We start from the raw sequence: 545,833 nt of genomic DNA on the forward strand, positions 1-545,833 counted from the left end.
CTACTAGTTCCTTTGGGACCAGCGCATTCTGCCTTGGGGGTTGCCGCTGTGTTGTGCGACGACGAAGTGCAAGCTCTGGCGTTGGTGTGGGCAGCTGAGGGCTTGATGGGCCCCTCACTTTTAATCCTTCGAGGGGCATCCACCCTGTCCTTCAAGCTCTCATATAGGCCCATAACAACGCTGAGTCGTCGCCTGATTTCCTTGCATCGCGCACATACAAAAAAAAAAAGACATCCCCACATGGCAGTATCATGTCCCATACCTGACTGCATCACAAATATCAAGCAAATAGTGTATTTTAAAAGGCTGTGATTCAGAGGGCAACTGCCCCCCTCAGTTCTCCCCTGAGCCACAGCACTCCCATTAGCTTGAGCCTTTTGCTTTGCTGCTCTGGTCTGAGTCATGATTTCGATTTAATTTCAATCTAAAATTTCAGATTGAAACTACTTAATGCGATTCATCACTCCAGACACCACATTTTGACCCTTCCGTGTCTAGTTTTATTGTCCTCCATGACAGTGATACATTTTCATTTCTACTTGTTTAAAGAAGTCTGGGTTTGATTCTTGTCGACAACTAGAATTGCTAAAGCCCTCTTCAATTAAAGCTGCAATTATGCAATTTCAGTTGGAGACAGGGCCGTGCAAAGGTAATTGGGAGCATGGATTCAAAAGAGGTTATGGGTCCTCGTTTATTTATGTTGAGACTGATGGCTCATTCAATTGGGGCCCTGTAGATATCGACGGCCCTGGTGCAGTGCATCGAATGCACACCCCATTTGCATGGCCCTGGGTGGAGGAAGCATGATTCACCGCTCCCCCAGTTTTTAACTGGCACAACCTGTGCTTCCATGAATAAATATGTGTATGTATATAAGCAACAAGTTCTGGCATGCGTGCCAGCAGCATGGTGCAAGTGCATCACCTTTGGATGTCAAAGTAATACACAATTAATATTTTCATTAATTTATTGAAGCATTAAAACAAACTGCAAATTCTACAAAAAAAAAACTAAAATATAAATTCAAATAATTTATCAAAACAAGAACAAAATTAAAATAACTCTTTCAAAATAGAATTAGACCCCATTAATTTTTGTGCAATTTTAAATAAAAATTGCAATCTTCTTGGCTTCTCTGCAAATGTAGTTTGATATAGTTGCATTCATAAAATCTTCATTGGTAATGACAAAATTTTGTGCCTTTTTCTTTTTCACTCTGTCCGAATGCACTCACAGTCTGCGCAGTACTTTCTCCCACGATGACAAAACGTTGGCTTGGCCATACATATAAATCAGTCAAATTTGACTTAAAATATTGCATGTATTCGAAAATTTGGTGAACAAAAAATTTCTTCCTGCATGCATCACCTTCAGTCTGCGTGAGCAGCACAGTACAGTGGAAAAGGCCTGGGTTCAAATCCTGCCGATGATACGAGCAACTTTTATGTGTGTTTTTCACTCCATGGCTGAATTAGTCGGTCTCAGGCCTAGATAGCATGGTTACCCCCCCCCCCCCCGGGAAATTTTTTTTCATCCAGGAAAACAGGCAAATCGACCAGAGCACACGTGCAAACAAACACAATACAAATGAGTATATGTAATAACTTATTGGGTGACCCTAATATAATACAGTAGTATGTTGATTATCCGAACTAATTGGGACCAGGGTTGGCTCAGATATTACTACTGTGGATATAACCTTACTATGCAAGGTTATCACTACTGTATTTTGAAATATGAAGTATTATAAAAAAATAATTGATTTAGGAAATGGTTTGTATATAATAACCAATAATGAAGAAACAATGTATATTATGTATTACATTTATTTTGAACTTGCCTAATTGTTTTACATGGTTTAAACTATAAATCACACTTTTTTTACATAAACAGAAATAAGCAAACACAAGTAACTGCACACAAATAAAAGTATAATGAATCTTGGGAAGGTTTATTTTTTTAAATATGTATTCTATTCAAAATATGTATTATGTAACTTTATTTTTTAAAATATGTAATTTTTCTTTCAACCATGCGAGATTGTCTTTTTTATTGCAGCGAGGTCTCTCATCCTCTTTAATAGAAGTATCTCCATAGAACTGCATTCAGACTGTTGCTCACTGTTGTTGAGTTCATTTGCAGCTGCCATTGCAAATGAACTCAACAGTTATTTTGCATTGATATTTACAGAAGAAAATCCTTTTGTGTCAATGGGAAAGTGTGGGAACGAAGTTGAAAATATGTAATTAATGATATTGAAATTTTGCAAGATTATTTAGTGAAAAAACTTTCGAGTCTACAGGCCAGTAAGGCTCCTGGAGTTGATGGAATATACCCTATAATCTTAAGGGAGGCAGCATAGAACCATTGAGGCTAATTATGTGAGCATCACTAGACTGGGAAGATTCCGTTGGATTGGAAAAGTGCCAATGTATCTCCCATACATAAGGGTGGTTCTAAGAGTGAAGTGGGAAATTATCGACCTGTCAGTCTGACTTCAGTGGTAGGGAAAATCATGGAGGCAATGATCAAGTGTGGAATTCAGGATCATTTGGATCAAATTGAAATTCTCAAGGATACTCAGTATAGTTTTGTAAAGGGAAAATCATGTTTAACAAATCTGGTTTGCTATATTGAAAGCATTAGCATTAGTAGAGGCATTTGATGCAAGAAAGCAAGCTTATGCAGCATCAACCAAAAAAAAAAAAAAAACCCACTTCCACTTCACCCCTCTGTTCGTTCAAAATACCTGTCCAGCTGAGCCTTAAACTTATTTAGGCTATCAACCTCCACGACAAGGGATGGAAGTCTGTTCCACCAACCAACCACCCGCTGGCTAAAGGCAAATTTCCGCACGTCTATCCTACATCTGTCTTTCCTCAATTTGAATTTATGCCCTCTCAGGTGATTATTCTGAGCTAGAGGAAGAATCCCATCAGCATTGAGCATGCTCAAACCATTCAAGGCTTTATACACCTCTACCAGATCACCTCGCTGGTGCCTAGTCTCCAGACACTGTAATTTGCAAAACTTAAGCCTTTCTGCGTAAGAGCACCCCTTTGTTCCATTCACTAATCTTGTTGCCCTTCTCTGTACTCGTTCCAGCAGCTCTATATCCTTCTTGAAATGAGGCCTGCAGACCTGTATACAGTACTCTAGGTGTGGCCTGACCATTGCCTTATACAAGGGAATAATCACCTCCTTATCCCTGCTGGAAAAATTCCTGTATATCATTGACAATACTCCATGAGCTACTCTTGCAGCCCGTCTGCACTGCTCAGAGAACTTCATATCTGCCTGCACAACCACCCCCAAGTTCCTTTCATTCTCTACCACTGTCAGTGTAGTACCACAGAGTTAGCATTAGTAGAGGCATATGATGCAAGAAAGCAAGCTTATTCACCATCAGCCAAAAAAAAAAAAAAAAAAAAAAAAAAACCACTCCCATTTCACCCCTCCGTTCGCTCGAAATACCTGTCCAGTTGAGCCTTAAATTTGTTTAGGCTATCAACTTCAACAACAAGTGATGGAAGTCGGTTCCACCAACCAACCACCCGCTGGCCAAAGGCAAATTTCCGCACATCTATCCGACATCCATCCTTCCTCAATTTGAATTTATGCCCTCTGAGCTGATTATTCTGAGCAAGATGAAGAATCCCATTGGCATTGAGCATGCTCAAACCATTCAAAGCCTTATACACCTCTATCAGATCACCTCGCCGGTGCCTAGTCTCCAGACTCTGTAATTTGCAAAACTTAAGCCTTTCTTTGTAAGAGCAACCCTTTGTTCCATTCACTAATCTTGTTGCCCTTCTCTGTACCCGTTCCAGCAGCTCTACATCCTTCTTGAAATGAGGCCTGCAGACCTGTATACAGTACTCAAGATGTGGCCTAACCATTGCCTTATACAAGGGAATAATCACCTCCTTATCCCTGCTAGAAAAATTCCTGTATATCATTGACAAGACACCATGAGCTACTCTTGCAGCTCGTCTGCACTGCTCAGAGAACTTCATATCTGCCTGCACAATTACCCCCAGGTCCTTTTCATTCTCCACCACTGTCAGTGTAGTACCGCAGAGTTGATACGTTGCTCTGGGGTTACTGTTTCCCATATGTAGTACTTTACATTTGTCAATGTTAAACTTCATTTGCAACCTCTCAGCCCATCTGTTCAACCTTTCCAGATCCTGTTGAAGCAGCATAGCGTCAGTGGTGTCCTTAACAACCCTGCCAACCTTTGTATCATCTGCAAACTTGGACATTAAACTTGATATCCCATCATCAATATCATTCATAAACACCGAAAACAACAACGGACCCAACACTGAACCCTGAGGAACTCCACTAATAACATTAGTCCACGTTGAGCAGTGTCCATTGATTACCACTCTCTGTCTTCGGCCACTCAACCATCCCCTTATCCATAGCAGCAGTTTGCCTCCAATGCCACACTGCTCCAATTTGTGCAGCAGTCTTCCATGTGCAACAGTATCAAAAGCCTTTCTAAGATCCAAATATATAATATCAAAGTTATTCCCTGCATCCAGTTCTTTTGTGACTACATCATTGTAGTCACAAAACTTGCTACAACATTGCTCTGGGGTTGCTGTTTCCCATGTGTAGTATTTTACATTTGTCAATGTTAAACTTCATTTACCACCTCTCAGCCCATCTGCTCAATCTTTCCAGATCCTGTTGCAGCAGCATAGTGTCAGTAGTGTCCTTGACAACTCTGCCAACCTTTGTATCGTCTGCAAACTTGGACATTAAGCTTGATATACCATCATCAATATCATTTATAAATACAGAAAACAATAATGGACCCAACACTGAGCCCCTGGCAGGGCTCAGTGTTGGGTCCTCAGAAAGGGTCACTCATAAGCTGGATTTAGGGAATAATTTCGACATTGTTTATCTAGATTTCAGCAAAGATTGGAGGAAAGGGACTTGGGTGTTATGATATGGTCAGACGTGAAATTCTCTGAGCATTGTAAACAGGTTGCAGGAAAGGCCCACTGTGTCCCATCAATGATCTATCGAACTTTTGCAAGTAGAGATAGGGACACAATAATCCCTTTATATAAGGCTTTTGTTAGACCACACTTGGAATACTGTATTCGAGTATGGAGACTGCACCTAAAGAAAGACAGACATCGAGCTTGTTGAAAGGATGCAAAGACGGGTAACTCACTTGGTGAGATCAGCAAAAGGGTGTCCTTATGAAGAAAGACTTCAAATATGTGGGTTGCAGAGTTTGGAAACTAGACACCTTAGAGGAGATTTGATTGAGGTGTTTAAGGCTCTGAGAGGCATCAGTAAAATGAATTAGGACGAAATTTTCAAGATTATAAATTATGCTAGAACTAGGGGACATAAATTCAAGTTATGGGGGGAGATGTTTAGATTGGACTGCAGGAAGTTTTATTTTAGCCAGCAAGTTATAAATTACTGGAATAAGTTGCCTACATGTGTGTTTTTTTTGTTTTTTTTTGTTAGTTGGCGCATCAGCTTCTGTGGCCATAATGCACCTCCCAAAGTTTTTGCATTTTACTGTGATCCAAGACCGAGGCAGGATTCGAACCTGTGACCTTTGGGTTGCCAGGCAGGCACTTTCCCCACCTGGCTAGCCCAGTCGGCTACATGGGTGGTAGAGACTCACAGTTTGGGGGAAATTCAAAGTTCATCTGGATAGTACCTTCGGGTGAGGGAAATGCATAGGATGATAGGTTTAATTTCCTTTTCTCTTATTTATTATTAGTTTGTTTGTTTTTTATCATTGTTTTATTCGTTTTTTTTTTTTTTTTTTATTTTTTTTTCTTTTGGCTGGTGCAGCATAAGCCATAGGCTTTCTTGCACCATGTCGCCATTACTAATACAACACATTGCTGTTTATTTTGCCTGCAGACACCATTATTATCACAAAGGGGCAGCAATATTAAAATTAAAAAGAAACTGACGCAATATTTCAGTTTCAAATAGCAAACAAAAACTTGAACATTGAACAATTAGAAACAAAATGCCTGCAATAACCTCACACTGCAGTGGCTCTCAGCAGACTGAGTGAAAGCTAACCGCCCCCCCCCACCATACTTCAGTGCTCACAATGGACAACGGTACAACAGGCAATGATGCATCAAGGTCATGGGAGACTGTCCTGGGTTCACACAGTAGCTAAAGCTAACATTTGATTTTTAACTCTTGTAATGACAAATTAAGACTATTTCTATGCCATACTGCATATGTCTTTGAATAAATAATCAGAAACGAATGCATTAAGTAGCAGGAGTAATATTTCAACATAACAACCAGTGCACTAAAAGTAGATACTGTAATTTTTTGGGGGGCTGCGGTGGTTTGAATAATTGAAGGGCTGAAACCAGACAATTTGAATTTGTCTGGTTTCAGCAACGAATCTATGATTATAAATTTCTGGAACACAGCTCATCCACGAAACTATTCTGATAAATGTCCTATTGTGATCGCACTGAGAGTCTCTCTCTTGCACCTCCTGAGTAATTTTGTATCAGCTGTAGTGGCAATTTTGTTTTGCAACAGTTGACTATTCTGAGGCTGGCCTCTTTTTGTAAAAATACAATGTTTACTATTTTGTGATTTAGATTTCATACTTCCTTTCATTTTTCACTTTATGACATTTCATACAGTCCATGGGAAAACTTCACAGCATCTAAATCCATTCTCAGTGATTTTGGTGATTTTGTTTAGCAACATGTTTGAGGCCTTTTTCTGTCAGAATACAAAGGTTACTTTTGCAATTAGTAGTAGGAGCAAAGGATGCAAGAAAGCAAGCTTATATAGCATCAGCCAAAAAAATAAATAAATAAATTGTACTTCACCCATCCTTACCAGAGAAGAAAACCAGAGAAATCCTCCAAGAATTTCTCTGGTTTTCTTTAATTTATTCAAATCATCCAGAAGTCTATTCAAACAATCAACCACTCGCTCGCTCGCTGAATGCAAACATCTGCACATCTATTCTGCAACCATCCTTCCTCAATTTAAATTTATGGCCCATCATGTGTGTGGTCTCAGCAAGAGGAGGAATGCCATTCACATTCAGCTTATTCAAGCCTTGAACACCTAAATCAGATCACCCCACAGGAGCCTATTCTCCAGGTGCTGCAATTCGCAGAACTGAAGCCTTTCTAGGTATGAGCACCTTTTTGTTCCCTTCACCAACCTGGTTGCCCTTCTCTGCACCCATTCTAGCAGATCCACATCCTTCCTAAAACGAGGCTTCCAGAACTGTACACAGTACTGTACTCAAGATACGGCCTAACCATGGCCTTGTACAAAGGGAAAATCACATCCTTATCATGCTCAAAAATATTGTGCCAAAAAGTTTCTGTACATCACTGACAAAACCTCATAAGCTTTTCTGGCAGCATGTCTACACTTCTCAGAATTTCATATCTGACTGCACAATTACCCCTGGGTCTTTTTTTATTTTCCACTACCCTGAGTGTAGTACCATACAGTTGATAAGTTACTCTAGGATTACTGCTATCCATGTAGAGCAACTTGCATTTGTCAATGTTAAACTTCAACTACCATTACGCTGATCGATCCAATTTTCCTAGATCTTGTTAGTTGATCAGTAACTCACCCTGATTACTGTCGTTAATCACCCTGCCAACCATTGTATCATCTTCAAACTTAGACATTAAGCTGGATATGCTTTCATCAATATCGTTAATAAATATTGAAAACAATTGGCTCAGCACTGAATCCTGGGGAACTCTACTGATAACATTAGTCCACAATGAGCAGTTGCCTATTGATAAACACTCTCTGTATTTTTCCATCATTCCTTTATCCTTCACAGTAACAAATTGGTCAGGCCATGCCTGTACTGTGTACAGGTCTGGAGGCCTCATTTTAGGAAGGATGTAGATTTGCTTCAGCATGTACAGAGAAGGGCAACAAGATTGGTGAGGGGAATGAAGAGAGCCTCTTACGAAGAGAGGCTTAAGTTCTGCAAATTGCAGTGGCTGGAGACTAGGCACCTGCAAGGTGATCTGATTTAGGTGTATAAGGCCTTGAATGGGTTCAGCACACTGAATTCTAATGGGATTCTTCCACTTGTTCAGATTACGAACCTAAGGGGGGGCCATAAATTCAAATTGAGGAAAGACAGGTGTAGAATAGATGTGCGGAAATTTGCCTTTAGCCAGCGGGTGGTTAATTTCTGGAACAAACTTCCATCTGTCGTTGTGGAAGTTGATAGGTTAAATAAGGAGGAACTGGACAAACATTTAGAGGGAATTGTTATGTAAATTTTTTTTATTTTATTATTATTATTTTTTTTTTTTTGGCTGATGCTGCATAAGCTCATACACTTGCTTTCTTGTATCACATGCCACTACTACTTGCATCACATTGCCACTACTACTTGTTACTGTTATGGGAACCACTACTAAAGTAGTGGTTCCCATAACATCTCTGACCTTTATCCAAAATACTTATTTTGGATAAAGGTCAGAGATCAAGATAAAGTATGGGTTCCAAAGAATTTCTGTAGCTCATGTTTGAGGAAATTAACAAGCTGGCTTAGACGGAGTTAGAATGAATTTTTTTTTTTTTTTTTTGCTTGATGCTGTATAAGCTTGCTTTCTTGCATCATATGCCAATAAATTGATGCCTTTTGCTATTACGGTGATATGGCTGGAACCATGAGACTACATAAAAGACTTATTTTTGCATGACCAATACTGTTTTTCTGGGAAATCCAAGCATAAAGTGGCTTCTACTCTAAATCCCTTTCCTCATGACTACACAGTGCCAAAGCCACTAGAAACTTATGGATTGTAATTCAGGGTCGGAAAAGGGATCTTCAGAAGATGCATAACCCAGAATGAGTACAGTTCCAGACTTTTCAACTTTTGATACTGCAAAGCCTATCCGAAACCAAGGCTTAATTACCAGGATTATGGCTTCAGTAGTGAAATTTTCTTGAAGGGAAAGGGTGTCTGTCAAGGTGTCTTTTTATAGAAAGAGACAATCCAACATAACAACTTATTACTCCATGGATTGTGCTATGGTTTTTTGTAACAATGTCCTGGAATTAATGAAAGAGTTACATATGGAGGCTTTTTATTGATTCATGGCTTTTCATTTTCATTCATTCATGAGGCTTTTCATTTACCCAAGTCAGTTTGAAAACAGTTTTACTCCATAATGGGAAATAAGTATCCATTAGCATTAGTAGAGGCATTTGATGCAAGAAAGCAAGCTTATGCAGCATCAGCCAAAAAAAAAAAAAAAAAACCCACTTCCACTTCACCCCTCTGTTCGTTCAAAATACCTGTCCAGCTGAGCCTTAAACTTATTTAGGCTATCAACCTCCACCACAAGGGATGGAAGTCTGTTCCACCAACCAACCACCCGCTGGCTAAAGGCAAATTTCCGCACGTCTATCCTACATCTGTCTTTCCTCAATTTGAATTTATGCCCTCTCAGGTGATTATTCTGAGCTAGAGGAAGAATCCCATCAGCATTGAGCATGCTCAAACCATTCAAGGCTTTATACACCTCTATCAGATCACCTCGCTGGTGCCTAGTCTCCAGACACTGTAATTTGCAAAACTTAAGCCTTTCTTCGTAAGAGCACCATCTATACCATTAGTTCATACAGTTCACACGAAAGAAATGTACAAGAATCTTCAGGTTCTTTTGCAAAAACTATGCTATCAAGAATACAAATAGAATATCTGTGCCGACCTAAAAGTGGTAGCTTTGCTGACTGGGTTGCAAGGTGATACACACAATATGAAACTGTGCCCCCTCAAGTTCTTAATCTGAGCAAGAGGAAGAATCCCATCAGCTCATCCAATTCAAGGCCTTACACACCTCAATCAGATCACCTCGCAGGTGCCTACTCTCCAGGCACTTCACTATGTTTCCCACTTAGTGAAGTGCCTGAAAACTTGGATATTAAACCTGATATACCTTTCTTTCATATCATTCTTAAAATACATGAAATATTTTTTTACCAGGAACTAAGTTTTTGATTTTAAGCTCTTCTTCCTTAAAATTGGTGGGAATTATGGCAATATGGTTGCCATATTCGAATTCAGCAACATCAAATCTACAAGGATCACCCTGAATTTTAACAGGGAGCAAAAAAATGTTTTTTTTTTGGCAGATCAGTGTTATTAGAGGGGATGGAAGAACACATAAACAAGATTAGTGAGAATTTATCTTAGTGAACAGCAACAAGATTAATGAGAGGAGTAAAAGGCTGGTTTTACCAATAAAGGTATCAGTTTTGCAGATTGCTGCATCTGAAGACTTGGTAATTTGAAGGAACCTGTGATTGAAGCGTTTAAGGTTTTGAATGGATTGAGTAGCATTAGCATCAGTCAAGGCATATGACACATAAAAGCAAGCTTATGCAACATCAGCCAAAAAAAAAAACAACAACCTTCCCATTTCACCCATCCATTTATGCCAAAATTTTGTCTCCAGTTCTTTCAATTTATTTAAGCTATCAACTTCCAGGAAGACGACTTCCTTCCAGCAGTCAACTACTCACTGGCTAAACACAAATTTCCACACATCTATTCTACAACTCTCTATCCTCAATTTGAGTTTATATAAACTCAGGTTCATAATATATTTGTTTAGGGATTTATTAGGTACATCAGCATCTGTGGCCATAATATGAGCAAGGGGAAGAATTCCATCAGCACTGAGCCTTATATAACTCAATCAAGGCCTTATACACCTCAATGATATCACTTTGCAGGTGCCTAGTCTCTCTCCAGACACTGCAATTTGTAGAACTTAAGACTTTCTTGGTAAGAGAACCCCTTTGTTTCCCCTCAGCAATTTTGTTGCTTTTCTCTGTACTTGTTCTAGCAATTCTACAATTCTTCCTAAAATGAGGCCTAGACACCTGTATGCAGTACTCAAGGTGTGGCCTGACCATTGCCTTATACAAAGGAATAATCACCTCCTTATCCCTGATAGAAAAATTACTGTATATCATTGACAAGAACCTCATGAGCTGCTCTGGCAGCCTGTCTGCACTATCCAGAAAACTTCATATCTGACTGCACAAAACACCAGGTCTTTTTAATTCTTCACTTCCCCAAGTGTAGTACCACACAGTTGGTACATTACTCTGGGATTACTGCAACTCATATGCAGTACTTTGAATTTGTCAATGTTAAAGTTCAGTTGCCACTTCTCAGCCCATCTACCCAACTTTTCCAGATCCTGTTGCTGTAACATATTGGCATTACTGTCATTAACAACCCTCCAACTATTGTATCATCTGCAGACTTCGATATTAAGCCTGATATACCTTCATCAGTATCATTCATAAATATACAAAACAACAATGGGCCCAACACCAAACCCTGGTGGCGCTCCACTAATAATATCAGTCCATGAAGAGAAGTGTCCATTTATTACTACTCTGTCTTCTTGAACTAATCATCCTTTTATCCATTGTAGCAATTTTCACTTAATGCCATACTGCTCCAATTTGTACAGTAGTCTTCCATGTGCAACAGTATCAAAAGCTTTCTTGAAATCCAAGTATACAATATCAAAATTAATTTTTGCATCCAATTCTTTTGTGACCAAATCAAAATATCCAGTCAAACTGGTCATACAAAATTTCCCTTAACAAACCCATGCTGTATCAGAATTATTACTGCAGTCTTGTCTAGATGATTCTGCAATGCTTCTTGACCCCATTATTTTCTCTAGAAAAGAAGTTAAACTGACAGATTGGCAATTACTCGAGTCAATCTTTGATCCTCTTTTGTGAATTGGGGATACATTTGCACAACTCCAGTTTGTGGGGACCTCCAAGGAACTCTCATAATTATGGCTAAGAGTTTGCTTACTTCCTTTAATTTGTCGCTGCCTTTTTTATGTTTAACTTCAACAATTTCTTCTCCACTTGCTCTCAGTTATTACAAAGTCATTTAGCTCCTTGTTAGAGTTTGATAAGCTTCTGGTCTCCACTTCCCTAGAGAGGTCCTAATATGTGAATGTAGATGCCAAATAATCATTCAGTTTATCAGCTATGTGAGTAGGATCATCAACAGTCAAACCATAGATATCAAGTGGAACAATCTGATTCATCCTCTTCCTTATAGAATTTATATAAGTAAAGGCTCTGCCGTTTTTCTTTGCATCCTTTTCCGAAGATTTCTTGTAATTAGCCTTCACATGCCTAACCTCCTTTGTGACATCATTACAGACTAGCTTATGTCTTCTGGGTCACTTGATGATTTTTATGCATTCTATCATTTTTCTTCTCTGCTAAGAGTCTCATTAGTTCATCTGACATCCATTTAGGCCTAAACCTTGAACACTTTCTTATTTGGTATGAAAAGCCTAGTATCTTCCAAGATTAATTCTTTGAATGCTTCCCATTTAGAATTTGTTGTTGGTAACATCATCAGTTGGTCCAACTGTCTAGAATTTAAAAACAATCTGAGACCACTCTAGTCACATTTATGAAAGCAAGAACTCTTCCCTTTACCCCCCTATGGTAATTACTTCCCACATCAGTAACTGCAATGCTGATGGAATCCTTTCTCTTGCTCAGACTACACACATGACAGTGCATAAGTTAAAATTGAGAAGGATGGTTGTAATGTAGATGTACAGAATTTGCCTTCAACTAGTGGGTTTTGATTACAGAAACCAACTTCCAACTGTTGTAGATGTGGTTAGTTTGAATGACTTCAAATAAGAATTAAACAAACCATTAGAGAGTGAACAGAGAGAGGTGTGTATTTTTATTATTATTTTTTTTGGCTTTAGCTGTATAAGCTTGCTTTCTGGCATTGTTTGTCACTACTAATACTTTTATTAAACATGTTTCCTCATCATTTTCACTAAAAATACTAATACATTAGCATTAGTTGAGGCATACAATGCAAGAAAGCAAGTTTATGCAGCATCAGCCAAAAAAAACAAAACAAACAAAGCTCCCATTTCACCCATCCATTCATTCGAAATGCCTGTCCAGCTCAGCATCCTAATTTAATTAAGCTATCAATTTCCATAACAAGGGATGGAAGTCTGTTTCAGCAATCAACTACCCCCTGGCTAAAGACAAATTTCCCCACATCTATTCTACAACTGTCTTTCCTCAATTTGAATCTTTTCCCCCTCAGGTTCTTAAGGAAGAATCCCATCAGCAAGAGGAAGAATCCCATCAGCATTGAGCTTGCTCAACCCGTTCAAGGCCATATACACCTTGCATGTGCCTAGTCTCCAGGCGCTGCAATTTTCAGAACTTAACATTAGTATTAGCATTAGTTGAGACGTATGATGCAAGAAAGCAAGCTTATAACAGCATCAGCAAAAAAAAAAAAAAACCTTCCCATTTCACCCATTTGGTCACTCCAAATTCGGTTCAGCCTTAAATTTATTTAAGCTATCAACTTCCACAACAACAGATGGAAGTCTATTCCAGTAATAAAGTACCCGTTGGCTAAAGGCAAACTTTTGCACATTTATTCTACAACTGTCTTAGTAATAGTAATTGTGGTATGTGATGCAAGAAAGCAAGAGTATGAGCTTATGTAGCATAATCCAAAAATTCACACAACCATTCCATCTAAATGTTTGAACAGTTCCTCCTTAAATTAATTTAACCTATCAACTTCCACAATGACAGATGGAAGTTTGTTTCAGAAATTAACACCCGCTAGCTAAAGGCAAATTTCCGAACATCTGTTCTACATCTGTCTTTCCTCAATTTGAATTTATGCCCCCTTACGTTCGTAATCTGAACAAGTGGAAGAATCCCATCAGAATTCAGCGTGCTCAACCCATTCAAGGCCCCAATCAGATCACCTCGCAGGTGCCTTGTCTCCAGCTGCTGCAATTTGCAGAACTTATGCCTCTCTTCGTAAGAGGATCCCTTCATTCCTCTCACCAATCTTGCTGCCCTTCTCTGCACATGCTCAAGCAAAGCTACATCCTTCCTAAAATGAGGCCTCCAGACCTGTACGCAGTACTCAAGGCATTGCCTGACCATTACCTTATACAGAGGGATAATCACCTCTTTTTCCCTGCTAGTAAAATTCCTGTATATCATTGACAAAACCCCGTGACCTACTTGCCCTGGCAGCCTGTCTGCACTGCTCAGAAAACTTCATATCTGACGGCACAATTACTCCCAGTTCTTTTTAATTTTCTATAACCTTAAGTGTAGTACCACACAGTTGGTACATTTTTCAGGGGTTACTTCTGCCCATATGCAGTACTTTGCATTTGTCAATGTTAAACTTCAGTTGCCACTTCTCAGCTCATCAGCCCAAATTTTCTAGATCTTGTTGCAGTGGCACACTGCAATTACTGTCATTAACAACCCTGCCAACCTTTGTATCATCTGCAAACTTCGACACTAAGCCTGATCGATATCATTGATAAATATACAGAACAACAGTGGACCCAACACCGAACCCTGTGGGACTTCACTAATAACATTAGTCCACGAAGAGCAGCACCCACTGATTACCACCCTCTGTCTTATCCCACTCAACCATACTTTTATCCATTGTAGCAACTTACCCTTAATACCATTCTGCTCCAATTTGTACAGTAGTCTTCCATGCGCAACAGTGTCAAAAGCTTTCCCGAAATCCAAGTATATTATATCAAAATTATTTTTTGCATCCAGTTCCTTTCTAACCACATCATAATATCCAATCAAATTTGTCATACAATACTTTCCCTTAACAAACCCATGCTGTGTCTGAATTATTGCTGCAGTCTTGTCTAGATGATCCTGCAATGCATCTTTAACCAGTAACTCCATTATTTTGGAACAGAATTTAAAATAACTGGTCTGTAATGATAGTAGTTCCTCTGCAATTACTTCTCCGCAAATGTAGCAAATGCTATCATGCTTATTTCGGAAAAAATGCGACATATTTCAAGTAGGGTTGAAGCACAGAGTAATACGATATCTTACTACTGTAATGATGTTGTTACAAAGGAACTGGATGCAAAAAATAATTTTGATATCATATGTTTGGATTTCAGGAAAGCTTTTGACACTGTTGCACATGGAAGACTATTGTACAAATTGGAGCAGAATGGTATTAAGGGTAAGTTGGTACAATGAATAAAAGGATGGTTGAATGGGAGAAGACAGAGGGTGGTAATTAATGGGTGCTGCTCTTCGTGGACTAATGTTATTAGTGGAGTGTTTTTTTTTTTGTGGCTGATGCGGCATAAGCTCATACACTTGCTTTCTTGCATCACATGCCACTACTACTACTCTGTGGGTTGAAGTATGCATACATAAGAACACAAAAACATGTGTTCTTATGTATGCATACTTCAAAGAAATAAAAATTGTAGATTTTTATTTCTAATTTAAACACAGTTCACGATTTATACTAATGCACAGAGGACTTGTTTACAAACACTAATTCACTAAAACAGTTATTCACTTTGTTCACCACTAGCTCTCTGAAACTTTTCGAAATACGAAAATGTTTGCTTGGTGCGAAAACCACTCGTATATATATACAAGAACTCTCACAATGTTTCTAGAACTCTGTCGAAAAGTTCTAATACCTTCCAGTACCAGTAACAAGCCAACCTCTTTCGGGACATTCTCGAATGTTGTAGAAAGCTTCCAAATGTTCTACAGAAAAAAATAATAAATAGATGGAAAAGATGATTATACCAACTACAGGTCTTATTTTTTGGTCATTAAATTACGATATTTGAAAACTGAGGGCAATGCGAACTTTTTAAAGTGAGTTTTTGAATATATTTCCTACGAGAAAAGAATGTCAAAATTACTTCAGGGATGAAATTGATGCCGACTAGTGTAATTTGTCTTATTCTTCCTTGAATTTATTCAAACTCCACTTCCACAACATCACATGGAAAATTTTTCGAACTGTCACTTGTTCTCTGGATGAATACATTTTTGGTTAAATTCAGAATAGGGTTCCCCCTCGAGACTATCGACATGAACAAAAGGAAGAAGGCAGTGATTGACCGATGAATACTACTGGCATTCACTGGTTTCACCCCCTCTTCTCCTCGTCGTACGTTACAGGGAAAGATCACGTGACGAACAAAAAGGTTGATCTTCAGCGGGAAATGCGAAATTAGTGTGCTGTTGTTTAGTCGTCATCGTCGACCTGCTCTCGGTTATTGTGTGTTATTCTTATTCCTTGTTCATGGTTGGCAAAACGATGGATGCAAGACTAATGAAATGGTGTATGAATGTCAATTTAATAACTTCGGAATACAAGTGTTTTTAGTGTGGATGTTTGATGAAGTGTAGCAGCCGGCATGCGGGGCATGTCGTTGTTTCTTAACGATTTGCTGTTTTTTTGCAGTAATTATATGAGTTTTTTGTATCAGGTACCTTTTATAGTATTATTATTATTATTATTTTATTAATATTAGCCATATGGTACAAGGAAGCCTGGGGCTTATGCTGCACCAGCCAAAAAAAAAAAAAAAAATTCCAGAGTTAACCCCTGTGTGTGTGTGTGTGTGTGTTTGCGACAGAGAGAGAGAGAGAGAAGTAGAAGGCATTACCAAGAAAGAGAAGAATGATGATATCCAGCTCAGGACCCTGGGTTTGCCAAGCCCATACTCACCAGATGTGAGCCCGAGGGGTAAGTAGCGAGAGTTTGGAGACGGAAACCCCAATAAAAAAAAAAAAAAAAAAGCAGCATTTCTGTTGACGTGCATGAGCAGGATTAATGCACGTGAAATCGTCTAGTAATCTACGGGCGAGAGGAATCAGTGGTTGCATGTGTGTTAATTTTTGCTAGTTGTTACTACCTTCTTCTCGCCGACAGTCTGGAGTGCACACTATATTCTGAATTTTTACCACATTTTCATAACACACCATCCTTTTTTCAATTTATGTCCTCAATGAGACAATTTGAGACAAAGTAAGAATGCCATTACCACTTCATTTACTCAATTCATGCTTTAAACACTTTAATTACACTCATGGGCTAAAACATTATGAATCCTCCTGTCTCCATGAGTGAACACATTCCACAGTACCAAGGAATGACGTCACTGACTGGTACTGTATATATAGTGTTGGCACTGGACTCTTTCAACAGGATAATTCCCCATGTTAGGTGAATCGGAAAACTGCTAGCTTGGGGGAGATATGAAGACGAAACGGTTAACAGTAGTCGCAGGCAGACGTAACAGTGATTCTTCCACTGCTGCTCGAAGAATCAGCAGCTGTTGGAAAGAGAGGAAATGGAGATTTCCAGGGCTGCTGGGAATCATGGGCTGTGATAATAAGAGTAGAAACGGGTGCATCAATATATTTGCATGCGCACCAATGCTAGGAGTACAGAGATGAGCTTGAACTGCTAGTCAAGACATCAAAGTCAGATATTGTTGGAATATCAGAAACGTGGTGTGACACAGACGTAAGCAGTACAGAATTGCAATTTGGGGAGTACAATGTGTACAGACAGGGTAGGAAGGGAGGAGGAGTTAGGCTGTTACCTAAAAAACGAATAAAATCTAAGAAAGTGTATCCAATTTATGTTGGTGGACGATGAAATGATGAGTCTGTTTGGTGTGACATAAGCACTGGAAAAGAAAAAATGAGAGTAGGCGTGTATTATAGGCCTATTAAATCTATTGAGTATAATGAGCAATTGTGCAGAGAAATACACTGCACAAGTAAATCAGAATATCTTATAATGCGGGATTTTAACTTTCCAGATTTGACTTGAACTTGTGAGTTGGTCACACGAACACTAGCAAGATTTTTTAGGGATATATTGGATGACTGTTTTCTCCAGCAACATGTTCGAGAGGCAACCAGGAGGAGTAATACTCTTTATCTGATTATCAGCAGTGATTACTCATGCATTAAGATTTTGTAGTTAAGGAACCACTGGGTGACAGTGATTGCAATGTACCTATGTGGGAATTACTTAAAGATGTAACTACCATCAAGATTGAAGAGAAGAGCTTTTGCCTTCATAAAGGTGAATACAGGGGTTACCAATGTTGAATTCTAAATGGGAAATCTTCAGTAACTGAGTTTTGGAGGCTGCTAGGCTTTTCAATCCAACTAAGAAATACTATTCAAGGTTGGGCCTAAATGGATGTCAGATGAGGCTCGTGCCAGAGAAGAAAAATGAATGGGATGCATAGAAAGTATCAGGTGACACGGAACCCAAAGGCAGATATAAGCTAGTCTGCAATCAAGTCACAAAGGAGGTTAGGCAGGCGAAGGCAGATTATGAGAAATCTTTGGCAAAGAATGCAAAGAAAAATAGTACATAGTTATTTACTTATATAAACTCTAGACGGAAAGGGATGAATCAGATTGATGATCCTGCTGATGATCCTGCTCAGGTGGCTAACAAACTAAATGAGTATTTTGCATCTATATTCACACATGAGGAGTTATTCAATGAGCGAAATGCCAGACGTTTATCACACTCTAACAGGGAGCTAAGTGATTTTGCAAGAACTGAGAGGAAAGTGGAGGAGAAATTTTTGAAATTAAACATAAAGAAGGCACCTGGAGTGGACGAGATCTATCTAGTTATATTAAAGGAGGCAGAAAAGGAAGTAAGCAAACCCTTACCCATTATTATGAAAGCTTCGTTGGACTCGGGGGAGGACCCATGGACTGGAGGTGTGCGAATGTATCACAAATTCACAAAGGGGGTCATGAGGCGTTAGTTCTGTTAGTTTAACTTGTGTTCTAGGGAAAATTTTGAAGTCTCTGGTTAAAGAAGCATTGCAGGATCATCTAGACAAGATTGCAGTAATAGTTAAGACACAGCATGGGATTGTTAAAGGGATGTCTTATCTGGCCAATTTGATTGGATACTATGGTGTATTCAAAAAGGAACTGAATGCCGAAAATAATTTTGATAACATGTACTTGGATTTCAGGAAAGCTTTTGATACTGTAGAACATGGAAGACTGCTATACAAATTGTAGAGGTAAGGCATTAAGGGTAAGTTGCTACAATGGATAAAGGGACGGTTGAGTGGGAGAAGACAGAGAGTGGTAATCAATAGACTCCTCTTCCTGGACTAATGTTATTAGTGGAGTCCCACATGTGTTGGGTCCACTGTTGTTTTGTATATTTATCAATGATATTGATGAAGGTATATCAGGCTTAATGTCGAAGTTTGCAGATGATACAAACGTTGGCAGGGTTGTTTACGACAGTAAAGAGAGTATGCTACTCCAACTGGATCTAGATAAGTTGGGCAAATGGGCTGAGAAGTGGCAACTGAAGTTTGACATTGGCAAATGCAAAGTATTGCATATGGATAGCAATAACCGAAGAGAAACCTTCAAACGATGTAGTAGTAGTAGTAGTAGTAGTAGTGGCACATGATGCAAGAAAGCAAGTGTAGGAGCTTATGCAGCATCAGCCAAAAAAAAAAAAAAAATCACACCATTCCCTCCAAATGCCTGTCCAGTTCCTCCTTAAATTTATTTAACCTATCAACTTCCACAACGACAGATGGAAGTTTGTTCCAGCAATTAACCACCCGCAGGCTAAAGGCAAATTTCCGCACATCTATTCTACATCTGTCCTTTCTTAATTTGAACTTATGTCCACGTAGGTTGGTAATCTGAACAAGTGGAAGGATCCCATCAGAATTCAGCGTGCTCAACCCATTCAAGGCCTTATAGACCTCAATCAGATCACCGCGCAGGTGCCTAGTCTCCAGCCACTGCAATTTGCAGAACTTAAGCCTCTCTTGGTAAGAGAATCCCTTCATTCCCCTCACCAATCGTGTTGCTCTTCTCTGTACACGCTCAAGCAAATCTACATCCTTCCTAAAATGAGGCCTCCAGACCTGTACGCAGTACTCAAGGCGTGGCCTGACCATTGCCTTATACAGAGGGACAATCACCTCCTTTTCCCTGCTAGCAAAATTCCTATATATCATTGACAAAACCCCATGACCCGCCCTAGCAGCCTGTCTGCACTGCTCAGAAAACTTCATATCTGACTGCACAATTACTCCCAGGTCTTTTTCATTTTCTACCACCTTAAGTGTAGTACAACACAGTTGGTACGATTCTCTGGGGTTACTTCTACCCATATGCAGTACTTTGCATTTGTCAAGGTTGAACTTCAGTTGCCACTTCTTAGCCCATCTGCCCAAATTATCTAGATCCTGTTGCAGTAGCACACTGCCATTACTGTCATTAACAACCCTGCCAACCTTTGTGTCATCTGCAAACTTCGACATTAAGCCTGATATACCTTCATCAATATCACTGATAAATACACAAAACAACAGTGGACCCAACACCGAACCCTGTGGGACTCCACTAATAACATTAGTCCACGAAGAGCAGCACCCATTGATTACCACCCTCTGTCTTCTCTCACTTAACCATCCTTTTATCCATTGTAGCAACTTATCCTTAATACCATTCTGCTCCAATTTGTACAGTAGTCTTCCATGCGCAACAGTGTCAAAAGCTTTCCTGAAATCCAAGTATATGATATCAAAATTATTTTTTGCATCCAGTTCCTTTGTGACCACATCATAATAACCAATCAAATTTGTCAGACAAGACTTTCCCTTAACAAACCCATGCTGTGTTTGAATTATTGCTGCAGTCTTGTCTAGATGATCCTGCAATGCATCTTTAACCAGCGACTCCATTATTTTACCCGGAACAGAAGTTAAACTAACTGGTCTGTAATTACTCGTGTTACCCTTCGATCCACCTTTGTGAATTGGGGACACATTTGCACATTTCCAGTCCGTGGGAACCTCCCCTGAGTCCAAGGATGCTCTCATAATTATGGCTAAGGGTTTGCTTAGTTGCTTTGCCGCCTCCTTTAAAATAACTGTATAGATCCCATCCACCCCAGGTGCCTTTCTTATGTTTAACTTCAACAATTTCTCCTCCACTTTGCTCTCAGTTATTACAAAATCATTAAGCACACTGCTACAATTTGATAACCTTCTTCCATTTTCAAATTGTAATAATTCCTCACGTGTGAATGTAGATGCAAAATACTCATTCAGTTTGTTTGCTATCTGAGCAGGATCATCAACAGTCGAACCATCGATGTCAAGTGGACCAGTCATATTCACCCCTTCCTTTTAGAGTTTATATAAGTAAAGAAATCGTTGCTGTTTTTCTTAGCATCTTTTGCCAAAGATTTCTCGTAATCCACCTTCGCCTGCCGAACCTCCTTTGTGACCTGATTACAGACTAGCTTATATCTGCCACAGGCCTCTGCGTCACCTGATAATTTATATGCATCCCATGCATTTTTCTTCTCTGTCACGAGTCTCATTAGTTCATTTGATAACCATTTAGGCCTAAACCTTGAACAATATTTCTTAATCGGTATATAAAGTCTAGTAGCTTCCACGATTAATTCCTTGAATGCTTCCCACTTAGAATTTACTGTTTGTAACATCGTCAGTTGATCCCACTGTACAAAATTTAAAAACTGTCTGAGACCACTGTACTCCCCTTTACGGAAGCAAAAACCCTTTCCTTCCCTGAATGTGATACTACATTCAGGGAAGTAGAAAGTGGAAAGGATGGTGGGGGTTATGGTGCAGTCAAATATGATATTCACTGAACAGTGCAGACGGGTTGCCAAGGCAGGTAATGGAGTCTTATTAATGATATATAGGAATTTTTCTAGCAGGGATAGAGAGATGATTATCCCATTGTACAAGTCAATGGTCAGGCCACACATAGATACTGTGTACAGGTCTGAAGGCCTCATTTTAGGAAGGATGTTGAATTGCTAGAATGAGTATAAAGAAGGGCAACAAGATTGGTGAGAAGAACAAAGGAATGCTCTTACCAAGAAAGACTTAATTTCTGCAAATTGCAGCACCTGGAGAGTAGGCATCTGCGAGGTGATCTGATTGATCACCTCGCGGATGCGTTTATAAGGCCTTAAATGGGTTGAGCAGGCTGAATGCTGATGGGATTCTTCCTCTTGCTCAGATTAAGAACCTGAGGGGGGGGGGGGGGCTGTTTCAAATTGAGGAGAGATAGTTGTAGAAGAGATGTGCGGAAATTTGCCTTTAGCCAGCAGGTTTTTGATTGGTGGAACAGACTTCCATCTCTTGTTGTTGAAGTTGATAGCCTAAATAAATTTAAGGCTGAGCTGGACAGGCATTTGGAACGAAGGAGGGGTGAAATGGGTGTTTTTTTTTTTCGGCTGATGCTTCATAAGCCTGCTGTTTTCCATCGTATGTCTCTACTAATGCTAATATCACGAGACCGCTTTTAGCATGAATTGTTCATAGATCATGTTCACACATTGCGTGTGCCCCCTGCCGGTTTCCAAATTCCCCTGACATCAATCCCTTTGAACGTTTGATGGATGCGATGGAACACAGTACTCATCCATGCCAGTGCCCCACTCTGTTTCCAATTTCTGAGATGTTCTTTTGTCCAGCTGGTCCATGAGACCTGAGGACATTTCTGTGGTATCATGGAGCTCATGCTACACTGAGTACAAGTGGTAATCACTGTGAAAGGTGGTCCTCAATATGCTATTAGTTAGGTTGTCATAATTTTTTGGCTCATGAGTGTAGGTCTCCTTACGGGTGATTAGTTTCGAAGCGAATGCAATCGCAGAACTGAAGTCTTTCACAGTAAGAGTACCACTTGACTAACCTTGTTCTTCTCTGTACCCTTTCCAAGGGTACAGAGAAGAACAAGTTTGTTTTATTATGTGCAATCTTCTCTGTACCCTTTCCAAGGGTACAGAGAAGATTGCACATAATAAAACATTCTTACCTGAGGTATTGTGCTCATGAAACATCTGATTTGACAGGATCTATAGAGACATTTCTCGACAAATTTTAAATTATTATTTTAGGGTTGCCCGTAATTGAATACATTAACCCGCATTTGTGTCTGTATATTACGTGTGTTCTATTGTCGATTTGCCTGTTTTGCTGGACGAAGAACCCTCAGTTTCTGGGGAGAAAAACCTAGCTATCTATTCCTGAGACCGATTAACTCAGCCACGGAGCGAAAAAAGTCCATTATGTTCCTCGCGTCATCAATGGGATACGAACCCGGGGCTTTTCCACCCGGTGTGGGGAGAACGGTGACGATAACACTGTGGTACCCGTGCAGACTGAGACAATTCTCGACAATCATTTTCCTGCAGATCACCGCTCTACAGATCTGCTTTTTCCTACAGATCACTGATCTTCCATTACATTAGCTAACCCGTGTTATACAACTGACTTGCAAACTGGGCTCTTTCAACTAGTGGAATTGCAGTCGTAATTCATCTGAATGTCCAGAATTTCTTTTTAATCAAATTTTGAGCAACCCCATTTGGACTTAACCTTCTTTATAGAGTATTATGCTTTTGGATAAAAAGAATGATACCAACAACGATCCTAAATATTGATCTTTACCTGAAGCCAATCCTAAGAGAAAAAAGAAGATACTATAAAAATTGTAAATCATTGGCAGACGATGGAACACTTTGTCTTAGGAGCAATCACAAATTATTACCTGATCTCACCTTTTTTACTCACTTTTTAGTGAGCAGGAATAGATATTTGTTCTCTTCCAGTTTAGAAATTTTCTTCATCGTAACAGGCTTAAAATTTTCTTCATCATAATAGGCTTAGAAATTTTCTTCATCATAATACGCTTAGAAATTTTCTTCATCATAACAGGACATGGCTCACTTAACGAAAAACTACAGATCTCTACTTATGTATTTAAAGAAAACTGGTACCATGTGCTTCATGATTGTAACATATACATAGATCTCAGATCCAACATTTTGGCTGCTGTTCCTGACTTCCTTCAGTGTGAAAACCTTCACCTTCACAATCATTTTCCTGCAGATCAGCGCTCTACAGATCTGCTTTTTCCTACAGATCACTGATCTTCCATTACATTAGCTAACCCGTGTTATACAACTCATCAAATCATCAAACAATCAATTTATCAAACCTAGGTGTTTTTCAGGACCTTTTGTCTGAGGTATTTGCTCATCATAAATATCTCAGTTGTAAACAATGCTGATGGCAATGTTAATATGTAATATTGTACATAATGTAATTGTTAATACTTTGTAAATTGTTATTCCCAGGTCACTTTTCTTTTCTTTTTTATATAAAAATTACACCACTTGATTTTTAAATTAAATTAAAATTTATTATTATTATTTTTTTCTCTCTCTCTGTGGAATATACTCCACAGAATATTGCTTCACCCGCTGGTTTGGCACTACTTCCTCTGGATGAAGATCATCTTAAAAAGGAGACCTTGAGATTTCTCTGCTGAACTGAACCATTTTTGGTGTAGACGAGTACTCAGAAGCAGCTTTCCAGGTGATTGCTTCTTCTGGACAGCCAAGTGAACAGAACAACCTAACACAAACTACACATATCAAATCATATGCCTGGCTTGTAGGTTGTTGGGTTTTAGGCAGTTAAGACCATGTTGCTCCGTGTATACCTGTATTTGTAAACTGCGCGTGTTCTGAGGTCGATTTTCTGTTTGTGGAGAAAAACCAGCAAACAGAAATCGACCTGAGGAGCAAATCGGTCTCAGGAGAGAATAACATGGATCTTTTCCCGAATTTCTCGAGAAAAAAAAACCATGTTATCCTCTCCTGAGACCGAAAAAATTCAGCCAGGTTGTGAGAAAGACCCATAAAAATTCCTGCTGTTCTCGAACTCAGGTGTTTTCTACCCAGTGTGAGGAGGGCGGCGATCCTACCAACTGTGCTACCCAGAAGGGCCACATGCCCGTTGACTGCCCCATTGACGGTAGTATTGCACTTCACAGTCACACGAGGTGAAGTTGAAATGACATTCTAGGAGCCATCCCTTTCAAAACACTCCACATGTACCCAATCCAACAGACCAACATCCTTCTTAAATTGCAGCTTCCAGACCTGTATGCTGTACTCAAGTTGCAAATTAAGGTTTTTGGGGCCCTAGGTGACCATCCATTTGGCCTATGAAAAATGCTTAACTTTCAGTTCTGAAAATGAAACGAGGCACTTTTATGGACCTTTTTTTTCCATGCAACGGCCGAGTTACTCAGTCTCAATCGAAAGGTTACTTAGAAATAGGCATTTTTTCGTTCAGTAAAACAAGTAAATCGACCAGGAAAACACAAAATTTACATGAAAAGTACACTTCGTGAGCGAATTGGTGCTCTATAACCTGTGATTTAAAATGTTACTTTAGCTCATATGGACGGGCTAAACCAGTTGGCTGTTAAAAACAGTTACAGTGAAGCTGCAAACTCAGGGCGCAGATCTTTTGCCAGATCAAAAACCACAGGAATTCTCTTGTAGATACGGTATCTGAAGCTGCAGTTGACCACCTCCAGGTTGAGTAACAAGACACCAATGACAATTATATCTGGAGGGACTGGGTATTGACTGTCATGCAGGCCCTGTTAATAGCAAGAAGAATCAGCCTCTGTATAGTTTTAAGTTGGGCATGGTTACAGATGTTTAGCACTCTACTGTGTCAAATGCCTACCACAAACAGGTGCCTGGGTTGAACACGCATGAGTAGAGAATGTCAAGGGATCTGCTGAGATCCGCAACTGGATCTGTTCACACAGGAAAGTAGGCCATTATATATTTTGACTTTCATTCTGATGTTGCGAATATGCTACATGTGAGAAACAGCAACCCCTGAGCAATGTACCAACTCTGTGGTACTACACTGACAGTGGTAGAGAATGAAAAGGACCTGGGGGTAATTGTGCAGGCAGATATGAAGTTCTCTGAGCAGTGCAGACGGGCTGCAAGTGTAGCTCATGGTGTATTGTCAATGATATATAGGAATTTTTCTAGCAGGGATAAGGAGGTGATTATTCCCTTGTATAAGGCATTGGTCAGGCTGCACCTAGAGTACTGTATATAGGTTTGGAGGCCTCATTTCAAGAAGGATGTAGAGCTGCTGGAACGAATACAGAGAAGGGCAACAAGATTAGTGAATGGAACAAAGGGGTGCTCTTACGAAGAAAGGCTTAAGTTTTGCAAATTACAGTGTCTGGAGACTAGGCACCAGCGAGGTGATCTGATAGAGGTGTATAAAGCGTTGAATGGTTTGAGCATGCTCAATGCTGATGGGATTCTTCCTCTTGATAAGAATAATCACCTGAGAGGGCATAAATTCAAATTGAGGAAAGACAGATGTAGGATAGACATGCAGAAATTTGCTTTAGCCAGCGGATGGTTGGTTTGTGGAACAGACTTCCATCCCTTGTCCTGGAAGTTGATAGCCTAAATAAGTTTAAGGCTCAGCTGGACAGGTATTTCGAACGAACAGAGGGGTGAGGTGGAAGTGGTTTTTTTTTTTTTTTTTTGGCTGATGCTGCATAAGCTTGCTTTCTTGCATCAAATGCCTCTACTAATGCTAATGCTAAAAGGCTGTGTCGATGCAGTTCCCAATATAACTCTGCGATTTCCGCCTAAATGAGGTACCCACTAGGGCTCTTTCCCATCCTTAACCGAGAGATGGCAGTCTGTAACTCCTTGGCAGTAAAAGGGGCTTTGCAGCTGGGCTAATTTATGCTTGGTTCCCCTCCACCAAGCAGCACCGCTCTTCAGTAAAGGGCCCATATCCGGTTGGAAACAGTGCATTGAAAAGCACCTGAACAATGGTATTTCAGGTGACTGTGAAGTTTCCAATACTGTCATTGATAGTATTTGTTACATGAGTGTTGAGCATCTTTCATCAAAGATTCCTGCAAAAGAGTCCCCAAGGTTAATGTTCCTCTCTGTGAAGACAAGTTTTGCAACGAATTCCATTTGTCATAGATTGGACTAACACAGTGCTGGAGGATATCATGAGAAAGACAAGGACAATGATGACCAAGAGCCGCCAGCACCACCCGAAGTGGCCAGCAAATACTTGGACTGCACGTGCTGAGCGATGTTGACAATGTGGAAGCTGGCATCTTCTGCACATATGACTTGTGTGAATGAAAACTGGCAATCAAATGACCAGAACAACATAACACACACTGCACAACAAACCGGTTGGAAACAGTGCATCCAAAAGCACCTGAGCAATGGTATTCCAGGTAACTATGGAATTTCTAATACTGTCATTGATGGTATTTGTTACATCAGTGATGAGCATGTTCTGTGAAAGAATCCTGCAAACGAGTCCCCAAGGTTTAACATTCCTCTCTGTGAAGACAAGTTTTGCAAAGAGTTCCATTTGTCTTAGATTTGAAGACTCTGCGACTTCAGCCTCAACGAGGTACCAACTAGTGCTTCTTGTTCAGCAGCGTCAGAATTAGCCTTTCATGCCATTAACGAAAAACATACTTTTTTATTTAACGAGGCCAAAATACTTAATGTTCAACGTAATTATACGCGACTATTAATTGCAAAAACCGTAGAAATTAAATTACACGAGAATTCTGTTAATGTTCGGCGGCCATATTTGATCTCCGATGCGTGGACCTTTACGCGCATGCGCAAAGACAAATAATCACTATTTAAGTTTCAGGTTTAACCCGATTCGGTAATTTTCATTCCTGTGATCACGACATACGTCGAAAAGCGTTGGCAGCTTCCGGAAGGAAAATCGTTTTGAATATTTTCGTTAGATTATTTTAATTGCGTTAATTTGATTTTTAATTGTTTTTAAATTGATTTGAATTGTGTTAAATTGGTTTTTTAATTATTTAATTATTTATATTTTACTGTAATAGACCGGTAAGTTGCCGATGTTTTCGTTTTAATTTCTGGAGGGTATCATACGGAAGTGTTCTACGTTATATTGAGGTAAACTCCTCTTATTATTTTACAAATAATTTAATCAACGTAGAACGTATTGAGTATTACATCTCTGATTCATACTATATTGAGGTAAACTCCTCTTATTATTTTACAAATAATTTAATCAACGTAGAACGTATTGAGTATTACATCTCTGATTCATACTATCTAATAATAATAATATATAACGGTGATAATATCATGGGGAATAAAGTAAAGGAAGCACTGTAGTTTAAACCTTCTGGGAAGTGATAATCCAACCGTCAGTTGGATGACGAAGAAAGATGTTTCAATAGTTAAAGGTAAAGGGAAGGGTTTTTAATTTCCCAAGAGGGAACTTTGACAGTTTAAGGCACGATATGATATCTATTAATTGGGCGGATTGCACAGTGGGGACACATAAATTTGAACCCAAATGGACGAATCTGGAGCTGCAGGAAAATTACTTTCAACTACCCATGTGTCTGTAATTTGCATGTGTTCTCTGGTGGATTGGCCTGCTTGCTGGACGAAAACCGCAGATTTTCTGGGGAAAAAAAGCTTGGTATCTACGCCTGAGATCGATTAACACTTCAACGAAAAAAAAAAAAAAGCACATAAAAGTTTCTGGAGTCATCAACAGGATTTGAAAGCTGGCCTTTTCCACCCGGTGTTGTGAGGACGATGACAATCCACTGTGTTACCCGGGTAGACCAATGAAAAGTACTGAAGCCTACAACAGGTCCAAGTCGTAATCCGATCTGTAATAGTACCACAAATAAGTTTAAGGAGGCCAATGCTGTATGTCAAAAAGCCATGGTTGAGAGAGTAAAGAATGGCACCAAGAAATTTTTCTTCTACATGAATTCAATGAAGATAGCAAATCAGATTGGACACTTGTGTACTGGGTGTGGGAAAGTCTTAGATAACTAAGCTGATGATGTTCCAATAAATTCAATAGGTATTCGGCATTGGTCTTTATGGACGAACGACCCTTCTTCCTGAGATGATGCAGTGCCATATGAAATTAGCGATTTCGTAATTGCAAATGATATTTTATTAGAAAAACATTTAGGAAGTAAATCTCCTGGAATTGATCGGTATCGGTCGTAGATAGCAAGGATTTTACCCCCAGAAACTGGGGGTTTTCGTCAGCAAAAGCAGATAAATCGACCATGGAACACAGGCAATAAACAGACATGAGGTACGCAGCACAGCAGATGAATTTAATTATTCGGGAGGCCTAAAAATAATAGTTTGTTGTTTTTTTCGGCCCACCAATACATAAAAGAAGTTCTAAAAGTGAAGTTGGTAACTAGAGACCGGTTAGTCTGATTTCAGTTGTAGGAAAAATCATAAGAGGCATCGATATTGAGTGCAATCTTGGGACATTTTGATAGATATGGCATTTTGATAGATATGGCATTTTGAAAAATATGGCATTTGATAGATATGGCACACTAAAACATTGCTTTGTTTTGGGAAAATCATGTTTAACCAATTTAGTAGGCTATTTTGACACAGTTACTCATGAGCTGGATTTAAAGAAAAATTTCGACATAATTTATTCGGATTTTAGCAATCCATTTGCCTTGGTCCCTTATGAGAGTTTACTGTTTAAGTTTGAACGGGTTGGAATTACTGGTAAGTTTCTAAGATGAACTGCTGGTTGGCTGCAGGGCAGAATTCAGAGGATTGTCATTAATGGAAGTGCTTCAGATTGGTGTAATGTCAGGAGAGGATTCCCTCAAGGATCGGTTCTTGGTCCTCTGTTTCTAATTTTCCTAAATGACATGGACGACAAGAGGGATAGAACGCCTCTTGTAATAAAATTTTCAGACGATATAAAGATTGGTAAAATCGTTAATGCTCAGTGCCAAGCAGCGTTCCTTCATGATGACTTGAACAGACTTCAAAGATCGTCAGAGAAGTAGCAGCCATGTTTTAATGCTGCTAAATGCTAGATCTTACACTTGGGAACAGCAACCCCGAAATAAATTATACACTTGGTATAATATATACTATGTTCAAGTATGGAGATCTCATCTGAAAAAAAAAAAAAAAATTATGAGTTCCTTGAAAGGGTTCAAACTCTGGCAACACAAATGGTGAGATCGAAAATAGGAAGACCATACGAGGAAAGACTCCAATTATGTGTGCCTCAGAGTGAGGCAACTAAGCAGACCCCTTAGACGTGACCTGATTGAAGTTTTTAAGGCTCTGACAGGGATTGGTAAAATGAAGGAAAGTGCAATTTTCACTGTTGCAAGGTATTCGAGGATTAGGGGTAATAAATTCACATGACATTAGCATTAGCATTAGCATTAGTAGAGGCATTTGATGCAAGAAAGCAAGCTTATGCAGCATCAGCCAAAAAAAAAAAAAAAATAATAATAAATAAAATAAAATTAAAAAAAAATAAATAAAAAATAACCACTTCCACTTCACCCCTCTGTTCGTTCGAAATTCCTGTCCAGCTGAGCCTTAAACTTATTTAGGCTATCAACTTCCATGACAAGTGATGGAAGTCTGTTCCACCAACCAACCACCCGCTGGCTAAAGGCAAATTTCCTCACGTCTATCCTACATCTGTCTTTCCTCAATTTGAATTTATGCCCTCTCTGGTGATTTTTCTGAGCAAGAGGAAGAATCCCATCAGCATTGAGCTTGCTCAAACCATTCAAGGCTTTATACACCTTAATCAGATCACCTCACTGGTGCCTAGTCTCCAGACACTGTAATTTGCAAAACTTAAGCCTTTCTTCGTAAGAGCACCCCTTTGTTCCATTCACCAATCTTGTTGCCCTTCTCCGTACTCGTTCCAGCATCCCTACTTCCTTCTTGAAATGAGGCCTCCAGTTGCCCATTGGCCAAGGAGTCGTTGATTGCTGGGACAAGTTGCCTTTCCAGATAGTTGAAGTTGACAGTTTGAATAAATTCAAAGGTCAACTGGATAGTGTCTTGTGTGAGGAGGAAAGCATATAATTTATATTTCCTTATCTACTTGGTGTTGTTTTTTTTTTTTCATTTCTTTTGCCAGTGCAGCAAATGCCTGTGACTTCCTTGCACTACATAGCGAACACTATCGCTTTATATATCATTATTTAATGTAACCTTTGCCTATTTATTTTTCTTTGTAATGCTTTAAATAAGTTTGTGTCTATTAAAAATTATTAATTATCCAAGTAATATATGAATTCTCACGAGAATATATCCCATATGAACTACTTCTGTGGTCCGCATACGGGGTAGATTTGAGATATATATATTTAGTTAGTTCCTATTTTGCAACGAAACGCACGTTCAATTGTTTACTTCTTCAGCACTACGAATTTCGCAAAAGTTGTATCATATGCCAATCCATGGGTTGCTGATAGGATAAATTGGTCTCCAAGAAAGTTTTGTTTTATATTACACTTTGGTACTGTCACCTGATGGCGCTTGGTAATGCTGATAATGTGGAACATCCCTCGCCTAAAAAAGATTCCTGAATAAGCCACTTCTGTCTGCATTAGATTAGCTTTAAATGCAACATAATTAATGAAAAAAATAATAATAATAAATAATAATAAAAAAGAATCGGTTAACAAAATAGATTATATTTTAAATAAATATATACATGACTTCGTGTGATGAACCAGAACCGCCTTCCGATTTAGTCGAGAGCTGAACGGAGCAGAATAATTAAACGGTAATAGATTAATTATAACTATTTTTGGAGATCTGTCGTACAATAATTAATAAGAATATCTCAAGATAAAATAGTCATGATTACCAGCAGATGTGCAGCGTAGAGACTCCACCGTGTATTTTTTTGCTCTCAAACATTTAAAAGTCTTTGTATAGTATTTGCAAAACGTGTATTATTGAACAGAGAATTCAAACTGTAGTTGACGTTACGCTAAAACCCCAGTTCTATAGATAAGTTGGGTATCTCTATTTATCGTTACTTTATTAAAATGTTTCATTAATAATTCCTATAGTATCCGAAATCTATTCTTTCGTTCCATCCTGATTAAATCCCCCCACCACTTTTTTTTCCCTCGTATTAGATAAATGTTTCTCATCCCAGCAATCCCGATTCGATGAAGTGAATGATACCTGAGTAATCAAGTGGAAAACTGGTTGTGTTAAATTTGATCATTAACTGATGCACATCGATGTACCCATTAACTCTCTTTCCTATTTAAGTGGAGAATATTTAACCAACATTTTGAACCTGGTTTGCTTTGCCAAAGAAATTTATACTGTGAATTTTTTTTCCCATAAATTTATATAACAAAGCCAGTAAAAAAGAAAAAAAAGGCTGGGTGGATTCAATCTGTCGAACTCTACCTTCCCCCACTCTGATTTCTTGAGATTAAAACCTTTCTTACGTTTTTTTTTTTTTTTTTGAAACTGTATAAGCTGATGGTGTTAGCAGATTAGTAAGATGTTACTACTCTGTGGTTGTAAACTAATTTTCTGTATATAAAGATGCTCCCAATTTATCTATATAAGATGCTCCCATTATCGTTTGTTGCTCATACCATCTGCAAATGACCTACCTGCAAATTATATCATTACAGATTATGAAAAATTAAGGGGCAAATTCTTTCCCTACAGAGATTATCATTATTTTTATTATAAAAATTTAGTTATTAACTAGACAGTTAACATGAGCACGCATACAAGACATTGTGCATCTTTCGAGGAGAAACAGGGAATGCATTTGCTATCATATACTATAACTGAAGATTACGGTACCATATCCAATACAGTACTTATACTAAAATAAATTAAATAACAATGTTACAATATAAAAACAAAAACATCTTCATAGGAGTGGAACAAATAGCATCCTCAAGTCTAGTTATGTTCAGATAATAAACACTTCCTATCATTGGTTCTTATAGCACGTGGTATTAGTTCAATGATACTCTCGTTTACAGAAATACATGGATCTTAAAGCACAATCTTGTGGTTAACAAAATGGCGCGCCTTCAGTTTCCAGGCCGACCTGGCCAAAGATTTGGGAAAAATAGTATTAAATATTCTTGTTTTGAAATGAGACCTCGTACCGATCAGTCGTCCAAAGTATGTGAGAATATCGAAAAAGGATGGAAGGCGTTTTATAACTTATTTGGACTTTCTGACGAAGTAAGTGTGCGAGATGTTTACAACTAGCCATTGACAACTGATGTAACATTTATATGCTGCATTGGATCTACTTCTAGCTTCAGTGCATATAATCGTGTTTCTGTTACCGAATTTCCGAATTAATTCCCAGATTATAATTTCACACGTGTTTCTTAGGAAATATAAAAACACAATGATGCTGAAAAATAAGCCAGCCAAACAAACGTCTGTTCTTTTTGCATGCCGAATATTTTTGTTTTGTATTGGATCATGAGTAGAAATGATACAGAGAAGGAAATTTTTTTTAATTGTTACCATATTTTATTATAGTGTCATCTTTAATAATTTTAACGTTTATCGTCTGTAACATCAGTACGAAGCTGTCATTCTTTATCACTTTGAATATAGTATTGCAACCGTTTATGATGCACATAAAAACAAGCAGACTTAAAAGCACATCAATTTACCCTGAGACAAGTGAACAAGATATGTGTTGCCGAAGTAATTAAAATATATATATTAATTAATCTTAATTAGAGAAAAAATATCTTCAGTTATAATCCATAACGAGTTTTTCAAGTGGTGTTTTATCCGTTTAGCAGTATAAGCTACATTTTAATGTTTTCTGTACATCTGTTGATATTAGATTGTATATGGATTCAGTGTAGTAGTATGATGGAGGGCATTCAGGTGTGGATTCAAAATATTTTGTGAGGGAAAGGATAGATTAGAGTACTGGGGATGGCCTGTTTAATTACCGTTTATTTTTCCTTTTATTTATTCATTATTTTCATCTAGTCTTTTATGTTGGAAGTGTGAACATTTCATATCCTCCAGAAAGCTTGCATCCAAAGGACTAGAACCCAGTTTGTTTTGCACTTTACAGAGAAAGGAACCCTATTGTTTTGGATATATACTTAAATTCTTTTAAAAGTGTAAAGGTTTTGTAAAATTATATATTACTCATTAAGAGGTTTTAAAGTTGTCTATTTTATATTCACTAGTTGGTTTTACTAAATATAAAAGTAAATATATTCAGTATTTAGATTACAATAACACTGAAGGGTTAGTTTTATTATTAAAAGTTCCAAGTAAAGATATGAAAAATATATATTTAAAAATAATTTTTACTGAGTTTATTAAATTATTTTAAGAATTATATACAAGATTAAACCACAGTTCTGTCAAGTCGTCTTCTTTCTTTCTTTCTTTTAGTTTTTCTCCTCTGGCACATCCTTCCTTTATAATCTCATGAATATTTAAGCCAATGGTTAAAAATTTGTTCTCTTTCTTTTCAGTTTTTAACCTTTCCACGATATTAGAGTATTATAAATTCATTTATCTCTTACTATTAATAATTATCAAAAATTAAAATTTGACCACAGTTTCAAACTTAAGAAATTGTCCAAGGTATAAACATTTTTATTAGTTGCCTTGTTAGAATTAATAAATAAGTGTAGTTCATGCGACCTGCTTATATTTCGGTTGTGTTGGACTAGTGTTAAGAACATACTCGCCTTCCCATACTGGTGACAATTCCAGTTTAAGAAAGTTTTAGTACCAATACACCTGAATTATAAGTGGAAAATACTAATGAAGGATTAATTTTTGTGTTAGATAAATTTTCCATTTTGGGTGTAAGTTGTATATTTAGTAATACTTGACTAAAATTTATTGAAATGACATATTACACCCAAATTTCAATGTGATAAGCAAGTTTGGTCATATTAAATATCTTTTGTATTTAATTACTGGCAATCGTGTGCACTATTTTGCCTTATCTAAACAGATTTCTTGAATTTTAAATATATAGAAACTGTAACTTGAACCAAAAAATAAAAATTACCTTGTAAACCATTGTGAGCTACACTAGGGTGACCAAAATGATTTTCCATTGAAGTAAAATAAAAAAAGGTTTAAACAACCACCTGCCTCCCATGCAACTGCCAGTGAATTAACTAAGCTAGTAATTGCAGTAATCAATTTTTAAAATACTTATAATAACGTTTTAGGAATGTTATACTTTAATGTCTGATGAGGCATTATGGTAGTAATTGCTGTAGTAGTAGAGGCATATGATGCAAGAAAGCAAGCTTATGTAGCATCAGCCAGAAAAAAAAAACCCATTTCACATATTCATTCTCTCTAAACGTTCCAGTTCCTTCGTGAATTTATTTATGCTATCAACTTCCACAATGACAGATGGAATTCCAACAATCATCTAACCCCTGGTTAAAAGCAGATTTCCACACATCTATTCTACAACTGTTCCCTCATTTGGAATTTATGCTTTCTCAGGTTCGTAATCTGAGCAAGAGGAAAAATCCCATCAGACGTGAGCCTACTCAATCCATTCAAGGCTTATACACCGCAATCAGATCACCTTGCAGGTGCCTAGCCTCCAGACAATTTGCAGAACCTAAGCCTTTCTTAGTAAGAGCCCAACTTTGTTCCCCTCACCAATCTTGTTGCCCTTTTTTGTACTCACTCAAGCAACTCTACATCCTTCCTAAATTAAGGCACCTGTATGCAGTACTCAAGGTGTGGCCTGACCATTGTCTTATACAAAGGGATAATCACCTCCTTTTCCCTACTAGCAAAATTCCTGTATATCATTGACAATATCCCATGACCTGCTCTGGCAGCCTGTCTACTCTGATTAGAAAACTTTATATTTGACTGCAGAATTACTACCAGGTCTTCTTCATTCTCTATCGCTCTAAGTGTAGTACCACACAGTTAATACGTTTCTCTAGAGTTACTTTTACCAATATGCAGTACTTTGCATTTGTCAGTGTTAAATTTCATTTGCCATTTCTCAGCCCAACTTTTCTAGATCCTGTTGCAGTAGCACACTGCCATTACTGTCATTAACAACACTGCCAACCTTTGTATCATCTGCAAACTTGGACTTTAAGCCTGATATACCTTCATCAATATCATTGATAAATATGCAATACAACAGTGGGCCCACAACAAACCCTGGGGGACTCCATTACTAACATTAGTCCACACAGAGCAGTGTCCATTGATTATCACTCACTGTCTTCACCCATTCAACCACCCTTTTATCCATTGTAGCAAATTGCCCTTAATACTGTACTGCTCCAATTTGTACAGTAGTCTTCCATGAGCAACAGTATCAAAAGCTTTCCTGAAATCCAAGTATATGATATCAAAATAATTTTTTGCATCCAGTTCCTCTGTAATCACGTCATAGTATTCAATCAAATTTGTCAGACAAGACTGTCCCTTAACAAATACATGCTGTGTCTGAATTATTACTGCAGTCTTGTATAGATGATCCTGCAATGCTTTTTTAACCAATGACTCCATTATTTTCCCCGGAACAGAAGTTAAACTAATTGGTCTGTAATTACTCGTGTCAGATTCGCCTTTGTGAATTGGGCATACGTTTGCACATCTCCCGTGGGGACTTCCTCTGATTGCAAGCATGCTCTCATAATTAAATATTAAATAATAATTTATAATTATGGCTAAGGAATTGCTTACTTCCTTTGCCACCTTCTTAAGTATAACTGGATAGATCCCATCTACCCCAGGTGCCACAAAAAAAAGTAAATTGAGTCATTATCAACCCACTGCAGGATGGAAGCCTCCTCAACAATTCACGCTGAGGGAAATGGACCATAATCTTCCACGCTGGTCCAGTGCAGGTTGGCAGATCGACCGTATTTAGCTGTCAGGGGCTTGAACCCCGGTCTACTCAAAGAGCGTGTGCCGCCACACTCCCGCTCCTGACCACTCGGCTACGGAGGTCTTTGTGTCATCCTTATGTTTAACCTGAACAATTTCTGCCCCACTTAGCTTTCAGTTATTACAAAATCATTTAACTCTAATGCATTAAGGGCTTATGCCTCAAGCTACGAAAGAATTAGACTATGTATATCTTAGTGCACTTGCATCATTAATACACAGCCAATTATAGATTAGCAAATATTTTAGAACAGTATTAATTATAGAACAGTATTTCTTAGTTGGAATGAAAAGCCTAGTAGCCTCCAAAATTAAGTCCCCGGAGACTTCCCATTTAGAATTCAGTGTTGGTAACATCATCAGTTGATCCCACTGTACAGAATTTAAAAACTGTCTTGAGACCCCTGTAATCATCTGTACGAAAGCAATAGCCCTTCCCTTTAGCCTTGATGGTAGTTATATCTTTTAAGTAATTTCCACATCAGTACATTGTGATCACTGTCACCCAGTGGTTCTTTTATCTGCAAATTCTTAATGCATGAATAATCACTGCTGATAATCAGATCAAGAGTATTACTCCCTCTGGTTGCCTCTCAAACATGTTGCTGTAGAAAACAGTCATCCAAAATCCACAAAAGTCTTGCTAGTGTGTGAGTGACCAACCCATAATTTCCAGTCGATATCTGGAAAGTTAAAATCCCCCATTATAAGACATTCTGATTTACTGGCCCGCTCTAATTCTCTGCACAATTACTCATTATACTCATCAGATTTATTAGGCCTATAACACACACCTATTCTCATTTTTCCTTTCCCAGTGCTTATGTCACACCAAACAGACTGAACATTGCATTGTCTACCGACATCAATTGGATGCTCTTCCTTAGATTTTGTGTTTGTTAACTAACAGCATAACCTCTCCTCCCTTCCTGTCCTGTCTATCCTTTCTGTACACATTGTACTCCCCGAATTGCAATTCTGCACTTCTTATGTCTGTGTGACACTACATTTCTGATATCCCAACAATATCTGCCTTTGATGTCTTGACTAGTACTTCAAGCTCATCAAATTTATTAACTATACTCCTAGCATTGGTGTACATGCAAGTATGCATGCACCTGTGTTTACTCTTAGTTACCCTAACACAGCCCATATATTTATTTGTGCCACTATGACTCCCAGCAATCCTGGAAATCTCCATCACCTTGCCTTCCAGGCTGCTGCTCATTCTAATAGAAGCAGTGCAAGAATCACTTTTGCCTCGCCTGTGGCCACTGTTAACCTTTTAGTGTGTGTATCCCCCTAAGCAAGCAGTTGGTCAGCCCACTTAACACTGCCTTGATAGCATCAGCAAATATTCTTTTTTTGCACCTTTCTTATTTAAGTGTATCCCATCCCTATAGAGGCTGTCTCTCCTATTAGCAAGAACAGACCACACTGAAAAAAATTCTAAATCTTGAGCCCTGTACAATCTCTCCAGGGCTGAATTGATCGACAGGGCTCTCATTATATACTTTCTCGTATCGTGTCTGGGCAGAATTGCAGACACTTTCACATTCAACCCTGATTCACCACTTTTTTTAAACACTGACCTGTACTTGTTGTGTAAATCTGCAGATCTCTTACTCTTAATGTCATTAGTTCTAACGTGTACAACAATATCACCTTTTGTGCCCTTAAAAGATGATATCTGCTCTACAGCGTCATCAACTTTTGCCCCTGCCAGACACCCTGGTCCTGTTCCACCTATCCTTCTTGCATAGTATATTTCCTGTCTCCCTGACAATAGTCACCAACAATAACTAGTTCCTTTGGACCAGTGCATTCTGCTTTGGAGGTTGCCTGATGCACAGGAGTGAGCTCAGCCATTGATCTGGGCAGCCGAGAGCTTTATGGGGGCCCCTCATATTAATTTCTTCGAGGGCATTTACCCTAAACCTCAAGCTCTCATAGACACCCATCAGAATGCTGAGTTGGCGCCTAATTTCTTGACACTAGACACCTAATGCACACAAAGGCATCCTCTTTGGCTAGATCATGTCATGTTTTAGAAAAGTCAGCAAACACTTTGCACATTTTTTGAGACTGTGATGCATTGGAAAATTGCCCCCTTTGTTTCTCCCCCGAGTCACAGCACTCTTGCTAGTCTGTGTTCTTTGCTTCGCAGCTCGGGGTCATGATTTCCGTTTTAATACAATTTAATTAACAATGAAATTTAATAACATTAATAATATTTTTGATTAATTGATAATACTATAATATGCTAACAGATTCCTAATTGAGTGCTTCATATTACGCTATCTAGTTTTATTTCATACCTTATGCTATCAGTTTGAGATATATATACGTTACATTATTTCTTATTGACTACAATATGGCAGCTAGTTCAACAATATCGACTCTAACACCGGGAGTCATAACTTCCAAAAATTGCTAGTTAAATTCAAAATAAGAACCTAACGAATGCTACTAAACCTATTATGTATGGTTTTAATTTATTATTCGCTGTACTGGTTTGCTGTGCTACTGGGAATTTATTTATTTATTTATATACATACATACATATATATATATATATATATATATAAATAAATGAGGTTGTTATACTATGCTATCAAATCACAATTAACTAATTAGTTTCAGTGATTACAGTAAACTTCTACATACGAGGTGTGGTAATCTTCATCACTTCCCAGGTTTATGGAGGGGTTTCCTTCGAAATAGTCTCAATAACACTGCATACACTGATTGCTGTTCTTCTGCAATTTCTGAAAGCATTCCTGATTAGTTTCTTTTGGAATTGCTAATAGCTCTTGTTCCCAAGTCTATGACTTTTCAAGGAGGCTTTAAATTCAGGAAACAAAGAAGAAAAAATCATGGAGTTAAAAATTTGTTAGTATTGCTGATATGGGGGCTACATTGTTTGATTTTTTTGCAAGATATTCTTGAATAGAAAGTGTTAAGTATGCATAGAAATTGCCATCAATTTCTGTGATTGTCTTTATGCAGTTGCTGTAGATCTGTCTAATTTCATGCATGATCTTCATATTTGATAAAGGTCTTTCTTTTTTGGGCCTTGGAGAGCATAGTCTTCTGTTGAGTGAACTTGGCTTTTGTTTCTGGGTCATAGCCTTACACTCACAATTCATCAGTAGTAATGATGGAAGAGACAATGTAGTATATTGATGAATGAGAAAATTCACCACTCTAACTGATCATTCTTGAGGATGCAGAGCATAGACTTTGCTGAAATCAATTTTAACATAACTTCAAATGTTACGTTAAAATTAATTGACATTTGTCACTAGAAATACCTATTTCACTAGCAACTTTGTGGTTAGTTAAATGTCTACCACTGCTGATTAGGTCATGAACACAACCTATTGAATCATTAGTTTTTGAAGTTTAAGGGTGGCTAGTGTAACATATACATTTAATTATAATGAGCAACAAAAATTTAATAAAATATTCAGTTATAATAATGAGAGCATTCTTGGATTCAGGTGAAATCTACAAGGAGTGAGTGGATGGGTGAAATGAGAAGGGGGGGGTTGGCTGATTCTGTATAAGCTTGCCTTCTTGCATCATGTGCCCTTGCTAATGCTAAAGTTGGAGATGTGCAAATGTCTCTGCTATTCACAATGGCAATTTAAGGGATGAAGTTAGTAACTTCAGTTTTTTAAAAGTTTGAGAAAACAAATTTTTGGATCCATTATTTTGGAGAAAATTCAAAAGTTATACAGTTAATGCTTTTTTTGTCAAAATGACAGAAGAGCTGTTGGGATGGATATATTTTGAGGCAGTCTCCTTGACACTTTATACCAACACTTCTGTGACTTCTGAAATAATTCTGGATAGGCTTATTTTGGAATTTCTAATTGTTCTATGTGAATAATTTTCTCAGTTATTGCAAATCTGTGACCTTTCAGGAGGGCTTTAAGCTTGGAAAACAAAATAAAATCATGCGGAACTAAATCGGTAAGTGTGGCAGATCAGAGTGATGCAGTGCTTCTCAAGAAATTCTTGAATGGAAAGTGCTAAATGTAGGGGACATGTCATGATGCAACTTACAGTTACCTGAAGTCAACTTTTCTGATGGTTCTCTCCAAACACTAGTACGTGATCGGTGCAGAACTGTTTTGTATTCCTGTTTGACCAAGTGGGACAAATTCATAATGAACAATGCCTAGAGGATCAAGAAGCATGATAAACATGATGTTCACTTTTGATCAAGATTGTCTTGCTTTTTTGGCTCATGGGGAAGACAGAGGCTTCCATTGAGATGGCTGGACCTTTGTTTTTGGATCATAGCCATACACCCATAACTCATCACTAGCAATGATGGAAGGAACGAAGTGTGAGTTAACAATAGCAATGTTGATGAAGGACCTAACACAAGAACGTGCTGCTTTCTATGAGAGCAGCAAGGATGCTAGACACAAACTTGGCTGAAATATGTTGTTATCCCAAATCTTGTGTTAAGATTGATTGGCATGTTCCCTAAGAAATACCACTTTCACTAGTAACTTTGCAGATTGTTATATGTCAAACATTGGTTTGTGATCTGATCAGGAGTGATTGACATATGTGACAAATAACCTTTGCAAACCAATGTAAAATATTTTGTATTTTCTGAAGGCTGCTGTTAACTTTTTATGGGTTTCTGTACATTTCACTGTGAAACAAAATTTGATGCAAACTCACTGCACATAAAACACATAACCTATAACAGATTTCATGTATTACTATGCCTAGATGAGTCACTGAACAAATTGCAACTTGCTATGGCATTACAGTTTCAGGATAAAAAGTTATCTCTGAACTTTTTGATCATATCTGTTATACATATGTAGTTAGGCTACAGGTCATACATGAGTGCCATACTTGAAACATTTTTGTTGCAAGTGTTCTGCAAGTTCTTAACTCTCAGGGAATTTATAACAGACTTATGTGATTTCCTGGTGCCTTCCATAATTTAGGATTCAAACCCAGATAATAGTAGTAGTGGCAAATGATGCAAGAAAGCAAGCTTATATAGCATCAGCCAAAAAAAACCAAAAAAAACATAGATCCTGTCAAATGTGGTACTACACTACCTTGAGTGTAGTACCACAGTTCACTCATCTGTATCCGCCAAGAATTTGTCTAGTTCTGTCTTGAATTTATTCAACCCATCTACTTCCACAACAACAGCTGGAAGCCTGTTCCAGCAATCAACCACCTGCTGACTGAAGGCAAACTTCCACACATCCATCTTGCAACCATCCTTCCTCAACTTGAGTTTATGCCCCCCATGTGTATAGTCTCAGCAAGTGGAATTATGCCACTTACGTTCATTTTACTCAATCCATTCAAGGCTTTAACCACCTCAGTCAGATCTTCCCACAGGTGCCTAGTCTCAAGATTTTGCAATTTGCACCGAACCCTTTCTAGGTAAGAGCACCCTTTTGTTCCCTTCACCAGTCTGGTTGCCCTTCTCTGCCCTCATTCAAGCAAATCTACATCCTTCCTAAAGTGAGGCCTCTGGACCTGTATACCAGGCTATATTCAAAATGCCTTCTACTTAACAAAGTACCTGTAGCCTGGAAAAATGCAGATGCCATTCTACTGCACAGAAAAAGGTGACAAGGCAGATTTAAAAAAAACTACTGACCAATAAGCCTATTGCCAGCTGTCTACAAGCTGTTCACAAAAGATACTTTCAAGAAGAATAGGCACAATACTTGATGTGGCACATCCCAAAGAATAAGCAGGTTTCAGTGCAACAAGGTTAGAGTGGCACAGTGAGTACAACCTTTCATTGTGTATAACCTTCATTGGCTATGACAGAACATTTGATTCTCAGTCACAAAATAAGCAATAATCAATGCCCTAATCAATCAAGGTGTAGTCAAAGCTTATGTTAATATTTTCCAATCAGTATATGAAAAGGCAACTGCATCAATTCAGGTCAACAGTGATGAAGTGCATTTGTCAAACTCTCACCAACTCAGCCTCCTGGGCTTTTGCCCATATGCTGATTTGTCACAATGTTGTAACTCTTATAGTACTTTCTAGGTCATTTATTAAATTACAACAAGTAACACTAGTCAGTCTTGATTAATAACGGAACAGAACAGAACGACCTTTAGCCTTATGGTGGGGACGGCTTCTCCACTCCCACCACAGGTTACCATCCCCACTACGAGGAGGTAGGTCACCCCATCCAGGAAACCATTGTCTGGACACCTGCCAGACTAAATAATATAAATTTCAGTGATTTAACATAATTCAATACAGCAACCTTCAATTAACCCATAATCGTGGGAAGAGAAGCTCCACCATTATAATAACAGTATACCTTATATCAATATAAGTGACAAACAACTTAACTAGCACCGGTCCGGTCTCCATCTACCCTGACATTGGTTTGCAGCCGACAACCTCGGCCACCAGTCGGGAGGAGCCGACGTCATTATTTTGCCGAAGGAGGTCCTTCCCCACCCTACAGACACAAACTAATCCAAATCAGTCTGTCTTCTGACCATGTCTACTGCCCACAGCTAATCAGGACAAATCTTGTCATTTGCTGCATGGGCAGACAGGGATTTCTTTCTCCAACAGTTAACACACTTCACGATACACTTGTAACAATGGGTCGGGGTCCACAGATCCCGAACCCGGTGTGAACTCCAGTTCACAAATATTCATGAGCGATTCAGTACAAACCTCCTAATGCACGGAAACCTCCATAACTTAACACCTGGGGAGTTCCTTGCTTTATTTCTAGTTAGAACCCTGATCTCTGAGAGTACTTGGTCTATAGGCACAGCACTATCCACCAAATTCCTCTCCCAAAGTTCTTTTATCAAATGTTCTTGAGTGACTTGCGGATCTACATCAAAGATCAGAAGGCAAGGACTCCGGAGGGACCTTTCTCGAGTCCAAGATCTTGCACCTTCTAGCATTCTTTAATTTTTTGCACATCCTCCTCAGATGCTGCTTCAACCACCACTCGTTTATTCCTGATGGGCCTTATCGACACCACCTTTATGCTAGTCAAGACTGGGGTAGGCAACACTGCTCACTAACTTGGTCACTTGTTTGGTACTTATCCATCCAATTTTACCTTCAATATTATTGTTCTTGTCTTGGTCTTTGCCTCTTGGGAACCAACAGCATCTGCATACTTCCTGGGCTTGGAGACTCGCCCTTCAATAATGTTATAACAATAACAACTATATGTGGCCGACATGGCCCAATAGGTTACTTTATTTCATGAGAAGCCGTGTATATGTATGCCGTAATAGTGTCACACATACGTGTGACACTATTACAGCATACATATGAAGGTTGTTTGTGATTAGTTTATTGCACGCGCGGCAAGTTCTGCAATAAAACTAATTGCGATAAAATAAACTCAAACGTCGCAATAAGTTTGTCAGTACATGTATTGTTAGAGATTTTGTGAAAACAAGTTCGTTAGCGTGCTGTATTATCCATCATATTGTGTTGTGTTTTTCTGCAAGTTTGTACAGGTGTGTTGTAAAAAAAAAAATAAATAAATAAAAAGGAGTGCCTAAAAGAAAATTACTAAAATAAGAGGAACTGAGAGAAATTGCTGGAATTTACAATAAGACGCACTGCTGTTGAGTTTTTTCAGAAGTTCAACTTTATCTGTTATGGACAATGTATGGACAATGTTTGCACTTTACACCACAAGAGGCACTTCCTTTATGCATTGGAACCATGGCTTAAACCAGGTTATAATAATAAATGCAGAAAAACAAGTGGGAATGGCTTGCCAGCGTTTACGAGTTCGCGCCAACAGCTGATGCTGCAACCAATGCCATCGAAACAGTAGTGGCAGGTCGGTGTGCCGCCCAGGGAAATTTGAAATTACGTTTGTGGAAATTATGTCCGAATTAGCAGTGGAACCAGATTAGTGATGGTCGACCTGTATCACAAACAAAACCAAGTGCAGTTGGACCAGATAATATACACTATGATATGCTTAAACACCTAAAGCAGAAAGAGGTAGAAAACCTCCTTCAACTGTACAACCACATTTTTCTAGAAAACCAATATCCCAAAGCATGGTATCATGCAATAGTATTAGCTTTGCAAAAACCCAATAAAGATCAGAAGGACCCAAACAACTATCAACCGATAGCCCTCACTAGTTGCTCAAGCAAAGTGCTAGAGAAGATAATCAACAAAAGATTAGTCTGGTATTTTGAAACAACTGGTTCACCAGTATGCAGTATGGGTTTAGACATAATCGATGCACGTTATATCACCTTGTATGAATAGAAGCAGATATAAGAGATGTTTATAAACTAACAACCTAAAAGTATATGGTTGCTGTATTTGATATAGAAAAGGCCTATGACACAGCCTGAAGACATGGTATATTAAAAGACATCCATGATGCAGGACTAAGAGGACATTTACCACTATTCATCCAAAATTTCATGAAAAATAGAATATTTCAAATTAGAGTACAAAACACAATGTCAAAATCATATAAGCAAGAAGGAGTTCCCCAAGGGTCTGTCCTGAGTGCCATACTATTCTCCATAAAAATAAATAGCATCACAAAGCAACTACCACCCACAGTGTCATATGCACTGTATGTAGATGACTTCAGTATTTCATATCAAGCACAGAACATGGGAACAATAGAAAGACAACTACAATCCGCAATTAACAACATCAGTCATTGGGCCCAGAAAAACGGGTTTAGAATATCAAAACAAAAAACAGGCTGCGTACATTTCTGTAGAAAACGAAATTTGTCCCCTGAACCTGAACTAACATTGCAAGGTAACATAATACCAGTTAAACAAAGTGTAAAATTTCTTGAACTCATTCTAGACAACAAGTTGACCTTTGTAGAACATATAAAACAACTACGAATAAAATGTATGAAACAACTTAAAGTCTTAACAACAGCATCTTGGGGGGCAGACCGTTATACCCTGTTCAACCTGTACAAAGCATTAGTAAGGTCAAAAATAGATTATGGAGCACTGGTTTATGCATCGGCAAAAAAGAGTGCCCTCAAATGGTTAGATCTGATTCACCATAGCTTTCCGCACATCCTCTACATAAAGTTTCTATACAGAGGCTAATGAATCACCACTGTTCCTGAATAGACAACAGTTGGCACTGCTGTATGCTTACAGGATAAGACCCATAAGAGAACATCCGACTTGGACAACTTTATTTTCACCAAAATGGGAAAACATATATAGGAACCACAAAAGAGCAAACCAGCCTCTGGGTATCAGACTACAGGAGCTACTGATAACACATGATCTCAAAATAGATAATGTTGCAAACCTAGAAAGACATATAATTCCACCATGGATAAACCAACCCACAGCTTATGAACTCTTCACACAAAACTGGAAAAAATATTTTACCAAAAATCAACTTTCAACAACTGCATGCAGCACATAGAATGCAATATCCCAATCACATACCAATATATACAGATGGATCAAAATCAGAGAACCAGGTAGGAGCATCAGCAGTATTCTCAGATGTTACACTGTCACGCCAACTCCCAAAAGAATGCAGAGTTAGTAGCAGTTCAGATAGCCCTGGATCATTTCAGAATCACCTACCACTTGAGAACAGTAATATACTCTGATTCATTAAGTGTAATCTAAGCCATACAAAACACAAGCAGTATAACCCATCCAGTGCTCTGGCAAATTAAACAGATACTAACAGACTTCACAAATAAAAACCAAGAGATACTTTTCTGCTGGATACCAGGACACAAAGGGATAAAAGGAAATGAAGAAGTGGACAGAATTGCAAAATCAACCACTAACCTTCAAGAACAATATTTCAAAGTTCCACATAAGGACTACAAGCCAATCGTAAAAAATCGCTCTCTAACCCAATGGCAAGAACTCTGGCAAAAACAAACATGGAATAAATTATATGAAATAAAACCAAAAGTTGAGCACTGGAAAACGAGCATAAGGAAATCAAGGAGAGAAGTTTATCAACTATCGGTCAGCACACACGTGCAGCCATCTTCTTGGCACTGCGCGGACCTTGTTAACTCTTGTCTGGACCCACTCTAGTTCTGTAGATGAGAAGCGCACCGAGATTGCTAGGGTTAATACAGATCATGCAAGATGTGGCTATCCCACCAGTACCCTAGACAGGTGTGACCTGCAGGCACACGACCACGTAATGGCCAGCAGAAACATTCAAGGTAATGACTCTGCCTCGAGCGCCTTTATCCCATACCACCCAAACCTATCACAGCACGTTTCTAGGGTCCTGAAATCCCATGGGATAAAGTGCATACAACTCCCGGGCAGGAAATTGTGATCCCTCATGTCTAGAGTGAAAAAACTGGTTCCCACCTTAAAAAGTGGACTAGTCTACCCCATTTCTTGCCGTGACTGCACTTGCTGCTACATCGGAGAAACTGGGAGAAGACTTGGCAAACATATCTCAGAACACGAAAGAGCCATCCGCTTAGCGGACATAGAATACTTAGCCATTGCTGAGCACTTCTGGTCAACTCGACACGACATTGACCCACATTGTGGTGTCATGGTTATTGATCTATCCTGCCATTACTGACGCCGTGCCTGTTTGGAGTCGTTGCACATCATGTGCTCTAATACTTCGGTCAACAGAAGCAGTGGATGTTGTGTCCACCCTATTATTGAAGTAACTATCCTCACGACTGACAAACGTTGGCAACGTTTGCATACGTCACAACCACAGGCTTCAACATCAGACAGTTAACTATTACATCACGCAGTTTATTGTGCATGACTGGCACTACACGCCCTTATGTTCTACGTTCCTAAACTGTCAGTTTGACTGATGAAGGTTACCATAATAACCGAAAGCTTTTTGTACTGTATGTATTTAACATATTGTATTTTACAGTTTAACATTAAACTTGTCATTTATTTTATTTTATTTTGTCTTCTGTTTCACTCTGTGTTATGTAATAACTTACCATTGCGAAGGATCAAAACATGAAATCTTAACCTTTCACGGTAATAATTTAGTTCCTCAAAGCCTGTCTGGGTGAGAACATATTTGTCTGTCTGCACCCTGGACTTTCCTTGGCCTGAAACCCCACTGAAGAAGGCTTAACTAGAACCTCCTCGTCAGACCCCTTTTCTGAAGAGGTCTCTAGTAAGTCAGACTGAGGCTCCAGAATCTTCCTTCTTCTTGGCATTTAATTTGTTAGTGCAGAATATACAAAAACCAGTACAAGGCAGAGTCTGACAAATGAAACAAGCCAAAATAATTCGGAATTTAGAACCAAACCTAAAGAGTCTCACTCTGTCAGGGGAACTATCACCCCAGCCCAGACCGCTAGCAGGTAGATCCCTTCAAGAGCTTTGCCAAGTAGGGAAACGTCAGACAAATTAACCTTTATCAATTGACCAATTGAAAGTCGCAATGATAACAAAAGACCTACTGGTTTACAGATCACTTGGCACCTAGGCCAGTGATAAAGTGCAGATCAGTATAGGAAAAGTTGTCCGACAAGGAGACACAATATCCCCAAAACTATTTTCTGCCTGTTTAGAAGAAATTTTTTGTAAGCTGAATTGGGATAATTAAGAACTAAAGATAAATGGAGATTACTCGATTCACTTACAATTTTTATATGATACCATTCACTTTGCCAATGATCTGGAAGAATTGGAGCAAAACATTGAAGAACTGCAACATGAAGGCAAGAAGTTTGGTTTGAAGATTAACATCAAGAAAACAGTTTAAATTCAACAAATTTACCAGACCAAAGAAAATCATGGCTCATGGACAAGAACTAGAAAAGTGGAAATATATGTTTACCTTGGACAAGAAATTTCAACAGATGGAAATAAATAATGCATAAAATTTGGATACAAGCACATGGAAAGTTTAATATATTTTCAAGTCAAACTTGCCACTGTATTGCAAATGAAAAGTTTTTGATTAATGTATGCTCCCTGTCCTAATATATGGTTGCGAAAATGGATTTGCCAACAAACCAAGGTTTGTGACTTCAAAAGAACGAAGTGTTTAAAACAGAAATGGGCAGGTCACATATCAAGAATTACTGACAACAGATGAACGAAATGAATTTTTGAATGGATACTGCTTGACTCTAAATGCCAAAGAAAAAGACCAAAGATGAGGTGGATTGATGACATTGTGAAATTTGCTGGTGTACAATGGCAACAGAAAGCACAAGATCTCAGTTGTTGGAAATGTGTTGAGGTGGACTTCATCCTGCATGGATTGACAATGGCTGAAGAAGAAGAAGAAGATGATGATAATATAATTATTTCAGTTGTATTTCCGTGTATTCATTTTATTTGTCTCCATGTCTCTGTTATAAATTCTTTCGTTCCATTCTAAGTTTGTAATATTTTATTCTGGCAGTGAAGTTTTGGTGGTCCACTCAGAAAGCTATTGTGGCCTCCCAATGTTCTGCCTTTTACATGTGGCCCTTAGAACTATTGTGTGGCTCCACTTTGGGAAGCCATATGGCCCATGTTGAGAACCATGGATCTAATAAATTTACAAAAGGCTTGCTAGTGTGTGAGTGACTAACCCACAAGTTCCATTTAGTATATCTGAAACTTTTGGGTAAATTTCCCTATTATTATAAGACATTCTACTTTACTGACCTCTGTATAGTTGTTTGTTTTCTAATCAGTTATAGAACCTATAACACACTCCTGCTCTCATTTTCATTTTTTAGTGCTATGTCACACCAAACTGACTTAACATTATGCTGCCCAAACATGAAGCTGATGCATTGCCTTAGATTTAATATTCTTCTTAACTAAGAGCATAACCCTTCCCCCTCCTCTCGTTTCTGTATTCTCTGTACAGATGTGCTCCCCATTGTATTCCAATTCTGCATTGCTTATGTATGCATGATACCATGATTCCGATATATCTGCATTATTATTAACTATTATTAGTAGCATCATATAATGCAAGAAAGCAAGCTTATAAAGCATTAGCCAAAAAAAGCCCTCTCGCATATCAACTGTAGTTAACCACCCCCATCCAGTAAATTTAATTCTTCCTTGAATTTTTTCAAACTACCCACTTAATGTCCCCTGATGTGTGAACAAGATGATTATTTTGAGGCATATGATGCAAGAAAGCAAGCTTATACAGCATCAGCCAAAAAAAAAAAAAAAAAAAATCCCCTTCCCATTTCACCCATCCGGTCACTCCAAATGTTTGTCTAGTTCAACCTTAAATTTATTTAAGCTATCAACTTTCACAACAACAGATAGAAGTTTGTTCCAGCAATCAACTACCCATTGGCTAAAGGCAAACTTCAGCACATCTATTCTGCAATTATCTTTCCTCAGTTTGAATCTATGCCCGCTCAGGTTCATAGTTGTTGTTGTTATTTGGTTTTTAGGAGCATTAGCAGCTAAGGCCATATTGCTCCGGGCATATGTGCTGTTCATTCCCTGACCTTTCCACATCCTCCGTATTTGGTGGTCATGGGCTCGAACCCCGGTCTAATCAAGAAGCATGTGCTACGCACTGCTGCTCCTATCCACCTGGCTATGGAGGTGCCTCAGGTTCTTAGTTTGAGCAAGCGGAGTTATCCTGTCAGCATTGAGCCTGCTCAAACCATTCAAGGCGTTATACACCTCAATCAGATCACCTCGCAGGTGCCTAATATCCAGATGCTGCAACTTGCAGAACTTAAGCCTTTCTTCATAAGTGCACTCCTTTGTTCCTCTCACCAGTCTTGTTGCCCTTCTGTGTACTCATTCTAGCAACTCTACATCCTTCCTAAAATGAGGTCTCCAGACCTGTATACAGTACGCAAGGTGTGGCCTGACCATTGCCTTGTACAAAGGGATAATTACCTCCTTGTCTCTGCTAGCAAAATTCCTATATATCTTTGACAAAACTCCATGACCTGCTCTGGCCGCCCATCTGCACTGCTCCGAGAACTTCATATCTGACTGCACAATTATCCCCTGAGGTCTTTTTCATTCTCCACCTCCCTGAGTGTAGTACCACAGAGTTAGTACATTTCTCTTGGGTTACTGCTACGCATATACAATACTTTGCATTTGTCAATCAGTTGCCACTTCTTAGCCCATCTGCCTAACTTTTCTAGATCCTGTTGCAGTAGCATACTGTGTTTAGTGTCATTAACAACCCTGCCAACCTTTGTATGGGTGCAAGAATATTTGCTGATGCTATCGAGGCCGTGTTAGGTGGGTCGGAAAGCTGCTAGCTTGGGGGGATACAAGGACTAATAGATTAACAGTAGCCACTGTCAGAGGTGAAAGAGATTCTTGCACTGCTTCTATTGGAATAAGCAGAAGCCTGAAAAACAAGATGCAGGATATTTCAGACACTGCTGGGAGTCATTGCGGTACAAGTAAACACATGGTTGTGTTAGGGTAGCTAAGAATAGAAACAGGTGCATGTATACTTGCGTGTACACCAATGCTAGGAGTTTAGAAAATAAATTGGATGAATTTGAGGTATTGCTCAAAACATCAAAGGCAGATATTGTTGGGATATCAGAGACATGGTGTCGCACAGATATAAGGAATGCAGAACTGGAATTTGGGGAGTATAACGTCTACAGAAAGGATAGACAGGATAGGAAGGAAGGAGGGGTTATGCTATTAGTTAGGAAACACATAAAATCCAAGGAAGTGAAGCCAGTCGACATCGCTGGACAGTGCAGTGTCGAGTCAGTTTGGTGTGACATAAGCATTAGGAGATCAGAATTGAGAGTAGGAGTGTGCTATAGGCCTAATGACTCTGATGAGTATAATAAGAAACTGTACAAGGAAATAGTGGGCCAGTAAATCAGAGAGTCTTATAATGGGGGATTTTAATTTCCCAGATATTGACTGGAATTTGGGGGCTGGTCACTCACACACTAGCAAGGCTTCTGTGGATTTATTGGATGATTGTTTTCTACGTCAGCATGTTCGGGAGGCAACTAGAGGGAGTAATACTCTTTATTTGATTATCAGTAGTGATTCTTCATGCATTAAGAATCTGCAGATAAATGAACCACTAGGTGGCAGTGATCACAGTGTGCTGAAGTGGGATTTACTCAAAGAGGTGACTACCATTAGGGTAGTCACCTCTTTGAGTAAATTATGGACTGAGACAGTATTTAAATTCAATACAGTGGGACCAACTGATGATGTTACCAACAGCAAATTCAAAATGGGAAGCATTCAAAGAACTTATCTTGGAAGCTACTAGGCTTTACATACCAACTAAGAAATATTGTTCAATGGTTAGGCTTAAATGGATGTCAGATGAACTAATGAGACATATGGCAGAGAAGAAAAATGCATGGGATACATACAAATTAACATGTGACACAGAAGCCTATGATAGATACAAGTTGATCTGTAACCAAGTTACAAAGGAGGTTAGGCAGGCGAAGGCAGATTACGAGAAATCTTTGGCAAGGGATGCAAAGAAAAACAGCAGAGTTCTTTACTTATGTAAACTCTAGAAGGAAGGGGATGAATCAGATTGGTCCACTTGATATCGATGGTTCAACTGTTGATGATCCTGCTCAGGTAGCTAACAAACTAAATGAATATTTTGCATCGACATTCACACACGAGGAGTTATTCAGCGAAGGGAATGCCAGAGGTGAGTTAAACTCTGGCAGTGAGTTGGATGATTTTGTAATAACTGAGAGGAAAGTGGAGGAGAAATTGTTGAAGATAAACACAAGAAAGGCACCTGGGGTGGATGGGATCTATCCAGTTATATTAAAGGAGGCAGCAAAGGAAGTAAGCAAACCCTTAGCATAATTATGAGAGCTCCTTGGACTCAGGAGAAGTATCCCACAGACTGGAGATGTGCAAATGTGACCCCAAAGGAGGATCAAAGGCTGACACAAGTAATTATAGACCTGTGAGTTTAACTTCTGTTCCAGGAAAATGAATGGAGGCACTGGTTAAAGAAGCACTGCAGGATCATCTAGACAAGACTTCAGTTATTGCTCGGACACAGCATGGTTTTGTTAACGGGAAGTCTTGCCTGACCAATTTGATTGGATACTATGATGCGGTCACAAAAGAACTCGATGCGGGGAATAACTTTGATATTATATACTTGGATCTTAGAAAAGCTTTTGATACTGTTACACATGGAAGACTGCTGCACAAATTGGAGCAGTGTGGCATTGGAGGCAAATTGCTGCTATGGATGAAGGGGTGGTTGAGGGGGAGAAGACAGAGAGTGGTAATCAATGGACATTGCTCATCGTGGACTAATGTTATTAGTGGAGTCCCTCAAGGTTCAGTGTTGGGTCCATTATTGTTTTCTGTATTTATAAATGATATTGATGATGGTATATCAAGCTTAATGTCCAAGTTTGCAGATGATATGAAGGTTGGCAGGGTTGTCAAGGACACTACTAACTCTAAGCTGCTGCAACAGGATCTGGAAAGGTTGAGCAGATGGGCTGGGAGGTGGCAAATGAAGTTTAACATTGACAAATATAAAGTACTACATAGGAAACAGCAACCCCAGAGCAACGCAACTCTGTGGTACTACACTGACAGTGGTAGAGAATGAAAGGTACCTGGGGGTGGTTTTGTAGGCAGATATGAAGTTCTCTGAGCAGTGCAGACGGGCTGCAAGAGTAGCTCATGGTGTATTGTCAAAGATATATAGGAATTTTTCTAGCAGGGTTAAGGAGGTGATTATTCCCTTGTATAAGGCAATGGTCAGGCCACACCTAGAGTACTGTATAGAGGTCTGGGGGTCTCATTTCAAGAAGGATGTAGAGCTGCTGGAACGAGTACAGAGAAGGGCAACAAGATTAGTGAATGAAACAAAGGGGTGCTCTTACGAAGAAAGGCTTAAGTTTTGCAAAATACAGTGTCTGGAGACTAGGCACCAGCGAGGTGATCTGATAGAGGTGTATAAAGCCTTGAATGGTTTGAGCATGCTGAATGCTGATGGGATTCTTCCTCTTGCTCAGAATAATCACCTGAGAGGGCATAAATTCAAATTGAGGAAAGACAGATGTAGGATAGACGTGCGGAAATTTGCCTTTAGCCAGCGGGTGGTTAGTTGGTGGAACAGATTTCCATCCCTTGTCGTGGAAGTTGATAGCCTAAATAAGTTTAAGGCTCAGCTGGACAGGTATTTCGAACGAACAGAGGGGTGAAGTGGAACTGGTTTTTTTTTTTTTTTTTTTTTTGGCTGATGCTGCATAAGCTTGCTTTCTTGCATCAAATGCCTCTACTAATGCTAATCATCTGCAAACTTGGACATTAAGCCTGATATAGCTTCATCGATATCATTGATAAATACACAAAACAACAATGGGCCCACAATACACAATAAATACACAAAACAGCACCGAACCCTGGGGATTCTGCCAATAACATTAGTCCTTGTAGAGCAGTGTCCATTTATTACCACCCTCTGCTGTCTCCCACTCAACCATCCCTTTATCCATTGCAGTAATTTGACCTTACTGCTATACCGCTCCAATTTGTACAGCAGTCTTCCATGTGCAACAGTATCAAAAGCTTTCCTGAAATAAAAGTATATGATATCAAAATTATTTTTAGCATCCAGTTCCTTTATGACCACATCGTAGTATCCAATCAGATTGGTCAGACAAGACGTCCCCTTAACAAACCCATGCTGTGTCTGAACTTTTGCTGCTGTCTTGTCTAGGTGATCCTGTATCACCTCTTTAAGGGACTCCATTATTTTCCCTGGAACAGAAATTAAACTAACAGGTCTATAATTATTTGTGTCACCCTTTGAACCCCCTTTGTGAATTGGGGATACATTTGCACATCTCCAGCCCATGGGGACCTCTGACTCTAAGGGTGCTCTCATAATTATGGCTAAGGGTTTGCTTACTTCCCTTGCTGCCTCCTTCATTATAACTGGATTGATTCCATCTGCCCCAGGAGTCTTTCTTATGTTTGACTTCAACAATTTCTCCTCCACTTTGCTCTCGGTTATCACAAAATCACTTTGTTCCCTGTTAGAGTTTGATAAACTTCTGGCATTCCCCTCCTTGAATAACTCCTCATGTGAATGTAGATGCAAAATACTCACTCAGTTTATTTTAAGTTTAAGACTTGAGCAGAATCATCAATAGTCGAACCCTCTATGTTATTAGTGTACCAATCTGATTCATACCTTTCCTTCTAGAGTTTACATAAGTAAAGAACTCTTTGCTGTTTTTCTTTTCATCCTTTGCCAAAGATTTCGCATAATCTGCTTTAGCCTGGCTAGCCTCCTTTGTGACATGATTACAGACTAGCTTATATCTGTCGTAGGCTTCTGTGTCAACTGATAATTCATATGCATCCCATGCATTTTTCTTCCCTGCCACGAGTCTCATTAATTCATCCAGCATCCATTTAGGCCTGAATCTCGAACGGTATTTCTTAGTTGAAGCATTGAGCTGTCTCAATCAATTCAAAGCCTTAAACACCCCAATTAGATCACCTTGCAGGTTTCTAGTGTCCAGATGCTGCAATTTGCATTATTGAAGCCTTTCTTGATATGATCACCCTTTTATTCCTTTCACCAATCACATACTTCTTTGCACTCATTTCAGTAGATCTACATCCTTCCTAAAATTAGGAATTTACATTTAAAGAATGTAAAGCATATAAAGAATGCACATAACATGAGAAAAAATCTGTTAATATAGATTCAGATTCAAATTTGCTATTTGCTATGGAAATGTAAAGGCTGAAGTGTGAAAATCAGCCTGTGTCACCAATTAGCTTACAAAGTTAAATAAAATAGATTATTATTATTTGTACTAGCACGTTAGAAAAATAGTAAGGTTGAGAATATTCTTGACTTCATCATTACTCTTGAATAAGATAATAATATAGGCTTAAAGTACAGGAATCATTGTCATTTAGTGATTATGCAATTATCAATTGGAACATGAGAGACATTGCATAGTTAAAGATAAAGGCATGGGTTTTAATTTCCCATGAGAGAGAACTTTGACAGTTTAAGGTAATATATAATATCTATTAATTAGTCAAATTGCAGAGTGGGGGTGAATACATTTGAATTAATGAATAAATTTAAAACAAAAGTCACAGAAGCCATGAAATTAAGAAAATATTGCAGGAGCTGGAGGATGCCAGATGGATGACTGTAGAACTGGCTGGTCAAATTAGCATTAGTAGAGGCATATGATGCAAGCTTATGCAGCATCAGCCAAAGGAAAAAAAAAAAAAAAAAAAACGCTCTAATTTCACCCCTTCATTCGTTCCAAATACTTGTCCAGCTCAGCCTTAAATTTATTTAGGCTATCAACGTCCACAACAGAGAACGGAAGTCTGTTCCACCAACCAACTACCTGCTGGTTAAAGGCAAATTTCCGCACATCCATCCTACATCTGTCTTTCCTCAATTTGAATTTATGCCATCTTAGGTGATTATTCTGAGCAAGAGGAAGAATCCCATCAGCATTGAGCATGCTCAAACCTTTCAAGACTTTATACACCTCAATCAGATCACCTCGCAGGTGCCTAGTCTCCAGACGCTATTTGCAAAACTTAAGCCTTTCTTCGTAAGAGCACGCCTTTGTTCCATTCACTAATCTTGTTGCCCTTCTTTGTACTCATTCCAACAGCTCTACATCTGTCCTTAAAATGAGACCTCAAGACCTGTATACAGTACACAAGGTGTGGCCTGACCACTGCCTTATACAAGGGGATAATCATCTCCTTATCCTTGCTAGAAAAATTCCTGTATATCATTGACAAGACTGTTGCAGCAGGGTACTGTCATTGGTGTCCTTAACAACCCTGCCAACCTTCGTATCGTCTGCAAACTTGGATATTAAGCTTGATGTTACCATCATCAGTATCATTTATAAATACAGAAAACAACAGTGGACCCAACACTGAACTCTGAGGGACTCCAATAACATTAGTCCACGATGAGCTGTGTTCATTGATTACCACTCTCTCTCTTCTCCCATTCAACCATCCTTTTATCCATAGCAGCAATTTGCCTCCAGTGCTGCACTGCTCCAATTTGTTCATCAGTCCTCCATGTGCAACACTATCAAAAGCCTTTCTAAGATCCAAATATATGATATCAAAGATATTTCCTGCATCCAGTTCCTTTGTGAGCACTTCATAGTATCCAATCAAATTGGTCAGGCAAGACTTTTAACAAAACCATGCTGTGCCCGAGCTATAACTGAAGGTTTGTCGAGATGATCCTGCAGTGCTTCTTTAACCAGTGTCTCCATTAATTTTCCTGGAAGAGAAGTCAAACTCACAGGTCTATAATTACTTGTGTCGCCCTTTGATGGATCCTCCTTTGTGAATTGGGGTCACATTTGCACATCTCCAGTCCATGGGTACCTCCCCTGAGTCCAAAGAAGCTCACATAATTATGGCTAAGAGTTTGCTTACTTCCTTTGCTGCCTCCTTTAGCATTAGTAGAGGCATATGATACAAGAAAGCAAGCTTATGCAGCATCAGCCAAAAAAAAGAAAAAAAAAAAAAAAAAAAAACCCACTCCTATTTCACCCCTTCGTTCGTTTGAATTACATGTCCAGCTGAGCCTTAAATTTATTTAGGCTATCAACTTCCACAACAAGGGATGGAAGTCTTTTCCACCAACCAACTACCCGCTGGCTAAAGGCAAATTTCGGCACATCTATCCTACATCTGTCTTTCCTCAATTTGAATTTATCCCTTCTCAGGTGAAGAGCAAGAGGAAGAATCCTATCAGCATTGAGCATGCTCAAACCATTCAAGGCTTTATACACCTCTATCAGATCACCTCGCCGGTGCTTAGTCTCCAGACACTAATTTTTTAACACTTAAGCCTTTCTAACAGAAGTTAAACTCACAGGTTTCTACAGGTATGACCCGCTTTACGACATGGTTAGGTTCCAGCAAAACAGGGTCGTTTCTTTCTAAATAATTAAATATTTTAAACATTTAATTGACATGTTTTATTTATACTTATGAAAAAATTAATTAATAAAATAAAATTTTACTTTGGTCCTGTGGAGTCATCACTTGAGTACGTATTTACTGAAGTGATGACTCCACTACCCGTTTCGTCCGATTAAAAACTAAATCAGGGTGGTATTTGCCTTCGTCTATTAAGCATTTAAATTCGGAAGGATACTCTTCCACCACTGCAACGTCAGCACTAGCAGCCTCACCAGACACTCACATTATGAATTTTACAACAGTTTTTAAACTGATGAAACCACCCTTTGCTGGCTGTAAGTGTTTCAGTGCTGCCAGACTCCTCACATATTTCGTCAAATAAAGACTTTGCTTTGTCCAGGATTTCCGCCTGTGTATAGGAATGTTATTTTGGTTCATATCATCAACCCACAACACTAACAATTTCTCCATTTTTTTCTGTTGTCTCACTGCATGAATAAGTTAGCATTAGTAGAGGCATTTGATACAAGAAAGCAAGCTTATGCAGCATCAGCCAAAAAAAAAAAAAAAAAACCACTTCCACTTCACCCCTCTGTTTGTTCAAAATACCTGTCCAGCTGAGCCTTAAACTTATTTAGGCTATCAACTTCCACGACAAGGGATGGAAGTCTGTTCCACCAACCAACCACCCGCTGGCTAAAGGCAAATTTCCGCACGTCTATCCTACATCTGTCTTTCCTCAATTTGAATTTATGCCCTCACAGGTGATTATTCTGAGCGAGAGGAAGAATCCTGTCAGCATTGAGCATGCTCAAACCATTCAAGGCTTTATACACCTCTATCAGATCACCTCGCTTGTGCCTAGTCTCCAGACGCTGTAATTTGCAAAACTTAAGCCTTTCTTCGTAAGAGCATCCCTTTGTTCCATTCACTAATCTTGTTGCCCTTCTCTGTACTCGTTCCAGCAGCTCTACATCCTTCTTGAAATGAGGCCTCCAGACCTGTATACAGTACTCCAGGTGTGGCCTGACCATTGCCTTATACAAGGGAATAATCACCTCCTTATCCCTGCTAGAAAAATTCCTATATATCATTGACAATACACCATGAGCTACTCTTGCAGCCCGTCTGCACTGCTCAGAGAACTTCATATCTGCCTGCACAACCATCCCCAGGTCCCTTTCATTCTCTACCACTGTCAGTGTAGTACCACAGAGTTGATACGTTGCTCTGGGGTTGCTGTTTCCCATGTGTAGTACTTTACATTTGTCAATGTTAAACTTCATTTGCCACCTCTCAGACCATCTGCTCAACCTTCCCAGATCCTGTGGCAGCAGCATAGTGTCAGTAGTGTCCTTGACAACCCTGCCTACCTTTGTATCGTCTGCAAACTTCGACATTAAGCTTGATATACCCTCATCAATATCATTTATGAATACAGAAAACAATAATGGACCCAATACTGAGCCCTGAGGGACTCCACTAATAACATTAGTCCACGACGAGCAGTGTTCATTGATTACCACTCTCTGTCTTCTCCCCCTCAGCCACCCCTTTATCCACAGCAGCAATTTGCCTCCAATGCCACACTGCTCCAATTTGTGCAGCAGTCTTCTATGTGCAACAGTATCAAAAGCCTTTCTAAGATCTAAGTATATAATATCAAAGTTATTCCCTGCATCCAGTTCCTTTGTGACTGCATCATAGTATCCAATCAAATTGGTCAGGCAAGACTTCCCCTTAACAAAACCATGCTGTGTCCGAGCTATAGCTGAAGTCTTGTCTAAACGATCCTGCAGTGCTTCTTTAACTAGTGCCTCCATTAATTTTCCTGGAACAGAAGTTAAACTCACAGGTCTATAATTACTTGTGTCAGTCTTTGATCCTCCTTTGTGAATTGGGGTCACATTTGCACATCTCCAGGCTGTGGGTACCTCCCCTGAGTCCAAGGAAGCTCTCATAATTGTGGCCAAGGGTTTGCTTACGTCCTTTGCTGCCTCCTTTAATATAACTGGATAGATCCCATCCACCCCGGGTGCCTTTCTTGTGTTCATTTTCAACAATTTCTCCTCCACTTTACTCTCAGTTATTACAAGATTCTCTAGCTTACTGCTAGAGTTGAATACACCTCTGGCTTTCCCCTCGCTAAATAACTGCTCATGTGTGAATGTCGATGCAAAATATTCATTTAGTTTGTTATCTACCTGAGCAGGATCATCAACAGTTGATCCATCTATATCAAGTGGACCAATCTGATTCATCCCCTTCCTTCTAGAGTTTACATAAGTAAAGAACTCTTTGCTGTTTTTCTTTGCAACCCTTGCCAAAGATTTCTCGTAATCTGCCTTCGCCTGCCTAACCTCCTTTGTAACTTGGGTACAGATCAACTTGTATCTATCATAGGCTTCTGTGTCATGTGTTAATTTGTATGTATCCCATGCATGTTTCTTCTCTGCCATATGCCTCATCAGTTCATCTGACATCCATTTAGGCCTAAACCCTGAACAATATTTCTTAGTTGTTATGTAAAGCCTAGTAGCTTCCAAGATAAGTTCTTTGAATGCTTCCCATTTTGCATTTGCTGTTGGTAACATCATCAGTCGGTCCCACTGTATAGAATTTAAATACTGTCTCAGTCCATCGTAGTCGCCTTTACGAAAGCAATAACCCTTCCCTTTACCCCTAATGGTAGTTACCTCTTTGAGTAAATCCCACTTCAGCACACTGTGATCACTGCCACCTAGTGGTTCATTTATCTGCAGATTCTTAATGCATGAAGAATCACTGCTGATAATCAAATCAAGAGTATTCCTCCCTCTAGTTGCCTCCTGAACATGCTGATGTAGAAAACAATCATCCAATAAATCCACAAAAGTCTTGCTAGTGTGTGAGTGACCAGCCTCCAAATTCCAGTCAATATCTGGGAAATTAAAATCTCCCATTATAAGACTCTCTGATTTACTGGCCCACTCTATTTCCCTGTACAGTTTCTTATTATACTCAACAGAGTCATTAGGCCTATTGCACACTCCTACTCTCAATTTTGATCTCCCAATGCTTATGTCATACCAAACTGACTCGACACTGCACTGTCCAGCGATGTCCACTGGCTTCACTTCCTTGGATTTTATGTATTTCTTAACTAATAGCATAACCCCTCCTCCCTTCCTATCCAGTCTATCCTTTCTGTAGACGTTGTACTCCCCAAATTCCAGTTCTGCATTCCTTATATCTGTGTGACACCACGTCTCTGATATCCCAACAATATCTGCCTTTGATGTTTTGAGCAATACCTCAAATTCATCAAATTTATTTTCTAAACTCCTAGCATTGGTGTACACGCAAGTATACATGCACCTATTTCTATTCTTAGCTACCCTAACACAACCCATGTGTTTACTTGTACTGCAATGACTCCCGGCAGTCTCTGAAATATCCTGCATCTTATTTTCCAGGCTGCGGCTCATTCCAATAGAAGCAGTGCAAGAATCTCTTTCAACTCTGCCAGTGGCTACTGTTAATCTATTTGTCTTTGTCTCCCCCGCAAGCTAGCAGTTTTCCGACTCACCTAACACTGCCTCGATAGCATCAGCAAATATTCTTGCATCCTTTCTATTTAAGTGTATCCCATCCCTGTAGAAGCAATCTCTCCTGTTAACAAGTACAGTCCAGGCTGAAAAAAATTCTACCCCTTGAGCCTTGCACACTCTTTCCAGGGCCGAATTGATCGACAAGGCTCTCATCATATACTCCCTCCTATCGTGTCTGGGCAGAATTGCAGACACTTTCAAATTCAACCCTATTTCACGGCTTTTTTTGAACAGTGACCTGTGCTTGTTAAGCAATTCTGCCGGTCTCCTACTCTGGATATCATTAGTGCCAACGTGTACAGTTATATCACCTTTTGTGCCCTTAAAAGATGATATCTGCTCTACAACGTCATCAACCTTTGCCCCTGGCAGGCATACCCTGGTCCTGTTCCACCTATCCTTTTTACAAAGCATGTTCCCCATTTCCCTGACAATAGAGTCACCAACAACTACTAGTTCCTTTGGGATCAGCGCATTCTGCCTTGGGGGTTGCCGCTGTTGTGCGCAACGACCAAGTGCAAGCTCTGGCGTTGATGTGGGCAGCTGAGAGCTTGATGGGCCCCTCAATTTAGTTCCTTCGAGGGCATCCACCCTGACCTTCAAGCTCTCATATAGGCCCATAAGAACGCTGAGTTGTTGCCTGATTTTGATACACTCCTTGCATCGCGCACACACAAAGATATCCCCCATGGCAATATCATGTCCCGTACCTGAATGCTCCACAAACATCATGCAAGCTGTGCATTTTAGAAGGCTGTGATTCAGAAGGCAACTGCCCCCCTCAGTTCTCCTCTGAGCCACAGCACTTCCATTAGCTTGAGCCTTTTGTTTTGCTGCTCTGGTCTGAGTCATGATTTCTTTTAATTTAAATAAAATTTCAATTTCAGTTTATAACCCTAATTTATGTCCCAACACAGTTATAATGGGATATATATTTTTTAGTGTCAAGTATTAATTATCTCCGAGTTCCCTTTATATAACTTCCGTATCAGTTATGTATTAATTAATTATGTTACGTTTGTAATCTAAGTCGGTATATGTTCAATGAAGCTCAACAAGTTTAATAGATTTTACCGATCACTGAAAATATTATAACCTATACTATACTAACGCTATCTAGGTTCGATATATAACGATCGTATGACAAAGACAACGGCGGGAAGTTACGAACGGTAATCTATGGACACTTAAGTATTAATTAACTTTCAAATCTCGCTGTCTCAATTCAGAATAAACTAACGATCCTTACTAGCTCTATAAGCTACTTACAAAAAATAATTTGATGTAAAAAATATTCAATAAGCGGCTAAATATGGCTAAAAAAAACTTCTCGTTCAGCGGAGTTGCGACTTGTAACACGTGGATACCCTTACCGATACTTTTATGCAACTGCAAGGCCGAGTAAAGAATAAATACACCAAATTAATCAGAAAATCACAAAATAATGCTATACTACTAAATTTAAATCAAAAGTTTTAGAAAAACAATAATTTCAAATCAATAAATAAGAAAAATCCACTTAGCGGCTTTGAACACGTCTGGCCCCTACTAGCCTCGTCAGCAGAGTCCAAGGTTCGAAGTTGTTCTGGAGGATGACACACTTGTTATCCCTGTGTGCGCTTAATTTTATCAACATTGTTAATAATCGTTAATACAGCAGAAGGTGCTAAACTCAACGCCTTACACACATCCGACCGATGCTCAAGAGGCTCCATGTGACGTTCACATCCATTTTCTCCTTAATTGTTAGTGTTTTACACTCTTTGTGCCCCCCTGCACAGAAACTGCCCTACGCTTAGAGCTCATGGTTACAAAAAAATTATTATTATTTATGAGAATAACACTGTGTAACCCGTTAACAATTGAGGGAAAATTCACAACGAAACAAACGTGGCACACTGAATGTAAACAATTTTTGGCATAGCTATCATTCCGCCCACAATTCACCACGAAAAGCAAAAGAAATGCCTAGTGCGTGTTTGGACTTGTAGGTGTTGCTGCAACGTGTTATTGAGTTGTGATTTTTTTTTTTTTTGTTATTTTCAGTTTTTTCAGGTAATATTTTGAAACATTCGTTAATGTGAAAAGTCGTAAATTGAACCATCGTAAAACGGGACCTACCTGTAATTACTTGTGTCAGCCTTTAATCCTATTGAATTGGCGTCACATTTGCACATCTCCAGTCTATGGGTACCTTCCCTGAGTCCAAAGAAGCTCTCATAATTATAGCTAAGGGTTTGCTTACCTCCTTTGCTGCCTCCTTTAATATAACTGGATACATCACATCCACCCCAGATGCCTTTTTTATGTTTATCCTCAACAATTTCTCCTCCACTTTCCTCTCAGTTATTACAAAATTATCTAGTTCACTGCCAGAGTTTACTTCACCTCTGGCATTCCCCTTTTTGAATAACTCCTCATGTGTGAATGTAGATGAAAATACTCGTTTAGTTTGTTAGCCACCTGAGCAGGATCATCAACAGTTGAACCATCAATATCCAGTGGACCAATCTGATTCATCCCTTTCCTTCTAGAGTTTACATAGGTAAAAAACTCTTTTCTGTTTTTCTTTGCATCCTTTGTCAAGGGTTTCTCATAATCTGCCTTTGCCTGCCTAATCTCCTTTGTGACTTTGTTACAGACCAACTTGTATCTATCATAGGCTTCCATGTTACCCATTAATTTATATATATCCCATGCATTTTTCTTCTCTACCATCTGTCTCATTAGTTTATCTGACATCCATTTAGGCCTAAACTTTGAACAATATTTCTTAGTTTGTATGTAAAGCCTAGTAGCTTCCAAGATTAATTCTTTGAATGCTTCCGATTTTGAATTTGCTGTTGGTAACATCATCAGTTGGTCCCACCATATAGAATTTAAATACTGTCTCAGACCACCATAGTCATGTTTACGAAAGCAAAAACCCTTCCCCTGATGGTAGTTACCTCTTTGAGTAAATCCCACTTCAGCACACTGTGATCACTGCCACCTAGTGGTTCCTTTATCTGCAGATTCTTAATGCATGAGGAATCACTACTGATAATCAGATCAAGAGTATTACTCCCTCTAGTTGTCTCCTGAACATGCTGATGTAGAAAACAATCATCCAATAAATCCCAAAAGCCTTGCTAGTGCGTGAGTGACCAACCCTCAAATTCCAGTCAATATCTGGGAAATCCAGCTGATAGTGCAGATGAAGTGAATAGGTACTTTACATCTGTCTTTCCTGACGAAAGGACCCGCCTTGCTGAGAAGAGGCTGTGTGAGTGAGGCTAAGCCATAAGAAATTAGTGATTTCAAAATTACAGATGACTGTTTATTTGAAAATCTTTTGATCATAAAGGCAAGTAAGGCTCCTGGAGTTGATGGCCTAGACCCAGTAATTTTGAGGGAGTGTATTGAATCTTTGAGTTTAAGTATGAGGGCATCTTTGGACTCGGGAGGGATACCATTGGATTTTAGAAGTGCCAACATATTATCAATACTTAAAGGCGATTCTAAGAGCGAAATTGGTAACTACAATCCGACTTCAGTGGTGGGGAAAATCTTAGAGGTAGTGATTAAGAGTGCAATCCAGGGACATTTAGATTTACATGGCAGGGTATTTAGTTAAACATGATTTTCCCTTAACAAAACCATGTAATGATTTTGATAAGCGAAAATCATGTTTAATTAACTTAGTAGACTATTTTGTCATGGTTACTCATGAGCTGGATGTAGGGAACGATTTTGACATAGTTTATTTGGATTTTAGCAAAGTATTTGACTCAGTCCCTGATGAGAGGTTACTGTATAAGCTGGAACATGTTGGGATTACTGGAAAGATTCTGAGATAGATTGCTGCAAGGCGGAAGGCAGAGGGTTGTGATTAATGGATACTCTTCAGGTTGGTGTAATGTCACAAATGGGGTCTCCCAAGGATTGGTTCTTGGACCACTGTTGTCTGATTTTCATAAACAACATCAATGAAGGAATAGAAGGTATGGTGTCAAAATTTATAGATGACATAAGTAGAGTCATTAATAATTAGGGCCAAGCAGCACTCCTTCAGGATGACTTGAATAGACTTCAGTGATGGTCAGAAAAGTGGCAGATATGTTTTTGTGTGGCAAAATGCAGGTCTTACACTTGGGAATAGTAACCCCAAAATAAATTATACACTTGGTGGGTTTGAATTAAAAACAGTAGAGGAAGAAAGGTATCTGGGAGTTAGGATATGGGCAAGTATGAAGTTTTCTGAGTAGTGTGAACAGGCAGCCAGGAAAGCTCATGGTGTCCTATCAGTGATTTATTGAATATTATCCTCTACAGATGAGGTGATAATCTCACTGTATAAGGCAATTGTAAGGTCACATTTGGAATACTGTGTTCAGGTATGGAGACCTCATCTGAAAAAACACAGCTTCTTGAAAGGGTCCAAAGATGGGCCACTTACACGGTGTGATCCGCAAAAGGGTGACTGTACGATGAAAGACTTGATTATGTGGTCTACCCACCTGATTGAGGTTTATAAGACTCTAAAATGGGATTAGTAAAATGAATGAAGGTGGAATTTTCTCTGTTATAAAGAACTACTGTACTATGCTTCCCAAGAATAATCACCATGGCTAGTACAACGAGAGGGATGGTCCCCAAGTCTCCATCATCCTTTAAATGGGACAGGGATGCTAAGAATCCCTGGGTGACAAAAACTTTCATTAGGAATAATAGGAACATGGAACGTTAGAACCTTATATGAAGCTGGGAAACTGAGAAATGGGGCCAGGTCTGCAACTGGACTGGCAGATCAGCTGAGGATCTTTTTCATCTTGCCCAAGACACAGAGAGAGAGAGAAGTACAGTATGGTGATCGGCATCCTCCAGTAGGAGATGTCATCAAAAGAAGAAGAAGATAAAAAGGAATTCTGGAACTAGGGACCATAAATTCAAATTATTGGGGAAGAAGTTTAGACTAGATTGCAGGAAATTTTCTTTTTTCCAGCAAGTCATTGATTGTGGGAACAAGTTATTTTTTCAGGTAGTTGAGGCCGACAGTTTGAATAAATTCAAAGGTTAACTGAAACGTTGAATGAATTCATAGGTTAACTGAAACGTTGAATGAATTCAAAGGTCAACTGGAAGGTGAACTTTGAATAAATCTCAACAATGTCAACAAAGGTCAACATACACTTTCCTTCTCGCCTGTGTGAGGAGGAAAGCATATAATTTGTATTTTCTTCTCTACTTGGTGGTTTATTTTTATTTTATTTTATTTTTGGTCAGTGCAAAATAGCCTGTGGCATCCTTGCATTATATGGCAAATGCTATTACTTGTACTATAATATAAATAACCTCTTTGTAGTCCAGTAGAATCTTACAAAAATAAGATGCTAGTGGACAGTGAAGAGGTTATTTCAGAAGTTAATTGCATCTAGCATCATTAACTAGCATAAAAAAAAAAAAAGATAGAGTGACAAATATATGTCTACTTGCATGTGCATTATATTTGAATATTTTATTTTTATTGTATAGGACTTCATATGATGATTCCAGTATCTGAGAAAAGATTACCCTTAATCTACATAAATTGACTGTCTTTGATTATAAATAATAAATAGGGATCAAGGTCAGGTTCTTCAATGATACAATATACTCAGTGTGGTAAAATCTTAAGTTTTAAATCTCTTTTTTTAAGAAATGAGTGAGTCAGTAAAGATATCCATTTGTGTCATAATGTAATTTTAGAATAGTCTAATCATAATTATCAAAATATTCAGTAAAGTTGATAAAAAATGTATCTAATTGATAAGAATCATCCTTAGTGTCTTTGATATTTAATTCTGAAATTGTTTGTTTGTTATTTAGGAGCATTAGCAACTAAGGCCATATTGCTCCTGACCTTTCCGCATCCTCTGAAATAGTGAAAGTATTAGTAATAGTGGCAAATGATTGAAGGAAGCAAGCTTATACAGGGTTAGCAAAAAAAAAAAAAAAAAAAATATGCACACCATTTGTTTTATCTTCTGTAATAATTTTTTTTAATCCTTAAATTTATTCAAACTATCCACTTTAAGAACACTAGATGGAAGTTTGTTCTGACAGTCACTTTACTCTCTGGCTGAAAGCAAATTTTCACATCTCTCTTGAAACCACCCTTTTTCAGTTTATATGTTTCCCTATATGTTATCTGACTGAGGTGTATATGTACATTGTGCAAGAAACAGTAAGGATGCCCTCACAGTTAGTTTGCTTAGTCGATTTCAAGTCATAAATACTCCAGTTAGGTTTCCTTGCAGTTGTATAGTTTCCAAGTCTTTCTTGGTAAGAGTTTTGTGTCACTGACTAACCTTGTTTCTCTTTTTTTGCGCACCAGCAGACTACCATCCTTCCCCAAATCAGATTTTCAAATTTGTATGCAGTACTGAAGATGTGGCGTAACCATTAACCATTGCATTGTAAAACGCTACCGAAATTCCTGTGTCATTGACAGAACCTCATCAGCTTTCCTAGCAGCATGTGTGCATTGCTCATGGGAATTCACATCAGACAATATAATAACCCTTAAGTGTTTTTTGTTCTTCTTCACACTGAGTATGTCACTCAATTGATATATTATTCTAGCATTACCACTACTCAAGTGTAGTACATTATATTTATCAATGTTAAATAAACCTCAGTTACCACTTCTTAGCCTGTCTAATTTTTCTATCTCTTGTTGCAGTAGCATACCCTCATTCTTGTCATTAACTACCATGCCAACCTTTCTATCTCAGAAAATTTTGTCATTAAACTTGATATGCGATGAAAGCATATCAAGTGACTGACTAACCTTGAGCTAGATGATTTTGTAATAACTGAGAGGGGAAAGGTGGAGGAGAAATTGTTGAAGATAAACATAAAAAAAGGCACCCGGGAGTGGATGGTATCTATCCAGTTATATAAAAGGAGGCAGCAAAGGAAGTAAGCAAAACCTTAGCCATAACAATTATGAGAGCTTCCTTTGACTCATGGGTACCCTGGACAGGAGATGTGAAAATGTGACCCCAATTCACAAAGGAGGATCAAAGGGTGACACAATTAATTATAGACCTGTTAGTTTAACTTCTGTTCCAGGGAAATTAATGGAAGTACTGGTTAAAGAAGCACTGCAGGATCATCTAGATAAGACTTCAGTTATAGCTCGGACACAGCATGGTTTTGTTAAGGGGAAGTCTTATCTGACCAATTTGATTGCATACTATGATGTGGTCACAAAGGAACTGGATGCAGGGAATAACTTTGATATCATATATTTGGATCTTAGAAAGGCTTTTGATACTGTTGCACATGGAAGACTGCTGCACAAATTGGAGTAGTGTTGATTTGGAGGCAAATTGCTGCTATGGATAAAGGGATGGTTAAGTGGGAGAAGACAGAGAGTGGTAATCAATGGACATTGCTCTTCGTGGACTAATGTTATTAGTGGAGTCTCTCAGTCAGTGTTCGGTTCATTGTTGTTTTCGGTATTTATAAATGATACTGATGATGGCATATCAGGCTTAATGTCCAAGTTTGCAGACGATACGAAGGTTGGCAGGGTTGTTAAGGACACCAATGACAATACGCTGCTGCAACAGGATTTAGAAAAGTTGAGCAGATGGGCTGAGATATGGCAAATGAGGTTTAACATTGACAAATGTAAAGTACTACATATAGGAAGCAGCAACCCCAGAGTAACGTATCAACTCTGTGGTTCAACACTGACAGTGGTAGAGAATGAAAAGGACCTGGGGGTAATTGTGCAGGCAGATATGAATTTTTCTGAGCAGTGCAGATGATCTGCAAGAGTAGCTCATGGTGTCTTGTCAATGATATACAGGAATTTTTCTAGCAGGGATAAGGAGGTGATTATCCCCTTGTATAAGGCAATACCTTGAGTACTGTATACAGGTTTGGAAGCCTCATTTTAAGAAGGATGTAGAGCTGTTGGGAACAAGTACAGAGAAGGGAAACAAGATTCCCTTCTCTGTACCCTCAATTCTCTCCTCAATCAGATTCTCCCCTCAATCAGATCACCTTCAAGGTGATCTGATTGAGGGGAGAATCTGATTGAGGTGTAATAAAGCCTTGAATGGTTTGAGCATGTTCAATGCCGATGGGATTCTGTCTTGCTCAGAATAATCACCTGAGAGAGTATAAATTCAAGTTGAGGAAAGATGGTTGTTGGATAGATGTGTGGAAGTTTGCCTTTAGCCAGCGGGTAGTTGATTGGTGGAACAGACTTCCATCTTTTGTTGTGGAAGTTGATAGCCTAAATAAATTTAAGGCCGGGCTGGACAGGTATTTGGAACGAACAGAGCGGTGAAATGGAAGCGTGATTTTTTTTTTGGCTGATGCTGCATAAGCTTGCTTTCTTATATCATATGCCTCTACCAATGCTAAAGTATATTGAAAACAGTAAGGGTCCCTGCACCAAATCCTGAAGGACAGCACTAAAAAAATTAGTCTGTGAAGAGCACTGGCTATTAATAATCAATTTCTTTCTTTCTTCTATCACTCAACCAGACATGCTGACAAGCATGTCTGGTTGAGTGATAGATAGATAGTCTGGTTGTCCATATCAGCAACCTGCCCATAATGCCATACTGCTCCAATCTAAGTATATGGTGTCAATATTGTTTTTTGAGTCCAGTTCCTTTGTGAGTGTGTCATGGTAATTGATCAGGATTGGTTAGACAAGATCTTGCTTTAAGAAATTTGTGTTGTGATTGCCTTCCTATAACTGCACCCCTTTAATTAAAGATTACTCTGCATTAGTTCTGTAACTGCTGATTTTCTCTGGCACAGAAGTTAAGTTTACATTTCTGTAATTCGTCACCCTTTGTTCCTTCCTTTGCGAATAGGAGAGACATTTGCATAATCTGTATTTACCTCCCTCAAATCTAGTGGTGCTCTCAAAATCGTGTGTAAATGCTTGCTTACCCTTTTTTCTCCTTTTTTAATATACAGTGAAACTTCTCCTAACGGACACCTCTCGTTAACGGACATCTCTCTCTCTCTACAACGGACATCTCTCTACAACGGACATTTTCAAATTCCCCAACTCACCTCCATTGGTTTTAACGTGTTTGCAGCTTCTGTCTAGCGGACATTCTCTGTAACAGACGCGGACAGGCAATCTGCACTGTTTTGTTTAGATTAGCACTTAATTTGTTCTCCCCATAACGGACAGCGGGCGAGCTCACGGCCCTTTTTCTAGGAATGTTTCTTCCATGTATTGCCTTAATCGTGTGTTTATTTTCTATTTCCGATTCTCTGAATTTTATCAAGGTTTACGTCGCAGTTCTAAACCCTTTTTCAAGAATTTTAAGGCACGTGTAAAACTTCTGATGAATTCGGTGTGTGCGGGGGGGGGGGGAGAGAATATGGTCGACCTTCTGTCTTTTCAGTTTCAGTTTTCAGTTTTGTTCAGTGTCGTGTGAAGTGCACAATGTCTTCTCGTAAACATTTAACTTTAAAAGATAAAGTCGAACTCATTAATGCGTATGATCGGCAAAATAATAGTGTTCGCAATCTCGCTACAAAATTCAAAATCGGGAAGACGCAGGTAAGCGACATCCTAAAGAAAAAAAAATGAACTGCTCAAACAATTTTGGCAACACGGAAATGATCAGGTTCAAAAATCATTCCTGAAAACTGTTGGACTTCAAATTTGTCGCGCATGTGCTAAAAAAATTCCCATTAATGGGCCTATTATTAGGGAAAAGGCTTTGGAGGTTGCGAAATCTGTGGGAGTAAACGAGTTCAGAGCTTCTGTGGGATGGCTAGACAAGTTCAAAACTCGGCATAAAATTTCTTGGAAAACCGTAAGTGGTGAAGGTGGATCTGTTGATATGGGGGTTGTAACAGAGTGGACCATCAAATTGGAAGATTTATGTCGTGATTTTGAAGCTAAGGATATTTGCAACTGTGACGAAACAGGGTTGTTTTTTTAAAACTCTTCCTGAAAAAACAATGAGTCTAAAAAACCAAACGTGCAAAGGCGGAAAAATTTCTAAGGAACGCTTGACTGTACTGTTGTGTACAAATATGCTGGGAGACTTTGAACAACCTCTTGTTATAGGAAACCCACAAAATCCTCGTTGTTTCAAGGGCATAAAGTTGAATCTTTTGGATGTTGACTGGAAGTCTAATAAAAAAGCGTGGATGACACGAGATATCATGAGCGAATGGATAAGTCACTTTAACCAAAACATGATTCGTCAAAACAGAAAAATTATTCTTTTCATGGATAATGCTGGATCTCACCCGCACATTGAATTGTCCAACATTCAAATCATTTTTCTGCCACCAAACACATCTGTAGAGTGTCAGCCCTTGGATCAAGGGATAATAAAAAATTTTAAACTTCACTTGTTTTAAGACATCTCATTGCAAACATGAACGATGTAACATGTGCGAGTGACCTTGCAAAGAAACTCAGCATCCTAGATGCGATTCAGTGGATTTCCTCTTCAGTAAACGCAATTAGAAAACAAACTGTCGTGAACTGTTTTGTAAAGTCTGGCTTCTCAAACGCAAAAATTGAAGTTGTGAACAGCAATGTGGAGCACCAAGAAGAACAAGAACTTCAACATCTATTGATAATGTACGATACTTCCGCTACAAGTGACCTTGGCTATAAAGATATAGACTCACACCTCACTGCAGAAGATGGTGCTCTAGATATCAACGACATTATCATCGATATTTTTCAAGAAGTTCCTCATGAGGATGAAGAAATGGAAGGAGGTCATTCTGTCGAAGAACATATTAACGACGAACCACCGATGAAAATAGAAGAAGCGCTCATACAAATCAATCATTTAAAAATGTTTTTTGCCGCCGAAGAAGATACTGAAGGACTTTCGATGGTTTCTTCACTCCAAACAAATGTTGAAAACAAAATTATCAGCCGGAAGAAGGTGCAAAAGAAAATAAGTGATTACTGTATGCATTTTTCTTAAGATAAAGGCATAATATGCATAGCACAATTGTACGTATATTATTTACAAAAATATTGTGCAAAATCTGTATATAATTTAATTTAATTTTACATTAAATGTTTAACAATGTTTCTTTATCTCTTGTGTATGTAATTGTATATTATTTACAAAAATATTGTTCAAAATCTGTATATATTTTAATTTAATTTTACATTAAATGTTTAAAGATTTTTCTTTCATTCTTTTTTTTTTTCCTACCTCAGACTTCTTGTTAGCGGACACTTCTCTCTAACGGACACATTTTCGTTCCCCATGGCTGTCCGTTAAAGGGAAGTTTCACTGTAATTGGATAGGATCCATTGCCTGGAAAGTGGAACAATTTTTTCATCTACTTTCCTAGGTATACTTCTGATATCTCCATTCCTAAAAACATTCTTCACTTATGAATTATATAGTATCGGTCTAAATACACCATAGTTAACCCATAAATTTGAACTACGTAAGTAGTGTAGAAGGCATCGTTTTAATTTATCTCATATTGTAGTTGCCTTCACAAAAGAGATAGCAGTATTTATACTGCTATCTCTTTTGAGAAGACTATTTATACTTATTTGAAGTAGTGCAATATCTCTATCTCATTGTGAAAGCAACCACAATATGAGATATAATTAAAACGATGCCTTCTACACTACTTACTCAAATTTATGGGTTAACTATGGTGTATTTACACCGATACTATATAGTTAATTCCAAAAACCCATAAGAATTATGCCTTGTGCATTTCATTTTCAAATCACTTATGAATGTACACTGTGCTGCCACTTTATTAGGTACACCTACCTAGTAGTATCTTGAGCCTCCTTTAGCCTTCAAAACAGCCTGAATTTGTCTAGGCATGGATTGAACAAGATGCTGAAAATGTTGTGCAGGAATGGAGTACTATGCAGACATGAGTGTGTCATGCAGTTGCTTGAGATTCAACGGAGGTTTATGCCTGCAGCAAACAGTCCTTTCGGGCTCGTCCCAAAGATGTTCAATAGGATTGAGATCCAGGTAACTGAGCAGGCCACTGCAGCAAAGAAAAGTCATTGTCATGTTCCTGAAACCATTCCATAGTCATTTGGGCTTTGTGCACCGACACATTATGCTGCTGGAAGTAACCATCTGACTCAGGATAAACTGTCAACATGAATGGATGCACTTTGTCAGCAACGATGTTTAGGTATGATGTGGCATTCAGACATGAATCTATGGGTATCAATGGACCCAACGTGTGCAAGAAAACATTCCCCACACCATAACTCCGTTCCCACCACCTTACACAGTAATGTCAGACATGACGGTTCCATGGATTCATGTTGTTTTCACCAAATTCTGAGCCTTCCATCAACATCACACCAGGAACTTTGACTCGTCAGACCAAGCAACTGTTTTCTAATCCTCGATAGTGCAGTGCTGGTGTTGCTATGCCCACAGGAGGCGTGCTCTCTTGTTCTTCATTGATAACAAAGGTACGCGATGTGGCTGTCGGCTGTTATAGCCCATTCGTGACAAAGTGCGACGACTAGTGGTCCGTTGTGATATTTTGTTCTGTGCACCAAGGTTGTATTCTGACGTGATGTGCGACATTGTGGCTCGTCTGTTTGTTTGCACAATTCTAGCCATCTTCTTCCGACCTCTCTCATCAACAAGTGATTTTCTTCCACAGGAGTCGTTGAGAGGATGTTTTCTGTTCGTTGCACCATTCTCGATACACCCTTGAAACTGTGGTGCGTGAGAAGGTCAAGAGAACTGCCGTTTCAGAGATGCTTTGTCCAGCACGTCACACTAACATGCCACGTTCGAAGTCCATTAGATCACTTCTTTTCCCCATTCTTGCTAAGGTTTGTACGCTTAACTGATACTAGAAAGGTTCTGCTGCATTTATATCCACAATGGAGGTGTAGGTCATGTGACTTGCAACATTGTGGGCAAACCATTTGTGTGCACAGCAGGGGTGTACCTAATAAAGTGGCAACACAACGTAGATGTGAAATAGTGTTAGGGTTGATCTGCCCTTAATGAATTCATGATGGACATTACGTTTAGTTAAAATAAATCTGATAGCACATTATGTATAAGTATTTCAAATGTTTTTACCAAAAATTAAAGAGGATAATTAGCAAAAGTGTGTTTAATTCAGTGTTTTGAACATTGGAATAATAATAAATTTGTTACCAAACAGATATTACATCTGGTACATGGTGAAAATAAAAATATAATTCATATATAGAGTTGTAGATTATACATGTAGCAACAATAAGGATACATGATAAAGATGAGAGATTTACAGTATGTGAATTTTTATCAAATGGTTAAAAGCAAAGCATATAAATTAGAGCCAGTCTCTTTAAAATAACATGGGCAGCTGTTAATCATTATTTTTAATCTAATGTTGAAACGAATTTTAATCAGAATTTTCTGCAATATATATGCATGGCCTTTAAAAGAAAGTATTAGAAAATTTCTGTTAATGTGGTTTATTAACTCTTGAATTATTTTCAGGAAGAAGAGTTTGAAGGCTTCACAGATGAAGATTTGCAGAGTTCAAATTCTACAGTAGTACAAAAATTAAGAAAGCGACATGACATTGAAAATTATGAACTGGATACCCAAACTGATGTCAGTTCTGTTACTTCTGAATCTTCATTGCAAGAGAAACGTACATCAGAATCGACAGAGTCTGATGCCTCATCATCTTCCTCTCGTGGTAGGAGTGGGATGAGGGCGGTTATAAGGAAATCTTATGACAAAATGATTAAGGAGGGACTATGCAAATCATCAACTTTTAGAAAAAAGAGATCAAAGAATATCTCCAGCAATAAAACTCCAAAAAGGTATCTTAAAAATAAAGCTCCATTTACTCCAAGGAAAGCACCTGGTGAAAAGACATTTTTTGATATAAAATTGCCATATATCAAAAAACAAACTGAAGAAATTATTAAAAACAAACCAGGTGGTACAAAAACAGAATCCATAGGATCAAAAGAGATTACTAATGAAAATTTACCAAGAAAGCGAATGGAAAAGGTTGTTGCCAAACGTTTGTTGGACAAAGCAAAGAAAAGACCAGATAGTGATACCAAGAAGAAAAAAAATGAACTTGGCAAACATGTAAAGAAAAAATATTCAAAGAAATCATTTAAAACTAGATCATGTACAAGGAGGAAAAAAATAAATTATACTCCTCCAAAGAGAGTGTTTCGCTCTTCTGGTGGCAGGTTTGCAGGAAGAAAATCGGTTAAGACCACAGAAGTTATAACAAGACAATCCTGTCGTGAAGAGAGGTTGCTGGAAGTAAAATCTGACAAACCAAAATCACCTGTTGTATCAGATGTTGAACAGAAGTCAGATACTTCTTTAAAAACTGGTGAGCAACCAGTTTCTCTCAGTGTAGGAAGAAAAAGGTTTATTTTACCTACTGTAAGTGCAAGATCATCTCGAAGAATATTTCCACGTAAACGATATTTAAATGAATATGAATCATCAATTCATTATTTTGAAACTAAAAGAAGTAAAGATGATGATAATACATCTGAATCATCTTTGAGCATACCTGAAAGTAATTCTTCTGTTGACACAAATGCAGAAAAAGATTCTCCAGATATCAGTAAGCAATTATTACTTGATGGGAAGGAACCTCCTTCCAAAAAACTAGGTCTTTTGGATCAACCATTAGTTGTAGAAGGGAAGAGACCCTGGAAGCCAAGCTTCAAAGTGCAGATGAAACTTTCAGAAATGAGTTATGATTCTCCATTTGGTCTGAAAAAAAGTGATGACAAAAGCTCAGGTACTGGGACCTCTTCAGGATCTTTTAAAGATATTATAAAGCCAGATATGGTAAGTAAATATGCAGATATCATGGCTCAGAGGCCAAGGGAAAAGCCAGCTAAGCACTCTGATCTTCCAAAGAAAGTTTTACAAGAGACTTCAGATGTGAAATCTACAAAACTGAGTGATGTAACAAAATCAGAAGTTAAGAAATCAGAAAACAAATTGGAAAAGGTTGCTGCAAAAATTGAAAAATTACTGAAATCTCAGTGGGAAGGTAGGTTAAAAGGATCTGATACTCTTTCTGCATTACCACCTAGTAAATGTGTAAGTACTGTACCATTAGCATCTAATTCATCACCATTGTCTCGCTGGAAAAGTGATTTACAGCTTCGGGCATCTAATCAGAAGAGGACTAAAAATATTTTAAGGAAAGCACGCTTGCAGCTAAATAAACGCATGTTAATGAAACTCAGGCAGCCTGCAAGTATCCAAAAACTGAGTGAACAAATTCAGAAAGACCAAGAAGATCAACCCAAGTGTCATATGTCTACATTTTCTGTGCCTGTTAGGTTACAAGGAATTTCATCTTCAGTGTTATCATCAAAACCCTTAAGAATGAAAAAAAGAACAAGAGGTAAGCTGCATTTATTTTCCAAACAAATGCCCATATTTTCTGCATTTAATTACACTGCTTAATAAGAACATTTCTGTTACTTTTTTCCTTGCTCTTTTTAAATTTGAAAAATGTAGATTATGATAGTGTAGTCCCCTCCCAGAATTGGGGAAGAAAAATCAGATCTGCATTAAGTATATTATATGTAAGCAACCCACACAAAAAATTAACTACCCATATAATTTTTAAAATAATGTGTAACCCTTCCTTTAGCACAAATCTTGTTGAATTCTTGTTGGTAGGGGTTCAGATTAGACCCCTTAAATAGTTTATATCAATATTGGTCCTTCTGAAAGCAGTTCAACTTGTAATTTATTCAGGTTTTATGTATGCTGTCATTGTGTGCTGCCATTAACACTTCCACCTGCAGTGGGCGTGCAGGCACTGTTCCTGGACATTGTATGATCAGGTGACTCTTTTCCTAACCTGGAAAAGTCACCTGATCTGATGAATCATGGTTCCAACTCCATCATGCCAGTGAACAGCTTCAGCCAAACTGCATGGTTGAATGAAAACAGGCCCAGCAGTGGTATGATGGTTTGAGGGATGTTTTCGTGGACATTGCTGGGTCTGCTCATCCCCGTTGGACATACCCTCATCGCCGGATCCTACCTAGGTATTGTTTCAGATAAAGTTTTGTCCTACATGGTGACCATGTATCCTGATGGTACTGGACTCTTTTAACAAGACAACTTCATGTCACAAGGCCCACATTGTGCAGGGATTAGTTTGAAGGCCATGTCCAAGAATTTCTTGGACATGACCTTCAAACCCGTGCTGTGTTCCTTTGGCCATCAAATTCTCCTGAACATCAATGCCATCAAACGTTTGTGGTATGCAGCATTTGCCATCACCTCCGAAGCCAGGTGGGCAGAAGCAGTAGTGTGTAGCACACGCTTCTTGATTAGACCGGGGTTCGAGCCCTTGACCACCAAATACGGAGGATGCGGAAAGGTCAGAGAATGACCACTGCATATCCCCGGAGCAATATGGCCTTAGCTGCTAATGCTCCTAAAAACCAAATAACTAACTAACAACTAAGCAGCATTTGCCAGTTCATGCTATCGCCTTGCTCCATTGACGAACCCTGGGATGTCCTGTCCGGATGGTCCAGGATACTGAGGGTACCTGCAGTCTTGTGTATTTGGTACTATGCCAGGTGCAAGCAGTTACCATGGTGAAAAGCAGCTCAACACACTGTAAGGTAGATGGTCATGATATTTTGTTCACAAGTGTAGTTGGTCTCAGGTTGCATGGCTGTCATTAATAAACTTGGGTTTTTCATCCATCAGACAGCAGATACAACTGAAGAATAAAGGGCATTATAGACACATCATAGCCTCTGTTGCTTTGGCAATTAACAAACAACCACCTTTTGGGTATTGAATTATTTGAATAAATTTTTTAAAGAATGGTAATCATTCTTCTTAGCAACACCAAGGAAATGGGTGAGAAAAGCCTGGTAGCACTTTAATTTTTTTTTACTCTATTCTTCATTGGAAGACTGTTTTATATATAAAAAAAAAATAATCAATTTTTTTTGAAGAATTTGTAGTGACGACTGTTTAACCATGGCTCACGTTACCTACATCCACCTGACAAGAAGCAAAATAATAGTTTACTTTTTTTTTTTTTTTATGTAATCCCCAAACACGAGAGGTATTAGAACCTATATACAGTCAGTCCTCGTATAACACGTGTTTACATTACACGAATTTGATCATACACGATTTATAAATAGGGGAACGATATCTTATATAACACGAACCGAATTCGCTTATGCACGATTCGCCTTTGTGTTTACAAGAAATGGTAGTCGAACGCGGAATTACCCCAACTGAACGCAACACGATAGGAATGAAGGGAAGATTCTGAAAATGTATTTGTGTTTTATATCAGTGAAGGGGAAACACATTTCACCATAATAACGTAAAAACCAACACAATTCCAGCTATCGGTATAATCGCAAATGCAATTAGATTGAGTTTACTACCAGTTTATAACAGATTCCACTAGCAGAAACGCAACTGGAAATTGTTTTTATTGTTTTATGGTAGTAACCCCTAGAAATGTGCTTTAGTAAAATGTGAGGTGTTAATAGTGTATCTCTGCCTTTACGGTGTTGTTTATTCAGTTGCTACATGCGCGCAGCTTTGTTATGTGTATTAAGCGTGCCTCCTCATTTTGTAATTGTGCTTTATTCCCTAAAAATGAGTAAAATACTTAAAAGGTGTGAAAAGGAAGCGTCCTGGTGCACACTACAGATTCAGATAGAAAAAAAGCAATATCGATAAACAGAGGCAGACTGCGTCAAAAATTCTTACCCGGGAAAATTTATAGTGGCCTCATATTACGGTTTATGGCCAAAATCACACCGGCCTCCGGCCCACCGGGGTTTCCCCTGTAAGGCTTATGGCCAGTCTGCCACTGTCGATAGCAAAAAAATATGAAACTGTGAAACGCTTTGAGCGAAATGAAAGACCATGTGATATTGCACGTGCTACAGACCCAAATGAGGCAACGTCGAGAATTACAAAGAATGCGGAGAAAATAAAAACAACCTTCATAGCAGGAACAACTCAAAGTGTAATTAAAATCCATTAGATTAAGACATAAAGAATTGGAAGAGATAGTAGTAGTACTAGTGGCATGCGATGCAAGAAAGCAAGTGTATGAGCTTATGCAGCATCAGCCAAAAAAAAAAAAAAAAAAAAATCACACCATTCCCTCCAAATGCCTGTCCAGTTCCTCCTTAAATTTATTCAACCTATCAACTTCCACAACGACAAATGGCAGTTTGTTCCAGCAATTAACCACCCGCTGGCTAAAGGCAAATTCCCACACATCTATTCTACATCTGTCTTTTCTTAATTTGAATTTATGCCCCCTTAGGTTCATGTCTTAAAAAGTGGAAGGATCCCATCAGAATTCAGTGTGCTCAACCCATTCAAGGCCTTATACACCTCAATCAGATCACCGCACAGGTGCCTAGTCTCCAGCCACTGCAATTTGCAGAACTTAAGCCTCTCTTGGTAAGAGGATCCCTTCATTTCCCTCACCAATCTTGTTGCCCTTCTCTGTACACACTTAAGTAAATCTACATCCGTCCTAAAATGAGGCCTCCAGACCTGTACGCAGTACTCAAGGCGTGGCCTGACCATTGCCTTATACAGATGCAACGGCTGTCAACTGTTTGGATAGAAAATCAAACAAAAAACAAGTTTGCTTACGATAGAAGCAAAAGCATTAGCAATGTTTTATTACGATCATTTATTGTGTTTGGTAATGTTTTGGTTACAAATGTGTGTTCGATCTTGGGTGGTCGGCACCTAACCCTATTTTACCCATAGGGCCTGTTGTTTATATTGCACGATTTTGCATTGCACGAGGGTTTCTAGGAACACAACTATCGTGCTATATGAGGACTGACTGTACTTAGTACCGTGCTAGGGTTGGAGGTTGAGAGGACGAAAGAAGATATTTGTTGACATTGGACTTTAACTTCTGTAGACTGTAATTTTCAGGAAATACGTATGAAGGAAGGTTGTTCCAGAAAACGGCAGTTGAATGTTCATTCAAACGAGGAAGATGAAAAGTTGGTTCTGTGAGTTTGAAGTTGGACAGTAAATGGATGTTGGCTGGTGGTGGCATGTGTTCGGACTGTTTTGAAAGAGAGAGCAGGAATTATAGAAGCCAATTCAGAAGAACAGTGCCCATGGAAGTATCTGTAGAAGAGGCATGCAGCAGAAACAGTACGTCTATGAGACAGCTAGTGGAGAGACTCTGTTAGAGATGGATCATTAATTAACCTAACTGCCCTCTTCTGAATGGAATCAAGAAGCCTGAAAGAGGTTTTGGGGGCACCACCCCAGATGTGGGAACAATATTCCATGGCAGGGAGGATTTGCGATTTATACAGAGTGAGCAGCTGTATGGAAGAAAAGTAACGCCGAGAGCAAAAGAGAAAACCAAGTTTTTTAGATGCAGAAGAAGCAATATTTGTAATGTGCTTGTGCCAGGAGAGATTAGAAGTCTGGGTAATCCCCAAAAGAGATATATCATTTTGCCTAGAAATCGGAGTGTTACCAAAGATAAGCATAGGAGCAGAAGAATCCTTTTTGCGAGATATAAGATAAGACTGAGTTTTAGAAGGGTTGAAATCAACTAAGTTGTCTTTGCCCCACTGGAGAATTACCTGAAGATCGGCATTTAAGGAATTAGTAGCAGATTTTCGAGAAGTTGAAGCTGATTGAGTAGGACAATGTTTCTCAAAATGGAAAGTGCAATGCAATCTGCTATCATCGGCAAAACTATGGATAGGATATCCAGTCAATGGAAGAAGGTCATTAATATACAAGAGGAAAAGAGTGGGGGAAAGAACTGAACCTTGGGGGACACTGACATTAGTGGAGAAGTTAGAAGACAGAGCCATCTACCATCACCCTCAGTGAGCGATTAGAGAGAAAACAGGAAAACCAAAAACAGTTGGCAAACCATAAGGTGGAAGCTTGTTTAGAAGACCTTTATGCCAAACATGATTGAAAGCCTTTGAGATATCAAGAGCAACTACTTGTGTTTCGCCGAACCTTTCCATTGAATTAGTAATAGGAGTAAGTTCAGGAGCAGAGGTTTTGAGAACAAGTAGAGAAATACCATCTGGACCTGGAGCTTTCTTAGCATCAAGCTTCATCAAAATCCTTCTGACATCCTTTTGACGGATGACCACAGGAGGCATTGAATGGAGCGTGTTGGGAATGGTTGGAGGTGTTTTACCAAGATCATTAATACATGAGCTGGAAGAAAAATGGGATGCTAGCAGGTCAGCTTTATCCTTGGCTGAAGTGACAACAGAACCATCTGGTTTGGACAGAGGTGGGAGCAGAGATGGGCAAAAGTTGCGGCCAATAGCTTTGGCAAGAGACCAGAATTCTCGGCTACCCTTAGGGCAGGAAGCAAGTTTTCTACTCTTAGCCTGTTCAAACTCTAGTTTGGACTGATTAATAACTGCTTTACAATTGTTGCGAGTTTTGGTGTAGGCAGAAAATTAAACTGAAGGATTAGAAACAAGCCATTTACGATATGCAACATTCTTCTCTTGAACAGCCTTAGCATATTTATTGGAAGATAAAGGATGAGATTTTAAAGTGGAGTGTGGGATAAAAGATTCCTTTCCTTCAAGAATAATTTCACTGACACGATCTGAGCAAATGTTGACATCAGAAGTTTTAAAACAGTAATTCGACCAAGGAAAAGAAGAAAAGAAGTCTCGCAGGTCATCCCATTTTGCATTCTTGTAATGCCAACCAACAGAGGTTGGGAATAGCCATGAGATAAAGGTTCCATTGGAGAAGAGACAATCACCAAGTTGTGATCTGAAGTGCCTAATGGGCAGCAGCTTTTACTCTTTGCATCCAGGCATTGCCAATAGTTTGAAGTGACAATATTGCAGTTGCAAACTACAGTGCCATCAGATGTGCCACTGAAAGGTGTCTGAAATTTCAGAAACCTTTTGTTGGTTCATATGGTTTTTAAATTGTTAAAGAACAGGATGGGCCTGTTTTGTGAGTATCTTGTGGGAGAGGGCAGAATTTGGAGTTGTGTGTCTGCAGCGTTGCTTGTTTTTTTATTTTTATTTTAAGTAAGCCTTTATAGCAGCATGACCACCATTCCCACTACTTAAAAATGGCATGCATTCAACTTATCAGGGTAAATTTTTTTTTTTTTTTTTGTAATTGTCTGTTTTATGAATATTTTTTGTTATCAATATATTTACATATAGGTATTTTACCGAATGAGGAGAAAATCTTTGTTGCTGTTTTATCAATAATTACAAGAGGCTTCTGCTTGATTGATTATTTAAGGTGCAAAAACAGTACAATACAGCATAATCAGTAATTTATGAGCTAGTAGAATATAGTTTGTATTGATGCTTTTTAAATTTTTTTATTTGTAAATTTCTGTTAGATTAACAAAATTATATACCATTAATTTGAACATCATATAATTCAGAAAAAATATCTGAATTATATATGTAATATAATTCATGATCTGAGATTTGGCAATAAAGTTCCTGGGCTGGGGCAATAAAAAGAATGCATAGTGAAGGAGCTCAAAAATGGTTTTATTTTATTTTTTCAAAGTAATCACCACCTGATTGAATGCACTTATTATGCCTTTCTGCACGTTTCTGAAAAGAGTTAGCAAAGGCATCTCAAAGAAATGATGTTCATTACAGGATTTACTTTTTTCTTTGTCCCCAACATCCTGAAATCTCTTTCCTTTGAGGTCAGTTTTCACCTTGGGAAAGATCAAGAGAGTAGGGCAGATGGTTGATCTGTACAATGCCATGTTTCATCAGAAAGTCTTCATAACAGTGCAGAATGGGCAGGAGCATTGTAGTGCAGCAAGAGTCAGCTGACTCTCTCTCTCTCTCTCTCTCTCTCTCTCTCTCTCTCTCTCTCTCTCTCTCTCTCTCTCTCTCTCTCGAAATTGTAGCCTCATCTGCAAAATGTGCTTTAGTAATCTTTGAAGCACCTTTATGTAGAATGAAGCATTAACTCTCCTTTATAGGTACAGATTTCTTGTGAATCACACAAAACAATGCTGATCGTGTTTAAAAACACGATCAGCATTGTTTTGATCCTGGATTTATGTAAATTAAACTTTTTTGGGCCTTGGTTATGATTTTGAAGTCCACTGCATGTTCTGACACTTTATCTCTGTCATACTGAAACATTCACCACTAATCTCCAGTGACGACAATAAAGTCAGAGAAATTGGGATTGTTTTGACAAGTCTGAATGAAGCCTTCACATGATGACACTCATTGTTGCTTCTGCTCATCCATGAGGCTGTGTGGCACAAATTTTGCACAGACCTTCCTTTTCCTTAGCTCTTCATGCAGAATTTGACAAATCATCTCCTTATTCATATCCAACTCATCAGCCATCGTGCTGAGGGTCAAACAACAATCTCTCAGTCTCAATTTCCTGAACTTTTGTAACTCTATCCTCATTTTGAGAGGTTGACTGAAGCCCACACTTTGGGTCATTGCAATCATCCTCATGTTCATCTTTTAACCATTTATACAATTCAAACACACTGGTATTACTTAACTTTTCATCACCATGAACTGTTTTAAATGTTTTGTACATTTATAAATCTATGTTGTAGATTTTCCTGGTTTAAAGCAAAATTTGATATTTGTTTTCATTACAAAATCATGATGCAGAATGTTAAAGCTAGTAGCAAAACTGGTTGTTTGTTACTTGCAACTTGTTAGCCTAATGCAGTGTTTCTCAAAGGGTGTGCCGCAAAATTTTCCAAGTGTGCTGCGAAATTTAGAAATTTCTTCTTCTATGACTACGTAGGTGTGCCGCGAAATTTTTCTTCTTTGGAAAATGTGCCACGAGAGTAAAAAGATTGAGAAACACTGGCCTAATGGACAATCTCTGGACCACCATCTGGAGGAAGTTTGAACCACAATATACCACTTCATTTAAATTCATACTTACTGAACATGATTACAAAAGCACCAGTTCAGAAAAATAATTTGCATTAAAATTGGGACAAAGCAGTGTCCTTGAAACTTCTTTGGTGACTCTGGGACATTGTCCAAAATCTGGACAAATTGGGAAAATCAGGATTCCAGTCATTACCTCTCACCCCATGGAAAACTTTTTTTTGTGTGTGCCAAAACTCCTAGTAACCATCCAGCAAGTTATGTACTTTGAAGTAATTAGCATGAATGTATGGAACCTGTGGATGATAAATAAAACTGGAAGATGCAGATATTTTTAACCAGTAGCTGTCTTTTTTTTTTTTTTGATAAGGTCACCTGGCAACCCTGGATATAACTGCCTTGTTATATATGGCAGCAATACTCTTATTAGTAGTGCATAACTTTAGATATAATTGAGGAAGATGCAAAGAGCAGGTATCATACTAGACTGAATAAAGACAGTGTCAACATGGTTCTCCAAATACGTGATGTTTATTCCATGATATACACTGAAAGGACAGAATTAATGGGATACCTTGTTCCTGGGCAACACGATGCTGTCACCCCTCTCGCTAGTGGACAAACCCACCACTTGGCAGGTATATATAGGTACACTGCATTCGTGTAGATGGTAATTCGATGTCAGTATGGATAAAAGTTGTGACTTAACCGACTTTGAAAGAGGGATGATAGTGGTGCCCGATGCATGGGTCACTCTATCCTGGAGGTGGTACAGAAATTGCACTATCCCTGTTCGACAGTATTAAGAGTGTATCGGGAATGAGCCATTTCTGGAATAACATCTGATTGTGGACAGTGCTGTGGGCAGAGAAAGATGGCGGGATGAACGTGGTTGTATGCCTGTCTCCCATTGTTTCAACCAACTGGAGAGTGATAGTGGCACAGATCACCACTGACTTCAACGAAGGAGGTGCCAGAAATGTTTCCACCAACACCATCAGGCGATCATTAACCACAATAGGTTATGGGAGTTGCCAATGCACCCCACAGTCCCATTGTTAACACTACGACACAGGACTCTACAATTCAACTGAGTAAAAGAACATTGGCACTGGGCCTTTTACGATTGGAGACAGGTCTCCTGATCCGGTGAGTCCCATTTCCAGTTATCTTGAGTGGACAGGAGGGTGGGTATATGGCAGAAACTGCATGAAGCTATGCACCCGTCACGTCAACAAGGAACTGTTCAGGCAGGTAGATGGTAGGTCTGAGGCTGTTCAATTGGCACATGTTGGGACCTCTGGTACGGCTAGACGCATCTCTGAATGGTCCAGGTTACGTGTCCATCCTTGCAAACCATCTGCATCCCTTCTTGGTCATTGTGCATTCACAGGGCAATGGACTCTTCCAGCAGGACAATGCGCCTCCCCACAGAGATGCATTGACTAGAATATGGTTCGAAAGAGCATTCTGCAGATTTTACCACCATGGAATGGACTCCCCATGCACCGGACACGAACCCTGTGGAGCATCTTTGGGATGCTGTAGAAAGGTCTGTTCAAGCTTTGGATCCTCCACCCAGGAATGCGATGGAAGTATGGACAGTGGATGGAAATACTTGTGGAACGCTTTCATGAACTAGTGGACTCAATGCCTCACCATGTGGCTACCCTTATCCAGGTGAAAGGTAGGCCTACCCACTACTAGGTAGGTATCCCATGATTTCTCTCCACTCAGTGTACATTACTAGAACATAGTTACTAGTACTGCTCAGTTTTTGTAATGAATGTGTTCATTACAAAAAATATATGATACATGATTTTAAAAAATTTGTTTCACAGCACTGACTGCACATCTAAATAATTTAACCTTACACCTATAACTATTGACATTTTAACATTTTTGTAATGTCACTAGGTATTTAACAGCGTTTAAAAACACTGTTAAAATTTAAATTCAATTGAAATGACCATATGTAGCCTTGTAGATTGGCGATGCTGCAAGAATTTCAACAGTGTTTTTTATCTGGGAATTCTTCAAGGGTTTCCTCTATACCCATAGTGGTTTGAATGATGGGAATAGGAATGCCCTGTGCTTATGAGGTGCCTTTGTGCAAGGTCTTATTGGCATCCTTCCCTCAAAAAAATAATAATTGATAATTGTTGACAATTATTTTAATATATTTTGTAATATCAATGAACATATAAAAAATATACTTTGTAATTAACGAAAACCCATGTTCTAACACTTCATACAAAAAAAATCTGATAAAATGATTTATTAAAATGTTTGTCATTCTGTTGCTTATAATTTGTGGCTGAAAACAAATTTTAGATGACAGTGTAATAGACTAGTCACTGTTAGTAGCGTACGTTATAGTAAAGTACAAACAAAAACAAGAATAATCATTCACATTTTTAATTATTTTAATTTCAAAAATTTGTAAACTATTCAACTCCAGATGGTGCTCCCCTTTATTTAGACACCTTTGTGCTATGCTCAGCTTACATATCTGTACACATGGTCCTCATGGGGACAGAACAGTTAAAGAAAATTTAGAATCACTTTCTGAAATTCTAAACTTGCAGTTTCAAATGTTGATGGATATTTCTCTCATTCAAATTAAGCATAAAATTGCTACTATATCCCCCCCCCTTTCCCTTTACTTATTATTTTGTTCTTTCATGAAATTCCTGGATTTATGAATTTGTTTATACATCACAGTTTCAATTAACACTGCATAATAATGGAAATCATAATAAGTAATTAAAAAAATAGTTCATTAGACAAATTATCTCTAAGGATTTGGTCACTCTTACCTCTCTAAAATGAATTATCCTTTATCTTCATATAGGCCTCATTAACAAGGCCTATATGAAGGTTTGAGGCAAACAAGTTAGGATAAAATCATGCCTTTTACATCTGTGGGCAAAGATAGTGAGGTTTATATCTGATACTCTACTTCGTTGGTATTGTCTAGGGGAATCCCACACATTCTGGATTAGAATGTATATGATAATATCAGAAAATATGAAGCCAGGAACAGGGTACATGGTAATTTGACTCATTGAGCAAACTATGAAGACAGATGATTTATTAAAAATTACGCTCACAGATAAAATCAAATCTGTCAACATGAACTAACAAGGATTTGCCTTCAGTTCAGCTAGCTTGGTCTAAATCAAAGGATAAAACTGCTATGTCATGGGCTATTAATATTCATTACTCAGATCATGGGTCCTGGAGTGTAATGGATGTTTATTGCAGACCCAACTGCAATAGCCAATGTTCTTGGGGAGACCTTTTCTGCCATCTCGTCAACATCTGCTTACTCCCCAGAATTTCTGGTCTGGAAAGATAAACTTGAAAAGCAGCCAATTAACTTTAAATCTAAAAGATCTCATCCCTATAACGGGCCCTTTACCACGGAAGAGTTAGAAACAGCTCTAACTCTTACCAAGGCAAGTGCTGCTGGACCAGATCTTATCCATTATGATATGATCAAACATCTGTCTGCAAAATCCATGGACCAACTGCTTTTTCTATATAACAGAATATTTCAGGAAGAGCAGTTTCCGGATTCCTGGCATAAGGCAATCGTGCTTGCCTTTCCTAAGCCAGGAAAGGATCCTAAAATCCCAACGAACTACCGTCCTATTGCCCTGACTAGCTTTCTGTGCAAAATTCTGGAGAGAATGGTCAATGCTCGCCTTATATGGTATTTGGAGGCTAATGGATTCCTCTCCAGATTTCAGTGCTGCTTCCGTAGGAATAGGTCAACTTGGGACCATTTAATCAGGCTCGAAACGTCCATTCGAGATGCCTTTTTAAAACGAGAACACCTGGTGTCAGTGTTCTTTGATATGGAAAAAGCTTATGACACAACTTGGAGATTTGGAATTTTAAAAGACCTCTACAGCATCGGCCTTAGAGGTAATCTCGCCAATTTTATTAAAAACTTCTTATGTCACAGTTCTTTTCAAGTCCATGTAGGATCTACTCTCTCTCGCTCTTTTAGCCAAGAGTAGGGAGTACTTCAACGATCTGTTTTAAGTGTCACGCTTTTTGCCATTAAAGTGAATTCCATCACAGAACAACTTTCTCCAACTGTAAACTGTGCCCTCTATGTTGACGATTTTAGCATATTCTGTCATTCCTGCAACATGAGGGTAATTGAGAGGCAACTGCAACGTGCCATTGACCATTTGAACTCGTGGGCAACGAATAACGGGTTCAGGTTCTCTCCACAAAAGACTGTTTGCCTGCATTTTTGCAGAAAGCGCAATCTTCACCCTGAACCTGAACTGAGGCTTGGACAAAATGCTATCCCAGTAGTACCTGAGACTAGATTTTTGGGGCTTATATTCGATAAAAAGCTGACCTTTCTAGAACGCATCCGTCAGCTACGTGCGAAGTGCACGAGAGGTTTGAATATCCTACGTGCAATCTCCTCACATTCTTGGGGCGCTGACCGATGTACCCTTTTGTGCCTCTATCGTGCACTCGTACGATCCAAGTTAGATTACGGGTGCCAGGTATACGCATCCTCTAGACTCAGTGTACTCCGATGGCTGGATCCCATCCACCATCAGGTGATCCGTATTGCCACTGGAGCATTTCGAACTTCTCCTGTCCATAGCCTCTATGTCGAAGCGAATGAGCCCTCGTTATCCCTTCGCAGGAAACAGTTGTCTCTACAGTATGCTTTGAAACTGAAATCCCTGCCAGACCATCTGACGTGGACACCTGTTTTTGAGCCACGTTGGGAAAATCTGTACAACATTCGCCAGACTGCCAATCAACCATTCGGTATTCGTATCCAAAGGCTACTCAATGATTTGAACATCACATTAGACAATGTTGCCCCATCACCAGGGTAACCTTTTCCACCCTGGCATGCTCGTGTCCCAAACTGCAACTTCTCCCTTAACAATTGGAGAAAGGACAATACTTCATCCACCCTCTACCTGCAGCTCTTTTTAGCAGAACGCTCGGAACATGCTGACTTCTTGCCCATCTACACAGATGGCTCGAGGTCAGAAATGTCTGTCGGATCTGCAGCTGTTTTCCTAGACACCACGGTATCTGAGCAGGTCTCCAAAGAATGCAGTGTGTTCACTGCAGAGCTGCATGCGGTTGAGCTAGCCGTAGATCGTATACAAACCACCCACCACAAAAAATATATTATGTATACCGATTCTCTGAGTTCATTGCAGGCTTTATCATCGATGAGGTTCAACCCTCATCCTGTCCTGACCCGGATACTGCAGAAGCTGCACTTCCTTGCAGAATTCAAATTTGATGTTCGTTTCTGCTGGATCCCAGGCCACATTGGGATCTCAGGAAATGATTTGGCAGACACTGCAGCCAAATCAGCGAACCTATTTAACTCTTGCCTGTTAGTCCCCTATACAGACTACAGGCCAGTAATTCGAAAGAAACTGGTATCCCAATGGCAACACTCATGGCACGGACAGACTACAAACAAGTTATATGAGATTAAGCCTGTAATTGAACATTGGCAGTCTAGTCTGCGCAGGAACCGAAAAGAGGAAGTTGTTCTATCTCGGCTCCGCATAGGACATTGTCACTTGACACATTGCTATCTGCTGAGGGCAGACGATCGTCCTATGTGTAGAAATTGTGACACCATTTTAACAGTCCGTCATATTTTAATTGAATATCCGTCTTTTTATAATGAACGCCGTTTGTTTTAGCCATCTGTCTGTCTGAACCTTATACACTCAGACAGATTTTATCGGACAATGACAACGTGTCAGCTATTTTTAAGTTTTTACAACTTATTAATCTAAATAATTCTATCTAGAATATTTTTATTGTTTTATGTTATATGAACGTTTTATATCGTATATTCTTTTACAATAATATATAGAAATAATTTTATATTCTACATCCTTTTGACTTGGCGCATTATAGCCTTAGATGCTAATGCGCCATAAAACTCTAAAACAAGCAAACAAACTCAGATCATGAAAATATTTTCAAGATTTGCATATGTGTTTCAAGAATTCCGAATGTACAGGAAGCCATTATTTAGAATGTAGGATTAGGTAAAGTGATGCAAGACAGCGGATGGTTTTTCTGCATTCTGAAAAAAAAAAAAAAAAAAAAATCAAAAAATCTAATTATTTATATTTTCTACATTGCCAAAAAAAAGTGGCTATTCAGTTCCTCTTTACACCAGACCGCCCTCTGTTTTGTGCATCATGGCAGTTAGTTTATCCCAATGATCTAACATGCTGCCCAAAGGTAAACTTCATGAGATCCAGCTTTCTGTTACCCTTCAAATTTTTATATTTGTGACTCCCTGGTTCCTTGTTTCACTTCAGAGTGAAAATATCCATCATTTGTTCATTTTACTGGTTCTCTTTCATCCATTCTTCATATGGACATTGATTAGTACCCTGTCCACCAATCTAATTGCCACATCCTTCCTAAAATTAGGTCTCCAGACCTGTTTGCATTACTCAAGATGTCTAACCATTGCCTTATACAACAGGATAATCATCTCTTTAACCCTGCTGGAAAAATTCTTGTATATCACTGAAAAATCCCTATGAGCTGTATTAGCAGCCCGTCTGGGCTGCTCAGAGAACTTCATGTCTGACTGCATCATTATTCCCAGTTCTTTTTCATTCAACACTGTTGTGAATGTGTACCCCACAGTTGATGCGTTATTCTGGGATTACTGCTACCCAAACCTTTTCAAAATAGTTTCACAATAATTTTGTAAAAGAATTAAAACTATTCAAAAGGGAAAACTAAATGCAATTATAAAATTAAGGTATTGTTATTATTCAACAATGGACCTATATATCCTTTCACTAATATTTTATCAAGCAAAAATTGCATTATTAGGTACCTTTTCTTCCAGTACCACAAATCTATAACCTAAGGATCAGGAAGTCATACTCACCTAATGAATATCAGAGAAACAATTGAAAAGTGTTTGGTTTTATATGATTTGACATTGGCAGTGGCCAATATTAAAAATTATAAAAATGTAAAGCAGAATACAATACGGAAAAGCTGTCAGATGATAATGTTCTTACTGATTTAAATTGGAATCAGTGATGATGTGTGTGAAAATGTGTTGCACAGCAGTTTTGAAAAAGGATATTAATTTGGGAGATGTAAGAACATGGCTAGGAGATTATGATATGGCTGGATATGATATGACATTAACTTCTACCATGATATAGTAGAAGTTTATATCATAATAAACTTCTACTACCGAAGAAGTATCAATTTATTATGATATCAACTGCTATGTCTTTTGGTAACAAAAGCAGAAGTAGCAGTTTATGCAGGAAAGATTTAGCGTTAGTTGAGGCATGTGATGCAAGAAAGCAAGCTTATATAGCATTAGCCAAAAAAAAAAAAAACCTTCCCATTTCAACCACCTGGTCACTCCAATTGTTTGGTATAGTTCAGCCTCAAATTTATTTAAGCTATCAACTTCCACAACAACGGATGGAAGTCTGTTTCAGCAATCAGCTAATTGCTGGCTAAAGACAAACTTCTGCATATCTATTTTACAACTGTCTTTCCTCGGTTTGAATCTATGCCCCCTCAGGTTCTTAATCTGAGCAAGCTGAAGTATTCCATCAGTGTTGAACCTGCTCAAACCATTCAAGACCTTATAGACCTTAATGAGATCACCTCGCAGGCCTATCTTCAGATGCCAGAACTTAAGCTTCTCTTGGTAAGAGCACCCCTTTGTTCCTCTCACCAATCTTGTTGCCCTTCTCTGTACTCGTTTTAGCAACTTTACATCCTTCCTGAAATGAGGCCTCCAGACCCGTATGCAATACTCAAGGTGTAACTTGACCATTGCCTTAAACAAGAGGATAATCACCTCCTTGTCTATGCTAGAAAAATTCCTATATATCATTGACAAAACTCCATGACCTGCTCTAGCAGCCTGTCTGCACTGCTCAGAGAAGTTCATGTCTGACTGCACAATTATCCCCAGGTCTTTTTTATTCTCCACCTCCTTGAGTGTAGTACCACACAGTTGGGTACTGCCCATATGTAGTACTTTGCATTTGTCAACATTATACTTTAGTTGCCACTTCTCAGCCCATCTGCCTAACTTTTATAGATTCTGTTGCACTAGCATACTGTCTTTACTGTCATTAACAACCCTGCCAATCTTTGTATCATCTGCAAACTTGGACATTAAGCCTGATATACCTTCATCAATATCATTGATAAATACACAAAACAACAGTGGGACCAGCACCGAACCCAGGGGGAATCCATTAATAACATTAGTCCACACAACTTGCCCTTAATGCCATACTGCTCCAATTTGTATAGCAGTCTTCCATGTGCGACAGAATGAAAAGCTTTCCTGAAATCCAAGTGTATCCAGTTCCTTTGTGACCACATCGTAGTATCCATTCAGATTGGTCAGACAAGACTCCCTCTTAACAAACCCATGCTGAACTATTACTGCAGTGTCTGAACTATTACTGCAGTCTTGTCTAGGTGATCCTGCATCACTTCTTTAACCAGTGACTCCATTATTTTCCCCATAACAGAAGTTAAACTAATAGGCCTATAATTATTTGTATCAACCTTTGAATCCCCTTTGTGAATTGGAGATATATTTACATATCTCTAGTCCTTGGGGACCACCCCTGAATCTAAGGATGCTCATAATTATGGCTGAGGGTTTCCTAACTTCCCTCACTGCCTCCTTCAATATAATTGTATAGATTCCATCCACCCCAGGTGCCTTCCTTATATTTAACTTCAACAATTTCTCCTACACTCTGCTCTCCTTTATTACAAAATCATTTAGCTCCCTGTAAGAGTTTAGTAAACTTCTCTCTTCCTCTTCCTTACAGAATTCCTCAAGTGTGAATGTAGATGCAAAATACTCATTTAGTTTGTCAGCTATCTGAGCAGGATCATCAACAGTCAAACCACCAACATGAAGTGGACCAATCTGATTCATCCCCTTCCTTCTAGAGTTTATATAAGTAAAGGAGTCTGTTGTTTTTCTTTGCATCCTTTGCCAAGGATTTCTTGTAATCAGCCTTCGCTTGACTAACCTCCTTTGTGACTTGATTACTGACTATCTTATATCTGCCATAGGCTTCTGTGTCACCAGATAATTTATATGCATCCCACACATTTTTCTTCTCTGCCATGAGCCTCATTAGTTCATCTGACATCCATTTAGGTCTAAATCTTGAACAATATTTCTCAGTGAAAAGCCTAGTAGCTTGCAAGATTAAACATCATCATTTGATCCCACTGTATAGAATTTAAAAACTGTCTGAGACCACTGTAGTCACCTTTACAAAAACCCTTTCCTTTACCCTTGATGGTAGTTACATCATTAAGTAAATCTGACGTCAGTACAATGTGATCACTGTGACCTATTGGTTCCTTTATCTGCAAATTCTTATTGCATGAATAATCACTGCTGATAATCAGATCAAGAGTATTACTGCATGTGGTTTCCCTTCGAACATGTTGCTGTAGAAAACAATCCTCCAATAAATCCACAAAAGTCTTACTTGTGTGCAAGTGACCAACCCACAAGTTCCAGTCAATATCTGGAAAGTTAAAATCCCCCAAGACATTCTGATTTACTGGCCCACTCTATTTTTGTGCACAATTGTTCATTCATCAAAGTCATTAGGCCTTTAATACATTCCTAATCTCATTTTCCCTCTCCCAGTGCTTATCACACCAAACTGACTCAACATTGCACTATTCACCCATATCAACTGGAGATGTACTTCCTTAGATTTTGTGTTCTTAACTATATCCTGCCTATCCTTTCTGTACACATTGTACTCTCCAAATTCCAATTCTGCACTGCCTGTATCTGTGTGATACCATGTCTCTGATATCCCAACAATATCTGCCTGTGATGTCTTGATCAGTACTTCAAATTCAAATGCATGTATATTAGCATTGGTGTACATGCAAATATACATGCATCTGTTCTTACTCTTAGTTAATCTAACATAGTTAACTACCCGTTATTTACTTGTTCTATGATGACTTCCAGCAGCCCTTGAAATCCCCAGCAGTCTGCTCTCTAGGCTGCTGCTCAATACAATAGAAGCAGTGCAAGAATCTGTAGGCGAAGCTGGAATTGAAGACGAAGAAAGTGAAGAAGTAAAAGTTAAATTACATGAAGTGGAAGTTGCTTTGATACTCTTATTAAATTTTCTAATTATGATGGGAATTCAAAAAAATTTTTATGCACAATGAAATTAGCAGTACTACAGGAAATCATTGGAACGAAATGGACATGTAAAATGTCCAGTTTCTTCAAAAAATACAATATGATTGATGAAAGGCTGTGTGTATATGGTTCAGTTTGCAGTTATTAATATTTAACAAATTAATTTTTTTTAACAATTTGTGTTATTCACATTCTGTTTGATTTTAACTTTATATTCAATTTTGTTTCACATATAAACATTATTTTATACTTTTCATTTTTTAATTTTCTTATGATTCTTTCTCTTTTTTGTCATATCTGTGTGTCCTAATATCATCTACATTACATATTTTGCTAGACTGTGAATGTTCTTGATTTTATGAATGAACTACAACTAAAAAATATTTGTACAAAATTATATTCTATAATTTGTACTTTTCAGTAATTCAGATTACTCTTTTCCAGTATTGGCTCAAATTATTGAGGTTTTAGTATTAGTAATGGCAAATAGCGTTAGGAAAGCAAGGTTATACAGCATTAGCAAAAAAAAAAAAAAAAAAAACCTACCCACCTCACCAAACAATCCCCTCCAAGAATTTGTCTAGTTCTTCCATAAATTTATTCAAACTACCCACTTTTACAAGAAGAGATGGAAGTTTGTTTCAAGAAGCAACTATCTGCTGGCTGAAGGCAAACTTCTGCATGTCTATCTTGCAACCATCCTTCGTCAATTTCAATTTATGCCTCTTGTGTAATCTCAGCAAGAGGAAGAATGCCATCAAAATTGAGCCTTACTCAATCCATTAAATACCTTTAAACACCTCGTTCAGATCTTGCAGGTGCCTAGTCTCCAGATGCTGCAATTTGCAGAACTGAAGCCTTTCTTGTTTAAGAGCACTCTTCCTTTGTTTACTTTTCAGTCTTGTTGCCCTTCTCTGCACACGTTCACATGCATTCTGCCATATTGTATCCAAATCCTTCATAATACATTATGATCGACTTGTTATGGTATATTCAGAATTATTGTTTTTGTGTTGTAGTGTAGTTCAGAAAAGTATGAAATAGCTCATATGCATTAGTTCTAATATTACTTTTGGAATTAAGTTTTAGATTAAATGAAATTAATATTTTCTTTTATGCTTTCTGATAATTGCTGTTATTATCTGGTTTTTTTATTTTAGCTTCTGTTGGCCGCTTTGACCAAGCTGGAGAAATCACTTGTACAGTTTGTGGATTGGTGAAATATTATTCTCATGTACAAAGGCGCTATCGTCAGTTCAGTTGTGAATCTTGCAGTAAATTCTTTGCCAACTTTATTAGAGATCCAAAACAGTATTATTGTTCAGAAAATGGTAAACTTTTATTATAAAGTTAAAATTTTTTATTAAAAAGAATACATTTTATATAAATTTTTATAGAATATTGTTATTTATTATTAGACAATATAACATTACTACATTAATCTTTGGACATAATCAACTTAATCAACCCGGGGTGGATGGGATCTATCCAGTTATATTAAAGGAGGCAGCAAAGGAAGTAAGCAAACCCCTAGCCATAATTATGAGAGCTTCTTTGGACTCAGGGGAGGTACCCATGGACTGGAGATGTGCAAATGTAACCCCAATTCACAAAGGAGGATCAAAGGCTGACACAAGTAATTATAGACCTGTTAGTTTAACTTTGGTTCCAGGAAAATTAATGGAGGCACTGGTTAAAGAAGCACTGCAGGATCATCTGGACAAGAATTCAGTTATAGCTCAGACACAGCATGGGTTTGTTAAGGGCAGGTCTTGTCTGACCAATTTGATTGGATACTATGATGTAGTCACAAAAGAACTGGATGCAGGGAATAACTTTGATATTATATATTTGGATCTTAGAAAGGCTTTTGATACTGTTGCGCATGGAAGACTGCTGCACAAATTGGAGAAGTGTGGCATTCAAGGCCAATTGCTGCTATGGATAAAGGGATGGTTGAGTGGCAGAAGACAGAGAGTGGTAATCAATGGACACTGCTCAACGTGGACTAATGTTATTAGTGGAGTTCCTCAGGGTTCAGTGTTGGGTCCATTGTTGTTTTCTGTATTTATAAATGATATTGATGATGGTGTATCAGGCTTAATGTCCAAGTTTGCAGACGATACAAAGGTTGGCAGGGTTGTTAAGGACACTACTGATACTATGCTGCTGCAACAGGATCTGGAAAGGTTGAGCAGATGGGCTGAGAGGTGGCAAATGAAGTTTAACATTGACAAATGTAAAGTACTACATATGGGAAACAGTAACCCCAGATCAACGTATCAACTCTGTGGTACTACGCTGACAGTGGTAGAGAATGAAAAGGACCTGGGGGTAATTGTGCAGGCAGATATGAAGTTCTCTGAGCAGTGCAGACGAGCTGCAAGAGTAGCTCATGGTGTCTTGTCAATGATATATAGGAATTTTTCTAGCAGGGACAGGGATGTGATTATTCCCTTGTATAAGGCATTGGTCAGGCCACACCTTGAGTACTGTATACAGGTCTGGAGGTCTCATTTTAAGGACAGATGTAGAGCTGTTGGAACGAGTACAGAGAAGGGCAACAAGATTAGTGAATGGAACAAAGGGTTGCTCTTACGAAGAAAGGCTTAAGTTTTGCAAATTACAGAGCCTGGAGACTAGGCATCGCCGAGGTGATCTGATAGAGGTGTATAAGGCTTTGAATGGTTTGAGCATGCTCAATGCCGATGGGATTCTTTCTCTTGCTCAGAATAATCACCTGAGAGGGCATAAATTCAAATTGAGGAAGGACGGATGTCGGATAGATGTGCGGAAATTTGCCTTTAGCCAGCGGGCAGTTGGAATAGACTTCCATCGCTTGTGGAATAGACTTCCATCGCTTGTTGTTGAAGTTGATAGCCTAAACAAATTTAAGGCTCAGCTGGACAGGTATTTCGAACGAATGGAGGGGTGAAATGGGAGTAGTGGTTGTTTTTTTTTTTTTTTTTGGCTGATGCTGAATAAGCTTGCTTTCTTGCATCATATGCCTCTACTAATGCTAATGCTAACTTTTTGTTTAGTACTTAATACCCTCGTCTGAATGCAAGAAAGCAAGCTTATGCAGTATCAGCCAAAAAAAAAAACCCCTCCAATTTCACCCCTCCATTCGTTCCAAATGCCTGTCCAGCTCAGCCTTAAATTTATTTTGGCTATCAACTTCCACAACAAAAGATGGAAGTGTGTTTCACTACTCAACTACCTGCTGGCAAAAGGCAAATTTCTGCACATCTGTTCTACAACCGTTCTTCCTCAACTTGAATCTGTGCCCCCTCAAATCCTTAATCCAAGCAAGAGGAAGAATCCCATCAGCATTAAGCTTGCTCATCCCATTATACAAGGCCTTATACACCTCAATCAGATCACCTCGCAGGTGCCTAACTCTCCTGGTGCTGCAATTTGCAGAACTTAAGCATTTCTTGGTAAAAGCACTCCTTTGTTCCCCTCACCAGTCTTGTTGCTCTTCTTTGTACTCATTCTAGCAACTCTACATCCTTCCTAAAATGAGGCCTCCAGACCTGTACACAGTACTCTAGGCATGGCCTGACCATTGCCTTGTATAATGGGATAATCACCTCCCTGTCCCTGCTAGCAAAGTTCCTATATATCATTGACAAGACTCCATGACCTGCCATGGCAGCCCATTTGCACTGCTCAGTGAACTTCATATTTGACTGCACAATTACCCCCAAGTCTTTTCCACTTTCTTGAGTGTAGTAATACACAGTTGGTACGTTTCTCTTGGATTATTGCTAACCTTGATTGCTAACATTTCTCTTGATTATTGCTAAATCCAAGTATATGATATCAAAATTATTTCTGGTATTCAGTTCCTTTGTGACCATATCATAGTATCCAGTCAAATTGTTAAGATAAGACTTATCTTTAACAAACCCATGCTGTGTATGAATTATTGCTGCAGTCTTGTCTAGATGATCCTGCAATGCATCTTCAACCAGCGACTCCATTATTTTCCCTGGAACACAAGTTAAACTAACAGGTCTATAGTTATTTGTGTTACCTTTTGAAACCCCCCTTGTGAATTGGTGATACATTTGCACACCTCCAGTCCATGGGGACCTCCTCTGAGTCCAGGGAAGTTCTCATAATTATGGCTAAGGGTCTGCTTACTTCCTTTGCTGCCTCCTTTAATATAACTGGATAGATCCTGTCCACTCCCAGTGCCTTTTTTATGTTTAACTTCAACAATTTCTCCTCCATTTTCCTCTCAGTTATTACAAAATCACTTAGCTCCCTGTTAGAGTTTGATAAACGTCTGGCACTTCCCTCATTCTTGAGTGTATTCCCCCAATTGAATAACTCCTCATGTGTTAATGTTGATGCAGAATACTCATTCAGTTTATCAGCTACCTGAGCATGAACATCAATAGTCAACCCATCTATGTTAAGTGGTCCAATCTGATTCATCCCTTACCTTCTAGAGTTTACATAAGTAAAGAACTCTTTTCTGTTTTTCTATGCATCCTTTGCCAAAGATTTCTCGTAATCTGCCTTATCTACTTTGTGACTTGATTACAGACTAGCTTATATCTGCCATAGGCTTCTCTGTCACCTGATACTTTATATGCATCACATACATTTTTCTTCTCTGCCACGAGCCTCATTAATTCATCTGACATCCATTTAGGCCTAAACCTTGAACAGTATTTTTTAGTTAGAATAAAAAGCCTGGTAGCCTCCAAAATTAAGTCCCTGAAGGCTTCCCATTTAGAATTCAATGTTGGCAACATCATCAGTTGATCCCACTGTATAGAATTTAAAAACTGTCTGAGACTACTGTAGTTACCTTTACAAAAACCCTTTCCTTTGCCCTTGATGGTAGTTACATCTTTATGTAAATCCCACATCAGTACACTGTGATCACTGTCACCCAGTGGTTCCTTTATCTGCAAATTCTTAATGCATGAATAATCACTGCTGATAATCAGATCAAGAGTATTACTCCCTCTGGTTGCCTCTCAAATATGTTGCTGTAGAAAACAGTCATCAAACAAGTCCACAAAAGTCCTGCTAGTGTGCGAGTGACCAACCCACAAGTTCCAGCCAATATCTGGAAAGTTAAAATCCCCCATTATAAGACATTCTGATTTACTGGCCCACTCTATTTCTCTGCACAATTGCTCATTATACTCATAAGATTCATTAGGCCTATAACACACACCTACTCTCATTTTTTCTTTCCCAGTGCTTATGTCTCACCAAACAGACTCAACATTGCATTGTCTACCAACATCAATTGGATGCACTTCCTTATATTTTGTCTAGGAAAGCAAAACCAAGAGTGGTGCATTATGGCCACAGAAGCTGATGCACCAACAACTAATAAACAACAACAACAACCACCTTAGATTTTGTATGTTTCTTAACTAACAGCATAACCCCCCTCCTCCCTTCCTGTCCTGTCTGTCCTTTCTGTACACACAAAAGTACACATACACACACACACACCAAGTAGCTTCTGTACACACACCTAGTAGCTTCCAAGGATTAATCTTGGAAACTACTAGGCTTTACATACCAACTAAGAAATGTTGTTCAAGACTTAGGTATAAATGGATGTCAAATGAACTAATTAGACATGTGGCAGAGAAGAAAAATGCATGGGATACATATAAATTACCAGGCGACACAGAAGCTTATGATAGATATAAACTGGTCTGTAACCAAGTCAAGAAGGAGGTTAGGCGGCAAAGGCAGATTACAAGAAATCTTTGGCAAAGGATGCAAAGAAAACAGCAAAGAATTCTTTACATATGTAAACTCTAGAAGGAAGGGGATGAATCAGACTGGTCCACTTGATATTGATGGTTCAACCGTTGATGATCCTGCTAAGGTAGCTAACAAACTAAATGAATATTTTGCATCTACATTCACACATGAGGAGTTATTCAGGGAGAGGAATGCCAGAGGTGTATTAAATTCTGGTAGTATGCTAAATAATTTTGTAATAAAGGAGAGCAAAGTGGAGGAGAAATTGTTGAAGATAAACATAAGAAAGGCACCTGGGATGGATGGAATCTATCCAGTTATATTAAAGGAGGCAGCAAAGGAAGTAGCAAACCTTTAGCCATAATTATGAGAGCTTTCTTGGGCTCAGGGGAGGTACCCATGGACTGGAGATGTGCAAATGTGATCCCAATCCACAATGGAGGATCAAAGGGAGACACCGGTAATTACAGACCTGTTAGTTTAACTTCTGTTCCAAGGAAATTAATGAAGGCACTGGTTAAAGAAGCATTGCAGGATCATCTAGACAAGACTTCAGTTATAGCTCTGACACAGCATGGATTTGTTAAGGGGAAGTCTTGTCTGACCAATTTGATTGGATACTACGATGTAGTCACAAAAGAACTGGATGTAAAGAATAATTTTGATATCATATATTTGGATCTTAGAAAGGCTTTTGATACTATTGCACATGGAAGACTGCTGCACAAATTGGAGCAGTGTGGCATTGGAGGCAAATTGCTGCTATGGATAAAGGGATGGTTGAGTGGCAGAAGACAGAGAGTGGTAATCAATGGACACTGCTCAACGTGGACTAATGTTATTAGTGGAGTTCCTCAGGGTTCAGTGTTGGGTCCATTGTTGTTTTCTGTATTTATTAATGATATAGATGATGGTATATCAAGCTTAATGTCCAAGTTTGCAGACGATACAAAGGTAGGCTGGGTTTTTAATGACAGTATGCTGCTGCAACAGGTTCTAGAAAAATTGAGTAGATGGGCTGAGGCGGCAACTGAAGTTTAACATTGATAAATGTCAAGTACTGCATATGGGAAGCAGTAACCCCAGAGTACCGTATCAACTGTGTGGTACTACACTAACAATGGTAAAGAGTGAAAAGTACCTGGGGGCAATTGTGCAGGCAGATATGAAGTTTTCTGAGCAGTGCAGACGGTCTGCAAGAGTAGCTCATGGTGTCTTCTCAGTGATATACAGGAATATTTCTAGCAGGGATAAGGTGATTATCCCCTTGTATAAGGCAATGGTCAGGCCACACCTTGAGTACTGTATACTGGTCTGGAGGCCTCATTTTAAGGATGTAGAGCTGTTGGAATGAGTACAGAGAAGGGCAACAAGATTAGTGAATGGAACAAAGGGTTGCTCTTACAAAGAAAGGCTTAAGTTTTTCAATCAGATCAGATCACCTCGGGGTGCCTAGTCTGGAGACTAGGCACCCCGAGGTGATCTGATTGAGGTGTATAAAGTCTTGAATGGTTTGAGCATGCTTAATGCTGATGGGATTCTTCTTCTTGCTCAGAATAATCGCCTGAGAGGGCATAAATTCAAATTTAAGAAAGACAGTTGTAGGAGAGATTTGTGGAAATTTGCCTTTAGCCAGCGTGTGGTTGATTGCTGGAACAAACTTCCATCGTAGAAGTTGATAGTTTAATCAGATTCAAGGCAGAACTAGACAGACATTTGGAGCGAGTGGATGGGTGAAATGAGAAGTGTGTGTGTGTGTGTGTGTGTGTGTGTGTGTGTGTGTGTGTGTGTGTGTGTGTGTGTGTGTGTGTGTTTGGCTGATGCTGTATAAGCTTGCTTATTAGCATCATGTGCTCTTGCTAAATAGATTTGATGTAAACTTTAGCTATGAATGTACATAATGTTACATTTAATCTCAAAAGTTGAAATAACATGCATTTCATACCAGGATTAGTGGGATAGGATTCATATTTTGTTAAAGACGATAAAAATATCTGCTTCATAAAAATATGTGCCTCCCCCAAAAAGCAATTAAGTGTGTTCTTAATAGTAGAACATTCTGGATTTACTCTATAGCCGTTTTCTTTACCAGCATTTTAGAAACAAGATAAAGTAAATGATGATTTGCCAATGCTCTGTAAACTTGTTTCCTTGAGTCATTTTGCCACTGTTAATAATATTAAAAATAAAAATTAGAAATAATTAAAAAAAGAGCAAATAAATAAAATAATCTTGTTTTCAGGTTTCAACAGATATAGTACAAATATCTACATATAAATAAAAAGGTCTGTGGCAGTTGAATTAGAGATAGTTGTCACATGGTTCGGACGTTTGCTATTCTTAATGAAAATGAAATGTAGAAATTTTTTTTGAGTTGGCCGTTACAGTGTGTTTTGAGGAGCTAATTAATAATGCAGTTAAGTTCATCACAGAAAGTATTGTCCAAGCAGTAGCAATTGCAATGCCGAAGACATCGACTTGGTTTCCACCATTTCCGAAACCTTAGTGAAATGCAGAATGCACAGAAGCAAGAAAGGAACAAAACAAGGGGCATATTCTATCAGTATCCTACAACAGAAATCTAATAACCTTCAAATGTGCACGTACCAAAGCACTTTGCGTTAGATGTGAAAGTCAGAAAGAATCTTGGATCTGCTTCACATGTTTCATTAGCTAGGCGGTGGCACCAAATGTTGTCTGGGACAAAGTCCGGAAAATGAAGGGAAAATGCACATCACACTTTTCATCAATCCTAGAGCATAATGGATGTGCAGACCCAACTGCAGTTGCGAATACTCTTGGGAAAGCTGTCCTCAAATGCCTGTGAAACTTATAACCAACCTTTCAAACAATGGGAACTGAAAGTGGCACACTATCCCAGGCCACTGCTGTTGGGCCAGGCAACATCCATTATGAGATGATTAAACGTCGTTCATTTGTCGATTGTCTGTTCTATCTGTGCAACAGAATCTATCTTGAAGAGTAGTTTCCAGACTTGTGGCACAACGCAATTGTACTAGCCTTTCCTAAACCAGGAAAAGATCCAGATATACCAAATAATTATTGTCCTATAACTCTGACCAGCTGCTTGTGCAAGATATTGGAAAGAATGGTCAACACTTGATTAATGTGATATTAGTAGTAGTAGTAGTGGTGGTATGTGATGCAAGAAAGCAAGTGTATGAGCTTATGCAGCATCAGTGAAAAAAAAAAACACCATTCCCTCCAAATGCCTGTCCAGTTCCTCCTTAAATTTATTCAACCTATCAACTACAACGACAGATGGAAGTTTGTTCCAGCAGTTAACCACCCGCTGGCAAAAGGCAAATTTTTGCACATCTATTCTACATCTGTCCTTTCTTAATTTGAATTTATGCCCCTTTAGGTTCGTAATCTGAACAAGTGGTGGAAGGATCCCATCAGAATTCAGCATGCTCAACCCATTCAAGTATTTAGAAGCTAATGAATTCCATTGCAGGATACAGTCTGGCTTCTGAAGAAACAGGTCAACACTTAACTGTTTAATCCATTTGGAAACTGTTTGTGATATTTTCATGAAATGTGAGCACAAGGAATCAGTTTGCTTGGAGATTTGGAAGTTTTAAAGATACTTTGGTTTTAGGGGATGCATTGCAATTTTTATTAAAAATTTCCTCTCAAATTGGCCATTCCAGGTTCACGTAGGACTCTCTCTCTCTCTCTCTCTCTCTCTCTCTCTCTCTCTCTCTCTCTCTCTCTCTCTCACACACACACACACACACACACACACACACACACACACACACACACACACACACACACACACACACACACACACAGCCATTTTTATCAGCATGGCCTCCATATGTAGTTAGAAGGAATCTATTTTCTAGAGATAGTATTTCACACAAAGAGAACTGAAAGTCATTGTCGCAAGAAACTTGGATGATATGCAACCCGGCACACAAGGCCTGTTTTCTAGAGATAGTATTTGTTTGAACAAATGTGGTGCAAGGATTTTTGCCGGTATCATTGAGTATACCCTAAGGGGTTTGGGGAAACTACTAGTTGGGGGAGAGAGGGTAATTCAGATCTACATTTATCTGATGATATGGGTCAAGAATTCATGAGGTGAATTCTTGTACTCACCTCGTCAATTCTTGTGTTTTGCCACAACAGCTGATGTTGATAAGATAGTCTGAGGGGAAGACTATCTTATCAACATCATTGTTTCAGATGAGGGGAAGATAAAGCGTGGGATACAAACCTAAATAACTTCAAGGAGTTTGTCAGTAAATTGTAGAAGATTACTTAGTCTCAGCTGTGTCTATAGTAATGTCAGGCGTGTTGTCAGTAAAATGGCTGAATTTGAACTCCTGGATAGGACAACTAATGCTGACATAATAGAGCTAACAGAAATGTGGTGCCACCCTAATTGGTGATGATGAGTTCCACTACAGTATGTATAATGTATTTACAAAGAAAGCTAATCAGTTCAGACCTATGTGCACTTTGTATGGTAAAGTCTTAGAAAACCCAGCTGATGTTACAGATGAATTGAATATGTACTTTGCATCAGTTTTTACTGACAAAAGACCCTTCATGATGAGAAGAGGCTGTGCGATTGAAGCTGAACCATATGAAATTAATGATATTGTAATTACAGATGAATGTTTGTTGGAAAATCTTTTTGAAGCATAAAGGCAAGTAAGGATCCCTGAGTTGATAGCATATACAGGCAGTTCTCACTTTACGAGTTCTCGGGTTTACAAGTTTTTTTCCCCTCAAGTATCAACAAAATCGAAAATATGAACATTAATTGCAAAAAATAATGTGAAACATTCATAAATACCGAATTTCAAACCACGCGTGTAGCTATTCAATACAGCGTACCCCGCTTTATGATATTAATCCGTTACCATCGTATCTCAAAAATATCATAATGTGAACCTAATAACAGATTGTTTTTGGTAATTCATTCCACGATCTTGGAAGTTCAAAGTTTCGCTATATAACTCCCTAAAAGGTCGTTTTTATAGTGCAAATTGTATTAGTTACCAATTCAAATCATTAAACGCACTACACTTTCATCGTTATCACATGTTATTAGAACCAATTTTGAACGGCTTTGTGATATTTTTCTAAAGCACGTTTTTGGAAGTCACGACCATAAAACAATAAAAACAATTTGCACTTTCCATTTTATTAGGCTTTTCTGTTACTGCAAGCAGTAACAGAAGTAAACTAGATGTTATTGCCTTTGTGAAAATACCTATAGATGGAATTGTGTGGTTTTTTTACTTTATGAGGGTGAAATGTGTTTCCCTTTTACTGAAATCTTCAATCGTATAAAAAACATAAATAAAATTTCAGAATCTTCTCTTCATTCCTTTTTTGTAAGCTTCGTAAACTTGTTACTCAGCGCAAATCATGTTAGTTGCAATTTGTGCGTTCTGTTAAAAAAATGCTTATGCATCGATTGAAATTTATAAAGAAAAGAGAAGGTTATTTGGAAACAAATGCCTCTTGGAGCATTTCTGAAGAAGACGACTCCTTGTGCAACAAACGAACGAGTGCCGAGCCAATAATGAGTGATCAACGAGTGTGCATTTAGTCGATGATGATGGTGAAGAATAAACATTCTTTAACATTTGTAAGTCATAAATAATTTCTCTATTATTATAACTTGCTTGATTTTACAGGTTACGTTTTCATTTCTTTGAATAAATCAATCATTGTTTAAACATAAACTAATTAGCTATTATGTTATCAACATTTTATTGTTGATAACGTAACCCCTAATTTTAACATTATGTCTATGGGAAATAAATTCCCATTTTACGAGTTTTCGCTTTACGAGCGTGCGCTAGGAACGAATTAACTCGGAAAGTCGAGAACTACCTGTGTCCTGTAGTGTTGAGGGAGAGTGCAAGGGAGTGTATTGAACCATTGTGGTTAATTATGAGGGCATCTTTGTACTCAAGAGATATTTATTTGGTTGGAGAAGTGCCAATGTATCACCAATACATAAAAGCGGTTCTAAGATAAAGCTGGTAACTACAGATTGGTTAGCCTCACCTCAGTGGTAGGAAAATCTTAGAGGCAACGATTAAGAATGCAGTCCAGGGACATTTAGATATATATGGCATTCTGAATATTCCCAGCTTTTCCCCTTAAAGCCATGTTTGTGTTCAAACATGGCTTTGTTAAGGGAAAATCATATTTAGCTAACTTAGTAGGCAATTTTTTCAGAGTTACTCACGAGCTGAATTTAGGGAACAATTTCTATAGTTTATTTGGATTTTAGCAAAGTATTTGACTCAGTCTCTCACGAGAGGCTACTATATAATATTCTTTGGTTGGAGAATAGAAGTAGTAATTGTAGAATAGATGTGTGGAAGTTTGCCTTTAGCCAGCAGAAGTTTGCCTTTTGCCTTTTGCCTTTAGCCAGTTGTTGTGGATGTTGATAGTTGAAATAAATTTAAGACTGAACTAGACAAACATTTTGAGTGACCAATTGGGTGAAATGGGAAGGGTTTTTTTTTTGGCTGATGCTGTATAAGCTTGCTTTCTTGCATCATGTGCCTGTTTTAATGCTGCTAAATGCAAGGTCTTATACTTGGGGAATAGCAACCCACAAATAAATTATACACTTGGTGGGGTTGAATTAAAAACAGTAGCGAAAGAAAAGGATCTGGGAGTTACAATATGGGGTAATGTCAGGAGTGGGTCCTTCAAGGATTAATTCTTGGATCACTGTTGTTTCTCATTTTAATACGACACCGACGAAGGGATAGAAGTCACGATTTGAAAACTTGGCATGATCAGTGCCAAGCAGTGCTCCTTCAGGATGACTTGAACAGACTTCAGAGGTGGTCAGAGAAGTGGCAGCTATGTTTTAATGCTGCTAAATGCAAGGTCTTATACTTGGGGAATAGCAACCCACAAATAAATTATACACTTGGTGGGGTTGAATTAAAAACAGTAGCGAAAGAAAAGGATCTGGGAGTTACAATATGGGCAGATATGAAGTTTTCTGAACAGGTGAACAGGCAGCTAGGAAAGCCTGCGGTGTTTTATTGATGATTTATTGAACATTATCCTGTATAGATAGGGAGGTCATAATCCCACTGTATAAGGCAATTGTAAAACCCCATTTGGAATACTGTGTTGGAGTATGGAGACTTCATCTTAAAAAAGACATTGAGATTCTCGAAAGGGTCACTCCAGGCAACTCCAGTAGTAAGATTGGCAGAAGGATGACCATTTGAGGAAAGACTGATTATGTGGGCTACAGAGCTTAGCAACCAGGCACCTCAGAGATGACCTGATTGAGGTTTATAAGGCTTGGAGAGGGATTAGTAAAATGAATGAAGGTGGAATTCTCACTAAAGAATTCCAGAACTATGGATCATAAATTAAAATTACAGGGGTTGAGGTTTAGATTAAATTGTAGGAAGTTTTCTTTTAGCCAGCGAGTCATTGATTGCTGGAACAAGTTGGCCTCACAGGTAGTTGATCTGACAGTTTGAATAAATTCAAAGGTTAACTGGATAGTTACCTGTGTGAGGAGGGAAGCATATAATTTCTATTTTCTTATCTACCTAGTGTTTTTTTTTTTTTTTTTTGGCCAGTGCAACAAAACGCTGTGGCTTCTTTGCACTATATGGCAAATACTATTACTGTTTGCCAAGCGGAGGAAATTCCTCAAGGATCAATCCTAAGTGTAATGCTTTTTTGCTGTCAAAGTTAATTCTATTACTGAACAACTTCCTCCAAATGTAAACAGTGCCCTCTTCTTTATAATAGTGAAAATTCCATTCATTCATTTTACTAACCCCTCTCAGAGCCTTATAAACCTCAATCAAGTCATCTCTAAGATGTCTGGTTGCCAAGCTCTGTGGTGCACATAATGGAAGTCTTTTTTTACCTTTCATTTTGCTTCATTAAAACATATCTGACCATTCTTGAAGTCTGTTTGAGTCATTCTGAAGGAGTGCTGCTTGGCACTAATCATTAACGACTCTACCAATCTTTGTTGTCTGCAAATTTTGACATCACATCTTCTGTTCCTTTGTCATTTATGAAAATTAGAAACAACAGTGGTCCGAGAATCTTTCCTTGGAGGACATAACTTCTGATGTTACACCAATCTGAAGAGTATGCATTAATCACAATCCTCTGCTTTCTGCTCTGCAGCCACCGGCAATCCATCTTAGAGTCTTTCCAGTAATCCCAACATGTTCCAGGTTATACAGTAACCTCTCATGAGATTTAGGGTCAAATGTTTTGCTAAAATCTAAATTAACTATGTTTAAATTGTTCTCTACATCTAGCTTATCAATAACTGTGTCAAAATAGCCTACTAAATAATAGCCTTCATTTTCCCTTAACAAAACCATGTTGCCTGTCCTTCAAAATGTCATTTATATCTAAATGTTTCTGGATTGCACTCTTAATCATTGTCTCTAAGAATTTCCCTACCACTGAAGTCAGACTAACTAGTCTGTAGTTATCGACTTCACTCTTTAGAACTGCCTTTATGATTGGTGATACATTGGCACTTCTCCAATATTGGAATGGAATATCTCCCAAGTCCAAAGATGCCCTCATAATGAACTTCAGTGGTTTAGTACACTCCCCCTGGCAGCCTCCTTCAAAATTACTGGGTATGAGTCATCAAATCCAAGAGCTTTACTTGCCTTTATGCTCGGAAGTTTTTCTAAATAAGCAGTCGTCTGTAATTTCAAAGTCATTAATTTCATATGACTAATTTTTCAGCATAAATGGTCTTTCTTCAGTAAAAACAGATGCAAGGTATACCTGTTCAGATTATCTGTAACATCAGCTGGGTTGTCTCATACTTTCCGATACCAAATGCACCAATGGTCTGAACTGATTCTCTTTTTTTCTTCCTTGTATTCACCTACACGAAAAATTCCTTATCTCCATTCATTGCTCTCTTAGGCAGTTCTTTCTCATAAGCAGCCTTGGCTTTATCCATCATTTATGTACTATTGATGGGCATAATTGAGAGAGAGAGAGAGAGAGAGAGCGCGAGCATGTAAGCACACAATGGAAGACATGCTTCAGTTTTGATAACAGTTTGAATCCCTCCTTTTTTTTATTTTTTATATATATATATATTTTTTATTTTTCATTTGTTAATTGATTATTTCAATTATAATTATTAATAATTTTATTATGCCATCATTAGATCAAACTGAACTCGGTCTTAATGACCATTGTGAAGTTTACACATGAAATAAAAATTTTATCAACAGGGATTTTAGTTATGACTTTTAAAGTTCACTCATATCTTGTGGGAGTTCTTGTACAAAGGCAAAATTAAGCTGTACAGCCTGTTTTTTTACCTTTTCCTTTGAGGAAAAGCTAAGGAAATAGACTACTTTTTTTTTTCAGATGGCTTCCTGCTGCTTTTATTGTAGGTTTGTAATTTAATGGCAATTTATATAATCTGCTGTAGAACTTAGAATCTAAGATTTCCACTTTCAAATAACAAGTTCCAAACAACTATTTTCATCAATAATTGTTAAACTTGTGTATATATATGAGACAATTATCACAAATGCATTTAAATATGTATAAAAAAAAAACATTATTCCATGGCTCAATCACAAGATGCATTTAAAGTTTCAAGCACCAGAACTGATGATTCAGATTATATGGTAAAAATTCCATGTTCTACTATAAGATTCCAAATAAATATACTTTATCATTAATGTAAAAAATAAATAGTGCAATACATTCCTACTAGACCTGTTGGGAAAAAACTATGCCCTTGAAACAATTATCAAGTTTATTTGGGAAATATTTAACTTTTGCATTCCATCTTTAACACATTTGCTGCCACTTATATTTGAGAGAGTCCATTCAGGGCACTGTAATTTTTGGAATGTTGGTAAATAACAATCCAAAATCCTCGTTATTGTGAAAATTTCTAAATAATGGTCGAAAAGTAAAAGTCTAGAATTTATGGCTAAAAGCAAATACTTTTGGGCCCAGCTGTAAATCAGAACAAAACTCAGAATTTTATCAAAGTTCATTCTGTGGACATACATTAATCTCAGCCCAAGCAAAAAACAAATAAAAATAAAAATCGTTGATGCTAAGAGTCCAGAGTTCAGAGTATGTTGCCAACAGAATTGAGTAGTTCATTTCATGTATCTTTACTTTTACACCACTTGTATCTTGACTGCTTAAGAATGACTGTCTATATGTATTACAGCATGGGCTATAATGCTGATGTGCATCAGATTAAGTTAATATGCTAAACTTACTGTCTTCCAGAGAATGTTTCTTTAAACATAAAATTGTGTCTAAGTAAAAACAATGTACTGTATGCAGGTTTCTGCTTTATTTTAGGAAGGATATGGATTTGCTGGAACAGGTGCAGAGAAGAGCAACAAGCTTAGTCAGTGGCACAAAAGGGTACTGTTATCAAGAAAGACCAAGTCTTCGTAAATTGCAGCATTCGGAAACTGGACACCTGTGAGGAGACATGATTGATGTGCTTGCTTAAGGTTTTAAATGGATTCCTTACTGTTTCTCAGATGGATCACATAAGGTTGAATAAATTTAAATTGAGAAAGGATAGTTGCAAGATATATGTGTGAAACTTTGCTTTCAGCACAAGAGTAATTGATTGTTGAAACAACCTTCCATTTGGTGTTGTGGAAGTGAGTAGGTTGAATAAATTTAAGGAAGAACCATATAAATTATTAGAAGGGATGAGTAGGTGGTATGGCAAGTTTTTTTTTTTTTTTTTTTTTTTTGACTGGTGTATAAGCTTCCTTCCTTGCATCATTTGCTACTACTATTAGGAATGTTGTTATATCCTTAAAATTAAGCAAAGAATAATATTGATAATAATAATGATAATTAAAAAAATCGTGAAAGTCGCTTCAATAGACCTTCTCCAAGGTTGAAGTGACGGCTGAATCAGAGAGTGGCATCATCTGGTGTTGCTCCCATAACTACCCCCCACCACTGGATGCAAGAGCCAAAGCTAAAAGAGGTCCACCTCCATAGCTGGTTGGTTCAAAAAGTCAGAGACAGTCTTCTGCTCAACAATTTGGAAGTGCCCAACCATTTGGAAGTGCTTCCTGCATAACTGTGCTACTAACCACCCAGAAAGGAAGAACAAGAAGCCAACACTTGAAGTGGAGCATCGAAATGAATACATTCATCATGTGGGCATACTATGGAATAAAAAAGCTGAAGACAGACATGACAATGTACTGAACAACACTACACAATAAATGGTTGGAATAGTCCCCTATTATTCAGGTCACCAAACAGTGGACAGCAGATCAGAGACATAGTGTTGTCAAGAAGAACCTGATAGCGTATGCAATCTTGAAAAAAATCAAGCAGGATATGAACAACCAGCTACAAACAACAATGAATACGGACACAATGGAACCAGAACTGGCGGAGGAACAGCAAGTACAAGGACTACAACCTGGAGCAGCCAAAGTGGAAACAGACAAGATCGCAATATACAGAATAGAAGAAGAGTGGAAGAAAGCCCTAGCAGAAGGAACCACCACCCGGGGAGAAGGCCACAGCAGAAGATAGAAAAGATGAGTGAAGAGAGGACAACTGACCCAGTAACAAAAGTAAGAAGCTGATCAGAAAAGTGAAAGCCATCCTCAAGAAAGACAACATCCACAGCAAACATGAGACCTATAATCAGAGGATCTAAGAACACTTTGACACCCTCAAGCAGAAACTCCTGCTTGAGGGTGTCAAAGAGACTCACCAAGAGACGTTGCCATTACAGAGAGTGCCCAGAGGAAAAAAGACAACAGGATATTTGATGAAAACCATAGAACCTTCTACAGAAAAATTTGACAAGAGGTGAAGGAAGGCAATTGACACCCCAACCAGAAGGTACTCGAGGAGTTTTGGGATAACCAGTAGAGCAGCAAAGTTAGCAATAACTGTGTTATTGCTAACTTGACTCTGATCCAAGCCCGAGGCGGGATTCGATCCTGCGACCTTTAGATTGCCAGGCAGGCATCATCTGTCTCCCAACAATGTACAAGATCCTGACCAGCTGCATAACTAAGAAGATATCAGACTATTGGGAGAGCCAGAACATCATGGCTGAGCAGCAGAAGTGATGTAAGCAGATGAGCAAAGGATGAAAGGAGCAATTGACCATTGATGCTTTCAGTTATGAAGCAGACCTATGAGAAGCACCTCAACCAGTACACCCACATTGACTACTGCATGGCCTTTGACTCCATACTTTGCAGATGGCTGATAGATACACTGAAGATCTACAAAGTCAACCTGACACTGAAACACTTCCTAGAAGCAGCCATAGCAAAATAGAGGACCACCATCAAGACTGATACCATTCAGAAGAGGAAATTCCAGGTTGGTTCAAACCTGGGCCCACTATGGTCTAGTATTCAACCACTATCCACAATGCTCAATAACAGCAAGTATGAATATACTGTAAAAGAAGGGAGCAAGAACCTGTACACCCTCCCTCTTTGGGGAAAAAGTGAAGAAAGTGGAGGAGAAATTGCTCCTCATCATATGTTCTCTCAAACATACGATGTTTGAGAGGAAAGTGAAACATAAGATGAACATAAGTTAAACATAAGATAGCACCTGGGGATGGGATCTATCCAGTTATATTAAAGGAAGTAAGCAAACCCTTAGCCATAATTATGAGAGCACCCTTGGACTCAGGGGATGTGCAAATGTATCTCCAATTCACAAAGGGGGATCAAAGGGTGACATGAGTAATTACAGACCTGTTAGTTTAACTTCTGTTCTGGGGAAATTAATGGAGTCACTGGGTAAAGAAGCATTGCAGGATAATCTACAAGAACTGCAGTTATAGTTCAGACAAAGCAGCATTTGTTAAGGGGGAAGTCTTGTCTGTCCAGTTTGATTGGATACTACGATGTGGTCACAGAGGAATTGGATGCAAGAAATAGTTTTGATTTCATATACTTGGATTTCAGGAAAGCTTTTGATGCTAGTACAAATTGGCGCAGCATAATGTGATAGCATTAAGGGCAAATTGCTGCTATGGATAAAGAGATGGTTGAGTGGGAGAAGACAGAGAGTGGTTATCAATGGAAATTGCTCTTCGTTAACTAATGTTATTAGTGGAGTTCCCCAGGATTCAGTGTTGGGCCAATTGTTATTTTCTGTATTTTATTGTTGAAGGTATATCAGGCTTAATGTACAAGTTTTAGACGATATGAAGGCTGGTAGGGTTGTTAATGACAGTACGCTACCGCAACAGGATTTTGAAAAGTTGGACAGATGGGCTGAAGATGGCGACTAAAGTTTAACGTTGCCAAATGCAAAGTACTGCATATGGGTAGCAGTAACCCCAGAGTAATGTACCAACTGTGTGGTACTACACTCACGGTAGTGGAGAATAAAAAAGACCCGGGGGTAGTTGTGCAGTCAGGTATGAAATTTTCAGAGCACTGTAAACAATCTGCCAGAGTAGCTCATGGGCCTTGTCAGTAATAAACAGGAATTTTGCCAGCTGGGATAAGGAGGTGTCTATCCCTTTGTATAAGGCAATGGTTAGGCCACACTTTGAGTACTGCATGCAGGTCTGGGGGCCTCATTTTAGGAAGGATGTAGAGCTTCTGGAAAGAGTACAGAGAACAACGAGATTGATGAGGGGTAATAAAGGGGCTCTCTTACCAAGAAACACTTAATTTCTGCAAACTGCAGTATCTGGAGACTAGGCACTTGCAAGATGGTTTGATTGAGGTGTGTAAGACTTTGAATGTTTGAGCAAGCTGAATGCTAGTGGGATTCTTCCTTTTGTTCAGATTATGCACTTGAAGGGGTTATAAATTCAAATTGAGGAAAGACGGTTGGAGAATAGATGTGTGAAATTTGCCTTTATCCAGGGAATAGTTGATTGTTGGAACAAACTTTCATCTGTTGTGGATGTTGATAGCTTAAATAAATTCAAGAAAGGATTGGACAAACTTTTGGAGAGAATGGGATGGGGAAGTATTTATTTATTTTTTTGGCTGATGCTGTATAATCTTGCTTTCTTGCATCATATGCCATTAATACTTAAAGCTAACACCACTCGAAGTTGACATCTGGAGACTGACTATAGCCTGTAAAGAAGGAGGGAAGGGATTGACTGATTTCATTGAACAAAAGAAGGCGGCGATTACATCAACAGAGGGACTACACTCACACAGAAAGAAGAAATAAAGACAAAGATGGGTGAAGAAGACACTCCATGGCTGACACAATGATCTCCATCAAAACTACATAGATAAGATGGCTTCCAGTACTTGGCTCACGAAAGGAAAGCTCTTCTCCGAGACTGAAGGAGAAGAACTTGCTATCCAAGATCAGGATATCGACACCAGGAGCTACAGAAAATACATCGCCTAGGACTCTGTAGTAACAAATGACATATGTCGTCAATGCCACTTTGCCCCAGAATCAATCCGGCACTTCGCTGCAGGATGATCATTTACCCATGTGGAGTACACTCACAGACATGACCAGATGGCCAGGAATATACATTAGGTGCTAACACAGAAATACCAGCTGATCAAAGGAAGTTAACTGTATTATACGAGCCTCAGGCCATACTAGAGACATCTACTGATAGACTATACTGGGACTGTGCCATAAAAATGGACAAGATTATCTTATATAACAGACCAGACAACCCTGCTCAACAAGAAGAAAATGGCTACCCACCTGATTGACATAGTGGTGCCCAACACCAGCAACCTCCAGAAAACATGAGGAAAAGATCAGGAAGTAATAATAGTAATAGTGGCATGTGATGCAAGAAAGCAAGTGTATGAGCTTACGTAGCATTATTCAAAAAAAAAAAATTCACACAACCATTCCCTCTAAATGTTTGTCCAGTTCCTCCTTAATTTATTTAGCCTATCAACTTCAAAGACAGATGGAAGTTTGTTCCAGCAATTAACCACCTGCTGGCTAAAGGCAAATTTCCACACATCTATTCTATAGCTGTCTTACCTCAATTTGAATTTATGCCCCCTTAGGTTTGTAATCTGAACAAGTGGAAGAATCCCATCAGAATTCAGCGTGCTCAACCAATTCAGGGCCTTATAGACCTCAATCAGATCACCTCGCAGGTGCCTAGTCTCCAGCCGCTGCAATTTGCAGAACTTAAGCCTCTCTTGGTAAGAGGATTCCTTCATTCCCCTCACCAATCTTGTTGCCCTTCTCTGTACATGCTCAAGCAAATCTACATCCTTTCTAAAATGAGACTTCCAGATCCTATATACGCAGTACTCAAGGCATGGCCTGACCATTGCCTTATACAGAGGGACAATCACCTCCTTTTCTCTGCTAGCAAAATTCCTGTATATCATTGACAAAACCCATGACCTGCTCTTGCAGCCTGTCTGCATTGTTCAGAAAATTTCATATATGACTGCACAATTACAGGCTGGCCTCGATTAACGTGATTAATTCGTGTGAATCGCACAAAATGGAAACGCGTTAATCGAATATAATAATCAATAGGAAAAATTATAATTTGTCCTTGACCTTCTGGAATGTCCATAAAGAATTTTAAAAATACCTTTTAAATAACTTTTTAACTGTATACAATATAAAAGATAATGAAAAAATTATGTAATTAAATGTTTATTGCATAAAACAGCGGTTCCCAAACTGTGCGCCACGGAATATTTTAAATTTTCGTCAAGTGATACTCGACATCTGTTGCACACCGCGCAAACTACTAGCTCGAGGAAGTTCATAGTTTCAACATTTCTTAGTTGTTTGGACCCAACTACTAAACGGAACTGTTAGGTATTTCTTTTGGTCTGGGTGTATAGGGAAAAAAATTACTGAGACACTAAGGGCGACGTGAACCGAGAAAGTTTGGGAACCTCTGACAAAATATTCAATGAAGAAATGACTGTTGCGGAAATATTTGAACAGTGTTGACTTTCTCTTTTCATCAATCAATTTCTGATAGCTGACAACAATCTTCTCTGGGCCTTGGCGAAATATATATCGCAGAGAACCTCAAACAGAAGGTTTGAGGTTCTCTGTGATACAAAAGATTTTGTTTAGTTCTTTTACCGTTATCTCCTTTGCGGTAACATTTTCATCTGGCTCATATAAAAATTTGAATTTTTAAGTTAAATGTAAGTCTGCATTGACTTTATTAGCGGGAGACAAACAAGTAACATGTCTTCTTCCGATGGCTGACGGAACACACAGAGGCGGGCATGAGGCCAACGTTTGTTTACTGCCTGTCCAACGTGTGGTAAGCTTAACGCGCGATTCAAATCTTTTTCAACTATCGTATAAAAAAAAAAAGATCGTGTTAACTGGAAATTTGCATGGTGAATTGAAAAGTGGTATAATTTTTTCAAATAGCAGTAACTGAAAACGCATTAATCGAACTTGCGTTATGTGAGACCTGACTGTACTCCCAGGTCTTTTTCATTTTCTACCACCCTAAGTGTAGTACCACACAGTTGGTACATTCCTCTGGGGTTACTTCTATCCATATGCAGTACTTTGCATTTGTCAATGTTAAACTTCAGTTGCCACTTCTCAGCCCATCTTTCCAAATTTTCTAGATCCTGTTACAGTAGCACACTGCCATTACTGTCATTAACAACCCTGCCTGCAAACTTCGACACTAAACCTGATATACCTTCATCAATATCATTGATAAATATACAAAAACAACAGTGGACCCAACACCGAACCCTGTGGGACTCCACTAATAACGTTAGTCCAAGAAAAGAGGAGCACCCGTTGATTACCACCCTCTGTCTTCTCCCACTCAACCATCCTTTTATCCATTGTAGAAACTTACCCTTAATACCATTCTGCTCCAGTTTGTACAGTAGTCTTCCATGCAACAATGTCAAAAGCTTGCTGAACAAGTATATGATATCAAAATTATTTTTTGCATCCACAACATAATATACAATCAAATTTTTCAGACAAGACTTTCCTTTAACAAACCCATGCTGTGTCTGAGTTATTGCTGAAGTCTTGTCTAGTTGATCCTGCAATGCATCTTCAACCAGTGACTCCATTATTTTACCCAGAAAAGTAGTTAAACTAACTGGTTTGTAATTACTCGTGTCATCCTTCAATCCCTCTTTGTGAATTGGGGATACATTTGCACACCTCCAGTCTGTGGGGACCTCCCCCTGAGTTCAAGGATGCTCTCATAATTATGGCTAAGGGTTTGCTTAGTTCCTTTAATATAACAGGATAGATCACATCCACCCCAGGTGCCTTTCTTATGTTTAACTTCAACAATTTCTCCTCCACCTTGCTCTCAGTTATTACAAAATCATTAAGCTCCCTGTTACAATTTGATAACCTGGAATTTTAAAACCTTAACTCCTCATGTGTGAATGTAGATGCAAAATACTCATTCAGTTTGTTTGCTATCTGAGCAGGATCATCAACAGTCGAACCATCGATATCAAGTGGACCAATCTGATTCATCCCCTTCCTTTTAGAGTTTATATAAGTAAAGAAATCCTTGGTGTTTTTCTTAGCATGCTTTGCCAAGATTTTTCGTAATCTGCCTTCGCCTGGCTAACCTCCTTTGTGACTTGATTACAGAGTAGCTTATATCTGCCATAGGCTTCTGTGTCACCTGGTTATTTATATGCATCCCATGCATTTTTCTTCTCTGCCACGAGTCTCATCAGTTCATTTGACAACTATTTAGGCCTAAACCTTGAACAGTATTTCTTAATAGGTATGAAACGTTTAGTAGCTTCCACGATTAATTCCTTGAATGTTTCCCACTTAGAATTTACTGTTGGTACCATCATCAATTGGTCCCACTGTACAAAATTTAAAAACTGTCTGAGACCACTGTAGTCACCTTTACGGAAGCAAAAACCCTTTCCTTTACCCCTGATGGTAATTATATCTTTAAGTAAATCCCACATCAGTACACTGTGTTCACTGCCACCTAGTGGTTCCTTTATCTGCAAATTCTTAATACACGAATGATCACTGCTGATAACCAGATCAAGAATATTACTCTCTGGTTGCCTCTCGAACATTCTGTTACTGAAAACAATCATCCAATAAATCCACAAAAGTCTTGCTGGCGTGCGAGTGACCAAACCACAAGTTCCAGTCAATATCTGGGAAGTTAAAATCCCCCATTATAAGACATTCTGATTTACTAGCCCACTCTATTTCTCTTTACAATTGTTCATTGTACTCATTTGAGTCATTAGGCCTATAACTCACTCTTACTCTTATTTTTGCTTTTGCAGTGCTTATGTCACACCAAACTGAATCAACAGTGCACTGTCCATCTATATCAACTGGATGCATTTTTTTTGATTTTATGTTTTTCTTAATTAACAGCATATCCCCACCTCCCTTCCTATCCTTTCTGTACACATTGTACTCCCCAAATTCCAATTCTGCATTCCTAATATCTGTGTGACATCACATCTCTGATATCCCAACAATATCTGCCTTTGATGTCTTGACCAACACCTCAAATTCATAAAATGTATTTACTATACTTCTAGCATTGGTATACATGCAAGTATACATGCACCTATTCTTATTCTTAGTTACCTGAACACATCCCATATACCCACCTGTTTGACGATGACTGCCGTCAGTCCCTGAAACCTCCAGCACCCCTTGCTCCAAGCCACTTCTTTTTCTAATAGAAGTAGTCATATCTAAGACAGGATGTCAAAGATATGTGGCGTGTGGAACAAGTAATGATCATCCCTATCATAGTGTTAACCACTGGCATGGTGCTAAAGAGCTTCCCTGAGAACCTAGTAGCAATAGGCCTCCTAGAGAATGCTTAAATGGAAATTCTAGAAAGCCATGATCCTGAACACCTGTAGGATAGTAAGAGAATAGCTGGACACAACAAACCATCCTACGTAGGTAGTTCTAGTACCTGTGACTGGGCTGAAAAAAAAAAAGCCATAAAGTTTTTACCCATAAAAGAGAAAGTTTTTTTTTTTATGATATTAATGAAGGTAGTCAAAAAAAGTAAAGAAATAAATAACAATAAATGAATTAGGAATAAATTAGTTTTTTACTAATATCAGTTAAATTTTGAATTAAAATTTTACTCAAAGGTACAAGTCAACTAATTTTAACATAAAAAATCAATATTGAAAGGCATCTGCATGGAGGAATACCAGTTGTCCTTTTCCCTATTGTAGGGGGAGAATAGAGAATTATTGGTCACATTTTTATATATTGCATATCTTGTGTAACTGATTCTATTTCCAAATAAAGGGATATTATTAATATTTTCAATAAGGTAAATACAGTATGATTGAATATTATTCTATACAATGAGCAATTAAAGGCCAAGCCATGGCAAAATGTACAGGGGAATGATCATCTTGCATGGCATTACTCCAGTCACAAGGCTACACAGATAACTGTGTAGACAATTTATATTATCAATTTGTTAACTCTCCCTTTTTATCTGATATGGCCCCTTCAGATTACTGTCTGCCTATTTTCCATTGACAGATCATTAGAAACTACAACACTTGGGATAAATAATGATGCTGTTGTTGCCATCAAGGAGTAGTTAGAGGATCATGACAATGGTTCTGCATGCGACATTGGAATAAGTGTATGTAGTCATTAGAGGTGATTTCATATTCTGGTTGCAACATTATTTCTGTGGTACCCCAGAAAATTTATAGATATCCTTTGTACTGATAGCCCTTGAACTGCAATTGTTCCTGAAAATAAAGTAGTATGCATTTTCTAATTCATTATTAATTATTTCTTAATTTCTTAATACAAATTATAATTTTATCAATTTTAAGTGGCAGGTAGCAGCAATGAAATTATCTGTTTCCATTATTTTAAAATATCAGCTATTGATATTATTAATGCTGCCTGATGATCTACAATGAAGTGCATATTGTAATTCTTGTTAAGCTGCAAATTTTGTGAAACATTTTAAACTTTCTTCTGGCTATAGCAGTGTTGTATTAAAACTTCCAATTTTTCAGTTTCCAGGCATGCAGGTAGTATTTGGGTTAACAGTGTGAAATGCAGATTATGAGATAAATATATCACATCTGCCTCATATATTTCACATTACATTGCATATTTTTTTGCAGAAGTCTGTTTTATTTACCACATAGGGCATGTATTCATATATTAGAATAGTCATGAATGCATTTTATGATGCAAAATACTCAATTTTAGAATAATGGGGTTATTTCAAAATAGTACCTTACATCTGTTCAAAATTCAAAACATTGATTAATTTATTTATTTTTTAGAAATAATTTTTAGAAATATAGAAATAAATATTTTTTAAAAATAATTTATTTTTTTTTAGAATAATCCAGCTTGTTTGTAGTGAGTAGTAGAAAGTATTATTGTTATCATCATTAAGTGCAATTTTTATTAGGTACATGTCTTATCCACACTACAAGTCCCAGTTCATCAGCTTCTAGCAAACGAGTAGTAGTTTCAACTTCACGCTGTAAAGCTTGTTGGCTGAAGATATGCTTGCAGAAATTTACCATTGAACAAATGGTCCGTGTTCAGATAATGAAATATGTACCACGACTCAAAGCAGCACCTCATTATCCATTGATTAAAGGTAACATTTGTATATGTTTCTTGTAATAATAGTTATTACTGATAATATTCAAATTGAAAAGATATATTCAGAAAAGTTTGCTTTCCTTTTCATATAAGAAATGTATTTTTATAAATATTTCGAACAGTTGTTAACATATGAGATATTAAATTTAATCTTATTAGCAGTGAAACATCGAAATGGCTACCAGGTTATTGCAAGGACAGTGTTGTCACAAAGATGCAGCTTTTCCAATCCCCAATTTATTAGTAAAAGATTACAGAAATTTTTCAATGTGCAGACTGATTGTTTAATCCTCTAGCTGACATATGCAAAATTCAAATCAGTCTGCAGGCATTGGAGAATTTTATACACCATTCTGTTTTGGAAGAAATAGCTTAAAATGGGAAATATTAAACATTTTATTCATAATTCTGACATTATATTGGATAATAATTGTAAAACATCGTTAGACAATAGCTATCCCAAAAAAAAAAAAAAGAGGAGGAAATCAAAACTCTATGAGCATGGTTGTAAAGAATTTTTTAAGGGCCATATTTTTCAGTTAAAAATAATTGAAAAGGTACAGCTGTATGAATAAATACTGAAATATGTTTTGGTGTACAGAATACATCAGGGTAATAGCTAATGAATTAATTATATCAGCACTTTTGTTGTTTGTACAATATTGAACTACTAAAAATATGTAGAGAAACTGGATATTCTCATGCTTCCTGATTATTTCCAGAATGGTTGTGAATGAAAGATGGTTATCATAGAAGAATTATAGATGTATAGTCCCATTTGTAACTGAACTATGCCTGTAAAGACTATAAGCATGAAACTCTTCATTTAGCTGCTACTGCTACAGCTACAGGAGCACATGTAGCATATTTCAAGAATATTAAACTCTATCATTCAGTCATTCCCAAGTAAAATTGTGGTTCTTCTCAAGAGTTAATAATGAGTAACCTATAATTAAATGACACCATGCTCCCTATATCAGTAATTTTGCTTTATCTAGCACAATGTCATATATAAGTTAACTTCATATTATTCCGACCTTACATATGTAAGGTTGAAAAAATATTTAATAAAATAAGTTACCCAAAGTAGTAAACTAGTTTAGGTAACCTAATTAACTGACATGCAGAATAACTTGATCATGAAGTCAATTTATAATTAAAGTAATTGTAGTAATTGATGATAATCCTAAATGATATGTTATAAAGTTATATTAGGCTACTTAAAATATGGTACAGTAGTTTTTATTTTCATAACAATAGATAGATTTTAGGTGCTGGAGAAACATAAAGATCACTGTGTAGTGATCTTTATGTTCATGATTTCCTAATCAGTTATGATACAAGACACTGCACTTATTGATACTTAACCATGGCCATTAAGAATAAGCCTTTAACTAGTGTTAGCTATTTTTTGAATTACTCCATAATAATCATCATTGTTCATATTAAATATAGAAACATCAAACAAAAGAAATAAAGAAGCAAATTTTTTGTTATGTGCTAGTTGTTTACTGGGAATTTTGTGAGCAAGCAGTCGTCTACAAGTTGTGCAAAACAGTGCAAGGACATGTATTGGTTCATGGCATACTTATCACAGCCTGGCTAGGCAGATCACTGGGTAATGGTTAATGAGGTAGGTGAAATCAGCAATTGTCAGTGTTACCAGGTTTCCAAATGTCTTACAACCAGAAGAATGTGTATATCAGGCTCAACATGCAACATGAGCATGAGGGGCAGTTGCTACCAATCGATTGTAGGAGGTTAATTTAGTGCAGCTCTTACATGCTAGAAACAAAGATGTGCTTCAAGCCACATCAGAAGCATTAGCATTAGCAAAGGTACATGATGCAAGAAAGCAAGCTTATATAGTATCAGCCCAAAAAAAAAAAAAAAAAAAAAAAACCCCTTATTTTACTCATCCACTCGCTCCAAATGTTTGTCAAGTTTTGCCTTGATTCTATTTAAGCTATCAACTTCTACAACGACAGATGGAAGTTTGTTCCAGCAATCAACCACCTGCTGGCTAAAGGCAAACTTCTGCACATCTATCCTACAACCGTCTTTCCTCAATTTGAATTTATGCCCTCTCAGACACCAGTCTCCAGACACTGTAATTTGCAAAACTTAAGCCTTTCTTTGTAAGAGCAACCCTTTGTTCCATTCACTAATCTTGTTGCCCTTCTCTGTACTCGTTCCAACAGCTCTACATCCTTCTTAAAATGAGGCCTCCAGACTTGTATACAGAACTCAAAGTGTGGTCTGACCATTGCCTTATTCAAGGTGATAATCACCTCCTTATCCCTGCTAGAAATTTTCCTGTATATCATTGCAGACCGTCTGCACTGCTCAGAAAACTTCATATCTACCTGCACAATTTCCCCCAGGTCCTTTTCATTCTCTACCACTGTGTGTGTAACCACAGAGTTGATACGTTACTCTGGGATTACTGCTTCCCATATGTAGTACTTTTACATTTGTCAATGTTAAAATTCATTTGCCACCTCTCAGCCCATCTACTCAACTTTTCTAGATCCTGTTGCAGCAGTGTACTGTGATTAGTGTCATTAACAACCCTGCCAATCTTCGTATTGTCTGCAAACTTGGACATAAACCTGATATACCATTATCAATATCATTTATAAATACAGAAAACAACAATGTACCCAACACTGAACCCTGAGGAACTCCACTAATAACATTAGTCCACGAAGAGCAATGTCCATTGATTACCACTCTCTGTCTTCTCCCACTCAACCATCCCTTTATCCCTAGCAGCATTTTGCCTCCAATGCCACACTGCTCCAATTTGTGCAGCAGTCTTCCATGTGGAACAGTATCAAAGACTTTTCTAAGATCCAAATATATGATATCAAAGTTATTCGTTGCCTCCAGTTCCTTTGTGACTACATCATAGTATCCTTTCAAAGTAGTCAGACAAGACTTCCCCTTAACAAAGCCATGCTGTGTCCGAGCTGTAACTGAAGTTTTTTCTAGATGATCCTGCAATGCTTCTTTAACCAGTGCCTCCATTAATTTCTCTGGAACGGAAGTTAAACTAACAGGTCTGTAATTATCTGTCTCCCCCTTTGATCCTCCTTTGTGGATTGGGGTCACATTTGCACATCTCCAGTCCAGGGTACCTCTCCTGAGTCCAGGGAAGCTCTCATAATTGTTATGGCTAAGGGTTTGCTTTACTTCCTTTGCCGCCTCCTTTAATATAACTGGATCCACCCCAGGTGCCTTTCTTGTATTTATCTTCAACAATTTCTCCTCCACTTTACTCTCAGTTATTACAAGATTCTCTAGCTTACTGGCAGAGTTGAATACACCTCTGGCATTCCCCTCCCTGAATAACTCCTCATGTGTGAATTTCGACGCAAAAATATTAATTTAGTTTGTTAGCTACCTGAGCAGGATCATCGACAGTTGAACCATCGATATCAAGTGGACCAATCTGATTCCTCCCCTTCCTTCTAGAGTTTACATAAGTAAAGAAATCTTTGCTGTTTTTCTTGGCCAAAGATTTCTTGTAATCTGCCTTCGCCTGCCTAACCTCCTTTGTAACTTGGTTACAGACCACCTTATATCTATCATATACTTCTGTGTCACATGTTAATTTATATGTATCCCATGCATTTTTTTCTCTATCACATGTGTAATTAGTTCATCTGACATCCATTTACGCCTAAATCTTGAACAATATTTCTTTGTTGGTATGAAAAGTCTAGTAGCTTCCAACATTAATTCTTTGAATGCTTCCCATTTTGAATTTGCTGTTGGTAACATCATCAGTTGGCTCCAACGTATAGAATTTAAATACTGTCTCAGACCACCGGAGTCAGCTTTACGAAAACAAAAACCCTTCCCTTTACCCTTGATGGTAGTTACCTCTTTGAGTAAATCCCACTTCAGTACACTGTGATCATCACAATGTGCTGAAGTGGGATTACTCCCTCTAGTTGCCTCCGAGCATGCTGCTGTAGAAAACAATCATCCAATAAATCCACAAAAGCCTTGCTAGTGTGTGTGTGTGACCAACCCACAAATTCCAGTCAATATCCGGGAAATTAAAATCCACCATTATAAGACACTCTAATTTACTGGCCCACTCTATTTCTCTGCACAATTGCTCATTATACTCATCAGATTCATTAGGCCTATAACACACACCTACTCTAATTTTTCCTTTCCCAGTACTTATGTCACACCAAACAGATTCAGCATTGCATTGTCCACCAACATCAATTGGATGCACTTCCTTAGATTTTATGTGTTTCTTAACTAACAGCATAACCCCTCCGACCTTCCTGTCCTGTCTATCCTTTCTGTACACGTTGTACCCCCCAAATTCCAGTTCTGCACTGTGTCTGTGTGACACCATGTCTCTGATATTCCAACAATATCTGCCTTTGATGTCTTGATTAGCACTTCAAGCTCATCGAATTTATTAACAATACTTCTAGCATTGTTGTACATGCAAAGTATACATGCACCTGTTTCTACTCTTTGTTACCTTAACACACAGCCCATGTATTTACTTGTTCCACTATGGCTCCCCAGCAGTCCTGGAATTTCCCATTGCCTTGCTTTCCAGGTTACTGCTCAATTTGCATTTCAATAGAATTAGTGCAAGAATCACTTTTACCTCTGCCAGCGTCTACTGTTAATCTATTAGTCCGTGTATCCCCCCCTCCAAGCTAGCAGTTTTCCAACCCACCTAACACTGCCTCGATAGCATCAGCAAATATTCTTGCACCCTTTCTATTTAAGTGTATTCCATCCCTGTAGAAGCAGTCTCTCCTGTTAACAAGCACAGATCAGGCTGAGAAAAATTCTACCCCTTGAGCCTTGCACAATCTCTCCAGGACCGAATTGATCGACAAGGCTCGCATCATATACTCCCTCTTATCGTGTCTGGGCAGAATTGCAGACACTTTCAAATTCAACCCTAACTCACGGCTTTTTTTTTTTTCAGCATTGTCTTGTATTTTTTAAGTAATTCTGCTGGTCTCCTACTCTTAATATCATTAGTGCAAATGTGTACAACATTTGCAACAATATCACCCTTTGGTCCCTTAAAATATGATATCTGTCCTACAACTTCATCAACCTTTGCCCCTGGCACATACTCTGGTCACGTTCCATATATCCTTTTTTGCACAAAGTTTCCCGTTTCCCTGACAATAGAGTCACTTACAACAACTAGTTCCTTTGGGACCAGCGCATTCTGCCTTGAGGGTTGCTGCTGCTGTGTTGCGTGATGTTAAAGTGCAATCTCTGACATTGATGTGGGCAGCTGAGAGCGTGATGGGCCCCCCCCTCAATTAAATCCTTCGAGGGCATCCACCCTGTCCTTCAAGCTCTCATATAAGCCCAGAACAATGCCGATTTGGCGCCTGATTTCCTCGCACTCCTTACATTGCGCGCGCGCGCGCAGCGCGCGCACACACACACACACACACACACACACACACACACACACACACACACACACACACAGACATTCCCTTTGTCAATATCATGTCCCATTCCTGATTGCTCAACAAACATCAAACAAGCAGTGCATTTCAATAGACTAATTCAGAGGACAATCACCCCCCCCCTCAGTTCTCCCCTGAGCCACATCGCTTCCACTAGTTTGAGCCTTTTGCTTTGCTGCTCTGGTCTGAGTCATGATTTCTATTCAAGTTCAATAAAATTCCAATACAAAATATAACCCTAAACCTATATCCCAATGCAGGTATGACACTATATATATGTATTTCGGTATAGAATATTATCTCCGAGTTATGTTATATGACTTTCTTATCCTCTGTCTACTTATATGTATTAATTTATGATGTTATGTTTGTAATAACTAGGTCACTATATTTATTTAGTTAAAAAAGTACAATTCAATTGACAATGAAATTTAATAAGATTAATAAATTTTACTGATTAATTGATACTACTATACTCGCTATCTAGTTTTCCGTTAAACCTTACGCTACCACATGTATCGTATGACATTGACGGCAAGTTACGAACAGTTAATCTACGGACACGAGGTATTATTTATTTTCCAAATCATGCTATCTAAATTCAAAATAAACCACTGAGCTTACTAGGTCTATAAGCTACTTATAGAAAATAATTTAATCTAACAATTAAGTCAATAAAGTAGCTAAGTATAATTAAAAGCTTAGCGTTCGCTTGAGCTGCAAAACCTGTCCACACATGGATTTCATACCCTTACCGATACTAAGTAATAACCTACAAAATCTCTGTCTAAATTCAATTTAAACTTTGTTACTAGGAATATAAAGCAACTCTAAAAAATACATTAATGTGCCAATTTAAGTCAATAAAAAAGCAAAAACTTTCTATTTCCTGGAGCTGTAAAAACTTCGCCTGTTCACATGTACTCTCGCAACCACTCAGTTTGTTACCAAGAATGGCGTATAGCGTGTCTGTGTGATGCTGATGCTGGTAAGATTCCTGTTATTTTTTTCTCTGATTGGCAAGGACTATTACTCAGTTTACATTGTATGGCACTGATAAAATTCTGAATACTGCACATTAGCATCATTGGAGGATAAGTAATTAGGCATGTCGTTTGCTAACGTTACATTATTACACAATGCCACTTTCATGAAAAGGTTTATGTTGGTTACATGTAGCGATTTTGTTGGGAGTAATTCTTCCACAGCCTTTATTGTTTTCTGTGTGATGATTATATCTTCATTTTTCTGAATGTTTTCAGGTTGATATGAAGAGGTACAGCAATGAATTAGTGATAGTTATTTGTCTTCTGCACCAGCAGTTAGTCTCCATAGCCAGGTGGGAAGGAGCAGCAGCAGTGCGTAGCACACGCTTCTTGATTAGACCGGGGTTTGAGCCCGTCACCACCAAATGCGGAGGATGCGGAAAGGTCAGGGAATGACCACCGCATATCCCGGAGCAATATGGCCTTAGTTGCTAATGCTCCTAAAAACCAAATAACAAACAGCAGCACCAGTTGTGCATTTGTTTAAACAGAAATATTTAAACACCTATGGTGATTTTGTATAATATTTTGCAGCCCAAGGTAAAATATACTCACATTCTGCTTCATTCAAACAACACTTATGAAAACAAATAAGTAGGCGTATAACCAGTAAAATAAAATATCTTTAATCACAAATAGATACTTGTAGCTTTCAAGGCTGAACGTGCCTCTTTATCAACAGAAATGGAAACTTTAGAGATAAAATTATTCAAACGGACACAGTTGTGTGAGCAATGAGGTGTGCGATTGCACAAGGTAGGCCAATCAATCATTAAATTGGTGTTCATTGTTGCTGCATGGACGTGCATAGTTTTTTCTCCAGCGCTCATATAGACTTAAAACGGTTGCTTTGTGGTGTGGTGTAGTCTCATGCCTTTGCAGCGGTTCGTGGCTCTCGAATTACACAATATATTCAGGCGCCTCCGTAGCCAGGTGGGAAGGAGCAGCAGTGCGTAGCACACACTTCTTGATTAGACCGGGGTTCGAGCCCGTCACCACCAAATACGGAGGATGCGGAGCAATATGGCCTTAGTTGCTAATGCTCCTAAAAACCAAATAACCATCCACTACAATATATTGAGTGACTCTAACCAGTGGCGGTGGCGAAAGGTCGGCAGTGGTCTATTACTTCGTAGTCACACTTGTGATTGAGGTCATGGTGGGTGGACCAGAAGTGTTCCGCAATTGCAGACTGGTCGGTCTCAAAAGGCGAATCGCTCTGCCGTGTCCTGCAAGGCGGTCTTGAAGATGTCTCGAGGTCTCTCCTATGTAGCAGCTGTCACAGTCTTTGCAGGCACTGCTGCATAAGAGAGGGGTGACCGAGGTCTTTACATTGGAAACTAGAGAACGTAAGTTTCTACCAGCTGCCTGGTAGAAACTTATGTTCTACTAGCTGCCTGGTAGAACGTAAGTTTCTACCAGGCAGCTGCATGCATTTTATGCGGTATTCTCGGAGGATTTTTGAGATAGTATCCAGGCCCTAATATCCAGGCCCGACATGCCGGGAATGTAGGCGGTAGGTACATTGTCCTGAGTTGATGGTGGTCTCGGGTGGACTGTGAGCTCCTGCCAATGCCTGGTAGAAACTTATGTTCTCTAGTTTCCAATGTAAAGACCCCGGTCACCCCTCTCTTATGCAGCAGTGTAAAAAGTACATAGTCTGCAAAGACTGTGACAGCTGCTACATAGGAGAGGCCTCGAGACGTCTTCAAGATTGCCTTACAGAACACAACAGAGCGATTTGCCTTGAAACACTTATGAAAATTTATTTTCACTTTTGAACAGAAGTGTACTTAAATTCTCTTCTTGAGTTAAAATAAAAACTAGCCATTTCAGTCCTTGGGTAATTTTTTCTTTTCCACACCAAAATCAAGAAAGCAGTTTTGCAGTATTGTAAGGTGAACTACCTAAATTATCTTTCATTTACAGATCTTTCAAAATGCAGTAAAATGTCAAAAAATTACATTATTCTTCATTATTCTCAAATCCATATGCTTTACATCATGACCATTGCTTAAATTGCTGTCCTTTTCAGTCTGAGTTGCACATTATAGCCTTCGTTGCTAATGCGCCAATAAAATCAAAATCAAATCAAATTCAGTCTGAGTCCCTTACCTCAAGTTGTCTTCTTTGTCAGTCATTGTATTTGATCACATCACTGATGAATTCTGATTAATTTTGCAGCACTGATAAATTCTTCATAATAGCATTACCTCAGAACTTTAGAACAGAAATGATAATTTTTTGTATTTTTTTCTATCAGACAGAATGACTGGCTTGTACCTTGCCCGTTTTCTAACCTTAATTTAGATTCTTAGTTCCTGTCAAGTCTGTTAAACTGTCAATTCTTTACATTATGAAGGAGCTGTTTTGAATAGCTCTGTAAATAAGTTCTGGTTCAAATAATAGGATTAATTATTTTACAATTTAACCAACAGTTTGCTGCTCTGCTTACTTTTATGTTATAAATAAATAAATTAATTAAAAAAAATAAATAAATAAAAAAGTTCAGTGTTTAATATGACCTGCAGTCAAAATAGGTTATGATGACTTGATATAATAACCCATTTACTCCTGATGAAATAATGGTGGATATTCCCATTTTTAAAATGTTGTGTTAAGAATGTATAAATTTTAATAAAAGAAAATGTGTAAATAGGATTAATAAAATTTAATATTTCCTAACTGGTCCAGAGTACAAAATTACACAGCTAATTGCTTATGGCTAATCTTTAAATATCTTATTAGCCCTAACATAATGGAAAATGAAATTTACTTTAATTTAGTTTTTTAAGCTGCCCCCCCCCCCCCAAAATTCTATCCTCAAACATTGGCATTGTTCTTACCTACCTATGGGGTGGCTGAAAACCTCCCAGAGGGAAAAAAAGAGCAATAATAAATAAATATACAATCTCTGGGACAGTATCTTTATACTATCTGTACAGGTAGTACAGAACCTCAGCTAAACATCAGAAAACAGAACTTTGTCCTAAATGAGGGCTCACCAGTTGACAGACTGGTCAGAATCCAGACCGCCACTGATTTTTCACAGACAGTAAAACAGTGAATAATATAAACCTGTCATTAATTTGTACATAAAGTAACTATTTCAGTTTTGCATTTTTGTAAATTAATGAGATGTTGACATTTATAAAAATGTCAGTTGCAGATTATACTAAATGGCACCTTTCTTTGTGTTCTCTAATAATAAGTAAGTACTCTGTATTGAAAGGAAATAAAAAATGTTATTATGAACTTTACTCAATGTTTTGTTAATTTTATGCCAAAAATATATCTGGATTGCAGTGAATTACATTTATGATTTTACTAATACAGACCATACAAAAAAACAAAACACAAAAAAGAAACTAATTTATTTTTAAGTTTTCAAGCTTTTTGTTTAGACAGTTTTTTTTTTTTTTTTTTTTTTAGGAGCATTAGCAACTAAGGCCATATTGCTGTGGGGATATGCGGTGGTCATTCCCTGACCTTTCCGCATCCTCCATATTTGGTGGTCACAGGCTTGAACCCCGGTCTAATCAAGAGGCGTGTGCTACGCACTGGGCGCCTCCGTAGCCAGGTGGGAAGGAGCAGCAGTGCATAGCACATGCTTCTTGATTAGACCGGGGTTCGAGCCCGTCACTACCAAATACGGAGGATGCGGAAAGGTCAGGGAATGACCACTGGATATCCCAGAGCAATATGGCCTTAGTTGCTAATGCTCCTAAAAAAAAAAAAAAAAAAATCCAAAATAACAAAAAAAAAGTGCTACGCACTGCTGTTCCTGCCCACCTGGCTATGGAGGCACCATATCTTTCATCTTCTCAACTATCCATCTGATGCATGGTACTAATAAGTACTATAGGTTCTAATACCTCTCGTGTTTGGGGTTTTCTTTAAAAAAAAAAAAAAAAAAAAAAAAAAGGACAAACAAATGGTTCTTGTGTTTCTCGACATAAAAGACGTTCTTGTTACACGTTTTGTGCCTTGTGGAATAACTATGAGTAAGGAAGCATACTTTGAAGTTCTCAGAGTTCATGAGAAACGTCAAGAAATTTCCAGTGTGAATTGGTTTCTCCATCAAGACAATGCCAGGCCCCATGTGGCTAATATTGTGCAGCCAGTGATCACTGCCATAGGTGCCGAAGTTCTGCCACATCCCCCTTATTCATTAGACTTATCCACATGTGATTTCTTCCTGTTTCCATGTCTGAAGACAGCACTGAAAGGCAAGTGTTTCACATTGGACAGTGATGCTCGCAGAGCCACAACAGAAGCACTTCGCAGTCTTTCCAAAAATGGCTTGCAAGAAGTATTTAATGTGTGGGTTGGTGGCAAAAGCAAAAGGTGTAATGTTCAAGGAAGAGTATTTCGAGAAGGAGAAATCCACACAAGATTCAGATGATGAAAATTAAGATAAGATCTTGCACAAGTCCACCAATTAAATGATTACCCTTGTAGCATCAGAATAAAGAATACAATTATAAAGTTTTTTTAATTATTTCTTGTGTTTTATTCAAGAAAAGCTAAATTGTGTATGAAATCAACTATGCATATGCTTGGAATTTTTTTCACGTCATCTTTAACCCAGGAGGAGAGTTAAAGATGGAAAACGAGTAAACTTTTCCTCCAATCATTTAATCTCTGCCTCTTCCCCCCACACATCATCAGATCTTGATATTGTTACCTTTTTATTGTGTTTAAGATTTGTGTTTTCCACAAAGGAAACTTGTTCAATCGAAACCTGTGTTGACTCTCAGAACATCTTGTTTTTAATGTTTTAATCATAAAATCTCTTTCGGAAAAGAATATGAATAAAGGAATAAGATAAATCAATCATAATATGAGTTGAGAATAACTTAATAAATGAAAATGTTAATTATTTTTTAAGTACCTTCTTAAATTTATAAGGATTTTATTTTATCTTAGGTAGTGTGAAAGTAAACTTAACTCTTCTTTAAATAGGAAGTTATATATAAAAATATTGATTTTATTTCATTTCAGAAAGTGTAGCCAGTTTACAAGAGCCATTGTCATTTACAGATCTTGCCAAGAGTGTCGAGAAGGAAGAAAATAAGTTCACGGAGAAAGAAAATAAAGCACAAGGAGAGAATAAGTGTAAAGACAAAAGTCGAAAAATAAAGAAAGTTGCTTTGGAGAAACAGAGCAAAAAGAAGTCAGTTCAAGAGATGGCATTTCAAGAAGAAAAGGAAATATTGGAAACTGATGTCAGTTCAGAAACTAAGGAGGAGGTAATTGAGGAAAATCTACTTACTGGAAAGGAGAACAAAGTTCAAGAACAGGATAAGACTTGGAAAGTAAAAACAAAGTTTGATAAACAGTTAAAAAAGAAGCAACTTCAAGAAGTATCAACTGTAACTCATAATGAAAAAGATCCCACAGAAATTGACATTGAAGGAGCTGAAATGGACAGATCTCTGTGTAAGGATCTAGAAAAGAAGACCTCAAAACGATTGGAACAGTATTCTGTAAGAAAAGAATTTGGCAATAAGGTTTCATCCCCAAAAGAAAGTACTGTGCTATCCGAAATTACACGGTTAAAAGAAGATGCAGTCTCATCACACTTACGGAAAAAAAGGGATCGACAGTGTCTTAAAAAGGGATCTACTTCTAGACTTCATGATGTTGATAACACAGAGAATGAAGCTGAAGAAAATATAGAGGAGGAGTGCCACGTGCCACAGCTCCTACCTGAAGAAAGAACAACAGCATTGGAGGAACCTTCAAAATTAAGTTCTCTTAGTACAAAAAAAGGAGTTGATGTTCATAAAGATGAAAAGAGGCAAAAGGGATATAAAATATTAGAAAAGGGTGAGGATAAAGAAGAGAGGAAAACTGATAAGCAAGACCTAGATAATAATAAGAAGGGGAAGCCACCAGTTCAACAGTCACAAGTTGAGAAGCAGAGAGAGAGAGAACAGTTAGGTATAGAGAGAAGAAATGAAAAGCAGTCAGGATTGTCACCACCTGTTAAGAAAAGAAAAGTACCCAAAGATCAAGTAGATAAGCTTGATAAAAAGGCTGATAAGCAAATGTCTAGCTTGCCTAAGAAAGGTAAGGCTGTACGAGATACAGAGAATGCAATTGAAGAAGAAAAAAAACAAAAGGGTCATAAAATAACAGAAAATATTGAGGAGAAAGAAGAAGGGAAAGCAGAGAAGTGTGATGTTGACTTTATTAAGAAAGAAAAAGCACAGAAGGAGCAAACAGAGAGGAATGTGAAACACACAGAAGAGGAAATGGACAAAAGAAAAGAAAAGCAGTCACCACTATTTAAAAGGAAAAAAACCCCTAAGGATCACATAGATACACTTGAGGATAAAACACAGAGGCAGATATCTACTCTCTTATCTAAAAAAGGAAAAATATTGAGAGATGTAGAAGATATTACAGAAGAAGAAAAAGTTTACAAGCAGACATTGTCTGCACTTTCCCCTAAAAGGATAAAACCAAAAGAGCTTCTGGGAGAAGCAGACCTGAAAGAGTTTAATGTTACTGTAAAAGAAACAGAAATCGAGCAGCTAAGTTTATCAGAAGAGGAAGGAAAGGTGGAACATGAAGAATCTTTTTCTGTAAAAAAAGGAAAACCACAGTTAGAGCAAATTGACCTTTTTGAAAAGGAATTATATGAGGAATCAGAAACAAAATTAGATGATGATGATGATGATGAAGAAGAAGAAGTGGAGGAAGATGAGTCACTTTCATCTAAGGAAGATGGCAAAAGTGATGTGCCAAAGAAGAAGCAAGGTACAAAACCAGTTCCAACTTTACGTAAGTATATATCTTGGATGTATACATCTTGGATATATAATGATTGCAATTTTAAAAAGTGTTTGTTTAGCATAAATTAGTTACAAATTTTTTCCCTATTTGTAATTGTTGATCATAATCTTCCTTTATTAACTTATTATTTTAAGAAATCTTACTTGGGATGTAGTAGTGATAAATGATGTAAGAAAGCAAGCTTATATAGCATTGTCTCAAAAAAAAACAAAAAAAAAAAAAAAAAAACACTACACTTTTCACCCAGCCTTATCATCCAAGTATCTGTCTAGTTCTTCCTTGAATATATTCAAACCATACACTTCCACAACAACAGATGGAAACGTGTTCCATCAATCAATCACCTGCTGGCTGAAGGCAAAGTTCCACACATCTATCCTGCAACTATCCTTCCTCAACATAAATTTATGCTCCTTCATGTGTGTAGTCTCAGCAAGAGGAAGAATGCCATTCACATACAATCCATTCAAGACCTTAAACACCTCAATCAGATCACCTCACAGGTGCCTAGTCTCCGATACTCTGCAATTTGCAGAACTTAAGCCTTTCTACATAAGAGCATCCAATTGTTCCTTTCCAGTCTGGTTATTCTTCTCTGCACCCATTCCAGCAGATCTACATCCTGCCTAAAGTCCGGCCTCCAGACCTGCATACAATACTGAAGAAGCAGCCTAACCATGTCCAGATGTACAGTATAATCACCTCCTTATCCCATTTAGCAAAGTTTCTGTTATAATAGGAGATTTTAACTTCCCAGATATAGACTAGAACTTGTGGGTTGGTCATTCGCACACTAGCAAGACTTTTGTGGATTTATTGGATGATTGTTTTCTACAGCAGCACGTTTGAGAGGGAACCAGAGGTAGTAACACTCTTGATCTGATTATCAGTTAGAGATTATTCATCCCTTAAGAATCTGCAGATAAAGGAACCACTAGGAGGCAATGATCATAGTGTACCGATGTGGGATTTACTCAAAGATGTAACTACCATCAGGGGTAAAGAGAAGGATTTTTGCTTTCATACAGGTGACAACAGTGGTCACAGACAGTTTTTAAATTCTATACAGTGGGACATTGGTGATGTTACCAGCAGCAAATTCTAAATGGAAAGCATTCAAGGAATTAATCTTAGAAGCTACTAGACTTTTCATACCAACTAAGAAATATTGTTCAAAGTTTAGGATGTTAGATGAACTAATGAAACTCGTGGCAGAGAAGAAAAATGCATGGGATGCATATAAATTATCAGGAGATACACGTGCCTATGGTAGGTATAAGATAGTCTGTAATCACGTCACAAAGGAGGATAGGCAAGCAAAGGCAGATTACAAGACATCTTTGGCAAAGGATGCAAATAACAGTAAAGACATCTTTACTTATGTAAAGTCTAGAAGAAAGAGGATGAATCAGGATGGTCCACTTGATATTGATGGGTAGATCATTGAAAATTCTGCTCAGGTAGCTAACAAACTGAATGAGTATTTTGCATCTTCATTCACACGTGAGGAATTCTGTAGAGAAGTGCAGGCCAGAAGCTTATCAAACTCTAACAGGAAGTTAAATGATTGTGTAATAACTGAGAGCAAAGTGGAGGAGAAATTGTTGAAGTTAAACATAAGAAAGGCACCTGGGGTGGTTGGGGGTCTATCCAGTTATATTAAAGGAGGCAGCAAAGGAAGTAGGCAAACCCCTAGCCATAATTATGAGAGCATCCTTGGACTCAGGGGATGTCCCCACGGACTGGAGATGTGCAAATGTACCTCCAGTTCACAAAGGGGGATCATAAGATGACACAAGTAATTACACACTTGTTAGTTTAACTTCTGTTCTGGGGAAAATAATGGAGTAATTGGTTAAAGAAGCATGGCAGGGTCATCTAGACAAGACTGCAGTTATTGTTCAGATGCCATAACTTAAGGGGAAGTGTTACCTGACCAATTTGATTGGATACCACAATATGGTTACAAAGGAACTGGATGCAAAAAAATAATTTTGATATCATATACTTGGATTTTAGGAAAGATTTTGATACTGTTGCACATGGAAGACTACTGTACAAGTTGGAGCAGTATAGCATTAAGGGCAAGTTGCTGCTATTGATAAAGGGATGGTTGAGTAGGAGAAGACAGAGAATGGTAATCAATGGACACTACTCTTCTTGGACTAATGTTATTAGTAGAGTCCCCAAGGTTCATTGTTGGGTCCATTGTTGTTTTCTGTATTTATCAATGATATTGATGAAGGTATATATCAGGCTTAATGTCCAAGTTTTGTAGATGATACAAAGGTTGGCAGAGTTGTTAATGACAGTATGCTACTGCAACCAGGATCTAGAAAAATTGGGCAGATGGGTTGAAAAGTGGCAGCTGAAGTTTAACATTGGCAAATGCAAAGTGCTGTATATGGGCAGCAGTAACCCTCGAGTAACATACCAACTGTGCGGTACTACACTCAGGGTAGTGGAGAATGAAAAACACCTGGGAGTAATTGTTCAGTCAGATATGAAGTTTTCTGAGCAGTGGACAGGATGCAAGAGTAGCTCATGGAATCTTGTCAATGATATACAGGAATTTTGCTAGCTGAGATAAGGAGGTGAATATCCCCCTTGTATAAGGCAATGGTCAGGTCACACCTTGAGTACTGCATACAGGTCTGGAGGCCTCATTTTAGGAATGTAGAGCTCCTGGAACAAGTACAGAGAAGGGAAACAAGATTAGTGAGTGGAAGAAATGATTGTTGTTACCAAAAAGACTTAAGGTCTGCAAATTGCAATATGTGGATACTGACTGCAGTGTGATCTGATTGAGGTGTATAAGGCCTTGAATGGTTTGAGCAAGCTCAATGCTGATGGAATCCTTCCTCTTGCTTAGATTCTGCACCTGAGGGGGCATAAATTCAAAGTGAGGAAAGACAATTTTAGAATAGATGTGTGGAAATTTACCTTTAGCCAGCTGGTGGTTGATTGCTGGAAGAAACTTCCATCTGTTGTTGTGGAAGTTGACAGTTTAAATAAATTCAAGGCTGAACCAGACAAGCTTTTGTAGCCTATGGATGGGTGAAACAGGAAGGGTTTTTTGGCTGATGCTATATAAGATTGCTTTCTTGCATCATATGCCTCTACTAATGCTAATGGTAATCATTGACAAAACCTCTATGAGTTGTCCTGGCAGCATGTCTGCACTCAGAGAATTTCATATATGACTGCAAATCCCCCCCCCCCCCCAGGTCTCTTTCATTTTTCCACTACTCTCAGTACCACATATTTGATAAGTTACTCTGGGATTATTGCTTGCATTTCAATATTAAACTTCATCTGCCATTTCTCAGTCCTAATTGTTGTCTAATAATAAGTCGGATTTTTGTACTATCCTAAATATAGGCAAATTTTACTTGATATACTTTTGAATTTTCATTTATTGTTCTCCCAGAATTATATCTGGAACGTGGTTTGGAAAGATTTATTTGAAACATTTGTTATTATTTTTGATTAAAAAACACAAAAACAAGGAAAGCAATAATCACCTGTGATGGAGAGTTAGAGGCATACATAATATTCAAATTTCATGTACTTCACAGCACACCAAATTTGAAATAAATTTTGAAAAAATTTGAAAATGAAAGCGAATAATAGCATGTAATATATGTAAATTTAAGCATTTTTTTAGAACTATTTATACATATAATAAGCAGAAATATATGTGCATGCAGATGTTTTAAATTTTGTACATTTAACAGTTTTTAAAACAGGAAAACAGAAGAGGCTAATAGCTTCATCTTTAATATTTTGTCTGCAGTTTTTTTTTTAAAATTTCAAATAGGATTAAATTTTTTTTTGAAAATACACTATGTGGACAGAAATCATGGGTTAACTACCTAGTAACGGGTAGACCCACCTTTCCACAGGTATTTCCGTCCATGCTTGCTGCACTGCTGTCCATAATTCCGTCGCATTCCTGGGTGGAGGATCCAAAGCTTTAATGGACCTTTCCACAGCATCCAAAAGATTCTCTACAGGGTTCAGTGAATGGGGAGGATGCTCTTTAAACCATGTTCTAGTCACCATGTCGCCGACCGGGCTAGCCGGGTGGGTAAAGTGCCTGCCTGGCAACCCAAAGGTCGTGGGTTCGAATCCCGCCTCGGGCTTAGATCAAAGTACTGCAAAAACCTTGGGAGGTGCATTATGGCCACAGAAGCCGATGTGCCAACTACCAAAAAAAAAAAAAAAAAAAAGTCACCATGTCCCTGTGGGGGAGGCGCATTGTCCTGCTGGAAGAGTCCATTGCCCTGTGGGTGCATGATGATCATGAAGGGATGCAGTTGTCTGCGTGGATGGACACCAGAGGTCTCAATGTTTGGCAATTGAACAGCTCCAGACCTACCATCCACCTGCCTGAACAGTTCCTTGTTGACATGATGGGTGCATAGCTTCATGCGGTTTCCGCCAGATGTGCACCCTCCCATCCGCTTGAAATAACTGTAAACGGGACTCATTGGACCAGGATACCCATCTCCAATGATCCAAAGTCCAGTGCCAGTTTAGAGTCCTGTGTCGTAGTGATAGAAATGGAACTCTGGTGGATATCCAGCTCCCATAACCTATTGTGGCTAATGATCGCGTGATGGTCTTGATAGAGACATTTCTTGTTGAAGTCGGCAGTGATTTGTGCCACTGTCACTCTCCGGTTGGCTGAAACAATGCGAGACAGAAATTGATGGCCATGTTCATCCACCACCTTTCTCCTCCCACAGTGCTGTCCACGATGAGATGTTATTCAGGAAATGGCATATTCCCCATACTCTCTTGGTACTGTTGAATGGGGATAGTGCAATTTCTGTACCACCTCTGTGATAGAGTGATCCATGTGTCGGGCACCCACTATCATCCCTCTTTCAAAGTCGGTTAACTCAAGATGTTTATCCAAATTTCATGTTACCATCTGACATCAAATTACCATCTATGTGAATGCACTGTCAAGTGGTGGGTTTGTCCATTAGCTATAGGGGTGAAAGTGTCCAATTGCTCAGGAACCAGGTATCTCGTGAATTCTGTCCTTTCAGTGTAAAAAAACCATTTGTGTTTTTTGGTGGCAAAAACACCATTTTTTTTTTAAATATTTAATTTTTTTATTAAAAACTAAAAAAATGCTTGCATTAAGTATTGCAGTCCATTAAGAAAAGATGAAATATTGGTTATTCCAAGCAGAATCCTAAACAACCCATGAACTTTTTTCAGAAATTGAAAAGAAAGTTTAATCTGTAATCAGTATCACTATACCTGATACTGCAGTATCAGGTATAGTGCTACTGTATTTGTTAGGGCACCACTACTGCAGGGTTAAACACTTCATTCATGTCTCTATGCAGGTGCCTACTTTTCAGATACTGCAGTTTACAAAACAGTGTTCCTTCTTGGTAAAATTACCCCTTTTGTGCCCAACTAATCTGTACTCTGCACCTTTCCAACAGCAAAATGAGGCTTCCAGTACTGTATGCAGTACTCAAGATGTGCCTTAACCATTGCCTTGTATAACAGGATAATCACTTATTTGTCTTCTGCTGCAAAAATTCATGTATATCATTAACAAAACCCCATGATTTGTAGCACCCTGTCTGCACAGCTCAGAGAACTTCATATAGGATTGTACAATTACTCCTGAGTCTTTTTACCATCACCACTAACGATGTGGTGGAGAATGAAAGTGAGTGTAGTACCTCCCAGTTAGTGTGTTCTTCTGCAGTTTTTTAGTGTTAAATTTGATGCAGATAATCTTTAATTGCCACTTTTTAGCCCATTTTTTCAGCTTAATTTATCCAGGTTTTGTTGGAGGAGTATACATTAATTATTGTCATTGCCTCCGTAGCCAAGTGGTCAGGAGCGGGAGTGCAGTGGCACACGCTCTTTGAGTAGACCGGGGTTCAAGCCCTGACTGCTAAATACGGTCGATCTGCCAACCTGCACTGGACCAGCGTGGCAGATTATGGTCCATTTCCCTCAGCATGAATTGTTGAGGAGGCTTCCATCCTGCAGTGGGTTGATAATGGCTGCAATTTACTCTTTTTTATTGTCATTGCAACCTTAATTACTTTGATTAACATCTTATCCCCTTTATACCCCCCTTTTGCCTTTTATTGGTTAGCCAGATCTTTAACCACTGTAGAAACTACCAACATCTCTGCAGCTTCCACACAAAACAGTTGTGTGACTATGTCAAAAGCTTTTCTAAAATTTATGTAGATTATAATTAAGTTATGTCAAATTTTGTTGAAATAATTGTGGGAAGCAGTTTAGTCAACATGGATGAACAGCGCTGCTTTTTGATGCCATTCCATGACAAATCCAGGTGTATTCTGAGGACTGAACAGGAGTCTGCTTGCTATTTGGCAGTGTACCTAATGAAATGAACATTCAGTACATTAAGCATGATTACATACAAAGGGGGGCTGCATGTTCTTAATTTTGGGTAATCATTTTATTTAACTTGGCAGTCTGAGTAAATTATTAAATATATATATATATATATGTATATATATATAGTTGATGTTGTGAACAGTTTCCCATCTATTATAAAAAGATACTAATACTTACTTGACTTGCTATTATTAGATCCTCTTCTGCCAAGTGCCCATAGTCCTTCTTCTGAGGAAACTGCCATCCGCGGACCCAGAATAAAGCATGTATGTCGAAGAGCAGCAGTAGTTTTGGGTCATCCTCGAGCAACATTTCCCTCTCCAACTGAATCTGAAAGGTTTAGTTTAAGTGCTTTACCTCAAGAAGAAAAACAGAAATTATTGGAAATTGAATTAAGAAGAAGTAAGTTAATGATATTTTATATTGTGAAGTAAACTTTAAATTAACGAAATTTCAAATTATTATTAATTTGAAACAAACAAGGTGATTGTCACAATTTAATCTTTGATTTCATTCATGCTTCAAAAGATTGTAAATTTATGCTTTTAATTTTATTTATAAAAATATGATGTAATTATGAATATGTAATGCTCTCATGATCATACTTTTGCAGAATGACTGCTGTCTGATGAATTATTGTCAATGTGTTATATCTGTGGAAATGTGTGTTCATGGGCTGATTCTCATGAAAAATCCTCCTGAAATAACTCAAAGAAAAACCCTACTCCATCTGCTTGAGATAAACTAACTACACCCTTGATTGAAAAGGATTTTAGAAATTTCTTCAGTCTTCAATGGGAATTGAATCCAGATACATTGTTATTAGCCAAACAAGTTACTGTATTTTTCATACTGTATTTTTCTTCCACATTGTGAAATTTCATATTGTCATCGTTTTTTTTTTTTTTTTTTTTTGTAGTTAGTTGCATTTATTCCTATTTCTTAAATGCTCTGCCTGTTCTTTAGACTATTTCCTCTTCTATCAACCAGGTTTGGAGAAACAGGAACAAATAGTTTGTTGCTGTGATTAACTGGTTGATGGGTTAGCATTAGTAGAGGCATATGATGCAAGGAAGCAAGCTTATGCAGCATCAGCCAAAAAAAAAAAAAAAAACCCTTCCATTTCACCCCTTCATTCGTTCCAAATGCCTGTCCAGCTCAGCCTTAAATTTAACTAGGCTATCAACTTCCACAATAAAGAATGGACCTCTGTTCCACGAATCAACTACCTGCTGGCTAAAGGCAAATTTCCACACATCTATTCTACAACTTTCTTTCCAACTACCTGCTGGCTAAAGGCAAATTTCCACACATCTATTCTACAACTTTCTTTCCTCAATTTGAAACGATGCCCCCCCCCCCCCAGGTTCTTAATCTGAGCAAGAAGAAGACTCCCATCAGCATTCAGCTTACTCAACCCATTCAAGGTCTTATACACCTCAGTCAGATCACCTCGCAGGTGCCTACATTGCAGGCACTGCAATTTGCAGAACTTAAACCTTTCTTGGTAAGAGCACCCCTTTGTTTCCCCCTCACCAATCTTGTTGCCCTTCTTTGTACTCATTCTAGCAACTCTACATCCTTCCTAAAATGAGGCCTCCAGACCTGTGCGCAGTACTCTAGGTGTGCCCTGATCATTGCCTTGTATAATGGGATAATCATCTTCCTGTCCCTGCTAGCAGAATTATTTGGATACTCAGTTTTTTTTTTTTTTTTTTTGTCTTTCCATTCCTGTCCTTCAGTTAAGTTATAAAAAATAGCAGTTGCACACATAATTGGCTAACTCCCTCCACATTCTGGAAATGGCAAATGACAGAGATACTTTATATGAGGTGCCCACTTCTTGTTCTGATCACCTAATTTGCAGTCAAAATAAAGTTAATATGCTTTCTAATAGAGGCATTATAGTCTATCTCTGTGAGATATCATTGTGTAATCACTGCATACATGGAAAGAGCTATCTGATGAATTAGTGCACTGACATAATATTTTCAAATCACATTCAACTGCAGTCAACACCAAAAACTATAAAAAGAGCACACGTTTACTAATAAGTAACAACATTACTCATAAATAAGTACATGAATAATTACTTAGAAAGAACATAAATAAGTAATAACAATACATATATGAAACTATTAATTACAGAAAAATTTACTTTTATGCCTTATGGGTAAATATACAATGAAATAAGTACTTTTCTCCAAAATAACAGCATGTTACTTATGATTCATATAATGACAAAAATTTTTTTCATTTTTTTGCTCATACTAGGACAGGCAGCTATAAAGCCAAAAAAAACACAACAAAATGCACACCAATGTGTTGTTGGCCCTCCTCTTACTTTGTTGATTGCTGCACTTTGTCATGGCATTGACTCTATAACGTTCTGAGTGTATTCCTGGAAGATCTCATGGATTAATGTCTCCTGTAGCTCTCTAAGTGTTTTTGTTTTCTTTTGCATTACTGAAACACCCATGTTGTTCCAATTCTCAATTGAATTGAGGTCTGGAATTTTCCCAGGCCATATTACTGTGCAAATTTATTTACCCTCCATACTAGCAACCATTTTTGCACCTGTGGACAGTAAAGACTGCAAAATAAATTACATTTATTTAAGCTGGAGTGCGACATTTCCTAAATTTGAAACTTTTGCTTCTAATTTTATGAAGTAGTGCTTATATTTTTGGCTCTATGACATGGAGCAGAATTATCCTGAAAAATGCAGTCGACAACATCCCCATAATGATCTCTAATTGTGGGAAGTGATTTTGCCTCAAGAATGTCCTTGTATGCTTCAACATTCACTGTACCCCTCACAAATTCAAGACAACCAACTCCTTTATGTAAAATACAGTCCCATATCATTTGAGATGCAGAATGGTGTACTGTGGAGATAAGTCAGAATGAAATTCTTCTCCCCTTTTTCGTCTAACAGTCTGCTGGCTGTCCGAATCATCAAGTGGAATTTTGATTCATCAGAGAAAATAACACATTTCCACTGAGCCTCAGACCAGCTGGCTTGCTATCTTATTTTGCCCACTTTGGATGCTGAGCTTTTATTTTTTGCATCAAAAGTTGCTTTTTCTTGGGTAACGTGCTACTAATCCTGATGAGAAAAGATGTCTACTTACTGTATCTTCCTCACATGCTGTCAGTGAGGATCTCTGTCCTGCACTACAGAAGATATCCACAGACTTCCACTTCCTTTCTTTCTGTTTAGCCTCCCAGTGTCTAATAAATATAATGTCACTGTTGACTGATTACAATGCATCCTTTTAGCTGTTTCATATGTAGAAGGTTCGCTACATTCAACACAGTGTAACTTTTCATACATGGTGTCAATTGTGAAAACTTAACTATTGCAATAGTACAGAATGCTGGACACATGGCATATGCACTGTATTTTTGCCACTAGGGTGATGCAATCATGTATGACATGTGACATCATCTAATAGAGCTTGAAAGAGATGGATGATGCAATGGGGTAATGTTATTACAAAACGTATATGATACGTTTTGTAATAGCATTACCCCATTGCATCATCCAAATATTGCCAAATTTCATAGAAATTCGGTTAATTTTGGAAGTGATGAAAGTGTTTTGAACCTCACTGTATATTATCCATCCGACTTGCATGGTGCATATGGGGTAGAATAGATAGAATAGTCTAGAAATTGCTAGAAACTTACCAGTGCAGCAATGTCTAGAAGACTTCTGATTCCAGAACTTTGCTATCAGCAGTCCAAATGATATGAAAAGATAGACCAAAATCTAAGTACTTGAAAACTAAAATATGAAATATCTTGCAAACTGAGGGTGCTAGGATAAAAACAATCTGCACATTCAAAATCAGTTCATATTTCCATTTGAAAATTTTTCATTGTTCACTGTTATTTGGTTGTTACAAGTCCTTGATAAATATAATTGGATGTGTAAATTGTTGAGAGATGGATACAAGAAGAAATATACAGTAAGCCAGTTCATGTAACAGACAGATATTCATACAACATTCATCATTATGATGTAATTTTACAATGCATACCTTAGATATGCAGGTAAGTTTTGTAAAGGGGGGGAGAATTTTTTTTTCCTCCTCCAAAGATTGAATTTTTCTCCTTTTGCTGCTATTTGCAGGCAGTCCTGATTCTGATGATCTTCCCCTTGATGAACTTATTAAGAGAGCTACAGGAAAAGATGGAAAAGATGTCAGAGAAGGAAGAGAAGCAACACCTGTTATCCAAGTGACTGGTAAAAAAGCTCCTAGTTTACTGCATGCCAAACCAGCCAGAAGGAAAACAGTAATTAAAATTCCCAAACCAAGAGTGAGAAAAGTGCGCTGTAAAGAATGTGAAGGATGTTTAGCTGAAGATTGTGGAAAATGTATATATTGCCTGTAAGTAATCATTTGCATAGTAATTATGATTAGTGTTTAAGTATGTGGCACATCTCAAAGTAGTTAAATGTTATTTGTAATGGCTGAATGAAATGATATATAATATAATAGAAGTAACCTTCTGTTTCTAGTGAGTAGATTTTTATATTTGCTCACCTCAAATTTAAAAATTAATAAAATTATCAGCAGACTCCATTTCAGCTTTCGATAATAAAGGCAAGCTACATAGGCGCCTCCTTAGCCAGAGGGGCAGAAGAAGCAGTGCGTAGCACACGCTTCTTGATTAGACCAGGGTTCGAGCCCGTGACCACCAAATACGGAGGATGTGGTAAGGTCAGAGAAGGACCACTGCATATCCTCGGAGCAATATGGCCTTAGTTGCTAATGCTCCTAAAAAAAAAAAAAAAAACCCAAACCAACCAGCAAGCTACATGTTGAAAAGAAAATTATTGCAATAATATTATAATCACTTCAGAAAAGAACATGATGTATGATCCCATCAAATTTCATTCTTGAAACAAATTTCAGCTCTTATATTGCATGCCACTGATATTTCCTAGTAGTCAGCTAGTTGGACTGCTGTTTAGCTTCATTCAGTTCATTTATCATTGCATTGCATTTTGCAGTGCTTGCTCTCCTATTTTAAAGTTGATAGCTTGAGTCATGTCAATGTATTTTTTAAAATTAAACTGTTTTCATCTACTGGGATCCATGTATAGTAGCTTTTTTACATCCTTTTCTTCTTTCTCACCGATGAAGCCATCAGGATAATTGGTTGTTGGAGGATTCCTTCATTCTACTTTGATCATAGTGCATATGATCAAAGTAGATGCATATGATATTAGAAGGGATTTTTATTATATATTATGTTCGCTTATCATAAACTAGTGGGATAAACACTTATATACTTTATTACTTTAATTTTATATTGATCAACCCCCTCTCCCACTAAAATATCTGATAGTTAACTTAAGTTATAAATCAGAACTAGGAAAGCTTAGTAAACTTGAGAGATGCAGAAGTATTCTTTGAAGTACATTAATTTTATTAAATAAAATTACTTCTCAGATAGTCATTTCAAAATTACAGCTAATAGCTTTGTTTCAACTACATTTAACATGATCATTAATAAATAAAGTAGCACATGACAAAAATGTTATCATATAATCCATCATAAAATGATGGAGAAAATACTGTTATTTTTGAGGGGGGGGGGGACTAGAGTTTCATTCTGTGGTCATATGATCCAAAAACATCTGTTTTTATTGGTTATTTATTGTATTTATTTACACTATCCTGAGAATACAAGAATTTTTATTTATATATAATTTTTAAGTGCTTTATGTCAGGATTTTCCAAACTTTATATAGCTGTGACTAATTTTTTTTTTTTTTTTTTTTTTGCAGCTCAAAAATATAAATATGGTTTAAAAATAAATTGGGACGAACTGAATAAATTTTCATTCTTTAATTTTATAATAATAAGTCATTTATTACATGCACACTTTACAGCTTTTACGTAACCAAGAAAAAAATTATTGTGAATGATTCTATTGTCTAATGTCACATAGCAACTTTATGTCAAGAGCAAAAGGGTACAATTTTATCTTCATATCTGGTTCAACATTTAGTCTACATGTTTGTAGGCGCCTCCATAGCCAGGTGGGCAGGAGCAGCAGTATTAGCACACGCTTCTTGATAAGACTGGGGTTCGAGCCCGTGATCGCCAAATACGGAGGATGTAGAAAGGTCAGGGAATGACCACCACATATTGCCTGAGCAATATGGCCTTAGTTGCTAATGCTCCTAAAAACAAAAATAACAACATAACAACAACTACATACAGTCCATTCCGGTTATTTGGGACACATCGGGACTAGTGCATTTTGGCCCGATTAAGCGGCTGCCCCAATTATCTGAAGTTTCACGCAAATAGTTAAAAATACAATGTACCCCCCCCCCCCCCCCCCCCCCCCCCCGTTTACAATTGGTTCAGTGTACAATCAAATCACGTTATGATGAACTCACCATAGTAAAGTACCATTCACTATACGATGTGTAGCAAGCAGTAAGCGCCGATTGTGATCACGTTTGTGGATTGAATTTTAATTCTATTAAACAACTATTCTAATTAGAGAAAATAGGAGAAATATTATCCACAGGCTATAAAAGCAAAAATATATTAAGCACAGATTTACCCTTTATTACCTTACCAATTAAAAAATTAAATGATACGTGAAAATCGGAAGAATATACGTGATAATCGGAAAAATTAATACGTACTGTAATATATAGTATGAATCAGAGCTGTACTACTCAATATGTTCTACGTTGATAATAATATTAGTAAAATAATAAGAAGAGGAGTTTACCTCAATATAGTACGTAGAACTATATCGAGTTCTACGTAATATATTGAGGTAAACTCCTCTTCTTATTATTTTACTAATAGTACTGTAATATGTACATACGAACTAGTTGACATTTCTGTTCACTGACATTTGTGTGTGGGGTTAAAATTTAAAACAGTAAAAAAATAAGCAATCAATAACAAAGAACACGGCACACACAAATTGCAAGTAACACAATATGCGCAAGTGAGAATGGAGTAATGAGTTACAAAGCTTTAAAAATAGGAATGAAGAGAAGATCTGAAAATTAATTTTTTTATATGATTGAAGATTTCATGGAAGTGTAAACACAATTCACCATAATAACCCACAGAATTCCAGCTGTTGGTATTATTGCAAATTCAATAAGATCGAGTTTACTATTCGTTTATGATAGATTTCACTAACAGAAAAGCCCAATAAACAGGTGACTGCTAATTGTTTTTATTGTTTTATGGTTTTGACCTCCAGAATTTCAACCGAACCACGTGATACCATCGGAGACAATCATAGGGTAATCTCCAGTGCTGCGGTCTCCTGCCCCGATTAAACGGCATGCTGTCCCAATTAAGCGAAGTAAGCCTGGCTATTTTCTTGATTGGTTTCTGTTTTTTAAGTTTTGTCCCAAATAAACGGCTACACCGATTAACCGGTGGCCCAAATAACTGGAATCCACTGTATTTGTATTTCTGTATATGCTTTTGAAGAAAATCAAAGACAAGGAACTAGTTTCACATTTATATGTTGAGTCTTTCTGCATTCACGAATATTGTGTGATGATAATAGGATCACATGATTATTTGTATATTTTTAAGGACCCAGTAATTGCTTAAGTTAACTGCAGTTTGTAAACATTGTTACCAGTAGTTTATAAATTACTCACACACTAGCAAGACTTGTGGATTTATTGGATGATTGTTTTCTACAGCAGCATGTTTGAGAGGCAACCAGATGGAGTAATACTCTTTATCTGATTATCAGCAGTGATTATTCATGCATTATGAATCTGCAGATAAAGGAGACCCTCGGTGGCAGTGATCATTGTACTGATGTGGGATTTACTTAAAGATATAACTATCATGAGGGGTAAAAAAATTGGTCCTTGAGGTTGTCACAGACATTCTCTCAGATATGCCAGACAAGCTGTACTTGTTACCTGGGAGTCTAAAACGCTGATGGAACTGATATTCGGGTGACACTCAAGTCAAGTGGATCCAATTTCGGCGGTCTGTGACAGCCAAATCCTCTGCTTGCACCTTCACGATGGTGGGACTGTTAGTAATCCTGGGTATAACCTCCATGCACAAGTACATGGTGGGTGACCACACAGGTGTGAACCAATGTAAGCAGGGGTCGGGGTGTGGCGCCCACACCACATGGAGAAACGCCGCCCCTCTATGTTACCAGGCAGTACTAGGTGGTAGATGACTCTCATCAACCGGTGAAATACCACCACTTTGCTAATTGGAGGCTTGAAGTGGTGGAACCCATGTTTAGTCTCTAGAGCTAAGTTCCGGTCAACCCTTCCCTATCTCTTCTATCATGCAGTATGATTGATGACTTTTGAGGTTATGATGAACGTCGTGGCGAGATCCAATATTCCTTACATTTCGAGGGTCTGTACCCTCGAAAAAACGGTGTTCGCAGGCCGGCCGCTAGTTAGCACACCAGACCGAACCTATTGGTAACTATCTAGGAGGCATCCGGATCAGCTAGTGTATAATCTTGCTACCTCTACTCTGCCAGATAGTGACTGGAGGAGTCCAAGTAGTGTGTATGCGGGGAGCATTGTCGAGGCCACATTATGTCAAGGATCTGGGTATATTCTTACCACGTGTACGCCATATCCAATAATTTCATTACTTCATACAGCATGTCCCACCCACTTTTTCTTACTATTGAATACACCATGAATTGTCAAAGTAATAGAAAAAGTTTATCTGCAAAAAGATCTAAACCTCCCAAGCACTTCATAATTCATTTCACAAATATACGTTGTCTCAATTCCATTTCCACTTGCAGGCTGCCAAACCTCATGTACTTTTTCTGACAGAATCTCAGTTATCGGTTGATTCAACTACTGCTCATCTCAGATACCCAAATTATTCGCTTTATGATTCCTTTCGCCTCAAAGGTGGTACTTTTGCATATGTCCGTTCTGATATTCCCTGTCAGAGACTTGGCAATTTGGAATCTCCTCTCTTTGATCTTGTCTAGCTTAAAATCTCTCTACCTCATCGTGTCAAATTCATCTGTTGTCTCTATTGTTCTCCCAACTCCACTAATCACTTGGAGCTCTTTGACTTCCTCTCTTTGCAACTTGACTTTCTCCAGTCCAACTTTCCTAACAGTGAGATAATTTTCCTTGGTGATTTTAATGTTCACAACTCCAGCGGGCTTCCGTTTTCTAGTCACACCGACCCAGCAGGTTGAGATGCTTAGGCTTTTGCAATTACTAATGACTTGCACAGATTGTTCATTTACCTACAAGTATACCGGACAATCCTAATCATACAGCCAATACGCTTGATCTTTTTCTCACAAACAACCCTTCTAAGTACACGGTCGAAGTAAGAGGTCGTTTAGGCACTTCAGATCACAACTTCGTGATTATCTCTTCTCCAATGTAACCTTTATCTCATTCCTATTCCCAACCTCGTATTGTTTGGCATTATAAGAATGCAAAATGGGATGACCTGCGAGATTTCTTTTCTACTTTTCCTTGGTCGGATTACTGTTTCAAAAGTTCTGATGTCAACATTTGCTCAGATCGTGTCAGTGATATTATTCTTGCAGGAATGGAATCCTTTATCCCACACTCCACTTTAAAATCTCGTCCTTTATCTAAACCTTGGTTTTCCAATAAATGTGCTAAGGCTGTTCAAGAGAAGAATGTTGCATATCGTAATAGGCTTGTTTCTAATTCTTCATTTTCATTTTCTGCCTACACCAAAGCTTGCAACAATTGTAAAGCAGTTATTAATCAGTCCAAACTAGATTTTGAACAGACTAAGAGTAAAAAAACTTGCTTCTTGCCCTAATGGTAGCCGAGCATTCTGGTCTCTTGCCAAAGCTATTGGCTGCAACTTTTGCCCACCTGTGCTCCCACCTCTGTCCAAACCTGATGGTTCTATTGTCACTTCAGCCAAGGATAAAGCTGACCTGCTAGCATCCCATTTTTCTTCCAGCTCATGTATTGATGATCTTGGTAATAACACCTCCCACCATTCCCAACACGTTCCATTAAATCCCTCCTGTGGTCTTCCGTCAAAAGGATATCAGAAGGATTTTGATGAATCTTGATGCTAAGAAAGCTCCAGGTCCTGATGGTATTTCTCCACTTGTTCTCAAACCTGTGCTCCTGAACTTATTCCTATTCTTTACCGCCTTTTTTCACTCTCTTATACAAGCTTCCATCTTATGGTTTGCCAACTGTTTTTAGTAATTGGTTATCCAGTTTTCTCTCTGATCGCTCACTGAGGGTGATGGTAGATGGCTGTCTGTCTTCTAACTTCTCCACTAATGCCGGTGTCCCTCAAGGTTCAGTTCTTTCCCCCACTCTTTTCCTCTTGTATATTAATGACCTTCTTCCATTGACTGGAAATCCTATCCATAGTTTTGCTGATGATAGCACATTGCATTCCACTTTCCATTTTGAGAAAACTTGTCCTGCTCAATCAGCTTCAACTTCTCGAAAATCTGCTACCAATTCCTTAAATGCCGATCTTCAGGTAATTCTCTAGTGGGGCAAAGCAAATTAGTTGATTTCAACCCTTCTAAAACTCAGTCTTGTCTTATATCTCACAAAAAGGATTCTTCTGCTCCTATGCTTATCTTTAGTGACACTACGATTTCTAGGCAAAATGATATATCTCTTTTGGGGATTACCCTGACTTCTAATCTCTCTCTCTCTCTCTCTCTCTTGGCACAAGCACATTACAAATATTCCTTCCTCTGCATCTAAAAAACTTGGTTTTCTCTTATGCTCTCGGCGTTACTTTTCTTCCAAACAGCTTCTCACTCTGTATAAATTGCAAATCCTCCCTGCCATGGAATATTGTTCCCACATCTGGGATGGTGCCCCCAAAACCTCTCTCAGTCTTCTAGATTCCATTCAGAAGAGGGCAGTTAGGTTAATTAATGATTCGTCTCTAACAGAGTCTCTCAACTCGCTTTCTCATAGACGTACTGTTTTTGCTGCATGCCTCTTCTACAGAAACTTCCATGGGCACTGTTCTTCTGAATTGGCTTCTATAATTCTTTCAAAACAGTCCGAACACGTGCCGCCAACATCCATTTACTGTCCCAACTTCAAACCCACAGATCCAACTTTTCATCTTCCTCATTTATTCATTCAACTACCGTTTTCTGGAGGCGCCTCCGTAGCCAGGTGGGAAGGAGCAGCAGTGCGTAGCACACGCTTCTTGATTAGACCGGGGTTCGAGCCCGTCACCACCAAATACGGAGGATGCGGAAAGGTCAGGGAATGACCACCGCATATCCCGGAGCAATATGGCCTTAGTTGCTAATGCTCCTAAAAACCAAATAACAAACAAACAAATACCGTTTTCTGGAACAACCTTCCTTCATACGTATTTCCTGAATATTACAATCTACAGAAGTTCAAGTCCAATGTCAACAAATATCTTCTCATCCTCGAACCCAAGCACGGTACTAAATACTATATGTTCTAATACCTCTCGTGTTTGGGGTTCACATAAAAAAAAAAAAAAAAAAAAAAATAGAAGTTTTTATTTCATAAAAGTGATTATAGAAATCTCAGACAGTTTTTAAATTGTGTGCATTGGGACCAACTGATGATGTTACCAACAGCAAGTTCTAACTGGGAAGAATTCAAGGAATTAATCTTGGAAGCTACTAAGCTTTTCATGCCAACTAAGAAATACTGTTCAATGTTAGGCCTAAATGGATGTCAGATGAACCTAACGAGACTTGTGGCAGAGAAGAAAATTACATGGGATGCATATAAATTATCAGGCTACATACAGAAGAATATGCTATGTAAGCCAGTCTGTAATCAAGTAACAAAATGAGAAATCGTTAGCAAAAGATACAAAGAAAAACAGCAAAGACTTCTTTAAACTGTCAAGAGAAGGGATGAATGAAATTAGTCCACTTGACATTGATGGTTCAACTGTTGATGATCTTGCTCAGGTAGCAGACAAATCGAATGAGTATTTTTGCATCTACATTCACACACGAGGAATACTGTGGAGAAGTGGAGGCCAGATATTTATCAAACTTTAACAGAGCTAAATGATTTTGTAATAAATGAGAGCAAAGTGGAGGAGAAATTGTAGAAGTTAAACCTAAGAAAGGCACCCTGGAGTGGATGGAATCTATCCAGTTATATTAAAGATGCAGCAAAGGAAGTAAGCAAAAGGAGGTCCCCCAAAAACTGAAGATGTGCAAATGTTTCCCCCCAATTCACAAAGCGGGAGGTTCAAAGGGTGATACGAGTAATTACAGACCTGTTAGTTAAACTTCTGTTCCGGGGAAAATAATGGAGCCACTGGTTTAAGAAGCATTCCAAGATCCTCTAGACAAGACAGCATGGGTTTTTTTAAGGATAGACAGTTATAGTTCAGACAGCATGGGTTTTTTTAAAGATATACAGTTATAGTTCAGACAGCATGGGTTTATTAAGGGGAAGTCTTGTGTGACCAATTTGATTGATACTATGATATGGTCACAAAGGAACTGGATGCAAAAAATAATTTTTATATCATATACAGTCGATTCCGGTTATTTGGGACACATCGGGACTAGTTAAAAATACAATGTAACCCCCCTCCCCCCCTTTACAATTGGTTCACTGTACAATCAAATCACGTTACAATGGAGTCACCATAGTAGAGTACCGTTCACTATACAATGTGTTTTAAGCGCCGATCATTGTGATCACCTTTGTGAATTGAATTTTAATTCTATTAAACAGTGAGTCTAATTAGCGAAAATAGGAGGAATATTATCCACAGGCTATAAAAGTAAAGATATATTAAGCAGAAATTTACTCTTTATTACCTCACCAATTAAAAAATTAAATGATTCATGAAATTTGAAAGAATATATGTGATAATCGGAATAATTAATACGTACTGTAATATGTACATACTAACTAAACTAGCTGACATTTCTGTTCACTGACATTCGTGGGTGGGGGTTAAAATTTAAAACAGTAAAAAGATAAGCAATCAATAACAAACATGGCACACACAAATTGCAAGTAACACAATATGCGCAAATGAGAATGGAGTAACGAGTTACAAAGCTTTAAAAATAGGAATGAAGAGAAGATTCTGAAAATTATTTTTTTTTATATGATTGAAGATTTCATGGAAGTGTAAGCACATTTCACCATAATAAGTTAAAACCCACAGAATTCCAGCTGTCAGTATTTTTGCAAATTCAATAAGATCGAGTTTATTATCCGTTTGATAGATTTCACTAACAGAAAAGCCCAATAAACAGGTGACTGCTAATTGTTTTTATTGTTTTATGGTTGTGACCTCCAGAATTCCAACCGAACTACGTGGTACGGTCGGAGACAATCGTAGGGTAATCTCCAGTGCTGCGGTCTCCTGCCCCGATTAAACGGCATTTTGTCCCAATTAAGTGAAGTAAACTCTGGCTATTTTCTCGATTGGTTTCTGTTTTTTAAGATTTGCCCCAAATAAACGGCTGCCCCGATTAACCAGTGGCCCAAATAACCGGAATCCACTGTACTTGGATTTTAGGATACTGTTGCACATTAGCATTAGTTGAGGCATATGATGCAAGAAAGCAGGCTTATATAGCATCAGCCAAAAAAAAAAAAAAAAAACTCCCTTCCCATTTCACTCATCCGGTCACTCCATCTAGTTCAGTCTTAAATTTATTTAAGTTATCAACTTCCACATCAAGGGATGGAAGTCTGTTCCACCAACCAACTACCCGCTGGCTAAAGGTAAATTTCCGGACATCTATCCTACATCTGTCTTTCCTCAATTTGAATTTATGCCCTCTCAGGTGATTATTCTGAGCAAGAGGCAGAATCCCTTCAGCATTGAGCATGCTCAAACCATTCAAGGCTTTATACACCTCTATCAGACACCTCGCCGGTGCCTAGTTTCCAGACACTGTAGTTTGAAAAACTTAAGCCTTTCTTCATAAGAGCAACTCTTTGTTCCATTCACTTGCCTTGTTGCCCTTCTCTGGACTCGTTCCAGCAGCTCTATATCCTTCTTGACATCTACTCGTTCCAGCAGCTCTACATCCTTCTTGCTGCACTAGTCAAAAAATAAAATAAAGTAAAATAACTAAATAAACCTTCTTGAAATGAAACCTCCAGACCTGTGTATGTACAGTACTCAAGGTGTGGCCTGACCATTGCTTTATACAAGGGAATAATCACCTCCTTATCCCTGCTAGAAAAATTCCTGTATATCATTGATAAGACACTGTGAGCTACTCTCATGGTGTCTTATGGTGATAATCACTTTCTTGTCTCTCCTAGCAAAATTCCTATATATCATTGACAAGACTCCATGACCTGCTATACGGTGAAGCCAACTTGGTTTTTTCTTTTGCTTCTTTACTTCAATGAAAACCAAGGATTGGATGTGTACACTTCTGTTTCCTTGTGCCTATTTTAACTCAGTCAACACTTACCTATTTTCCCCCCTTTTAATTTTATTCAACTTAACAATTCAACCTAAATATTAACCGTGCTGCCTAAGTAAGCCATCGCAGATTAATTCAAGGTGAGTACCACTTGCTAAGCATTCACTATCCTTTACTAGTCTATTAAAACGGTACTTGAAAATCTCTAAAACTTCGCATCATCTTATATTGTGAAATCCTTCACAAGTTGCCCTCCTCATACTTCAAATAAGTAGTAATTCCCCATTAGAGAAGACTGCTGTTACTAATTTTCAGTTGAGTACTACCATCCAGACAGCACTGTTTTGAAGCTATATGGCATTCATCAGCAGTAAGGTACCCAGAGGCATAAAGTTTGATAACCCAGTTGTGAATTATTTACACAATATGAGAGATGCCAAAATGTGTGTTTCTTAGACTAATAATATTTTTGGGTGGAAAGCCTCAAAATATGTTGTTGTTGTTGTTATTTGGTTTTTAGGAACATTAACAACTAAGGCCATATTGCTCCGGGGATATGCGGTGATCATTCCCTGACCTTTCCGTATCCGTATTTGGTGGTCACGGGCTTCAAAATATGTAAAATTCAAACTGTGACATTACTTGGTGCATTTCCATCATTGGTACATAGTGGAATTTTTTAGACAAACCAAAGTTTGCACATTGCCATCATTATTGTAACATCTCATAATGTGAAATCCTTTACAGCAAGTGAAGGATTTCACAATAAGAATTTCTACCTTAAAATATTATTAATCGTTACAACCTTAAGTATAGGGAGAAAAAGATGAAGATTTAAATACAGGCCAGTTACTATTAGCTATATAGTGCAATGTGAAGCCATAGGCTTTTGATGCACTAGTTAAAAAATAAAATAAAGTAAAATAACTAAATAAAAATGCAAAAATAAATAATAAAAATAAAATATAAACATTGGTTTAAAAAAAAGAAGTGAAATAAGTAACATGTATTCCTCTTCATGCAGGTAACTATCCAAATGACCTTTAAATATTTTGAAGGCTGTCTGCTTTAGCTATCCACACCACAGGTAACTTATTCTAATAATTAACAGCTTTCCCACTAAAAAAAAAAAAAAAAACCTTCTGGAATATCTGCTTCTAATTCCTTAAATGCCGAACTCCAGACAGTTCTCCAGTGGGACAAAGACAACTTAGTTGATTTCAGTCTTTCTAAAACTCACTCCTGTCTTATACCTTGCAAAGACGATTCTTCTGCTCATAAACTTATCTTTGGTAACACTCAGATTTCTAGGCAAGATGATATATCTCTTTTGGGGATTACCCTGACGTCTAATCTGTCTTGGCACAAGCATATTACAAATATTGCTTTCTGTGCATATAAAAAACTGTTTTTTCTTTTGCTCTTGGCGTTGCTTTTCTTCCAAACAGCATCACTCTACAAATTGCAAATCCACCTTACCATGGAATATTATTTCCACATCTGTGGCGGTGCCCCCAAAACTTCTCTCAGGCTTCTAGATTCCATTCAGAAGAGGGCAGTTAGGTTAATTAATGATTCATCTTTAACAGAGTCTCTCCACTGTCTTTCTCATACACGTTCTGTTTCTGCTGCATGCCTTTTCTACAGATACTTCTGTGGGCACTGTTCTTCTGAATTGGTTTCTATAATTCCCCCCCTCACTCTCTTTCAAAACAATCCGAACGCGTGCCACACCAGCCAACATCCATTTACTATCCAACTTTAAACTCACAGAACCAACTTTTCATCTTTCTCGTTTATTCATTCAACTGCCGTTTTCTGGAACAGTCTAAAAAAATTACAGTCTACAGAAGTTCAAGTCTAATGTCAACAAATATCTTCTTTTGTCTTCTCAATCTCCAACCCATGCAAGGTACCAAGTACTATAGGCTCTAATACCTCTCATGTTTGGGTATTTCGTTAAAAAAAAAGTTACCTATGTTTCTGGTAGGTTACTTTTTCGTCCTCTTAATAATTCCCCCCACCACACACTCATTTTTAAATTCCCTTTTCTTCCACAAATTCTGGTAAGCTTAGAAGTGCGGGCATCAATACATAATCAGGTGTGGTCCCCTGATGAAATACAGTAGGACGTTGATTATCTGAACCACCACCACCACCAACACTATCGCAAAAAATTACAGTATCCACTTTTAGTGCACTGGTTGTTGTGCTGAAATATTACTCCTGCGCTTAATGCATTAGTTTCCGAATATTTATTCGAAGATATATGCAGTATAGCGTAGAAATAGTCTTAATATGTTATTACAGTAGTTAAAAATCAAATGTTGGCTTTAGCTACTGTGTGGACTCAGGACAAGCTCCTGTGACCTTGATGTTAGCATTAGAAGAGACATGCAAGGTAGTAAAGCAAGCTTATGCAGCATCACCAAAAAAAAAAAAAACCCCCTCAGATTTTACCCCTCCATTCATTCCAAATGCCTGCCCAGCTTAGTCTTAAATTTATTTAGGCTATCAACTAAAAAAAAAACTTCCACAATGAAAGATGGAAGTCTGTTCCAACAATCAGCCAACCACTGGTAAAGGCAAATTTCTGCACATCTATTTTACAACTGTCTTTGCTCAATTTGAAACTATGCCCTCTCAGATTCTTAATGTGAGCAAGAGGAAGAATCCCATCAGCATTCAGCTTGCTCAACCCATTCAAGCCTTATACACCTCAGTCAAGATCACCTTGCAGGTGCCTACTCTCCATGCACTGCAATTTGCAGAACTTAAGGCCTTCCTTGGAAGCCCCCTTTGTTCCCTTCACCAATCTTGTTGCCCTTCTTTGTACTCATTCTAGCAACTCCACATCCTTCCTAAAATGTGGCCTCCGGACCTGTACATAGTACTCAACGTTTTTTTTTTAATGAAAACCTCAAACATGAGAGGTATTAGAACCTATAGTACTTAGTACCGTGTTTGGGTTGGAGGTTGAGAAGATGAAAGATGTTTGCTGACATTAGACTTGAACTTCTGTAGACCGTAATTTTGAGGAAATACGTGTGAAGGAAGTTTGTTCAAGAATAATTAGGCAGTTGAATGAATAAAAAAAGAAAGATGAAAAGTTGGTGCTGTGAATTTGAAGTTGGACAGTAAATGGATGTTGGGTGGTGGCGGCACGTGTTCAGACTGTTTTGAAAGAGAGAGAGAGAGAGCAGGAATTATAGAAGCCAATTCAGAAGAACAGTGCCCATGGAAGTATCTGTAGAAAAGGTATGCAGCAGAAACAGTAAGTCTATGAGACAGAGTGGAGAGACGCTCTTAGTGAAGAGTCATTAATTAACCTAACTACACTCTTCTGAATGGAATCTAAAAGCCTGAGAGAGGTTTTGGGGGCACTGCCCCACATGTGGGAACAATATTCCATGGTAGGGCGGATTTGCAATTTGTACAGAGTGAACAGCTGTTTGGAAGAAAGGCACCTCCGTAGCTAGGTGGGAAGGAGCAGCAGTGCATAGCACACGCTTCTTGATTAGACCGGGGTTCGAGCCCATCACCACCAAATACGGAGTATGCGGAAAGGTCTGGGAATGACCACTGCATATCCCGGAGCAATATGGCCTTAGTTGCTAATGCTCCTAAAAACCAAATAACAAACAACAATAATGTTTGGAAGAAAAGTAATGGTGAGAGCAAAAGAGAAAACCAAGTTTTTTAGATGCATAGGAAGCAATATTTGTAATGTGCTTGTGATAAGAGAGATTAGAAGTCAGGGTAATCCCCAAAAGAGATATATCATTTTGCCTAGAAATCGGAGTGTAAACCAAATATAAGCATAGGAGCAGAAGAATCCTTTTTGCGAGATATAAGACAAGACTGAGTTTTAGAAGGGTTGAAATCAACTAAGTTGTCTTTGCCTGACTGGAGAATTACCTGGAGATCGGCATTTAAGGAATTGGTAGTGAATATTTGAGAAATTGAAGCTGATTGATCAGGGCAAGGTTTTTCTAAATGGAAAGTGGAATCCAATGTACTATCATCGGCAAAACTTTTAATTGGATTTCTGGTCAATGGAAGATGGTGGTAGTAGTAGTAGTAGTGGCATGTGATGCAAGAAAGCAAGTGTATGAGCTTATTCAACATCAGCCAAAAAAAAAAAAAAAAAAATCACACCATTCCCTCCAAAAAATGCCTGTCCAAGAGGAAAAGAGTGGGGAAAAGAACTGCACCTTGGAGGACACCAGCGTTAGTGGAGAAGTTAGAAGACAGAGAGCCATCTACCATCATCCACAGTGAGCATTCAGAGGAAAACTGGATAACCAGTTACAAAAAACAGTTGGCAACCCATAAGATGGAAGCTTGTTTAGAAGACCTTTATGCAAAACACGATTGAAAGCCTTTGAGATGTCAAGAACAACTGCTTGGGTTTTACCAAACTTTTCCATTGAATTTGTCCATTTATGGGTAATATAAGCCAGAATATCACCTGTTGATCAACACTGATGGGATCGATACTAGCGATCGTTGATCAGACGGAAGGTTTCTAGGTAGTTTAAGAGTTGGCGGTTAATTGATTTCTCCATTACTTATTACTTTAGAAAGAGTAGAAGTAATTGCAATGGGATGATAATTGGATGAGAGGGACTTGTCACCTTTTTAAGAACTGGCTGGATATGAGCAAATTTCCAAGCAGAAGGAAAAAACACCTTTGGAATAAGAAAGTGAAAAACTTGGGCAAAGAACAGGAGCACAGGTTTTGAGAACAAGTGGAGAAATACCATCAGGACCTGGAGCTTTCTTAGCATCGAGATTTGTCAAAATCCTTCTGACTTCCTTTTGACGGAAAACCACAGGAGGCATTGAATGGAGCGTATTGGGAATGGTGGGAGGTGTTTTACCAAGATCATTAATACATGAGTTGGAAGAATTATAGGATGTTAGCAGGTCCGCTTTATCCTTGGCTGAAGTGACAACAGAACCATCTGGTTTTGACAGAGGTGGGAGCAGAGATGAGCAAAAGTTGTGGCCAGTAGCATTGGCAAGAGACCAGAATGCTCATCTAACATTAGGGCAAGAAGCAAGTTTTCTACTCTTAGCCTGTTCAAAATCTAGTTTGGACTGATTAATGACCGCTTTACAATTGTTGCGAGCTTTAATGTAAGCAGAAAATGAAACTGAAGAATTGGAAACAAGCCAATTTCGATAAGCAACATTCTTCTCTTGAACAGCCTTAGCACATTTATTGGAAAACCAAGGTTTAGATAAAGGATGAGATTTTAAAGTGTAGTTTGGGATAAAGGATTCCATTCCTACAAGAATAATTTCACTGACACGATCTGAGCAAACGTTGACATCAGAAGTTTTGAAACAGTAATCCGACCACCAAGGAAAAGTAGAAAAGAAATCTCGCAGGTCATCCCATTTTGCATTCTTATAATGCCAAACAATACGAGGTTGGGAATAGCCATGAGATAAAGGCTCCATTGGAGAAGAGACAAACACCAAGTTGTGATCTGAGGTAACTAAAGGACCACTCACTTCAACTGTGAGTGGTCCTTAGAACCACTCACAGTTGGACCACTCACTTCAACTGTGTACTTAGAAGGGTTGTTTGTGAGAAAAAGATCAAGCATGTTGGCTGTATGGTTGGGATTGTCCGGTATTCTTGTAGGTAAATGAACAATCTGTGTAAGTTCATTAAAAATTGCAAAAGCCTCAGCATCTCGACCAGCTTGGTCGGTGTGATTAGAAAACGGGAGCCAGCTGGAGTTGTGAACATTAAAATCACCAATGAAAATTACCTCACTGTTAGGAAAGTTAGACTAGAGAAAGTCAAGTTGCAAAGAGAGTAAGTCAAAGAGCTCGAAGTGATTAGTGGAGTTGGGAGAAAATTAGAGACAATGAATGAATTTGACACAATGAGGTAGAGAGATTTTAAGCCTGAGAAGATCAAAAAGAGGATATTCCAAATTACCAAGTCTCTGACAGGGAATATCGGAATGGAGAAATGCACAAGTACCACCTTTGAGGCGAAAGGAATCACACAGCGAATAATTTGGGCAACCAAGATGAGCAGTAGTTGAATCAACCGATAACTGAGGTTCTGTCAGAAAAAGTACATGGGGTTTGGCAGATTGCAAGTGGAAATGGATCTCGTTGAGATTAGAATTGAGACCACGTATATTTGTGAAAGGAACTAGGCAGTGTTTGGGAGGTTTAGATCTTTTTGCAGATAAACTTACTCTATTAGTTTGACAATTCATGGTGTATTCTATAGTAAGAAAAAGTGGGGGGGGGGGTTGTGCTGTATGAAGTAATGAAATTTTTGGATATGGCGTACACATGGTAAGAATATACCCAGATCATTGACATAACGTGGCCTCTACAATGTCTCCCCGCATACACACTACTCAGATCCCCTCCAGTCACTGTTGCAGAGTAGAGGTAGCAAGATTATACACTAGCTGATCCAGAAGCCTCCCAAAGAGTTACTAATAGGTTCCGTCAGGTGTACTAACTAGTGGCCGGCCTGCGAACACCGTTTTAGAACTGTACCCTCGAAATGTAAGGAAGATTGGATCTAGTCATGATGTTCATCCTAACCTCAAAAGTCATCAGTCATACTGCATGATGGAAGAGATGGGGAATAGTTGAACGGAACTTAGCTCTGTAGACTAAACATGGGTTCCACCACTTCAAGCCTCCAATAAGCAAAGCGCTGGTATTGTACTGGTTGATGAGAGTCATTTACCACCTAGTAATGCCTGGTAACACAGAGGGGCGGCATTTCTCCATGTGGGTGGTCACCCAATGTGCTTGTGCATGGAGGTTAAATCCAGGATTACTAACAGTTCCACCATCATGAAGGTGCAAGGAGAGGATTTGGCTGTCACAAACCGTCCGGACTTTTCCAAAATTGGGTTTACTTGACTTGAATGTCATGCTAATATCAGTTCCATCAGTATTTTAGATTCCCAGGTAGCAAGTACAGTTTGTCTGGCATATCTGAGATAATGTCTGCAACAGCCTCGAGGACTGACCATTGCCTGGTATAAAAGGGATAATCATCTCCTGTCCCTGCTAGGAAAATTCCTATATATCATTGAGTAGACTGCATGACCTGCCCTGGCAGCCCATCTGCACTGCTGCATCATTACCTGTACGTTGTGAGTGTGGGAGTATGGTGGGAGGCGGTTAATTTTCACTCAGTCTGCTGAGAGTCACTGCAGTGTGAGGTGATTGCAGGCATTTTGTTTCTAATGACTCAATGTTCGAGTTTTGTTTCGTGGCTAATTCAAAGTGAAATACTGTGTCGTTTTGCTTATTAATTTTATTACTATTATTAACCCTTTGTGTTAATAATGGTGTCTACAGGCAAAAGAAACCTTAATGCGTTGCCGTTTACAATTCAGATGAAACTGGTCTTAATTGGAAGTCACTCCCTTGTAAATCCTGTAAATCACTTGTATCGCCATTCGAAATGGCTGCTCCTGGTTTCAGAATTAACAAACAATGTGTTACAGTTATGATGTGTGCAAGTGGACAGCATGTTTTACCTTTGTTGGTGATTGGGAAATCCAAGATGCTTTAAAGGTGTAATGTGCCTATCAATACGATATTGGCATTAGCAATGGCCACATGGTGCTAGGAAGCATATGCTTATATGGATAATGCTGCACAAGCCAAAAATAAAAATAATAATCAAATAAAATAACAAAAAATAAATAACATAAAATAATAATAATAAAAAAATAATAAGAGAAAAGGAAATAGACAACCTATGCGTTTCCCTACTCCCGTAAGTAATTATCCAGCTGACCTTTAAATTTTCCCAAACTGTCAGCCTCTACCACCCATGTAGGTAACTTATTCCAGGCTGAAATAAAACTTCCTGCAGTCCAGTTTAAACTCCCCCCCCCGTAACTCAAAATTATGGTCCCTTGTTCTAGAATCATTTATAACCTTGAAAATTTCACCCTTATTCATTCATTTTGCTTATGCCTCTCAGAGCTTTAAACACCTCAATCAAGTCTCCTTTAAGTTGCCTAGTTTCCAAGCTCTGCAACCCACATATTCGAAATCTTTCCTCATATGGATGCCCTTTTGCCGATCTCACCAGGCGAGTTACCCATCTTTGGACCCTTTCAAGAAGCACAATGTCTTTCTTTAAGTGCGGTCTCCATACTCGAACACTGTATTTGAAGTGTGGCCTAACAATAGATTTATATAATGGGATTAGGACGTCCTTATCTCTACTCCCAACTGTTCAATAAATCATTGATAGGACACCAGGGCCTTCCTTGCAACCAGTCTACAATGCTCGGAGAACTTCATGTCTGACCGTATCATAATACCCAACTCCCTTTCCTCCAATACTGGCTTTAGTTCAGCTCTGCCAAGTGTATAAATTATTTTGGAGTTACTGTTCCCCAGGTGTAATACCTTACACTTTGCTTGATTAAAGCATAGCTGCCATTTTTCTGACAATTCCTGAAGTCTATCTAGGTCACTCTGAAGAAGCTATGCTTGGTGGTGATCATTAACTACTACTCTACCAGTCTTGACATCATCTGCAAATTTAGACATCGTGTCCTCTATCTCTTCATTTATATCATTTATGAAAATCAAAAATAACGGTGGTCCTAATACTGATCTTTGGGGTACCCCACATCTTACGTCAACTCAATCTGAGGAATAACCATTTATCACAACTCTGTGCCTCCTACCCTGAAGCCTTCCTGCTATCCATCTAAGGATTTTTCCAGTGATTCCAACCTGTTCCAGCTTATTAAGTAATAGCCCATGTGGGACTGAGTCAAATGTTTTTCTGAAATCCAAATAAACAATGTCGAAGTTCCCCAAGTCCAGCTCTTGAGTGACCCTGTCAAAATAGCTAACCAGATTAGTTAAACATGATTTTCCCTTTACAAAACCATGCTGAGTATCCTTCAGAATTCCATCCTTGATCACTGTCTCCATGGTTTTCCCCACTACTGAAGTTAGACTAATCGGCCTGTAATTTCCCACTTCACTCTTAGAGCCTTCCTTATGTATTGGAGATACATTGTCACTTGTCCAGTCCAGTGGAATCACTCCCAAATCCAGTGATGCTCTCATAATTTGCCTCAATGGTTCAATGCACTCACTTGCTGCCTTGCTTAAAATTATAGGGTATATGCCATCAACCCCAGGAGCCTTACCGACCTATAGGCTTGAAAGTTTTTTCATTGGCATTAGTAGAGGCATATGATGTAAGAAAGCAAGCTTAAGCAGCATAAGCCAAAAAAACGCTCCCATTTCACCCCTCCATTTGTTCCAAATACCTGTCCAGCTCAGTCTTAAATTTATTTAGGCTATCAACTTCCACAACAAAGGACGGAAGTCTGTTCCACCATCCAACTACCCGCTGGCTAAAGGCAAACTTCCGCACATCTATCCTACATCTGTCTTTCCTCAATTTGAATTTATGCCCTCTCAGGTGATTATTTTGAGCAAGAGGAAGAATCCCATCAGCATTGAGCATGCTCAAACCATTCAAGGCTTTATACACCTCTATCAGATCACCTCGCCGGTGCCTAGTCTCCAGACACTAATTTGCAAAACTTAAGCCTTTCTTCATAAGAGCAACCCTTTGTTCCATTCATTAATCTTGCCCTTCTCTGTACTCATTCCAACAGCTCTACATCCTTCTTAAAATGAGGCCTCCAGACTTGTATACAGTACTCAAGGTTCATTCAATAAACATGTGAAATTTCATAATCATTAATTACAGTTTTTTCAACTTCACCCCCATAATTTCCCATTGATGTAAAGGGTTTTTCTTCTGTAAATATCGATGAAAAGTGACTGTTGAGTTCATTTGCAACTTCAACTGGGGTTATCTACTGCTATCGCATGTTGATTATATAAGGGTCTGATCTGGTTTGTCCTTCTCTTCTTTGCATTTATATATGTGAAGAATTCTTTATCCACTTTCTTTGCTCTCTTTGCCAGCAATTTCTCATAATCTGCCTTTGCCAACCTAACCTTTTCTATTGCATTATTACAGATCAATTTGTAGCTGTTATAGGCCTCAGTACTTCTTATTGCTCTGTAACTTTTCTTTGCCATCTTTTTCTGCTCAAGTAAAGCAACTTCATTATCCATTCAACTTGTAATCCTCCTCGTGGAGTATTTTTTAATGGTATATAATGAGGGTAAAGCTGGTAAAGTTTTGCTTATTATCGATAATGCTCCATCCCACCCTTCTTTTTAAAAACTGAATTCAATTGACGAGAACTTCATTGTCAGGTTTTTACCGCCAAATGTTACAGCCCTGCTGCAGCCAGTGGATCAAAGTGCAGCTACCAGAGTGAGATGAAGAGAGCATGGTTGAGTTTTCAAAGAAGCTCAACATTATAAGGATTGTTGCTACATGTTAGCAGCTGCCTGGAACATGTTGTCTGAGGGAAATCTGAAAAAGGCATGGCATAAACTTTGGGATGCTTCCGAAGAGACTGACACGTGCAAGATTTGAATGATGATGTAGGTGAGATTGTAACTTTATTTCAAGGGATTCTCAGGTTTTCCGAGTGTGGGCAAGGTGATGCAGAGGCATGGTTAAACAACGATGATGATGATCCTGGTTATCATATTTTAACCGAAGAAGAAATTGTTGCATTTGTCCAGGATGAAGAATATGCAGAATCACCTTTAACCAAGGTGATTCTGACGATGAAGAAGAGGAAGCGGGGATTAGGCCCACTCTCACAGAGGCTTTCACTGCGCTAGAAACTGCAATGGCATGTGTCAGCAAAAGTTTGAATGCAGTTCAATGGACATACTGCTATTAAAGAGAATGAGAGACCTTGACATGAAAAAAAGACAATCTCACATGGTTGAAAGAAAAATTTTAGGCTACATATTTTAAAAATAAACTTTACCAAGATTCAATATAACTCTTATTTGTGTGCAATTACTAGTGTTTATTTCTGTTTATGTAAAAAAAAGTGTGATTTATAGTCGAAATCAATTAAAAAAGAAGGAACTGAAAATCCTGCTCCTCTTTTTCTAATTTTGCACTCCTTGACAGACAACCCACTGAGTAAGCTTTCCCCATATTTAATCCAGAAATGTATTGAAAATATGGCCCTCCAAAAATGGTCTGAAGGCTCCAATCTGGAGACCTTCTAGTTGAGATGAGTGAACATACACTCAGAAAGACTGCGTAGAATATCTACATTTGGTGGAATTCCCACAAAGGTTACCCAATGTGCCACCTGGAGTGGGATCTCCTTAACATTTCAGAGGAAGAGATCGTTCAAGAAATAAATAATCAAAATGTTATACATGTGTTTGTTTGTTTGTTTGTTAGTTTTTAGGAGCATTAGCAACTAAGGCCATATTGCTCTGGGAATATGCGGTGGTCATTCCCTTGACCTTTCCGCATCCTCCGTATTTGGTGGTGACGGGCTCGAACCCCGGTCTAATCAAGAAGCGTGTACTACGCACTGCTGCTCCTTCCCACCTGGCTACGGAGGCGCCCGTCATACATATGAGAAGGATAGTCATCAAGAAAGATGGAGTACTTACCCCTACTCGGACAGTGATTCTCACATTCAGAACTCTGTCATTAACAGTAAAAGCTGGATATTTGAGATGTAAAATTAGACCATACATTCCTAACCCGGTCCGCTGTTTTAAGTGCCAGAAGTTTGGGCACTCCCAAGCAGTCTGCAGATGTGTTACCTCTGCAGACTGCTTGGGAGTGCCCAAACTTGTGCCTCCTGTAGTACAAAAGAGCACATATGCACAGACTGCACTACTGAAATGCAGAGCTGTCCAAATTGTCAAGGAAATCATTTGGCATACTCAAAGGAGTGCACCCAATGGCAAAGGGAAAAGAAAATCCAAAAATACAGAGTTGAAAACAAAGTGCCATACCATGAGGCAAAGAAACAGTTTTTACTGTCCACTAAATCGCCTTCTTATGCTTCAGTTGTGCAAAAGCCACAGTGCTCTGTAACAGTACAGACTGATTGCTCAGTTCCTCCAAGCATGTCAATCTTGCCCATCTGACTGGGCAAGATCAGTCCTTTCCTCACTGAAAGAAAACTCTACACAACCGCAAAAAAGTCTTTCAGTAAACACGCCACTGACAATAGCGCCAGATAAAACCTCTGTACAGCACCCAATAAAGCACACAAGTTCTGAAGGAGAGAGTCAAAAATCTCGAACTGTTACCGTGGATACTGATACAAAATCACATGAAGATGATACACTTCTCAAAATACATGCAGAGGAAGAAATGGATATCAGTAGACCAATATTCCCAAAAAGAAAAAAATAAGAATAGACAAGCATAAACAAACTGCATCCTGTTTATACACCTGATAATACTCAATAATGCATAGAATCGTACAGTGGAATTGTTGCGGATTCCGAGCCAACTTAAATGATGTTAATGATCTTATTACAGAATATAAGCCTGCTATTATTTGCCTACAGGAAACAAATCTGACCCCCAGATATCTATAAGCATAAAACATCATGAATAATGAATAAATTTTTCTGTTTATACTCCGGCACGACAACCAAGTCAGTAGAGTTTACAATAAATCGTCAATACAAATATTTATCGTATTTAGTAGTCATGGGCTTAAACCCCGGTCCACTCAAGGAATGCGTGCTATGCACTCTCGCTCCTGACCACTCGGCTATAGAAACAACTCTAATATAGCTCGTGGAGGGGTATCACTGCTAATCAACTCTAGAACTCCTTTCAGACCTATCCCTCTGAAAACAACATTAGAAGCAATCGCTGCCCAAGTCAGGGTCGGGATAACAGTAGCAGTTGTTTCCTTATACCTTTTGCCCAATCGTTCCTACACTTTTGCTGATTTAGACGATTTAGTCACTCAGCTACCACCACCTTTTTGTATCTTGGGTGACTGGAATGGGCACCACCCCTTATAGCAGGGGTGGGCAACTTTTTTCGTCAGCGGGCCGAATGAAATTTTCGCATCATGATGCGGGCCGGAATAGATTGAACGATTTAATAAAAAAAATCAGAACCTAAAAAATGTTATATTACTTGAATTACCAAATCATTAATGTATTTTTAAAAAAAGTAAATACAATATTTAAATTTGTCAGAGCTCTATCTGTTTTGACAAAATTTTCAAAGTATTTTGTTGCTTACGCAAACCACATTTTAAATTTTCTGCTTCAATTTTCATTTGTTCCGGTTTGTTGTTTGTTTGTTATTTGGTTTTTAGGAGCATTAGCAACTAAGGCCATATTGCTCTGGGATTTCCCAGAGCAATATCCCAGATATTGCTCTGGGAAAGGTGGGCATTCCCTGACCTTTCCGCATTCTCCGTATTTGGTGGTGATGGGCTCGAACCCCGGTCTAATCAAGAAGCGTGTGCTACGCACTGCTGCTCCTTCCCACCTGGCTACGGAGGCACCCATTTGTTCCGGTGAAAATAGCTTATATTTTACGAAATGTTTTTTTTTGAAAAACGCCTTTTTAGATTATATTCTTTAAAAACGGAAATAGTTTCGTTACAAACCAAACAAACAGCTTTATCGTCTATATTTGCAATTAAATATCTGAATGTCCAATTATCATTGAAAATGCGGCATTCGGCATCAATTTTTCTTTTTTTTTAATTGGCTCATTTTATGGGCTATAAATTATATTAAATTAAAAATTGTAATAATTAGAAAAGGCATAAAACATAAAATATCTCGCACCAATATTATTTTTTTCAATAAGAAGTCAAACCCAAAGGAACTTCGTTCGATCGATGCTACAATAATAATTAGGAAATAACTCTTTGACGCTGCATAGAATCACTTGGTTACTGTTGTACTGGCCGCGATTCCCGATTGAACCGAATTAAGCCGAACGTTTACGGCGAGTGTAGTCAGGTATGGATTTTCTATATTTATGCATTTACCGAGGGGGCCGGATGTTGCCCACCCCTGCCTTATAGGGTTCTTTACATCTTGATAAGAGAGGTCAATTGATTGAAAAAAAATTCTTGAAAAGCACACCCTAATGTTGTTAAACAATGGCAGTCACACATGTATGCATTTCTCCTCCAGGTCAACTTCTGCAATTGACCTTTCAATATGCTCGCCAAACTTGTTTCATTTATTGACTGGGCAGTTACTGACAACTTACGCAACAGTGACCACTTTCCAATATTATGCACATTTTCAACTAATTCTCCACCGCAAACTGAAATAAAAACAATCTGGAAGTTTGACAAAGCTAACTGGATGAAATATCAAAAACTGGCCCATTTAGATTTTCAAACCATTGAGACTCTCACCATTGATTCTGCGGTAACTTACATCACTTGGAAAATAATGGCAGCTGCAGAAACCACCATACCCAAATCATCTATCAAAGCCCACTCACACCCAAAAATATGGTGGAATGAAGCCTGTAGGGATGCCAAAAAAGAGAAGAATAAATACTGTAATTTATTTCATAAAAACCCAACCACAATAAATCTGATAAAGTTTAAAAGAGCAAGAGCTAAAGCTCGTCATATACAACGTATAAGCAAAAAAAGAGACATGGTCCCTATATGCCTCCACTATAAACAGAACCACAAACATCAAAACAGTTTGGAATAAAGTGAGAAAAATTAATGGAAAATACCCTCCTATAACTACTCTGATTTTACTTTTAAAAGGGAAGGAAATCTGTAATCCTCTTGAAATTGCTAATTCCTTATGTAAAACGTTTGAAACTTTCAGCTGTAACTGCACATGATCCAACCTTTCAGTCACATAAAGTACAGGCAGAAAAATATAATCTAAATTTAAATACTACATGCCAGCTTCCGTATAACATACTCCTTACCATGACAGAGTTAAGCAATGCACTTTTACGATCAAAAAACAGTGCCACTGACCCTGATGGAATCTATTATGCAATGTTATGTCATTTGAGTGAAGTATCCCAGTCTGAAACTATATAATAGAATCTTTCTGAAACTGTATAATAGAATCTTTCTTAAGGATTACTACCCTATTAGCTAGTGTACTAGCTAATAGGGTATTCCATTGTACTAGCTTTCCCAAAACTGGAAAAGGTCCATTCTGATCCAACAAATTACAGACCTGTTGCTTTAACCAGCTGTTTAGGAAAGACATTAGACAAAATGATTAATGCCAGGTTGGCATGGTTATTAGAGACTGAAAATATCCTAAATTGAAATCAATATGGCTTTCAAAAAGGAAGATCAACATTTGACAGCTGAAGGAAACATTCGAAATGCATTTCTCAGGAATGAGCACCTAGTGATGATATATGTCTTGACATTGAAAAAGCTTTCGACACAACCTGGCGATATGGGATTCTTCACGATCTCTTTGAATCCGGTCTTCGAGGTCTTCTTCCGAAATTTATCCGGAACTTTTTGAGCAGTAGGTCATTTCAAGTATTCTGCTCTCTCACAAAAAGAAGTCCCTCAGGGTTCTGTGCTTAGTGTCACGCTCTTCTATGTCAGGATTAATTCAATTACCACGTGCATTCCTGACACAGTGGAAACATACCTGTATGCAGATGATCTGGAAATCTCATGTCACTCTCAAAATATGCATGTAATTGAAAGGCAGCTTGAAGGCACAATTAACAAGCTTGTTCACTGGGTAAAAAATAATGGTTATTGACTCTTAAAGCAAAAAACAACAGCAATACACTTTTGCCATAAACGAAATTTACATCCCGATCCAGATTTACAACTCGATTCTTAGCCAGTTACTTATCAACAAAGTATTAGATTTCTTGATAAAAAATTAAGTTTTTGGATAAAAAATTAAGTTTTTTAGAGCACATTAAGCATATCCGTACAACCTGTCTAAGAAAGCTGAATCTACTCGGCAATTTCTGCTATATCATGGGGGTGCTGATTGGTACATGCTGATACACCTATACCATTCATTAATTAGATCGAGACTAGACTATGGGTCTCCTTTATATGGCTCTGGCTCTGCAAGACAGAGCGTATTAAAATGGCTTGATCCTTTACATCAAAATGCTCTCCGAATTGCCCTAGGAGCTTTTCGTACATCACCAGTTCAGAGTCTCTATACAGGAGGACATGAACCACCCCTATTCCTTCGTCGGCATGCTCTGCTATTAAATTATGCAGCTAAGATCAGAAGTCTCCCACATCATCCTATATGGCAATATCTTTTCACACCCAAATGGGATAATTTGTATAAAAGTAAACCATTGCAAAATAAACAACCCAGCATTAGATTACAGAATTTAAACAAATCTTGGGGTCTAAATATGGATAATATAACTCCAAATGAAAGCATGGTTACACCACCATGGAAAATACCCTTGGCAAATGATAAACATTTCGAACAATGGGGAATGCATATCCTTCAAAATTTCAATATTAAGCAGATTCATGCGGCTCACTCCTTTCAGTTCTCTTGTTACACTCAAATTTACACAAATGATTCCAAGACAGACTCTAAAGTTGGTGCAGCTGCAATACTGCCAAATTTAACAGTATCTCGTCAGCTTCCTTTGGAGTGCAGTAGTTACACCGCAGAACTGTACTTTATCCTGATTTTAAAGAATGTAAAGCAGTCTTTATACCCTGAAACCATAATCTATACAGACTCCTTAAGCACTGTATCTGCTCTTCAGTGTAAACTTTCTTCAAGTTTATACAACAAATTCAAATAAATTTAGCGCAGCTTCATACAAACAAGCAAAAAATAATCTTCTGTTGGATTCCTGGACATTCTGGAATCACAGGCAACGAAAAAAAGAAGCTTTTTCCGCCAAGAATGCTAGTCTCAACATCAGATGTCCAAATACCTTACACCAATTATAACCACATCATACGAAGTGCCGGAAGAAAAAAAATGGCTGTTCATTTGGCAGGAGAAAAAAACCAATAAATTGTTCCAAATTAAAAACGATCACAAGCTGTGGCCATCAAGCCTCAGAGGGAATAGGAAGGAAGAAGTTGTACTTTTTAGATTGCAGATTGGGCATACCCACCTAACTCACATGGAATGATCCTGCACTATGCAGCAATGGCTAAACTCAACTCACAGTAAAACATCTTATTCTTGATTGCCCATTATACTTAAGAGAATGACAAACAGCTTTCTCTTCTCATCTATGTTCCTCTAATTAACTTACTTTGCAGAAAATTCTCGGAGACTGACCAGATATAAATGATCCCTTTACCTTCCTGAGAACAATAAACAAATTCCATCTAATCTGGATCCACCTGTTTATCAAGCCTGTACCAAATAATATTGTAATAGGTGCATTATGGCCTTAGTAGCCCTTGCACCAATAAATCAAACCAACAACAACAACTTCATACAGAATAAATCAGTTTTCTTAACACATTTCAACACTGACTCAGGAACATTGAGCACACTATGAATGAATTGCTGCAGTGAAGAGAAGCCAATAATTGCATCTCGGAATATTGGTACAGCAGGCTCATCTTCTTGTTCAGACTCACCATCAGTCACGTTTTGGTCTTTATTGCAAATATCTTTAATACTTTGCAATTCACATGTGATAACATCTTTGTCTACATCAACGTAATCATGAATGTTTACTGTAAATCCCAAACTACTCTATAGGAAATCCCATTCATCAAAAGGAATCCCTTCCTGTCAACTTTCAACACTATCAACATTTTCTTCTATATCATTATAGAACCCAGCCCTTTTAAAGGAATTAATTATAACAATAGGGCTCAGTGTATCCCATGATGCATTCTAAATAATGCATTGTATCTAACAAAGAAATTTTGAAATTTTCAGTTTTTCCATTCAGTTTTACAAGTGTAAGCAATTTATGTACAAGGTACTTACAAAAATGCATGGCGCCTCCGTAGCCAGGTGGGCAGGAGCAGCAGGGCGTAGCACATGCTTCTTGATTTGAGTCCGTGACCACCAAATACGGAGGATGCGGAAAATGTCAGGGAATGACCACTGCTTATCCACAGAGCAATATGGCCTTAGTTGCTAATGCTCCTAAAAACCAAACAACAAACAAACAAAAATGCATCTTTAAAACTTTGATTACTCCCTGCTCCATTGGTTCCACAATTGATGCGGAATCCCCAGGGAAGAACTCCACAATGGATATTGTTTAAGTGCCCATTGTTTTTTGGATGAGCAAAAAAAGAATTTTTATATTCTCTCTTGCCATCTTTAAATCTAGATCTCTTAAATACTCATCAAAAAGGACACAAGTCATCCATGCTGTTTTATTGTTCCTATATTTATATGGAAGTGTTTTCACATTCTTCAAGCAGTGTGGTTTCTTGGGTTTTCATATCACAAGCAATTGTAGTTTCTCTGAGCCATCCATATTAGCCCCCAATAGCACTGTAATTCTCTTCTTACTCAGTTTACCACCATGGCAATTCTGTCTTTTGAATTCATAAATCTTATTAGGAAGTAGGTTATAAAAGAGTCCTAATTCGTCAACATTAAAAATATCACACCTTCAGTATTGTTTGATCAAAACATGTAGTGTCCTTTTTTCTCTACTAATTAACTTGTAACATATTCAAACTAGAAGATTCTCCACAAATTACTTTGTAAACTAAACCATATTTCTTTTAAATCTATCAATTCACCCATTGGAAGAAAAGAAATCCACTCCAAGCCTATCAACAATTTGCAGCAGATATCTGCTTTATTTTATTTTATTTATTTATTTATTTTTTTATTTATTAAAACGTGAACAGTAGATACATTTTCAACAACAACTATTTACATTCTATGTACAAAGCAAAAAAAGGAAAGATAAAGAAAACTTTTTAGAATGAAATACAAAAGTTTCAATATTTTAATTTCAGAAATAAGAAAAACAGTTTCTTAGGGTTGGATCATTCTCATATTAAGTGTCACACGTTGAAGGTGATGGACTGTTCAGTGACGGTGAAGAGGTGACCACCACTGTTCCATTAGTTGTTAAGACGATCCACAGTTCCTGGTTTTTTGCTGTGGAATTTGAGTAGAAGTCTGCTCTGCAACTTCCTCTGTAGGCTCCACTTCAGATGTTGCGCCGATGTGTCGACAGGAGGCACGTCGTCACTGCTTCTTGTGTGCTTCAAGTAGAAGTTGTAAAAGATATCTGCTTTAACATTTGTAGCAGATATCTACTTGAACCAAACCACTATCGCCTTCTCCAAATCTCCATATTTTTCAGTTTGTCTCCTTTTAACTTTACATGAAACATTAAGGACATTTGAATTCAATACTTCTTTTTGTGACATAATTCCATTTATTGTAGAAACTGCCATATTAAAAATTTTTTATCACCTTGACTCGTTTGCAAGAGGGATTTGATTCCACTGTTTTTATCAAGTTTTTCTTTTAATGTCAAAGTCTTTCTTTTTATTCCTTTGGAGTTCATCCTTCCAAATTATAAAATTATAATATAATTAGTATAATCAGTATAATTAATTCATATTTGTAGTTTTAAAATAAAACTGCCAGGGAAGGACGAATAATTAGAGCCAATACGGTAGATGGACAAAAATACGGTTATTCTCTAAAGGATTACCAAAAATACTAATGGTAATCTATAGAAATAAATAAAGAACAGTATTATAAGTTCAGTTTTCAACATACCTTAAAAGGTCACAATTACAATAAGACACAGCAATAATCCACTAAATAATTCAGAACCGTGAGAACTTAACGGCAAATGCTTCACATGGTCAACACGCGAAGAAATAAATAGAGAAATAAAGAATTTCTATATTTAAAAATATATTAAGTGGGAAAATGTCATAATAATATTGAGTTTGTGATAAAGAATACACTGTGTATTCTTTATCCCAAACTTTTTATCCAGGAAACTCCTTATGTGGGAAAATAATACATTACAATATATATAGTTGAAATTGAGACTTTAGTAGAAACTAAACCTATTACAGGGGAAAATTTCTTATATGAGAATTTCTTATCCTGCTTCTATTGTATATAGTTTTTTATATATACTTTTTTTCTTCTTAAAAAATGTTATATTTTTTTATTTCCATTACAGAGATAAAAAGAAGTTTGGTGGACCCAACCTCATCAAACAAGCATGCAAGTAAGTTCTGTATATTGAAATTTTATTGTGAAAAGAAAATAACATTGTCATCCTGTTATACTCAGAGATTGTGCAGGTTACTATGATAGAAAAATTAGTCCATTTGGATTATCAATATTTTGTTCACTGTTGTTCTCCTTGCTACCCTGTTCAGAGAAAGCCATCTTTCCTCCACTGCTGTTATGTTAGACAAGTGACCCTCCTCCTCATAAAACATTTGTTATGCAGCCCTCTCCTCCACCAAGTGTTGTATACTTTTACAGGTTAACATTAAATCTGTATGAAGGTAATGGTATTACTTAAAGGAGATACACTAATAACATTTAAATAGAGTTCATAACTTGAGTCTTTATGAATGTTGCTGATCGTGTGTGATTGCATATTTTTGTGCAAGAGAAAATATATCAAATTATTTAATTTATTTCTTTAATTAATATCCTAAAAATGCTGTGTTCACATTAGTGTGGCCTGTGACTCCCAGAGAGGCATTGGTGAAACCAGTAAGCACTTTTGAGTTTGACAGCTCTTTTAATGCGGATATCATTATTGAAGGTGGATATCATTTATCCACCTTCTTTTTGGTTGCTTATAGGCCAGTTAACATTCATTTTTGGTTTGTATATCTGTTTAGCTAATACATCCTTCCCTCGTCCTTTCTATATGCCCATCTTAGGTTTCCTCTATTGATTCAAAAATACCATTTTTGAATCAATTTCTGGGTTCTTAACAAAAATGTTAAGAACCCAGTTCTTTTTCTGAAAAACTAAAAAAGAGATAGATGTGGAAAGAATCACTGCCTCCCCATTTCTAATTTTGCACTCAACAGCCGACCAGTTGATTGGTAAGCTTTCACTTTTCCTGCAGAAATACTGTATTTTCCGGCTTATAAGACACGGTTTTTTTCGCGAAGAAATACTTGGAAAATCACCCTGCGTCTTATATGGTCAATGTCAGATTAGGCCTAAAGACTACCGGCAATGCATTTTCGATGATGCAGTGCCGGTAAACTGAGTTCTGAAAACTTCCCTTTGAAATTCACACCAATTTTACTCAATAAATTTTACCAATTTATCTGTTGAAATATATTTTTAACAATTATCAGTGGTTACAATCTGTGGCAACAATACATACCAGTAATCTTTTTTTCGTGGAAAATTTGTTGAAATCTGCATGATATGAATCAGATGTAAATAAAAACTTGTTTCAATTTTCCCATGTGTTTGCTAACTCTATAATATGATCTCGCGCTTTTATGGTATGGCAGGCTATTTAGACTGGATCAGGATTTTTCAATTCCAACCGTCTTTTACGAAGAGAAAATGATGCCTGTATTTGTCTTAGGGTGAGTAAGAATTTCTGTTACGTTACTTCTGTCAGCTTTTTTCAGAAACAAACATTTCATTATTGGTTGAACATTTACCCAAGCGTATACCATTATTTTGAGAAAAATATATTACCTTATTTAATTTTATTATTATTATTTTCTCCAAAATATTATTTTTATTATTTTGGAGAAATATTTATTTTTTTATTTTTTTTCCCAAAATATGTGGCCAAAACTAGGGTGCGTCTTATAAGCCGGAAAATACGGTACCTATAAAGTCACAATAGAAGCTCCTATTGTGTCTCTGATTAAATAAGAAGGCATGTTGGTAGAAGCACTTAACACCCATCAGTTTGAACAGCTACAGAAAAAAAAAGTATTTGGAGAAATTCCAGTTACTGTCACCCCCACAATCTACTCTGAATACATGAAGAGGTTTCATTGGCAAATGGGACCTCATTCTCTGATGATGAATTAAAAAAACAAGAACTACAAGATCAAGGAGTTATAAATATCAGATGGATAATGAGAAAGTATAGTGTGTTAGTTGTCTGATGGCACCGTGGGTTTCCCCCATCTCCGCGTTGTATTCTTTGTAAGTGATACAGAACTCTGTGGAGGCCAGAGATTTAAGTGTGGGGGGGAGTGGTTTTTCGTGTAGTGTTATGTTCTGTTGTTTCTTTGACCATTTAGCCGTTGGGCCCCTATTGGGACCTACCGTTGCCGACACTTTGCTATCCTCGTGGCAATGGCGTGTTGGTCAGGCACCCAATAGATTATTTAAAGACTCTGGCAGGCCCCACCACCTATTTTCCGAGGATTTCAATGACAAGACCTATAAAAGGGTGGGAGTGGGGGGGTGAATACTAGAATTTGGAAAGGCCGAAAGAGGTTTACAAGAAAGTGGTCGAATTTTTTGGCATTAATTAGAATTTGGCAGCATTGTTGGGGGCGTACACAGTGGATTTAGTTAGATTGGGGGGGGACTGGAGGGTAACAGGTAGAAGGATGGGGACGATAGCATTAGCATTAGCATTAGTAGAGGCATTTGATGCAAAAAAGCAAGCTTATGCAGCATCAGCCAAAAAAAAAAAAAAATTGAAAAAAAAAATAAATAAATTAATAAACAAAAAAAAATAAAAAATAAAAAAAAAAATAAATAAATAAACAAAAAAAAAAAAAAATTAAAAATAACCACTTCCACTTCACCCTCTGTTCGTTCGAAATACCTGTTTAGCTGAGCCTTAAACTTATTTAGGCTATCCACTTCCACGACAAGGGATGGAAGTCTATTCCACCAACCATCCGCTGGCTAAAGGCAAATTTCCTCACGTCTATCCTACATCTGTCTTTTCTCAATTTGAATTTATGCCCTCTCAGGTGATTATTCTGAGCAAGAGGAAGAATCCCATCAGCATTGAGCATGCTGAAACCATTCAAGGCTTTATACACCTCTATCAGATCACCTCGCCGGTGCCTAGTCTCCATACACTGTAATTTGCAAAACTTAAGTCTTTCTTCGTAAGAGCACCCCTTTGTTCCATTTACTAATCTTGTTGCCCTTCTCTGTACTCGTTCCAGCATCTCTACATCCTTGTTGAAATGAGGCCTCCAGACCTGTATACAGTACTCTAGGTGTGGTCTGACCATTGCCTTATACAAGGGAATAATCACCTCCTTATCCCTGCTAAAAAAATTCCTATATATCATTGACAATACACCATGAGCTACTCTTGCAGCCCGTCTGCACTGTTCAGAAAACTTCATATCTGCCTGCACAACCACCCCCAGGTCCCTTTCATTCTCTACCACTGTCAGTGTAGTACCACAGAGTTGATACATTGCTCTGGGGTTGCTGTTTCCCATATGTAGTACTTTACATTTATCAATGTTAAACTTCATTTGCCACCTCTCAGCCCATCTGCTCAACCTTTCCAGATCCTGTTGCAGTAGCATAGTGTCAGTAGTGTCCTTGACAACCCTGCAAACCTTCGTATCATCTGCAAACTTGGACATTAAGCTTGATATACCATCATCAATATCATTTATAAATACAGAAAACAATAATGGACCCAATACTGAACCCTGAGGGACTCCACTAATAACATTAGTCCATGACGAGCAGTGTCCATTGATTAGCACTCTCTGTCTTCTCCCCCTCAACCACCCCTTTATCCATAGCAGCAATTTGCCTCCAATGCCACACTGCTCCAATTTGTGCAGCAGTCTTCCATGTGCAACAGTATCAAAAGCCTTTCTAAGATCCAAGTATATAATATCAAAGTTATTCCCTGCATCCAGTTCTTTTGTGACTGCATCATAGTATCCAATCAAATTGGTCAGGCAAGACTTTCCCTTAACAAAACCATGCTGTGTCTGAGCTATGACTGAAGTCTTGTCTAGATGATCCTGCAGTGCTTCTTTAACCAGTGCCTCCATTAATTTTCCAGGAACAGAAGTTAAACTCACAGGTCTATAATTACTTGTGTCACCCTTTGATCCTCCTTTGTGAATTGGGGTCACATTTGCACATTTCCAGTCTATGGGTACCTCCCCTGAGTCCAAGGAAGCTCTCATAATTATGGCTAAGGGTTTGCTTACTTCCTTTGCTGCCTCCTTTAATATAACTGGATAGATCCCATCCACTCCAGGTGCCTTTCTTGTATTTACCTTCAACAATTTCTCCTCCACTTTACCCTCAGTGATTACAAGATTCTCTAGCTTACTGCCAGAGTTGAATACACCTCTGCCATTCCCCTCACTGAATAACTCCTCATGTGTGAATGTCGATGCAAAATATTCATTCAGTTTGTTAGCTACCTGAGCAGGATCATCAACGGTTGACCCATCGATATCAAATGGACCAATCTGATTCATCCCCTTCCTTCTAGAGTTTACATAAGTAAAGAACTCTTTGCTGTTTTTCTTTGCATCCCTTGCCAAAGATTTCTCGTAATCTGCCTTCGCCTGCCTAACCTCCTTTGTAAATTGGTTACAGATCAACTTGTATCTATGATAGGCTTCTGTGTCACGTGTTAATTTGTATGTATCCCATGCATTTTTCTTCTCTGCCATATGTCTCATTAGTTCATCTGACATCCACTTAGGCCTAAACCTTGAACAATATTTCTTAGTTGGTATGTAAAGCCTAGTAGTTTCCAAGATAAGTTCTTTGAATGCTTCCCATTTTGAATTTGCTGTTGGTAACATCATCAGTTGGTCCCACTGTATAGAATTTAATTACTGTCTTAGTCCATCGTAGTCGCCTTTACGAAAGCAATAACCCTTCCCTTTACCCCTAATGGTAGTTACCTCTTTGAGTAAATCCCACTTCAGCACACTGTGATCACTGCCACCTAGTGGTTCGTTTACCTGCAGATTCTTAATGCATGAAGAATCACTACTGATAATCAAATCAAGAGTATTACTCTCTCTCTAGTTGCCTCCCGAACATGCTGATGTAGAAAACAATCATCCAATAAATCCACAAAAGCCTTACTAGTGTGTGCGTGACCAGCCCCCAAATTCCAGTTAATATCTGGGAAATTAAAATTCCCCATTATAAGACTCTTCTGATTTACTGGCCCACTCTATTTCCCTGTACAGTTTCTTATTATACTCATCAAAGTCATTAGGCCTATAGCACAGTCCTACTCTCAATTTTGATCTCCCAATGCTTATTTCACACCAAACTGACTCGAAACTGCACTGTCCAGCAATGTCGACTGACTTCACTTCCTTGGATTTTCTGTTTTTCTTAACTAATAGCATAACCCCTCCTCCCTTCCTACCCTGTCTATCCTTTCTGTAGACATTGTACTCCCCAAATTCCAGTTCTGCATTCCTTATATCTGTGTGACACCACGTCTCCGAAATCCCCACAATATCTGCCTTTGATGTTTTGAGCAATACCTCAAATTCATCAAATTTATTTACTAAACTCCTAGCATTGGTGTACACGAAAGTATACATGCACCTGCTCTTCCTCTTAGCCACCCTAACACAACCTATGTGTTCACCTGTACCCCCATGATTCCCAGCAGTCTCTGAAATATCCTGCATCTTATTTTCCAGGCTGCGGCTCATTCCAATAGAAGCAGTGCAAGAATCACTTTCACCTCTGCCAGTGGCTACTGTTAAACTATTAGTCCTTGTATCCCCCCAATCCTACAGTTTTCCGACCCACCTAACACTGCCTCGATAGCATCAGCAAACATTCTTGCACCCTTTCTATTTAAGTGTATCCCATCCCTGTAGAAGCAGTCTCTCCTGTTAACAAGTACAGACCAGGCTGAAAAAAATTCTACCTCTTGAGCCTTGCACAATCCTTCCAGGGCCGAATTGATCGACAGGGCTCTCATCATATACTCCTTCCTATCGTGTCTGGGCAAAATTGCAGACACTTTCAAATTCAACCCCAATTCACGGCTTTTTTTCAACAGTGACCTGTACTTGTTAAGTAATTCCGCCGGTCCCCTACTCTTAATATCATTAGTGCCAACGTGTACAACTATATCACCTTTTGTGCCCTTAAAAGATGATATCCGCTCTACAACGTCATCAACCTTTGCCCCTGGCAGACATACCCTGGTCCTGTTCCACCTATCCTTTTTACAAAGCATGTTTCCTGTTTCCTTGACAATAGAGTCACCAACAACTACTAGTTCCCTTGGGTCCAGCGTATTCTGCCTCAGGGGCCGCCGCTGTGTTGCGTGATGACCAAGTGCAAGCTCTGGCATTGGTGTGGGCAGCTGAGAGCTTGATGGCCCCTCCCACTTTTAATCCTTCGAGGGCATCCACCTGTCCTTCAAGCTCTCATATAGGCCCATAACAATACTGAGTTGTCGATAGAGTAGGCATCCCCAAATAGGTCAGTGGGGATGAGCCCCACCAGGTGAAGTATCGGGGAGGCAGGGAGGATAGGAGACGGAGACCCGTCTCCTCCCTCCCCTGCCTGGGAATGGGGTTTCAAAGGGAATTTTCAAGGGAGTTTTAATGGGGTTTTTCAGATCGCCAAATGGCGTGTTGGCAGCAAAGCTGCAGTATGTCTTCGTTTCGTCGGTGATGGTTGTCAAATCCATGCAGTGCTGAATCCATTAGGAAGGTCAAACTGCCCATCCTGCTCTTGGGGTGGGATATGTTAGCTGGCAGTGGAGAATGTTAGATGGCAAGTGTCTCTCTCCCACCCACCCCTCACCCAGAGACACATTTACTTCATTCATAATCCGCATTCTCACTCTACTTGCATTCTATTTTTATGCTTTTTTCTTATAGTTTATAATATTTTTTATTTTGTGTTTTTTTCCTGTTAGGTTGTGTATATATATATATATTTTTTTTTTTCTTTTCTCACTCACTCATTCATCTCTTTCTCACACCAGGCAGGGATGCAAGGGTGTGTAATATAATTTTAAATACTAATGCTTAATAATTAAGCTAAATAAGAAAGAATATAAAAGATTAAAACTAGAGTTAGTGTGTACTTAACGGTAACATTTATGGTTTGTGTTCTTTTTCTCACACACTTACACTCTCACTCATTCATTCTTCTGGCTTTCATTTCGTTTGTTTGACTCTTGCTTTCTGCACTGCACTGCACTCTCTGGCACCTCAACTCAATGTTATTCTTCAGTTGTGGTGCAAACCTAGCTACAAGTTTTTTGCAGGTCAGGAGAGAATGCAGTGATAGTGTTTGTGTTAGTAAATGTTTTGTAGTACAGTCAGTTCTGCTATAACGCAGTACATATGTTCCTAAAAATCTCTGCGTTAATGTATTTTGCTATTCTCATTCTCATGAGATATAAATCATACCAATGATTGGTATGATTTATATTCTTCTTTTCTGAGGTTAGAATACTGTTTTAAATTGTCTGATCTTAAGTGTTTTCTCAGAAAATGTCAGTGAAATTATTCTTGTAGGTACAAAGTCCTTTATTCTGCATTCCACCCTAATATATGTCCAATAAATATGCTCAGGCTGTTCAAGATAAGAATTTAGCTTATTGCATTTGGTCCTTGAGGCTGTCACAGATATTCTCTCAGGTATGACAGCTGAGCTTTCCACCTAGTGGCAAGCTAGTGGAAGTCTAAAATGCTGATAGAACTGTATTCAGGTGACACTGAAGTCAAGTGGACCAAATTTCAATGAAGTCCGGTCATTCTGCAACAATCAGATTCTTTACATGCACCTTCACAATGGTGAGACTGTTAGTAACTCTAGTGTATAACCTCCATGTGAGAACCAACCTAAGCAGGAGTCGAGGTGTGGCATCCACACCATGGAGGAATGCTGCCCCTATACATTATTAGGCAATACTAGGTGGTAGATGACTCTCATCAATCACTTTTCTTATTGGAGGCTTGGAATGATGGAATCCATGATTAGTCTCTAGAGCAAAGCTCCAGCCCCCCATCTCTTTCACCATGCAGTATGAGTGATGTCTTTTGAGGTTATGATGGACATCATGGGAAGTCAATATTCCTTACATTTTGAGGGTACAGCTCTAAAACCAGGCTTGCAGGCTGACTGCTAGATAGCCCACCAGATTGAACCTATTGGTAACTCTCTATTTGGCTTCTGGGTCAGGAAGTGTACAATCTCATTGCCTCTACTCTACCAAATAGTGACTGGAGGGAATCAGAGTAGTGTGTATGCAGGGGGTCATTGTCAAGGAGCTGTATTCTTGCTCTGTGTATACACCATATGCCAAAAATTTTATTACTTCATACGTTATGTCCTCCCCACCTTTTCTTATTACCAAACACATCAAAAATAGTCAAACTTATCTGCAAAAAGATCAAAACCTTAAAAAGATTTTCCTGTTCATTTCATAAATTTACATGGTCTCAGTTCCAGTGCCAGTGATGTCTATTTCCACCTACGTCTGCCAAACCCCACAAACCTTTTCTCATAGAATCCCAAATATTGGTTGATTTGTCCACTGCTCATCCTGGTTGTCCTGATTATTCGCTTTATGATCCCTTTTGCTTCAAAGGTGGTACTTGTATGATACTTTGATATTCCCTGTCAGAGACTTAGTAATTTAGAATTTCCTCTTTTCAATCTTCTCTGGCTTAAAATCTCTCACTCTCCATTCTGTCAAATTCATTTGTTGTCTTTATTGTTCTTCGAACTCCACTAATCACTTGGAACTCTTTGAAACTTGACTTTCTTCAGTCCAACTTTCCTAACAGTGAGTTAATTTTCCTTAGTGATTTTTTAATGTTCACAACTCGAGCTGACTTCCATTTTCTAGTCACATGGACCCAGCTTGTCAAGTTGCTGTCTTTTGCAATTCATAATGGCCTTGCACAGATTTTCATTTACCTACCAGAATACCAGACAATCCTAACTAGGATTGTCTAGAATACTAGACAATCCTAAGTCAACAATGTTGATTTTTTTCTCACGAACAACCATTCCAAGTGCACATTTAAAAAAAAAATTTTTTTTTAAATATGAAAACCCCAAATACGAGAGATATAACCCCTGGCCTTGTGGCCGTGAAGGGCATATTGCAATGTATCCATTGTATCGCTATTATTATTATTATTGCAATATTAGAACCTGTAGTACTTAGTATCGTGCATGGTTGGAGGTTGAAAGATGAAAAAAGAAATTTGTTAACATTAGACTGGAATTTCTATAGATTGTAATTTTCAGAAATGTATATAGAAGGATGGTTGTTCCTAAAAACAGAAGTTGAATGAATAAATGAAGAAGAAGAAAAGTTGGTTAGCTGAGTTTGAAGTTGGACGGTAAAAGGATGTTGACTGGTTGCGGCGCATGTTCGGACTGCTTTGAAATAGAGAGTGGGAATTATAGAAGCCAATTCAGAAGGACAGTGCTCATGAAAGTATCTTTCGAAAATTCATGCAGCAGAAACAGAATGTCTATGAGATAGAGAGTGGAGAGACTCTGTTAGAGATGTATCATTAATTAGCTTATCATTAATAAGTATCAACTAGCCAAGTTGAGGTGAGTGGTCCTCTAGGCACCTCAGATCACAACTTAGTGATGGTGGTCTTTTCCAGTGCAGCCTTTCTCGCCTGGCTGTTCTCATCCTTATGTTGCTTGGCATTACAAGAATGCAAAATGGGATGATCTGCAAGATTTATTTTCTTCTTATCCTTGGTTGTGTTATTGTTTTAAATCTTCTGGTGCCTAGGTTTGTTCAGATCATGTCAGTGAAATTATCTTTGCAGGGATGAAATCCTTTATTTGATGCTCCACCTTAAAATCTCATCCTTTGTCTAAACCTTGGTTTTTTTAATAAACGTGTTAAGGATATTCAAGAGAATGTAGCATATTGCAATTGGCTTATGTCCAATTCTCCAGGCTCATTTTATGCCTACATAATCTTGTAACAGTTGTAAAGTAGTTATTTCTTCTTAGCCAGTCCAAAATAGATTTTTGTTTTAGGCTAAGAGTAGAAAACTTGCTTCTTGTCCAAATGGTAATCGAGCATTCTGGTCTCTTGCCAAAGCTATCGGCCACAACTTTTGCCCCATCTCTGTTCCCACCTCTGTGAAATCCGGATGGTTCTATTGCCACTTCAGCTAAAGATGACACTGACCTACTGGCATCCTACTTTTCTTCTTAGTCTTATATTGATGATCTTGGTAAATCACCTCCTACCATTCCCAGTACACTCCATTCATTGCCTCCTGTGGTCTTCCATCAAAAGGATGTCAGAACAATTTTGAACAGTCTTGATGCCAAGAAAGTGGCATGTCCTGGTGGTATTTCTCCCCTTATTCTCAAAACCTGTGCTCCTGAGATAACTCCTTTTATACTTTTTTATTCCACTGGTCTTTTTCCCTTCTGATTGGAAATTTCCTTATATCCAGGCAGTTCCTAAAAAGGGTGACAAATCCCTCCCATCTAATTATTGTCCAATTTTTGCATTTACATCTACTCTTTCTAAAGTAATGGAAAAATCCATTAACCGGCACTTGTAAATTATAGAAAATTTCCATCTGCCAGTGGGTCATTGTTGACCCACTGGTGATATATACTGGATTATGTTACCCATGTATGGATAACATAAGCTAGTATATCACCAGCTTTTTGTGAAACCTTGCCCTGCATGAACAACTTCAACTTCTTGAATATCCACTACCAATTCCTTAAATGCTGATCTCGAAGTAATTTTCCATTGGGGAAAAAATAATTTAGTTGGTTTTAACTCTTCTAAAACTCAATCCTGTCTCATATCACAATCCTGTGGTCCTTGAGGTTGTCACAGACATTCTTTCAGATAAGCCAGACAAGCTGTACTTGCTACCTGTGAGTCTAAAACGCTAATGGAACTGATATTCGGGTAACACTCAAGTCAAGTGGACCCAATTTCGGCAAAGTCGGGACGGTCTGTGACAGCCAAATCCTCTGTTTGCACCTTCATGATGGTGGGACTGTTAGTAATCCTGGGTATAACCTCCATGCCCAAGTACAGTGGTGCCTCGCAATTCGACTATAATTCATCGCCGAATTAGAGTCGAATTGCGAGTCAATATTTTCCATATAAGATTATGGAAAATTGATTAATTTGTTGTCGGAGAGAAATACACAGTATTATTGACTTTACTATATTCTACCATATAACAAACGAAATTACAAAATACATAATGAGTACATACATTTCATTGAGCCTTAGATGTTGGAAGGATGTTTTATTTATCTTGTTCTACCCTTTCTCTTCTCCTCTTGGCTTGAATGGGGATGAGGAATTGATCAAGGATGGACTGTCTCTCCCTCTTTTTCAAGATAGCCTTGAAGTGATGCATAAGTGTGTCATTCTAGTTACAACAGCAGTGTTGGGGTGCCATTTTAAACAAGCAGGCTGCACCTTCTCCCAGTGGAATAAAATTCCTTTAATGGCAGCTGTTGGCAATGGCCCTTTTTCCCTGTCTTCTTCTTCTTCAAGTGAAATTTCCTTCTCTCTCTCTCTCTTTTGCTTCCTGTTTGCTGAGTGTTTTGAGTTCTTCCACGGTTGGTTCGTCATCGTGATCCTCCACAAGCTCTTCCACATCAGCCTCATCAATTTTGCCTATGTCGAGGTTCTCCGCCGTCAAAATGATTTCTCCCATGGCCGCAGTTGCTTCTGATTCTTCAGCGTCTTGGACTGCATTGTTGTCATCCCGAAAAAAGGAAGGAACGAGTTTCTTCCATGATGCACGAAGGGTCCTCTGTGTCACTCCCTCCCAGGCAGTTTTAATAAAGGAAATGGCGTGAAGAATATTGAACTGTCTTCCAGAACTCCTTCAGTGTCTTATCAGAAGAATGAGTCACGTCAAAAAGCTGTGAAAACAAAGTCTTGGTGTAAAGTTTTTTAAAATAGGCAATTACTTCTTGATCCATGGGTTGGATCAGTGATGTGGTGTTTGGAGGCAAAAACTGGACTTTGATGAAATCAAAGTCAATTTCAAGAATGTTTGCCAAGTCTTGGGGGTGGGCACTAGCATTGTCAAGAATCAGCAGTGCTTTCAAAGGTAAATTGTTGTCAGTGAGGAATTTTTTTACGCTTGGGGCAAACTCCTCAAAAATCCAATCCTTGAAGACTTTCTGGTCTACCCAGGCTTTTGCATTGGATCTCCACATCACTGGCAATTTGGACTTGATAATTTTCTTCCAAAAGCAGCGAGGATTTTTAGAGTGGTAAACGAGAAGTGGCTTTACTTTAAAGTCTCCGCTTGCATTTGCTGCCAATAACAAGGTAAGCCTATCTTTCATAGGCTTATGTCCTGGGAGCGTCACTTCTTCTTGCGTGATGTATATTCGATTTGGTAAGCGCTTCCAAAATAACCCAGTTTTATCCCCGTTAAAAATTTGCTGCGGCAAGCAGCCTTCCTTCATGATTAAATCTTCAAATTTTTTCACAAACTCTTTTGCAGCCTTTTTATCTGCACTAGCTACTTCCCCATGTCTGAGAACACTATGGATACCTGTTCTACCTTTGAATTTGTGAAACCACCCACGACTTGCTTTGAATTCATCAGTTTGATCTGAGATATGTCCTGGAATTTTCTTCTGCAATTCTTCAAAAATTAACCTAGCCTTCTCACAGATCATTGCCTGAGTTACTGGATCTCCTTTCATCTGTCTTTCTCTAATCCAGGTAAGAAGCAGCTTTTCCATTTCTTCATTGATTAAAGATCTGTTTCTTTCAGAAATTTTCATTGCTCCAGCGAACACCCTAGCACCTATAATCTTGTCTCTTTGTTGCCAAAAAGTTGCCACGGTTGACCTAGGGATGCCATACTCTTGAGCTACATCTGTAATTGTTCTACCTTTCTGCACTTTTTCTATAATTTCTTTCTTCTTTTCTATGCTCAACCAAGTGTGTTTCTTTCCTGAATTATTCCGCTGTTCACTTTTCTTTGGAACCATTATCAAATTTCACTCAAAAAATAAATAACTGCCAAAGCACAAAATTTTTTTACTTTATGAGAAATGCAGAATTATAAATTAGCACAAACAACTAGAGCAAACGTGAACTCAGACTACGATTATTAACAAGATAATGTTATCTCATAACTGAGGAAGAATTGATGGCGTACCTGTAGCTATCTTTGAGGGCAGCTAATGTAGCTGAACGATTGAGAGATCTATTCCCGCTTTATCTATCATTGGTTAAATGTTACTCTGGCTCTTTAATACCATTGGTTAAAATGTATGAAGCAGCCGTCACTATTTAGTGCTATTTAATAACGTTAAATGCAGTTACGTAGTCCAGCAAAGAATTCTATCGCGCAATATCATGTAGCATTTTCGCTGGCCTGCGAAATCCGACTGTCGAATAGCTGTATGTCGAATTGCGAGGCACCACCTGTACATGGTGGGTGACCATCCAGGTGTGAACCAATGAAAGCAGAGGTCGAGGTGTGGCGCCCACACCACATGGAGGAACGCCGCCTCTCTATGTTACCAGGCAGTACTAGGTGGTAGATGACTCTCATCAACTGGTGCAATACCGCCACTTTGCTTATTGGAGGCTTGAAGTGGTGGAACCCATGTTTAGTCTCTAGAGCTAAGTTCCGATTGATGACTTTTGAGGTTATAAAGAATATCGTAGAGAGATCCAATATTACTTACATTTCGAGGGTACAGCTCTAAAACGGTGTTTGCAGGCCGGCCGCTAGTTAGAACACCGGACCGAACCTATTAGTAACTCTCTAGGAGGCTTCCGGATCAGCTAGTGTATAATCTTGCTACCTCTACTCTGCCAGATAGTGACTGGAGGGAGTCCGAGTAGTGTGTATGCGGGGAGCATTGTCGAGGCCATGTTATGTCAAGGATCTTGGTATATTCTTACCATGTGTACGCCATATCCAAAAATTTCATTGCTTCATACAGCATGTCCCACCCACTTTTTCATACTATTGAATACACCACGAATTGTCAAATTAATAGAGCAAGTTTATCTGCGAAAAGATCTAAACCTCTCAAGCACTTCCTAATTCATTTCACAAATATACGTGGTCTCAATTCTAATCTCAACGATGTCCATTTCCACTTGCAGTCTGCCAAACCCCATGTACTTTTTCTGATGGAATCTCAGTTATCAGTTGATTCAACTACTGCTCATCTCAGATGCCCAAATTATTCGCTGTATGATTCTTTTCGCCTCAAAGGTGGTACTTGTGCATATGTCCGTTCTGATATTCCCTGTCAGAGGCTTGGCAATTTGGAATCTCCTCTCTTTGATCTTCTCTGGCTTAAAATCTCTCTACCTCATTGTGTCAAATTCATATGTTGTCTCTACTGTTCTCCCAACTCCACTAATCACTTGGAGCTCTTTGACTTCCTCTCTTTGCAACTTGACTTTCTCCAGTCCAACTTTCCTAACAGTGAGGTAATTTTCCTTAGTGATTTTAATGTTCACAACTCCAGCTGGCTTACGTTTTCTAGTCACACCGACCCATCTGGTCGAGATGCTGAGGCTTTTGCAATTACTAATGATCTTGCACGGATTGTTCATTTACCTACAAGAATACCGGACAATCCTAATCATACAGCCAGTACGCTTGATCTTTTTCTCACAGACAACCCTTCTAAGTACGTGGTTGAAGTGAGAGGGCCTTTAGGCACTTCAGATCACAACTTGGTGATTGTCTCTTTTCCAGTGGAACCTTTATCTTATGGCTATTCCCAACCTCGTATTGTTTGGCATTACAAGAATGCAAAATGGGATGACCTGCGAGACTTCTTTTCTTCTTTTCCTTGGCCGGATTACTGTTTCAAAAGTTCTGATGTCAACGTTTGCTCAGATCGTGTCAGTGAAATTATTCTTGCAGGAATGGAATCCTTTATTCCACACTCCACTTTAAAATCTCGTCCTTTCTCTAAACCTTGGTTTTCCAATAAATGTGCTAAGGCTGTTCAAGAGAAGAATGTTGCATATTGTAATTGGCTTGCTTCTAATTCTTCAGTTTCATTTTCTGCCTACACCAAAGCTCACAACAATTGTAAAGCAGTTATTAACCAGTCCAAACTAGAGTTTGAACAGGCTAAGAGTAGAAAACTTGCTTCCTGCCCTAATGGTAGCCAAGCATTCTGGTCTCTTGCCAAAGCTATTGGCCGCAACTTTTGCCCATCTCTGCTCCCACCTCTGTCCAAACCAGATGGTTCTGTTTTCACTTCAGCCAAGGATAAAGCTGATCTGCTAGCATCCCATTTTTCTTCCAACTCATGTATTTATGATCTTGGTAAAACACCTTCCACCATTCCCAACACATTCCATTCAGTGCCTCCTGTTGTCTTCTGTGAAAAGGATGTCAGAAGGATTTTGACGAATCTTGATGCTAAAAAAGTTCCAGGTCCCAATGATATTTCTCCTCTTGTTCTCAAAACCTGTGCTCCCGATATTACTCCTATTCTTTGCTGCCTTTTTTCACTTTCTTATTCCAAAGGTGTTTTTCCTTCTGCTTGGAAATTGCTCATATCCAGCCATTCCTAAAAAGGGTGACAAATCCCTCCCATCCAATTATCGTCCCATTGCAATTATTTCTACTCTTTCTAATGTAATGGAGAAATCAATTAACCGCCAAATTTTAAACTACCTAGAAACCTTTCATCTGATCAACGATAGCCAGTATGGATTCCGTCAGTGTCGATCCACTGGTTATATTCTGGCTTATTGTACCTATTTATGGACTAATTCAGTGGAAAGGTTCGGTGAAACAGAAGTAGTTGCTCTTGACATCTCAAAGGCTTTTGATCATGTTTGGCATAAAGGTCCTCTAAACAAGCTTCCATCTTATGGTTTGCCAACTGTTTTTAGTAATTGGTTATCCAGTTTTCTCTCTGATCGCTCACTGAGGGTGATGGTAGATGGCTCTCTGTCTTCTAACTTCTCCACTAATGCCGGTGTCCCCCAAGGTTCAGTTCTTTCTCCCACTCTTTTCCTCTTGTATATTAATGACCTTCTTCCATTGACTGGAAATCCTATCCATAGTTTTGCCGATGATAGCACACTGCATTCAACTTTCCATTTTGAGAAACCTTGTCCTGCTCAATCAGCTTCAAGTTCTCGAAAATCTGCTACCAATTCCTTAAATGCTGATCTTCAGGTAATTCTCCAGTGGGGCAAAGACAACTTAGTTGATTTCAACCCTTCTAAAACTCAGTCTTGTCTTATATCTTGCAAAAAGGATTCTTCTGCTCTTATGCTTATTTTTAGTGACACTCCGATTTCTAGGCAAAATGATATATCTCTTTTGGGGATTACCCTGACTTCTAATCTCTCTTGGCACAAGCACATTACAAATATTGCTTCTTCTGCATCTCAAAAACTTGGTTTTCTCTTTCGCTCTCGGCGTTACTTTTCTTCCAAACAGCTGCTCACTCTGTATAAATCGCAAATCCACCCTTCACTCTGTATAAATTGCAAATCCACCCTGCCATGGAATATTGTTCTCACATCTGGGGTGGTGTCCCCAAAACCTCTCTCAGGCTGCTTGATTCCATTCAGAAGAGGGCAGTTAGGTTAATTAATGACTCATCTGTAACAGAGTATCTGCACTCGCTGTCTCATAGACATACTAGGCGCCTCCGTAGCCAGGTGGGAAGGAGCAACAGTGCGTAGCACATGCTTCTTGATTAGACCGAGGTTCGAACCCGTCACCACCAAATACGGAGGATGCGGAAAGGTCAGGGAATGACCACCGCATATCCCGGCGCAATATGGCCTTAGTTGCTAATGCTCCTAAAATCCAAAATAACAAACATAACATCATAGACATACTGTTTCTGCTGCATGCCTCTTCTACAGATACTTCTATGGGTACTGTTCTTCTGAATTAGCTTCTATAATTTCTGCTCTCTCTTTCAAAACATTCTGAACACATGCCACCACCACCAGCCAACATCCATTTACTGTCCAACTTCAAACTCACAGAACCAACTTTTCATCTTCCTCGTTTATTCATTCAACTGCCGTTTGTTGGAACAACCTTCCTTCATACATATTTCCTGAAAATTAGTCTACAGAAGTTCAAGTCCAATGTCAACAAATGTCTTCTTTTGTCTTCTCAACCTCCGAACCAAGCACGGTACTAAGTACTATAGGTGCTAACACCTCTCGTTTGGAGTTTACATTAAAAAAAAAAAAAAAAAACTTTCAAAAAGGTTTGTTCTACTCCTTTGCTTCAGTGACACTCAGATTTCTCAGTTACATAAGATCACCTAACTTTATTGGGGATTCACAAATATTGCTTCCTCTGTATCTAAAAATCCATATTGCCACTTCAGCTAAAATACTGGAGTTTCTCTTTTCCTTTCGTTGTTACTTTTCTTCCAACATCTGCTCATTCTGTTCAAAAACGCACATTTTCCCTATCATGGAATATTGTTCACAAATCTGGGCAATACTCACAAAATCTCTTTCAGGCTTCTGGACTCCATTCAAAAACAGGCAGTTAGGTTCGGTTCATTAATGTCCCATCTCTAATAAAGTCTCTGCACTCTCTGTTTTGTACGCCGCCTCCGTAGCCAGGTGGGAAGGAGCAGCAGTGCGTAGCACACACTTCTTGATTAGACCGGGGTTCGAGCCCGTCACCACTAAATATGGAGGATGCGGAAAGGTCAGGCAATGACCACAGCATAGCCCGGAGCAATATGGCCTTAGATGCTAATGTTCCTAAAAACTAAATAACAACAACAACAACAACATCTGTTTCGTAGACAGTATGTTTCTGCTGCAAGACTTTTCTGTAGATTCTTACATGGACATTGTTTTTCTAAATTGTCTTCTATAATTACCACTTCCCTCTTCCAAACCAGCTTGAACACATGCTGCAACCACTTTACATCCTTTTACTATCCAACTTCATACTCACAGGACCAACTTTTCTTCTTCCCCATTTATTCCTTCAACATCAGTTTTCTAAAACAACCTCCCTTCATATGTATTTCTTGAAAATTACAATCTACAGAAATCTAAGTCTGTTGTCAGTGAATGTCTTCTATCAGTACTAAGTACTATAGATTTTAATACCTCTCATTGGAGTTTTCATAAGAGAGAGAGAGAGAGAGAGAGAGAGAGAGAGAGAGAGAGAGAGAGAGAGAGAGAGAGAGACTGTTGATGGATACAGGTTCCCATCAGTACTCCCTCTCACCCAAATCTCACCATTAAAAAAATTATAATAATAAAACCTTCCACTCAAGGATATTGTTATAGAGTACTGTGTATAATAAATTGCCATATAGAAAGTGGTATTTTTTTATTTATTTATTTTTTCCAGTTGAGTATGATGTAAACACCCAAAATTTTTATATTTATTAGTTATTTTTTATATTCAGGTACCGACGTTGTCTTAGACCTATTTTGCCAAGTGCTGTACTTAAACCTATTAAAAGACCTCCAAAAGGCGAAGGAGATGGAAAGCCATCTGGAGGGTATTCTGGTGCTGGAGGTGGAGGCTCCGGTGTTGGGGCCTCACTGTCACCATCCTCATCAAGCTCTCCATCCTCAACTCCTGGTGGTAATAGTGGGAGTAGTTGTGGATCAAGTTGCAGCTCATCATCTTCCAGCGGTAGCAGCAGCAGCAGCAGTAGCAGTAGTGGTAGTAGCAGTGGTAGCAGCAGTAGTAGTAGCAGCAGCAGCAGTGGTACCTCAGGTAGTTCAAGTAACAGTGATAACTGTGCTGTTGGTTTGCCTTTGGGGAGTTCTCAGAGCAAGTCATCCGGCAAGCATTTCAACAGTTCTGGGATGAATAAAGACTGTTCTGGATGTGATGTTGATGGTGATGCATCTTCTGTGTACAGTAATTGCACTGGTGGTTGTAATAATTGGCTTAAGATCCCTGGATGTCAGATGGGACAGAAAATTACTCTGAAGAGGTCATTTAAACAAAAGGTATGTTACTTATAATAAATACATGACACTTAAGTTTTGTGTTTATATTTTAAAATATATATATATACTCTGCTGCTGGGTAAATTAGAACTAATGCAACCCAAATTGTAAGTATTAATCTATCATTAACAACTTGATGGAGTTAGATTCAGACTGCAACAGTGACACTGCTGGTTATCCTGAGTTTGTTACAAATTGATTACCGACTGTCTCCATGGAAAACTTTTGATATACACTAGTAATAGTATAGTAATAGAGGCATGTGATGCAAGAAAGCAAGCATATGAGCTTATGTAGCATCATCCAAAAAAAAAAAGAAAAAAGAATCACACTTCTATTCCCTCAAAAGATTTGTCCAGTTCTTCCTTGAATTTATTTAAGCTATCAACTACAATGACAGATGGAAGTTTGTTCCAGAAATTAACCACCCGCAGGCTAAAGGCAAATTTACACACATCTATTCTACAACTGATTATGAATCTGAGCAAGTGGAAGAATCCCATCAGAATTCAGCGTGCTCAACCTATTCAAGGCCTTATACACCTCAATCAGATCACCTCACAGGTGCCTAGGCTCCAGCCGCTGCAATTTGCAGCTTCTCTTTGTAAGAGACCCCTTTTCTCTCCTCACCAATCTTGTTGTCCTTCTCTGTACATGCTCAAGCAACTCTGCATTCTTCCTAAAATGAGGCCTCCAGACCTATATGCAGTACTCAAGGCGTGTCGTGACCATTGCCTTTACAAAAGGATAATCACCTCCTTTTCCCTGCTAGCAAAATTCCTATATATCATTGACAAAACCCCATGACCTGCTCTGGCAGCCTGTCCATTGGTCAGAAAACTTCATATCTGACTGCACAATTACTCCCAGGTCCTTTTCATTTTCTACCACTCTCAGCGTAGTACCACACAGTTGGTACGATTCTCTGGAGTTACTTCTACCAATATGCAGTACTTTCATTTGTCAATGTTAAACTTCAATTGCCACTTCTCAGCCCATCTTCCCAAATTTTCTAGATCCTGTTGCAGTAGCACACTGCCATTAACAACCCTGCCAACCTTTGTATCATCTGCAAACTTCGACACTAAGCTTGATATATCTTCATCAATAGCATTGATAAATATACAAAACAGCAGTGGGCCCAACACCAAACCCTGTGGGACTCCACTAATAATATTAATCCACGAAGAGCAGCATCCATTGATTACCACTCGCTGTCTACTCCCACTCAACCACCCTTTTATCCATTGTAGCAACTTACCCTTAATACCATTCTGCTCCAATTTGTACAGTAGTCTTCCATGCACAATAGTGTCAAAAGCTTTCCCGAAATCCAAGTACAGGTCGACCTTCACCAATCCGGCAGCGTTGGGACCTGTGGGGTGCCAGATCATGGGTGGTTATTTTAGCACATACATTTTACCCAACAGCTAACCACCTCTTTCTACCTTTAACACATTGATTGCCAAGCTAGTTTAAGAAAAAAATTCCCCAGGGGCCAAAAATATTTAGCAAATAATTTGATTAGTAATTTGTTTTTTCGCTTAAAATATAAAAAAAAAAGTCTTTTCTTTTATGTCGCATATATGTTTTTGTAACTGAAGTATATTGGTTACTTTATTTCTTGAGAAGCTGTGTCAGCCACATACATGTGATGCAGTTACAACATTTTAACCCCAGAGCCTCACATCTGGTGAGTATGGGCTTGGCATGCTCAGGGTTCTGAGCTGGATATCATCATTCTTCTCTTTCTTGTTGATTCTCTCCCGCCCCCCCCCCCCAGGGTAACTCGGAATTTTTTTTTTTTTTTTGGCTGGTGCAGCATAAGTCTCAGTCTTCTTTGCACCATATAGCTAATAATAATAATACATATGAAGGTCGTTTGCGATTAGTTTATTGCACGCGCGGCGGAGTGCTGCTATAAAACTAATTACAATAAAATAACTTCTCAAATGTCGCAATAAATTTGTCAGTATTGTTAGAGATTTTGTGAAAACAAGTTCATTAGTGCGCTGTATTATCCATCATATTGTGTTGTGTTTTTTCGCAAGTTTGTATAAGTGTGTTGTAAAAAAAAAAAAAAATAAATAAAATAAAATAAAAAGGAATGGCTAAAAGAAATTACTAAGATAAGAGGAACTGAAAGAAATTGCTGGAATTTACAGTTAAGCAGAGTTAAACCTCTTACGGACACACTGCTGTTGAGTTTTCAGAAATTCAATTTTATCTGTTAGCATTAGCATTAGCATTAGTAGAGGCATTTGATGCAAGAAAGCAAGCTTATGCAGCATCAGCCAAAAAAAAAAAAAAAAAAAAACCCACTTCCACTTCACCCCTCTGTTCGTTCAAAATACCTGTCCAGCTGAGCCTTAAACTTATTTAGGCTATCAACCTCCACCACAAGGGATGGAAGTCTGTTCCACCAACCACCCGCTGGCTAAAGGCAAATTTCCGCACGTCTATCCTACATCTGTCTTTCCTCAATTTGAATTTATGCCCTCTCAGGTGATTTTTCTGAGCTAGAGGAAGAATCCCATCAGCATTGAGCATGCTTAAACCATTCAAGGCTTTATACACCTCTATCAGATCACCACGCTGGTGCCTAGTCTCCAGACACTGTAATTTGCAAAACTTAAGCCTTTCTTCGTAAGAGCACCCCTTTGTTCCATTCACTAATCTTGTTGCCCTTCTCTGTACTCGTCCCAGCAGCTCTACATCCTTCTTGAAATGAGGTCTCCAGATCTGTATACAGTACTCTAGGTGTGTCCTGACCATCGCCTTATACAATGGAATAATCACCTCCTTATCCCTGCTGGAAAAATTCCTGTATATCATTGACAATACTCCATGAGCTACTCTTGCAGCCCGTCTACACTGCTCAGAGAACTTCATATCTGCCTGCACAACCACCCCCAAGTCGCTTTCATTCTCTACCACTGTCAGTGTAGTACCACAGAGTTGATATGTTGCTCTGGGGTTGCTGTTTCCCATGTGTAGTACTTTACATTTATCAATGTTAAACTTCATTTGCCACCTCTCAGCCCATCTGCTCAACCTTTCCAGATCCTGTTGCAGCAGCACAGTGTCAGTAGTGTCCTTCACAACCCTGCCAACCTTTGTATCGTCTGCAAACTTGGACATTAAGCCCGATATACCATCATCAATATCATTTATAAATACAGAAAACAATAATGGACCCAACACTGAGCCCTGAGGGACTCCACTAATAACATCAGTCCACGATGAGCAGTGTCCATTGATTACCACTCTCTCTCTTCTCCCCCTCAACCACCCCTTTATCCATAGCAGCAATTTGCCTCCAATGTCACACTGCTCCAATTTGTGTAGCAGTCTTCCATGTGCAACAGTATCAAAAGCCTTTCTAAGATCCAAGTATATAATATCAAAGTTATTCCCTGCATTCAGTTCTTTTGTGACTGCATCATAGTATCCAATCAAGTTGGTCAGGCAAGACTTCCCCATAACAAAACCATGCTGTGTCTGAGCTATAACTGAAGTCTTGTCTAAATGATCCTGCAGTGCTTCTTTAACCAGTGCCTCCATTAATTTTCCTGGAACAGAAGTTAAGCTCACAGGTCTATAATTACTTGTGTCAGCCTTTGATCCTCCTTTGTGAATTGGGGTCACATTTGCACATTTCCAGTCTATGGGTACCTCCCCTGAGTCCAAGGAAGCTCTAATAATTATGGCTGAGGGTTTGCTTACTTGCTTTGCTGCCTCCTTTAATATAACTGGATAGATCCCATCCACCCCGGGTGCCTTTCTTGTGTTTATCTTCAACAGTTTCTCCTCCACTTTACTCCCAGTTATTTCAAGATTCTGTAGCTTACTGCTAGAGTTGAATACACCTCTGGCATTCCCCTCGCTGAATAACTCCTCATGTGTGAATGTCGATGCAAAATATTCATTTAGTTTGTTAGCTACCTGAGCAGGATCATCAACACTTGACCCATCAATATCAAGTGGACCAATCTGATTCATCCCCTTCCTTCTAGAGTTTACATAAGTAAAGAACTCTTTGCTGTTTTTCTTTGCATCCCTTGCCAAGGATTTCTCGTAATCTGCCTTCGCCTGCCTAACCTCCTTTGTAACTTGGTTGCATATCAACTTGTATCTATCATAAGCTTCTGTGTCACGTGTTAATTTGTATGTATCCCATTCATTTTTCTTCTCTGCCATATGTCTCATTAGTTCATCTGACATCCACTTAGGCCTAAACCTTGAACAATATTTCTTAGTTGGTATGTAAAGCCTAGTAACTTCCAAGATAAGTTCTTTGAATGCTTCCCATTTTGAATTTGCTGTTGGTAACATCATCAGTTGGTCCCACTGTATAGAATTTAAATACTGTCTCAGTCCATCGTAGTCGCCTTTACGGAAGCAATAACCCTTCCCTTTACCCCTAATGGTAGTTACCTCTTTGAGTAAATCCCACTTCAGCACACTGTGATCACTGCCACCTAGTGGTTCATTTATCTGCAGATTCTTAATGCATGAAGAATCACTGCTGATAATCAAATCAAGAGTATTACTCCCTCTAGTTGCCTCCCGAACATGCTGATGTAGAAAACAATCATCCAATAAATCCACAAAAGTCCTGCTAGTGTGTGAGTAACCAGCCCCCAAATTCCAGTCAATATCTGGGAAATTAAAATCTTCCATTATAAGACACTCTGATTTACTGGCCCACTCTATTTCCCTGTACAGTTCCTTATTATACTCATCAGAGTCATTAGGCCTATAGCACACTCCTACTCTCAATTTTGATCTCCCAATGTTTGTCACACCAAACTGACTCCACACTGCACTGTCCAGCGATGTCGACTGGCTTCACTTCCTTGGTTTTTATGTGTTTCTTAACTAATAACATAACCCCTCCTCCCTTCCTATCCTGTCTATCCTTTCTGTAGACGTTATACTCCCCAAATTGCAGTTCTGCATCCCTTATATCTGTGTGACACCACGTCTCTGATATCCCAACAATATCTGCCTTCGATGTTTTGAGCAATACCTCAAATTCATCAAATTTATTTACTAAACTCCTAGCATTGGTGTACACGCAAGTATACCTGCACCTGTTTCTATTCTTAGCTACCCTAACACAACCCATGTGTTTACTTGTACCGCAATGGCTCCCAGCAGTCTCTGAAATACCATGCATCTTGTTTTTCAGGCTTCTGCTCATTCTAATAGAAGCAGTGCAAGAATCTCTTTCACCTCTGCCAGTGGCTACTGTCAATCTATTGGTCTTTGTCTCCCCCCAAGCTAGCAGTTTTCCGACCCACCTAACACTGCCTCGATAGCATCAGCAAATATTCTTGCACCCTTTCTATTTAAGTGTATCCCATCCCTGTAGAAGCAATCTCTCCTGTTAACAAGTACAGTCGAGGCTGAAAAAAATTCTGTTATGGACAATGTATGGTGTTTGCCCTTTACTCCACGAGAGGCACTTCCTTTATGCATTGGAACCATGGCTGGGGCTAAATGTGAGCAGGTTATAATAATAAATGCAGAAAAACAAGTGGGAATGGTTTGCCAGTGTTTACGAATTCGTGCCAACAGCTGATGCTGCAACCAGCGCCACCAAAACAGTAGTGGCAGGTCGGTGTGCCGACCAGGGAAATTTGCTACCATTGTGGAAATTATGTCCGAATTACCAGTGGCCATATTAGTGATGGTCGACCTGTATATGATATCAAAATTAATTTTTGCATCCAATTCCTTTGTAACCACATCATAGTATCCAATCAAATTTGTCAGACAAGATTTTCTCTTAAATGCATGCTGAGTCTAAATTATTGCCGCAGTCTTGTCTAGATGTTCCTGCAATGCATCTTTAACCAATGACTCCATTATTTTACCTGGAACAGAAGTTAAACTAACTAACTGGTCTGTAATTACTCGTGTCACCCTCCAATCCCCCTTTGTGAATTGGGGATACATTTGCACATCTCTAGTCCGTGGGGACTTCCCCCGAGTCCATGGATGCTCTCCTAATTATGGATAATGGCTTGCTTAGTATCTTTGCTGCCTCCTTTAATATAACTGGATAGATCCCCTCCACCACAGGTGCTTTTGTTATGTTTAATTTCAACAATTTCTCCTCCACTTGCTCTCAGTTATTACAAAATCATTAAGCACCATGTTATTGATAAACTTCTGGCATTTTCCTTGCTTAATAATTCCTCGTGTGAATGTAATGCAAAATATTCAATCAGTTTGTAAGCTGTCTGGGCAGGGTCATGAACAGTTGAACCATCGGTATCAAGTGGACCAATCTGATTCATCTCCTTCCTTTTAGAGTTTATATAAGTAAGAAGTCCTTGCTGTTTTTCTTAGCATCCTTTGCCATAGATTTTTCGTAATGTGCCTTCACTTGCCTAATCTCCTTTGTGATTTGATTAGATTGCAAGAAATGAAAAATACTCTCTGACCCTGCAATTGCATTTGGGGAATCATGTTATAGCAGTAAATTCCTAGGTTTAATATTAAATAAGAAATTAAACTTTCTAAAAGACATAGAACATGTATGTTTTCTGAGCAGTGCAGACAGGTGCCAGAGCAGGTCATGGGGCAGGCCACACCTTGAGTACCGTGTACTGCAAAATGGACAGGCCACACCTTGAGTACTGTGTTCAGGTCTGGAAGCCTCATTTTAGGAAGGATGTAGAGTTGCTATCGAGGCAGTCTTAACTAACAGCATCACCCTTCCTCCTCTTCTATTTTGTCTATCCTTCCTGTATACATTGTACTTCCCAAATTTCAATTCTGCATTCCTTATCTCTGTGTGACACCATGTCTCTGATATCCCAATAACATCAGCCTGTGATGTCTTCACCTGCACCTCAAATTCTTCAAATTTATTTATAGGCAGGCGAGTTCGATTAACACTATTTTCAATTAACACTATTTGAAAAATTACACCACTTTTCACTTTACATGATGCAAATTTCCAGTTAATGCGATCTTTTTTTTTTTTTTTTTATGCGATAGTTGAAAAAGATTTGAATCGCGTGTTAAGCTTACCGCGAGTCGTACGGTCAATAAACAAACATTTGCCTGCTGCCCGCCTCAGTGCATTCCATCAACCATTGGAAGAAGATGTGTGTGTTACTTGTTTGTCTCCTGCTAATAAAGTCAATGTACACTTGCATAAAAATTCAAATTTTTAAATGAGCCAGATGAAAATGTTACCGCGAAGGAGATAACGGTAAAAGAACTAAACGAAATCTTTCGTATCACAGAGAACCTCAAACCTTCTGTTTGAGGTTCTCTGCGATATATATTTCGCCAGGGCCCAGAGAAGATTGTTGTCGGCTATCGGAAATTGACTGATGAAAAGAGAAAGTCAACACTGTTCAAATATTTCCGCAACAGTCATTTTTTCATTGTGTATTTTATGTCAGAGGTTCCCAAACTTTCTCGGTTCACGGCACCCTTAGTGTCTCAGTAATTTTTTCAAGGTGCACCCAGACCAAAAGAAATACATAAAAGTTCCTTTTAGTAGTTAGGTCCAAACAACTTAATAAGAAATGCTGAAACTGTGAACTATCTCGAGCTAGTAGTTCGCACGGTGTCTGACAGATGTCGAGTATCGCTGTGTTTCCCTCGAAAATTTAAAATATTCTGCATTGCGCAGTTTAGGAACCGCTGTTTTACGCAATAAACATTTAATTCCATAATTATTTTCATTATCTTTTACATTGTATACAGTTAAAAAGTTATTTAAAAGGTATTTTTAAAATTCTTTATGGACCTTCCAGAAGGTCAAGGACCAATTATAATTTTCCCCATTGATTATTATATTCGATTAACGCGTTACCGTTTTGCGCGATGCGCTCGCGGGACGAATTAATCACGTTAATCAAGGCCAGCCTGTACTATACTCCTAGCATTGGTGTACATGCAAGTATATGCAGCTGTCCTTACTCTTAGTTATCGTAGTACAACCCGTCTCTTTACTTGTTTCATGTTGACTCCTGGTAGCCCTTGAAATTCCCAGTACCTCTCTAGGCTGTTGTTCGTTTCAATGGAAGCAGTGCAAGGATCACTTGCAGCTCTGCCTATGCCTACTGTTAGTCTATTAGTATGTGAACCTCCCCCCCCAAGATAGAAGTTTTCACCCCGCCTAACACTGCCTTGATAGCATCAGCAAATATTTTTTCACCCTTCCTATTTAAGTGTATTCCATCCCTGTAGAAACAGTCTCTCCTGTTAACAAGCACAGATCACGCTGAGAAAAATTCTAACTCATGAGCCTTGCATAATCTCTCCAGGGATTGATGAATTGATTGATAAGGCTCTCGTGATATTCTCTCTCCTGTCGTGTCTAGATAGAATTGCAGACACTTTTAGATTTTATTCTAACTAGCATCTTTTTTCAACATTGACTTGTACTTGTTAAGTAAGTCCATAGATCTCCTACTCTTAATGTTATTAGTGCCAATGTGTGCAACAATATCATCATTTATGCCCTTAAAAGATATCTCCTTTACAGTGTCACAACTTTTGTCCCTGGCAGACATACCCTGATCCTATTCCACCTATCGTATTTGCACAATATATTTCGAGTCTCCTTGACAATAGAGTCACTAACAATAACTAGCTCCTGTCGGACCAGCATATTCTGCCCTGAAGGTTGCCACTGTGTTACCTGATGATCAAGTGCAAGCTCTGGCATTGATGTGGGCAGTCGAGAACTTGATGGATCCCCCAATTTAAGTCCTTCGAGGGCATCTACCCTGTTCTTCAAGCTCTCATAAAGGCCCATAACAACACTGAGTTGGCGCCTAACTTCTTCACACTGTTTACGTTGAGAACACACAAAGACAACCCCCTTGGCAATATCTTGTCCTGTTGTAGATATATCTGCAAAAATTTCACAAGTCGCACATTTTTTTAGATTGTGATGCATTGGAGAATCGCCCCCTTCGGTTCTCCCCCAAGCCACACAGCACTCCTGCTGCTTTGTGCATGTTGCTTTGATGCTCTAGTCTGGGACCCCCTTGGCAATATCTTGTCCTGTTGTAGATATATCTGCAAAAATTTCACAAGTCGCACATTTTTTTAGATTGTGATGCATTGGAGAATCGCCCCCTTCGGTTCTCCCCCAAGCCACACAGCACTCCTGCTGCTTTGTGCATGTTGCTTTGATGCTCTAGTCTGGGACATGATTTCGATTTAAATATGATTTAATTAATTAACAATGAAAATTAATAAGGTTAATAAATTTTATTAATTTACAAACTATACTTGATTATACAATACAGTCAGTCCTCGTATAACACGTGTTTACACTACATGAATTCGATCATATACGATTTATAAATAGGGGACCGATATCTTATATAACACGAACCGAATTCGCTTATGCACGATTCACCTTTGTGTTTACAAGAAATGGCAGTCGAATGCAGAATCACCCCAACCGAACGCAACATGATAGGAATGAAGAGAAGATTCTGAAAATGTATTTATGTTTTTTATATCAATGAAGGAGAAACACATTTCACCATAATAATGTAAAAACCAACACAATTCCAGCTATCGGTATAATCCCAAATGCAATTAGATCGAGTTTACTACTAGTTAGTAACAGATTCCACTAGCAGAAATGCAACTGGAAATTGTATTTATTGTTTAATTTTGCTTTAGTAAAATGTGAGGTGTTAATAGAGTATCTCTTCCTTTATGGTGTTGTTTATTCAGTTGCTACACATGCGCAGCTTTGTTTATGTGTATCAAGCGTGCCTCCTCGTTTTGTAATTGTGCTTTATTCCCTAAAAATGAGTAAAATACTTAAAGGTGTGAAAAGGAAGCGTCCTGGTGAAGACACTGCAGATTCAGAGAGAAAAAGAAAAGCAATATCGATAAACAGAGACGGACTGGGTCAAAAATTCTTACCCGGGAAAATTTATAGTGGCCTCATACTATAGTTTATGGCCAAAATCACACCAGCCTCCGGCCCACCGGAGTTTCCCCGGTAAGGCTTATGGCCAGTCCGCCTCTGTCGATTGAGAAAAAATATGAAATTGTGAAACCTTTTCTTTTCATTTGAGTGAAATGAAAGACCATGTGATATTGCACGTGCTACAGACCTAAATGAGGCAACTCCGAGAATTACAAAGAATGCAGAGAAAATAAAAACAACTTTCATAGCAGGGACAACTCAGAGTGTAATTAAAATAGATTAGATTAAGACGCAAAGAATTGGAAGAGATGGAACAGCTGTCATCTGTTTGGATAGAAAATCAAAGAAAAAACAAGTTTGCTTATTTTAGATTTCCAAAAGGTGGCACTTCGAAATACTTATTTATTACAATTTATACTATTTTATCAAAAATACGATAAAATTTTGAGGAAAACTTATCCGTTTGCAGCAGCTACAGAGGTCTATGTCTTCACTTAGTGACAAAATGGGAAGGGTTTTTTCTTTGGTTGATGCCGTATAAGCCTGCTTTCTTGCATCATATGCCCCTACTAATGCTAATGTGTTTTAGGAAGTTTGCCTGTTTGTCTGCAGAAAATGAATGTCCTTTTAAGAGTTCTCTCTCTCTGCAATGGCATGTGGAGCCGACTGTCCCTCCCTTATTCACCTGTATCAAAACATAATCTGATCCTTACTAGACTATGTGCACCAGTATATGACGCATTTAGAAAATCATTACAGTGCCTAAATGACATTCAACACAATGTCCACACAGTGCGCTCTAGGTGCCCTCTGAACATTACCAGTCCATAGTCTGTATATCAATGCGCATGGACCTCCATCTTCCCTCTGGAGACAAATGCTTCTGCTTATATATGCAGCCAAACTTCGAGTCTTCACATTACTAGTGGAGTCTCCCAGGGTTCAGTGTTGGGACTGTTGTTATTTTCTGCATTTATTAATGATATAGATGAAGGTATATCAGGCTTAATATCTAAGTTTGGAGACGATATGAAGGTTGGCAGGGTTATTAATGACACTAACTACAGTACACTACTGCAACAGGATCTAGAAAAGTTGAGCAGATGGGCCGAGAGGTGGCAACTGAAGTTTAACATTGACAAATGTAAAGTACTGCATATGGGTAGCAGTAACTCCAAAGTAACATACCAACTGTGCAGTACTACACTCAGGGTAGTGAAGAATGAAAAAGACACAGAGGTAATTGTTCAGTCAGATATGAAGTTTTCTGAGCACTGCAGACAGGCTGCAAAAATAGCTCATGGGGTCTTGTCAATGATATATAGGAATTTTGCTAGCAGGAATAAGGAGGTGATTATCCCCTTGTATAAGGCAATGGTCAGGCCACAATTTAGTATTGTATACATGTCTGGAGGCCTCGTTTTTGAATGGATGTAGAGCTGCTGGAACAAGTACAAAGAAGGGCAACAAGGTTAGTGAATGGAACAAAGGGTTGCTCTTATAAAGACAGGCTTAGGTTTTGCAAATTACAGTGTCTGGAGACTAGGCACGTGCGAGGTGATCTGATTGAGGTGTATAAGGCCTTGAATGGTTTGAGCAAGCTCAATGCTGATGGATTCTTCTTCTTGCCCAGATTAATTGCTTGAGGGGACATAAATTCAAATTGAGGAAAGACTGTTGTAGAATAGATGTGGTTCTGTTGGATTTCTGGGCATTCCGAAATCTAAGGAAACAGAAGGCAGCTGAAGCAGCTAAAAATCCGCTCAACCCCATGTCTTTACTTGCTTTAGTACCTTATATGGACTGCAAATCAATTATAAAATGGGCATGTATTGATCAGTGGGCATCAGTATGGCAGCAGGAAACCCGTAATAAGTGATTCCAAATAAAGAAAATTCCAAATGCCACAGTACTGGTAATCTAGTTCATGGTTAAACAAACAAGAAGAAGTTATCTTTGCAAGGATATGTATTGGGCATACCCATCTCACCCACTTTCACTTCACATGTTGACAGGTGAAGATCTTTCTCATCGTTGTCATTGTAGCACCCTATTAACAGTGAAACATGTTTAGGTGTTCCTTGATTTTCCCCACAATCAGGCTCCTCAATTGGCTAATTTGAAATCTGTTGCAGCACAGAATAATTCGTTAGAGATGAATCATATTTTTCAGTGATGTAGAAAATCTGTCCAACCAATTTAGTTTTCTAAAGTAGATTCACTTATATGAACTCTTCTAACATATGACCAGGAAAAGCATCTCATTTATATAATTACTGTGACAGGCATAATTTAACATTAGTTACCCTTGTGCAAGAAAATCCCCATTAAAACCAGACCTGTTTTGAGTTGTTTAATAGCTCTGACAGCTGGTTTTTTTTTTTTTTTTTTTTTTTTGTTAGACCTTTATACATTAAACACTAGTTACTGTTTTGTGTTTATAATGAGTGTAGCATGTTATTTTTCCAGGCACATCATCTGTTTCTAATCAGATATTAGCTAAAATCAGAGTCACATGCATTTACCTGAGCAGTCACTCTGAAAATTTGGCCATTGAACTGGTATGTTATATTCAAGGGTACAGAGTCCTACAAACACATATACCTTCTTCCTTTTATATTCATATATTTCATAAAATTAAAGATCCATAGCCTGATTTAACTAGTGTTCTTTCATTTATTAGTGAGTCTTGCATTTGATATTTTAATGTACTAACTTGCATGCTAGTTTTGAGATGACAGCAGTTATGTGCACTGTGTTAACATTAGCAGAAGCATACGATGCAAGAAATCAAGCTTACAGAGCATCAGCCAAAAAATAAAAACACTGTTCCCGTTTCACCCATCCATTTACACCAAAAGTTTGTCTAGTTCAGCCTTGAATTTGTCAACTTCCAAAACGGCAGATGGAATGTTTGTTCCAGCAATCAACAACTCACCTGGCTAAAGGTAAATTTCTGCACAACTGTCTATCCTCAATTTGAATTTATGCACCCTCAGGTGCAGAATCTGAGCAAGAGGAAGAATTCCATCAGCATCGAGCTTATTCAAACCATTCAATGCCTTATACACCTCAATCAGATCACCTCACAGTTGCCTAGTCTCCAGACACTGCAATATGCAGAACTTAAGTCTTTCTTGGTAACAGTAACCCTTTGTTTCACTCAAACCATTCAATGCCTTATACCCCTCAATCAAATCACCTCGCAGTTGCTTAGTCTCCAGATGTTGCAATTTGCAGAACTCAAGCCTTTCTTGGTATCAGTAACCCTTTGTTTCACTCACTAATCTTGTTGCCCCTCTCCGTACTCATTCTAGCAGCTCTACATCATTTCCTAAAATGAAACCTCCAGACCTGTATCCAGTACTCAAGGTGTGGCCTGACTATTACCTTATACAAGGGGATAATCACCTCCTTATCCCTGCTAGCAAAATTCCTATATAACATTGACAAGAAGATCTGTCTGCACTGCTCAGAAAAAACTTCATATCTGACTGCACAATTACCCCTATGTCTTTCATTCTTCACTACCTTGAGTGTAGTATTGCACAGTTGGTATGTTACTGTGGGGTTACTGCTACCCATATGCAGTACTTTGCATTTGTCAATGTTAAATTTCACTTCTTCAAATAGGCCTCTGGGGTTGGGTATATTCATACTATGATTTTTAGCGTTTCTCACCAACCATTGAAGTAAAAACGAAAACCAAAATCTTAAAAAGCATTATTAGCATTAGCATTAGCATTAGTAGAGGCATTTGATGCAAGAAAGCAAGCTTATGTAGCATCAGCCAAAAAAAAAAAAAAAAAAAAAACTTCCACTTCACCCCCCTGTTCGTTCAAAATACCTGTCCAGCTGAGCCTTAAACTTATTTAGGCTATCAACCTCCACCACAAGGGATGGAAGTCTGTTCCACCAACCAACCACCCGCTGGCTAAAGGCAAATTTCCGCACGTCTATCATACATCTGTCTTTCCTCAATTTGAATTTATGCCCTCTCAGGTGATTTTTCTGAGCTAGAGGAAGAATCCCATCAGCATTGAGCATGCTTAAACCATTCAAGGCTTTATACACCTCTATCAGATCACCTCGCTGGTGCCTAGTCTCCAGACACTGTAATTTGCAAAACTTAAGCCTTTCTTCGTAAGAGCACCCCTTTGTTCCATTCACTAATCTTGTTGCCCTTCTCTGTACTCGTTCCAGCAGCTCTACATCCTTCTTGAAATGAGGCCTCCAGACCTGTATACAGTACTCAAGGTGTGGCCTGACCATCGCCTTATACAATGGAATAATCACCTCCTTATCCCTGCTGGAAAAATTCCTGTATATCATTGACAATACTCCATGAGCTACTCTTGCAGCCCATCTGCACTGCTCAGAGAACTTCATATCTGCCTGCACAACCACCCCCAAGTCCCTTTCATTCTCTACCACTGTCAGTGTTGTACCACAGAGTTGATACGTTGCTCTGGGGTTGCTGTTTCCCATGTGTAGTACTTTACATTTATCAATGTTAAACTTCATTTGCCACCTCTCAGCCCATCTGCTCAACCTTTCCAGATCCTGTTGCAGCAGCATAGTGTCAGTAGTTTCCTTGACAACCCTGCCAACCTTTGTATCGTCTGCAAACTTGGACATTAAGCCCGATATACCATCATCAATATCATTTATAAATACAGAAAACAATAATGGACCCAACACTGAGCCCTGAGGGACTCCACTAATAACATCAGTCCACGATGAGCAGTGTCCATTGATTACCACTCTCTCTCTTCTCCCCCTCAACCACCCCTTTATCCATAGCAGCAATTTGCCTCCAATGTCACACTGCTCCAATTTGTGTAGCAGTCTTCCATGTGCAACAGTATCAAAAGCCTTTCTAAGATCCAAGTATATAATATCAAAGTTATTCCCTGCATCCAGTTCTTTTGTGACTGCATCATAGTATCCAATCAAGTTGCTCAGGCAAGACTTCCCCTTAACAAAACCATGCTGTGTCTGAGCTATAACTGAATTCTTGTCCAGATGATCCTGCAGTGCTTCTTTAACCAGTGCCTCCATTAATTTTCCTGGAACAGAAGTTAAGCTCACAGGTCTATAATTACTTGTGTCAGCCTTTGATCCTCCTTTGTGAATTGGGGTCACATTTGCACATTTCCAGTCTATGGGTACCTCCCCTGAGTCCAAGGAAGCTCTCATAATTATGGCTAAGGGTTTGCTTACTTCCTTTGCTGCCTCCTTTAATATAACTGGATAGATCCCATCCACCCCGGGTGCCTTTCTTGTGTTTATCTTCAACAGTTTCTCCTCCACTTTACTCCCAGTTATTTCAAGATTCTGTAGCTTACTGCTAGAGTTGAATACACCTCTGGCATTCCCCTCGCTGAATACCTCCTCATGTGTGAATGTCGATGCAAAATATTCATTTAGTTTGTTAGCTACCTGAGCAGGATCATCAACACTTGACCCATCAATATCAAGTGGACCAATCTGATTCATCCCCTTCCTTCTAGAGTTTACATAAGTAAAGAACTCTTTGCTGTTTTTCTTTGCATCCCTTGCCAAGGATTTCTCGTAATCTGCCTTCGCCTGCCTAACCTCCTTTGTAACTTGGTTGCATATCAACTTGTATCTATCATAGGCTTCTGTGTCATGTGTTAATTTGTATGTATCCCATGCATTTTTCTTCTCTGCCATATGCCTCATTAGTTCATCTGACATCCATTTTGGCCTAAACCTTGAACAATATTTCTTAGTTGGTATGTAAAGCCTAGTAGCTTCCAAGATAAGTTCTTTGAATGCTTCCCATTTTGAATTTGCTGTTGGTAACGTCATCAGTTGGTCCCACTGTATAGAATTTAAATACTGTCTCAGTCCATCGTAGTCGCCTTTACGGAAGCAATAACCCTTCCCTTTACCCCTAATGGTAGTTACCTCTTTGAGTAAATCCCACTTCAGCACACTGTGATCACTGCCACCTAGTGGTTCATTTATCTGCAGATTCTTAATGCATGAAGAATCACTGCTGATAATCAAATCAAGAGTATTACTCCCTCTAGTTGCCTCCCGAACATGCTGATGTAGAAAACAATCATCCAATAAATCCACAAAAGCCCTGCTAGTGTGTGAGTAACCAGCCCCCAAAATCCAGTCAATATCTGGGAAATTAAAATCTCCCATTATAAGACACTCTGATTTACTGGCCCACTCTATTTCCCTGTACAGTTCCTTATTATACTCATCAGAGTCATTAGGCCTATAGCACACTCCTACTCTCAATTTTGATCTCCCAATGTTTATGTCACACCAAACTGACTCCACACTGCACTGTCCAGCGATGTCGACTGGCTTCACTTCCTTGGTTTTTATGTGTTTCTTAACTAATAGCATAACACCTCCCCCCTTCCTATCCTGTCTATCCTTTCTGTAGACGTTGTACTCCCCAAATTGCAGTTCCGCATCCCTTATATCTGTGTGACACCACGTCTCTGATATCCCAACAATATCTGCCTTCGATGTTTTGAGCAATACCTCAAATTCATCAAATTTATTTACTAAACTCCTAGCATTGGTGTACACGCAAGTATACCTGCACCTGTTTCTATTCTTAGCTACCCTAACACAACCCATATGTTTACTTGTACCGCAATGGCTCCCAGCAGTCTCTGAAATACCATGCATCTTGTTTTTCAGGCTTCTGCCCATTCTAATAGAAGCAGTGCAAGAATCTCTTTCAACTCTGCCAGTGGCTACTGTCAATCTATTGGTCTTTGTCTCCCCCCAAGCTAGCAGTTTTCCGACCCACCTAACACTGCCTCGACAGCATCAGCAAATATTCTTGCACCCTTTCTATTTAAGTGTATCCCATCCCTGTAGAAGCAATCTCTCCTGTTAACAAGTACAGTCCAGGCTGAAAAAAATTCTACCCCTTGAGTCTTGCACAATCTTTCCAGGGCCGAATTGATCGACAAAGCTCTCATCATATACTCCCTCCTATCGTGTCTGGGCAGAATTGCAGACACTTTCAAATTCAACCCTAATTCTCGGCTTTTGTTCAACAGTGACCTGTACTTGTTAAGTAATTCTGCCGGTCTCCTACTCTTAATATTATTAGTGCCAACGTGTACAACTATATCACCTTTTGTGCCCTTAAAAGATGATATTTGCTCTACAACGTCATCAACCTTTTCCCCTGGCAGACATACCCTGGTCCTGTTCCATTTAAATTTACAATAAATTTCAGTAGATCAAACAAAATAAATGTGATTATACAAATAAAACGTTACTGATAATAAAATACTGAATTAAGATAGAATAAAACAAATGTAGTTTACAGTGAATATACAAATAAAATGATAATAAAATACTGAATTAAAATGCAATAAAATATACTAGATTAAAAGCGCTAAAATAACTGAAGCTTTCAAAGGCTTCTGCCTTCTTCCTCAACAGTGTTGAGGAAGAAAGCAGGTTTTAATTCAGGTAATTATGGATTATTGTTCTGTTATTTGTATTATTTTTGATTTGATATATTTACATGGTTTGTAGTTTTTTGTAAAGATAACTTCATTTCTTTAGTATGTGAATATACAGGCAGTTCTCGCTTTATGAATTTTTGCTTTATGAGTTTTATTCCCCATGTATCAAGCATCTACAAAATCGAAAATATGAACATTAATTGAAAAAAATCATTGTTAAACATTTATAAATGCAGCATTTTAAACCACGCATAGCTATACAATTCAGTGTACCCTGCTTTACGATATTAATCAGTTCCAGAGACACCATCGTATCGTTAAAATATCTTAATGTGAAACCAATAACATTGTTTTTTGGTAATTTGTTTAAAGATCTTGGTAGTTGAAATTTTCGCTGTATAACTAAGCTATTTATCTCTAAAATGCCATTTTTAAGGTCACGCTCGTGACCTTAAAATGTGGCCATATAAAAATGTCGTGAGCATGGTTTGTAAATTGTATTAGTTACCAATTCAAATCATTATTTATTTATTTATTTATTTTCTGCTTTATTAGTTTAAATTGACATATTAACTTATTTTCTAGAGTAGCTTTATATTCCTATTTACGGTACTTAAGTTTAAAGTAACTTAGATAGAGATTTTGTAGGTATTACTGAGTATCGGAAAGGGTATCAAATCCACGTGTTTACCGTTCGTAAATAGCTGCCATTGTTACGGGAAAATTAATCAGTAAAATCTATTAATCTTGTTGAACTTTATTGGCAATTAAATGGAACTTTTAACTATACATATAACCACTTAGGTTACGTAACATAAATAATTAGTAAAAATAAATAATTAATACATAACTTGATACGGAAGTTACATAAAGGGATTTCGTAGATAACACTCGTTACTGAAACATAAATATTTCGTAGATAACACTCGTTACTGAAACGTAAATATTTCGTAGATAACACTCGCAGATTTCGTAAATAAAACTCGTTACTGAAACAAATATTTCGTAGATAACACTCGTTGTTGTTTGGTTTTTAGGAGCATTAGCAACTAAGGCCATATTGCTCCGGGATATGCGGTGGTCAGTCCCTGACCTTTCCGCATCCTCCGTATTTGGTGGTGACGGGCTCGAACCCCGGGCTAATCAAGAAGCGTGTGCTGCGCACTGCTGCTCCTTCCCACCTGGCTACGGAGGCGCCATAACACTCGTTACTGAAACGCAAATATTTCGTAGATAACACTCGTAGATTTCGTAGATAACACTCGTTACTGAAACATAAATATTTCGTAGATAACACTCGTAGATTTCGTAGATAACACTCGTTACTGAAACATAAATATAGCGTTATAACTGTGTTGGGATACAAGGTTAGGATTTAATTTTGTACAGAAATTGAAATTTTATTGAAAGTAAATCGAAATCATGACTCAAACCAGAGCAGCAAAGCAAAAGGCTCAAGCTAATGGGAATGCTGTGGCTCAGGGGAGAACTGAGGGGGGCAGTTGTCCTCTGAATCACAGCCTTTTAAGATGCACTATTTGCTTGATGTTTGCGGAGCAGTCAGTTATGGGACATGATACTGCCATGGGGGATGTCTTTGTATGTGTGTGATGCAAGGAGTGTAAGGAAATCAGGCGACAACTCAGCGTTGTTATGGGCCTATATGAGAGCTTGAAGGACAGGGTGGATGCCCTCGAAGGATTACAAGTGAGGGGCCCATCAAGCTCTCAGCTGCCTACACCAATGCCAGAGCTTGCACTTGGTCATCGCGCAACACAGCAGCAACCCCCAAGGCAGAATGCGCTGGTCCCAAAGGAACTAGTAGTTGTTGGTGACTCTATTGTCAGGGAAACGGGAAACATGCTTTGTAAAAAGGATAGGTGGAACAGGACCAGGGTATGTCTGCCAGGGGCAAAGGTTGATGACGTTGTAGAGCGGATATCATCTTTTAAGGGCACAAAAAGTGATATAGTTGTATACGTTGGCACTAATGATATTAAGAGTAGGAGACTGGCGGAATTACTTAACAAGTACAGGTCACTGATGAAAAAAAGCCGTGAATTAGGGTTGAATTTGAAAGTGTCTGCAATTCTGCCCAGACACGATACGAGGGAGTATATGATGAGAGCCCTGTTGATCAATTCGGCCCTGGAAAGATTGTGCAGGGCTCAAGGGGTAGAATTTTTTTCAGTCTGGTCTGTACTTGTTAACAGGAGAGACTGCTTCTACAGGGATGGGATACACTTAAATAGAAAGGGTGCAAGAATGTTTGCTGATGCTATCAAAGCAGTGTTAGGTGGGTCGGAAAACTGTAGGATTGGGGGGATACAAGGACTAATAGATTAACAGTAGCCACTGGCAGAGGAGAAGGTGATTCTTGCACTGCTTCTATTGGAATGAGCAGCAGCCTGGAAAATAAGATGCAGGATATTTCAGAGACTGCTGGGAATCATGGGGGTACAGGTGAACACATGGGTTGTGTTAGGGTGGCTAAGAGGAAGAGCAGGTGCATGTATACTTTCGTGTACACCAATGCTAGGAGTTTAGTAAATAAATTTGATGAATTTGAGGTATTGCTCAAAACATCAAAGGCAGATATTGTTGGGATTTCAGAGATGTCGTGTCACACAGATATAAGGAATGCAGAACTGGAATTTGGGGAGTACAATGTCTACAGAAAGGATAGACAGGATAGGAAGGGAGGAGGGGTTATGCTATTAGTTAAGAAACATAAAATCCAAGGAAGTGAAGCCAGTCGACATCGCTGGACAGTGCAGTGTCGAGTCAGTTTGGTGTGACATAAGCATTGGGAGATCAAAATTGAGAGTAGGAGTGTGCTATAGGCCTAACGACTCTGATGAGTATAATAAGGAACTGTACAGAAAAATAGAGTGGGCCAGTAAATCAGAGAGTCTTATAATGGGGAATTTTAATTTCCCAGATATTGACTGGAATTTGGGGCCTGGTCACTCACACACTAGCAAGGCTTTTGTGGATTTATTGGATGATTGTTTTCTACATCAGCATGTTCGGGAGGCAACTAGAGGGAGTAATACTCTTGATTTGATTATCAGTAGTGATTCTTCATGCATTAAGAATCTGCAGATAAATGAACCACTAGGTTACAGTGATCACAGTGTTCTGAAGTGGGAGTTACTCAAAGAGGTAACTACCATTAGGGGTAAAGGGAAGGGGTATTGCTTTCGTAAAGGCGACTACGATGGACTGAGACAGTATTTAAATTCTATACAGTGGGATCAACTGATGATGTTACCAACAGCAAATTCAAAATTCAAACTTATCTTGGAAGCTACTAGGCTTTACATACCAACTAAGAAATATTGTTCAAGGTTTAGGTCTAAATGGATGTCAGATGAACTAATGAGGCATATGGCAGAGAAGAAAAATGCATGGGATACATACAAATTAACACGTGACACAGAAGCCTATGATAGATACAAGTTGATCTGTAACCAAGTTACAAAGGAGGTTAGGCAGGCGAAGGCAGATTACGAGAGATCCTTGGCAAGGGATGCGAAGAAAAACAGCAAAGAGTTCTTTACTTATGTAAACTCTAAAAGGAAGGGGATGAATCAGATTGGTCCACTTGATATCGATGGGTCAACTGTTGATGACCCTGCTCAGGTAGCTAACAAACTAAATGAATATTTTGCATCGACATTCACACATGAGGAGTTATTCAGCGAGGGGAATGCCAGAGGTGTATTCAACTCTGCCAGTAAGCTAGAGAATCTTTTATAACTGAGAGTAAAGTGGAGGAGAAATTGTTGAAGATAAACACAAGAAAGGCACCTGGGGTGGATGGGATCTATCCAGTTATATTAAAGGAGGCAGCAAAGGAAGTAAGCAAACCCTTAGCCATAATTATGAGAGCTTCCTTGGACTCAGGGGAGGTACCCATAGACTGGAAATGTGAAAATGTGACCCCAATTCACAAAGGAGGATCAAAGGCTGACACAAGTAATTATAGACCTGTGAGCTTAACTTCTGTTCCAGGAAAATTAATGGAGGCACTGGTTAAAGAAGCACTGCAGGATCATTTAGACAAGACTTCAGTTATAGCTCAGACACAGCATGGTTTTGTTAAGGGGAAGTCTTGCCTGACAAACTTGATTGGATACTATGATGCAGTCACAAAAGAACTGGATGCAGGGAATAACTTTGATATTATATACTTAGATCTTAGAAAGGCTTTTGATACTGTTGCACATGGAAGACTGCTGCACAAATTGGAGCAGTGTGGCATTGGAGGCAAATTGCTGCTATGGATAAAGGGGTGGTTCAGCGGGAGAAGACAGAGAGTGGTAATCAATGGACACTGCTCATTGTGGACTAATGTTATTAGTGGAGTCCCTCAGGGTTCAGTATTGGGTCCTTTATTGTTTTCTGTATTTATAAATGATATTGATGATGGTATATCAAGCTTAATGTCCAAGTTTGCAGATGATACGAAGGTTGGCAGGGTTGTCAAGGACACTACTGACACTATTCTGCTGCAACAGGATCTGGAAAGGTTGAGCAGATGGGCTGAGAGGTGGCAAATGAAGTTTAACATTGACAAATGTAAAGTACTACATATGGGAAACAGCAACCCCAGAGCAACGTATCAACTCTGTGGTACTACACTGACAGTGGTAGAGAATGAAAGGGATCTGGGGGTGGTGGTGGTGCAGGCAGATATGAAGTTCTCTGAGCAGTGCAGACGGGCTGCAAGAGTAGCTCATGGTGTATTGTCAATGATATATAGGAATTTTTCTAGCAGGGATAAGGAGGTGATTATTCCCTTGTATAAGGCAATGGTCAGGCCACACCTAGAGTACTGTATAGAGGCCTGGAGGCCTCATTTCAAGAAGGATGTAGAGCTGCTGGAATGAGTACAGAGAAGGGCAACAAGATTAGTGAATGGAACAAAGGGGTGCTCTTACGAAGAAAGGCTTAAGTTTTGCGAATTACAGTGTCTACAGACTAGGCACCAGCGAGGTGATCTGATAGAGGTGTACAAAGCCTTGAATGGTTTGAGCATGCTCAATGCTGATCGGATTCTTCCTCTTGCTCAGAATAATCACCTGAGAGGGCATAAATTCAAATTGAGGAAAGACAGATGTAGGATAGATGTGCGGAAATTTGCCTTTAGCCAGCGGGTGGTTGGTAGGTGGAACAGACTTCCATCCCTTGTCGTGGAAGTTGATAGCCTAAATAAGTTTAAGGCTCAGATGGACAGGTATTTCGAACGAACAGAGGGGTGAAGTGGAAGTGGTTATTTTTTATTTATTTATTTTACTTTTTTTTTTTTTTTTTGGCTGATGCTGCATAAGCTTGCTTTCTTGCATCAAATGCGTCTACTAATGCTAATGCTAGTTAAAATGCACTACATCATTATCATATGTTCTGTTATAAGAATCAATTTTAAACGCCTTTGTGATATTTTTCTAAAGCATATTTCTGGAGGTTCTTTCATATGTGAAAATACTGATAGCTGGAATTGTGTGGTTTTTTGTTATTATGGTGAAATGTGTTTCCCCTTTACTGAAATCTTCAATCGTATAAAAAACAAATTTTCAGAATCTTCTCTTCATTCCTTTTTTTTAAGCTTCGTAAACTTGTTACTCAGTGCAAATCGTGTTAGTTGCAATTTGTGAGTTCCATTAAAAAATGCTTATGCATCTATTGAAATTTATGAAGAAAAGAGAAGATTATCTTGGAAACAAATAAATGCCTCTTGAAACATTTCTGAAGAATATGACTCCTTGTGGAACAAACCAACGCGCGCCAAGCCAATGATGAGTGATCAACGAGTGTGCATTAAGTCGATGATGATGGTGAAGAATAAACATCCTTTAACATTTGTAAGTCGTAAATAATTTCTCTATTATTATAATTTGCTTGATTTTACAGGCTACTTTTTCATTTCTTTCGATAAATCAGTCATTGTTTAAACAAACTAATTAGTTAACTAATTTCATTGTTGAGAACATAACCCTTATTTTTAACCTTATGTCTATGGGAAATAAATTCCCGCTTTACGAGCACGTGCTAGGAACGAATTAACTCGTAAAGTAGAGAACTACCTTTTTTTAAGTGTAAAATATAGTAAGTAGATATTTATTCTTAGAATTAGACTAATGAAAATACGGTGTACCCTGGGAGCAATATATGTGTTGACCGAAAAGGGGGGGGGGAGAAAGATAGGAATCGAAATTAAAATAAATATAACAAAGGAAAAAATAAATAAACCAAATGGAATTTGAAGAGACGACCAAGGTGGAAATAGCATTGCGGTGTCATTCATAATTTTAGTGTCTTCTTCAGAGGTCATCCACCAAAATAATGAAAAAGACAGCAATGTTCTTACTTCTGTTTCCGACATGTTCTGTATGTCAAGATACACGTGCGAAAAAACCACGTGGTAAATCTAGTATAAATTTTGAATATAATTTAGAATAAAGTTAGCCAGTACAAAAAATTGTGTTGATAAAGTAATACATACAGATCATGGATGACCTTACAGAAGTAAGTAGAACGATATGAAGGTGGAAAAACCAAAGAAACAAAGACAAAGGAAAAGAAAATTCGAATGACGGGAACTTACCGCTACTGGTCGGGCTGACAGAAAAGACTGTGTCAGAGGATTACCAGTGTATTTATGCGAGGGCACATTAGCGGCGCCTAGCGTTGAACCAAATTTCGGTGTACGTTTGAGATGAAATTAAATTACGTGGACGGTGAAAACTACACTAGGATTAAGTACATGATGCTCCAACTGCCCAGGATAGCAAGAAATATAATAGCTGACAAAGTAGCAGTAGAAGGCAGCTAAACTTTGTTAAGACGAAAAACAGCTTTGGTAAAGTTAGAAAAATAGAGCCCCGCTTTTGCGGTCGATAAAATTATGAATGACACCGCAATGCTATTTCCACCTTGGTCGTCTCTTTAAAATTCCATTTGGTTTATTTATTTTTTCCTTTGTTATATTTATTTTAATTTCGTTTCCTATCTTTCTCCCCACCCCCCTTTTTTCGGTCAACACATATATTGCTCCCAGGGTACACTGTATTTTCATTAGTCTAATTCTAAGAATAAATATCTACTTACTATATTTTACACTAATAATAATAATCCCTTATATATACATTATGGTTGTAGGGTATTTTTGCGTTAGCAGTGACCCTGATCCATATTTCATGTTAACGTAATACTGCTTATCTAATCTTATCTAAATCTTAGTTTTCTTCCCCCCTCCCCCGCATATACCAATAGCTTCTCCATTCTATTATTCTATAAGATTATATATATATATATTTTTTTTTTTTTTTTTCCCTTCCTCTTCATGTTTTCAATTGAGGTTTCTTTTTTACCCTGTCTTTGTAACATTAATTGAGTTTTGCATTCTACCAGGAATAAAATGGTTATGGCCACCAAGTATAAAAAGAAATTGGTTAATACCATCTTTACTTTAGATCTTTCAGTCTTACATAAGTTCTTCACTGATGTGACAAAAAACACCAAAATGGGCTGTATAAAGTTATCTGTGTCCATGTGCTGGTCAGTAGTAATTGCCATAAAAAGGTAAAGTGCAGCCATTATCAACCCACTGTAGGATGGAAGTCTCCTCAACAATTCATGCTGAGGGAAAATGGACCATAATCTGCCACGCTGGTCCAGTGCAGGTTGGCAGATCGACTGTATTCAGCAGTCAGGGGCTTGAACACTGGTCTACTCAAAGAGCGTGTGCTACTGCACTCCCGCTCCTGACCACTCGGTTACGGACGCTTACGTAATTGCCTTAGCCTGGTTTAACTGGGCTATGACAAGATTTATTGGTGTCCTTCTGTTAATGTTGTCTGTGCAAGTTTTGAGACAAGAGCAGTTTATGTACCTAATGAATATTTATTCTTAAGGAACTTCTTACTTGATAAAATTCCAATGTCTGTTTCAGTGCTTCCTTCTAAAATAATTTAAAAAATATCTAGAAGTAACTTAACGACATACAAAATAATAAAACAGTAAAATTTCGAGAAAGAGATTTTAAAATAGTCAAAATTACATTAAAAAAAAAGCAAATACTAATTTACTAAATTTTTAGAATAAGTGAAAATTTATGCTTTTTACCGTAATTGAAAACGTTTGGACAGTTCTGGTGAATGAATTATATTTTAGTGAAGATGTATATTTTTATCATAAATTTATGGAACAATATTGAACAGAAGCCTGAAATAATCAAACATTTTAAGTGACATGATTAATATATATAATTAAGACTACACATTACTATACAAAATTTTTGACATCAGTTTGTGTTTGAATAGAATTGGAATAAACTGCTTTTTTTTCCTTTTGATACTAGTTATAACCTTATTAGATACAGACATAATTTGTTCCCTTTCTTCAAGGACCGGGTGGTATCAGCTCTCAGAAGTAGTGAAGTGGGAAATTCATCTGGTTCAGTTTCAACTAAAAGAAAAGGTTTTCAGAAACACTTTATCTATGCTGATTATTGGGTATGATAGTTTTAATATATTTTTGGTTTCTCATTGATAAATATTTACTTTTCTTTAAATTAACCATATAATAACAAAATTCTTAGTCATTTAATGTACTTCATTGAAATGTTGTTATATTATATTTTTATAAGATACAAATGAAAAATCATTTATTGCATTTGTAATGATATAAATGATTTCCCCCCATCTTTGTGAAGATACCTAAACAGTATATGATTAAACATGATAGAACATGATCAAACAGATCATGCACTGCAGGTAACTGATGTGAGGAAAGTGCCAACAATTTCCACAAGATCTCTCCAAATTCTGTTGGGTCTGGGATTGATTTTCTCAAACAGAACTAATGTGCTTTATGCTGGCCAACCTTTAGAAATTGTAATTCATAAAATTTCTGATACGAATCTAGCATTTCTGCCAAAATGCTTCTTTACATACTGTTTAGGTAGCAGTATAACATAATCAAAGAAAAAAAAAAATAATAAGATAAAATTGAGGCCACACAAAAATTAAAAAGACATAAAGTATCTTAAGAATGCCTAGAGATGAACAGCATGCCTGGCGAGATTGGCTAAAAACACACATATGAGAAGAAATTTTGAATATATGAATTACAGCCTGTGGTAACTAGATTCTTAGGAGGAGATCTGATCATGATTTATGAGATTCTGTGTGTGGGGATAAAATGAAAGTTTCAAAGTTTTAAATGATGTCAGAAACATGGGAACATAGATTAAAACTAATAGGTCAGAATAATCTTAGTTTTAATACAATCATGATCCAAAGTTTGCCGTGACAATATAGTGGTTTTTTCACTTATTTGGAGAGATCTGGGCACGAGTCCCATCATAGACTGAAGGAAATATTTAAAGATCTTTTCAATCGTGGGTGTATTTACCAATCTTGCCAATCTTAGATGGTCACATATTTACCAGGGAACTACTTGCAGAAACAACTTGTTCCAGCAGTCAAGAACTCAACTCACTGGCTGGCTAAAAGCAAACTTTCTACAATCTGGTCTGAACTTCTTTCTTGAATTTATGGTCTCTGGGCCCAAAATTATTTATAACAGTAAAAATTTTGCCTTCATTCATTTTACTAATCCCTCTCAAAGTCTTATAAACCTTAGTCAGAAATCCTCTAAGGTGCCTGGTTGCCAAGCACTGTAGCCCACATAATCGAAGCCTTTCCTTATGGTTGTCTTTTTGTTGATTTCACAATTCAGATTGCCCATCCTTGAACCCTTTCAAGAAGCTCAATGTCTTTTACATTTTGAGAATCATTCCCAACTCTACCTGCACCTACCGTTAATCCATTAGTCTGTGAATACCCCCAAGCTAGCAGTTTTTTGACCCACCTAACATTGCCTCGATAGCATCAGCAAATATTCTTGCACCCTTTCTATTTAATTGTATCCCATCCCTGTAGAAGCAATCTCTCCTGTTAACAAGCTAAGACCACGCTGAGAAAAACTCTACCTCACGAGTCTTGCACACAATCTCTCCAGGTATATGATGAGAGCCTTATCAATCAGTTGACAAGGCTCTCATTATATACTCCCTCCTATTGTGTCTGGGCAGGATTGCAGACACTTTCAAAATTTAACTGTAACTCGCAACTTTTTTTCAACATTGACCTGTACTCGTTAAGTAAATCTGTAGATCTCCTACACTTAATGTCATTAATGCCAATTTATACAACAGTATCACCCTTTGTGCCGTTAAAAGATGATATCTGCTCTACGACGTCATCGACTTTTGCCCTTGGCAGACGTACCCTGGTCCTATTCCACCAATCCTTTTTGCACAATATATTTCCCTTTTTCCTGACATTTGAGCCACCGACAATAACTAGTTCCTGTGGGACCAGCGCATTCTATCCTGAAGATTGCCCCTGTGTTGCCTGGTGCACAGGAGCAAGCTCTGGCGTTGGGCATCTGAGAGATTGATGAGCCCCCCCCCCCCCCATTTTAATCCCTTCAAGGGCATTAGCATTAGTAGAGGCATTTGATGCAAGAAAGCAAGCTTATGCAGCATCAGCCAAAAAAAAAAAACCCACTTCCACTTCACCCCTCTGTTCGTTCAAAATACCTGTCCAGCTGAGCCTTAAACTTATTTAGGCTATCAACTTCCACGGCAAGGGATGGAAGTCTGTTCCACCAACCAACCGCTCGCTGGCTAAAGGCAAATTTCCGCACGTCTATCCTACATCTGTCTTTCCTCAATTTGAATTTATGCCCTCTCAGGTGATTATTCTGAGCGAGAGGAAGAATCCCATCAGCATTGAGCATGCTCAAACTATTCAATGCTTTATACACCTCGCTGTTGCCTAGTCTCCAGACATTGTAATTTGCAAAACTTAAGCCTTTCTTCGTAAGAGCACCCCTTTGTTCCATTCACTAATCTTGTTGCCCTTCTCTGTACTCGTTCCAGCAGCTCTACATCCTTCTTGAAATGAGGCCTCCAGACCTGTATACAGTACTCTAGGTGTGGCCTGACCATTGCCTTATACAAGGGAATAATCACCTCCTTATCCCTGCTAGAAAAATTCCTATATATCATTGACAATACACCATGAGCTACTCTTGCAGCCTGTCTGCACTGCTCAGAGAACTTCATATCTGCCTGCACAACCACCCCCCCAGGTCCCTTTCATTCTCTACCACTGTCAGTGTAGTACCATAGAGTTGATACGTTGCTCTGGGGTTGCTGTTTCCCATGTGTAGTACTTTACATTTGTCAATGTTAAACTTCATTTGCCACCTCTCAGCCCATCTGCTCAACCTTTCCAGATCCTGTTGCAGCAGCATAGTGTCAGTAGTGTCCTTGACAACCCTGCCTACCTTTGTATCGTCTGCAAACTTCGACATTAAGCTTGATATACCATCATCAATATCATTTATGAATACAGAAAACAATAATGGACCCAACACTGAGCCCTGAGGGACTCCACTAATAACATTAGTCCACGATGAGCAGTGTCCATTGATTACCACTCTCTGTCTTCTCCCCCTCAGGCACCTGGCATCTACTTGAATCTTCAAACTCTCATAGATGCCCATAAGAACACTGAGTTGCCACCTAATTTCTTCACATTCTCTGCACCTAGAACGCACAAAGACATCCTCCACAGCTAGATCATGTCCTGCTCTTGTAAGATCTGCAAACATGTCACATTTTGCACATTTTTTAGACCTTGATGCGTTGGAGAATCACCTCCTTTGGTTCTACCCTGAACCACAGCACTTTTGCTACTTTGTGCACGTTGCTTTGCTGCTCTAGTTCGGGGCATGATTTCTGGTTAAATACAATTTAATTAACAATAAAAATTATTAAGGTTTATAAATTAATTGATTAATTGCCAATACTATACTTTCATAATGTCTTTTTCTAATGAGATCTTGCTGGCTTTAACATTTCCTAGAAAACGAATGGAAACATTTCGAAAGGCTTTTCATGCTGTTTCTCAGTATTACTAAGGTCACATTTGAACTGTTCATCTTTGAAAAGTTGCCTTATTTGTAGACCAGTGAAAATTCATGCCTTAATTTTCTGTGTACTAAGTTTTGGGAATTTCTCTTGCAAGTATGTAAATGCAAGACCGTTCACTTCCAAAGTCTTCACAAAATTTTTCATGAACCATGGTTTGATGTGGAGTGGTGGAAGCAAAACTTTATTTATATCTACCAGAGGTTCGAATTCCTTCATTTTTTTCTCAATTTGCAGATAGTTTAGTTTCAGTCCACTTAAACTTTATAGAAAATATTTTCTCAAAGTTGAAGTGTCTCAAAGATTTCAAAGTTTGGTCCATATCACATTCGGTGCATGACATTTCCGTGTGATACACCAACTTCCTGCATAGAATTCATTGAATTGTCATACCCAACAATGTTACATACAGTGAAATGTCATACACCTAATTGTGTCGTACACTGAACTGTCATGCATTGAATCATTTCGTATACCAAATTGTCATGCACCGAATTGTCATATACTGTTGCACAATGAATTGTACTTCACTCAATTGACATGATTCCCTCAAATTTTCATATTATTTGAGTAAAATTCCAGGTGTAGAGAAATTTTATAACTAGAGAAGACAATGTAGTTCAGTGAAAAGGCACCACTTTTTCTTGTTTTCCAGCTTACTCGAAACATGTTTTCAATAACTGTGTTTCTGAAAACATGATTCAGATTATTCCAAAGCTTGAAGTAAATTGATTCTGAAAGTGTTCCCATCCTCTTTATTCTGGGATTCTCTTCTGTACAATTTACTTGTGATATATATATTTTCTTAAAATTCAAAGATATATTCCTTGTTCCAAGGGCTATATCTTTGATGTTGTGTTTGGTGGTAGGAATTTAATTTAAACTGCAGTTAACATTGGATTAAATTCAGGATGTACAATTAGCAATAAAAAAAATATTTTTTTTCTTTATTTGTTATGATTTGATCAAACTTCAACAGCCATTTATAAAAAAAATTTAGCTATCATTGAAACCTTTTGATTTGCAAAATGTTGCATAGGGAGGGTTTTTACACAAGAAAAACATCTTGGCTTGAATTTTTCAGTCACCAGAGAGGGGATAGTTTCTTGGTTCCATTCTTGTTGTCACCAAAAGGGGATGTTAAATGTTCATTATTATAATTACTACCATGACAAGAATCACCTTTTATAGTCAAACACTTCTAAAACAAACCTCATGTTGTCTGCATTGAATATATTATTAGGGCTGTAATTTTCAAGGATTTAAGAGATTTTTACAGTCCTTAACTCTAATATTTGAGCTTTCTCCACAAACAGTATCATATATTTTTAAAAAAAAATATTGAGAACTGAATTAAATGCTGTTGGGTTAACAAGTATTTTAAAATATTATTTTTATGGAGGTTTTTTGGATGTTGTACAGTTTCAAGATATTGAGAGTCTACTGTTTTCTCTGCTAATTAAAGCTGAATTGTTTATTGAAGTTGAATAAAGCAAGGATTTGGTTGTCTTAAAACAATTAAGGCATTAAACTAGTATTATTTACAATAACTGTGACAGATTAAATTTTTAATATCTTAACTTAAATAATTATTTTTAGGAGGAATATGATCCAAACCATATTTGGAATCAAGGTTTTGCTTTAATTTCATCTCAAGGAATATCACTTCAGTCAGCTTGTTTCCTGTGTGGAAGCGTAGGACAAGAAGAGGTAAGAACCATTTCTTTTAACATTAGCATTAGTAGAGGCATATACAAGAAAGCCAGCTTATACAGCATCAACCAAAAAAAAAAAAAAAAAAAAAAAACACCCTTCCCATTTCACTCAGCCATTCACTCCAAAAGTTTGTCTAGTTCTGTCTGGAATTTATTTAAGCTGTCAACTTCCACAACAAGAGACGAAAGTTTGTTCCAGCAATGAACTGCCTGCTGGCTAAAGGCAAATTTCCACACATCTATTCTACAACTGTCTTCCTTCAGTTTGAATCTATGCCCCCTCAGGATGTGTAATCTGAGCAAAAGGAAGAATCCCATCAGCATTGAACTTGCTCAAACCATTGAAGGCCTTATACACCTCAGTCAGATCACCTTGCAGGTGCCTAGTCTCCAGATGCTGCAATTTGCAGAATTTAAGCCTTTCTTCATAAGAGCAACCCTTTGTTCCACTCACCAATCTAGTTGCCCTTTTTTGTACTCATTCCAGCAGCTCTACATCTTTCCTAAAATGAGGCCTCCAGACCTGTATACAATAAGGTGATTATCCCCTTGCATTTCCTTATGCAAGGGGATAATCATCTCCTTATTCCTGTTAACAAAATTCATGCATATCATTGACAAGATCCCATGAGCTGCCCTAGCAGCCTGCCTACACTGATCAGAAAATTTCATATCTGACAAAATTCTTTCATTTAATTTGCTGGCATCTGTAACTTAAGACCATTGTTTTCAATCCCCCACCCTGACTTTTGATGCCAAAAATATATTTTTATATCCCAACATCTTTAAAAACAGTTATGTACAAATTAAATAAAGAATGTTACACAACTCCTCATGTCTCTTTGTGGAACACTAGGATGCTACACAGAACAGTTTTTTTTTTTTTTTTGAGAGTTAATTGTTTATTTAACACAGTGCTCATAGTTTCCACTGTTTCACTTAAGAAAACAAGCTAGGTAATTAAGAGCTAACTTCTAAATTAAATCATCATCATCATGAACTTGGTCTGGCTTAGGTCTTTTAAGACCTGTTCCATTGTAGCTCTTGGAGGTGGTCTTGATCCTGCCATCGTTGTCTTGGTCGACCAACATCTCTCTTGCCCATAGGTTTGTAGTTAAAGGCTAATTTTGGGATCCGGTCTGGGTTCATTCTTTCTATGTGGCTGATCCATTTTTCCTGATACTGTTTTATGTCATTTACTATGTTATCTACTTTTAATTTCTCGCAGATATCTAAATTTCTTTGGTGGTCTAGTCTTGTAAAGCCTAATAATGGTCTTAAAGATCTCATTTGTGCTGCTTCTAGTTTGTGTGCATATTTCTTATTTATGACCCAAGTCTCACAGCTGTAGAAGAGGGCTGGTTTTGAAGTGATGTTGTGCAGTCATAATTTTGTTTTCAGTTGTCATTTGTTTTCTGAAGTGGCATTTAATTGTTCCATTCATTTTATTTTATTTTTGTAGTTTAGTGTGGATGTCTTTCCCTTCATTTGATATTAAATTTCCCAAATAGGTGAAGTCAGATATTTGTTCTATTATTTTATCATCAATAACAATTTTGACTCTTTGTATGTTTTTTCCACATAATCCCATTGATTTTGTTTTTGAGGTGGAGATTTTCATCTTGTACTTTTTACTTATTTTATTAAGTTCATTTGCTGCTATCTGTAGTTCATCTTTGGATTTTGCAATTATAACTTGATCATCAGCATATATAATATAGTTTTTGGATTTTATTCCTGTTGTTCAACTGTATTCCATTGTTGTTTGTTTCCATTCTTTAAGAATTTTATTGATGTAGATATTAAATAAATTTGGTGATAGTCCACATCCTTGTTCCACTCCTTTATCGGTGTTAATTGGGTCTGATAATTGGCCATTAGAATATTTTATACAGACTTTTGAGTTTTTATGTAGGCTTTCGTTCAATTGCTTTCCCGAGTTGGGTTGGGATATTTTCTTCATGTAGAATCTGCCAAAGTTTTTCCCGGTTTACATTGTCATATGCTTTTTCATAATCAGTAAAGGGCAGAAATGTTGGTAGATTAAATTCCCTTCTTTTCTCCAAAATTTGTTGTAGTGAGAAAATGGCATCCATTGTGCTTCTCCCTTTTCTGAATCCACATTGTTCTTCTTCTAAGAATTGTTTACTGTATTTTTAAGTTTATTCCTTAGTATATTAGCTTGCTTTCTTGCATCATATGCCTCTACTAATGCTAATATTAGAGTATAGCTTTGCAGCAGTGTTATCCCTTATTCCTCTGTAGTTGTTAGGGTTATTTCTGGAGCCTTTTTTTTGTAAATTGATTACTATTCCTGTTTCCCAATCTTTGGGTATACTGTTGCTTATGCCATATGATGTTAAATAATTTTAGTAGTGTGTTTTTTAGAAGGTGCCCCCATATTTAAATAGTTCTACATTCAAATTGTCTATGCCTGGGCTTTTTCGGTTTTTTGATTTTTGTAATATTAACTCTAGTTCTTTCATTGTTATATTTTTTTCTTCATCTTTGGTCATCACAGATTCATCTTCCAATTCCATAGTGCCTGGGTTATACCATAGTTGTAATTTCTTAAAAATTTTAAAACCTCTTCTCTGTGGGCCCGTGATATCACTTTGTAAAGATTTAACAAATTTATCCCAGTCATCTTGTCGGATTCTTCTGGTTAGTTTTCTGACTTCTGCTCGAAACGTTTTATATTTTATGTGTAGATGTAGGTATTTAGTTTATAGGAACAGTTTATAGGTCTTTTTTTATTTCCATTGATTGTTTGTTTCAATTGTGCATTCCAAGTTCTTAGCCAGTTTTTATTTTTTATAGGTTTATATCCAAGACTTTCTTCAGTAGCTCCTGGAATTGATTTTTTCATGTTTGACCAGATTTCCTCAACATTATCACTTTCATCTGATTTGAGTTTATGTTTCAATTGACTTTCATACAGAAATTTAGTGCTTTCGTCTTCCGACAAATGTATTTTTAATTTCTTTGTAGTTTTTGTTGGTATTTTCTTCTTTTTATTAAGTAATTTCTTTTTATTTTGAAAGTGCTTTCTACTAGGTACTGATCACTGTCAATTTCACTGCCTCTGAATACTCTAGTGTCTGTAATTTTGCCATTTAAATTTTCCTTAATGATAATATAATCTATTATAAACTTTGTGTTTCTTGTTTCCCATGTGAATTTATAGATATTCTTGTGTCTGAAAAAAAGTATTTGTAATTTTAAGTTTATTAAAAATGCAGAACTCTATCAGGCATCTTCCATTATTGTTGACCGCGGGTTTGCCATCTGATCCTATACATTTGTCTACTGATTGAGCACCAACCCTTGCATTAAAATCTTCTGCTAGTATGAGATACTCATTTTTTTTTAGTTTGGTCTAGATCTGTTGTAATTCATCATAAAATTCTGTGGTTTCATCAATGTTGCCTTCTACTGGTGCGTAGATGCCAATGATTGTTATTGTATAAGATAGAATTTTTAGTCTTAATTTCAATATTCTGGGTGATATCCAAGAGTAGTCTAATATTTTGTTTTCCCATTCTTTCTTTATTATAACAGCAACTCCTGATGATGCCCACATTTCACTTGGTACACCGGAGTATGCCATTATGAAGTTACCTATTTCTTTGGATCCTTTGTTCTTCTTTTTTGTTTCGGTAACGACTGCTATGGTCAATTCAATAAATTAAATCAAATGAATAATATTCTGTGATTCTCTCATTAGTATGAGTATTATTACACTGTACAAAAATGACTGGGTTGATAGTTGAGGAAATAAAAACAACTAATTGTCTGTTGGAAAACCATATGGCACAAAGTAATTTTGAGTGATAATAATATATTAGCAGAGTATGTATTATCTGATTAGTGATCTTCCACATTCAGTAGGAGTAAGTTTAGATTATTTAACTGATGGGGAAATTGGAATTTGTTGGTGGAATGAGGTTATAATGAAGGTGAGTTGTTGAACATAGTTACTAGTTCCATTCTTAGTGATGAGGCAGCTTTATTGCACGCTTCCAAAATAATAAAAGAAAACCTTCACATGGCTAGGAAATTAGAAAGTCATTTTTTGGATAGTGATCCAAGCATAGATCACAGCTTTAAATTTCAAAGAACTGCTTAGAACTGCTTAGCTGAACACCACAAAATTTAAAAGGACCTAGAAAAAAATATAATGTAGGCTTCCTTTTTCAAGGAAGTTCACAGATGAGTTGCATATGAGTAGTGAATATGGAAATTCTAGCATTGGACTAGAACATTGCTGTAGTGGCAGTAGTGCAAATTTCAACCAGCGAAGAAAATCGTTTTTTTTTTTTTTTATTATTATTATTATTATTATTATTATTATTAATCAACATTTTTTTTTTATAAGTTTATTGTGGTTTTCTGATTAAACCTTTAATTTTAGAATAATTTTTCATTTTTTACTTATTATAAACATATAATATAGTGTAATTAAATTTAATTAAGCTGAATTCTTTGAATTAGTGCAAAAAAACAGCAAATATTTATATTACATGATTGGCAGAATTGGAATTTGTGATAAATATATATATATATATACAAATAAAACATTCAGCGTACGTTCTATTAATAATATTTTTGGAACCTCTCCCCCCTCTTTGCCATATAACTGATTCCTCAATTTACATGTTTTGATTTACACAATGTTTTTGTGGAATTTTACAACCCCCCCCCCCCAAAGTCAGTGAGCAGAGATAGCAATTAGTTAGTATGTACATTTTACAGTCCATATTCAAGAAATAGAAATTGAAAAAGTTAATGGGATCACACTGAAATTTAAATGTTTTGAACTGTGGCCATCAACACATTTTGCATTTCATCAATGCATTTTGCAACATCAATGCATTGATATTGACCTTTATGTACATGCATGCATGTCAGGTAGGAACTGGCTTAATAACTTTGCTTGTGTGTCACAGCTGATTAATTGAGGAATGTCACAGTTTGAACAGCATACTAAAAAATTAAACTTGGGAAAAGTGTGTGTAATGCAGAGGTGCTGCAAGCATTACAGAGAGTTTAAGGACTTGATTCTTTGAAGAAAACAGCAGTTTATGAGTGGTTTAATTGGTTTAAAAACAGAAAGGAAACACTAAGATGAACCTTGCAATGGATGCCCTTCAACTTCACGAAACAACAAAAATATCACAAAGTGGAGGAACTCATGTAGAATGATAGGTGAATAACTGTTGTTGAGATTACTCATGAAGTTGGACTCTCTGTAGGCTCAGTACACACATACAATACTGATCCAAGATTTAGGGATGCATCATGTGTGTGCAAAGTTTGTTCCATACTTGCTGTGGAACGAACTTTGTACACATGTGATGTATCCAGCAACTAAGCCATGTTTATCGTTTTTTTTTCGATGATGAGGATGCAGTGCACCATGAATTTCTACTTGGGGGAAAAGCATTACTGTTGCTTACTATGAGGTTTTGACACATTTTCACAAGAATGTGAGGCAAATGTGACCTCAGAAATGGATGGCTGGATTCTTCACGTCACAATGCACCCAGTCACGTAGCAGTGGCAGTTCAGCAGTTAGGTGCATTGTGCTGCCCTTGCACCGTAAAACCTATAAACAAATAAACAGTTCAGCAGTTCTTGGCTGTGAAAAAAATCACGGTCATGTAGCAGCCTCGCTTCTCCCCTGACCTTGCACCATTAGACTTCTGGCCGTTCCCTAAACTGAAAGCTTCCCTAAAGCTTTGTGGTTGTCATTTAACTACAGTGGATGACATAAAAGAAAATGCCAAAGCTGCTCTATGTGGTGAAAAACATGATTTTGAAGAATGTTTCAAAGCTTGGGAAGACTGGAGCAAGTGTGTGCATGTTTACACAAAAGGAAGATGCTTCAGTAGTGATTAGTAAATCCAACAGTTCACTCAGTAAATGTTTATAGTAAATTTCCGGGAACTATTTGAATCGATCTTGTGTATTGTAATATTCTTTCCTTTGGAAGTTAAAATATAATACATTGGAATCCCGCTTTCCAATATTAATCCATTCCAGAGACACCATTGTATTGTGAAAATATTGTAATGTGAACCCAATAACACATTGATTTTTGGTAAGTCATTCCAAGACCTTGGAAGTTAATTTTCTTCTTACTGCACTCTTTGGGGGCCATATTATCAGTTTACACAATGTTGTATGTACATGAATTCAATTTATCTCAAATCAGCACAACACAAAAATCACTTCAACAAATAAAAAGGATACAAAAACAAAACATGCAGCCAAAACATTTACAAACTCTGCTTTTGTCTAAAAGGAAGGACCATGTGGTCCACTCAAGAGACAATTGTAAGCCCATTGTAAAGTTAAATAAGTAGGTGCCGGTTAATATATCACTGGTTAGTAGAATCAACAGCTTTATAGAATCAAATTTCAAAATTCAAATTATTAAAATAACTTTCATCATTATCATTTTTGTTATAAGAATCAATTTTGAATGCCTTTATGATGTTTTTTAAAGCACTTTTATATTTTTCTGAAGGTCACTACCAAAAAACAATAAAAACGATTAGCAGTCTCCAGTTTTTTGGGATTTTCTGTTAGTGCAGTCTGTTATAAACTAGTAGTAAACTCAATCTTATTGCTTTGCAATAATACCAGTAGCTGGAATTGTGTGGATTTTTACGTTATCATGGTGAAATGTGTTTCCCCTTCCATGAAATCTTCAATCATATAAAAAACATAAATACATTTTCAGAATATTCTCTTCATTCCTATTTTTTAATCTTGGTAAACTCGTTACTCCGTATCTCACTTATGCCTGTCATCTTAGTTGCAGTTTGCTTTTGCGGTGTTCTTTGTTCTTGATTATTTATGTTTTTTTTTACTGTTTTAAATTTTACAAACCCCCCCCCCCCCCAAAAGTCAGTGAGCAGAGATAGCAATTAGTTAGTATGTACATTTTACAGTCCATATTAATTAAGCTAAGTAGGTAAGCATAAATTTATTTTTATTTTGCTAAGCTGTAGAAATTATTCTTCTGATTTTTTTCACATATCATTTAATTTTGTTAATTGGTAAGGTAATAAAGTGTAAATTTGTGATCTTTACTTTTATAGCCTGTGAATTAGCACTTATTAGAATTGCCATTTAGTAGAATGAAAATTCAATTTGCAAACATGTTCACAATGAGTGGCACTTTTTACATATTGTATGGTGAACAGTTGTTCATCATTAGCCGGGTGGGTAAAGTGCCTGCCTGGCAACCCAAAGGTCGCGGGTTTGAATCCCACCTCGGACTTGGATCAGAATAAATGCAAAAACTTTGGGAGGTGCATTATGGCCACAGAAGCCAATGTGCCAACAATTAACAACAACAACGTTCATCATAAAGTGATTTGATTGTACAGTGAACGAGTTGTAAAGTGGGGATCCACTGTATTTTATATTTTAATGCTATAATATTTTTAGCAAACTTTTCGAAGTGGGAATGAAATCAAATGAAATAATGTCTACTATTAAAAAGGACAAAAGAATTGTCATAAATGAAATACAGTAAGCGCCAGTTATAGTGATCACTAGTTATTAGAATCAGCTGCTTTAGAGAATCAAATTTCAAAGAACCGATTCAAACCTGTAAAATGCACTACACTTTTATCTTTTATCAGAATCACATCTTCGGTTATAAGAATCAATTTTGAATACCTCTGTGATATTTTTCTGAAGCACATTTCTGAAGGTCACATTTCTAGAGGTCACAACTATAAAACAATAAGAACAATTTGCAGTTTTCGGTTTATTGGGCCTTTTTGTTTTTTACAATCTGTTATAAACGAATAATTACTACAGCTTTAACAGAAGAAGAAATTGCCTAATCTGTTACAGATAATTTTGCCAGGGAGGCGAAAATAAAGACGAACCCGAACAAATTCCGGTTACAAAATGGCAAACTCGTAAAGTCGCAGCCATCCTGAGGAAGACGTTGGAAGAAACTGGTGCAAGTGATCGTGAATATAGACTATTATACAAATAGTGAAAAATCTATAAATAGACTTTGTAGTGAAAATTTAAAGCAATCTAAAATAAGTGATTATTTAAAATCATAATCATATTACAAAGTGTTGTTTAATTAATATGTATATTAATTAAGCTTTGTATGTAAGTATCAATTTATTTTTATTTTGCTAATCTGTGGATAATATTCTTCAGATTTTCTTCTTCTTCAGATTTTCACGCATCATTTAATTGATAATAAACTTTTGATAATAAAGGGCAAATTTGTGCTTTATATCTTTATTTTTATAGCCTCTGGTTAATATTCATTGATTTTTGCTTATTAGAATCACTATTTATTAGAATCAAAATTCAATTTGCAAACGTGATCATTATAACTGGCACTTACTATATAAATATTAGTATTTGAAAAAAGACTAGTGGTGATGTTACTTGGTGAATATTTTCCATGTTAATTTTAAAACATACCTTTATTCAGTATCGTGTTATCTACATAATTAAACCATACGTTATCATTTTGATGTTGTTAAGATGTGCTTTAGATTAGAAAGGATGTCATTTATACATGTAGGGAAATAGACACACACACAAATCAGTTCTTTCAACAATAGTGACAATTTTTGATTATTCAGTCTCATGTTAAATTAGTAAGTTTTTTTGTATTAATTTTCGCAATGAAAAGTTCTATTTAATGTTAATAGGTTTTAATCAAAATTATTGTTTTTACTGCAGATAATTTATTGTGTGGCCTGCTCTGAACCCTTTCATCAGTTTTGCCTTGAACCAGAAGATGCTCCACAAAAAGAAAATATCGAAAATTGGTGTTGTCATCGCTGTCAGACGTGTGGTGTGTGTGGACAAAAAGATAATGTAAGAAGTTCTTCTTTTTTCAGCTTTGTGAATAATTAAAAATAAAGAAGTATTGGAGAATCAGATTTTAATTTGAGTATGCAAGATGTTCAGGTAAAACATAAAAAACAGGCTCTTATTTCAAATTAAGTTTTTGAAATTTGGATATAAAACCCCCCCCCCCCCCCACCCAAAAATTAGATATTTTAATTTTTCATTAGAAGGTGCATTACATCAAATAAGTGTTTCTTTCTCCAAAATTTTCTCTATAGGATAGCCAAATTTTGTGCCTGGGAACATGATGGAGATTCCTTTTCAAAACCTTAACAAATTTTGATGTAGACATTTGTAGATGGTTTGCTTCAGCACATGGTGTTTCTAGTTGCTGAACTGATATGGTTGCATATATCGCCAGTTACACTTGTAGGAAAAACATATAATTTGATAGATGTTTAGTACTGTTCTATAAGGTCACAATTCATTATAAGAAATATTGGAACCACCTCTTTTTCTGCACCCAACATTATCAGGCCTGAAAACATGTTTTCAATAATCCAGTATAGCATGGTGTCCTTTATTTCTCTAATTGAGTGTGTATTGTTCACAAGTGTTTGCTCTTTAATATATCTCCCACAGGGGGTGGGGGAACAAACCCCATTCTGGAGAGAAAACGGTTGGTGATCTTTGGCTGCTGGAGTCCCTTAGATCGAGTGAAGATTATGCATCTTCAAATGCAGATTTCACTGTATGCATAATGCCACGTTCTTGCAAAAATCTTTTCCCTACATTCCACGCTGTCCAGTTTGTCTATGAACTGCATGAATATTTCCATATTTCATTGGATGTTGACTGTTTCAGCAAAAAAAAAAAAAAAAAAAAGGACTGATTCTTTGGCATCTTGAGACATTGCACCATATACTAACTTTCACAGAACATTTTGTGTATTACATGTGGGTTTTCTGTTGCTAAAATTCTTGTGTTTTGACTTAGTATATCTACTTAGGGAAGAACCATGCTTTTCCTGAAGAATGTGCAGTGATTCCAGCACATGGTGTGGGAAAGAAAATCTTAGATTTCCATTATTTTCATTCTTGTTACCATGTGCTGCAACCACTTAGAGTGTGCTTTTTTTTTTTTTTTTTTTTTAATATATATCTACCATTATGTTTTTGATCTAGACGTCAATCAAATTACATTCCTGTAAGTATAATTTTTGGAAATTTGTGCAGCATTGATTAAAACCATCTCAAATTGTAGCCTTTTACTTCAAATCTTCTACTTCTGCATCACTTAAAACTATTGAAAAAAGTTAAGTGATTTTAGGCAGGTTGGACTTTGTCAATGCTGGAAGATTTTTGAATACCTTCAGAGATATGCATATAAAATATGCCTAAAATCTAAAAACAGGCACAGCTATAAATATATCAAGGTAACTCAAATAATATATGTAGTAGCCAGCATGAGTCACTAGACTTATGTATGTAGTAGTCAGCATGAGTCACTAGTGCAGAGCTTGTGGAATTTCAGAGGATTTATTGTTGGATAATTTTATTGTGCTACTGAAATAAGCCTAGTTGGCATAGTGTATTGCCTTCTGCCACTTTTTTGGGGAGGTCTCAGTTTTATTCCCATCAATGACTGGAGCAGGTCTTCTTAATTCAATTCTGTAGTTAGCCAATCTCAGACAGAGTGTAGAGTTCTCTCCCACAAGTTATTCCAGGTTTTTCAGTCTGCACAATGTACTAATCGCCCTGTGAACATACATTTCTACAGGCATCATATTGTTTGGTTATAAGTGCATGTTTGAGAGGTTATTAATACTGGTACTAATATTGTTACTGAAATCTGCTTGAACTTCTTGATTTTAATATTAGCATTAGTAGTGGCATATGATGCAAGAAAGCAAGTTTATACAGCATCAACCCAAAAAAAAAAAAAAAAAAAAAAAAAGGCACTTCCTATTTCACCTATCCATTCCCTCTAATAGTTTGTCTAGTTTTTCCTTGAATTTATTTAAGCTATCAACTTCCACAACAACAACAGATGGAAGTTTTTTCCAGCAGTCAACCACTTGCTGGCTAAAGGCAAACTTCTGCACATCTATTCTGCTAAGCTTCCTTGATTACAGAGGTAACTGTTAGGAAAGATATTATTAGCCTAGTTTAGCATTGAAAGTTATTGCCACTTCAGTCTCCCCTTGTGCCAAAATTAACAAATTCAGTCTTAACACGAGTGACCATAAATATGACATAATCATATAGAGGTGCATAAGAGGTTCTTGTGTTAGAGAAACTATTAGTGGAGACTTAGATTTAGGCTTATGTATTATGTTTTTACGTATGTCAGTATTTACATTTGGGTTGTAAACAGTAAGACATTTATAGCTGCATACAAAGGCGTAAGTAATTCTTGAACTACTTCTTTTGGAACATGCTGCAGCTTGGAAAGCATGGTATTGGGGATTTCAAGCCTTCTGGAGGTCATAATGGAAAGGGAAAATACATGGACTGTGTTAGGTAAGAGCAAGAATAGGTGCATGTATACTTGTATATACTAATGCTAGGAACACATTAAATAAATTTGATGAATTTGAAATACTGGTTAAGGCGTGGAATTTGCACATTGTAGGGATATTGAAGATTTAGTGTCAGTCAGGCATAAGGGATAGAGAATTTGAATATGGGAAGCACAATGTGTACAGATAGGACAGGAGGGGGAGAGGAGTTATGCTCTTAGTTAAGAGTCATGAAATATAAAGCAGTACATCTAATTGACATGGGTGGCCAAAGGAATGATGAGTCAATTTGGTGTGATATAAGCACTGGAAAAACAAACAAAATTGAGAGTAGGAATGTTTTATATACCTGATTGTGAAGATTATAATGAACAGCTATACAGACAAATAGAATGGGACACTAAATCAGAATACCTTATAATGGGGGATTTTAACTTTCCAGATATTTAACTGTATCTCGTTAAGTATCTCATTAAATCAATAGCAGCATATTAGAGAGGCAACAAGGAGAAGAAATAATCTGATTATCAGCATGCATTAAGAATCTGCAGGTAGAAGATCCACTGGGTGGCAGTGATCACAGTACACACACAGATCACAGGATATACTGATGTGGGGTTTAACTGCTTGCAGGGGTAAATGGAAAGGCTTTTGCTTTTGTAAGGGTGATTACAGTGGTCTCAGAGTTTTTAAATTCTGTATAGTGGGCCAACACGATTATGTTACCAACAATCATGTTATCAACAACAGATATAAGCTGGACTGTAACCAAGTCACAAAGCAGGTTAGGCAGGAAAAGGCAGATTACGAGAAATCTTTGGCAACGGATGCAACGAGTTCTTTAGTTATGTAAATTCTAGAAGGAAGGGGATGAATCAAATTGGTCCACTTGATATCGATGGTTCAACTGTTGGTGTCCTGCTCAGGTAGCTAATAAATTAAATGAGTATATTGCATCTACATTCACACATGAGGAGTTATTCAGCGAGGGGAATGCCAGAAGTGAATTTAACTCTGGCAGTGAGCTAGATGATTTTGTAATAACTGAGAGCAAAGTGGAGGAGAAATTGTTGAAGATAAACATAAGAAAGGCACCTAGGGTGGATGTGATCTATCCAGTAATATTAAAGGAGGTAGCAGAGGAAGTAAGCAAACCCTTAGCCATAATTATGAGAGCTTCCTTGGACTCAGGGGAGGTACCCATGGATTGGAGATGTGCAAATGTGACCCCAATTCACAAAGGAGGATCAAAGGGTGACACTAATAATTACATACCTGTTAGTTTAACTTCTGTTCCTAATTGGGGCATTGGTTGAGGAAGCGCTGCAGGATCATCTAGACAAGACTTCAGTTCTAGCTCGGACACAGCATGGGGTTTATGAAGGGGAAGTCTTGTCTGACCAATTTAATTGGATACTATGATGTGGTCACAAAGGAACTGGATGCAAAGAATAATTTTGATATCATATATTTGGATCTTAGAAAGGCTTTTGATACTATTGCACATGGAAGACTGCTGCACAAATTGGAGCAGTGTGGCATTATCCATAGCAAATTGCTGCTATGGATAAAGGGATGGTTGAGTGGGAGCAGACAGAGAGTGGTAATCAATTGTTGTTTCCTGTATTTATTAATGATATTGATGATGGTATATCAGGCTAAATGTCCAAGTTTGCAGACAATACGGAGATCGGCAGGGTTTTTAATGACACTAATGATAGTTTGCTGCTGCTGCAACAGGATCTAGAAAAGTTGAGCAGATGGGCTGAGAGGTGGCAACTGAAGTTTAACATTAACAAATGTAAAGTACTGCATATGGGAAGCAATAACCCCAGAGTAAAGTATCAAATGGGTGGTACTACACTGACAGTGAAAGAGAATGAAAAGGACCTGGGGGTAATTGTGCTGGCGGATATGAAATTTTCTGAACAGTGCAGACAGTCTGCAAGAGTAGCTCATGGTGTCTTGTCAATGATATACAGGAATTTTTTCTAGACTAGCAGGGATAAGGAGGTGATTATCTCCTTATATAAGGCAATGGTCAGGCTACACCTTGAATACTGTATATTGATGTGGAGGCCTCATTTTAAGAAGGATATAGAGCTGCTGGAATGAGTACAGAGAAGGGCAGCAAGATTAATGAATGGAACAAAGGGTTGGTCTTATGAAGAAAGGCTTAAGTTTTGCGGATTACAGTGTCTGGAGACTAGGCACTTGCGAGGTGATCTGATTGAGGTGTATAAGGCCTTGAATGGTTTGAGCATGCTCAATGCTGGGAATCTTCATCTTGCTCAGAATAATCCTATGAGAGGGCATAAATTCACATTGAGGAGGGACAGTTGTAGGATAGATGTGCAGAAGTTTGCCTTTGGCCAGTGTGGTGGATAATTGCTGGAACAGACTTCCATCTGTAATTGTAGAAGTTGATAGCTTAAGTGGATTCAAGGCAGAGGTAGACAAATATTTGGAGCGAGTGAATGGGTGAAATGAGAAGAATTTTTTTTTTTCTTCTTGGCTGATGCTATATAAGCTTGCTTTCTTGCATCATGTGCCTTTACTAATGCTAAATGCTAACAAGAAATTCTAAATGAGAAGTATTCAGGGAAGTAATTGTTGAAGCTACTAGGATTTTTATACCAATTACGGGACACTTTCAGGACTTAGACCTAAACGGACCTGAGATGAACTGATAAGATTTGTGGATAGAGAAGAAAAATGCATGAGATGCGTATAAATTATCAATTGATAGTAAAGCTTGCAATAGATATAAACTAGTTTGCAATGTAGTCACAAAAGGAACTTAGGTAAACTAAGGAAGATTATGAAAATTCTTTGGAAAGGATGCAACGAAAAACAGCAAAGACATGTAAACACTAGAAGGAAAGGGATGAATCACATGATTCACTAGATGTGAATGGTTTAACTGTTGATAATTTTGCTCAGGTATTTGTATTTGCATTTACATAGGTATTTTGAATATGTATTTTGCATCTACATTTACATAGGTATTTTGAATATACATTTATATACATGAAGTTTTTAAGGAAGGAGATGCTAGGAGTTTATCATATTTTAAGATGGAGCTAAATGATTTTCTTATAACTGAGAGTAAAATGGAAGAGAAATTGTTGAAGCTAAAAGTCAACAACGCACCACAAGCTGGTGGGTTCTCTCTAATTATTAGTATTATTGTAGTGGCAAATGATGCAGCAAAGCAATCCCTTCCCATTCCCACATCATCTGTCCATCTCTTTAATAGTTTGTCTAGTTCTTCATTGAATTTATTCAAATTACCCACTTCAACAACAACAGAATGAGGCTTGCTCCAATAATCAACCATCTTCTGGCTTGAAGGAAACCCTCTGCACATTTATCCTGCAACCATCCATCATCAGCTTGAAATTATACCACCCTCATGTCTATAACCTGAAGAAGAGGTAAAAATCCCCAACAGCAATTAGCTTGCCCAATCCTTTCAAAGCCTCAAACACCTGGATCATCAGATGAACTTATAGGTGTCTAGAGTCTGCTGCGACTCACAAAAGGATAACATGTCATGATCTCCTCTTGTGAGCAATTAGAGACCTATAAGAATGTTCTCTGATTTAAGGAAAGCAGTGCTGCCTGTAGGACAGCATTGCTTTCCTGAACTCTATTGCTTTTGCATTAGATATTGCATTTATTGCTTTTACAAATTTTAATTGAAAACATATATGTTTTGACATAGCTGAAAAAAAAAAATATATATATATATAAAAAAAAAACCCAATTACAAATAACATTGTTGATCAAATACACTTTCTAATGAAAACAGAATGTCTCTTCAACTAACATAATAGCATATTAGAACACCATACTACATATCTTATCAGAAAGGTTTAGGTCTTGTCGCAGGTGTTTGTTTTATTACTTTGACTATTCATGTTCTTAGTTGTAAAGAAAAAGGTAGGGGGGACATATTTGAAATAATGAAATTTTTGGATATTGTGTATATACAGAAAGAATATACCCAGCTCCCTGACATAGCATGACCTCAACAATGCTACCTGCATACACATTACACAGACTCCCAGCAGTCAGCATCTGGCAGAGTAGAGGCAGCAAGTTTATATATTAGCTGATCCAGATGCCTCCTAGAAAGCTAGTAATAGGTTCAGTTCAATAGACTATATAGGGGGCCAGTCTGTGAACATCATTTTAGAACTGTACCCAAAAACTGTAAGGCATTGGATCTTGCCATGATGCTCATTATAATCTCAAAGGATGTTATTCACTGTACTGTGTTTACCAGTGCTTTGCTCTAGAGACTAAACATCAGTTTTGCCTTCGAGCCTGCAATAAACAGAGTGGTGGTATTGCACCGGTTAATGAGAGATGAGAGCCATCACCACCAAGTATTGCCTGGTATCACAATATCTGCCTTTGATGGTTTGACCATAAAAGGCAGATATTGTTGGGATATCAGAGACATGGTGTCACATAGATATAAGGTGCCTCCGTAGCCAGGTGGGAAGGAGCAACAGTGCATAGCACACGCTTCTTGATTAGACCAGGATTCGAGCCCATCACCACCAAATACGGAGGATGCGGAAAGGTCAGGGAATGACCACCACATATCCCGGAGCAATATGGCCTTAGTTGCTAATGCTCCTAAAAACCAAATAGCAAACAAACAACAACATACAGATATAAAGAATGCAAAACTGGAATTTGGGGAGTACAATGTGCATAGAAAGGATAGACAGGGTAAGAATGGAGGAGGGGTTATGCTATTAGTTAAGAAAGAAAAAAATTTAAGAAGCACAGCCAGTTGACATGAGTGGACAGTGCAGTGTTGAGTCAGTTTGATGTGACATAAGCACTGGGAACGCAAAATTAAGAGTAGGAGTGTGTTATAGGCCTGATTACCCTGATGAGTATAATGAACAACGGTACAGAGAAATAAAGTGGGCCAGTAAATCAGATTGTCTTATAATGGGGGATTTTAATTTCCCAGATTTTGACTGGAATTTGTGGGTTGGCTACTCACACACTAGTAAGGCCTTTGTGGATTTATTGGATGATTGTTTTCTACAGCAGCATGTTCAGGAGGCAACTAGAGGGAATAATACTCTAGATCTGATTATTAGTAGCGATTCTTCATGCATTAAGAATCTGCAGATAAAGGAACCACTAGGTGCAGTGATCACAGTCTGCTGAAGTGGGATTTACTCAAAGAGGTAACTACCATCAAGGGTAAAGGGAAGGGTTTTTGCTTTCATAAAGGTGACTAGGTGGTCTGAGACAATTTTTAAATTCTATACAGTGAGACCAACTTATGATGTTACCAGCACATTTTAAATGAGAAGCATTCAAAGAATTAAACTTGGTAGCTGCTTGGCTTTTCATACGAAATAAGAAATACTGTTCAAGGTTTAGGCCTAAATGGATGGATGTCAGAAGAACTAATGAGACATAAGGCAGAGAAGAAAAATGCACGTAGTGCACATAAATTAACAGATAATACAAAAATATATGGTAGATATAAGCTGGTCTGTAATCAAGTCACAAAGGAGGTTAGGCAGGCAAAGGCAAATTTCAAGAAATATTTGGCAAAGGATGCGAAGAAAAACTGCAAAGAGTTCTTTAATTATGGAAACTCTAAAGGAAGAGGATTAATCAGATCATTCCACTTGATATTGATGGTTCAACTTTTGATGATCCTGCTCAGGTAACTAACAAACTACTAACAAGCTGATGCAAACTACTGAATGAGTAGTTTGCATCAGCATTTACACATGAGGAGTTATTCAGGGAGGGTAATGCCAGACGTGTATTCAAAGAATTAATCTTAATTAAACATTAATTAATTAAAGAATTAATTAAACTCTTGTCAGTGTGCTATGTGATTTTGTAATAACTGAGAGCAAAGTGGAGGAGAAATTGTGGAAGTTAAACACAAGGAAGGCACCTGGGGGTGGATGGGATCAATCCAGTTATATTAAAGTAGGCAGCATAGGAAGTAAGCAGACCCTTAGCCATAATTGTGAAACTTCCTTGGACTCAGAGGAGGTAACCATGGACTGGAGATGTGCAAATGTGACCCCAATTCACAAAGGAGGATCAAAGGGTGACAAGAGTAATTATAGCCATGTTAGTTTAACTTCTGTTCCTAATGGAGGCATTGGTTAAAGAAGCACTGAAGGACAAGACTTCAGTTATAGTTAGGACACTGTACGGGTTTATTATGAGGAAGTCTTGTCTGATCATTTTGATTGGATACTATGATATGGTCACAAAGGAACTGGATGCAAAGAATAATTTTAATATCATATACTTGTATCTTAGGGAGGCTTTTGATACTGTTCCATGTGGAAGACTACTGTACAAATTGGAGCAGTGCGGCATTGGAGGCAAATCGCTGCTATTGATAAAGGGATGGTTGAGTGAGAGAAGACAGAGTGTGGTAATCAACGGTCACTCATCTTCATGGACTAATGTCATCAGTGGAGTTCCCCACGGTTCAGTGTTGGTCCGTTGTTGTTTTTTGTATTTATTAATGAAATTGTTGAAAGTATATCAGGGTTAATGTCCAAGTTTGCAGACGATACGAAGGTTGGAGGAATGTTAATGGCACTAATGACAGTACGCTACAGCAACAGGAAGTAGAAAAGTTGAGGAGATGGGCTGAGAGGTGGCAACTGAAGATTAACATTGGCAAATGTAAAGTACTGCATATGGGTAGCAGTAATCCCAGAGTAACATATGAACATTATGATAATTGTAAAATTGTGGTACTAGTCTTAGGGTGGTAGTGAATGAAAAGGACCTGGGGTTAATTGTGCAGTCAGATATGAAGTTCTAGAGCTGTGGAGACAGTCTGCAAGAGTAGCTCATGGGGTCTTGTTAAGGATATATAGGAATTTTTCTAGTAGGGATAAGGAGGTGATTATCCCCTTGTATAAGGCAATGGTCAGGCTACACTTTGAGTACTGTATACAGGTCTGGAGGCCTCATCTTAAGAAGAATGTAGAGCTGTTGGAATGAGTAAAGAGAAGGGCAACAAGATTAGTGAATGGAACAAAATGGTGCTCTTATGAAGAAAGGCTTAAGTTTTGCAAATTACAGTGTCTGGAGACTAGACAGGACGAGGTGATCCAGTTGAGGTGTATAAAGCCTTGAATGGTTTGAGCATGCTCAAAGCTGATGGGATTCTTCCTCTTGCTCAGAATAATCGCCTGAGAGGGCATAAATTCAAATTGAGGAAAGACAGTTGTAAGATAGATATGTGGAAGTTTGCCTTTAGCCAGCAGGTAGTTGAACAGGTAGTTGGTGGAACAGACTTCCATCTTTCGTTGTGGAAGTTGATTGCCTAAATAAATTTAAGGCAGAACTAGACACACATTTGGAGCAAATGGATGGTTGAAATGGGAAGGGGTGTTTTTTTAATTTTTTTTTATTTTTTTTTTTATTTGGTTGATGCTGTATAAGCTTTCTTGAATTATTTGCCTCTACTAATGCTAATTAGTACCAACATGTACAACAGTATTGGTTCTTGTACTCTTATTAGACAAAAGCTACTTTTCACGGTTATCAACTTTTGCTAGAGACAGAATTGATGATAATAATGATGTCAAAATTAAAAATATATAACTTTTTTTGAGAATATTCTCAGATTTTCAATTGTAAAATTGAAATGGAATATAAGATTTTCATATTTTAAAATCTAGAAAAAGTAATACGTTTGCTTTGTGTACTGTATGTAGATACGATTTTAAATTTTGAAGTAAGTGAAATTCAATGAAGTAATGCAATTGCAGACAAATAAGCTTAAAAACAATGTATTGTGTGAGAAAGAAATTCATTAATTCAATAGTCTTGTAATAACTGAGAGTGAAGTCGAGGAGAAATTGTTGAAGATAAACACAAGAAAGGCACCTGGAGTGGATGGGATCTATCCATTTATATTAAAAGAGGCAGCACAGGAAGTAAGCAAACCGTTAGCCATAATTATGAGAGCTTCCTTGGACTCAGGGGAGGTACCCATGGACTGGAGATGTGCAAATGTGACCCCAATTCACAAAGGAGGATCAAAGGCTGATACAAGTAATTATAGACCTGTGAGTTTAACTTCTGTTCCCGGAAAATTAATGGAGGCACTGGTTAAAGAAGCACTGCAGGATCATCTAGACAAGACTTCAGTTATAGCTCAGACCCAGCATGGTTTTGTTAAGGGGAAGTCTTGCCTGACCAATTTGGTTGGATACTATGATGCATTCACAAAAGAACTGCATGCAGGGAATAACTTTGATATTATATACTTGAATCTTAGAAAGGCTTTTGATACTGTTGCACGTGGAAGACTGCTGCACAATTTGGAGCAGTGTGGCATTGGAGGCAAATTGCTGCTATGGATAACGGGGTGGTTGAGGGGGAGAAGACAGAGAGTGGTAATCAATGAACACTGCTCATCGTGGACTAATGTTATTATGGAGTCCCTCAGGGTTCAGTATTGGGTCCATTATTGTTTTCTGTATTTATAAATGATATTGATAATGGTATATCAAGCTTAATGTCCAAGTTTGCAGACGATACGAAGGTTGGCAGGGTTGTCAAGGACACTACTGACACTATGCTGCTGCAAAAGGATCTGGAAAGGTTGAGCAGATGGGCTGAGAGGTGGCAAATGAAGTTTAACATTGACAAATGTAAAGTACATATGGGAAACAGCAACCCCAGAGAAATGTATCAATGCTGTGGTACTACACTGACAGTGGTAGAGAATGAAAGAGACCTGGGGGTGGTTGTGCAGTCAGATATGAAGTTCTCTGAGCAGTGCAGACGGGCTGCAAGAGTAGCTCATGGTGTATTGTCAATGATGTATAGGAATTTTTCTAGCAGGGATAAGGAGGTGATTATTCCCTTGTATAAGGCAATGGTCAGCCCACACCTACAGTACTGTATACAGACCTGGAGGCCTCATTTCAAGAAGGATGTAGAGCTGCTGGAACGAGTACAGAGAAGGGCAACAAGATTAGTGAATGGAACAAAGGGGTGCTCTTACGAAGAAAGGCTTAAGTTTTGCAAATTACAGTGTCTGGAGACTAGGCACCAGCGAGGTGATCTGATAGAGGTGTATAAAGCCTTGAATGGTTTGAGCATACTCAATGCTGATGGGATTCTTCCTCTCGCTCAGAATAATTACCTGAGAGGGCATAAATTCAAATAGAGGAAAGACAGATGTAGGATAGACGTGCAGAAATTTGCCTTTATCCAGCGGGTGGTTGGTTGGTGGAACAGACTTCCATCCCTTGTCGTGGAAGTTGATAGCCTAAATAAGTTTAAGGCTCAGCTGGACAGGTATTTTGAACGAACAGAGGGGTGAAGCGGAAGTGGTTATTTTTTATTTATTTTTATTTTTTTTTTTGGGCTGATGCTGCATAAGCTTGCTTTCTTGTATCAAATGCCTCTACTAATGCTAATGCCAATGCCAATTGGTGTAGTACATCAAAGTAAAAGCTCAATGTTTTACGTGCTGAAGGTTTATTCACATTGTTTATGATAGAATATAATCTTCTGAGTTGTTCTAGTCATCAAGGTATGTTTTTCAGAAATATGTTTCTTGACATTGAATAGCATAAGTATGGACAGTAGAAGAATAAGAACAGCAGCCATCTTTAGTGAAATTGTACAAACACGAAAACAAGAGTTAGTGTCCGCTTATGGATCACTTTTAAAAATGTACTATTTTTGGTTGCTGCAGATGAGTAATCAAAGTTATTCTATGTTATATCCTATTGTGGTGATATAGCCTTTGAATTTATTAGGAAAAACATATTGTTCCTAATTCTTTAGGGATAGTGTTGGGCATCTTCAGACAACAAAGATGATCGCGCACTGCTCCTTTAACCATTGCCTCCATTAATTTTCCTGGAACAGAAGTTAAACTCAGAGGTCTATAATTACTTGTGTCAGCCTTTGACCCTCCTTTGTGAATTGGGGTCACATTTGCACATCTCCAGTCTATGGGTACCTCCCCCCGAGTCCAAAGTAGCTCTCATAATTAATCTCATAAGGCTAAGAGTTTGCTTACTTCCTTTGCTACCTCCTTTAATATAACTGGATAGATTCCATCCACTCCGAGGTGCCGTATTTATGTTTTATCTTCAACCATTTCTCCTTCACTTTATTCTCAGTTATTACAAGATTATCCAGCTTACTGCCAGAGTTAATACACCTCTGGCATTTGCCTCCCTGAATAACTGCTCATGTGTGAATGTTCATGCAAAATATTCATTTAGTTTGTTAGTTACCTGAGCAGGATCATAACAGTTGAACTATCGATATCAAGTGGACCAATCTGATATATTCCCTTCCTTCTAGAGTTTACGTAAGTAAAGAACTCTTTTCATTCTTTGCCAAAGATTTCTCGTAATCTGCATTTGCCTGCCTAACCTCCGTTGTGACTTGGTTACAGACCAGGTTATGTCTAACATAGTCCTCTGTGTCACCTGTTAATTTATATGTATCTCATGCATTTTTATTCTCTGCCACATGTCTAATTAGTTCATCTGACATCCATTTAGGCCTAAATCTTGAACAATATTTCTTAGTTGGTATGAAAAGCCAAGTAGCCTCCAAAATTATTTCTTTGAATTCTTCCCATTTTGAATTTGCTATTGGTAACATCAGTTTGTCCCACCATATAGAATTCAAATACTGTCTCAGACCACCTAGTCACCTTTATGAAAGCAAAAACCCTTCCCTTTACCCCTGATGGTAGTTACCTCTTTGAGTAAATCCCACTTCAGCACACTGGGATCACTGCCACCTAGTGGTTCCTTTATGTGCAGATTCTTAATGCATGAAGAATCACTACTGATAATCATATCAAGAGTATTACTCCCTCTGGTTGCCTCTTGAACATGTTGCTGTAGAAAACAATCATCTATAAATCCACAAAAGCCTTGTTAGTGCGTGAGTGATCAGCCCACAAATTCCATTCAATCTTTGGGAAATTAAAATCTCCCATTATAAGACTCTCTGATTTACTGGTCCACTCTATTTCTCTGCACAATTGCTCATTATACTCATCATATTTATTACACTTATAATGCACGCCTACTCACATTTTTCCATTCCCAGTGCTTATGTTACACCAAAAAAACTCAAAATTGCATTGTCCACCAACATCAGTTGAATTCATTTTCTTATATTTTGTGTTTCTTAACCAATAGCATAACCCCTCCTCCATTCCTGTTCTGTCTGTCCTTTCTGTACACATTGTACTCCCCAAATTCCAATTGTTCTCTGTTTATGTCTGTGTTACACCACGTCTCTGATATCCCAACAATATCTCCCTTTGATGTCTTGATACTCCTGGCATTAGCGTACATGGAAGTATACATGCACCTGTTTCTACTCTTAGTTTCCCCTAACACAACCCTTGTATTTACTTGTATTGCACTATGACTCCCAGCAATCCTGGAAATCCCCATTGCCTTGCTTTCCAGGCTGCTGTTCAATTGCATTTCAATAGAAGTAGTGCAAGAATCACTTTCACCTCTGCCAGCGGCTACTGTTAATCTATTAGTTCATGTATCCCCCCCCCCAGCTAGTAGTTTTCCAACCCACCTAACTCTTCCTCGATAGCATCAGCAAATATTCTTGCGCCCTTTCTATTTAAGTGTATCCCATCCCTGTAGAAGCAGTCTTTATTGTTAACAAGCCCAGACCTGGCTGAGAAAAATTCTATCCCTTCAGCCTTACACAATCTCTCCAGGGCCGAATTGATCGACAAGGCTCTCCTATCGTGTCTGAGCAGAATTGCAGACACTTTCAAATTCAAACCTAATTCACGGCTTTTTTTTTTCAACAGTGACCTGTACTTGTTAAGTAATTTTGCCGGTCTCCTACTCTTAATATCATTAGTGCCAATGTGTACAACAATATCACCGTTTATGCCCTTAAAAGTTGATATCTGCTCTACCTTTGCCCCTGGCAGGCATATCCTGGTCCTGTTCTGCTTATCCTTTTTGCACTGGCAAACTTCTGGCAAAAGCAGTTCTAAACAGCTCAAGCAGACTAATAACTCTAAGCATGTTATTCTGACTTGTGTAGAAAGTCTGGTTATGTTTTATTTCTGGCTTCAATAAAGAATTTGCATATTTCTTTTAAATGCTATGCCAATGTTTAAAAATCTGAACATAGCTAATCAACCTAGCATACATCTCATTGATTTACTCAGAATGTGATGTTTAAATTTGTTATTAGCATTAAGAGAGGCATATGATGCAAGAAAGCAAGCTTATACAGCATCAGCCAAAAAAAAAAAAAAAAACCCACCATTTCCATCTCACTAACCCATTCACTCCAAACGTTAGCATTAGTAGAGGCATTTGATGCAAGAAGCAAGCTTATGCAGCATCAGCCAAAAAAAAAAAAAAATAAATAAATAAATAAAAAAAAAAAAAACCACTTCCACTTCACCTCTCTGTTCATTCTAAATACCTGTCTAGCTGAGCCTTAAACTTATTTAGGCTATCAACTTCCACGACAAGGAATGGAAGTCTATTCCACCAACCAACCACACGCTGGCTAAACGCAAATTTCCTCACGTCTATCCTACATCTGTCTTTTCTCAATTTGAATTTATGCCCTCTCAGGTGATTATTCTGAGCAAGAGGAAGAATCCCATCAGCATTGAGAATGCTCAAACCATTCAAGGCTTTATACACCTCTATCAGATCACCTCGGTGTTGCCTAGTCTCCAGACACTGTAATTTGCAAAACTTAAGCCTTTCTTCGTAACAGCATCCCTTTGTTCCATTCACTAATCTTGTTGCCCTTCTCTGTACTCGTTCCAGCATCTCTACATTTTTCTTGAAATGAAGCCTCCAGACCTGTATACAGTATTCTAGGTGTGGTCTGACCATTGCCTTATACAAGGGAATAATCACCTCTTTATCCCTGCTAGAAAAATTCCTATATATCATTGACAATACACCATGAGCTACTCTTGCAGCCCGTCTGCACTGCTCAGAAAACTTCATATCTGCCTGCACAACCACCCCCAGGTCTTTTTCATTCACTACCACTGTCAGTGTAGTACCACAGAGTTGATACGTTGCTCTGGGGTTGCTGTTTCCCATATGTAGTACTTTACATTTGTCAATGTTAAACTTCATTTGCCACTTCTCAGCCCATCTGCTCAACCTTTTCAGATCCTGTTGCAGTAGCGTAGTGTCGTCTGCAAACTTGGACATTAAGCTTGATATACCATTATCAATATCATTTATAAATACAGAAAACAATAATGGACCCAATACTGAACCCTGAGGGACTCCACTAATAACATTAGTCCATGATGAGCAGTGTCCATTGATCACCACTCTCTGTCTTCTCCACATCAACCACCCCTTTATCCATAGTAGCAATTTGCCTCCAATGCCACACTGCTCCAATTTGTGCAGCAGTCTTCCCTGTGCAACAGTATCAAAAGCTTTTCTAAGATCCAAGTATATAATATCAAAGTTATTCCCTGCATCCAGTTCTTTTGTGAATGCATCATAGTATCCACACAAATTGGTCAGGCAAGACTTCCCCTTAACAAAACCATGCTGTGTCTGAGCTATAACTGAAGTCTTGTCTAGATGATCCTGCAGTGCTTCTTTAACCAGTGCCTCCATTAATTTTCTGGGAACAGAAGTTAAACTCACAGGTCTATAATACTTGTATCAGCCTTTGATCCTCCTTTGTGAATTGGGGTCACATTTGCACATCTCCAGTCCATGGGTACTTCCCCTGAGTCCAAGGAAGCTCTCATAATTATGGCTAAGGGTTTGCTTACGTCCTTTGCTGCCTCCTTTAATATAACTGGATAGATCCCATCCATCCCAGGTGCCTTTCTTGTATTTATCTTCAACAATTTCTCCTCCACTTTACTCTTAGTTATTACAAGATTCTCTATCTTACTGCCAGAGTTGAATACACCTCTGGCATTCCCCTCGCTGAATAACTCCTCATGTGTGAATGTCGATGCAAAATATTCATTCAGTTTGTTAGCTACCTGAGCAGGATCATCAACAGTTGACCCATCGATATCAAGTGGAGCAATCTGATTCATCCCCTTCCTTCTAGAGTTTACATAAGTAAAGAACTGTTTGCTGTTTTTCTTTGCATCCCTTGCCAAAGATTTCTCGTAATCTGCCTTCGCCTGCCTAACCTCCTTTGTAACCTGGTTACAGATCAACTTGTATCTATCATAGGCTTCTGTGTCACGTGTTAATTTGTATGTATCCTATTCATTTTTCTTCTCTGCCATATGTCTCATTAGTTCATCTGACATCCACTTAGGCCTAAACCTTGAACAATATTTCTTAGTTGGTATGTAAAGCCTAGTAGCTTCCAAGATAAGTTCTTTGAATGCTTCCCATTTTGAATTTGCTGTTGGTAACATCATCAGTTGGTCCCACTGTATAGAATTTAAATACTGTCTCAGTTCATCATAGTCGCCTTTACGAAAGCAATAACCCTTCCCTTTACCCCTAATGGTAGTTACCTCTTTGAGTAAATCCCACTTCAGCACACTGTGATCACTGCCAACTAGTGGTTCATTTACCTGCAGATTCTTAATGCATGAAGAATCACTACTGATAATCAAATCAAGAGTATTACTACCTCTAGTTGCCTCCCGAACATGCTGATGTAGAAAACAATCATCCAATAAATCCACAAAAGCCTTGCTAGTGTATGAGTGACCAGCCCCCAAATTCCAGTCAATATCTGGGAAATTGAAATCACCCATTATATGACTCTTCTGATTTACTGGCCCACTCTATTTCCCCGTACAGTTTCTTATTATACTCATCAGAGTCATTAGGCCTATAGCACACTCCTACTCTCAATTTTGATCTCCCAATGCTTATGTCACACCAAACTGACTCGACACTGCACTGTCCAGCAATGTCGACTGGCTTCACTTCCTTGGATTTTATGTATTTCTTAACTAATAGCATAACCCCTCCTCCCTTCCTACCCTGTCTATCCTTTCTGTAGACATTGTACTCCCCATATTACAGTTCTGCATTCCTTATATCTGTGTGACACCACGTCACTGAAACCCCCACAATATCTGCCTTTGATGTTTTGAGCAATACCTCAAATTCATCATACTCATTCAGTTTGTCAGCTATCTGAGCAGGATCATCAACCGTCAAAAACTAGATTATATCTGTCATAAGCTTCTGTGTAGTCTGATAATTTATATGCAACCCATGCATTTTTCTTCTTTGCCTCAAGTCTCATTAGTTTATCTGACATCCATTTGAGTCTAAACTTTCAGCAGTATTTTTTAGTTGGTTATACTGCTAAAAGATATAAAAAAAGGTAAGTCATCCACTTCCATTTTGCAAGTAGTTTACAAGTGTAGAGTGAATAAGGGCAATTCTGAACTAGTTATAGGGTCATTGAAAGCTAAAATTTGATGTATTGCCAAAGTCATGGAGAGTGTGAAACAAACAATTGAAAAGATTTTGTTCTTTTCTTCAATGAGGTGTTACTTTGTTGCTGCCTTTTATATGTTGCAGAAATTCCCATAGAAAAATTATGTTCTTGAAATGAAAAGTAACACAAATTGAATTGACAGTGCATAAATTAGAAATTTTTGTTTACAAGTTTCCAGTATCATTGAAGATAATGAAATAGATGAAGCAAAAGATGTTTTGTAGAATCAATTCTGTCGATTTCAGTGACAGAACTAATTCTCTGAACTGACCAGATGCTATTAGAAATAACGAAGGATTGATGTTCAGTGGTCCTTATGTGGAGATCTAGTAAGTGCTGAATGAAAGGAAAGTTGAAATATAAGAAATTATCCAAAGTCATGCTTGGCATTTTAACAATTCCTCATAGTAGTTATGATTGTGACAAGATATTCAGCTAGATGTAAAAATAAAAAATTCACTTCACCCTTCTCTGTTCAATCTTTAGAAGTGTTCCTGATAGCCAAGTCTAGACAACAGGTTCATTGATTTTTTATATAATATTGGTGTAAACACCAATATTATATAAATGAAAGGCCAACAAGTCTTGAAACTGTGCTGTCTGGGTGGTGGTGGTGCCCACTGAGAATAACTAACAATAGTTTTCCCTTTTAGTCAAGTGTTACTTATTCGAGGTACTGCAATACATGGCAACTCATTGTGATGGAAGAGCACAATATGAGATACAGATAAAATGATGCACTTCACACTAATAACATAGTTTTTTTATTTAAGCATTGTCTATGGTATGTTTACACCAATATAATATAGATTATTATACTCTTAAAGATATGATGCGTTGTTGCCTTTAATTTTACTTAAATATTATCACACATACCTTCTCGCATATCTCATATTGTGGGATTATCTTCACAACTGGATTGTCATGTCAGCAGTACCAGGGTTCCTGTCCACCTACTGAGAATAAGTAACAATAGTCTTCTCTTTTAGTGAAGCATTACTTATTCGAGATAGTGCAATACATAGCAACTTGTTGTGAAGGAAGAGCACAATATGATATACAGATAAAATGATGCCCTTCACACTACAGACGTAGTTTTTTTTTATTTAAGAGTTGTCTATGATGTGTTTACACCAATATTATATAGATTATTTTACTCTTAAGGATATGATGCCTTGTTGCATTTAATTTTACTTAAATTGATTTTTTATACAAAACTATGATTCATTTTTGAAGAAGGCGGACTGCAAGAGTATCTTCCTTGAAGTAATCATAACCAGTTGATGTCAAACAAAAATGTATAGAAAGAAAAATCCTTAATTTAGCTAATATTTGAAAGCATTCTGCACTGTCAAACAGTCCCATGGCTGTATTTTAATGTAAACTGTGTATGTTGAGCAAAAGGAACTGTGTAAGTTAATTTGAATTCCCAAGTCTGGATAAGCAGGAGGAAAACAGTTTAAAAAATCTGCTTTCATCCTTTTTATGATTACCAAATACCTTGCTGTTTGAAAGTCAAAATATGGCAGTTCTGTTATTTGATGGATGTTGGATATCATTATTTCCATACAGCCTGCCTGTGTTCTTATTAAATAATGAAAATATTAAATTTTATGTTAACTTTGAAATATCAAATTTTGTACTACCAAAGATATTAATGGTTTTTTTTTTTTTAATAGCTCCTTAAGTGTAACAAATGCCAAAATACTTATCATGCAGAATGCTTGGGACCCAATTATCCTTCTAAGCCATCGAGAAAGAAACGAATTTGGGTGAGTAAATTGAATTTATTATTTCCTTCAAATAGCTTTCATATTAAATAACATCACGTCTGGAGTTTAGTGGGAATGTCCTAGTTTGTGTTTAGTAGTTATGCCATACTTTTAATGGTAAAAATCTGCCACTTTGCTTCTTTCAATGAGTGTAGGCTTCTGCTTGTTTATTGATTTACTTATTTTTTTTGAAATTTTCTAATCTTTATTTTAATTTTTTCTTTTATGCAGGTAGTATACATCATCATTACTGGTTGCATTAGCAACTATCCCTTCAACACGATATAATAGTGTTTTAATTTTGCAAATCATTATTTGGCCAGTATTTATAGTCTGCTATTTGGATTTTTTGCAGTCTCTGAAGATCTGCAAAGACATCATTATATCAACTCTGAACGTTTGCAGCCTATCTATTTACCAGGTAGATTGCAAATTTAATTGAACACTTGTGTGTTTAATTAAATTTGAAAGTATACTGCACTATCAAACAATCCCATGACTGTATTTTAATATAAACTGTGAAAGGAACTGTGCAGTGTAGGTTAATTTGATTTCCCAAGTTTGGATAAGCAGGAGGAAAACAGTTTAAAAAAAATCTGCTTTCGTGTTCTTATGATTACCAAACATTTTGCTTTTTGAAAGTAATTTATTATTATTTGGTATAATTTATAATCCAACTAATAAATTATTAGTTGGATTATATATAAATTATAATCTATTTTACTTACCTAGCAAACTTGTGTTCATTTAAATTTTAAGAATTATTAGTTAGATTATAAAGCATATACTTTATGTATCATAACTTTTATTACAAAATTCTACTGTAACTTTTACTTGTTTTTCTTATTGTCAATCAACTTTAATCTGTATCAACATATTGCTATTCTCTTCACTATATATTTTTATTTATTTATTTATTATTATCATTATTTTTTTGCCCATTTCTGCTCATTTGCTGGCCTGGGAATTGCTTGTTTGTTTATCATTTATATTTGACTTCTAGTGAATAAACAGTTATTAATTTTGAAATTTATCTAGCATTAACTTTGAAATTTATCTAGCATTAAATTTCAAATTTACCCTTACATAAATTTTATGAACATCTATCAAAATATCTCCTTGTGTAAATAGCATTACTCTGTATTGATGATTCATTTGTTAGGTTTGTGTTTTTTTTTTTTTATATTGATGAACTGCTGCTAAGTAAACATTGCTGAAGCTTTAGAACAAATACAGAACTTCGTCAGACTAATAATTTTTAAAATTACATATTAGAAATACATTGAGAAAGAAATTAGCATTAGGATTAGTTGAGGAATACAATGCAAGAAATCAAGCTTATGCAGCATCGGCCAAAAGAAGAAGAAAAAAAGAGAGAGGGAAAAAAAAAAAAAAAAAAAACCTCCAATTTCACCCATCCAGTCACTCCAAATGTTTGTCTAGTTCAGCCTTAAGTTTATATTTAAGCTATCATCTTCCACAACAGGAGATAGAAGTCTGTTCCAGCAAACAACTATCCGCTGGCTAAAGGCATATTTCTGCACATCTATTCTACAACTGTCTTTCCTCAATTTGAATCTATGCTCCCTCAGGTTCTTAATCTGAGCAAGAGGAAAAATTCTTATACACCTCAGTCAGATCACTTCACATGTGGCGCCTCCGTAGCCAGGTGGGAAGGTGCAGCAGTGCGTAGCACACGCTTCTTGATTAGAGCGGGGTTCGAGCCTGTCACCACCAAATATGGAGGATGCGGAAAGATCAGGGAATGACCACCACATATCCCTGGAGCAATATGGCCTTAGTTGCTAATGCTCCTAAAAACCAAATAATAACATTAACTTCACATGTGCCTAGTTTCCAGTCACTGCAATTTGCAGAATTCAAGCCTTTCTTGGTAAGAGCACCCCTTTGTACCCCTCAACAATCCTGTTGCCCTTCTTTGTACTCGTACTAGCAACTCTATATCCTTCCTAAAATGAGACCTCCACACCTGTACACAGTATTCAAGGTGTGGCCAGACCATTGCCTGGCCAGACCTTTATGCCTTGTACAACGTGATAATCACCTCCTTGTCCCTGCTAGCAAAATTCCTGAATATGATTCACAAGACTCCATGACCTGCTCTGGTAGTCCCTCTGCACTGCTCAGAGAACTTCATATCTAACTGCACAATTACCCCCCAGGTCTTTCTCACTCTTCACATCCCTGAGTATAGTACCACACAGTTGGTACATTTCTCTTGGGGTTACTGCTACCCAAATGCAGTCAGTCCTCGTATAGCACGATAGTTGTGTTCCTAGAAACCCTCATGCAATGCAAAATCGTGCAATATAAATAGCAGGCCCTAGGGGAAAAATTGGGTTAGGTGCCGACCACCCAAGATTAAACACAATAAATAATCGCAATAAAATAGTTACGTATTTTATTACGACTATTTACGTAATAAAATATTGCTAATGCTTTTGCTTCTATCATAAGCAAACTTGTTCTTTGTTTGATTTTCTATCCAAACAGATGGCAGCCGTTGCATCTCTTCCAATTCTTTGTGTCTTTATTTAATGGATTTTAATTACACTTTGAGTGTTCCTGCTATGAAAGTTGTTTTTATTTTCTATGCATTCTTTCTAATTCTCGGCGTTGCCTCATTTAGGCCTGTAGCACGTGCAATATCACATGGTCTTTCATTTCGCTCAAAGTGTTTCACAATTTAATATTTTTTTTCTGAATCAACAGTGGCGGACTGGCCATAAGCCTTACTGGGGAAACCCTGGTGGACCAGAGGCCAGTGTGATTTTGGCCATAAATGCTAGTATGAGGCCACTACAGGTTTTCCCGGGTAAGAATTTTTGACCCAGTTCGCCTCTGTTTATCCATATTGCTTTCCTTTTTCTCTCTGAATCTGTAGTGTCTTCGCCAGGATGCTTCCTTTTCACACCTTTTAAGTATTTTACTCATTTTTAGGGAATAAAGCACAATTACAAAATGAGGAGGCACTCTTGATACACATAAACAAAGTTGTGTGCGTGTAGCAGCTGAATAAACAACACCGTAAAGGCAGAGACAACTCTATTAACACCTCACTAGCTCACATTTTACTAAAGCACATTTCTGGGGGTTAATGCCATAAAACAATAAAAACAATTTCCAGTTGCGTTTCTGCTAGTGGAATCTGTTATAAACTGGTAGTAAACTCGATCTAATTGCATTTGCGATATTACCGATAGCTGGAATTTTGTGGGTTTTTACATTATTATGGTGAAATGTGTTTCCCCTTCACTGATATAAAAACATAAATACATTTTCGTAATCTTCTCTTCATTCCTATCGTGTTGCATTCAGTTGGGGTGATTCTGCATTCGACTGCCATTTCTTGTAAACACAAAGGCGAATCGTGCATAAGCGAAGTCGGTTCATGTTATATACGATATCATTCCTCTATTTATAAATCCCGTTTGATCGAATTTGTGTAGTTTAAACACGTGTTATATGAGGACTGACTGTTCTCTGCATTTGTCAATGTTAAACTTCAGTTGCAGTAGTATACTGTCTTCACTGCCGTTAACTACTCTCCCAACCTTTGTATCATCTGAAAACTTGGACATTAAGCCTGATATACTTTCACCAATTTCATTGATGAATACACAAAACAACAATGGGCCCAGCATCGAACCATAGGGAACTCCACTAATAACATTAGTCCATGAAGAGCAGTGTCCATTGATTACCACTCTCTGTCGTCCCCACTCAACCATCCCTTTATCCATTCTAAGTTCCCCTTAATGCCATACCACTGTAATTTGTACAGCAGTCTTCCACGTGCAACAGTATCAAAAACCTTCCTGAAATCGAAGTATATGATATCAAAATTATTTTTTTGCATCCAGTTCCTTTGTGGCCACATAATAATATCCAATCAAATTGGTCAGACAAGACCTCCCTTTAACAAACCCACACTGTGTCTTAAATATTACTGCAGTCTTGTCTAGATGATCCTGGAATGCTTCTCCGATCAGCGAGACCTCTGCTTTCCCCAGAACACAAGTTAAACTAAAAGTTCTATAGTTACTTATCTCAACCCTTGAACCCCCTCTGTGAATTGGGAACACATATGTACATCTCCGGTCCTTGACAATCTCTGCTCAGTCCAAGGAAGCTCTCATAACTATGGCTAAGGGCATGCTCACTGCCCCTGCAACTGCCCCCAATACAACTGGACAGATCCCATCCACCCCAGGTGCTTTCCTTATTTTTAGCTTCAACAATTTCTCCTTCACCCTGCCCTCATTGACCACAAAATAGCTCGACTATCCATTTGAGTCTGACAAACTTCTGGTACTCACCTGCTTGAACAACTCCTCATGTGTAAATGTGGTTGAAAAATACTCATTCAGTTTATCAGTTACCTGAGCATGATCATCAATAGTCAAACCATTTATGTTAAGTGGACCAATCTGATTCATCCCTTTCTTTCTAGAATTTACATAAATAAAGAACTCTTTGCTTTTTTTCTTTGTAATCTTTGCCAAAGATTTCGCATAATCTGCCTTCGCCTGCCTAACCTCTTTTCTGACTTGATTGCAAACTAGCTTATATTTGTGATAGGCTTCTGTGTTGCCTGATAATTTATATGCATCCCATGCATTTTTCTTCTCTGCCACAAGCCTCATTAATTCATTTGACCTCCATTTAGGCTTGAACCGTGAACAGCATTTCTTAGTTGGTATGAAGAGCCTATTAGCCTCCAAGATTAAGTCCCCGAAGGCTTCTCATTAAGAATTCACCGTTGGTAACATCATCAGTTGATCCCATCAGTTGATCCCATCAGTTGATCCCAGTGATACCATGCACATGTGACAATTTTAAAACTGTCTGAGTCCACTATATTCAGCTTTACGAAAGCAAAAACCCTTCCCTTTACCCTTGATTGTAGTTACATCTTTAAGTAAATCCAACATCAGTACACTGTGATCACTGTCACCCAGTGATTCCTTTATCTGCAAATTCTTAATGCATGAATAATCACTGCTGATAGTCAGATCAAGAGTATTGCTCCCTATGGTTACCTCTCGAACATATTGCTGTTGAAAACAGTCATCCAATAAATCCACAAAAGTTCTGCTAATGTGCGAGTGACAAACCCACAAATTCCAGTCAATATCTGGAAAGTTAAAATCAGTCCCCCATTATAAGACATTATGATTTACTGGCCACTCTATTTCTTTGCACAATTGCTCATTGTACTCATCAGATTCATTCACACCTACTCTCATTTTCCAGTGCTTATGTCACACCACATTGACTCAATGTCCACAAACATCAATTGGATGCACTTCCTTAGATTTTGTTTCTTAATTAACAGCATAACCCTGCCTCCCTTCCTGTCCTGTCTATCCTTTCTGTACACATTGTACTCCCCAAGTTCCAATTCTGCACTTCTTATACAGCAATACCCCGCTTAGCACGGCTTCAAACAGCACGGGTTTCACTATAACATGGTTTTCAATTACGTTTCAGTCAAAAATTTACTGTACATATTAAAACTCATTCAGTAGTCTAGACAGGTACTATACATATATGCCGCTGCGTTGTATAGTACCTAGGTACGGTATATATATGCTGCGGTGCCAACTCCATTGTCTACCATGCACATGTGACAATAGCTCCTTTCAGGCAGTCAGCTGTAATGTGCAACAGTGTTCAGTATTCTTAATTCCATCCTGACGAGACGACATGATAGTTTTTCAAACTTTTCATTTCAAAATTTATTTTTTACCTCTTTAAATATGATCAAAAATATATCTGCATCTTGGCTATAAATCACTGCCAACAACATGCGTTCTGTTTGGCAGAATGTTTTGCCCTATTTAAAGATTTCACTGGTTTTGAATCGTAAGTTCAGATAATTGCCGAAGACATTGTGAAGGTTGCAAAAGACTTGGGATTTGAAACTTTGGACACTGCCAATGTTCGTGTCTGCACTGACTCATATGCAACTTTCCTTGAAATTGACGAGCAAACTGCATATGCAGAAGAGGAAAACAATTCTGAAGTGGATAACACTTGAAGTGCCACCAAAACAATTTTCAACAGAAGAATTGGAGAAAGTTTTTTGGGGGGGGGTTGACATGGCCTGCAAGGTGATTACGAATGGAGATCCGAATGTTGAATGTAGCATTAAGATATGGCAAATTTTACAGGATGGGATTTGATACTACAAAGACTTGTACGCCGAGAAAAAGAAGAGATGGCTTCACCAGACTTCATTATTGAAATACCTAAATAAACAACTGCTTTTTGAAAACTATTTCTCATCTCTCATGATGTTGCCTTTTCATTAATAAAATTTTTGCAATATTTTTTTTAATTTCAAATCCTTTTAATTGGCTATCAAGTGCAAATTGTTTATAGATTTATTATAATTTGTTTATAGACTGTTTCTCTGGTACACATTCAATTAAAACCCATTATAATTATACCTCAATCAGCACGGTTTCACATAACATAGAATAGTTTCGGTACCAATTATCAGTGCTATGCAGGGTATTGCTGTATCTGTGTGACACGACATCTCTGATATCCTAACAATATCTGCCTTTGATGTCTTGACCCAACACTTCAAACTCATCAAATTTATTAACTATACTTGTAGCATTGTTGTACATGCAAGTATACATGCACCTGTTCTTACTCTTAGTTACCCTAACACAATCCATGTATTTACTTGTTTCACTGTGACTCCCATCAGTCCTGGAAATTCCCAGCAACATGGTTTCCAGGCTGCTGCTCATTCCAATAGAAGCAGTGCAAGAATCACTTTCGCCTTTGCCTGCAGCCGCTGTTAATCTTTTATTCTGTATATCCCCCCAAGCTAAAAGTTTTCCGAACTACCGATTGCTGCCTCGACAGCATCAGCAAGTATTCTTGCACTCTTTCTATTTAAGTGTACTCCATCACTGTAGAAGCAGTTTCTCTGGTTAACAAGCACAGTCTGCATGAAAAAAAATTCTACCACTAGTCTTGCACAATCTCCCCAGGGCCGAATTGATTGACAAGGCTCTCATCATATACTTCCTCCTATCGTGCCTAGGCAGAATTGCAGACACTTTCAAATTCAACCCTTGCTCACAACGTTTTTTCAACATTGACATGTACTTGCTAATTAAATCTGTAGATATCTTACTCTTAATGTCATTAGTACCAACGTGTACAACAATATCATCTTTTGTGCTCTTAAAAGATATCTGTTCTACAACATCAATTTTTGCTCCCGGCAGACATACTCTGGTCTTGTTGCACGTATCCTTTTTGTATAATATATTCCCCATCTCCCCGACAATAGAGTCATCAACAATAACTAGTTGTTTTGGGACCAGTGCATTCTGCCTTAGAGATTGGCTGTGTGTTGCCTGCTGCACAGGAGTAAGTGCTGGCATTGAGTGGGCAGCTGAGAGCTTGCTGGGCCCCTCATATTAATTTCTTCAAGGGCATCTACCATACACCTCAAACTCTAATAGATGCCTATCAGAATGCTGAGTTGTCGCCTAATTTCTTAGCACTCTAGGCACCTAGCGCGTGCGCACACACACACACACACACACACACACACACACACACACACACACACACACACACACACACACACACACACACACACACACACACACACACACACACACACACACACACACACACACACACACACACAACATTCTCCTTGGCTAGATCATGTCTTCTTCCAGAAATGTCCATAAACATTTCACTTTCCACACATTTTTTGAGACTGTGATGTGTTGGAGAATCACCCTCTTTGTTTCTCCCCCAACCCACAGCAGTCCTACTACTACTACTCTGTGATCATTTCTTTGCAAGTCTGGTCTGGTCATGATTTCCATTTAAATTCAGTTTAACAATGAATTTTAATAAGATTAATAAATTTTATTGATTAATTGATGATACTATACTAAGCTAACAGATTCCTAATACAGTGGTACGTATTACACTATCTAGATTTATGTTATACCCAATGGCTTCAGTTCGAGATATACGTTACGCTACTTCGTATCGATCTATACAATGATGGTAAGTTCAACAATTCTGGTGCCAACACCGGTACGAGCGATGAGTCGTAAATTACAAAAATCACTAGTTAAATTAAAAAAAATAAGCTATAAATATTAAATGCTACTAAGCCTGTGTACTATCTTTGTAGAACAGAATGTAGTATGTTCATTAACAAAGAATATGGTAAAAATAACAAAACTACTTATCGTTTACAGCAGCCGAAAATACATCAACTGTTCACCTCCTCTATGTGGCTTAAAATAAATTTTTCTAGTACTCCACTCCTCCTGGCATCTGGAAGTCTAGTTTTTTCTGGCTTCCCTACTCAAGAGACTTTGCCATGTAGTGGTCAGAAACATTTTTTTGGATGATGACATTGATGTTACTAAAGACATTTATTTTCAATATAGAAATAATATCAAAATTAAGAAATGAGTGGGAATGCATCACTCTTCATCACAATCTGATTACCCTGCAACTTTGCCATATAGTAGTTCGAAATTTTTTTTGGATAACAAGACTAATGTTACTAAAGTTAATTTATTCATATTATCTAGTATATATTCTGTATAATCAGAATTAAGAACTGAGTGGTGTTCTCCATTCTTTATGACAATTTGATTGGTGCTTATTCAAATTTGACAGTTTGAATTTTATTCCCTGTTGAAACTGTAAATCCAATTATTCTTTTTGTCTTTATATGTTTAATTTTGTTCTGTATATTTGTAAATCTTGAAAATAAATATAATATTCATTTGATTGATATGAAAGATAAAAAATAAGATCAGACAAAGTTAAAAAAATGCACGCACACACACACACATGCAAATATGATAGACAAGAGACAAGCAGCTTTGGCTTATGAGAAATTGAATTCCAACAGATGTGACATTTGTGCTTCAGTTTGAGGGACTTTTTTTTTTTTTTTTTAATTAAAACCCCAAACACGAGAGGTATTAGAACCTATAGTACTTAGTACTGTGCATGGGTTCAAGGTTGAGAAGATGAAAGAAGATATTTGTTGACATTAGGCTTGCACTTCTGTAGACGTAATTTTCAGAAATGTGGATGAAGGAAGGTTGTTCCAGAAAATGGCAGTTGAATGAATAAACGAGGAAGATGAAAAGTTGGTTTTGTGAGTTTGAAATTGAACAGTAAATGGATGTTGGCTGGTGGCGGCATGTGCTTGGACTGTTTTGAAAGAGAGAGCAGGAATTATAGAAGCCAATTCAGAAGAAAAGTGCCCATGGAAGTATTTATAGAAAAGGCGTGCAGCAGAAGCAGTACGACTATAAGATCACTGAGTATCACTGAGAATGAAAACAAAAACCAAGTTTTTTAGATGCAAAGGAAGCAATATTTGTAATGTGCTTGTGCCAAGAGAGATTAGAAGTCAGGGTAATCCCAAAAGAGAGATACCATCTTACCTAGAAATCGGATTGTGATCAACGATAAGCATAGGAGCAGAAGAATCCTTTTTGCAAGATATAAGAAAAGAGTGAGTTATAGAAGGATTGAAATCAACTAAGTTGTCTTTGCCCTACTGGAGAATTACCTGGAGATCGACATTTAAGGGATTGGTAGCGGATATTCGAGAAGTTGAAGCTGATTGAGCAGGGCAATTCTCAAACTGGTAAGTGGAATGCAATGTGCTATCATTATCATTAGTAGAGGCATTTGATGCAAGAAAGCAAGCTTATGCAGCATCAGCCAAAAAAAAAAAAAAAATAAAAAAAATAAAAAATAAAAAAAAATAAAATAAAAAATAACCACTTCCACTTCACCCCTCTGTTCGTTCGAAATACCTGTCCAGCTGAGCCTTAAACTTATTTAGGCTATCAACTTCCACGACAAGGGATGGAAGTCTGTTCCACCAACCAATCACCCGCTGGCTAAAGGCAAATTTCCGCACGTCTATCCTACATCTGTCTTTCCTCAATTTGAATTTATGCCCTCTCAGGTGATTATTCTGAGCAAGAGGAAGAATCCCATCAGCATTGAGAATGCTCAAACCATTCAAGGCTTTATACACCTCTATCAGATCACCTCGCCTAGTCTCCAGACACTGTAATTTGCAAAACTTAAGCCTTTCTTCGTAAGAGCACCCTTTGTTTCATTCACTAATCTTGTTGCCCTTTTCTGTACTCGTTCCAGCAGCTCTACATCCTTCTTGAAATGAGGCCTCCAGGCCTGTATACAGTACTCTAGGTGTGGCCTGACCATTGCCTTATACAAGGGAATAATCACCTCCTTATCCCTGCTAGAAAAATTCCTATATATCATTGACAATATACCATGAGCTACTCTTGCAGCCCGTCTGCACTGCTCAGAGAACTTCATATCTGCCTGCACAACCACCCCTAGGTCCCTTTCATTCTCTACCACTGTCAGTGTAGTACCACAGAGTTGATACGTTGCTCTGGGAGTTGCTGTTTCCCATATGAAGTACTTTACATTTGTCAATGTTAAACTTCATTTGCCACCTCTCAGCCCATCTGCTCAACCTTTCCAGATCCTGTTGCAGTAGCATAGTGTCAGTAGTGTCCTTGACAACCCTGCCAACCTTCATATTGTCTGCAAACTTAGACATTAAGCTTGATATACCATCATCAGTATCATTTATAAATATAGAAAACAATAATGGACCCAATACTACTGAACCCTGAGGGACACCACTAATAACATTAGTCCACGATGAGCAGTGTCCATTGATTACCACTCTCTGTCTTCTTCCCCTCAACCACCACTTTATGCATAGCAGCAATTTGCCTCCAATGCCACACTGCTCCAACTGCTCCAATCATCAGCAAAATACTAGTGTCCTTGAGGGACACCAGTATTAGTAGAGAAGATAGAAAACAGAGAACCAGCGAGCGGTCAGAGAGAAACTGGATAATCAATTACAAAAAATAGTGGGCAAACCATAAGATGGAAGTTTTGTTTAGAAGAGAAATTGAATTCCAACAGATGTGACATTTGTGCCAAACAAGATCAAAAGCCTTTGAGATGTCAAGAGCAAATGCTTGTGTTTCATCAAACTTTTCTGTTGAATTTGTCCATAAATGGGTAACATAAGCCAGAATATCACCTGGGGATTGACACTGATGGGATCCATACTGGCGATCGTTGATCAGATGGAAGGTTTCTAGATAGTTTAAGAGTTGGCAGTTAATTGATATCTCCATTAATTTTGAAAGAGTAGAAGTAATTGCAATGGAATGATAATTGGGTGGGAGAGATTTGTCACCCTTTTTAGGAACTGGCTGGATATGAGCAAATTTCCAAGCAGAAGGAAAAACACCTTTAGAATAAGAAAGGAAAAAAGGTGGCAAAGAACAGGAGTAAGTTCAGGAGCGCAGGTTTTGAGAACAAGAGTAAAAATACCATCAGGAGCTGGACCTATTGTTAGCATCAAGATTCATCAAAATCTTTCTGACATCCTTTTAACGGAAGACCACAGGAGGCATTGAATGGAGCATGCTGGGAATGGTGGGAGGTGTTTTTACCCAGATAATTAATACATAAGTTGGAAGAAAAATGGGATGCTATTATTTCGCTTTATCCTTGGCTGAAGTGACAATAGAACCATCTGGTTTTGACAGAGGTGGAGCCGAGATGGGCAAAAGTTGCGGCCAATAGCTTTGGCAAGAGACCAGAAGGCTTGGCTACCATTAGGGCAAGAAGCAAGTTTTCTACTCTTAGCCTGTTCAAAATCTAGTTTGGACTGATTAATAACTGGTTTACAATTGTTGCGAGCTCTGGTGTTGGCAGAAAATGAAACTGAAGAAATGGAAACAAGCCAATTATGATATGAACATTTTTCTCTTGAACAGCCATAGCACAATTATTGGAAAATCAAGGTTTAGATAAAGGATGAGATTTTAAGGTGTAATGTGGAATAAAGGATTCCATTCCTACAAGAATAATGGAGTAAAGGATTCCATTCCTACAAGATCTGAGCAAACGTTGACATCAGAAGCTTTGAAACAGTAATCTCACGAAGGAAAAGAAGAAAAGAAATCTCACAGGTCATACCAATTTGCATTCTTGTAATGCCCAACAACACGAGGTTGGCAATAGTCATGAGATAAAGGCTCCATTGGAGAAGAGACAATCATCAAGTTGTGATCTGAGGTGCCTAAAGGACCAGTCACTTTGACCGTGTACTTAGAAGGGTTGTTTGTGAGAAAAAGATGAAGTGTGTTGTCTGTATGGTTAGGATTGTTTGGTATTCTAGTAGGTAAATTAATCTGTGAGAAGTCCTTAGTAATTACAGAAGCCTCAACGTCTTGACCAGCTGGGTATGTGTGACTAGAAAATGGAAGCAAACTGGAGTTGTGAACATTAATATCACCAGAAAAATGATCTCACTGTTAGGAAAGTTGGCTGGAGAAAGTGAAGTTGCAAAGAGAGGAAGTCAAAGTGTTCCAAGTGATTAGTGGAATTGGAAGAATGGTAAAAACAACAGATGAATTTGATAGAATGAGGTAGAGAGATTTTAAGTCAGAGAAGGTCGAAAAGTGGTGATTCCAAATTACCAAGTCTCTGACAGGGAATATTGGAATGGTCATATGCACAAGTACCACCTTTGAGGCGGAAAGGAATCATACAGCAAATAATTTCGGCAACTGAGGTGAACAGTGGTTGAATCAACCGATAACTGAGATTCTGTTAGAAAAAGTACATGGAGTTTGGCAGACTGTAAGTGGAAATGGACATTATTGAGTTTAGAACTGAGACCACGTATATTTGTGAAATGAACTAGGAAGTGTTTGGGAGGTTTAGATCTTTTCGTAGATAAATTTGCTCTGTTAGTTTGACAATTCTTGGTGTATTCAATAATAAGAAAAAGTGTGGGGGGGGGGGTCAGACTGTATGAAGTAATGGAATTTTTGGATATGGCGTACATATGGTAAGAATATACCCAGATCCATGACATAACGTGGCCTTGACAATGCCCCTCCCCCTGCATACACACTACTTGGACTTCTTCCGGTCAATATCTCGCAGAGTAGATGCCCTGTTGGATGTAATTTTTCAACATTTCCACTCTTTTTGAATCCCCACTGTTGACTCACTAGTCAAAAAAATAAAATAAAAAATTAATGAGAAATCCCTGTATTTTATTTTGTTGGGAAATTCCCGCATTACGTTTTGTGCTATTGAACTTGTACTTGTTGAACTTCTGGATAAATCTAGATTTCAAAGTTTTATTACTATTGGGTAGCACACCAGGTCATCCAAGTTATGTTCCTGTTATCCCAGTACCGCCACAGTTGTACTGGGTTAATACAGTTTCTTTCATTTAGCCGTTAGATTAAGGCATTATATCCACCTTTAAAACTCATTCCATCAGAAAATCGTTACAATGGATTTTGGGAAAAATTGATTCTGAATCTATTGAAGTAATGGAGGCATGGAAACATTTCTCAATTGTGGACTGTATCAGAATCATAGCTTTATTGCTGAAAGAAGTAAAACCGTCAACGTGAAATATGTGTTAGAAAAATTATGGCCAGAGTCAGTTCATTCAGGAAATATGATCGAACCAGCAGAAATCGGAATCGGTACGATAGTAGAACTTGCTATTTCGCAACAAGGGGAATGTTTTGATGATATGACTAATGAAGCCCTCGTGGTTAGCACAGTTGATAGAATTGCCCTCCTCCCCCCCATACCGGCTGGGAAATACCTGAGTTTTAATCCCGTTGATGATGGGTGAAATTTTTATGGGTCTTTTTCACAACGTGGCTGAATTAGTCGGGTTTGGGCAAGGGTAGCATGGTTTTTTTCTCCCAGAAACTTGGGATTTTCGTAAAGCAAAACATCGACCTCAGGACACACACAGTTTATAGACAATATACACAGAGTAACATGGCCTCTTAGTCACTGATATTCCTGAAAAAAAAAAAAAAAGATATGATTACTGAAGGCGTTCAATAATTACTGGTAGAAAAAGAAGCTGGTGTAGCAGATTTGGTGCAAATGGCATCGGAGGTAAAATCAAATCAATTCAGATGATGATTTCGCAGATAAAATTCTAAATTTCTAAATTTTACACTAAAAAGCATAGGGGAAGGCATAAAGTTAGCCAAGCAATTATAATCTTATTTTTTGAATGCAGAATCTTAATGAAAGGAGCCCAAAATTCAAAAGGGAGTTTCAAAAATGCTTAGTTCCATATGATGAAATTCACAAAGATTTATCAAGCAAAAGCAAACAAACCCAGATTACTGATTTTTTTAATGAACAGAAGATACACGAAATCTAGAATGGTGTATTTTTGTTATTTTTGGAACATAATCCTCCTTTTTTGTACTTTTTCTTAGGCCCGTATAACACAGTTTCACACAGCACAACATTTTACTCGAACCTAATAACTCTGTTATACGAGGGTTACCTGTATACTGTCTTGGAGGACATATTCCTCCAGAATAGTTTTAATTATCAATGAACAATCAGAGTACCTCATAGCATAAGATTGATTGACATCATCAGACATTCTGCTTGTGTGGTGTTTTCCACAGAGGCCTAATGTACAATTGCTAAAGAACTACTGAGGCTGGCCCTGTAGCAATATGGCTGACACTAAGGCAGTATATGTGGCTATGGAATATGAAAATTACTTCATTGTTGATTGGCTCCTTTCTTTTTAATATGACTGCTTTTTTTTATCACCATCATTATTATTATTGTTTTTTAAACCATGGTGCTTGACTTTTTGTAGGTAGCAGCTAGCTTTAGAACAAATGTTGATCCCTTTTATCTGATTGCATAAGAAAATGTGTATTGATTAGAGAGTTATTTATGCAATTCAGTTGGTGTTTCATGCTTAGAAGAATTTGTACAGTTAATGAAAGGGCAATAAGTAAAAAATTTCTACTATACATGTGCATGACAAAAAACAGAAGCATATGTATGCACTCTGATTTTAATGCAAAAGAATTATCTCCTCTCCACCTTAAATGATTATTTACGTTTTTTCACTTTTGATGTAGCTTGCTTTTTCAATGAAGTCTTTACTTTAGTCCTGTGAAGGGTGGGTTTTTAAAAGGAATGTAGACTGTCCATTGGACATCATGTCACATAGGGATTTCGTAGCCAGTATGGTGTTATAAATCTGTTTAGTTGGTTTTGTCCCTTTCAAAATTTGTGCAGTAGAGATGCAATCGTTCTTATAGTCCTGGCATATCACAGCATTTGTAGACATGTGAATTGCAACTTGTGTTGCAATTCACATGCAGTACACAGAGCAATCGAGAAGTCACACAACCCAAAGTTCAAGTGATTGTATGTTTGCCTGAAAATGATGCGACTTGCCTTTTTTTTAGCTGGCTTCAGAAGGATGCTGTTAAGCATAAAGGTCACTGCACGTGGAGTAACCTGTCCAGGTTGTTTTATTTTTTTAAACAAATGGAGCAGAGTAAGATGCCATTTTCTCAAGTACAGTGTAAGTCCATCACCAACTGCAACTTTTCACATGTACAAGTGATCAAAGAGTGTAACAGAAAATATCCATATGTTGCAATTCCTTATAAGATGAAAACAGAAAGACTTTTGGATCATTTTTATGAAAGCAGAATTTTTCACAAGAAACGGAGTGGAAGAGACAGTCTGTTTTGACACTAAAGTGGATGAAATGACTTCAGAAAGACTCAGGAACTCATGGTCTGTGAAAATAATCTACGCATTAGATGAGCAGAAGACCAAAGTTGCAACAGCAACTTTGGTCTTCTGCAATTGGCAATATTAGTCTTTTGCTGCTGTGCAAAGCCACCTTCAAATATGGGGGGGGGGAAGATTATATGTATGTATCCATGAAAACATGCCCATTTTTAAAATATTGTAATCACAATTATGTTGTGTGTTAATAAGGTAAGATGATATATTATTCTATGACTACTTGCTTGTTCTGCCAGTTACTTAAGAAATCAAGCTGTTTAATCTTGATTGCATAGCTTCTCAATCACCCTATCCATCTACAGCAAAACCTTGCTACAAACTCGGTTTATACAAAGTATTCATTTATATGAAGCACATACAATTCCCCTGAGAAAGATAGGCTTTTCTATGTAAATATATTTGTTTATTGCAAAATTCGGTTAATATGTATTACAAAGTTCTTTTTCACCCCCATGAGAAATAAATATTGTTATTTTGTACGTTTAATACAAATCTTGGCACAGTTGTCCGATTATTGCCTCTGGCCAGCCAGATCCCTGCTTCCTGAAGGATGGCACCGACTTGTTACAATTTACTTTTGTGTAAACAAAACCAGTTTATAGTAGCTACAACTTAAGTGCACTCTGATAAACATTATTATGAAGGATGAGATGTTAAATTAACAAAGAAATAAAAATAGTTTTTCTAAGTTGTTTACTCCCTCACTCTCCATAGGAAAAGGTCAGTTGTAATCATTACCAGTTCAAAGAGTCTTTTGCTACAGTATAATCTATTTTTTATGCCATTTTTATCTGAGCTAATGTCTTCTTTTGGAATTCCTCTTTAAATTAATTTAAAGTTTGTTTATATTAAATCTCATCTAGTAGTGTTATGGTGACAAAACATAAATGGACAGAATTAAGCCTGGAACTGAAATTGAAAATTATACAAGAAGCTGATAGGATGGAAAGAAGCAAAACAGACATTACAAAGGAATACAACATTCCTTTACTTACTTTATCTACAATACTGAAAACCCATAAAAAAACTTGAAGTGCATAACACTGGTGCAGTGATAAAAAAACAGGAAATTAATTTGTGATTCAAAACACGAGGAGCTTGAAACAAAACTTTTCGAGTGGTACCAACAAATGTGTGCATCTAATTAGCAAATAACAAGTCCAATTTTGCAAGAAAAGGAAAATTATCTAGCTCAGCAACATGGAATTAGCAACTTCAAATGCAGCAGTGGTGGGCTCCAAAGATTTACGAACAGGAATAACTTGGTTTCGTGAACTGTTTGTGGCAAGTCTGGATTAGTCAACAAAGAAAGGCTACAGACTGGTCGTGTTCTGTACTGTCCATTCTTGAAAAATATGAGGCAAAGAATAATTTTAATCTTGACTAGACAGGTTTATTTTATAATTTTCTGCAAAACAAAACATTTGCTGTTTGAGGAGAGTCTTGTCATGGTGGAAAATTAAGTAAAAAAAGACTGTTCTGTTATGCTGCAATTCAGATGGCAGTACAAAACTATGCCCACTTGTGATTGGTAAGTTTTCCAAGCCAAGATGTTTTAACCCCTTCACGGATTATCCCAAGATATCTCGTTTTTAGTTTTAAAAGTTATTTGGAACTACATGAAATATCTCGGGATACAATAATACCTGAAACAAACAACAATGCCTTCAAATTTAGGACTGAAATGTATTTTCTCTGACATTTATCTGGCTAATTTTGCATTAGGCAGGTAAATCCCGAGTTTTTTCAGGATTTTCTTACGACTGGCTTTCATTTTACTTATATTGTACAGCAATGTCAAGGCGCCTCCATAGCCAGGTGAGCAGGAGCAGCAGTGCATAGCACATGCTTCTTGATTAGACCGGGGTTCGAGCCCGTGACCACCAAATACGGAGGAAAGGTCAGGGAATGACCACCGCATATACCCGGAGCAATATGGCCTTAGTTGCTAATGCTCCTAAAAACCAAATAACAACAGCAATGTCAGAACAGTAGCATGCATTCCTGTGCTGCCAGTAAGCAAAATATAATTTGCTATCCTAAATGCAGAATACTGAACCCACGAAAATAATTCACAAAAACAATATCGAAAAATATTTCGGCGTCCTCTTGACCTGCTGCCCGTAAGCGATGCTTATCTTGCCTGTCCACTTGTGGCGGCTGTGTGTCAGAATGTAGTTAGTTTGCGATTACTGCTTGTGCATTCCACTTGATTTTTTAAATTTATTTATATAATGAGTAATGAAGACTTTTTCTGTGCCTTTCTTTTAGCTCCAGCGCTTATTTATTAAAAAAATCTGTATAATTTGCACACTTTTTGGCGTACACGAGATAACTCAGGATAGCCCAAATGGGTTAATTACTCCCATGTATTTTCTACGAAAAAATTAATGAAAAACACAAAAACTATACAATGAGTATTCGCATGATGCATACTTTTAATCTGTAAAATAAAAAACGTCTATCCGTTATGGCACATTTTCCGGAAAAAAAGATGTTCCGGGAAGGGGTTAAAGAAGTGAACCAACTTCACTCTGATTATGAGGCCAATAGAAGTGCTTGGCTTATGGCTGAAATGTTTCAGTCTTGGTTATCAAACGTGAACAGAAGAATGGCTTCAGAAAAAAAGGAACATTTTGATGATTCTAGATTGTTGTACAGCACATTCTGTTGAGATGCTTAAGTTGACAAATATACAGCTGTTGTTTTGTAATCCGTTACCCAGTTTTATGCAGCCACTGGGCAGATAAATTCCGAGTTTTCTCAGGATTTTCTTATGCCTGGCAGCAAACGACTGGCTTTCATTTTGACTAGACACTGGATCAAGGCATTATTTATAACCTCCAGAGAGCATATAGATCCGGCCTGATAAGGTATTTGATCTGCAATGTAGAAGGAGGGAACAATTTGCAGCCAAATTGGAATGTCTTGGATGCAATCCATAACCTTGTTATTGCTTGGGACAGTATTGCATCAAGTGTAGTAATCAACTGCTTCAGAAAGAGTGGCTTTGGAGAGAATATCATTGAAAAACATAATCCAGCTGACGAATGTTGATAGCAACATTGAGGAATGGGGGAATTTGAAGGAGCATATGGATTTCGTTGGCAAATATGAAAAGTTTAGCAGCTTGAGCACCAGGCAAAACAGTGATGTTTTTGTTACCAGCGACAGCGAAAGTGAAGAAGCGCGTGCGCACACACGCACACTACCATCTAAAAAGATGTCCAAAATGCATTGAGCATAATAGAGGATGTGTTGGCCTGCAGTAACATTGATAAAGAAACAAGTATTGCATTTGATAATGTCTGTGCTGTAGTTAAAATTGCATATAGGACAAAAACTGTGCAAAGAAAATTGGATTCTCTCTTTAAATTAGATTCATTTATCAAAAAGTTAATGGATTGTATGTCTCCTTTTATATTAAGATTAATTCTTTTTACTGTGTTACTAAAATAATGTATATCAAAATATATACTGTACAATATTTTCATTTCCATTAATTACTTTATTCTTAGTTTATCTTACAAATAAAAATAAAATCTTTAAGTGTGTTACTCCTATTACTGTATTGTTCGAGAGGGCCTTTTTTATTATTTTATTTTATTCATTTAAATTAAAATTTTAAAATTTATTTTTGATATTATTATTTATTATTATTCTTAGATATATAGTATGTGCCAAAAAAAAGAAAAAGAACACCACAGAAAATTTTGACTCTTTTGGAGAACCTTGTTATTACAAAACGTGAAAATTTCAGGCCCTTGAACTTTGTGTTAACAAGATTAGACTGTAATAAAAGAATTATATTGATTCATGCTATAATTACCATTCTGTTTTTTATAGGTATTATTGAAACTTATGTAATTTTGTCTTTTTTTTTTCAAAAATATTAGGTATGTCCCAAATGTGTCAAGTGTAAAAGTTGTGGTACACCATCCCCTAGTGGAGTTACAGGAATATTATGGAACTTTGATTTTTCTTTATGTCAAGAATGCTCTGCACTAATGGATCGAGGTATGTTCATGTATATTCATTTCAAAATGGTGGTAGTAGTAGTAGTAGTAATAATGGCAAATGATGCAAGAAAGCAAGCTTATATAGCATCAGCAAAAAAAACCAAAAAAAAAAAAAAAAAAACACCATATACAGTTCACTCATCTGTACTCTCCAAAAATGTTTCTAGTTCTTTCTTGAATTTATTCAACCCATCCACTTTTGCAACAACAGATGGAAGCCTGTTTCAACAATCCACCACTTGCTGGCTGAAGGCAAACGTATGCATATCTATCCTGCAACCATCCTTCCTCAACTTGAATATATGTGCACTCATGTGTGTAGTCTCAGCAAGTGGAAGAATGCCATTAACATTTAGTTTACTCAAGCCATTCAAGGCTTTAAACACCTCAGTCAGATCTCCCTGCGGGTGCCTAGTTCAAGATGCTACAATTTGCAGAACTGAAGTCTTTCTAGGTAAGAGCATCCTTTTCTTCCCTTCACTAGTCTGGTTCCCCTTCTCTACACTCATTCCAGCAGTTCTAATGCAGAGAACTAGAAAATGCATATATTATTATGTGTATGTTTTTGTTAATACTCCATTTATAATAAGACAGAAGGAGGATAATTTTATTTTCTGTATTATATTCTATTTTATGTTGAAAATGTTATAACATGAATTTTAAATCCAAGCATTCCAACTTTTCTGGTTTTGTTGGAATTTTTCTAGTATTCATATGGTTTTTTTGGCTTTCAAGCAATTGTATTATACTACAGTGGCTTTACAGCAGTTTATTATGCTACACAGTAAATGGTACAGAAAGCTATAAGTATACCCATTACTCCCTTGTGTAGAAGGTCACGAAACCAAAACCTACAGGCACAGGCAGTGACATGATATTTTTTTTCTGTATTTTGATCACATTTGTGGATTTTATCTTTTACACTATGTTATGTTTTATGTATTGATGTGGTCTTTAAAGTTACTTTGAGGCAGTTCTACTGATGTTGAGGAGAATATCACTCGTGCTCAGTATATTATTTTTGACAGTATACTTGAACAGTAGTGGGTCAGCAGGTTTTGTGTGATTTGTTCACTTGCACTTATTTAATTCTTTTAATTTGCCTTAAAATTATTTTTGGAAATATGCAGTTTGCCTGAAGATAGATTTCTTTTCTGTGAGTATTGTTTCTTCAAAGATATTGATGTCAGACACTACTATGAGTGGAGGGATGAACCCTTTCATTTTGTAGGTGGAGAAGAGTTAATTTTTATTCAAAGCATTCTTCAACACATCCATAATGTGCAGAATGGTACTTTGTTTTTGCGTTTGTGAACAGTTGCATAAATTTAATAGTTCACAAAAACAAAGTACCATTCTGCACATTATGAATGTTTTGAAGAATGCTTTGAATTAAAAATTTTTGAATGCATGCAAAGACTATTCTTTCCTGAGAGAGCGAGCTTTTAAAATGCACCTCCATTATGATGAAATATGCATGTATTTGGATAAGCTATATTAATCATTTTCTGGGATAGATTTAAATTTAAAAACTACAAGCAAGAAGCAGCAGTTGAAATTCTGTAACACAAGTGTATTGGCATGAGTGCAATTTTAATTCTAGTTTACAATGTTTATAGTGGACAGTTATTGATATTTCCCATTGATATTTATGAGTAAAATATGAATTGTATATTTCTAGTTACAGTACTTTATATTTAATGAATGGTTTTTGTATTTTTATCATTTTTTTTTTTCATTCTTATAATCCCTTCCCTAAGAGTATAACTTTCAAATAAAATATGCAGTCCACACTTTACTGCTCATTCAACCTTCAGCCTTCTCTGACAAAAGGTGAAAGGAAGATTAAACTTTGCTACTAGAAAAGTTTAGTATTTCATTGCCTCAAAAGACATATTTGGATTTTGTATCTTCTTCACTGCTGCAACTGATCCATATTGCTACTTTAAGCATTGAGTTCACTGGGACATACAATCCTCTGCACAATGGGAAGCATCCTAATGTCTTTTTGAAGAAAGCATTGGCATGGGGTGCTAATTAACACAAAGTTCAGCAACTGTAGAGAACCATCTTAGAAGAGGCTACAGGTACCAAGCGATTGTGACTGAGCGATTTCTCTGTGCTATTACTGCGATTTCCCAAAAGCGATTTATGGTTATTATACGTTCTTGTTATTAAATGAATAGATTTAATAAATCTATTCATTTAATAACAGCGCTTGTACAGAGTAAGAAAGGAAAGGCACTATTCTTTATTTTTCTTACTTCTATTACTAACACTTACTACTTTACGCTTGGTCACACCAGGCACTACTCTGGAAACCTTGGCAGGAAAGCTAATCTGACAAGGGCCAAAAGGAGCAAACATGGATCAAAATGTGTTTCCACCTCTAGAGACAGAGTTAGATATTGAACATGACACGTCACAACCCAAGAGGTTGAAAGCCACTTCCTCAGCAACAGATTTTCCTGCATTTCTTATGATGCACTTTTGCAGATCAGCCTCTCAGTGAGCTCTCTCTCTCTCTCTCTTATCCAGAAACACCTGGAAAGTCTTGCAGGATCTCCTAAGACAGTCAAGAGACTGCAATCAGGGGACCTACTAGTGGAGACAATAAACCATGGACATTCGGAGAAACTACTAAAACTTACAAACTTTGCTGGAATTCCAGTAACGGTTTCTCCACATGCAACATTAAATACATCCAAAGGTGTCATATCCATCTGGGATCTATTGAATGTCATGGAGGAGGAGATAACGCAAGAGCTTCGAGATCAAAATGTCATTGCAGTGAAAAGGATTATGACTAAAAAAGACAGTACACTCACACCTACAAGGAATATTATTCTCACTTTCAATATACCAAATCTACCACTATCGATAAAAGCAGGCTATCTGCTCTGCCGCATTAGGCCCTACATTCCTAATCCATTGAGATGTTTTAAGTGCCAAAAGTATGGCCACTCTCAAACGGGCATGCAGAGGAAACCAAGTTTGCCCCAATTGTGGGTCCTCTGATCGCACACAAAGTGATTGCTAGGCAAAAGAAATGGCCTGCCCCAACTGTAAAGGCAACCATCCTGCTTATTCAAGACACGCGACAAATGGAAAATTGAAAAAAGAAAATTGTGAAATATAAGATTGAAAATAAAGTAAGTTTTCAAGAAGCAAGGAAAGTAATTGCTCCCAGTATGACTTAAGTGTACATATGCCAGTATTGCGCAAAAATATCAATCAGTGGCCACCTAAACTGATGTTACAGTCCCTTCAAACACTTTAATCGTTGACTGGGGTTGGGCTATTCTCTCTCAACAACAGTCCAATATCCCTAAGCAGTTGAACCAGGCAAGTGATATTCAGGCAATTGATATTCAAGTCTTAACCGCTACTCTCCAGTTGGTTTCTGCACTTACAGTACCAGCTACATCTTCTTCTCCTCCCCCAGTGATTGCTTCTACATAGAATAATTGAAGCTCACATTTAAATAAGAATATCCAAGAAACATCTATGGATACAATTGACTCATCCAGACAGGAAGAACCGATCCTAGAAATATATGCAGAAGAAGAAATGGACACCGGTCTGCCATTCTTCTCAAAAAAAGACAAACCAAAGCCCTGAACGTCACAAGCCAGTCACATTAAAAAAACAGTCAGATACAGCTTCTTCTTCTACTAAACACCAGTAATGCCTTATACTCTACAACGGAATTGTAGAGGATTTCTTAGCAACCTTAATGATATTCAAGTCTTAATTAACCACTACTCACTGGTTGGTTTCTGTCTAAAGGAAACCTGTCTAACTCCTCAAATTTCCACCAACGTAAAGAACTATGTCATCTATCGACAAGATTGTAATACTTCAAATGCTGCCTGTGGGGGCCTGGCCATCAGCTCAAAGATCCCGACCAAGCAAATTGTTTTGCAAACTGAAATTGAAGTTGTTGATGTACATTTGATAACCCAGATTGCGTTAACACTAGTATCAGTCTATCTCCATCCAAGTCGTACCTTCTCTTACCAAGATTTTGAAAACCGGCTAATGCAATTTCCTTCCCCTGTCTGTCTCTTGAGTGATTTCAATGGCCACCACCTCTTATGGGGATCGACAAAATTTGGTACACATGGCCGCCTAATTGAAACCTTTCTGGATAAGCAAAACCTTACTGTTCTTAATACTGGTGCACCCACTCACATACAATTACCAACTGGAAAAACATCTGCAATCAATCTATCTTTATGCTCCCTGATTCTGTACCAATCATAGAATGGTCTGTTATGAATGATCCCATGGGCCATGACCATTTTCCGATTATTTGTGATCTGCTTACTGCAAAACCACCTTTAGCCAAACCCTGCAGGAAATGGAAGTTCTCTCAAGCCAACTGGATAAAATTTCAATCAGTTGCCACCCTGGATGAGCAATATATACGAACACAGTCGATAGATGAAGCCACAGATTATATCACTTCACACCTACTATCTGCAGCTAAATGTTCAATTCCATTGTTGAATCCCAGTCCTGATGGCACCTTAACTATTTGTGGAATGAAGACTGCACAGAAGCAAACAAGTTAAAAAATAAAGCATAGAATTTATTTTGTAGATCCCCAACCACAGCTAATCTTATCAACTACAAGAAGCTAAGGACGAAAGCAGCTCTCATTCAAAGGCAAGCCAAAAAAAAAAAAATCTTAAATTCGGTTTTCAGCTACCACAAACAGAAATACTAACTCTAGGTTAATATGGAAGAAAATCGGGCAGATTTCCAGCAAATTTCCAACCCCCCCCCCAACCAATTCTTTCATGGAATGGGCAGGAACTCTCTGCTCCTGAAGACATAGCAAATGCATTAGCATTAGTAGAGGCATATGATGCAAGAAAGCAAGCTTATATACCATCAGCCAAAAAAAAACACATCCCCTTCTCATTTCACAAATTCATACGCTCCAAATGTTTGTCCAGTTCTGCCTTGAATCTGTTTAAGCTGTCAATTTCTACAATGACAGATGGAAGTCTGTTCCACCAATCAACTACCTGCTGGCTAAAGGCAAACTTCTGCACATCTATCCTACAATTGTCTTTCCTTAGTTTGAATTTATGCCCTCTCAGGTGATTTTTCTGAGCAAGAGAAAGAATCCCATCGGCATTGAGCTTGCTCAAACCATTCAAGGCTTTATACACCTCAATCAGATCACCTCGCAAGTGCCTAGTCTCCAAACATTGGAATCTCTAAAACTTAAGCCTTTCTTCGGAAGAGCAATCCTTTGTTCCATTTATTAAACTTGTTGCCCTTCTATGTACTCGTTCCAACACCTCTACGTCTTTCATACAATAAGGCCTCCAGTCCAGTATACAGTACTCAAGGTGTGGCCTGCCATCACCTTATACAAGGGGATAATCACCTCCTTATCCCTGCTAGAAAAATTCCTGTATATCATTGACACCATAAGCTACTCTTGCAGACCATCTGCACTGCTCAGAAAACTTCAGATCTGCCTGCACAATTACCCCCCCCCCCCGGTCCTTTTCATTCTCTAATACGTTACTCTGGGGTTACTGCTTCCCATATGTATCAATGTTAAAATTCATTTGCCACCTCTCAGCCCATCTGCTCAACTTTTCTAAATCCTATTGCAGCAGCATATACAGGTAACCCTCGCTATTCGCGGGGGTTACGTTCATGAGAAATGCCGCGAATACCGAAAACGCGAATACTGAGTTATGGCTCCCATAGTAATAAAGGGGTTCCGTTCCAAAGTATGAAATATATAAGAAAAACTAGTCTAAAATTTTGTCTATGTATGTATTATATCTACCTTCATAATATGACTATATACATAGACAGTACATAGTGAAATGCAAGCATATGGCATCGAAATGAAAATAAGAAACAATTTAATATTAAATGTAATATTTATTAGAAATTTCAAACAAATCTTTCAAACCAGCGTCTTTGCTAGCTAAAAAACCTATACCGCCAGTGCTATCACCAGTTTCGCTAAAGCGTTGATAAGGAGTTTTGCGTTTTCACGAATGATGAGTGAATTTAACGGAATTTTATTTTGAGTTCGTTCTTCTATCCACAGATTTAAAGCTTATTCCATTTTTTCTAATTTAACATCACGAGTTACAGAGCAAATTTTTGAAGCAATTAGCGCGTTTTCACAGACACTACGGCGGATTTTTTCTTCCGATTTCTTGATTGATCGTACCGTTGACTCATTGATTTTATAATGTTTTGCCACTGAGGAATTAGAAATTTTATCTAATAACTCAATTTTATTCGCTAATGTCATCACCTTCTTTGATATTTTCACATTTCTCTTGTTATTCGTAGTGATATTTTTGTAGGGGTTAGAAAGAACTTGTCCACAACAAAGTTACTTCTTCCGTTAACACACTCGGAAAAAGTCTGTTTTTCACCGCAAAACGGTAGATTTATCACTTTTGTAAGCATATCAATTTATAAATTGATAAATTTATTCAATTTATAAGCATATAAATTAAAAGCAAACGACGAAACCTTCCATAACAAGCGCATAACACATATTGAACAAGGATTAGCGAGAAACTTTCACGCTCGCGATTTTGTCACCCCTCTCCCCCCCACCCACTGAGCGCTGTTTTGACCGGGAAAGATAATTTTAGCCACGCCCATGTTTTTTTATGGCGGAAAATATTAACGGCGCTTTAAAATTCACATTTTTTAGGTTTCATTTTATATTAAATCGGCGATCGCGAATACGCGAAACCGCGAATACAGATGCCGCGAATAGCGGGGGTTTACTGTATTGTCATTAGTGTCATCAGCAACCCTGCCAACCTTGGTATCATTTGCAAACTTGGACATTAAGCCTCATATACCATCATCAATATCATTTATAAATGCAGAAAACTACAATGGGTCACTGAACCCTGAGGGACTCTACTAATAACATTAGTCCACGAAGGGCAGTGTCCATTTATTACCACTCTGTCTTCTCCCCCTCAACCATCCCTTTATCTATAGCAGCAATTTGCCTCTAATACCGCACTGCTCCAATTTGTGCAGCAGTCTTCCATGTGCAACAGCATCAAAAGCCTTTCTAAGATCCAAATATATGATATCAAAGTTATTCCCTGCATCCAGTTGCTTTGTAACCACATCATAGTATCCAATCAAATTGGTCAGACTAGACTCCCCCCCCCCCCTTAACAAACCCATGCTGTGTCCGAGCTATAACTGATGTCTTGTTTAGACTTTAGTTATAGCTCGGACTCACTGGGCTGGGGGGGGCCTCACTGGCCAGTCATCAGTAACTGAATTGCATTAACTCTGCTGACATTGGCAATGTGGATAAGGAATGCAAGTGATGCTACTGTTGGTTTGAGAATCTAGCAATTAAAACCCTGTACATACCGTGAAAAGGGATACCCTGTCTTCAATCAGTGTGTGAGCATTCATCCAATTTTGAAAAATGTTCTATTGTGGCACTTTCATTTGTGGTGGAATGCTCATAGAAGGAGAAAGGGAAGGCTGAATGACATAGCTTTGTGCAAACTGCATGTGACAGAGGAGAGGTGAATCTGATTTTATGTAGTTGCATTCTGGCAGGCATATTATTTATGTTTAGAAAGAATGAGTAGTCAAAAGTTTCCCAGTTTTTAGTAATTTTTAAATGTTGATTTTAACAGTTGTTTAATGCTTATCAGTTTTTTTATGTAAATTTTATGTTATTCATTTATTGTGTTTATTAAGTTATCCTTCACCAATCTGAAGAGTAACCATTAAGGACAACTCTGCTTCCTTTCATGCAACCACCCTGCAATTCATCTTAGAATCTTACCCATGATTTCAACATGTTCTAAGCCTGCTTATACATTGTAACTTCTCATGAGGCACTGAGTCGTATGCTTTGCTAAATTCCAGATGACCAACTGAATTATTTCTTGCATTCACCTCATGAATAACTTTGTCAGAATAGCTGACCAGGTTAGTCAAACATGATTTTCCCCTTAACGAAACTATTTGTTTAGCTTCAGAATTCTATTTCTATCAAAAATCTGTTGCACTCTTTATCATTGCCTCCACGATTTCCCTACAACTGGAGTTAGACTTGATTGGCCTACAAGTAACCACTTCACTCGTAGAACTGTTTTTATGTGTATTGGTGATGCATTGATACTTCTCCAATACAAGGAATCTCTTCCTTGTCCAACAATGCCTTCAATAACCCCCTTTGATAACCCCTAATAAGATGGCATGAACTGTAGCTCTCAATCTGTTGTTGCCTTCATTTCATCCTTTGTTTGTCAAATGATGTGCAGGGCCATTATAGACAATGTTTGCTTGTTATTGCAATATAATTTAGTCCTTGGGTCTGTTAGGAGATCCAAGGACTCAATTGAGTGAATCATTTTTCAAAGGCTTAATATTTTTACAGGAAGTTCTTCCATTTTCTGTGCTTAGCACATGCTAAAATGACATGCCTATACTCATATTCTTGTGAAAATTTCTGTGAACAAGGCTATTTATTTTTGGATCAGAAATATAAAATTTGAATAAATTTTCGATTTTTGCCAATCTGATTCAGTTGCATTTATATTATGAAGACTGTTAAAGGAATGGCCATTTCTTGTTTTATTATAACACCTACATTACCATGTGATTGCAATAGCTTTTTTTTTTTTTTTTATATGAAAACCCCAAACAAGAGACGTATTAGAACCTATAGTACTTAGTACCATGCTTGGGTTGGAGGTTGAGAAGACGAAAGAAGATATTTGTTGACATTAGACTTGAACTTCTGTAGACTGTAACTTTCAGGAAATATGCATGAAGGAAGGTTGTTCCAGAAAACGGCAGTTGAATGAATAAACGAAGAGGATGAAAAGTTTGTTCTGTGAGTTTGAAGTTGGACATTAAATGGATGTTGGCTGGTGGCGGCACGTATTTGGACTGTTTTGAAAGAGAGAGAGTGGGAATTATAGTAGCCAATTCAGAAGAACAGTGCCCATGGAAGTATCTGTAGAAAAGGCATGAGACAGAGACTCCGTTAGAGAGGAGTCATTAATTAACCTAACTGCCCTCTTCTGAATGGAATCTAGAAGCCTGAGAGATGTTTTGGGGCACCGTCCCAGATGTGGGAACAATATTCATGGTAGGGTGGATTTGCGATTTGTACAGAATACTTTTCTTCCAAACAGCTGAACAGCTGTTTGGAAGAAAAGTAATGCCGAGAGCGAAAGAGAAAACCAAGTTTTTTAAATGCAGAGGAAGCAATATTTGTAATGTGCTTGTTCCAAGAGAGAGATTAGAAGTCAGGGTAATCGCCAAAAGAGAGACATCATTTTGTCTAACAATTGGAGTGTCACCCAAGATAAGCATAGGAGTAGAAGAATCCTTTTTGCAAGTTAAAGACAAGACTGAGTTTTAGAAGATTGAAATCAACTACGTTGTCTTTGCCCCACTGGAGAATTACTTGGAGATTGGCATTTGAGGAATTGGTAGTGGATATTCGAGAAGTTGAAGCTGATTGAACAGGGCAAGGTTTTTCAAGATGGAAAGTGGAATACAATGTGCTATCATCAGCCAAACCATGGATAGGATTTCCCGTCAATGGAAAAAGGTCATTAATATACAAGAGCAAAAGAGTAGAGGAAAGAACTGAACCTTGGGGACACCAGCATTAGTGGAGAAGTTAGAAGAAGACAGAGTGCCATCTACCATCACCCTCAGTGAGCGATCAGAGAGAAAACTGGATAACCAATTACAAAAAACAGTTGGCATAAGATGGAAGCTTGATTAGAAGACCTTTATGCCAAACACAATCGAAAGCCTTTGAGATGTCAAGAGCAACTGCTTGTGTTTCATCAAACGATTCCATTGAATTGAATTTTGGTAACAAGCCAGAATATCACCAGTGGATCGACACTGACGGAATCCATACTGGCGATCGTTGATCAGACGGAAGGGTTCCAGGTAGTTCAAGAGTTGGCGGTTAATTGATTTCTCCATTACTTTAGAAAGATGTTTGTTTGTTTGTTGGTTATTTGGAGCATTAGCAACTAAGGCCATATTGCTTCGGGAATATGCGGTGGTCATTCCCTGACCTTTCTGTATTTGGTGGTGACGGGCTCGAACCCTGGTCTAATCAAGAACCTTGTGCTACGTACTGCTGCTCCTTCCCACCTGGCTACGGAGGCACCACTTTAGAAAGAGTAGAAGTAATTGCTTTGGGACGATAATTGGATGGGAGGGATTTGTCATTTTTTTTAGGAACTGGCTGGATATGGGCAAATTTCCAAGCAGAAGGAAAAACACCTTTGGAATAAGAAAGTGAAAAAAGCCGACAAAGAAGAGGAGTAAGTTCAGCAGCACAGGTTTTGAGAACAAGTGGAGAAATACCATCAGGACCTGGAGCTTTCTTTGCATCAAGATTCATCAAAATCCGTATGACATCCTTTTGAAGGAAGACCACAGGAGGAATTGAATGAAGCGTGTTGGGAATGGTGGGAGGTGTTTTATCAAGATCATTAATACACGAATTGGAAGAAAAATGGGATACTTGTCATGGGATACAGGTCAGCTTTATCCTTTGTTGAAGTGACAATAGAACCGTCTGGTTATTGACAGAGGTGGGCAAAAGTTGCGGCCAATAGCTTTGGCAAGAGACCAGAATGCTCGGCTACCATTAGGGCAAGAAGCAAATTTTTTTACTCTTAGTCTGTTCAAAATCTAGTTCGGACTGATTAATAACTGCTTTAAAAGCTTTGCTGTAGGCAAAAAATGAAACTGAAGAATTGGAAACAAGCCAATTACAATATGCAACATTCTTCTTTTGAACAGCCTTAGCACATTTATTGGAAAACCAGGGTTCAGATAAAGGACGAGATTTTAAAGTGGAGTGTGGAATAAAGGATTCCATTCTTACACGAATAATTTCACTGACACGATCTGAGCAAACGTTGACATCAGAAGTTTTTAAACAGTAATCCAACCAAGGAAAAGAAGAAAAGAAATCTCGCAGGTCATCCCATTTTGCATTCTTGTAAGGCCAAACAATACAAGGTTGGGAATAGCCATGAGATAATGGCTCCATTGGACAAGAGACAATCACAAAGTTGTGATCTGAGATGCCTAAAGGACCACTCACTTTGACCGTGTACTTGTGAGAAAAAGATCAGGCGTGTTGGCTGTATGGTTAGGATTGTCTGGTATTCTTGTAGGCAAATGAACAATCTGTGCAAGGGCATTGGTAATTGCAAAAGCCTCAGCATCTCGACCAACTGGAGTTGTGAACATTAAAATCACCAAGGAAAATTATCTCACTGTTAGGAAAGTTGGTTTGGAGAAAGTCAAGTTGCAAAGAGAGGAAGTCAAAGAGCTCCAAGTGATTAGTGGAGTTGTGAGAATGGTAGAGATAACCGATGAATTTGACACAATGTGGTAGACAGATTATAAGCCAGAGAAGATTGAAAAGAGGAGATTCCAGATTACCAAGTCTCTGACAGGAAATATTGGTACGGACATATGCACAAGTACCACCTTTGAGGCGAAAGGAATCATACAGCGAATAATTTGGGCAACTGAGATGAGCAGTAGTTGAATCAACCGATAACTGAGATTCAGTTGAAAAGTCTGTACTTATTCTGGGTTCTGCATCTTCTGGAGACTCCTTTTCTAATCCTGAATCAGAGTCAAGTCCACAAGTTTCAGTTTCGTGTGGCTTTGGAACTGGCATTGCATCATTCTGAGGAAATGGCCTTAGAGCAGAAGTATGTTAGGATACTCTACTTTATGCTTGGATTTCCCAGAAAAACCACAATTATTGGTAACAATCATTTATGTGGTCGCGTGTTTTCAGCCAATCGCCAGAACAGCAAAAGGAATTGATTTATGAATACCTCTAAGCCAGCCTTAATGTAAGTAGATATTAATGAGAATATACACCGTGCTCCCATTTTATTAGGTACACCTACCTAGTAGCATGTTGAGTCTTCTTTAGCCTTCAAAACAACCTGAATTCGTCTAGGCATGGATTGAACAAGATGCTGAAAACATTGTGCAAGAATGGAGTACCATGCAGTTCCTTGAGATTCGATGGAGGTGTAGGCCTGCAGCAAACAGCCCTTTCCAGATCATTAGCATTAGCAGTAGTAGAGGCATTTGATGCAAGAAAGCAAGCTTATGCAGCATCAGCCAAAAAAAAAAAAAATAAAATAAATAAATAAAAAGTAACCACTTCCACTTCACCCCTCTGTTCGTTCGAAATACCTGTCCAGCTGAGCTTAAACTTATTTGGGCTATCAACTTCCACGACAAGGGATGGAAGTCTGTTCCACCTACCAACCACCCGCTGGCTAAAGGCAAATTTCCGCACATCTATCCTACATCTGTCTTTCCTCAATTTGAATTTATGCCCTCTCAGGTGATTATTCTGAGCAAGAGGAAGAATCCCATCAGCATTGAGCATGCTCAAACCATTCAAGGCTTTATACAACTCTATCACATCACATCACCTCGCCGGTGCCCAGTCTCCAGACACTGTAATTTGCAAAACTTAAGCCTTTCTTTGTAAGAGCACCCCCCTTTGTTCCATTCACTAATCTTGTTGCCCTTCTCTGTACTTGTTACAGCAGCCCTACATCCTTCTTCAAATGAGGCCTCCAGACCTGTGTACAGTACTCTAGGTGTGGTCTGACCATTGCCTTATACAAGGGAATAATCACCTCCTTATCCCTGCTAGAAAAATTCCTATATATCATCGACAATACACCATGAGCTACTCTTGGAGCCCGTCTGCACTGCTCAGAAAACTTCATATCTGCCTGCACAACCACCCCCAGGTCCCTTTCATTCTCTACCACTGTCAGTGTAGTACCACAGAGTTGATATTTTTTCTCTGGGGTTGCTGTTTCCCATATGTAGTACTTTACATTTGGCAATGTTAAACTTCATTTGCCACCTCTCAGCCCATCTGCTCAACCTTTCCAGATCCTGTTGCAGTAGCATAGTGTCAGTAGTATCCTTGACAACCCTGCCAACCTTCGTATCGTCTGCAAACTTGGACATTAAGCTTGATATATCATCATCAATATCATTTATAAATACAGAAAACAATAATGGATCCAATACTGAACCCTGAGGGATTCCACTAATAACATTAGTCTACGATGAGCAGTGTCCATTGATTACCACTCTCTGTCTTTTCCCCTCAACCACCCCTTTATCCATAGCAGCAATTTGCCTCCAATGCCACACTGCTTCCATCATCCCAAAGATGTTCAGTAGGATTGAGATCCGTGAACTGAGCAGGCCACAGCAGCAAAGAAAAGTCATTGTCATGTTCCTGGAACCATTCCATAGTGATTCGGACTTTGTGCACCGGCACATTATCCTGCTGGAAGTAACCATCTGACTGAGGATGATCTGTCAACATGAACGGATGCACTTGGTCAGCAACTGTGTTTAGGTACAATGTGGCATTCAGATGTGAATCTATGGGTATCGATGGTCCCATCGTTGCCAAGAAAACATTCCCCCACACCATAACACTGCCCCCACCACCTTCACAATAGTCATCAACATGATGGGTCCTTGGATTCATATTGTTTTCGCCAAATTTTGAGTCTTCCATCAACATTATGTACCAGGAACTTCGACTCGTCAGATCAAGCGACTGTTTTCCAATCCTCGATAGTCCAGTGCTGGTGTTGCTGTGCCCACAGGGGCATGCTCTCTTGTTCTTCATTGATACCAGAGTAGGCGATGTGGCCATCGGCTGTTGTAGCCCATTCGCAACAAAATGCGACTAGTGGTCTGTTGGCAATATTTTGTTCTGTGCACCAAGATTGTATTCTGATGTGATGTGATGTGTGACATTGTGGTCCATCTGTTTGCTTGCACAATTCTAGCCCTCCTCCTCTGACCTTTCTCATCAGCAAGCGATTTTCTTCCACAGGAGTGCCGTTGAGAGGATGTTTTCTGTTCGTTGCACCATTCTCAATACACCCTTGAAACTGTGATGCGTGAGAAGTCCAGGAGAACTACCGTTTCAGTGATGCTTTGTCCAGCACGTCTTGCACCTACTATCATGCCACATTCGAAGTTTGTTAGATCACTCCTTTCCCCCATGCTTGCTACAGTTTGTACGCTTAACTGATACTAGAAAGGTTGTTCTGCTGCATCTATATCCACAACTGTGGTCATGTGACTTGCAACATTGTGGAACAAGCCATTTGTGTGCACAGCAGGGGTGTACCTAATAAAGTGGCAGTGCAGCATATGTCTATAATCAAGTCACAAAAGAGGTTACGCAAGTGAAACCCTGTTAATGTTCTTGAATTTACTATACTGCAAGCATTGGTGTACATGCATGTATACTTGCATGTACACCAATGCTTGCAGTATAGTAAATAAATTTTCTGAATTTGAAGTGCTGATTAAGACATCAAATGTGGATATTGTTGGGATATCAAAGACATGGTATCACAGTGTAGAATCGGAATTTGGGGAGTACAATGTGAACAGAGAGGATAGACAGGATAGGAAGGGAGGAAGATTTATTCTGTTAGTTAAGAAACACATAAAATCTAAGGAAGAGCATCCAGTTGACATAGATGGACACTGCAGTGCTGAGTCAGTTTTGTGTGACATAAGCACTTGTAAAGCAAAAATGATAGTAGGAGTGTGTTATAGCCCTAATGACTGTATTGAGTACAATGAACAGTTATATAGAGAAATATAGTGGGCCAGTAAATCAGATTGTATTATAATGGGAGGTTTTAACTTCCTAGATATTGATTGGAACTTGTGGGTCGCACACTAGCAAGATTTTTGTGGATTTATTGGATGATTGTTTTCTGCAGCAGTATATTTCAGAGGCAACCAGAGAGAGTAATACTCTTGATCTGGTTATCAGCAGTGATTATTCGTGCATTAAGAATTTGCAGATAAAGGAACCGCTAGGTGGCAGTGATCACAGTGGACTGATGTGGGATTTACTTAAAGTGGTCACTACCATTAGTGGTAAAGGGAAGGGTTTTTGCTTTCGTAACAGTGACTATGGTGGTCTGAGACAGTACTTAAATTCTATACGGTGAGACCAACTGATGATGTTACCAACAGTAAATTCTAATTTGCAATGTTCAAGGAATTAATATTGGAAGCTACTAGGCTTTTCATACTGATTAAGAAATAATGTTCAAGGTTTAAGCCTAAATGGATGTCGGATGCACTGATGAGACTCGTGTCATAGAATAAAAATGCATGGGATGCACTTAATTATCAGGCAACAGAATCCTATGGTAGATTTAAGCTAGTCTTTAATCAAATCACAAAGGAGGTTAGGCAAGCAAAGGCAAATTACAAGAAATCTTTGGCAAAGGATACAAAGAAAAACAGCAGAGTTCTTTACTTATATAAATTCTAGAAGGAAGGGGAAGAATCAGATTGCTCCACTTGATATCGATGGTGTTACTGTTGATGATCCTGCTTAGATAGCTGACAAACTGAATGAGTATTTTGCATCTACATTCACACATGAAGAATTCTGTAGGAAAATGGAGGACAGAAGCTTATTAAACTGTAACAGAGTGCTTAATGATTTTGTAATAACTGAGAGCAAAGTAGAGGAGAAATTTTGAAGTTAAACAAGAAAGGCACCTGGAGTGGATGGAATCTATCCAGTTATATTAAAGGAGGCAGCAAAGGAATTTAGCAAACCCTTAGCCATAATTATAAGAGCATCCACAGACTGGAGATGTGCAAATGTATCCCCAATTCACAATGGGGAATCAAATGGTGACATGAGTAATTACAGATCTGTTAGTTTAACTTCTGTTCTGTGGAAAATAATGGAGTCACTGGTTAAAGATGCATTGCAGGATCATCTAGACAAGACTGTAGCAATAATTCAGACACAGCATGGGTTTTTTAAGGGAAAGTCTTGTCTGACAAGTTCGATTGGATATTATGATGTGGTTACAAAGGAACTGGATGCAAAAAATAATTTTGATATCATATACTTGGATTTCAGCAAAGCTTTTGACACTCTTGCACATGGAAGACTACTGTACAAATTGGAGTGGCATGGCATTAAGTACAAGTTGCTACAATGGATCAAATGGTGGTGGGAGAACTGGTAATCAGTGGACACTGCTCATTGTGGACTAATGTTATCAGTAGAGTCCACCAGGGTTCGGTGTTGGGCCCACCGTTGTTTTGTATATTTATCAATGATATTGATGAAGGTATATCAGGCTTAATGTTCAAGTTTGTAGATGATACAAAGGTTGGCAGGCTTCATATTTCAAATTAATTTGTTAATTTTAAAATTTTTATTATTATGTGCCACTTAGTTTTACATTTATCTGGAACCCAAACTGAATTGTCTGTCTGTCTGTATTAAATAAGTGAGACCAACAAATTCTAAACATTCAAAGTAGCTTCTAAACCATATTATGAGTGGTCCTTGCTCATTTAATAACAGCCTTTAAATCATTTTAATTATACTTTTTAATTATTTTAATTATGGCAGGAAAGTGTTCACCATTTTTTAAATAGTTCTGCTGTGTGCAAGTATTAACTTTATGTAATACCTTGTACACAATTAAATTTGATTGATTAACAACAATTCACATGGTTTAATTAGTGTTAGTTATATTTCAAATTAACTCATTAATTTTTAAATTTTATTGTTGTCCACCTCTTATTTTTAATAGTTACATGGAACCCTGACTGATCCTATAAACAGAACCTTTTTTTTAATTGATCGAAACCAGCAAATTACTAAACACCAAAAGTAGATTCTGAACAGATGTCAAAAGAGGTGCCCTTTGCTCATACCATCAGTAGAGTATCTCTGTTATTTTTAGAATTTTTGGTTGTTTCATTTTTGCATCTTACCTATGTACTGTTTTTTTTTTCCCCCTTTAAATTTTATATTTTGTTAAGAAATATATCAATTTTGGATAAAACCTAGTACAATTTATTTATGGGTTTTCGATTGTTAATCAATTTTATTTAATTCAATTGATAATAACCATTTTACTGTTATTTTGTTTTTGTAGGTAATTATTGTCCTGTATGCCAGAAATGTTATGAAGATGATGATTTTGAATCAAAGGTAAGTTATATAATTGTATCGCATGATGACTGTTAGGATGAGAGAAAAAATTTGCAAAATGCCTTCTTAATGCTTTAAGATTGTTTCAATTCATGTTTAAATTGAGGGCTTGTGAAGTTCTAGTTTGTTGGTTTGTAGCTTAGGATTTACAATGGAAAATTGGTCTTTTTTACTTTATTTGTCCCCCACTGCATGCTATAGTTTGTGACAAGAGTTTCTTGTCTTTTTTGCAAACTTAGTTTCACTTTTTTTTGTTTTTTGTTTTGTTTTTTTTGCAAAAAATAACCAAATTTAAAAAAAAAAAAAATTCAATTTTCTGCTTCATTTTGTTAACAAATTGGCTTTAAAGTGTGCTAGCATACAGTGCAAAATAAAAATGCAGGATAATAGTGTTATTCTCTGTAGTACATGATTGTTTCATTGTAGTATGAAGCTAATTAACAATGTCTTTAAGTAAGAGGCCAAAGAAATAAACGTAAAATTTAAGAAGACATATATGCAAGATTCTGGGGGGGGGGAAATATTCGATCCTAAAAGGAAATGCATAAATAGATTTAGCATTTTGTAGTGATGACGACGACATGTGCTGAATGCTTATTTGCATATTTTGTGAATATGCAAATAAACATTCAGCTGGTGATCATGCAGGTGTGCTGGTGAAATAACAAAAAATGTAGTTTCAAAAGAACAGAAACAGCCGGCATCATTAATGAAATTGCATGGGTTGGACAAAAGAAGAGGTAGTGATTGTTCTGAAAAATGGGCGATTTTTTATTGTTACTTATCGCAGTAATCAAAGTGATTTCAAGCTATATCTCATTGTGGTGACTTCCCGAGGGGTGGAGGTGTACAGTCGAAAGCAGCTTGCTCTTAGTTCTAGTATTGGAAAGATTTACTCTACAGGGTACAGTGTTGGGCATCTTCTTTGGAACAACCTGAAAGCATTAGAGACTCCTCAAAAAATTCCATAAGGTGCATTATCAACATGTTATCAACACTTTATCTTAAGTGTTGATAATGCACCTTATGGATCTATTTATGTTATATTTGAACCTTGATATAGCACCACCCCCATAAAGCACCTGTTAATACTTGTGAACTGATCCCCTCCATAAATATTAATAGGGGAAAAGTACCACCCCTGCAAGCCACCATCTGTCATATCTGAGAATTATTAAATGTACAATTTTTCATTGCAAATGAACCTGTTTTTATGCCAAACCTGTGTACCAGTCTGCCTTGTTATTTTGTTTATGGGATATGGTCGGCAAGTAATATTTTTCAAACCATCATGAAAAATTATTTTTGTCTCCGTAAATAAGAAAGTGAACTCAGAGAATTCCCCACAATCCAGTTTCCCACATTTTCTCGTTTTTATGCATTCCTCACACTTGTCTTATACTCTGAGAACAGGGATTCTAATACAAAAGAAAAAACTTTTTCCATGCTTCCAGTACCTTCCTGCATTCTCGTTACAGCTTTAAAAAGGTATTTGTCAAGTTATAGAGGCAACCTTTTTTCTTTATTTTCATTCAAGTTAATTCAGGAGTACTGACTTTCTCAAAATGAGTAAGAGGGTGGTGTTGAATGTAACTGAAAAGAAAGAAGTGTGTAGTTACAAATAAAAAAATCCTTGGTAACAGCCAGCAGATGATTACAGACTATTTTTCTGCTGTCAATGCTGTGTTGGAGACATTCTTAGTGAACAAAAGAAATGGCTGAATCAAAAAAAAAAGTGATGGTACAGAGAAGGGTGATGGTTTTTGAATGGTTTTCTTATTTTATATTTCATCTAGCTATTATTTTATGCATTATGCACAAAATTAGAACCTCAAAATGGTAAAATAGTTAATGCTGTTTGGTTTTATTAAAATTATATGAAGTTGGGAGGACTCTCTTGTATTTTTGGGGTTACCAGTATTTCAGCTGCCTAGTTAATGAAATGAGCTTATTGCTCACTGAAGAATAGATTTACAGAACTCCCATTCTTTCTTTATCAGAATACTCTTTTTAGCCTCCAACTAATAACATTGCTCTTCTCTGCCATCCCAAAAGATCTGTGTCCTAACAAAAATGAGGTTTCCACATTGTCTGCAGTATTTCAGATGTGGCTCATTGCATTATAAAACAGGATAATCACTTCTTTTTTCTGTGCTGGAAAAATTTCTACATCAGTTTCTATGATATTGATATAGAAATGTTATTAATCAATAACATTTCTATATCAATATCTGCCGAGGGCAAAAGTTAAAGATGTTGTAGAGTTGCCATTTTTTTCAGTGAACAAAAGGTGATATGTTTGCAAACGTTGATACTAATGATATTACGAATAGGATGTCTGAAGATTTATTTAACAGATATAGGACAGTATCGAGAAAAAGCCAGAAGTTAGGATTAAATTTGAAAGTATCTGTGATTTTGCGTAAACATGATAAGAAGGAGTATCTGATCAGAGCCTTGTCAGTCAGTCTGTTCCTTGGAGACATTGAGCAAAGCTCAAGGGGTAGAATTTTTTCTCGGTATGATTTCTATTTATTCACAGGGAAAACTCATTACAAGGATGGGTACACTTAAAAAGACAGGTACAAGAATATTTTATGATGCTATTGAAGCAGTGTTATGTTGGTTAGAACACTGCCAGTTTGGGAGAATACAATTACCTCTTTGATGGCAGAGGCAAACTTGATTCTTGCACTGCACCTATTTAGGCATGCAGAAATCTGGAAGGTAAGATGCCAGATATTACAAGGCCTGCTGAGCTTCTCGGGGGACAAAATAATACATGGGCTCTGTTAGGATTACCAACAGGCAAAAATAGGTGCATGTATATATGCTTGTATACCAATGCTAGGACTGTAGTAAACAAATTTGATGGTATGCTACTCAGACATTATTTTATTGTTTATGCTTTATACAAACAACCTGAAAAATTACATTGATGGTGTATATTGATGTTTATATTGAATTGGCATGCTTTATATTGAATGGCAGGTGGCTTTTTTTTATTGGAAAAGTCATAAGATTACCTTACACTGTATAAGAATTAGCAATGACAAATGATGCAAGAAAGCAAGCTTATACAGCCTCAGCCAAAAAATAAAAAAATAATAAAAGAAGAAGAAGACACCTCTCATTTCACCTATTCATTATTCCCTCCAATAGTTTGTCTAGTTTTTCCCTGAATTTATTTGAGCTCTGAACCTAAACAACAGACAGAAGCTAGTTCTGGCAATCAACCACCTGCCAGCTAAAGGCAAACTTGTACTCATCCACTCTGAAACCATCCTGTCTCGATTTGAATTTGTGGTCTGAGCAAGAGGAATAATCCCATCAGCATTGAGCTTGCCCAATTCATTCAAAGCCTTAAACACCTCATTCACCTCACCTCATGGGTGCCTAATCTCCAGATGCTGCAGAACATGCAGAAATGACAGTGTTTGCAGAACTGAAGCCTTTCTTGGTAAGAGCACCCCTGTGTTCTGCTCACCAATCTCTTTGCCTTTCTCTGTACTTGTTCTAGCAGCCCCTACATCCTTCCTAAAATGAGGCCTCCAGACCGGTATGCAGTACTGAAGATGCTCAAAATGTGGCCTGACCATTGCCTTATACAAAGAGATAATCACCTCTTTATCCCTGCTAGAAAAATTCCTGTTTATTATTGACAAAACCTCGTGAGCTGTCCAGACATCTTGTCTGCATTGCTCAAAGAACTTCAAATCTGACTGACAATTACCCCCAGAACTTTCATTTTCCACTACCCTAAGTTCAGTACCACACGGTTGGCACATTACTCTATGGTTACTTTGTACTTATCAATGTTAAACTTCAGCTGCCATTTCTCACTCCATCTGCCTAACTTTTCTAGTCCTGTTCCATACTGTCATTAGCATTAGTAGAGGCATATGATGCAAGAAAGCAAGCTTATGCAGCATCAGCAAAAAAAAAAAAAATAATAACAATAAAAATAAAAAAAAACGTTCCCATTTCACCCCTCTGTTCGTTCCAAATACCTGTCCAGCTCAGCCTTAAATTTATTTAGGCTATCAACTTCCACAACAAAGGATGGAAGTCTGTTCCACCAATCAACTACCTGCTGGCTAAACGCAAACTTCCACACATCTATCCTACAACTGGCCTAAACATCCATTAGGCCTAAATGGATGTCAGATGAACTAATGAGGCATATGGCAGAGAAGAAAAATGCATGGGATACATACAAATTAACACGTGACACAGACGCCTATGATAGATACAAGTTGATCTGTAACCAAGTTACAAAGGAGGTTAGGCAGGCGAAGGCAGATTACGAGAGATCCTTGGCAAGGGATGCGAAGAAAAACAGCAAAGAGTTCTTTACTTATGTAAACTCTAGAAGGAAGGGGATGAATCAGATTGGTCCACTTGATATCGATGGGTCAACTGTTGATGACCCTGCTCAGGTAGCTAACAAACTAAATGAATATTTTGCATCGACATTCACACATGAGGAGTTATTCAGCGAGGGGAATGCCAGAGGTGTATTCAACTCTAGCAGTAAGCTAGAGAATCTTGTAATAACTGAGAGCAAAGTGGAGGAGAAATTGTTAAAGATAAACACAAGAAAGGCACCTGGGGTGGATGGGATCTATCCAGTTATATTAAAGGAGGCAGCAAAGGAAGTAAGCAAACCCTTAGCCATAATTATGAGAGCTTCCTTGGACTCAGGGGAGGTACCCATGGACTGGAGATGTGCAAATGTGACCCCAATTCACAAAGGAGGATCAAAGGCTGACACAAGTAATTATAGACCTGTGAGTTTAACTTCTGTTCCCGGAAAATTAATGGAGGCACTGGTTAAAGAAGCACTGCAGGATCATCTGGACAGGACTTCAGTTATAGCTAGGACACAGCATGGTTTTGTTAAGGGGAAGTCTTGCCTGACCAATTTGATTGGATACTATGATGCAGTCACAAAAGAACTGGATGCAGAGTATAACTTTGATATTATATACTTGGATCTTAGAAAGGCTTTTGATACTGTTGCACATGGAAGACTGCTGCACAAATTGGAGCAGTGTGGCATTGGAGGCAAATTGCTGCTATGGATAAAGGGGTGGTTGAGGGGGAGAAGACAGAGAGTGGTAATCAATGGACACTGCTCATCGTGGACTAATGTTATTAGTGGAGTCCCTCAGGGTTCAGTATTGTGTCCTTTATTGTTTTCTGTATTTATAAATGATATTGATGATGGTATATCAGGCTTAATGTCCAAGTTTGCAGACGATATGAAGGTTGGCAGGGTTGTCAAGGACACTACTGACACTATGCTGCTGCAACAGGATTTGGAAAGGTTGAGCAGATGGGCTTCGAGGTGGCAAATGAAGTTTAACATTGACAAATGTAAAGTACTACATATGGGAAACAGCTACCCCAGAGCAACGTATCAACTCTGTGGTACTACACTGACAGTGGTAGAGAATGAAAGGGACCTGGGGGTGGTTGTGCAGGCAGATATGAAGTTCTCTGAGCAGTGCAGACGGGCTGCAAGAGTAGCTCATGGTGTATTGTCAATGATATATAGGAATTTTTCTAGCAGGGATAAGGAGGTGATTATTCCCTTGTATAAGGCAATGGTCAGGCCACACCTAGAGTACTGTATACAGGCCTGGAGGCCTCATTTCAAGAAGGATGTAGAGCTGCTGGAACGAGTACAGAGAAGGGCAACAAGATTGGTGAATGGGACAAAGGGGTGCTCTTACGAAGAAAGGCTTAAGTTTTGCGAATTACAGTGTCTGGAAACTAGGCACGAGCGAGGTGATCTGATAGAGGTGTACAAAGCCTTGAATGGTTTGAGCATGCTCAATGCTGATGGGATTCTTCCTCTTGCTCAGAATTATCACCTGAGAGGGCATAAATTCAAATTGAGGAAAGACAGATGTAGGATAGATGTGCGGAAATTTGCCTTTAGCCAGCGGGTGGTTGGTAGGTGGAACAGACTTCCATCCCTTGTCGTGGAAGTTGATAGCCTCAATAAGTTTAAGGCTCAGCTGGACAGGTATTTCGAACGAACAGAGGGGTGAAGTGGAAGTGGTTATTTTTTATTTATTTATGTTACTTTTTTTTTGGCTGATGCTGCATAATCTTGCTTTCTTGCATCAAATGCCTCTACTAATGCTAATACTAACTGTCTTTCCTCAATTTGAATTTATCACCTCTCAGGTGATTATTCTGGGCAAGTGAAAGAATCCCATCAGTTTTGAGCATGCTCAAGCCATTCAAGGCTTTATACACCTCAATCGGATCAACTCGTAGGTGCCTAGTCTCCAGACACTGTAATTTTCAAAATTTAAGCCTTTCTTCGTAAGAGCACCCTTTTGTTCCATTCACTAATCTTGTTGCCCTTCTCTGTACTCATTCCAACAGCTCTACATTCTTCTTAAAATGAGGCCTCCAGACATGTATACAGTACTCAAGGTGTAGCCTGACCATTGCCTTATATAAGGGGATAATCACCTCCTTAACCCTACTAGAAAAATTCCTGTATATCATAGACAAGACACTATGAGCTATTCTTGCAGACCATCTGCACTGCTCAGAAAACTTCATATCTGCCTGCACAATTACCCCCAGGTCCTTTTCGTTCTCTACCACTGTCAGTGTAGTACCACAGAGTTGATACTTCACTCTGGGGTTACTGCTTTCCATATGTAGTACTTTACATTTGTCAATGTTAAACTTCATTTGCCACCTCTCAGCCCATCTGCTCAATTCTAGATGCTTTTGCAGAAGCATACTGTCATTAGTGTGCAGATGATACAAAGGTTAGCAACCCTGCTAATCTTTGTATCATCTGCAAACTTAGACAAACCTGAGCTTGATATGCCTTTATAAATACAGAAAGCAACAATGGACCGAACACTGAACCCTGAGGGACTCCACTAATAACATTAGTCCATGATGAGCAGTGGTCATTGATTACCATTCTCTGTCTTTTCCCACTCAACCATCCTTTTATCCGTAGCAGCAATATGTCTCCAATGCTACACTGCTCCAATTTGTTCAGCAGTCTTCCATGTGCAACAGTATCAAAGGTCTCCCTACTCTTAATATCATATAGTGCTAACGTGTACAACAATATCACCTTTTCTGCCCTTAAAGAAGATATCTGCTGTACAATATCATCAACCTTTGCTCCTGGCAGACATGCCCTGGTTCTGTTCCACCTATCCTTTTTACATAGCATGTTCCCCGTTTCCCTGACAATAGAGTCACCAACAACTACTAGTTCCTGTGGGGGCGACCAGCGCATTCTGCCTTGGGGGTTGCGTGATGAACAAGTGCAAGCTCTGGCGTTGATGTGGGCAGCTGAGAGCTTGATGGGCCCCTCAGTTTAGATCCTTTGAGGGCATCGACCCTGTCCTTCAAGCTCTCATATAGGCCCATAACAATGCTGAGTTGTCGCCTGATTTTGTCACACTCCTTACATCGTGCACACACAAAGACATCCCCCCTTGGCAATATCATGTCCCATACCTGATTGCTCCACAAATATCAAGCAAGTAGTGCATGTTAAAAGGCTGTGATTCAGAGGACAACTGCCCCCCCACTCAGTTTTCCCCCGAGCTACAGCACTCCATTTAGCTTGAGCCTTTTGCTTTGCTGCTCTGGTCTGAGTCATGATTTCGATTCAATTTCAATAAAATTTCAATTTCAGTACAAAATTTAACCCTAAACTTGTATCCCAACGCAGTTGTAACATTATATATCTATATATATATTTTTCAGTATCAAGTATTATCTTCGAGTTTTGTTATATAACTTCCGTATCAAGTTATGTATTAATTAATTGTTACATTTGTAAAATCTAAGACGTTATATGTATTTTGTTAAAAAGTACAATATAATTGACAATGAAGTTTAACAAGATTAATGAATTTTACTGTTTAATTGATAATATTATATACTATACTATACTAAGCTAATGCTATCTATATTGAACAATTAAACTTTACACCAGCCGGTATTCAAATAAAGAAATTCCAATCCTGCAACTAAAACACTTTATTTACAATAAAATAAGATAAAATACGAGCGTATAAAATGAAATTAAATGAAATAAAATAAAATATATAGTAGTATATATTTTTTTAGTAAAATATATACTAAAACTGATGTGATTTAATTTACAATAAAATACAAAAATATAAAATATGATGATAAAAGCGATAAAAACAGTTAATAAAATACCATAGCAACTGATAACAACTGTAGCTTTCGGAGATAGCGATCTCCTTTCTCAACAGCATATTTCTGTTGTGCGGCACATTCTTAAATAGCAGATCCACGGCACTTCGTCACATGGTTCCTCGGGAGTAAGGCCAGAATTTCCCATTTATGCACCAGAAATGGCTTGGGAGCGTGCTAGCTGAAACTGTTGATCTCGTCCAAGAACCACGTTTTCAAAGAGGGGATGTAAGCATACACCCTTGTCTCTATTAATGGAATTGCGTGCTGCCCCAATACATAAACTCTCAAGCCATTTACGGTCCCAGAACCCCGGAGATGACAGCATCCTCCGGGGAGATTTGATGTTGCTTCTCCCAGAAATGTTCTGCCACGGCAGACTTCCCATAGTGTGCGGACTTTATTGCATTCATATGCTCACCCAGACGGTCTTTCAGTCGTCGCCCCGTCTCACCTACGTAACGCACCCCACAATCTGGGCATTTAATTTCGTATACCACTCTACTGTTGGCTTCTTTCGTTATGGGGTCTTTGACACAAGATATCACCTTTGTCCTGGAAGATGCACAAGCCAGCCAACACAAGGGTAGTGTTGTCAAGGCTTTAGTAGATAGGGTGTGGTCCCACTATAGCACCTCCGAGGACAGAGACAACGAAATTATTCGTATCACGGCAGACCTCAAGAAATGCGGCTTCCCCCAGAGGGTGTTGGACAGAATTATTAGAGGAGCGGAGTCCACCCGTACTGAGCCGTTCGCCCCTGTGAGTACTTCATACATTCCCTACTATCCGGACCTTTCAGACCACATTGCACGAATAATTCGGGGGTGCCAGATACGCTGTGTGCAACTTTGACACAGTGATATCTTGTGTCAAAGACCCCATAACGAAAGAAGAAGCCAACAGTAGGGTGGTATACGAAATTAAATGCCCGGATTGTGGGGTGTGTTATGTAGGTGAGATGGGGTGACGACTGAAAGACCGTCTGGCGGAGCATATGAATGCAATAAAGTCCTCAAACTATGGGAAGTCTGCTGTGGCAGAACATTTCTGGGAGAAGCAACATCAAATCTCCCCGGAGGATGCTGTCATCACGGATCATGCACAGGGGTTCTGGGACCGTAAATGGCTTGAGAGTTGACGTATTGGGGCAGCTAGAAATTCCATTAATAGAGACAAGGGTGTACGCTTACATCCCCTCTTTGAAACCGTGGTTCTTGGGAGAGATCAACGGTTTCAGCTAGCGCGCTCCCGAGCCATTTCCGGTTCCGGTTCCGGTGCATAAATTGGAAATTCCGGCCTTACTCCCGAGGAACCATGTGACAAAGTGCCGTGGATCTGCTATTTAAGGATGTGCCGCACAGCAGAAATATGCTTTTGAGAATGGAGATCGCTATCTCCGAAAGCTACAGTTGTTACGGTATTTTTTTAACTGTTTTTATCGCTTTTATCATCATATTTTATATATTTTATATTTTATTTTATTTCATTTAAATTCATTTTATATGCTCGTATTTTATCTTGTTTTATTGTAAATAAAGTGTTTTAGTTGCAGGATTGGAATTTGTTTATTTGAATACCGGCTGGTGTAAAGTTTAATTGTTCAATATGAATTGTCCCAGCCTTGTAGGCCCATTTAGAGATAATGCTATCTAGTTCGGGATATAATGTTGTATAATTTCCAAAATCTCGCTGTCTCGATTCAGAATAAACCAAGGATCTTGACTAGGTCTATAAGCGACCTTTAGAAAATAATTTAATATAACAATGTCAATAACGCGACTAAATATAGATAAAAAACTTCCTGTTCGCTGGCTCTGCAAAATTTGTCATTAACCTCCCTGCCAACCTTTGTCTCATCTGCAAACTTGGACATTAAGCCTGATGTACCTTCATCAATATCATTGATAAATATAGACAACAAAAATGGGCCCAACACTGAATCTTGGAGGACTCCACTAATAACAGTCCACAAAGAGCAGTGTCTATTAGCCCAGTGGCAATGTTAAAAATATAGGTCAAACATTGCAAGTATGACAACTGATCACATATATATATATATTATTCATTTTGTAAAATATTTGTGCACTTATATTAATTGTAGCATGATTTGGGTGCATATAAGGACAAGTAAAACGTAATTTGTTATTACAACGTTGAAATTTAAGAAATGGATCTAGGATGTTAGAGCCAGAAGCATTATATTCTAATTTGCTTTGTGAACTGTGTGTTATTTGTGTATATGTCAGTGTATTAACATAGTTAAGAGCACTATCCAAAGCAGAAACAGTGTCTTCGGTCAAATTTAGTTTATTCTGCCGATGTAGCTATGAGCTTCTAAGTTGCATATTTATTAAGAATAAAGTTAATATTAATATATAAATAACCCAAGTGCGTATTCCTGAAATCCATGATGGCATAAATTAAAATATAAGAAATAGAGTAGAATAAACTATCTAAGGTAGTGCATATAGAGCCTAAACAAAGTTTATGTATATATTTATATAATGAGTAATATGGAAATAAATGTTATTAAATTGTAACCAACAAACTGTAACTAATACTTATTGGCCAACGCAATTGCAATAGCAGTGATGCATTACGACCATAATGTGTATATTATTCTTTCTTCTACTAGCCTTGCATTATCCCTTGCATTTTCTATAAATCTATCTTGGACTTTATGATTTGTCTTCAATATTAATTACTATTATATATATATATATATATATACACACAGTGCTTTTTTTTTGTAAAAAAAAAAAAGGCGCTTCCGTAGCCAGGTGGGAAGGAGCAGCAGTGCGTAGCACACGCTTCTTGATTAGACCGGGGTTCGAGCCCGTCACACCAAATACGGAGGATGCGGAAAGGTTAAGGAATGACCACCGCATATCCTGGAGCAATATGGCCTTAGTTGCTAATGCTCCTAAAAACCAAAAAAAAAAAAAAAAAAAAAAAAAATGTAAAAAAAAATAGGTGCTGGTACTCATTTTTTGCTATCAGGAAAAATTGAAAATTAAAAGGATATGAAAAGTACTCTGAAAAAAAATTTTTTTTTCTGTTATATTGTTACTTTAGTAGTAATGTTTTTAGAATACGAACAACAAATTAAGTGTATTAATATACAGTTTATTAAGCAGAAATTTATCATTCAAGTATATAAAAAAATAAGTAAAATGTGAGTAAAATAAGTAAAAATAATTTCATAATAAAGTTTTTGTAGAATATTCCAAATTTTTATTAAATTCTCATCCGACACTCTATGCCAAGAAGGGTCGGCAACCTTTTTTGAGCGAAGAGCCATTTTTGATCTAATTTAAATTTAAAAAAAAAAAAAAAAAAAAATCCGAAGAGCCGCACCTCAGCTCAAGCTGGGAGGGGTGCGATGGAATAGAGTGGGAAGGTGTTTATTAAAAAAAAAAAATATATATATATATATATATATATATATATATATATATATATTGAAATATTATTTATTAATACTGAAAAAAAAACGTAACAAACATCCAATACCAAAAACTGAGAGAAGTCCAAATGCCGATATATTCTAATTTTTATATATGGGTCCGGTAAGCTACTCCACGCATCGAACACAATTTGGTTTGCATTTTAAAGTCATCTATCGCCGTCCATTTGTGTAGAATTACAAGTGCAGCCTTTTGCCTCCCCAAATCCTCAATTTCAGTTTTAAGGCATTTTAGTCTTGCACTCCACATGTCCTTGATTTTTAAGTCCTTTAACTCCATTTCAAATTGTGCTTCATGCGAGCTGTAAAGTTAAAAGGTCTGCAGTTACATGTTAAAAGAGTTGCATGCAGCTCACGAGCTGCAGGTTGCTGACCCCTGTCCTATGCTGACTTCTTTTCTTTCTCTTTTTGTTTCGGTTGCTGAATGACGTTTCCGAAGTGGCCACGAATCGACATACTGGATCGAAGCGGGTCAGCAATGGGCATACAATTTTAAGAAACAGTAGTGAAGAAACTGTTTTTGTCATCAATGAAGCGTTGGTTGGGCTGGCGATCAGATTCATTTGTGAAAATCCTCGTTCACATTTACTCGATGAAATTGGTATCGTACTCAGAGCGTTCATCAAATGCTTCAATTCTTCTGAAACCATATCTCAATTAGGTATCTCTGAAATTCACGAATTGCATCTCTTTCATTTAACTGTAACCAAATTGATAATTTTCTTCACTTTCGCCAAATGCCAACAACTCATGTTTTTATAGGATTAATATCTTCATTGTCCTTGTTTTCCTTCTCTCGTCATCGGTATTGTCACTAGTTCTTAAACTTGAATTTTTTTTCTTTTTTCTTTTTTTGAAACTGTCCGAAATGTCAGTGTCATTCGGATATTCAGCTACTGTGACTATGTAAACAGAGATAGGGAAAATTTACGGAAAAATGTGGATAACACACTTGCTCAAAACAACAGATTATTATTTGTCGGGGTAAAAGAAAATCACTTTTGTATTATTCTCGAACTGGGCGTTTACCGTTGATTCACAAAGGTGTCCAACCTATGGCCCACGAGGAAAGTGAACTAAAACAGCATTTTAAATTTGCTTAACAAAAAATTTTTCTCATTAAATGTTTTGTTCAGTAAATGTAATTGTGTATTTTACTTAATAAAATTTTTTAATATTTTCAATTTTACTTTTACATGCAATAAGATATGGAAAATGTAACACTCTAAAGAAATCTAACTTTGAATTTTTTTGAATTCGGCCCCTGTACGGGAAAAGGTTGGACACCATTGCAGTAGAAGTTGGGCCAGAGCCCATTGGGAATACTCCTTGATCTGCTCACTCTTAACTAGTGCGACTGCTCCGTATGTGGGACAGGTGGTCGGATAGGTTTTACCAGGTACCACTAAGTTGTAGAATGCTTTAGCTCTCTTAATTCGTGCAGTAGCACTAATTGCCCAAATTGCCTGAAGGCCAGAAATGCGAACAGTGCATACAGAGTTAATTCTCTCCTAATCTGTTAATTCTCTTCAGAGTTAATTCTCATCAGAGTTAATTCTCTCCTAATCGCTATATGAAAATTTTCTTCGCTCAGTGGAAACTATTTTAAATGTAACTTCCAAGGAAAATTAAAAACAATTCTCTATAAAAGGACTTCGTTAAACAGAGACCCAACTGAGTAATTTAGAATTATAAAAATGGTTATACGGTTTTATATAGAAAATATCTTAAAAATAGACAGTAAAAAATGCAAATTTAGTTAAATAAATTTAAGCTTATTTGAATAAACATGTGAAAAAAAATTTACGGAATATTACAAATTTTGAAGTGCACTGCATCCAAATATCACACGTCACTGTTAATAAAGGTGCCGGTATGCCATACCATTGCGTACCGTCCCCAAAAAAGCACTATATATATATATATATATATATATATATATATACAGTGCTTTTTAATAGTCTGAGTAAACTAAGAGTTATCTAAAATAGAATAAGCTGCTGGGAATGAACAGCTGGACAACTGCTACAAATGACTGTTTCCACAGCTTCATTTTAAGTTTTCATTTTTGCTCTTACATGAATTATTTTAAAATATAATTTGTCTTCCAGATTAAAATAATTTTCTGTTTAAATAACTTATTCATTATTTTGCTAATACTATTTTCAACCTAGATGGTGCAGTGCTCAAAATGTGAATGTTGGGTTCATGCAACATGTGATGACATCACAGGTAAGACAAATTTTAAGTTTCTTAAAATTAATAGGAGCTATTCAAAATTATATGAGTTGGTGGATTTGGGAGTGTCTCAAAAAAATTATATATTTAATTTGTATTTACTTGTAAATTCATGTAGTAGTAGTAGGAGGAGGAGGAGGATTTTGGTGAACTGTTTAGTTGAATAGCGATAGTATGAACCAGAGCTGTAATGCTCAATACATTCTACATTCATATATCAATATTTGTAAAAGAATAAGAGAAGTTTACCTCAATATGATACATAGAACACTTACATATGATACTCTCCAGAAATTAAAACGAAAACAATTAAAAAATCGAAAATCTTACATTACAGTAAAAAATAAATAAAAACCAATTGAACACAATTAAAAATCATCATCATGAACTTGGTCCGGCTTAGGTCTTTTAAGACCTGTTTCCGTTGTAGCTCTTGGAGGTGATCTTGATCTTACCATCATTGTCTTGGTCGACCAACATATCTCTTGCCCGTAGGTTTGTAGTTAAAGGCTTATTTTGGGATCCGGTCTGGGTTCATTCTTTCTATGTGGCCGATCCATTTTTCCTGATACCGTTGTATGTCATTTACTATGTTATCTACTTTTAATTTCTCGCGGATATCTAAATTTCTTTGGTGGTCTAGTCTTTTAAAGCTAGACTTAAAAATCTCATTTGTGCTGCTTCTAGTTTGTGTGCATATTTCTTATTTATGACCCAAGTCTTACAGCTGTAGAAGAGGGCTGGTTTTGAAGTGATGTTGTGCAGTCATAATTTTGTTTTCAGTTGTCATTTGTTTTCTGAAGTGGCATTTAATTGTTCCATTCATTTTATTTTATTTTTGTAGTTTAGTGTGGATGTCTTTCCCTTCATTTGATATTAAATTTCTCAAATAGGTGAAGTCAGATATTTGTTCTATTATTTTATCATCAATAACAATTTTGACTCTTTGTATGTTTTTTCCCCATAATCCCATTGATTTTGTTTTTGAGGTGGAGATTTCATCTTGTACTTTTTACTTATTTTATTAAGTTCATTTGCTGCTATCTGTAGTTCATCTTTGGATTTTGCAATTATAACTTGATCATCAGCATATATAATATAGTTTTTGGATTTTATTCCTGTTGTTCAACTGTATTCCATTGTTGTTTGTTTCCATTCTTTAAGAATTTTATTGATGTAGATATTAAATAAATTTGGTGATAGTCCACATCCTTGTTCCACTCCTTTATCGGTGTTAATTGGGTCTGATAGTTGGCCATTAGAATATTTTATACAGACTTGAGTTTTTATATAGGCTTTGGATCGTTTTCTGGAGTTGGGTTGGGATATTTTCTTCACATAGAATCTGCCAAAGTTTTTCCTGGTTTACATTGTCATATGCTTTTTCATAATCAATAAAGAGCAGAAATGTTGGTAGATTGAATTCCCTTCTTTTCTCCAAAATTTGTTGTAGTGAGAAAATGGCATCTATTGTGCTTCTCCCTTTTCTGAATCCACATTGTTCTTCTTCTAAGAATTGTTCACTGTATTTATTAACTTTATTCTTTAGTATATTAGAGTATAGCTTTGCAGCAGTTGACAGCAGTGTTATCCCTCTGTAGTTGTTAGGGCTATTTCTGGAGCCTTTTTTTGTGTAAATTGGTTACTATTCCTGTTTCCCAATCTTTGGGTATCTGTTGCTTATGCTATATGATGTTAAATAATTTTAGTAGTGAGTTTTTTAGTAAGGTGCCCCCATATTTAAATAGTTCTACATTCAAATTGTCTATGCCTGGGATTTTTCAGTTTTTTGATTTTTGTAATATTAACTCTAGTTCTTCCATTGTTATATTTTTTTCTTCATCTTTGGTTATCACAGATTCATCTTCCAATTCCCTAGTGCCTGGGTTATACCATAGTTTGAATAGTGTTGCTTCCATTCTGCTTGGGAGATGGAGTTGGTTTTTATTTGATCATTTGTGCCTAGTTGTAATTTCTTAAAAATTTTAAAACCTCTTCTCTGTGGGCCCGTGATATCACGTTCTAAAGATTTAACAAATTTATCCCAGTCATCTCATCGGATTCTTCTGGTTAGTTTTCTGACTTCTGCTCAAAACTTTTTATATTTTATGTTTTTTTTTGTTTTGTTATTTGGTTTTTAGGAGCATTAGCAACTAAGGCCATATTGCTCCGGGGATATGCAGTGGTCATTCCTGACCTTTCTGCATCCTCCATATTTGATGGTCACGGGCTCGAGCCCCGGTCTAATCAAGAAGCATGTGCTACACACATATTTTATGTGTAGATGTAAGTCTTTAGTTTGTAGGAACAGTTTATAGCTCTTTTTTTCTCATTGATTGTTTGTTTCAATTCTTCATTCCAAGTTCTTAGCCAGTTTTTATTTTTTATAGGTTTATATATCCAAGACTTTCTTCAGCAGCTCCCAGAATTGATTTTTTCATGTTTGACCAGATTTCCTCAACATTATCACTTTCATCTGATTTGAGTTTATCTTTCAATCGACTTTCATACAGAAATTTAGTGCTTTCGTCTTCCAACAAATAACAAATGTATTTTTAATTTCTTAGTAGTTTTTGTTGGTATTTTCTTCTTTTTATTAAGATTATTTCTTTTTATTTTGAAAGTGCTTTCTACTAGGTACTGATCACTGTCAATTTCACTGCCACTGAATACTCTAGTGTCTCTAATTTTGCCATTTAAATTTTCCTTAATGATAATATAACCTATTATAGACTTTGTGTTTCTTGTTTCCCATGTGAATTTATGGATATTCTTGTGTCTGAAAAAAGTATTTGTAATTTTAAGTTTATTAAAAATGCAGAACTCTATCAGGCATCTTCCATTATTGTTGACCACTGGTTTGCCATCTGATCCTATACATTTGTCTACTGATTGAGCACCAACCCTTGCATTAAAATCTTCTGCTAGTATGAGATACTCATTTTTTTTTAGTTTGGTCTAGATCTGTTGTAATTCATCATAAAATTCTGTGGTTTCATCAATGTTGCCTTCTACTGGTGCATAGATGCCAATGATTGTTATTGTATAAGATAGAATTTTTAGTCTTAATTTCAGTATTCTGGGTGATATCCAAGAGTAGTCTAATATTTTGTTTTCCCATTCTTTCTTTATTATAACAGCAAGTGGCATTTAATTGATGCCCACATTTCACTTGGTACACCAGAGTATATCATTATGAAGTTACCTATTTCTTTTGATCCTTTGTTCTTTTTTGTTTCAGTAATGACTGCTATGTCTTTATTTCTATTTTCTAGTGCCATGGTCAATTCATCTAATTTGTGATTCCCCTAACGTTCCAAGTTGCTACTTTTTATGTTCCTTAATCGTAGTCCTATAAAGGACTACGATTAAAAATTAAAAATCAATTTAATGCAATTAAAAATTAAGTAAAAAATTAACTAAAAGAATTTAAAGAAAAAATTGCAAAATAATTTTCCTTCCCGAAGCTTACAATGCTTTTCGACCATATATTGTGATCACAGGAATGAAAATTACCGAATAGGGGTGCGTATGAAACTGATATAGGGATTATTTGTCTTAGCGCATGCACGTAAAAAAACAGGAATCGGAGATTAGATATAGCCGATGAACATTAACAGAATTCTCATTTAATTTAATTTAATTTAATTTCCACGGTTTCTGCAATTAATAGTCTCATATAATTACATTGGACACTAAGTATTTTGGCCTTGTTAAATAAAAAAGAATACTTTTTGTTAATAGCATGAAAGGCTAATTCTGACCCTGCTGAACGATAAACACACGAACTGAGGCTGCATGTTAATTAACACGAACATTCACAGGAAATGCCATAGAACCTTGATAAGGAAAGTAAGAAGCTGAAATTAGCCATCTCCTGTATTCTGGAACACTTCGAATCCTGTTAAGAGTCATATGAATTTTTATTACATTAGTAGTTGAGATGGATTCTAATAGTGCCAGAAACAATAGAAAAGAATCAAACACCCAGACTGACATGCATATTGATGACCTTGCCTATCAAGGAAACCCCTATGAAAGAAACTTTGACAAAGAGAAAATTGAAAGCAATAGTTACCACTAAATCTGGCAAAATTCCAAGTCCAGACCAAGTTGAAGTTATCAAAAAGCTTTGGCAGTTCTCTCCAGCTATACTGCAAAACCTTTTCAACTCTTGCTGCAAGTTTGAAAACTCTTGCTGCATGATGGAGTCTTCCCCACCATCTGGAAGTGTGCTCATCTTAAAATTCTGCTTAAGAAAGACAAACCATAGTCCCAGCAATTAGGCTTCAAAAAGGGTCACTGTGTGGAGGATGCAATTCATGTTCTCCTTATTGCAAGAAATACAGATATGAAATATGCCCTCAGCCTCTTTATGGATTTCAAAGGGGCCTTTGACATCCTTTTGTGGCAAAGTATCCTGGAGAGGTTCAGTTAGGCTGAGGTGTCCAAACCCATATACCGACTCATGTGCAGTTACTTCAGCAATGGAAGCCTCATTGTCAGAACCACTCACTCCTAGCTAAACAGGCCCATTACTAGAGGATGCCCCGGGGCTCTGTACTAGGGCCTCTCTGCTGGAATGCTGTTTTTGATAAATGGCTGAAAAGAACCCACATCAACACTGTCAAGCTAGCTTACGCTGATGATCTTGCCTATGTAGTGTACGGAAACTCCAGATTTCAACTTGAGACTGCTGCCATCAGCATCTTGGATGCTTTTTCTGAGTGGTGTGAAGTAAACAAACTAACAGTCTTCACCACCAAGACCCGACAAAGCTCATCAAGGGTACAATGAACACCAGGCGACCACCGACAGTAAAGTACAGACATGCCCAGATCAAATACACAGGAATATACAAATACCTAGGAGCAGTATTGGATGACAACAACTCTTTCATACTGCATTGTGACTTCATCAAGGAAAAAAAATCAAGAATATAACTGGGAAGATGACTAGAACCACATGGAGGGACTGAGGTCTTAAACTCCGTTCTCTCCGCATCTATTACATATCTCTATTCCTGCCTATTCTGACCTTTGGTGCTGGCACATGGGGACACTGCATTGAGAACAAGCCTATTCAGAAAAAGCTAACTCAAGCACACAGGATAATCCTCCTAACAGTTTCCAGAGCCTGCAGAACTGTCTACACCCCAGCACTGCAAGCTATTTGTGGAAAATTGCCGATCCACCTAGAGATCATGCATTCATATCTCAAATATCACCTGAGAATTGGAAATCCAGCAGAAATAAATGGTGTCGTTTTGGACCTGACTTTTGCACCGGCAACCGAAATGAGGAAGATCTGTGCCCAGTTTATCCAAATTTGGCAGCAGAACTGGAACAACAGCCTACTTGGTAGAACCTCATTGCACTTCAACCCTTGAGTCAGGGGAGTCCTGGTTCAACCCAAGACTGTATACGACGTATATCCTCACTGGACTCGGTAGCCTGAATGCCAAGCTGCATAGCTTCCACCTCTCTCAACCCCCCTATTGCACATGTGACTTCCCAGGAAACGGCAGAGCACATACTACAAGAATGTCCACATTATGCTGATCTTCGGCAACCACTTCAGTTGCTAACTGAAGTTTATTCACTTCAAGAAGCACCCTCTTTGTTAGACTCCAGGGAAAGCTACAATGCTTTCTCACACTATGCCAACAAAGTCTTCAAAAGAAGAAGTCATGTGATGCTGAACAACACCACATAACCCTTAATGAATTCTCCTGGATATTCTGTCTTTACAGAGGATATACTTGCCTTCTCCACATGGATGTGACAAACGCTATCTGAAGAGACCCACCTGAACTGGATTACATCTGACAACTTCGATAGGCGCCTCCGTAGCCAGGTGGGCAGGAGCAGCAGTGAGTAGCACATGCTTCTTGATTAGACCGGGGTTCAAGCCCGTGACCACCAAATACAGAGGATGCGGAAAGGTCAGGGAATGACCACCGCATATCCCCAGAGCAATATGGCCTTAGTTGCTAATACTCCTAAAAAAACCAAATAACAAACAAACAACAACTTCGATACCCACATAGAGAGCCTTCACTGTCCATTTTTAATTGTACTTACCAACCGGCAGACTCCACTACAAACATTGATCCAAAAAGATACTGACATGAGACTTCACCACCTATAATGACACACCCAGATTGACTGCTCACTGGACTGAAATTTTGATCCACTTCAGATCAACCAGACTTGTCAACTGCTGATCCCTACCTCCACAGGTGGGAACTCTCGCCTGCTTATCCAGCAATCCAGCTGGTTTGGGATCTTTACTGGTTCTGATGCTCGGTTCAGAGTGGGAAGATAAACACTCTCTTAGAGACCAGCTGACCTTGGCAGCCTGAGGTGGGGCCCTTCGGGGGTGGGATTAACTGACACTACTGTCCAGACTTTCTTTGCTTTTACTTTCCTTCATTGTTCTTGTAACTTCTATTTTTCTTGGGGATGTCTCCTTTCTTCCCCTACCTTTCTGTCTACTCTCCCCCATCCATTTTACCCCACTCTTTACCAACTATTTCCTCTTCTGTTCAATGTTTCTTTTGGACTTCTCTAGAATTTTCTGGAAAGTCCAGTGCAAAACCCGTCCTGGATAGTTTCTGGCACACCTCCACGTGGCTGAGGTTGGGAGGCAGGGGGAAGCTGACCAGCGTTTGCTGCCCCCTGGCTGCAAAGTCACCAGGTGCCGGCACACAACAAACAACATTTTCAAACTACATTACACTACACAGCTGGCTTTAGAATTTGCCTAGTACAGATGATACAGTGGCATATGGGGGGGGGGAACCCTTGAGACTGCAAAAAAGAACAAGAAACAAAAAAAAAAAAAAGTGCCAGAACACCTTAGAAGCTTGTAGTTTGAGAATTGTTAGGAATATATTAAAAGGATTTGATGAATTTGAAGCACTGGTTAAATCATCAAATGTGGACATTGTAGGGATTTTGGAAATACGGTAGCACTCAGGTGTAAGGGATGCAGAATTTGAATATGGTGAGGTACAGATACATTTTGTACAGAAAAGTGTGTGTGTGTGTGTGTGTGTGTGTGTGTGTGTGTGTGTGTGTGTGTGTGTGTGTGTGTGTGTGTGTGTGTGTGTGTGTGTGGGCAGCACCTGCCTGGAATGTCATTTCAACTTTGCCAAATACCATGTGGTGGGTACAGACTGTAGAAAAGGCCAGATATATGAATAAGTGTGGTTTGCATAGTGAGTGTTGTGGACTGGCCACTTGACTACTAGGAAGTAGTGATCGCCAAGAAAGCTGCTTTTCAGTACCCTTACTAATAACAAAGGCAAGCTACTATTGTACACAACAATGCTGCAATAGGGCAATATCTTGCACTCACAGGAGATGGGGCAGGAGAAGAAATTAAACTCATATGAGTAGCAATAAATGTAATTAACTATAACATTTGGTTTTATGTCAAGACTTGTAGTAGTAGTATAACTGCACTGAGTATATAAACTTTAACAATAAATTGTGCAGTTTAAACAGAAGTCCATAAGCTTAAAAAGTCTGAATATGAGTTTATAAAGGTCTTACAACCAGTGGTTGTAAGAGTCCCAAAACAAAATTTAAGCCCATACAGCCCATAAAATGATGTACTGCTATGTTAACAAAATTTTCCAAATCATCACAATTTCAAGTCGCTAATGCAAGTCAAGAAATAAAAAAAATAAATAATAAATAATAAATAAATAAATAATAATAATAAAAATAATGGCACAAAAGTATTATACACTGCCAGCTGATATTAAAGCATGCTGAATTAAGTTTTCCTCTTTCAAAGGCAGAATTTACAAAATCTTGATGAGACTGAAAGTTGTTGAAGAGTCTAACAATTTATAAACTGATGAACTGCAATGTAACCAGTAAGAGAGAAGGTCCAGATTCTAAGATAATTCTAATGAGGACATGAAAGCAAAATTTGACCCCAATCCTTATGTGATTCAATTAAGGATTGGGATCATAGACAAATCTGTATTTGTTAAATTAAAACATGCCATTTTAGCATTAATACTGTTGTGGCCTGTCAAAATGAAATTGGTTAACAGACCATTTTAGATAAGCTTTAGATAGAAAAGATACTTTAGGAATGAATAGTTTATTATTATTATTTTTTTTTTTTTTTAGCAGAATTGCCTTTTGAAGAATTCACAGTATTTTGCAAAAAATTTGCAGTTTATTTTATTTTAGCAGTATTGCTTTTTGAAGAATTGGACCAACTGTATTGCCACTTTTGAAAAGAATTTGTAAGCTCTGTATTTTCCTTCCTGTGGGAGGGTAGAGACCTTATTGCAAATACTTTCAAATTCAGTAGGCAGATTTCTCTTTGTGGAATAACAGAGATCACAGTGTACAGTAAACCCCCACTATTCGCAGTATCTGTATTTGTGGTTTCGCGTATTCGCAGTTGCTGATTTAATATAAAATGAAACCTAAAAAAAAAAAAAAAAAAAAAAAAAAAAAAAGTGAATTTTAAAGTGCCGTAAACATTTTCCGCCATAAAAAAACATGGACGTGGCTAAAAATTATCTTTCCCGGTAAAAAAGGATTAAAAAGCGCTCAGTGGGTGGGGGGAGAGGTGTGACAAAATCGCGAGCGTGGATGTTTCTCGCTAATCCTTCTTCAGTATGTGTTATGCGCTTGTCATGGAAGGTTTCGTCGTTTGCTTTTAATTTATATGCTTATAAATTGAATAAACTTATCTATTTATAAATTGATATGCTTAAAAGTGATAAATCTACCATTTTGCAGTGTAAAACAGACTTTTTCTAGTGTGTTAATAGAAGAAAGTGACTTTATTGTGGACAAATTCTTTCTAACCCGTACAAAAATATGGCTACGAATAACAAGGAAAATGTGAAAAGATCAAAGAAGGCGATGACATTAGCGAATATAATTGAGTTATTAGATAAAATTTCTAATGGTGAAAGTGTCTCCTCAGTGGCAAAACATTATAAAATCAACGAGTCAATGGTACGATCAATCAAGAAATCGGAAAAAAAAATCCACCGTAGTGTCCGTGAAAATGTACTAATTGCTTCAAAAATTTTCTCTGTAACTTATGATGTTAAATTAGAAAAAAAATGGAAAAAGCTTTAAATCTGTGGATAGAAGACGGAACTCATAATAAAATTCCGTTAAGTTCCTCATCATTCGTGAAAAGGCAAAACTCCTCTATCGACACTTTAGCGAAACTCGTGATAACACTGGCAGGATAAGTTTTTTAGCTAGCAAAGGTGCTGGTTTAAAAGATTTGTTTAAAATTTCTATAATTATTACATTTAGTATTAAATTGTTTCTTATTTTCATTTCGATGCCATATGCTTGCATTTCACAATGTACTGTCTATGTACATAGTCATATTATGAAGACTCATATAATACATACATAGACAAAATTTTACACTAGTTTTTCTTATATATTTCATACTTTGGAATGGAACCCCTTTATTACTATGGGAGCTATAACTCAGTATTCGCGGAATTTCTCAGGAATGTAACCCCCGCGAATAGCGGGGGTTTACTGTATTAGAAAGAGATCTAAAGGAATAGTGGCGGTTAAGATTTTCAACAATGGAGTAGAGCCTGTTTGATAAACACAAGAGAGTAGTTAGTAGCAAAAAAAAAAAAAAAAAAAAAAGCGTCATATAGAGTCTAATTTATTCTGGATTGTAAGGAGACTGGCCCTTTTAACAAAACTAGGCACCATCCCATTAAGGTTGCAATCGGCGAGACAACAGCTTTGTAATAAACTCTTAAGAATCTTGTAGTTAAGACCCCCACTCTTGCCTAGATACAAAAAAATCAGTGAAGAGAAGAACTAGCAGTGCTTTTTTGCATTATTGGTAAAATGCAGATGGAACAACATATGGCTATTGATTATTAATCCAAGAAATTTGGTAACAGTAACAAAAGTATATTTGACCATTAATTTTGACAAGTGGGGATCTTATTGAGGAAACACTTTAAAGATTATCATGTTTGTTTTTGGAGCAGAAATTTTCAATTTATGTGCAAGAGACCAGCAAGAAAATTGATTTAAAATGTGGGTTGAATTTTCCTCCAGTTGTCTTCTTGATTTGCATTAAGAAAATAATTTTTTTTTTTAATGAAAACCCCAAACACGAGAGGTATAAGAACCTATAGTACCTGGTACCGTGCTCAGGTTGGAAGTTGAGAAGATGAAAGAAGATATTTGTTGACATTAGACGGGAACTACTGTAGACTGTAATTTTCAGGAAATACATACGAAGGAAGGTTGTTCCAGAAAACAGCAGTTGAATGAATGAATAAATGAGGAAGATGAAAAGTTGGTTTTGTGAATGGTGGCAGATGTTCATGTTTTGAAAACAAGAGCGGGAATAATAGAAGCCAATTCAGAAGAACAGTAGGCATGAGGCAGCAAGTGGAGAGACTCTGTTAGAGAGGGTCATTAATTAACCTAACTGCCCTCTTCTGAATGGAATCTAGAAGCCTGAGAGAGAGGTTTTGGGGGCACCACCCCAGAAATCTTTCATCTGATCAATAATCACCAGTATGAATTATATCAGTGTCGTTCCACTGATGATATTCTGGCTTATGTTACACATCCATGGAAAAATCCAATGGAAAAGTTTGGTGAAACTCAAGCTATTGCTCTTGACATTTCAAAGGCTTTTGATTGTGTTTGGCAAAAATCTTCTAAATAAGCTTCCATCCTATGATTTGCCAGCTGTTCTTTGTATCTGGGTTTTCTCTCTGACCACTCACTGCAGGTGATGGTGGACAGCTCTCTGTCTTTTAACTTCTCCACTAATGCTGGTGTTTGCCAAGGTTGAGTTCTTTCTCCCACTCTTTTCCTTTTTTATATTAATGACCTTCTTCCATTGACCAGAAATCCTATCCATAGTTTTGCTGACGATAGCACATTGCATTCCACCTTACAGTTTGAGAAACCTTGCCCTGCTCAAACAGCTTGAACTTTTTAGTATCCACTGCCAAATCCTTAAATGCTGATCTCCAGGTAATTCTCCAGTGGGGAAAAGATAACTTAATTTCAATCCTTCTAAAACTTAGTCCTGTCTTATAACTCTCAAAAAGAATTCTTCTGCTCCTTTGCTTATCTTCGATAACACTCTGATTTCTAGGCAAGACCATATATCTCTATTGGGGATCACCCTGATCACCTCCTGGCATAAGCACATTACAGATATTTTTGCGGTATCAAACACACTGGGTTTTCTCTTTCACTCTTGGCATTACTTTTTTTCCAAACAGTTGTTGACTCTGTAGAAATCGCAGATCTGCTCTATCGTGAAATATTGTTCCCACATCTGGGGTGGTGCCCCCAAAACTCTCTCAGGCATCTAGATTCCATTCAAAAGAGAGCAGTGTTAAGTTAATCAATGTCTCATGTCTAACAGAGTCCACTCTGTCTCATAGACTTTCTGTTTGTTGCATGCTTTTTCTGTAGATACTTGCATGTTCTTCTGAATTGGCTTCTATAATTCCCGTTCTCTCTCTCTCTCTCTCTCTCTCTCTCTCTCTCTCTCTCTCTCTCTCTCTCTCTCTCTTTCTCTCTCTCTCAGAGCAGTCCGAACACATGCCTCAACTAGTCAACATCCTTTTACCGTCCAAGTTCAAACTCGCAGAACCAACTTTTCTTCTTCCTCATTTATGCATTCAACTTCTGTTTTCTGGAAAAACCTTCCTTCCTAAGTATTTCCTGAAAATTACAATCTACAGAAGTTCAAGTCTAATGTCAACAAGTATCTTCTTTCAACTTTTCCACCTTCAACCCATGCATGCTACTAAGTACTGTAGGTTCTAAAAAAAAAAAAAAGAAGTAGTACCTGTACATAACAGGGGCTCACACCTGGTGAGTATAGGCTTGGCACACCCAGGGTCTACGAAGCGTTCCGTGACCAAGCGATTTCTGTGCATTCCTCAAAGTGTTATCTCCAAAGAACCATCAAGTGATAGATTATATTTTGTTTCAAGAACCATTTTCTTTATTTATTAATTAGTGTAGCTCTTTCGCACTACAAGAAGTAGGCAAAGGCCCAGAAAGGAAAAATTACCTTTCTGTTTTTTTATTTCTAATAGTACTAACTAACTTAGCCAGGACCAAAAGGAGCAAAACATGGACTATGGCAATTTTCCACCGATTAGGACTGCAAATCCAATCTATTGGATTTGCACATACCTGATAATGACTCAACCAACCCAAAAAGACTAAGGACAGATGCTCCCCTAATGGAAAACCCAAGTTTTCTCATTCTACATTCCCCAACTAACCAGTCGTTAGGTAATCTATCACCATTCCTCATTCAAAAATGTCTTGAGAGCGTTGCTGGCTCTCCAAAAATGGTACGACTACTGAAATCTGGAGACCTGCTTGTTGAGACCACCAACTCCAAACACTCTGAGTCTCTACTCAGACTCACATCATTTAGTGGAGTTCCAGTTAAGGTGTCCCCACATGCCACACTTAATTCATCTAAAGGTGTTATTTCTGAATGGGACCTAATGAATGTCTCAGAAGAAGAAGAAGAAATTGTTCAGGAACTGCAGGATCAGAAAGTCACACAGGCAAAACGAATCATGATTAAAAAAGATGGCGAACTCTTCCACCTCGCAGCATAATTTTAACATTCAGCACACCCAATTTACCTTCATCAGTAAAAGCAGGGAATTTGCATTGTCGCATTTGCCCATATATTCCAAACCCAATAAGATGTTACAAGTGTCAGAAATTCGGACACTCACAAACAGTGTGTCGAGGCGACCCCGTATGTCCTAACTGTGGTTCAAAAGATCATTCCCAGGCCGACTGTAATCCCCAGGCTCCGCCTGCCCCAATTGTAAAGGCAACCATCCAGTCTTTTCTAAAAATTGTGAACAACGGAAAAATGAGAAAAAAATCCAGAAATATAAAATAGAAAAGAAAGTTTCACTCCCAAAAGCAAGAAAGCAAATTCAACTAACGACACCTAGATGCACATATGCTGAAGCCTCTAAAAAGTTTCATTCAGTATCAGTCCAGACTGATACATCAATTCCTCCAAATATTTCTATTTAGGAATGGGCTCATTCCCTGCTTTGCTCTGTACCTCAATCTTCAAAGCAACAGATTTCATGCAGAGCTAACAACACACCAGTCATGATACCACCTTCTGCTTATGCAGCTCCCGTAAGATATGTCCAAGCAGATAACACAGATTCTGATTGAAAACAGACAGACATTTGACTCCTCCCTTATGATACTAATGAAATTCCCAGTCAAGGTGATATTGAAACCCTTCTGGAGATCCATTCAGAAGACGAAATAGACACAAGACCTGTTTTCTCAAAAAGAGATAAAATTAAGATTGACCAAGTCAAACAGGCTTCCAAAAAACATTCAGATTCAGTCGGACAACGTTGTCCAGTGGAATTGTAGAGGCTTTAGGAGCAATATTGATGCCATATACGACATAATTAAGCAGCATAATCCAGTAGGTATCTGCCTACAGGAGACATATCTGATGCCTCAGGTATCTCCCTTGATAAAAAAATTATACTCTTTTTAGACAAGATAGACCTGTTACAAATAATGCTTGTGGTGGAGTAGCCATTCTCATAGATTCACGAGTCCCTTGCAGACGCATTTCTTTACAAACCTGTATAGAGGCCGTTGCTATCCAAATAGCAATTGGCATCACTCTGACTCTTGTTTCTATCTATCTACCTATCACCCAATCATCCTTGTACTATTCACGAACTTGAAGATCTTATTCTGCAGTTGCCAACCCCTTTCTGTTTATTGGGCAACTTCAATGGACACCAACCATTGTGTGGTCCATCTCCCAATGCAGATGGACAAGGACAACTTATTGAAATGCTCATTGACAGTCAAAACTTAACTATCCTAAATACTGGTTCGCCAACTTGAGCGGACAGCTCTTGATGATCCACTAAACAGTGGCCACTACCCATTAATCTGTAAAATTCAAACATCACACTCTTCAGCTGGAAAAAACCATATAAGATGGAAATTTTCCAAGGCAAATTGGGCCAAGTATACCTCTCATGTTTCATTTGATAAACAAATCATCGAATCTTTCCCAATTGACACAGTCACTGATCATATCACGAAAGAAATTCTAGCAGCTGCATCTATTGCCATCCCACAATCACAGTCAGACATCTGTAGACCCATAAACTATTGGTGGAATGAGGAATGTAAGAATGTCAAAAAAAGAAAAAAAAACGAGCGTGGAATATATTCCGCAAATATCCTACCACCGATAATTTTATAAATTATAAGAAACTCAGAGCCAAGGCCCGACACATCAGAAAGAAAGCTAAATGAAACTCTTGGATCTGATTTGCAACTTCAATCAATAAAAATACTGATGTAAGAATAATATGGAAAAAAATAAGACAACTGAATGGCCAATTTTCAACTGGAATGGACAGGAGCTCTCTACTCCTGTAGAGATTGCAAATACTCTAGGGACAGTATTCTTCTAGTTGTCTGCCTCGACCTCATACGATCCGTCATTTCAGATCAAAGCTGCAGGCGAAAAATCAAAATTTAACTTCAAAACCACCGCTTCTCTACCATACAATCAGACACTTACTATGATCGAACTTCAAGAAACTATATATACCTCAAAGAACAGTGCTGCTGGTCCTGACTGAATTATATAATGCTTCAACACTTAGATAATAAATCATTATCCTTGCTGCTGACCTTTTACAACCGTATATTTACTGAACATTTATTCCCCACTCGCTGGCATCACTCCTATGTACTGGCAATTCCCAAACCAGGGAAAGATCATTCTATTCCTCACAACTATAGACCCATTTCTCTTACCAGTTGCTTGAGTAAAACTTTATAAAAAATTATACACCGCCGATTAACATGGTATCTGGATTCAAAACATCTAATCTCTGATAACCAGTTTGGTTTCAGAAAAAATCGGTCATCCCTGGATCTTATGGTCAACGCTGAAACAAATATCAGGAATGCATTTATCTCAAATGAACATCTTGTTACGGTCTGCCTTGACATAGAGAAGGCCTTTGACACCACCTGACATTTTGGTGTCTTGAAAGATCTTCACTCCCTTGACCTGAGAGGCCACTTACCATGCTACATACAAAACTTCCTTCAGTATAGATCTTTTCAAGTTCGCTATTTATAAGTCTTCTCGCAAATCTATATACAAGAGGAAGGAGTCCCACAGGGCTCAGTTCTCAGTGCCACCTTATCTGCATTGAGAATAAATCATATTACCAAATGTATTCCGAACACTGTGAACTCATACCTGTATGCTGATCTGACTGTTTCCTGCAGTTCACTGAATATGAACTTCATTGAAAGGCAACTACAGTAAACCCCCGCAATTCGCGGGAGTTACGTTCCTGAGAAATGTCGCGAATACCGAAAACGCGAATACTGAGTTATGGCTCCCATAGTAATAAAGGGATTCCGTTCCAAAGTATGAAATATATAAGAAAAACTAGTCTAAAATTTTGTCTATTTATGTATTATATGTACCTTCATAATATGACTATGTACATAGACAGTACATAGTGAAATGCAAGCATATAGCATCGAAATGAAAATAAGAAACAATTTAATATTAAATGTAATATTTATTAGAAATTTCAAACAAATCTTTCAAACCAGCGCCTTTGCTAAAAACAAACTTATCCCGCCAGTGCTATCACCAGTTTCGCTAAAGTGTTGATAAAGGAGTTTTGCCTTTTCACGAATGATGAGTGAACTTAACGGAATTTTATTTTGAGTTCGGTCTTCTATCCAGAGATTTAAAGCCTTTTCCATTTTTTCTAATTTAACACCACGAGTTACAGAGCAAATTTTTGAAGCAATTAGCGCGTTTTCATGGACACTACGGCGGATTTTTTCTTCCGATTTTTTGATTGATCGTACCGTTGACTCATTGATTTTATAATGTTTTGCCACTGAGGAGACACTTTCACCATTAGAAATTTTGTCTAATAACTCAATTTTATTCGCTAATGTCATCACCTTCTTTTCTATTTTCACATTTCTCTTGTTATTCGTAGCCATATTTTTATAGGGGTTAGAAAGAACTTGTCCACAACAAAGTCACTTTCTTCCGTTAACACACTCAAAAAAGTCTGTTTTACACTGCAAAACGGTAGATTTATAATTTTTGTAAGCATATCAATTTATAAATTGATAATGGCTGCAGTTTACCTTTTACTGAAAAAATATTGCGCATGAAGGGAAAAAAAAAATAAACGCAAAGATAAAAAAAAAATGATAATAAGATAATTTATAAGCATATAAATTAAAAGCAAACGACAAAACCTTCCATGACAAGCGCATAACACATACTGAACAAGGAGTAGCGAGAAATATCCACGCTCGCAATTTTGTCACCCCTCTTCCCCCACCCGAGCGCTGTTTTGACCGGCAAAGATAATTTTAGCCACGCCCATGTGTTTTTATGGCGGAAAATATTCACGGCGCTTTAAAATTCACATTTTTTCAGGTTTCATTTTATATTAAATTGGCGATCGCGAATACGCGAAACCGCGAATAGCGGAGGTTTACTGTACAAATCTCACTATACAATATTGAACTAAGGATGACACAAAATGGTTACCAACTATCTCATCAAAAATCTAGTGCCATTCACTTTTGTAACAAACGAGGGATGCATCCTAACCCAGAGCTACACCTGACAAATCATCTTATCTCGGTTATGAGTAGCATTCGCCTCCTCAGTCTAATTTTTGATAGGAAACTTAATTTTTTAGAACATATCAAACATCTCCGGACAACTTGCCAGAAAAAAATGAACATTCTCAGAGTTCTTTCTTCTACAACATGGGGTACAGACCGCTACACCTTACTTTATCTGTATAGAACTCTAATTAGATCTCACCTTGATTATGGGGCCCCAGTGTATGACTCTGCTAGGGAGAGTGTGCTAGTACAGCTAGCTCCTATTCACCATTCTTCCCTCAGGATTGCTACAGGTGCTTATAGAACATCGCCAGTACAAAGTCTCTACATTAAAGCCCATGAAGTTCCACTCTGTCTCAGAAGAAAGGTGTTACTTCTGAATTATGCTGCTAAAATTCGAAGCATGCCTACCCATCCCATTTGGCCTATACTTAGTGATTTAAAATGTTCTACAGAAATAAAGCCAGAGCAGTTCAACCTACTGGTATCAGATTGCGGGTTCTATCAGAAAGTTGGAATGTACACCTTAAAAAGTCCTCCAAGATTCAAATACTTCAGTTCCCCCATGGTCCTGTATTAAACCATCCTGTGACAATTACTTCCTAAACTGGGGAAAAGATTCCCTTGCAAATATTAACATGCGACAACTTCATACTGCTCACACACAAAATTATCCGCATTTCACGAAAATATACACGGATGGATCAAAGTCTGATAGTGGAGTAGGTGCTGCAGCAGTTTTCCCTTTTAACACTATTTCTGTATCTCTGCCTACTGAATGCAGCAGTTATACAGCTTAGTTATTTGCCATCAAGCTTGCCCTAGAAAATATTGTCCATCTCTCCATTAAAAAAAGTATAATATATACGGACTCACAGAGTTCACTACTGGCCTTACAAAACACCTCCTCACCAAGTTTTCTGAGCAGTGCAGATGGGCTGCAAGAGTAGCTCATAGTGTCTTGTCAATGAAATAGAGGAATTTTTCTAGCAGGGATAAGGAGGTGATTATTCCCTTGTATAAGGCAATGGTCAGTCCACACCTTGAGTACTGTATACAGGTCTGGAAGCCTCATTTCAAGAAGGATGTAGAGCTGCTGGAATGAGTATAGAGAAGGGCAACAAGATTAGTGAAGAAAGACTTAAGTTAGGGGGAAGGTGCTGTTAAACAGTTATCACCAGGTGTGCCCAAGATATATCAACTATACATTGTAACATTTGTCAATATAGGTGAAATAATTATACGTAGTTCCTTACTAAAAGATAACGGAAGACATAAAGAAAATATTTGTTTATTAAATTTTGCAAAGATTTGATAAATTCACTAGTTGTCTCAGAAATGTGGTGATACACATTTCCAGTGGAAATCTGGCTTGCCAATTTCCATTAGCCCAATTAATTTTTAGTTACCCTAACCAGAAGTTTGAATTCACTCATTTCATTGACAATACTCTTCGTCACTGTAGAGTTAAGAGAGTATTTTTTTTTAGTTAACTACGTGACATACCCCTTGACATTATACAGGAACTCCCTGACTTACGTAATACAGGTAATTCTCACTTTAAGAGTTTTTTTTTTCTCCCCAAGTATCAACAAAATCAAAAATATGAACGTTAATTGCAAAAAATAATGTTAAACATTCATAAATACTGCATTTCAAACCACGCATGTAATTATACAATACAGTGTATCCCGCTTTACGATATTAATCCGTTACCATCATATCGCGAAAATATCGTAATGTGAACCCAATAACACATTTTTTTTTTTTGGTAATTCATTCCACGACCCCAGAAGTTCAAATTTTTGCTATATAACTCCCTAAAAGGTCGTTTTTATAGGTAAATTGTATTAGTTACCAATTCAAATCATTAAACACACTACACTTTCATCGTTATCATATGTTCTGTTATAATAACCAATTCTGAATGGCTTTGTGATATTTTTTTAAAGCACATTTCTGGAAGTCACGACCATAAAACAATTTGCACTCTCCAGTTTATTGGGCTTTTCTGTGCAAGCAGTTATAAACGGTTAGTAAACTCGATGTTATTGCATTTGTGAAAATACTATAGCTGGAATTGTGTGGGTTTTTACGTTATTATGGTGAAATGTGTTTCCCCTTTACTGAAATCTTCAATTGTATAAGGAACATTAATAAATTTTCTGAATCTTCTCTTCATTCATTTTTTTTAAAGCTCCGTAAACTTGTTAATCCGTGCAAATCATGTTAGTTGCAATTTGTGCATTCCATTAAAAAATGCTTATTCATGCTATTGAAATTTATAAAGAAAAGCAAAGATTATCTTGGAAATAAACACCTCTTGAAACATTTCTGAAGATTTGTGCAACAAACTGAGTGCTAAGCCAATAATGAGTGTACATTTTAGCATTAGCATTAGTAGAGGCATAAAATGCAAGAAAGCAAGCTTATGCAGCATCAGCCAAAAAAAAAAAAAAAAAAAGAAGTGCTCCCATTTCACCCCTCCATTTGTTCCAAATACTTGTCCAGCTCAGCCTTAAATGTTTAAATTTATTTAGGCTATCAACTTCCACAACAAAAGATGGAAGTCTGTTCCACCAATCAACTAATCTTCTGACTAAAGGCAAACTTCCATACATCTATCCTACAACTATTTTTCCTCAATTTGAATTTATGCCCTCTCAGGTGATTATTCTGAGCAAGAGGAAGAATCAAATCACCTCACAGGTGCCTGGTCTCCAGACACTGTAATCTGTAAAACTTAAGCCTTTCTTCATAAGAGCAACCCTTCGTTCCATTCACCAAACTTGTTGCCCTTCGCTGTACTCATTCCAACAGCTCTACATCCTTCTTAAAATGAGGCCTCCAGACCTGTATACACTACTCAAGGTGTGTGGTCTGACCATTGCCTTATATAAGGGGATAATCACCTCCTTATCCCTGCTAGAAAAATTCCTGTATATCATTGACAAGACACCATGAGCTACTCTTGTAGACCGTCTGTACTGCTCAGAAAACTTCATATCTGCCTGCACAATTACCCCCAGGTCCTTTTCATTCTCTACCACTGTCAGTGTAGTACCACAGAGTTGATACGTTGTTCTAGGGTTACTGTTTCCCATATGTAGTACTTTACATTTGTCAATGTTAAACTTCATTTGCCATCTCTCAGCCCACCTGCTCAACTTTTCTAGATCCTGTTGCAGCAGTGTGCTGTCATTAGTGTCCTTACCAACCCTGCCAACCTTTGTATTGTCTGCAGAGTTGGACATTAAGCCTGATATACCATCATCAATATCATTTATAAATACAGAAAACAACAATGGACCCAACACTGAACCATGAAGGACTCCATTAATAACATTAGTTCACGAAGGGCAGTGTCCATTTATTACCACACTGTCTTCTCCCCCTCAACCATCCCTTTATCTATAGCAGCAGCAATTTGCCTCTAATACCGCACTGCTCCAATTTGTGCAGCAGTCTTCCATGTTCAACAGCATCAAAAGCCTTTCTAAGATCCAAATATATGATATCAAAGTTATTCCCTGCATCCAGTTCCTTTGTGACCACATTATAGTATCCAATCAAATTGGTCAGACAAGGCTTCCCCTTAACAAAACCATGTTTTGTCCGAGCTATAACCTAAGTCTTGTCTAGATGATCCTGTAGTGCTTCTTTAACCTGTGCCTCCATTAATTTCCCTGGAACAGAAGTTAAACTGACAGGTCTATAATTACTTGTGTCGCCCTTTAATCCTCCTTTGTGAATTGGGGTCACACTTGCACATCTCCAGTCCATGGGTACCTCCCCTGAGTCCAAGGAAGCTCTCATAATTATGGCTAAGGGTTTGCTTACTTCCTTTGCTGCCTCTTTTAATATTACTTGATAGATCCCATCCATCCTGGGTGCCCTTTTTATGTTCATATTCAACAGTTTCTCCTCCTCTTTCCTCTGAGTTATTACAAAATGATCTACCTTACTGACAGAGTTTAATTCACCTCTGGTGGCATTCCCCTCCCTGAATAACATTCTCATGTGTGAATGTAGATGCAAAATACTCGTTTAGTTTGTTAGCCACCTGAGCAGGATCATCAACAACAGTTGAACCATCAATATCCAGTGGACCAATCTGATTCATCCTCTTCCTTCTAGAGTTTACATAAGTAAAGGCAATTACATAGGTTTTAACATTGTCTATGGGAAATAAATTCACACTTTACGAGTTTTTGCTTTAAGCATGTGCTAGGAATGAATTTACTTAAAGTCAAGAACTACTTGTACTCGACTTACATAAATTCGACTTTACGTAAGTTTTTGCCCGCAGGTGCAAACTGAAAGAAAAGGGGGGAGGGGGGATGTGTTTTGCATCTGTAGGGATAAACGGAGATATTGTGAAAATATAATGTAAACCCAATAATTTATTGTTCTTTTTTTTCTTTCACCCCCCCCCCCCCTGTTTTTTTTCTTTTTCTCTGTAATCCGTTCCATATTGAACGTAAAGGCGTTCAAAATTGATTCTTATAACAGGAACATATGATAACGATGAAAGTGTAGTGCAATTTCCATTATAAATTCCAACAGCTCTACATCCTTCTTAAAATGAGGCCTCCAGACCTGTATACACTACTCAAGGTGTGGTCTGACCATTGCCTTATATAAGGGGATAATCACCTCCTTATCCCTGCTAGAAAAAGTCTTGTATATCATTGACAAGACACCATGAGCTACTCTTGCAGACCGTCTGTACTGCTCAGAAAACTTCATATCTGCCTGCACAATTACCCACAGGTCCTTTTCATTCTCTACCACTGTCACTGTAGTACCACAGAGTTGATATGTTGTTCTGGGGTTACTGTTTCCCATATGTAGTACTTTCATTTGTCAATGTTAAACTTCATTTGCCATCTCTCAGCCCACCTGCTCAACTTTTCTAGATCCTGTTGCAGCAGTGTGCTGTCATTAGTGTCCTTACCAACCCTGCCAACCTTTGTATTGTCTGCAGACTTGGACATTACTATGATGCAGTCACAAAGGAACTGGATGCAGGGAATAACTTTGATATTATATACTTGGATCTTAGAAAGGCTTTTGATACTGTTGCACATGGAAGACTGCTGCACAAATTGGAGCAGTGTGACATTGGAGGCAAATTGCTGCTGTGGATAAAGGGGTGGCTGAGGGGGAGAAGACAGAGAGTGGTAATCAATGGGCACTGCTCATCATGGACTAATGTTATTAGTGGAGTCCCTCAGGGCTCAGTGTTGGGTCCATTATTGTTTTCTGTATTCATAAATGATATTGATGATGGAATATCAAGTTTAATGTCGAAGTTTGCAGATGATACAAAGGTAGGCAGAGTTGTCAAGGACACTACTGACACTATGCTGCTGCAACAGGATCTAGAAAGATTGAGCAGATGGGCTGAGAGGTGGCAAATGAAGTTTAACATTGACAAATGTAAAGTACTACACATGGGAAACAGCAACCCCAGAGCAACGTATCAACTCTGTGGTACTACACTGACAGTGGTAGAGAATGAAAGGGACCTGGGGGTGGTTGTGCAGGCAGATATGAAGTTCTCTGAGCAGTGCAGACAGGCTGCAAGAGTAGCTCATGGTGTATTGTCAATGATATATAGGAATTTTTCTAGCAGGGATAAGGAGGTGATTATTCCCTTGTATAAGGCAATGGTCAGGCCACACCTAGAGTACTGTATACAGGTCTGGAGGCCTCATTTCAAGAAGGATGTAGAGCTGCTGGAACGAGTACAGAGAAGGGCAACAAGATTAGTGAATGAAACAAAGGGGTGCTCTTACGAAGAAAGGCTTAAGTTTTGCAAGTTACAGTGTCTGGAGACTAGGCACCACCGAGGTGATCTGATAGAGGTGTATAAAGCATTGAATGGTTTGATCATGCTCAGTGCTGATGGAATTCTTCCTCTCGCTCAGAATAATCACCTGAGAGGGCATAAATTCAAATTGAGGAAAGACAGATGTAGGATAGACGTGCGGAAATTTGCCTTTAGCCAGCGAGTGGTTGGTTGGTGGAACAGACTTCCATCCCTTGTCGTGGAAGTTGATAGCCTAAATAAGTTTAAGGCTCAGCTGGACAGGTATTTTGAACGAACAGAGGGGTGAAGTGGAAGTGGTTTTTTTTTTTTTTTTTTTGGCTGATGCTGCATTAGCTTGCTTTCTTGCATCAAATGCCTCTACTAATGCTAATGCTAATGTTAAAATTACAGTGTCTGAAGACTAGGCACTTGCGAGGTGATCTGATTGAGGTGTATAAAGCCTTGAATGGTTTGAGCATGCTTAATGCTGATGGGATTCTTCCTCTTGCCCAGAATAATCGCCTGGGAGGGCATAAATTCAGTTTGAGGAGATTCGGGTTGTAGGATAGATGTGTGGAAGTTTGCCTTTAGCCAGCGGGTGGTTGATTGCTGGAACAAACTTCCATCTGTCGTTGTAGAAGTTGATAGCTTAAATAGATTCTATTCAGAACTTGACAAACAATTGGAGCAAGTGGATGGGTGAAATAAGGGTTTTTTTTTTTTTTTTTTTTTTGGCTGATGCTATATAAGCTTGCTTTCTTGCATCATGTGCCTTTTCTAATGCTAATGCTAATAGCACATCATTAAGCCTGATATACCATCATCAATATCATTTATAAATACAGAAAACAACAATGGACCTAACACTGAACCATGAAGGACTCCATTAATAACATTAGTCCACGAAGGGCAGTGTCCATTTATTACCACTCTGTCTTCTCCCCCTCAACCATCCCTTTATCTATAGCAGCAATTTGCCTCTAATACCGCACTGCTCCAATTTGTGCAGCAGTCTTCCATGTGCAACACATCAAAAGCCTTTCTAAGATCCAAATATATGATATCAAAGTTATTCCCTGCATCCAGTTCCTTTGTGACCACATTATAGTATCCAATCAAATTGGTCAGACAAGGCTTCCCCTTAACAAAGCCATGTTTTGTCCGAGCTATAACCTAAGTCTTGTCTAGATGATCCTGTAGTGCTTCTTTAACCAGTGCCTCCATTAATTTCCCTGGAACAGAAGTTAAACTGACAGGTCTATAATTACTTGTGTCGCCCTTTAATCCTCCTTTGTGAATTGGGGTCACACTTGTACATCTCCAGTCCATGGGTACCTCCCCTGAGTCCAAGGAAGCTCTCATAATTATGGCTAAGGGTTTGCTTACTTCCTTTGCTGCCTCTTTTAATATTACTTGATAGATCCCACCCATCCCGGGTGTCTTTTTTATGTTCATATTCAACAATTTGTCCTCCTCTTTCCTCTGAGTTATTACAAAATCATCTACCTTACTGACAGAGTTTAATTCACCTCTGGTGGCATTCCCCTCCCTGAATAACATTCTCATGTGTGAATGTAGATGCAAAATACTCGTTTAGTTTGTTAGCCACCTGAGCAGGATCATCAACAACAGTTGAACCATCAATATCCAGTGGACCAATCTGATTCATCCTTTTCCTTCTAGAGTTTACATAGGTAAAGGCAATTACATAGGTAACCCCTATTTTTAACATTGTCTATGGGAAATAAATTCACACTTTACGAGTTTTGCTTTAAGCATGTGCTAGGAATGAATTTACTCGAAAATCAAGAACAACTTGTACTCGACTTACATAAATTCGACTTTACGTAAGTTTTTGCCCGCAGGTGCAAACTGAAAGAAAAGGGGGGGGGGATGTGTTTTGCATCTGTAGGGATAAACGGAGATATTGTGAAAATATAATGTAAACCCAATAATTTATTGTTCTTTTTTTTTCTTTCACCCCCCCCCCCCCCCTGTTTTTTTTCTTTTTCTCTGTAATCCGTTCCATATTGAACGTAAAGGCATTCAAAATTGATTCTTATAACAGGAACATATGATAACGATGAAAGTGTAGTGCAATTTTTATTATAAATATGACCGCTTAGCCATTTATCTTTCTAAACGGTCATATTTATAATGGAAATTGCCCTACACTTTCATCATTATCACATGTTCCTGTTATAAGAATCAATTTTGAATGCCTTTGTGATATTTTTCTAAAGCATGTTCCTGGAGGTCATGACTAAAAAACCATAAACACAATTTGCACTTTCGGGTTTATTGAGCTTTTCTGTTAGTGCAATCTATTATAAATGGGTAGTAAACTCGATCTTATTGCATTTGCAGTAATCCTGATAACTGGAATTTTGTGGTTTTTACGTAACATTATTATGGTGAAATGAGTTTCTCATCATTGAAATCCTAATTAATTAAAAAACAGATTTTCAGAAACTCCTTTATTCCTATTTGCATATTACAGCAATGAAGAGAAAGAGACCAACGGAAAGTGTAAGTGCTGTCAGTGCCAGGAAACGAAACAAAACTGATTTAGAAATGAAGATGACAATGATTAAGAAGTACGAAGCAGCACAAAGTTTGTCATCTGTTGCAAGGGAATTAGGTCTCGCTGCTTCAACAGTGAATACCATTTAAAGAGACAGTGCGCATATAAAAGAACATGTTAAAGAATCAACGCACTTAAGATCAACAGTGATCACAAAACAGCATTCAGGTGCTATATCAAAGATGAAAAGCTATTAACAATATTGATGGAAAATCAGATTCAGAATCAAGTGCCCCTGAGTCCAAGAAGTATTTATGAAAATATTAAGAATAAGTATGGTGAACCCCAAGCCAAGTTCATGGCAAGCAACGGGTGGTTCAATAGGTTCAACCATCGCACTGGTTTCCAAAACATTAAAGTATGCGGTGAAGTCGGCAGTGCCAATTCTGCAGCCGCAGAGAAATTTTGTGATGTGTTGAAAAAAATTATTGATGAAGGCAGCAAATTTTCAACGTTGACAAGACTGCTCTATATCGGAAAAAAAATGCCGGATCGAACATACATTGCCAAAGAGGAAAAGACAATGCCAGGTTCAAGGCTTCAAATGATAGGGCTATGCTCTTGCTTGGGGCTAATGCAGCGGGAGATTACAGATTAAAACCACTGTTTGTGTACCATTCTGGAAATCCTCGTGCATTTAAAGGCATCAATAAAACCAACCTACCCATGCATTTCCAATCGAACTAGAGAGCATAGATAACAACATCTCTCTTTGAGGATTGGTTTAAATGCTGCTTCATTCCCAAGGTTGAAAATATTGTAAAGACAACGATGTTCCTTTCAAGATTTTTGCTTGTATTTGATAATGCTCCTGGACATCCTATGCATCTGGAAGATTTCAGTTCAAATGTGAGAGTCATATTTCTAACGCCAAACATAACTGTACTCATCCAACCTATGGATCAGGGTGTTATTTTGAATTTAAAAGCATACCGTTTACACACATTTGCTCAGGCATTGTCTGCAGTAGACGATGATAAAAATTTTACGTTACGAGACTTTTGGAAATCTTACAATATTTACCACACCATCTTAAACATTAATAAGGCCTGGGTGAAAATTACTAAAAGTAGTTTAAATGGCACATAAAAGGCTTTGAAGGGTTTAAAAAAGACGAATCATATGAAGAGGTTACAGATAAGATTGTAAAGGTTGCAGTGCTACTTCAGTTGGAAGTTGTTGCCAAAGACGTGGAGGAGTTAATAGAGGAAGAAGAGAAGGAATTATCTAACGAAGAGCTTATTGACTTGCAGGCAGCGATAGTGAAAGAAGGAAATGTTGACGAAGCTCAAGATGAACCAAATAAGCAGCTGAGATGCATCATTACCAGAGAGATGGTAATGGCATTTCATGAAATTGCATTGGTAATGGCCAGAAGATGGCTCCTGACAGAAATCTACGATGAAAAGAAAAAGGCACCAGCCAGTCATCCCTTAATATGTTCTTTTGTAAGGTTGAGCAGCCGACCCCTCCTAACTGCTGATAAGTACGCCACTGCGACCTCCACAGCGGCGTACTTATCAGCTGAAGACGTCAGTTCTGGCAACGATGCTTGAGAGGTAAAACTTACTGACGTTATGCCTGTCTCCTCTCTTTTTTCTGTAATTTTATAATTTTGAAATTTTTTAAATTGTATGCTTTTGTAATTTTTCCTGCCTATAAGATAAGAAATTGAATAAATACAATAAATAGGTGGTAGATTTATTGACAGACGGTCGTTTTCAAAGCCGCTAAGTGGATTTTTCTTATTTATTGATTTGAAATTATTGTTTTTCTAAAACTTTTGATTTAAATTTAGTAGTATAACATTATTTTGTGATTTTCTGATTAATTTGGTGTATTTATTCTTTACTCGGCCTTGTAATTGCATAAAAGTATCGGTAAAGGTTTCCACGTGTTTCAACTCCGCTAACCGTTCGTAATTTTCCCGCCCTTGTGATACGATATACCGTACTAGATAGCGTTAGTTGAACTTCGTTAGCAGTTAAATTGTACGTTTAAATAAATACATATAACGACTTAGATTACAAACGTAATATAATTAATTTTATTTAACATAATTAATTATACATATAACCACTTAGGTTACGTAACATAAATAATTAGTAAAAACAAATAATTAATACATAACTTGATACGAAAGTTATATAAAGGGATTTCGCAGATAACACTCGTTACTGAAACGTAAATATTTCGTAGATAACACTCGTTACTGAAACGTAAATATTCCGTAGATAACACTCGTTACTGAAACATAAATATAGCGTTATAACTGTGTTTGGATACAAGTTTAGGATTTAATTTTGTACAGAAATCGAAATTTTATTGAAAGTAACTCTAAATCATGACTCAAATCAGAGCAGCAAAGCAAAGGGCTCAAGCTAATGGGAATGCTGTGGCCCAGGGGAGAACTGAGGGGGGCAGTTGTCCTCTGAATCACAGCCTTGTAAGATGCACTATTTGCTTGATGTTTGCGGAGCAGTCAAGTATGGGACATGATACTGCCATGGGGGATGTCTTTGTGTGTGTGCGATGCAAGGAGTGTAAGGAGATAAGGCGACAACTCAGCGTTGTTATGGGCCTATATGAGAGCTTGAAGGATAGGGTGGATGCCCTCGAAGGATTACAAGTGAGGGGCCCATCAAGCTCTCAGCTGCCCACACCAATGCCAGAGCTTGCACTTGGTCATCGCGGAACACAGCGGCAACCCCCAAGGCAGAATGCGCTGGTCCCAAAGGAACTAGTAGTTGTTGGTGACTCTATTGTCAGGGAAACGGGAAACATGCTTTGTAAAAAGGATAGGTGGAATAGGACCAGGGTATGTCTGCCAGGGGCAAAAGTTGATGACGTTGTAGAGCGGATATCATCTTTTAAGGGCACAAAAGGTGATATAGTTGTACACGTTGGCACTAATGACATTAAGAGTAGGAGACCGGCGGAATTACTTGACAAGTACAGGTCACTGATGAAAAAAAGCCGTGAATTAGGGTTGAAATTGAAAGTGTCTGCAATTCTGCCCAGACACGATAGGAGGGAGTATATGATGAGAGCCCTGTCAATCAATTCGGCCCTGGAAAGATTGTGCAGGGCTCAAGGGGTAGAATTTTTTTCAGCCTGGTCTGTACTTGTTAACAGGAGAGACTGCTTCTACAGGGATGGGATACACTTAAATAGAAAGGGTGCAAGAATGTTTGCTGATGCTATCGAGGCAATGTTAGGTGGGTCGGAAAACTGCTAGATTGGGGGGATACAAGGACTAATAGATTAACAGTAGCCACTGGCAGAGGTGAAAGTGATTCTTGCACTGCTTCTATTGGAATGAGCCGCAGCCTGGAAAATAAGATGCAGGATATTTCAGAGACTGCTGGGAATCATTGGGGTACAAGTAAACACATGGGTTGTGTTAGGGTAGCTAAGAAAAAGAACAGGTGCATGTATACTTGTGTGTACACCAATGCTAGGAGTTTAGTAAATAAATTTGATGAATTTGAGGTATTGCTCAAAACATCAAAGGCAGATATTGTGGGGATTTCAGAGACGTGGTGTCACACAGATATAAGGAATGCAGAACTGGAATTTGGGGAGTACAATGTCTACAGAAAGGATAGACAGGATAGGAAGGGAGGAGGGGTTATGCTATTAGTTAAAAAACACATAAAATCCAAGGAAGTGAAGCCAGTCGACATCGCTGGACAGGCCGACCGGGCTAGCCGAGTGGGTAAAGTACCTGCCCGGCAACCCAAAGGTCGCGGGTTCGATTCCCGCCTCGGGCTTGGATCAAAGTACTTCAAAAACCTTGGGAGGTGCAATATGGCCACAGAAGCCGATGCGCCAACAACTACCAAATCAAAAAAAAAAAAAAAAATCGCTGGACAGTGCAGTGTCGAGTCAGTTTGGTGTGACATAAGCATTGGGAGATCAAAATTGAGAGTAGGAGTGTGCTATAGGCCTAATGACTCTGATGAGTATAATAAGAAACTGTTCGGAGAAATAGAGTGGGCCAGTAAATCAGAGAGTCTTATAATGGGGGATTTTAATTTCCCAGATATTGACTGGAATTTGGGGGCTGGTCACTCACACAGTAGCAAGGCTTTTGTGGATTTATTGGATGATTGTTTTCTACATCAGCATGTTCGGGAGGCAACTAGAGGGAGTAATACTCTTGATTTGATTATCAGTAGTGATTCTTCATGCATTAAGAATCTGCAGATAAATGAACCACTTGGTGGCAGTGATCACAGTGTGCTGAAGTGGGAGTTACTCAAAGAGGTAACTACCATTAGGGGTAAAGGGAAGGGGTATTGCTTTCGTAAAGGCGACTACAATGGACTGAGACAGTATTTAAATTCTATACAGTGGGATCAACTGATGATATTGCCAACAGCAAATTCAAAATGGGAAGCATTCAAAGAACTTATCGTGGAAGCTACTAGGCTTTACATACCAACTAAGAAATATTGTTCAAGGTTTAGGCCTAAATGGTTGTCAGATGAACTAATGAGGCATATGGCAGAGAAGAAAAATGCATGGGATACATACAAATTAACACGTGACACGGACGCCTATGATAGATACAAGTTGATCTGTAACCAAGTTACAAAGGAGGTTAGGCAGGCGAAGGCAGATTACGAGAGATCCTTGGCAAGGGATGCGAAGAAAAACAGCAAAGAGTTCTTTACTTATGTAAACTCTAGAAGGAAGGGGATGAATCAGATTGGTCCACTTGAGATCGATGGGTCAACTGTTGATGACCCTGCTCGGATAGCTAACAAACTAAATGAATATTTTGAATCGACATTCACACATGAGGAGTTATTCAGCGAGGGGAATGCCAGAGGTGTATTCAACTCTAGCAGTAAGCTAGAGAATCTTGTAATAACTGAGAGCAAAGTGGAGGAGAAATTGTTGAAGATAAACACAAGAAAGGCACCTGGGGTGGATGGGATCTATCCAGTTATATTAAAGGAGGCAGCAAAGGAGGTAAGCAAACCCTTAGCCATAATTATGAGAGCTTCCTTGGACTCAGGGGAGGTACCCATTGACTGGAGATGTGCAAATGTGACCCCAATTCACAAAGGGGGATCAAAGGCTGACACAAGTAATTATAGACCTGTGAGTTTAACTTCTGTTCCCGGAAAATTAATGGAGGCACTGGTGAAAGAAGCACTGCAGGATCATCTAGACAAGACTTCAGTTATAGCTAGGACACAGCATGGTTTTGTTAAGGGGAAGTCTTGCCTGACCAATTTGATTGGATACTATGATGCAGTCACAAAAGAACTGGATGCAGGGAATAACTTTGATATTATATACTTGGATCTTAGAAAGGCTTTTGATACTGTTGCACATGGAAGACTGCTGCACAAATTGGAGCAGTGTGGCATTGGAGGCAAGTTGCTGCTATGGATAAAGGGGTGGTTGAGGGGGAGAAGACAGAGAGTGGTAATCAATGGACACTGCTCATCGTGGACTAATGTTATTAGTGGAGTCCCTCAGGGTTCAGTATTGGGGCCTTTATTGTTTTCTGTATTTATAAATGATATTGATGATGGTATATCAGGCTTAATGTCCAAGTTTGCAGACGATACGAAGGTTGGCAGGGTTGTCAAGGACACTACTGACACTATGCTGCTGCAACAGGATTTGGAAAGGTTGAGCAGATGGGCTTCGAGGTGGCAAATGAAGTTTAACATTGACAAATGTAAAGTACTACATATGGGAAACAGCAACCCCAGAGCAACGTATCAACTCTGTGGTACTACACTGACAGTGGTAGAGAATGAAAGGGACCTGGGGGTGGTGGTGCAGGCAGATATGAAGTTCTCTGAGCAGTGCAGACGAGCTGCAAGAGTAGCTCATGGTGTATTGTCAATGATATATAGGAATTTTTCTAGCAGGGATAAGGAGGTGATTATTCCCTTGTATAAGGCAATGGTCAGGCCACACCTAGAGTACTGTATACAGGCCTGGAGGCCTCATTTCAGGAAGGATGTAGAGCTGCTGGAACGAGTACAGAGAAGGGCAACTAGATTGGTGAATGGGACAAAGGGGTTCTCTTACGAAGAAAGGCTTAAGTTTTGCAAATTACAGTGTCTGGAAACTAGGCACCAGCGGGGTGATCTGATAGAGGTGTACAAAGCCTTGAATGGTTTGAGCATGCTCAATGCTGATGGGATTCTTCCTCTAGCTCAGAAAAATCACCTGAGAGGGCATAAATTCAAATTGAGGAAAGACAGATGTAGGATAGATGTGCGGAAATTTGCCTTTAGCCAGCGGGCTAAAGGCAAATTTCCACGGCTATCAACTTAAACTTAAACTTAACTTAAGCTTAAACTTATTTAGGCTATCAACTTCCACGACGTCCCTTGTCGTGGAAGTTGATAGCCTAAATAAGTTTAAGGCTCAGCTGGACAGGTATTTCGAACGAACAGAGGGGTGAAGTGGAAGTGGTTATTTTTATTTATTTATGTTACTTTTTTTTTTTTTTTTTTTTGGCTGATGCTGCATAAGCTTGCTTTCTTGCATCAAATGCCTCTACTAATGCTAATGCTAATGCTAAGATGACTCATCGACCGATGCAATACCACCGCTTTGTTTATTGGAGGCTTGAAGTGGTGAAACCCATGTTTAGTCTCTAGAGCAAAGTTTCTGGCATCCCCCCCATGCTTCTCTTTCAACCCATGCACGGTACTAAGTACTATAGGTTTTGATACCTTTCGTGTTTGGGGTTTCCATTAAAAAAAAAAAAAAATCAATTCACATGTTCATCGAACATTTCTTTTTTTGATTCAATCAATTCAGTGAGCACAGTTGCAAGTGCTGCACAAGCATGGGAGAAATTCTGACTTACATAGAGTTCCGTAGAACCCAACCCGGCGCCTCCGTAGCCAGGTGGGAAGGAGCAGCAGTGCGTAGCACATGCTTCTTGATTAGACCAGGGTTCGAGCCCATCACCACCAATTACGGAGGATGCGGAAAGGTCAGGGAATGACCACCGCATATTTCTGGAGCAATATGGCCTTAGTTGCTAATGCTCCTAAAAACCAAACAACGACAACAGAACCCAACCCTTATGTTAATCGGGGAGTTTCTGTATAAGCTTGCTTCTTATCCTGAGCTTCCCATTCTTTTGAAATATTGCTACCATATTTCATATTTGCCAATATTGGCTGTTTGGAAAGGGGAAAAAAAAAAAAAAAAAAAACACACCACACGCAATATGTGTGCAAATGTTATTTTGACTCATATCATCAAATAAATGATAAAGGCTTATCAGTATTAATGCTGTCCTTAACTAGCAGTTTCCCTGTACCTTTAGGATATCCTGAATGATACAAAGGGTACTAGGAAAGTTTTGCAATACAGCTTTGTTTATTTAATTTTTTCAAAGTAATTTCCTCTACATTCAATACACCTCTCCATCCTCCGAAACCAATCTTTAAACCAGTTCTGCCAAGTTTCACTAGGGGGTAAAGCACACTCGTTGTCCCAAGCCCGTAGAAGGTACTCATCACTGGAAAACCGCCTCCCTTTTAGCTTCATTTTCACATGCGGGAACAGTGCAAAGTCGCAGGGAGCAAGGTCTGAACTGTAGGGAGGGTGCTCGAGAAGTTTCAGTCCTGTCGTGGTCAAATATTCGGTGCAGGCTTTGGCGCGGTAAGCTGGAGCATTATCGTGATGGAGGTACCAGGTGTCCATTCTTGACTTTGGCCGCAGGTTCTTCATAGATCCAATGACTTTAGGCAGGCATTGTTCAGTATACCACTTAGCTGTGACTGTCTTCTGCGTGTCCAAAACGACACGTTCCACAATTTCACTCGATTTGAAAAATACAGCTATCATTTTCTTCTTTACAGATCGGGATTTTCTGACAATTACGGGTGTGTCGTCATCATCAAAGACCCAAACTTTGTTTTGAGCCTTGGTCGGCAGATCGTAATAGTACAGCCAAGTCTCGTCATCTGTCACGATGTTGTTCACATACCGAGATTGTCCCTTATCAAACTTTTTTAACATCTCCCGGCACCAAGTCACACGTCGTGTCATCTGCTCTTCAGTCAGTTGATGCGGCACCCAGAGAGAACAAAGTTTCTTCACGTGCAAATGATCTTGCAGAATCGAACGAATTGCTGGTGCATTTAGGCCCAAAGTATCCTCTATCTGTTGGTAGGTTACTCGCCTGTTTTCGTCAAGCATTTTGCTCACAGCAGTAACGTTTTCCTCCGTAACTTACGTTCGTGGCCTTCCCGGCCTCTCAGAATCCTCCAGAGTGAAATTTCCCCTTTGGAATTCTCTATACCACCTGAATATCGTTGTACGATGTGGACAATCATCATCTAGTGCAAGAGTCATTTCTTCTAAGCACTGGTCTATGGTTAAACCACGCACGAAATTATACCGCATAACTGTCCTTATCTCATTTCGTGACCACGATGCCATCGCAAGCACTTTACACTCTCACTACTAATGAATAACTGAGCCCATCGACTTGGCGCGGCGGCTACTATGCACGTATGAACATGTCTCAACATGCAGCAACAAGCAGCTTCCTGTAATTCATTGTTGCGTCATATTGCAAAACTTTCCTAGTACCCTTTGTACTAGTAAAAACTGTTGCACTACTTTTCTTAAACTGAATCTTGTCTCTACAAAATAGATTTGTTCTATCTATGATTCTGGCTAAGCTGATAAAAATTTCCCCCAAAAGGAGAGTTTGTGCTTCTACCTTTAACAGGACTCGGACTTCTAATCATGGATTTTGGAGACCATTGCTTTATCCAGAAGGCCACAGAGGCTCAGTGGGAGAAGAAACACAAATAAACTGAAACTATAAACAAATACAGTATTGGTGACACACCCACTTCAAGCAAAAAGGCCACATGGTTACAAAGATGTATCACCTAACAGATTCTTGCATGTGGATCCTGTATAAAAACTCTAAAACAATCACTTTGAATGCTATTGCAATAAAGGCTTCACAATATTTAGGAAGTTAAAAAATTATTTTTAAGATATTTATCCATTGATTCATTAAACGCAGGAAATATTGTTTTTGAGGAGCCACTTAGCAGGTGATCCACCATCTGGGTTAACACTTGAAGAAAGTGATGAACTCACTAGATATAAATGGCATAACTATTGATGGTCCTTTTCAAATTGCTGACAAATTGAATAAATCTTTTGCATCTACATTCATGCATGAAGACGCTTTTAGGGATAAGAGTCCAAAAGTACACCAAATTATAATTGTCAGCTGAATGATTTTGTGAAAACTGAGATAGAAGAGGAATTTTTGAAGCTAAAAATAAATAAAGCAGTTGTGGTTAATAGAACATATTCATTGTGTTAAAATAAGTAGCAAAAAAGTTAAGCAAACTTTTGAAAATAATGATGCAACTATTCTTAAATTCATGTTAGGTTCCCTAAGGGATAGAAATTAATATTAGTAATGCCAAATGATGCAACAAAGCAAGCTTATATAACAACAAAAAAAAAAAAAAAAAAAAACACCCTGAAATTCCCATATCACTTGTTTCTCCATCCCTTCTGATCGATTGTCTAGTTCTTCCTAGAATTTATTCTAACTATCCACTTAAACAACACCAGATGGAAGTTTTCTCCACCAGTCAATTAAAGTCTGGCCGAAGGCAAACTTCTACACATCTATCCTACAACCATCATTCCTCAACTGGAATCACCACTCTACATTCTATCTTTCTTGTTTCTTTCTTTAATTTTTTACATTCTGTGTATTACTGTTTACGTTGTTTGTATACTCTCATGTTTCATTTTTTTTAAATGATCCTTAATAATAGCTGTGTTGCGTGGTGTAGTATTATGGTATGTAGTAGTAGATTAGATATTATTGTGATCTGTAAAATTCAGAAATCTGATAATGACCGTCCAGCATTGCCAGATATGAAAGTTTGTAATGTATTGAATCTTCTGAATTGATTACAATTATATAAAGATTGTTCATTTGTTTGTATTATCTACATGGCGGAAAAAAAAACAAAGAAGCAAACCCAGGTTAATTCTCATCTTTCTTCTAATATAGGGTGAAGTTTTCACTTCTTTAGGAGTTTTTAATGTTATCACTAAAGTATTGCTTAAGAACTTTTGTAAAAAATTATAATAAGGACTGCTAGATTATGAAGGTTACTTTGTTACAAGTAGTTTTATAACCTTGATACTTTTACAAGAAGCCATTTTAGTATCTCTAGGTACAACACTGTGTTTCTTGTCAACAGTGCTTACTTCCAAGAGGCATGGTGTTGTGTCTGAAAGACATTTAACACTTTATAGGTGAGTGAATTTCATATAGTTTGTATTTTGGATAGCAAACTAGTTTGTGGTCTTTACTTCATTTTCAGTTTATACGAGTGATGCTACATTGCTAAATATAGTTACTGGTTTAATTTTTGGGAACCAATTTAACAAATGCTGTTGCATGTTGATTATAAGTTCTTATTTGATAGTCAAGTGGCATGTTATCACAGAATTAAATGAATAACTAAATCAGTATACTTTGCTACATATAAAAATAAATTTAATGAAATATAAAATACACCATGTGCCATGATCCCAACATAAGAGTTAATTTCCAGCAGAAACAGCACAAAAAAGGGTAATGGAGACAGACTACACAAACAGACACTTATGGATTTTTTGAGAAAATGCCCAAAAGTTTAATACTAGCTCTAGAAAAATAATCACTGACCATTAACTATGGCAAAAAGGTAAGTCTAGGTGACTTTATAGCACAGACTAGGTGACTTTTATAGCACAAACTCAGCATTGGTTATGACAATTAATGGAATATTACATCTTATTGGTTGAAGGGTATTTACTGTTCCTTCTCAAATAGCATGTTAAGAATCAGTTGAAGGGATTTTCGAAGGAATTTATCCAAGACTGGCTTCACGTTGTTGTTTATGGAAGTTTTATTTTTCATTAAGGTCCTTTTACAGTGAATATTGTGGTTATCTTTGTCACAAATATGGTTGACTCTTTTGACTTTGTAGATCTTTTCAGGTTTAGTATTTCAGAGTTGGACGAGTCCTGTCCTGTGGAGAACTTGCTCAGATTACGCACCTGAGAGGGCATAAATTCAAATGGAGAAAAGACAGTTGTAGAATAGATGTGCGGAAATTTGCCTTTAGCCAGTGGGTGGTTGATTGCTGGAACAAACTTCTATCTGTTGTTGTGGAAGTTAACATCTTAAAAAAATTCAAAGCAGCCCTACTAGACAAACTTTTGGAGTGAATGGCTGGGTGAAATGGGAATGTTTTTTTTATTTTTTTATTTTATTTTGGATGATACTGTATGAGCTTACTTTCTTGCATCATATGCCTCTACTAATGTTAATTCCACCCAGATTATTCCCATATGATGGAGTTAAAGTAGCCTGGAATTGCACAATTAGCTGCCTTGGAGTTTTAGTGTAGTTGTTAGCATTAGCATTAGTAGAGGCATATGAAGCAAGAAAGCAAGCTTATTCAGCATCAGCCAAAAAAAAAAAAAAAAAACCACTACTCCCATTTCACCCCTCCGTTCGTTCGAAATACCTGTCCAGCTGAGCCTTAAATTTATTTAGGCTATCAACTTCAACAACAAGCGATGGGAGTCTATTCCACAAACCAACTGCCCGCTGGCTAAAGGCAAATTTCCGCACATCTATCCGACATCCGTCCTTCCTCAATTTGAATTTATGCCCTCTCAGGTGATTATTCTGAGCAAGAGGAAGAATCCCATCGGCATTGAGCATGCTCAAGCCATTCAAAGCCTTATACACCTCTATCAGATCACCTCGCCGATGCCTAGTCTCCAGGCTCTGTAATTTGCAAAACTTAAGCCTTTCTTCGTAAGAGCAACCCTTTGTTCCATTCACTAATCTTGTTGCCCTTCTCTGTACTCGTTCCAGCAGCTCTACATCCTTCTTGAAATGAGGCCTCCAGACCTGTATACAGTACTCAAGGTGTGGCCTGACCAATGCCTTATACAAGGGAATAATCACATCCTTATCCCTGCTAGAAAAATTCCTGTATATCATTGACAAGACACCATGAGCTACTCTTGCAGCTCATCTGCACTTCTCAGAGAACTTCATATCTGCCTGCACAATTACCCCCAGGTCCTTTTCATTCTCTACCACTGTCAGCGTAGTACCACAGAGTTGATACGTTGATCTGGGGTTACTGTTTCCCATATGTAGTACTTTACATTTGTCAATGTTAAACTTCATTTGCCACCTCTCAGCCCATCTGCTCAACCTTTCCAGATCCTGTTGCAGCAGCATAGTATCAGTAGTGTCCTTAACAACCCTGCCAACCTTGGTATCGTCTGCAAACTTGGACATTAAGCCTGATACACCATCATCAATATCATTTATAAATATAGAAAACAACAATGGACCCAACACTGAACCCTGAGGAACTCCACTAATAACATTAGTCCACGCTGAGCAGTGTCCATTGATTACCACTCTCTGTCTTCTGCCACTCAACCATCCCTTTATCCATAGCAGCAATTTGCCTCCAATGCCACACTTCTCCCATTTGTGCAGCAGTCTTCCATGCGCAACAGTATCAAAAGCCTTTCTAAGATCCAAATATATAATATCAAAGTTATTCCCTGCATCCAGTTCTTTTGTGTCTACATCATAGTATCCAATCAAATTGGTCAGACAAGACCTGCCCTTAACAAAACCATGCTGTGTCTGAGCTATAACTGAATTCTTGTCCAGATGATCCTGCAGTGCTTCTTTAACCAGTGCCTCCATTAATTTTCCTGGAACTGAAGTTAAAATAACAGGTCTATAATTACTTGTGTCAGCCTTTGATCCCCCTTTGTGAATTGGGGTTACATTTGCACATCTCCAGTCCATGGGTACCTCCCCTGAGTCCAAAGAAGCTCTCATAATTATGGCTAGGGGTTTGCTTACTTCCTTTGCTGCCTCCTTTAATATAACTGGATAGATCCCATCCACCCCTGGTGCCTTTTTTATGTTTATCCTCAGCAATTTCTCCTCCACTTTCCTCTCAGTTATTAGAAAATAATCTAGCTCACTGCCAATGTTTACTTCACCTACGTTTTGAGGAAACAGAATTATTAGAAGAGAAGAGGAATAGAGGATGGATGAAAGTCATGGGGCAAGAATATTATATTCTTGGTCAGACAAGATATCCACTTAAGAAACTCATGCTCTGTCCAAAGTATAATTGCAGCCTTTACATCATCCTGCATTACTTCTTTAATCAGTGACTCTATTATTTTCCCTGGAACAAAAGTAAAAATAACAGGTCTGTAATTACTTGTGTCAGTCTTTAATCCCCTTTATGAATTGTGGATCATAAAAGGGATTAAAGAGTGACACATTTGCACATCTGCAGTCTGTGGGAGCTTCCCTGAATCCAAGGATGTGCTCATAATTATGGCTGAGTGTTTGCTTACTTCCTTTGCTGCTTACTTTAATATAATTGGATAGGTGCGATCCACTCCGAGTGCCCTTCTTGTGTTTAATTTAAGAAAACCATTTAGCCCTTGTTAGAGCTTCATAAACTTCTGATATCCACTTCCCTAGAGAATTTCTCATGTGTGAATGTAGATGCAAAATACTCATTCAGATTTTCAGCAACCCAAGTAGGATTATCAACGGTCAGACATTCGATATCAAGTAGACCAATTTGATTCATTCCATTCCCTCCAGTATTTACCTAAGTAGCCATTGCTGTTTTTCTTTGCCAAAGATTTGTCTTAATCTGCCCTCACTTGCCTAACCTCCTTTGTGACTTAATTACAGACTAGTTGATATTTCATATAGGCTTCTGTGTCACCTGTTAATTTATTTGCATCTGATGCAATTTTTCTCTGTCAAACATCTCAGTTCATCTGAAATCTATTTAGGCCTGTACCTTGAAGAGTATTTCTTAGTTGGTAAGAAAAACCTAATAGCTTCTATGATTATTTCTTTGAATGCTTCTCATTTAGAATTTGCTGATGGTAACAACATCAGTTCCACTGTATAGAATATAAAAACTGTCTGACACCACTGTAGCATGTCGTCACCTTTATAAAATAATTTTGATATCATATACAGTCAGTCCTCGTATAACACTTCCATGTTACTGTTGCACATGGAAAACTACTGTACAAATTGGAGTAGTATGACATTAAAGACAGATTGCTACTATTCATAAAGGGATGGTTGAGTGGGAGAAGACAGAGAGTGGTAATCGATGGACACTGCTCTTCGTGGACTAATGTTGTTAGTGGAATTCCCCCAGGGTTCGATTTTTGGTCCATTGTCATTTTCTGTATTTATTAATGATATTGATGAAGGATATCAGGCTTAGTGTCCAAGTTTACAGACAATACAAAGATTGGTGGAACCGACTTCCATCACTTGTTGTTGAAGTTGATAGCCTAAACAAATTTAAGGCTCAACTGGACAGGTATTTCGAGCGAACGGAGGGGTGAAATGGGAGTGGTGTGTTTTTTTTTTTTTTTTTTGGCTGATGCTGAATAAGCTTGCTTTCTTGCATCATATGCCTCTACTAATGCTAATGCTAAAACGTGTTTACACTACACGAATTCGATCATACACGATTTATAAATAGGGGAACGATATCTTGTATAACACAAACCGAATTTGCTTATGCACGATTCGCCTTTGTGTTTACAAGAAATGTCAGTCAAATGCGATCACCCCAACTGAACGCAACACGATAGGAATGAGGAGAAGATTCTGAAAATGTATTTGTTTTTTATATCAGTGAAGGGGAAACACATTTCACCATAATAACGTAAAAACCAACACAATTCCAGCTATCGGTATAATTGCAAATGCAATTAGATCGAGTTTACTACCAGTTTATAACGGATTCCATTAGCAGGAACACAACTGGAAATTGTTTTTATTGTTTTATGGTAGTAACCCCTAGAAATGTCCTTTAGTAAAATGTGAGGTGTTAATCTCTGCCTTTACGGTGTTGTTTATATAGTTGCTACACGCACGCAGCTTTGTTTATGTGTATCAAGCGTGCCTCCTCATTGTGTAATTGTGCTTTATTCCCTAAAAATGAGTAAAATACTTAAAAGGTTCATGAAAAGGAAGCGTCCTGGTGAAGACACTGCAGATTCAGAGAGAAAAAGAAAAGCAATATCGATAAACAGAGGCGGACTGGGTCAAAAATTCTTACCTGGGAAAATTTGTAGTGGCCTCATAACTAGTGTTTATGGCCAAAATCACACCAGCCTCCAGCCCACTGGGGTTTCCCCGGGAAGGCTTATGGCCAGTCCGCCTCTGTCAATAGAGAAAAAAATATGAAATTGTGAAACGCTTTGAGCGAAATGAAAGACCATGTGATATTGCACGTGCTACAGACCCAAATGAGGCAACTCTGAGAATTACAAAGAATGCAGAGAAAATAAAAACAACTTTCATAGCAGGAACAACTCAAAGTGTAATTAAAATCCATTAGATTAAGACACAAAGAATTGGAAGAGATGGAACGGCTGTCATCTGTTTGGATAAAAAATCAAACAAAAAACAAGTTTGCTTACGATAGAAGCAAAGGCATTAGCAGCATTTTATTACTTAATAATCGTAATAAAATACATAAGTATTTTATTACCATTATTTATTGTGTTTTGGTTACAAATGTGTGTTCAATCTTGGGTGGTCGGCACATAACCCTATTTTTCCCATAGGGCCTGTTGTTTATATTGCACGATTTTGCATTGCACGAGGGTTTCTAGGAACGCAACTATCGTGCTATACGAGGACTGACTGTACTTGGATTTTTGGAAAGCTTTTGTTACTGTTGCACATGGAAAACTACTATACAAATTGGAGTAGTATGGCATTAAAGACAGATTGCTACTATTCATAAAGGGATGGTTGAGTGGGAGAAGACAGAGAGTGGTAATCAATGGACACTGCTCTTCGTGGACTAATGTTGTTAGTGGAATTCCCCCAGGGTTCGATTTTTGGTCCATTGTCATTTTCTGTATTTATTAATGATATTGATGAAGGTATATCAGGCTTAGTGTCCAAGTTTACAGACAATACAAAGATTGGCAGGATCGCTAATGACCCTAATGACAGTATGCTGTCATTAGGGTCATTAACGTCATAACATATTAATTGTGTCACTTATTAATTAAGTCTACAGCAGTAGCTCGTGGTGTCTTGCCAATGATATACAGGAATTTTTCTAGCAGGGATAAGAAAGTGATTATCCCCTTGTATAAGGCAATGGTCTGGCCACACGATGAGTAGCATATACAGGCCTGGAGACCTAAATGAGGCCTCCAGGCCTGTATGTGATATATGATAGTAAGAGATGTAGAGTTGCTGGAACTAGTACAGAGAAGGGCAATGAGATTGGTGAATTGAACAAAGCTCTGGGTTGCTCTTATGAAGAAAGGCTTAAGTTCTGCAAATTGCAGTACTTAAGGGATGACACTACAAATTGCAGTGTTTGGAGACTACGCACCTGCAAGGCGATCTGATTGAGGTGTATAAGGTCTTGAATGGTTTGAGCAAGCTTAATGCTGATGAGATTGTTCTGTTTGCCCAGATTAGTCTCCTAAGGGGACATATGTTCAAATTGAGGAAAGACAATTGTATAATAGATGTGCGGAAATTTGCACTTAGCCAGTAGGTGGTTAATTGCTGGAACAAACTTCCATCTGTTGTAGAAGTTGACAGCTTATATAATTTCAAGGCAGAACTAGATGGAATGGATGGACGAAATGGGAAGGGTTTTTTTTTTTTTTTTTTTTTGGCTGATGCTGTATAAGGTTGCATTAGCATTAGTACAGGCATCATATGCCTCTACTACATATGCCACTGACGTGTGATTTACATAATGAAGTAAATCCAATATGAGTACACTGTTGATCACTTCTACCCAGTGGTTCTTTTATCTACAGATAATAGAACTTGTCATTTTTGATGGAAAAGGCACATGACACAGCTTGTAAATTTGGCATTTTAAAAGCCCTGGATGGCATCAGCTTTAGAGATCCCTTGGTCTGATAACATTAGCCAACAAAAAATATTTTTTGTCATACCTCTGCAATGAAAATATGTGATTCTTGAGTTAATAATCATGCTGATTTCGAAAATCACCATAAAATGTCTCCATCACACCTGCATCAAAAGATGTACCAACGTTTAATGTTAAAATAAAGGATATATACATATAATTCAAGTTATACAAGTTAAAAAAAAATTATACGTTCTCTACAACTCATTTAACAAATAGTCATATTTCAATAATATATGTTATGTTATTGTTGTTATTTGATTTTTAGGAGCATTAGCAACTAAGGCCATATTGCTCCATGCATATGCAGTGGTCATTCCCTGACCTTTCCGCATCACGGGCTTGAACCCCAGTCTAATCAAGAAGCGTGTGCTACGTACAGCTGCTCCTGCCCACCTGGCTACGCCCAATAATATACAATCGGCATAACTGTCCTTAGAAATGTTTGCTATTAAGGGATTTTCTCTTGTTTTTCTGCTTACTCTCCCTCACAAGGAAGCAGCAGTAATACTGCTGGTTCTTACAGGATCTCGGCAACTTTGGTACCACTTTTCCATTCTGGAAATATCTTGATGAAACCACTCCTTGTTCATCACTTACATCTCCCAGATTTTTGGGAAAAAATTCGAGATGGGAATGAAGAAAATAATTTTCCGTGACATTCGACAACCCATGTTTTTGTAGCACTCAAGTAAATTAGACCCCAACATTTCATAGTTTTCTTCTTTCCTGTTATCCAAAAAAACCATGTACTACCACCTTAAATGATCGCCAAGCTGCCAATTCAACCTCATTTAACTAGGTTTCATCGTCTTTCTGGAGTTTCCTAATTTTGGGTCCTAAAAATTCCTTGAAGTTTGGCATATTAAATTAGGAAACACACTTCTCAGGTATGCAGATCTGTTACCTTCTTTATCTAGTCCCTTCACAAAATTTTTGATCAGTCCAATTTTGATGTGGAAGAAGAACCTTGTTTCATTCCACTAAAGCAGGGATGTCAAACTCATTTGGGCTGCGGGCCATTTCCCATATTTGTGTACCTCACTCAGGCCACACACTACCTACAAACCTTGCTATTGCTAAACCTAAAGACTTTTTTTTTTTAATTGCTCAGTTGTTGCTTGTTGCTGATTAATACTTGCAGCTGAGTGAGGATGCACTAATAACTAATTGAAAGGAAATAAAAGTCTGAATAAACAACAGAACGAATAATGAAAAGCAAGTTTATTCCAGATAATACAATATTTCAACGAGGCAATATACATGAAATTAGGTAATCTAGGCCTTTTTGCCAGACACTTGACTCTGTTTGCTTCCAACCAGCTTCTTGAGTCTTGGAGTCAAAGGTTGAGAAGACACAACCCTCATTATGGACGAAAGAGTGGTATCAGTTAGTCTTGATCTGTGGGCTGTTTTGTTAGCTTACATATGCGTAAACTGTTGTTCACATAAATATGTGCTCCCAAAGTAACAGAATTTGTGCGGCAAACTTTCTTATCTCTGGGTATTTTTGCCTTAAATATGAGTAGATTTTTGGGATCCCAATTTCTCAGTATTTCTCTTTTAAAATTGAGTCATTCTGCAGATCAATTACTTCCATTTGTGTGGAAATGGGAGCTCTTTTGACATTAAAAGAAAAAGGATCCGTGAGAAGATAAAAATCTTCTTGGTGCTCCTTGAAATCTTTAAAACGCCTGTCAAATTTGTCTTTAATCTTTTCTATTCTGTTACAATATTTTGAAAAGGTATAACTTTGGCTCTGATTTTTCAGCTATTCACATATAGAAAAAGCAGCGGGTACACACAAAAGATGTTTTATTTTATGTGAAAACATCTATGGCGACACAGGTATAAATATCGTGTAGTGAAAAGTATGGACTCTCACAATACCACAATGCAGTGATATTGGCAACAGTGGCTTTGGGAAGCTATGACTGCTTGTCGATTGGGTAGTGGAGCATGACGGGTGACTGTAAAATGAGAGGATTGTCATCTGCTGACAGGTGTGTGTGTGTGTGTGTGTGTGTGTGTGTGTGTGTGTGTGTGTGTGTGTGTGTGTGTGTGTGTGTGTGTGTGTGTGTGTGTGTGTGTGCGCGCTGCACATGCAGCCATGCTGGCAGCTACCTTACAAGCTGTGACATCAACTGATTGTCACCTTTCACCCATCAGACCACTGCTTTCTGACTGGCAGAAGAGGCCACTGTGCATACAGTGGCCCCTTCTGCCGGCCAATTGTCTATTACCCTGTCCACTGCCCATCATCAGCAGTGTTTGAATGGTGCCCTATGAGATATAGGATGGCATCATCAGTGATTACTCTCACTGCTGCTTGGAGCCACATATGGTGAGGATGTGGTGAATGCAGTGACCCTAGAGCAGTGGTTTTCAACCAGGGTGCCACGTAATTTGAATTTAAGTTACTTAAACTTATTTTATTTCAATTTATATATTTATTTCATTATAAAAAAGTGTGCGGTATTTTTTTAATTTTGTGGTGATCTATAATTGATGTTTATTTAGTACTTGTGTATATAATTTGTATTATGAATTGTAATTTTGTTTATAGTTATATTACTGTAATAACTATCATAAAATGTATTTTTTTAATATTTCTCTCTCTCTCTCTCTCTCTCTCTCTCTCTCTCTCTCTCTCTCTCTCTCTCTCTCTCTCTCTCACACACACACACACACACACACACACACACACACACACACACACACACACACACACACACAATCGAATCTAACAGACAGGAAATTGAGTAGGGGTACCGTTATTGAAGAAAGGTCTCAAACCACTGCCCTAGAGTCATTGTTGAATGCCAAACTGCATGCTCAGCTGGTGCTATGTTATGATGTGGAGTGGAGATCGATAAGTTTTGATAGTCAGTTGTTGTTAGTGTATATCAATGACAATCTGACCGCTATGTCATCAGGATTCTGAAACTTGTCACTTTCCCATTTTTTATTGGGATGCCTGTGCCATTTTCCAGCAGGACAACATCTGAACACGTTTTAGCATTAGCATTAGTAGAGGCATTTGATGCAAGAAAGCAAGCTTATGCAGCATCAGCCAAAAAAAAAAAAAAAAAAAAAAAAACCCACTTCCACTTCACCCCTCTGTTCGTTCAAAATATCTGTCCAGCTGAGCCTTAAACTTATTTAGGCTATCAACCTCCACCACAAGGGATGGCAGTCTGTTCCACCAACCAACCACCCGCTGGCTAAAGGCAAATTTCCGCACGTCTATCCTACATCTGTCTTTCCTCAATTTGAATTTATGCCCTCTCAGGTGATTTTTCTGAGTTAGAGGAAGAATCCCATCAGCATTGAGCATGCTTAAACCATTCAAGGCTTTATACACCTCTATCAGATCACCTCGCTGGTGCCTAGTCTCCAGACACTGTAATTTGCAAAACTTAAGCCTTTCCTCGTAAGAGCACCCCTTTGTTCCATTCACTAATCTTGTTGCCCTTCTCTGTACTCGTTCCAGCAGCTCTACATCCTTCTTGAAATGAGGCCTCCAGACCTGTATACAGTACTCTAGGTGTGGCCTGACCATTGCCTTATACAATGGAATAATCATCTCCTTATCCCTGCTGGAAAAATTCCTGTATATCATTGACAATACTCCATGAGCTACTCTTGCAGCCCGTCTGCACTGCTCAGAGAACTTCATATCTGCCTGCACAATCACCCCCAAGTCCCTTTCATTCTCTACCACTGTCAGTGTAGTACCACAGGGTTGATACGTTGCCCTGGGGTTGCTGTTTCCCATGTGTAGTACTTTACATTTGTCAATGTTAAACTTCATTTGCCACCTCTCAGCCCATCTGCTCAACCTTTCCAGATCCTGTTGCAGCAGTGTAGTGTCAGTAGTGTCCTTGACAACCCTGCCAACCTTTGTATCTTGGACATTAAGCTTGATATACCATCATCAATATCATTTATAAATACAGAAAACAATAATGGACCCAACACTGAGCCCTGAGGGACTCCACTAATAACATTAGTCCACGATGAGCAGTGTCCATTGATTACCACTCTCTGTCTTCTCCCACTCAACCATCCCTTTATCCATAGCAGCAATTTGCCTCCAATGTCACACTGCTCCAATTTGTGTAGCAGTCTTCCATGTGCAACAGTATCAAAAGCCTTTCTAAGATCCAAGTATATAATATCAAAGTTATTCCCTGCATCCAGTTCTTTTGTGACTGCATCATAGTATCCAATCAAGTTGGTCAGGCAAGACTTCCCCTTAACAAAACCATGCTGTGTCTGAGCTATAACTGAAGTCTTGACTAAATGATCCTGCAGTGCTTCTTTAACCAGTGCCTCCATTAATTTTCCTGGAACAGAAGTTAAGCTCACAGGTCTATAGTTACTTGTGTCAGCCTTTGATCCTCCTTTGTGAATTGGGGTCACATTTGCACATTTCCAGTCTATGGGTACCTCCCCTGAATCCAAGGAAGCTCTCATAATTATGGCTAAGGGTTTGCTTACTTCCTTTGCTGCCTCCTTTAATATAACTGGATAGATCCCATCCACCCCGGGTGCCTTTCTTGGGTTTATCTTCAACAGTTTCTCCTCCACTTTACTCCCAGTTATTTCAAGATTCTGTAGCTTACTGCTAGAGTTGAATACACCTCTGGCATTCCCCTTGCTGAATAACTCCTCATGTGTGAATGTCGATGCAAAATATTCATTTAGTTTGTTAGCTACCTGAGCAGGATCATCAACAGTTGACCCATCAATATCAAGTGGACCAATCTGATTCATCCCCTTCCTTCTAGAGTTTACATAAGTAAAGAACTCTTTGCTATTTTTCTTTGCATCCCTTGCCAAGGATTTCTCGTAATCTGCCTTCGCCTGCCTAACCTCCTTTGTAACTTGGTTGCATATCAACTTGTATCTATCATAGGCTTCTGTGTCATGTGTTAATTTGTAAGTATCCCATGCATTTTTCTTCTCTGCCATATGCCTCATTAGTTCATCTGACATCCATTTTGGCCTAAACCTTGAACAATATTTCTTAGTTGGTATGTAAAGCCTAGTAGCTTCCAAGATATGTTCTTTGAATGCTTCCCATTTTGAATTTGCTGTTGGTAACATCATCAGTTGGTCCCACTGTATAGAATTTAAATACTGTCTCAGTCCATCGTAGTCGCCTTTACGGAAGCAATAACCCTTCCCTTTACCCCTAATGGTAGTTACCTCTTTCAGTAAATCCCACTTCAGCACACTGTGATCACTGCCACCTAGTGGTTCATTTATCTGCAGATTCTTAATGCATGAAGAATCACTGCTGATAATCAAATCAAGAGTATTACTCCCTCTAGTTGCCTCCTGAACATGCTGATGTAGAACAATCATCCAATAAATCCACAAAAGCCCTGCTAGTGTGTGAGTAACCAGCCCCCAAATTCCAGTCAATATCTGGGAAATTAAAATCTCCCATTATAAGACTCTCTGATTTACTGGCCCACTCTTATTTCCCTGTACAGTTCCTTATTATACTCATCAGAGTCATTAGGCCTATAGCACACTCCTACTCTCAATTTTGATCTCCCAATGCTTATGTCACACCAAACTGACTCAACACTGCACTGTCCAGCGATGTCGACTGGCTTCACTTCCTTGGATTTTATGTTTCTTAACTAATAGCATAACCCCTCCCCCCTTCCTATCCTGTCTATCCTTTCTGTAGACGTTGTACTCCCCAAATTGCAGTTCTGCATCCCTTATATCTGTGTGACACCACGTCTCTGATATCCCAACAATATCTGCCTTTGATGTTTTGAGCAATACCTCTAATTCATCAAATTTATTTACTAAACTCCTAGCATTGGTGTACACGCAAGTATACCTGCACCTGTTTCTATTCTTAGCTACCCTAACTCAACCCATGTGTTTATTTGTACTGCAATGGCTCCCAGCAGTCTCTGAAATACCATGCATCTTGTTTTTGAGGCTTCTGCTCATTCTAATAGAAGCAGTGCAAGAATCTCTTTCACCTCTGCCAGTGGCTACTGTCAATCTATTGGTCTTTGTCTCCCCCCAAGCTAGCAGTTTTCGACCCACCTAACACTGCCTCGATAGCATCAGCAAAAATTCTTGCACCCTTTCTATTTAAGTGTATCCCACTTATTTATTGGGATTTTTTATTGGGATGCCTGTGCCATTTTCCAGCAGGACAACATCTGAACACGTACTACAGTGGTTCCCTCTGAGAGTCTTCATGGTTTAGATATGCTTTCTTGGCCAGTCAGGTTCTCGTATTTTTTCCACATTACACACATGGGCCATGATTGGACACCATCTGCTGAGCCACGTGCAGCCAGCACAGACCCTCGATGTGCTGCAGGACCAGGTGCAAGAGACTTGGTTGAAAATGCCACAGGAAGCTATTTGACATGTGCACAACTGAGTGCCAAGATGCTTAACTCAGTGTATCTACAACTGTGGTGGATTTATATCATATTGATCTGTCCATTGTAAGCATCATTTTGCATCATTAAATATGTTAAAGCACACATTAGCATTGGCAACTTTTACATCATGTGTTCCTTAACTCATAGGCAGTCATTAATCTAAGTATCTTCTCTGTATCAAAACTGCAGTACCTTCAGTGTCACAGAGAAGAATATAGACAAATGTTTATTTTCAGTGTATTGGGTAGGGGTGCTGACCTGTCAATTGTAATTACCATGGAAAAATTGAGAAAGCCAGCAAGGTAAAAGCAGATAACCTGAAATTAAATTAGATTAACATAAAAATAATAATGATAATAATGATGGTACGTAAAGTAGTGGGTACTAGGGCTTTAACTACTTCTTCAAAGGGTCAGCAACCAAAACCGTAGGAGCAACTGCAATAAGCAGAATCTCTGTTTCTGTTATGATGTATATGTGTGAAATGTATACATCATAGTGGACTCAACAGAGACCAAAAGGAAGGAATAAAATTCAAACATAAATAAATATAAATATATAAGTATAAAATAGAGATAAAAAGCTAAAATAATGCCAATTAAATCTAGCTATAGGAAAAATGAATGAAAGTTTGAATTCAAAAATAAGGCAAAATACAGTATAAAATTTAAACTAAGTAAATTTAGATGATGGAATAAAGCCAGGTTAATGCCAACTTACTGTTTGCTTAGACCGGAATCGGTCAAGTTAGCTGCATGTAGTGATTACATAGCAACATCAGAGACCCAAAGGAGAAAGTCAATAGTTCTCTATGAAGAAGTAGATTAGAGTATAAGTGGAGGAATGCTGACCACATCAGATGTATTAACAATGGAAAAATTAAATAGGTACCTATAAAATAAAAGTAAATTAAAATAAAAATACATATAGTACTTAATGTTATAGATCCAATGATTTTAACTTCGTCATCAAGGGTCATCAGCCAAAAAGCTTGCTACGTATATTTCATATCGGAAACAGAGGCCTTGCTTCTTGCTATATTTCCATTGGTTTTGGCTGCTGATCCTTGATGATGAAGTTAATTCATTGGATCGATAGTATTAAGTAATATATGTATTTTTATTTAATTTTATTTTAATGTACTTTTATTTTACAGCTACCTATTTAATTTTTCCATTGTTAATACATCTGATGTGGTCAGCATTCCTCCACTTATACTCTGATCTATTTATCTATATTCCATTATGGTCAATGGGTATTTCTGCTATTACTTGCAGTGCCCCTTGCCCATAATCCATACCAAATTTTTAATTATCATTCTTTTCAAGCTGGAACTATTCCGTACAACTACTTGTTATTCATACAATATGTGTGTGTGTGTGTGTGTGTGTGTGTGTGTGTGTGTGTGTGTGTGTGTGTGTGTGTGTGTGTGTATGTATATATATATATTATTTTTTTTTTTTAATAGATGAAATGTATGAAATATTGTCATCTTTACCAGAATCAGTAGTAGTGTATAGTTGTCCAAATTGTTCATTTGAGAGTTATCCTCGTTGGCAGTCTGCTGTTTATGACAAGTTGAATTCAGGATTTGGTTTTTTGTTATCTTCGTTATTTAACTTGAAAAGTGCAAAGCATCTGATTAAAGCAAAGGTAAGATTAGAACTATTTTATATATTTCTTTTGAAAGTTAATTTTTAGCATTTAACAGTTATTTATTTAATAATAAACATTTAATTATTTTTGAAAGTTACTTATTATCATTTAATAGTTAATTATTTAATAATAAACATTTAATTATTTTTTATTGTTTTTATGTTTTTAATTAAACATTTAATTAAAAACATTTCCTTGTATTAAAGAAGTTAATACAAGGAAATGTTTTTTCTTCTTTTTCTCATTTATTGATTTTGAAAATGAATTAATATGTGGTCATGTTTAATTTTTTTAACTTCCTATATTAACCATTTGCAGTTCTGGAATTAGTTTTGCTATTTTCCCTGCAATCTCTCTCTCTCTCTCTCTCTCTCTCTCTCTCTCTCTCTCTCTCTCTCTCTCTCTCTCTCTCCAAATACGGAGGATGCGGAAAGGTCAGGGAATGACCACCGCATATCCCGGAGCAATATGGCCTTAGTTGTTAATGTTCCTAAAAACCAAATAACAACATAACATAACTCTCTCACTCACTCACTCATTCATTCTCTCTCTCTCTCTCTCTCTCACTCACTCACTCACTCACTCACACACACACACACACACACACACGGGGGGGGGGTACTCACAATCCAAAGATCAACAATTATTTATTTTTCAGCCAGCATTTCATTTAAGTTATTCAATAAAAACTGCTGTAGATGTTTTAAATATTATTTATTTATTGCGATTTTAGTGTATTCTTGAAACATGCTCTAAACTGTTTCTTTACTCCCACTCATAGCATTTCTTGATACCTACACTGGTGTTCAAAGAAAGTGCATCACTCCTTAAAATTGCAATTGTCATCCGAATAACGTAAGTATATGGCAATATTTCTTACAGATAAGATTGACACATGTAGGTGATGATTTAATATTGCATCAGCTGTATAAGCATGCTCTACAAGAGTTGCAGTCATTCCTTGCTAGTGTCAGGATGGCGAGTTACGTGCAGTTGACACCACGAAGAAAGAGTGCTATTGTTGCTTTACATGAGGAAGGATGTTCTTCCCATCATATTGCTTATGGAGTGTCTTGTAATCAGTCGACAGTGAATAGATTTCTTTCCAAACTCAAGAATACTGCTTCTGCTGATAGGAAAAAAGGAACCGGATGCAAACGGGTCTCTATGCAAACAGGACTGTGTTTTGAAGCACTTATGCCTTTGATCTGTCCATTGCCTTAAAACTTATGCCTTAAAAACCACAAAGCTTCTTCATCTGAGCTGAAAAGAGAATAGGAAGAACATACAGGAGTGGTAGCAAGTGCAGTAACAGTCAGAAGATGCCTCTTCAAAAATGGACTTGTAACCCATCATTCTAAGAAGCTCATACAAAAATGAAAAAGGCTCAATTAATTTGGTGTAAGGAGCCTGTCAAATGGACCCCCGAGCAGTGGAAGTCAGTTATTTTCTTGGATGAGAAGAAATTCAACCTGCATGGCTCTGATGGGAGACAAACGATTCACCATAGATGTGGCGAAGAATACCATCTAGACTGTATGGTGTCTACAGTGAAATTCTTGATACCTACACTCTACTCTACCAGCCAAAATGATATGGGGGTGCATTTCGTATCACAGAGTGGGTCACGTGCAGTTTATAAAAGATTCTGTAAATGCCAATGGATACCTGGCTGTATTGGAAAGCAAATTGCTGCCAACCATTAGACCATTTCAACCTCCCAAGTAACTACATCTTCTTTCAGGATGACTCTGCTCCTTGTCATTGGGCAAAAAGTGTAAGTAGGCACTTCTGTAGTTACTTTAGCTTCATTTCTGCATTAGAGGTTTGACAGTAATGTGTTTTCATTTGTTACAGGTGAAAAAATAGTTGGAAGGATGGTCCATTACAACTGTTAGCTGGCCAGGAAACAGCCTGGACCTGCCTATAGAAAACTGTTGGCATTTGGCATCATGTGGAATGTGCAGTTGCCAGAAAGAAACCAAAGACCCTTCGTGAACTTCAGGAAGCCATAATTCGTGTTTGGAACCATGAGCTATCAAGGTCAATGCCTCGCAGCAGCACGCCATCGAGGTCAATGCCTCGATGGTGTGCTGCTGTCATCAAGGCCAGAGGTGGTTCAACTAAATATTAGTCTGCACCTGGTGAACTTTTCATTTTGTTTTCCATTTAAAATGAGAAACTGAAGCAAACTGATGGCTTCTGATAACATTTCAGCCATAATTGTCGTGTTTACCAAAACTGTTGTATAAATGTTGCAAATGCTCATTTTGGAATATTTTGAGAGCATCTGTAAAATATTATTTAGCTTTGCCTTAACTATTAATAAACATCTTTTGTTTATATTTCTATTTGTGATGCTAGTCATTAATGTAACCTACCATCCCGAAAAAGGGTTAGAAATGCGAAATTCCTAGATGATGCACTTTCTTTGAACACCAGGGTACATTTGTAGTCTTTTTCTTATTTGGAGTCTCGTCTTTCATCACAAAATAAGGATGGACATTTAACCCATCTTCTGCATCTGAATGTGATAGCTGTTGTTTTAGAAAGAATGTTCTTATTTTCAACATCTCTTACTAGCTAACAGGTGACTTTCAAAACTGCTATTGGTAAAGGTTCTTTTGAGATAAATCTACTACCTTCATCAAGAAGAAACTGTTTACAACCAAGAACTTCTTGAAAGCAGAAAAATAGCTTCCTCCACCACTTCGCTGATTTCTGACTGAATGAGTAACTAGCACAATAATGATCAGCAGTGTGTAGAGAGCAGACTGTTTCAGTAGTGCAAATTGCAACTTCTGGAAACTAGGCACCTGTGAGGAGACCTGATAGAAATCTTTTAGGCCTTAAATGGATTTGGTAAATTAAATGCTGATGGTATCCTAACTCATTCCTCAAATGACATACATAAGAGGATATAAATTTAAATTGTGAAAGGATGGTTGCAAGATAGATGTGTGAAAAGTTGCTTTCAGCCAGGAAGTGAATGAGTGATTGATTGATTGTTGAAAGCAAATTTCCATCTGGTTTTGTGGATGTGAGTAGTTTGAATTAATTTATGAAAGAATTAGACACTAATTAATAAAGGGGATGGTCAGATGGTCAAAAAATATAAATAAATATTATTATTTTATTTTATTTTATTTATTTATATTTTTTCAACTGATGATATATAAGCATGCTTCCTTGCATCATTTGCCACTACAAACATTAATACTAATACTTCTTGTCAATATTTCTTGTGTATTCACAAATCGTGACTGGCTTTCAGATTTTAAAAGTTTTTCCTCCTTTAATTTTCCAATTATTTCATTTGTGCATTTAAATTGCAGCATCAGAAAACTAGGCACCTTTGAGGAGACCTAATAGAAGTCTTTTAGACCTTTCATCACAAAACGGATTGTGTAAATTAAATGCTGATGGTATATTGACTCTTATTCCAATGACACACATAAGAGGACAAATTTAAATTACAAAAGGATGGTTGCAGGATAGATGGGTGAAAATTTGCTATTTTCATATATCTGTCCTACCATAATCTTGCCAGTTTTGGTATTATAGAAAACAGAGTACAGTTCTTTTGTCTTTTTTGTGCTAACAATTGAACATTATGCTCTTTTCAAAAACTTATAATCCTGTGGTTTACAGTTTTCTTTGTGGTCTTCATCTCTGATGGCAGTTTCTTATTTCTCATAACAGTGCCTCCCAGGTGCATAGTTTATGAAGGTTCTCCTGCTGGTTGAATACTTGTGTCAAATTGATCAATGAATAAATGAAATCTATAACTTTCAATATTGTGAAGTAGTTTTTGAAGATGAAACAGTCACCCTTTAGGGAAAAGTCAAGTAGTCTTATAAAGCTGCCAATATTAGGTTTTTCGATATATGCCACAAACATAACATGAGCTTATAACTTATTTCTAAATCAGCTAAAATAAATACGCAAAAGCCCACTTTGTTGGCTTTTAGGGGCTATAACATTTGAATGTAGTGTTTCGTGGAACTTTTCATTCAGATAACCAAAAACGTTTTTTACTTTAGATCCCTTACCTTGAATTCCTTTTTTTTTTTTTTTTAATTTGTTGGTGGGCAGAGATCATCCAAAATATCTGCACAAATCTCTTCCTGATAATTGCATTCCGAAAAAGTAAATTCTCTCTCTCTGTTCTTCAGGCTGGTATTCCTTTTTATTAATTTTTTTTCATTGTCTCGTATTAAGAAAAAAACAGTATGCCTTTAGTTAATTCAAATCCTGAATCAATAAGTTCTTACAATTTCTCAGTTTCCTAATTAGAAAGACCCTCAAGAGATATTTACACCATGTCTAAATACTTCACTTCTAACAGATTACTCATGTAATCTAAATACTATAATTTAAAACTTTTAACAGATTATAAAATACTCCCTGACTTCTAAAATTAAGAAAAACAACTGCCATCTGCTAACAGTTGAATATAAATATGTACAAATTTTCAGATTGTTTATATGAAGTATAATTCGATGGCAATACAGTAATCATTCTAGCACACAGTAGGAAAACAGGTTTCATAATTGGTAACACTGGTGGGCATAGCTAACATGCTATTGAGCAGGAAGCAGAATTTTGTAATATTGCATTGGCCGCAACATCGAACTGTAGCTTATTTTTCAATAAGGACTGTTCAGTAAAGAGTGATCATAATTTTTCATGAACAGCTGTACTGCTTGCTTACTAGTTGTGCTGCAGAATTTAAGGCCAAACTGAGCTGCATCACATGGCAACTGCACAGTTGACTCAGTTGTGCATTGTGCGCCCTTGGTGGTCAGTAAAGTTTATGCCTGTTCAGTTTCACCTACATAACAATGGACGTAACATGCAATTAACAGTATGCTGCTCTCAAATTTTGTTTCTATCTTAAGAAAACATCAGCTGAAATGATGTTTTATGAAATGCTTAAAGAAGCTTATAGTGAATCTACACTTCCATGTAGAACAGGTTGTTTACAATGTTTAAAGGTGGACTTCAATCACAAATATCGGTGGTCCTGGAGCTCCAACCACTGCTGTCACCACAGAAACCATATCCACTGCTTCTATAATTGTGGAAGAAGATTGTCATATCACAGTAAGGCAACTGGCAAAGATATTGAGAATATCAGTAGGGAGCAGACACGGTATTCTCCATGACCATTTGCATATGACGTGTATGTGCATGCTGGGTTCCAAGACTACTCACACCTGAGCAACAGCAAGTTCACATGGAGGTTTGTCAGGAGATGCAATGGGTGGTTACAGAAGGTAGTGAGGTTCTTCATTAGGTGATAACAGGAGATGAGACATGGCTTCATTATTTCCACCCAGAGAGCAACTAAGCTCTGTTTGGAAGTCTACATCATTGCCAACACCGAATTTTTTGTTAGAGACATCTCAAAAATCTACCTTAACTTGCCTTTGTGACTTGATTGCAGACTAGTTTATATAACTGTAGGCGTCTGTATCACCTGATAATATATATATTTATCCCATGTATTTTTCTTTGTCACAAGTCTCATCAGTTCATATGACATCCAAATATTTATGTCTTGAACAGCACAGATCTTAGTTGGTATAAAAAGCCTAGGAGCTTCTATAATTACTTCCATGAATGCTTCCCACATAGAATTTCCTATTAGTAACATCACAGGTTAGTCCCATTGCATAGAATTCAAAACTGTCTTAGACCACTGTAGTTGCATGTTGGTTTATGAAAGCAAATGTCCTTCCAGTTGCCCTAGAAAGTAGTTAGATCTTTAAGTAAATCCTATATCAATACACTGTAATCATTACCAGCAAGATCCATCCTTTTATATGTACCTTAATGCATGAAGAGTTGCTGCTGATAATTAAGACATGAGTTTTGTTTATTCTTGTTGCTTTCTAATATGCTGGTTTAGAAAACAATCATCCAGTAAATCCACAAAAGAAGTCTTGCTATTGTGTGAACTAGTCCACAAGTTCCATTCAATATCTGGAAATTTAAAATCCTCCCTCTCCATTATGAGACATTCTGATATGCTGGCTCACTTTAATTGTCTCTATAGGTCTTTAATTGTCTCTGAAGGATATTATACTCATTAAATTCATTATTAACATCATCCTATAACACACTGCTACTCTGAGTTTTGTTTTCCTAGTGCTTATTTCACACCAAACTGACTCAGCCTTGCACTTTCCACTCAATTTGATTGGTTATACTTCCTTAGACTTTGTGTGCTTCTTATCTAAGAGCATAATTCCTTCACCCAAGTCATGGAACAGCTCCATTGGAGCTGAAATCCAAACGGTCCCTCCTGTTAACAACCACAGACTACACTGAGAAAAATTCTACCCCACAAGCCTTGTACATTCTTTCCAGAGCTGAATAGATTGATAAAGCTGTTCTTGTCATTCCACTGTTGGCATTTGTGGCAAGCAGACTTGCCTAGTAGAACTCTTCATAGTGACATTAAAGAAGCATAGCTAAGAGGTGATTAAAGCAGGATTAGTGAAGCAGGGCAGGATTTCAAAGGTTTTTTAGTATATTGTAAAGTTTATTTTAATAAGTTTTTTCCACCATAATAGTTTGATTTATTTTTTTATGTTATAAATTATAATTTTTTGAAAGTTTGTTTTATTAATAATTAGTAAATATTTGGTTATTACAAGATCCGCCTTGAACCAAATAATGGTTATTACAAGATCCGCCTTGAACACTTTGTCAGAGGATACCATGACTCATATGGAAATAGCCAAAGGCAATTTCCAGGTGAATCATGATTTTATCCTTTGCAGAACCTGTGGCACGTATTCCAAGATCGACCTAGTGGATAATCCTAGCTCACTTCGAGATCCCTTTCTTTGTTACCGTTGTAAGGAGCACCGATCTTAAGTTACAATTTGGTGCATTGCTAGAGCAATTTGAGACACTGAAAAAATGGGTGCGTGCCCTCCAGAATAATATAACTGGGAGCTCGTCAGGGACTCAAGACTAGCAACCTACTAAGTGATGCACTCCCGATTCAGGCCCCAGAACAGAATAACCAAGTGCAAACTACTCTGGTTCAAAAGGACTTAAATCTATTAGGAGACTCCATTGTTAGGGAAACAGGAAATATTTTTTGTATTAAGGATAGGTGGACTAGAACCAGGGTATGTCTGCTGGGAGCAACTAGTAATAATGTCACCAACAGACTGTCAGTTTTTAAGAGGGGGGGGGGGGGAGAGAATATTATTCATGTGGGGACTAATGACATTAAGCATACACGATCTGACGATTTGTTAGACAAATATAGGCCCATGCTGAAGAAATGTCGCAAGTTAAGTCACATTGTCTATGTGTCTGCAATTCTGCCCAGGCACGATAGGAAGGATTATATGGATTAACTCAACACTTGAAGGACTCTGCAAGGCTTTTGGGGAGAAATTTCTATCAGCTTGGCCCGCACTTGTAGGTAGAAGGAATCTGTTTTGTAGAGACGGGATACATTTAAACAAAGGTGGTGCAAACATTTTTGCCAGTATTATTGAGAATACCTTAAAGGTTCAGGGAAACTGCTAGTTTGGGGGGGACAAGGGTAATATAGATATGCGTTTATCTGATAGTATTGGTCAAATTAACTCTTGCACATACCTCAAGAGTATTTGTTTGTTACCACAACAGAACATAGTAGCAAGATGTTCTGAGGGCAAAAGCATTTCAAATGAGCGGGTAGCAAATGCCAGGGAAGCAAGCTTAAATAACTTTAAGGGGTGTGTCAGTTAACTATACAAGAACACTAAGTCTTAATTGTTTATACAGTGATTTTAGAAGTATCGTCAATAAAATGAGTGAATTCGAACTGCTGGTTAGGACGAGTAACGCTGACATAATAGGGCTGACAGAAACGTGGTGCCACCTGGAGATAAGGGATGATGAGTTTCAGTACGGTATGTATAATGTATTTAGGAAGGACAGGGGAATATAGAAGGGGCAGTGGGGTCATGCTTCTTATCAAAAGTAGCCTGAGTGCAACGAAAGCTTTCCCATATTCAGACATTTCACATGCTAATATGGAATCTGTATGGTGCGAAATAGTTGGAAGCAAAGGAATAATGAGAGCAGGAGAAATCTACAGGCCAGGTGATTATGAAGATTATGACAGGAGCCTCTACAAGCCACACGTTTATTTACGAAAAACCTTTTGAGCCTACAGGCCAGTAAGGCCCTTAAGGGAGGCAGCAAGTGAGTGCATTGAACCATTGAGGTTAATTATGAGAGCATCACTGGACTCGGGAGTGATTCCACTGGATTGGAAAAGTGCCAATGTATCTCCAATACATAAGGGCGATTCTAAGAATGAAGTGGGAAATTACCGGCTGGTTAGTCTAACTTCAATATTAGGGGAAATCATGCAGTCTATGATCAAGGGTGGAATTCAGGATCAGGATAGAAATGGAATTCTGAAGGATACTCAGTCTGGTTTTGTAAAAGGAAAATCATGTTTAACTAATCTGGTTAGCTATTTTGACAGTCACTTAAGAGCTGGCCTTAGAGAATAATTTTGACATTATTTATTTTGATTCAGAAAAGCATTTGACTCAGTCCCACATGAGTGGTTACTTTATAAGCTGAAATAGGTTGGAATCACAGGAAAAATCTTAGATGGATAGCAAGGTGGCTTCAGGGCAGGAGGCAGAGGGTTGTGATAAATGGTTATTCCTCAGAATGGGTTGATGTAAGAAGTGGAGTTCCCCAAGGATCAGTATTAGGACCACTGTTGTTTTTAATTTTCATAAATGACATTGATGAATGGCTTGATGTCTAAATTTGCAGATGATGTAAAGATTGGTAGAGTAGTTAATGATTGCTGCCAAGCATCAAAAAAGCAAATATCTTCAGAATGTCCTAGGTAGACTTCAGGGATGGTCAGAAAATGGCAGCTATGCTTTAATCCAGCAAAGTGTAAGGTATTGCACCTGGAGAACAGTAACCCCAACTAACATATACACTTGGCGGAGATGAACTAAAGCCATTATCGGAGGAGAGGGACTTCAGTATTACAATACGGTCAGATATAAAGTTCTCCGAGCATTGTAGACTGGTTTCAAGGAGAGCCCATGGTGTCCTATCAATGATTTGTCGAACAATTGAGAGTAGAGATAAGGACGCCATAATTCCATTATATTAAGCTATTGTTAAACCACACAGAATACTGTGTTCAAGTATGGAAACTGCACCTGAACAAAGCCATTGTTCTTCTTGAAAGGGTCCAAAGATGGGTAACTCGCCTGATGAGATGAGCAAAAGGGCGTCCATATGAGAAAAGCTTTTGAATATGTGGGTTGCAGAGCTTGGAAACTAGGCACCTTAGAGGAGACTTGATTGAGGTGTTTAAGGCTCTGAGAGGCATAAGCAAAATAAATAAGGATGAAATTTTTACGATTATAAATGATTTTAGAACTAGGGGCCATAATTTCAAGTTACGAGGGGGGGGTAGAGTTGTTTAGATCGGATTGCAGGAAGTTTTATTTTAGCCAGTGAGTTATAAATTACTGGAATAAGTTACGTACATGGTGGTAGAAGCTGACAGTCTGGGGAAATTCAAAGGTCAGCTATGGCAGGAAGGAAATGCATAGGTTGTCCATTTCCTTTTCTCTTATTAATTTTTATTATTATTATTATTTTTTAAAATTTTCTTCATACTATTATTAATTTTTTTATTCTTATTATTTTATTTTATGTATTTTTTGTTATTTTATTTTATTATTATTATTATTGTTATTTATTATTATTATTAGCTTTAGAATTAGCTAAAGGCATACGATGCAAGAAATTTATTTTATTATTATTATTGTTATTTTTATTTATTAATTTATTAATATTATTTTTTTTTGGATGATGCTGCTTATGCAGCATCAGCCAAAAAAAAAATAAATAAAAAAATAAAAAAAATAAAAAAAAAATAAAATACCCTCCCATTTCATCCCTCCATTTGTTCCAAATGCCTGTAGAAGCTAATAGCCTAAAATTTATTTAGACTATAACCTTCCACAACAAAAGATGGAAACCTGTTCCACCAATCAACTACCTGCTGGCTAAAGGCAAATTTCAGCACATCTATTCTACAACTATCTTTCCTCAATTTGAAACTGTGCCCCCTCAGGTTCTTAGTCTGAGTAAGACGAAGAATCCCATCAGCATTCAGCTTGCTCAATGCATTCAAGGCTTTTATACACCTCAATCAGATCACCTCACAGGTGCATACTATCCAGGCACTGCAATTTGCAAAACTTAATCCTTTCTTGGTAAGATCACGCCTTTGTTCCCGTCACCAATCTTGTTGCCCTTCTTTGTACTCATTCTAGCAACTCTATATCCTTCTTAAAAGAGGCCTCCAGACCTGTATCCACACATGATTACTCTAGGTGTGGTGACCATTGTCTTGTATAACGGAATTATTACCTCCCTGGCCCTGCTAGCAAAATTCCTATATATCATTGACAAGACTCCATGACCTGCCCTAGCAGCCCGTCTGCACTGTTCAGCGAACTTCATATTTGGCTGCACAATTACCCCCAGGTCTTCTTCACTTTCCACTTTGCTGAGTGTAGTACAACCCAGTTGGTACGTTTCTCTTCGGTTATTGCTACCCATATGCACTACTTTGCATTAGTTAATGTTAAACTCCAGCTGCCACTTCTCAGCCCATTTTCCCAACTTACCTAGATCCAGTTGGAGTAGCATACTGTCATTTCTGATGTTAACAGCCCTGCCAACCTTTGTATCATCTGCAAACTTGGACATTAACCCTGACATACATACATTCATCAATATCATTGATAAATATACAAAACAACAATGGGCCCAACACCGAACCCTGGGGAACTCCACTAATAACATTTGTCCATAAAGAGCAGTGTCCACTGATTACCACTCTCTGTTGTCTCTCACTCAACCTTCCCTTTATTCATTGTAGCAGCTTACCCTTGATGCCATACCTCTCCAATTTGTACAGCAGTCTTCCATCTTTTGATACAACAGTATCAAAAGCTTTCCTGAAATCCAAGTATATGATAGCAAAATTATTTTTGGCACTCAGTTCCTTTATGACCACATTATAGTAAGCAATCAGATTGGTCAGACAAGACCTCCCTTTGACAAACCTATGCTGTGTCTTACCTATTACTGCAGTCTTGTCTAGATGATTCTGCAATGCCACTTTAACCAGTGATTCCATTATTTTCACCCGGAACACAAGTTAAGCTAACAGGTCTGTAGTTACTTGTGTCACCTTTTGAACCTCCTTTGTGAATTGGTGATACATTTCCACACCTTCAGTCCATAGGGACCTCCCATGAGTTCAAGGAAGCTCTCATAATTATGGCTAAGAGTTTGCTGCCTCCTTTAATATAACTGGATAGAACCCGTCCACCCCATGTGCCTTCCTTTGTTGTAAATTACAGCAGCTTCTCTCGGTTCCTCTTATTTTAGTAATTTTTTTTTAGCCATTCCATTTTAGATTTTTTTTTTTACAACACACTTTTACAAACTTGTGGAGAAACGCAACACAATATGATGGATAATACAGTGCGCTAACAAACTTGTTTTCACAAACAACACCAACAAACTTATTGCGAAGTTTGAGAGTTTATTTTATCACAATTAGTTTTATTACTGCGCTCTTCTTGCGTGCAATAAACAAATCACAAACAACCTTCATATGTATGCCATAATAGCGTCACCCGCATGTGGCTGACACAGCTTCTCAAGAAATAAAGTAACCACTGGGCCACATCGGCAACATATATACGATACAAAAAAAAAAGAAAGACTTTTTTCGAAATTTTAAATGAAAAAATGACAACACTGACATTACAATATTTATTTTAGAATTATTAATCAAATTATTTGCTAAATATTTTTTGGCTCCTAGGAAATTTTTTTCTTAAACTAGCTTGGCAGTCAACGTGTTAAAGGTAGAATGAGGTGGTTAGCTGTTGGGTAAATTGCATGTGCTAATATAACCACAGGTGTTCCGGCGAACTCACTAATCCGGCACCCCCGCAGGTCCCAGCGTTGCCGGATTAGTGAGGATCGACCTGTACTAAAAAGGCTTGCATTAGCAAAGGTGCATGATGCAAGAAAGCAAGCTCATATTGCATCAACCAAAAAAAAAAAAAAAAAATCCCCTATTTTACCCATCTACTCACTCCAAACGTTTGTCAAGTCCTGCCCTGAATCTATGTTAACAGGAGAGACTGCTTCAGGTTTGGGATACACTTAAATAGAAAGGGTGCAAGAATGTTTTCTGATGCTATCGAGGCAGTGTTAGGTGGGTCGGAAAACTGCTAGATTGGGTGGGTACAAGGACTAATAGATTAACAATAGCCACTGGCAGAGGTGAAAGTGATTCTTGAACTGCTTCTATTGGAATGAGCCACAGCCTGGAAAATAAGATGCAGGATATTTCAGAGACTGCTGGGAATCATTGGGGTACAAATAAACACATGGGTTGTGTTAGGGTAGCTAAGAAAAAGAACAGGTGCATGTATACTTGCGTGTACACCAATGCTAGGAGTTTAGTAAATAAATTTGATGAATTTGAGGTATTGCTCAAAACATCAAAGGCAGATATTGTGGGGATTTCAGAGACGTGCAACACAGATATAAGGAATGCAGAACTAGAATTTGGGGAGTACAATGTCTACAGAAAGGATAGGAAGGGAGGAGGGGTTATGCTATTAGTTAACAAATACATAAAATCCAAGGAAGTGAAGCCAGTCGATATTGCTAGACAGTGCAGTGTCGAGTCAGTTTGGTGTGACATAAGCATTGGGAGATCAAAATTGAGAGTAGGAGTGTGCTATAGGCCTAATGACTCTGATGAGTATAATAAGAAACGGTACAGGGAAATAGAGTGGGCCAGTAAATCAGAGAGTCTTATAATGAGGGATTTTAATTTCCCAGATATTGACTGGAATTTGGGGGCTGGTCACTCACACACTAGCAAGGCTTTTGTGGATTTATTGGATGATTGTTTGCTACAGCAGCATGTTCGGGAGGCAACTAGAGGGAGTAATACTCTTGATTTGATTATCGGTAGTGATTCTTCATGCATTAAGAATCTGCAGGTAAATGAACCACGGTGGCAGTGATCTCAGTGTGCTGAATTGCGATTTACTCAAAGAGGTAACTACCATTAGGGGAAAAGGGAAGGGTTATTGCTTTTGTAAAGGCGACTACGATGGATTGAGACAGTATTTAAATTCTATACAGTGGGACCAACTGATGATGTTACCAACAGCAAATTCAAAATGGGAAGCATTCAAAGAACTTATCTTGGAAGCTACTAGGCTTTACATACCAACTAAGAAATATTGTTCAAGGTTTAGGCCTAAGTGGATGTCAGATGAACTAATGAGACATATGGCAGAAAAGAAAATGCATGGGATACATACAAATTAACACGTGACACAGAAGCCTATGATAGATACAAGTTGATCTGTAACCAAGTTACAAAGGAGGTTAGGCAGGCGAAGGCGGATTACGAGAAATCTTTGGCAAGGGATGCAAAGAAAAACAGCAAAGAGTTCTTTACTTATGTAAAGTCTAGAAGGATGGGGATGAATCAGATTGGTCCACTTGATATTGATGGGTCAACTGTTGATGATCCTGCTCGGGTAGCTAACAAACTAAATGAATATTTTGCATCGACATTCACACATGAGGAGTTATTCAGTGAGGGGAATTCCAGAGGTATACTCAACTCTGGCAGTAAGCTAGAGAATCTTGTAATAACTGAGATTAAAGTGGAGGAGAAATTGTTGAAGATAAATACAAGAAAGGCACCTGGGGTGGATGCGATCTATCCAGTTATATTAAAGGAGGCAGCAAAGGAAGTAAGCAAACCCTTAGCCATAGCCATAATTATGAGAGCTTCCTTCGACTCATGGGAAGTACCCATGGACTGGAGAAGTGCAAATGTGACCCCAATTCACAAAGGAGGATCTTTATAGAGCTTCTGTTCCCGTAAAATTAATGGAGGCACTGGTTAAAGAAGCACTGCAGGATCATTTAGACAAGACTTCAGTTATAGCTCAGACACAGCATGGTTTTGTTAAGGGGAAGTCTTGCCTGACCAATTTGATTGGATACTATGATGCAGTCACAAAAGAACTGGATGCAGGGAATAACTTTGATATTATATACTTGGATCTTAGAAAGGCTTTTGATACTGTTGCACATGGAAGACTGCTGCACAAATTGGAGCAGTGTGGCATTGGAGGCAAATTGCTGCTATGGATAAAGGGGTGGTTGAGGGGCAGAAGACAGAGAGTGGTAATCAATGGACACTGCTCATCATGGACTAATGTTATTAGTGGAGCCCCTCAGGGTTCAGTATTGGGTCCATTATTGTTTTCTGTATTTATAAATGATATTGATGATGGTATATCAAGCTTAATGTCCAAGTTTGCAGACGATACGAAGGTTGGCAGGGTTGTCAAGGATACTATTGACACTATGCTGCTGCAACAGGATCTGGAAAGGTTGAGCAGATGGTCTGAGAGGTGGCAAATGAAGTTTAACATTGACAAATGTAAAGTACTACATATGGAAAACAGCAACCCCAGAGCAACGTATAAACTCTGTGGTACTACACTGACAGTGGTAGAGAATGAAAGGGACCTGGGAGTGGTTGTGCAGGCAGATATGAAGTTTTCTGAGCAGTGCAGACGGGCTGCAAGAGTAGCTCATGGTGTATTGTCGATGATGTATAGGAATTTTTCTAGCAGGGATAATGAGGTGATTATTCCCTTGTATAAGGCAATGGTCAGGCCACACCTAGAGTACTGTATACAGGTCTGGAGGCCTCATTTCAAGAAGGATGTAGAGCTACTGGAACGAATAGAGAGAAAGGCAACAAGATTAGTGAATGAAACAAAGGTTTGCTCGTACGAAGGAAGGCTTAAGTTTTGCAAATTACAGTGTCTGGAGACTAGGCACCGGCGAGGTGATCTGATAGAGGTGTATAAAGCCGTGAATGGTTTGAGCATACTCAATGCTGATGGGATTCTTTCTCTTGCTCAGAATAATCACCTGAGAGGGCATAAATTCAAATTGAGGAAGGACAGATGTAAGATAGATGTGAGGAAATTTGCCTTTAGCCAGCGGTGGTTGGTTGGTGGAATAGACTTCCATCCCTTGTCATGGAAGTTGATAGCCTAAATAAGTTTAAGACTCAGCTGGACAGGTATTTTGAACGAACAGAGGGGTGAAGTGGAAGTGGTTATTTTTTATTTATTTATTTATTATTTTTTTTTATTTTATTTATTTATTTTTTTTGGTTGATGCTGCATAAGCTTGCTTTCTTGCATCAAATGCTTCTACTAATGCTATTCAAGTTATCAACTTCTACAACAACAGATGAAAGTTTGTTCCAACAATCAACTACCCGCTGACTAAAGGTGGCTGGTGGTTGCCACATCTATCCTACAACCGTCTTTCCTCAGTTTGAATTTATGCCCTCTCAAGCGATTATTCTGAGCATCAGCATTGAGCATGCTCAAACCATTCAGGGCTTTATACACCGCAGGTGCCTGGTGTCCAGATACTGTAATTTGCAAAATTAAGCCTTTCTTCGTAAGAGCAACCCTTTGTTCCATTCACTAATCTTATTGCCCTTCTCTGTACTCGTTCCAACAGCTCTACATCCTTCTTAAAATGAGGCCTCCAGACCCGTATACAGTACTCAAGGTGTGTCCTGACCATTATCTTATACAAGGGGATAATCACGTTTGATTATCCCCTTGTATAAGATACAAGGTTACAAATGTATAAGATTACAAATGTAAAGTACTACATATTCCATATGTAGTACTTTACATTTGTCAATGTTAAATTTCATTTGCCACCTCTCAGCCCATCTGCTCAGTTTTTCTAGATCCTGTTGCAGCAGTGTACTGTCATTAGTGTCATTAACAACCCTGCCAACCTATGTATTGTCTGCAAACTTTGCCTGATATACCATCAGTATCATTTATAAATACAGAAAACAACAATGGCCCCAACACTGAACCCTGAGGGACTCCACTAATGACATTAGTCCACGAAGAGCAGAGTCCATTGATTACCACTCTCTGGCTTTTCCCACTCAACCATCTCTTTATCCAAAGCAACAATTTGGCTCCAATACCACACTGCTCCAATTTGTGCAGCAGTCTTCCGTGTGCAACAGTCTCAAAGGCTTTTCTAAGATCCAGATATATGATATCAAAGTTAATTTTTGCATCCAGTTCGTTTGTGACTACATCATAGTATCCAATCAAATTGGTCAGACAAGGAAAGAAGTCGATTTGCTTGAGCGTGTACAGAGAAGGGCAACAAGATTGGTGAGGGGAATGAAGGGATCCTCTTACCAAGAGAGGCTTAAGTTCTGCAAATTGCAGTGGCTGGAGACTAGGCACCTGCACGGTGATCTGATTGAGGTGTATAAGATTACGAATCTAAGGGGGCGTAAATTCAAATTAAGAAAAGACAATGTAGAATAGATGTGCGGAAATTTGCCTTTAGCGAGCAGATGGTGCATTTCTGGAATAAACTTCCATCTGCCGTGGAAGTTGATAGGTTGAATAAATTTAAGGAGGAACTGGACAGGCATTTGGAGGGAATGGTGTGTTTTTTTTTTTTTTTTTTCTCTTTTGGCTGATGCTGCATAAGCTCATACACTTGCTCTCTTGCATCACATGCCACTACTACTACACATACTCTACATATATGCTGCATTTTCATAGCCTATAGGTTGGCACCACAACATACCTATTTCATAGGTATGCTGCGGTGCCAACTCCATTGTCTCACATGCACGTGCCAATATCTCCCTTCAGGCAGTCGGTGGCAACATGCAACACTGTTCAGTATTCTTAATTCCATCCTGATGATGCGATGTGATAGCTTTTGAAACTTTTCATTTCGCAATTTATTTTTTATTCCTTTAAATACGAAACCATGAGTCAAAAAGGAAAAGTTATGAAAGCAGTGGAGCTACTAAATGTAAATGGCTTATATTAGAATAATCAGAACAATCAGAGTGAATGGATGGGTTAAATGGGAGGGGCGTTTTTTTTTTTTTCTGCTGATGATGCTATATAAGCTTGCTTCCTTGCTTCATATGCCTCTACTAATGCTAATAATTAAACCTCAATTAGCATGGTTTCACATAACATGGAACAGTTTCGGTACCAATTATCAGTGCTATATGGGTGTTTCTATAGTCACTTACTTTACAGCAGTATATCTCTTGTGCTAAAGTTGCTGTTTAACTACAGGATAGTTAAATAGCAACTTTAGTATATGCTGGTAACTACAGTTTAGCACTGATGTACTTTTATTATTGTTGGCGCTGATTAAATGGTGTGCTTTTAAAACTATAATGGTTTTTTATGATAATAGTAAAACAGAATGATGAAAGGAAGCACACATTTTCTGCATCAGCTAAAATAAAAGAAATGAATAGTAATAATAATAAAAATACCTCGCCAAGATGACATATGTCAATGATGCCACCTGGCCTCAAAAACAGTCCCACATATCATCTCGGGATTCAATGTGATCACCCAGACTGAGTACGCCCGTAAACATGACCAGGTAGCTAGGATAATACATCAGAAGCTAGTGAGGAAATTCTGGTTGATCAAAGAAAGTGTACCGTATTACAAGTACAAACTCCAGGCAGTACTAGAAACTTGAATCCACAAGCTGTACTGGGAATGCACCATAATAACGGACAAGGCAATCCCACACAATAGACCAGACATAACCCTTCTCGACAAGAAGGAAAAGGCTACCTGTCTGATTGACATAGTGATGCCCAACACTGGCAACCTCCAGAAAACCCATAAGAATAAAATCAAGAAATACATGAACCTAAGACTGGAGATCAAAGAGATGTAGTATGTCTCTATATCTATGCAACAAGTAAGGACCATCCCAATCATCTTGTCAACCACCGTTACGATGTCAAAGACTGTACATAGCAGCATTAAGTCTCCCAGTGAACCTCTACAAGGAGTCCAGGAAGTTGTAATCCTGAACACTTGTAGGATAGTCAGAGTTCCTCAACCAACCGTAATACCAGACATAACAACCACCCTGTGAACTTGTTTGCAATACCCATCATGGGGTGGAATCCCCCAATTGGAGAAATAATATGAGCAATAATAATAATAGTGATCACCCAGAATGGAAGAAAATGGCAACACATGAGGTGGAGCATTGAAATGAATATATCCATCATATGTGCATACTAGGAAATAACCAAGCTATAGATAGATATGACCATGTACAGGCCGAGACTCGTTACCAAGTGGTTGGAATGTTCTCTGTTCAGTGACCTGGATATTCAGATCGCTGGACAGAGAAGGACCATTGTCACCTGATAGATCCTGCAATCTTGGAAAAAGTCAACAAAAAAGAACAAGAATATGGACAACATGGAACCAGAGGAGGAAGAGCAAGAAGAAATACAACCCAGAGCAGCTGAAGCGGAAAGAGACCCCATTCTAGTACACATGCTGTACTAGAGACCCCCAAGATCATGATATCCAGAATAGAAGATGAGTCAGTGAAGGTCATAACAGAATCCTGAGGAAACCCCACAAAGACCTACGTAATACCGAAACAAATACCCAATAGTATTTGGGTATTTGTTTGAGGTTGCCAAATGAGGTGGTCTGTGGAGAGTCACAGACCACCTCATTTGGCAAATAATATCACATTACCTCGACAACAACGGTGCAACACTGGAGGTCATCCACACAGCCATATACTGTGCTGCCATAGCAGCCACTAGGATTAATGGAAGAGAAACGAGAGACCAGCAGCAAAAGAAATGAAAAAACAAGGAACTGCCAGCTTGGGAAAGAAGACTTCAGCAATAGAAGAATTAAGAGTCAAGATAGGCCAATTGACCCAGTAGCAGTGAGGAAAAGGAGTAAGAAATTGACTGGAAAAGTGAAGATCAAGAGAGACCATATCCATGGCAAACGCGAGACCAAAAATCAGAAAGTAGGAGAAAACCTAGACACTGGAGCAGAACCTCCTTGCTCAGCAAGAGGTTACGCTAATACAAAGAGATCATGAGACCTCCCAGAGGAAAATAAGCAACCAAATCTTTGAAAACCAAAGAGCTTTCTACAGGAGTATCAGACAAGATGGGAAAGGTGAAAATGGACCACCTAAGCAGAAGACTATCGAGGAGTTCTGGGCCACTGTATGGAGCAGTGAAATCAGCCGAACCCCTTGGATAGAACTAGAACAGAAGAAAACCAAGGATGTACAAGAGATGAGAGAGAAATAAGTACAACAGTCGATCAGGAATCCCCACAACTGGCAGACCCCAGGAATAGACAATGTCCACAACTACTGGCACAAGAAGCTCACTTGCACACACAAGCACCTAGCAAAACAGTTCACCCAAATGATGTCACCCAGAGACAATCTTAGAGTTTCTCTGGGATTGCCTCTGGTATCATTCGGGTGAACTGCTCTGCTTGTTCACCTTCTCCCACCTGATGCACATGGATGACACAAAGCTCTATGCAGCAACTCTAGCAACTACTCCAGATCACTGAACAGTTCAACAGTGATATCAGGATGGAATTTTGTCTAGGCAAATGCAAGACCCACGGATTGAATCAGGGAAAATTAGTCAGCCGAAACTGCCAGCTGCAGACTCGTAAAGAGATCGAAGCCATGACAGGAGAGACTTATTTTATAGGTCTCTCCTGTCATGGCTTCGATTCCCTGAGAATGATGCAGGCTCAGCAGTTACAGCACAAGGAAATCAAGGCCTTCCTTATTGAAAAAATTTCATCAGAGACTCAGAAGCCTGCTCAAAGCAAAGCCAAATTGAGGGAACACAGTTAAAGCCCTAAACACCTATGCAGTTCCAGTTCTAACATACTCCTTTGGGATCATAGATTGGTCTACCACTGAGCTGGAAAATATCATGAGAAAGACAAGGACAGTGATGACCAAGAGCTGCCAATACCATCCAAAATCAGCTGTGAAGTGACTAACCTTGGAAAGAAGAAGGAAGGGACCTGATAGACATCATGGAGCAACAGAAGATAGTATTAGCTAACCTGAAAGATTACTTCCAGAAATACAAAGCAGCACTCTATCAGGCCATAAGGAAGCTAGATATGTGCCATACTCCTCTCAACCTAACCAAGAGTCCCCTTCTGCTCAGACAGAAAAAATGAAGCTAGAAAGATGGGCAAAGACATTCCATGGTAGACACTACAACGACTTCCTTCAAGATAACATATATGAAATGGCTTCCAAAGCATAGCTCATGACCCAAGACTGGATTCATGCTTGCCATCCAAGACCATGTAATCAACACCATTAATTATAGAAAATACATCGCAAAGGAGCCCAGGTGCCAGATGATACCAGCTGGCCTCAGAAATAATCCAACACATTAGTAGGATGCAAGATGATCATCCAGATGGTGTACACTCGTAAACACAAGTGGGCAGCCAGAATAATACTTCAGGAGCTGATGAGGAAGTACTTTCTTTGATCAACGTCTTTCCTCACTACATAACCACAGGTTGTACTAGTGACCCCAACCCACTAGCTGTACTGGGACCGTGCCATAATAACGGACAATCCCGCAGACTGGACATAACCCTTGTTGACAAGAAGGAAAAGGCTTCCTGGCTGATTGACATAGTGATTCCCAACACTGGTAACCTGTACAAAACACAAGGAAAAGATGAGGAAGTATACAGACCTAAGACAGGAGATCAAAGAGATGTTCCATATGCAACAAGATACGACCATCTAAATCTTAGTGTCAACCACTGGTATGGTACCAAAGACTCTACATAACAGCCTAGCAGCAATAGGTCTCTGAGAGACATACAAGGAACTCCCGAAAGTCACAATCCTGAACACCCTTAGGATAATCAGAGTTCCTCGACCAACAGTAACATCAGACATAACAACTGCACTTAGTACCAGTAACCATCACAGAGTGGAATCACATCAGGGTGAAATAATAATAATGATAATTAAAATAATAAAAATAAAACATAATATTCATAATGTTCTCAACCATCCAGTTCTGCTGTGATTATATCCAGATTTGCTGCCCATAACTGAACTTCCTGAGGTTCAGTTTTCTGTTATTCCCTAAGATGTCATATTTCTGTTGCTGGTATCTTTCTCGCTTACAAGGAGAATAGATCTTTCTTATTCCTTTTTAATCAACCCATGCTACATTTTATACACATCAATCTGATCTCCCCTTAGACGTCTAGTGTCGACTTTTTCGGTCCACACCTTCTAGTCGATATCTAAGCCATTATTTATATGTGCATAGATTTTTACTCATCGCTGATCTGGTCACCCCTCTTTTAGTCCTCCCCCTTTATAATGTGCTGGTCTGCATGCAATTCATAGAGTCATATTACATTGTATATATTGTTATATTGTATTACAGCATATTATATTTTTGATACATGTATAAGGAATTTTGCCAATTTCAAGCAGGGGGGAAAAAGTAACTCCTCTTGTGCATAAAAATAAAAAAATAATATATATATATATATATATATTATTTGTGAGGTTTTTGTATAATTAATTTATATGGAACTACTTGCCTTTCTTGCGACTGACTGCATAGATAGAGCTAGTAAGTATATTTATATTTTTATGTAAGTGTTGTGTATTATCGTTAAGGTAAAGTGCAGCCATTATCAACCCACTGCAGGATGGAAGCCTCCTCAACAATTAATGTTGAGGGAAATGGACCATAATCTGCCACGCTGATCCAGTGCGGGTTGGCAGATCGACCGTATTCAGCAGTCAGGGGCTTGAACCCCGGTCTACTCAAAGAGCATGTGCTATTGCACTCCCGCTCTTTCAGTAGACCGGGGTTCAAGCCCCTGACTGCTGAATACGGCCGATCTGCCAACCCGCACTGGACCAGCGTGGCAGATTATGGTCCATTTCCCTCAACATTAATTGTTGAGGAGGCTTCCATCCTGCAGTGGGTTGATAATGGCTGCACTTTACTTTTTTTTTTTTTTTTTATTATAGTTAAAAGTTATTGTCTGGCTGTTTAGCTTATAGGAGGCAAAATTAGGATAGAACTAGCACTCCTGCAATCGTATTACACTAATAGCTCGGAGTGTAGAAGAATTTTAGTTGCAGGAAAGTAAACAGTATATGGTTGAAGAATATAAAGCTGTTGCTCAGGTTATCCGGGAGCGCAATTGTCCAGGGCCATTACTAACACTGCTGGGAAATTGCACTGTCGGATAACCTGAGCACCAGCTTTATATTCTTCAACCATATACTGTTTACTTTCTTACAACTAAAATTCTTCCATGGCAAGAGTGTCTAGTATAGTAACATTCATATCTTAATTACCTTTCTAATTTTGCTTCCCATTAGCTAAACAGCCCGACTTACGCGAACTCGGAGTTATGCGGTTCTTGATTTTTTCGTTTGGCAGCACTGCCGCCCACTATCTTCAAGGTTGTTTTTCATATGCTATCGATATACGGTGCGACGGCGGAGAGTGAGAGCGAAAGATGAACAAAATTTAACTTTGCTGCTGCATGAGCTGTACACATATACAAGAATTTGCATTCCAACTGTCATATTTATATGTGTGCGTTCGAATTCACACTCAACTTTTGTCGGAAATTACATCGTTTTCACGAATAAAAAATCTTTCCAGGCTTTAAGGTTTCCAAAGACCGATTGACAATGATGGTCAGTGGGAATGCAGCTGGTGACTATAAGTTAAAATCTCTTTTAATTTATCGCTCCGAAAACCCAAGAGTTTTAAAAAATATATCTAAAATTAGCTTACCAGTGATTTGGAAGTCAAATCATAAAGCTTGGGTGACAGCTTCCGTTTTTGAGGACTGGTTTGGTCACCACTTCATACCCGAAGTCGAACGTTATTGCAGGTCTAAACAGATTCCATTTAAATTGATCCTTCTTATTAACAATGCACCCGGTCACCCTCCTGCCACCCTAATTAATTTTGACCGATGTGTGAAAGTTGTGTTTTTGCCTCCAAACACAACCAGCTTGCTTCAACCGATGGACCAGGGAGTCATCAAAACATTCAAGGCCTACTACACGAGGCGTTCGTTTGCACATCTGAATGAAGCTATGAGACAAAATAGTGAGATATCTGTTAAAGACTTTTGGAAACAATTCAATGTTTTAGATGCCGTAAGAATCATTGAAGAATCTTGGGATGAAATTCACAAAAAAACATTGAATGGTGTCTGGAAGAAACTTTGTCTATTTTTTTTCAAAAACGAGACGAAAACAACGCCAGAAACTGATCGTGTCGCTCATATGATAGAAGTTGTTAATCTTGCCAGGCAATTAGATTTGGAAGTCAATAGTCATGATGTCAATGAGCTGTTGGATTCACACAGTGAATCCAACTGCAATTGTATAACCAACTGTATAAATGACTGCAATTTTATTAAATATTTTTCTTTTAAACAATGAATGAGCTCATAGAGATGCGTAAGCAAAACGTCACTGAATTATCCGACACTTCAGACCCAGTTCCACCAGAAAAGTACATGACAATTGCAAGCTTGACAGAAGGTCTCAGCTTAATTGAAAAGGGCTTAAAAATTTTAGAAAACATAGACTCCAACGAAGAACGCGTTATAGCTACAAAGCAAGGAATAAAAAATTATTAGCTTGCTACGAAGAAATTCTGCGTGAAAAAAAGAAGGCGCTGTGTCATCAGACGAATTTGTTAGATTTTATGAAACCATCGACATCGAAATAACTTTTTTACATAACTCATTTATTTTTTTAATACATAATTTGTATTAATATGTATAAATAACTGCAATTTTATTAAATATTTTTCTTTTAAACTAGTGTTTTTGTTAGTCCTCGGTCCCAATTAAACAAAATTTAATGTATTTATATGCGAAGTTGTACCCTGACTTACGCGAATTTGACTTAAGCGATTTTCGTCGGACCCACCTATCGCGTAACTTCGGGGTATTACTGTAATACACAACATTTACATTAAAAAAAAAAAAAATATATATATATATATATATATATATATATATATATATATACAGCAATATCTCACATAGCACTGATAATTGGTACCGAAACTGTTCCGTGTTATGTGAAACTGTGCTGATTGAGGTATAATTATAATGGGTTTTAATTGAATGCATACCAGAAAAACAGTCTATAAACAAATTATAATAAATCTATAAACAATTTGCAGTTCATAGCTAATTAAAAGGATTTGAAATTAAAAATATTGCAAAAATTTTATTAATGAAAGGTAACATCATTAGAGATGAGAAAAAAGCTATATTGTTTATTTAGGTATTTCAATAATAAAGACCGGTGAAGTCTTTTCTTTTTCTTGGCTATACAAGTTTTTGACTGCACCTTAAGGTGCAGTCAAAAACTGATTTGTTATTTTTGGTTTTTAGGAGCATTAGCAACTAAGGCCATATTGCTCCGGGAATATGCGGTGGTCATTCCCTGACCTTTCCGTATCCTCCGTATTTGGTGGGGACAGGCTCGAACCCCGGTCTAATCAAGAAGCGTGTACTACGCACTGCTGCTTCTTCCCACCTGGCTAGAGGTGCCCTCAAAAACCTGTATGCTGAGAAAAAGAAGCATTTTTGTAGCATCAAAACTCATCTTGTAAAATTTGCCGTATCTTGATGCTATGTACAACATTCAGACCTCCATTCATAATCGCCTTGCAGGCCATGTCAACCTCCCTGAAAAACTTTCTCCAATTCTTCTGTTAAATTTTTTTTAGTGTCACTTCAGAATTGTTTTCCTCTTCTTCATGTACAGTTTCCTCGTCAATTTCAAAGAGAGAGTTGCATCATCTAAGTCACTTGCATGTGAGTCAATGCAGTCACGTACATTGGCAGTGTCAAAAAGCTTAAAATGCCAAGTCTTTTTCGATCTTCACAATGCCTTTGGCAATTGTCTGAATTCGTAATTCAAAACCAGTGAAATAATTTGCCAAATGGGACAAAGCATGCTTCCAAACAGAATGCATGTTGTTGGCAGCGATTTCTAGCCAAGATGCAAATATATTTTCGATCGTTTTTAAAGGAGTAAAAAATAAATTGTGAAATGAAAAGCTATCATGTTGTCTTGTCAGAATGGAATTAAGAATACTGAACACTGCTGCACTTTGCCAGTGACTGCCTGAGGGAAGCTATTGGCACATGTGCATGTGAGACACTAGAGTGGGCACTGCAGCATATATGTACGCTTTCCTAGGCTACAACAATGCAGCATATATGTATGCTTTCCTAGGCTACAACAATGCAGCATATATGTACATGTTCCTAAGCTACAACAATGCAGCATATATGTAGAGTACATATCTAGGCTATTGAATGAGTTTTAATATGTATAGTAAATTTTTGACTTAAACTTAATTGAAAACCATGTTATAGTGAAACCCATGCTGTTTGAAGCCATGCTAAGTGAGGTATTGCTGTGTATATATATATATATATATAGTCAGATAAAAAATATTTTTATTCAAATATGAAGAAACATTTTATCAAGCAAAAGAAGAAAATTCATGCCAAAAAATTACATGCATAATTGTTATTTTTTCTTCACTTATAATTTTGAAGTAATGAAAAAATGAATAATTAACTATTTTAGCAATGCTCAAAATATTTCTCCTGTTTTAAAAATTGCTTTATATATATATATATATATATATGCTAATTGTGAATTGTATGTACTTATCATTATTGTTTCTGTGTTTAAGGAAAATTCGAAGGACAATAATCATGGAAAGCAGAAGTATAGACACAGTAAAGGTGTTGGAGCTGTTGAGGTTGGAGAAAATATATTTGCTATGCCAGTAACAATTCAGTTATCACTGGATTCTCAACACAAAGGTAGTTGTGAAATTGTAAATATTCAGGAAAATGAGACAGTTATTAAAAATATGCGTTCAGTAAATAGTCAAGATAGGAGTGCATTAGCAGATTGCCACACAGGTTCAAATCTCATTGTAAACAGCATTCCACTTTCCAGTGAAAAAGAAACAGCTGATCAGTCCACCACAGAATTCAATAAAAACATTCTATCTGAAAGCATAAAAATAAATCATCAGGAACTGATAGCTGCAAATAATAGAGAAATGTCTTGTAAATCTGTGGACTCATTTTTAGTAAAGGAGGGCTTAACAAAAGATTCTGTTATATCTGGCTTGCCTCTCAACACTAAATTTAAAACCTGCAGTTCTGGGAAGGAAATTTCTTCTGCCAAACAGTTTGTCTCTAAATGTGAAAATAAAAATGGATTTATAAACAGTGATATTAATAAAAATGGAAAAAATTCTGATGCAAGTGTTTTGGATATTCTGAAGATGCTTACAGGTGATGCATCTAATTCCAGTAGTTCTGCCACGTTAGAAGCTCCACTGATGGAAATAATTGCTGACAGCCCCTCAACACTTGCTTCTTTGTTGGAAAATGTGAATGGTGAAGTAGTTGTAATAGATGCAAAAGATGTGCTTATTGATGAAAATACTCCAGCATTTCAGCAACCTGAAAGCAAAATTTTCACTGAAATGGATAGTAACATTTCAAAATACACAAATAATTTTGAATCATCAGTAATGGTAAAGTCCTCTGTAAAAGATCCAACTGTTTATAGACAATCAGAACTGTTAGATATTTCTGAAAAAACAGCCTTATCTGTTGTACATATAAATGGTCCAACATCTCATTCAGAAAGTGTAGGATTTTCATTGCCTCTGAAAGAGCTTTCTCTGGATAATTTGAATGAGAATAGCAATTTAATATTAGGCAAGAATTCATCAGTGAATACAGTTTTTACTGGTAAGCATCCTTTATTATATTAATTATAATTTAATATGATATATCTGAATCCGAATATATGATCTATTTATGAGTAAATGTTTCTTCATTATCATTAATTGAGATATAGTAAAGGCACATACTCTAAACCATTGATTTAAAGAGTGAGGGATGCAGATTTTTGATGACTGGATGACTGTGAGATTATATAAATCAGGCTTAGTAGCACTTTAGAGTTGGGGGGGGATGTGCTTTTGAATTCACAGTTCTTGCTTGAGAGAGAGAAAGAAGAAATGATGTGCGGTTCCCCAGTTTCATCTCAGAAATATTGTACTAATATTATACTATTTTTGGAACATTTAATCACCATTTGCATTGCACAACCTTACATCCAGAAGCACATTTTATTTTAGAAATGTAGATTCAGTTGGCTTACATTTAAATAACCCATCTTGGCACTGAAAAGTTGTGAGAGTATCATTACCTCAATGAAAGCCTTAGCCCTAGGAATGCAGCAGTTGTATTGTAGTCTCTTCTACAATAGCAGACCTCACCAGCATATGTTAAGTTGCAAAATTTGTAAAGTTGGAATACCATGAGATCACTCTTTTCTTGCTTTGGTCAACCAGAGATGCTCTTGGTTTTGCTTTAATTTTGTTATTTTTCCGCTTCCTGCTTGATTTTTTAAATCTAGTACGTTAGCAAAGTCTCCATTTGTGGAGTGTTTTCCTTGACAGGTTTGCTTATGCCCATCTTTGTCTTATAGTGCAACAGTTGACTAAGTCAGCTTTATACATTATAAGACAGTTGGTGTGAGGTCAGCAAACATATTTATTACTTAATGCATCTCCACCTCTTTTAAGATGCTCAATTATCTCAAGTTCTATTAAAAAAAAAAAATGAAAGTTATTTTTCAAACCACCTTCAGAATTTTTGTTATCTCAGTCATTTCAAGAAGGGTAGAAAATGTCTAGATTTATTGAGATTTTTTTTCCAGGAGTAATTTTTTCTGGACAGTTTGTTGACAAATATATTTCCTCAGTACCACAGTTATGTACAGTTCTATATGTCACAAGCATCAAATTTATTTTATAACTGACTAAACACAACTTGACAAGTTAGGGCCATTGTGTTTACGTAACCAATGAATGAAGCCTGCAACTGTTAGCAAACAGTATGCCTCTTACATCATGCACAGAAAAACAAAATTTTGAGTTTTTGAGAGGATCAACAGGAAGTCTTATGCTGCTTTCATTGGGATTTTGTACAGCCTGGAATGTAAGGTGTGAAGATTTACAGGGCCTGCAAACTGCAAACAGGGTCTGCTGGGGGTCCTTACGGGATACACAAATATATGGGACTGTATTAGGGTTATTAAAGAGCAAAAACAGGTGTATGTATACATGCTTGTAAACTACTATTTGGAGTGTAAAAAATAAATTTGATGAATTTAAAGTATTGGTTAAGTCATGAAGTGCATTGTAGGATATTGGCAACACAGTGCCACTCTGATATAAGGGATGCAGAATTTGAATATAGTGAGTACAATGTGTACAGAAAGCACTTGTTTTAGATAATATATTGATATTAACAATACCCAAATATGCATATTCATAAATTTATTATGTTTGTAGAAGGTATTTACATGTTGCACAGGCTGAAAACCCCCACACCCTCTGCCTGAGATTGGCTAATCACAGCCTCAAATGAAGAGGACTTTAGAAATTCCTTCAGCCATTGATGTGAGCCCAGATCTCTCCAAGTAAGTGGCAGATGGCGGTGTATCGTGCTGACTTGGCATCCATGTAGGGCATGTAAGAAAGGGATGGGTGGGATCAGTTTGGGGAGGGGGGTTGAAGGCCCTTGGCAATAAGTGCATAGAATCCATTGATTCTACTCACTTATTAGCGAGTGGTCATTATAATGTTGTCAGTTTGGTGTGACATAAGCACTAAAAAGCAAGAATTAACATAGGGCTATATTATTGGACAAATCATTAATGAGTATAATTAACAATTCTACAGACACATTGAGGGAAGTAAATCAGAATGTCTTATAATCAGAGAATTTAGAGTAGCTACTAGCTGGTGTATTGGATGACTGTTTTCTGTACCAGAATGTTAAAGAGGAGTAATCAGTAAACAGGAGAAAGCCCATTCTTTATCTGATTATTAGATATGACTCTTCATGCATTGAGAATCTCCAGATAAACTGGTAGGTGGTAGTGATTGTAATCTATTGATGTGGATTTATTTAAAGAGATGTAACTACTGCCAAGGGTACAGGGAAGGAATTTTTTTTAGTGAGACCATCTGATGATGATGCTAAATTTCATGATGACTGCAAATTGTAAATGGGAAACATTTAAGAAAATAATCATAAAAGCTACTAGCTTTGTATGTGTTAGAGAAAATCAAATATGACCAGTATGAATGGGATCTTTCTGGCAATTTCAAAATGCTTTGGTTCCTTTCGCTAAATTCTCCTGCTTACTCTTATTCTGGAATAGTAGGGTGGTAGATCAGCACCACATGAGAAGAGAATGGCCATCCAGAATTGTGGTGCACACAATATGATAAATAGTCTCTTGGTTCTAAGAAACAGTCTTGCTTTCATCAAGCAGGAATGGACAAACTATTTGATAAAGCATTGGTTTCTCATTGGATCAACCTATATTCATTCACTACAAGGTAAAATTGCTGCCAGCCATATTACCTTGTAACGAATGGCTTTCTTCATATCATTGAGTGAAAATTACAAAGCACTTGTTGGCAGGTTGATTAAAAATTACTTAAGAACATTTCATTTATTTATCTGTATAAAGCCCCAAACACAAAAGGTATTAGAACCAATAGACTTAGGACTGTGCATGGAATGAAGGCCGAGAAGACAGAAGGTACTTTTGACATCAGATTTGAATTTCAATAGATTCTAATTTTCAGGATGCAGAGGAAGGTTGTTCCAGAAAGCAAAAAAAGGATAAATGAGAAAGAGGAAAAGTTGGTTGAGTGGATCCTGAATGGTTATAGCTGTGTTCAGACTGGTTTGGAAGAGAGTGGGAGATTTACAGATGCCAATTCAGAAGAACAATGCCTATAGAAAAGGCATACAGTAGAAACGAAATGTATGAGATGGAGAATAGCAAGACTTTGTAAGAGATGGATCATTAATTAACCTCACTGCTCTCTTTTGAATTAGGTCCAGAAGTGAGAGAGGCTTTGGGATGACAACTCCAGATGTAGGAACATATTTCATGGTAGAATGAATTTGAAATTTGTAGTGTTTAGAAGAAAAGTAATATTGAGAGTGAGAAAGAAACCCCAGTTCTTTTTATTTTTTTTGTACAGAGGAAGCAACATTTGTGGTGTGATAATCCTTAACAGAACTTAGGCATACAATCAGTAGAGAAGTATCAAATGTTGTGATGAAGCTGTGATGGTTGACTGTATCTGGTTCTTGATTTGGGTTGATCACATGGAACATAAAATCAAAGATATTGAAATCTACATTTTTAAGAAAAATATTTTTGGCTTAATTAAAGGAGGGCTTCTACTTTTTAATTTGTGTTTTTTTTTTTGTTTTTTTTTTAGTTTGTTGATTACTTGTACAAAAATTAATATTCTGTTCTGTACAAAAGTTAAACAGTTTTAATAAATCTGATATAGTATTATTGCATAATTAGCATTAGTATAGGCATTTGATGCAAGAAAGCAAGCTTATGCAGCATCAGCCAAAAAAAAAAATAAAGTAAAATAAATAAATAAAAAATAACCACTTCCACTTCACCCCACTGTTCGTTCGAAATACCTGTCCAGCTGAGCCTTAAACTTATTTAGGCTATCAACTTCCACGACAAGGGATGGAAGTCTGTTCCACCTACCAACCACCCGCTGGCTAAAGGCAAATTTCTGCACATCTATCCTACATCTGTCTTTCCTCAATTTGAATTTATGCCCTCTCAGGTGATTATTCTGAGCAAGAGGAAGAATCCCATCAGCATTGAGCATGCTCAAACCATTCAAGGCTTTGTACACCTCTATCAGATCACCTCGCTGGTGCCTAGTCTCCAGACACTGTAATTTGCAAAACTTAAGCCTTTCTTCGTAAGAGCACCCCTTTGTTCCATTCACTAATCTTGTTGTCCTTCTCTGTACTCATTCCAGCAGCTCTACATCCTTCTTGAAATGAGGCCTCCAGGCCTGTATACAGTACTCTAGGTGTGGCCTGACCATTGCCTTATACAAGGGAATGATCACCTCCTTATCCCTGCTAGAAAAATTCCTATATATCATTGACAATACACCATGAGCTACTCTTGCAGCCCGTCTGCACTGCTCAAAGAACTTCATATCTGCCTGCACAACCACCCCCAGGTCCCTTTCATTCTCTACCACTGTCAGTGTAGTACCACAGATTTGATACGTTGCTCTGGGGTTGCTGTTTCCCATATGTAGTACTTTACATTTGTCAATGTTAAACGTCATTTGCCACCTCTCAGCCCATCTGCTCAACCTTTCCAGATCCTGTTGCAGCAGCATAGTGTCAGTAGTGTCCTTGACAACCCTGCCAACCTTCGTATCGTCTGCAAACTTGGACATTAAGCTTGATATACCATCATCAATATCATTTATACTTTTTTTCAATATCATTTATTACTTTTCTTTCATTTCTGGGCAAACCGCTGATGCTGTGGTTTGCCCAGAAATGAATCCTATCCAGAATTAGGATACTCAAATTCATAATGAGACCTCCAGAAATGCAGAAAAATATAACTTTTTTGAAAATCTTTTTATTAAAATTGATTTTGTTGAACAATTAGCACAATGGCATTACTTTGTATCAAGAGCAAAACTTTATTTTTAATGCATTTGCTATAAAATGCACAAATCTCATATTGTGGAACAAGTTTCTATGAATTTCTTCTGTATTTCACAAATATGTTGCTTCTGTTGAAGTAATTGAAGGATGTCATAAGTAATGCAGAACAAACAGTTTTAAAGTAAATTGATATTGTATTATAATTTCACATTAAACATGCTCAGCAGAATAATTGCTGGACATTTTGTGTTTATATTGCTGAATCATGATCATCGTCATCCAAATCGGTTATACCCATTGGATGTATAAGCCATTATGATAATATAAATCACTTCTTTATATCAAGGGCACCTCCGTAGCCAGGTGGGAAGGAGCAGCAGTGCGTAGCACACGCTTCTTGATTAGACCAGGGTTCGAGCCCGTCACCACCAAATATGGAGGATGCGGAAAGGTCAGGGAATGACCACCGCATATCCCGGAGCAATATGGCCTTAGTTGCTAATGCTCCTAAAAAAAAAGCAAAACAAAATTGATATCACGCCTTCCATACACAATTTTTTTCATTCTATCTTGCTATTATTTGTTTGATTTTTAGAACTAATTTAATCTCTTTTTTCTATGCTTGCTTAATACCATCAATCCACCTTTCTTTTGACTGCCTCTAAACTTATTATTACTTTTTTTTGCATTTCACATCTGTTTGGATAATGTTTTACCCTTATCTTGTCCGTACTGTCTTGCTTTACATATTTTTAGTCATTTCCATATCTTTGAGAGAGTTGGCCATCAGAGAGACTACGTAGTAAATATAACATCATTCTTCTCTTTCTTGGTGATTTCTTTCTACTTCTCTCTCTCTCTCTCTCTCTCTCTCTCTCTCTCTCTCTCTCTCTCTCTCTCTCTCTCTCTCTCAGGGTAACTCAGGAATTTTTTTTTGGCTGGTGCAGCATAAACCTCAGGCTTCCTTGCACCATATGGCTAATAATAATAATAATTGAATATAATCCAGTCAGAGTGGTTTGATAGCTCTGATGTGTTTTTTTTTTTTTTTTTTTTTCCAAAGAAACTCCTGAGGACAAAAGATATTAGGACCTGTAGTAAAGAAATCCTCAAACGCAAAAAGTATTAGTACAATGCGTGGGTTGAAAGTTGAGATGATGAAAGAAGATCCTTGTTGATATTAGACTTTATTTTCTGTAGACTGTAATTTTCTGGAAATACCTGTGAAGGGAGGTTGTTCCAGAATTACGCTGTGGCAGAAAAAGGAGAATCTTCACTGAATTTTCCTTGATATCTCTGCTCAAGAACTATTACTCCATCTCAATACCCTTGTTGAAAAAGATATGGAAAAAGAAAAGTTGGTTCTGTCAGTTCAAAGTTGGACAGTAAATGGATGTTGACTGGTTGTGGCATTTGTTTTCGACTGGTTTGGAGAGATGGCTTATAGAAGCCAATTCAGAAAAACAGTGCCCATGGAAGTATCTATAGAAAAAGCATGTAGCAGAAACAGAATGTCTGTGAGAAAGTGTGAAGATACTTTGTAAGAGATGGGTCATTAATTAATCTAACTCTCTTTTGATTGGAGTCTAAAGCCTGAGAGAGGTTATGGAGCACTGCTCCAGATGCAGGAACAATATTCCATGGCAGGGCAGATTTTAGATCTGTGAAGAGTGAGTAGCTGTTTAGAAGAAAAGTAACACAAAGAGCAAAACAGAAAACTCAGTTTTTAGATATAGTGGAGGCAATATTTGTGATGTGCTTATGCTGAGAGAGAGAGAGAGAGAGATTAGAAGTCAGGGTAATCAAAATATGTGATCTTGTATAAAAATCGGAGTGTTATTGAAGATAAGCATAGAAGCAGGAGATATAAAACAGGACATTCGAGAAATTGAAGATGTTTGTGCAGAGCAAGGTTTCTTAAACTGGATGGTGGAATACAATGTGCTATCATCAGCAAAACTATGGATAGGATTTCCAGTCAGTGGAAGAAGGTTATTAATATAGAGGAAAAGAGTAGGAGAAAGAACTGAACTTTAGGGAACACCACCATTAGTGGTTAGAACAGAGAAGAAGTTAGAACAGAGCCGTTTGCCATCACCTCCAGTGAGCAGTTGGAGAGAAAACTGAATACCCGATTACAAAAAACATTTGGCAATCTATAAAGTGGATGCTTATTTAGAAGTCCTTTAAGCCAAAATGTAATCAAAAGCCTTTGAAATGTCAAGAGTAACTGTAAGTTTGACCAAACGTTTCCATTGAATTTGTTCATAGATGAGTAACATAAGGCAGTATATCACCAGTGTGTCAACACTGACAAAATCCATATTGGCAATCATTGATTAGATGGAAGACTTCAAGATAATTTAGGAGTTGGTAGTTAATTGATTTCTCTATTGCTTTAAAAAGAGTAGAAGTGAGTGTAATGGAGCGATAATTGGATGGGAGTGATTTGTCACTGTTTTAGGAATTGGCTGGATATTAAAAAATTTCCAAGCAAGAGGAAAAACACCAGTAGAATAAGAAAGTGTAAAAAGATGACACAGAACTTGAGTAAGCTCAGGAGCACATGTTTGGGAACAAACGGAGAAGTACCATTAGGACATGGAGGTTTCTTGCATAAAGATTGTTCAGAATTCTTCTGGTACTTTGACAGAAGATTACAGGAGCTATTGAGTGGAATGTACTGGAAATGGTAGGAGGTGGTTTACCAAATTCGTTAATACAAGAGTTAGAAGAAAAGTAGGATGCTAGTAAGCTGACTTTATCTTTAGCTGAGATGACAATAGAAACTAGGTTTTGACAGAGGTGGGAAAACAGATGGCCAAAGTTGTTGCTACCAATAGCTTTGGCAAGAGAGACAAAAATGCACGACTACTATTTGGACAAGAAGCAAGTTTCCACTCTTAGCCTCTTCAAAACCTTAGAATGACAGACCTTTACAATCCAATTCTAATTCAAGCTTATGTACTTCCAGATTAGAACCTCTACAGAGTTAAAACTGACCCCAAGTATGCAAACCTACAACAGCAAAATGATTTCATGCCTGCTCGTCTTTACTAAAGCTATTAGACAAAATTCACTTGAAACCACTTTCTAGGCAAATTTTTGCTTCTAGACCAATATGATTCATTGTTTTTTAACTCATTTCTATGATTTATGCTGTGGCAGAAAAGGGAGAATCTTCACTGATTTTTCCTTGATATCTCTGCTCAAGAACTATTACTCCATCTCAATACCCTTATTGAAAACAGTTAAACTACTACTTTATGATTGAACTCTTAACTTCCCTAACAAATCTGAAAACTGTATTCAGAACATTAGCTTAGACTTGCCCCAAGGAGGACCCCTATCACCCTTGCTGTCACAACTTTCCTTTTCTTTCAAGTTACCTCAACTTCAGCTGTTATGCTGATGACATTTAGTAGTTCCAAGTAATGCAACAAAGCAGGCTTATACGACAGGGGGGAGGAAACTACATCACACACCATCATTCTCTCTCTCTCTCTCTCTCTCTCGCAATAGTTTGTCTAGTTTTTCTTAGTTCAAGTTTTCAAAATCTATTCTACCTATTTTGACAACATCAGACAGAAGCCTGTTCCAACAATGAACTACTCACTGATTGACAGAAACCTTCACACATCTATTCTGCAACCATGCATTCTGAATTTAAATTTATGTCCTGTCTTAGTCTGAGAAAGAGGAAGGATTCCATTAGCATTAGGCTTTCTCAATTTATTCAAAGCATTAAACATCTCAGTCAAATCTCACAGGTGCTAAGGTTCCATATGCTGCAATTTGCAGAGGTGAAGCCTTCCTTGATAAGAGCCTTAAAAAAAAAAAAAAAAAAGAGCACACCCTAATTTTGATAAGAGCAATCTTTTTTTCTCCTCGATTATCTTGTTGCTCTTCTCTGTACTCATTCTTGGAGATCCACATCCTGACCTGTATGTACTACTAAAGTTATGGCTTAACCATTTATTTATACAACATGATAATCATATTCTTATCACTAGTAACAAAATTCCTCTATGTTCATTATTTGAGAAAAGATTTTGACTGTTCTGCAAAACTCCATGAGTCACCCTAGCAGCCTGTCAACACCACTCAGAGATTTCATATCTGACTGCATGTAATTACTCCCCAGTTCTTTTTTGTTCTCCACCACCAAGAGTGTGGTACCACACATTTGGTGTATGGTATCTTCCCTTAATGTTAAACTTAAGTTGCCACTTCAGTCTGTCGGCCTAGCTTTTATAGAACTTTTTGCAGTAGCATACCCTGATTATTGTCATTAACTAACCTGCCAACCTTTCTATCATCTGTAAACTTTGGCATTAAACTTCACGCCAAACTTAAACTTCAACTTTGGCATTTGTCTTTATGAATATCATTAATAAACATTGAAAACTGCAATGGGCCCTGCACTGAACTCTGGAGAATTCAACTTATAAGAGTAGTCCAAGAAGAACAGTACCCATTGATAACCACTGTCTGTCTTCTCCCATTCAACTATCCCTGTAGCCACTAGCCCCTAATGCTGCACTGCTCTAATTTGTACAAGTATTTTATGTGGAATGCATTTATCCAGAGTCTAAGTATCACACAGTACAGTGTTAAGTCATCACGCAGTACAGTGTTAGACATTGTCCGTAATGGCCAGTTTATTTGAACATTGTATAATTAATACAATGCAGTTACATTTTCGAAGAGTTAATAATGGCGGAAAACAATGAAAAAGCAACAAAAGCAACAAAATCTGGACGAAGTATGAAGACTACAAAGGTAAGAAAAAGACTGAATTTGAAAATTAAATTAGATGCTTTGAAGCGATTCGATTCTGGTCAATGACAAGTGGATGTGTGCAATAATTCAGGACTGGCAGGTTTAACTGTAAGAACAATTATAAAAAATAAAGAATTAATTTTAGTAGTGGGAAAGACAGCTGTTCCACTGCAAGCAACTAGGGCTAGGCCGCTATTATGATTGAAATAGAGAGACTTCTAGATAATTTTATTGAAGATAATATCCAGTGCAGAATTCCATTAAGTTAAAAGAAAAATCGATTAGCGCATATGATGATCTGAAGAAAGTTAAACCTTAAAAAAAAAAAAAGAAAAAAAAAAAGTGGAACCATTTAAAGCTATTAAGGGCAGGTTCGATAGATTTAAAATCCAGGGAGAAGCCACAAGTATAGATCAAGAAGGAGCCAAAACTTTCAAAAAAGAACTGGTTAAAGTTATTGAAGAGAAGAGGGGATGGTATGTGTTATACTTCTCATGTTTTTAACACAGATGAAGCAGGACTTTTTTTTTTTTTTTTTTTTTTTTGGAAACAAATGCCTAAAAGAAGTTTCATATCGAAAGAAGGAAAAAAACATTTCAAAATCGACATATTTTTCATGATTAATTTCATTAATGAAATTAAATCAATTTAGATCAATTAAATTCATGATTTTAACTGGCATTTTAAGTTTAATTTTGATACGTAATAAAATAAATTAATAAAGAAGGTTTTAGGAACTGTTGCTCAAAAAGAAGTTATATTTTAGATAAAGTATTGGTGAGTGATAGGGTAAGATTTGGGACCTAAGGGTGGTTTCATTTTCCAACTGTGAGCATTTTTCAAAATGGCTACCACTATTATTCTTGAATATAGGAAATTTCAAGGTCAATAAATTTTTAAGGAACTATGATCAGTCACTGGGACTTCTTAGCAGAACAGTTGTGCTATCTGAAAGCTTTGCTGTAGAAGTGTTCAGGATACCAAATTGTATTTAAAAATACTCACTTGTTGCTGAGTTATTAATTTTTGTAAATTTCAAGGTCACAGTAATTCTACCGAGTCAGCCATTTGGATTTATCCATGATGTAAAAGAACTGCAGTAGTGTCACCTGTTTGTTCAGTGGTGACTAGCAAATTGGCATTAATTGCGTAAAATTGTTAAATTGCAACATCACGAGAAAGCTTCACCATTGAATAAGAGCCACCACATCTATATGGCTGAAACAGGTTTGGCAGATCGGCAGCTTAAATTTATTGCCTTTAATAGAAAAAGAAGCCTCAAAACTAATTAGCCCAGACTTGGTGGTATTGCAACCAACAAGATCAGCTGATGATGACATATATTAAACTAGCCACACTCAGTATTATGACATTGTCAGGAAAAATTAAGGAGTGTGTGGACATCTTAAAGGACAGAAAAATAAGTATACTTGGATTGAGTGAATCAAAATGGAAAGGAAATGGGTGTAGAGCGTTATGAAGAGGCTGTCACCTATCTTGGTCTGGGGGTGATGTAGCGAGGAAGGGTGTAGCCATCATTATAGATCACAGGATTAAGGAAAGGCTAATGGAGGTGAATAATATCAGTTGCAGACTCATCTCAAACTGTAAATGAATGACAGCGAAACATTGGAGATAGTACAATGTTACGCACCGCAAACCGGTTGGGAAGAAATGGAGAAGCTGTAGTTTGAGGACAAGCTCGAAGAGAACATCACAGATGGAGATATAGTTATCATGGATAACCTGAACACAGAAGTCAGAGTGGAGAGAGACAAGGACTAGAATACGTTATGGGTCCACATGGCTGAGGACCTAGTATTCATGATGGTGACAGACTGTTGGATTTCTGTTTATGGAACAGCTTGATCATAGGAAACACCTGGTTCAAGAAGAGAAAGAGTCACAAAGTGATAAGATACGCTTGGGACGGTCAAAAGGAATCCCTCCTTGTGGTCTTTATCCACTATACTTGTGGATAAAGAGCAACACAGAAGACTAGTGGATGTCAAGATCATTCCTAGTGTCTCCTTGGGTAGTGATCACAGGTTAGAGTTTTAAGATTCCCTAAATTGAAGAGGATCAAAATAACAAGAGAGAGAAAACTACGGATGTAGAAGTTGAAAGAAGAGGAAAAAGGGGCGATGTTCAGAAAAGAGTTCAGGAAAGTTGTACCCAAGTCAGTGGTGAACAACATGGAATCAGAATGGAAAGCATTCAAAGACTGTATAGTAGGACTGACAGAGCAGGTTTGTGGAAGGACAAGCAATAGAAGAAGATGGAAAGAAACCCCATGGTAGAATGATAGACGAGAGAGAGAGGCTGTGAAAATCAAGAATAATGCATTCAGGACCTACTTTCAAAACAGAAACAATGAGAATAAAGAGAGATATGAAACCGTGAAGAGAGAGGCTAAGAGGATAGTTAACGAGGAAAGAAGACTGTGGTTGGAAGAATGGAGTGAAACTCTATGACAAGATATCGACGGTAATAAAAAAGACACTGTATGGTATGGTGAGGAAAAGGAGAAGAGATGGTGAACAGAGCAAATATATGATGGATGAGAATGAGAACCTAATAACCAAGGATGAAGAGATAAGAGGAACATGGAAGAAGTATTTTGAAAATCTGTTGAACATGCAGGGCCAGCAAAAGGGACAAAGGCAGGTTGATCATAAAAGAGGGGTTGAAAGCAAAGATATGGAAAGAGTGCAGACAGACTTGACTTGGAATGAAGTAGTGCAGGCATGGAAATATATCACGACAGGTAAGTCTGCTGGTATGGATGAGATAAATGGAGAAATGCTGAAGGCTACAGGTGAGGCAGGGATAGCGTGGACCTACAGACTGTGTTCCATAAGATCTGGGATGAGAGACAGGCGCCAAAGGACTGGAAAGAAGGTTTGACCATCCCATTGTTCAGTACGGGGAACAGGAAAAAGTGTTCCAATTATAGAGGCATCACATGTTAGTAAGCTGTATGAGAGAGTGTTAGAGCGGAAATAAGAGGAATGATTGAAAATAGGATGGCCGAGGGATAGTATGGCGTTAGGCCTGGCAGATCGACGGATCTAATTTTCTGCATCTGGCAACTGATGGAAAAGTGTTATGAACACAATAAAGAATTATGAATGGCATTTTTGGATATAAAGAAAGTGTTTGATGCCATAAAGAGAGAAAAAATGTGGGAGGTTTTGAGAAACTTGGGGGGGGGGTAGAGGAACATCTTGTAGAGAGAATTGAGAATATGTGCACCAATACAGTGAGCAAAGCAAGAACAGTGGTGGGGTTGACAGAGAGCTTCAAAATAACATCAGGTTTGAGGCAAGGAGGCCTCCTATCACCACTACTCTTCACAGCTGTTATGTGCAATGTAGAGTGGTGGAACAACTTGGACAGGACCGGATGAAAGTCATGCTCTTTGCAGATGGCCTCTGCATATGGAAGAGAGCAGGGAACAAGTGCAACGGCAAGTTGATGTACGGGCTAGTATGACCAATGAATTTGTACTGGTTTTCAGTCATGAGAAGAGCGAAGTAATTGTTCTAAGGAGGAGTGGCAAGCTTGACGGATACATTACAATGGAAGGGAAACAGCTAAAAATGGTTAACAACTTCAAGTATCTAGGAAGCACCATTACAAAGACTTGAGTAATAGACGAAGAAATAAGTAGAAGGATACAGGCGGGTGGGAATTTCTATAGGCAGACAAGAGATCTGATTTGGAACCGGAACATACAACTGAAGTGTAAGAAAGCTATATATCAGACCTGTTACATACCATTTCTGACATATGCATCTGAAACTTGGACTATGAGGAAAAAGGATGAAAGCAGAATTCAGCGGGCAGAAATGAGATCTGTGAGGAGCATAGCTGGAAGGCAAGACCCGACAAAATCAGGAATGATGGATTAGGGAGCAAATCCAGCTTGAAAAACTCCAGAATAGGATTGAAAGGTCCTGTTTGAAATGGTTTGGACATGTCAAGATGATGAACGAGAGGTGTTTGCCAAGAAGAATGTTTGATTTACAATTAAGGGACAAAAGACCAAGGGGGAGATCAAGAATGAGATGGCAGGACATGATAAAGACCGTTGTAATTAAGAGACGTGGAAATTGGAGTGAAATCAATGACGGAGAGAAGTACACGGACAGGGCATGGTGGGAAGGCTTCATACGTCGACCCGTGGAAGAGCTAAACGATGATAGATGATGATGATGATGAATGTAGTTACTTACCACATAATTATATACATATGTAATACAGAATATTTTATATGTACAAATTTTTGAATATGAAATATTTTGACCGACATTTGTGTGTGTCTTTTCACTACCATTTATTATTGATTAAGAAATATCCTATGGCACAGACTGCAACTCACAAATACGTATGTTACCTTATTGGAATACGCCGCTTGCTTACCGCTGATTCACTTAGCGTTCTATTTTTCCAGATTGAATTATCAGCGTTAAGCGGGGGTCACCTGTATTATAAGGAATTCTGATTTACTGCCAACTCTATTTGTCTATATAGCTCCAGAAACCTCTGCTCTTCCCCTCCCTAAACAGAGTGAGGATAACGGTGCAGGAGAGGATCTGCCAAGCTTATTAAGCAAAGAAATCCCAAACCTTAGAATTATCCAGACTATACTGTGGGGAATGGAGAGCTGTCTTTACAGCAATAATAGTGTAGTTTCCAGTTCTGTGTGTTTGTATATTAGATTAAGCAAATATTTGTATATTTGATTGTATATTAGCTGGGGCTCTTTGGAAAAGATGCTCTATGAGGTGATAATTGAGAATGAGCAACTGAAATCAACAAACGAGCAGTTGCTACAAATGATTGTGACCCCCTAATGATGACAATGACCAACTCGGCTTTCGAGGCCTTGAACGCCATTGCCTCTACCATGCAAGCTCAGGCCCCTATTGAAGGGACTTCTTAGATTTGTCATATGCTACCATCTTCAGGATGCCCAAGATCCCTGCCCCTTATCAAGGCAGCAGAGGGTTGTAATATCGTGAACAGAGATGGTGTAAAAGACACTGTTTTGAAAACCTTAAAACACCCAAGTTGGACAACATAAAAATTAAGTGTCCAAAAGATCTGTGACAGGAATACAATCCTGGAAGCAGCAGAAGTATGGAATGAAGATAAACATGATGAAAACAAAGACAATGATGATTGGTAAAAGGTCAGTTTCCTTCCAAATTGAGATCGACAGAGTAAGAATAGAACAGGTAGATCACTTTAGGTATCTGGGGCAGTTATTTGCACGAGACATATGTCAAACTGAGGTTCAAACCAGAATTGCAATGGCAAAACAATCTTTCAAATATAAACTGCCATCGATAACATAACACAGAAGATGTCACAAGAAATTAGAAAGAAGATAATAATGACATATATCTGGTCACTGGTACTATATGCAGCAAGGACATGGATTCTTACAAAGAGAGAGAGAAAGAGAAAAAACAGGCTCCAGGCCTTAGAGATGTAGTGCTGGCACAGGATGGAAAAAATTAAATGGAACAAGGTGTCAAATATGGAAGTATTAAGAGTGTCCAAGAACAAAGGAAAATTGTAGATAGAATCAGATCGACTAGACTCAAATGGGTGGGCCACATGATTCGACACAGTGGTTTGCTTCTGGATGCCATGAAGGGGACTGTGGAGGGAAAATGTCCCACGGGAAGACCAAAAAAATACCTTCACCCAGCAAATTAATTGCTGGATGAAGCAGGATTTCAAAATTTTGAGGAACTAAAACAAACGACACAGGAGAGACAAAGGTGGAGGCAGCTCATCAGTCATCAGTAATCCAGTCACAAGACTGAATTACTGATGATGATGATGATAAATGATTCTAGAACTAGGGGCCATAAATTCAAGTTACTGGGGGAGATGTTTAGACTGGATTGCAGGAAGTTTCATTTTAGCCAGCGAGTTAAAAATTACTGGAATAAGTTACCTACATGGGTGGTAGAGGCTGACAGTTTGGCGAAATTCTGAGATCAGCTGGATAGTTACCTATGGGAGGAGGGGAAATGCATAGGTTGTCTATTTCCTTTTCTTTTATTAATTATTTATTTTATTTAAGTTTTTTTATTATTATTGTTGTTTTACTCTTTTTTTTTTTTTGGCTGCTGCCTTAGGCTTTCATGGCCTTATGTTTCCGTGCACCATATGACCATTACTAATGCCAATACTTCAGGTCAAAAAGAATCATGGTTGAGGTAGGGTTATCTCTTAAATTGACCTTTGAATACAGGTAGTTGCTGATTTATGTCAAGGATGTGTTCCTATGGATGGCAACATATGTTGAAATGAAGAAAATCAGATTTTTTTTTTTTTTTTTTTTATATCTGTACATTTATATTTATATGTCGTAAAGGGAAGATGCATTCTCGTGAACTAATTTTGGACTTAACCTCAACCATGATTCTCTTTGATCTGATGTAGTGGTATTAGTAATGATCATAGGGTTGCACAGAAACCTAAAGCCATATGGTGCCTAAGGCCACATGGGAGCTTAAGGCAGCAGCCAAAAAAAAAAAAAAAAAAAAAAAAAAAAAAAAAGAGTAAAGGTCCTTGAGGTTGTCACAGACATTCTCTCAGATATGCCAGACAAGCTGTACTTGCTACCTGGGAGTCTAAAATGCTGATGGAACTGATATTCTGGTGAAACTCAAGGTGGAACTCATTCTGGTGGACCCAATTTCGGCGAAGTCTGGACAGTCTGTGACAACCAAATCCTCTGCTTGCACCTTCACGACGGTGGGACTGTTAGTAATCCTGGGTATAACCTCCATGCACAAGTACATGGTGGGAGACCACCCAGGTGTGAACAAACGTAAGCAGGGGTCGAGGTGTGGTGCCCACACCACATGGAGGAATGCCGCCCCTCTATGTTACCAGGCAGTACTAGGTCGTAGATGACTCTCATCAACCGGTGCAATACCACCATTTTGCTTATTGGAGGCTTGAAGTGGTGGAACCCATGTTTAGTCCCTAGAGCTAAGTTCCGGTCAACCCTACCCTATCTCTTCCGTCATGCAGTATGACTGATGACTTTTGAGGTTATGATGAATATCGTGGCGAGATCCAATATTCCTTACATTTTGAGGGTACAGCTCTAAAACGGTGTACACAGGCCGGCCGCTAGTTAGTACACCGGACCGAACCTGTTGGTAACTCTCTAGGAGGATTCCGGATCAGCTAGTGTATAATCTTGCTACATCTACTCTGCCAGATAGTGACTGGAGGGAGTCCAAGTAGTGTGTATGCGGGGAGCATTGTCGAGACCACGTTATGTCAAGGATCTGGGTATATTCTTACCGTATGTACGCCATATCCAAAAATTTCATTACTTCATACAGCATGTCCCATCCATTTTTCTTACTATTGAATACACCATGAATTGTTAAACTAATAGAGCAAGATTATCTGCAAAAAGATCTAAACCTCCCAAGCACTTCCTAATTCATTTCATAAATATACATGGTCTCAGTTCTAATCTCAACGATGTCCATTTCCACTTGCAGTCTGCCAAACCCCATATACTTTTTCTGACAGAATCTCAGTTATCGGTTGATTCAAATACTACTCATCTCAGTTGCCAAAATTATTTGCTGTATGATTCCTTTTGCCTCAAAGGTGGTACTTGTGCATATGTCCGATCTAATTCCCTGTCAGAGACTTGGCAATTTGGAATCTCCTCTCTTTGATCTTCTCTGGCTTAAAATCTCTACCTCATTGAGTCAAATTCATCTGCTGTCTCTACCGTTCTCCCAATTCCAGTAATCATTTGGAGCTCTTTGACTTCCTCTCTTTGCAACTTGACTTTCTCCAGTCCAACTTTCCTAACAGTGAGGTAATTTTCCTTGGTGATTTTAATGTTCACAACTCCAGCTGGCTTCCGTTTTCTAGTCACACAGACCCAGCTGGTCAAGATGCTGAGGCTTTTGCAATTACTAATGACCTTGCACAGATTGTTCATTTATCTACACAAATACCGGACAATACTAATCATACAGCCAATACGCTTGATCTTTTTCTCACAAATAACCCTTCTAAGTACACGGTCGAAGTAAGAGGTCCTTTAGGCACTTCAGATCACAACTTGATGATTGTGTCTTCTCCAATGGAACCTTTATCTCGTGGCTATTCCCAACCTCTTGTTGTTTGGCATTACAAGAATGCAAAATGGGATGACCTGCGAGACTTCTTTTTCTTGGTCGGATTACTGTTTCAAAACTTCTGTTGTCAACGTTTGCTCAGATCGTGTCAGTGAAGTTATTCTTGCAGGAATGGAATCCTTTATCCCACACTCCACTTTAAAATCTCGTCTTTTATCTAAACCTTGGTTTTCCAATAAATGTGCTAAGGCTGTTGAAGAGAAGAATGTTGCATATATTAATTGGCTTGTTTCTAATTCTTCAATTTCATTTTTTGCCTACACCAAAGCTTGCAACAATTGTAAAGCAGTTATTAATCAGTCAAAACTAGAGTTTGAACAGGCTAAGAGTGGAAAACTTGCTTTTTGTCCTAATGGTAGCCTAGCATTCTGGTCTCTTGAAAAAGCTATTGGCCGCAACCTTTGCATATCTCTGCTCCCACCTCTGTCCAAGCCAGGTAGTTCTTTTGTCACTTCAGCCAAGGATAGAGCTGACCTGCTAGCATCCCATTTTTCATTCAACTCATGTATAAATAATCTTGGTAAAACACCTTCCACCATTCCCAACACACTCCATTCAGTGCCTCCTGTTGTCTTCTGTGAAAAGGATGTCAGAAGGATTTTGACGAATCTTGATGCTAAGGAAGCTCCAAGTCCCGACGGTATTTCTCCACTTGTTCTCAAAACCTGTGCTCTTGCACTTACTCCTCTTCTTTGCCGCCTTTTTTCACTTTCTTATTCCAAAGGTGTTTTTCCTTCTGCTTGGAAATTTGCTCAAATCCAGCCAGTTCCTAAAAAAGGGTGACAAATCCCTCCCATCCAATTATCGTCCCATTGCAATTACTTCTACTCTTTCTAAAGTAATGGAGAAATCAATTAACCACGAACTCTTAAACTACCTAGAAACCTTCCGTCTGATCAACGATCGCCAGTATGGATTCCATCAGTGTCAATCCACTGGTGATATTCTGGCTTATGTTACCCATTTATGGACTAATTCAATGGAAAGGTTCGCTGAAACACAAGTAGTTGCTCTTGGCATCTCAAAGGCTTTCGATCATGTTTGGCATAAAGGTCTTCTAAACAAGCTTCCATCTTATGGTTTGCCAACTGTTTTTAGTAATTGGTTATCCAGTTTTCTCTCTGAACGCTCACTGAGAGTGAAGGTAGATGTCTCTCTGTCTTAAAACTTCTCCACTAATGCTGGTGTCCCCCCAAGGTTCAGTTCTTTCCCCCACTCTTTTCCTCTTGTATATTAATGACCTTCTTCCATTGACTGGAAATCCTATCCATAGTTTTGCCGATGATAGCACATTGCATTCCACTTTTCATTTCGAGAAACCTTGTCCTGCTTAATCAGCTTCAATTCCTTAAATGCCGATCTTCAGGTAGTTCTCCAGTGGGGCAAAGAAAACTTAGTTGATTTCAACCCTTCTAAAACTCAGTCTTGTCTTATATCTCACAAAAAAGGATTCCTGCTCCTATGCTTTTCTTTAGTGACACTCCGATTTCTAGGCAAAATGATATATCTCTTTTGGGGATTACCCTGTCTTCTAATCTCTCTTGGCCCAAGCACATTACAAATATTGCTTCTTCTTTATCTAAAAAACTTGGTTTTCTCTTTCGCTCTCGGCGTTACTTTTCTTCCAAACATCTGGTCACTCTGTATAAATTGCAAATCCACCCTGCCATGGAATATTGTTCCCACATCTGGGGTGGTGCCCCCAAAACCTCTCTCAGGCTTCTTGATTCCATTCAGAAGAGGGCAGTTAGCTTAATCAATGATTCATCTCTAACAGAGTCTCTGCACTCGCTGTCTCATAGACGTACTGTTTCTGCTGCATGCTTTTTCTACAGATACTTCCATGGGCACTGTTCTTCTGAATTGGTTTCTATAATTCTCTCTCTCTCAAAACAGTCCAAACACGTGCCACCACCAGCCAACATCCATTTACTGTCCATCTTCAAACGCACAGAACCAACTTTTCATCTTTCTCGTTTATTCATTCAACTGCCGTTTTCTGGAACAACATTCCTTCATATGTATTTCCTGAAAATTAGTCTACAGAAGTTCAAGTCCAGTGTCAACAAATATCTTCTCAACCTCCAACCCAAGCACATTACTAAGTACTAGGTATGTTTGTGTCAAACAAACATACCTGGGATTTCTCCTAACTCCGCTGGTACTAAGTACTATAGGTTCTAACACCTCTCGTGTTTGGGGTTTACATTAAAAAAAAAAAAAAAAATTGTCAGGCCACGCCTTGAGTACTGTGTGCAGGTCTGGAGGCTTCATTTCAAGAAGGATGTAGAGCTACTGGAACGAATACAGAGAAAGGCAACAAGATTAGTGAATGGAACAAAGGTTTGCTCGTACAAAGGAAGGCTTAAGTTTTGCAAATTACAGTGTCTGGAGACTAGGCACCGGCGAGGTGATCTGATAGAGGTGTATTAAGCTTTGAATTGTTTGAGCATGCTCAATGCTGATGGGATTCTTCCTCTTGCTCAGAATAATCACCTGAGAGGGCATAAATTCAAATTGAGGAAAGACAGATGTAGAATAGATGTGAGAAATTTGCCTTTAGCCAGCGGGTAGTTGGTTGGTGGTACAGACTTCCATCTCTTGTTGTGAATTTGATAGCCTAAATAAATTTAAGCCTCAGCCAGACAGGTATTTTAAACGAACGGAGGGGTTAAATGGGAGTGGTCTTTTTTTTTTTTTTTTTTTTTGGCTGATGCTACATAAGCTTGCTTTCTTGCATCATATGCCTCTACTAATGATAATAATGCTAATGCTAGTGCTCTCATTGTGGAAGTTGATATCTTAAATAAATTGAAGACAGAACTGGGCAAACATTTGGAATTTATGGATGGGTGAAATGGGAAGGTTTTTTTTTTTTTTTTTTTCCCACCGATGCTTGTATAAGCATGCATTCTTGTATCATATGCCTCTACTAATTCTAATGTAAAAACTGGAATAGGTGAGCCCAATTTTTAAGACTACTCAAGTAGCAAAGTAGAAGCCATGCATTAATTTTTTTTAACTTCTTTTAGAGCATGAACAGTTTGAATATTCTCTATATAGTATGAACTTTATACACTTACCAATATCAGATTTCAAAAGCAGTTTAGGTAATCTATATTAAGAGTGGATTTTTTTTTGTTACTGTAAAAGTACAAAATACAAATAAAAACATTGTTTAATTAGGATTATGAGAAATAGCTTTTTTAAGATGACCATTTTTAACTATATAAAATTGTTTTTTGCATATTAGTTTACTAATGAAGCATTATAAATTGTTTATGTGGAATGTTTTTATAGATGACAGTCAACCCCGAGATTTAACTACCATTAAAAGCCAGTTGAATCGAGGGCATTATAAATCAGTGGTGAGTATTAATGATGAATTTTTTTTTATGTATTTATTTGCATTTATATATTTCTTTATCCATTAAATAATTCAAGGAATTCATGTCGCAACTTATATCTTTTGGTGGGTTAAATTTTAGGGTTTCATAAAAATTGAGCATAGTGGTTTATAGTTCTGAGATATAATGACTTACTGATAGTCTACATATTAGGAAATAGACTGATAAAAATTGAAACAAAGGGATGTTATTGTGTTTTTTTTTTTTTTTAGGAACGTTAGCAATTAAGGGCCTATTGCTCCGGGGATATTCGGTAGTCATTCCCTGACCTTTCTGCATCCTCCGTATTTGGTGGTCACGGGCTCGAACCCCGGTCTAATCAAGAAGCGTGATTAGACCAATTATACGCTCTGCTGCTCCTCCCCACCTGGCTACGGAGGTGCCATTGTGTTTGTAAGATAAGATGATGTTTACAATCTGTGAAACAATTTGCACTCGAGGACCATATATTTGCTTGCTCTATGAGAGGCATCCCTCCTGTGTTCTTCGTGGAACAAGCATATACATGGGCTGTGTTAGGCTTACTAAAAGTAAAAACAGATGCCTGTATATTTACATATACACTAATACTAGGAACTAAGGAAATAAATTTAAAACTAAATAGGCCTCTTGCTCCTTAATCCATAGAATAAGTATGAATATTGTTCTCCCCTGGAGGAATGTTGTTTGGATTTTAGGAGCATTAGCAACTAAGGCCATATTGCCCCGAGGGGGGGGGGGGGGTGGATATGCGGTGGTCGTTCACTGACCTTTCCGGGAATGGCCACCTTATTTGGTGGCCACAGGCTTGAACCCCAGTCTAATCAAGAAGCGTGTGCTACGCACTGCTGTTCCTGCCCACCGGAGAAATGGAAATAGTAAATAATATAATGAAATTTCAGGTACAAAATCCTTGGCCCTTTCTACTGGAACATTGTTCTGGACGAATTTCTGGCCTTGGATCTGGGCCCTGTGGAAAGCCTGGCCTAAGCAGATGACGTGGTTTTCCTTGTAAAAGGTAATATGCAGTGGTTGTAGAGTAAAGATCAAATGCCGCCCTCTTGCAGCTGCAGGAGTGGGCACAAATGCACATTCTCAAAATATCACCTGACAAAACCAAACAAATACTTCTAAAAGGCTATTTGGACATAAGATGTCCACAAATCAAAATTAACACTACTATAAAAATGGTAACAGAACTAAACTATCTTGCAATGGTCTGTGATTCAAAATTAATTTTTTATCTCCATTTTGACCTACTTGGTGAAGAAAGTGAGAAATTATGCAGGTTTTTCTTTTGAGCTCCAGTCTGATCAATCGATCAGACTGGAGCTCAAAAGAAAGACCCTGGCAATCATATACCGTGCAATGTTCCTACCTGTTATTACCTATGGAACTGGTGTGTGGTTAACCTACTCAGTCATAGTAAGAAACAGGAATAATTTAGAATCGATACAAAAGACAATACTTCTCACCATTAACCAGAGCATGTCGCATAGTGAGCACACCTGCACCACAGTTGCTGAACTTTCCCACTTTTCCTGGAAGTAGCTAAAAGCGGCTTGTATTATAGACTTAAAAAGGGCATACCCACAGAATTTTTGGGGATAACCCTTGATACAGCCAAAACCTTCAACGCTGAAAGAAAGAGAATAGCCACAAAGCTCCATGAGCTAGGGCAAACAAAGTGGGAGCAGGAAACCACAGGTCTATTTACCAAAAGGTTTCTGTCACAGGTGGCAATGGTCAGCCCAAAGCCACCTAAGTGGTATGTCCCTGGACTTTTTACAACATTCATATATACACAAGTCATGGTGCCCCAAAGGCAAAATTAACCTTCTGACGGCTGACTGATGACCCAAACTGCACCTGTGGTAAGAGTGAAGACCGGGCACACATTAGCATTAGCATTAGTAGAGGTATGTGATACAAGAAAGCAAGCTTATGCAGCATCAGCCAAAAAAAAAAAAAAAAAAAAAAACCCACTCCCATTTCACCCCTCCGTTCGTTCCAAATACCTGTCCAGCCTTAAATTTATTTAGGCTATCAACTTCCACCAATCAACACCCCCTGGCTAAAGGCAAACTTCCGCACATCTATCCTACAACTGTCTTTCCTCAATTTGAATTTATGCCCTCTCAGGTGATTATTCTGAGCAAGAGGAAAAATCCTATCAGCTTTAAGCATGCTCAAACCATTCAAGGCTTTATACACCTGAGTCAGATCACCACCTCGCAGGTGCCTAGTCCCCAGACACTGTAATCTGCAAAATTTAAGTCTTTTGTCGTAAGAGCAACTCTTCGTTCCATTCACTAATCTTGTTGCCCTTCTCTGTGCTCCTTCCAACAGCTCTACATCCTTCTTAAAATGAGGCCTCCAGACCTGTATACAGTACTCAAGGTGTGGCCTGACCATTGCCTTATACAAGGGAATAATCACCTCCTTATCTCTGCTAGAAAAATTCCTGTATATCATTGACAAGACACCACATCCTTGCAGACTGTCTGCACTGGTGCCTCTGTAGCCAGGTGGGCAGGAGCAGCGGTGCGTAGCACACGCTTCTTGATTAGACTGGGGTTCGAGCCCACCAAATATGGAGGATGCGGAAAGGTCAGGGAATAACCACCGCATATCCCTGGAGCAATATGGCCTTAGTTGCTAATGCTCCTAAAAACCAAATAACAACAACAACCGTCTGCACTGCTCAGAGAACTTCATATCTGTCTGCACAGTTACCCCCAAGTTCTTTTCATTCTCTACCACTCAGTGTAGTTCCATAGAGTTGATATGTCACTGTGGAGTTACTGCTTCCCATATGTAGTACTTTACATTTGTCAATGTTAAACTTCATTTGCCACCTCTCAGTCCATCTGCTCAACTTTTCTAGATCCCGTTGCAGCAGCGTACTGTCATTAGTAACCTTAACAACCAGTACACAGCTAATAGCACAGATTGAACCTCTTCCCAGCGAGAAAATTATCTGTTCAGTATAGAAGAGGAAAATTAAAGCCTTGACAACTTTCACACAGAAAGTATTCGAAATACACAGAACTATCCAAAGAATGGCAATTTAGTACCCCAGCAATTAAACAATAATCTATAGTTAAAATTGCCCACATCTCCCATTACTCCCAGACGATGATTTAAAAACTGTCAGAACAGCAGTATTCTGCACGCTGACAGAAACCTGACACGACAAAAGTGGATTGACCTGATTGAATGAGAATGAAAGACAAAATGAATAGGCTGGCCACTGAGTGAAAGAGTGAATTGGGAATTATGGTAAAAGGGAATAAATGTAAGTTTTGGCGAATAGGTGATGACAATGAAGCAGATGTGTTTTTGGTGCAATGAATTTGAAGTGGGCCATATTGACATTGGGTGGGCAGGCCTTCATCGAGCAAGATAGGACAACATTTCGTGCATTAAGGGCATTGTTCTTGAAAACAGGCAAGTGAAACTGCGTGAAATAGCACAAATAGTGAACGTGAGTAAGTCGACTGTTCACAAAATTGTTCATGATGTCTTTGACTTTCGAAAGGTGTGCTGCCGCTTGGTGCCCTGACAGTTGTCAGAAGAGGACAAAGCAAAATGCATGGGGGTGTCTGGAGAACCTGTTGCGATATACGGTGACGAAGGAGAAGATTTTCTCGCTCGCATAGCCACAGCAGATGGAAAAGTGGATTCATCACTTTACCCCAGAGAGCAAACAAGACTCCATGACCTGGAAACATCCACAATCTCCACACACTGACCACACCACTCGTGAGTGGTTGTGCCATAATGGTTGGGAAACTCTGTCACATCCCCACTATAGCCCAGACTTAGCACCTACAGACTTGCATTTGTTCGGCCCTCTGAAAAAAATACCTTTCAGGAAAGCATTTCCCCATCGATGAGGAATTTCATTAGGCGGTGCAATGTTGGTTACTGCATGTGGGCACAAACTACTTCAGTACTGGTATTGATAAACTAATCAATCTTTGGGACAAGTGCCTCAATAAAATTGGAGACTTTGTGGAGAAGTAGTGCATGTTCGCTTATTTCTTGGTGTGTAATTTCAGCTTTGTATTAATAAATGTCATCAAGAGAAAAAATTGTTACCTTACTTTTCAGAATTCCCTCATTCAAAAATACACAGCATAACTTCAGGAATGAGTTCCTCATATGTAGACAATAAAAATATTTTATATCAACATAGTTCCGGAAATGCTTTGTTCCCGAGTTATTAACCAGAATGTCTTATCTCCCGCAGGTGATTTCCTTCATCACAAGATACTGACAGAATCTGGTGGTTTTCCATTCCAACCATGTACTCAAATCAGGAGTCGAATACATCAATGACTTTAAATGGCCCCACAAGAATAAATCTAGTGGGTTTAAATCAGTGAGTGTGGTGGCCAGGCAGTTGGTCCACCTCTACCTATACACTGATCAGGAAACCTTCGATATGCAGGTAATTGCGGGCTAGGTGGCTGAAATGTGTGGAAGCGCCATTGTGCATGTGCTTGTTGACGAATGATCGGTGGTGTGTCGTCCAAGAAATGAGGCATGTTGTTTTCCAGAAAGCTTCTGTACAACTGCCCTGTGAGTTTATTTGGAAGTACATGGGGCCCAAATAACTTATCACCAAAAACACCTGCCCAGATGTTGAGGCTGAACTGCTGTTGGTGATATGATGGAAGAATTGCATGTGGGTTTTCCTAAGCCCATACATGCTGATTGTGAAAGTTTTGGATTCCGTCTCGTGTGAACTGTGCTTCATCTGTGAATATCACTAAGGCAGGAAAGTGAGGAGTTGTGCCACACTGCTACAAGAACCACTGGCAGAACATTACTCGCGCAGGGTAATCTGCTGGTGACAACGCCTGTACCCGTTGCAGATGGTAAGGATACAGTTGATGTTCTTGCAACACTCTCCAAATAGTCAAACGTTGAACAGCCAGTTGCATTGCTATTCTGCGTGTGCTGATTCCAGGAGTGGCATGCACAACATCCAAAATATCCTCCTCTACTTCAGGAGTCATAGATCTTGGTCGTCCTCTGTTGGCAGCACGAGGTGTAAAGGTCCCCATGTTCACAAAGGCGTCAATAGATACCTTCAAACGTTTTCCTGTCTGGACATCTTCGTTCCGGGAACCTTTCGTGGTACAAACAATGAGCCTCCAGAGCATTGCCGTCTGCCAAACCGTACATAAATTACATATCCACTTGCTCCTGATTTGAGTATATGGTCGGAATGAGAAAACCACCAAGTACCTTGTGATGAGTGTATAAGGGGAACCCTGGAAGTTGAAACAAAGTACAAAAATAGTACCTTGTGATGATGGAAATCACCTGTGGGAGATAAGACATTCCGGTTAATAACTCGGGATCCAAGCATTTTCGGAACTATGTTGATGTAAAATATTTTTATTGTCTACATATGAGGAACTTATTCCTGAAGTTATGCCATGTATTTTTGAGACACCCTGTATTATTTATATATATATATATATATATATATATATATAATAATAATAATAATAATAATAATAATATAACAGTAAATATAAAGATGACCACAGAAAGCCACAAGAAAAGGATAGAATAAAAAATTGAAGCAAGCAAATGGAAAAATTTGTAACCAACAAGTCTATCCAATGACAGGAAACAGAAATGGATGTAATTTAAAGAATAGTATTGTGCAAAGCAGCAGATAACTAATTCTTAAATTAATATAAAATATAATACCAAAGAGTTAAAACCTAAAGAAATAGCAGAAAGATAAAAATAAACTGGATATGGCAAATGCACCAAAGTGTGCAAAGCAGCACGAATGGGTGCAGATGTATACATAAATGTATATTGTAATAAATATGACAGATAAAAATAAAGATGGCAGTGCAAGTCACACAGAAAGCCAAAGGCCAAAAGGAAGAATATAGCTGAAATATGAGAAAATTTTTAGGTTGAATTAAAAAGTAGTAACCTGTAAAATAAGATAAAATTAAATTACATCAGAATGTCAAATGAAGGTAACGACAACTTGCATCAGATAATGGTAGGCAAAATTTGGCTATAATCAAAATCTGGGAAGTAGAGCAAATATGCAGTTAAATATGATTAAATCGTATGTCAGCCACAGTAAACATTGATACATGATCAGGTATATTTTACAGTAATAAAACTAACGTGAAAGAGAGCTATGAAAAATTGATAACCAGTGACCTCTATAAACAATTTTGGAATGTGAATGCATACAGATATAAAAAGGAACAAAATATTCCAAAAACAAAGACAGTATTTTAAGATTATAAATAATATTTAGAATGAATCTATACTAAATTTTAGGCAGAAAAGTATGAAGAAATGTGGCAGGATGTATAACAGACACAACTATCTAAAGATGTAAAACAGAAGTGGCTGTAAAGAATAGCATTGCACAAAGCAGCAGATTAGCTAAAACTTAAAAAAAAAATTGATATAAAATATAATACCAGTGAGTTAAAAGCAGGATACATAGTGGAAAGATAAAAATAGATTGGATATGACAAATACACCAAATTATTTATAATCTTAAAATACTGTCTTCATTTTTGGAATATTTAGTTCCTTTTTATATCTGTATGCATTCACATTTCAAAATTGATTATAGAGGTCACTGGTTATCAATTTTTCATAGCTGTTTTTCATGTTAGTTTTATTACTATAAAATATGAATATGTAGAATTGTCCCTATTCGTTACTGCTTTGTTTGCAGCTATCGTATTGACAGCATATATTTTTGCATTATCATTTTCAGGTATAGATTTTTTACGCTTTTTAGTAATTATTAATCTTTAAGCTTTCATTTGTACTTAATAATTTTACACCAGTTTTAATTGTACTTTATAAACACTGTGTAGGGATTACCTTGTCCATACTTTGTAAGAGGTATATAGCTTTTCCTTTTCGATCATATTTGAATTCATAAATTTTCTCTTACACAGCCATGGGCAAGTATGGAAATGCAATCCTTTGATGCATGGTCAGGTGTAGACCCCCTGAAGAAATACCTGATCATGTATCAATGTTTACAGTGGCTGACATTAGATTTAATTGCATATTTGCTCTACTTCCCCAATTTGAATTATAGATAAAGTGACCAGATGTCTTGGATTATGCGGGACAGTCCCGGATTTCAATCGTTTGCCCCACATTTAAAACTGTCCCAGAAAATGACCCAGATTGGACATGTAGCCTCCATACTTTATGGCAAACATAATGCAAATTATTTGCATTATGTTGTTTGCTAGGAACCAGTGGTACAGCGGAAAGAGTTTTTTCGAAAGTAAATGAACTGTGAACGTAGAAAATGAGCTTGCTGTAGAAACGGTGAAAACAAAACTACAAGTTAAGTGCAATTTTGCTAGTTCTTGTGAAGAATTTTACGGAGAAATAGCAAATAATGAACAATTGGTCCTTGAGGTTGGTTTGAGGTTGGGTTTTGACATTTGGTATTTGAGGTAGTCACAGACATTCTCTCAAATATGCCAGACAAGCTGTACTTTTTACCGGTGAGTCTAAAACGCTGATGGAACTGATATTCAGGTAACACTCAAATCAAGTGGACCCAATTTCGGCGAAGTCCAGATGGTCTGTGACAGCCAAATCCTCTGCTTACACCTTCACGATGGTGGGACTGTTAGCAATTCTGGGTATAACCTCCATGCACAAGTACATGGTGGGTTACCACCCAGGTGTGACACCAACACCACATGGAGGTTATACGCCGCCCCTGTATGTTACCAGGCAGTATTAGGTGGTAGATGACTCATCAACCGGTGCAATACCACCACTTTGCTTATTGAAGGCTTGAAGTGGTGGAACCCATGTTTAGTCTCTAGAGCTAAGTTCCAGTCAACCCTTCCCCATCTTCTCCATTATGCAGTATGATCGATGACTTTTGAGGTTATGATGAACATCGTGGTGAGGTCCAATATTCCTTAAATTTTGAGGGTACAACTCTAAAACGGTGTTCGCAGGCCGGCTGCTAGTTAGTACACCGGAACGAACCTATTGGTGACTCTCTAGGAGGCTTCCGGATCAGCTAGTGTATAATCTTGCTACCGCTACTCTCTGCCAGATAGTGACTGGAGGGAGTCCGAGTAGTGTGTATGCAGGGAGCATTGTTGAGGCCACATTATGTCAAGGATCTCCATAGCCAGGTGGGTAGGAGCATCAGTGCATAGCACATGCTTCTTGATTAGACCTGGGTTCGAGCCAGTGACCACCAAATATGGAGGATGCGGAAAGGTCAGGGAATATCCCCGGAGCAATATGGCCTTAGTTGCTAATGCTCCTAAAAACCAAATAACAAACAAACTTATTTTACAGGTTACTACCTTTTAATTTAACCTATATTTTCTCATATTTCAGCTATCTTCTACCTTTTAGCCTTTGGCTTTCTGTGTGACTTGCACTGCCATTTTTATTTTTATCTGTCATATTTATTACAATATATATATATATATATATATATATATATATATATAACCTAACGGGAAATTTTTTTATAAATTATAAGAAAAAAAGTATAAAAATAGAATGCAAGTAGAATGAGAATGAATGAAATAAATGTGTCTCCCCCCCCCCTCCTTTGCCTGTTGGGTTCACTGCCATCTAACATATCCCACCCCCAGAGATGGATGGGCACTTTGATCTTCCTACCGGATTCAACACTATATGGACCTGACAACCATCACTGACGAAGACATACTGCGGCTTTGCTGCCAACATGCCATTTGACGATCCGAACTGGGTACTGTATACTCACGGCTCCTCTGTAGCCAGGTAGGCAGGAGCAGCAGTGCACAGCACACGCTTCTTGATTAGACTGGGGTTCAAGCCTGTGACCACCGCATATCCCCGGAGCAATATGGCCTTAGTTGCTAATGCTCCTAAAAAAAAAATAAGCTGTACTCAAACCCGGTTCCCTTTACAACCCCATCCCCAGGCAGGGGAGGGAGGAGATGAGTCTCTGTCTCCTCCCCTTCTTGCCTCTCCCCGTATGTCATCTAGTGGGGCTCTTCCCCACTGACCTCTTTGGGAATGCTTACTCTATCCCCATCCTTCCACCTGTCCCCCCCCCTCAGTCTCTTCCCCACTAAGTAACTGACCGAGTACACCCCCAAATTCTAGTCAATATCTAAATTCAGCCGCTTTCTTATAAACCTTTCAGCCTTTATAAATACTAATGTTCACTCCCCCCTTTCCTTTAATATATATTGGTCTTACCACTGAAATCCTTGGAAATTAGGAGGCGAGGCCTGCTAGAGTACTTAAATAATCTACTGGGTGCTTGACCTGCCTCCTGATGGCAAAGTGTGGGAAACAGTGGGTCCCATTAGGGACCCAATGGCTAAATGGTCAGAGAAACAACAGAACATAACACTACACAAAAGACTCCTCACACACCTTTTAAATCTCTGGCCTCCACAGAATTCTGTGTCATACAAACAGAGTAGACAGCGTGGAGATGGGGGAACCTTCTGGTGCCGTCAGACAACTAACACACTTTACACACTAACTGTGGCTACCCTCCCTTTGCCCTGGAATCTGCCAGGAGGCTCCTAGACTGGATCTCAGAACACAAGAGAACCATCCAACCTGCTGATTCTGAGTACTCCACAATCACAAAGCACTATTGGTCCTCTCAACATGACCTTGACCCATGCTGTGAAATCAAAATTGTTGACTACCCAGACAATTACCTTCAATGGATATGGCTCGAATCACTCCATGTATCCAGTTGTCATTGTGCTTTTAACTGCAACAATGGCATGCATACATCCATCATGGAGGCGGTTATCCTGCAATGTGATAAACGTTGGCATGCGCCACCATGTGTGCACCCTGTATTTGCAGCAACAAGCATCTAGTTCTAACCAGCGATTGTCTCTATTGTTGACTGTACCTGTCATGCTTTGTTTCCCTTACATGACCACACCCAGGCATTCTTTGTTTCATACCAAGGCTTATATTCAAGCTGATGAAGAGTCCCTCAGACTTGAAAGTTACTTTGTTTTATTTAATTTAATTTATTCTATTCATTTAGTTTACTTTATTTGTACCTGCAGTTTCTATAAAAGGTTACTACCTTGTTAATAAATGTACCTGCAATTTCATTATGTTATTTACTATTTCTGTTCCTTCGGCAGAGAACAATATTCATACTTCTCAAATAAATTTGATTTGAAGTATTTGTTAAGGCCACATTTTATATGTGGACATAGTAGAGATATTGGAAACATGGTACCACCCAAACATAAGAGAGGCAGAATTTGAAAACAGTGAGCATAGGAAGGAAAGACAGGACAGCAGGGGAGATTTATTATGAATTTATTAAGATTGTAATACATTTAATACTCATATAATAAATCCACAAAAAGATTTTTGTGGATTTATTACATGAGTTTTCTATACTGGTATGTAAGAGAGGCAATGAGAAAAAGCAGTACCCTTGATTTGATTATCAGCATTAATTCTTATGCATTAAGAGTCAGCAGAGAAAGACCCACTAGGTGGCAGTGATCACCTAGTGGGTCATATGTATTGATTTGGGATTTACTTAAAGATCTAAACTAGGGCAAAGAGAAGGGCTTCTGCTTTCTTAAAACAAAATGTGATTACAATGATCCCAGACATTTTTTAAATATTATACAGCGGGCCAACTGTTGCTGTTACCAACAGCAATTTCTAAATGGGAAGTATTAAGGGATGTAATTGTAGATGATATTAGGCCTTTTATATCAACAAGATGTACTGTTCAAGGCTTTGAACTAAATGGATGCAGATGAATTGATGAGACCAATGGTAAAGAAGAAAAATGCATGGAATGTATGTAAATTATCAGGTATTAGAATAGTAGTGCCAAATGATGCAAGAAAGCAAGATTATAATTATCAGCCAAAATAAGAAAAACCACAATCTTCATCCATCCATAACCTCAAAGGATATTCAGAAATGTGGAAATGGATGGTTATTCAAACCATCCATTTCCACAACAACAGATGGAAGTTTGTTCCAACAATCAACCACCCACTGGTTGAAGACAAACTACCACACATCTGTACTGCAGTTATACTTCCTCAGCTTGAATTTATGACCCCTCATATGTGGACGCTTCCATAGCCAGGTGGGCAGGAGCAGCAGTGCGTCGCACACGCTTCTTGATTAGACCGGGGTTCGAGCCCATGACCACCAAATGCGGAGGATGTGGAAAGGTCAGGGAATGACCACCGCATATCCTTGGAGCAATATCGCCATAGTTGCTAATGCTCCTAAAAACCAAATAACAAACAAACAACCCTCGTGTGTAGTCTCAGGAAGTGGAAGAAGGCCATCAATGTTTCACATAATCAATCCATTCATGGTCTTAAACACACCAATCAGATCTCCCTACAAGTGTTTTGATTTCCAGATGCTGCAGTTAGCAGAACTGAAGCCTTTATTGGTAAGAGCACTCTTTTGTTCCCTTCACCAATCTGATGCCTTTCTCCCTACCTATTCCAGCACATTTACATCCTTCCTAAAGTGAGGTCTCCACACCTGTACAGTACTCAAGATGTGGCCTAACCATGGCCTTGTACAAAGGGATAATCACCTCCTTATACCTGCTAGCAAAGTTTCTGTACACCATTGACAAAATCCAGTGAGCTGTCTTGGCAGCCTGTCTGTGTTGCTTAAAGAACTTCATATCTGACTGTGCAATTACTCCCAAGTCTTTTTCATTTTCCCTTACCCTGAGTCTAATACCACACAATTGATATGTTAATCTGGATTACTGCAACCCATATGAAGTATTTTGCATTTGTCAATGTTAAATTTGATCTAATTTTCCCAGATCTTTTTGCAGTATCTCACCCTGATTACTGTCATTAACCACCCTGCCAACATCTTTCTATCATCTGCAAACTTGGACATTAAGCCTGACCGTCATCAGTACCATTAAGAAATATTGAACACAACAATGGGTACAGCACTGAACCCTGGGGAAATGAACTAATAACATTAGTCCATGAAGAGCAGTGCCCATTAATAACCACTGTCCATCTTCTTCCACTCAGCCATCCAGAGCAGTAACTTGCATTTCGTGCCACAATTTGTATAGTAGTCTTTTATGACTGACAGTATCAAAAACCTTCCTGAAATCAAATACAAATGATACAGCTGCCTACAGTAAATATAAACTGGTTGCAATTGTGTTGTAACAGAGGATAGATAAACTAAGGCAGATTACAAGGGGACAGATGCAAAAAAAAAAAAAAAAAAAAACAGTAGACTTCTTTACTTATAAATGATAGACCAAAAATTATGATTCAAAATGGTTGACTTGATACGAATGAATTAACTGTTGATGTTTCTGCTTAGTTTGCTGACAAAGAGAATAGGTATTTTGTATTTACATTAACACAGGAAGAATTTTTTAGGGATGTGTATGCCAGAAATTTAACAAATTTCAACTGGGAGCTAAATAATTTTCTGATAAATGGGAGGAAAGTAGAAGAAAAATTGTTGAAGCAAAGTGTAAAAGAGGCATGGGTGACATGTGTAATTATATACCTGTTAGCTTCACTTCTGTTTCAATGAAATTAATGGAGTTGTGGTCAAAGAAGTAATGCAGGACAACCAAGATATGAATGTAACTATACTGTAGTCACACAACAAATTTGTTAAGAGGCGATATTGTATGACCAGTCTTATTGAAAAGACCCATGGCTGAGAACAAAAAAGAAAGAAAGAAGAAAGAAAGGACATAGTAACAAAGGAATTGGATGCAAAAAATAACTTTGATATCATATACTTAAATTTCAGAAATGCTTTTGACACTGTTCCACATGAAAGACTTTTGTACAAATTGAAGCAATATTTGGGACAAATTACCACGAGAGAGAGAGAGAGAGAGAGAGAGAGAGAGAGAGAGAGAGAGAGAGAGAGAGAGAGAGAGAGAGAGTGTAATGTTATTAGTGGAGCCCTCATTCAGTGCTAGTCCAATTGTTGTTGTCAGTATTTGTTAATGATATTCATGAAGTCATGTCATGCTTAATGTCTAAGTTTGTGGATGATACAAAGGTGGGTAGGGTGTTTACTGACAGTAATCAGGGTATGCTATTGCAATAAGATCTAGAAAAATTGGTGGGTGTGCTGAGAAGTGGTAATTGAAGTTTAACATTGACAAATGCAAAGTACTGCATGTGGGTAGCATTAATACAGATTAACATACCAATTGCATGGTACTACACTCAGAGTAATGGAGAATAAAAAGATCTTGGTGTAATTGTTCCGTCAGATAAGAAGTTCTCTGGAGATAGGCTTCCAGGGCAGCCCATTGGGTTTTGTCAGTGATATACAGGAATTTTGCCAGCAGGATTAAGAAGCTGTTTGATTATCTTGTTGTACAAAGAAGAGAAATGAGATTAGTGAGGAAAACAAAAGAGTGCTCTTACCCTGAAAGTCTTTGGCTCTCTAAATTGCAGCATCTGGAGACAAGGCATCTGTGAGGATATCTAATTGAGGTATTTAAGCCTTTGAATGGATTGAGTAAGCTCAATGCTGATGGGTACAGGAGATATGCAGAAATATACCTTCAGCCGTTATACCGTTAGATATGCAGAAATATACCTTCAGCCGTTCAACATTAAACTACCTTCAGTAGTTTAATGTTGGGACACACTTCCATCTGGTGTTTTAGATTGATTAATTTGAATTCATGGATGAATTTGACAAACTATTAGAGGAGATGGACAGGTGGAAAGTGTTGTTGTTTTTGGTGATGCTATATAAGCTTGCTTTCTTGCATTGTTTTGCTACAATGCAAGAAAACAAGATGCCTAGATGATATCAGTATTGCCAGTACTGATATTTTATATATATATATATATATGTATCATGTAGAAGAAAACCTGGAAGACAAAGGCGGAGATGGATAGATGAAATTCATGAGTTTTTGAGTAGTAAATGGATGGCCAGTGCTCAAAACAGAAGGAACTGGAAAGTTGCTGGAGAGGCCTTCATCCTGCAGTGGATTGAAAATGGCTGATGATGATGATGATGATGATGATCATGCATACTATAGTCTGTGATGATATCATTATTACTAATACTAATATCATAAACCACTTTGAGGGGAAACCACTGTATGGCACTGTAAGTTTATCCATAAAGTTTTACATTGAAAATTAATAAGATATAAATTAAATTTTCTATTGTATTTAAATACAGTTTTTGATTTATGGTCTCTGTTCGCCTTTATTTATTCATTTTACATTTTCAGGAACATTTTTGTGAGGATGTGATACGTGTAATCGAAGCCTCGTGCTCCGAGAAACGTCATAATATTCCTGAAATTCGAGCAGCATTTGAAAAGGTTGGTATCATCAGAAAATAGAATAGAATAAAAATTACAGTACATAGTGGAACCAAAGTAACAGGAAAGCATGAACTCAAGGAGGAATTGAAACTGAAACTTAGCATATGGATTTGTTTGGCTTGTTTGGTTTTGATGGTTCTTGGTACATCATCTGCTTTTGTCAGAGTTTTCCAGCACTAATCGTGCATAATATTCGTCCAGGTTTTTTTTTTTTTTTTTTGAGCCAAGTTTCACATCCACATTTAATTTACTTATTAATTTAAGTCATCCACATTTAATTTACTTATCCATTAAGGCCTTAAACACTAATCAGGTGGCTAGTTCCTGGACACTGCAATTTGCAGAACTGTAATCTTTTATGGTAAGAGTACTCTTTTTGTGTCCGTGGGTAATCTTTTTCTCTTCTGTTGAAACAGTTTGAGAAAATACGCCATACTGTATTATGTTTTTTTTTTTCCCCTTTCTTTTTTTTGCCTTTACTGGGGACTCAGTGACAGAGCTTGAGCTTAGACTCTTTAGAAACAACTGTGTTTATTCATTTCAATATTTGCATTAAAATCCTAGCCTCTTTACTTGAGATTGCAGTCAAAAATTAGAAGCAACTCAGATGCAGTTCCTCGTAGATATTTGGAGATTAGTCCAACTTCAAAATGAAGATATTAGAGAAAAGAATTAGTGGCATATTATTTCTGTATTACTTTATTTTCTCTTGCATTGCTGGGGTTTAGCTTATGCTGCCTTAGATTGCTTTTGCCTACTTTCTTGCTTCCTTTTCCTCATATATTTTACCTATTTAAGAACTTCTTTTTCCTCTTATATATTTTTATACTTTCTATATATTATTATTATTATAAAAAAACTTTTCTCCTTTATGGGATTTTTTTCTGCCCAGCGATAGGTACTGGTACAAAGTCGTGGAGTGGTTGGTTGTGTTCGGTTACTGTTATTATTACTCTTATTATTATTTTTAGTCAAGGAACTCTTTTACTATCCTACAGGTGTTCAGCATCGCGACTTATGGAAGTTCTGTGGAAGTGTTCTCTGGGAGGCCTATTGCTGCTTTGTTCTTGTGGAGGCTCTTTGGCACCATGCCAGTGGTTGACAATGTGACTGGGATGGTCATTACTTGTTTCATATGGCATATATCTTTGACTTCCCGATCTTTACCTCACACGTTTTCTGGAGGTTGCTGGTGTTAGGCAATGCTATGTCAATCAGATAGGAATCTATTTCCTTCTTGTCTACGAGGGTTGAGTCTGATCTGTTGTGTGGAGTTTTTTTTGTTTGTTATTTGGTTTTTAGGAGCATTAGCAACTAAGGTCACATTGCTCCGGGGATATGCGGTGGTCATTCTCTGACCTTTCTGCATCCTCCGTATTTGGTGATCACGGGCTCGAACCCCGGTCTAATCAAGAAGCATGTGCTATGCACTGCTGCTCCTGCCCACCTGCCTACGGAGGCACCTTCTGTTGTGTGGGCTTGTTTTGCCTGTTATTGTGGCACAGCCCCTGTATAGTCTGTGAGTAGAGGTTTCTAGTACAACCCGACCAGCTGGTATTTTTGCCAGCTGGTATTTTTGCACTAGTGTCGGACGTATTATCCTGGCCACCTGATCGTGTCTGTGAGTATACTCCATCTCAGTGATCACCCTGCATCCTGTGGTGATGTGCTGGATTGTTTCTGAGGACATTTGTCGTCGACAACACGTGTTACCCATTGCTCCGGGAATTCTTTGTGACGTAGTTCCTATTGTTGATTACACGGTTTTGGATGGCTTACATGAATCTTCTGGACCCGGAAAGAGTCTTTCTTTCATGAGCCAAACATTCAAAGCCATCTTATCTATGTAGCCTTGATGGAGATCATTATAGTGTCTGCCATGAAGTGTCTTCTTCATCCATCTTCCTGTTTGTGTTTTTTCATTTTTGTGTGTCATTTGTCTATCTTTCTTAAGGCTTGGTAGATTGGCACTGTGTTTTCCTATAAGTAATCATGTAGGTTCTTAATCACCTTGCTCTCATGTTCAGTGAAGTCAATCAATCCCGTCCCTCCCTCCTTTTTTGGGCTGTAGTCAGTCTCTCAATGGCTGATTTTGGGTGATGTTGGTGGCTTTTGGTCATTGTTATCCAGGTTGAGCTTGTAATCTCCTCCAGCTCAGCGTTGGTCCAATCTATGATCCCGAAGGAGTATGTTAGCACTGGGACTGTGTAAGTGTTTATGCCCTTGACCATATTCTCACCATTCAGCTTTGATTTTAGCAAGTTTCTCAGTCTCTGATGGTATTTCTCAGCCAGATGGGCCTTGATCTCCTTGTGTTCTAACTGGTGGGCCTGCATCATCACTGGATATTTGTAGGTCTCTCTCTCTGTTATGGCTTCAATCTCTTCACTGGTCTTCAGCTAATAGTTTTGTCCAGCTAGATGTTCTTTATGTAATCCAAGTACATCAGGTAAGAGAGTGTGTACAGGTTCTTCCTCCCTTCTTTTAGGGTACATCTCTACTTGCTAGCCTGGTGCCAAGTATTTTGTGACTGAGCGATTTCTTTGAGCTTTCGTTGCAATTTTCTAAAAAGCAAATTCCAGTTTCTTTTACTTTCCTTTCCTTAAGAAATACTTTTATTTAATAGCAGCTCTTATTCCAAAAGTACTGGTTGAGAGCAAGAAAGAAAAGTCACCTTTCTTTATTTTGCTTAGTCTTATTAAGTCTTAATCTAACTCCTGCTAATCTTTGCTTGGTCATTCCAGCATTTCTCCTGCCTTCGTGTGGAGGGGCCAGTAATCTTGTAAGAAAAGTTAATCTGCCAAGGGCTGAAAGGATATAACATGGATCACAAAGGAAATAATCCATTACTTGAGCCTTGAGGCTCATCTTCAAGGACAGACCAAACCGAATTTGACTCATCCCATCTCAAGAGACAAAGAATGATCCAAAAAGTAATTGCCACTGTTCCTAATAATACATTCCCAAACAAGTCAACCGATAGGTACACTTTCTCCATTTCTTCTTCAGAAATTTCTCAAGGATGCTGTTGGATCACTTAAAATAATGAAAAGATTCTGCCCTGGAGATTTACTCATAGAGACTATAAACTGTTGACACTCTGAAGCCATACCTAGAATATCAAACTTTGCAGGTATTCCAGTCACACTTACTCCAAATGCCACCCTAAATACCTCTAAAGGCTTCTTGTCTGTCCCTTAAATGTTTCTGAAGAGGAATTGGTAAAAAAAAAAAAAAAAAAACCCCACAAGATCAGGAAATTGTACAGGCAATAAGAATTATAATCAAGAAAGATTGTGAACTTGTACCTACACGCAGTGTTATGCTGATCTTCTCCACACCAAATCTCCCAGTGACAGTTAAAGCTGGATACCTCAATTGCAATGTAAAACCCTACATTCCTAATTGTGTTAGGTGCAAGAAGGTGAACTTGTACCTACATGCACTGTTATGCTGACCTCCACACCAACTCTCCCAACTACAGTTAAAGCTGGATACCTGAAGGGTAACTATCCAGCTTACCCAAAAAGCTGAAACCTGGAAAACAGGAAAGAAAATAAAACACAAAGTGACTTACCTAGAAGCAGGGAAACAAGTTTTACTCACTGTATCCAAATATACATATGCAGCTGCAACACAAAAATACATATCGGAAGGAACTGAAACAGATTGGGCCATTCTGGTGAGTTCTCAGCAGTCCTTTAAAGAACACGTCAAAGACCAAGCAAATAGCACCCAAGTCATGGTACCACCAACTACTATTCCATCCGGTTCAGATACTGGGAGTCTGAAAAACCCTAACTGGTGAAAGACATTAGCCACAGATAAGAAATAAATGACACCACCAACAATTATGGAACCATCCTAGAGATACACATTGAGGAACATATGGATACTCCACAACCAATATTCCTAAGAAAAGAGAAAATATTAATAGCAATAGCCATATTGTGCAAGGAAGCCAAAAGCTTTTGCTGCACTGACCATGGAACAAAAAAAGAGTGTAACTAGATAAGATAATACAAATTATTTGCTTCCCTCCTCACATAGATTAACTTTCTAGTTGAGAGATTTGAATTTATTCAAACTGTCAGCCTCAACTAACCGTAAAGGCAACCTGTTTCAGTGATCAACAACTTGCTGGCTAAAAGAAAACTTCTTACAGTCTGGTCTAAACCTTTTCTCCTGTAATTTGAATTTATGCCTACAAGTTCTGGAATTCTCTATTAACATTGAGATCTCTATTAAAATATTCATTTTATTCATCCAACCCCTCTCAGAGCCTGTAAACCTCAATCAAGTCACTTCTGAGGTGCCTGGTTGCCAAGCTCTGTATCCCACATAATTGGAGTCTTTCCTGATACGGTCATCCTTTTGCTGATCTCACCATTCGAGTTTCCCATATTTGGATCATTCAAGAAGCTCAATATCGTTTTTCAGACGAGATCTCCATGCTTGAACACAGTATTCCAAATGTGGCCTTACAATCGCTTTATACTTTAAACATTCAATAAATCGTTCATAGACACAATGGCTTCCGCTACACTGCTCAAAAAACTTCATAACTACCTGTATTGTAACTCTGAGATCCATTTCTTCCCCTACTGTTTTTTAATTCAACCCCCGCTAATTGTGAAATTTCAATGTAAACTTGGAATGCTAAAACAGATCGGCTCTAAAAAGCAAACAGAAATACTTTCTACTTCTAAAGTTAAATAATAAATCAGGTGATTCATTGAACCTGTAGACGTCTAGAGGAGCGCCTCTGTAGCCAGGTGGGCAGGAGCAGCAGTGCGTAGCACACGCTTCTTGATTAGACCGGGGTTCGAGCCCGTACCCACCAAATACAGAGGATGCGGAAAGGTAAGAGAACGACCAATGCATATCCCCGGAGCAATATGGCTTTAGTTGCTAATGCTGCTAAAAACCAAAAAAAATAACAATAATAATAATATTCTATTAATGATATTCACAATTTGATAAATCAGCATCATCCAGTAGACATCTATCTAAAAGAAACAAATCTCTCTTCACAGGTGGCACTTTCAGTTAGAAACTATACATTGTAAAGGCATGACAAGTTCATTACCGATAGATCACATGATGGCGTAGGTATTGGTTGAAAATAAAATCCCTTATGTATGTATTCCCTACAAACCCCTTTAGAAGTATTTTTTTTTTTTTTTTTGTAACTAAAACCCCAAACATGAGAGGTATTAGAATCTATAGTACTTAGTACCGTGCTTGGGTTGGAGGTTGAGATGATGAGAGAAGATATTTGTTGACACCAGACTTGAACTTCTGTAGACTAATTTTCAGGAAAGACAAATAAGAAGGAAGGTTGTTCCAGAAAACGGCAGTTGAATGAATCAACGAGAAAGATGAAAAGTTGTTCTGTGAGTTTAAAGTTGGACAGTAAATGGATGTTGGCTTGTGGCAGTTTTTTTTGGGGGGGAGGGGAGAGTGCCAATTCAGAAGAACAGTGCCCATGTAAGTATCTGTAGAAAAGGCATGCACCAGAAACAGTATGTCTATGAGACAGTGGGTGGAGAGACTCAACGACCTAACTGCCCTTTCTGAACGGAATCGAGAAGCCTGAGAGAGGTTTTGGGTGCACTGCCCCAAATGTGGGAACAATATTCCATGGTAGGGTGGATTTGCGATTTGTACAGAGTGAACAGCTGTTTAGAAGAAAAATAACGCCAAGAGCGAAAGAGAAAACCAAGTTCTTTAGATGCAGAGGAAGCAGCAGTATTTGTAATGTGCTTGTACCAAGAGAGATTAGAAGTCAGGGTAATCCCCAAAAGAGATATATCAGCTAGCTTAGAAATCAGAGTGTCACCAAAGATAAGCATAGGAGCAGAAGAATCTTTTTTGCAAGATATAAGACAAGACTAAGTTTTAAAAGGATTGAAATCAACTAAGTTGTCTTTGGCCCACTGGAAAGTTACCTGTAGATCGGCATTTAAGGAATTGGTAGCGGATATTCGAGAAGTTGAAGCTGATTTAGCAGGCCAAGGTTTCTCAAAATGGAAAGTGGAATGCAATGTGCTATCATCAGAGCAAAACTATGGATAGGATTTCCAGTCAATGGAAGAAGGTCATTAATATAAAAGAGGAAAAGAGTGGCCGAAAGAACTGAACCTTTGGGGGACGCCAGCATTAATGGTGAAGCTAGAAGATAGAGCCATCTACCATCACACTCAGTGAGCGATCAGAGAGAAAACTGGATAACCAATTACAAAAAACAGTTGCCAAACCATAAGATGGAAGCTTGTTTAGAAGACCTTTGTGCCAAACACGATCGAAAGCCTTTGAGATGTCAAGAGCAAATGCTTGTGTTTCACCAAACTTTTCCATTGAATTTGTCCCTATATGGGTAACATAAACCAGAATATCACCAGTGGATCAATACTGATGGAATCCATACTGGCGATCATTGATCAGATGGAAGGTTTCTAGGTAGTTTAAGAGTTGACGGTTAATTGATTTCTCCATTACTTTAGAAAGACTAGTAGTAATTGAAATGGGACGATAATTGGATAGGAGGGATTTGTCACCCTTTTTTGGAACTGGCTGGATATGAGCAAATTTACAAGCAGATGGAAAAACACCTTTGTAATAAGAAAGTAAAAAAGCTGGCAAAGAAGAGGAGTAATTTAAGGAGCACAGGTTTTGAGAACATGTGGAGAAATACCATCAGGACTTCAAGCTTTCTTAGCATCAAGATTCGTCAAAATCCTTTTGACATCCTCTTGACAGAAGCCACAGGAGGCATTGAATGGACCCTGCTGGGAATGGTGGGAGGTGTTTTACCAAGTTAATTTATACATAAGCTGGACAAAAAATGGAATGTTAGCAGGTTAGCTTTATCCTTGGCTGAAGTTACAACAGAACCAACTAGTTTTAACAGAGGTGGGAACAGAGATGGGCAAAAGTTGCGGCCAATAGCTTTGATAAGAAACCAAAATGCTCGCCGACCATTGGGGCAAGAAGCAAGTTTTCTACTCTTAGCCTGTTGAAAATCTAGTTTGGACTGATTAATAACTGCTTTACAATTGTTGCGAGTTTTGGTGTAGGCAAAAAAATGAAATTAAAGAATTGGAAACAAGCCAATTACGATATGCAACATTCTTCTCCTGTACGGCCTTATCACATTTGATTGGAAAACCAAGGTTTAGATAAAGAATGGGATTTTAAAGTGTAGTTTGGGGTAAAGGATTCCATTCCTACAAGACTAATTTTACTGACACGATCTGAGCAAAAACATTGAAATCAGAAGTTTTGAAACAGTAGTCCAAGGAAAAGAAGAAAATACATCTTGCAGGACATCCCATTTTGCATTCTTGTAATGCCAAACAACATGAGGTTGGGAATAGTCATGAGATAAAGGCTCCCTTGGGGAAGATACCATCACCAAGTTGTGATCTGAGGTGCCTAAAGTTCCATTCATTTTTACCATGTACTTAGAAGGGTTCTTTGTGAGAAAAACATCAAGCCTGTTTTCTGTATGGTTAGAATTGTCCGGTATTCTTGTAGGTAAATGAACAATCTCTGTAAGGTCATCAGTAATTGCAAAAGCCTCAGCCTTGGGTAGCTGGGTCAGTGTGACTAGAAAACGGAAGCCGGCTGGAGTTGTGAACATTAAAATCACCAAGGAAAATTACCTCACTGTTAGGAAAGTTCGACTGGAGAAATTCAAATTGCAAAGAGAGGAAGTCGAAGAGCTCCAAGTGATTATTGGAGTTGGGAGAACGGTACAGACAACAGATGAATTTGACAGAATGAGGAAGAGAGATTTTAAGCCGGAAAAGATCGAAAAGAGGAAACTTCAAATTACCAAGTCTCTGACAGGGAATATTGGAAAAGACATATACACAAATACCATCTTTGAGGTGAAAGGAATCATACAGTGGATAATTTTGGCAATTGAGATGAGTAGTATTTGAATCAACCAATAACTGAGATTCTGTCAGAAAAAGTATATGGGGTTGTCAGACTGCAAGTGAAAATGGACATCGTTGAGATTATAATTGAGAAATGAATAATTGTGAAATGAACTAGGAAGTGTTTGGGAGGTTTAGATCTTTCGCAGCTTAGATTATTCTATTAGTTTGACAATTCATGGTGTATTCAATAGTAAGAAAAAGTTGGGGGTGGACATGCTGTATGAAGTAATGACATTTATGGATATGGTGTACAAAATGGTAAGAATGTACCCAGATCCTTGACATAATGTGGCCTCGACAAGTCTCTCCCCCCCCATACGCACTGCTTGGACTCCCTCCAGTCACTATCTGGCAGAGTAGAGGTAGCAAGATTATACTCTAGCTGATACGGAAACCTCCTAAAGGGTTACCAATAGGTTCGGTCCGGTGCACTAACTAGCGGCCGGCCTGCGAACACCACTTTAGAGGTGTACCCTCAAAATATAAGGAAGTTGGATCTCACTGTGATGTCCATCATAACCTCAAAAGTCATCAGTCATACTGCATGATGGATGAGATGGGAAAGGGTTGACCAGAAATTAGATCTGGAGATTAAGCATGGGTTCCACCACTTCAAGCCCCCAATCAGCAAAGTGATGATATTGCACCAGTTGATGAGAGTCATCACCACGTAGTATTGCCTGGTAACACAGAGGGGGCAACATTCCTCCATGCGGTTTTGGTGACACACCTCACACGTTCTTACGTTGGTTCACACCTAGGTGGTTGTCCACAGTGTGCATAGGGGTTATACCCAGGATTATTAACAGTCCCACCATCGTGAAGATGCAGACAGAGGATTTGGCTGTCACGGACCGTCTGGAATTCACCGAAATTGGGTCCACTTGACTTGAGTGTCACTCGAATATTAGTTCCATCAGCGTTTTAGACTCCCAGGTAGCAAGTACAGCTTATCTGGTATTCTGAGAGAATGGCAGAGAAGAAAAATGCATGGGATACATACAAATTAACACGTGACACAGAAGCCTATGATAGATACAAGTTGATCTCTAACCAAGTTACAAAGGAGGTTAGGCAGGCGAAGGCAGATTACGAGAAATCTTTGGCAAGGGATGCAAATAAAAACAGCAAAGAGTTCTTTACTTATGTAAACTCTAGAAGGAAGGGGATGAATCAGATTGGTCCACTTGATATCGATGGGTCAACTGTTGATGATCCTGCTCAGGTAGCTAACAAACTGAATGAATATTTTGCATCGACATTCACACATGAGGAGTTATTCAGCGAGGGGAATGCCAGAGGTGTATTCAACTCTGGCAGTAAGCTAGAGAATCTTGTAATAACTGAGAGCAAAGTGGAGGAGAAATTGTTGAAGATAAATATAAGAAAGGCACCTGGGGTGGATGGGATCTATCCAGTTATATTAAAGGAGGCAGCAAAGGAAGTAAGCAAACCCTTAGCCATAATTATGAGAGCTTCCTTGGACACAGGGGAAGTACCCATGGACTGGAGTTGTGCAAATGTGACCTCAATTCACAAAGGAGAATCAAAAGGCGACACAAATAATTATAGACCTGTTAGTTTAACTTCTGTTCCTGGAAAATTAATGGAGGCACTGGTTAAAGAAGCACTGCAGGATCATCTAGACAAGACTTCAGTCATAGCTCAGACACAGCATGGTTTTGTTAAGGGGAAGTCTTACCTGACAAATTTGATTGGATACTATTATGCAGTCACAAAAGATCTGGATGCAGGGAATAACTTTGATATTATATACTTGGATCTTAGAAAGGCTTTTGATACTGTTTCACATGGAAGACTGCTGCACAAATTGGAGCAGTGTGGTATTGGAGGAAAATTGCTGTGGTTGAGGGGGAGAAGACAGAGAGTGGTAATCAATGGACACTGCTCATCGTGGACTAATGTTATTAGTGGAGTCCCTCAGGGTTCAGTATTGGGTCCATTATTGTTTTCTGTATTTATAAATGATATTGATGATGGTATATCAAGCTTAATGTCGAAGTTTGCAGACGATACGAAGGTTGGCAGGGTTGTCAAGGACACTACTGACACTATGCTACTGCAACAGGATCTGGAAAGTTTGAGCAGATGGGCTGAGAGGTGGCAAATGAAGTTTAACATTGACAAATTTAAAGTACTACATATGGGAAACAGCAACCCCAGAGCAACGTATCAACTCTGTGTGGTAGAGAATGAAAGGGACCTGGGGGTGGTTGTGCGGGCAGATATGAAGTTTTCTGAGCAGTGCAGACGGGCTGCAAAAGTAGCTCATGGTGTATTGTCTATGATATATAGGAATTTTTCTAGCAGGGATAAGGAGGTGATTATTCCCTTGTATAAGGCAATGGTCAGGCCACACCTAGAGTACTGTATACAGGTCTGGAGGCCTCATTTCAAGAAGGATGTAGAGATGCTGGAACGAGTACATAGAAGGGAAACAAGATTAGTGAATGGAACAAAGGGGTGCTCTTACGAAGAAAGGCTTAAGTTTTGCAAATTATAGTGTCTGGAGACTAGTCACCGGCGAGGTGATCTGATAGAGGTGTATAAAGCCTTGAATGGTTTGAGCCTGCTCAATGCTGATGGGAATCTTCCTCTTGCTCAGAATAATCACCTGAGAGGGCATAAATTCAAATTGAGAAAAGACAGATGTAGGATAGACGTGAGGAAATTTGCCTTTAGCCAGCGGGTGGTTGGTTGGTTGAATAGACTTCCATCCCATGTCGTGGACGTTGATAGCCTAAATAAGTTTAAGGCTCAGCTGGACAGGTATTTCGAACGAACAGTGGGGTGAAGTGGAAGTGGTTATTTTTTATTTATTTATTTTTTTTTTTATTTTATTTATTTATTTATTTTTATTTTATTTTATTTTATTTTATTTTATTTTTTTTTTTGGCTGATGCTGCATAAGCTTGCTTTCTTGCATCAAATGCCTCTACTAATGCTAAACTTCAAGGACGATTGTAGTATGCCACAAAGACCAGTTGCAATATGCTTTGCTTCTCTTGGAATAATGCTTCTTCTTGTGTCAATATAACAAGTACTGGCAAAGGCATGTTTATTCCAACAGAAATTTTAGGTTACCAATGAAATTTAAGATCCCATTCTCTTTTTTACTCCTTATTTGATGGGCCTTCAGAAATTCACAAGGAACCTCTTTAGAAGTAGTAGCAGTACGCTCTGTTCTTGAAATTACACTTACTCTTGTGTCAATATATATCTCAACAAATCAGACATGCTCACTGACTGAACTAGATGATCTTATCCTACAACTACCCACTTCCCATAGTTGACATGGTAGTGTAGCTATATTGGTTGATAAAATCCCTTCCAGACATATTCCTACAAACCTCTTTAGAAGTAAGCTGGTGTTCAAAGAAACTGCATCACCCCTTAAAATTGTAATTGTCGTCCACATAACCTAAGTATAAGGCAATATTTCTTACAGATTGCATCAGATAAGATTGACACATGTAGGTGATGACATAATATTGCAATAACTGTAACTTTCAGCTGTATAAGCACGTTCTGCAAGAGTTGCAGGTGGGCAGCAGCAGCAGTGCATAGCACACGCTTCTTGATTAGACCGGGGTTAGAGCCCATGACCACCAAATACGGAGGATGCGGAAAGGTCAGGAATTGACCACCGCATATCCCTGGAGCAACATCGCCTTAGTTGCTAATGCAGGGATAAGCGGTTGTCAATTGAATGACTGCAAAGAGTTGCAGTCATTCCTTGCTTGTGTCAGGATGGCGATTTATGTGCAGTTGAAGCCACGAAGAAAGAAGGCTCTTGTTGCTTTACATGAGGAAGGATGTTCTTCCCGTCATATTGCTTATAGAGTGCCTTGTAATCAGTCGACAGTGAGTAGATTTCTTTTCAAACTCAAGAATACTGGTTCTGCTGATAGGGAAAAAAAAAAGGAACCAGACACACAAGTCTCTATGCCGGCGCCTCCGTAGCCAGGTGGACAGGAGCAGCAGTACGTAGCTCATGCTTCTTGATTGGACCGGGGTTCGAGCCCGTGACCACCAAATATGGAGGATGCAGAAAAGACAGGGCATGACCACCGCATATCCCTGGAGCAATATGGCCTTAGTTGCTAATGCTCCTAAAAACCAAACAACAACAAATCTCTACACCAAAACAATACCGCATTTGGAAGCTCTTATGCCTTAAAAACCGTAAAGCTTCTTTGTCAGATCTGAAAAGAGAATGGGAAGAACATACAGGAGTGGTAGCAAGTGCAATAACAGTCAAAAGGTGCCTCCTCAAAAATTGACTTGTAGCCCATCATCCTGAGCAGTGGGAGTCAGTTATTTTCTTGGATGAGAAGAAATTCAGTCTGCACCATGGCTCTGATGGGTTCACTAATCTTGTTACTCTTCTTTGTACTCATTTCAAGAGCTCTACATCCTTCTTAAAATGTGGTCTCCAGACCTGTATTTCCTTATACATTGCGTTATACAAAAGGATAATCATCTCCCTATCCCTACTAGAAAAATTCCTGTATATCATTGACAAGACAGCATGAGCTACTCTTGCAGACCATCTGCACTGCTCAGAAAACTTCATATCTGTCTGCACAATTACAACCAGGTCTTTTTCATTTTCTACCACTCTCAGTGTAGTACCACACAGTTGATACGTTACTCTGGGGTTACTGCTTCCCATATGCAGTACTTTACATTTGTCAATGTTAAATATTAGTTGCCACCTCTCAGCCCATCTGCTCAACTTTTCTAGATCCTGTTACAGCAGTGTACTGTCATTTGTGTCATTAGCAACCTGGCTGACCTTTGTGTTGTCTGCAAACTTGGACATTAAGCCTGATATACCATCATCAATATCATTAATAAATACAGAAAATATCAGTGGACCCAACATTGAACCCTGGAGGACTCCAATAACAGTAGTCCACGAAAAACAGTTGTCCATTGATTACCAATCTCTATCTTCTCCCACTCAACCATCCCTTTATCCATAGCACCAATTTGCCTCCAATGCCTGAACAGTGTATGGTTGTACTGAATTTGGCATACCTCTCACAAATTAATAAGTCTTAGTTGTTCTTTATAAATAGAAGTTTTACTTTGTAAAAACTCTTGAGTTAGTAGACCTTACAGATAAAATTTACATTGATATCTCTAACGAAGGTACCAGGCAAGTTGTTCTTAATTATATAAATACAAGTCCTAAAGGCATGACATTATCATAATTCACAGTGAATGAAAATCTGAAAATAATTCATGGCAAAGAGAATCTTAAATTTTTCTGCCGAGAGAAAATAATAGTCAATTTTTTCTCCCCCTTATTTTTAATAGTGTGTGTTGTTTATTCTGTGGCATGAACCTTGTTTTATTTGTTCACCTCTCACTTCACCTATTGTACTTTGGTAGTGGTGAATTTACTTTCCAGATATATACTTTAAATTTTCATGATCTGTATAGTAGCAGAAATGTAAAATAATTTTCTTTCATATGAATTTTATCAGATTTTTTCATAATTGTCAGTGGAATTTAAATCTAGATACAGCAGAAGACTGCATTCCTGCCATACTTCATTAAATATTTCCTTGTCATTACACATTTAATGCTATTAGGGTTATTGATAAATGATGCAATACATCTATTGCTATAAATGTCTGTATTTATTGTACTTTTAACAGTTATTTTAACATCTTTGAAGCTTAATGGCATAATATGATTCTTTTACTTTTCTTCTTAAAATTACTGTAAACATGAAGAAAATTCAGGAAATGTTGCTATTTATTTGATATAAATAACTTAAATAAATTCTTACTTATATTTGACTGACTAAAGCATGTATTAATTTTATAGCAAGTGGAGAAGACATTTCCTTGGTTTAGATTATCAAGAATAAAATTGTGGTGCAAGGAAAAATGTCATCCTTCTCCAAAGGGTCTTCTTCCTGATGCTGTAGCACCTCCAAATGGTGATCACATGTATGCCCGATATTTGGATAAACCTGCAGTTCCTTTTGTACAACCTGGAAAATTTAGAAAATTGCCAGGTATGAAATACTTCTCTTTTAAATCGTCTTTAAGTTAAGATGGTGAACCAGTTGAACCTAGTTATGACATATACAGATATAATAAGGTCACCACTATTTTAATAACAAACTTCATACAAAATGAGTATTATTATTAGTTATACAATGCAAGGAATGCCCCTATGTTTTTGTTGAACCAGACAACAAAAATAAATAATAATAATAATAATAATCATAAAGAAATTATTCTAGTAAATAATAATTCGATGTCCAAAAGAAAAATTCCTACTGACCAGTTTAATCTCACATGGCATGGTGGGGTGGGGGTAGGGAGGGCACGGTCGAGGCCACATTATGTCAAGGATCTGAGTATATTCTTACCATGTGTATGCCATATCCAAAAATTTAATTACTTCGTACAGCATGTTCCCCCCCCCCCTTTCTTACTGTTGAATACACCATGAATTGTCAAACTAATAGAGTAAGCTTATCTGCGAAAAGATCTAAACCTCCCAAACACTTCGTAGTTCTTTTCACAAAATTTAACCCCGGGGGGACTCACTTCTGGTGGGAATGGGCTTGGCACACCCAGGGTCCTAACATCATTCTTCTCTTTCTTGGTGATTCCCTTCTACTTTTGACTCTCTCTCTCTCTCTCTCTCTCTCTCTCTCTCTCTCTCTCTCTCTCTCTCCGCCTCCATGGGCAGGAGCGGCAGTGCGTAGCACACACGCTTTTTGATTAGACCGGGGTTCGAGCCCGTGACAACTAAATACGGAGGATGCGGAAAGGTCAGGGAATGGCCACTGCATATCCGTCGAGCAATATGGCCTTAGTTGCTAATGCTCCTAAAAAAAAACCAAACAACAACAACAAATCTCTCTCTCTCTCTCTCTCTCTCTCCCCCTCCCTCCCTCCCTCCCTCCCCGGCGCAGCATAAGCCTCAGGCTTCCTTGCATCATATGCTATTAATAATAAATATACTTGGTCTCAATTTGACTTTCTCCAGTCCAGCTTTCCTAACAGTGAAGTAATTTTCCTTGGTGATTTTAATGTTTACAACTCCAGCTGGCTTCCATTTTCTAGTCAGACCGACGCAGATGGCCAAGGTGCTGAGGCTTTTGCAATTACTAATAACCTTGCGCAGATTGTTCATTTACCTAAAGGAATACCGGATAATCCTAACCATACAGCCAACACGCTTGATCTTTTTCGCTAAGTATACGGTAGAAGTGGGTGATTCTTTTGGCACCTCAGATCACAACTTGGTGATGGTATCTTCTCCAATGGAGCCTTTATCTCATGACTATTCCCAACCTCGTGTTTTTTGGCATTACAAGAGTGCAAAATGGGATGACCTGCGAGATTTATTTTCCTTGGTTGGATTACTGTTTCAAAACTTCTGATGTCAACGTTTGCTCAGTTTGTGTCAGTGAAATTATTCTGTAGGAATGGAATCCTTTATCCCACACTCCACTTTAAAATCTCGTCCTCTATCTAAACCTTGGTTTTCCAATAAATGTGCCAAGGCTGTTCAAGAGAAGAATGTTGCATATCGTAATTGCCTTGTTTCTAATTCTTCAGTTTTATTTTCTGCCTACACCAAAGCGCGCAACAATTGTAAAACAGTTATTAATCAGACCAAACTAGATATTGAACAGGCTAAGAGTAGAAAACTTGCTTCTTGCCCTAATGGTAACCTAGCATTCTGATCTCTTGCCAAAGTTATTGGCCGCAACTTTTGTCCATCTCTGCTCCCACCTCTGTAAAAACCTGATGGTTCTGTTGTCACTTCAGCCAAGAATAAACCTGACCTGCTAGCATCCCATTTTTCTTCAAACTCATGTATTAATGATCTTGGTAAAACACCTCCCACCATTCCCGACATGCTCCATTCAATGCCTCCTGTGGTTTTCCATCAAAATGGAGTCAGAAGGATTTTGACAAATCTCGATGATAAGCAAGCTCCAGGTCCTGGTGGTATTTCTCCACTTGTTTCCAAAATCTGTGCTTCTTAACTTACTCCTGCTCTTTGCCCCTTTTTTTCACTTTCTTATTCCAAAGGTGTTTTTCCTTCTGCTTGGAAATTTGCTCATATCCAGCCAGTTCCTAAAAAGGGTGACAAATCCTTCACATCCAATTATTGTCCCATTGCAATTACTTTTACTCTTTCTAAAGTAATGGAGAAATCAATTAACTGCCAATTATTAAACTATCTAGAAACCTTCCGACTGATCAACGATCGCCAGTATGGATTCCATCAGTGTCGATCCACTGGTGATATTCTGGCTTACGTTACCCATTTATGGACAAATTCAATGGAAAAGTTCAGTGAAACACAAGCAGTTGCTCTTGACATCTCAAAGGCTTTGGATCATGTTTGGCATAAAGGTCTTCTAAACAAGCTTCCATCTTATGGTTTGCCAACTGTTTTTTGTAATTCGTTATCCAATTTTCTCTCTTTTGTTTTGTAACTGCTCCACTAATGCTGGTGTCACCCCAAGGTTCGGTTCTTTTGCCCACTCTTTTCCTGTTGTACATTAATGACCTTCTTCCATTGACTGGAAATCCTATCCATAGTTTTGTTTATATAACAGCACACTGCATTTCACTTTCCATTTTGAGAAACCTTGCTCTGCTCAATCAGCTTCAACTTCTTGAATATCCGCTACCAATTCCTTAAATGCCAATCTCCAGTGGGGCAAAGACAACTTGGTTGATTTCAATCCTTCTAAAACTCAGTCTTGTCTTGTATCTTGCAAAAATGGTTCTTCTGCTCTTTTTGCTTATCTTTGCTGACGCTCTGATTTCTGGGCAAGTTGATATGTCTCTTTGGGAGATTACCATGACTTCTAATCTCTCTTGGCACAAGCACATTACAAATATTGCTTCGTCTGCATCTAAAAAACTTGGTTTTCTCTTTCGCTCTTGGTGTTACTTTTCTTCCAAACAGCTGTTCACTCCTTACAAATCACAAATATGTCCTCCCATGGAATATTGTTCCCACATTTGGGGCAGTGTCCCCAAAACCTCTCTCAGTCTTCTAGATTCCATTCAGAAGAGGGTAGTTAGGTTAATTAATGACTCATCTCTGACTGAGTCTCTCCACTCTGTCTCATAGATGTACTGTTTCTGCATGCCTTTTCTACAGATGCTTCCGCAGGCACTGTTCTTCTAAATTGGCTTCTATAATGCCTGCTCTCTCTTTCAAAACAGTCCGAACACATGCCGCCACTAGCCAACATCCATTTACTGTCCAACTTCAAACTCACAGAACCAACTTTTCATCTTCCTCCTTTATTCATTCAAGTGCCGTTTTCTGAAACAACCTTCCTTCACATGTCTTTCCTGAAAATTTGTCTACAGTAGTTCAAGTCTAATGTCAACAAATATCTTCTCTCGTCTTCTTTTTAACCTCCAACCCAAGCACGATACTAGGTACTATATGTTCTAATACCTCTCATGTTTGGGGTTTTCATTTAAAAAAAAAAAGGTCATTAAAGGCTTTCTCCCAATCTTAATATCCTTTACTGATTTTGACCTCACTCCTTCTATCTGTCATTACTGTCATTTAAGTAAATGAAAAACAGTGATCCTGGCACCAATTTTTACACCAGCCTACTCTGAAGAGTAACTATTAATCACTACATCCCTTTGCCTTTATCCTTTCAGCCACCTGATCCATCTAAGGATCTTCTTTGTGATCCTAACATGGTCTAGCTTATACAGTAATCTTTAATGCAGGAGTGAGTCAAATGCTTTGCTAAAATACAAATAAAGAATATTGAAATTAGTTCTTAACTTTGAGGTCATGAATAGCCAACCAGGTTGTTAAAGAGGATTTTCCTTTAATAAAACTGTTTTGTGTATCCTCCAGAATTCCATTTATATCTAAATGATACTGTAATGCATTTTAGCTCAGTGCATCCACGATTTTCCCTATCACCTACTGCATGCTTCACAGAAATAGAAAGCAGAAATATAAGAATAGTGTGAAAGGCATAACATGGAATAAATTGAGTAGCCACAAAAATAATAAAATTAAGGCTGTGCTCCAAATTGGGATATACAAATTTATTTGTATATCCCAATTAGACCAGTTTATTGAGATCCATTTTATTTACCAGTTTATTTATATCCCAGATAGACCAGTTTATTGAGATCCAGAAGGAGTGATAATTTTACATCTGTAACAGTATGATTTTTGGATTTGAGGGGGGGGGGGGAAAGGACATGGACGTCACTAGACCAAATTTCCGAAAAAGGGAAAAAAGACTAGACAGGCGCAAGCAGACACACCCGATAATCCTCAATAATGCATAGAATCATTCAATGGAATTGTCGCGGACTCCGAGCTAACTTAGACGATGTTTATGACTTAATTACCGAATATAAGCCTGCTGTTCTTTGACTGCAGGAAACAAACCTGACCCCTAAAATAACTATGAGTATAAAACATCATATAATGCTTAGAAAGGATAGGAACAACTCTAATGCAGCACATGGAGGTGTAGCATTGCTAGTAAACTCCAGAACTCCTTTCAGACCAGTCCCACTGCAAACAACTTTAGAAGCAATTGCTGCTAGAGTTATGGTTAAGATAGCGGTAACAGTTGTTTCCATATACCGTTCGCCAAACTATTCATACTCTCTAGCAGATTTGAATGATTTAGTTACCCAGCTGTCACTGCCTTTCTGTATCTTGGGGGAAGGTCAACTTCTACAATTGATCTTTCAGTAGGCTCGCCAAACCTCCTTCCTCTTATTGATTGGACGGTCACTGATAACCAGGGAAATAGTGACCACTTTCCAGTAATATGCGCACTATCGGCTAACTCTCCTCCTCAAACTGAGATAAAGACTGTTTGGAAATTCGACAAAGCTAACTGGAAGAAATACCAAGAGCTGACACATCTAGATAATCAGACTATTGAGACCCACACCATTGACTCTGCCGTAACTTACATAACTCAGCAAATGATAGCAGCTGCAGAAACCAGTATACCCAGATCATCCATGAAAACTCGCTCCCACCCAAAAATATGATGGAATGAAGCCTGTAGCAATGCAAAAAAAGAGAAGAATAGATACTGGAACTTATTTCGTAAATACCCAACCACAGCTAATCTCATACAGTTCAAGAAAGCTAGAGCTAAATCTCGTCACATACAACGAATAAGCAAAAAAGAGACATGGTCTAAATATGCCTCTTCTATAAACAGGACCACAAATATCAGAACTGTTTGGACTAAAGTTCGAAGAATTAATGGAAAATATCCACCTATAACCACTCCGATAATATATCTAAAAGGCAAAGAAATCTGCAATCCTCTTGATATTTCTAATACATTAGGTGAAACCTTTGAAAAAATCTCATAACCGCTGTAACCGCATTTGAGCCAAGTTTCCAGGTGCATAAAGTACATCAGAAAAATATAATCTCAATTTCAATACTTCACGACAGCATCCATATAATTAACCCCTTACCATGGAAGAGTTACGTAGCGCACTTGCAAGATCCAAAAATAGTGCTGCTGGCCCTGATGGAGTGTACTATGCCGTGATATATCACTTGAGTAAAGAATCCCTTTCTGCTCTGCTAAAACTGTATAATAGAATCTTTGGCGAAGACTACTACCCTACCTGTTGGCGTCATGCTATTGTATTAGCTTTCCCAAAACCAGGAAAGGACCATTCAGATCCAGCATATTACCGACTGATAGTGTTAACTAGTTGTATAGGAAAAGCATTAGAAAAAATAATTAATGCCAGATTGACATGGTTCCTAGAGACTGAATGCATTCTAAGTCAAAATCAATATGGATTTCGAAGAACTGGATCAACACTTGACCTTATGGTCAAAGCTGAAGGAAACATCCGAAATGCATTTCTCAGGAACGAACACCTAGTGATGATATGTCTTGACATCGAAAAAGCTTTTGATACAACCTGGCGGTATGGAATTCTTCACGATCTCTATGAATCCGGTATTCATGGTCATCTTCCTAAATTTATCCAGAACTTTTTGAGCAATAGCACCTTTCAGGTACGATTTCACTCTGCTCTCTCGCAAACATTTGTGCAAGAAGAGGGGGTCCCTCAGGGTTCTGTGCTTAGTGCCACGCTCTTCTCTCTCAGGATTAATTCCATTACCAAATGTATTCCCGACACAGTTGAAACTTATCTGTATGCCGACAATCTGGCAATCTCAAGCCACTCACAAAACATACGTTTCATTGAAAGGCAGCTTCAAGGTACAATTAACAAGCTTGTTCAATGGGCCAAAAATAATGGATACAGACTTTCAAAACAAAAAACAACAGCAATTCATTTTTGCTGTAAACAGAATTTACATCCAGATCCCGATTTACATCTTGATTCTCATCCAATTTCTTTTCAACAGAGTATTAGCTTTCTTGGACTAATTCTGGATAAAAAACTTTGTTTCTTAGAGCATATTAAGCATATTCGTACAACCTGTCTAAAGAAGCTGAATCTCCTCAAGGCAATTTCCGCTATGTCATGGGGTGCAGATCGGTACATGCTGCTGCACTTATACCGGTCGCTCATAAGATCCAATCTAGACTATGGGTCACCTGCATATGCCTCAGCTAGAGAAAGTGTATTAAAATGGCTCGACCCAGTACATCACAATGCTCTCCGAATTGCACTGAGAGCTTTTCGTACATCGCCAGTTCAGAGTCTCTATACGGAAGCACACGAACCACCCCTATTTCTTCGTTGGCAAGCTCTGTTATTAAGTTATGCAGCAAAAATCAGAAGTTTCCCACATCATCTTATAAAGCAGTATTTATTCACCCCAAAATGGCATAATTCGTACCAAAATAAACCTTTGCAGAACAAACCATGTGGCATTAGATTACAAAGCATAACTACGTGCTGGGAACTAAAAATGAATGACATAATTCTAGATATTAGCATGGCTATACCACCATGGCAAATACCCTTGGCCAATGTTGACCAACATTTCGAACAATGGGGAAAGAATGCACTTCCAAATTTCAGTATTCAGCAGATCCATGCAACTCACTCTTTTCAGTTCTCTAGTTTTACCCAAATTTACACTGATGGTTCCAAGACAGATAGTAAAGTTGGAGCAACTGCAGTTCTACCAAACATTACAATATCCCAGCAGCTCCCTTTGGAGTACAGTATTTAGACTGCAGAACTGTATGCTATCCTGATGGCTCTAGACAATGTAAAACAGTCATTATATCCTCAAACTATTATCTACACCGATTCCTTAAGTGCTGTATCTGCTCTTCAGTGTAAATTTCCTTCCAGTCATCCGTTTCTACAACAAATTCAAACCAAGTTAGTGCAGCTTCTTGCAAACAGGAAAAAATTAATTTTCTGTTGGATACCTGGGCACTCTGGAATCAGAGGAAACGAACAAGCGGATCTTGCAGCCAAGAACGCCAGTCACATAAAATCAGATATGCAGATACCTTACACAGATTTAAAACGCATCATACATTCCAATGTTAGAAAAAAATGGCTATCTATTTGGCAGGGAGAAAAAAGCAATAAGCTTTTTCAAATTAAAAACGATCACAAGAAGTGGCTATCAAGCCTAAGAGGCAATAGAAAGGAAGAAGTAGTACTTGCTAGAATTCGAATAGGACATACTCACCTAACTCATAGTTATTTACTCACTCAGGATGACCCTCCACTATGCAGCAACTGTCAAACTCAACTCACAGTAAACCATTTGATCATTGAATGTCCATTATATCTGAGAGAACGAAAAACAGGTTTCTCTTCACATCTATATTCTTCTAATAAACTTACCTTGCAACAGATTCTCGGAGACCGACAAGATATTAATGATGTTTTTACCTTCCTAAAAATGATAAACAAATATCACCTGATCTGAATCCTTTTATTTAATATAACAATCATGTATGAAATAAGATTGAAATAGGTGCATTATGGCCTTAGTAGCCCTTTCACCAATAAATCCAACAAACAACAACAACAACAGTTTATCCCATTGCAATTCTCACCATGATTTCAATGCAGAAAATGGTTTTTGCATTGAAAACATTTTCAGGTGGTGTTCTTTGAGGGTTGCTTGTAGGTTGCATTTCTATGTATCTACCCTTACAATATAACTTTCGTTGCACATACAATATGCAAGATGGTTTCTTTTCTTAAATTTTTCTATCAAAACTTGGATGTTTTAAGATCACCCAGTCCCAAAATTGGGCTTTTTTTTTTTTTTTTTTTTGTCAGAACTCCACCCATCCTAAAAAATAAAAGTCAAGGCCAGTCTGATCCCAAACGTTTGTGACCCTTCAGCACACTGATGCACTCAGAATTTTAATGCAAGTAGCATACAAAACAAATTAGAAACCTTGACCAGATTTCACTGTCAGAGGAGATTGTGCAGACATCCTGTGTGTGCATGCGTGTGTGTGTGTGTGTGTGTTTATAATATGGCATGATCCTGTTGAAGAATCAGTTGTGATCACTCATGCCACTGAATTCAAGACCCTCCTCACCCCAAGTTGCTCTAACAGGGCAGGTCATGTGGTGTCCATGTTCTTCAAAGACAATATTCTTGCTCTACGGCATCATTCATTGAGCTAGCCTCAGCATTTCGAGGCTCTGAACACTTTGGTACGATATCACCACACTTTACTTGACACAGCTACTTTCTACATTCCACCAGTCCCTGATCAGGCCATTATCGTAGAAGTTCCATATTGAATAATTAATAATATGCATACCTATGCTGAGCTTCTTATTGTTGGAGCTTTCATTCAATCTCTCGCCCCATTCTATCACACTTACAAAAAAGTGCTGAACTGGGCCTTTAACCCATTAATCATCATCATCATCCATTTTCAATCCACTGCAGGATGAAGGCCTCTCCAGCAACTTTCCAGTTCCTTCTGTTTTGAGCACTGGCCATCCATTTACTACCCACAAACTCATGAATTTCATCTATCCATCTCCGCCTTTGTCTTCCAGGTTTTCTTCTAGCTCCTCTTGGATACCATTCTGTTATTTTCTTAGTCCATCTGTCATCATGTCTTCGAGCTATGTGTCCTGCCCAAGACCATTTTAGTTCTTTTGTTTTGATAAGAATGTCCTTTACTTGAGTTTGCTGTGTTCTCTTCTTATCTAACAGTCTGATTCCCAATATGATTTGTTCCATTCTTCACTGTGTAGTTTTCAGCTTCTCTTCCATTCTTTTGGTGAGTGCCCAAGTTTCACTTCCATAAGTCATGGTGGGGAGTATACATCGGTTCATTATTTTACGTTTCAGACAAACTGGGATATTGCTCTTCAGTACGTGACTGAAGAGCAATAACCCATTAAAGGTTGAGCTAATTAACAACCAAGCTATGAGAGAGCAGCATCCTCTCAACCTTTTTCTTTCTTTGCAGCCCACACTATTGGATTGTGAGCCAAAAACTTAGCTTCAGTTCTGATCACAGGCCAATCTCGCTAGTCATAAAATTCCTTCTTCCTAATTATAATGCCTCGAATATTTTCCAAAGAGTAAAAATTGCATCTCTCAACTGATTAGATGTCAACAAGTGCCTCTTCACTGCATCTTTTTTTTTTTCCCCCTTTGTTTTGGAACAGCCTCTGTACTGTAATTCTGACCTGGTAGTCACCATGCTGGATAAACTCTGCTGCTGTGTCTGCCACATCGAAAACTGTGTGAACCCTTGAAAGAACAAAAGTGTGGTGGTGGTGGTGGTATCATCCTTTTCTTGCTACTTCCCTGAACCACAAACAGGATCTCCACAAGATAGGGAAAATTAATGGGGCTGTTCATGATCATATTGTTTTAACTCCAGAGACAGGGCTCAATGCACCAGAAGTAGCCTTTGCAATTAAAAATCACCTTCAGCAGACTCTTCAAAGAGGAAAACAACAATACACCAACAGGTAAAATCAACTCTCCCCTCATTTCAATCCCACAGAATCTTATAACTTGATCTTATTACTAATGGAGTAATAAGATTATAATAAAATAATGGAGTCACTGGTTAAAGATGCATTGCAGAATCATCTAGACAAGACTGCAGCAATAATTCAGACATAGCATGGGTTTGTTAAGGGAAAGTCTTGTCTGACAAATTTGATAGGATATTATGAGGTGGTTACAAAGGAACTGGATGAAAAAAATAATTTTGATATCATATATTTGGATTTCAGGAAAGCTTTTGACACTGTTGCGCATGGAAGACTATTGTATTTGGAGCAGAATGGTATTAAGGGTAAGTTGCTACAATGGATAAAAGGATGGTTAAGTGGGAGAAGACAGAGAGTGGTAATCAATGTGAGCTGCTCTTCTTGGACTAATGTTATTAGTGGAGTCCCACAGGGTTCGGTGTTAGGTCCACTGTTGTTTTGTATATTTATCAATGTATTGATGAAGGTATATCAGGCTTAATGTCGAAGTTTGCAGATGACACAAAGGTTGGCAAGGTTGTTAATGAGTAATGGCAGTGTGCTACTGCAACAGGATCTGGATAATTTGGGCAGATGGGCTAAGAAGTGGCAACTGAAGTTTAACCTTGACAAATGCAAAGTACTGCATATGGGTACAAGTAACCCCAGAGAAAAGTACCAACTGTGTGGTACTACACTTAAGGTGGTAGAAAATGAAAAAGACCTGGGAGTAATTGTGCAGTCAGATATGAAGTTTTCTGAGCAATGCAGACAGGCTGCCAGGGCAGGTCATGGGGTTTTGTCAATGATATATAGGAATTTTGCTAGCAGGGAAAAGGAGGTGATTATCCCTCTGTATAAGGCAATGGTCAGGCCATGCCTTGAGCACTGCGTACAGGTCTGGAGGCCTCATTTTAGGAAGGATGTAGATTTACTTGAGCGTGTACAGAGAAGGGCAACAAGATTGGTGAGGGGAATAAAGGGATCCTCTTACCAAGAGAGGCTTAAGTTCTGCAAACTGCAGTGGCTGGAGACTAGGCACCTGCGCGGTGATCTGATTAAGGTATATATAGCCTTGAATGGGTTGAGCACGCTGAATTCTGATGGGATCCTTCCACTTGTTCAGATTACGAACCTAAGGGGGCATAAATTCAAATTAAGAAAAGACAGATGTAGAATAGATGTGCGGAAATTTGCCTTTAGCCAGCGGGTGGTTAATTGCTGGAACAAACTTCCATCTGTCGTTGTGGAAGTTGATAGGTTGAATAAATTTAAGGAGGAACTGGATAGGCATTTTGAGGCAATTTTGTGATTTTTTTTTTTTTTTTTTTGGCTGATGCTGCATAAGCTCATACACTTGCTTTCTTGCATCACATGCCACTACTACTACTACTACTAGGTTCTCGAACCAGAAAACACACTACATCAACGTCAGAGGCTTTCAGTCACCATCTCATGCCTTAGCAGATATTACAATCTCCAACAACAGCTGATTAAAGCTATTGATATGCTTCCTATGACTCCCACTTCCAAAGACAGTGGGTGCTACAATTTATGATCAGTTGCCTAAGACCTTTCATCTTGGAACATCTGCTGAACATTTAGAATACACTCCTTCACCAGAATTTTTTCTCTCAACAGTGGAAAATGTACACGTAAAACCCATGCCCAAGATTCAATCTTTAATCTCCATTGCAAGTCAGCCACTACTTGTCCATTTCACACGTCCCAAATCTACTCAAGGTTCTTGAGAAAACCCTGCTACCTATTCTAGCTGAACAGTTTCTGCCAGATAGATTTCCACAAATCTACTGTGCAACACAAAATGGTTCAGGCTTCTCTCAATTTATGACTACAATTCTCAGTGCATTCCTATGCATTGCGAATGTGTGCAATATGGCCTTATGGTTGTCACACAGCATTCTCTTAAGTAAGCCAGGCTGGGCTTGTACCTGGGAGTCTAAAACGCTAATGGGACTGAATTGCAGGGAAGTTTTTGGTTATTCGACAACAAAATCCTCTACTTGCACCTTCATGACAGTGGAGCTTTTAGTAACCCTGGGTGTAATCTCCATGTGCTAATCCTAAAATATGCCATCTAGTATACTGGCGGTGACCACTGATCTGCGAACAAACTTAAGCAGGGCTTAAGGTGTGGCATCCATACTGCATGGAGGAATACCACCCCTCTGTTACCAGACAATATTAGGTGGTAGATGACTGTCATCAACTGGTGCAATACCAATGCTTGACCTATTGGAGGCTTGAAGTGGTGGAGCCCATATTTAGTTTCCAGGACAAAGCTCTGGCACATCCCATCTCTTCCACCATGTAGTATGCTTGATGTCTTTTAAGTTTATGATGGACATCTGGCAAGTTCCAATCTTCCCTACAATTCAAGGGTACAGCTCTAAAATGGTGTTCTCAGGCCGGTAGCTCGATATTCCACAGGAACAAACCTATAGGAGGCTTTTCGATCAGCCAGTGGATTCTATAGATACTTCTTGTTCTTCTAGTGTGTAATCTCCTTGTCTCTAGTTTGCCAGATATTGGCTGGAGGGAGTCCGAGTAGCGTGTATGGGGAGTAATGTATCGAGGCCACATTGCTTCAAGGAGTCTAGTATATTCTTGCTCTGTGTGTATGCCATATTGAAAAATCTCACTATTTCATAAAATGTCCTCCCCACTTTTTTTTTTTTTTTTTTACTACCGAATACATCATGAATAGTGAAACTAATAGAACAAACTTATCTGTGAAAAGATCTAAACCCCCAAATATTTCCTCATTCATTTCACAAACATTTGTGGTCCCATTCTAATCTGACTGATTTCTATTTCCACTTACAGTCTGCCAAGCCCCACTTACTTTTTCTGAATAGCAATTGCCAACTGGGTGGGTAAAGTGCCTGCCATGCAACCCAAAGGTCGCGGGTTCGAATCCCGCCTTGGGCTTGGATCAAAGTACAACAAAAAACCTTGGGAGGTGCATTATGGCCACAGAAGCCGATACACCAACAACTACAAAAAAAAAAAATAAATAAATAAAAATAGCAATTATCAATTGATTCAGCGATGAAGTACTACCTATTGTTAAACCACCCCCACTGCTTTTCTGATTCTCATCTTAGTTGTTCTAATTATATGCTGCAAAATTTCTTCTATTTCAAAGGTGGTATCTGTACATATGTTCACTCCGATTGGAATTTGGTAATTTGGAATCTCCTCTTTTCGACCTTCTCTAGCTTAAAATCTCTCTAATCCATTCTGTCAAATGCATCTGTTGCCTCTATTGTTCTCCAAACTCCACTATTCACTGGAACTCTTTGACTTCCTTTCTTTGGACCTTGACTCTTTCCAGTCTAACTTTCCTAACAGTGAGGTAATATTCCTTGGTGATTTTAATGTTCATGATCCAGCTGGCTTCTGTTTTCTACTCACACAGATCCATCTAGTTGAGATGCTGAGGATTTTGCAATTGCTAATGACCTCACACAAATTGTTTATTTAGCATTAGCATTAGTAGAGGCATATGATGCAAGAAAGCAAGCTTATTCAGCATCAGCCAAAAAAAAAAAAAAAAAAAAAAAACAACACACCACTCCCATTTCACCCCTCTGTTGGCTCGAAATAACTGTCCAGTTGAGCCTTAAATTTGTTTAGCTTATCAACTTCAACAACAAGTGATGGAAGTCGGTTCCACCAACCAACCACCCGCTGGCCAAAGGCAAATTTCCGCACATCTATCCGACATCCGTCCTTCCTCAATTTGAATTTATGCCCTCTGAGCTGATTATTCTGAGCAAGATGAAGAATCCCATTGGCATTGAGCATGCTCAACCCATTCAAAGCCTTATACACCTCTATCAGATCACCTCGCCGGTGCCTAGTCTCCAGACTCTGTAATTTGCAAAATTTTAGCCTTTCTTCGTAAGAGCAACCCTTTGTTCCATTCACTACTCTTGTTGCCCTTCTCTGTACCCGTTCCAGCAGCTCTACATCCTTCTTGAAATGAGGCCTCCAGACCTGTATACAGTACTCAAGATGTGGCCTAACCATTGCCTTATACAAGGGAATAATCACCTCCTTATCCCTGCTAGAAAAATTCCTGTATATCATTGACAAGACACCATGAGCTACTCTTGCAGCTCGTCTGCACTGCTCAGAGAACTTCATATCTGCCTGCACAATTACCCCCAGGTCCTTTTCATTCTCCACCACTGTCAGTGTAGTACCGCAGAGTTGATACATTGCTCTGGGGTTACTGTTTCCCATATGTAGTACTTTACATTTGTCAATGTTAAACTTCATTTGCCACCTCTCAGCCCATCTGTTCAACCTTTCCAGATCCTGTTGCAGCAGCATAGCGTCAGTGGTGTCCTTAACGACCCTGCCAACCTTTGTATCATCTACAAACTTGGACATTAAACTTGATATCCCATCATCAATATCATTCATAAACACCGAAAACAACAACGGACCCAACACTGAACCCTGAGGAACTCCACTAATAACATTAGTCCACGTTGAGCAGTTTCCATTGATTACCACCCTCTGTCTTCTGCCACTCAACCATCCCCTTATCCATAGCAGCAATTTGCCTCCAGTGCCACACTGCTCCAATTTGTGCAGCAGTCTTCCATGTGGAACAGTATCAAAATCCTTTGTAAGATCCAAATATATAATATCAAAGTTATTCCCTGCATCCAGTTCTTTTGTGACTACATCATAGTATCCAATCAAATTGGTCAGGCAAGACCTGCCCTTAACAAAACCATGCTGCGTCTGAGCTATAACTGAATTCTTGTCTAGATGATCCTGCAGTGCTTCTTTAACCAGTGCCTCCATTAATTTACCTGGAACAGAAGTTAAACTAACAGGTCTATAATTACTTGTGTCAGCCTTTGATCCTCCTTTGTGACTTTGTGAATTGGGGTTACACTTGCACATCTCCAGTCTACGGGTACCTCCCCTGAGTCCAAAGAAGCTCTCATAATTATGGCTAAGGGTTTGCTTACTTCCTCTGCTGCCTCCTTTAATATAACTGGATAGATCCCATCCACCCCAGGTGCCTTTTTTATGTTTATCCTCAACAATCTCTCCTCCACTTTCCTCTCAGTTATTACAAAATCATCCAGCTCACTGCCAATGTTTACTTTACCTACATCATTCTCCTTCCTGAATAACTCCTCATGCGTCAATGTAGATGCAAAATACTCGTTTAGATTGTTAGCCACCTGAGCAGGATCCTCAACTGTTGAACCATCAATATCCAGTGGACCAATCTGATTCATCCCTTTCCTTCTTGAGTTTAAATAGGTAAAGAACTCTTTTCTGTTTTTCTTTGCATCCTTTGCCAAGGATTTTTCGTAGTCTGCCTTTGCCTGCCTAATCTCCTTTGTGACTTGGTTACAGACCAACTTATATCTATCATAGGCTTCCATGTCACCCATTAATTTGTATGTATCCCATGCATTTTTCTTCTCTGCCACATGTCTCATTAGTTCATCTGACAACCATTTAGGCCTAAACCTTGAACAATATTTCTTAGTTGGTATGTAAAGCCTGGTAGCTTCCAAGATTAGTTCCTTGAATGCTTCCCATTTTGAGTTTGCTGTTGGTAACATCATCAGTTGGTCCCAATGTATAGAATTTAAATACTGTCTCAGACCATCATAGTCGCCTTTACGAAAACAAAAACCCTTCCCTTTACCTCTGATGGTAGTTACCTCCTTGAGTAAATCCCACTTCAACACACTGTGATCACTGCCACCTAGTGGTTCATTTATCTGCCGATTCTTAATGCATGAATCACTACTGATAATCAGATCAAGAGTATTGCTCCCTCTTGTTGCCTCACGAACATGCTGATGTAGAAAATAATCATCCAATAAATCCACAAAAGCCTTGCTAGTATGCGAGTGACCAACCCACAAATTCCAGTCAATATCTGGGAAATTAAAATCCCCCATTATAAGACTCTCTGATTTACTGGCCCACTCTATTTCCCTGTACAATATCTTATTATACTCATCAGAGTCATTAGGCCTATAGCACACTCCTACTCTCAATTTTAATTTTTCTATGCTTATGTCACACCAAACTGACTCAACACTGCCCTGTCCATCGATGTCGACTGGCTTCACTTCCTTGGACTTTATGTGTTTCTTAACTAATAGCATAACCCCTCCTCCCCTCCTGTCCTGTCTATCCTTCCTATACACATTGTATTCCCCAAATTCCAGTTCCGCATTCCTTATATCTGTGTGACACCACATCTCTGATATCCCAACAATATCTGCCTTTGATGTTTTGAGCAATACCTCAAATTCATCAAATTTATTTACCAAACTCCTAGCATTGGTGTACACGCAGGTATACATGCACCTGTTTCTATTCTTGGCTACCCTAACACAACCCATGTGTTTACTTGTACCGCAATGACTCCCAGCAGTCTCTGAAATATCCTGCATCTTGTTTTTCAGGCTTCTGCTCATTTCAATAGAAGCAGTGCAAGAATCACTTCCACCTCTGCCAGTGGCTACTGTTAATCTATTAGTCCTTGTATCTCCCCCCAACTAGCAGTTTTCCGACCCACCTAACTCTGCCTCGACAGTATCAGCAAAAATTCTTGCACCCTTTCTATTTAAGTGTATCCCATCCCTGTAGAAGCAATCTCTCCTGTTAACAAGTACAGTCCAGGCTGAAAAAAATTCTACCCCTTGAGCCTTGCACAGTCCCTCCAGGGCCGAATTGATCGACAAGGCTCTCATCATATACTCCCTCCCATCGTGTCTGGGCAGAATTGCAGACACTTTCAAATTCAACCCTAATTCACGGCTTTTTTTCAACAGTGACCTGTACTTGCTAAGTAATTCCGCCGGTCTCCTACTCTTAATATCATTAGTGCCAACATGTACAACTATATCACCTTTTTGTGCCCTTAAAAGATGATATCCGCTCTACGTCTTAAAACATTGCCCCTGGCAGACATACCCTGGTCCTATTCCACCTATCCTTTTTACAAAGCATGTTCCCCGCTTCCCTGACAATAGAGTCACCAACAACTACTAGTTCCTGTGGGACCAGCGCCTTCTGCCTAGTGGGCTGCCTCTGTGTTGCCTGATGATCAAGTGCAAGCTCTGGCGTTGATGTGGGCGGCTGAGAGCTTGATGGCCCCTCAATTTATTTCCTTCGAACGCATCCACCCTGTCCTTCAAGCTCTCATAAAGGCCCATAACAACGCTGAGTTGTCGCCTGATTTCCTTGCACTCCTTACATCGTGCACACACAAAGACATCCCCCTTGGCAGTATCATGTCCCGTACCCGACTGCTCCGCAAACATCAAGCAAACAGTGCATTTTAAAAGTCTGTGATTCAGAGGGCAACTGCCCCTCTCAGTTCTCACCTGAACCATAGCACTCCCATTAGCTTGAGCCTTTTGCTTTGCTGCTCTGGTCTGAGTCATGATTCCGATTTAATTCAATAAAATTTCAAAATAAAATTAAATCCTTAAGTTATATCCCAAAACAGTTATAACGCTATATTTCCCGTCACCACCAAATACGGAGGATGCGGAAAGGTCAGGGAATGACCACCGCATATCCCGGAGCAATATGGCCTTAGTTGCTAATGCTCCTAAAAACCAAATAACAAAAACAAAAAAAAACGCTATATTTATTTTTTCGGTATCTAGTGTTTTCTACGAGTTCCCTTTATATAACTTCCGTATCACGTGTACCACTATAGTTATGTATTAATTATTTGTTACGATTAAGTCTATATATATATATATATATAGTTAAAAGTACAATTTAATTGACAATAAAGTTTATCAAGATTAATAGATTTACTGATTAATTGACAATATTATATTATGCACTATACTACACTAAGCTTATGCTATCGTGTAAAAATTGCGGGAATTCACGAACGGTACTTCTACGGACTCGTAAGTATTGATTAGCTTCCAAATCTCGCTATCTCAATTTAGAATAAACTAAGGATCCTGACTAGGTCTATAATCTACTTATAGAAGATAATTTAATATAACAATTGGTTAATAAATCGACAAAATTTGGTTTAAAAAAAAGACCTCTCGTTCAATTTGTAACACGTGTACCTACCAGAATAGCATTAGCATTAGTAGAAGAATTTGATGCAAGAAAGCAAGCTTATGCAGCATCAGCCAAAAAAAAAAAAAAAAACCACTTCCACTTCACCCCTCTGTTCGTTCAAAATACCTGTCCAGCTGAGCCTTAAACTTATTTAGGCTATCAACCTCCACCACAAGGGATGGCAGTCTGTTCCACCAACCACCACTCGCTGGCTAAAGGCAAATTTCCGCACGTCTATCCTACATCTGTCTTTCCTCAATTTGAATTTATGCCCCCTCAGGTGATTTTTCTGAGCTAGAGGAAGAATCCCATCAGCATTGAGCATGCTTAAACCATTCAAGGCTTTATACACCTCTATCAGATCACCTCGCTGGTGCATAGTCTCCAGACACTGTAATTTGCAAAACTTAAGCCTTTCTTCATAAGAGCACCCCTTTGTTCCATTCACTAATCTTGTTGCCCTTCTCTGTACTCGTTCCAGCAGCTCTACATCCTTCTTGAAATGAGGCCTCCAGACCTGTATACAGTACTCTAGGTGTGGCCTGACCATTGCCTTATACAATGGAATAATCACCTCCTTATCCCTGCTGGAAAAATTCCTGTATATCATTGACAATACTCCATGAGCTACTCTTGCAGCCCGTCTGCACTGCTCAGAGAACTTCATATCTGCCTGCACAATCACCCCCAAGTCCCTTTCATTCTCTACCACTGTCAGTGTAGTACCACAGAGTTGATACGTTGCTCTGGGGTTGCTTTTTCCCATGTGTAGTACTTTACATTTGTCAATGTTAAAAAACTTCATTTGCCACCTCTCAGCCCATCTGCTCAACCTTTCCAGATCCTGTTGCAGCAGCATAGTGTCAGTAGTGTCCTTGACAACCCTGCCAACCTTTGTATCATCTGCAAACTTGGACATTAAGCTTGATATACCATCATCAATATCATTTATAAATACAGAAAACAATAATGGACCCAACACTGAGCCCTGAGGGACTCCACTAATAACATTAGTCCACGATGAGCAGTGTCCATTGATTACCACTCTGTCTTCTCCCCCTCAACCACCCCTTTATCCATAGCAGCAATTTGCCTCCAATGTCACACTGCTCCAATTTGTGTAGCAGTCTTCCATGTGCAACAGTATCAAAAGCCTTTCTAAGATCCAAGTATATAATATCAAAGTTATTCCCTGCATCCAGTTCTTTTGTGACTGCATCATAGTATCCAATCAAGTTGGTCAGGCAAGACTTCCCCTTAACAAAACCATGCTGTGTCTGAGCTATAACTGAAGTCTTGTCTAAATGATCCTGCAGTGCTTCTTTAACCAGTGCCTCCATTAATTTTCCTGGAACAGAAGTTAAGCTCACAGGTCTATAATTTCTTGTGTCAGCCTTTGATCCTCCTTTGTGAATTGGGGTCACATTTGCACATTTCCAGTCTATGGGTACCTCCCCTGAGTCCAAGGAAGCTCTCATAATTATGGCTAAGGGTTTCTTACTTCCTTTGCTGCCTCCTTTAATATAACTGGATAGATCCCATCCACCCCGGGTGCCTTTCTTGTGTTTATCTTCAACAGTTTCTCCTCCACTTTACTCCCAGTTATTTCAAGATTCTGTAGCTTACTGCTAGAGTTGAATACACCTCTGGCATTCCCCCTTGCTGAATAACTCCTCATGTGTGAATGTCGATGCAAAATATTCATTTAGTTTGTTAGCTACCTGAGCAGGATCATCAACAGTTGACCCATCAATATCAAGTGGACCAATCTGATTCATCCCCTTCCTTCTAGAGTTTAGTCAGTCAGTCTAACCAGACAGTCCTAACCACACAGCCAACACTCTTGATCTTTTTCTCACAAATAATCTTTTCTAGTTCACAGTTGAAGTGAGTGATCCACTAGGCACTTCAAATTGTAAATTGGTAATGGTATCTTCTACAATGGAGCCTTTTTCCCATGTCCATTCTGAACCTCCTATTGTTTGGTTACAAGAATGCAAAATTAGATGATCTGCAAGATTCTATTCTTTTTTACCTTTGTTGGATTACTGTTTTAAATCTGATGTCAATGTTTGCTCAGATCATGTCAGTGAAATTATTGTTTACAAGAATGATTTCACTGACAGAACATAGAGATGAAATCCTTGATTCACACCTCACCTTAAAATCTTGTCCTTGGTCTAAACCTTGGTTTTCCAATGTGCTAAGGCTATTTAAGATAAGGATGTTGCATATTGCAATTGGCTTGCATCCAATTCTCCAGGTTAATTTTTGCCTACACCAAAGCTTGCAAAAATTGTAAAGCAGTTAATTAGGTACAAACTAGATTTCAAATAGGCTCGGAGTAGAAAACTTGCTTTAGTTCAAATTTTAGTCAAGCATTCTGGTCTGTAGCAAAGCTATTGGTTGCCACTTTTGTTCATCTTTACTTCCATCTCTGTTAAAATCCAGTGGTATTATTGTCACTTCAGCTAAAGGTAAAGCCGACCTTCTAGCTTCCTACTTTTCTTCAAACTCTTGTATTGTTGATCTTGGTAAACTACTTCTACCATTTCTGGTACACTCCATTCAATGCTTCCTGTGATCTTCCTTGGCGCCTCCATAGCCAGGTGAGCAGGAGCAGCAGTGCGTAGCACATGCTTCTTGATTAGACCGGGGTTCGAGCCCGTGACCACCAAATACGGAGGATGCAGAAAGGTCAGGGAATGACCACCGCATATCCCCGGAGCAATATGGCCTTAGTTGCTAATGCTCCTAAAAACCAAAAACAACAACAACTGTGATCTTCCATCAAAAAGTTGTCAGAAGAATTTTGAACAGTCTTTTGCCTAGAAAGTGCCAGATCCTAGTGGTATTTCTTTACTTGTTCTCAAAACCTGTACTCTTGAGCTTACACTCGTTCTGTGTTACCTTTTTACACTTCCTTATTCCACCAGTGTTTCCCTTTTGCTTAGAAATTGCTCATATTCAGCCAGTTCCTAAAAAGGGTGACATCCCTCCCATCCAGCTATCATCCCATTGCACTTACTTCTCTTTCTAAAGTAACGGAGTAATTCATTAAATGCCAACTCGTAAACTATATAGAAACCTTCTATCTCCTCAATAATTGCCGATATGGATTCAATCAATATTGATTCACTGCTAATATACAGGCATATGTGGTCTGTTCATAAATTTAGTAGAAATGTTTGGTAAAAATCAAGCTAGTGCTCTTGACATTTGTAAAGCTTTTGATTCTGTTTAGTATAAAGGTCTTCTAAATAACCTTCCATCTTATGGTTTGACATCTGTTTTTTGCAATGGATATCCAGTATTCTCTTTGACCACCCACTATGAATAATGGTAGACCTCTCTCTGTCTTCTATCCTCCACTAATGCTAGTGTTCCCCATGGTTCAGTCCTTTCTCCCACACTTTTCCTCTTGAATATTAATGACCATCTTCCATTGACCAGAAATCCTCTCCATAGTTTTGCTGATGATATATTGCATTCTACCTTTCAGTTTGTGAAACCTTGCCCTGCACAACTGCTTGAATATCCACTACTAGTTCCTTAAATGCTGATCTGCAGTGAATTCTCCAGTGGGATAAAGGTAACTTAGTTAATTTCAATCCATCTTAAACTGTCCTATCTTATATCCTATAAAAGGGATTCTTTTGCTCCTCTGTGTATCTTTGATGACACTCAAGATTTCTATACAAGATCACATATATCTATTAGGGATTACTTTGACTTCTAATCTCTCTCTCTCTTGGCATAAGGATATCACAAGATATTGTTGCTTCTGCATCTAAAAACTGGGTTTTCTCTTTCTTTCCTGGCATTACTTTTCTTCTAAATGGCTACTCACTCTGTACAAATCTCAAATTTATGCTACCATGCAATATTGTTCCCACATCTTGGAAAGTGCTTCCAAAACCTCTCTCTCTCAGGCTTGACCCATCTCTTAGTAAATCTCTGCATTCTCTGTCTCATAAACATTCTGTTTCTTCTCCATGACTTTTCTATAGATACCTGTTGTTCTTCTGAATTGGCTTATATTATTCCCACTCTCTCTCTCTCTCTTCCAAATCAGTCTGAACACATTCCACAACAGCACTGTCCTTTTACTGTCGAACTTCAAACTTGCAGAAACAGCTTTTCATGTTCCTGATTTATTTCTTCAAATTCTGTTTTGGAACAACATCCCTTCATGTGTATTTCCTGAAAATTACAATCTGCAGAAATTCAAATCTGACATCAACAAGCATCTTCTTTCATCTTTTCAACCTGCAACCTATGCATGGTACTAAGTACTGTGGGTTCCAATACCTTTTGTGTTTGGGGGTTTCATAAACAACCCCAAACATGAAAGGTATTTATTTATTTTATTTAGAAATGTTAATTCTAATTTTTTTCCCTTTCAGATTTTGAAAAAAAAATCTTTTGTGATATATATTTCAAAGGTTACGTAAAGCATCTGCTGGTTATAATCATCTTAACTTTACTTCAAGATAAAAATGATTGACTTTTTCTTTTTGGCGAATTTTTTTTTATTAATTTTAATATGCTTTCCCAAAATATTTATAATTTTTGTAATATTTCTATTCTATAGTTCATGTTGAATCAGCAGTTGATGATTCTCGTAAATGTGTACTTTGTGGTCAACTTGGGGATCATGAATCTTCTGTGAGTATCAATTTTTTTGTAATAGAATGTTACTCCTTAGCTATTTATTTCATGTTTTGAGTTGCTCTGTTTTTTTCAACAACTATTTATTTTTAGTTTTTCTTATTGTCTTAAATTTGATAATATGAACCAGAGCTGTAATGCTCAATATGTTCTACGTTGATATCGATATTTGTAAAATAATAAGAGTTTACCTCAATATAACACGTAGAACACTTCCGTATAATACTCTCCAGCAATTAAAATCGCGAATCTTACATTACAGTAAAAAATAAAAAATAATTAAAACTCAATTGAACACAATTAAAAAATAATTAAGAAAAACAATTGAAAACAATTAGAAATCAAATGAACACAATTAAAAATCAGTTTAATGCAATTAAAAATTAAATTAATTAAAAGAAAATTATTAAATTTCTTTTAATTAATTTAATTTTTAATTTCATTAGATTGGTTTTTAATTGTGTTCATTTGATTTCTGATTGTGTTCAATTGTTTTTTTAATTAATTGCATTAGATTAATTTTTAATTGTGTTCATTTGATTTCTAATTAGCATTAGCATTTTTAGCATTAGTAGAGGCATTTGATGCAAGAAAGCAAGCTTATGCAGCATCAGCCAAAAAAAAATAAAGTAAAAAAAAATAAATAAAAAATAACCACTTCCACTTCACCCCTCTGTTCGTTTGAAATACCTGTTCAGCTGAGCCTTAAACTTATTTAGGCTATCAATTTCCACGACAAGGGATGGAAGTCTGTTCCACCTACCAACCACCTGCTGGCTAAAGGCAAATTTCCACACATCTATCCTACATCTGTCTTTCCTCAATTTGAACTTATGCCCTCTCAGGTGATTATTCTGAGCAAGAGGAAGAATCCCATCAGCATTGAGCATGCTCAAACCATTCAAGGCTTTGTACACCTCTATCAGATCACCTCGCTGGTGCCTAGTCTCCAGACACTGTAATTCGCAAAACTTTAGCCTTTCTTCGTAAGAGCACCCCTTTGTTCCATTCACTAATCTTGTTGCTCTTTTCTGTACTCGTTCCAGCAGCTCTACATCCTTCTTGAAATGAGGCCTCCAAGCCTGTATACAGTACTCTAGGTGTGGCCTGACCATTGCCTTATACAAGGGAATAATCACCTCCTTATCCCAGCTAGAAAAATTCCTATATATCATTGACAATACACCATGAGCTACTCTTGCAGCCCGTCTGCACTGCTCAGAGAACTTCATATCTGCCTGCACAACCACCCCAGGTCCCTTTCATTCTCTACCACTGTCAGTGTAGTACCACAGAGTTGATACGTTACTCTGGGGTTGCTGTTCCCCATATGTAGTACTTTACATTTGTCAATGTTAAACTTCATTTGCCACCTCTCAGCCCATCTGCTCAACCTTTCCAGATCCTGTTGCAGCAGCAGCATAGTGTCAGTAGTGTCCTTGACAACCCCTGCCAACCTTCGTATCGTCTGAAAACTTGGACATTAAGCTTGATATACCATCATCAGTATCATTTATAAATACAGAGAACAATAAAGGACCCAATACTGAACCCTGAGGGACTCCACTAATAACATTAGTCCACGATGAGCAGTGTCCATTGATTACCACTCTCTGTCTTCTCCCCCTCAACCACCCCTTTATCCATAGCAGCAATTTGCCTCCAATGCCACACTGCTCCAATTTGTGCAGCAGTCTTCCATGTGCAACAGTATCAAAAGCCTTTCTAAGATCCAAATATATAATATCAAAGTTATTCCCTGCATCCAGTTCTTTTGTGACTACATCATAGTATCCAATCAAATTGGTCAGGCAAGACTTCCCCTTAACAAAACCATGCTGTGTCCGAGCTATAACTGAAGTCTTGTCTAGATGATCCTGCAGTGTTCTTTAACTGGTGCCTCCATTAATTTTCCGGGAACAGAATTTAAACTCACAAGTCTATAATTACTTGTGTCAGCCTTTGATCCTCCCTTGTAAATTGGGGTCACATTTGCACATCTCCAGTCCATGGGTACCTCCCCTGAGTCCAAGGAAGCTCTCATAATTATGGCTAAGGGTTTGCTTACTTCCTTTGCTGCCTCCTTTAATATAACTGGATAGATCCCATCCACCCAGGTGCCTTTCTTGTGTTTATCTTCAACAATTTCTCCTCCACTTTACTCTCAATTATTACAAGATTCTCTAGCTTACTGCTAGGGTTGAATACACCTCTGGCATTCCCCTCGCTGAATAACTCCTCATGTGTGAATGTCGATGCAAAATATTCATTTAGTTTGTTAGCTACCTGAGTAGGGTCATCAACAGTTGACCCATCGATATCAAGTGGACCAATCTGATTCATCCCCTTCCTTCTAGAGTTTACATAAGTAAAGAACTCTTTGCTGTTTTTCTTCGCATCCCTTGCCAAGGATCTCTCGTAATCTGCCTTCGCCTGCCTAACCTCCTTTGTAACTTGGTTACAGATCAACTTGTATCTATCATAGGCTTCTGTGTCACGTGTTAATTTCTATGTATCCCATGCATTTTTCTTCTCTGCCATATGCCTCATTAGTTCATCTGACATCCATTTAGGCCTAAACCTTGAACAATATTTCTTAGTTGGTATGTAAAGCCTAGTAGCTTCCAAGATAAGTTCTTTGAATGCTTCCCATTTTGAATTTGCTGTTGGTAACATCATCAGTTGATCCCAACGGATAGAATTTAAATACTGTCTCAGTCCATCGTAGTCGCCTTTACGAAAGCAATACCCCTTCCCTTTACCCCTAATGGTAGTTACCTCTTTGAGTAACTCCCACTTCAGAACACTGATCACTGCCACCTAATGGTTCATTTATCTGCAGATTCTTAATGCATGAAGAATCACTACTGATAATCAAATCAAGAGTATTACTCCCTCTAGTTGCCTCCCGAACATGCTGATGTAGAAAACAATCATTCAATAAATCCACAAAAGCCTTGCTAGTGTGTGAGTGACCAGCTCCCAAATTCCAGTCAATATCTGGGAAATTAAAATCCCCCATTATAAGACTCTCTGATTTACTGGCCCACTCTATTTCTCTGTACAGTTTCTTATTATACTCATCAGAGTCATTAGGCCTATAGCACACTCCTACTCTCAATTTTGATCTCGCAATGCTTATGTCACACCAAACTGACTCGACACTGCACTGTCCAGCGATGTCGACTGGCTTCACTTCCTTGGATTTTATGTGTTTCTTAACTAATAGCATAACCCCTCCTCCCTTCCTATCCTGTCTATCCTTTCTGTAGACATTGTACTCCCCAAATTCCAGTTCTGTATTCCTTATATCTGTGTGACACCATGTCTCTGAAATCCCAACAATATCTGCCTTTGATGTTTTGAGCAGTAACTCAAATTCATCAAATTTATTTACTAAACTCCTAGCATTGGTGTACACGCAAGTATACATGCACCTGCTCTTCCTCTTAGCCACCCTAACACAACCCATGTGTTTACTTGTACCCCCATGATTCCCAGCAGTCTCTGTAATATCCTGCATCTTATTTTCCAGGCTGCGGCTCATTCCAATAGAAGCAGTGCAAGAATCACTTTCACCTCTGCCAGTGGCTACTGTTAATCTATTAGTCCTTGTATCCCCCAATCTAGCAGTTTTCCGACCCACCTAACACTGCCTCGATAGCATCAGCAAACATTCTTGCACCCTTTCTATTTAAGTGTATCCCATCCCTGTAGAAGCAGTCTCTCCTGTTAACAAGTACAGACCAGGCTGAAAAAAATTCTACCCCTTGAGCCCTGCACAACCTTTCCAGGGCCGAATTGATCGACAGGGCTCTCATCATATACTCCCTCCTATCTCATCATATACTCCCTCCTAATTGTGTTCAATTGTTTTTGAATTATTTTTTAATTGTGTTCAATTGAGTTTTAATTATTTTTTATTTTTTACTATAATGACTCGTGATTTTTTAAGGAGTCCTTATGTGCTGTAATGTAATAATTAGGTCGTATGTATTGCTTAGCTTAATTTTCAGCACTCACCTCATAGTAATCCGCTTAGCTGGTGGAGAGTTTTACCTCATACATAGTGGTTATAGGATTCTAATACTTTACAGGGATTATGGGTTTAAAATTAAGTTATGGGCTATAAAAAGCAGTTCTATACAACCAGATATACAACGCTGTAAAATATAGCCACACAGAAACAGACCTATCTGTAGAATTACAATACCGCACCAAAAAATTCATCGACAGAAAATACCCATCACAACTAATAAAAAAAACCATCACCAAAGTTCATAATAACACTAATAACCCAAACAAAATTATTAACCACATGAACAAGAATAAGATACATAAATCTCTCATCGCGCTCCCATATAATCAACAATACTCTAGAAGACTTCAACAGATTTTTAAAAATACAGATATCAAATTAATATTCACATCTTAAACAAATTAAGTTCCAAATTCAATTCATACAAGACAACACACGAGTACGAGACACAGGATTACAACAACATTATATATTTGATCAGATGCCAATCAGACTGCCAAGCATGTTACATAGGCAGTACAACAGCAAAATTTGGGACATCAAAAATTTCCGACACGCGTGCATACAATCACTTTAATAGCTTCAAAACTAATTCAGCAAGTTCAGAACTAACACAACACGTCCAATCTCAAAATCACAACCCACTCATCAATTCAGCCATCACAGTAATTAAATTAAATTCTAGCTACAAAATCCTTGAAAACGAAGCCCTTGTTATCAAATGGTTTAAGCGCCATACATCACTCAACGTGTTAAACAAAAAGATTTCCGCCAATTTCTCCCCCATTTGGAATTTAGCACGTATTAAGTTTCCACGTGCACTGAAATGCATTTCAGGAACCCAACCCGTATATAACACAAGCGTGCTCTCTTCCCCCCCTCCACTATAGCTAACTGAAGACGAGGAATCTCGAAAGTCGCTCGTGCGTGATTATTAGCTTATATTTTTCTTTTTCTCTCTTAATTTAATTTAATTTAATTAGGCAACCATGGAAGGTGCACTTTGCTTTCTTGAAAATTTTTTTATAGCCCATAACTTAATTTTAAACCCATAATCCCTGTAAAGTATTAGAATCCTATAACCACTATGTATGTGGTAAAACTCTCCACCAGCTAAGTGGGTTACTATGAGGTGAGTGCTGAAAATTAAGCTAAGCTATACATACAATCTAGTTCTTACTATAATGTAACAATTGCGATTTTTTCATTTTAATTGCTGGAAAATATTATATGGAAGTGTTCTAAGTATTATATTGAGGTAAACTTCTCTTATTATTTTACAAATTATTGTCCTAAAGCAGGTACTAACTGAAATACAACTGTAGTATCAACCCCTTATTCAGAAAACTTTGGAGCTAGAGGCCTTCTGGATTTTGGAAATTTCTAGAATTCAGATCTTTAACAATAGAAAAATAAATAATTAAAAATCTTATATTAAGATTTACTTTATATAAAAAGCATTAGCAAATTCAAATGTTAATACCACTATACTCTTATCAACTAGCTAAACAGCAGAATATAAATATTAAACCAATTTCTTTAAAAAATAAAAACAGTACATTATAAAATCCTAAAATGTAAGTGTAGATAAGTTTTGAAAAGTATATAATAAAAGATCATCATCATCATCAGCCATTTTCAATCCACTGCAGGATGAAGACCTCTCCAGCAACTTTCCAGTTCCTTCTGTTTTGAGCACTGGCCATCTATTTACTACCCACAAACTCATGAATTTCATCTATCCATCTCCACCTTTGTCTTCCAGGTTTTCTTCTAGCTCCTCTTGGGTACCATTGTGTTATTTTCTTAGTCTATTTGTCATTATGTCTTCGAGCTATGTGTCCTGCCCAAGACCATTTTAGTTTTTAGTTTTGATAAGAATGTCCTTTACTTGAGTTTGCTGTGTTTCTCTTCTTATCTAACAGTCTGATTCCCAATATAATTCGTTCCATCCTTCGCTGTGTAGTTCTCAGCTTCTCTTCCATTCTTTTGGTGAGTGCCCAAATTTCACTTCCATAAGTCATGGTGGGGAGTATACATTGGTTCATTATTTTATGTTTCAGACAAACTGGGATATTGCTCTTCAGTATGTGACTATATTTCCTGAATGCTATCCATCCAAAATTTATTCTTCTCTTGACTTCCAGCCATTTATCATTATTATGACAAATTATCATTATTATGCTAATGACTTGTCCCAGATAAGTATATGACTCCACCTTTTCAATTACTGCTCCTTCAATCATAATATCCATTTCTGTGGCATACTTGTTCATCATTTCTTTTGTTTCAGCCATATTCATCTTTAGTCCAAAATCCTTACTAACTTTGCATGACTGATTAAGATTTTCCTCTAATTCTCTGGGATCGTGGCTTATGACCACAATGTCATCTGCAAATCGTAAATGGTTTAGGTACTCTCCGTTCACACTGACTCCTTTCTGCAACCAGTCTAATCTTTTGAAAGCTTCGTCAAGGGCAGCAGTAAACAGCTTCGGAGATATTGTGTCTCCTTGTCGAACTCCTTTCTCGATTTTAAATTTCCTACTGTCTTTGTCTAGTCTAATAAAGGAGGTAGCACTCTCACATATTTACTTCAAAATCATAATATATGGAGTATCTATGCCTTGTCTTTCCAGTGCCCGAAACATTGCCTTATGCTGTATGGAGTCAAATGCCTTTTCATAATCCACAAATGCCAGACATAATGGTGTTTTATATTTATTTGCTTTCTCCATTAGCTGTGATATTACGTGAAGGTGATCCATAGTTGAGAATCCTGTCCTAAAGCCAGCTGCTCTTTCGGTTGATTCTCATCAAGTATTCTTTCTAATCTGTTAGTAATGACCCTTGTGAACAACTTGTAGATGTGGGATAACAAGCTAATTGGTCTATAATTTCCAATTTATCTCCTTTCTTATGCAGCAAAACTATGATTGCATTATTCCACTGCTTAGGCATCACACCTTTTCTAATGGACTTTGTGAAGAGCCTTGCCAGTTTTTGTGTTATGTCTCTTCCTCCCAATTTTAACAACTCTACAGTAACTTCATCTTCCCCCAGGGCTTTCTGATTCTTCATTTTCTTCAATGCATGTTCTACCTCATCAGGAAGAATATCGGGTATGATGTATGTGTTGCTATTTTGCAATCCATCTTCCCCACTGCTGGCATCATTCCCTTGCTCCTTGTATAACTCTTTATAGTAGTCTTCTGCTATTTGAATTACGTCTTCTCTGCTGTTTATAAGTACACCATTGCTGTTCTTCAGTTTCAGTGTCATTTGTCTTTCTGTATTACTGCTCATGGCTGCTGATTTAAATCCTTTGTTTTCCCTTATGCTTGTTCTACTTTTCTTGTGTTAAATCTTCTTATGTCCTCTCTGAGTCTCTTTCTAATGGCTTTGCATAACTCAGTATACTCAATTTTCTCCCTGTCAGTGTTTTTCTTGCTCTTCATTTGTCGTCTTCGATTCATCATGACAAGTGTTTCTTGACTAATTTTTTCTTCTTTGGATTTCTTTTTCCCTATAGGTTTCTTGGGCTTTATCATTTCCAGAAATTGAAATATTCCTCGTTGATATCTTGGTCCTGAGCAGTCTGCAGAAGCTCAAACTTGTTCTTAAGTTCCAGTATATACTGCTTTTTCTCCTCTTCAGTTATCTCAAAGACCTTTGTATTATTTACAAAGTGATCTGTGATCACTTCCAACATTTACCTTATTCAGGACAGTAACATCATTCACAATAAATCTTCTGTTAGTGAGAATGAAGTCAATTTCATTAGTTGTTAATCCATTTGGACTCTTCCATGTCCACTTTCTGTTCACCCTTTTCTTGAAAAAAGTGTTCATTACTGACAGTCCTTGATATTCTGCAAATTCCACAAGTCTTTCACCTCTTTCATTTCCTTCACCAATTCCAAAATTTCCTATAGTTCCCCTTTCTGCGCTGTTTTGTCTTTTTCTGACCTTAGCATTGAAGTCCCCCATAATAATAGTGTTGTGGGTTTTCTGCTCATCTAGAAGACTCTCAATTTCGGTGTACATTTCTTCAACCTCTTCATCATCATGGCTCGATGTTGGTGCATAAACGTTAGCTTGTACCTTTTAGAAATCTTGAGTATTAGTCTTGACACCCTTGGTGATGTACTTTTGAATTCCAAAATGTTGTTTTTAAAATCTTTATGGACCAGAAACCCAACTCCACCTTCACTGCTTTCGCTGTTTCCATTGGTGTACAGCAGATTTCCACTTGATAAACTTATGATTCATTTCTTCTTCTTGTTTCAGCCAAACCGATGATATTCCAATTCACATTTTCTAATTTCTTTTCCAGCTCTAATATCCTGTCTTCACCGATGAGTGATCTTACGTTATAACAGGCCAAGTTCAGTTTCCGTGCATGGCAGCCTGATCGTATCCAGAGATTCTTAGCACCCTCTGCTTCCACTCTGATTCTCTCGCTGCCGTAAGAGGGGGAGTGAAAGCTGCTGGGGACTGAGGGTCATTTGTTTTGTTGTGCTGTCATATGCTGGAGGGTTTGGTCTTTTCCTCTTCACGCTGATCAGGCATCTTGAAGGAAACCACTCTGCACGTTCGTTGCCACCTAAGTGACGTAACAGGGCTTACCATCGAGAAGGTGTGCATGAGTGGATTTTAGGCTGGCAGGCCAACCGGTCTTCTCCTAAATCTTCTGTATTAGAGAGATATTGGATTCATCATTGTTTTAGGCTAAGTGTCTGATAACACACACAGGATACCTGTTCCCCTCTAAGCCCCTAATAAAAGATATCAGAACTTAAATAAGAAAAGTATGTGTTGTAATTAAAATGTACTATTAAAATGTTCCTAAACTTTCTACCTTCAGCCCCTTAAAATTTTTCATAAATTTCACACTGTTCTCCAAGTTCCAGAAGATAAACTGGTTTGACCTAAAATTTAGCTATGAATTTTTATAAATTATTATATGCTTTTGTATCTGGATATTATTGGGATGGTTTGCCCATATTAAAAAAAAAAAAAAAAAAAAAAATCCCTTCATGAAAACAAGTGCTCCCCCTCCTTACCAAACACCAAGTGCGCTTGGCGGGGAGGGTCATGCCCCACGCTTTGGGAACATCCGTACTAGAACCTGAGTATGTCCAGGTGGTTCGAAATTTTGCTCTCTCAAATATCAGAGTTTTTTTCCATGAACAGTATTTCAATATATAATAATACATTTAGTTCAACCTCAATATAATGCAGATCTCATAACACCCACATTCTTGCCTAAAATAAAATTTACTTAGTTTTTACAAATTTTTAATATAAATATACAATGGCTTAAACAAGTGTTTTCATTGTAAGCAGTTTCATGAAAGATTGGCCATTCTTTCCAGTAGAGTTGAGTACAGTTGCCAAGAGGATAAACACGTCCTGGTATGGATTTGGTTGAGAATGTTTTTATAACAAGATTTATTAAATTGAGAACGAATGTACTAATAACATTGTTTCATAAGTGCTTAACAGAGGGTACCTTTCCATCGATTTGGAAAACGGCCATGCTTAAGCTTATCTGTAAGCAAGTCTAATAAACCCATAATGGAACCAAGATCATATAGACTGATAGCGTTGTTATCTATTTTAGGAAACTGTTGGAATGAGTTATGGTTTTATATTTATTGGAGCTTTTACAGACACATAATTTTACTTTCTCTTAATTGATTTGGGTTTCGAGCTGGCAGATCTTGCGAGGATGCCTCAGTGTTTTTTTTTTATGAAAACCCCAAACACGAAAGGTATCAAAACCTATAGTACTGAGTACCGTGCATGGGTTGAAGGAGAAGTATGGGGGAAAAGGGGATGCCGGAAACTTTGCTCTAGAGACTAAACATGGGTTTCACCACTTCAAGCCTCCAATGAGCAAAGTGGTCGTATTGCACCGGTTGATGAGAGTCATCTACCACCTACTTTGTTCCAATATCAAGAACTCAGCGTGTAAATATATACTTGTAATTTTTATTGACTTCGAGGGCGCTTTTGATTCCCTTTGGTGGAAAAGCACCCCCCCCCCCCTCGAAAGCCTTCATTTAGCATGTTGTCCTCCACATCTGTGTCTTTTTAGGAGTTATTTTTCTGGTAGATCAGTTGTAGTGAAATCTAAACACATGCAGAGCCTTTGAGAAGTTTTTTGAGAATCTCCTCAGGGGTCGATTTTAGGCCCTTATATATGGAATATGGTATTGCAGAATTGGATCTCAGAAGTTTTTGATTATACTAAAATAATTGCTTATGTGGATGATCGTACCTTGTTGGTAAGTGGAAATTCTTGTCTCCATTAGAATATAGTGCCAATTCAGTTCTTTCTAATCTGCTAGCATAGGCTAAGGCAAATAAGTTGAAGATTAGTTCACAAATTTGATGTTCACAAATTAAGACAAAGATGATGGTGTTCAGCTCTAAGGTGGACATTAGGCAGCCACCTTAAATTAAAATTAACAATAAGCAGCTTCCAGTGGTTACAGAAATAAAATATTTAGGAGTGATGATAAGTTAAATTTTCAATTACACATTCAGTATATAGCCGCTAAAGTTAAGAAGTTCACTTGTGAAATGGCTCGGATATCAAGGAATAATTGGGGGTTATCCCAGAAAACCATGATGTTATACTATAAGGCTGCATTCCTCCCTATAGTCACATATGTTTCTGGAGCATAGTTTCGTAGAGTGTGTATACTGTCAGATTCAAAAGTAAACTAATTTGTATTCAGAGGATTATGCTTTTGATTATGTTGCGGGTTTGTAGAACAGTATCAACATCAGTGTTACAGGTTCTTGCGGGAACCATGCCATCTTGATTTGATGGTGGCTTTTACCTAGTTATGTTATTGTATTCAGAAACGGATACCAGCAGAAATTTTTGGAATTATTATATAAGGCCTGGCATAGCTGAGTGGTCAGGAGCATGAGTGCAGCAGCACATGCTCTTTGAGTGAACTGGGGTTCAAGCCCGTGACTGCTAAATATAATTAACATTTGTATTGATTGATTTATTGTAAATTGCACTGACCTGGTAGTTGTGCTGGAGTATAAACAAGACATTGTGGTCATAAGCCACGATCCCAAAGAATTAGAGGAAAATCTTAATCAGTTATGCACAGTTAGTAAGGATTTTGGACTAAAGATGAATATGGCTAAAACAAAAGTAATGATGAACAAGTATGCCACGGAAAGGGAAATAATGATTGAAGGAGCAGTAATTGAAAAGGTCGAGTCATATACTTATCTGGGACAAGTTATTAGCTGTAATAATGATAAATGGCTGGAAGTCAAGAGAAGAATAAATTTTGGATGGATAGCATTCAGGAAATATAGTCACGTACTGAAGAGCAATATCCCAGTTTGTCTGAAACGTAAAATAATGAACCAATGTATACTCCCCACCATGACTTATGGAAGTGAAACTTGGGCACTCACCAAAAGAATGGAAGAGAAGCTAAGAACTACACAGCGAAGAATGGAACAAATTATATTGGGAATCAGACTGTTAGATAAGAAGAGAAACACATGGATTAGGCAGCAAACTCAAGTAAAGGACATTCTTATCAAAACTAAAGAACTAAAATGGTCTTGGGCAGGACACAGCTCGAAGACATGATGACAGATGGACTAAGAAAATAACAGAATGGTACCCAAGAGGAGCTAGAAGAAAACCTGGAAGACAAAGGCGGAGATGGATAGATGAAATTCATGAGTTTTTGAGTAGTAAATGGATGGCCAGTGCTCAAAACAGAAGGAACTGGAAAGTTGCTGGAGAGGCCTTCATCTTGCAGTGGATTGAAAATGGCTGATGATGATGATGATAAACAAGAACATTTTTTTTTTTTATTAATGCTGAAGCTGATATTAAAAAAGAAAAGGCAAGATGCTATGATGAATTGATACATGTTTGGCAAACCAAATGGGATAAAACCACTACAGGTTGTATCCCATCTGAATATTTTAGTTACTAAAATATTTATCCCTGCAGTGGCATTTCTAATGAATAAAAAGAACTGGAGATGGTTTGTTATATTTATCTTATATTCTTATGGATACAGGTTGATAAATGCAAAACTTTTTCAGTTTAGATTGTCTGACACGGACTTATGTCAATGTGGGTTTCCAGAAACCTGTAACCATATTCTTTTCGATTCTATTCTCACCAGTGGTTGCCAAAGTGGTCGATATCGACCCCCAGGTGTCGATAGAAAAATATAAGACATCATTGTACGGGTAATATTTAACAAACGAAACGAGGCCTATTTGTCTTCTTTGTGAAAAAACTTTTAGTAACGATGCAATGAAACCAGCAAAAATGAAAGATCATCTTCAAAGACCCCTTCCCGATAAGAAAGATAAAGATATTGACATTTTTAAAGAACTGAAAGAGAAATACATACATCGACCAACTATAAAATCATTTATGAAAGCACCTGCCAGAACTGACAATAAACAAGCATTAACAGCCTCCTACAATATTTCTTTTAATATAGCAAAAAAAAAAAAAAAAGAAAAAATGAAAACCATATGCAATTGCAGAGCACATTGTTATACCCGCAATCAAAGAAGTAATTGAAACTATAATGAAAAAAAAAAAAAAAAGATTCTGGCCCTGTTTTTTTAAAATGCTTACATTGAGTGCAAATACCGTGAAACGGTGTATTGGTGAAATGGCTGAATATGTACAAAAAACTGTAGTATCAGAACTCAAAAATAGTAAGTTCTCCATCCAACTTGATGAACCTACATTCGATAGTTCTTCTATTCTTATGGCTTATGTAAGATATTATAGTAAAACCAAACATCAAATTATTGACGAATTTTTATTTGTGCAAAATATCTTGAAAGTGATGGAATGGGGTTGACAATTTTTCAGCGATTGGAGAAATATTTAAATAAGTATAATATTCCATTTACTAATATAACAGCAGTAGCCAGAGATGGCGCACCTGCAATGGTGGGCCGTTATTGAGGTTTCGCTGCCTTTCTGAAAGAAAAAGTTCAAAGTGTACATACTATTCACTGTGTGTTGCACCAAAACCATTTGGTGGCAAAACCTCTCAGTGACGAACTGCACGATACTCTAAGAGTGTGTATTAAATCTATTAATCAAATTAGAGAGCTCCTCCTCTTAAATCGCGATTGTTTGCCAAACTTTTTGAAAAAAAATGATGAAGTATCAAACCAATTACTCTAAGATCGTTAATAAGATCGTTGTCTAGAAGTGCAAGTCTACAAAGATTTGTTGAGTTGTTCGACTCAGCCCTAGAGTTTCTTACAGATGTTAATTTGTTTTTGAGTGATGAACTGAAGAGAAATAAGAATCATATTTTCTACTTGGAGGACTTATTTTCAAAATTTAATGACATACAGACCCATCTACAAGGTAAAGATGTCACGATTATTCAAGCTCGGACGATTCTTTTAGGCTTCCAAGCTAAATTAGCCTATTTAAATCATCATTGTTATGAAAAGATTTTCAGTACTTTTCGAATCTATGGCAATTAGAAGTATATCTTAAGAGATATACACAAAACATCTTCAAAATTTGAGCGATGATTTTAAATTGCGCTTTGCAGATTTTGAAAACATGCACATTCCAGATTGGATTATCATGCCATTTTCTGCAGATATTGAAAATATCAAATATAGCTTACAACATGAACTTATTGAATTGTCAGTTGATCTTGAAGCTAAGACACTTTTTAAAAATAGGACTTTAAGTTACTTTTGAACGAATATAAATGTTGTAGAAAAATATCCAAAACTTTCTGAAGTGGTACTCCCCTTTTTGCTTGCATTTCCAGCTCGTATATGGTTGAAGCTGGTTTCAGCCATGTTAATTCCATTTTAACAAAACAAGGAAATAAGCTAGATATAGAATTCTGTGGCGATTTAAGGCTGAAACTTACTAATTTTGAACCCAACATTGCTAATCTTGTCAAGAGTCACGAAGCACACCCTTCACATTGACGTTAGTAAATTGTATACTAAGTTAATAAAAGTCTTATTTTAATATATATAAGGAAGATTGTATTATTGTTATTTTGTTATCTAAATTAAATTTTATATTTTATATATTATTTATCCCTTCTATCAAATATGTAATGTTAAGAAGGACGTCAAAAACGTATCCCTTTGATGTTAAGCCAATATAATAATATATACTATATTATACATACAATAAACACTGTAACTATAAAATAAACAATCTAAAAACTCACATAAGCGTCTTTTTGCTTGTCCTATTACGTAATAGTAAAATAGAGGGGGTCGATAAAAAGTCAAGAAACTCTTGAAGGGATCGACAGTCAAAGAAGTTTGGCGACACACATCCTAGAGAGATATTAAACCATAATGTTGATACTATTGCCCCAGGGCATGAATCAAGACTCATCCAGGACAAACAATTCTTAATAGCTTTACAGGAATTTTCGAATGAGGTATTTAAAAGAAGAGCATCAAATAGGACACTTTGTCTATTAGAAAAATAATGGTAATAAATGGTTCTAGAGTGGCTTGAACATGTTGGCAGATTTTGCCTTTAATGTTAAGTAGCTTCTTTATTTACACAACAACTGGTAAATGTTTTCTTGATTATATATGAAGTTATAACATGTAACTGCTTGGAAGATCTAAGTTGGAGTTACCATGTGGTTGTAATTAATACTATGGAATTACTGTGTTTATTATGTTTTATTGTTTTGGTTTGACGGTTGCCTTATTTTGAACCTAGTTCTTTGTGTTATTTTAGTATTGTATGTCGTTTAATCACAGATCAATCTTGTCTGAAGATACTATTAGATAATATGAAAAAAAGATTCATTTTACCAAGAAGTCCTGGACTATATGTAGAATTGTAGTAGTCTGTTTATGAGGTTAAAGTTCCTGGTATCCACAATTGTCTAAGATCTGGACGAGTTGCTACTGTAAAATTTTTTTTCCCTTTTTTTTTCAATTAATTAATGAATGTTAATTTTTATTTTATTTATTTTTATTTTTATTTTAGTGAACTGTAAGGTATTCAGTTAAGAGTTAGTTAGGCAGATTTGAACTAACATTCTGGGTGCTGCCTTTATTTTTAATAAAAATGTAAAATGTAATGATGAATGTATCCTCCTTGTCCTAACATATGGTTGTGAAACAGAGACATTGAATGCCTCTGTTTCACAACCAGAAAGATTTACAAAGACTAAAGATCAAACAGAGGAAGTGCTGAATTTTGAACATAAACAAAAGAGACCAAAAAGTGCATGCCAATAAACAAAGGTTTGCGACATCATTGAAAAAAACAAAGCACTTAAAATGGAAATGGGCAGGTCCCATATCAAGAGGAACTGATGATAGATGACCAAACAAATTTTGAAATGGATACCGCTTGACTCGAAATGCCCAAGAAAAAGACCACAGAATGAAAAAAGACCCATATATGAATGAGATACCTTCATTCATATATGGATATCACATTGAGAATGGATTGGCCATCGACAAGGGAATTGTACATCAACATTGTTAGTGGTACAGCATTGCAAAGAGACAAGGTTGCTCGGAAAGTTGGCCAGGACCACATAGTACAATAAATAATAATAGTAAAAATATGGCAATACCCTTTAGATATTAATATGTGCCAACCCTGTCTTTTAGAAACCATATAGATAAAAACAAAATCTCTTTGTTGTGGAAGTGAATGTAATTTTTATTTCCAATCTTGTTGAATCAGTTAAGCTAATGATAACTTTACTGGAAAGTAGTTTTTATCCTCACTTTATACTTACATATGATATAAGTCATTATGTAATACAAATAAGAAGAGAATTGCAGAACAGCTCATGAAAAATTCTGGACACCTCTTGTTTGTTCTATCCTACTTAATTTTGAATTAAAGAAAATTATTTTGTAGCTTATCAGTGACCATTCAATTCCTTTGTTTTAGATAAAATTATCTTCTTACAAAAATATAAAACTAACCTTTATTTTTAGCAATGTGGACGTTTACTGTACTGTGGGCAAGATGATTGGATTCACATTAACTGTGCGTATTGGTCAGCTGAAGTATTTGAAGAAATAGATGGCTCCTTGCAGAATGTTCATCCGGCTATATCAAGAGGAAGGCTATTGGTATAGGCCTCTTTTCATACATATTCATTTTAATGATTGTCTGTTATATACAGTGCTGTAGTCATAAAATTAGCAAAAGATACTCTGTGAATGTTATTTATGCAGAGAGTATACTGTGCTTATTAATCAAATTCCAGAGGTATACATCGTGTATGTGTGTGTGTGTGTATATATATATATATATATATATGTATATATATATATATATGCACACACACATACAGGCACTCCCCGACTTATGCAATACTCTATTTCCGTATATTCGACTTTACTTAAATTTTTCCGGCTGGTGTAAACTTCAATTTGCACTTTCCAGTTTATTGGGTTTTTCTGTTAGTGGAATCTATTATAAACGGGTGTAAAGTCCATCTTATGGCATTTGCGATAACCCCAATAACTGGAATTGTGTGGGTTTTTGCATTATTATGGTGAAATCTGTTCCTCTTCACTGAAATCTTCAATCATATAAGAAACATAAATGAATTTTCAGAATCTTCTCTTCATTCCTATTTACTTATTACAATGATGAATTACAACTTATTACAATGGAAAGTGCAAGTGGTGGCAGTGCTAGGAAACCAAGCAACATTGATTTAGAAATGAAGATGAAAATGATTAAGTAAGAAACAGGGCAAAGTTTGTCATCTATTGCATGGGAATTAAGTCTCACTGCTTCAACAGTGAATGCTATTTCAAAGGACAGTGCGCGTATAAAAGAACATGTTAAAGGATCAATACATTTAAGATCAACAGCAATCATAAATCAGTGTTCAGGTGCTATATAGAACATGGAAAAGCTATTAACAATATGAATGGAAAATCAGATTCAGAAGCGAATGCCCCTGAGTGTAATGGCCATTCAAGCAAAAGTAAAAGTATTTATGAAGATATTAAGGATAAGTACGGAAAACACCAAGTTCGTGGAAAGCAACAGGTGGTGTTATAGGTTCAAGCATTGCGCTGGTTTCCACAATGTTAAAGTATGCAGTGAAGTTGGCAGTGCCAATTCTGCATCAGCAGAGAAATTTTGTGATGTATTGGAAAAAACCCTTCTAAATTTCCACAGCCCTTAACCTCTGCAGTGCCGTACTTATAAGCCAAAAAACTGATTCTGGCAACAGTGCTCAAAAGGTAAAACTTGCTAATATTATGCCTGTCCCCTCCCTTTTTTGTAATTTTATAATTTTGAAATTTTTGTAATTGTACACTTTTGTAATTTTTCCTACGCATGAAATAAAAAAAAAGTTGAATAAATAATTCTATTTACATGTTTGTTGAACATTTCTTTTTTGCTTCAATCAAATTCAGCAAGCATAGTTGTGAGTGCTGCATAAGCATTTAGGGAAATTCCGACTTACTTAAAAATTTGACTTACACAGAGTTCCGCAGAATGCAACCCTTGCGTAAGTCGGGGAGTGCCTGTATATAGTATGAATCAGAGCTGTAATGTTCACTATGTTCTACGTTGATATTAATACTTGCAAAATAATGAGAGGAGTTTACCTCAACATAGTATGTAGAACACTTCCGTATGATACTCTCCAGAAATTAAAACGAAAAAAATTGAAAAACTTACATTAGAGTAACAAATAATTAAAAACCAATTTAACACAATCATATGATACTCTCTCTAGAAATTTTAATTATTTATTACTCTAATGTAAGTTTTTTGATTTTTTTTTAGTTTTAATTTCTGGAGAGTATCATACGGAAGTGTGCTACGCACTATATTGAGGTAAACTCCTCTCATTACTTACTTACATATACGGCATATATATTAAAAATAATAAAACTAAGTATTGCTTAAGAATCAAATTCTAATCAGTTTATTTTTTTAAATTTTCAGTTAATATTTTAATAATATTTGTTTTTTCAAGTTTTTCAAAAACTACAAGGTATATGCTATTTGCCTAAAAAAAATCCAGAGGGCATATGGTGTATATCCACGTAAATTCTCCACTACAGCCCTGGTTATATATATATACAAATGCTCAAATTTCGTTTAGGATCATGATTTTTTATCAGGATTAAATTAAAAAAAAAAAAAAAAAAATCATGGGAATTCTTAAAAATGCTTCAGTCTTATTTCACCAGTGGAATAAGAAAGCATAAAAAAGGCCTTGCAGAACAAGATTTAGCCTAGCAGCACAGGTTTTGAAAACAAGTGGTGAATTACCATCTGGACTTGGAGCTTTCTTGGCATCAAGATTGTTCAAAATTCTTCTAATACCTTTTTGATGGAAGACTACAGGAGACATTGAGTATAGTTTAAATGAATGGTAGGAGGTAGTTTATAAGATGTCAATACAAGAGTTAGATGAAAAGTAGAATTCTTGGAAGTCAGCATTATCTTTAGCTGAGGTGGCAACAGGACCATCAGGTTTTAAAAGACGGGGAGTACAGATGGTCAACAGTTGCTGACAGTAGAGAGTATGAGAATGGCAACTACCTTTTTGACATGAAGCAAATTTCCTACATGTAGCCTATTAAAAATCTGGTTTGGACTGAGTAACAACAGTTATACAGTTAACTTTGAGCTTTGACATAGGAAAATTAATCTGAAGATTTGGATGGAAGCCAGTTGCAATATGCAACATTCCTATTTTTAACAGCCTTAGCACACTTATCACATTTATTGGAAACCAAGGTTTAGATAAAGGATGGGATTTTAAAGTGGAGTGAGGAATAAACAATTTCATCCCTAAAAGAGTAATTTAACCAACAAGATCTGAGCAAACATTGGCATCAAAAGATGCCATCTAAAGGGAAGAAAATGCCAGACATTTATCAAATTGTAACAGTGTGCTTAATGATTTTCTAATAACTGAGAGCAAAATGGAGGAGAAATTGTTGAAGATAAACATAAGAAAGGCACCCAGGGTGGATGAGATCTATCTAGTTAAATTATAGAGGTGGCAAAGGTAGTAAGCAAACCCTTAGCCATAATTATGAGAACATCCATGGACTCTGGAGAAGTCCCCACGGACTGGAGATGTGCAAATGTAGCACCAGTTTGCAGAGGGGGTGGGGTCAAAGGGTGACACAAATAATTACAGACCAGTTAGTTTAACTTCTGTTCCGGGGAAAATAATGGAGTCATCAGTTAAAGATGCATTGCAAGATAATCTAGACAAGACTGCAGTAATAATTCAGACTTAGCATGTGTTTGTTAAGGGCCAGTCTAGTCTGACAAATTTGATTGGATACTATGACGTGGTTACAGAGGAAATGGATGCAAAAAATAATTTTGATATCATATACTTGGATTTCAGAAACTCTTTTGACACTGTTGCACATGGAAGACACTGTACAAATTGGAGCAATATGGTACCAACGGCAAGTTGCTACAATGGATAAAAGGGTGGTTGAGTACAAGAAGACAGAGAATGGTAATCAATGGATGCTGCTCTTCGTGGACTAATGTTATTAGTGGAGTTCCCCAGGGTTTGGTGTTGGGCCCACCGTAATTTTCTATATTTATCAATAATATTGATGAAGGTATATCAGGCTTAATGTCAAAGTATGCAGATGATACAAAGTTTGTCAGGGTTATTATACTCTTATCTCTTTGTGGCTTGTGGTATTTTTAAATTAAATTTATACTGAAATCATGATTTGTGCTAGAGCAGAAGGCTCAAATTAGCAAGAAATCTTTGTCTTGGAGTGTACAGTGAACACATGTATGAATGCCCTTTGTCCGTGAGTAGTTATAAAGAGTGTGGGGAGATTAAGCACAAATTAGCATTAGTAGATGCAAGAAAGCAAGTTTATACAGCATCAGCCAAAAAAAAAAAAAAAATCTAATTTCACCTATCCACTTGCTCCAAATGTTTGTCTAGTTGTGCTTTGAATCTGTTTAAGCTATCAACTTCTACTTCAATGGAGGGTTGTTCCAGCAATCAACCACATGCTGGCTAAAGGCAAACTTCCGCACATCTATCCTACAATTGCCTTCCCTCAATTTGAATTTATACCCTCTCAGGTGATTATTCTGAGCAAGAGGAAGAAACCCATCAGCACTGAACATGCTCAAACCATTCAAGGCTTTATACACCTCAATCAGATCACCTCACAGGTGCCTATTACCCTCAGGTCGTTTTCATTCTTTGCCACTGTCAGTGCAGTACCACACAGTTGACATGTTATGCTGGGGTTACTGCTTCCTATATGCAGTACTTTACATTTGTCAATGTTCAACTTCAGTTGCTACATCTCAGCCCATTTTCTCAACTTTTCTAGATCTTGTTGCAGCAGTGTACTGTCATTAGTGTCATTAACAACCAATCTGTCGTTAACTGCCAATCTTTGTATCATCTGCAAACTTGGACATTAAGCCTGATATACCATCATCAATATCATTAATAAATACAGAAAACAACAATGGACCCAACACTGAACCCTGAGGGGCTCCACTAATAACATTAGTCCATGTAGAGCAGTACCCATTGACCACCACTCTGTTTTCTCCCACTCAACCATCCTTTTATCCATTGTAGCAACTTGCCCTTAATGGCATACTGTTCCAATTTGTACAGTAGTCTTCCACATGCAACAGTATCAAAAACTTTGCTGAAATCCAAGTATATGATATCATTCAGTTCCTTTGTGACCATATCGTAGTATCCAATTAAATTGGTCAAACAAGACTTCCCTTGACAAACCCATGCTGTGTCTGAATTATTGTTGCAGTCTTGCCTAAATGATCCTGCAATGCTTCTTTAATCAAGTGACTCCATTATTTTCCCTGGAATAGAAGTCAAACTAACAAGTCTGTAATTACTTGTGTCACCGTTTGTGAATTGGAGATATATTTTGATTCTCCGTTTGTGAATTGGAGATATATTTTGCACATCTCCAGTCCGTGGGGACTTTCCCCATGGACTGGAGTCCAAGAATGCTCTCATAATTATAATTATGGGTTTGGTTACTACCTTTTCTGCCTCCTTTAATATAACTGGAGAGATCCATCCACCCCAGGTGCCTTTCTTATGTACAATTTAACAATACTTTAACAATTTATCCTCCAATTTGCTCTCAGTTATTACAAAATCATTTAATTCCCTGATAGAGTTTGATAAACATCTGGCCCTCTCCTCCTTAAATAACTCATGTGGAGATGCAAAATACTCATTTAATTCGGTAGCTATCTGAGAATAATCATCTACAGTCATACCACTGATATCAAGTGGACCAATCTGATTCATCCCCTTCCTTTTAGAATTTATGTAAGTAAAGAAGTCTGCATTTTTCTTTGTATCCTTGCCAAAGATTTTTCATTATTTGCCATTGCTTCTAACTCCCTTTTTTTTTTTTTTTTTTTCTGGTGCCTCCGTAGCCAGGTGGGCAGGAGTAGCAGTGCGTAGCACACGCTTCTTGATTAGACTGGGGTTCAACCCATGACCACCAAATACGGAGGATGCGGACATGTCAGGGAATGACCACCGCATATCCCCAGAGCAATATGGCCTTAGTTGCTAATGCTCCTAAAAAAAAAAACCAAATAACAACAACAGCTATTAAGTTCTACTCTTTCTAAAGAAATGGACAAATTCATTGGCAAAGTTTTTGTTTTTGACATTTCGTAGGCTTCTGATCTTTTGGCATAAAGGTCTTCTAAATAAGCTTCTATCTTGGTTTCCCAACTGTTTTTTGTAATTGGGTATCCATTTTTCTCTCTGACTGCTCACTGAAGGGGAGTAATCAGAGGTGGCTCTCTGTCTTCTAACTCCTCCACTTTTTTCCGGTGTTCTGCAAGGTTCAGTTCTTTCTTCCACTCTTTTCCTCTTGTAAATGAATGACCTTTTTCCACTGAGTGGAAATCCTATCCATCGTTTTGCTGATGACAGCACATTGCATTCCACCTCCCAGTTGTAGAAACATTGCCTTTCAACAACTTCAACTGATTCAAATGTTTTGATTTCAGTTTGGCATTTGACTCAGTCTCACATGAGTGGTTTCTTTATAAGTTGGGAGAGGTTGGAATCACAGGGAAAATTTTTAGATGGATAGCAGCATAGTTTCCATGCAGGAGGCAGAGGGTTGTGATAATTGGTTATTCCTCAGATTGGTTTGATGTAAGAAGTGGGGTTCTCCAAGGATCAGTATTAGGACCACTGTTGTTTTTGATTTTCATCAGTGACATCGATGAAGGGGTAGAGGGTGTGATGTCTAAATTTGCAGATGTTGTAAAGATTTGTAGAGTAGTAGTTAATGATCACCACCTAGCAGAGCTTCTTCAGAGTGACCTAGATAGACTTGTGTGATGGTCAAAAAAATGGCGACTATGGAAGGTCTATGGTGCCCTATCAATGATTTATCAAACATTTGCTCCCCTCGACGTGGGCACCTGTACGTGGTGAGGAGACCTCCCAGTGACGCTGCTGGACTTCCAGATAACGAAACAGGCCTACGCGCTCTGGATTCATTAGGAAATTTATATAGTTACACACAGAGCGTACAAATAAAGAAGAAATATATAAGCTTTCGGCTATATGGTAGCCTTCATCAGAATTAAAAATACATGAATGGCAGTTGGAATGGAGATGTGCACTGCCAGGTGCGTGAGACGCGAGGTTTAATTGTTTGTTGACGTTTGTGGCTGTGACGCATGATGACGTGGCCAGCGTTTGTCCAATGATAGAACTACTGACTCTGTGATTGGGTTGACTTGGCAACCACTGTTCCTGTTCAAGGATTTATCCGAAGACTTTATATTTAACGATTCCAACCAGGTACGCTTTAGGTAATGGTGGGATCTGTCTACCACCACGACATCGCGGTGTGGGTCGATGTCGTGGTGGGTTGTCCAGACATGCTCGGCGATAGCTGAGTGTTCTACATCCGCTAAACGGATCGCTCTTTTGTGCTCCGAGAGACGTTTCTCGAGTCGACGTCCAGTCTCTCCAAAGTAGCAGCTAGTGCAGTCACGGCAAGAGATGCGGTAGACCAAACCGCTCTGCAGAAGGGTGGGGACAGGTGTTTTCACGTTGGAAATGAAAGAACGCAGTTTCTTGCCTGGGAGTTGGATGCACTTTATCCCGTGTGTTCTTAGGATTCTACCGATCTGTTGTGACAGGTTGGGGTAGTATGGGATAAATGCCCTCGTGGATGGCTCGTCACTGTTGGTGTTGTAGCTGGTCGTCACGATGTCACGTGTCTGTAGATCACACCTGTCGAGGACGTCAATGGGGTAGCCACACCTCGTAAGGTCTACTTTGACCCTGGTGATCTCTTTGCGTCTTTCATCAGCGGAGGAAAAATTAGGAAAAATTAAAAATGAAAAAGATATGAAAAGTATTCTAAATTTTTTTTTTTCTGATAGTGCTACTTTTGTAGTAATGCTTTTGGAATGCTTAATGTAGTAATGCTTTTGTAGTAATGCTTTGCGTCTTTCATCAGCTCCGCTGATGAAAGACGCAAAGAGATCACCAGGGTCAAAGTAGACCTTACAAGGTGTGGCTACCCCATTGACGTCCTCGACAGGTGTGATCTACAGACACGTGACATCGTGACGACCAGCTACAACACCAAAAGTGACGAGCCATCCACGAGGGCATTTATCCCATACTACCCCAACCTGTCACAACAGATCGGTAGAATCCTAAGAACACACGGGATAAAGTGCATCCAACTCCCAGGCAAGAAACTGCGTTCTTTCATTTCCAACGTGAAAACACCTGTCCCCACCCTTCTGCAGAGCGGTTTGGTCTACCGCATCTCTTGCCGTGACTGCACTAGCTGCTACTTTGGAGAGACTGGACGTCGATTCGAGAAACGTCTCTCGGAGCACAAAAGAGCGATCCGTTTAGCGGATGTAGAACACTCAGCTATCGCCGAGCATGTCTGGACAACCCACCACGACATCGACCCACACCGCGATGTCGTGGTGGTAGACAGATCCCACCATTACCTAAAGCGTACCTGGTTGGAATCGTTAAATATAAAGTCTTCGGATAAATCCTTGAACAGGAACAGTGGTTGCCAAGTCAACCCGATCACAGAGTCAGTAGTTCTATCATTGGACAAACGCTGGCCACGTCATCATGCGTCACAGCCACAAACGTCAACAAACAATTAAACCTCGCGTCTCACGCACCTGGCAGTGCACATCTCCATTCCAACTGCCATTCATGTATTTTTAATTCTGATGAAGGCTACCATATAGCCGAAAGCTTATATATTTCTTCTTTATTTGTACGCTCTGTGTGTAACTATAATAAATTTCCTGGACTTCCAGACTAGCATCACTGGGATCCAACGCCCACAGCCCAGGTTCCAGGCTTACATCAATGGAATCCGCCGTGTTTGCCGTGCGCTGCGACCCGTGAAAATTCGGAAAGGGGGATCCTGGTGGTTGAGGGGCCCAGCTTCAATACACCACTTTGGCCCCTGCTTCGACATGACGGGAGGTCCTGGAAGGCCCGGCTAGGATCAATCGGCTAGTAGGCTCGCCTGCGAGGGTCAACCGTGTCAATGCCATGCCCTACCCTCACGGTCCGAGGGACAGGATTCAGGCTGGCGGCGGTGCGGGTATAGTGTCTGGGTAGCCCTGGCGTCCCACTCCCGAGCGCATTTATTGCATGCCGGGTAGTGGGCGTCCCTTTGGGCTCCGTGGTGGTTGGGGAGCCCGGGCACTGAACAATTTAAAAAACTTCATGAATCCTGATAAACATATTCCTTCAGGGGCCCCAACCCGGTCCCTATCTGAAACTATAGAAAACGATACTGATAGCAGTATTGCTACAAAGAGGCAGCGAACAGAAATATCATCAGGGCCTGTTCCAAAATTTTTGATTATTCATTCCACCACTGAAAAACCGATTGGCAAAATGTCGCCCTTCTTCATACAGAACGGGTTAGATGGGTTAGCAGGGTCACCCAAATCAGTTAAGAGGCTCCATTCTGGAGACCTCTTAATTGAAACCAAAACTGACAGGCAGTCTGAGCAGCTACTCCGTGCAACATCAATCGGAGGAGTACCCATAACAGTGACACCACATAGAACACTCAATTCATCGAGAGGTGTCATTTCGGAATGGGACCTTATCAACGTAACCGAGGAGGAAATCTGCTTAGAATTGAAACCACAGGGAGTTATTGCCGTGAAAAGAATTAGTGCACGTAGAGATGGGAAACTTGTTAAAACCAGGAGCATTATCCTGACTTTTAACTTGCCCAAACCTCCTGATGAGATTAAAGCTGGCTACATCGATTCTTCGGTGCGTCCATATGTTCCGAACCCTTTACGGTGTTTTAAATGCCAGAAATATGGACATTCTCAGATGGCCTGCCCTGGAGTCCTTGCATGCGCTCGATGTGGTGCAAAGGACCACAAAACAACAGCATGTTCAGCCGCAAAACCCACCTGCATTAATTGTGAGGGAGAACATCCAGCCTACTCAGGAGCATGCCAGAGGTGGAAAGAAGAAAAAGAAATTCAACGGCTGAAGGCAGAGCTAAACATATCATACCAGGAGGCAAGGAAAGCGGTTAAACCTCTCAACATCAACAAACCTACCTATGCCCAGAAGGTAGCAGGGAGATGCTCCATTGGAACTCAGACGGACATGTCCATCCCTCCAAAAGAATCATTTACTCCCATCGCACATCTTTTAAGCTCCCAAAAACCTGCACAGAAAGACCAATCAGCTGCCACTCCTATATCGGTACCTCCTAATGCTCCACAAGTAACAAAAGCAATTGCGAAAGAAAAGAATAAGAAAGGTGAAGTACCCCGTAGTACCCAAGAAAACATGGATGTCGAGCAGAAGGGGGTACCCGAAGATTCAGTTTTGGAGCTCTTTGCTGGGGAGGAAATGGACACTGGTCAGCGTCCATACTTCCCCAGGAAGGATAAAGCCAAAACTGAAAAAGGTAAGCCCTCAGCACCTCGGAAGTCGCCTGATGGACCCACCAAGCCAAAATAATGGCTAAATTTCTACAGTGGAACTGTCGTGGATTCCGGCGAAACAATGATGACATCAAGGCCCTTCTGCAAAAGCATGAGCCAGTCTGCTTTTGCTTACAAGAGACATACCTGAAGGCAAATGAAAACACTTCACTTCGTAACACCACTATCATTCGAAAGGACAGAACTGAGGATGGACCTGCTCATGGGGGTGTTGCTATAATTCTGGGCAACCATACCCCATATCCAACTATTGCGCTCACCACCACCATCGAAGCGGTAGCGGTTCGCCTTACGGTAGGTTTTTTAATAACAGTCTGCTCAGTTTATTTACCACCTGGGGCTGATATCTCCCAGACAGACCTTGATGATCTCATTGTGCAGCTGCCTACTCCTGTACTACTCCTGGGCGATTTTAATGGACATAACACCCTGTGGGATAGTGCAAATGTTAACAGAAGGGGACGTGTCATAGAGCATACGCTCAATGACAATGACCTAACACCTTTTTCCACATGCCTACCCGTACGTTCTCTGCTATCGACCTCTCTATATGCTCCCCCTCTCTCCTTCCTTCAATCAACTGGGAGGTAGAAGAGAATTTTTATGGAAGTGATCACTTCCCCGTGATAACCAGCCTACTTAAAGGGATGCCATGCTCACCTTTTAGGTTACCGCGATGGAAGATTGATCAGGCTGACTGGAACACCTTTCAACACCTGGTAGACTTTAACATCAGTACAGTCAGTCGGGAGCCTATCAATGATGCAGTGGCGTACATCACAGAAAGAATTGTCCATGCAGCTGCAGCTACAATTCCGAAAACAACTACCCGGTTTCCGCCATTTCCAAAACCTTGGTGGAATACTGAATGCACAGGAGCAAAAAAGGCACAAAATAAAGCTTGGGGGATATTCCGACGATATCCTACCACAGCCAATCTCTTAGCCTTCAAACGTGCATGCGCAAAAGCGCGATATATTCGTCGTCAGAGCCAAAAGGAATCGTGGGTCCGCTTTACATCCACCATTACCCAGTCAACCAGCAGTAAAGCTATCTGGGACAAAATCCGGAAAATGGAGGGTAAATATACATCACACCCTTCATTGGTCCTGGAGTATAATGGACACGTTATTGCAGACCCAACTGCAATAGCCAATGTACTTGGGGAGACCTTCTCTGCCATCTCGTCAACATCTGCTTACTCCCCAGAATTTCTGGTCTGGAAAGATAAATGTGAAAAGCAGCCAATTAACTTTAAATCAAAAAAGTCTTATCCCTATAACGGGCCCTTTACCACGGAAGAGTTAGAAACAGCTCTAACTCTTACCAAGGCAAGTGCTGCCGGACCAGATCTTATCCATTATGATATGGTCAAACATCTGTCTGCAAAATCCACGGACCAACTGCTTTTTCTATATAACAGAATATTTCATGAAGAGCAGTTTCCGGATTCCTGGCATAAGGCAATCGTGCTTGCCTTTCCTAAGCCAGGAAAGGATCCTAAAATCCCAACGAACTATCGTCCTATTGCTCTGACTAGCTGTCTGTGCAAAATTCTGGAGAGAATGGTAAATGCCTGCCTTATCTGGTATTTGGAGGCTAATGGGTTCCTCTCCAGATTTCAGTGCGGCTTCCGTAGGAATAGGTCAACTTTGGACCATTTAATCAGGCTCGAAACTTCCATTCGAGATGCCTTCTTAAAACGAGAACACCTGGTGTCAGTGTTCTTCGATATGGAAAAAGCGTATGACACAACTTGGGGATTTGGAATTTTAAAAGACCTTTATAACTCAGTCTAAGAGGTCACCTTCCTCTTTTTTTTAATTAAAAACTTCTTATCCTGTCATCATTACCAAGTTTGAGGAGGATTTACCCTTTCCCAGCCCTTTTGCGAAGAGGAGGAGGTACCACAAGGATCTGTCTTAAGTGTTACGCTTTTTGCCATTAAAGTAAACTCCATTACCGAACAGCTTCCTCCAACCGTAAAAAATGCACTCTGTCGATGACCTCGGCATATTTTCTCAACCATGCAATATGAGGGTTATTGAGAGACAACTGCAACAAGCCATCGACAGTCTAAACTCCTGGGCCATGGCCAGTGGTTTCAGGTTCTCACCAGAGAAGACTGTTTGTGTCCATTTTTGTTACAAACATAACATCCACCCCAAGCCTGAATTATGACTTGGACAAAGCACCATTCCAGTAGTAGCAGAGACGAAATTCTTGGGCTTTATATTTGACAAAAAGCTGACATTCCTCCAACACATTCATCAGCTATGCACAAAGTGCATGAGAGGGCTTAACATTCTCCCCCCCCTCTCTCTCTCTCTCTCTCTCTCTTGGGGGTGCAGATTCTACTTCTAGGGGTGCAGACAGATGCACTTTACTGCATCTGTACTGTTCATTTGTACGCTCAATTATGGGTCCCAGGTATATGCGTCCGCCAGAAATAGTGCACTTTGCTAGCTTGACTCCATTCACCATCAGTCTATTCATATTGCTACTGGTGCATTCAGAACGTCACCTGTCCAAAGTCTATACCAAAGTGCAGAATCAACTTGCAAACCCTCAGGGGTAGGATTCAGCTGGCACCATCTAGTGCAGGATTGTCGGTGCTCTCATGTCATTGCAGGCCTCCAGAATATCCTTGGCCTCTGGTGATCTCATGGGGGGGGAACATATCTCCCTGTGACTTCTATTCCCTTTCCCCGTACTTTAAGCTGAACTCCCTGCCATATCACCCCACATGGACATCCATTTTTGAGCCACAATGGCAAAATCTTAATAACACACTCAGCCTGCAATTGCCCGCTTGGCAATTTGGCATTTGTTCTCACTGAGCTTAACGTCATGGTAGACAAGGTTGCTCGAATACCAAAGCAGTCCCTTTCACTCTAGCATGCCCAAATACTAGTATATGACTTTTTGCTCAAGACTGCAACGAAGTCTAATTCCTCATCTTCTGTCTAACTTCAGCTCTATTCACAACACCACGCAGAACATTCTGACTTCTTGCCAGTTTACACAGATAGCTCAAAGTCAGAATTGTGTATAGGATCTGTTGTTGTTTTTTTCAGATAATACTATATCTGAGCAGATTTCTCTTCAGTGCAGAATACACACTGCAGAGTTGAATGTATAGAGCTAGCTGTGGTTCACATAAGAAATCGTCGATACCAGTGGTGTATTATATATACTGATTCATTGAGTGCACTACAGGCTTTACCAACGATGATGCACACTAATCATCCAACTCTGTCCCGGATTCAGCAGATAATATACATATGAAATATACAATTTATTTTTTCCCTTATACCAATTTTTATTTATAGATATAGTGGCATAGTATTTAGGGTCAGGCACCACCAGTGGTTTCCCACATCTGTGGTGGAATACAGAACAACTGCAAAATCCAGAAAAAAGTATCATGTCAGGTGTATGTAGTATTGTGTTTTGTTCTGTTGTTATGTCTCTGGCTGCAGGGCCCCTAGTGGGACCTTGTATTGTCTGTCACCATCACCACCACCACCACCAATGGGTGGTGAGCCAGGCAATCCCTTAGTTCTCTGGCTGGTCTCTGCCAGGGTTGCCTGAGCTTCCTGACAGAGGCTAATTAAAAAGGCAGATTCGATATCTGCTTCTGCTTTATCCCCAGCCACATCAGGATTTGGCCGCAATGTCAGCCAAATCGTTTCAGTGTCAGCTGAATAATCTTGACCTATCAGAACTCTATACAGACTACAGTAACCCATAGTAAATTACATTCTCAGTGGCAAGATTTGTGGCATTGCTAGGTTACAAATCATTGAAATTGCAAAAAAAAGAAAAAAAAAAAAGCACAAAATTTCCACTACTTCTCAGTATTATTTTAGATAAAAAATAGATACAGGCATACCTCGATTAACGAATAGGATGCGTTCCACGAAATTACTTCGTTAAGCGAAACTTCGTTTTCAGAGGTAAAAATACTATGGCCAGAATAGGGATACGTTCCTACGTAACGAAAATGAAAAGCTTTTTTTCGAACAAAGAAAAGTTTTATTAAATAAACAGTCAACGTACATACAAAGTGAAATCACATTTTAAAATATGAGGTTAAAGTTGATTGTTTATGCTTTTTTTCTCTTTCATTTAACAATGACCTATACGGAGTTATTGCATTTAACACTGATCGCTTAACTATAACACTTCTTCCTAAATCAGGATCATTTTCACTAAAAAAATTTAAAACGTTTTCAATGTCATTTAAGCACCTTTTTAAATCTTTGGTTGTTAACACTTTTTTGGCAGGAACTTCTTTAACTTCGCCTTCATTATCTTTGTCTTCGTTGCTAACAAGGTTTTCTAAATCTTCCACTGAAAAACGATCATCTTCTGCATTCAATAAATTTCTAACATCCTCTTCATCGACATTTTCGAAACCTATTGATTGAGCCATCTGGATAACTTCATTTCTAATTTCTTGGATGTTATTTTCTTCTTCTAGTACAACTTCTGGCCATATTTTGCGCCAAACTCCATTTAAGCATTTCTTAGTGACTTCTTTCCAGGAACTATCAATGTTTTCAATTGCGTTTTTAATGGTGTAGTTTTTCCAAAAAGTTTTAACTGTCATTTCCTCTTTATCCTCTAGTTCAGGTAAATTGCTTAAAATTCGACGCAGATAATAAGCTTTAAATGATGCTATTACTCCCTGATCCAATGGTTGAATCAGGAAAGTTGTGTTTGCTGGAAGAAACACAACTTTGACAGGAATGCATGTGTCCAACGTGTTAAGATCAGTAGGATGTCCCGGAGCATTGTCTAACAACAAAAGAGCTTTTTCTTCAAAGTTGTTTTTTTTTGACAATACCGTTTTACTCCAGGACAAAAGTGGTTAACAAACCAATCAGTAAATAACTCCTTGGTAACCCACGCTTTTCTATTTGCTTTCCATATTACAGGTAAATTCATTTTTATGTTACCTTTTAACGCCCTCGAATTTTCTGAATGGTAAACTAATAACAATTTTAATTTATAATCGCCAGAGGCATTTGATCCAAAGAGTAACGTTAAACGGTCTTTGGCTGCTTTGAACCCAGCAGCTGATTTTTCTTCAATAGAAATGAAGCTTTTTGTTGGTAGCCGTTTCCAGAACAAACCGCTTTCGTCAACATTGAACACCAAATTTGGTGGAAAATTTTCACTGTCAATTATTTCCTTTAGTTTTTCTGGAAACTTATTTGCAGCTTCTCCTGTTAATTTTACACTGGCCCGTTTTTTTAAATTTCTCGAACCAACCACGAGAAGCCCTAACGGTTTCCGTAATTTCTTCAGTTTGTTTAGATTTCAGGTGATTAAACAAAAATAATAATTCTTTTTCTTGAATCACAATTTGACTTAAAGGCATATGACGTTGTGACATATCACCTATCCACAAACTTAACATTTTCTCCATTTTTTCTAAAATTGGATTCCTTAAGCGAGTTAATTTTGCCGCTGTAACATCTGTACAATTCTGAGCAGACTGTTTTATTTTTTCTGATTGACTTAGTATGGTTGTTAAAGTTGATTGCGCTAATCCTAAAGAATGTGCCACATCGGATTTTCTTTCGCCGCTTTCAACACGTCCTACGATATTTAGTTTAGTTTCCAAAGAAATTGCTTTTCTGTTCTTTGATTCTGACATTTTAATTAACTAAAACAAAAATATTTCTATTAAAATTTACAAAATCTACGTTATGTAATGCTACAAAGAACCTACGTCGATTATTGCAATGCGCCACACTGAAACAACGTCAATCATGTAAACAACAACTAAATTATGCGATTGACGCGAAAAACTGTTATAACAGACACGCCCGCAGCTCGGGAGCACTCAGGAATACGTAACGAGTCGCCTTCAGTCACCAATCGAATGATTGTCGGGCGTTGGTCTTAAATTGGAATATTTTTTTATGTTAAATGGGGCTTGAAATTGCCGACTTCGTTATATCGAGGCTTTGTTATCAGAGGTAACGTTAACCGAGGTATGCCTGTATATTGCAATATCAGTTCTGTCAGTTTCAGTGTGACAACTTCTCAGATGCTATTATAAAAAAAATAAACCACTGCTGTACTGTGGTCTTTGATTGGAGAACTGACTAGTGCACACAAGGAAGCTGCAGGGGTGGAAAGTACAGCAAACCATCATAAGCCATGCATCACATTTTAGTAATTCCTCATAGCAGTGCTGGGTCAAGTGTATTCAAGGGAGAAAAACAAAATCTGAGTTGCAATTCAGACAACATGCCCATTGTTATAAACAAAACTTTGTTTTAACATTTCTGAAAGGCCGCAACAGTATCTTTCCTGAAACAGTCAAAATCTGTTGTTGATTTTGGTTGCATCTTTTAGAAAATTCAAATAGCAATTCACAGAAAGAACAAATCCTGGGTGAGGGTTTTTTTCCTCATCTAATGTGTGAAAGCATTCTGTGTTAGTAAACACAGTATGCTTTCACACATTAAACAATTCTGTGTTGTTTCACACATTAAACAATTCTGTGTTGTTTCACACATTAAACAACACATTAAACAATTAAACATTCAACACATTAAACAATTTCGTATTTTAATATAAAATTATTATGTTATCAGTGAAATTTAATTTCTAGTGCAGTGTGTACTTTAAAATCTCCTGCATTTTCTGAAAAAATTCTGTTTATTTTTTTCATTTTTTTTTGTCTGTCCAAAAAATCTATTTCCCTCTGCTTACAGTGATCTCTGCCCTTTAAAAAGTCAAAAGTTTACAGCTGTGAAAAAGGTGTTGTATTTCAATGACTTAATGCTTTTCTGCCTTATGCAGTTGATTTATTAACACCCGTTCTCTATTCGCAAAGTTCCTCTATAACATCTACTGATGTTATTCCTGTATATGGAACCTTGCATGCCAGAAACAAGATAAAACCCTTTATGCTGTTCTAGCAGTTTAGCCTGCACCACTGAGAGAATTTAATGCCAAATTATATTAATACCCTTAAATCTCTTTTATATAGATTAGGGAAGGGGTAATAACTATAATGATAATAAATACTATAATAACTATAACTATAAATTGTTGATAATGATAATTATCATATTGTTTAAAAAGGAAAATTTTTCTATGGTGTTTGAATTTTATAATTATCAGAATTGCTTTTTAACTTATAGAAATGTGAAAGATGCAGTCTAGCTGGAGCCACAGTTGGATGTTGTGTCCGAGGATGCCCAGCAAATTATCATTTCCATTGTGCAAGATTAGAAAAGGCTGTATTTCAGGAAGACAAGAAAGTGTACTGTGTACTCCATGAAGATTATGTGGATAAAAAGGTATGATTTAAACAAATTGCAATTGTACTGTTTTGAAGCTATGAATTACTTTTTCTAATGCAAGATACTTCAATACAAGGGAGTTTTAAAAGTGTGATAGTGGGTAGTGTTAAAATTTCTGAACTTAAAAGTATACAACTTCAAGTACTAACCCACTAAGTATCATGCAGTTACAGTAGCATTTTTTTTTAATTGCAGCTCCTGGAATCAAAAAAGATAATCAATCACTATGCAGTTCCAATATTAGAGTTAAAAAAGGACTAAAGGCAATTCATGAAGATAAGGTAACGGCATTTTGGGAGGTGCTCCTGAACTTACTCCTATTCTTTGCCGCCTTTTTTCACTTTCTTATTCCAAAGGTGTTTTTCCTTCTGCTTGGAAATTTGCTCATATTCAGCCAGTTCCTAAAAAGGGTGACAAATCCCTCCCATCCAGTTATCGTCCCATTGCAATTACTCTTTCTAAAGTAATGGAGAAATCAATTAACCGCCAACTCTTAAACTACCTAGAAACCTTCCACCTGATCAACAATCGCCCGTATGGATTCCATCAGTGTCGATCCACTGGTGATATTCTGGCTTATGTTACCCATTTATGGACTAATTCAATGGAAAGGTTCGGTGAAACACAAGTAGTTGCTCTTGACATCTCAAAGGCTTTTGATCGTGTTTGGCATAAAGGTCTTCTAAACAAGCTTCCATCTTATGGTTTGCCAACTGTTTTTAGTAATTGGTTATCCAGTTTTCTCTCCGATTGCTCACTGAGGGTGATGGTAGATGGCTCTCTGTCTTCTAACTTCTCCACTAATGCTGGTGTCCCCCAAGGTTCAGTTCTTTCCCCAACTCTTTTCCTCTTGTATATTAATGACCTTCTTCCATTGACTGGAAATCCTATCCATAGTTTTGCCGATGATAGCACATTGCATTCCACTTTCCATTTTGAGAAACCTTGTCCTGCTCAATCAGCTTCAATTTCTCGAAAATCTGCTACCAATACCTTAAATGCCGATCTTCAGGTAATTCTCCAGTGGGGCAAAGACAACTTAGTTGATTTCAACCCTTCTAAAACTCAGTCTTGTCTTATATCTCGCAAAAAGGATTCTTCTGCTCCTATGCTTATCTTTAGTGACACTCCGATTTCTAGGCAAAATGATATATCTCCTTTGGGGATTACCCTGACTTTTAATCTCTCTTGGCACAAGCACATTACAAATATTGCTTCCTCTGCATCCAAAAAACTTGTTTTTCTCTTTCGGAATTACTTTTCTTCCAAACAGCTGCTCACTCTGTATAAATCGCAAATCCACCCTGCCATGGAATATTGTTCTCACATCTGGGGTGGCCCCGAGTGCCAAGCGATAGTGTCCAAGCGATTTTCCAAAGCGATATATAGTGCTCTTTCCCAGTGATTTTTTTATATTTTCTTTCTAGTGCTTTTCTCTTACTCATTTCTTTGTAAGTGGTTCTGTACTTAACAGATCCTAAGTAAGAACCCAGAAAGGAAAATTACCTTTCTTTTCCTAGTATATTTATTAATTTTTTGCACTAACAAACTAACCTCTCCAACCGTTTGGCCACTAGGTGGCACCGCTCCTGCCTCCACGTGTTGGGGCTGGAAGTCTGGGAGGAAAAGCGCTCACTCCCAGGGCTAAAAGGAGCAACAATGGACTGTGATACATGTCCACCACTAGAGCCGACAGGCTCTCAACATACTGAGACTCGAAGAATGGAAGACGATTCCAATCTGGCAAAAAGAATGAAAAAAGACTGTAACAAATCAGAACCATCAGCTTTTCTGATTTTACATTCTTTATCGACTCAGCCGCTAAGCAGACTCTCTCCCTTTGTCATCCAGAGATGTCTGGAGAATGCAGCAGGTACACCGAAAATGGTGAAAAGGCTCCAATCAGGAGATCTCTTAATTGAGACCACTCAAGCAAGGCATTCAGAATTTTTATTAAAAATGACATCTATAAGCGGAATCCCAATCAAAGTCTCACCACATAACACCTTGAACTCCTCAAAAGGAGTAATAAGTGAGTGGGATTTGTTGAACGTAACTGAAGAGGAGATAGTCGTGGAACTAGCAGAACAGAAAGTAACTCAAGCAAGAAGAATTATGATAAAGAAGGATGACAATCTTGTTCCCACACGTAATATTATACTCACCTTTATTACACCAAATTTGCCGACCTCAGTTAAAGCAGGCTACCTAAACTGCCGTATCCGCCCCTACATTCCAAACCCTTTAAGATGTTTCAAGTGCCAAAAGTTTGGTCACTCCCAAACAACATGTAGAGGCGAAAATACTTGTCCTAACTGCGGATCAAAAAACCATTCACAAACAGAGTGCACTGCAAAGGCTCCGGAATGTCCAAATTGCAAGAATGACCATCCAGCATGCTCAAAATCATGCGAACTCTGGAAAATTGAAAAGAGAATACAAAAGTACAAGACTGAGAATAAGGTCACATATCAAGAAGCAAGGAAGCAAATAAAGTCAACTATCCCAAAAACCACGTACGCTGCCATTACACTAAAATGCCAAGCTGTTTCAACCCAAACTGATGTATCAATTCCGCCCAATACATCCATTGCAGAGTGGGCACGATCTGTGCTATCAACACCTCAACCTACCAGCAAACCCGTTGTAGTTGATGAAATAAGCAATACCCCTATCACAGTTCCGCCTAAAATAAAATCATGTGATAAAATGTCAAATAAATCACGAAGGCAACAAGCCACTGAATCACAAAAGGCAAACTCAAATAGAATGGACTCTGAAAATATAACTACACACGATGAAACAGTACTTGATCTTCATGCAGAAGATGATATGGAGACTGGATTTACATCAGGTCAAACTGATGACGTAGAAGAGGGTACAGATTCCGGACGTCCCAATTTTCCTAGAAAAGATAAAATGAAATACGACCGTCAAAAGCAACCCACCCACAAGAAACAGACAGACTCGCCTTCCCTCCTCAAACCCCGATAATGCAGAACATTGTTCAATGGAATTGTAGAGGTTTACGCAGCAATGCCGATGACATCTATGATTTAATATCCCGATATGGTCCTATAGCCGTTTGCATACAAGAGACTAATCTAACTCCACAAGTCATTCCATCAATCAGAAATTTTACATTTTACTGAAAAGATAGAAACTCCTCATTATCCGCACGCGGAGGTGTCGCGATTCTAGTTGACTGTAAAATACCATCTAGAAAAATTCCGCTTCAAACCCACTTAGAAGCCATTGCCGTACGTGTATCAGTTGGGCAAATTCTAACTCTAGTATCTCTGTACCTTCCACCTAACAAGATGTGCACGTTTAAAGAACTAGAAGACCTTATAAGACAGATACCACCACCTTTTTGTATCTTTGGTGATTTCAACGCGCATCATCCATTGTGGGGATCAGACCACATGGACAGTAGAGGACACTTGATCGAGACTATACTAGACCAACTGAATCTAACATTACTGAACACTGGTGAAAATACTTATACTCACCTTCCCTCTGGATCTATGTCAGCAATTGATTTAACTCTCTGTTCCCCCATATTATACCCCAGTATAGAATGGACAGTATTAAACGACCCACATAACAGTGATCACTTTCCAATCATATGCAGAATCCAAACGCTTCAAACATCACATCCTGATAATCGCTCAAAATGGAAATTCTCCAGAGCAGATTGGAAAAAGTTTTCAACCCGTCTTTCCTTTGATAGCCAATTGATCAAACTACAATCCATTGATGATACCACAGAGCATATTACCAAACAAATACTGACCACTGCCTCCGAAGCAATACCTCAAGCCTCCACATTTAAACACAAAAACCTTAAACACTGGTGGAATGAAGCTTGTACCAATGCCAAAAAGGAAAAAAATAAAGCTTGGAACCTGTCCCCAATTCACAAAGGAGGTTCGAAGGGTGACACGAGTAATTACAGACCAGTTAGTTTAACTTCTGTTCCGGGTAAAATAATGGAGTCACTGATTAAAGATGCATTGCAGGATCATCTAGACAAGACTGCAGCAATAATTCAGACACAGCATGGGTTTGTTAAGGGAAAGTCTTGTCTGACAAATTTGATTGGTTATTATGATGTGGTCACAAAGGAACTGGATGCAAAAAATAATTTTGATATCATATACTTGGATTTCAGGAAAGCTTTTGACACTGTTGTGCCTGGAAGACTACTGTACAAATTGGAGCAGAATGGTATTAAGGGTAAGTTGCTACAATGGATAAAAGGATGGTTAAGTGGGAGAAGACAGAGGGTGGTAATCAATGGGTGCTGCTCTTCGTGGACTAATGTTATTAGTGGAGTCCCACAGGGTTCGGTGTTGGGTCCACTGTTGTTTTGTATATTTATCAATGATATTGATGAAGGTATATCAGGCTTAATGTCGAAGTTTGCAGATGACACGAAGGTTGGCAGGGTTGTTAATGACAGTCATGGCAGTGTGCTACTGCAACAGGATCTAGATAATTTGGGCAGATGGGCTAAGAAGTGGCAACTGAAGTTTAACCTTGACAAATGCAAAGTACTGCATATGGGTAGAAGTAACCCCAGAGAAACGTACCAACTGTGTGGTACTACACTTAAGGTGGTAGAAAATGAAAAAGACCTGGGAATAATTGTGCAGTCAGATATGAAGTTTTCTGAGCAATGCAGACAGGCTGCTAGGGCAGGTCATGGGGTTTTGTCAATGATATATAGGAATTTTGCTAGCAGGGAAAAGGAGGTGATTGTCCCTCTGTATAAGGCAATGGTCAGGCCACGCCTTGAGTACTGCGTACAGGTCTGGAGGCCTCATTTTAGGAAGGATGTAGATTTGCTTGAGCGTGTACAGAGAAGAGCAACACGATTGGTGAGGGGAATGAAGGGATCCTCTTACCAAGAGAGGCTTAAGTTCTGCAAATTGCAGTGGCTGGAGACTAGGTACCTGCGCGGTGATCTGATTGAGGTCTATAAGGCCTTGAATGGGTTGAGCACGCTGAATTCTGATGGGATCCTCCCACTTGTTCAGAATACGAACCTACGGGGACATAAGTTCAAATTAAGAAAGGACAGATGTAGAATAGATGTGCGGAAATTTGCCTTTAGCCAGCGGGTGGTTAATTGCTGGAACAAACTTCCATCTGTCGTTGTGGAAGTTGATAGGTTAAATAAATTTAAGGAGGAACTGGACAGGCATTTGGAGGGTATGGTGTGATTTTTTTTTTTTTTTTTTTTTTTTTTGGCTGATGCTGCATAAGCTCCTACACTTGCTTTCTTGCATCAAGTGCCACTACTACTACTACTACTGTTCCGGAAGTTCCCAACTACCAACAACCTAATTCAGTATAAAAGACTAAAGTCAAAAGCTAGGCAAGTTAGAAGAAAAGCCAAAAAGGAATCGTGGATACAGTTTGCCTCCACTATTACAAAAGATACTAGCAGTCGTCTCATCTGGAAAAAAATTCGGCAATTAAATGGGAAATATCCACCTCTTCCTTCTCCCATTTTAATCAAAAATGGACAGGAAATTTCTTCTTGTCAAGAAATAGCTAACGTCCTTGCAGAGAATTTTTACCAAACATCTGCCACGTCAGCATATAGCAACTCTTTTCTTAAAATCAAAGCTTCAGCAGAAAGGTACAAAATAAATTTCCATACTTCCCAATATATTGGCTATAATCAACCGTTTAACCTATTTGAACTGCAAACAGCATTAAAGAGATCACCTAACAGTGCAGCTGGACCTGATGGTATATATTATGTAATGCTGAAACATATAAACAGTACAGCCTTGAATTTACTATTAATGTTCTATAATCGGATTTTTCTTGAGGGTACATATCCATCTTCCTGGCATCATTCCATCATTTTGGCCTTTCCTAAACCAGGAAAAGATCACACATTTCCAGAAAATTACCGACCTATTTCTCTAACTAGCTGCCTAAGTAAAATCCTAGAAAGGATGATACACAGACGACTTACCTGGGCTCTTGAAACTAAACAACTGATGAACAACAATCAGTTTGGTTTCCGACAAAACAGATCCACTTTAGATCTAATGGTGAAAGCCGAGACTAACATCCGCAATGCTTACGTCAAAAATGAACATCTTGTAATGGTAAGTCTCGATATAGAAAAGGCTTTCGACACTACCTGGAGATACGGCATATTGAGAGAGCTTCATTCCATAGGATTGCGAGGGCACTTACCAGAATTCATTAGAAATTTTCTTCAACACAGAACCTTTCAGGTCCGCTATCAATCTGTACTTTCTCGGTCCTACACTCAGGAGGAGGGTGTCCCGCAGGGATCAGTACTGAGCTTTACCCTCTTCTCACTTAGACTGAACACCATAACACACAACATCCCAAATACTGTAGAACTATATATGTATGCTGATGATCTAACTATATCTTGTCATTCACAAAATATTCATACCATTGAAAGACAGCTGCAACTCTCCATAAATAAGTTGGAGGCATGGACAATGCAGAATGGATATCGATTATCAGATCAAAAAACTATTGCAGTCCACTTTTGCAAAAAACGTAAACTACACCCGGAACCGGAACTCAGATTAAAAAACCATTTGATCCCTCTCACCAGTAATCTTCGTTTCTTAGGCTTAATATTGGACAACAAACTGAACTTCATTCCACATATCACATACCTCCGAACTGTTTGTCTAAAGAAACTTAATATACTTAGGTCCATTTCTGCTATGACATGGGGAGCAGATAGATACACTCTGTTACATTTGTATTGTGCTATTATCAGATCTCGTTTAGACTACGGTGCTATCGTATATGATTCAGCTAGGAAAAGTGCATTAATCAGACTTAATACCATCCAACACAGTGCCCTTCGCACTGCCCTTGGCGCATATAGAACATCCCCTGTTCACAGTGTGTATGTAGAGGCACACGAACCTCCACTTCACCTTCGAAGGAAAATGTTGCTTCTAAATTATGCAGCTAAAATTCAAAGCCTTCCAGACCATCCCGTTCAACCGTTGCTTTCCAATCCTGAGTGGACAGCTTTCTATAACAGTAAACCAACTGAAAATAGACCAACTGGTATTAGATTAAAAGATTTGATTCACACCTGGAATATTGATTTTGATAACATTCTTCAAGAGAGCGATATTCCTGACCCACCCTGGTCTGTAAATCTCGCTCACTGTGATACCCACTTTCAGCAGTGGGGAAAAAACTCCCTGCCAGATGAAAATATCAAACAACTACATAAAGAATATGCCCTAAACAATATACAAAGCTGCCAAATATATACAGATGGCTCAAAAACAGGTTCTGCCGTTGGTGCCGCAGCTGTCTTTCCGTCCTTTACAGTCTCCATATCACTACCAGTTGAATGCAGCAGTTATACTGCTGAATTATATGCAATCAAACTAGCCTTACAGAATATTAGCCCTCTCCACAATGCTAGCAGTATAATATACACTGATTCATTGAGTGCAGTGTCTGCTTTGGGCAATCAATTTTCAACATCACAACCAATCAAAAAACAAATCATTTGCTGTTTAAACCATCTACGAAGTAGGAATCATTCAGTGAAATTCTGCTGGATCCCAGGGCATTCTGGTATCTTAGGCAATGAGAGAGCAGATCAGGCAGCCAAAAAACCAAACAGTACAACACCAGCAAATTACCAAATACCATACAGAGATTATTTGAAGCATATTAAAAAAGTCTGTATGTTTCAGTGGACAGAAATATGGAAAGCACAAAGTAATAACAAGTTGCTCCAAATCAAAGAAGAACCAGCCTTATGGATTTCCAGCTTCAGACAAAATAGACAGGAAGAAGTTATACTAGCAAGACTAAGAATTGGACATACGCACCTAACCCATATGTTTCTACTCATGGGGAATGACCCACCTCGATGCACGTATTGTGCACTACCGCTTACAGTCAAGCATATGCTTTTAGATTGTCCTCACTATTCCCATTTCAGAAGTACTTTCCATTCTCAATCACAACTGCAAGAACCGTTATCTCTTAACCACATGATTGGCAGTAGTGCTAACCTAGCTACACTCTATACCTTTCTGAAGCAAATACATATATATGAATTCCTCTAATGCCAAAATGGAACACATTATATTACTTTAGGATAATAATATAGGATCTGGCACATTTTGGCCTTAGCTGCCCTTGTGCCCTTAAACTCCAATACCAATACCAATACATCTGGGGTGGTGCCCCCAAAACCTCTATCAGGCTTCTTGATTCCATTCAGAAGAGGGCAGTTAGGTTAATTAATGATTCATCTCTAACAGAGTCTCTCCACTCGCTTTCTCATATACATACTGTTTCTGCTGCATGCCTCTTCTACAGATACTTCCATGGGCACTGTTCTTCTGAATTGGCTTCTATAATTCCCGCTCTCTCTCTTTCAAAACAGTCTGAACACGTGCCGCCACCAGCCAACATCCATTTACTGTCCAACTTCAAACCCACAGAACCAACTTTTCATCTTCCTCATTTATTCATTCAACTGCCGTTTTCTGGAACAACCTTCCTTCATACGTATTTCCTGAAAATTCAATCTACAGAAGTTCAAGTCCAATGTCAACAAATATCTTCTTTCGTCTTCTCAACCTCCAACCCAAGCACGGTACTAAGTACTATAGGTTCTAATACCTCTCGTGTTTGGGGTTCACATAAAAAAAAAAAAAAAAAAAATGCATTGTTTTTAAGCAGATCCAGCAAATTTTCTTTGCAAGGTTTGTGATCATGGATAAGATATGAATCCATCACTTTCAGCCAGAGACAAGCAAGCAGTCAAACAGGGGAAACACAGTTCTTCTTCCCCCTCAAGGGCACACTATGGCCATAGATGCTGATGCACCAAATAAATCCCCAACCAACCAATCAATCTTCCCCTCCAAAGAAAGCTAAGCTAAGTCAATTCCTTCGGCTGGCAAGGTGGTGGCATCAGTTTCCTGATGGAGTATTGCTATCATTTCCTCCAGAAAGGTCAGACAGTCACAGGGACAATTATGCAGACCGTGTGAGATCTGCATGATATGCCCCTGTGAGGCGTTCACATGAGAATATCATGAAACATCCTTGTTCCACTAGAATATTGTGCCTGCTCACAGGTCTGTCATTGCCATTGCTGCAGTATGAGTACAGCTTTAAAATCTTGGATGATCCCCCATTTTCACCAGATCTACATCTATTTTCCCACTGACAGTGACCCTACTGTTGCTGCAGATGCATTCCTGGAGGCCCAAGAAAAAACTTTCTCTACACCTGAAATCAACACATTGCAGCATCAGTTGCAAAAGTATATTGGCTCCAAAGGGGACTGTTTTGAAAAGTAACATGTTACCGGACCTCTCAAATAATCCCTTCATACTCAGGCCATAAACTTTTCAAACACCCATCATGTATTAAAATTTGCACGTGGATAAACCTCCATCTCATGATTTCAGGAGATCCTTTTCCATCATTAATCATTACTTAAGAGGGAGAAAAACACTTATTTAGGTGTCCATGAAGCTGTTTCAGTTTAAGAGAATGAAGTATGTGCTGTGGAAAAAGTGATGATTTGTACACTTCTAAAATCAGCCAATATTTTCTCATTCCTTCAAATTTTCCAGAAAAAGTAAGAGATTGGTGCAGGGAAGAAATAGTCATTGTACATGATTAGAGCCTTATAATGAAAACCACTATAATTTTCAGTTGCATTGCTGCTTGTCTAATTAATGTTAATTTTTTTGTTTCCCCTCACTTGGAAAAAGTCGTGGTTAGGCTGAATCAATTTGAAAGTGATTGCAATTCTGCCCAAACACGATAGGAGGGTGTACGTGTTAAGATCCTTGTCAATCAATTTAGCCCTGGAGAGAATGTGCTTAAGGAGAAGAATGTAAAAACAAAATTGGGGATTATTTCATAGTATGGACAGTTCTTGTTGACAGAAGACACTGTTTTTACAGGGATGAAATACACTTAAATAGGAGGATTGTAAAAATATTTGCTAATGCTACTGAGGCAGTGAGAGGCGGGTCAGCAAACTGCTTGCTTGGAGTACACAGACTAATAGATTAACTGGAGTCACAGGCAGTGTAAAAAGTGAACCCTACATGGCTTCTTTTGGAACATTTAGCAGTTTGGAAAGCAAGGTGTTGGGGATTATTATTATTAGCTATATGGTGCAAGGAAGCCTGAGGGTTGTGCTGCACCATTTTAGGCCCTATGTGTGGGTCGTCATGGAAGAAGTAAATAAATGGGCTGTGTTAGGGTAACTAGGAGTAAGAACATGTTCACTAATGCTAGGAGCATTGTAAATAAATTTGATGAATTTGAAGTACTGATTAAGTCATCAAATGCAGACATTGTAGGGACAGTAGAGACATGGTGTCACTCACATATAAGCAGTGCTGAATTTGAATATGGGGGAGTACAATGTATACAGGAAGAACAGACAGGACAGGTGAGGTGGAGGAGTTATGCTCTTAGTTAAGAAGAAGCATACTAAATCTAAGGCAGTGCATCCAGCCAACATGGGTGACCCGTGTAATGTTGAGTCAGTTTGGTGTCATATAAGCACCGTAAAAACAAAATTGAGAGTACGAGTGTGTTTAGAGGCCTAATGACTGTCATGAATGGGGCGACTCCGTAGCCAGGTGGGAAGGAGCAGCAGTGCATAGCACACGCTTCTTGATTAGACCGGGGTTCAAGCCCGTCACCACCAAATACGGAGGATGCGGAAAGGTCAGGGAAATGACCACCGCATATCCCGGAGCAATATGGCCTTAGTTGCTAATGCTCCTAAAAACCAAATAAATAACTGTCATGAATGTACCAAACAGCTATATAGAATAGTAGAATGGGCCAGTAAATCAGATGTCTTATAATGGGAAATTTTAACTTTTCATATGTTGATGTAGGTTAGCCACGTGCACTAGCAAGGCTTTTGTAGATTTCTTGGATGACTGTTTTCTACAGCAGCCTGTTAGACAGGCAAAAAGACGAAGCAATACCCTTGATTCATTATCAGCAGTGATTCGTCATGCATTAAGAATCAATAGTAGTAGTAGTAATGGCAGATGATGCAGGAATGCAAGCTTATATAGCATCAGCCAAAAAAAATCATTCACCCATCCATACCATCCAAGAATTTATCACCCTTGAATTTATTCGACCCATCCACTTCCACACATCTATTCTGCAACCATCCTTCCTCAACTTGAATTTATGTCCCTTATGTGAGTAGCCAAAGCAAGTGGAAGAATACCATTAACATTCTGCTTACTCATCCATTCAAGGCTTTAACACCTGAAATCAGTACTTTCCGAGGTACCTTGTCTGGAAAAGCTGCAATTTGCAGAACTGAAGCCTTTCTAGGTAAGGGACCTAGAAATAAGAGACTTTCTAGGTATGTTCTGATAATGAATATGGGTTTCTAGGTATGTTTGCCAATCTGGTTGCCTATCACTGTGCCTGTTCCACCAGACCTACATTCTTCCTAAATTGAGGCCTCGAGGCCTCTATATACTCAAGATGCAGCCTAACCATGGTCTTATACAAACAGATAATCACCTCTTTATCTCTGCTAGCAAAGTTTCTGTATGTCATTGACAAAATTCCATAAGCTGTCCTGGCCACATGTCTGCCCTGCTTGGAGAATTCATGTCTGACTGCACAATTGCCACCATATCTTTTTCATTTTCCACTACCCTGAGTGTAGAATACCACACAGTTGATAAGTTAATCTGGGGTTACTGCTACCCATGTGACGTACCTTGCATTTGTCAATGTTGTCGGAATTATTCTCTGTATGATTCCTTTTGCTTTAAAGATGGTACTTTTTGCATATGTCTGTTTTCATAGTCCCTCTCAGAGGTGATGCAGCACAATTTGTACAATTTGGAATCTCCTCTTTGGGGTTTTCTCTGGCTTCAAATCTCTCTCTACCACATTCTGTCAAATTCATCTCTTGCCTCTATCGTTCTCCCAACTCCACTAGTCACTTGAAACTTTTGACTTCCTCACTTTGAAACTTGACTTTCTCCAGTCCAACTTTCCTAACGGTGAGGTAATTTTCCTTGGTGATTATAATGTTCACAACTCCAGTTGGCTTCAATTTTTTGGTCACACAGACCTAGCTGGTCAAGATGCTAAGGCCTTTGCAATTGCTAATGACCTCTCAAAGATTTTTTATTTACCTACCAGAATACCAGACAATCTTAACCACACAGCTAACACGCTTGATCTTTTTCTCACAAACAACCCTTCTAAGTACGCAGTCGAGGTGAGTTGCTCTCTAGGCACCTCGGATACAACTTTGTGATGGTTTATTCTCCAATAGAGCCTTTCTCTTATGGCCATTCTCAATCTCGTGTTGTTTGGCATTACAAGATTGCAAAATGGGATGGTCTGTGAGATTTATTTTTTCTTTTCCTTGGTCGGATTTCTGTTTCAAATCTTCTGATGTCAACATCTGCTCTGATTGTATCATCGAAATTATTCTTCTAGGGATGGAATCCCTTATTCTATACTCCACCTTGAAATTTCATCCTTTAATTAAACCTTGGGTTTTCAATAAATGTGCTTAGCTCTTCTCTTGAACAGCTTTCCTGCTAAGGCTGTTCAAGAAAAGAACGATATATATCATAATTGGCCTGTTTCCAAATCCCAAGGTTAATTTTTGCTTACGCCAAAGCTCGCAACAATTGTAAATTAGTTATTAATCAATCCAAACTAGATTTTCAACAAGCTGAGAGTAGAAAACTTGCTCCTTGTCCAAATGGTAGTCAAGCATTCTGGTTTCTTGCCAGAGCTGTTGGCTGAAAGTTTTGCCTATCTCTGTTCCCACCTTTGTCAAAACTAGATGGATGGTTTTATTGCCACTTCAGCCAAAGTAAAGCTAACCTGCTAGCTTCCTACTTTCTTCCAATTCGTGTATTGATGATCTTTGTAAACCACCTCCCACCATTAGCATTACACTCCAGTGAATGCATCATGTGATATGCCGTCAAAAGGACGTTAGAAGGATTTTTTATGAATCTTGATGCTAAGAAAACTAAAGGTCCTGATGGTATTTCTCCACTTGTTCTCAAAACCTGTGCTTCTCCTGTTCTGTGTTGCCTTTTTTCACTTTCAAAGGTGTTTTTCTTTCTGCTTGGAAATTTGCTGATATCCAATCCAGCCAGTTCTTTAAAAAGGTGACAAATCCCTCCCATCCAATTATCATTACATTGCAATTACTTTTACTTTTTATAAAGAAATGGAGAAAGCAATTAACCACCAACTTTATCTGTAAAACTTACATCGGATCAGTGATCACCACTATGGATTCCATCAGTGTTGATCCACTGGCTCAACATATTCTGATTCATGTTACCCATCTGTGAACAAATTCAATAGCAAAGTTTGGTGAAACTGAAGCAGTTGCCCTTGACATTTCAAAGGCTTTTGATCATGTTTGGCATAAAGGTTTTCTAAATAAGCTTCCGTCTTATGGTTTGCCCACTGTTTTTTGTATCCAGTTTTCTCTCTGACTACTCACTGTGGGTGATGGTAGATGGCTCTCTGTCTTCTATCTTCTCCACCAATGCTAGTGTCCCCAATGTCAAGTTCTTTCTCTTACTCTTTTCCCATTATATATTAACAACTTAATTCCATTGATGGGAAATCCTATCCATAATTTTTTCTGATAATAGTACTGTATATTGCATTCCACCTTCCAGTTTGAAAAACCTTGCCCTGCACAAACAGCTTCATATTCTTGAATATCCACCAATTCCTTAAATGATGATATCCATGTAATTCTCCTGTAGGACAAAGATAACTTAGTTAATTTCAATCCTTCTAAAACTTGGTCCTGTCTTTATTTCTCGCAAAAAGGATTCTTTTGCCCCTATGCTTATCTTCGATGACACTCCAATTTTTAGGCAAATCTATATCTGTATTACGGATTATTCTGACTTCTGTTCTCTCTTGGCATAAGCACGTTAGAAATATTGCTTCCTCTGAACCAAAAAACTGGGTTTCCTCTTTCGTTCTCAGCGTTACTTTTCTTCCAAAGAGCTCTGTACAAATTGGAAATTTGCCCTACCTACACTCCAATTTTTAGGCAAATCTATATCTGTATTACGGATTATTCTGACTTCTGTTCTCTCTTGGCATAAGCACGTTAGAAATATTGCTTCCTCTGAACCAAAAAACTGGGTTTCCTCTTTCGTTCTCAGCGTTACTTTTCTTCCAAAGAGCTCTGTACAAATTGGAAATTTGCCCTACCATGGAATATTATTCCCACATCTTAAACCTCTCTCTCAGGCAACTAAATTCCATTCGTAAGTGGGCAGTTAGGTTAATTAATGATCATCTTTCTGTTGCATGCACTCTCTATAGATACTTCTGTGGGCTCTGTTCTTCTGAATTGGCTTCTTTAGCTCCCGCTCTCTCTTCAAAGCAGTTCGAACCTTTGAAGCAACTAGTCAACATCCTTTTACTGTCCAATTTCAAACTCACAGAAATAACTTTTCTTCCTCATTTATTCCTTCAACTTCTGTTTTCTGGAACAACCTTCCTTCATACATATTTCCTAAAAATTGAAATCTACAGAAGTTCAAATCTAATGTCAGCAATGATCTTCGTTAAACTTCTCAATCTTCAACCAATGCATGGTACTAAGTACTTTAGGTTCTAATACCTCTTGTGTTTGGGTTTCATTAAAAAAAATAAATAAATAAACTGCCATTCCTGAACCCATCGACCTAATTTTACTTGATCTTGTTGCAGTAAGACACCCTGCTGGCTTTTGTTAACCACCCTGCCAATTTTAGTATCATCTGCAAACTTGAACATTAAGCTTGATATACCTTCGTTAATATCATTGATAAATATTGTAAACAACAATGGGCCCAGCACTGAAAAACCTTTGATCTGTCACCCTTTGATCCCCCTTTGTGAATTGGAGACATTTGCACATCTCCAGTCCATGGGGACCTCCCCTGATTCCAAGGAAGCTCTCATAATTATGACTGAGGGTTTGCTTACTTCCTTTGCTGCTTCCTTTAATATAACTGAATAGATTCAGTCCACCCCAGGTGCCTTTCTTATGTTCCATTTCAACAATTTCTTCAGTATTGTATATAACTGTGGAGGCCTCACTTTTGGATGGATATGGAGCTGCTGGAAAGTGTGCCAAGAAGCAACCAGATTATGGTGCAAAGAACAAAATGCTGATCTTATGAAAAAAGACTTCATGTTTGCAACTTGGAGCATCTGGAAACTGACACTTGCAGGGAGATATGATCTCCCTGCAAGTGTCTAGTCTCCAGATGCTCCAAGTTTAAGCCCTTGAATTGATTGAGTTGTTGTTGTTATTTGGTTTTTAGGAGCATTAGCAACTAAGGCCATATTGCTCCGGGAATATGCGGTGGTCATTCCGCATCCTCCGTATTTGGTGGCTCATGGGCTCGAACCCCGGTCTAATCAAGAAGCGTGTACTATGCACTGCCACTCCTGCCCACCTGGCTACGGAGGCACCTATTGATTGAGTAAGCTAAATGTTGATGGCAACCTTCCTTTTGCTGAAACTATTCACATTAGGAGGCATAAATTCAAGTTGTGGAAGGATGGTCTCATGATAGATGTGTGGAAGTTCACATTCAGCCAGCGGGTGGTTGTTTGTTGAAACCTGTGTTTGTGGAAGTGGATAGTTTGAGTAAATTCAAGGAAAAACTAGACAAATCTTTTGTGGGTATGAATTGGTGAAGTATGTAGGTTTTTTTGTTTTTTTTGGCTGATGCTGTATAAGCTTGCTTTCCTGCATCATTTGCTGGTATATATAGTACTTTATTGTCCCAATTATTACTAAAAATTGAAAATGAAATGTAGTGCAATCAAATAATGATTTGTGAAAATAAAATACTATTATATCATGTTGAAAGGAAATCTGTCGCTGCATCTAATAAAGCCGAAGAATTGCCAAATTCTACCAGCATATAAGCAAATATTAAGATATAAATTAGAAAATTACAGAAATAAATTAAATAATTTTTGCTCATGGGCAAGTTGCAGTCTCTAGCATTACTGGTTGCAATTGCAACCTTCTCCTTCAACATGGTATAATAGGGTTTGAATCTCGAAAATCATTATTTGATCACTGCTCATTTTATTTTTAATTTTTAGTGAGCTGTAATATGGATAGTACATGGTCCATTTTATTTTATTTATTTATTTTTATTTTTTTATTTATTTTTTTTTGCCTACTCACTCTTTCTCTTTATGGGTGTATTCTTCAGTATGGTCACCCCTTTTCTAATTTATTTTGTTAATTTTTTTGTATTTTTCTGTCCTTGTTAAATTTTTTTGTTTGTTTTTGATTATGAAATAAATTGTAGTTTTTCCATTTTAATAGTTAATTTTGCTGTTTAATTTCAGTTAGTAGATGTTTTGATGCATATTGGCATTTTAGTTTGGGTTGTTAGTTGGACATTTGGCATCTGATTTATGCTTTATATTTCAGATTGTTTAACTTTGCAGTTTACAGTAAGCAATGATAACCAGTGAGCTAAATTAATGACAGTATTACTATATCAGAAAGTAAACAACTCGCTGAAAATTATAGGGACATTTCTGTTTTCATAGACCTTTGGATGAACAAATCCGACTGGTATGTAAGAAAGACATATGTGCGATGAAAGTTACTTGGCTCTACGCACCATGACTAGTTTTTCTTGTCATGTTGTGTAGAGCCATGCTGACTGATCTTAAAAGCGGTGTTATTGTAGGATGTCATTGTCATTGTTCTGTAGAGCCATGCTGACTGATCTTAAAAGCGGTGTCATTGTAGGCTGGCTGATCGAATCATACAATTGCTAATAGCCTATACCATCCAAAGCTCACCCTCAGGTATAATGTCATGAAATGGAAGTGTGATGATTACACCACCACCACCCAGCAATGCAGAGGATGACCGTGGAAGCTTACTCCACATGGCCAGAAGGTACTAGGAAGAGAAGTATGACAATCTTGACAGACATCCCTGAAACATAAACCAGGAATTTAAACTCGTTTAAATTCCTGGTTAAATTTAAACTAGTTTAAACTCGATTAAACACAAGATACACAGAGCCCTTTGCTTCTGTAATGTGAGGTATGTTTTCCATTTAAATTCAATTTAATTTGGTAATACTACATTAAACCAAGATATATCCAAATGCAATAATGTATATTACACTACCAAGTTTACATTATATGTATATTTCACTACCAAGTTTGCGCACGCACACACACAGTAGGGTCCTGCTTTTCGGCGTTGCGCTAATATGGCGGTTTTCAATTATGTCTGTGTTAATTTTGTTCGCAACTTGTTCTGCTTTCTTGGCATGATGCTTGTTGTTTGTTTGTTGTTGTTATTTAGTTTTTAGGAGCATTAGCAACTAATGCCATATTGCTCCGGGATATGCGGTGGTCATTCCCTGACCTTTCTGTATTTGACGGGCTTGAACCCGTCTAATCAAGAAGCATGTGCTACGCGCTACTGCTCCTTCCCACCTGGCTACGGAGGCACCTTTGGCATGATGCGCTCAGCAGCCAAGTCCAAGAAGGACGTCAGGCACCATTGTATTGTCTTTTGGTGATTCAGTCTGTTTACAGCATATGATAGTGTAAACATGTTATTAGGCATTTATGTGCATTTGCAAGTGAAAAAAAGCTATGTTCCACTTTTCAGCAATTTTCGCTTCTTGGCTGAAGTCCAGAACCTAACCCGCTGTATAAGTGGGACCCTACTGTGTGTGTGTGTGTGTGTGTGTAACTGTGTGTGTAACTGTGTGTGTAACTGTGTGTGTGTGTGTAACTGTAATATTATGTTACAATTAAAAAAAAATGGACGTATGCCAGTAGCATGGCAAACCAGTAGAGCGAAGAATTTAACATATGAAAGTAAGGTTAGAGTAATGTTGGGGAAACATTATTTAGAAAAAATACAGTCCTAATTAAATGAAAATTTAGCAGTGCCTCCCTTTGATAAGGCACCAGTTTCCAAAACATGTGAAATATCACATAACTAATTTAGTACACTTTAAATGCAAATTTTGGAAACACTTGAAATATCACATATGTAAATATAACCTGCCAACAGTACAGAAATTAAGTTTAAATAGTGAAGGAGGGTTAAAATAGAGAAAGGAGTAGAACAACCTATAAAAACAAATTGAATAGAAACGAAAGCCTGACCATTATGCCCCAACTCGTCAGTGACCACAAGGCCATAATAGTCAGGGAACCACTACATTTCGAATGCTGCACAAATCCATGCCACAACAGAATGATACAGTGACCAAACTACCGGTGCAATAGATTTGTACAATGGTGTTCCATATGTAGTGGAAAAATAATAGGACAGAGAAATAATACTCACACGGAGAAACCAAACTACTGAATAGACAAAGCAACTGCGAAACATGTATATATGGGAATAAATTAGGCTATAGAGGGCAGCACGGATGCAGCTTTAGCAATTCATCACACTACTACCATGTAGATATAATTATAATTAAATCCAAATGCATCTAAAATTAAGCCGCTGAAATAAGAGTAAAAATAAGTGAAAAATAAAAAGAATAGTATAGCAGACATCAATGTTATAAAAATGCAAAAACCACAACATGCAACGAGCAACATGTTGTGGTTTTTGCATTTTTGCTACCACTGATGTCTCTTTCATAATAAAAATAAAATCAAAATGTACAGCAAACATATTCTCACCCCTCTCTTCCCTCCCTGTAGGTTTGATCATTATGTTTAATACTATTTTTGCTCTTGTCTTGCCATGCTGCTGGCATTATTATTTTTATTATTATTTTTATTTTTAATTTTTATGGTTTTGTATGCATGTGTGTGTGTGTGTGTGTGTGTGTGTGTGTGTGTGTGTGTGTGTGTGTGTGTGTGTGTGTGTGTGTGTGTGTGTGTGTGTGGTGGTATATAGAAAGTGTGAAGTAGAAGTTTGTTACTATTGAACAGAAGAGTTTACAGTTAGATCTGCTGTAACGCACATTTTCGCAATGCGGATTTGCTCCAACACGACTGATATATTAGGGAACAATGTGAGTATGGGTGGGATATTTAGGGGTATATTGTAGAGTTTTTCTTGATCCTATTAGATCTGAATTATTGGATTTCTTTCCTCTTTACCCAAGATGTGAACTAGAAGAAATGAATAAGAAATGTAGTGATATACCATAGGATAAAGTGGCAAAATAAGATAGCATAAAGTGATTAAAATAATATGGAGGTAAAATTAGATCACACTGCAGTGTTACCCACAATTTCAATGGCTTTATCAGTGGTCATCCACTGAAATTATGAGAAAGACGGCAGTGTCCTTGCTTCTGTTTCCGATATGTTCTGTATGCTATTGAACACGTTATGGGCGATTTTGAATTTTTCCGTAAAAATAGAGCCCAATAAGTTTGTCAATAATTATAAGTAGAGAATATTCAACGTGGATGACCTTACAGAAGCAAGAAAGAGCCAGAAAAATTGCAGTAATGATAAAAATTAATAATGGAAAAAATAGGAATAAACTGGAAGGACTTGCCCATTACCTTGTAGTAATGGGCAAGATAATGTTGAAATTGTTGATGGAAATTATTAAAGGATGTATGAATATGTGTGATGATGAGTCCAATTAAATACATGCTGAACAAACTGCCCAGCATAGTTAAAAATTATAATAGCTTACAAAGTAGCAGTGAACAGAGGCTAAAATTTTTAAGGCAAAAAATAGGTTGGGTAAAGGAGGTAGGTAGCATCTCAAATATATGTGTTCATAAAACTAATAGTTCACGAAAAGGAAAATGTAGAAATGGAGGAAAGCTGAAGGATTAATGAGGTAGAGATAAATCGATGAGCTCTGGTAGTTCGGGGTTGCAAACACGTTCCTGTAGTTAGGACCCTAAACGAATGTCTCGGAATGTGTTCCTCATGTATTTAAGATTGTCGTGTGTGTAAGAATGATAACAATCTAAAATAATTAAAGTACATACTTTAATTGTTTTAATTATTTTAGCTTGTTATCATTCTTGCACACGTGACCGACCTTAAATACACGAGGAACACACTCCCAGACATTCACTCAGGGTCCTAACTACAGGAACGGGTTTGCAACCCCAAACTACTCAAGCCCATCTGTTTATCTCTCTTTCAAATAATGGTGCCTTGGGGATTCTTGGTTGTTGTTGTTATTTGGTTTTTAGGAGCATTAGCAACTAAGGCCATATTGCTCCAGTGATATGTGGTGGTCATTCCCTGACCTTTCCGCATCCTCCATATTTGGTAGTCATGGGCTCGAACCCTGGTCTAATTAGGAAGCATGTGCGACGCACTGCCGCTCCTGCCCACCTGGATACTGAGGCACCTTCAAATAATGGTGCCTGGGAAATTCTTGGGATTTAGCAGTTACGATACTGGTAGGCATGAAGTTCTTTGAGAAGTGCAGACAAGTGGTAAGGTTAATGGTTTATCATGCATTTTCTTGTAGAGATGGAAAGGTCATAATCCCACTGTTTAGACATTTGTAAGACCACACATCAATTAAAATAATGTATTGAGCTTCTTGAAAGGACACACGCAACCCTGCTTGGGAAGATCTGCAAAATGATGCCTGTTATAAGGAATGACTTTGAGCATGTGGATATGCTTGGCAACCAGCCCTTAATGGGGAAACTAACCAAGTTCTTATAAGGCTCTGGAGACTGGTGGTGGTGGGGAGGAGATAGTAAAATGAATGAAGGCAAAATTTTCACTGTCATAAATGATTCCAGAATTCAAGTCTGTAAATTCATATTATAGGGGAAATGGATTTCAGTGGATTGTAGAAACGTTTCTTTTAGTCAGTGGGATAAGTTATCTCCATGGCTGATTGAGATGGACAGCATGGATAAATTGAAAGGTCAAGCCGAATAGGCACCTATGTTAGGAGGGAAATACATAGGTAGTTTTTTTTTCTCTTTATGAGGTTTTTGTTATTGGAGTATATCTACTGGCCTATCACTAACTACATTACCAAGGGTTTCAAGACTACTAATCAGGATTTGTAAGAGGTACAAACTAAATATTATAATGATATATGCACCAACATTGAGCCATGATGATAAAGAGGTGGATGAAATGTACACTGAAATTGAAAGACTTCTAGATGAACAGAAAACTCACTACTCCATCATTATGTGGGGGGGCGGGGGAGTGATTCTTCATGCTAAAGTTGGAATGAGACAAAACAACACAGAAATGGGAAAAAAAGATATTTTAGAATTGATGAAAGAGTGAAAGACTTGTGGAATTTGTAAAATCTCAAGGAATGTCAGTAACACATTTTTTCATGAAAATGGTGAACAGAAAATGGACATGTAAGAGCCCAAATGGATTAACAACTAATGAAATTGGCTTCCTTCTCTGTAACAGAAGATATTAACAGAAGGGATTTTAATTTTCCAGATATTGACTCGAATTTGTGGGTTGGTCACACACACACACACACACACACACACACACACACACACACACACACACACACACACACACACACACACACACACTAGCAAGGCTTTTGTGGATTTATTGGATGATTGTTTTCTACATCAGCATGTTTGGGAGGCAACTAGAGAGAGAGTAATACTCTTGATCTGATTATCAGTAGTGATTCTTCATGCATTAAGAATCTGCAGATAAAGGAACCACTAGGTGCCAGTGATCACAGTGTGTTGTAGTGGGATTTACTTAAACAGGTAACTACCATCAGGGGTAAAGGGAACAGTTTTTGCTTTCGTAAAGGCGACTACAGAGGTCTGAGACAGTATTTAAATTCTATACGGTGGGACCAATTGATGATGTTACCAACAAATTCAAAATGGGAGGCATTCAAAGAATTAATCTTGGAAGCTACTATACCTTACATACCAACTAAGAAATGTTGTTCAAGGTTTAGACCTAAATGGATGTCAGATGAACTAATGAGATATATGACAGAGAAGAAAAATGCACAGGATACATATAGATTAATGGGTGACTGAAAGCCTATGATAAATATAAGCTGGTCTGTAACGAAGTCACAAAGGAGATTAGGCAGGCATAGGCAGATTATGAGAAATCTTTGGCAAAGGATGCAAAGAAAAACAGCAAAGAGTTCTTTACCTATGTAAACTCTAGAAGGAAAGGCATGAATCAGATTGGTCCACTGGATATTGATGGTTCAACTGTTGATGATCCTGCTCAGGTGGCTAACAAACTAAATGAGCATTTTGCATCTACATTCACACATGAAGAGTTATTCAGGGAGGGGAATGCCAGAGGTGAATTAAACTCTGGCAACAATTTTATAATAACTGAGAGGAAAGTGGAGGAGAAATTGTTGAAGATAAACATAAAAAAAGGCACCCGGAGTTGATGAGATCTATCCAGTTATATAAAAGGAGGCAGCAAATGAAGTAAGCAAACCCTTAGCCATAATTATGAGAGCTTCTTTGGACTCAGGGGAAGTACCCATGGACTGGAGGTGCAAATGTGACACCAATTCACAAAGGAGAATCAAATGGCAACACAAGTAATTATAGACCTGTTAGTTTAACTTCTGTTCCAGGATAATTAATGGAGGCACTGGTTAAAGGAGCACTGCAGGATCATCTAGACAAGACTTCAGTTATAGCTCGGACACAGCATGGTTTTGTTAAGGGAAAGTTTTGCCTGACCAATTTTATTGGATAATGCTCTTGCACATGGAAGACTGCTGAACAAATTGGAGCAGTGTGGCATTGGAGGCACATTTCTGCTCTGGATAAAGGAATGGTTGAGTGGGAGAAGACAAAGATTGGTAATCAATGGACACTGCTCTTCATGGACTAATGTTATTAGTGGAGTCCCCCAGGGTTCATTGTTGGGCCCATTGTTGTTTGCTATATTTATCTTTGATATTGATGAAGTTATATCAAGCTTAATGTCCAAGTTTGCAGATGATACGAAGGTTGGCAGAGTTGTTAGGGACACTAATGACAGTAGGCTGCTGCAACAGGATCTAGAAAAGTTGAGCAGATGGGCTGAGAGGTAACAAATGAAGTTTAACATTGACAAATGTAAAGCACTACATATGGGAAGCAGTAACCCCAGAGTAACGTATCAACTCTGTGGTACTACACTGATAGTCGTAGAGAACAGAAAGGACCTGGGGGTAATTGTGCAGGCAGATATGAAGTTTTCTGAGCAGTGCAGATGGGCTGCAAGAGTAGCTCATGGTGTCTTGTCAATGATGTACAGGAATTTTTCTAGCAGGGTTCAGGAGGTGATTAGCCCCTTGTATAAGGCAATGGTCAGACCACACCTTGAGTACTGTATACAGGTCTGGAGACCTCATTTTAAGAAGGATATAGAGCTGTTGGAACGAGTATAGAGAAGAGCAACAAGATTAATGAATGGAATAAAGGGTTGCTCTTACGAAGAAAGGCTTAAGTTTTGCAAATTACAGTGTCTAGAGACTAGGCACCTGCGAGGTGATCCAATTGAGGTGTATAAAGCCTTTAACGGTTTGAGCATGCTCAGTGCCGATGGGATATTTCCTCTTTCCCAGAATAATCACCTGAAAGGGCATAAATTCAAATTGAGGAAAGACTGATGTAGTATAGATGTGTAGAAGTTTGCCTTTATCCAGCGGGTAGTTAGTTGGTGAAACAGACTTCCATCCTTTGTTGTGGAAGTTGATAGCCTAAATAAATTTAAGGCTGAGCTGGACCGGTATTTCGAATGAATGGTGGGGTGAAATGGGAGCTTTTTTTTTTCTTTCTTTTTTTTTTTTTTTTTTAATTGGCTGACGCTTCATAAGCTTGCTTTCTTGCATCATATACCTCTACTAATGCTAATATATTGTGAATGGTGTTACTGTCCTGAACAAGATATATGTTGGAAGTGATCACAGAATGGTAAGATGCACCCTTGATATAGATGTAAGAAAAGAAAGGAAAAAACTGACTCGAGTAAATAATACAAAGGTCTTTAAGATAACTGAAGAGGAGAAAAAGCAGTATGTAACTGGAACTTAGAACAAGTTTGAGCTTTTGCAGACCTTTCCGGACCAAAATATCGAAACGAGAAATGCAACAACTTACTGAAAGTGATAAATCCCTAGAAACCTATAGGTAAAAAGAAATCCAAAGAAGAAAAAATTATTCAAGAACCAAAAAAATGGAGTGCATGATAAACAAGATTGTAAAAGTCACGAGTTCGTATCGGGAGGAATTTTTATTCGTCTTTTTCCTGAGATCAACTCAACCACTCACGAAGTGATTGAGTTGATCTCAGGTAAGGGCAGCATGCCCCCCCCCCCCAAACTTGGGGTTTTCATCTAGCAAACAGAAAATCGACCCCAGAACATATGCAATTTATATACAATATACACGGAGCAGCATGGCCTTAGTTGCCGATTCTCCTAAAATTCAACAACAACCACTGACAAGGACAAAATTGATAATACTAATTATGCAAAGCCATTAGAAAGAGACTCAGAGAAGACTTAAGAATCTTTAACACAAGAAAAGTAGAACATGCATTAAGGAAAAACAAAGGATCTAAATGTACAGTAATACAGGAAGACAAATGATACTGAATCTGAAAAATAGTGATGGTTTTCTTATAAATAGCAGAGAAGGGATAATTCAGATTGCAGAAGACTGCTATAAAGTATTATATAAGGAGCAAGGGAATGATGTCAACATTGGGAAGATGAATCACAAATTAGCTACACATACGGCATACCCTATATCCTTCCTGAGGAGGTAGAGCATGCATTGAAGAAATGAAGAATCAAAAAGCTTCAGGTGAAGATGAAGTTACTACATTGTGGCATTGGAGGCAAATTGCTGCAATGGATAAAGGGGTGGTTGAGGGGGAGAAGACAGAGAGTGGTAATCAATGGACACTGCTCATTGTGGACTAATGTTATTAGTGGAGTCCCTCAGGATTCAGTATTGGGTCCATTATTGTTTTCTGTATTTATAAATGATATTGATGATGGTATATCAAGCTTAATGTCCAAGTTTGCAGATGATACGAAGGTTGGCAGGGTTGTCAAGAACACTACTGACGCTATGCTACTGCAACAGGATCTGCAAAAGTTTAGCAGATGGGCTGAGAGGTGGCAAATGAAGTTTAGCATTGACAAATGTAAAGTACTACATATGGGAAACAGCAACCCCAGAGCAACGTATCAACTCTGTGTGGTAGAGAATGAAAGGGACCTGGGGGTGGTTGTGCAAGCAGATATGAAGTTTTCTGAGCAGTGCAGACGGGCTGCAAGAGTAGCTCATGGCGTATTGTCGATGATATATAGGAATTTTACTAGCAGGGATAAAGAGGTGATTATTCCCTTGTATAAGGCAATGGTCAGACCACACCTAGAGTACTGTATATAGGTCTGGAGGCCTCATTTCAAGAAGGATGTGGAGATGCTGAAATGAGTAGAGAGAATGGCAACAAGATTAGTGAATGGAACAAAGGGGTGCTGTTACGAAGAAAGGTTTAAGTTTTGCAAATTACAGTGTCTGGAGACTAGGCACCGGCGAGGTGATCTGATAGAGGTGTATAAAGCCTTGAATGGTTTGAGCATGCTCAATGCTGATGGGATTCTTCCTCTTGCTCAGAATAATCACCTGAGAGGGCATAAATTCAAATTGAGAAAAGACAGATGTGTAGGATAGATGTGAGGAAATTTGCCTTTAGCCAGCAGGTGGTTGGTTGGTGGAATAGACTTCCATCCCTTGTCGTGGAAGTTGATAGCCTAAATAAGTTTAAGGCTCAGCTGGACAGGTATTTCAAACGAACAGAGGGGTGAAGTGGAAGTGGTTATTTTTTATTTATTTATTTATTTATTTTTTTTATTTATTTATTATTATTTTTTTTTGGCTGATGCTGCATAAGCTTGCTTTCTTGTATCAAATGCCTCTACTAATGCTAATACTATAGAGTTGTTAAAATTAGGAGGAAGAGACATGACACACAACCTGGCAAGACTCTTCACAAAATACATTAGGAAAGGTGTAATGCCTAAGGAGTGGAATAATGCAATCATAATTTTCCTGTATTAGAAAGGAGTTTAATCAGAAATAGGAAATTATAGACTAATTAGCTTGTTGTTCCTCATCTGCAAGTTGTTCACGAGTCATTACTTACAGATTAGAAAGAATACTTGATGAGAATCAACGAAAAGAGCAAGCTTGCTTTATGACAGGATTCTCAACTATGGATTACCTCATATATTTGCTGTGATATTAAGAAAAATGAATGGAAAGAAAAATGAACAAAGAAAGAAAATGAATATAAAATGCCATTATGCCTTGCATTTGTTGATTATGAAATAGCATTTGATTCCATATAGCACAAATCAATGTTTCAGGCACTGGAAAGACAAGGCATAGATATTCCATACATTATATAATTTTGGGAAAAATATATGAGAATGCCACCTCCTTTATTAGACTTGACAAAGACAGTAGCAAATTTAAAATTGAGAAAGGAATTCAACAAGGAGCCGCAATATCTCTAAAGTTGGACTGGTCACAGAAAGGTGGCAATGCAAATGGAGAGTACCTAAACTATTTACGATTTACAGATGACATTGTGATTATAAGCCATGATCCCAAAGAATTAGAGGAAAATCTTAATCAATTATCCAGAGTTAGTAAGGATTTCGGACTAAAGATGAATATGGTTAAAATAAACGTAATGATGAACAAGTATAGCACAGGAATGGATATAATCATTGAAGGAGCAGGAATTGAAAAGGTGGATTCATATACTTATCTTGACCAGTCAATAGCTGTAATAATGATAAATGGCTGGAAGTCAAGAGAAGAATAAATTTAGGATGGATAGTATTCAGGAAATATAGTCACATATTGAAGACATTTGTGTGAAACATCAAGTAATGAACCAATGTATACATGACTTATGGAAGTGAAACTTGGGCACTCACCAAAAGAATGGAAGAGAAGCTGAAAACTACACAGCGAAGAATGGATGGAATGATATTAGGAATCAGACTGTTGGATATGATGAGAAACACATGGCAGCAAACTCAAGTAAAGGACATTCTTATCAAAACTTTAATTTTGATAAGAACTGAAATGGACTTGGGTAGGACACATAGCTCAAAGACATGATGGCAGACAGACTAAGAAAATAACAGAAGAGAAACACATGGATTAGGCAGCAAACCCAAGTAAAGGGCATTGTTATCAAAACTAAAGAACTGAAATAGACTTGGGCAGAACACTTGGGCAATAACAGAATGATACTCAAGAGGAGCTAAAAGAAAACCATGAAGTGAACAATAGAAATGAACAGATGAAATTCAAGAGTTCGTCGGCAGCAAATGGATGGCCATTGCACAAAACAGAAGGAACTGGAAAGTTGCTAGAGAGGCTGTCATCCTACAGTGGATTGAAAATGGCTAATGATTATAATGACGGGCCTATCTTTTAACTTGCTGAAAAGACTTAGTAGTATTACTTTTATATACAGCGGTACCTCGATATACGAGTGCCCTAATATACGAGTGTTTTGAGATACGAGCCGCCGAGCGAGCGATATTTTGCTTTGAGATGAGAGCAAGATTTGAGATACGAGGAATCGCACACTACACTGCTGCACACGACCCCAACATGCGGGGCGCATGTTGGGGTCGTGTGCAGTGTCTTAACAGTTTCTCCCACCTCAGACTAGACCTTAGTCTGTGTGCTTGTTTCCCTCGTTTTCGTAGCATTTTTGATAAGTTGGGTTCGCGTTTTTTGCTTTTTGTACAGTTACAAAACATTATCAAATTTATTTTTATAACCATGGGTCCGAAGAAGAAGATGATGTCTATTGAATTAAAGCGTGAAATCATAGAAAAACATGAGCAAGGTGTGCGAGTAATTGACTTGGCGAGGATGTACGGGCGTAGCACATCAATGATATGTACTGTGCTTAAACAGAAGAAGTTGATAAAGGGTATAACGCCAGCCAAGGGCGTTACAATAATTTCTAAGCTCCGGACCTCTCTCCATGAGAAAATGGAGAAACTACTGATGGTGTGGGTGACAGAGAAACAGCTTCAAGGAGGATTCTTAACACAAAGTATCATATGTGAGAAGGCACGAGCGATTTACGGTGATTTGCTGAAGCAGATCCCACACACTTCCACAAACGAGGAATCGGAAGACTCGTTTAAAGCCAGTCGGGGCTGGTTTGACAACTTTAGGAAAAGGACCGGCATTCACTCCGTCGTCAGGCATGGTGAGGCAGCAAGTTCGGATGTGAAGGCAGCTGAGGTTTACATCAAAACGTTTTCCGAACTCTTAGAAGCCAAAGGATACATCCCTCAGCAAGTCTTCAACTGTGACGAGACAGGGCTTTTCTGGAAAAGGATGCCGAATAGGACTTACATAACGGCAGAGGAGAAGACGATGCCAGGTCACAAACCCATGAAGGATAGATTAACTCTAGCACTTTGCGCCAATGCGAGTGGCGACTGCAAAATCAAGCCTCTGCTAGTATACCATTCGGAAAATCCCAGAGCCTTTAAGTCACATAAGATTTTAAAAGAAAAACTACAAGTTATGTGGAGGGCAAATCCGAAGGCGTGGGTCACCAGGAAATTCTTTGTGGAGTGGATAAACCTGGTGTTTGGCCCTTCTGTTAAAAAATCTACAGGAAAACAACCTACCCATGCAAGTCCTTCTCGTCCTTGACAATGCCCCTGCTCACCCAACAAATCTCAAAGATGATTTACTTGAAGAGTTCAAGTTTATAAAGGTTCTCTACCTACCACCCAACACCACTCCTATCCTGCAGCCCATGGATCAGCAGGTGATTTCTAATTTTAAGAAGTTGTACACCAAGCACATTTTTCGGCGCTGCTTTGAAGTGACGGAGAACACAAACCTTACCCTTCGAGAGTTCTGGAAGGACCACTTTAACATCGTGGTATGCCTAAGAATTATTGATCAGGCCTGGCTGGGTGTTACAACGAGGACCTTAATATCTGCATGGAAGAAGCTGTGGCCTGAGGCTGTAGCTGAAAGGGCTTTTGAAGGATTGGAACCCGAAGTGTCAGTGGTAGAGGAGATTGTTTCTCTGGGAAAATCCATGGGTCTGGAGGTGGATGAGAGAGAGATGTGAACGAACTTGTCGAGGAACAGACTCAGGAGTTGACAACCAAGGAGTTACACGATCTACATTCTCAGCAGCATATGGTGGTTCAACAAAAAATTAGTTTTGAAGAGGAGCCAGAGATGGAGAAGGTTTTCTCTACAAGAAATATAAAGGAGATCTTGGGAATGTGGGAGAAAGTTGTAGAGTTCGTGGATAAAAATCACCCCGAAAAAGTTGCAACTGGTCGTGCATCGGAGTTGTTCAACGAAACTTGCCTAACACATTTCCGCAATATCCTGAAAGGGAGGAAGAAACAAACCTCCTTGGACAGTTTTTTTTTAAACGATCTGCAGGTGAAAATGAGCAAAGCGTGACAAAAAAAGCGAAGACCAATGACGAAAATTATACGCTTCCGTAAGCACTTCACCTTTTCTTTTATTATGTTTCTATAGAATATGTATTTGTTATTTATAAATAAATGTTTCTTCTTGTAAATACAGTACATTTTTCTTATTCAAAAACACTTAACAAAAACAACTGAGGTGGTTTTTTGGGAGCTGGAACGGATTAATGGCATTTCAATTAATTTCAATGGGGAAAATTGCTAAATTGCATGCATGTTGTGCCCACAGGCAATGAGGTGAAATTAGGTAAGCAATTAGGATAGATATATACTACTACTTTCATATAAACTATGAGCCTCTTAGTTTATATGAAGTGTCCTTTACTTGTGTGTGTGTGGGGGGGGGGAATTGTTGGAAGAAAGGGAACAGTATATAAATGAAGAATGTAAAGTTATGAGTGCAATTTCCCATGGTCTCCTGTGGCTTTCTTGCACACTTTAAGGGCTAACACTAAGAATACAGCTATTTGTTTATTTATTGGGTCTTTATTTTTCACATTATCATTCAAATTTCTTTTTAATGTTTCAATTGTGAATTGTATGTGTTTTGGACATTTTATAGGTCATTTCTGGATCCAGTTTTGCTTTGAATCGTTCCATGTATGTAGATCAAGAAGGAATGTCTCCCAAGTGGATTAAAAAGTCTTGGCAGGCTGGAGTAAATTTGGAAAATCTTAGTGTTATGGTCGGTAAGTAGATAATTTGATTTTGTATTGATAAAATTAATTTTTATGAAATTATGTAATTTCGTGTTTCAGATATATTTCACTATTTAAACTGTTTAGTGATGGAAAAGCTTGTGATTAGTAATGGAAATTGCTGACATAACTGGCAGGAAGGCATTTTCATGGTCTAATAGACCCACAGCAACTTAAGACTCAGCTATTCTTATGCCAAATTTTTCACTTAGCTGTATCTTGCAGGAAAAAGTTTAAAAAAAAATGGGTAGGGTTTTTTTTGTACCCCATGTGGAGTTTGTTTGATTTCTTGAACTGACTGGAGCAAGTGTTGAAGACTTCTTTAGTATTCTTCTTGTTGCTTTAAATGAGCTGGGGCTATCAATCACAATGTGTTATGGCCAGGCATATGATGGAGCCAACACCATGGCTGGTCAAGTATCTGGTCTTCAAACTAGAGTAAAAGAAATTGCCCCTTGTGCACTTTATACGTATTGCTGTGCTCATAATTTAAATCTCATCTTAGGTGACTCAGTAAATTGCAATGTTCACAGTCGGTTGTACTTTGGAACTCTAGAAAGCTTGTAAGCTATGAAAGTTTGTCTTGTCTATCTGTGCTTCAGGAGGAGCAACGTAGCCAATTAATCTTTTGCATTAACATTAAAGAAACTATCTGATACTAGATGGGTATCCAGGAAATCTGTGGTAGAGGCAGTTGTGCAAAGCTTACTAGCTATTGTTGTTGCCCTTCAACAAATATTAGATGGGGCTATTAACAGCATCTTGCTGAGGCAGAGGGCATCCTTACAACCTTTAAAACATAAATATTTGTGATTTTTCTTATAGTAGGGAAAGAATTCTTTATTTGTAAAAGAATAAGAGAGGTTTATCTCAGTATGATATGCAGAACACTTCCATATGATACTCTCCAGAAATTTAGTCTTGGCGCATTATAGCCTTAGTTGCTAATGCGCCAATAAAATCTAAACCAAACCAACTCTCCAGAAATTAAAACAAAAACAATTAAAAAAAAAAAGCGAAAAACTTACATTACAGTAAGAAATAATTAAAAATCAATTGTGAACACAATTAAAAATTAATTTAACAAAATAAAATGCAAAACGATTTTTCTTCCTGAAGCTGACAATGCTCAGTCCTTTCCTCATTTGCTACACAAATAAAATGATCTAGTATACAACATTTCTTGCGATGATTGCGACTAGTCTTATCAGGGTTCTACGCAGTTTCCTCTGAATTTTCAGGTTAATCAACACGCAGCCTCAGTTCATGCTTTTCGTTCAACAGCATCAGAATTAGCCTTTCATGGCGTTAATGAAAAACATACTTTTTTATTTAACGAGGCCAAAATACTTAGTGTCCAATGTAATTATATGAGACTATTAACTATAGAAACCATCAAAATTAAATTACATGAAAATTCTGTTAATGTTTGCCGACCATGTCTAATCTCCGACTTGTGGTCCTTTACGCGCATGTGCGAAGACAAATAATCCCTATTTAACTTCCGTGCTCACCCCTATTTGATAATTTTTATTTCTGTGATCATGACATATGGTCGAAAAGCATTTTCAGCTTCAGGAAGGAAAATCGTTTTGCATTTTTTTCGTTAAATTAATTTTTCACTTAATTTTTAAATGTGTTCATTTGATTTTTAATTATTGTTAATTATTTCTTACTGTAATGTAAGATTTTCGTTTTTTTTTTTTTTTTTTTTTTTTTTTAATTGTTTTCATTTCACTTTCTGGAGAGTATCTTATGGAAGTGTTCTACGTATCATATTGGAGGTAAACTTCTCTTATTCTGTTACAAATATTTATATTAACGTAGAACGTATTGGCCATTATAGTTCCACCTAATTAAGGTGTTTGACAATAATTTAAAAGCCATGTGAAATAATGACGAAAGTCATTTTAAGGAAATTGAGCAGGAAGCCAGTAAACTTACTGGCACCTCTGTAGCCAGGTAGGCAGGAGCAGCAGTGTGTAGCACACGCTTCTTGATTAGACTGGGGTTCGAGCCCGTGACCACCAAATACGGAGGATGCGGAAAGGTCAGGGAATGACTATCGCATATCTCCCGAGCAATATGGCCTTAGTTGCTAATGCTCATATAAACCAAATAACAGTAAACTTACTTAAAAGTGTGAGATAGCCTCCACGTACAAATTCCAAAAAGGATGAATGAGATTCCCAATGAACTTGCAGAAGATGACAGAATATCTGATAGTAGAAAACTTTTTTATTGTAGAATTTTACTTGATGCCTTTGCACACTGTAATCAGCAGTACACAGGAGATGTTCAAAAATTTCCTTGATGCGGCTCAAATTTTAGTGTACTGGATCTCAAGCATTTTGATGATCAGGGTAATGTCAGCAGGTTAGAATTTCTAGCAAAGGAATATACCAATGTTCTTGATGACCAAAGTTAAATTATATAGAAATACTTTTTCCTTTAGAGCCCTGACAAAAGAGATGATGTTTGTTTGTTATTTGGTTTTTAGAAGCATTAGCAACTAAGGCCATATTGCTCCGGGGATATGCGGTGGTCATTCCCTGACCTTTCCGCATCCTCTGTATTTGGTGGGCCGACCGGGCTAGCCGAGTGGGTAAAGTGCCTGCCTGGCAACCCAAAGGTCGCGGGTTTGAATCCCGCCTCGGGCTTGGATCAAAGTACTGCAAAAAGCTTGGGAGGTGCATTATGGCCACAGAAGCCAATGCGCCAACAACTACCAAAAAAAAAAAAAAAAAAAAAAGTATTTGGTGGTCACGGGCTCGAACCCCGCTCTAATCAAGAAGCGTGTGCTATGCACTGCTGCTCTTGCCTACCTGAGATGATGAGTAGTGCAACAAATTTTGGAGAACTTACCATCACAACAATGTTGAAATTTATGACTACCAATGATTTGATCTTAAGTTATCCAAAACCACACTATATCAGTTATTTTACACCATATCCGTAAGCATCATTTCTACAGAAAGATCTTTTAGCCATCTAAAACTGATTAAGAATTATTTACGCTCCACTATGATAGAAGACAGACTTTCAGGACTAGTGATCCTTTCCACTGAAAAGGAATTAGCAAGCAAGGTTGACTACAGCAACGTGATAGATCATTTTGCCTCAATGAAATCAAGACACAAGAAATTTCTCTAAGACTCAAGCCTAACTTTTAACTGCTGATTTGTTCGACTGTATGACATATTATATGTGTTTTGTGAGCCAAGGCGCTTTTATTTATTTATTTAGTGATTTTTGGGTGTAGAATGTAACAACAGGGAAATTTCTCAAACAAATAAAAACTTATATATATGTTGTGTTTTGTTAGCCTTAACTAAAGTGTATTTTTTGTGTTGAATAAATCAACATTTTATATATTACAACTTAAACAGATGTGCTCTTGAAAATGAATGTGGTCTTAAAAACGCATAAAAACATCTTAAAAAACCTTTTTTGATGTGAAATGACTCTGAAATAATGCCTTGACCTTTGTATGGCACCTATTTTGTCACCTTTTCTCCCCCTCAAGGATAAACCTGATATGCCACTGAGTAAACTCTGCATAGCATTAGCAGAGGTATATGACGCAAGAAAGCAAGCTTATACAACATCAGCCAAAAAAAAAAAATTATGTAATTATGTACCAGGTACATAATAAGTTGCTGCCACTCTACTCTGAGACTGATAATGTCACAGCAGCAGCAGTTAAAAACATCTTTACTACAGGAACTCATTATGAAACTAAAATTGTGTAATGTTACCATTTCGCGTATATGGTCATGAAGACATGTATTATAATTCTAATACTGGATTATTTTAGGAAATTGTCTTTTCACCCCCAACCATTTCCTTTTCGATAATGAGCAGTAAATTGTGCAAGAGTTATATCTTTTAATGTTTCACCCCATTTTTCATATTTAAAAAATACTATCATTCCATATATCCAAAGACTCACTATCAACTTGTTGTTCATCCAATTCAGCTTTTGATTTACATAATTTCTGATGCTCATGTGGCCATACCGTTGGCATGTATTCAATCGCTCTTGAAGACATGGACATTGGGTATTGTAATAAATACCAAGCTGCCTCTTGTGAGCTCATTGCCACAGAATTCAATACATCTAAATTTGATGCTCGTGTTAGATCAGTTATTGGGTATCGTAATAAATATGAAGCTGCTTCTTGTGAACTTATCTCCACAGAATTCAATACATCTAAACTTAATACTCATGTTAGATCAGTTATATCCATATCAGGATATTCTTCTTGTAGCTCTATAATTTTTCTTTGCAGGTTTCTTATTCCTCTATTAGTTTTATTCACATATTCAACTACACATGGAGGGTTGAGATTCACAGTGGCGTAAGTCAGTCTATTCTCATTTTTGAGAATAAGGTGTTTTGTGTTTGCTTTCATAAAAAACTCAAATTTAATTTAATGAATTGTTGATACACATGAAGTTAAAAAAACTTAAAAGTTTTACATGAGCTTGACACTTTTTGTCAATATTCAATTTTTTGGTCAGCAGTGTTCATATCATTGACTTACATCATTATATTTCTAAGTAGTTTGCCTATTTTAAAATGGTAAATTACCGTAAGGATATGACTGTGTAATCAAAACTATGATTTCTTACAGAAGAGATTATATTTTTTCCCTGTAAAAAGTACACTATAACAAAATTTTAAAAAACCTGAGCGATAGGCACATTGGGAATTTTTTGTCAAAATAGTTACAATTGTCTTAGTTGTTGCAGAATGATCATAAAAAAGCTAAGATGAACATAATAAATTTAATTATAATGTAAAAGATGGTCACAAAATAATAAAAAAAAATTATAGTTGCTTTTAACAAAAAGTTCTCATTCTCATGATGTTCTAATTTTTTTAAAAATGAGAACATGGTTTCCTTTTCATAATGGAGCCAGTGTATTTTCAATCAGTTTACATTTTCACCTTCAACGTTCTTCTTCCGTTTTGTTATGCCTTTTTCAAGATCTGTTTTCAAAAAAGTAATCTTGTTGCATCTGTACAACCATAAACCTGTTGTGTCTTCTGGCAGACTTCATAGTATTATACTATCCATCCAGAACACAGATAATCTTGTTTTTACCACCTTGCTCAATGAGCCCAAAGTCTGAGTCATTTGGAGGATAAGAGAGGCCAGAAACCATGAATTCTATGACTTCAACTGAAGTTTCTTGAATCGGTTTCATTAACAATAAGGATACCTTGATGTTCTGATTTTGGCCAGTGCATGTGTGCCAGTGATGTATATCATCACATGTTTTTTTTTGTTCAACTTCATATGCTTAGTCAGATAATCTCTTATGAACCTCTGGATGCAATGGTCTCATCCCAAACATGCATGTAGCCATTTTGGTTTGCACCATGCAAACCTAAATTATAGCAGTACACATTGCACCTATAGGCCTCAGAAACGGTTAATTTTGGGAATCTATCATTATTGTATAGCTGTCAGAATTTCCTCAGGCCCTTTCCCACCAGCCCTTTAGTTGATTTCTTGCATTCTCTGCTTTTGCCAAATGCAAAATATGTTGCCTCTCCAAATCACCTGTCCTTTCTTTGTCCTTTTCTACATCAATCAACTGTTTATACTTACCACAGGCCTTGCAAGTGTCCTTTCGAGGAAAGTGAAAATGTAAATTCAATTCTCTGTTGAAGACATGTCTATAGTAATACTCTTTAAGAGGTTCAGTCCCTTCTTGCTCGTATCATTCACAATAAAGCATTTTTTTTTACATTGAAGTCAGGGCTAAGGAACTTCCTGTTCGGATTATCTTTTTTGAGTGTAATGCCTTTGAAATGCTGGGAAAATATAAATACGATCCTTAAGTAACTGTTTTTGTTTGTCAGTTATCTTTTGTGCCGCTGCATGTTTACCCCTTAAATCTTCTCCTGCAGGCTTCCCCTTCCTTACTTTTTCTAAAGCTCTTGTCGCCCTTCCATCAGATACAACAAAAGTGTCGAGAAAGAATTTTTTACAAACATGTACTGTGGTATTTTCTTTTTGAATGTAAGACAGATTTGTACGTTGCTTTCCTCCCTAACTGCCATTCCGAGGCCACCTTTGCTTTATAGGTTCATTATAAGACTGCATGAATATGCATTCTGTCGAAAAAAATCGGCCATGGATATAAAATTATCGCATTGCTTTCTCCTTTCCTCTTCTGTTAAGAACTCTGTCCATATTGTTTTACAACCACAATCTAAGTTTTCAAACTGCTTACACTCAACTTGTGTTCCTTTTGAGTTTACATACACCTGACCTGAATTGCAAAGTCTTCTGGCTACAGCTCTTTTTGACTCTTTCCTTTTGTTTTCTAGGTCTGAAAGTAGTTTCCTGGCATGCTTCTTCTACTTGGTTGGCCTCTTGACATTTCTACATTTCTCCAGATTTCAACTTGAAATCCCCCATTTATTGAGATTTCCACTTAAAAAGACATCTTGCTACATGAAAACGTGAAATACAAAATATGAAAAGACATCTTGCTACAACAATACAAACTTGAAACATAATCCCCATCATACAAGCTGTTTAGGAACAGAATGGCATAAGTTAGACTTACTTCACTATGATTCTAAACCTTTTGCTCATATTGTTAACTATTCAAAATAAGTGCCGATGTATCTTGGTTAGAATGGCAACTTTGAATTACTTTGCTATGAAACTAAACAGTGGACACCTAGCAAAGACGGGAAATATGAACAGCTCATATATATAAAATTACTAACTTACACCACTATGATTCTCAACACCCCATACGCTGCACATGAATATTCTTCTGAGATAAATTGTAAATCCGAATTAGACTTGAGCACTCCTAAATTCTACGGATTGTAATTGTTCATAAATTTCTCTTCTATCTTACGTTTAAGATAATACACGTGGTCATTCGATACCAGCCCTCAAAATATTTAGATATTATTCTTCTTCTGATTGGCATTAATTTGATTTAAGGAATTCTTCGAAATTAACATGATTATCCAATTCTAATGAGTTTTGCATTTTATGATAAGCTACTCTTCGATTATCATCTGTGGCCATTGGTATCAATATACAAGTTTGCGACATTGGCCAAAAAGGTGCTGCAAATCTACATTCATGTCAGTTTGCATTATTATTTTTATAACAGCTAAAAGTATGTTTATGTTGCTGTAAATTTGAATAATCTGAATAATCTGAAGTTTTCTTTATCATAATGCATCTATCATTTGGATTGCTTCTTCCATCCCACCTTCTTTTTCTTCTAATGGTGCAGAGGGTGCATTGTTCATCCATAATAATATATGTGCATTCAACATTGGGGATTTCCCAATGTTGAAATTCAATGCATTTAAAGAAATTCATAACATAATATTTCACAAAAGTACTATAGGTTTTCGATTTTAAAATTTTGAGTATATTCAACAATTTTATTAAAGTATATGGCACATGCTATGGGAGTCTTCATTTATTAATGTAACTCTTTCCATGTAAGATAGATCCATAACTTCATTAGTTGTAATTCCTTGTTTATATTTGAATTTGTATAACTTACATAGTGATACGGACCCTGTTGGTTCACACACATTCAACATCAAGAACATTGTAGGTTTTCCTAATTGACGAATCATGGCAAACGCATCTCGTTTACGTTGACTCCAATAATATTCTGAATTGGGGATTGATTTTAGAAAAGCCAGATTAGACTCTAATGACTTGTTTATAAATTCTTTCGATTCCAGTATAGAACGAGTAATGTTAGCTGTTATTCCTACTGATTTAAATGCAATTTGCAAATTTTCTGCGGTACATATTCGCATAATTTTCATTGCCATATATAGCAAATGTTGGCGAGTTACTCCACAGTGATCAGATCTACAAATTTCACTCGATGGCATCATAAAGGTGGTCAGCCCCAGGGGCTTTTCTGGGGTAATACTGTGAGTAGTAAGTGCGAATTGAAGTAGTTGATTTGCTTGTTTGGAATTGATTGTTTCAACTTTAATTTCTTTGTTCTTGCTATTTATTGTGTTGCTTGGATTAGCTGCCCTACTTCCCCGTAGTTTGGGGAGGGTGAGCAGGGAGATTCCCTGCTCGGCGAAACGGGCACTGATTTAAATTGGGTTTTGAGGAAGTTTTGTTAAAGCATTTCCGTGCCCTTGGGCAGTTGCCCCTGGGACCATGATCTGTTTAACTTGGGTTGCGGAATTTTTAATGACCAGCTGGTGTTTTTATTGTTCCATTTAGAATTGAGATGTCGGGTTTGACGGCTCTTGAATTGTATATAGTGTAAATATTGTAAATAATTACTAACTGTCATTGTTGACTTTTGGTTTTTAATTTGTAAATAAATTGTTTTATAATTTACGATGTCAGGTTCTAGTGAACTTGATCCTACATGTGAGGAAATAATGGCTGCATAAATAATGCGAGGATGAGCGAGATGAAATTACCCAAGACATCCTTGTACGAGCTCATGAGTTAACTGAACTTGAAATATTTTCAGGGCTAGCTTTAGCTAGAACACCAGTGAAGGAAAGATCATTGTCACTCCCTGGTCCTTCACAAACAACTGGCAATAAATTGGTGAAGCAAGCAAGTGTGCAAAAGAAACAGAAAAGATCTAAAGGTGGTGAGTCTGATACAAGTGCCAAGAAAATACGAAGTAGGAAAAGGCAAAGGAAAGATGAAGAAGAAATAGTTCAGTTGGAGTATGATGGTTTTCAACAAATTAAGAAGGTACGTGAAAGGTTGAGAACATTTTTGTGGGACGTAAATAGCAAGATACCTACAGCTTCCATAAGGATAATACTTGAAATGTGGGACCAATTAGAAACTTAAGCTCATGATGTGAACATGAAAAATATCCTACTGAAAGATCGTTTAAAGCGGAAGGAAGAAAAATTAAAAAAAGGATACCTATTCGAGTATTACCAAGAAAAATGTTCAAAATGAAGAAAAAGTATCTAAAGTTTTAATTTTGAAGGCTACAAAAGAGAACTTTAAGACTAGTGAGGAAGTTAAAGAAGGAGTGCTAAAAGACATAAAAGTAAGAAATATCAGACCCATCAGAGATCGTGGAGTTGTTGTGGAGGCGGCGACTGATGACGACGTCTTTGACGAAGATCAAAGGTTGTTCGAAGCTAAAGGAGCCTGGATTAAATTGTTCCATACCCAGATCGATATATCCAAAGATTGTGCTCTTTGATGTAGAAAAGGGAATTAAACGAGAAGAAATGCCAAAAGAACTGTGGCGGAAAAATTTGCAAGAATATGGTGTAAATAAAATTAGAAAAAAGCAATAGAAGGTATTGAAGTGCTGACAATAAATAGGACTAAGGACACAAATACAGAAAATTGGGTTCACCAAAAATATGGAATAGACTAAAGAATTGTAGCAGGTTACTTGTGGGCTGGTCTGCCTGTAGATATAAGGAAATTTTCAATGTCACTCAATGTTATAAATGTTTGATGTTTGGACATGTGGCTAAGTACTGTAAAAAAGAATTACAATGTGGCCACTGTGGTTGATGCTGGACAGTCCTTTAGAAATTGTTCCAAGAAAAACAATCAGCCTAGCCTAAATGTTGCAATTATGAGTGAAATAAGGTGGAAGCGGGCCATGTCGCAGTAAGCAAAGAATGTCCTGAGTACAAAAAAGTGCTTGAAATTTATAAAAGAAAATTAATTATGGGTAGAAGCGTAAAAAGTTTACAGCAAAATGCCCAGCCCACAAAGTGTGGCCTTACAGATTAACAATAAAATGGAGAAAGATGATGTTGATATAGCCTCGCTTCAGGAGCCATATTCTGTGTGTGGACAGGTAAGATGTTATCCATCAGGATATAGAGTGTTGTCAGAAGGGGACTCTCCAAATGCTGTCATCATTGTAAGAACTAAGGATATAGTTATAACAAAGGTGGTGGTGACATCTCCAGTCTATGGGTATCTCCCCTGAGTCCAAAGAAGCTCTCATAATTATGGCTAGGGGTTTGCTTACTTCCTTTGCAGCATTAGCATTAGTAGAGGCATATGATGCAAGAAAGCAAGCTTATTCAGCTTCAGCCAAAAAAAAAAAAAAAAAAAAAAAAAACACACACCACTCCCGTTTCACCCCTCCGTTCGTTCAAAATACCTGTCCAGTTGAGCTTTAAATTTGTTTAGGCTATCAACTTCAACAACAAGTGATGGAAGTCGGTTCCACCAACCAACCACCCGCTGGCCAAAGGCAAATTTCCGCACATCTATCCGACATCCGTCCTTCCTCAATTTGAATTTATGCCCTCTGAGGTGATTATTCTGAGCAAGATGAAGAATCCCATTGGCATTGAGTATGCTCAAACCATTCAAAGCCTTATACACCTCTATCAGATCACCTCGCCGGTGCCTAGTCTCCAGACTGTAATTTGCAAAACTTAAGCCTTTCTTCGTAAGAGCAACCCTTTGTTCCATTCACTAATCTTGTTGCCCTTCTCTGAACCCGTTCCAGCAGCTCTACATCCTTCTTGAAATGAGGCCTCCAGACCTGTATACAGTACTCAAGATGTGGCCTAACCATTGCCTTATACAAGGGAATAATCACCTCCTTATCCCTGCTAGAAAAATTCCTGTATATCATTGACAAGACACCATGAGCTACTCTTGCAGCTCGTCTGCACTGCTCAGAGAACTTCATATCTGCCTGCACAATTACCCCCAGGTCCTTTTCATGACCTTATGTAATAGAAATGCTATCTGTTGTGAAGTGATTGGTGGTTTTGGTAGGGTTAACCTTATAACATAATACTTTCAGCACGCAGAATCCATTATTCCTGACGTGGAATACTTAGAAAAAGTAAATGGAGTTATTGGTTCTTGTGGGTTGGTTGTGTCTATGGATGCTAACTCTAATTCTCCATTCTGTGGTGGAGGAAGCACTGATGAAAGAGGTTATATTCTTGAAGAGTTTATAGCTGCTTCATGAATGGAGATAGTTAATACAAGCTGGCACCCTCCGACATTCTCAACTGTGAATGGCCAGTCCTATATTGACCTTACTTTAGCAACTGGGGCTATGAAGAATAAAGTTAAAAATTGGAGAGTTGTGGAAGGCTATACCACAAGTGACCACAATGCTATATTATTTTCAATTGATGAAAATATTGAGGTTCGGTCCATATATGATATCGAACGTTATTGTATAAAGAATGCAGCTTGGCCTAGGTTCAATGAAATGTATATGAATTTAGTAACAAATGTAAATTGGCAGGATTTAGATGTAGATGAATATGTTTGTGAATTGAGTGACATTATAATTAGATCCTGTAATGTAAATATAAAGAAAAGATGTATTAAGAGCAGACCAGTCTTTTGGTGGTGTGAACAGCTAGCTGTGTTACAGAAGCAAACAAATAGATTAAGGTGGCAATATCAAAGGCACAGGAGATTTGGCAATATCGATCTGTTGAATGGGTATTTAACTAGTTATAGAAATAAGAGGAGAGAATACTGTAGAGCTATAAGTGAATGTAAAAGATCTCATTGGGAGATCTATGTCAAGGAGCAAGGATCCAGGGATCCTTGGGCAATTTTTAAAATTATAACTAATAAAAAAGGAACTATGAATATAACTAGCACAATCAGCGTAGGTAATAATCAAACTTTAAATTGGGATGACTCTGTAAACAGGATACTGGATGATCTGTTTCCAGAAATTGATGAAAGTTATGCCACGCCTCTACAGGTTCAGATGAAGGAACAAAATGAGCAGTATCACTCTGAGTTTAATGAGTGAGTTTTCCTTGGATGAAGTCAGATTGGCGGTGGACCGAGCAAGGGATGGTAAGTCACCGGGCCCAGATAAGATTGGGGTCAAGGTAATGAAGCAGGCATTCATGCTAAATCCTGAAATATTTTTAAATTTGTTCAATAGATGTTTAAGGCAGGGAACTTTTCCTAAGAGTTGGAAGGAGGCTCATGTGAGGTTGATTGTAAAAAAGTACAGATCGACTAATGAATGAAACTGATGCATATCGACCCATTGCTCTTCTATCAGTTCTGGGAAAAGTTTATGAAAGGCTGGTCATTGATCGGCTTATGATTAGTTACGAAAATAAATCTATGTGTTCTTTAAACCAACATGGGTTTAAGAAAGGAAAAAGTGCAGAGGATGCCACACATAGTTTAATCTAGGCTGTGGAATTGAGCGATTCTAGATATGTATTAGCAATCTTCATTGACTTTAAGGGAGCCTTCGACTGGCTCTGGTGGGAGAGCGTCCTGGCTAGGTTAAGGAAAGCAGAATGCCCTAAAAACTTGTATAAAGTGTTCAAAGATTACTTTTCTAACAGAATTATAAAAAAAAAATGAATTCTGTGAAGTTGTTAGAAATATAAGCCGTGGATGTCCTCAGGGCTCGGTGATGGGCCCCTTTGTTTGGAACATTGTTATGGATGAATTCCTGGAAAATAGTTTTGAAGGAGTTCAGTGTATAGCCTATGCTGATGACCTGGTGTTACTGGTGCATGGTGGTTCTTGCTCAACTTGAGACTAGAACTGAAAATGTCTTAGTCTCGTTGCAGGATTGGAATAGCCAAAATAAATTAGAAATATCTATGGAGAAGACTGTACAGATGTTACTGAAAGGTAAGTTCAGTGTGAATCGGCCTCCTACTGTACGGCGGTCTGGTGGAGCGGTTCAATATGCTAGAGTGGTAAAGTATTTAGGGCTGATGTTGGAAGAAAGATTATTTTTTACCGAGTATATAATATATCTCAAAAATAAAGTGAGATTATTGTATTCCAAGCTTGGGAGAGTTGTGAGGTGTGATTGGGGAATTAAAGGACACTCATTGAACTTATTGTATAATTGGGTCTTCATTCCGATTATAACTTACGCCTCCGGAGCTTGGGTACATCGAGTGGAAAATTCTCTAATACAAAGGCATCTTATACAAGCTCAGCAATTTGTATTGTTCTCTATCACTCGTGCGTGTCAGACTGTTTCTAATGATGCCTTGCAAGTGGTTGCAGGTAGATTCCCTGCTCTGTATGATGGTCTCCTGGCTGGTATGCTGTACTATACAAAGCATAATATTCACAAGACGATTTTAGGAATTACTTCTTGCCCTATGGAAAATCATGTATATTCTAGATCTGTTATTAAATTAGAAAAGCAGAGAATGATATCAGAGATGATAAGGCAATGGCAAGAAAATGGCAAGGATCAGACAAGGGTAGGCAGTCATATCTGTTTTTCCCATCTGTTGAAATTATAAATCCTAAAACTAAACCATGGCTGCAGTTTGGATTAATGGCCACATTACGTTGACAGGTCACGGCTTGGCACTTAGGCTGTTTGAACTAGGGCTCAGAGATTCGGACCTCTATCCATGTCGTGACGTGGAGACTTCAGAGCATATTATATTAAAATGTGTTCAGTATTTAGATTTGAGAAATCTTCTAGAAGGCTCTATTGGTGAATTGACGGAGAGGGATCGTCTAAGTGTCCTGTTTGCTAATAAAAGAAATTTTATTAAATATTTTAACGAGTTTGTGGATGCGGTGTTCCAATAGTAGAGCCCCCACCTCCTCGAGGCAGGGATGGAAACCATACTTATCAAGATATACAAGGAAATTAAAGGATATCATTCCTAAGAACGGGCTGAGTGGCTGATTTTATTTCGATTGTTCTTTAATGTTAATTAAATTTTTACTAACAAAATTCAGAATTTTGAAACTCTGATGCCAATATTATAAAGAACCAAGCCATGGATGTGCTTTTGCACCGGTAGTGGTTGGCTCATGGCATTTTAAATGGATGCCATCATAAAAGGGGGTAATTTTCAATCCATTTTTAAATTTTCGCACATCCCAAATATATAGCTGGAAAAGAAAGTTCTTCTGCATGTACATCAAATATGAAACTTGTCGGAGATGATTTCTAACCTGGTGCTACACATATATATTTATCTTCAGACCGTAATAATGTTTGTTATTCAATTATCAATAGTTCATCATCATTGTTGACAGGTTCCACAATTTCATCTGAATGTTCCTGTTCACTATCATCATTTGTCCCCAAGAAATCGTCACTCGCTTTTATGCCGTAGAATTCATACAAAGGTGAATTTATCAAATACCTTAACCATATTTTCACTATTTTCTTCTGCACACATCCTTGTAGATATGATTGATGATTTGTGTATGAGTCTTCATTTTATATGTGTATTAATGGCATAATCGTCATCTAATTCTCTAGGTAATTGATGAACCATCGAATTTACGTTAACTGGTACATTTATTACTTGTCCAATGATCCCATATTATCCATGTTCATAACGTAAACGATGATCGAAAATGGTAAACGTGGTGATATCAAACGCTCAGTTATAACATCCAGTGGAGGCACATGAGTAGGATATGCTGGATATATAAATCCATTTGACATGGCCATAGTTGGTATCCATCCCTCTTTTAATGAAGTATGACATGTATTACATGTCATGCTCACTTCTTGTAAATGAAATTCATTTTGAAGTAATTCATATGAAGTTGTTGGAAATGGTTTAAAATCTAATTGAAACCATAAACGATCACAAACATTACAACTAAATCCAAATGGGTTTTTGTACACTAGTTTTTCCAACTAGTTTTAAAATCTAATTGAAACCATAAACGATCACAAACATTACAACTAAATCCAAATGGGTTTTTGTACACTAGTTTTTCCAACTAGTTTTAAAATCTAATTGAAACCATAAATGATCACAAACATTACAACTAAATCCAAATGGGTTTTTGTACACTTGTTTTTCCAACTCACTGTCAGCTCGTGTAGACACTATAGGGATGCAATCAGGAATCTCATTATTAGCCATTTCTAATTTCGCCCATGATATTCCTTCTTCATTCGTTCTGCTGGAATTTTAGATTCCTGATAAGTATCAGGCATAGTCACACCACAGAAATTCAACCACAGAGGTTGAATTTCATTATGATTCGAAATAGTTTGAATTTCTAATTTCCTTTTCTTCCATTCACGATATTCCTTCATTATTTCGGCTTGAGTTTTTTTGGATGCAGTTTGAAAACTCCCAGGCATAACAAAACACTCTTGTTGAATTTCATCTGGATTCACATTTCTGTCCAACTTCCCTTTCTTTCTTTCACGATATTCCTTTGAACGCTGGGCTATAGATTTTGGCACAGTCACTCATGTATTAATCATCATGCTGATATAATGTAGCGCATCACTGCTCAATTGTACTTGTTGTGTCACTGCAACTTACTGCGTACAGTTGAGTTTTCTTGGGCCCATGTATTGTACTTTATGCATTACTGGACGCAACAAGTACAATGCATGCGCATCAGGTTTCATGATGATTTCTAGGTAACGTAACGCTTTTTTTTTTAAATAATGCCGGTAAAACGTTTTTAACGTCAAAAACCCCTTCCCATTTCACCCATCCATTCGCTCCAAGTGTTTGTGTAGTTGTGCCTTGAATTTATTTAAGCTGTCAACTTCTACAACAACAGATGGAAGATTGTTCGAACAATCAACCACCTGCTGGCTAAAGGCAAATTTCCACACATCTATTCTACAATAGTCTTTCCTCAATTTGAATTTCTGTCCCCTCAGGTGATTAATCTGAGCTAGAGGAAGAATCCTATCGGGATTGAGCCTGCTCAAATCATACATTGAGCTTGCTCAAAGCATTCAAAATATCAGCCTTATTAATCGATTCCAGAGGATATATGACATACCCCCCCCCCCTCCCCTGTGTGTGGGCGTGTGTGTGTACATGGCATATTTACTTACTTATATATTATGGCATATTATTAAAAATAATAAAACTATAAGTATTGCCTAAGAATCAAATTCTAGTAAATTTTTAATTTTCATTAAATATTTTAATAATATTTGTTTTTTCAGGTATACACTAATCACCTAAAAAAAATCCAGAGGATATACACATCCTCCACTACAGCTCTTGTATTACATCAGGGGAATAGCAACCCTAAAATAACTTATACACTTGGCAGAGTTGAACTGAAGTCAGTAGTTGGAGAAAGGGACTTGGGAGTTACAATATGGTCAGATATTAAGCTCTCCGATCATTGTATTTCAAGTTGGTTGCAAATAAGGCCCATGGTGTCTTATCAATGATTTATCAAACTTTTTCTAGTAGAGATAATGATGCCATAATCCCATTATATTAGGCTATTGTTAGATCACACTTGGAATACTGTGTTCAAGTGTGGAGACTGCACCAAAAAAAAAAAAAAAAAATGAGCTTCTTGAAAGGGTCTAGAGATGAGTAACTAGCCTGGTGAGATCAGCAAAAGGGCATCCATATGAGGTAAGACTTTGAATCCAGAAGATGCACAGCTTGGAAACTAGGCACCTTAGAGAAGACTTGATTGGGGTGTTTTCACGGTTATAAATGATTCTAGAACTAGGGGCCATAAATTCAAGTTACATGGGTTGGGGAGGATGTTTAGACTGGATTTCAGGAAGTTTTATTTTAGCCAGCGAGTTATAAATTGCTGGAATAAGTTACATGGGTATAACTTATTCCAGTAACTTATGTATCTACATGGGTGCTGCAATAATTAAAGACAAACACCAGCCAAGGAATAAAAAAAATTTTACTATAAAATAATAAAACAATGTGATACACTATCGGAAGACTAAAATATTACAATAAATTACGATAAAATAAACTACGACAAAACGTTAAAAATATACCGAAGCAATACAATTATCTAAAATAAACTGGATTAAAAGCGATAAAACCTGAAGTTTTCGGAGACTGCTGTTTCCTTCTTCAACAGTATACTATTACTGCAATGACACATCCTTAAGTAGCAGACCCATGGTACTCATGCACGTGGTCCATCAGACACATGGTCGGCATTCCCCACGCGTGCATCGGAAACGGAAGTGGCTCGGGAGCATGTCAAACAGAATCTGTCATCCCATCTGCGGGTACCCACACTTCCTGAGGTATGCCGCCGCGACTCTGCAAATTTCCATTTCCTTATCCTCGGGGGGTACTACAGTGGGTCCCCACCCTGTTCAACAACACCCTGGCTACACTATTTTTATGATGATAAGCCTGTGCCGAGCTGTAATGAACATACTGGCCACGGCACAGAGGCTTTCTATAAATCGTTGTCTTAATTCTAGACCCATCTCTGCTAACCAGGACATCCAGAAACGGGAGGGACCCAGCTTTTCCACCTCCGAGGTGAATTGTATAAATGGGGAGAAGCTGTTAAGTAAACTGAGCACCTCATTTTCCTTCCCCCTTTTTTTAAAATGGTGAACGTATTGTCCACATATCTCCTCCACTCGCGCATGGGGAAATCCAACTGATGAAACATTCTAGTTTCCAGTTCCTCCATTGCCAAATTGGCCACAGTGGAACTAATTAGCATTAGCATTAGTAGAGGCATTTGATGCAAGAAAGCAAGCTTATGCAGCATCAGCCAAAAAAAAAATAAAATAAATAAATAAATAAATAAATAAAAAAAAAATTTAAAAAAAAATAAAAATAAATAAATAATGGGGGAACCCATGGCCGCGCCATGGACCTGCTTGTACATAACTTTTTGTACATAACTCAACGCCTTTACAAATATCATCAATACTTAGTAAACATCTAGCACTTAAGTTATCATCCTGCTCCAAGGCCAACCTTACACAATGCACCCCATGTCCAATGGGGATACATGTGAACAACGATACAACGTCAAACGAGATCATAAGTTCATCTTCACCTATAGACTGGCTTCTTATAAAGTTCACAAATTCCTTGCTATCCTTAAATACTAAACTGGAGCGTCCCACTATAGGAGCAATAACCCTAGCTAAAAATCCAGATAAGGCATAGGTGGGACTACCCACAAACGATACTATAGGCCTCAATGGAATGCCCACCTTGTGCGTCTTTGGGAGGCCATAGAACCAGGGTAATCGACATCCTGAGGTATGAGTCCAACAAACATCTTTAGTTATTTTGCCAGCCTTATGCCAGCCCTGTATGATGTTGTTAACTTGTCTCTCCAAACCAGCTAACGGATTTCGATGGGTAACTTTATATATGTTGGTATCCAGAGCTTTTGCACAATAATCTTCTTTGTTCAGAATAACTGTGTATCTGCCTTTATCGGCAGGTAACATTATAATATCCTAATCCTTTCTAAGTTGTCTTAATGCTCTTTCATGTCTATGGCTAAGATTAGAATGCGCCGTCCTGGCCTGACTTAAAATAGCCGCAATCCTAACCCGTATCTCATCAGCTTGGGTCACGGGTAGTTTGTTGATGGCTTTTTCCACTCCCATAGCTATCTCTACAATGGGAGGCCTAGCAGGTACTAAAGCTAACTTTGGACCCAGGCTCAGTACTTCCTCCTGTTCTTTAGTAAACTGTTTGCCGCTAAGGTTATGAATAAAGTTACCAATATCCCTATTACGTACCACCACAGATTCCTCTAGCAACCTATTGAATTTGTTGGTTTGCCTACGCTTGTAAATGTCTGCAACCCTGGTTGCTTTATCTGCCACTGCTCTCAAGATCAATGCACAGTGAACCGGGGTTAGATTGGTACTAATGTATTCCAACATCAATCCAATGTGTCTTCTAATATCTCTCAGATCATTATGTAATTTGGAAATCCAAATACTTAAAATTTTTCTTTGATAGAGTTTAGTAACTCTCCCCAGATGATCATCATTAAATGGCATTCTAACCCGAAAGCCACGTGGCACCAACTCATGTGTTTTGCACCTGTGGCCGAATCTCAGATGTTGTCTCTGTTTAGCTTCAGCTATGCTAATTTTCTGGTACTCGCGGATGTGTCGAAGCATCAAATGGCCATAATTATTCACTATATCTTCAAACAGGCCTATGGGGCTGGGAAATTCCATACTGCAATAATTAAAGACAAACACCAGCCAAGGAATAAAAAAACTTTTACTATAAAAATAATAAAACAATGTTTTATTATTTTTAATAAAATAATAAAACACTATCGGAAGACTAAAATATTACAATAAATTACGATAAAATAAACTACGACAAAACGTTAAAAATATACCGAAGCAATAAAATTATCTAAAATAAACTGGATTAAAAACGATAAAACCTGAAGCTTTCGGAGACTGCTGTCTCCTTCTGCAACAGTATACTATTACTGCAATGACACATCCTTAAGTAGCAGACCCATGGCACTCATGCACATGGTCCATCAGACACATGGTCGGCATTCCTCACGTGCGCATCGGAAACGGAAGTGGATTGGGAGCGTGTCAAACAGAACCAGTCATCCCGTCTGAGGACAACCGCCTCAAGCAGGGGGTGTAAACGTGTCCCCCTGTCCCTGTTAATAGTATTACGACTGGATGAACCGATTCACAAGCTCTCGAGCCACTTGCGTTCCCAAAATCCATGGGCACGGTCCGTAATGACCGCGTCTTCAGGGGAGATCCGATGCTGCTTCTCCCAGAAATGCTCTGCCACAGCAGACCTCGCATAATTAGCAGTCTTAATAGCGGTCATGTGTTCCCCCAGATGGTCTTTTAAACGTCACCCCGTCTCCCCCACATAACACTCCTCACAAGGATTGTGTAAGGTTGGCCTTGGAGCAGGATGATAACTTAAGTGCTAGATGTTTATTAAGTATTGATGATATTTGTAAAGGCGTTGAGTTTTGCCTCGCTAGCACTACCACGATCTTTCAAAAAGTTATGTACAAGCAGGTCCATGGCACGGCCATGGATTCCCCCATTAGTGCCATTGTGGCCAATTTGGCAATTCGCTATTAAGACGAATCCAACTGGAAACTAGAATGTTTCATCAGTTGGATTTCCCCATGCGCGAGTGGAGCAGATATGTGGACGATACATTCACCATTTTAAAAAGAGGGAAGAAAAATGAGGTGCTCAGTTTACTTAACAGCTTCTCCCCATTTATACAATTCACCTCGGAGGTGGAAAAAGCTGGGTCCCTCCCATTTCTGGATGTCCTGGTTTGCAGAGATGGGTCTAGAATTAAGACAACGATTTATAGAAAGCCTATGTGCTGTGGCCAGTATGTTCATTACAGCTCGGCCTGTGCCGAGCTGTAATGAACCCCTGAGGATAAGGAAATGGAAATTTGCAGGGTCACGGCAGACCTCAGGAAGTGTGGGTACCCCCAGAGGGTCTTGGACAAATATATTTATAGGGTAGAGTCCAATCGTAGGGAGTTGCTTGCCCCTGTGGCTACCGCATACATTCCTTACTATACAGAACGCATTGTACGGGCACTGCGGGAGTGTCAGACTCGCTGTGTGCAACTTCCGGGACGGAGATTGCACACAGTGGTGTCTCAAGTTAAAGATCCTGTAGCCCTGGACTATACTAGTAGTGTGGTCTATGAGATTAAGTGCCCGTATTGTGAGGAGTGTTATGTGGGGGAGATGGGGTGACGTTTAAAAGACCGTCTGGGGGAACACATGACCGCTATTAAGACTGCTAATTATGCGAGGTCTGCTGTGGCAGAGCATTTCTGGGAGAAGCAGCATCGGATCTCCCCTGAAGACGCGGTCATTACGGACCGTGCCCATGGATTTTGGGAACGCAAGTGGCTCGAGAGCTTGCGAATCGGTTCATCCAGTCGTAATACTATTAACAGGGACAGGGGGACACATTTACACCCCCTGTTTGAGGCGGTTGCCCTCAGACGGGATGACCGGTTCTGTTTGACACGCTCCCGAGCCACTTCCGTTTCCGATGCGCACACGGGGAGTGCCGACCATGTGTCTGATGGACCACGTGCATGAGTGCCATGGATCTGCTACTTAAGGATGTGTCATTGCAGTAATAGTATACTGTTGAAGAAGGAGACAGCAGTCTCCGAAAGCTTCAGGTTTTATCGCTTTTAATCCAGTTTATTTTAGATAATTTTATTGCTTCGGTATATTTTTAACATTTTATCATTGTTGTTTGTTATTTGGTTTTTAGGAGCATTAGCAACTAAGGCCATATTGCTCCGGGATATGCGGTGGTCATTCCCTGACCTTTCCGCATCCTCCGTATTTGGTGGTCACGGGCTCGAACCCCGGTCTAATCAAGAAGCGTGTGCTATGCACTGCTGCTCCTGCCCACCCGGCTATGGAGGCGCCTATTTTATCGTAATTTATTGTAATATTTTAGTCTTCCGATAGTGTATCACATTGTTTTATTATTTTTATAGTAAAAATTTTTTTTTATTCCTTGGCTGGTGTTTGTCTTTAATTATTGCAGTATGGAATTTCCCAGCCCCATAGGCCTGTTTGAAGATCTACATGGGTGATTAGGCTGAAGATTGCAGAAATTCAAAGGTTAGCTGGATGTTACCTATGGGAGGAGGAAAATGCATAGCTTGTCTATTTTCTTTCCTTTTCTTTTATTTATTAATTATTTTATTTTATTATTATGATTATTTTACTCCTTTTTTTGGCTGGTGCAGCATAAGCCTTAGGCTTCCTTGCACCTGTGCTCATTACTAATACTGATACTTGCATGTATACAGTGTTTTTGATATGCTTTTAGGATTGTCTTGTATTCTGGTAGGTACAGGGCTGTTGTGGAGGGTATACACTTTACACCCTCTGAATTTTTTTAGGTGAATAGTGTATACCTTCTGGTTTTTGAAAGACTTGTATATACATGGTGATTTACTACCAGTGCGACAAACTTGCAGGAGGTGTGGGGGGCACAAAGACGAATCAGAATCACATAGCATTGCAGGGTCCGAAATGCCTTCGTCATGCGGTAGAGGACGTTGAACGGGAGGTCACGTGAACAGCAATCCTGCTGGAAGTCAGCATTTGCGAACTGGTTCCCGAGGAGGCAGTAGGATGGACGAGTATTCAAACGTTGAACTGGCCGACATGCACCTCGCTTATGGGGCTTCGGACTGTAATGGGCGTGCTGCTCTGCACTTGTACCAGGAACGTTTCCCGCACAGGCGTGCTCCTCATCATATGATTTTCACACGTGTGCACAGAAGGTTATATGAGACTGGTTGTTTCACGAGAAGTACCATGAATCGAGAGCGAACGATGAGGACGCCAGACAATGAGGAGAATGTCCTACGTCTTCCAGAAGGCAATCCGAGTACGAGTACTCAAGCGATAGGCCAACGATTGGGTATTTCCCAATCCACTGTACGGAGGATACTGTCAACAAACCAAATGAGTTCATACCATCTGCAACGCGTCCAATCATCGGAGACTGCAGATTATCCACTCCGGAGGACTTTTACTACTTGGTTCCATCCTACTGCCTCGGGAACTGGTTTGCAAATGCTGACTTCCAGCAGAATCGCTGTTCACGCGACCTCCTGTTCAACGTCCTCTACCGCATGACAAAGGCATTTTGGACCCTGCAATGCTAATGTGATTCCGATTCGTCTTTGTGCCCCCTAAACCTCCTGCAAGTTTGTCGCACTGGTAGTGAATCACCCTGTATATATATATAGAAAGAGAGAGAGAGAGAGTATACACCATATACTCTCTGCTAATTTTACAACTACAGCACCCTGTAGGTACATGAACAATCTGTAAGATCATTAGTATTTGCAAAAGCCTCAGCATCTCAACACCTGAGTCTGTGTGACTAGAAAATGGAAACCAGCTGGAGATGTGATCATTAAAATTACCGAGGAAATTACCTCACTGTTAAAAAAAGCCGGACTGGAAAAATTCAAGTTTCAGAGGATGTCGAAGTGTAGTGGTTAGTGGAAGTAGTTAGTGGAGTTAGTTATGACGAGATGGTGCAAAGTAGCCTAAGGCTTATGCTGCACCAGCCACAAAAAAAAAAAGAGTAAAATAATAATAATAATAAAATAAAATAAAATAAATAATTAATAAAAGAAAGGAAATAGAAAACTTTATGATGCATTTCCCCCTTCCCATATGTAACTATACAGCTGACCTTTGAATTTCCCTAAAATGTCAGCCTCAACCACCTATGTAGGTAACTTGTTCCAGTAATTTATAACTTTCTGGCGAAAATAAAACTTCCTGCAATCCAGTCTAAACATCTTCCTCCGTAACTTGAATTTATGGCCCCTAGTTCTTGAATCATTTATAACCATGAAAATTTTGTCTTCATTAATTTTACTTTTGCCCCTCAGAGCCTTAAACACCTCAATCAAGTCTCCTCTTAGGTGCCTAGTTATCAAGCTGTGCAACCCACATATTTGAATTCTTTCCTAATATGGACACCCTTTTGCCGATCTCACCAGGTGAGTTACCCTTCTCTGGACCCTTTCAAGAAGCTTAATGTCTTTTTTTAGGTGCGGTCTCCACATTTGAACACAGTATTCCAAGTGTAGTCTAACAATACCCTTATATAATGGGATTATGAAAGCCTTAGAAAATGTTCGATAAATCATCAATAGGACACTGTGATCTTCCTTGGAACGTGTTTACAATGCTTGGAGAACTTCATGTCTGATCGTATCGTAACACCCAAGTCCCTTTTTTCCCACTACTGACTTTAGTTCAACTCCACGAAGCGTATAAGTTATTTTGCGATTGCTGTCCCCTGGGTCTTACGCCTGGGTAACAGCAATCCTAATCACCAATCATCCCCCATTTTAGGTGGCACTACGTTTCTGTAACCCTATTATGTCAGCATTACTTGTCTTAACCAGCAGTTTGAATTTACTGATTTTATTGACGACACTTTTGACATTACTGTATAAACAATTAAGAGTTAGTTTACTTGTAACTACTCACTCTGACATGCCCCTTGAAGTTATTTAAGCTTGTTTTCCTTGCATTAACTACCCGCTCATTTGAAAAGTTTCTGCCCTCAGAACATTTTGCTAATATGATCTGTTGCAATAACAAACAAGAACTCTTGAGATATATGTAAGCGTTACTTTGACCAATATCGTCAGATTAATGGTATCTATATTACTCTTGCCCCCCCTCAAACTCCAGTTTCCCCAAACCCTTTAGGTATTCTCAATAATACTGGCAAAAATCCATGCACTACCTTTGTTTGAATTATCCTGTCTCTACAAAACAGATTCCTTCTACCTACAAGTGTGGGCCAAGCTGTTAAAAATATTCCCCCAAAAGCCTTGCAGAGTCCTTCAAATCTTCAGTTAATCCACAAGGCTTTCAGCATATAATCCCTCCTATCGTGCCTGGGCAGAATTGACATTCTGACCTAACTCTCAGCATTACTTCAGCATGGTTGAATAATAATATTCTCTTTACCCCCCCCCCCTCCTTAAAATCTGGCAATCTGTTGGTGACATCATTAATTGTTCCTTCCAGTAGACATACCCCAGTTCTAGCGCACCTATCCTTTTATAAAAAAAAAACTATTACCCGTTTCCCAGACAGTGGAGTCTCTTAAAAGAACTAAGCCCTTTTAAACCAGAGCAGTTTGCACTTGGTTATTCTGTTCTTGGGCCCGATTTGGTTGTTGGATTTGAGAGAATGATAGAGGTAACAATTGAATTTGACAGAATGCTGTAGAGTGATTTTAAACCAGAGATGATTCCAGATCGTGTGCATATATCCACTCTGATATTCTGTGTCCCTGACACAAAATATCAGAGTGGATATATGTACAGGCACCACTTTCGAAGTGAAAGGAATCATACACCAAATAATTAGGTTAACTGAAATGAATAGTGGTTGATTCATTCGATTATTAGGATTCTGTTGGAAAAAAGTATGTTGGGTTTGGAGGATTGTAAGTGGAAATGGACGTCAGTGAGATTGGAACTCAGACCATGTATATTTGTGAAATGAATAAGCAAGTGTTTGGGAGGTTTAGACTTTTTCACAGATAAAAGTGTAAGATAAGTTCATGATATATTCAGTAGTAGAAAAAGGTGGGGAGGATGTATTCTATGAAATAATTAGATTTTTGGATAGGGCATACACACAGAGAAAGATTATACCCAACTCCTTGGCATAATGTGGCCTCGACAGTGCCTCCCCCCACTCCCATACACACTACTTGGACTTCCTCAAGTCACTATCTGGCAGAGTAGAAGCAGCATATTAAAACTTAGCTGATCCGGAAGCCTCCTGGAGAGTTACCAATAGGTTCGGTCTTGTGGACTGTCTAGCAGCCAGCCTTTGAACACCATTTTAGAGGTGTACTCTCAACATGTAAAGAGGATTGTATCTTGCCTTTGATGTCCCTCATAACCTCAAAAGACATCAATCATACTGTATGATGAAAGAGATGGGGATTCTCAGAGCTTTGCTGCTCTGGAGACTAAAAATGGGTTTCACCACTTCAAACCTCCATTAAAACAAAAGTGGTGGTATTGCACCAGTTGATGAGAGTCATCTACCAGTATTGCCTAGCAACAGAGGCATGGGCATTCTTCTGGTGTGGATGCCACACTTTGACCTATGCTTACATTGGTTAGCAACTTGTTGGTAACCTTCAATATACTAGGTGCCTTATTTCAGGACTGGAACATGGAGGTTATACCTTCGATTTCTAACAATCCCACCACCATGAAGGTGCAAGCACAGTATTTGGTTGTCAGAGAATGACCAGACTTGTTGCAATTCAGTCCTCTGATTGAGTGTCACCTTGATATAGATAAACAGATGGTTGAATGGGAGACGACAGAGAGTGGTAATCAATGGACATTGCTCTTCATGGACAAATGTTATTAGTGGAGTTCCCCAGGGTTTGGTGTTGTACCCATTGTTGTTTTGTGTATTTATCAATGATATAGATGAAGCTATATCAGGCCTAATGTCCAAGTTTGTAGATGATACAAAGATTGACAGGGTTGTTAATGACAGTAAAGACAGTATGCTACTCCAACTGGATCTAGATAAGTTAGGAAAATGGGCTGAGAAGTTGCAACAAGTTTAACATTGACAAATGCAAAGTACTGCATATGGGTAGCAATAACTGAAGAGAAACGTACCGTGTGGTACTACACTCAGAGAAGTGGAAAGTGAAAAAAACCTGGGGGTAATTGTGCAGTCAAATATGACGTTCGCTGAGTAGTGCAGATGGGCTGCCAGGGAAGGTCATGGAGTCTTGTCAATGATATATAGGAATTTTGCTAGCAGGGACAGGGAGGTGATTATCCCGTTATACAAGGCAATGGTCAGGCCACACCTAGATTACTGTGTACAGGTCTGGAGGCCTCATTTTAGGAAGGATGTAATTGCTAGAACGAGTACAAAGAAGGGCAGCAAGATTGGTGAGGGGAACAAACAGGTGCTCTTATCAAGAAAGGTTTCTTAAGTTCTGCAAATTGCAGCGCTTGGAGAGTAGTCACCTGCGAGGTGATCTGATTGAGGTGTATGAGGCCTTGAATGGTGATGGGGATTCTTCCTCTTGCTCAGACTAAGAACCTGAGGGGACACAGTTTCAAGTTGAGGAAAGGTAGTTATAAAATAGATGTGTGGAAATTTGCCTTTAGCCAGAAGGTAGTTGATTGGTGGAACAGGCTTCCATCTTTTGTTGTGGAAGCTAATAGCCTAAATAAATTTAAGGCTGAGCCAGACAGGCATTTGGAATGAATGGAGTTGTTAAATGGGAGGTTTTTTTTTTTTTTTTTTTGGCTGATGCTGCATAAGCTTGCTTTGTTGCATCATATGCTTCTACTAATGCTAATATCATTTCTACCAGTGTTTTAGACTCCTAGATAGCAACCCCAGCTTGTTATACCCGAGAGTGTCTTGTTACTGTTAGAGCCTCAAGGACTGCTGGAAAAATGCATGCTTCATAAAATTTCAGTTTAACCCAATTGTGATTATGCCAGACCTAACAAGCCTCTCTAAAATAATTGTTGAACTTTTAATTTTTGATTTTGGTTCAAGGTTAATGGCCAAATCTTTCTGTATATTCCTAATTATTGGCAAAGTTTTATTTGAGCTGTGTCGTAAATGAACAGTTATCATTCATTTGGAATTCCATGTATAGCAGCTGTTAGCTCCCGTGTGACTGTTGTTTCATTATGGTACTTTCAGTTTCATGATGTAATTAAAGCACTCATTTATTCACTGTTGGTTGTGATATGCCTGCAACAAAAATTAGGTACTGTTTATTTTATGTTTAATTGTTGTACTGAATATGTTTTTTATCTCTATTGTTGTTGATATAAAATAGTTTCTTGTTTTGATTATTGTCATTTATGTGTTTATTTCTGTATTTATTTGACAAAACATATTAATACATATTCGTGTGTAAGTTTGAATTTTTACATTGTTAATAGTTTTGTGAAACTTGGAAATGGAAGTTACCAATGGTTAATTATTTATTTATTTATTTTTTTTTAATTTAATTTACGAGAAGTTTTGTTTTGTTCAAAATAACCTATGAAAACCCCAAAATTTTCCCTTAAAAAATAAAAATATTACATTTAATAAGTATCGCAGTCCATCACAATATGTATCACATCATAAGTATCAGTCCATTAGTATAAGATCAAGCCCTGGTGTACTTCAAACAGAATAAAAAAAAAAAAAAAAAAAAACCACAAATGAAAAACAAATTTGGCCACCTGTCAGCATCCACATGACTTCATTTTTAACCGCTGGGTTAAAAATGTTACTGTAAACAGTAACTTACTGAGGCATGTTTGTGTCATCATTTGCTGTAACTTGTTCATTTGTTCACATTTAAAAATCAAACTTTTTAATTTGTAATCAATAGCATTACCTTTTATTCATTATAAATGTTACAGTTGTAAATCTCTTCATTTGTTAGTGCATGATATTCATTTAAGCATGCTTCTGAATTTTAAATCATTTATTATACTTATTAAAAAATCAGTCATAAAACATACATATATTTTTAATTTTTTTAAAATTTTTCCTTTTACTCCAAATTTTTTTATTAGGTTCACTGACAGTAGAGCAATTTGGTTATCTTACTGCAGCATCTGACTCAGAAGAAGCATTAATTCCAGTAAATTTCTGGTATGATTATTTTTTCATAAAAAAATATTTATTTCCCTACTAAACAGAGCTGATATATTCTTTAATATTGCAGCAGGATATACTCTTGAATTGGAGTAGACATTGCTCTCGTCGGTAGTGAAAAAAAAAAAAAAAAAAAAATATATATATATATATATATGAAAATTAAACAAATATGAGGGTAGATATTGATCTATATGTACCATATCTATAAAAGCATGTATTTGCAGGTAGGTTTGTATGTTAAAGACTGAAAAATATCAGAATGTTTCATGTGAAACCTTCCAACTTATCTGAGACGGGTGGATATGAGACTGGAAAAATGCTGTGAAAAGAGGAGCACAGTACTGATATTAGATTTTCAAAATAACACATACTGTTGACATATTGGAACAAATTTATATGAAGTGGAGAATAAAAGAGAAATGGCAGTTGCAGATTGGCCTGATCAGGAAGGTAATGTTACTTTAGAATATAAAAGCAGGTGAGACAGTTAGGTTTTTAGTGACTGCTGTGGGGTGAGGCAGGTTTATGCAAAGCACTTGAAGAGGCTTTTGAGATGAAAGTTATAACTAATGAAGAACTTTGGATTTTATGATGCATAGCTTGAAAGTGTTGTTCCATTGTGGATTCATGTTTATGGTTCTTTGTTAATGGAAATGTCAGACAATTCTTAAAAAGTTTCTTAACTTCTCTTTTGA

At 38.2% G+C, this 545,833-nt stretch overlaps 2 protein-coding genes across 2 annotated transcripts; one reads left to right on the plus strand and one right to left on the minus strand.

The window, feature by feature from the left end:
* Nucleotides 1–32,726: 32,726 nt before the first annotated feature.
* On the plus strand, nt 32,727–381,263 carry LOC150080133 (uncharacterized). Its single transcript, XM_090380622.1, has 18 exons — nt 32,727–32,894; nt 74,589–76,491; nt 95,387–95,557; nt 120,397–120,591; nt 132,127–133,914; nt 140,533–140,739; nt 144,476–144,734; nt 174,785–174,832; nt 192,958–193,513; nt 219,334–219,441; nt 224,532–224,642; nt 233,384–233,521; nt 253,178–253,270; nt 272,911–273,031; nt 290,088–290,143; nt 304,010–304,067; nt 354,159–354,343; nt 380,160–381,263. The coding sequence occupies exons 1-18, from the start codon at nt 32,727–32,729 to the stop codon at nt 381,261–381,263; spliced, it is 7,269 nt and encodes a 2,422-aa protein (XP_090236748.1).
* A 154,105-nt stretch (nt 381,264–535,368) lies between these two features.
* Nucleotides 535,369–536,046, minus strand: LOC150080134 (uncharacterized). Its single transcript, XM_090380623.1, has one exon. The coding sequence runs from the start codon at nt 536,044–536,046 to the stop codon at nt 535,369–535,371; it is 678 nt and encodes a 225-aa protein (XP_090236749.1).
* Between the last annotated feature and the right edge of the window lie 9,787 nt (nt 536,047–545,833).

Source organism: Mastigoproctus giganteus, chromosome 9, assembly GCF_048544385.1.
Source record: "Mastigoproctus giganteus isolate SK-2022 chromosome 9, ASM4854438v1, whole genome shotgun sequence".
NCBI lineage: Eukaryota > Metazoa > Arthropoda > Arachnida > Uropygi > Thelyphonidae > Mastigoproctus > Mastigoproctus giganteus.

Bases quoted from the DNA above. Each gene is read 5' to 3' on its own strand.
- LOC150080133 (XM_090380622.1), top strand. From the start codon at position 32,727: ATGGCGCGCCTTCAGTTTCCAGGCCGACCTGGCCAAAGATTTGGGAAA. The intron at 95,558-120,396 runs GTAAACTTTTAT...AATTTTTATTAG, and splicing joins GTATTATTGTTCAGAAAATG to GTACATGTCTTATCCACACT. The intron at 219,442-224,531 runs GTATGATAGTTT...AATTATTTTTAG, and splicing joins TTATCTATGCTGATTATTGG to GAGGAATATGATCCAAACCA.
- LOC150080134 (XM_090380623.1), bottom strand. From the start codon at position 536,046: ATGCTTCGACACATCCGCGAGTACCAGAAAATTAGCATAGCTGAAGCT.